The sequence below is a fragment of the Bos indicus x Bos taurus genome, chromosome 19 (genome assembly GCF_003369695.1).
Source record: "Bos indicus x Bos taurus breed Angus x Brahman F1 hybrid chromosome 19, Bos_hybrid_MaternalHap_v2.0, whole genome shotgun sequence".
Classification (NCBI taxonomy): domain Eukaryota; kingdom Metazoa; phylum Chordata; class Mammalia; order Artiodactyla; family Bovidae; genus Bos; species Bos indicus x Bos taurus.
The window spans coordinates 52,661,386-53,100,607 of NC_040094.1; the positions used below are offsets into that span (position 1 = coordinate 52,661,386).

At 48.7% G+C, this 439,222-nt stretch overlaps 3 protein-coding genes, 1 long non-coding RNA gene and 1 pseudogene across 8 annotated transcripts; 1 reads left to right on the forward strand and 4 right to left on the reverse strand.

Annotated features, from left to right (window-relative positions):
* Window positions 1-471: 471 nt before the first annotated feature.
* Window positions 472-64,081, reverse strand: BAIAP2 (BAI1 associated protein 2). 4 transcript variants are annotated; one of them, XM_027518034.1, is made up of 15 exons: window positions 63,914-64,067; window positions 49,397-49,472; window positions 47,788-47,874; window positions 26,270-26,331; window positions 25,707-25,778; window positions 24,987-25,124; window positions 16,322-16,474; window positions 13,433-13,657; window positions 13,084-13,285; window positions 12,229-12,430; window positions 11,307-11,375; window positions 10,879-11,041; window positions 9,050-9,084; window positions 6,517-6,564; window positions 472-1,253 (listed from the first exon to the last, which is right to left on the reverse strand). In XM_027518034.1, exons 1-14 carry the CDS (start codon window positions 63,965-63,967, stop codon window positions 6,537-6,539), a joined length of 1,566 nt encoding a protein of 521 aa, XP_027373835.1. In that variant the 5' UTR covers window positions 63,968-64,067; the 3' UTR covers window positions 472-1,253; window positions 6,517-6,536. The 4 variants fall into 4 exon arrangements, with proteins under 4 accessions (XP_027373835.1, XP_027373833.1, XP_027373836.1 ...); XM_027518035.1 differs by lacking the exon at window positions 472-1,253 and adding an exon at window positions 3,830-4,873 and having other exon boundaries at window positions 63,914-64,081; XM_027518032.1 differs by lacking the exon at window positions 6,517-6,564 and having other exon boundaries at window positions 473-1,253; window positions 63,914-64,081.
* A 408-nt stretch (window positions 64,082-64,489) lies between these two features.
* LOC113878120 lies at window positions 64,490-68,782 on the forward strand. Its single transcript, XR_003506913.1, has 2 exons — window positions 64,490-64,724; window positions 65,441-68,782. It is a non-coding gene; the product is annotated as an uncharacterized LOC113878120 (long non-coding RNA).
* Window positions 68,783-91,398: 22,616 nt separating this feature from the next.
* Window positions 91,399-98,748, reverse strand: CHMP6 (charged multivesicular body protein 6). The gene is made up of 8 exons (XM_027518039.1): window positions 98,605-98,748; window positions 96,069-96,178; window positions 95,842-95,929; window positions 95,213-95,299; window positions 94,300-94,365; window positions 93,993-94,073; window positions 92,947-93,001; window positions 91,399-92,310 (listed from the first exon to the last, which is right to left on the reverse strand). Exons 1-8 carry the CDS (start codon window positions 98,665-98,667, stop codon window positions 92,255-92,257), a joined length of 606 nt encoding a protein of 201 aa, XP_027373840.1. The 5' UTR covers window positions 98,668-98,748; the 3' UTR covers window positions 91,399-92,254.
* A 9,350-nt stretch (window positions 98,749-108,098) lies between these two features.
* RPTOR (regulatory associated protein of MTOR complex 1) lies at window positions 108,099-431,847 on the reverse strand. Of its 2 annotated transcripts, XM_027518037.1 has the most exons (35): window positions 430,448-431,847; window positions 357,349-357,451; window positions 349,297-349,379; window positions 295,487-295,645; window positions 280,043-280,189; window positions 265,316-265,491; window positions 235,963-236,022; window positions 210,727-210,827; window positions 210,089-210,233; window positions 201,108-201,183; window positions 194,677-194,778; window positions 187,538-187,621; window positions 186,157-186,267; window positions 164,452-164,526; window positions 161,335-161,400; window positions 160,642-160,833; window positions 160,160-160,300; window positions 155,076-155,193; window positions 153,778-153,918; window positions 153,331-153,489; window positions 147,720-147,838; window positions 142,599-142,702; window positions 141,851-142,034; window positions 140,570-140,680; window positions 130,719-130,824; window positions 127,430-127,544; window positions 126,011-126,135; window positions 124,795-124,899; window positions 121,208-121,255; window positions 114,349-114,455; window positions 113,512-113,639; window positions 111,752-111,838; window positions 110,760-110,876; window positions 110,361-110,490; window positions 108,099-109,692 (listed from the first exon to the last, which is right to left on the reverse strand). In XM_027518037.1, exons 1-35 carry the CDS (start codon window positions 430,607-430,609, stop codon window positions 109,624-109,626), a joined length of 4,056 nt encoding a protein of 1,351 aa, XP_027373838.1. In that variant the 5' UTR covers window positions 430,610-431,847; the 3' UTR covers window positions 108,099-109,623. The 2 variants fall into 2 exon arrangements, with proteins under 2 accessions (XP_027373838.1, XP_027373839.1); XM_027518038.1 differs by lacking the exon at window positions 121,208-121,255 and having other exon boundaries at window positions 430,448-431,844.
* Window positions 167,930-168,074, reverse strand: LOC113878693 (annotated as a pseudogene).
* Window positions 431,848-439,222: the final 7,375 nt, after the last annotated feature.

The window sequence follows — 439,222 nt, forward strand, 5'->3', positions numbered from 1 at the left end:
AGCAGGGCGGGGGGACTGACGCCTGCAGCCCTCGCTTCCTGCCTGGTAAGCTGGCTCTGCCTAGGAAAGGCTGAGTGGGGGGACCCCTCTGGGAAGCTCTTCCCCCCGCCTTTCCCTCAGCACGGGGCAGCAGGGGGAGGGGGTGGTGAGCCGGGAGCAAGGTGGGGCACCTGTGCACCCCCACCTTGACCATCTGTCTTAGGACCTTGCCTCGCTCCACCTGGCCCGCCTCCAGCTTCCCCCAGGTGAGAGACCTCCCGAGAGCCCCCCCGCCCCCCACCACCCATCCTGGCTTTGTGTTCTGGGGTGTGGGCAGGCTGAAGGTGGGGCAGGGCTCCTAAGCACCTCCTTGGAGGGTCTGGGAGGTGAGCGAGCGCTGCCTGGGACATCTCCTAAGATACGGACTGCTGTCACCAACGTGGTTAGCTTGGCTGTATTTCAGCTTCAAACGTCAAATACCACAGACCCAGGAAAGTTTCTAAAATCTTGTATTTCAGCTGAAATAGGGAAGCAGCCAGGGCATCAATGGGGGAGGCTCACCCAGGCGTCCTGGCCCAGGACCGCCTCAATGGCACACAGCTTGGGGACCCAGGCCACAGCATTGATCCCCCTCCTCGGGGCCAGGGAGGAGAGGTGGGCCCCTGCAGCCATTTCTGGGTGGGAGTTCGGGTATGGGCAGGGAGAAGCCCCCCAAACTGCCAGTGGGCACAGGGAGACCCAGCAGAGGCCCAGGCAAGAGTCTGCCGGAGGTACGTGTTCTTAATAAATCCGTCTTCTGAGACAAAGGGGCAGGCCCTCCGCTCCCCGCGCCCTTGTGTCCTGCCTGCAGGCACGCACAGGTGAGTGGCCTCATGACTGACCGGACAGGGGCTCCTCTGCAGCTACAAGCCGACGGGATGGCCTTCTGTGCACCCTGGAGGCTCCCAGGCCCACACAACAGACATGCCTGATCCGAAAGGTTGGCCCCGGGGCCAGCCCCCCTTATTCTCCTCAACCATGGCCCAGGTGCCACCTCCTGACCCTGTGGGAAGGGCCAGGGTCCAGCCCAGGCCAGACTGAGGTCGGGGCAGAAGGGTTTGGAAGGAGGGAATTCTCTAACAGGGAACAAGCCGATTGTAACAAAACGGGGGGCAGGGCAGGGCGGGGGAGAGGGGCCCACAGGCAGTGGGTGCAGACGCGGTGGTCAGCTGAGGAGTGGGGCAGACCTGTCATTGGTCACTGTCGGCTTTAGCTGGACGCTGGCGAAGGGGTTCCTGGGGAGAGGAGAGAAGAGCCATTTCAGTGGTTTTCAGGAGAGGCGCTGCGTGCTGCCCTGCGGCTGTGGACAGCACCAACCCCCACCCCCGCCCCCAGTCAGCCTCCCAGCTCAGAGCTGGGGGTGGTGGAGGCCCCGCCTGCAAGGCCAGCTGAGCCTCAGTGCACCACCCTCTGCTCCCAAACCTGTCCCGCTTCAAACCGCAGGCCCTCCCAGGGCGAGTCGGCTTGGGAGGGCCCTCTGCTCCTTCCACATGCGCCCCAGTCCTCTCTCTGCGGCCCGAGGCAGCCCCCCATGAGCTGCATCTGAGCTTAGCGTGCAGAACCCCCCCAAGGCCCAGTGTTTCCCCTCACCCCCCACCTGCCTGAGCAGCAGCTGAGCCCGTCTGCAAGGACACGGCCATCGACACAGAGACAGCTCAGCAGAGCGCACAAGCCCGGCCCATGCGTCCCAGACCCACACGACAGACAAGGCGCAGGCACAGTCGTGGCGAAGGGGCTGGCAGGGGTGGATGCCCACAGCCCCTGCGGAGGGGCTGACCGTCTCCTCAGAGAGGAGCCGTTCCACCCCTGGGTGCCGAGACGGCGGCTGACGGACAGACAGATGCATCAGACAAGGGGCTGAGACAGAACGAGAGGAGCGCAGGGTGGGGCTGGTGTCCGGCCTCGAGCTCACGGAGGCCTCTCCTCCTTGGTTCCCAGTGGGCTCGGAGGACCCCGCCCGGGCGGGGATGACATAGGACAGCAGGCAGTCCCGGGGCGACAGCACAGATGGCACGGAGGACATGGAGGGCTCAGCACGAGCAGAGCCGTTACCTGGGGCGGGGTGGCCTCCGGCGCGGCCGGGTGTCCGTGGGAGCTGGGCAGGCACTCCATCCAGGTGCCCAGGAAGAGCACGAGGAAGGGCACCCTTGTGTGTGCCTGAGGACCCGGCGCTTTCTGAAACACTGAGGCACACTGGACTCAGCTGTTTAAAGGTCAACTAGGGAAAAGAGGCTGACGCCGCAAAGCGTGGCTTCCGCGTCTCCAAGACACCGCCCGACAGCTGACAGCACCCACGTCGGCCTCGTTTCCACCCCTGCCTTGGCACATCTGCACCCAGCTGGTGGGGCCGTGGGCTCCCTCCCTCAGGGCCTCTCTCTGGTCTCCTTGGTTCTGGTCTGTGCAGATACGCTTCGGGCAGGGACTGCCTGGCGGTTCTGCTGTGACCAGGGTCATGGACCCTGGGACAGGGTGCAAGGCAGCCATGGGGGCTGCTGCCCTGATGGGACTCTGGTCCTGGAGGAGGGCTCTATGCCCTTGGCTGTCCCCAGCCAGGGTCAGGGCAGGTGGTCCCAGGGGGCCTAGAAGTGGGGCAGGTTTGTCCATCCAGAGCTGGGGACCCAGCAGAAGTGGGGACCCAGAAAAGGGAGGATGGCACGTGTGCTGATCAGAGTCGGGGGCAGAAGGGGGCGCTGGCCAAGTGTGTCCCGACACACCTACAGTCTCATCAAAAAGGGTCGGTGACCAGCCTTGTGTAAATTAACGAAGTTAGAATGCACCCTCACACCCTACACAAAAACAAAACTCAAAATGGTTTAAAGACTTAAATGTAAGACATGACACCATAAAACTCCTAGGAGAAAACACAGGCAAAATATTCTCAGACATAAATCATACCAATGTTTTCTTAGTCTCCAAGGCAACAGAAACAATAGCAAAAGCAAACCACTGGGACCTAATCAAACTTACCAACTTTTGCACAGAGGAAGCCATAAACAGACAACCGATGGACTGGGAGGAAGTGCCTGCAAATGATGTGACTGACAAGGGCTTAATTTCCAAAATATATGAGCAGCTCATATACCTCAACAACGAAAAAGCAACCCAACCAATAAGTGGACATAAGACCTAAGCAGACGTCTGTCCAAAGAAGACACACAGATGGCCAAGAGACACGAGCAAAGATGCTCAACATCACTAATTGTTAAAGAAATACAAATCAAAGCTACACCGAGGCACCAACCTCACACTGATCAGAACGACCATCATTAAAAAGTCAAAAATAAATGGCAGAGTGGGTGTGGAGAAAAGGGACCTCTCCTACACTGTTGGTGGGAAATTGGTGCAGACGCTATGGGAAACAGTATGGAGAGTTGCCATGTGATCAGCAATCCCACTCCTGGGCACAGATCCTGAGGAAACGAATTCAAAAAGATAAATGCACCCCTGTGTTCAGAGCAGTACTAGTCACAGTAGCCAAGACACAGAAAAACCTAAATGTCTCTTGACAGATGAATGAAGTAAAAATGATTATGTATACAATGGAATATTACTCAGCCATAAAAAAGAACGGAATAATGCTATTTGGCAGCAACACGAATGGACCTAGAAATTATACTAAGTAAATCAGAAAGACATCATATGATACCACTTACATGTAGAATCTAAAAAATGATACAAATGAACTTACCTACCAAAGAGAAACAGACTCACAGAGAACAGAGGTGTGGTTGCCAAGGGGGAGGAGGGATGGGTCTGGAGTTTGGGATTAACAGATGCAAATTATTATTTATAGAATGGATAAACAAGGTCCTACAGTAGTGCGGGCAATTATATTAAGTATCCTATGATAAACAGAAAATAATATAAAAAAGAATGTATGTATGTATAAATGAATCACTTTGCTGGAGGACAGAAATTAACACAGCACTACAAATCAGCTACACTTCAGTTTAAAAAAAGGAAGGACTGGTGGCACACCCACAGCGTCACCTGCACCAGGGAGACCTTCCCCGGGGCTGCCCGGTCAGCCACATGGTCTTCCTTTCCTCCCCCAAACTGCGTGACCATGGAAGCATGTGCTGTGTACGCCCTGCAGGGTCAGAGGAAGCAGGTGGTGGCTGCAATTGCTCCAGGCCTCTGGAGTAACTCTCTCCTGCAAGCCCTGGCCAGAGACTCTGGGGTGGGACACCCTTACCCTTTAGCACCAGAGGAAAGGGCGAGGCCCCCATGGGTGCCCACTACCTTCTGGAACATTCTGTGAAAGGACAAGCTTATAAGCCGCTCTGACGGGGACACTTTAGTGGCCCAGGGTGGGTGCTGGGGTCAACGCTAGGATGACAAAACAGGACAAGATTTGGACTGAAGCCACTGTCGATCCTCCTGTCCTGCAAACGTCTGTCACCGCCGGGGCGGATGCTGGGGCCAGTCAACAGCAGACCACCCAGACATGGAACAAGCACTTCTTAACCCAAACGGGAGATGTCGGAGTGTGCAAGGGTCAGAGCTATCAGGATGCCGGGGCTCCTCCCCCAGGGAGGGCCACGAGGCACTCTGGCAGACGACCAGGGGCTGGGCTCTGTCCCCCTCCTGAGCAGGGACATGGGGACAGCGGCAGCTTTTCCATGGAATCCATTTGCCGTCCTGGATGGGGGCAGGCCTGAAGTCCTGGGTGTGGTGAAGGCAGGAGTGAGCCAGGCCCCCTGCCCTTTGTCCCCACTGCCCAGTCCTCTGCAGACTCCCTGGCCTGATAGGGTGGGACCCTTGCAGCCGAGCAGCGTTCGGGTCCAGTCTCCCGAAGACATCCGTCACTGAGGATTTGGGGGAGTCACCTTCGGTTATCTTCTGGATCCACTTCCTGAATGAGAAAGGGGGTGGTTCTGAGAACACCTGGGCAGCACGAAGTGCGGCTTGTATCCTGGAGCGACTCCAGAGCAGAGAAGGCACGGAGGGCAGTTACAGCACATATTCCAACTTGCGCTTAGACGTTTTCCTCTTACAACATGTCTTCCACAACTGCAGAAGTCGGCCCTTCTGGACTTGACTTGGTCTCTTCCCCAGAGCTGTGAGCTTGGGCAAAGCTGAGCAAGGTCCCGCAACCAACCAGAGGCGCCTTGTGACACCCCTGCCCCGGGAGAACCATCCAAGGACAGGCCGTGGCCGCTGTGCTGTGTGCTCCCCAGCCCACCGTGCCCCTGGGGCTCTGTTCCAGGCAGAGGCCAGGCCAGCCTCCCTGGGCCTTCACCCCCTTCCAGTACCTCCAGGGGATGAGATCCACTGGGCCCTGATAACTCAGAGGGACCACAAGGGCAGTAGAGGTGGGGGTTGCTCAGCTGGGGGCAGGAGATGCAGGTGTCTCAGAGCATCTCGTAAAGGGAGGGACAGAGGGAGGGGAGAAGGATGGCCCAGGCCATTCACGCTAAGCCAGCGTCAAAGCCATTTCCCCCGACACCGCCATCTGAGGAGCACTTGTCTCCAGAGTTATCCAGGAATCACACTGAAGCTCAAAAGAGAAGGGCAACGACATAAACAAACACCGAACAGCTTACAACCCTGGTGGTTCAGGAGTTAGGACTTTGCACTTCCACTGCCAGGGGCCTGGGTTTGAGCTCTGGGGAACCAAGATCTCACAAGCCACACAGTGTGGCCAAAACCAAACCCAAAACAAAACTCAACAAAGATAGCAAAGAGGGAGGGTCCAGGTCCTGCTGGAGTGGCCCGGCTGCCCATAGGGAGGTCAGCATCACGGTGACGACCAGGGGTGAAGGGACCGCTATCTTTGTAAAGGGCCATGTGCCAGCTTCACGTGGCAGTCTTCCCAGGGAGTGGGGCTGGGGTGGGACGGGGAGCAGCGCTGCCCTGACCCAGGCACAGGCGCCCAGAGCGGTGGGCTCTCCCCACCCGGCTGCCAGTGCTTGCTTTCCAGAGGCGCCAGGGAAGAGACCGTCACCAGGTGGGAGGTGGAGGCGGCCACTGGGGCTGAAGCTGGAAAGCCTGACGTAGCCCCTCAGCCACTTTGGGGCAGAGGGGAGGTGAGCGTGGCACACTGCCGGGCAGAGGCGTGTGCCTGCTCCCCCTGCGTGCCTGTGGCTCTCTCCACAGCCATGGCAGTCTCCAGACCCGTCCTGGTCTCCCTAGCCCTTGAGGGGCTTTGATACTCACCAGCCCAGGAGCCAGCCAGGCCAGGTTCAGATCCACACCCAGAGACTGGTCTGAAGGGCATTCAGCCCAAGTAGCCCAAAGCCAGCCTGGCAGCTGATCACCAGGCTCCACCCCGATTGTGGCCAAAGCACCCAGCAGAGGCACAGGGAACCAGACAGACGACCAGGCCAGACCCGCCAGCTTCCAGAGAGAGGAAACCCGAGAGCCCAAGGACAGGTCCAAGGGAAGCGAAGGCCAGAGCTGAGAGCAGAGGCAGGCTCAGCAGAGGCCCAGGTCAGAGGGTCTCCGGAGCTGCTGGGAACACAGGCTGACCAGCACAAGAAAACCAGGGCAACTTACTAACTCTAGCCAGGGGCCGCTCAAAATCTGGCCACTTCCACATCGGCACTGCAAGGAAACACAAGGCTTGGTTGGTGCAGGTAGAGGGGGTGGGAGTGAGGGCTGAGGACCCCGAAGAGACGCAAGCTGGACGGAGGATGGGGGCTCCTGGCAGTTAGGCACGCTGCCTGGAGCCAGAACCACCGAACGCAGGGCGGAGCTGGTTGTCCAGCCCCAGGAGGGTGACCCGGGGTCAGGCCCACGCAGCTCTCACAGGGGCGGGGGCCTCCCCAGCTGCGCCCAGGGAGAGCCATGTGGGCCAACAGTATCTGCACCTTGGCTGTTCTGTCGGCAAGGTGGCCGGGCTTGCACAAGGCCCAGGAGCACGCAGCGGGGCTAGAAGGAGGTGCCACGTTCAACCGGATGCAATAAATAAAACTTTTATTCAAACAACTGCAGTACAGGGCACAATTCAGATTTAAAAAAAAAAAAGGGAAAGGAAACAGGAAAAATATTTTCAGCACTTTACATCTTCATACAAGTTTTGCGGTTTTGTGTCTACATTCATCCATTGAGCATGGAATCCCCTGGATTTGAGATCTTTTAGCAAAATTAGAACACCAACATAGAAGGTTCTTTTTTTTTTTTTTCCCACAAAGGTCCGTGTTCTGGCTTTGTTTTCTCCTTAAATTATAAAACAGGGTCTGTCTGCGTCTTGAGCTGCTTCTCTCACACACGCTACCAGGCATGTCCTAGCCCACGGGAGGGGGCAGGAAGGTTTGGCTAAATCACATCAGAAAAAGGAGGGTCCACAGCTTCACGGGGGCTCCCGCGGTGGGAAGGGCAGAGCAGCTGCGCCCTCGCTCACTTCCCAGATTCAAGGCGTGAAGAGGCAAAACCAGTAGCCACTCAGTCCAGCGTGTCTGCTTCTGAAGCCACCGAGACACACAAAGAGACGAGAGCGTTTAGGGAGGATGCGGCGGGGTGCCTGGAGCCGCCCTCGCTCCGTCACAGGCTGGTTAGAGAAACGATTTCCAGAACACGTGGGGGCGGGGGTGGTCTCTGGAGGTCTTTGGAATGTCCGAGTGCGGCCGGGCCCCCTTCCTGCCAGCGCCCTGTGCAGTTGCGGCCATGGTGCCCGAGGCTGGCACCGCGCTCTGGTCTGCACATCGTTCAGTGGCATCCGGGACCCGGGAGCCGTCAGGGGCCCGGCCTGGCGGGCAGGGCCGGGGCCTCCCTCACAGGAGCGGCCAGCTTCCTCAGGAGGCCCCCCGGCTCAGCCCCAGCCCCTCTCTGGGTGCAGCCCAGAGCCTCTCGGGGCCCCCAGCACCCCCTCTCCCGACACAGGTGCCAGTGTGCGCTGGGGGTCGGACGCGAGATAACAGTGCGCACACCGGAGTCCATGCAGGTCTGTTTTGTTTTTCAGGAAAAAAAGAAAAAGTCCTTTTCCTGTTTTTCATCTTTTTGTTGTTTTTTTGTTTTGTTTTTTTTTGAATTTTTCTTTTTCTTCAAACTTTAGACCTGGCTCATGGTGAGCCTTCAAAGAGGGACAGCGCGGCATGAGTACGGCGGTGGAAGGGGGGCTGTGGCGAGGATGCCCCGCCAGCGCCAGCTGGCCACCTGGCGGGACGCACGGGGGCGCAGGGGCGGGTGTGTAAACACAGGGAGCGGAGATGGGGCAGCACCATGGACCCTGGGGGATCACAGAGTCTGGGGTCACCAACCGAAAGGCGGGGAGGGGGCAAGTGGGAAAGAAAAACGACCCAGGAAGACACCAACGAGAGCGGAGGAGACCGATGGAGGCCAGACAGACCGGGGGGCGGGGGGCGGGGGGCGGCGGGAGCTCTTCTGAGCAGCTGCCCGGTCAGCGTCCTCACACTGTGGACACCAGCGTGCCGCTGCCGCTGTGAACAAAGCACAGGACAGCTGCCGGGCCACACGCCTCCCCGCGGCCGGCCGCCTGGCCCTCAGGGAGCGGGGACAGGAGACCCCCAGGGCCAGGGCGGAGCCCAGGTCAGGGGCACAGGGGGCAGATGAGCCCCGCTCCTGGCCGAGAAGCGACACCTGGACTCCAGGAAAGAGCCGGGCCGCAAAGCAACCAGGCCAAGGGGTCACGCGGCGGCGGTGGGCCGCCTGGAGGCCTCCCCAGGAGAGAATGGGAGACCCGAGAGTGGCTGCAGTGGGTCCCTGGCTCCAGCCTGGGCACAGGGCCAGTCCTGACCTCCACCCACCCACAAGGGGAGCATGAAGGCAGCTCCGGGAGGGGCCGCTTTCCCCAATGGGCAATATCTGGGGACCCCCAGCTGCTGCCAGGGGTCAGGGCATCCTGCACGGAGGGCCCTGCCCTACAGAGTGGACTGGGGAGGGCACAGCGGGGTGAGGGTCAGAGACCAGGTGCCCCAGGCCCCGCTCACTGTCTTGGAGTGGAGACACTGTGGTCTCCAGACAGGCCCCAACCGAGCAGGCCTGGGAAAGGGACCACCCGGCTCCAGCTTCCGGTGGGACGGCTCCCCACCGCCCACAGCTCCCGAAGACGAGTCTGAAAATCTCTTACCTGCTCACGGCCCGCGCCCCATAATCATCCAGACCCTGGTGAGGAAAAGGCAGAAACAGGTCAGGCTGGGGAGCCAGGGGCTGAGGCGGGGTCTGCAGGACAGGGATCCCTCCTGACCCCAGGGTGTGTGATGCTGCCTGCAGCTGAGGACACGAAGCGCCCCTCCCACCCCCAGCAGGGCCCTCCCCGATTCGCAGGGATGCCTCCTTATCTGGCCAGTGGCCAACGGAGAGCTCACACAAGACAGGTCACCTAGTGACCCCCTTCCGCACATGTTCCCTGCGGCCCTTAGCTGTGAGGGTCATGTGGTAAAAAACCCGGCATGTGAGGGCTTCCTGGGGACCCCAGAGTCTGAAACCGTGGAGGGTCGAGGGTAGGGTCTGGGAGGGGAAGCTGGGCTGGCAGAGCCTGATGCAGGGAGCGCAGCCTGCCTCATGCAAGCCTGTGCTGGACTCTGGGCGAAGCGTCCCCCTGAGCCCCAACACTCCCACTGTAGCTGCCTGGCCCCAAAGAAGCTGCTGCCCCAGAGCCACCAAGGGGTACTGGGGACACCCTCCTCAGCTCTCTCAGCCTTAAAACCAAGTCCAAAGACTGGAATGCAAGAGCAGCAAGCAGTGGTCAGACCCCTCCAGGCCTGGCCAGCTGTGCCATGGGGCCTGGGTAGGGCTGGAGAGGGACCGGGGTGTCTCACAGCTCAGCAAGTGGGCCCCGTGACCCCTGAGGTGCCACGGCTCCCCCAAGGCTGGATCCGCCTCGCCCTCCCTGCTGTTCGCCCTGACCCAGCCTCACTATCTCCAAAATGTTCCATCCAAAGGCCCAGCCACACCACCCACCTCGCCCCACTCACCACCTAAGTTGTCTCAAATCACGTGCTCACTGTGCCTAAATCATCAGTTCCCTGAAGACACCCTGGACACCTCATACAGCGCACACCAGCTGAGCCCTCCTTGTGGCAGGGAGGGGTGGGTGAGGCCGCTCACGACAGCCACCAGACACAGACATCTGGACAGGGCGAGTCGGCCACCACGTACCCAGAGCCCTTCCTTGCCTTGCCCACTTCTGACGTCACACTGTCAACATGGGAGCCCCCTGGGAGCGCCCCCACCCCTCGCTGTTGGGTCAACTCTCTGGCTGCCCAAATTCTAGAGAAATAGGAGTTCTCTTTGATTCCTCTCCTGCCACCTGGGTCCCCTGGCCCCCAGGCAGAGTGAGGCTCTGACCTGGAGACCAGCATGGAACAAAGTTGCTGGCCCCTGCCCACCGTGCCACCACAGCAAACGTCCTGGAAGTCTGGGCCCTCTCCAACCCACGAGCTTCCCAGCAGAGCTGTGGGGACCATCCACACTCACATCACGGGCCCACCTTGACCTGAAGACCACCCTGCACTGGAGGACCGCCGGGTACCCAAGCCTTGATCTTCTCCCTTTGGCTCCCTGGTTCCAGGTAGACGGACCACACATGGCTGGCCCTGCCTCCTAAGAGCCCAGACACGCTAACTAGAAGGTTCTGGTCACGTCTCAGGCAGAGACAGGGTAGCCATCCATCTGCACTCAAACCCACGACTGCAAGAGCCTCCTGGGTCTCAGGGAAGGAGCTCCTCCTCCCAAGAGGTGGCATCCAGAGTGATCCCCAGGCTGAGGGAAGGGCAGACAGAGGGGTAACCGCGCTTCTCTGGAGCCCTGAGACTATAGAGGATGCTGAGCTGTGACCCCTGAGCAGATCACTGCAGGGGTGTTAAGGCCGAATCCAAAGCTCCCGAGTACCAGGCCTTTTGGGGGAGGCACCCTGAACCCGCCCGCCTACAGCCCCCGCTGCGGCCCCGCACTCACCTGCGAGAACGCGGGCACGGCCACGCTGTAGGGCCTCTGCTTGAAGGCGCCAGCCGTCTGGGTGGGGAATGCCCGGGAGGACGTCCCATAGTCAGGGGGCGGGAGGGCCAGGTCCTCCTTGTCCAGGAGGTTGCCCGTGCTGCTGCTCTTGCCCTGCTGCAGGCTGTGGGGGTGGGCAGGGTGGTCAGCCGGGCCCAGCTGGGCCCCCCCCCACCCCGCCCCCCCTTAAGAGCAGAGTGTAAGGCCTGCCAGGGTGGTAAGGGGAGCCCAGCTCACCCTTGCTGCCATCTCGGGTGAGCCCCCGCCCCGCCTCACCCAGCTCTCAGACACCTCCACCCTCACAGCACCTCCACACCCCTGGACCCAAGGGTCTCAAGTGTGCAGCCCCTGCCCTGAGCTACAGGCCATCTGCCCGCCAGCACACTCACCTCATGTGCAACCTGTCCCCACCGTCGTTGTCCAGGACTCGGGTGTAGGAGAAGGGAAACCAGCCCCGCCTGGAACAGGAGGCCCCGTCAGAGCGCGTCAGCTGGCCCCAGGTCCCACCCGTTCCCCTGCCCAGCTGCACACATCTGAGGAGGGGGTGCGTGCACACACTCCAGGGAGACCAGGAGACCCCACTGGGGCATCCATCCAGCTCTGGGCCACCTTGCCCTGGACAGGAGTGGGGCTGTGGGTGAGCGAAGGTGCCAGGACCAAGCAGGGCTCCAACTTCTTCAGCAAGCAGGATGGGATTCCTGGCTCAGCTCCACATGGCTGCAAAGCCACAGACCCAACAGGAGAGGCCGCCCAGAGCCCCCACGGGGAGGGTGCCCCTTGGCACTCAGAGCTCCCCACCCAGGATGGCGCTTGCCAGGAAGCCAGAGCCAAGCTCAGCCCAGCCTCTCCCTCCCTGGTGGAGGCAGGCTGACCCCTGGGCAGGGGTCTCTCAGCCCACCTAAAGACCCACGCACGATGGTGGTGGTGGTGGTGGGAGCAGTTGGAAGGGACAGCCCCTGACCTGGGCAGCTTCTGGCTGAGCGAGAGCCAGGCATTGGCACAGCCTCTTGGCAACAAGTGTCAAACTAAGCTGTGAAGGTGTGGCCCGTGACTCAAAGCCACTTCTGGAACCCTCACAAGGGTGGCTCACATGCACAGAAAGGCTCTGGGGTAGAAGGCTGGCTTCTCCTGCCTGGGAGGCCATATGCACACGTGGGGTGCTGGGCTGAGTCAAGGGACATAAAAGTGAGGGCTGGTGGGGGTCTGTCCCTCCTAACAGACCCGTGGGACCTGGATAATTGGTCTGAAGGAGGACCCAGGGACAGGACGCAGGGACCTGGGTCAGGAGGCTGACGCCCCCGCCGGACTCACATCTTGGTCTTCTCGCTCTCGCCGTAGTGCCAGCCGTCTCGGGCCTCGGGCACCAGCAGGGTGATGAGGTCACCCTCCTTGAAGCTCAGCAGAGTGCTGTTGTCCCCGGCCGCGTGGGAGAAAATGGCCTTCACCCGCATGCGGCCGTTGCGCTCCAGGCCGGCGGCCATGGAGCTCGAGCGAGGCAGGGTCTTGTTCTCAGCTGCCGGGAACATCAGGGCAGGTGTGAGGGGGAGCTCCACCCCACGCGGGGAAGGGCGCAGTCGCCCTCCCGTCAGTTCGGCTGTCTGACCATGGGACGCTCGGAGCCCCCAGGTGGGCCTGGAGGTGGACGCTCCACACTTATGGATGGCTGCCAGGCCTCCAGGGCTGTCTGGCTCAGACTCCGGAAGGAGCTGGGAGCTGGGGTGTGTGTGGATGCGGCCTCTGACCTGCCGCTCATTAGCTGGGGCAGTTCTCTGGGTCTTAGGCTCAGCTTTCCCATCTGCTAATGGGGAGACCCTCACAAGCCAAGGCCCACTGGGGGGGCTGCAGGAGGGGGAGTGCCGTCCATAGCAGACGTGCTGGAGGCAGGGCAAGGAATGGTCCCACGGTCAGCAAAGTGCTCTCCAGCGACACTCACCCGCTCTTGTCACTGGCTGAGCTGCTGGCATCCCTGCACTGCCCTGCCCTGCCACACTCACTTCACGGGGGAGCCCGGTCAAGCTCAAGGATCTGGGATGGAAATCTCAAAGCGGTCCCCAGGGTGCTGCACACACGCGTGCCCGTGAGCCTCCAGGCTCCCCCCAGCCTCCCCTCGGGGATGCCATGACTGCTGTGGGCCAGGTGGGCCTGGGGCCCCAGTGGAGCGCTTACTGGTGGCGTAGCTGTTCTTGGGTGCCACACTTTTGCGCACGGGAAGCGTGTTGGAGTAGGAGTCGCTCAGCTTGCTCTGAGACTGCGGGGGTGACGTGGACTTGGGCTGGGTGGCCTTGCGGTCAGCCCATGGGTTGTAGTCCTCGCTGTCTGGGCCCGAGACGCCATTCATGACGGGTGCGTTCTCCTGGGCAGACAGCCGCTGTCGACAAGAGGTGACATGGGTGTGGGGTGGCAGGAGGGCCTGAGCCTGGCAAGGTCTCCCTGTTAGGGCACCCCAGGATGCCAACCACTGGCACCAAGGGGAACCACCCCCACACCCACAGAACTTTCTGAAGCAAGGACTTACCCCCACAAATGGGGCCAGTTCAGGGGGCACCGGCAGGGGCTTGGCCCCTGGAATGGGGTCTGAGATGACCAGGTTGGACTTGGAGGCCGAAAGGCCGCTGGGGAGGATGGAGCCGTTACTGTTGCCCATCTGCTGCATCAGCTGCACGGCGCGGTCGGGGATCTTGTTGGGGTCGGCACAGGCCTGCTGCCATAGCGGCAGCTTTTGCGCCAGCAGCTCCTTGCCCTAGAGTGGAGGAAGCCGAACAGGGTGGGCGTGAGGGCCAGCTCAGGCTTCCGCACCCGGGGGGGCTTCCCCGCAGGGCCAGGAGAGCCCAGGGCCTGTGGTCCACCTCACAGACACAGCCCCTCGGCTCCCAGCTGGCACCAGGTGGCTCCTGAAGAGACACACCCAACCCCAGGTAGGCACGCCTGGCTGGGGCTGCTCTTCGCCAGGTGGGGTGCCTCAACCAGGTGAGCCACCTCTAAGTCTCTGACTCCTGACCTGGGAAAGGGGCCAGATATGGTACAGCATGCCCCTCAGCTGAGAGACCTCTCAGAATGAGGTCAAACCAAGGCCTGACCTGAGAGGGGCCTCCCCAGGGGCCTGAGAGAGTTGAAAGAACAGGAGCTCGCGTGGTCAGCCAGAGAACAGGATAGGCTCTTCGTGGGCCAACCATGAGGTACTAGAAGAGTGCCGTTCAGGTAGATTGAGGGCACTGTTGGGGAGGGACACAGCTGCCCAGGGCCTCCCACCCCAACCCAGGGGCCCTCGAGCCCAGCTGTCCCTCCAGTGTGCTCCAGGGTCTGCCCAGGACACAGGGGGCCAGAGGGCACAAGGGCCTGACAAAGCACGAGGAAGCCACAGGCCTGACCAGGGTCCCAGCGTGAGGGGGTGGCCAAAAGCAAGACACTAGCCTGAGATCCCCTGCAGCCCATTCAGGGGTCTTGGACCCATGGCATGGACACACTTAGGGCCCTGGAGACGGCTCTGCCTCCCCTGTCCTAGCCCTCTGGCCGACGTGGGCTACCCTACCTGCAGCACATGATACAACTGTGTTTCCATGCAGACCCCAGACCCACCCTGGGTGGAGCTTAGGGCAGTTAAGGTCTCCAGGACCTCGGATGGGTCTGTCCAGCCCTGTCTCTCCTCACTTATCTTCCCACTTCTTTTGACCTGTGTCTGGGGCTGGGAGGTGGCGCCCACATGGGAAAACTGGGGGATGCTGGACAAACAGCCCTTTGGAGCAGGCCAGGGCCCCTCCCCAACTTCCGGTTTAGACCAGGGGCCATGAGGGCTGGCTGCTCATCTGCGTAGAACGTTTAACTGGAAAACAGCCAGGGCAGTTGGCTTACATGTCAGTGGCCACATTCCCTGTGCAATGGCCCAAACTGAAGACAGTTACAATCCAGCCTCTGGCTGAAAGGAACAGTTGATGGGTCTGGGCTGGTGGTAAAAAACTGGGTCAGCAGGAACCCTCACCAACAGGGACCACTCAGGGATCCCCCTCAGTTGATGGCCCTGTCATTGTCAGGCCTGAACCCAGACAACAGGGAAATGTTAGCTGCCTGCTGCTAGGAATAGCAGTGGGGCTCTGCCTTCATGCCCTGGTGCCCCAGACCCGGGGCTTGTGCCTTTCTCAAACCTCCTGGGGGGCTGGGGTCGTTTCTTGGGAAGTCATCTCGCATACACACGATCTGCCCTCCCGCAGGAAACAGAGATGGTGGCATCCTAGAAAAGAATGGCTTTCCTGCCTTCCTTCCATCACGGATGGGTCCTCGCTCTCCTGAGCAGCCACAGGGCCCAGCGGCCGCCAGAGGGCGTACACGCCTGCCGCACGGCTGCTGGAGCCGCGTGGGCGCTGCGGCGGCCCTGCCGGAGCACTGCAGCTCTAGCAAGCACCTCCCCGCTGCCAGCCAGTCCTCCAGGCACAGGACCTGAATGCAGTCTCACATGGCGGGGTGGCCCCACCCCGACCCTGCAGAGGACACAAGGCCCATCACTGTCCTTGCGCTGCACCTGTGGCAGCAGCAGGCCCTCGGGCAGGCCCAGGCAGGCAGGAGCCTCTCCATGGAGGCTGAGGGCATCTGCCAGCCTGGGGACCAGAAGCTGAGTCAGATCAAACACGTGTGAGGTGCTGCCCCCAGAACACCTTTACGGAAAAAGGACACAAATGAGGGTCTCCCTCGTTGGCTAGGGCTGCCTAACTACACCTAAGCTCTCAGAACATTCTGGAATGTTCCAGCTGACAGCTCTGACCCCACTCCAGTTCCTACCTGTGGACTACGGGGAACAGAAGCCCCACCGAAGCTATCCGTTTTTTCAGGGGAGATGTGTACTCCGGGTCGTGCTGGCCTTGGGGGGCTAAGCTGGCCTCTATAGGGGCTGGTACTGCAGCACCTCCCAAGGAGCTTGCTCCCTGGAGAAGACCCTCTCAGTGGGCTACTGATGTGAAAAGTGAAACTTGAAGTGTTGTTCAGTCATGTTCCACTCTTTGCGATCCCATGGACTGTAGCTAGCCAGGTTCCTCTGTCCATGAAATTCTCTAGGCAAGAATACTGGAGTGGGTTGCCATTCCCTTCTCCAAGAGATTTTCTTGACCCAGGGACTGAACCCTGGTCTCCTGCATTGCAAGCAGATTCTTTACTGTCAGAGCCACCAGGAAAGCTTGAGTTACTGGTGTAATTGCTCTCAAAAAAAGCACCTGGCAATTTCTACTGGGAGTTGTAAAACATCTGCAACCTTGACCTGGTAACTGTCCTTCCAGAACTCTCCTCCTGAGATCGAAAATGCACGGGACATTCAGCACAGTGTTCCCTCATCACAGCTCAAGGTGGGGCACGCCCCCGTGCTCCCCAGGGAGGCGGTCTCTGCCGATGAGGCCCAGTCCCGTGCGGGGCAAGCACCCACCTTGGAGTGGTAGGCGGCGGAGTTCTTGGCCACGGCACACTGCTTCTCCACCAGGAAGCAGAACCTCCGCCTCTCCTCGGTGAGGGCGGTCTTGTAGCCGTCGGACACGTAGCTCTCCAGCTCACCCTGCTTGTTGCCGATGGCATCGATGTACTGGGGGTGGGAGAGGCAGATGAGCCCGCAACAGGACAACACCCCGTCAACCTCCCGTTCTGAGCAGCCCCACGGAGGCGGAGCACACCTCCCGGCCAGCCCACCAGGGTGGGTGCTTGGCCGTGTGGCCACTCACTTTGGCCAAGAGACTATCCCGCTGAGCCACTGCCCCCTGGTGCCCTGGCAGCTGCATGTGTGGGGACCATGTGGCAGACTGCCCGGTGAGGCTGGTGTGGCAGCTCCCTCAGACCCAGACACCAACCACGAAAGCCATCCTGATAGTCGGAAGATCAGGACAGCTCAGCTGGCACTGTGCGTTGGAAAATGACTAGTTCACGCACGAATCCCACGGGAGTGGGCAGAGCGCACAGTTCGATGCTACAGCACACCAGAACGCTCTGGTTCTGCAGGATGGAAAGTTCCAGTAACAGTCCCAGCAAGACTCGGGGCAGCTGTCCCAGGGAGGCCTGCAGGCCCCCCGCGTCTCTGTGCGGCCCTGCCTCTGGGATGCAGGAGAGCCTTCCACCCCCTCCCTGTCTCCCCTCTCTCCCCAAAGCCCACTCCACGCTCCACAAGGGGCACAGACTCCTCTGTCCTGAACTGGGATCCCCCTCTACCGCGCCGGCCGGCCGGGGGGACCAGCCTTCACAGAATCAAGCCCCATCCTCTGGCAGGGGCAGACCCGGGCCGCGAGGGGGTGGCCTCCCCCGCCTGACTCACCGCCTCCCCCACAGCTCTGACTCATTATGGGTGGGTGGTGCAGAGCCGGGTGGGTGCAGTGCAGGCTGTTCCTGGCCCCTCCCTGGTCCCCCCTTCGCAGCGGCGTGCAGCTGTAGGGCAAACGCCTGCTGGGTGTGGGCCGTCCCCAGCGCTGTCCCCAGCTCAAGGCTCTGCCAGTGTGAGCCTGCCTGCCCAGCACTCTCACCAGGACAGGGACCCTGCTCCCCGCTGCATGTGCAGACCACCCTCCCTTCAACACTGAACCCCACTCTCCTCACCCTGAGAGCTTAAACGGGCCTCCACGTGGCCAGCCCACTCCCCGACCCCGGAGGAATCCGCCCTGGCCCTCCTGAGCAGCCGCAGGGCCAGCCAGGCCACGAGGTGTGCCTGACAAAGTTCGAGCAGGAGGGGAGAGGCCCTCAGGGCAGCCCTGCTGGCTGCCTCCACCAGCCCGCCTCCCTGCTCCCGAGCCCCACGTGGTGAAACCCGTGCACACCCAGACCTTCAGCCTCTGCCCCTCAGCCTGCAGAGTGGCTCCTCTAGGAAGCGGGGGAGTCTGCAGATGTGGGGTGCCACAGCAGGCAAGGCTGTGCTGTGTGAAAGGACCCCTCAGATGCTGCCCACCAAGGGGCTGGCTCACACCCCAAAGCCCCCATGTGGACAAGAGGCCTGAAGGTGGGAACACCCGCTGGACACAAGGGCCTGGATGGGGCAGGGCTCGCTCAGAGACGGGGACACTGATGCAGGCCCCTGCTGCCCGCATCCCATCACCTAAATAGCACCCGGCATTAGACCGAAACCCCCCAGGGCCTCCGCCCACTCTCCTCCGTGGCTGTCCTACCCACTCCGGGGGACAGTGGAACATCGGTGTGGCCCTGCAGGCTTCAACCAGCCCTGAACCAAGATGCCTCCCTTGGCCTGCTCTCAAGTACATGGCTGCACCTGGGCTCAGCTGTGATCCTGAGAGCCCCCTAAGGGGCTTCCAGAGTCTCTGCAAAGCTCTAGAAGGAGAACTTTGGGGTTTAACTCTAGTAAAAGCCGCAGCCAGCCGGTCCCTGGGGTCACCACCTCCCACCCTCCGGGGTGCCGCTCCAGTGCCAGGCAGGCCTGGGAGGCAGGGTGGGCGTGGGGTGACTGGGTAAGAGAGGCTGAGGCCCTGAGAAGTCAGCACAGAGCCTCGAGAAGGCAAGCCCAAGGGAGGCACCCACGGTCACCTAAGCAGAGACTTTGGGGGCGGAGGAAGACACCTCCGTGAGCGGTCACCCCAGGACAGCGGTGTAAACCGGGACGTGGGCCCCCCGGGTCCACCCGCCCCGAGCCCGCTGCTGAGGACGGCTCCCCCTCTCACCGCCCGGCGTCCCATCCGTCCTACAGCCGGTTTCTGGGTTTTCAGGCTGCGGTAACGTCTTTCACCTCAATGTTCCCACTCCCTGGAGGGGAGAGAAACTGGCTCCAGGCGAGCTGGCGCGGGGTGCTGGCCTCATTAGCTGCCTGGCAGCCTCCCGTGCCGGGGGAGGAAGCGGCGGTTTATTTTTAAGATTTCCATTTATTCAAACAAGCCCCAAGATTGGCCAGAAGCAGCTCAGGTCTCAGGCAGGGACCCGGGGGCTCCCGGAGCCACGCAGTGTCTTTCCAGGACCACACCTGCCCGGGACGGGGCAGGAGAGACGTCACCCTGGCTGGGGTGCCCAGCCCAGGAGAGCTGACCCTTCCTCCTCACCCAGCATCCGGCCAGGACCCAGGCTGCCACTTCTGTCAAGGAATAACTGCCAGCCCTCCTGACCTTCCCCAAAGCTGCCTCCTTGTGGAGAGAGGCCATCACTTTGAAGGGCAGACCCTAGAAATCTAGGCCAAGTGAGGAGCTTCGTATCCAAAGGGGCGGGAGAGGAGGACACCCCAGGCCACACTGGCCGCTGTGGGCAGGGGACATTCCCAAACACGCAGGAATGCCCGCACTCTCTGGGACGGGCAGAGGACAGAACGTGCCTCACCTGACAGCCCTGAGGGGTTCCAAACAGGCCACAGAAAATAGCCTGAGCCTGTCCCCGCCACAGGGGGGCACCATGGCCAGGCTCCCAGCGTCCTGACTCCCCACCCCCCACCCCTGCTCCTGGCTTAGCGGGTGCTATGGCGACGGCACTATAGAAACACCCAGCTGAAAGCATTTAAGACCCACGGAACGCTCCCACTTAGTCACCCTGGGCTGAACAGCCCTGTAATCCGAGAAGACAAAAGTGATTGGGACACACGTCTCCTCTGCAAGCGGCCTGGTGACTCAGAGCGGGGGAGGGGCGCTCTAGCAAACACCCGGGGCTCTGGTCTCCCTCACCCAATAGGCCACCCAGCTTTCCCACATTTCTCCAAATTTCTCCCATGCGGTCCCTAACCGCTGCAGCTGGGGAATGACAGGGGGACCCTTGGCCCTCAGCTGTCACTGCCCATGACCATCACTCCAAGGAGACAAGGAGGGAACCCCGGCAGCTGTGATGGACAGAAAGGAACAGCCGGAATGGGATGCCCCCAGCTGCATCCGGTCACTGGGTACGTTCTGGGGGCAGCCGGTGGCTTTCCTGGACCCTTGGACCCTGTGCCCAGGCCAAGAACAGGATGGCCAGCCTTCGGTTCAGCAGACTGTTAAGAATCTCTCTGAAGCACAAGAGCTCCAAGCAGGGCTGGGGACCAGGGCTGAGCAGAGGGCAAGTGCGCCCTCCTTCCCAGAGGCCAGCAGGCGGAAAAGCCAGCAGTCAGCAGTATGGGGCACGTGCTGTGGGCACATTCTCAGGCAGAGAGCGCAGTGCCCCTCGCGGGTGACACAGATCCAGGGGCCCAGGCTGCCCATTTTCCTGAGAAGGGGCCCACAACCACCACTAGATGGGCCAAGGGTTCCGTGACCAAAGAGAGAATGTGAGGCCACTTTGGTCCACACCAGTGGGTTGGACACGCTGACAAAGGCCTTGAGGCCCAAGGGGATGGGTCTTAGTAATCTGCGAGCACCCTGAGCCCAGGGCTTCGGTGGCTGCTGGGGAGCCCGGTGGCTTCTGGGATCCATGCCACCTGGGTCTGCTTTGCCGCCCTGGGACCTGGAGGAGGGCAGAACCTGGGCTCCCGTGCCCACCTGCTGGGTGGCCAAGTCTCTGGACCCTTTGGGTCTCAGGTTCCTCAGGGGCTGAGACACAACGTCACCACCCAACTAGGCAGCCCCTCCTCACGTGACCCCAGAGGTTTCGCAGGTACGGAACTCACACCCAATTTCAAAGACTCAGCAGGAAAGAGACAAACACAACACACCTCACTAGTATCTGGCGCAATGATTACGTGTCTAAATAACACTCTAGATGTGTTCTGCCCAGTAAAACGCTTTTCCTGTATCACACTTATTATGTGCCCACCTCTCAGTGCAAAAAGACAGGGGCCATGTGCCTGGCGCTGCCCCCAAAAGTCCTCCCAGCTCTGAAAGCAGAAGTCGCTCCAGATTTCTCACAGTGTTATCTAGCTAGGCAGCCCACTGGGGGGGCTTAATCTGGGGAACTGGGAGTAGGTACGGGGCGGGGGGGCAGAGTTCCCCGGAGGACTGAGCAGATGATGCCATCTCGGGACACAGAAGCCCTAAGAGGATACTCTGGCTTTTCAGTTGCTTTACCCAGAGGACCTCTGCTTATCTCCAAGTAAAGAAGACATCCCACTGCTGGGATGTCTTGTCCATAGATGTCTTTCGCACTGAAGAGCTCTTTATAACAAGAACAGCAGACACATAAGGGGCTTAAACCACTGCCGTCAAACATCATGTGTTATCGGGACCAGCCTCTGCCATTATCTTTTTTGAAGATCTAAATTATGGTTATTTTGTTTTTGCTTTGTTAATTACACATCCCTTTAAATAGAACGAATCTCTCCCCTTTCTCAGACCGCAGTCTGAGCCCAGGGAGGGGGAGCCGACTGCCGGAACTGCCCGCTGCAGTCAACACAGGCCCTGGCAACAGCCCACACCCCACAAACCAGAACACCCGAGGCCCTGCTCTCAGCATCTCAGAGAGGGAGAGCGGAGGATGGCTCAGGACGCAAGGGGGGCTCTCAGCAGTTCTGGGTCCCCCGGCAACCCCCACCCCACTGGGTGGGTGGGCTGGGGTGGCTGGGCCATCTGCCCTCCTGACAGCAGGAGCCTGCCAGGGTCAGCAGCTCCAAGGACCAGGCTGCTAAGGACCTGGTGCTGGGCTGGCAGGGATGGTCAAGGGCCCTGGCCCGCTGCACTCAGGAAGCCGGTTTGGCCCACACTGGGGGTGACCCTGCCCCACATCTATGCCCACCCATCTGCCTCCAGCCTTCTCTTCCTGGGCTCTCACCTTTCCACTGCGGTCTCAGTGGCCCCTCCCTCAGAGCCTGCACAAGGGCGGGAAGGACGCGCTCTGTCCCCATGACCCCTGCTGGTCACACGTCACACACCAATGTGAATCCCAAAGGCACGTTGACTGCTCGGTTTTCTAACAGTCACAGTGCCCCTCAGAGACCGAGGACTCCTACCTAATCAGAGCTGGGCTGGGGGTGGGGCCGAGGGAAACAGAAACGGAAGAAATCCTTGGCCAGGTCCTGCAGGATCTGTGAGGGGGACGTGCACCCAGAGCCTGGCCAGCTCCACCTTCCCAAAGGGCTTCACCGGGGACGGCTCATGGCACAGCCACCCCCCAGCCCAGACCCTTCTGTCAGAAGCCCCGGAGACCGCCGACCAGCCGGGGGCCAGCTGTCCATCAGAATCACCTTGAAGCTTGGAGAACCTGACACTCAGGCTACAATACAGCTATGCACCCACGCCTGGGGAGGAGGACCCCAGGCCAGAGACGGCGCCAGACGAGGCCTGTGGCCACACACTGTCAGACACGCGGTGCGTCCTCCACGACCACCCCGTGGCACTTCAGCGCCTGTGAGCCGGCGGTGACAGAGGTGTGGAGCGTGACCTCGCCATGTGGTCAGCGCTTGGGGCGCTCCCTACTTCTAGAAAGAAGCCCGCGTCCTAATTTGCGCCCCAAATGCCTCTAAGTGCCTAATTCCTGACCTAAAATCAGTTCTCTTCATGGAAATCCCAAAACACAGTCTCAATTACCAGCAGTTCCTGAAGATGGCCGGCTCTGACCCAGTCCCCGTCACGGGGAACCCGTCACAGGCTGACTGGCGGTCAGTCTCCCCTGGCACCACCCGTGGAGCGTGACCCGCGGGTACAGCCCCACCTCAGTGCTCAGTGCAGACGGGCCGCTCGGCAGCAGAGGCGCCTTGGGGAGGCATATGGCTGCTCCAAGGGCTGACCTGTGCCTGGCAGGTGCCCAGAAGCCTCTCTACCCTCCCTGGTGAGTGTCCTGTCCACACTGAGCTCTAGTCAGAAGCGGAACAAGTGGGCCAGGGGCTCCAGAAGGCTCACAGGTGACCCCAGGGATTGCCCCGGGCAAGCCCACCTGTCTCAGGAGCACTGAGCCACCTGCCTGTGGGAGCACTGGGTGCACACCCACAGATGGACACCAGAGCCACAAGGCTCCATCAGTCTGGGTGTCCCATCTCCTCTGCCAAGGGGTGTCACAGCTCAGGTCAGCCCAGGCTGTGGCTCGGAGATGCCCAGGTGGGGGCCCTGTGCCAGCCATGGGGCTCGGGATCACCCCTACCTGCACATACTGCCCACTGGGCCACACATGGCCCAGACCCTGGTGAAGGTCCCCAGGGTGCCAGAGACTCTGGGACTCACAGAGGCTCCGAGGGAGCAGGGGGTCGCCAGTGCCTGGGGTCCTTCCCCATCTCCAGGGGTCCACAGTCCGGAATCCACCCCCACTCGGTGACAGTGCACAAGTACACCCACTTGCAGCAGGCACGTCTAGTGGCCGGGTCACTGCGGTCCAGGCGAGGCCGGGCTCTCCAGGGCCGGGCCGTGAACTACAGTCTGGATGGATGGAGCTGCCCCCACGGCTGATCTGCTACTGGGTGGCCTGTGTGGGAGCACTGCAGGTGGAGGGGCGTTCTAAAAAACAGAGACGGGGAGAGCAGAGTCCTGCCCTCCCTCAGTAAGAGTCTTTAATGAGCCGCTTTCTGTGACTCGCAGGACCTTGGCCAAGGCGAAGGGCTGGGCCAACTCAGCACGCCTGCCCTGCCAGCCGGGCACTCCTCCCGGGGAAACGGTGGGGAGGGAAGGGCTGTCACACCAGAAGGTCCCAGGGCCCTCCCAGCCCCTCAAAGCAGACATCAGAGCCTGGCTCCTGGGCCAGGTCCGCAAGGGTTCCAAGGATCAGAAAGAACAGCCCCAGGTGCTGAGGGGCCCTCAGATGCCCGAGTGGGTTGGGCATCCCCACAGGCCACCAGGTAGACCAGAACTGTCCACAAGACGGGCAGCTGGTGTACCTTCCACCGGCTCAGAGCACACCAAGCGCCTGCCCCCTGCCGCACAGACATGGGGTGAGGGACTCTGACGACCCCCAGCCTGGCCTCTCAGGTTCAGTGTCACCAGGGAACAAGAAACACTCCTCGGACTGCCGCTCTGCTTCCCGCCCTTAGAAGATAACTGGAACAAGGTCACGTACTGCCTGTCACCACGTGAGCAGCCTGTGCTGGACGCTGGGAGGGACAGGGTGGAACACAGCCCTACCCCGCCCCTGAGTGGAATAACCCAGGCTATTAACACTGCAATAGCACCCTCAGGAGACTAAGGGGCAGGTGGAGAAGAGGGGTGGGGATGGGTTTGGGAAAGTGAAAGATGCTACAGAAAGGCTGGAGCTGGGTTATTACTGCAACTCCATGAGAAACTCGTGAGGAAGGGGCTGCAGAAGCCCACTCCCCTGCAGGCGTGGCTGCTTCCCACATGGTGGGTTGCGGTACTTAGCTGTCGTCCCCTGCCCATCCTCTCCACCAGGAGCCCCAGGCGCAGAAGGCACAGAGGCCGGGCTGCTCCGGGGGAGCAGGGGGCCTGCTTGTCCACGCCTTACTCAAGTGGCCAGGAGCAGCCTTGTGGCCCCGGAGGGCTCCAGAGGTGCTTGAGGGCAGTGGTGTCGGCACCAGGGGGCATGCCATGCAGGGAGGCCCCGATGGTGTATGTGGTGCCACCAGACTTGCTGCCCTGATGGCCGGCAGGAAGAGCAGGGCTTTAGGAGCGGAGGGGTCCACCCCAGGGGTCACCCCATGCTTGTGCCCAGGAAGCGCGTCCACTGCTGACCGGGTTGGGGGGGGTGGCTGTCCTGTTTCTCCTCCTCGGACGCACGACCTTGGAGAACAGCGTCTGGGCCCGATCTATGTCAACTGGCGGCGGGGTTCTGGTGAGTCAGGTGTATCGGGGCCATGCCTGTCACAGGCCACACTGTCCTAATTCCTTGCCCCCACCCCAGCACACAATGTCTGCAACCAGGGCTGCCCCTCCTGTGTCCTGTAGCGCCATCTGCCTCACACCGCAGGGCCCCTGAGATGCTGAACGGGCCAGTGTCTGCCTGATGGAGGCTCTGAGCCCACGCTGGGCGTGGGCATTTGTGAGTCAATCGGAGTAGCGGTCTGAGGTCTCTCTCTGAGGCAGGAAGGTTCCCTGTGGGTTCTGCTCCTTTGGCAGAGAGCCATGGCACCCACCGAGGCTGCAGGACAGGGCTGCCAGCTCTGGGACGTGGGGCACCCCCACCGGAAATCCCCTAGGAGAGTGGAGCCTGGGTCTGATCCATCAGGAGGGCCTGTCCTTCACTGCTCTCTGAAAGGACCGAGAGTCCTGACACCATAACAGGGGCCCGAGCCCTCCGGCGTGTCCCTGCAGGCAGGGCGCCCGGCACGTGCAGCCGGGTCCTACCTGCAGCTCCTTGTCCGAGTACTTCTGGGGGTTTTTGCTCCCTTGGCTCTTTTTGCGGAGTTTCTTCAGCTCAGCTTGGCACTTGTCCAGCGCGTCACCTTTGCTCCTCTGCTCCGTCTGGTATTTCTTCAGGGCAGCCTGAGAAACGAGTGCCAAGACAATGTGGGCAGTGAGCCAGCGTGCCCCTCCCGCTCTCCACAGGGCCACGGAGGCCCAAGCTCGTGGATGGCAGGACTTGCGCGGCTGCAAACCTGAGGCCTCAGCTCTGCGCACCCTGGAGATAAAGATCAGGGCTGGGACCGCCAGCTGGGCCTCCCTCTTCCACCCCGGGGCGGGAAGGGTGTGAATTCGTGTAATGAGCACCGGGAGTCCAGGCCCCTCGCCCTTCTGGTCAACCTGGGGGAGGGGACGGGACAAGGAAACTCGTGACAGCAGGTCAGAGGAGCTCGTGCAGGTTCCACACGATGGCCACTGCACATCATCGTTTTTACTAAAGCAGCTGAGAGGCAGGGGCAGAGGACCAGGGCGTGTGGGGCATCTGATGCAGGAGTCCACCAAGGGGTCACGTTTGGTCTCAAAGGGGCACAAAATGTCAGAGGAGCTGCGGAAAACTACAGGACGCAGAGCTCACAGGAAGCTGGAAACCCCTTGGACTGAAGAAGTGTTCACACAAAGCCCAAGCAGGGCAGGTGGACCAGCAGGAACGGGTGGGCTACTTACACTCAGGTACCTGGAGTCCAGCTCCACCTTCTGCTCCAGCTGTGTGAGCAGCTCGTTGTGAAAAGACTTCAGCTGGTACCGAGAGAAAACAGAGGTCAGCTCTGATGTACGCCCCGAGGGAGGGAGCCACCTAGGAGAGGGGGCCGGTCACCACGACAAGGGTGCCCAGGACGCTGGGTACCCCCATGGGAGAGAGGAGCCTGTCTGACCTGTGAGCCAATGACCCTGGTGGCCCCATGGAAACAGGCGGCCCCGGGAGAGACTGCTGAACTGGAGCCTGGCCTTCGTGGCCAGCTGAGTGTAAGACCCCATCTGGCCTGTGCCCTGCTCTCCCAGGTCCTTCTGTATACCCCTAGGCCCCACGATGGTCACCTCCTTCATATGTGACTTCTGTCTTGGGCCCTGGGTATGCCCCAGACCCGAGTGTGACCCAGAGCAGCACACGCCTCCCTAGGGGACGCACGGCGAGGCACATGCTCACCTCCTCCACTTTCCTCCGACAGCGCCAGCCCACCTGCAGCTGCCCCTCCCTCCCCGGGCCTCCCTGGGAGGCTACGACTCACCATTTCTTCCAGCTGATTCTGAATCTGCCTGTGGACTTCGGCCATCTGGAAGAGAACGTCCCCTGGAAGGCAGATGGCAGGAGAGAAAAGCAGAAGGGAAGCGAGAGTCTCAGGATCACTGCCCCATTACCCCTCCACAGTCGGGGAGCACGCACCGGTGGGCTGGGCACTGGGGTTGCTGTGGTCTAGGGACCGGAAGGCGGGCAGGGGTGCGCTGGGGGCAGGCGGAGGGGTGCCTCTCCAGGTGATGCCACCCAGAGAGATGGGAAATTCTAGAACAAGGACGCACAGTTGCTTGGTGTCTCTGGGGGCTTGCGGGTGTCTGCATCGGAGCCGAGGTTCACGGTAGAGGTCAGATGAGAGGCCCTACTTTTGCAGGTTTCAACCCTGCCTGCTATCCCACGAGCACCGGCATCTACTCTCACTCGTAGGCGCCAACTACCACTGCCCCAACCACCTCAGGCCCAGGCAGAGGCGGCAGCCTTGACGAGCAGCCCGTGTGTCCTGGGACATAGTGTGGAAGGTGGGGCGACTGTGGAGGGAAGGACCCCATGGCCCAAGACATGCTATGGTCAGCAGAGCTCCAACATCCAGCACCCCAAATCAACGCCGTGGTATAGAAGCTCCGAGCTGGGGCACACACAACAACTGCCTCCAGTGACCCTCAGGGCCACCGCCCACACCCCCCAAGTCAGCACAAAGGACCTCCGTGGACAAATGGCTCACTTCCTCCCCTGCAGAGAGTGGGTCTGGAACGGGCAGTGTGGGCTGCATCCATGCCACTGGCAAGTATTTGCTAAACAGGCGCTGACCACGCACTGTGGCCATATGGAGGAAGGCCTGTCCCTGCCCTCGGGATCTGCTGACTAACCGTCCCGGAGGTGCTGCCTACACCAGGATGTCCCTCCCCTCGTGGCCAGGCCACTCAGGGCTCACATGATCCAGAGAATTCTTTGGTGGGGGGCAGCCATGAGGAGCACCCCTGGTCTCCAAGAGGCTTGCTAGAAAGCAGAACAGTTCCTGTGCCTCCTGCCCTAAAGGGACAACGCTGTCTGCCCTCCAAGGTCACATGGATGGCATGCAGGTGATCCCTCCCAGAAACAAAGTGGGGTTTGGGGGAGGCCAGCTCCTCCTGGTCATCAGGCCATTCCACCAGCTGCTCTCAGCCCTGATGACCACAGGGCATGGTGACCACTGACCACATGTGGTCAGACTCCACCAATCCTTGGGGCAGGCTGCCCAAGGTCAGTGGGCTGTTAGATGGCTGTGGTGCCCACTTCCACCCTGCAGGCTCTGGAGCCCTGCCTCCTGTCTGAATTCTGAGTTCTCACTCTCAGTGTGCTGCTGGACTGAGTTCCCAAAAGACTGGCTTCGCCTTGGACATATGGATGTCTATTGAGGGAGGAGGAAAAGACGAGAGCTCCTCTGAAGGTCATCTGGCGGCTGGGAGGAGCTGTCCTGTACTAGGGAACAGGCCCCGCAAAGCCAACCGCACGTCCCCATCAGGCGACATGGGTGGGGGGTGATTTTCCTGGTGGTCTAGTGGTTAGGACATGGCGATTTTACTGTTGAGGGCACAGGTTCAATCCCGGGTCTGGGAACTAAGATCCTGCAAGCCGTGAGGTGCAGCCAAAAGAGGAGATACAAGCATGTTGGCAGGTCCCCTCGGTCATGGGTTCGGATCACACGTGGCTGGGGTTCACCAGGCCCTGGGCTGAACATCCAGCCTGCCGCCTGTGCCAGTGGAGAGGAGACCCCCTCCCAGGCGATACGTGAGGAAACAGACCCCAGGCTGGCACCAAAGGCAGCAGGCCGTGCACGGCTGCTGTGGAGAGAGGAAGACGCCCAGACCCAGCCTGAGGCCGTGAAGGGTGCTCGCGGGCAGGGCCCGTACCACAGCATGTGAGCGTGAGTGAGCACGTGGGTGTGAACGCAGTGTCTGTGTGGGTGTGAGTGGGGAAAGGCGTGTGCATGTGGGTACACAGGGTGTGTGTGGGAGTGAGTGCCTGCATGAATGCAGAGAGAGTGGGTGTGAGCGTGTGTGGCCATGTTGCACGTGGGTGTGGAATGGGCACACTTGTGGCTGTGTGCGTGAGCCTCCGGCTCCCTTCTCTCTCCCAGCAGCACCCCAGGGCTATGTTCCCGTAGACACGCGGCTCCAGGAAGCTAAGTGACCAGAGGGACCAGGGCTTGGCCACACAGGGTCTGCCTCCAGGACCACGCTCACCCACGAGCGGGCGATGAGAGGACGGGGCGGGGAGACGCCACAACAGGGGCAGACTCCGGAGCTCCCGGGACATGACCCCCAACCCAAGATGATAAACGTTACTGAGCCACCAGGATGCCAGCTCTGGGACCAGGGTACGGGGGACACCCATTTGGGACCAAGAGTCCCTGGAAGTCACTTCCCTCAGGGTCCAAAGAGCAGCCTGACCTTGTGCCTGACGGTGCTGTCTGGCGCAGGGAAACAGGGAGGGGCGGCGCCTGGGGACGAGGAGGCCCCACCTCCACCGTGGCCGCTCGTGGTCAGCATGGTTGATGGTCAACCACGCGCCCAGGGCTGAGCTGAGGTCGACCTGCCCCAGCAGGATACTGTTCAAGTCTTACTCACCCTCTCCTAGCCCTGATCCACTTCTCCACCCCGATCCCAGGGGCCTGGCCAAGGACAACAGGGGACAGAAGGTTCCTGGTCCCTGTCCTTGGCTGAAAAGGAACCACTGAGACAAACAGAAGCAGGCAGCCCAGGGGACAATGCCAGGCTGCCGCCACCCTGACCCGCCTGGCACAGACCTGCAGCTCCCGAGCGGGGTGACGATCCCCCAGATCTGTGGGGACACTGTCCTGTGTCAAGAATGGTGCGCACCTAAGTCTGGACCCACAGGTCACCCTCGGGCCCCAAGGGCTCTCTCAAGCACCACGAAGTGCATGAATAACACAGTAAGTGGCGTTGTGGGCCGTACTCGTGGCCCCAGAATCCTAAGTTAACATCCAGGTCAAACTGAAAACACGTTATTTCCTTAAAAGGCCGTACACAACTAATTCAAGATCATTTGAAAAATGGCAAAAAACAACAACAAACAGCAAATCCTTTAAAAAAGGAATTTTTGTTGCCTAGAAGAGTATGCGTAGATTCTCGAGGATTCTGGCCCCTGCACCCCAGGCTCCATCAATGTACTGGGACGCACCCCATCGCCTCTGCTGGCCAGAGACCCCACCAGTCCCCGGGGGTGCATGCAGGGAACAGGCACATGGCTCTGAGCTAAAAGCCAGTGGTTACACAAGCCGGTCCACACGGGGAACTTACACAGTGTGTTTTACAAGCCACTGCAGTAAGTCCCGTGACACGTCTGCAAGGTGGTGGTGTGAGCATGTGCGAGCCACTGGGCGGTGGACTCGAAGCACCATGGGGCACTGGGCCAGCTGCAGGAAGGAGATGGTCACCCCGCCCCGAGATGAGCCTGTGCCCCGAACTCAGCTCCCCAGGAAAGCTGGGAGCCTCAGGCGTCGGCGTGAACACTCACTGGTCCTTTTTAACCCAAGGTCCTTCCGGGTCCTGGGAGGTGGGCTAGTGAAGGTCCTTGGTGCCAGGGGGCCAGCCAGAGCCTCATCCCGTCCCTGGGTTCCGTGTGCCTCCCCGCTTCTCCGAGCTCAAAGGACAGCACGAGGGGGCACACCTTCACAGGCCCACCCCGCCCAGGGAGGAGGGGGCCGTGGGCTTTGAACAAGGCCTGTTTGGGAATCCAGGTCCGGGTCTACAGTGCAGGTGGGTCCTAAACTCAAAAAACCAGGTTTAAGGTAGCAGCTCAGACCTGGCCTCACCAGAGCAAACAGTGGGCGAGCAGGGTAACCAGCTCAAGTGCCACCAGCTGGTGGGCCTGCCAGGGTCCCAAGACGTGTGAACACAGGGGGCAGTGGGCAGGTGGCCAGGCCCCCGGGTGCTGCAGAGGGGGTGGTGGGCAGACCACCCTGGCACTGAGGAGGGTTCGAGAGTGGCCCTTTGGGAGCAGAGACAGGAGAAGGGCACACACAGGTGCCACGGGGCTTCACCCGGGACAGAACCACATGAGAAACACACACAGGCACCTGAGAATTGGGCGACGCCCTCCTCGGCCCTGCCACCGTGTTTACCCTGCGAGGAGGCCACCAGGTCAGCGGTGAGTCACCTCCGGCTGCACGCCCTTCAGCTCTCAGTTTAAAAATTCCTGGTACTCCCGGTAACCTCATCAAACACCCGCCTCCCGGCTTTGGTTAAGCCGGGAGGCGGAATCCGGTACACACGGCAGCTCCCTGCCCCCAGGGGAAGGCGGGGGCTGGGGCAGTGCTTCCGCACAGACACAGGCGATGTGCCGGTCACCACCTTTCCCTCCATCACAGTCTGGCTGGTGGTGCAACTAGGCCAGGACAACGTCAGGACAGTCGCCACCCACTTTGCTCTGGACACCTGGGGCTGGGGAGCCCAAGCATCCTGCAGATGGTGTGTGGGCCCCTGAAAAGAGGCAGGGCGGTGGCCTTGGGAGCCAGGCAGGGCCCTTGTCCCCCAGGGTGGTGGCCTTGTCCTGGGTGACAGACGCACAAAGAACTGGTCTAGCCTCTTAGTAGGGACATGGCCCCCAACAGGGACACAACCCTGGAGCCAGGGTGGCTGGACAGGGAGGGCTGGAGAGCCCGGCCTCTGGGGCCCCCAACAGGCCACTCTGTCCTCAAGGGCAGTCACAAGGTTGAGCAACCGCCGCTCCTAATTCCAGAAGGTTCTCGTCACTCCAGAAACCTGTCCCCATCAGAGGTCACTCCCCTTTCCCTCCAGGCTTGGGCAACCACTCATCTAGTGCCTATACGGATCTCCCTGCTCAGGGTGTCTCCTATCCACGGGATCCCATGATGCAGACCTTTGTGTCTAGCTCCCTCGCCGAGCGTGTTTTTGGTTTTTGAGGCTCACCGGCGGCAGTGTGTCAGGGCTTCATTCCCTCCCTAGTCGGATGACATTCCAGGGAAGGGGTCACACTTTACCTAGTCATCCACTGATGTCCGCCGGTGGACATTTGGGTGTTTCCACTTTCAGGCTGTTACAAACACTGCTGCTGTGACAATCAGCTCTCTCCTTAGGAAGCAGTTTTATAACAACTCTAAATTCTGTTTGTAAACAATCTTCACAACACGATTTTTGAGGTTTTTCCCATCTTCTTAGAGAAAGAAAGTCCACCAGCCAGCAGATCCTGGGGGGATGCTGGGGAGCTGAGTAAACAGGGGGCCTCTGGCCAGCACCGTGACCACGTCAGGGGCTGGAGCCTCAGCGCTGCCAGGCCCTCCGAGGTTCCTCCACAGCCAGCGCCCCTCCCAGGCACCCACTGCCACCTCTGCAGGGCCTGCTCCCTGCTCCAGGCTCGTCCAAATCTCCTGGGAAGACGAGGCTGCAGATACTAATAGGAATTGATTCCACAACGAGGAGCTTGCCTCTCCAGCAAGTCGGGGTGACTCAGCATCCCTGTTGCTTCAGAGCTCAGCCAGGAGGGTGGGGGGCTGCCCCAGGGGAGACTTTGCCCCCACTGGCCCCCTAGTAGGAGCTGGCTTCTACCAAACCCAGGGATCGTGAGCCAGGGAAAGCACCAGGGCTGTCGCTCTGCTTCTACTTTACCACTGATACAAAAAAATTCCCAACAGATTCTTAAGAATGGTGCACAGCCCCTGGCAAGAACCTCAGGATAAGGACAAGGTGGAAGGGCCCGGCATCGGCCAGGGTGAGTGTTGGCCAGTGCCTGGGGCCCAAAGGCACCCACCAAGGGGAGGAGAAGGCAGAACCTAGAGACCCCGCCAGCACAGAGGCAGTGTGGGATGTGCCGGAAGGTGAGGGCACGGCTGAGGAAAAGGGGGCCCTGGTGTGGGAAGGCCCCACACCCGGGAGGACGGCAGCGGGGCAGACCCTGAGCAGAGTGGCGTGAGCAGGACCAAGGCCCACAGGAGGCCAGGGGCTGGAGCCGCTCGCTTGGAGCTCCAGGCCAGGTCTAGCCGCCCAAAGGGCAGGGTCCCGCTGTGATACAGGAGGAGCGGCGAGAGTCAGGAGTGAGATGTCTTCACTCACTTTACATGTGTTCGGGGATGTACGACCCACCACTGATATCTCAGATCTCAGAAACATTCAAGTGTTTCCCCAAATTGGGATCTTTGGGAAAAGATAAAAGAGTCCAGGAGACTAGAGAAAGTTACATGTACCAGAGTTTTAAAAGGCACAGACTCTAGAAACTGCAGGCTGGTGTCTTGATGTGGGAGTTGCTACTGTGACGAAGGTGACCTGCTCGCAGCCTGGGGCACTTGCTCACCTTCATCTTACTTACCCCTCTGACAGTTGTTTTGTGAGCACATGCTCCGTGCAGGTGCCGCTGCAGGTGAGAGAGTTAACCAGAGGCCCTGCCTCCGTGGTGGCCATGCTCCTTCTCAGGAGAGGAGAACAAACCGTGGGCCGGTGAGGAATAGGGTGGAGTTAAGGGCGAGTGGGCCAGGCAGGTCAGGAAGGAGAGCCGCCTGCGGGCCAGGAGAACAAAGGAGGCCTGTGGCCCTGGACGACCCAGAGATGGCGGGGTGGAGCTTGGCAGGGAGGCTCATCTCACTGATTCTTAAGCCTGAGGTCAGCCCGGGTGCAGCCCTGCCTCCCACCCGATCTCCACGAGACATCAGGCAGTCCCTCAGGGCACTGAATGCTGACCCTTTGGGGACTTGAACGGAGGCCAGTTCTGTAGCCACACCCACAGGTTCCACCCACAGCCCTGTGATCAGTGTGACCGTCAATCTGTCCTCATCAGCGCTGAGAAGACAGAACACACTTCTCCCAGCCCCACCCTCCAAACCTCCCCAAAGCCGCAAAAATAGTGAAGCAGGTACCCACTCACCCTCCACCAGGCTCCCCAGCTCTCTTCCCAACACACGCATGTTATGTACCGCGCACACGTTTTTTGGCTGAACCATCCAAGACAGTAGGGAGCATCATGGTGTGGCCAGCACATCAGCTTCTACAGCTGGAGATCATGACTCGTGTGCACTGGCCCGCGGCCATCCTGACCCAGGGAGGGCGGCCACTGACACAGACCCTCTTCCGTCAGCGCCTGCATCGCGGGGCCTGGAGCCCCGATGTGCAGGGGCCCTGATGGCGCCCCGCCTGAGAGCTACTCCCCAACCCGGGACCACACACCCAGCTCCTCAGGTCTTTCTCTCAATAAATCAGCATTCTGTTTATCTAATGCTGCTCTGTGAGCATCTGGAACAAGTCAGTCATAAACAGGCTAAATCAGGGGTTACGAGGAATTAACCTCCAGCGGCACCAGAATTCTTATCTCTCCTCCGGGAGTCAGAGTCTTCAGCCTCTTAAATCCAGAAGAGTCCTCTCCACTTGCATCTCTGACAACGCTGACATTTTTAAAGACTCAAGCTGCTTTTCTTTTTTCCAAAAAAAAAAAATACATGTTCTTATAATCTGCAAACGACAAGAAGCTGAGGGGGAGTGTGGATCTGGAAGACTGGGAACAAGCCAGGATGGTGGGAGGGTGGCCCTGTCCCCAGGGTCTGGCAGTTCACAGGCCGGCATCTAGCAGACCTTGGCAGCTCCACTCCCGCTCTGTGTGCCGAGGGGGCAGACTCCACTTGAGGGCCCCTCCCAGGCCACAACACTAGGCTCCTTATCCCAAAGGAGTGAAGACAGGATTTCAGGAAGGATTTGAGTTCTCACCCACTTAGGCTTAAAAAAGAACACTTTTTTTTGCCAAAGCAACACAGGCCTGAGGAAACCAGCTTCGCGCTGGCTCCCATGGAGACGGCCAGTGGCCTGAGCTGACCCCCAGCAAAGGTTAGCGACAGCATGGGATGAAGAAGGTAAAGACCTGGATGCCAGACCCCAAGGCTGGGCACAATGCATGGAGGGCCAGTCCCCTCTCCATAACACTGTGACCGTCACAGGAGAGCAACGCCTCCAATGTCAGTGTCCAGGGGGCAACCCAGTGAACTTCTAAAACCTGATTTACGTGAGGAGGAGGAGAAGGCTGGGCCCCGGGGTGGGGAGGCCACAGAGGGCAGTTCCCATCTCTGGAAGACACAGGTGGGCTGAGCCCTGGCTGGGGGGTGGGGCGGGAGTCCAATAACCACCTATGGAGGGGCCTCCCCAAGGACCCGCTGCCACACAGCGGGACCACCCCCCAGAGCACAGACCAGACTCCACCCTGGTGTGTGTCCACCAGCTGGGAGATGTCCATCACGGGGGCGACAGGTTCCAACAGTCCGGGCATCCCAGGAAAAGGGCTCCAGGCCCGGGCTGACCTGTCTCATCAGTTATGTGTACACGTTTGTACCCCATCCCAGGATTGAATCAGTGAGACCACAGGTCTCTTGATTGGGGGACTGGACTGGCAAAGCTCACAGCAGTCCCTGCCCCAGAGAAGGGGCCGGGCAAGTACCTGCCCCCATCAGCAATAGTGACCTCGACAGCCAAGCATCTGGGTGCCATCCATCTAGACGTGAGAGGTCCCACCACACCCTCCTTCTTTAAGCGGGAGGATGGCAGGTGCAGGGCTTCAGGAACTGGGCACCAAGACAGGACGTCCTTCTGTGGAGCCCAGCCCCAGCAGGCAGGAGGGAACCACCCACCTGTGGTGCCCTTTTCTCTCCAGCCTATGCCCTTCTTCCCTGGTGACCATGTCTGGCTGGGGCAGGGGTCCCAACTGTATTCTCTCTTCCTCACCACCCTACCCCATACCCGTGTCCTTCTCACTGAAAGAGGGCTGTGCCCATCTCTGACCTGGTCATGAGACAAGCCTTGCATAAAGCCCTGTGGACAAGAGCACAGGGTGGGGGGCTCCTGGGAAGGCACAGTGTTGGAGTTCAGGGGAGCTGATGTGACAAGAAAGTGGGTATCTTCAGTAGCGTTACAAACATGACAGACGCTGATGAGAACCCGGATCCCCAGCTGCCTGGACCTGGGCAATGTCCAGTGACCCCAGACCAGACCGGGCACTCCCAGCACATGAGGCTTCTAGGACGGATCTGAACACGTGGGAAAGACGGGAATGTCCAGCGCAGAGTCCCTGCCCGCGTGGGTCCCTAAGGGCTCCCTGAGCCACCGGAGCCCAGAAGGCCAGTCCTGTAACCTGCTCTCTGCCCCAGTAGACGTCAAGCTGTGCCACCCCAGGACACGAGCACCCCAGCCAGAGGCGAGACCGAGACTGCACGGCCGTGACTGCAACCACGAACCTAACTTGTGTGTGCGCTCCGGTGGGACGGGCAGGGTTGTTGTGTTCCCTACCTCTTCCCAGGCAGAGCCCCATGCCGGAGTTGTCCTCAGCAGCCCCAGATGGTGCTCGAGGCTCAGAGAAGGCCTCCAACCCTCCTTGGGGACCAGACCTCCAGCCCTGTCCTCCCAAAGCCGGACTTCAACCCGGCGAGCAGGATGCACCATCACTGCCGAGTGATCACGGTGTTCCTTCGGGCCACTGGCAGCCACTGAGGGGCCAAAACACTCTGTTTCTTGAAGATCTGTCATTCCAGGAGGAGCTGGAGCTCGAGGCCCCTGCTGGTGGCCAAGGGGCTCTGAGCCAAGGGGTCAGCTGCTCAAACTTGGCTGGGAGCACCCACCGCCTCCTGAAGCTTTCTAAAGCAAATTTCCATAATGCTCAATTATTCTGGTGGCTTCCAGAGCGGAAAGGCGCCTCTGAGAGCTAATTAGCATACGCCTGAACAAGGCACGAATATAGAGCTCTCGTTCCAGGAAGACAGACAGCCAAGGGGCTGCGGGGATGTCGCGCAACTGTGGGAGCCACCAGGATGGGACGCGGAGCTTAGACAGCACTGGGGTACCCCTCTGGTATCAGCCACCAACCTCCCATCCTCCCTGCTGGCCTTAAAGCCTCCAGCTCCTCCCTGGGAGAAGCAGTGTTCTTCTCCTGCCTACAAAATGGCAAAAAATGGCAGGTGGCCAGAGGGGTAACCAGGACAAAAATCGATGGCTGTTACCATGGTGATGATAGCGGACAGTGACCCTCCCTGACTGCCGCTCTGAAGCGGAGCAAGACCAGATGGCTCCTTGAGGTCAGTGCTGTGTTCACAGCTGGACACCCTGGCACCTGGGTGTTGTGGAACGAGGTGCCAACCACACATGGCCCAACTGTCCGGGCTGGCCTCCACCCTACCTGCACTGGGTCAGGTCCTGGACTGGCATTGGCCACTCTGGTAGTCGGCTTGGATCTCAGAAGCTCAGGCCCCACCCAACTCCTCCCGGAACCAGATATACATTTGGATGCATCCCTGGCCGATTCACATGCTCTCAGGCATCCACGGTCACACTGGGGGTTCTCAGGGTGGCCACTCAGGCCAGCTGGGGGTATTGCTTCAAGGAACTGGATGATAGGGGGCTGTGGAGCACATGGGTTGAGCCTGGGCGACAGGGAGGCAGGGACTTCAGGTGAACCTGGTGTCCTCTCCCCTCGGTCCAGGCAGACCCCGCTTGTACCAGGTCAACAAAGGATCAACAAAGGGCCACTTCCTCCTCACACTCACCTGCAGGGGTGGGGGTGGGGCACTGCAGACACTGAGTGCACACTGTGGGAGGTACCTCAATTCAGCAGGAGACATGGTGGGGTCGCAGGACTGGGGGCCCCCAGCACCCTCCAGACACGCTGGTCCTCGAGTCAGACTGGCCAGGCTGGGAGAGCCTTCGTGGGCATGCTGCCGCACCTCAGTGAGCCTTCGGCTGCGGACCCGAGAGGCCACATGTCCCCCCTCGGCAGGAACTAGGCTCAGGCCCGGTCTTCACAGACCCCATCAGCCCCTCCCTCATCGCCACCAGCATGAACACGGCTGAGGGTCCCCTTCCCCTCCTCCCCAGCAGGACCCCCAGGAACCAGGTCAGAGGGCCTGGGGTCCCCTGCCCGCCCTCAGGAGAAGACCCAGCCACGCACTGCTGTTCCCTGTGGATGTCCCCACCCCAGAGGGGGCCCTCGGACACCAAGGAAGCTTGAAAACATGCTGAGCCATCTCTCCTGCTGCAGCCAAAGCCACCGAGAACAGGCAGATCCAATTAAGATGTTGTTAATCCCTCCCGACACAGGCTTGAGCCAGCCCCATAAGGCTCTCACCAAGGCGGGCAAAGTGGATACACTGGAGCCCCCAGCCCTTGACACCAGGTATGCGAGTCCAGGGGGCCCTGAGGGGGACCCCTCAGACTGCAGCTCCCCATCCCTGCTCAGCCCCTCTGATCTGTCTAGCATCCACACAAAGCCAAACTCGGAGACAGAGAGGCCGCCAAAGTCCTGCCTGGTGTCAAGAGGCCTGAAGGAGGCTAAGAGAGCAGAGACCCTGGTCCTGGGGCTCCAGTGATTGTCTGTGTGCCAGCTACTCCTCCTGGGAGCTAAGGGACAGCTCCTCCATGTGCTGTGGCGTTTCAGCTGTGAAGGGGAGGTGAAGGCAGGATGCAGGTGAGAAGTCCACTCCAGGATGGCCTGGGGACACCGTCCTGCACAGAGGCCTGTGGCCAGCATGGGACCACAGTGTGGGGTGACACGGTCCCGAGTGGGGACCCTCAGGGATGTGAAATGAACACAGCTCCCACTGCGGGGTCTAATAAGTCCTCCGAGCGGCGTCTTGTCAGGAGGGTCCAGCAGGCACAGTCAGGTCCTGCTGTTAGGGTCTGACAGCAGGTGGACGTGACAGACTGTCAGCCATCTGCAGGGGAGGCTGGGACACATTCGGGCTCCCCGGCCAGGTGTGGCCAGCTCTGCCTGACGTGGAAGGGACCATGACGTAGCCTGACAGCCTCCCGGAGGGCACAGGAGCCAACCTGGCGGGCAGCTCCCAGCCTGTGGATGGCCTGTGGTGCCATCTGAGAACCATCTCTGTGAACGGAATCACCCGGCAACAGTCGAGAAGGTCCTTGGGGCCATGTGGCCCCTGCACTGCAATGACCCACGCGCAGGGACTGGCCACCTCACGCTGCTAAGCATGAGGCAGTTGTGGGCAAGTCGGCGGCATCGGCAGGAACCAGAAGAGGTAGCTGGGTCCCACCGGGCAAGTCTCCAAAGGTGGCATGGGATGGCCTCCCTCTGTTCTTCACTTGGGCAGCCAGGCATGGACAGCAGCCAAACACTCAGAGGAGTGCTCAGGCCACACCTTAATCCAGTGACTCACTGCCAAACCTGGCCCAGTTTCAGGGGCAGGGGAGCCGCCTCCCGCCCTGAGGCCCCGCCCAGCAGGGAGCTCCTGCCCTCTCCTGGGCATCAGGACAGATCTGGGTACTCAGGGCGCCTGCAAGCATGAACATGCCTGGGTTCACAAACAAGCGGGCTCTTCAAAGGCAGAGAACACAACAGAGGCCTCAGGAGATGGTGAGGGCCAAACAAAACAGCTGCTCAGTCGCTGGCCTTCAGCTGCACAGACGGACAAGATGGCCAGGCTGAGGCTCTGAGCACAGGCCCAGACAGTGGCTCTGGACAGATGGGTCCGCTGTGAAACTCAGCCACACGCTGAGGAAACAGGGCTCCGGGCAGGCTGGGCCCTTTGCTGCAAATGACGGCCTCATGTCAGCACTGACGGCCAGGAAAGCCTAGAGTGCTTGTGGGGGGTATCACTTTAGCCTCCTGCACAGCCAGAGGAGCTAGCTGAGCCCGTCTCACATGAACGATTCCAGCACAGAGCAGCTGAGCCACCTGCCCACGTGTGCACCCTGTGCCCAGAGCCCGGGCGCACGGGGACCCTGGCCTCCACGTCCCACTCCCGCCCATGCTGGGCTCGGCCCCACTCTGCACAGTTGCTTTGGGGAGCAGAGCCAGGGGCCTGGCTGCAGACGGCTGCCCAGTGGGCAGGACGTGCTCAGGTGTGCCAGCTCCCTGGGGGCTACTGTACATGGTGGCATGGCTGTCAGGGGGATGGGACGGCGGCCTCGCCTGCACAAAGAACCAGATCACGATCCGCAGTGGCACCCCCAGGAGCCAACACTGGGGAAGAAACCAGCAAGCAGGACAGACGCTGATTCTGCACAAGTGGACGTGAGGGTGGAACAGAGGGCCCGGAGGCCAGCTTGCCCACTGCCTGGACTGGGGGACCTGCGCTTGCAGCAGGGCTTAGGGACAGCTCGCACGGAGGCTGGGTGGAGAAGTGAGGAGGGGCCACTGTGCTCACCCCAGGGCAGTAGTCACAGGGCACGGGTGAGACGCCATACCTGGTCTCTGCCAGCAGGGGACAGGCACTGGGGGGTCCCCACCTGCTCTCTCTGCTTTGACATGATTGAGGCGCCCTGTTACTTAAAGTTAAGGCAGTGGGAGAGCCTGGAGGGGAAACGGCACTGCCGACAGTACCTAGGGTGGGATGGCTCCTGCACTGGCCACCTCCAGGGCTAAAGGAGTTGACCCGGAGACCTGACCTCCCCGAGCCCACACCGGAGCACAGACCCGCGCTCTGCCTCAGTCTCCCCACCACGCTGGCATCTCAGGCCACCCGTGTTGGAGGGGTGGGACCAGCAAGGGGATGCCTGCCCCCTCTACCCTGCAGCCTCCAGGCAGATGGAGAAGCAGGAGAAATGAATGTTTTTACTCTTAGATCTCAGCAACGCCGCAAATTCGTGGTCTATGAACTTGGAGCGTGAGCCTCCACGGAGTGCCGTGATTGGGGTCACCCTCTTGGCTCCCTGGCCTGGGGAAGGCACAGGTTTGCACACACCGGGGACTGGTTTAGAGCCTTGAACCCAGACAGCATACGCCTTCCGCCCTGAGCTGCCGAAAGCCATGAGAAGAGGGAGCAGATGGGGTCTTGGACCCAAGTACACAGATCAAAGACGTCATCCCCCGCCGCAGGAGGTCCTGGGCATGCCCGGACAGAGCAGGGAGGGTGGCAGTCCAGGGACATGCCGACTGAAAGTGTGGGTGGCTGCCAGCCGGGGACAAGAGGGAGGTGAGGCGATGGGAAAGGCGGCTGTCCTGGCACCCTGGCTAAGCCGCCTGCCTATCAAAGCCGATCCAGAGCCGAGCGGAGCGAGGATGAGAGGCCGTCTCCGTTGTGAGGTCTGCGGTTGCAGCCTCAGACCACCTCCCCGGCCGTTGGACCAAAGGTGGAGCAGCCACTCGCTCTCCACAGGGAAGGGGAACAAAGGGACAGCTGCCCGCTGCTCGGCTGCAGCACAGGGACTGGGCTCTGACCTCTGACCTCCACGGGCCTCAGCCTTGCTCACAGCAGGAGATTGCACAGCGGAAGCCTCTGCCCCGGCAATGAGAGGTCCAGCTCCAGGGAGTACACTGCGATGGAAGTGTTGGGGGCACTGGGCTGCTCAAGATCCTTACTCTACGCAGGAAGGACAGGGCACAGGGCTTGCAGGAAGATGAGGGGGTTCGGTCCACTCAGGGTCGGCATGGCTGAATCCCACACCATCTTAGCAGGCTGCCAGCCCCAGGAGCAGAGCCTGAGCCCTACGTGGGAAAGAAAAGGGCTCCTGCCCTTCGTGGGAAAGAAAAGGCAGGAAGAACCGGAAGAACGGGGCAGGGATTGACAGAGAAGGAGGGTGACCGGGGAGTGGCCAGGGTGTCTGCCACTGCTTGGTTGGCAATCCCTGACCCCACAGCCGCCAGGGGCCACACCCAGAGGAACCCCGGCGGGAAGCGGGCCACGAGAAGGCAGACAAAGCCCCGTCAAGATGATGTTTCTGGTCAGGAACCCAGCGCCCAGCCCGGGATGCCGCCAGTGTGAACAGAGCTCCCTCCAGGCCGCCACCACAGCTCGGCTGGAGCGCCGCTTCCCCGGAGGCACTCGCCCCTTGAGGGCTCTGGTTCGTCCCTGGGAAAGCAGAGGTTCCACACCTCTTCCCTCCCACCCAGGGGAGGAAGGTCTGTTGAGAAGAAAGTGGTCAGAAACTGAGCTTTTCCCCAGGGTTGCAGACAGGAAGGGCGGAGGAAAACGAACTCGGCATGAAACAAAACAGACTGAAAACAGGACTGGTGGGGACAGGGGTCCCCTCACAAAGTTCAGCTCATCAGGAAAACGCGACTGCGTGCAACTCGCAATTTACGCGCTGAGTAACACAAAAACCACACAGAGAAACCAAGGAGCCCACCATCCCAGGGAGTAAGAGGGACACCTCTTTTACTTACTAATTAGGAAGTGGAATTACTGAAGATCTGAACAGTTAGGAACCTTGCACCCAGAATCAGAGAGTAGTCAGGGAATATAAGTTCTCTTTAAATGTTACAGACATCTATAAACATGGGCCACGTGCCAGACCAAACAGCCTGTCGATGAACGTCCAAGATTCAGGATCATTCGGCCATCAGCACAGGCCCCCCTCCCTGGGGTCCTGATCAGCACTGGGGGAGGGGGAGCTCATGCAGATGCCCAGGGCCATAGGCAGAGCCAATGGGACCAAGGAGCTGCCAAGAGAATGTTTCCTAAGCGACAGTTTCACTGTCGGACAGTGGCCAAAATGCACTAGCGTACCCCATCCCTGCCACATTACAGCCACGAGCAAAGGTCCCAAATTTGAAAATCTCTACCATTTCTACCAGAGTCTTCAAGCAGGGAGCAGAAGCAAGCAGCGCAGAAGGACCTGGAGTCCTTGGCTTTCTCAGTAGGTCACTGCAGGGCAGCCCCAGTGTAGGCACCCCCTGGGCTAGATCGCCCACCCCTGGTACATGGTGCCCAGCACACCCCGAGCTGTAACCGGGTGCGAACTGTCCTTCTGCTGTGTCCAAGAGGCTGGCCCTGGGTTGGTCTTCCTCTCCCATTCAGGAGCCAGGTGGACCAGAGCTGCTGCCTTGGCACCTGGGAGTGGGGTGGCCTGCAGGGCAGGACTCGCCCACCCAGAGGAGGGCACAGGGGCACAGGAGGAGAAGGCAGCGGTGCCCAGCCTCACTCAGATGGGAGCACTGTGCATCATCACATGGGTCATGTGGGAGGACGGCAAGGCCAGGAAGGAGAGACCCAGGACGTGGCTGTTGTGGAACCGTGTGGAGGTCACCTGTGGTGGGCTTGGTTGGCATCACGCTCCCAAGGACTGGCTCGTTCAGAGCGGCAACCCCTCCACCCGCCATTCCAGGGAATAAGCTGGGCGCTGAACGAAAGGACCAAGAAACACACGGTGTTCGTCACACGTTCATGGAATATTCCTCAGCCGTGAAAGTGCAGCGCCTGCTGCTGCCAACAGGTGGATCCCAGCGCAGAGACAAGCAGGCTGCACAAACCCGGAGTCCCAAGGGCGAAGCCCCACGCCACCCTCAGCCTTGCTCCCCTCCTTGGCTCCAGGCTTTCCCGCTTCTCCCAGGATGCCTCCTGCTCGTCCACCCTGCACTGGTGGACGTACCCTTGCTCCTGCCTCCACCCCTCCCGGTGCCCTCGCTGTCCTCAGGTCGGGGCTGCAGCTTAACTCCGGCCCGTTATCCCTCCCGTGGCCCCAGGAGGCCGCATGCCTCCTCCACCCTTGGGATGCTTCGTTCTCCAGGCCCCCTGGGGCCCTCCCTCAACATACACACTGGAGCCGATGTCTGGAAATTTCACAGCACCTACCCAAGGATAAGGACCTCAAAAGCTTCCAGGAGAGGAAAAACAGAAAACTCACGTTAAAAAAAAAAAAAAGCCACCAAGGCACTGAGGACAGCAACACCGGGAGTCAGAAGAAAGGAAGCGATGCCTTCCAACTCTGAGGGGTGTGAACTTCCACCTGGAATTCTAAGCCATCAGCGTGAGACAGAAACATCTATAGACAGACATGCGTTCAGAAATATGTTTCCCCTTTTCCTGCTGAGGAACCACTAAAAAGAAGGATGGTCGCCCTAATTGAGGGAGTAAGACAGGACCCAGGATGCAGAAAATACAGTCCCAGGTGGGAGAAGGGTGTCCCATGCATGCACAGCCCAGCCACTGGCCCGGGGGGGTGCGGGGCTCCAGGAGGCAGGTTCTAAGATAGGGAGAAGCAGCCAGGTTAACGGGACCACCGCCAGCTGGGAGGAACCCCAGAGTGCAGTCTCGGGTTTGGGACTGAGTTCATGATAGCAAACTGACAACTATGCAAATCAAGGCAGGCAATTATTACCTCTAGGAAAAACAAAGCTGTCAAAATAGTAATGAAAACCTATGGACCACAGTTCAGGGAAAAAAAAAATATCACTCAACTGGACTTCATTAAAACTAAACATTTCTGTTCTAAAACTACTGTGACAAAAATGAAAGGCCAATGAGTCTGGGAGACAATATTTGCAAAGTGTGTATCTGACAGAGCACTTCTACCTAGAATACAGAGAGAACTTTCACAACTCAATCAGAAGACAAAAACCCAACCAAAAAAAGGGGACAAAGACCTGAAGAGACACTTCACCAAAGATAAACAGCAAACAGCACATGAAAAGATGCCCGACATCATTAGTTCATTAGAGAAATGCGGATGCGGAAATGCCCCGAACTGGAAACAAGCCAAATGCCCATCAGCAGAAGAACATATAAACAATAGGGCATGTCCACACAGCGGAAACTACTCGTCGTGAAGGCAGGATGGTCTGGAGGTATGTGTCACACTGGGATGACTTTCAAAACAATCATGAGATAAAAGAGGCCAAACAGAGAGCACAGCACACCCTTCGCGAGTCAATTTAGAGAGACTCCAGCAAATGCGCGCCAAGTCTCAGGGCAGAACGCACGGCAGTGGTTGTCTGGAATGGGGTGGGCTTGGAGTGAGAGAGGCAGGAGGTGTTCTCCGGGGCTGATCGCTACCTGGGCAGGTGTGCGCTACCTGGGCACATGTGCGCTCACCTCTGTCTCTTCATGCTTCCATTTCAGACCTGCTGTCCGCTGTGCTGTGAGCTGACTGTTCTGAGCTGAGGATTCCCGCCAGCACCGTACAAAGGCTATATTGGGCACTGATTAAAGCAAAAGTCGTCATTGTTCTCTTGGGTGGGGAGAGAGAAGCAATATCAAAATGCTAAATCCAAATCCTCTAGAAAGATTCATTAAAAAATGTCCAAAATTAAACAGAAGAAACAGCACAAACTTGCCTGTTTACACGTATGGAAGCAAACACAGGCAGAGAACACGCACGGCTGGGAAGTGGGCCTCAGGCGTGTGGGGGGCGGGGGACTTGTTTTTAAACCCGGGTGTGTGCTGCTTTAATAAAAATTCAACCCCAACCGTGTGACTCAGCAGTTCCCCTTCCAGGGATACATGAAGTGTCCACACAGACGTTTGTGCCGACTGCTGACACCAACAGCATTGAAACTGGTCAAAATGTGGAAACAGCCCTGATGTGCATCAGCTGGGGAATGGAATGATATTCCCTTGTGTGGACAAGGGAATCTTATTCAGCCATAAAGAGTAGAGCTGACACACGCTACAACACGGATGCACTTTGAAGACACGTTCGTCAACTGAAAGAAGCTGGAAACAAAAGGGTCGCCACGGGTCAGTGCCCGCTTTCTTCTGTATGAAACGTCCAGGTAAAGCCACGGACACAGACAGCAGGTCAGCGCTTCCAGGGGCTGGGAGAGCGGAGTGACGCTAACGAAGATGGCCTGCATTTCTGGGATGAAGAAAAGTTTGGGGATGAGACAGTTGTGATGGGTGCACACCTCCCTGAATATACTAAAAAGCACAGAGTTGAACACTTTCAATGGTAACTGTATGGCACGTGAATTATGTCCTGATAAAGCTGTTACCTAAAGAAAAAATTGAGCGATGATGTGAGAAGAAAGGCACGCTGGTCTCTGCCTCCCCCCGCCCCCAACAACTTCCTGATATAGAGCTCCTAATCCTGTTATCTCCTGGTGATAGCAACGTCCTTTGTTCCAGAGGCAACTCTGCCTGGGCTCCTGGATGGGGGCTCGTCACCAGAAAGACCCAGCCAGAGTCAGAAGTAGAGGCCCCACCCCATCCTCTGGGACAGGGGCTACAGGCTGAGCTAACAACTGCTCATGCCTGGAAACTCCTTAAACACGGGGTTTGGAGAGCTTCCAGGGTGGTGGACACACCTATGTACTGGGAGGGTAGGGTACCCCAACTCCACAGGGACAAAGCTCCTGCGCTTGGCACCCTCCCAGACCTCGCCCTGGGCATCTGCTCCTCTGGCCGCTCACCTGGGTCCTTCATGATACCCTTAAGACAGTAAGCCTGCCCCTGAGTTCTGTGAGCTGTTCCAGCACAGAGCCAGACCTGAGGAGGGAGTGGTGGGAAGCCCATTCGTAGCCAAATTGGACAGAAGTGTGGGGAGCCGGGGACCCTCCACTCGTGCTGGCCTCTGGGGGAATGGGGGGAGCAGTCTTTTGGGACAAGGGTCTGCACCGACACTGGGGAGACGGTGTCAGACGTGAGCTGAGCTGTGCGACCCCAGCGGGGTCCTCAGACACTGGAAGGCTCGCTGGTGCTGGAAAACCCACATCTGGTGTTAGAACTGTCACGAGTGGAGGAAACGGGGTCTCTCCTTGGCTGGTGCCTCCCTGCACGCACGCAGCGGGAACTCCCATTTGGTGATGGACCCCACGCACCACAAGCCCCTGGAGAGATTTCAAAAACCCACAAGTAAACCAGAAGTTCCAGGATTCAGGCTGGAGCCCAGAAAGCAAATTGAGTGGTGGGAGGAGGGACGCCCCTCCCGCAGCGCCCAGTGTGGCTCCGCCCCCTCCACGAGCAGACTTCACGGCAGGAGCCTGCCATCCGCTCCCCGGGCCTGCTGTACAACCCCCAAGGACTTCGACTTCGGGAAATTCGAGAATCGCATATAGATTCGCACATGTTCACCCTCACTATGCGGCCACGTGGGACTTGATCTCCCCATGGCAGACCCTCTCCTTCCGCTCATGTGTGTGACCACAGGGAGAAGACACATGTCTCCCCCCGCCTGCCACAATCAACCATGATAAGAAAAGTGCCCCTCTCACAGACAGGAGTCGTGTACAAACACACAGGCTCACACACAACACCCGAACTTCCTCTGAGGAGCCACAGCTGGGAGGCCCAGGAGCACCAGGCAGGGCCCACAGGTGGCCTCTGAGCTCAGAGCCAGCTGGTTTACAGCCATGACTGGTCACCAAGGAGTTCAGGCCCCCATCCACCCAAACACCCAACACATCACCAGCCAGGCCCAGCCCGCAGGCCTGCCCACCAGTGGTGCCCTGGCCTGACGTCCAGGGCAGGTTGGTTCAGTGTCCTCAAGAAGCCACGAGAGTCCCTCTAGAGCTACAGAGGTCTTCCCTGGTGGCTTAGTTGGTAAAGAATACGCCTGCAATGCAGGAGACCCCACTTTGATCCCTGGGTCAGGAGGATCCCCTGGAGAAGAAAATGGCAACCCACTTCAGTACTCTTGCCTGGAGAGTCCCAGGGACAGAAGAGCCTGGCAGGCTATATAGTTCATGGGGTCTCAAGAGTCGAACACGACTTATCAACTGAACCGCCACCACCTAGAGCCACAGAGCTGGACACCAGCCAGCTCTCTGGACACTGAAGAAAGTTCCACAGCCATGTGAGCAGAGCCCGGCCTCTGTGAGGAGTCTGGCCCCGGTCACTCATGCTGCCTGCCCTCGTCTCCACAGTCACCAGCCCCTGCTCCCAGCCCAGGAAGGTCCTGTAGTTGCTTTGGTTTTTACACTGGCCTCAGGGAAACCCAGATGCTGCTGTTGCTCTGCCAGGGTGGCAGTCAACACACCAGCACACCTGGCAGGCCTGCCAGGGACGGTGCTGGCTCAGGGCTGGGACAGTGGGGCCAGCCGGGCCACCGTGTCCTCAGACAAGGGAGTGGCGGAGGGCACCACAAAGCCCTGTGGTGGACCGGCCCAGCTTTCAAGGCAGGATGGTGTGAGAAGTTTGAAGGTGGGCTGCTGGCGAGAGTGGGCGGGTTCAGCTGAAGACCACACAGTGGGCAGGACACAGGCACCTCTGGGAGCCAGAACGAATAGACACACAGAGAGACCAGATGCCCTCCCACCTGCCAAGAACCTGGGGTTGCGCCAAGGAGCCCACACTGTGTGCCTCGATTATAAAAGAAATGTGAGCTGCTGTTGGAAATGTGTCAAACACAGAAAAAGTGGAAGAAAAGAACCCCACCCAGAAACTCCACCTGTTAAGCTTCTGGGGTCTCCATCATGAGATAAGCGTGCTCCCAGGGTATTTTTACAAAATCTGGTCATACTATGCCACGGGTTTGTATCTTTTCTTGCTCATTTTTATACCAGAAATGTTTCCCCACACCATCAAAGGCCATCATCTGAATCCACCTTTTCACATGGCTCCCCTATGCCAGGCAATTCAAGTTTTGCCACAAACACCTATAAACATGGATCTGCCTGTCCCCTCGTCCCCACACCACGCTTCTAAGGGGACCTGGAGCCGCCTGGTGCACCTTATGCACCCCACAGCCCTCACTAGCTCCGAGGACAACAGTCTGTCTATCAGTTTAGGAAGTCTTTTCTTACTGGACAGGGAAGACACGATCCCAATTGAAAGAAAGGCCAGACACAGGGCAGGTCCCCGATCTGCCTGGGGACACCCAACTTCAGGACCTCCGGGGTCTCTGCCACGGTTCAGAGTCTTACCGAGTTCTTTGGAGCCCTGGCTCTCGCTGGCCAGCTCGCCCATCTTCACCAGGGCATCAAAATAGCCTTTGGCAGCATACGTCACACCTGAGAGAGGAGAGGAGGGGGTGGTTACTTCCCTCGCGAGGAAATTACCACCTGCGGCACCTACTCAACCGCCCTGCCCGCCTGCCACGCAGCCGGCTCTCCTGCGCCCAGCAGGCTCCAGCCGGGGCAGGACCTCCGCCCGTCTCTTGTTGATGTCCTCTTGTCCCAATGCTGAGAGCACCTTCTCTAAGGACACAGTGTACCACTCAGGTCCAGAGCTAATCCAGTCAAATTACAGGGTGCGCCCTGACCACGAGGCCTGGTGTCCCTGACGAGACGAGCACCGACCTCCGGCTGGAGACCTGCGAAGTTGGTTCGACAGGAAGACCCCCCCCACAGCCAGCCTGGGCTGAGGAGGACTCTGACAATGTCCTCTGCCTCAGAGTTGAGCCGTGCAAGTGGGAGTGAGTCACACACTCAAATCAGGCTAAAGGCAGCATGGCTGGGGGTGGGGGGTGGGGCCTCACACACCACTTCCCACGGCAACTTCTGCTCAAACCAGAGGCGGACCTGACTTTGCGGGGGATTTGGACGGCAAGCTCCAGGCCAGCTGACTTCCTGGGACCAAGCCCGGGGGCCGCTGCCTGGGGCAGAGCTTCCTTCAGGAACTCAGAGACTCTTCAAAACCTTGGGTGTGCCCACAAACCCCTTCATCGGACGAGCACCCCCACACCACCCTTCAGGCTGCAAGGAGGACGAGGGCACCTCCAGAGTGGGGCCATGGGGAGCATCCACCATACCTACAGTTTCTAATCCGCTTTCTCCAGAACCCAGTTAGGGGCTTATAACTGGGCTCTTGATCAAATTTTATTTCGGTAGTTTTCAATTAAGTACACGCAGTCTGCTCTGCAGCCCGGGAGCTCGTGTGGGCCCCATGCCCCAGGGGCTGAAGTGCCCGCTGCTGAGCAGAGTGGGCTCCTTGGAAGAAACAACAGGAAAGCCTAGTGGGTCCTGGCCTAGCCTTGGAGGGGCCGAGGGCTGTTGAGGGGCTCCATCCTTTGGGGAGGTCCAGGAAAATGGAGGGGAGGACACCTTCAGACCTCCTCCCACCCCAGTCCACGCAGAACTCATGGGGGGTCCCCTGGTGAGGATGGGAGGAGCGGCCCAGAAGGAGGCATGTGCCTCACATCCAAGCAGCCAGGGCGTGTGAGCAGGAGCCCCCAGGCGGGCCGTGATAGGTTCCCTGAAGGCCGTCGACCTGTGTGGCTGAGAGTGAAGTGACGTCGCTCCGAGAGAATGCCCACAGGGGTGAGACATGTCCTTGGTTGTTCCTTTCAGAAAATGAACTGCCATCAGCCTGAAATGCGCTGGCTGACCTGCCCACTTGCAGAGTTGGCCCCACGCCCACGGTGTGCACAGAGCATCACAGGCCTCCGTGGTGCGGCACCTACGGCCCACACCCGCGCTCAGCCACATCGGGCTTCTGGAAACACCTTCGTCCCTCCCTCATCAGGGCCCGTGAAGCAGTCTACCTGCTCGGGCATCCTCACTCCCACCCGCAGGCCAGGGACCCCAGCCTCACCTGCCAGTGCCTTCTCGTAGTTCTTGCCCATGGCGATGAAGTTCCGCAGGCTGGGGTTGAACTGCTCCATGATGGTCTGGAAGAGAGCAGAGAACAGCATTAGGGGCAAGGCACCTGGCTGCTTGGAGGCCTGAATGGTGAGGGAAAAGTCATGCAGGCATCACACATGGGTCAAGCCCATGAAGCCACAGCCGGGCTTCGGGTCCAAACCACAGCTCGGTCCCTGGTGAATGCCCTCTGGCAAGTGATGTTCCAGAGCCTCAGTACCAACACATGTACAGTGGGGGAAAGGCCAGAACCTGCTCTGTCGGGGCCTGGCAGATCAAACAAGTGAGCATGCACAGGACGCGTGGGGCCGCGCCCGGCATATAGCGGCGCTCAGACACGCTGCGCTGAGGAGCCATTACCCCGTCTGGCAGGGCTGAGTCAGTGAGGAAGGCCCCCCAGCAGGCCACACACAAAAGGCTCATCGCCGCCTGGAGCCCCCTCCCACCACGATCTTCACTCAACACATCAATTACCAAACATCAGCTCTGATTAGAGCAATGCTCAGCCTGATTGCAAACACGGCACGATGAATAAGCCAGCAGCTCTGGATCCGCGCACCCGATGGACTCAAGTCTCGGTACCAATAGCACCAGTTCTTAGATTGAAGAAATCAGATTTTCACTGAGAAGGCCAAATAAATGTTTTAATTACAAGGCATAAAAACAGGCGCATACAAACAACAGCCAAATGTGAGCTCCACTGGGTAATGTGCCCTGACGGTCGGGTGCCAGCCCCCGCCGGTAAGAACACCACAAGGGAAAACCCCATCTCAGCCACATCCCACATCTCCGGGTCAGTTATCATGATGTGCGTCTGATCTTTGCTGAGGGTAAGAGACAAACGCCGCCAGGGAAGGGAAGTCGCCTGGCCCTGTGGGCAGACCATGGAGGCCCAGGTGCTTCTGCATGAACATGGGCAGTGCTAGCCCCTGCTCACCTGGCACACGGGCAGTCCCAGCCCCGCTCTCCTCCGTGCTCCTGGCCCTTAGTCAGTGGGACGAACACAGATTCCAAGAAGAGCTGTGGGGTCACACCCGACGTGTGCCCCAATTCACAGGGCAGGTGCACCTTCCTTTCTGGACATGGCAAAGGGGTGGGCACCTGCCATGTGCTGCACCAGGGCTGAGGCACACAGGGGACGCTGCAGTGACCCCAGAGGACAAAGTCCTGGGAGGGGAGACAGGCCCACGTCACATATGGGCAGGATCCCATGCCCAGAGAACAGGAGAGGACTCAGCTCAGCCGGAGGGGACACCGGGGAGAGAAGCATGTTGTTGAGAGAGGAGGGCTTCAGGCAGGAGCATGCAAAGGCCCCGAGGCTAGGGCCTGCTGGGGTGAGGCACAGGATGGCAGGAGCCGGGGAAAGGGTGGTGGGAGGGAAGAACAGGCAGAAGTGGTGCAGTAATGGCCAACCTCCCGCCTCACAACCCGTGGTGGGGACGCCGCTTTCCCCAAGCAGGATGGGAAGCCAAGGGTCTATCCAATACATTTCAAAAGGAAATGTACCCCCTGGCTGCTCCAAGGAGACCAGATCATAGCCAAGACTGCTCAGACGCAGGCGACCCCTCAGAGCTGCTCAGAAACCTAAGAGGTGAAGGTTCAGTGGAAAGCTGGCCCCATCACAACGAGGGACGGAGCTCAGTGGTCTGCAGACCACTCTGGGGGAGAACCTGAGTCTAGATTCATCCAACCCGAGGAGGGCCTGGGAGTCAGGGCAGGGTGTCAGGTAACAGGCAGTAGATGACGGACTGGCGTCCAGGAAGGCTGCAGAGGGGCCCCAGGTTAGACTGTCTGCCGAGGGTGCACACACAGGCTGGCTGAGCCCTCTGCCTCGCTGCTCAACACCACCCAAACCTGTGTTGGGGCAGAGAAGTGCTGGCGGGTGCATGTGTTTGCCTGTTCAAAAGAAACGGACCTGAAGCAGAGTATAGACCCGGTGAGGGTAGCTTCTGACCCCGATTCTGTGCTCCAGACATGCACACGTGTATGTGTGCAGTTTCAGTGTAAGATGTGTGTCTCACTGCAGTGATAGGCACGGGGCTGAGACAGGGACCCCGGGTGGGGGCCTGTGAGAGCCAACCTGGGGCGCAGAGCTCTAGGACCACCCCCAGGGCAGAAGAGGAGGCTCCGCAGCTCCCACCCGGAGCCCCACACACCCTGCGTGACGGCAGCAAACAGCCTGCAGCTGCCCAGGCCAAAAGAGGGGCCACCGCAGCAGCCGCCCACACCCGCCAGTGACACGCGGGCACAGCGGCCAGGTTTCGCTTCCTCAGTGCAGCAGCTGAGCTCATGCATGGGGAATGTGGGTGTGAGGGGGCAGGGCAGGAGGGGCGCTGCGGTGCCGGCCAGGCCACCTGGGCAGGGCACTGCCTGGTCACATGGGTGCCGCTGACTCGCCTGCCTGAGGCAGGGGCAGAGATGTGAACGCTGTGGGGCTGGGGAAGCAGGAGGCCCTCCCGCCCTGGCCGGAGAACTGTCCTTCCTTCCAGCTCCTCACAGACACCGCCCTGGTGGGAGAGTGGGCTCCCGCTGCCTCCAGGTCACTGAGTGCTCAGAACTGCGACCACCAGACACAGGTCAGGTCCAAGACCGCCTTGTCTGGAAGGACCCTGGAGGCCTGAGAAGGGCCTGGCCCCTCTGGTGGGGCTCCTCCCCGTGGGGCCCTTCCTGTGAGAGGGGGCTCTCTCAGAGCCTGAGCCCAAGGCTGTCCCAGGGCTCGGGCAGACGCACTTGGACCCAGGAGGCCATGCTGTCCCCAGGCCCGTGACAGGCCCAAACCCACCCTCAGAGACCTGCAGTGGGGCCCTGGCACCCTGACTGCAAGTGAGCGCTCCCCTAACTAGGGGCCTGGGCAGCCCCTCCACACATCGCAGGGCCCCGGAGGGGCAAGTCAGAGGCCGACAGAGGCCCGGTGAGCAGGCCAGGGAGGCCCAGGGGCTCCGCTACCTGTTACTTTCTCGGAAGTGAGGGAACTATGGCGTCGTTCTGGGGGACTTCACTGGAAGGACGGAGGGAGTTGAGTCAAACCCACAGCACGTGCCGGGCCTGGAGAAGGGAGCTCGCTTCCTTACTGATGCCAAAGGGCGTGTGCAACAGAAGCCCAGCCCAGGAGGGCGGCCTCCTCGCACACACCTCTCTGTACCACGAGGCCAACCTCACGCCTGTTGTGGAACTCGGGGGAGCTCAGGAGACGCCCTGCACCGAGACCACTTCCCTGCAGCCAGGACAGAGACCCAGCGACATGAGCAATGACCAGCGCCTTCTGCAAACTCACGCCTGTGCTGTGCAAGTGAAACCAAACCCCTTCAAGTGTGGCGCTGTGGCACACAGTGACTGGGCCTGCCCCCTCGCAGGGGTCCTGGGCTGAGCGCCATGCTCAGAACCAGCATCTTCTTTCACTTACCTCCCTGGCTGGCTCAGGATCTATGAGGGGCCAGCGGGGAACGGGGATTGCCACCCCACTGCAAACACGCTCCCAAAGGGTCAGGGAGAGGAGGGGGTCCCTGCCAGAGACACTTGCGAGCTTGGCGCAGTTCCTGGTGGCCCTCTTACCAAGATGTCACACATTCCATGTACCTGCCACCCCGTGGTCCCAGGAATCCAGGCCTTAACGCAAATCTCCAAAGCGGGGTCAGCCCCGCCCCGCCCAGGGGACCCCAGCCCTGCATTTCTACGGGCATCAGTGGGAGGGGCCAGGCCCGGCTGCATGGGCAGCGTTGGCAGGTCCCCAGCGGCCTTCCTACCCGGCTGGCTCCTGGGCATCCCAGTGCCTGTGCAATGACACCCATTTTGGCTGACTTGGGTCACAGGTCTGCCCGGCCAGTGAGGACACAGGGCAGCTGCACAGCCCCGTCTCCACCTTGGGGTCACGAGGAGTGAGGGAGCTCTGCCAAGGGACTGTGCTCTGGCTCTGCCCGTGCCCAGGGTCCCCTGCTCGCCATCCTGGCGATCCCGTTTATCCCTCAGCTCTGGCTCCTGGCGACAAACCCCTCCGGAACTTTCCTGGCAGGACCGCCACAAACAAAGAGCAAAGCTCCTCTGCTGAAACAGGGAAGTGACGTGCCTCCTGTTTCCCCTCCAGTTCTCATGCAGTCTAGGAAGATGGGTCCGGGGGTCTGCCTGTGCCCAGCGCACATGTGCACGTGTGTGCACGCGTGGGTGTCTGCTTGTGTGCCACGGCCAAGCCAGGCTGCACCCTCCCTACACGCTCAACCTTTAGAAGGGCAAACTCAGAGGACGAGACCACAATGGACTCCACCTATGGCCTGGGGAGAGGTGGCCTTACACCCTCATCACCCTGAGTCCTCAATGGACTGGTGATAGGCGTTGCAGTCCACTTTACGGATGACAGAAGAAGGTTGAGGGAGGCTAAGAGCCAGTCTTCTGGGTCCTGGTAGAGCCAGTCCTGGCTTCAATGCAGGCTGGCCACACAACCCGGCTGTCCCACTCTCCATACTGGCCTTGGTGTTCTCCGGACGGGTCGCCAAGGTAGGCAGGATAGAACCAGGTGCCACCTGGCAACTCAGCCTGCGCTGGGCTCCCTCAGGAGCCACATTCTAGCAACGTAAGGGCAGAGGCTGATGCCAGGACACCTGGTGCCTCATCCACTCTCCCCGAGGGGCCTTGCTGCCTCACTACTGCCGACCACCGGACCCTCACATCCCACCTCTGTCACAGGTACAACAGGCACTAGCTTTGGAGCCAAAAGCTCACACCCAGTGGGGTGCCACCATCCATGCTCTGCTGGGGGAAGCTGGCGGCACTCCTCAAAGGAGGGTGTCCTCGCCTGAGGCCACTGCCCCCCTCAAGGAGCACTGACTGCGTGAGGCTCTGGGCAGAGGGCCCGGCTCACGTGGAAAGAGGGGTGGGGTGAGAGGGGCACGAAGGATCACCCTCCTGAGACAGAGAGTCTGGCATCTCGGGGCAGCGCTGCGTGACTCCCGCCTGTACCCCCCCTACGATAACTGGGACCTCTGTCCTGGGGACCTTCCTCAAAGGAAGGAAGCCAACTGGGGAAGTTCCGAGAGTGCTGGGAGGGTTTCCTGGAGGAGGCGGGTCTTGAGCTGGAGCTTTCTTGGCTCCAGCCACAGAGAAGACGACAACAGGTCTGCACTTGAGAAACAGCGGACGTGGCTGCTTCCACTTCCACGTGAAACGGCCTGAGCGGTGAGGACGGGAGAGTCAAAGCTGCCGGTGGCTGCAGCAAAGGCCGCAGAGGAACAAGAAGTGTGCTCCACAGCGGCTGGTTTCACTGTAACGGCCCCAGGCTCCCCGCCCCCATGTCCAAGAGATGCCCCACAGACAAGAGCACCCACCCGACATGCGCATTCTCAGCCCAACAACCTCCAGCGGGGACACAGGCCAGGGTCCCCCAGGGCAGGGAGCGGCCAAGCTCGCCACAGCCTCCCCAGGAGGGCGCACGCGAGAGGACCTGGCCTTAGGGACCAAGGCACCTGGGCTGCCCAGTAGCAAAACGGAGGTTCTCAGCCCTCGCCAGCTTCCGGGGAAGTCACCAGCATTAGAAAAAAGTGACAAGTGTGTCTTGGGCACGGAGCCCAGAGTGACACCAGGGAACAGAGTGGCCTCCCATGAGGAGGGACCAAGGGGCAGGTATCCCTTCCCGTTGCCCCTGTGGGCCCTGCGCCTCGGGCTAGGCGACACCAGGAGAAAGACAAACAGGCCAATTCTCCTGGTCTGAGTCCGAGGGTGGAACGGCATGGGCCACGCAAGGTGAGGAAGGAGCCGCCAAACTCCCAGGGCCCCCCAAGTCCCCGGCTCCCTGCAGGGACCAGGCACCATCACTGATTCCTGGGGCTGAGGATGCCCAGGTTTCACCCCAGCTCTCTCTTGGGACCTGGATCCTCAGATGCCTCCAGCCTGAGCCCTCCTGGAACAGGTTCAGGGGGCAGGAAGCCGTAAGTGGGCTCAGGGTGGGGAAGGGGTCCAGTGAGCACTGGCTGGGGACTGTCCCACTGGGAGGGCCACCGCCACAGGAACTGGACAAATCCATTAGACCAGGAGTCGCAGAGCAGGGTCCAAACACAGGCCCCTCCAGCCCAGCCACCTCCTTCCTATCCAGAGGCACCTCTGGCCAGTCCTGACTTCAGTGGGGCAGGGCCCTGTAGGCCCCAGACATCTTCCAGCATCCAGGCCCAGCCATACCTGCCCCACCTGCTTGGCCTGGCCCCAGGGCACATGCCTTCCACTCTTTCTGTCCCAGGGCAGTGCTAAGCTGGAGCCCAGGCTCCCCTAGTAACTTTCATGGCAAAGCTAGCGTGCTCCTGAGAGAGTCCTCACGGTGTCAAGAACTGAGAGCTGCCATCTGACTAACACGGAAAACCTTCAGGGGCTGGAAACACACAGCTCCCTGTGATTCAGACAGTAGCACCCAGGCGGACTCCTAGGTACCAGCCTGCTGCACCTTGGGGTGGCGGCCCCATGACTGCCTGGTGTCAGGGACTGAATTCCAGCCCCACCCCCCCCCCACTAAAGATTCATGTGTTAGGCCTAACCCCACCATCTCATTGTAAAGATGCCCTCCAAAGACAATCACCAGAGACAATGCAGGTAAAAACGAGGTCATGGGGATGGACCCCAACTGCACAGAACTGGGCCTTCTAAGGAAAGATCAGGACACAGACACACAGCGGGACGACCATGTGAGGACACAGGCAGGAGTCCGCCTCCACGGCCCAGGAGAGGGCCCGCGGGAGGAACCGCCCTGCCCACACCTGGATCCTGGCCTCCAGGCTTCAGGTGAGCCGCACCTGTCTGTTGTTTAAGCACACGTGGTGCTTCGTTTGGCAGCCCCAGCAGACCCGACGGCTGGACCAATCCCTGCTCGCCCTGTGAAGACTCAGCCGTCAGTTCTCTTATCGTCTGGTTACTGCTTGACTGGTTAGAACATTCCAGGGCTGCTGACCTGTCCTTGTCCCCGGGAAGGCTCTAATCCGAGTTTCACAAGGCTGGGCTCCTTGCTGGACGAGGAACCTCGATGAGCAAGCAACGACACAGCCCCAGACACTCTGGAGCTGTTCTCCTCTTGCTTCCTGCCTCCCTCCGCTGGGTAGAATGAGCCAGCCCAGAAGGCTGTCGTGCTGGCGGGAACACAGGCCCCTCGGCACTCGGGAACTCAGAAGGCAACAACAGAGGCCTCGCCTGGGCCTCCCTGCCCTCAACACGGACTACTTGCTCCTCCAAGAACTTTCCATCCTGAAAGCCTAATGCTCCCTGTGGCCAGGAAGGGTTCTCTGCTCCAGCTAATTGTGAAAGAAAAAACGGTGGCACAGAAGCTGAAGATCCTCACCTGAAGCCCAAAGGACTCCCAAGTGGGAAAACAAAACAGGTTTGAAGCCACAGGGCAGGCCTGGCTCCAGCTCGGGCTCAGCTGAGAACCCGGGCTGGGCTGGGACACGCCGCTTCACATCTCTGAGGCTCCTCCACCCGCTGGGATGGCCAGGGCCCCTTGTGAAGCAGTGTAGAGATAAACAAGGTCACACACACCACTCCCAGCATGGTACCTGGACAGAGTGACCCACTGAAGGCTCTTCACACGATCATTCAGAATTACCAGCCAACTGCAAAACCCCAGGTGGCCACAGCACCTCCCCTAGCACACCCAGAATGAGAGGAGCGTGTGAGACCGTCTGGGCCCCAGCAGCCAACCTCACAGTCTCCTGCCTGGTGGGATCTGTGCAAGAAGCCTGCAACCAGGCCTCCTGCCTGGACTGGACTGCGGCCCTTGGCTGCCTCCCGGCTGTGACCAGCAAGGTCCTGGATCCCCAAGGGCAGGGCTAGCCATGGCCTGAGCGCCATCAGTCCCCTGGAGTGCAAACGACATGACTTCCGTGGGAGGGGCAGGAAGGAAGAAATGGAGGTGTGGACAACAGATCACTTGTACCAGGCTGTCCTCCAGGTCAGAGGGGGCTCCACTGGCCCCAGAGTGGGCTCAGAGGAGCAGTGGGTGTACAGAGACCCCTGGTTCCCTCCACCTGGGCCACATCAGCGACACTTCGGCCTTCACTACACCCTGTTCTTTGAACAGCCTCGCTGGAAACAACAAAGGCCACTCTGGCTTAGCAGGTAAGCTCTGCCCACGCTTGGCTCCTAGAGACACAAACGCCCTGCTGGACGAAAGTCTAGCTCCCAGGGGTGGGGGCACGCCCTCTCTCCTAACAAGCTCCCACCCCCATTCTGCAAGATGTCGACTTCTTTCACAGCACAGACACCTGTGAGATCCTAGCAAGTTTCACAGCCTGTTACGTGTGTGTCGTCACTCACACAGGCCCACCTGAGGCTGTCCCCAGCTTGGCTGAGCAGGGACATTACATCCACACACCACTCAGCGATTAAGAAGGAACGGAGATCCTGGCTATCATGGGGGAAACTTCTCCAATCAAGGAACAAGATGTCAGCAAAGAAAGCGGCAGAACAAGAGTCTGAGAGTTTGGAAGGAACCCCCCACCCCGCCATGACCAACACCTGGAGGGCCAGAGATGGGGCCCGGCAGATGCTCTGACCTCAACGACTGTGAGCTGAACCAAAGCTCCTTAGAGTCAGACTCTGAATCCGAAGAGGTTTTAGGAAAATCTTGCCAATTTATTTCATGTACATTTGACATAGAACTTTTAAAACATCTGTCCAAATAATTCTAAAAGAACTGTTTTCACAACTAGAAAACCAATTTCCCAAGCAAGAAAAAGGCACTCTGTTCCAACTGGCGGCCCCGACTCCTCGTGTCCAACCTCTCCCAGCGCCTCACAACTCAGGGTACTCGTCATAGAGGACACGCGGCCTTCTCACACACACCCCGAGGGTTTGCAGGAGGCCCTTTGGCTGCTCACCTCACAGCCCAGGGTGTCAGGGCGTCAGGACAGGCTCTACCAGGCCCCGCTCAGCCCCTGGAGCCGCAAGGGAAGCCTGGAGGGATCCAGGCCCATCCTGGTCACTGTGCACGCCCCACCAGCGAGGCTGTGCACGGCCAGAGACAGGGGAAAAAAGGCAGGAGCGCCCGAATGTCCCGCAGGCGTGGAAGACCAGACAAGACTTCCAAGAAGACTTCCAAGGCTCCTGCGATGAAACTTGGGAGGAGAGGCCAGGGGCAGCTGGAGGTGCCAATCTGAGACTCCGCTGCCCTGGGTAGACAGAAAGGGGTCCTGCTGACACCCACTGGACACTGAGTCGCAGGTACAGATCCCCTGCCTGCCCCCAAGGTGCGCAAGGTCACCTCTGAGAGACAGGATGCCCTGGCTCTCAGCATGGCCTGGCTGCACACCACCAGCTGTCCCTTGGGCCCCCAGGACACGGCAGCACCAGGTGCTTCTGGCTAACACCCTGGCCTACCTTCAGGCCCTGAGAAGGGACACGAGCTTGCCACCGCCTCTAGAACCTTCAGGGGTCCTGGGCTACTGCCTGTGGAGCAAACAGCTGAGAGACCAGACCCACGACCGAGATGGTCACAGCGATGCACACACGGGGGCCCCAGAACCAGAAATGAGGCTCAGCCACTGCCAAGCACTGACACACACATGCCAGCCATACTTCCAGGTGGGGGGCCCCACAGTCAGGAGCCACATGGCTCCTAAGTCACCACACCTGGCTGCTTGATAGCATGTCAGGTGGGGACAGAAGGATTTTCCCCAGTAAGAGAGGCCTGGGCACCAACCTCCGCCCAGGCCCGCCTGCTGCTGGAGCCCCTGGGTGCAGACCCTCGGGTGCCCCACCCCTCTGGTTGGGGCCCCTTGTGTTATTTCACAGCTGTGCAGTGCCATCAGGACCAGGATGAATCAGAGCGGGGGCAGGGGGAGGACAGGGGAGGCAGGTGCGGGCACGGTCCACGCCTGCCTGTAATTACCAGGGCCGCAGGCTGCAGACAGTAGCAGAGCGCTGACAGCCCCACTGGGCACCTGGCGCAGGGTGTCCAGTGGGCATAGGCCTGCACGGTAATGAGGACAGCCTCCCCACCCTGAGGCATCAAGAGAAACCACCTGGGCACAGTGGTCACACAGGATGGGCCCTGGCGCGGTGCACGTAAGGGCTGAGAAAAGAGAATGGCAGGCAGGCAGGCAGCCAGCCAGCGGCCCAGGGCACCCCCACCAGATCGCGGCTCAGGTGTAGCTGTCCTTGGAGAGCAATACCAGTCCCAGAAGCCATGCAAGAACGAGGGGGGACCACCGAGTGACAAGGGCAGCCCTGTCTGCCAACCCTCCGTCCTACGCAGGGCTCCCCTGAGCAGGACCTACTCCTCCAAACTGGGGGTGGGGAGTGCCAGGTGGGCCTTGGGCTCCCTGCCAGCCTGCCTTCCTGCTCAGGAGGGGACAGGGTCCTCTGCTCAGTGGCCAGTCCTCCCATGAAAGGCCCCCGAATCTGGGCAGCCCAGCCAGCACCACCTGTGCTGGGGAAGGATGGAGGGAGGCAGAAGGACCTCTAGGCCCTCAGTGAGCTTCAGGAACCTAAAATCAGGTGGCAACAACAAGCACACACGCAGCTCCCATGGCAGCCCCCACTGACGCCCCGAGAGCCCTGGGCAGCACCCGGAGCCTCAGGTGCACATGGTCTGTCCCATGAGCCAAGGAGCCTCCCCAACAAAAGACACACTCTCCAGGCGAGACCAGTGGGGATGGCAGTGCGGGCAAAGCACTCCTGGCCTGTGAGGAACTCTGCAGCGCCACCACGCCCCAGGCCCCCTCCTTTATGGCCATTAGCAAACACCGGCAAGGTCCAGCCTCAAGGGTCCTGTGCTGAGGGGCCCACCACCTCAGGACCGTGACCTGGGCACAAACAGCTGCTGAAGCCGGTGGCCCAGAATCAGTGCAACAGAGAAACCATCCTTCGCTGCCTGGGCTACTCCACGGGAATCGGAGATGCACTGCTGCTGCTGCCACACAGGTGGTGGGGAGTGGGCTGCACACTCCATGAAGGACGGCTCAGTCTACGTGGACAGCAAGCCCCACGTCTTATTGGAAGATACTACCTCAACAGGGTACCCTGAGGTGCCTCTATAGCAAAATGAAGTCCCACGTGCATACACACACATGTGCACACAAACTCACTTGGACACAGAATACTTGTGAATACACAAACACGTACCCGCATGGGCTTGAACTCACACCTGTCTGCACGGACAACATATGCACGCATGTTCCTGCGCACATAAGCACACGCAGAACCTCAGGTCTGCTGCCAGCAGGCGTTTCTGTTGCTAAGGAAGCGCCTGTCAGAGCATCCACTTCACCACGCTCAACTGCGAGCCCGTGGAGCCCTGTCCATGCTGGGTGCCAGGCTCCTGACGGCGGCCAAGAGTTCCGTGTGACTGCTGAGCAGTGGAAGGGGTTCTGGGGTAGGCAGCAGAGAACTTGGGGCCTCCTGCTTTCCCCTGCTCCTCTAAACACCGGGAGGAGGGTGACGGGCAAGGCCTGGCCAGCAGTGGGCTCTCACCTACACAGGTGGGCTCCCTTCTGCCAGCGCTGACGCCCACCACCTTGCACTAGCAATATGAAACTTGACGGGACTCCAGTTGCAGGAATCTACTGGCCACAGCTGTCTTCACAGGACAGATGCAATAAGCTTCCCCACAAGGGCCGGAGAGTGAGGACCACCAGTCAGCCTCTGGTGACACAAGCCTAAGGCCCACGACACCCTGAACAGCCATGCCTGAGGCCTTCCTAGGGACTTTCTTCGCCAGTCTGTGCCCATCTTCCCACGTCCTCAGGATAGGATGGAGGCCTGTGGGGCTCTTGCTCCACAAGGTGCCAGAGCCAGCATTCTCCATGGTCACAAGGTTGCCTGGAGCCAGGGCTTCTCATGAGACATAGGACTATGAAAAAACCACCAACCTGAGAGTCACTCCCTGGAGCTGAAGACTAAGATCAATTGCTAAAGAAAGCCCTCTTGCTGCAGCACGTGGGGACATTTGGAGGCCTCTCCCAAGAGAAATGTAATTTGGGCTTAATTCTCAGAGGCAGATCCCCACCCTGCAATTCTGTCTCTCGTCCCAGGCAATCACCTAGGGCTGCCTGTAGTCCCATCACCAGGGGCCCAGCCCAGGCTCTACCCCAGGAAGCCCCCAGAGAGCTTCAGTCCCTGTCCCTCAGCCCAGGGTCCAAGGGTAAACTCTCAGTGAATGTCATTTCCTGCCCCTTCATCTTCCATGAAATTCCCCGAGGACACAGCTCCCACGAGGAAGTGGGCCACAAGAAGAGAGATTAAATCCTGAGATTCGGATTCTTCCAGGGAGGAGAAGCAAAAGTGGACATTTTATTCTCGCGTCTGTAATCAGCAAGGCCAAGGCCGGCTGTCCCCGCTGTTCCCTTCTCTGCCAAGGCAAACACCACTTAGAACTGCAGCTGATATGACAGGGGCCAAAGCAAACAGCTGAGCTGTAGCTCAGGGTGACGCCGAGCAGGGCCACATCCTTGCCACTCTCCCACAAGTCACCAAACCAGGCACAGAGTTAGGGTGGAGGACCAGCCAGACTGGCCGGGGTCTCCACACAGCAGCTTTGGCTGTGTCCTGAGCATGCCTCGAATTGGCTGGATTCTGCCCAGCCAGTGTGCCAAACTTACCCAACCTGTCCTGGCTCTGCTGTGGAACCCGAGCTCCCCAGTGACGAGCCACAAATCATAAGAGAGCCGCACCACAGCCGCAGAGTGGCAGGGGAGCACCACCGACAAGCCCACCTGTCCACTGGCCCCACAGCCTGAACCGGCCAAGAGTGTAAGACACCCAGCACTGTGGACGCCCACTTCCCGAGGTGTCTAACCTGAAAGTCCCTGGTCTTGGCCACACCATCCCATGGGAGCTCAGTCATCAGCTGACCGGTGAGCACAGAACGCAGACTAGCTTGCTGAACGTGTGCCCCAAACCCCCAAACACTCAGATCCTAATAGTTTTCTGCCGACAGATTTCACTCCAGACCTGCAAACACATCTTTGCTTCCTCCAGAAGCTGCTCCGTTGGAACAGCGTGCCTGACTGCTCCGTTCTAAGAGTTTTATTAAGACCGACCATGGGGTTCCCCAGAGCAAAGCCACGCCACGCACTCCCTCTTAATTCTGGCCATTAAAGTTTCTGTCTCATGGTTTCCGAGAAGAAGCAGGGAAAAGAGGGGAAAAAAGACCAAGACTGGCACTTCTCTCCCACCCCCTGCAATAATGAGCAAGTGGAAATGAAACTAATGACTAATAATTTAATAAATCTCCCTCCCTGACAACCATTTACGGAGCAACACGACCAAAAAGCGTATGCCACTGACTCTCGTGATACAAACATAAAAACCCCAGAGGCTGTTCCTTTTACGTGCTGCTTCCTCGCCAGTCTCCACTCCTGTTTACCAGCAGCTCCAACATGGCTTCAGAACTGACTTAGTCCACCCTGACCCGGCCTCCAGATTCTTCCAGGTGACCTAGCTGCAACTTTAAAAACCTTTATTAGCAGCTGGGATTGACTGCGGCGCTGGACTCCAGCTGAAAGCTCAGGGTCCATCAGAGGCCTCCCTCCGCGCGCAAAGAGGGCTTGGCAGGCCGCTGGCTAAGGAGGCACAGCGTAGTTGTTTAACACAATTAGAAACTGTTGCTCTGCCAGCGCGCTGCAATCCCACTCCGCCGCCATGAACCCGCCGCCGCCGCCGCCTAAATATCAACTCCGAAACCCCTCGGCCCCCCGCGTAACCCCCAGACACAGTTTTGAAATAGAGCCCGGCTTTGTACGAGGCCCGCGTGGACCGCCCAGGGCACGACTCTCCCGTGAGGAAATGCTGCCGGGAACAGCCCTGAGCCTCCGGAGCCTGGCTCTGTGCTGGTGGGGGTGGGGGTCCAAACCGAGAAAATGGATGCTAAGAAAAGGAAACTCGGGTGTCTGCCAACGTGCACACCGGCGCAAAACCGGCCCCGGGCGGGGGCGGCAAGGGTCCGGCGAGCTGCCGGCGCTCCGACACACGCCCGCGTTCCGCACCGGGGGCTGAGAGCCGACTCCTCACACATCAGAAGCAGAGGCGGGCGCGCCAGCCTCCCACACAATTAGTCTTCTCCCTCCGCGGTTACATAAGATGACGGATTATCTGTCTACCCATCGAACCTGCCCGCCCGCGACCTCCCACCCGGCCACATCCACCGAGAAGGAGTTGTGGAAAGGGAAAGCCTGTTGAGAAAAAAGTGCCCTAGGCTTGCGTAACCGTGCCCGGTGGGGCCACCACGGGGCGCAGGGCGACGGGCAGCCGTGGCCCCGGACCCCCGCAGACCTCGGACTCCGCAGTCCGCACCCCTACTCAACTCGGGTCCGAAGGCTCCGGCCCCCGCGCACGCGGAAGGCGCACGGAAGGGCGCGCGGGGGCAGCAAGAGGCTGTCGGGGCAAGCGGACCCAAGCCAACCTCTGCCGGTCCGGCGCTGGGTCTCCGCGGCAGCGCCGGTAAGACCCCCGAGGGCCCAGGGACCGCCCCGGGAGGGCGCGAGGGCGCGTGTGGCTCGTAGCTCACCTTGTAGACATTTTCCGTGAGCCGGTGCATCTCCTCCGAGCGAGACAGTGACATGGTGCTGGTCCGGCTGCACCACTGACCAAACCAGGGGCGCAAGTAGCGGCGACTGCGGAAGCGACGAGGAGACCTGACAAACAGCGCACCGAGCCGGACCAGGAGCGCGGCGGCCAGCCGGCGGCCTCCTTTATAGTCGACCAGGCCCCGCCCCCTAGAGGCCCCGCCTCCCGCGCGCCCGCCCCCGCCGCACCCGGATCACCACCCCCGGCCTCCCGCCCCTGCCCAGCCGCTGCTGCTAGGCAACCGACAGGCCCCGCCCCCGTGCCGTCTTTCCCATTGGTGAATTCCGTATACTGGGGAAGGGGGCGGGGACAAGGGCGGGGTTTGTGGGCCGGCAGCAAGGAGCGATTGGCCCGTGGCGCCGTCGATCGCGGGGGAGGAGGCGGAGGCGCGGCGCGGGCTGGGGCCCTGGGAACAGCCTGGGGGGCCGGGGCGACAGCAGTGCTGGGGGCGGGGAGGCGGAGGCGGGGTGGCGCAGGAAGAAGGGAGCAGAAACCGGGTGGGGGCGGGACGCCGGCCGCGAGCGCGCGTGGGGGAGGCACTCCGCAAAGTGGCGAGTCAGGGTGGCCGGGTCTTGGGCGCCGCTCCCCCGAAAGCGGTCGAGATCAGGCGTCCGCACTGGGCAACAGAGGTCCCTGAACGCTCGGACACTTCCTGGGGAAGGGGGCGGGGGCAAGGGTAAGGACTTGGTGAAGGAGGGTGAGAGGCTGGCGTGCTGTCCCAAGGGTCCAGCCTCTACCGGGCACTTTCGGAGGTAAGTCCGGTGGGTGGCTGCGAGCCCTGGGCCGGCTCTTCCGGGGAGGGATGACCCTGAAACGGGTCTCAGGGGAGGGAGGACCCTGGGGAAGACCCTAGAGAGGGGTGGACCCTGGGGAAAGACCCTGGGAGGGGTGCATCGTGAGGGAGGGCCCTTGGGGCTGGGATTCTAGGGAGGGCAGAGCCCTGGGTTTCAGAGAAGGACTCTGCAGAGGGGTTTTGGGGGTGCGGATTCTGGAAGGGGTGGGGGAGGGATGGGGAAAGGATCCTGTGGTGAGGATTGAGGGGCGCTCGGAGAAAGAGGACCCTTGTGATGGTGGAAGAAGATCTTCCTTGAGGGGTAGTTTCCTTGGGGAGAGGAAACTCAGGGAAGGGGAGGGGCAGGGAAGAGGGAGGTGGAGGGGGTGGGAGGTGTGGGGGTGAGGGGGTGAGGGGGTGGGAGGTGGGGGGTCGGGGGTGGGGAGGGGGAAAACCTGGGGGAGGGTGAACCTCCCTGGATGGAAGAGATGGGATCAGAGATGTCTGATTTTTAAAAGCAATTCCTGGGAGGTTCTGCTGAGGAAGTTGACCAAGTTGGCACAGAGGGTTCCTGGTACAATTCCTTTGGAGAAATATTTACATAAATTAGACTAACATAGAGAAATTATTTGCTTTACCTTGTAAAACACCAGATCTAAGTGTTTCTCTTTAATTAAACCTGACACTCTCCACCAGCACACCCGCAATCTATCCTTGGACAGTCATCCCTTCAAGAGCAGGTGCCCAGGAGACAGAACCCCCAAGATGGCTGGAGGACTCCAGAAGACAGCAGGGGCTGAGACAGGTTTTTTCAATGGGGTCATTAACCCGAATGAACTACGCTCTGCTTCACATGGATTCAAAGAAAATGGAAGGGATATTCAGGAAGCATTTGCCTTTGCTCCTAACCTCAGAGCCTTTGTTCACAGAAATTCTCCTTGGTTTAATTTCCTTTCAACACCAGCTCCAGTTTCTTCCTTTTTATTGCTTGCAGTGTTTAAGGTAGATTTCAGTATAGTATGTAATTTCTGGGATTCTTTTGGTTGCAAGTAACAGAAAGCTGGCTCAAACTGGCTCCAACAATGCGGGCGTTGTTGACTCACGTGTCAGAAGTCAGGCCTGTCTTCCTCCCCCAGCTCCCTCTCCTCCAGGCCAGCTAGAGGCAGCTTCCATCCTTCCCACCCCAAGACTGATGTCCATTGACCTGTATGAGGTCACAGGCCAGTGAGGAGCCAGGTGGGTATAGAGCAAGAGCTGTTGCTCATCCAAAGGGAGCAGAGTGACCAGGACGAGGAGAATGGTGGGTGGAGGCTGGCCAGTGAAAACAGGGTCTCATTGCTCTGGGAGGGGAATTAGCCTGGGGAGAATTCTCCAGGGCCATCTGCTCCCATCAGTCGTGAGACAGTAGAGGAAGGAGAGGGGCTTTCCAGAAAAGCTTCCGTGGCCCCGAGCCCCACCCAACCCCACCCCCTTGAAGATCCTAGTCTTGATTGCCCTCCTGCCCAACTGGACGCTCACGTTTGGTAGCAGCTGAGGCAGGAGGACTAATCGCCTCACTTCGGGCCTGCACCCTCCAGCTGACATCTGGGCAGGAGGTGAACAGCTGGGAGGGAAGCCATCATTCAGAAGAGCGTTCACTGAGCACCTGGGGCAAGTGAAAATAAGCACATCCAGCCAAATGGCACTGAGAACGTGGGGCCGATGGCAGATGCAGGGCAGGACTGGAAAGGGGCTTACACCTGGGCCTGGAGAATTGCAGTGAGAAAGTCTGCCCCCTGCTGGGCAGCTTCCCTTCCCCTGCCCATCTTCCAACCACCAGTCTACTGGGGTGCCCGGCCCTGCATGCTGACCCCTTCAGCAGCAAGGAGGTCTGAGCCACAGGCCAGGAGCCCACCAGTGATCCCCGAGGCCTTTCTTAGGTGGGAGCCCTTTAGATGGCAGCAGTGTCTGAGCGGGGCTGAGCAGTGCCCAGGGCTAGGGGTGGGCTGGGTGCTGAGGTGGTCCCAGTGCCACTCCTAGGAGTCAGAGGGGCCCGCTTAGGGTCAGGGCCACCTCTCTTCAAGACCAGCAAGTCACTGCCACAATGGAGAGGCTCCGCTTGTCCCACCGGCCCTGCAAGGACTAGTGGGTGCTGGATGGCCCACTGCCCTCGCGCAGACCAGGGTGTTGTTCTCCCTGCAGTATTTGAGGGGGTGGGCAGTGGCTTTCTATAGATGAGCGGCTCATCATGAGTCCCTGAGAAAGCAGATGGGCTGGAATCTGCCCACTGCCGGTTTCCCTGTCACTTCTGACTGCCCGTCCTCACCTCTATGGGCCAAGCGACCAGAGACGTGTGTAGCCATGGCGACCCGCAGCACCCCACCTCTGAACCTGAGGTCCCCCCATCCCCGGCACCAGTGATGGGGCCTTGCGCACATAGGGTGCCGAGCCAGGGTCAGCGGCAAGAATCTGACCACGTGGTGCTGCCGACACTGACCCCGGGTCAGCTGACCCCAGCACGGGTGGCCCAGGAGAAAAAGGCTGGAAGCAGGGAGAATCAAAGTGCATCTCTTCATCAGCTTATTTTTAGTTGCGTTATGTAAGTGGCTTCATCTCAACGTCACGTAGGGAGGGGGGGTCTCAGATTTAATTACAGGATGACAGCCTCTGCTTTTCAAGCAAGCTGTTCTCCTGGCAAGGCAGGCACAAGGATCTGTGATTTTTTGCTAAACAGAAGGAGCCCTTTCTGAGGTGACCGCAAAACTTTCAGGGTTTTCACCACCATCTCTCTCTCTCTGACCAGCCCAACCGGGTTTCTGCGGAGCTTGGCCTAAGGGGGTGGCAGTGTGTCTCAGATCACAGGGAAATTTCATGCCTGTCAAGGGAGCTGTTTCTCCACCACCCTCTCCTGGCAGCCTCCCCGTCTCTCTAAGAGAAGGATCCACCCAATCAGAACTCCTCTTCCTTTCCTCCTTCCTGGATTAGAGCACTTGTAATCAGCAACCAGAAAGTTCCAGAGGAGGAGAGAGAGGAGGCGTGGACACTGTCACGTCTTCCCCATCCTCTTTGGCCATCTCTGCCTCCTCCTTCTATGCCAGTGCTCTGGGTGACTGACCGGGGCAGGGCTACCAGGCCGAACTGTCCAAATTATGTCCAGAGGACTGTTTTCTTGGTCCTCAGCCCACATTCTTCACACTGTCAGCGTTGTCAGCAAGAAGGCGTGGGGGTGCCTGGAGCCGGAAGCTCCGGGGGGTGTGGTGGGGGAGGCCTGTGTCCTGCCAGCGGGAAGTTCACCTCAGCGGCCTCCAGCACACTGTGGCCTTGTACGGCTGAGGCAGGGCCACGTCGCCTGCCACGGGGTGAAGCTTAGCATCTACCTGGGACTGCCGCTAAGGGTGTGGGCACAGACTTGGGAAGCCAGTACCCGGGGCTGGGCCAGCAGCTGCATGATGGCCTTGGGAGCCTGGGCAGCAGGTTCTGGATGGGCAGGCTACCTGGGCAGGGTGTCAGAAGGGCTGAGGTATAGATGGCAGAAGAAGCCTAGCACCAAGAACCATGCCTGGCCTGTGGCAAGTGGTCAGTGTGTCTTAGATATCGTCATCATCAGTGGTCAGATGGGACCTTCCAGAGAGCACCCAAGCGCCCATGGGTGCTGCCCCCTCTAGTGGGTGCTCCAGCCTCGGTGTGGGCTGCAAGGCAACTTCCAGGAAACACGGGTGCCAGGAGACACTGACGAGCACGCCACAGCCAGGTGAGCCAGGCCACGTCTTCAGAGTGAGCCCATGGGACTGTACACGGCCTTGACGTGCTGAGAAAGGCGGCACTCCTCCCCAGACCCGTCATCCCAGGCTTATCATGAGAAACGTCACCAATCTCAGTAGAGGGACAGTCTGCAGACCCCTGTCCAGCATGTTGCCCAAACCAGGGAAGTCTGGGACCTTCGGGGCTAAGAGGAGCCCAAGAAGACGTGATGACCAAATGTCACCTGGGATCCAGGCTGGGTGCTGGACACCAGGTGAAAGCTAAGAAAACCTTAATAAAGTCCAGACTAGTGAACAACAGTGAGTCCACGCTGGTCTGTTAATTGTAGCAAATGCATCACAGCGATGAGAGATGTTAACAGGGCAGGACGGGGGGGATCTCTTAGGTGTGGGCTATCTTTGCAGTAACTGTAAATCTAAACAGTCCTAACATGTAAAGTTTACTCACGGGGGCACCTATGGCCTTGGCACAAGCCTCCATTTGGCCTGTGGGTCTGAAGGAGGGGCCTGCACCTCAGCCCGGAGTCCGGTGTCTGTGGGTTCAGTGGGCAGAGCAGTGGCCCTGTCCCCACAGAGTGCCCCAGGTCCACTCTGCCACCTGCTGCATGGCGCCCATGCAGGAGGCTGGCCTGGGGTGGGGCGGGGGGCGGGATGCGTGGGCCGGGCTGATGGCCAATCTCCTGCCTCCTCCCTCCTCCCCAGACTTTTACTGAGATTTGCTCTTCCCTCAAAACCCGCTCCCCCTTGACCTGAATGTGGCTCAGAGGCTTTCGTCTCTCTGACCAAAATGTTGGCTGCAGACAGCACAGGCTTCACTGCCTCCGGGGATGGGTGACATTGCCCTTTCTGCCCTCGGGGGGGCCTCTGAGCCGGGCCTTGCCTGGGAGGAGGAGACACCTGGCGCACAAGGGCCCTCTCCCCTCCGAGGAGGTGGTGGAGTGTTTCAGGAGCAGGTGGCCTCCCATGTCCTTCCTGGTTCAGCTTTAACCCTCCTATCGAGGCAGCGTAAAAAGTTCCCAGAGCTTCCTTACTGGCCAGGCAGGGAGGGGCCCGCGGGGGCTTCCACTGAGGGGACCTGGGGAGGTGCCGCCCTGTCACTGCGCTGGGTGGGGAGAGGTTCCCCAGCAACGGGCCCTCTTACATAATCCAGCGCATCGGCGTGACTCCAGGTGCCCGTGGGAGGCAGCGTGGGGGTGAGCGCAGGGGCGAGGACGAGTCTCAGAGTTTCACTCGGTGTTTCTCCCCCTCTTATTACATTTCAGCGTCATCCTGCGTCTGCCAGCTCGGTCACCCACTTGCTCGTTAGAATATATTAACTGACAACGCGGATTTAAATAACTCGGGCAGAGCCCCCAGACCCGGGTCTCCCGCACCGGCCCAGGTGAGGCAGGAGGGCCGGGGCGGAGGCAGGACGCCGGGGCGAGCGGCCTGCTTGGGCCCCGTGTCCAGAGCTGGATGGGGCGGACTGGGAAGGGCAGCCCAAGCTCAGGGGCTGGGTCGGGTGGGCAGGGTGGAGCTAAAGGCAGGCAGCGGGGGACCCCCCCACCAATCTCAGGCACACACAGCATCTTCTGTGCAAACCCAGCTTGTGACAGAATTCTCTGAGCAGGGGGACCGGAAGCTAAGGAAGCCAACGATGGCCTTCACGCAAGCCCCCTTGGTCAAAAGAACACAGTGTATTAGGAGAGGAGGCCAGAGGTGAGTGACCTGAAGGGCTGAGCGCCCAGCTGGGCCGCCCCAGGCACGCTGGCTCTTGGTGGCCACTCAACTTCATGGGAAAGATGAGGCAAGAGGCTGGCTTCACCCTCAATATCATTATTTCATTTCCCTCTGAAACGCAGTCTTTGTTTTCTTATCATTCCACCTCTTAAATGACTTAAACTGCCTTGAAAGTGATCTCAAAGCTAAGTTCGGAGTGGAGAGGAGAAAGTCTGTTGTCTGGAACGTGAACTTAGAGGATGCTCCGAAAACAAGGCTGGATGTGTCCTCACGGGTTCTTCCCGGAGGGAGGGCGGCCCCGGGCCTGCGGTCCCGGCTCCCGGCGCTGCCAGCGAAGCCCAGACGCCGCCTCGCGTGCGCAGATGGCTTCCCTGCCCAGGCGGCTGCTTCTAATTTCAGCTGTTGGAGGCTCCGCGCGCTCTCTCTCTCTTTTTTTAAATCCCATGTTTATTTAAAGCCAGATTTTAAAATGTTGTCTTCAGCCCTGAAACCTGACTTTTTCTTCTTGCTGCAGATCCTAAAACCCCACTTAGGGTCCCAAAGCTTCCAAAGGGGGAGCTTTGCGGCTGACTTGGGTGGCTCTGTGGGTCAGCCGGTCAGTAGGACAGAACCCCCTCCCCGCTGTCTAGCACTGTGGCATTTGGACAGCTGGCAGATGTTTTCCTATCAGGGCAGTCTCGTGTGGTGTCAACACAACCAGAACATGGGGTGCCCCTCCACCCCCTGGACGTCCTGGGTTCCCAAATGTGTGAGAAGTGGTGTGCAATCTCGGGAGAGGAGCACGACCCCCATGATGCCAGGTGTTCCCAGGAGATGGGAGTCTGGAACCACCCACCTTGTCTCCCCATCTAGGCCCTGTGGCAGCGGGACCTGTCTGGTCTAGGTGTGTGCCCTGGAGGTGGGAAGGGACCAGATGGGCGGTTCCTGCCTGGGAAGGGGTGTGGTGGGCAGCAGCTGCCAGTCGGTAGTTTGTGGGCTCCTTTCCCATCTCAGTCGGAGAAGGCGATGGCACCCCATTCCAGTACTCTTGCCTGGAAAATCCCATGGATGGAGGAGCCTGGTAGGCTGCAGTCCATGGGGTCGCTAAGAGTTGGACACGACTGAGCGACTTCCCTTTCACTTTTCACTTTCATGCATTGGAGAAGGAAATGGCAACCCACTCCAGTGTTCTTGCCTGGAGAATCCCAGGGACGGGGAACCTGGTGGGCTGCTGTCTATGGGGTAACACAGAGTCGGACACGACTGAAGCGACTTAGCAGCAGCAGCTCCCATCTCTGCTATCCCTGGCACCCAGGTCTCCCCATTTCTCTTGTACTTGGGAACCAAGGACATCGAGGGGGGCACTCCCTGTTCTGACTGTGTAAACACCACACCAGACGGCTCAGATAGGGAAGCATCAGTTCACTGTCTGCAGGCCGGTTTGCACAGTGTGGGATAGCTGATGCTGAACAATGGGAGGCTCTGTCCCATGGGCAAGGTCCCCCACCAACCCACCCGAATGCTGGTGGGCACTCGGGAAATGGGAGCTCCCATCCCTTTTAGTGTAACCACTTCATCTGCTTCTGTGGCTCACTCCAGAATGTCCTAGAGGAACTGTAATGAAACTGGATAGTGAGAGGCCAAAATCAGTCAGGGGGCCAGGCTGGGCTCTGGGGGCCTGTGGGGTGGCGGGGCAGGTGCTGGCTGGATACTTGTGAGGACTGAGTTTACTGGTCTGATCATAAGCTCCTACAGCAAGAGGTAGAAAGGCTGAGAGCAGAGAGGCTGGGGTTTTTGGAGAACTGTGATGGCCTGAGCCCAGTCTGCAGTGAAAGCCACAGGACTGCCCAGGTGGCTGGGAGGCTGGGGTGGTCCAGCGAAGACTGGTCTGAGTTGATGCTGGCTGCAGGGCCACGGTGGAGCACCCGTTCCTGTCCGGAACCAGGGAGTTGTCTGGATGGGAATCAAAGCTGCCGCCCGGGCTGTCACAGCCTCAGGAAGCGTGGAGTATTTTGGAATTTCTTCATTGATAGGTCTGGTCAGAAAGTAATAGGATTTTGAGAAAAATTATTTTAGTGTCAAGCTAGAGAATATCATTTGCCCTGTCAGGCTCTTTTTCTTTTTTTCTCAAAAATCAGAAGAAACATATCTTCGTAGAGGTTCATGGAAAACTTCAGCTGTTGCCTAGCTGTCCAAACAAAAAGATGATTCCATCCACGGGGGAAAATCAATTTCAACGAATCCAGGGGACCTTTAACCCACAGTCCAATCAGACACCATGTGACCTCTGCAGTGTTGCTCTGTTGCTGGCAGAAACAGGGCCCCTGCAGAGATCTGGCAGCTCAGCCCCTGGAACCTGCTGCTAATTCTCACCCAGATTTTGAGGTTTTCTCTGCAGCTTCAGGAGCCGAGTCCTTTGTGCAGCCTCAGGCCTTGGTTTTCAGAGCCCCTGGGCTTGGAGATGTTAGATTCGGTTGTAATTTCCCCTCATTCCTTGGCTTATAGATTTCCCACTGGGAAAACCCCAGAGACCTTGATTCCACCTCAGGTGAAGTCAAAGCCGAGGCTCCCCACCGGGCACAGGCTCCTGGTGGAAAGCTGTGGGCTTGTGGTGCAGTGGAAAGCTGAGGTGATGCTTTGCAAGCTGTTTCAGGCAGATGGGGTCTCATGCGATGTCAGCTGCAGGAGCACAGCCCTGTGGTGCTTTGCAGGACAGACTCTGGCTTTCAGTCTCCCGGCCTGGCGTCTGGAGCTCAGCCTCCCCTGAGTTAGGCAGAGAGGACCGAGGACGCGGCCACACTCGTGGGCGACGTGACCCCAGCATCTTGGCTCCTGGTCCGCAGAGGACATGGGGTGCTGGCGGGGCTGCTGGGCAGGGACACCACATTGGGGAGCCTCCGCTGCCACCTGGTGGACAGACGCATGGTGGGCGATGAGCCGCATGGCAGGCACAGAGTGGTGGCCCAGCCAGTGGTGGCTGCAGGGGGTGGCGGGGTGGTGCCAAGGGTGGGGCCGCCCAGGCTGGGGCGGCGGTCCCGTGCTTGCCCCTGAGTCCGGGTAGTCAGTGGGCAGCCCTCAGGGCACCGGCTCTGTGGGACCTGAACTCTCCTGATATGCATTCTCAGGCGGAGAGGAGTACCATCCTGCCAGGACCCAGTAGCAAAGAAAAGACGGTGCCTGGGAGAGGCTGCCTGGAACCTGCAGAGGGAACGCGGGGACTGCAGACTGCTGGCCATTTTCACTCTGTGAGAAAACTGCTCGCTGTGATGCTGATTTTCAAAGGGCCCTATGACATGCTTTTCGAGAAAATGGAGATAAAACTCAGCATAAAATCACCCATTTTAAAGTCAACAATCCTGTCCACTTTAGTGGCGTTTAGTGCTCTCACACTGTTGTGCAACCACTGCTCTAACTGGTCCTGAAACCGCTTGATCACCCCGAGGGGTCCCACGGCTCCCTCCCCCAGCCCCGGCCGTCTCTGTGGTCATCTCACATCAGTGGAATCACGTGACGTGTGACCTCTGGCGCCTGGCATCCTTCACTCAGTGTCTGAGGAGCATCTGTGCTGTCACGTGGCCCGTGCTTCACTCCTCACGGCTCAGGAACATTCCTACGTGGGGAGGACTTTTTGTGCATCCAGTCATCGGTGGTCGATAGATGGTTGTTACCGCCTTTGGGTGGCCGTGGGGAGTGTGCCTATGAAGAGGCACGGACAAGTTTGGAACACCGGTTTCCAGTCCACTTTAGGAGCGGAGTTGCTGGTCACAAGGTCGTTTTATGTTCAGTTTTCTGAGGAACCACCAAGCTGTTCTCCTAGCGGCTGCATCATTTTATGCTCTCATCAGCAGTGCACAAGGATTCCACTTCCTCCACATCCTCATCAACCACTGTTATTTTCTGTTTGTTATTATTATTTTTTTAAATTCTAGCCCCGTCTTATTGGGTGCAACGTAGTGCTCATCGTGGTTTTGACTTGAATTTCCCCAATCCCTAATTGAATGTCTTTTCATGTGGATAACATTCTGTTTATTTTGTACTTATTTATTTTTACTTTTAAATAAGTACAAAATAAACAGAAAAGTGAAGAGGAACTAAAAAGCCTCTTGATGAAAGTGAAAGAGGAGAGTGAAAAAGTTGGCTTAAAGCTCAACATTCAGAAAACGAAGATCATGGCATCTGGTCCCATCACTTCATGGGAAATAGATGGGGAAACAGTGTAAACAGTGTCAGACTTAATTTTTGGGGGCTCCAAAATCACTGCAGATGATGACTTCACCCATGAAATTAAAAGACTCTTACTACTTGGAAGGAAAGTTACGACCAACCTAGATAGCATATTCAAAAGCAGAGAGATTACTTTGCCAACAAAGGTCCGTCTACTCAAGGCTATGGTTTAGCCAGTGGTCATGTATGGATGTGAGAGTTGGACTGTGAAGAAAGCTGAGTGCTGAAGAATTGATGCTTTTGAACTGTGGTATTGGAGAAGACTCTTGAGAGTGCCTTGGACTGCAAGGAGATCCAACCAGTCCATTCTGAAGGAGATCAGCCCTGGGATTTCTTTGGAAGGAATGATGCTAAAGCTGAAACTCCAGTACTTTGGCCACCTCATGCGAAGAGTTGACTCATTGGAAAAGACCCTGATGCTGGGAGGGATTGGGGGCAGGAGGAAAAGGGGACGACAGAGGGTGAGATGGCTGGATGGCATCACTGACTCAATGGATGTGAATCTGAGTGAACTCCGGGAGTTGGTGATGGACAGGGAGGCCTGGCGTGCTGTGATTCATGGGGTTGCAAAGAGTCAGACACGACTGAGCGACTGAATGATTTTTACTTTTTATGTTCTTAAAACAATTTTTTTTGGAGTTAGTGGCCTTACAACATTGTGTTACTTTGTTATGGTTTTGTCACTCAGTTACAGCCTACTCTTCCGCAGCCTCCAGGGACTGACGCCTGACAGGCTCCTCTGTCCATGGGATTTCCCCAGATAAGAATCCTGGAGTGGGCTGCCATTTCCTTGACCAGAGGATCTTTCCGACCCAGGGATGGGACCCATGTCTCCTGCCTTGCAGGCGGATTCTTTACCACTGAGCCACCTGGAAAGCTTCTGTACAGCAAAGTGAATTAGTTGTATGCACACATATACCCACTGTTTTTAGATTTCCTTCCCACTGAGGTCACCACAGATCGCTGAATAGAGTTCCCTGTGATAAACAGGAGGTTCTCATAAGTTATCTAGATTATATAAAGTAGTATATATATTGGCATCATTTTTAAAAGGAACCAGGCTTTTGAAGAATTTCAGCAGCTTTACCTCAGAACTCCGTCAGGGGTGAGCCTGGGAGGGGCTCCCCCGAGTCAGCTGTGTCTTCCAACCGGGCCGAGTTCCAGAAGCTGCAAGCCCCACCAAAACTACTTCTATGAGTTGAGCAATTCCTGCATGCCTTTAAGATGAAACCCGCGGTGTGATGAGGGTAGAGCGTGGATTGAGGGCTCCTGAGCAGACCCGTATCAGAGAGGTCTGTAAGAAGGCCCTATAGCCCCCACCCTTGGCCATGTGGAGTGAGTGGAAGTCCTGACAGGCTGCCTGCAGATGCCTTGGGTGGGAGCCCAGACCGTCCACGATCCTGGCAGGACTGTGATGCCAGGTGGTGGCCTAGAGCCAGGGAGTCAGGCCCAGAAACCTGCCAAGGCCTCTGACCACCAGCCCCCAGGACAGGAGGGGCGAGACTGGGCATTCATCAGCCTCATCGCGCTGGGGCATGGGCTGTGAGGGGCTTTCCCAAGGCCACAAAGCTGGGCAGGAGGACTCAGAGCTGCCCAACCTGGGGCACAGGCAGCTACACCTGCCGGTCCTGGTGGGCAAGAGCCTCAGCGACTTCAGCAGAAATGGGCTTTGTTGAAAGGAGATCAGGTAGATTACTGGTTGAAACCCTGGAGAGCCACCTGAGCCAGGCCTGGCCTGAGGACCACCTTCCTATCAAACAGGCTTTGCTGGCCCAGCAAACCTGACCCTGGGCTGCTGCTGTCACTGCCCCCTCTGCTCACCGCACCCCCACGCCAGGCACCACAGCTCTCCCTGTCTCTCTAGGCCCCTCCCATCCTCTGGTGGCCCCAAACCCCCATACTGAGGGGCCCCCAAACCGGGAAGGGGATCTGACACCTGCTGTGCCAACAACTGACTCCTGAAACCCTCCCTCCTCTGTCCTCTAGCCCTGCACCCTACAGAGCTCCCAAGATCACACTTGAGGACACGCACATCAGACTCAGGCAAATGTTTTTAACTCTGGAGACCCCTAGAGGCCCTGACCTCCCTCAATAAGCCCCAGTCTTCCTTGAGCTGCTCATCAAAGGGAGCCTGAGCCTGAAGGTTTCCTGTGAAGGGCTGGCAGTATCGACAGGCCTAAGAATCAAATAATTTCTCAAGGGACTTCCCTGGTGGTCCAGTGGTTAAGAATCCATCTTGCAATGCCGGGGACTCGGGTTCGATCCCTGGCCGGGGAACTAAGATCCCACGTGCCAAGGAGCGACGAAACCCGAGGCACAACTATTGAGCGTGCCACAACTAGTGCGTCTGCGCGCTGCGATGAAGATCCTGAGTGGTGCAACTGGGATCCAACGCAGCCACAGACATAAATATTAAAAAATCAATTTAGCAAAAAGAGCACAAGGAACAGTCGCAGACTGAGGCACCCCTAGGGTCCCAGAGCGGCAGGAACCGACCGTGACTGCTATTCGCTCCACGTGCTGCTCCAGGCACCTCTCCATAGCTCACAAGGTTGATTCCATTCAGACCCTCACTTGCTGGTGAGGGAACTGTGGCCCCGGGAAGGAATTTCCCTGGAGAGGGGGCTGACTGAGCCACCAGGCGGGGAGTCAAGAGGTTGCCTCCTGCTCCCCTGGGGCCCCAGAGGGAGCATGGCACAGGGCCCCTGCCTGCAGGCCCGCCCCTCGATCATCCCACCTCCTGGTGCAACTCAGGTTTTCCCCTTAAACCCAGACGGCTTCCCAGTTCGTATCTCGTGCCCAGACCTCTCTCCTGGGCTCCAGCTCTGACCACCTGCCCAGCATGCCCCCTCCAGGCCTCCTTTGCGGACCCGGTCCAGGTCCCGTGCCATGATTCTCTTGCTTTACTGTCCCCCACCCATCCCCAACACCCTCAGCTTTGTGCTCCTAATTCTCCAATCCAGTTCTCCACACCCACCACCCACTCCTCCACCCTAGGCCCTGGCGCTGGTTCCTCCCAATCCCCACATCCCTCTGATCTGTACGAACTGGTCCCTATACTGCAGCCCCAAGAGGCTGACCCCGTCCCCGTGGTATTGTGGTGCCAGCCCATAGCATTCTCCTCCCTGGGGAAGAGAATGAGACCCTCAAGCAGCCCCTGAACTCCCACCTCATGGCCCCCTCCCCCAGGGCCACAAGGATGACTTGGGACGCCTGTGTGGTCCTCAGCCCTTGGCCTCCTCACACTAGGCTGCTCACTGGCTCCCCCAGAAAGCAGGCACACAGGGGAGGGGGCAGAGAAGGGGGCCTATGACCTGGGTAGGAAGGTTCAATCCCCATGGGCACCCTTCGCAGGTAGTTACCATTAACTAACTTGGTATACTAACTTGGTACACTTCTGGTGCCAAACGCAGCTTCACTTATTAGCTGAAACATTGAAATGCAGCCTAAATTGCCCAGGATGAAGTGTGAACTGCTCACATCTGCCTGGACAGGGAAGTGTGGAGTGTGCAGACTCTTAAACGTTGGTTTACATAGACTCCGTTTCTCCATCTTTTAATCTACTTTCTCCATCATTTCCTCTATTTAGAAAAATGTCCTGTTTCCAGATCTATCCGAGTTCTTGTCTGCTAAACCAGTGCTCAGATAACCTGTGGACTTGCTGCCACTGACGGGTTTTTTCCTCTTGGCTTTCGGTCACCTGGGTCTCTGAATCAGTGCTGGTGTCATGTGCTGAGGAAGATGGGTGGGGCTTCCCTGGTGGTCTGGTGGTTGAGAATCTGTCTTGCAATGCAGGGGACATGGGTTTGATCCCTGGTTGCAGAACTAAGATCCCACATGCCGCGGAGCAACTAAGCCCATGCACCGGCACGCCGCTACTGAGCGCGAGCACCACAACTAGAGTCAGTGCCTCCCACTGGAAGATCCGGCACGATGCAGCGAGGACCCCGAGTGCTGCCACTAAGACCCAATGTGGCCAGATATTAGTAAATAAATATTCAAAGACAGTGGGAGCAACAGAGTGGGGGTCAGCCGACTACAGCCCAGTGGCCAGATACCTGTTTCTGTGAAGTTTTATTGCCATGTCCACAGCCATGTCCATTTGTTTACACAGCGTCGACATGGAGACAGCAGAGTTCAGTAAGTCAGAAATCATACCTCCTGAGACATTTACTATCTGGCTCTTTAAGGAAAAGTCTGGCAACCCCTCCTCTAGACAACGTTGTGCTCCAGCACAACAAAGGACAGGAGACAACCTCCCAGAGGTTCCCACACTAGCTCTTTAATTAGCATCCTCACACATTCCTGAATCTGTCAGTCTTAAAGGGAAGATCAGCCCTCAAGTCTCCATTCTTTTTATGATTAGACAGCTTTTAAATCTTAAATTCTGTCCGTAAACCCAGCACGAGCCAACGCTTGGCAAGCAGTGTGCGCAGATGGTCAGCTATCGTTCCGCGGTCCTGCCCCTCTGTGGAATCTTAAACCCGCTTGTTTCCATTGCTTCTGCAGTTCTCTGACACATTTAAAGAGATGATGTATATATTTTGTCTGGCTTCTCTAGTTCTTAGTGGGAGCCCTGATTTACCACACACTACTTCTTCCCGCTTGGGAAGTTTGTTTCCCGTGTTTAAACGTCAGTTTCCAGTTGTTTGTTGCTAGTAAATGGAAATATGTATTGAATTTTGCACAGTGACCTGGTATTCTGTGGCCCTGCTAAATGTAATGATTAGTTCTAGTGGATTTCTTACAGATTCTTTGGGATTCTGCATTTTATCTCTTTTCTTTGCTTATTACATGGACTAGGACTTCCAATGTGATGTTGAATAGAAGTGGTTAGAGTAGTCCTCTTTGCCTCATTCTCAGTCTTGCGGGGGAAAGCATGCCGTCTTTTACCATGAAGTGTGACGTTAGCCACAGAGTTCTTGTAAATGACTTTTATAAAGTTTAAGAAGTTCCCTTTAATTTGTAGTTTGCTAAGAGTTTTTAAAATTCTTTTCCTGCATTTACTGAGAAATCATAAGCTTTTTCTTCTCTAGTCTATTGATATGCTGAAATATACTGGTTAATATTTAAAGGTTGAGCTAAACTTTTATTTCCAAGATAAACCCCATGTGATTTATCCTGTAAAAAAACAGGCTATTCTAAGACAAAGGCCCCACTTTACATACTGCTGGGTTTCATTTGCTAATATTTTATTGAGGGTTTTGTATGTATGTTCATAAGGGATGGAGGATTCCCTGGAGGAAGGCATGGCAACCCACTCTGGTATTTGTGCCTGGAGAATCCCCATGGACAGAGAAGTCTGGGGTTGCAAAGAGTTGGTCGGACACGACTGACCAGCTAAGCACAGTTTAGTTTCTTTAAAAAGACATACGACTATTCATTTTATCTATGTATTCTTGCATAAGCTTTAGTAATTTGTGTCTTTCAACAAATTTTCCCATTTCATCTAAACTGTTGAATTTATGGGCATGAAATTGTAGTAATTCCTTAATATATATATATATTTTTTGACCATGCTATGTGGCTTGTGGGATCTTAGCTCCTCAACCAGGGATTGAATCCAGGCCCTCAGCAGGAAAAGTGTGGAGTTCTGACCACTGAACCAAAGGAAAATTCTTGCCTTAAAAATATTCTTTTGTTTTAAAGGATTTGTAGTGATGTTCCCTCTTTTATTCCTGATGTCATAATTTGTATCTTCTTTCTCCTCATCAGTCTAGCTCAAGGTTTGTCAAATTTACTGATCTTTTCAAATAATCAGTTTTTGCTTTTTTCTTTAGTGTTTCTGTGTTGTCATTTTCTTTGATTTCTGCTATTATTCCATTTGTTCTGACTACTTTAATTTGGTATTTTTCTAACTAATTAAAGTGAAAGTTTAGATGATTGGAGACTTTAAAAAAATAGATAAGCACAGTCCATAAATGCTGATTTGCTGTGTTTTCTTGTTGTGTAGTTCAAAGTATTTTCTAATTTCCCTTGTGATTTCCTTTTTTATTCATGATTTAATATTTGTGGATTTTCCAGATCTCTTTGTTACTGATTTCTAGAGTAATCCCACTATAGTCAAGAACATACTTTGTCTGATTTCAATTGTTTGAGATTTGTTAAAGTCCCAGAACATGGTATTTTGGCAAATGTTCCACACGTGCTTAAACAGAATATGTGCTCTGTTGTTGGGGGCAACATTCTATAAACATGAGTTAAGCTGGCTGATAAAATTGCTCAGGTTGACTGTACCCTTAATGATTTTCTGCTCTCACTTACTGAAGGAGGGGTGTCTAACCTTTAAGAGGCCATTTGTCCTTTAGTTCTATCAGTTTTTGCTTTCTGTATGTTGAAGTTCTATTGTTAGGCAAATATACAGTTAGGATTATCATGCCTTCTTTCATTTTTATGTAATTACCTCTAGTGATACTAACGTAACCACTCTATAGATTTTCTTTGAATAGTGTTTCCATAGTATGCTTTCCCCATTTCTCTACATTTAACTTATCTGTCTCCATATTTAAAGTGCGTTTCTTGCAGATAGCAAATTGTATTATTTTCTTTAAATTTCCAATTTGACCATCCTGTCTTTAGTTGGTGTGTTGGAGAAGGCAATGGCACCCCACTCCAGTACTCTTGCCTGGAAAATCCCATGGACGGGGGAGCCTGGTAGGCTGCAGTCCATGGGGTCGCTAAGAGTTGGACATGACTGAGCGACTTCCCTTTCACTTTTCACTTTCATGCATTGGAGAAGGAAATGGCAACCCACTCCAGTGTTCTTGCCTGGAGAATCCCAGGGACGGGGGAGCCTGATGGGCTGCCGTCTATGGGGTCGCACAGAGTCGGACACGACTGAAGTGACTTAGCAGCAGCAGCAGCAGCAGCAGATCGCTTACATTTAATGTAATTAAAGTAGATGAATTTTGGTCTACCATTTTATTGCTTTCTGTTCATTTCCTTTGGTCCACGTTCCTGATGCTTTCTGGATTATTTGAGAATCTTTTTAGTATTTCACTTTATTTTACCTACTGACCTTTATTAAGGCCCTATCTCTATTTTTTAATGATCATACTAAGGATTTTTATATACATGCCTATCCTTTGTTTATTTAGGTAGTGTTGTACCATTTCATTAAAATGTGGAGGCCTTACCCCCAAGTAATTTCCTCTATCTTCCCCCTTTGTGTTATAGTTGCTGCACCAATTACATTTACATATGTTGAAAATCCCATGAGGCAATGTTATAATTTTTGCTTTCAAGAGTCATACATGTTTTTTAAACCTTAAAGGGAAAAATTACCTTGTTTATTTACCCACATGTTTATCATTTCTGTTGTTCTCTTTTCATTTCCCATCTGGTGTCATTTCCCTGCAGCCTGAATAATTCAGTATTATAACCTGCATAGTAAATTCTCTTAGTTTGCCTTCATCTAAGAATGTCTTTATTTTCCCTTCATTCCTGAAGCATATTTTTGCCAAATGTTGAGCTCCCATTGACATTTCTATTCTTCGATACTTTAAAGACATTGTTTCATCATTTTCTAGCCTCTGTGGTTTCTGATTAGAAATCTGTAGTCCTTCAACTTCTTGTTACTCTGCAGGTAATGTTACATTTTTATCTGGCAGCTTTCAAGATTTTTTCTTTCCCTTTGATTTTTAGCAGTTTAATTATAATGTGACTTGGCCTGTTTTTCTTTGAATTTATCCTTTTTGGGGATTATCACATTTTTTGAATTTGTAAACTGATGTCCTTCATCAATGTGGGAAATTTTCCTCCATTATTTCTTCAAATGTTTTTTTCCTGCGGTAATCTCTTTCTCTGCTCCTTCTGGGATTTTGAAAACACATGTTAGATGTTAGTCCTTTTGATATTGTCCCAAAAGTTCCTGAGGTCCCCCCCCCCAACACACCCCCACCCTAATCTTTTCTTTGTTCTCCAAATTGGATGATTTCTGTTGCTCTGTCTTTAAGATCACGGAGTCGTTCCTTAGTCATCTGCTTTCTCAGATATCTGGCATTTTTTTCAGTTCTAAAGTTTTCAATTTGTTTATTTAGTTTCTGCTTTTCAGCTGAGACATTCTATCTTCCCATCTTCAGAGGTATGTCTGACCCTACCTTATATGATCAGTCATAATAACCACTTTAAGATTTCTGTCTGATAATTCCGCCACCTGGATCACCTTGGAGCTGACCTCTGTTGACTGTCTCTCTCCTCGCATAATTTGGGTTTGTAAACTGGATATTTTGACTGTTATGTTGTGCAGACTCTGGGTCTGTTACAATCCTCTGGAGAACTTTGCCCTGACTCAGGAGCCCATCAGCCTGGTGCATTCAGACCACAAGCTCTGCTCGCCTTCAGTGGCCAGTGGTTCCACTCTAAGTTCAGTTATCAAAAGCTTTCTGTGCCGCTCTGGGTCTTTCCCGTGCCCGTGTCGCCTGGAGGTGAGCCCACGACCTGCACTGGTTTATCCAGAGCCAGGCCCCTTTCTCCAACTCTCTCCTCTCCAGGACCCCTGCACTTTCTAGAACTTGGCTCCTCTGTCAAGAGTTCCTCTTGCCAGAAAGACAGAGTTCTACCAGAGTTTTGGTCTGGTGTTGCTGTGTGGTCCTGCAGCTGAGGCCACCTGAGGCAAAAAGGAAAGGGAAAATAAAATGGGAAGGCTCTCCCTACACGGGTTACAGCGGCAAGTCTGAACTTGCCTTCACAATGCACCTGCTTTGGTTCACTCTGCAGAGGCCTTAGGGAGCTTTTTTTTTTAAAACTTGAGTTTTCAGTTGTTATAGTGACAGACAAGGGCTGAAGTGGGCTTATGCTACCGTAACAGAGCTGGCCCCTCCATATATTACTTTAAAACAGTAGAAAAATAATCTGGAGATGATGCAGTTAATCCAAAACAATTGGTTTGTAAACATTTCCACTTTGCTTAAAGATTCAGCATTACCTATTATTCAGAGATTCACTATGTCCAAGCTCCCCTGCCGGTCAAGCGCCACATAGCCAGATTTAAAGTGTGTTCGTGGGCATGGCGGGAACACACCTCAACATAATAAAGGCCAAGGATGACAAACCCACAGCTAACATCATATCAACAGTGCAAAGCTGAAAGCATTTCCTCTAAGATCAGGAAAAAGACAAGGACACCCACTCTCACTACATTTATTCAACATAGTATTGGAAGTCCTAGTCACAACAATCAGAGAAGAAAAAGAAATAAAAGGAATCAAAATTAGAAAGGAAGACGTAAAACTGTTGCTGTTTACAGATGACATGATACTGTATGCAGAAAACGCTAAAGACGCCACCAGGAAACTACTAGAGTTCATCAATGTATTAGAGAGTTGCAGGATACAAAGTTAATGTACAGAAATCTGTGCACTTATATATACCCAGCAAAATATCAGAAAGGGAAATTAAGGAAACAATCTCATTTGCCATCCCATCAAAAAGAATAAAATACCAAGAAATAAACCTACCTAAGGAGGCCAAGAGACCTGTACTGTGAAAACTCTAAGATGTTGATGAAAGAAATCGAAGACAACACCAACAGATGGAAACATATATCATGTTCTTAAATTGGAACAGGGCATAGCAGCACTATTTACAAAAACCAAGACATGGAAGCAACCCAAATGTTCACTGACAGATAAATGGATAAAGAAAATGTGGTGTGTGTGTGTGTGTGTGTGTGTATAATGGAATATTACTCAGCTATAAAAAAGAATAAAATACTGCCATTTGCAGCAACATGGACGGACCTAGAGACTGTCACACTCAGTGAAGTCAGACAAGGTCAGTCATGTGATATCACTTGTATCTGGAATCTAAAAAATAAAACAATTGAACTTATTTACCAAAGACAGACTTGTTGGTAGAAAACAAACTTATGGTTACTGAAGAGGAAAGTGGCAGGGTGAGATAAATTAGGAGCCTGAGATTAACATACACATACTACTATATATAAAACAAGAGAAGAAAACGACAATCCACTCCAGTATTCTTGCCTGGGAAATCCCATGGACAGAAGAACCTGGCGGGCTATAGTCCATGGGGTCACAAAAGAGTCAGACACAACCGAGCAACTAGACACCAACATATATAAAACAGATAAGAACAAGGTCCTCCTGTACAGCACAGGGAACTCTACTCAGTATCTTGTAACAATCTATAATGTGAAAGACTCTGAAAGAGAATACATACATACACATATATTGAAATGACTTTGCTGTACACCTGAAACCAAACCAACACAACATTGTAAGCCAACGACACTTCAATTAAAAAAAAGTGTGTTTGCGATCCCTCACTTCCCTTCATGCCAGTACGCTGAGGGCAGGCAAAGCAAGAGGTGCAGGATGAGCTCCAGGTCACCACGTCCCCAAGAGTCTGTCCAGTTGGTGGTACGGGCGTGTGCGACGCACCTCAGTGTGTCAGACGAACAGTCCATGGAGAACGGGGCTTTCCTCCAGGACACCACCCTTGGAATAAGGAAGCGGCCACTTGCTCTTGTACAGACCCATGTGTTCTCTACACAATCTACAGCTCAACGTGTGTTATATGTTACTGACTTGGAACTAATGGAGAGAAAATAAGACGAGTATATTTTTATATTATTTACTTAAAGAAATGTTTCCTAAGAAGTGAAGTAAGGGAAAACTACAGTACTAACGTGACACTGTGCTTAGAAACATATTGTTTCACACGTGGCTTGGTGGCTCAGGTGGCAAAGAATCTGTGGGAGACCTGGGTTTGATCCCTGGGCAGGGAAGATCCCCTGGAGAAGGGAATGGCAACTCAGTCCACTACTCTTGCTTGGAGAATTCCATGGACAGAGGAGCCTGGCAGGCTACAGTTCGTAGAGTTGCAAAGAGTCAGACATGACTGAGTGACTAACACTTTAAACACATGAGGAGGACAATATATAAAGAAAGACGTACGGAGACCCTCCCCCAGCCTGCAGATGTCACCAGGAAAGACACATTCCTCATATAGCTCACATTCCTCATAGGATTCCTCATACAGGAATCCTGCAGATAGCTGCAATCTGCCTGTGGAATCAGTGAGCACTTGGGAAATGCTGATCACCACGACTCTAACCCAGTTATGGTGACGCCTGTTACATGACCAGGTCAGCATTCAGGAGGCTAGGACACCACAGCAAACGCGTCAGATCTGTCTCTGCCCTTCTCTGGGGCACTTTGCTTAAGCAGAACATTCAGAATCTAGCCTTTTCTTGCTGACTTGGGCAGCACGGTAAACATAAGCTGGGGAGGGGATGGCGGCAGCCCACTAAGATACCCTACTGGTGAAACCTAAGGGTCTATCGAGGATTTGGTAGCTGCACCCATGGTTCCCCTGCAGAGTTCGCAGGCAAAGTCCCCAGATCGCCTTCAAATGCCTCACCGCCCCACGAGGGTTTAACCTATCAGCCCACACAGTGGCCTTTATGGGACTTCACGTGCCCTCTGTTAACACACTGTCGGGGGCTTTGGCTACCACTGGAGCCATCGCTGTGAGTGTTGCTCACTCTCTTGCTGCCCCTCCCAGTGGAGTCACAGCACAGGAGATCTTTTCCCTCTGCTGCTGTGGAGGCAGTACTCAGTGCCCGCCTGGGGGCAAACCCACTCGCAGCGATGCCGCTGTCAAGCTCACATTTCACGACGGAATCCACAGAAACATCACGAAGACTGACGAGAACGGTGAAGGCCTAGTGGGTCAGGTGTTGCCTGGCCCGTCAGCCCCACCACCCGCCTGGCTCAAAAAAAAAAAAGACGATGAAAAGAGAAAGGTAGGAAAGAACCACCAGGAAAGAAAAAAGAAACGGATTGGATTTTGTTCCAAAATTTTGTAAGGATTTTGTTCTTCCTGTTTTTTCGGAGGGATGGGAATGGAATAGAAACACATAAAATGAAGACATCCATTTCTCTTCAATACTGTCCTGGAGGGACAGCCAGGAAAATTAAGGCAAGAAAGTGAACTAAAAGGCATCCAGGTTGGGAAGAAGTAAAAATATCTCTATTTGTCATGACATGATCTTGCATATTGAAAATCCTAAGGGTTCCACCAAAAACCTACTAGAACTAATATATAAGTTCAGCATACCAAAAAAAAAACCCACAAAACTATTGTGTTTTTATACACTTGTTAACCCGAATAACCTGAAATTGAAATTAAGGAAAAAACCTCTTTACAATAGCATCAAAAAGAATAAAATAATAATAAACAAGTGTAAAACTTATATGTTGAAAACTACAAAATTTTTTGAAAGGAATTAATGAATAAATGAAAATATACCTGTGTTCATGGATCATAAGACTTAATATTTCTAAGATGGGAGCACTCCCCAAACTGATCTACAGATCCAAAAAAATTCCCATCAAAATCTCACCTGACTTATCAGAAATTAAAAGGCTGATCCTAAAATTCATATGGAAATTCAAGGGACCCAGAATAGTAAACCCAATTCTGAAAAAGAACAAAGTTAGAGGATTCACACTTACAATTTTGAAACTTGCTACAAAGCTACAATAAGGGCATAGTGGTAGACATAGACAAATAGGGTAGAATTGAGTGGCTGGAAAAAAACTCTCACATTTGGTCAATTGATATTTGACAAAGGTGTCAAGGATTCAACGGGGGAAATAACTGTCTTTTCAAATGGTACTGAAATAACTGGAAAAGAGTCAGTCAACTTCCACATTAAAGGAAGACAAATGTGTTCATCTTCTTAAAAAACCACTTCTAAAAAAAAAAAATCCAAGTGTAAAAGAATGAAGTTGGACTCCCAACCAAATACATATAAAAAAATTAACTCAAAATCGGTCAAAGATCTAAGTGTAAGAGCTAAACTATTAAACTCTTAAAAGAAAATGCAGAAATAAATCTTCATGACCCTAGATTAGGTAATGGTATCTTAGATATGACCCCAAAAGCCCAAGCAACAAAAGAAAAAATAAACTGGATTTCATCAGGATTAAAAAACACTTGTGTTTGAAAGGATACTATTAAACATGTAAAAAGAAAATCCATAGAACAGGAGGAAATTTTTGCAAATCTTACGTCTGATCAGAGTGTAGGATTAAGAATATATAAAAGAGGGACATGCCTGGGGATCCAGCGGTTAAGAGGCAGTTTCACTGCCACGGACCCAGGCTCGATCACTGGTCGGGAACTAAGGTCCCACGAGCAATGTGGTGCAGGAAAAAACAATATATAAAGAACTCTTGTAACTCAATAATTAAAAAAAAACAAATCCAATTAAAATATGGGTAAAAAGATCTAAACAGACATTTCTCCCAAGAAGAGGTACAAATGGCCACTAAGCACAAGAAAAGATGCTCAACATCATCGGTCATTATGAAAATACAAATCAAAACCATGCTGAGATAACACTTGAGGATGGCTATAATGAAAAAAAACAAGAACGAGCTAGGGCTAGGCAGGACGTGGGCAGAGTAGAGCCCTCACATCTGCTGCTGGGGGTAAAGATGGTACAGCCACTTAGGAAAACAAGCATTGCTTCCTCCAACGGCCAAACGTAAGAGTCATTACATGACCCAGAGTGAAATCACTCTAGGTTTATACCCAAGAGAAATGTCTACACAAAAATGTGTACAGAAATATTCACAGGAGCATCATTCATAAAAGTGAATAAATGGAAAGAACGCAAATGTTCATCAGGTGCTGCACAGATAAGATGTGGTCCATCTATACACAATGGAACATTACTCAACCACAAAAAGAAATGAAGTACTGATACACACTACAACATGGATGAACCTCAAAAACACCACACTTAGAAGCCAGACCGGAGAAGGCAACAGCACCCTACTCCAGTACTCTTGCCTGGAAAATCCCATGGACGGAAGAGCCTTAAAGGCTGCAATCCATGGGGTCGCCGAGGGCCAGACACGACTGAGCAACTTCACTTTCACTTTTCACTTTCATGCACTGAAGAAGGAAATGGCAACCCACTCCAGTGTTCTTGCCTGGAGAATCCCAGGGACGGGGGAGCCTGGTGGGCTGCCGTCTATGGGGTCGCCCAGAGTCGGAAACGACTGAACTGACTTAGCAGCTTAGCAGCAAGCCAGACACAAGGTCGTTCATCGTGTGACTCCATTTATGTGCAGTGTCCAGAATGGGCAAATGCAGAGAGGCAGAAAGCCGATCAGTGGCTGCCAGGGGCTGGGGGGGAGGAGAGCGGGGAAGAGGGCACTAGTTAGAGGGCACAGGGTTTCCTCAGAGATGATGGGACTGTTCTAAAGCTGACTGTGGTGATGGCTGCACCACTCTGGGAGCGTAATACAAATGACTGAACTGCACACTCAGTGAAGTTTTTACCACAAAAAACCCACAAAGCGCAGCCCACTCTTCGCGGGTCACAGTGCCGAGTGCCTCCCATCCACAGCACAGCTCCCGTGGTCCTCATTCCCTGCGCCCTTACTCTTTTGAGCTCATTTCAGAACTCTGGCTTCTTAAGGAGCACTTACGCCGCAAGCCAGATGAGAGGACAGAGTCCTCACACCCATTAAATGTCTTCCCTAGATTAGCGTGCGCCTCCCTCAGGTACAGGTGTGAAAGAACACATCTGCCTTCTGACACTAGTCCAGGACTCCTCAGGGACAAGGTGGCGAGTGGCGAGAGCAGCCCCAGAGGCCCCCAGCCCCCAGCCTGAGACCTGGTCCTTGGGGAGGCCTGGGCACCAGTGATTGGGCGGGCCTGTGTGTGGGAAGTCACTCTGTAAAGCTGGGGTTCAGGGGGTGGGGAAATTGACTAAGGGAGAAAGATCCAGAGTGTTCCCACTTTCTGAGTGCCCCAGACACATAGCCTCAAGGATGCTGGGGATCAAGGAAAGCGTGAGGCGCATGCCAAGGTGGCAGCTGTCCCGGCTAAGGGGCGTTAAGTGTCCACAGAGGAGGCCAAGGCTGGGTGTCGAGGCTTTGCCTGGGGCCACAGGCCAGCTCCACCCGGGTCCAGGCCCAGCTCTACCTGCTGACCTGCTGCCCCAACCCCAGTGGCTAAGCATCAGCAGAGATGGAAGGCGTGGTGGGGTCTCCTGCTGAGTCATCTGGCTCCGTGCCTCTTCTGGGAAGGCAAAGGCCCTGTGTTGTCATGACAGTTCTCTGACATCCCCAAGTTCTCTACATGAGCAGGCAGGGGGGCACCAGGAGATCCCATGGGGCAGCAGTGGGTAGGTGGCAGGGCAACCCTGTCCCAGGAGTACCCTCACCCAGCCCGAGGTGCCCTCTGACCCCCAATTCCCCATCCCTTGCTTTCCTACTTTCCACATTGCCTGATGACAAACATGCCTCCAGCCAAATGGTCCCACTGCCTGGGTCCTTTTCCCTACTGTCCTGCTCTCTTTTCTGGATGCCAGGCTTGCCGGCTTCCTAGGAAGTCCCCTTTGTGGTCAAATGGGCCTCGTGGCTCCCCCTTAACGCCTCTCCCACCCACCAGGCACGGCGGCTCTCAGGCCCTCTGTGGGTGGTTCGCTTTGGCCTCCCCTTCTCCAACCCCCCCACCAGGCCCCACTGAGCTTGGGCAGGATACCAGCTCTGCCCCCCGATTTTGCACCCTACCGTGACTGACTTGTCACGGTCAGGGTCAGGGTCAGGGTCACACAGTTGGTGCTTTAAGACCAAGGCTCAGCGCTTAGCAGGAGGATGTCTCATCCTGGCAGGAGGGACTCCCCTGACCCAACACCTACATGGGGGGCCTAAGAGCCAGGCGACCTCCAAGGCTGGAGCCCCGGAGTCAGCTGGGTTTCAGAGCAGGGCTTCCCTGTGTCCACTGGATAAATTTTTACAAAGAAAAAGGCAGTTTGCTAGGTACGTGACATCTTGCATGTTGGTGGTGAAAGGATGGGGCTTCTCTTGTCGTTCCAGACAAGGGGACCTCTTGAGCAGTCCAGGAGGCTGGTCATGACCTTCCCAGTGGTTCCCACGGAGCCGAGCCACACACGCCCACAGGCAAGTTCTCCAAGCGCTCACCAGGCGGGGGTCAGAGCCCAAAGGCCCACCACAGAGCCCCCGGTGATGAAACCGTCAAGGAGGTGGGGAATCGCACCAACGGCGGCCCTCACAGACCTCCCTGAGTTCTGCGTGCTAGGAGACAGAGGGAAAGGGAAGGGGTCCACCCTGCTGGGGTGAGGAAGGGCAGTCTGGAGGGGCCGGCCCTCCTTGCACACCCTCCCCTGGCCTGGGACCCACTGCTGCAGAGGGGACAGGTCACTGGGGGCAGGAGGGGCAGGGTCTGCTTCCTTTCTCTATCAGAACTGTCTGCAGGATCCCCACAGTTCCAAAACCAAGTGGGCGGGGCCCAACAGACAGACTGGCACTGGCCAAACCAGTTTCTGGCAAAATCCTGAAACTGGCTGGCAGAGAGCCCCCTCCTGGCTGAGGCAGGCATTGCACCTGGTAAGCGTGCTTTCACATGAAGACTGTCCCCTCAAAACCGGGGTCTCTAGCTCCTCTTGAAGAACCCCAGACCTGGCAACTTGTCTTCACCCTACTGTGCCCTCTGAGTGGAGGGCATGGAGGTCCCCTGAGGCAGAACACCCACCTCTCCCTCCTTGCTGGTGCCTGCTTGCTCCCTGGGGCATCTGGCCTCCCACCCTAGACACAAGACTCTAACCCAGACCCCCTCACCCTGGAGACACTAAACTGCACAACCTCCCGGCCACCTGCCATGGGAGGGACACGAAGGGTCTCTCCCTTTGAAAGAAGAGAAACCACTAGCATCCCTTTTAAGGGAGGAAGGGCCAGAGTACCACCCTGCACCTTGCTGCAGAGGTGACTGCCAGAGCCCAGAGCCCCGGCCTGCTTTCCACCCACAGCTGGGCAGGGCTAGAAGCGCACCAGCTCCTGAGTCCCCAGGCCCCGTGTGGCACTGACCAACCAAGTGTCCTGAAGTATCCCGGGAGGGTCAAGGGGCCATGTGCCAGGACCAGAGACAGGAGCCACACTAACTCCGCCAGGCCCTTCCACAGACCCCAGTCCACGAGGCGGCAGGCTGTATGGGCATCAGCTTTAATATGGGGCTGGCCTGTCTGGGGGCTAGGAGGGTCCACTTTGTTTTCTTGTTGGGAGCGAAATCTCAATGAGATTGTCTTAATTCCAAAACGAATCGTGAATTAGGGAAGGCATTTCCATCCTTCCCAGTCTCTGCTTGGCTGCTGACAGCTCGGGAAGCCTTGGCTGGACCTGCTGGCCATCCTGGAATGTCCGTCCTGGCAGGACTGGGCCTCGGTGTAAGGCCCCAGAGAGGGGGGTGCGGGCAGAGCTCCGAGAGTCAGCAATCCAGCAGGCATGTGCCCCTCCTGATCCACCACCCCCAAACGCCAACACACAAGCAGAGAGGTTTACACCCCCAAATCTGCATGGAAAGTAGGCATATCAGGGAGCCAGACTGAGCCAAGGATCCCTTAGCCAAAGCCCTCGTGAGCTAATGAGAGCAGCAGGAAGAAGGGGAAGGGTGGGGCGGGGTCTGAGGTGCCTTGAACGGAAGACAGCGCTGTGGAGACACTGGCTCGTGGAGCCTCACGATCCGGGTCGGGCGGTGTGACCAGCACCAGGAGCGTCGAGCCTGGCTGTGGCCTGTGGGAAGCACAGCTTCAGAAGCTGCGTTTGGCTGGAGGATCTGAATGTTGCCATTTAATCCAGAAATGAGAGCAGGACAGCAGGGCCAGGGCAACGCTCCGCAGAGTCAACCCGACTGGGAGCCCTGTGTGTGCTGCGCCGCTCCGTCAGCACCTGGCCTGCCTGGCCTGGCGCCCGCCTCCTGGGAGCCCGGTCAGGGCTGGCCACGCACCCAAACTGCGGGCCCCAGTCCTCCAAAGTCCCCGAGAGTCCCATGCGAGAGGGCTGCATTACGAGGCTGCCACCAGTTCTGCCTGCCTGGGCCTGGCTTTGACGGGGACTTTCTCTGTGGAGGAAACAGAGAGATGTCTGTGGCGTACAGAACACCCCACAGGCAGGAACTTCCCGAAAAGGACAAGAGGCGGCAAGGAGCCAGTTCAGGGCTCGGTGCTCTGGGAGGAACGGGTGCAGCTCCAGGGAAGGCGAGGCATACACAGAAGCCGGGGGGCTGGCAGAGAGCAGGCACTGGGCGCGGGCACTCGGGACAGCGCAGCGGCAGGCGTGCACCCTCCCACGGACCCCAGAGGGAGGCCAAGGAGCAGCGAGCCGAAGAGGAATCACGAAGGCGGATTTCTGAAGGTGCTAGCGATGCCCCACGGAAGGTCGTCCCAGTGACGAATCAAGGACGCTGGTCCTGGGCTGGACCCGGAAGAGCCCGCACAGCTAAATGTGCCCTTTCCTGATGCTTTGGGACTCGCCTCTCTAAATGGGGTTTGGCTCTTATGAGGCTACCCAAACCCCTCAGAGGTCTGGGCCCAACCCCAGGGCGAGGCTGCACTCTGCATGAGGTGGTGCCATCGAGCACCCAGCAGGGAGGTGGGACCTGAACCTCACCAAGGAGGAAGGGCAGGGCCCAGCGGCCGGGAGATCATGATTTGCTCTAGGAGGCACCGTTCTCCAAAGGACATAACAAGGCGGGTACCTGGGATCTTCTCAGGAAGGGGCTCTGAAGGAACCGCTGGCAGCTCTATCTGTTCCTGCGGGAGACAGAGGGTAAAGGCCGTGAGACACTCCCGCCCCATCCTTGTCCCGGGAAGGACAGCATCCCGTCCACCTGGCTGCTCTCAGCGGAGTTTAGACGGCACGTGACGCCGCAGCATGCACACCCTTGGCTTCTGGCGTTTCTGTCACTCAGATCGGTGGCCACAAAAGGTGGCTGCTCCCAATGACCCGGAGCCTGAGGGGTTCCCCGCCCAGAGTTCTGTTCTGAGTCTGGGCTGAGGGCTTTGCAGCAGGCGCCCAGGCAGGTCAGGGGCCACGGTGGTGCCCCAGCTTGGTGTGGTGGTGCCCGGGTTGGTTCCTGGGTACGGAACCACAGAGCACGGGTCTGCCTCTCGGGGCTTGGGAGGTGAGTCAGTGGGCAGGTGCACGTGGGGCCCCTCAGGCGGCGAGCAACAGCGCTCAGGACCTGCTTTCCTGTGGCCAATGGCCAGCGGGGTGGCAGGCTGGTGGGCACGGCGTGAATATGGCTCGCTGAGGCAGAGGCCCCCAGAGATGGAGACGTCCTCTGAGGAAGCAGACTCAGGGTCTGAAGAGACGGCTGACCAGTTAGAGGGCTCCAGGCCGACACGTGGCAGTGACAGCGAGAGACCCACCACAAGAGGGAAAGAGCACCCGTTTGATCTAAACCCCACCACTGCCCACTGGAGAGAAAGGGGCCGAGGGAGCTAGGCGAGCCAGCCTTTCGCCTGTGCACCGGGCTCACTCTCAGACTTGCCACAACTGGTGGGCAACCTGCAAAACGTTCTTTCCAGGCCAGTCCCGCCCTGTGGCCAGCCAGGCGACGGGGAGAAGGGGCTTCGGCTTAGAACAAATGCCAACTGTCTTAAGGAATAAGTAAAACCAGCTGTAAAACCAGGGCTGTGGGCTCAAGAGAAACTCAAGGCAGGTGCTTGCGGAGGCCAGTGAGCAGAGGCCTCCTGGAGGCCCCTCCACCGGAGCCTGCGTCAGTCCCGGCGCTCCTGTTACCTGAGTGATGGCGTCCAGCTCCTCCAGGATGGCATCTTCATCCTCCTGAGTGAAGCTTCCTGCCAACAGCTCATCTATTTGCTGCAAAAGGAGGAGCAAAGGTGAAGAACATGGCTGGGCCAGGGGTGGGGGTCGAGGTGCCCCCTCACGGAGGAAGGAGACAGCCCCGGCCCAAGGCTGCTCTCCCTTGAACGAAGGCAGGCAGCCCCGTGTGGCGTGGGAAGGCCTGGCCCTCACGGGCAGGGCTGGCCGCTGGCCACCACACTCCCTGGCTGCCAGACAGCGGCCCCGACATGGCAACACGTACCCGCTGGTAGTCCACGGCCTCCTGCGTCTCGTCCAGTATCCGCTCCACCTCCTCTATGGACATCACCTGATTGGTTACAAGTTTTTGAGTCTTGTCAGTGAAGCATGTGACAGAACCCCCTTCGTGAAGCCCACCTGCATTGGCAGCTCACACAGCCTTGCCCCTCTGTTCTTGTTTAAAGGAAGCCACGCCAAGTGGGATATGGTTATTTATGTCCATAAGTAACAGCTTTGGTTATTTATGTCCCCGGTAGGGCCTGTCTACACAGGCATGGAGCTGTTAGACCAGTCTTTTCAGAAGCCTCAGCTGACCTTCTCAGACCCCTACTGGCCCTTCTCAGTGGACCTTCTGGCACCCAGATCAACCCTAGCAGTAGTAACAAATATAAAGTTTTCTCTGGCCACATGACTTGATTTGTTTTGGGTTCAAAGCAACACCTTTGCTTGACTGGTCCCCACACTGGACATTCAGAAAGGCAACGTAACCTCAGCTCTCTGCCCAGCCCCACCTACCATCCACTCATCGGGAACGAGATGAGGTGAGGCTGGGGCGTGGCCTCTCTGCACCTCACTTCTCCTTTCACCATCCACCTCTGTGCTGCTTCCTGAGACAGGGCTCTGTTCACCTCCTCCAGGGAGTCCTCTGATTAGTTCACCACACCCCTCCCCGACTCTGAAGAGGCTATCCCTCTGGTCACGCTTAGAATCTCTGGATCCAAGTTGTAGCTGGAGTCCCTATTCTCGGGTCAATATTCCTGAGCTTGTCTGTCTTACTAAATGGTCAGCCTCTCCTCGTAATGACTGACTTTCCCTCGTGCCCAACGGCCTGGGTGCAGCTGTGGCCTCAGGGACAAGCCCCCTCCTTGGTCCACTAGGCTCCCCCTCCTCTCTGCCCCCAGCCTGCCAAGACTTACCTGGTGCATCTTATTCAGACACTCATTTCCAATCTTCAGCCCCTCGATCACTTTCATTTCAATCTGGGTGAACTCAATACTCTGGACCTGAGGAGGAGACCTGTGTAGTCAGAGGCCCGCCTTCTCTGCCGCCTCACGCAGACCCACGATGGGAGTTAGGACCACACTGTCCCCAAGACTGACGTTCTCTGGCCTCCTCTTCCCTGTCCTTTCCTGGTGCCCTGACCACCAGCTGGGCGGGACTGAGAGGGCCTGGGAAGAATCTCTTATCAGACTGCTTATAACAGCAAAACTGTTAGTAAATGAGCACAACCCGAGCGCTGCGCCCTGAACCCAGGTTGCCTGGGAGCCTCCTGCAGATCTTAACACCTCTTCAGTCACTGGGGCAGAACCGGCCCCCTATCCCCACCACCCAGAAGCGGCCTAGCCCCCCAACCACAATCCTGCAGCAGCCAAACTGCCCCAGACCCTTAAGAATATCAGGCTCCCAGTAAAGCTTCTCCTTTGCCTCCAGGCCTGACCCATTCCATAGCCTCTGGCTGAGGGTCCAGGAAAGGAAAATGGTGGGTTTCAGTTCTCTGAGGGGCCTCTGGCCTGCATTGCCCAAACCCGACCCCCACTAGGCCTACCATGGTCTCCAGGCTGGTGATCTGGTTTTCTGTCTTGTCCAGGAGCTGCTCCCGGTATCGCTTCTTCTTGAGCAGCAGCTTGGCCCGTCTGCAAAGGGGACCCAGCAGTCACAGCCTTTGGATGTCCTGGCCCAGCACCGACCAGCCTCCCCGGCCTACCCCACGCCCTGCTCTAGGCTGACGGGGGATGGCTTCCTTCCCCCGCACACTGGCCCCACCCCACTCACTCCTTCCTGCCGTCACGCAGGAGCTGCCGGGCGATCTCCCGCTCCCGCTCCAGCTGCTGGGTGATCCTCTTCTGGTACTGCTTCAGCTTGTCCCGCTGCTGCTTCAGTTGCTGTTGGGAGAGCAGGCCTTGTGTTGGCACGGGCCCACGCAGCGCTAGACACTCGGTGGGCTACCTAGTGCCCAGGAGAGCAGGCACAGAGACTGCCAGGGACACCGTAGGGCCCCCCACAGGCCAGGCTGCCCCAGCTGCCACCCATGGAAGCGCATCCTCTGAAACAGAGCTCTCCATGGGGACCAGTTTGCCCTCCAGGGCACGTGGTGCACTCCCTGGAGACATTCCTGGCTGGCCCACTGGGGATGCCACTGGCATCTAGGGGGTGGAGGCCCAGGATGAGGCTGGATATCCTACAAGCCCCCAGGATCCCCCCAACCCCAGACAGCAAGGAGTGTAAGCACTGGTCAGGGAGTGTGGCCACCACCTCCAAGGTGCAGGGACGACACAAAATCATTGGTGAGGGCCACCTGAGTGCCACCAGCCCAGTCCAGCAGTAGCTGGAGACGGGGCCTTCCCTTCCAGCTTCACCCACCCTGGGGATGTCAGCCATATGCCGTCAGCTCCACTACACGTGGGTGGACAACAGACAGCGCATTGAGGCAATGGGTTCACATGACTCCCGAAGCACCGGGCACCCTGGAGTCCTGTCCCAAAAAGGACGCAGGGCCATTTACATGCCTTAGCCTCTCCTTCCCTGTTTCAGGTCATTTACGTTTCTTCCAAATTCTGTCATTTCAGGTGACGGTGACGGTGAGCACCTGCAAGCGTGTGGCCCTTCTCCGACGGAAGATGACGTCTTCAGGGTCGGTTACCAGGAGTGAGTTAAGTGAGTCAAGGGTGTGCACATCTTTTGGACTCAACATGGTGAGAAATTAGCCTCCGGCATGGACATGGTCTAAAGCGGCCGCTCCATAGCTCCCTTCTTAGAGGCCGTCTGTCCCAGTGCACTCTGTGGTTGGTGGCTCAGGGCAGCCACATGTCCTGTCCACGCTGACATGAGAGATGTCCGCTGACAATGAGACATCACCCCATAGCCAGCCTACCAGCCGGGCTCAACTCTGACTTGCTTCTCTTCCATAGGGGCTGAGCACCCACTCTGCAGGCGGCGGACAAAGTGTCAGGCAAGAGCCAGAGGGAGGCAGGTGTGGCCAGGCCGCCCCTTTGTAAAACAAGAAGTCTCAGCAGAAGGTCCCGGGGCAGCTCAAGGTTCCTCAGCTCAGCTTTTCATCCTCAGAAAACGTCAGGCAATAGTTTGTTCTGTGGTGTGCCAACTGAGTTGTTCCTGTCACGACCCCACCGATGTGTATCCTTGGCAACAGAAAGGAGAGCTTCCGGGGCTTCCTGCTCAGCCAGAGGCCCAGAAGCCCAGGATGGAGGCCAGCACACGTTGGGGACCGGACCGCAACCACAATAAAAACCCAACGACAGCTGATCTTCTCCAGTGACAAACACACCTCTTTTTCAAGGGGAACTTCAGTTAAAAGGTTTTATAACTTCTGGTTTCAGAAACCACAGTAAAACCACGCCCCCCCCCAAAAAAAAACAACCTGCCACTTGAGTTAGTTTCTTTCTTAGTACCAAAAAGTATGTACTTCCTGCAGAACATTAGAAAAGAAAGCGAAGGTAGATTCCACTCACATTCTAGGCTCTCTCTCCTTCCTGACACACTTTTCTTAAAAAAATGGGTTATTCTCAACACGTCGTTTCACTTAACATACCACACGATTCTTTCCCTAGAAACTAACTTTCATATCAGTGCTCTCCAGAAAAAGACGCTGGAATCCACAGGTAGAAACAGAAACATCACCATCATCTGAAACTTTCGAGGGCCATGAGTGGCCTGGAGACAAGGGCAGCCCACAAGCTCGGGGCCAATGGCTCGTTCCTCAGGGGCCGCACAGATTCTAAGTTTGACAAGGACTGGGACAGGTGTTGAGTCCAGCCTGAGTCCTAAGCACACAGAACACGACCGTCCCACAATGAGCGCGTTTGCTTAGATCCCCAGTTCTGGGAGCAGCAATGAGGCCCCACTGCCAGATCATCCCCTCCCCACGACCTCCCACCTGAGTCGGCCACGCAGGCTCCGAGCCCGCACCGGGCCGGGGCTGGGGCTGGAGTTTAGAACCCCCACCCGCAGGCGCGGACTCGCCCACGGACAAGGTACAACCACGAGACAGTACAACGAGGGCCCCGCCTCCCGAAGCACAGCTCAGCCACACCCGGACCACCTACACCCGCAGCGACAGGATTCGCTCAGACTCGCTGGGAACCGGGCCCGGACATGCTCCCCAAGGGGAGCCCACTGCGCATCGCCCCAGACGGGCTCCGAGGCTGCAGCCCGGGCGTGAGGCTGGGCGGCCAGAGGGACTGGACCCTTTGGAGAAGCGGAGCGCAGCCTGCCGCCGCCCAGCCTCGGTTTCCCCGTACGGTCCGGGGGAATCCGGCCCGCGCCCACCCGCCTGCAGGGCCCGGCATCTCACCAGGATCGCCTTGTCCTGCTCCGTGACCCGGCTCTGTTTCTTACGGCCGAACAGGTTGCCCATGGCGGCCGGCCCGGCCCGTGCCCCGCCGCCCTGCCCGGTCGGACCCGTGCCCCGTGCCACACGGCCACCGTAGTCCGGGCCCAACCCACCCCGCTACGGCGGCCGCGCGGGACCTGGCGCCGCAGAACGCGGAACACGGCCGTCTGCGGACGGAAGCCCCGCCCAGATAAGGGGCTGGACCTGCAGTGGGCGGGGCTCAGGGACCCTGGCTTGTGCGGTTCAGGTGCATTTCCAGAAGGCCCCACCTGCTTGGTCTTCAAGACTAGAAGTTCCATCTCCCACTACGGTGGGAACCCTGCAGGGTGACCGCGTGGACCGTCTCCCAGGTCAGAGATCTTGTTCACAAATCACTGCCCCGCCGGCTCGGATGCACAAAATGCTGCATTTAGTGATGTTACAACCCTGATCTCTAGTGTCCACTGAACTGCCAACGAGGCAGCGTGCCCCACCGGTTCTGTCGTCCGGGCAGGTGGCCAGTCCCCAGGGGAGCCCATCTTCTGGTTCCGTGGTCCCGGAAGAAGCCTCCATGGGGCATCAGGGATATAGGTTGGGGTGCCACCCACACCTCCAGCCCTGGCTTCCACTCGTGTGTCTTGGCTGGCATGAGGGGTCACAGTACTCAGCCCGGTTTGGTCGCCCAGGCTGAGCCCGCAGCCAAGTCTGCATGGGCCCCACCAACTTTCTAGCAGTCCTGGGCAGGTGGGGTCATAAGATGAGGTGTCCCATGGCACATACCCAGCGCTCACCCCTTTCTGTGAAATGAACTCCTTGATCAGAAGCCGAGTTGCATGGACACCACTAATGGCTTCCAAGTCCACAACAGTGCAGCTGGCAGAAGCCTCCTAGAGTGGGCGGAGACAAATCCATATCCAGAGTATCTATTCCAGCAGCAGTCCGTGGAGAGGGCTGTGTGGGGAGGAGTCAGCATCCCTTGCTCTCTGGATAGATGCGCCTTCTTGTCAGGGGAGTTCTTATCCCCCATCAGCTGGGCCATTCAGCTGGCGTCCCACAGAGCAGAGATGAGCCTTCCCTGCTGACTCTGCCTAAGTGCGGAGCCGGGGCAGGGGGAGGTTGTTAGGCAGCAGCAGTACCTGGCACAATGGTTCAGGCACTGGGGGGGAGGTTTGCCAGGCATACTACATAGACCCCTTCATGAGGAACCCATTCTCCCTTCTGTTCAGTCCTGGAACTGGGTGAGAGGTCATGATTCTCCTCTAAGGTCCTTCCCATCAGATCTCTATCTCCCAGATCTGGCTCGTTTCTTAATGATCCATTGAAGCTTTCTGAGACTGTCCAGCTTCTGCAGTTGGCCAGTGTCAAGGGCTCTCTGGAACCGTGCATTGTGACTACTGCATGGGTTTGCTGCCTTTTCCAGTGACCTGCCTATGCGAACTCTGAGCCTTGCGCCTCCTGGTTCTCAGGAGAAATCAGGGCCCCTGTTTTGACGGCAGCGCTTCTACTGTCTTCCCTGGCCTGCAGACTTTGGAGGACTTTTCAAGAGCCTGAGGTCCTCACTAAGGAATTTCTTGGGGCCTCTGTCCAGTGCCTGTGCCTTGAGGACACAAGGAGCTCAGTGAGTGAGTTGCACCTGATGAATTCATGTCAAGTCCTTATCTGTCCCAGCCCTTGGAGTCCTTCGTCTGTATTGTGCCAAGGGAGTCCTGGTATCTCAGCTAGGCCATACTAAGTCCAAGTACAGATGAAAGCTACAGTGCGGCCCAGAGTCTCAGGCACTCATACCCTGTCCAGCTCGCCCAGTGTTGGCTGCCATGCGCACCTGTGAGGTCTCCCCAAGACTCCAGTGTGAGTCAGCAATTTCTTGGAATTCTTGGGATGTGCCCCCACCTTCCCTGGAGTCAGCTGGGCTCTCACTGCAGTTATGGATCTGGAGGCAACATGGGGTTACTGGGTGGGGTCTTGAGGAGAATCAGTCTCCTCTCAGCAGGTCTCCCCCTACCTGCTTGGGGTGGGGTCTTCATGAGCAGGGGGTGGGAAGGACACTTCAGATGGGGAGCAGGGTCGCTTCTGCTGGCAGGCAAGGCTTGATGTGATTATGAGGGGGTCAAGATCAGCCCACTCAACTCTCTCCATCTGACTCTTTCACACTGACCTGGTGAGGCTGAGAATTCAATTTATGTTGTAAGCCCTACAACCCGCAGAATAGAACTGGGGGAATAATATCCAGACACAACAGTCCTGCTACAAGAAATAAGATTTTCTTTTATAGTAGTCCTACACATTTTCTGCTTTTCGGACTCTATCTTGAACTGAGAATTTAAAGCCCCTTGCTTGTCATTTTTTAAAATGAAATCTTCCCAGTGTGGTCAGAAATCACTCGCATGCCCCATAGCCCTGATTTCCCCCAGGACGGTGCTTTGCAGCTGCTTGGACTCCCAGAATCTGGCTTTCAGGAAGTGCTTCCTTCCAGGTCATCGCATAAAAGTGTGTGGCGACAGCAGGCCTCCACTACCTGTGTCCTATTTGCCACAGGCTGTGGTAGTCTGCTCTGGCTGCCGTGACAAATTACCACAGGCTGGGCCTCTTAGGCAACAGAAATGCATTGTCTCACGGTCTGCAGGCTGGAAGTCTGAGTTCAAGATGTCACAGGGATGGCTCCATCTGAGGCTGTGAGGGAGAATCTCCAACTTTCTGTTGGTTGTCGGCAAGCCGTAGCATGGAGAAGCATCACTGGACTTTTCCTCCATCTTCACGTAGCCTCCGTGTGTGCCCATCTGTGTCCAAGTTTCCCCTTTATGAGGACACCAGTCTTGTTGGATCAGGACTGACATGAATGACCTCAATTAATGTGTTCACCTCTGTAGAGACCCTCTCTCCAAATCAGGGCATAGTCTGAGGTGTTTGGGATTAGGACTGCAACATCTGAATTTTAGGGGGACACACAGGTCAGTCCATGACGTAATAATGAGATCATCACTGCATACAATCAAGTTTGGGTCTCTGTCTTCCACGGTCTCTCTCCGGGACTGACTTCTGGCCCTAACTATGCATCATGGGAACCTCTGTAAATAGGCACCTCTCTGGGCGTTTCAAGCAGGAAGACGTCTATTACAGAGAATCAGTGATTCAAAGTCAGGGTAGCAGGAAAGAAGGCCAGGGGTCCCGTCACTGGGTCTTGGGGAAGAGGGAGCTTTCTTAGACTTGAAAAGAAACTCAGGGCCCAGTGACACCCCACCCCACCCCCATTCTGCCTCATAACTACCAAAGCCCAGTCAGCCGTCCCTGCACCTCTGCCACCATCCACAGCTTGGAACACTTCCTACCGGAGGAAACTAACCTGGGAGCCCGATGGGAGGACCTCTAGGGAAGGTGACAATGGGGTAGCCCTTACCTGACGCGCAGACCCAGGGAGCAGGTAGCGTGCAAGTGCAGCCTTGTGGGCTGGCCTGCCGTGTGTGCACAGGCGTCAACAGGGTCTTGCAGGCCTGCGGATGGCGGCCCAAGGAGCACGTGGCAGGAACCTCCACCAACTCCGACGGCCATGAACGATTAGCGCAGGAAGCCATCCGGGACCCCTTGCCCCTCGTCGCTCTGCGGCTCACATTCGCCATCCACCTCCTCTAACCACCGTCTCCAACCACCCGCTCCCTCCAACTTTTAGGCCTACCGATCAGTCTCCGCTGGGTGCCCACCTTCCCAGACTGCCAAGCGTCACTCCCAGATAAGGGCTCTGATTGGTTCCCTACAAGCCAATCAACTGTGGCCTTGCTGGTGTCATATCCTCGCCGGAGCCAATCCGCAGAGGGGAGGGTGGGCGCTCGCGGGCAGAGTGGAGGGAATTTCCTCTAAAACAGGCACTTTTTGAGGCCACTAAACACCAGGGTTCTGGGATAAAGCTTCACATGAGAACAAGAGTCATTCTGATGCCTGGTCGGTCCAGGACACATGGGGAGGATGAACTAGGGGGCTGGCCAGCGGTACACGTGCAGCATGTTGAGAGCTGTCAGGGTCGTGGTCAAGGGTCCCTAGGGTTAGGGGTCCTGGGGGGTCAGACTATGGAGGCGGTGACAGAGCAGCAGAGAACACGGGATTAGCCAAGGAATCTTCTGGAAGAAGTCAGAAGGATTCAGGCCAAGTCCCAGGCGTTGGGTGTGAGCCCAGGAAATAGTACTGAAGACACAGATGAGGTGTTGGTAGGACCAGCTTCATGGACGCTACGTGGGCACAGAAGATGAGGCATCCCAGGTCAGTGCCGGTAGAAGCCCCTAGGCGTGTGTCCTGGGACGGGGGACGTCCTGGGGAAGGCGGGAAGTCAGAGGGGCTGCATGGAGGGCTGAGGAGAAAGTGCTTGCCTGCTGGTAACCCTTGGGGGACCCATGAGTGGGGACGCTGGGTCGCGGCGGGTCAGAGGTTGAGACGGCTCTTGAGGGCTTGAGAGCAGATAAGACGCGGGGCCAAGGAGAGGGGTGCAGGGCCGCGGAGGCGTCCACCCTTCTTGGAAGCCTAGCGCCTGACCCTCAGCCAAGCTGCGTCCGGGTAAGAGCGAGCCCCGCGGCGGCCACGCGGTGGCGCTGCAGGACAACCTGGAAGCCGTAGGACACCTGGGCCAGGAATGTGGGCTGGCTCCCCAGGAGGTGGCGGCACCGGTACCTGTCCTCAAGCACTCCACATCCCAGCACTGGACACTTAGGCACCCCCACACCTAGAACCCTGCGCTTTGCACCCCACACCGGGTACTTGCTCCCAGACACAAGCCCCTTGTACCCCAGCACCTGTCACCCCACACTCAGCATCTCAGACACCTCACCCTGTGGGGGCGGCATCCCGCCCGCATCCTAGCACCTCCCCAGCCCACAGCCAGCACTGGTGCAAGTCCACCCCTTGCACCGGTGGGGGAGGTGCAGGAAGGTGGGTCCAAGAACAGCCCGCGAGGTCAGGGGGAGGATCTGCCATGGGTCTGCCCTAGCTTGGAGAAGCCACATTCTTTGAGCTATTTTGCAGATACTGAAAAGCCCACTAGGTGGGAAAAGTTAACTGTATACTGCCCACAAGCATGTAGACACCAGACCCACTGGAACCAGAAGATGGGTGATGTTGACTCCCAATTACCTACCAACCAATCAGAAGAATGCCCATGAGCTGATCGGGTACCCCACAACCCCTCTTCCTCACCCGGTCTTTAAAAAACCTTTCCCTGAAAGCCTGTAGGGAGTTTGGGCCTCTTAAACACTAGCTGCCTGGGATTCTCTGCTTGGCACCTGCTGCCACACTTGTTTTTACCATTACTTGGTGTCAATAGTTCGACTTTACTGTGTGCGGGAAACAGACCCAAGTTTGCCTCTTTGGAGAAATGTCTGTTTAAGTCCTTTGCCCAGTTTTGAACTATTTGTTTGTCCTTTGGTGAGTTGTGAGAGCTCTTTATGAGTTCTGGATATCAAATCCTTAAACTCTTATCAGACATATGACTTGCAAATATTTTCTCTGAAATCTTTTTCTGCAGATTTTTTTTACATCCTTGTCTTTTGATGCACAAAAAGACATTTTTATGAAGTCCAGTTTATCTAGTTTTTCTTGTGTCAAGCTTCTGGTGTCAAATCTAAGATCTGTTGCCAAGGTCATGAAAATTTACCTCTATTTCCTGCCCCTCCTCCTTAGGAGTTTTAAAGTTTTAGCTCCTGTATTTATGCCATTGATTGATTGTGAGTTAGTTTTTGTATGTGGTGTAAGGTAAGGGTCCACCTTTTGTGTGTAAATATCCAGCTGTCACAGCACCATTTGTTAAAAGACTATTCTTTCCCTACTGAGTGGTCTTGTCACCTTGTTTGAGAACCAGTTGCCCCTAGATGTTTGGGTTTATCCGGGGCTCTCTATTCTGTTCTATGCTAGAACCACTGTAGAATGAGTACTGTAACTTGGTACTAAGGTTTGAATCAGGGAAGTAGAAAGACTCCAACCTTTTATCTTTCAAAGTTGTTTTGGTGACCCTTGTAATTCCATATGCATTTGAAGTTTGATCGGTCCAATTCTGCAAAGGGTCTTTAGGATCTTCTAGGACCTGCACTGAATCTGTAGATTGCTTTGGGGAATACTGCCGTTTAATAATATTGTCAATCCGTGAATACAGAATGTCTGTTTATTCAGGTCCTCTGTAATTACTTTTAGCAATGATTTGTTGTTTGGTGTACAATCTTTCATCTCCTTTACTGCATTTATGCCTAGGTATTTAATTCTTTTTGATGCTTTTGTAAATGGAATTGGCCTGTTAATTGCTTTTTCCAGTTGTTCAATGCTAGTGTGTCATTTGTTTCTTTCTCCAGTGCAAAAAGTTCCAGTAAAGAGCAAAAAAAGACAGGAAACCCCACGTGGGTTTTGCCTGGGCTTTGGTTGTTGCTGGCAGCTGCCACCTTCCCTGTGGAGCTGGGATCACTCCCTCCACAGGCTGCAGGGGCGGGAGTCCCACACGTGGCTGGGTTCCCTCACAGAATAGCCCCCAGGCCATTCCTCCTGCAAAGCAGGGCCCTGTGGGTGCTGGTGACAAGTTCTGGGCTGCCCCCCATCACCTCCAGTCCCTCCCTTGCAGTTGGGGGCCTCTTTGGGAGCTCCCTTGCCTTGTATCTGACAGGGAGGGCTCTGCTGCCCCAGAACCTGTACCCACCTCACCCCCCTCCTCTCTGCCCCCTGGTGCCTGCTGTACACTTGGGTAGAGCATCTCCTCTTTCATGGCCTTCCCTCCTTCAACCAGTGGCAGCCCCTGGATCGGTGAACTGGACGCCTCACCTGGATTCCTGATCCTCAGCTGCTCGTCCCAGCTGCACTCTTTTCGGTGCATGTGGGCCTGGCGGGGGTCTCAGGATGTGCCTGCTGGCTGTCCCTTTAGGGGACACAACTGGGCCCATCCCAGTTGCCACCCTCCCTCTGGTCCGCTTTCCCTCAACTGTTCTCATCCTACCCCATCTTCATCTGCCCCAGGCCAGGAGGCACTGGCCAGTTTTCTGGCCATGTGGACCCTCAGCCAGCTTGTACAACTGAACCCGAGAAGCAGGACAACCTTGAGAGGCCAATCCCTCTGACCTCTTCCCAGAGGACCCCTGTAGAAACCCAAAGATGGAGACAGTGGCCAGCCGGCCTTATGGTGCACCCAGCCCTTGTCTGTAATTGTTTTCCCAAACTTGTTCTGTAGGCCCCGCGTCCTGAGACTGAATCACTACCACCCACCTGCATGCACATGCTTGACTGTGTCGCCCAGGTGAACACACCTTTGCTGGGAATTCCTGGTGCCTCCTACGTGCTGAAGCGTGGTGTCTGCGTGGGGTTGAGGACAAGCCTACGGCCAAGTCTCAGGTGGTCCTGTGCCGAAAGCCGCTGAGCCAGGAGGGACCCACAGAGCTGAGCCTCCCTGAGCTGGTCCTCCTGATAACACCTCCCCACCCTTTCTCTCCTCAGCTGGACGGCTGTCCCTGCATGGCCACCTAGGACAGTCGTCCTTGGCTCCTGGCTGGCAAGCTGACACTGGCCCCGCGGTGCTGGTGGGCTCTTTTCCGGCTCCTTCACTGCAGCCATTCAGAGCTGGTGCGTGGAGGGTGTAGCCCTGGGTCTGGCGCCCTCCTGTGGTAGCTCCAGCCACATGCCCATCTTTCATTTTTATGAGCACTTGATTTGTATTCAAATCCCGGTGACAGGATAACTGATGCTAATGGGGAAAATATTACTCTCGCTGCTGAAGCGTGCCAGGTGCAGCTGAGTAAGTGCTGGGTATCCTTCTTGTTTTAAACAAACTGTAATTTAATTCAGGAGTTCCAGCTGCTCAGACCCCAGGTTTCCATGGCAACAGTTTCCCTCCCCTCTTTGGAGTGGGTGCTGTACTGGGGAATCCACCCGCTTCCCCACAGTCTCCCTCATGTGCCAAGGCCTCAGAGCCTCCTCCTGCGGGTCTCCCCAGGGACGGAGAGGCAGCTGGCTCAGAATGCACAGAGGGGCCCTTCCCTGCTTCTCAAGAGCAGGGATGGATGTCTTGCTTCCCATTTCAGTGACCCCTCACCTCCTCTTAGGCCACCCCTGGCATTTGGGGGCTCTGCTTGGTAGGGGACTTATAGACAGAGAGTGGTCAGCAGAATCAAGTCTATCAAAGAGGCCCACATCCTTGTCCTGGGAGCTGTGAACCTCTTAGGTCATGTGGCAAAGGGGATTAAAGCTGCCAATCAGCAACTCGGATGTGGAGAGATTGTCCTGGATTATTCAGTGGGGCTGTGTCATCACAGGGTCCTTGAAAGTGGGGGGTGGAGTCAGAGTCCGAGTCAGAGTGATGCCCTGTGAGAAAGACTCCAGCTGCACTGCTGGCTCGGAAGGAGGAGCAAGGGGCCGTGAGCCAAGGGATGAGGGCAGATTCTAGAAGCTGGAAAGGGGGAAAAGTGATTCTTCTCCCGAAGGAACCTGCCCAACTCCTTGGTTCTAGGTCCGGCGTGGGGCTCTCCAGGCCCAGGAGGGTGAGTCTGTCCTGGCTGACATGTTTGGGGTGATTTGTTGCAGCTGCCCTGAGGGCTGACACAGGGGCTTCCCGGGTCTGGGCCCAGAGGGTGGCTGGTCCGCCTCATTCCTGAGTCCTGGCTCCTCTCTTTCCTGTGTGCCCCCACAACCGTGCCCGTCACAGCCTGCCTGGCCTCCTCAGGGGCTGGCCTCTCGTCCTCGGCCGGGTCGGCCCCACCCAGTCTAGTGAACCCGGTTCAATTCCTGTCGCTCCTTCGGCACCAGTGTGCATGGCTGGCTCCCAGTGCTGCCCACTTTCCCACTCACCACACCCTGTCTGCTGAGTGAGGTTCCATCTTGAGGCCACGAGGTCAGGATGCCGGGTGGGACCCCGGTTCCTGCTCCCACCCACCCAGTGGGTATGGCTCTGGGTGAGTTACTTCACGCCTGGGGCTCCATTTCCTGTCATCAGGGCGACAAGAGCTGGGACCCAAGCTGCTTCTAGGGACTGGGACCCCTAAGGCGTGAGGTGCATTTAAGGGGCTGGGACCCCTCAGGCCAACTGTTGGCGTGTCAGTGGAACATGGGCTCCAGGCCCCACAGGGGAGCCAACCCTGGACCACTAGGTGGGCCCGAGGAGTCACAGGAGGACCTTTCAGGCTGGGATCAGAGGGGATGCTGGCTAAGGAAGGAATCGGGGTCCCCAAGCCACAGGATGAGGGTGGGAAGACGGATCCCCAGGACAGAACCCAGACGCAGCCTTCTGGCTTCTAACTGTAGGTGGTAAGTAAAAAAGACACAGGAAGTGGCAGAGGGATTCCCTCTGGGAGCCTGGGCTCACAGGCAGAGTGGGGTGACCCCAAATCTAGGGCCTTCTCTTGGGCCAACTGTCCAAGCCACAAGGCTGGGGCTGTGCCCGAGGGGGCCAAGGGCCGGGAACCACCACCTTGTACCTGGAGCCCCGAGGGCACGGAGGACTTGCCTTAAAGGACAGCGCCTCCAGCCAGCCCTCTGCGTATTTATCTTTTATTAACAGTTTATCCTTCTTGCTTTTTGTGTTACAATTCCATGTTTCATCAAAGTCTTTCAGTTCTCATTTTGATAAAATAAATAGAGATAAATGAACCCTTAGGTCGCACTCTCTCGAGCCTCTGTAACTTCATGATTGAATTTTCGCATCAGACCTGTGAAGACAGCCCCACTGGGGCCCCCGCGCTTCGCCTGGGGATAGTTTTGTCTCAAAACAAACAGAACCACACATGAGCTCAAAATGTGGAGTGGAACTGCTCTGTGAAATCGGCTGTGGGCAGTCAGCTCGGCATCTGTGGGTAGAGCTCAGCTTCTGGAAGGTTCCCAAGTCGCCGTGTCTGGAGCACTGGGTGAGCTGAGCTTTCTGTGGCCTTCCCTACCCGCACGCCGCTCACTCACCCAGCACGCGGTGGACACCGTCCTGGAACTTTCTTGGGGGAGCAGTCACGTCCAGCTCCTGGCCCAGCCCTGTGCCCTGTCCAGCCCCCGCAGGTCCACAGCACGGCTCTTCCTCACATTCCCACTATTATTGGCCTCTTACCGGCAGAATTAACTAAGCCAGCTCACTCCTCTATCTTTGAATAATCCTGATTCCCAAGGAAAATGGAAAAAATGATTTTCAAAATATCATCATCGTGGTTGTGTCTTGCATTCCAGGCATGGCTGCTCAGGGCCCCTCCACAGATACGTGCATGCAACAGACACGCGTGAAGCTGCCGCCTACCTGGGAGCCCTCCTGTGTCCCTTGCAGGTGTGAGCTGCCCCCATGTGTGTGGGGACAGAGGGGTGGGGCGGCGCCATTCAGCCCTGGATACTTGGGGCTGGGCGGCCCCTCCACGTGTGCTCATGTGACGCATGTGGGGCACGGGTGGGGAGGCCAGGGTTCCCTGCACCAGCCGGGAAAGAGCAGCACTTGAGAGAAACAAGCCCTGTGGCCCAAGGGACCTGCCTCTCCTTCCAAACCAGAGCCCCTCCTGCCGACACTCAGACGGGAGGCCTGCCTGTGGGGAGGGGTGCGCTCGGGCTCTGGGGTTTGGCCAGACGGCCTGGGGTGACAACCAGCGGGTGGCAGGCCACCTCCATCTGTCCTTCACTCAGTCTCAAGCCTCCACCTCAGCCAGTGGCCTCGGACCACCCCAGGAGCCCACGCCGGCAGGGACGCAGCCCCAGGAGCTGGCTTCCGTCTGGTTTGGAGACTAATGCTCGCATCGCTTGGAAAATAAAGCAAGTGTGTTACCCCCTTAAACCTCAGACGACAACAGGACGGGGGGGGACTGGAACGTACAGGGCCGTGTCCTCCGTCCGGGAGCCGTGTCTCAGCAGAGCAGCCACCGTCACACCAAGGACTCCAGCAGAGCCCCCTTCTCTGGGCTCCTGGGCATGACAGCGAAGACAGACAGACAGACAGTGCGGGCCCTTGCGAGCCCTCAGCAGCTGGTTCGGGCCAGTGTTCAGGGCAGCGTGGTTGGGTCCCCTATGTACACGGCGGCCTGTGGGGAGGGGCCGCTATCTGACACGCTTCTCCACCGAGTACACGGAGATGTAGTAGTCATTGCTGCCCACGGCCAGGTGCGGCTGCGGGAGGGAGGAGAGAGCAGGGGGTGAGCGGCTGGCGGGGGTGTGTAGGCCAGGCCTGGTCACCTCAACTCCGCCCGCAAGGCCAGCGTGGAAATGACGGGCTCCTGGGCCACACAGCTCGTGCAGATTCCTCACCTCCGCCCTGTCACAGGGAACCCGCCCGCTCCGCACACCGCCCATGTTTTTCTTTCCAGCATGGCTCCCCAGGGACAGCTCTGGGAACCTCATGCCATGCGTTTTGGCAGAGAGCCACATGCCAGGCTCCTGGGGAGCCTCGCGCTGCACACAGGCAGGTAGGGAGAATCCTAATTTACAACACAGCAGCCCCCAGCCGCACGGCTGACTGTAATTTAGGACGGTGCTGTCACCCGGGTCATGGGGTCTGGGCTGCTCCTACCCCAGTGGACTTTTCAAGGGGAGCTTTCTCTGGGTCTGGGGTCTATGCAGGGGCCAGAGGGGTCGCGAAGAGCGGGGCTACTTCATGTCTTCCCTGAGTGACAGGGAATTTGACACTGCTTCCAGAGGGAGTGCAGTCTGGGGGCTATGGCCCCTGGAGATCCTAGGGTGGCCGACTGCAGTGAGGGGCGGGGGCCTCTGCCTGCCGCTGCTAGCACCTCCCCATGCCCCCCGAACCCCCAGCCCTTGATGGGGGCAGAGACACAGACCCAGTGTGGGTGGAAGGCCAGGCAGCTGATGGCACCGACCCGCTGGCCCATGAAGCCGTCGTAGTACTTGATATGGTTGATCAGCTCTCCGCTGCCGTTGTAGATGGCGGTGAACTGGTTCATGGAGCCACTGCATAGGAGAAGGCCTGGCGGTCAGCGCGGGGAGTGGGTGTGTCCATGGGGAGAGGGGGCTCCTCTCTGGTCACCCCCATGAGGGGGCCTGAGCCTCAAGGGCTGTGAGGCCAGGCAGGTGAGGAGCAGCAAAGGGGCCCCACACTCAGTCCCTCCACCCAGCTCTCCTCCACAGGTGTGGGGGTGGGTCATGGTGCCTGCTGTTTACACAGGGCCCGGGAGCTGTCTGGGCAGCGCGGGAAGGGGCAGAGAAGAGGCAGCACCTACCACGCAATCAGGTTTGCCTGGGGGTGGATGTCGAGCGCTGTCAGCCCCTTCACGATCTGCATGACGTTCACAGACTCCGGCAGCCGAGGGTCAAAGAAGCGCACATCCCCGTTGACGCTGCGGGAGTGGGTCGTGGTGATGCTGGGTGGGCATACTGGGGCCCCAGGATGCACCACGTGCAGTCAGGGGCCGTCCACATGTGCTATTCAAGGCCACGGTCCCCTGGACCCTCAGAGTGTCCAGGGAGGCCCCTGGATGGCACATGCACCCACCCCACTGACTCTGGCGCCAGGCCCGCTGCTGAGCCCCGGGGACCCCTCCCTACAGGCAGAAAAGGCCTAGCCGCTGAGGCACACAGCAGGGTGAGCAAAGACCTGGGGGAGGCTGTGAGTTATTTGTTCATTTCCGGCCGGATATTAGATTTTGCATAGCAGGGAATGTGGTGATGGGTGGGAGGGGAAGATAGGAGGTCACCTCTTCCTGCCCTGGGCCTGGCAGGCAGCGTTTTGAGAGCTGTGCTCTGTTTCCACATTACAAACAAAGGAAGAGCATCTCTTTGGAGAAATGGTGATTTTGTGATAGTAAATTACATTTGCTGTCCCTTTAACGGGCAAATAAATATCCGCCGCTCTCAGCACAGGATTTACCAGGCAGCAGGAATAGATTTATGGGCAGACGATGGATCTGCACGGTGATCCTGGCACATGCCTGGCAGATGCTGCTGATGCGGAGAGGCTGTGCCCCGGTTGCCTCGTTCACCCCTCTCTCCTGCCGCCCACAGGACGCCCGCAGGCCAGGCTCTCCAGCGGGAGGACCTGCTGTCCCTGCCCTGGTGCTGGCCCTGACCTTTCTGGCCAGTCCCAGAGCAGAAGTTAATTACTACCCTGAAATGCCATATTTCCCAGCTGTTTAAATACCAAGGACATATTTTAGATGGAGGGAAAATAATGTTTTTACAGCAAAATGTCTCATGAATATTCCACGCTCATTACCTGACGCTCATGATGTGGCCCTCGGGGTGCTTCTGGAGGTAGGCCTTCACCACCCAGGCCGTGTGCTCCCGGTAGGTCATGACGCGGCTGGAGGGGAGGAAGGAGGGGTCAGGGCCCTGGCACAGCTGTGGCGTCCCTGACGCTCCGAGGCATCAAGACGGGAGGCAGAGTGGACTTTGTTTTGAGCAGAGGGAACCAGGCACTTATGTAAAGTGTCCACGGTCCGCCCATGCCCTGAGGTCAGCCCTCACTGTCTCAAGTTCGCCGCGAATGACTGAGTGATCCCGCACCACTGGCATGCCCCTCCATGGGCACCTCAGGCCATGCTGGGGCCTCTGCAGGCGGGGTGGCTGTCATGCCCTCTTGGGGCCCCAGGCACTGCCAGCCCCCCTACTAGGACTTCACATTGCATCTCCCTGTAGGTTTGAGGGCTGGGACTGAGAACCCCAGACTGTAAAGCTGTTGAAACAGAGGGACACGGGCTTTCCTGGAAGCCTGGTATGGTCCATGACTGGCAGCGGGATTGGGATGCACGTGATGGGGAGGTGGGGTCAGAGTGTGACCCCCGGGAAGGGTCCAGGACACAGTCACACTCAGCACACACAGGTCTCTGCCCAGGGGTGCGCAGCAGCCCCCGTGTATCTGTCTCAGACCTCAGGCCAAAGAGGAGGTCTGGGGACCCCAGCGCCTCCCTCCCGGCCGCTCTGTGACCCTCAGCTCTTGTCCATTTGCCAGGTCACTGCCTGCCCAGGGAGGCTTCTTACAATAAGTCTGATTGACATTTGATTCACATACGTAAGAGTCTCCTGTAAGCATGTATTCACTGATTTGACACGTTTTTACAGCTGTGTGACCATCACACAATTTTAGAATATTTTCATCACCCCAGAAAGGAACCTTGCTCCCCCACTTCCATGATGGCTGCTTCTGGTGGGCAGTGTAGGTTTTCGGTGGGGACTCTCCTGCAGAGACCTGCAGGGACCATGAGAACCAGGGGCTGCCTTGGGCCCACTCGTCATCCAAGCCTCAGGCCCAAACTCCTGCCGGACTGGCTGGCGCCCCTGCTGGCTGCATGGGTCCATACTGGTCCTCCCGGCTGCTCCCAGCCCTGCACCCTCAGAGCCTCACTCTCTTCCTGCTGGTGTCACTGATGGGGTTCACCTGTGCTCAGGCCCAGCTCAGCCCCGTCCCCTGTCCTGTCCCCTCCCCCGAGGATCCCGTTAGCTCCTGTGGCTGCACACGGGCCCACCTGCTGCTCCCCATTCCATGGGACAAGGTGGGTGTTCAGTAAACATCACTTTGGAGCCCGGGCCTGTGGTCCCGTGGGCTCTGTCATTTACCAGCTCTGTGTGACAAGCATCTGGACCTCCATGCTCACCGGCCCACACGGGGCATGGGGCAGGGCCCCTGGGGGCCTCAGCCCAGGGCAGAGTGGCGGTGCCCAGAGCAGCCACGACCATGTGAACATGTGTGGCCCAGTGTCCACAAGTGTCCCTAACGCCATCTCCTCAGCTGTTCATGAGTTTGACCTGGGAGGCAGCAGCCTTATCTGTGTTCAGGGGGGAATGGAGACTGGGAAGGCAGCGCCTCGCCGAGATGTCCCCCCTCAGCCTGTGTTCAGAACAGCCCGTCCACGGCTGGTGGGAAGCTGTGCTCCTCCACGCGCTGGGGGGTGAGGCACTGGGGGAAGTGGCCGTCTGGCCCTGGGGGCTCGCTCCCCCTGAGCCCAGGAGATGGAGGGATAGGCGAGGCCCAGTTACCATTCGCTGAGCGCCATCCTCCTGTCATAGACGCGGATGGAGCCGTCGCCGAGCCCGGCCACAATGAGGGAGCGGTGGGAGTCGCAGGAGAGGCTCGTCACGCAGCTGTCGGCGCCCGTGGGGATGTCCTAGGGCCGACACAGACCCGTCAAGCACCCTGGGGTCAGGGCCCCGCCCGCACCAGCCGCCGGAGGAGCTGGGCCCAGAGGGAGTCAGGCTCCATCTGCCCGAGTTACAGCCCGGGACCCCGAGGCCCGCAGCCCAGAGGACACAGCCGTAAACACCTCTGTGCCCATTAAACTTTCCAACGTCTCCCCTTCTCCTAAGAAGGAGGATGAAGCACATTTCGGCAGGAGGAATCTTCGTCAGCTCCCTCTTAAACCTCCTGATTAGTTCAGGGAAGGGTCCAGGAGGAATCCTGCCACCCATAAACCATCCCCTCGCCTCTCCTCCTGGCAGCTGTAAAAGCTGGAGAAGGGCAGGAGGTGTGATGAACGCTCAGCAGAAAAGAGCAGCAGACAAAAAAACGGGCCCCAAGAGGGGGAAAAGTGCTTTTCCAATCAGAAGTTGTTTGCAGCTCGGGCGCACACTAGGAAGAAATCCAACAGGGAAGGAAACCAAATCATCGTACCCGTTTAAAAGGTAGGAAGCAGCCTGATTGGGCCTGCTTTCCTCTGTCCCCCACCTCTGGGGACACCGCCTGCTCAGAGCACTTCCATAGACCCTCATTCTTGGCCCTTGACCTTGAGGGCGAGTGGAGCTGGGGAGGACAGCGGGGTCTGTGCACACTGGCCCGCTGCGCCCCCAGGGAAGCCCCGCAAGGGACAGTGTGCTCACCTGCACCTTCATCTCTCGGTCTGTGTCCCAGATCCGGATGATCCGCACGTCTCCCGAGCTCATGAGGAGGCCGGTCTCCTGCTCCCAGTCCACCACCATCCCAGCTCCTGGAGAGATACCGATAGGCACCAGTGTCACCAAGGGAGCCTGGTCTGGGCAGTTGCTCAAGCAGCTGGTGCCAACCCATAGGGTGGGTCTCCAACCCCACACAAGCTTGAGGTTGGGGTGACAATTCAGAGCCTTCTCCATATCTCTGCTGTTTTCAGGCATCTGCCAGAGGGAGAGCAGGATCTCAGGGCTGTTTGTCCAAGATGCCCACCTTCCAGGACACCTGGCCATGACTGGCAGGTCTGGAGACTTGAGAAAGGGTGTCAGAGGCACACAGGTCTGAGTCCTCTGGGTCCTGCAGTTCCCTGCGGGTGAACAGCTTCGTGGCTGCCCCTCATGGAGGCAGGGGGCTGACCACAGACGATCAGTGGTGAATGAATCAAGGGGTAGCCCTTTCCTCAGACTGGGCGGGGTTAGGGGGGGCACGGTGAGAACCTTCAGCCTCCCGAAGGGCAGCACTGATCTCACAGGAGGGACTCTAAAATAAGATTTAAAATGTTTACTTGTATTTCAAACATACAGAAAAAACACAACAGAAATCCCTGAACACACCACTCAGATCTAAGAGTTGCTAATATCTTTTTTTTTTTTTTTTGAGTTGCTAATATCTTGTCATTTTTACTTTTTTTTTTCTTGAAAAGAAATGAAATTTAAGACAATAAAAGCCTCACTTGCCTGCCCTTTCCCCAGATGAACTTCCCCCCTGCTGCAGACATCCTCCCAGGCCTGCCTCTGTGCATTCCAATGCAGGGCCATGTGTCCAAAACCACAAAATGCATCTCTTACATCTCAAAAGTTGCCGATTTAAACTGGGAGTATATTTTCTGGCAACTTGTGTTTTTTCTGTAAGGTTATATGGTGAGGTTTCACCCAAACCTATGAACGCAGATCTGGCTAATTCGTATAAATTTGTGGGTAACACGCTCTTGGAGAATGAGCCCTTCACGTCTGTGATCCCCTGAGTTTGTAAGCCATGCCACCCTGACAACGTTTCCATGCTCCCTGTGTGGAAGGAGGCGGTGGAAGCACCAGGAGGGGGACATGTCCATCTGTGCTTCAACTTCCCCAGGAACGGCCATCCACTCCCAGAGCGGGTACCGGCCTGCAGTCTCAGAAGAAGTGGACACAGGGTGTGGTTTCCCTAAATCCTGGTCAGCATTGGTGTGTGAAGCCTGAATACCTTTAAATAATTAAAAAACTTATTTATTTCTATTTTTGGCTGTGCTGGGTCTTTGGTGCGGTGCAGGCTTTTCTCTAGTAGCAGAGAGCGGGGCTACTCTCCAATTGTAGCGTGTGGGTTTCTCACTGCGGTGGCGTCCCTCACTGTGGAGCACAGGCTCTAGGCTGTATGGGCTTCAGCAGTTGGGGCAAGCAGGCTCTGTAGTCGCAGTTCTGGGCTCGAGAGCACAGGCTCAGTAGTTGTGGTGCACGGCCTTCGTTGCTCCAAGGCATGTGGGATCTTTCCGTATCAGCTATCGAACCTGTGTCTCTTGCATTGGCAGGTGGATTCTTTACCACTGAATCACCAGGGAAGGCCCCTGCGTATGTTTTTATATTCTGACACTGATGGTTTAACTCATATACTGCAAATGTCCTTTCCTATTCTGTCACTGACATAGCTTCATGTATGTTTTCTTTGGTCACACCAAAGTCTAAACTGAAGTCACCGTGCTTTTTCATACATCTGTCTCTGCTTCTCGTGGCAGCAGCTCCTGTGTTTGCCTCTGTGGTTTTCCCTTCTCTCTCTGTGGGTGCCCACTCTTCTCCCAAATTCCTGAGCTGGAGGGCATGATTCTCATATGTTCCCTTCAGGCTACAGAGTTCCATCCAAGTGCCTAATCTCCTCTTGAACCCCAGACTCTCATTTGTACACATCACTTCAGGTTCCTGCTCAGATCTGAGTCCCTTGACCCTTGCTCCAGAGACTCCCAGTGGCCTCCCAACTGGGCTCCCATTCTGCCCAAAAGGGACCAGCTTGGTCCTCTTACCTGGACCCTGTGCCTGGAACGCCCCTCTCCTGACATCCACACAACCCCTCCATATTGTGCTCAGTCACCTTCTCAACCACGCGAGGCTATGATGTCTCCGTTCCAGAGGCATCCCCTCCCACATCCCCTGCCCCGTCCTTCCTGTTTTGCCCGCAGCTGTTGTGTCTACTCTGCAGAAATGTCACCTCCCCACAACAAATGGACCAGCCTTTGTTTCACCTTTTAGAATGCAGTCTCTCCACTGCAACAGCCCTGACCTCAGGCAGGAGGAAACACCCCAAAGTACTGTAAAGGTTTCCACAGGTGACAAGGCTGCAGGTATGGCAGATGAAACGGTATGACATGTGAGTCCCACTTCTGTCCGGGAAAGCCCAGGTCACACTGCGACCAGTCAGCCTACAAGCAGAGCCTGAAACCAGGCCACTGCTTCCCCTCATGATGTGCCTGGTGGGCATTACGTGAATGAATCACAGAGGATGCACCCACCCAGGACCGGACTTTGGGCACCAGGTCACTGCAGAGGCTCACAGACTCCTAAATCCATGGACCACTGCTGGGGTGGCCCGTGTTCTCAGGCATGCTTAACAGTCTGCTGGGAGCTCCGTGTTGGCCCTGAGGGGTTTTCAGGAGCAGTGTAATTAAGGAGCGGTCCTCCATTGAGAGCATGGGGCCAAGTGACATCTGGGATGCTCTGGGATCATGGGAACAAGTGCGGAGAATCCGGGGGGACCACACAAGGACTGGGAGGAGTCTCAGCCCCAAGCCTACGCAGGAAGCAGAGAGGAGGCTGTGGGCATTCCCAATGGAGCAAGAAGGCCCACTTGGCCTTCAGATGAAGCAGTGGCAGCTTCCTTCTCGCTGCATCTCCTTCATGGTGGATTCAGAGCTGGTAGGAGCCCTGTGTTAGGGCTCAGCCCAGTGACTTCATTTCACCTGGATCCTTCTCTCAAAACAGTTGCCCTCTGAGTGCTGGGGGTGAGGACTCCAGCACATGAATTTGGGGAGATAGAGCCCCCATCCAGGCCCCATGTCCCCATCTGCACGGAGGCACGGGAACGTGTGTCCGTGCAGCCGTCATATGATCTGGAGACACAGGTTACATGAGCTCTGAATCCCGTTTCAAATCTGGACTCTCTGATGTGGACTATTGAGCTTCACATTCTGGTTTAAACTAGTTCTAAAGCATGGTGAAGCCAGCAGAGGTAAGAAACGGGTTTCCTAGGGTTTTCCCGAGTGCTGTGCATGTTGGGGAGGCAAGTGCCCTGCATGTGCAGACAATTCTGGGCAAGGCTGTTTTCTGAGCTGGGCCTGTTTGTGGAAGCTGTGTCTCCTAAGACAGTGAGCTCCTATCCGTGGAAGAGTCTCAGACCAATGTAAAAACTGTTGGGATAAAAACAACAGTCTGCTCACATCCTGACCCACCTCTAGGAAGGTTCCTCTTCCTGCACCTCCTGGCCCCCACCTCATTCTCCTGCAGGTCTGGGGCCTTGGTTGGTCCTCCGGCCCACATCTGAATGTAATCACTGGCTTTCCTCCTTGAGACCTTTCCCAGCCAAGCCTGTGTCTCGACCTCTAGACACAGTGGAGGAGAGATGATCTGACTCATCACGAGTTGGGAGAAGATGGTAAAAAAAGGTGACACTCTTCCTTGATGTGTTGAATACAAGGAACAAAACTGATGGCTGTGATTTAAGTAAAACTCATAAGATAGGAACATCATGATCTTGAACTAGAGTGCAGATTCCCATCACTCTGTTCCTGGGGAGCATGGCCTCAGCAGCGTTCCCCTCCTTCCCCTTGCCCAGAGAAGTGACAGTGGCGGGGAGAGCCCCAGCCCCTGGTCCCCTGGCCCTTTCCTGTTTTTCAGGAGCAGGCAAGCTGCTCTGGGCTTCCCTCCAGAGGGTCCCTCCTCCTGGTCCATGCCGCTGCATTGAGGACACCAAGGGTGGTTAATGAACGGAGGCTGCGCGTGTGCTGCAGACTTTCTCCTGCTGGGCGGGCACCCTGAGCGCTCAAGAGCACAGTCCCTCTAGTGTGATGTTGCTCTCACTGCCCAGGAGCCAGGGGTGAGGTGGCCCTCGCCAGGAGGCAGAGATTCTTAGCTGACTTTATTCTGGATACGAGCCCTGCTCACATGTTCCTCTCCAAAAGCTGGCCGAAGAGGGGATTTCTTCATTAAAATATAGGCACATTGTGCAGGGAGGGTTGGAGAATAGCAAGCTCGAACGTGTAAGTCAGGGACCAGGCAGAACCCAGGCCCAGTAGACAATGAGAAGAAGAAACACGTTGTTTCAGAGGCTTGAGTCTCTGCGATGTCCATGATCAGCCCTCCAGGCTCAGCGGCCAGTCCAGACTGACCTCTAAGGACCCCCCAGTCTGGAATATGCCTTTGAGAACCAACACAGGGATCTGACCTCTGAGAGTGATGGTTCTAGAACTCCAAAGGAGGAAGGGCAGGTCCCCACTCCACCAGCACATGTGAAAACCTCAGACCTGTGGGATGGTGACCCCCACTGCCTCCCCAGGGATGCAGACGCAGCACCTCCCCATGAGGTAAGGCCTCTCTCAGAGCCTGTGAACACTTCTAGACACCTGGCAGGTTCAGAGGCTCAGGACTGGGCTGGCAACAGAAAGCTGGGCTATTCAGGGGCAAATGACTTCACCTAAACCTCTGTTTCTCACTTAGGGAGATGGCCCAGGACACTTGGCAGCTGTGAAGGATCAGAGCAGACCTGTGCAGGTGCTCCCTGTCAGTGGGGCTGGGCACACGTGTCCTGGGCAAGGAGGGAACTGTCATTCCCTGTGGCCCGTGTGCCTGCCCTGCGGGCCCACGGGAGCCACCACCCGGCCTTGCGTTCTGGCTCCAGCCTTGAGAGGGCCTCCCGCTAAGATTCGATTCCGGATGCCTGTGACGCCAGAGGAGGTGTGCAGGTGGGAGAGAAGGGCAGCTGTGACCCTCCCAGCCCCAACAGCTACCCCAGCACTCTGTGGCTGGTGCCCTGCTTGCTGCCCAGCTCACTGCCCAGCTGCTCCAGGTGACGAATACCAACAACTGACCGAGGCCCAAGGTTTACATCCAGTTCACACGCGGGTGCTGGATGATCTGTTCCCTGTCCTCTGGGGTCACTGCTGCCCTCCACGCAGGTGACAGCCAGGGGTCTGGGCTGCTCTCCTCCAGGTGCCCCAGGGAAAGGCTGTGAAAGGCGTTCCCTGGTTTCTCTTCAGGGTTTTGGGGCAAGTGACCCTGTCACTCCTCTGAGGCCCTTTCTGAGAGAACCCCTCCTGGTTACCGCCACTGCTATCACTTGGTGGGAAGCGGAGGAGTGAAGATGGAGTCAGTCCTGGGTTTTCTCCATTTTTCCTTCATTTTGAACTTTTTACTACAAGAGTCCTTTGTAAAATATCAAACTGTGAGTTTGTACGTTTGTAAGGACATCTTGTTCTTAGCTCCTTCTCCATCCCTCCAGTTCTGGTGGCACGAGGGACCCTGTCAGACCCGTGGCCACCACTGCCTTCCTCCAAGGAACCCTTGTGGAGAGACGGAGAGGTCACCACAGGGTTGGTCACACTCTAAACTCAGATGCTGCAAGTTAAAGGTCAAGAATTCTATCTGCTGCCAGGATTCATAAGGCTCCATCTCTTTACAATTTACCCCACTAGTGAAATCGGGAGAGAAAAGGACTCATTTCGGGCATGTGTATTTTAAGTTTGCCAACCCAGTGTGTGCATAGGCAACTGCAGATGGGCGTTTTGGTAACTATCAAATTTATACATGGATTTTCAGATGGAAACAGATGCTTTAGGAAACTCTGCATTCTTTGGAGAAATGTCTATTTAGTTCTTTGGCCCAATATATGGAATTTAGAAATATGATAACAATAACTCTGTGTACGAGACAGCAAAAGAGACACTGATGTATGGAACAGTCTTATGGACTCTGTGGGAGAGGGAGAGGGTGGGAAGATTTGGGAGAATGGCATTGAAACATGTAAAATATCATGTATGAAACGAGATGCCAGTCCAGGTTCAATGCACGATACTGGATGCTTGGGGCTAGTGCACTGGGACAACTCAGAGGGATGGTATGGGGAGGGAGGAGGGAGGAGGGTTCAGGATGGGGAGCACATGTATACCTGTGATGGATTCATTTTGATATTTGGCAAAACTAATACAATTATGTAAAGTTTAAAAATAAAATAAAAAAAAAAAAAAAAAAAAGAAACTCTGCATTCAATTCTGAGAAATATTCTCTTTGAAGAAATTTGGTGGGAACACAAATCTCACTTTGGAATGACATCTATCTCTGTCCTAATGGAATCGTGAGACGTCTTCCCTGGGAGCCTGAGAGCTGCGCCATCCTTACTCTAGCAGATGTAGACTGGGATTATTCCCGTTCCAAGGCTGCTGTGAAGGTGGCATGGAGCACGGAACTGAACTGTCCTCGAGCCAGTCCAGAGTGAGGCCACTACGGAGGCTGGGAGGCGCGACCACGAGGCCTCGGCTCCCAGGGACAGGCCTGTCTATGGCTCTCACTGAGGTCTCTTTCCAGAGCTGCATGCAGCCACCTCATTCATCCCATGAGATCTGAGTGCTCAACAAATGAGGTCTTTTGTATCAGAGGAGAGTATGCAGATGAAGGAATAAGAAAAACCACAGCCCTGACCCTCTGCCGCCTGAGAGCACGGTGGGCAAAAGAATGTTGTTGCGCAGAGCAGAGGAGCCGGCTCCCGCCCAGCCCTCACTGATAAGGGGAAGGCACTCACCTCCCTGCTTATTGTGGTCAAGAAAGATTGAGACCTTTCGGGCCAGACCTGTGAGGAAACAGGGATTATGGGCTTGATGCAAGGGGAAGCCAGCCAGCCAGAGCCAAATCAGCCAGAATTAAACACACCACAGAGTCAGGGAGCACCATGAAGGAAACGGGGGGGGGGATGGGGGTGCAGACAGTGGCCCGGGCCACGGCTGCAGTTGGAAGACAAGGGCCAAAGTACCTACGAACTTGAAAACTCAACAACTGGAGGTTTTAGCTAAAAAAAGACTCAAGATGGGAAATCAGAAGGTGCTGAGACTCAAGGGAAACGTGGCCTGACATGCGTGGCACTTCCAGCGAGGGGCAGTTAATGGCCAGTCACACACACGGTTAGTGTGGCCCAACTGGCAGGAGCTGACCCACTGGCCACGGCCGGAGGAGCAGAGGTAACCCTCTGTCTAGGTCCTGAGTGAGGACGGCTCTTCATTCACGAGGCCCTGGTTTGGTGAGGAGGCCTCTGGGGAATGGTGCTTATGTCCAGGTGACTATGGGCACCTTGGCCTGACGATGGGTGGTACCACCACAGGTTCTATTTCAGAACATGGCTCACTCAGCTCCAGGGGATGGCCAGGGACCCAGACTGACTTCAGTTCTCCTGACTGCAGGGGATCCCCATGAGGGGAGTGTCCCCAGGTTAACTGCACGAGCATGCACAGGAGCATACGTGTTCACATGTGCACATGCATGCATGCGTGTTCATGCCTGGGTACACATGTACACAGTGAGTCAGCGGCATGCTAAGATGACGCGGAGGCCCTGCACGTTTCACACAACTTCCAAAAGGCAGGGGTAGGGCTCCTGCAAGAAACAGTCTCTTTAGTCCCAAACCACTGGTTCAGATCTTTGCAAACAGGCTGCCACGACAGCGACCCGGTGAGTGAGTTCTGAGCTGGACAGCACACAGGAGAACCTCACAGGCAGAGTTTCCCCACTGCTCAGGAGGCGCCAAGTCCTCCCTCCCAAGTGCCTTACATGCCAGTGTTCACAGATGAGACCCCCATGACCTCTGGAGCTGAAGGACAAGGTGGGCTGGGCCTTGCAGGGTGCAGAGCTGTGTAGGATCCCCTGTCACAGGTGCGTGGAGGAGTTGATGATGGCAACCCCTCCCCTCAGGGTGCCTCATCCCCACAACACAGCTCAAGGCTGCCTGGGACCCGAGACCAGGCGGAGGACCTCCCTGTGCAGCACAGGGAGTTTCACATGCCCGGGAGGTAATCCAGAGCAGGAAGTGGGGGCTGTTGCTTCTGCCTGACAAGGTCCCGGGGGACCACAGCCAGGACTCTGAAGGGCCTCACGCTGCAGGGGGGCCCCCAGATGCTGATAAGCAATGGCCTTAGAAGCTGCTAGTTCTCCCCTCAGAATCACGACCAACAGCTCTGTGATTGTTGTCAGAGGCCAAGATGAGTGAAGAGAAAGATAGCAGGTACTGATGGGCAGAAGGCACCCAGAAGTTGGCAGAGGGGCCAGAAATTCACCAGCCTCGCCCCTTGGTTACTGAGCTTGAGCTCCTGAAATGGAAATTATAATTGGGGTCTCTCTGGCCCTGCTGGGGTTGCAGTCCCTGTGCTGCAGAGGGAAGCTGTGGAGGCTGGAGGGTGCAGGGGTCTCTGGTTCTCAGGGCGCCCCTCCCGGGCCCTGCCACACACAAGCCCGACCTGTCCTGACCCTTTAAAGCAGCTGGCCCCCAGGTGCCCTGCCCCTTCTACCTCCCACTCCTCCAGAAAGAACGAGAAGTAACATTTTCCTTTTTGCTAAGTTCACTGCTGCCCGGTCAGACGAACTCTGGCTTAGCTGCTGAGGAGTGCCCGCTCCAAGACCCCCTCACCCCTCCTGCTGACAAAGACTTGGAGGTAAGACCCTCACCAGCCCTCACCAACAACGCCTGTCCTGGGAGATTTCTGAGACCCAGGAAAGGGGGCGGGTCCAGTAGGAAGGAGTCTGTAGGAAACACACGTCCGTCTACATCAGTGGAACCCACTCACAAGGAAGGGCTGCAGCGCACACCTGGGCCAGGAGCGGCTCCCCACACGCAGGTGACGTCTGGGGGGACAGTGCAGGGGTGCCCCAGGGCTGTGCTGCTGTCAGCTCAGCTAGACCCCGTCACCCCACCTGCATGTTGACTCCTGGACAGGCAGCTCCTCTCACCTTCACTGGAGCAAAGGCAAGCGACGCTGTGGGCAAATAAACCACAGATACATCATTTGGGGGTGGCAGGTATTTGGGGGCTACAGGTAGGTGGACCGTTGTAAAAGGAAAAGGCTAGACAACAGCGTATTCACTGGGCCGCAAGTGGGCTCCCCACCTTCCCATCCTCTGGCCCAGCTGGAAGCCTGACCCTGCTCTCTACCAGCTCCTGCCTTCCCCACACAGGGGTCTGCGAACGGCTGGAGCCTGGGACAGGTTGCCTGCTGGGATGGCAGCAGGAAGCTAAGGACTGAAGACCATGACTCAACTTGCCCAGCATATCCTGCAATGTGAGGGTGAGCACCTGAGGACCACGGGGAGGCCGTCAGCCACCTGCTCTGCTGGAGCCTCAGCACAGGCCTAGGGTGGGGCCGGTGGCTGAGCGGGTGGAAGGTGGGGGCGCTGCAGGGCAGAGAACAGGAAAAAGCAAGAGAGAGATGGAGGGACCCTGTGATGGCAGCTGTCATCCATGGGAGCACAGGACCGGGCTCACAGGAGCCAAGGCAACAAAAAAACGGCTGTGTTGGGGCTTGTGGGATTTGATACACAACTACTTTGTCTCTGAAGAAAATGTAAAACACTTAAAATATTAACATATAAGGAAGTGTCTGCTGTGGAGCTGGCCGTGCCCCTGAGGGCACTTAGATGGAGGAGAGAGAAGCAGCCACGCAAGCACCTGATTGCTTCTCAAGGCCACGGAGAGACCCCAGGTGGGTGGAGGGGGGTGGGGTGATGAACAGCAAGCCGCTCTTGCCTCCATCTGGCAGGGGCTTTGCAATCACACTGGAGGGTGGCTCTGGAAATCCAGACCGATGGCCACATAAACGCTCACACAGTGAGCGCCAGGCTGAGGGGCGCAGACCTCCCGATAATGGGCCTGGACCCAGAGACTGGCAGGTGGTGTGGGTGTCTCTCAGCCTGGCTGTGGCATGGCCGTGCCCACCAACAGGCAGCACACAGAGTGGGGTCTGGTGGACACTGCAGCCACACCTCCTTCAGCCCAGAGCGGGCAGGCGGTGCACTGGCCTCTGCCGAGGACCAGACGCTACCAGGGTGCCTGCTGTGTGCTCCTCACTGAGAGCGGATTATTCTGGGTATGAGGGGCACAGGATGCAGCCCCAGACCCTGCTGTGCCCATGCTCTCACAATCAACACACGCTTCAAGCCAAGGGCAGGGGCTGCGGGCTGCTCAGAACTCGGCAAGAGACACACACACACACACACACACACACACACACACACACACCCTCCCCTTCACCTCGCTGCAAGCAGAGTCTCCCAAGAGGGAAGCTGGTTGTGTCGGGACTCAGGGGCTCCGAGTGGACCGACTTCCTGCAGGACCCCAGGAGCACCCACCTCGGGTGGTGGGCAGCATGTCCGAGAGTCCCTGCCAGGCTGTCACCATTTCTGGGTTCTTTTCCAAATCAGCAAAGTTCTTCCAGACCCTGATGGCACCGTCATCTTGGGGAGAGGAGAAAGGAGATTAAAACGCAGGCCTGGCTGCTCTGGGAAGGGGAGGAGGCCCCTTTCTTGGGGGTGCCGGAGGACACAGGCTGCTCAGGCCCACACCAGGCAGCCTGAGGGACAGACGGTTCTCTCATCTGGGGAGGAGCCACACACAGGCAGTGTGAGACCTCTTCCGACCTGACTTGGGGCTTCAGGGTGGAGCCCCCACCTCAGCGTTCCCGATTTCCCCCACCACCGCGGGCGTCATCTGCCAAGAAGAGCTGGTCTCTCTCACAGGGACAGGGCCTCTCTCCTCACCCCATCACATGACTCAGGAGACCGGTGGGACGCCCCTCCCCGCCTCTCCAGCCCCAGGACGGGGCAGAGGTCCCAGTGTTCTCCAGCAGATGGGCACCAGGTGGGCCTGAGTGTGGGGCCACCACCTGTCTGCTGGTCTGTCTGTCCTTCCTTCCTTCCTCCTGGTGTTGCTGTTCCCAGGACCCTGTTCTCTGGCCTCACTAGCCCGTCATGGACAACCTGGCCTTGAGCTGCAGAGGGAGTTCAAGGTCACCTGGGGACACACTGGGGAACTCGCGTCGAGCAGAGTCCCTGGCTCTGCCATCTGCTGATCCGCCCCAATCTCTGCTGAGACGTGACGTCTCCCTGCTCTAGAACTTAGGCCTCATGCTGCTTCTCCACTGGGACCTGACTCCCAAAGGGCCCTTGGTCCCTCTGCCATGTCTGCTGTTTCCAAGGAATCACCTCTCTGCATCCTCTTTGAAGCTCAGATAGGCTCATTGTGACCCGTTGTCAAATGCCCCGCAGACCCTACTGGCTCCCGCACCACTGTGGGGTTTGTCTTCCCCTCCCTGCCTGAGGCCTGCTGGGGGGCTGCCTTGGGGCTGGGGCTGGACTCTGTTTTCCTGGGGAGGGCTGCCAGCAGGACCTCTCCCCCTAGGTGTGCCTGTCATGATGGTGGCCTCCACTTGGGACTGGTCAGTCCCCTTTATCAAAAGAAACAACTGAGGTCACAGGCACCTTGCTGCCAATTTGTGCTGGGGCCCTGCACCTGTCCCCTGCCACCTCTGCATCAGGGTTTAGGTCCCCACCATGGGAACCTACTCACCTGTGGCTGTGAGCAGGAGGGAGCAATCCTGGCCATTCAGATACTCCATGGCCGTGACCCTCGTGTACCGAGGGTTTCCGTTGTGGAAATAATCCAGCTTCTCCCCTTTCTCCCAGTCCCAAAAGCTTCAGGGAATAAGAGAGAAATACGGTGAGTGATCAGGGAGGAACAAATGAAAGCCACAAGGAAATACCACCTGACACCCAGCAGGTCAGCCACCAGCAAACACAGAGAAGGACAAGTGTCGTCAGAATGTGGAGAAACTGGAACCCTGTGCCCTACTGGTAGCAATGTGAGATGGTGCAGCCGCCACGCAGAGCAAGAGCGGTTCCTCAAGATGACTGAACACTGAAGTACTACGTGTCCAGGATCCCACCTCTGTGTACATATTCAAGAGATGTGCACCCAGGTCATAGCGTGTCACTCATAATAGCCAAAGGATGGAGGCAACCCAAGTGCCCACTGATGGATGAAGGAGGAGACAAAGTGTGATCCACACACTTGGACCACTATTCCATCTTAAAAGGGAAGGAAGTTCTGACACCTGCTACAGCACGAATGAACCTTGCGGATGCTATGTTAAGTGAAATAAGCCAATCACAAAAGGACAAATACTAGATGATTCCACTCATTTGAGGTTCCCAGAACAGACAAATTCCCAGAGACAGAAAGTTGAGTGGTGGATGCTGGGCCTGGGGAGTGGGGAGGGGGAGTCAGTGTTTAATGGGGACACAGTTTCAGCTTGGGGTGATGAAAAAGTCCTGGAGGTGGACGGTGGTGACGGCTGCCCAACAAGGTGAAAGCACTCAATGCCACTAAACTGCAAGCTTAAAAGCGGAGAAGACAGTAAATTTTATGCTATGTATAAAAAAGGAGAAGAATAAGTAATAGGTAAGAATTCTGTCCATTTTATCAGCTATAAAAATAATCGTCCCCATGGTCTCTCCCATCAAGTGTGCACTTTCTCAGCGACATAAGGGCAACAGTCGCTATGAGTTAAAGTGGTGTCTTGTTACTGACGCTTTCCCTTTGCACACTTGCTGCCCTTGCACCTAAGCGGGTCCCTAACATGCCCTGTCACTGGGGGGTCCTAACGAGCCCCTGTGCTCTGCTCTCTGTTCATTGCACAGGAACAGCCCCATCTTAGTGCCTGAAGCTCCGGTCCTGGCCCACATGTAACTGTGGTCAGGCCTCTGGAGCGCCCGTGGTAACGTGGCCAAGTGCAGCCCTGGGAGGGTGTGGGCAGCACCAGGAGGAGAGACATCTGCCGGCAAGTTCTCTAGCCCCCACCCCCGAAGCAGCCCAGAGGCTTGGGGTGAGGCACTTCCACGCCTGGACGGGGCAGGGGGTGTCCTGCCCACACCCCCTGGGGCTACTTGTTCTCCACCTGAAAGGCCAGCCCCATAAGTACCCCCATACCAGATGCTGTCTTTGTCAGCGACGGCCACGCATGGTGTAAAGGGGTGAAACTTGACCACGGAGGGGACGCCAGGGTTCCTGTTCAGAAATATCTGGTCGTCCAGCCTTGTGATACCTGCCGAGGGAAACACAGGACGATGGGCCTCAATTTGCAGTAAACGTCACTGCCGTGTTTTGCCAAGGCTGACGCCAGCCGCTCGTATCTGGGGGGTTGGGAGGGGCCCAGAGGGAAGCAGGAGGCAGAGTGTGGGCGGGCTCCTGAGGGTGGGGCTGCCTCCGTGCAGACAGGCTGGCATCCGACTCACGCTTACGATAGCCCGTCGGCAATATTCAGAGCAGTGCACGCAGGTTAAGGTTTTCTGAAAAGAATGTCACAGATTTTGGAATAAAGTTCAGTAAGGCGGCGATTCGGAACTCAGACCCAAGACTAAAGCTTTGGTTTGGCCATCACTGTCCGTAACCCAGCCAACTCCTGTGTGGAGGCGAGGGCCTCCAGTATGGAAAGGCGGGAACCTTGAAATGACGGAAAGACAGCTGATCAAGAGTCACACAGAGGACGTGAATGGGGATCTGCTCCCCAGGCCCCAACACAGGTACCTGGGAAAAACTGCTATGGCCCTGAAGGAGCTCTAGAAGAGCAACGAAAAGAGGATACCAGTGTGGGGAGCATCAGATGGGTTCCCACATGTTATCTGCAGAAGGATGTAGGCTCATGCAGAGGAGCCAGGCGTGTGGCCCCTGTACCTGCCCGTCGTGGAGGGCAAGCAGCCCCCACAACACTCAGCCCTGGGGTCACCCCCTCCTTGGCCACTGGAAGCTGGTCTTGGGTGACACAGAGGAGAGCGACTGTGGCGCTCGTGCTTCGTGAACCTGGCACCTGCTGGGTGAGCTGCTATCACCCACGATTTCAGGCTTTTTCGCCTCCCTTTGCTAAAAAAGCTAACACTGAAAACCACTCAATCATCAGGATGGGGTTAAACTAACAGGCAAACAGGCCTGGGAACGTTTAACTATTGCCCAGAGATGCCCTCCCCCTCAGCCATGGGTTCCCCAGGGAGGGCGTGTAATTTGACCCAGGAAAGATGAAGGGACACCCAGGTCCTGAGTCACTGCAGGCATTCTGCACGCACGCACAGATCTGGGCACGATGGTGAGGTTGCAGCATCACGGGGGCTGGCTGGAGGGGTCACAGATAAGGGAGGCGGCATTAACTTTCCCAGCTCATCTCCGGGGGCCTCGCGGACTCGTCTAATGACTTTGCTGGGCCCGTAGGCGATAGTCCACGATTCACATCCTTCCCAGCACATGGCTGGCCTCAGATGAAACCACCACTTCACAGAGTCCAGGCTCTGAGCGCTACAGGCAGTGCAGGAGGCTGTGGCCTTGCTAGCGGCCCTGCCCTCTCTGCCCACGTCTGCCGGCGGTGAGGCTCTTGCCTGCAAGCTCACTTGCCAAGGTCTCCAGCAGCTCAGCAGTTCCTTTCGGTGTGTGTCAGACAAACAGATCTTTTCCCCACAAAGACTGGAAAAGAGAACCCCTGACCCTAATTTACAAAGATGATTTTTTTCTTTTCTGTCTGCAAAACCTGGTTGGTTCTCAAATGACCGGCTCTAATTTCACTCCCTGTGCAATGCTGACCGAAACACCACCAGCCAAGTGTGGCCTTTACTGCCTTCAGATGTTCGCTGTGTGCGGCAGACTGGCTCCCAGGCCGCCTGTGGGTACAGGGAAACCAATTTGTCCTGCTGTCCCCTTTGGTAGGCCTGGGGTCTAAAGAACCACAGACTTCCAAGAAAATAGGTCCTTGACACCATAATTCAAAGAACTCCTATCAAGCTGGGCGGCTCAAGCTCTCCTGGAAAAACTGGCAGACTTTGAATTCTACATCCCTGGGGGCTTTACATCTAGAATGCGCCTTCACAGAGGTGAGTTACAAACAACCAAGATTGGTTTTAGCAGAAGTGACCCTGCATTAATGGAATGTGACCCTAGCATCTCAATGAGAGCACTGTGAATGCGCTCGAAGTGCTTCTGAAACAGCATTGCTTCTGGAAGTGCTTGGGGGGCACCAGGCCTGGGCAGGTGGGCCAGGGATGAGATCCCGCCTCCAGGCTGCCTGCAGGTAGGGATGGGCTCATGGGTCCTCAGCCGCAACTTTAAATAGTAACCCATAATACAAAAAAATTCTCTGGTGGTCCAGTGGCTAAGACTCCATGCTCCCAATGTGGGGGGCCCAGGTTCAATCCCTGTTCAGGGAACTAGATCCCACATGCTATACGCCACAACTAAAAAGATCCTGCTTGCTGCAAGTGAAACCTTGCATAGCCAAATAAATAAATAAATTTTAAAAAATTAAAAAAAAAAGTAACCCTTAATAATCAAGGGAATTTGACACCACAGGGAGAGAAGGTCATGAAAATAATTCCACAAAAGTGTGAGGAGTCTGCTTATCTACTCTGTGCAGCACCCAGGGAGCATCATCCACTGCCCAAAGCTGGCCCAGCAACAAGGACTCAGGCAGAGCTGGAAGACCAGCCCACCCACAGCTGTGGGATTGAGTTGGCTCCTGAGCCCTGGGGGCTGTACTGCTGGGAAAGAGGGAGGCGAAGGCTTGTCCCTGGGTGGGGGAGCTGCCCAGTGCTCTGGCCCTGTCCTAACCACAGGGTGGAGCCCCTTGGCTGCCCCCTCCCACCTGGCCTCAGTGCCTGAGGGTAGGGGGCTGCTGCAGCTGACATAAGGGGGACCCATGACACAGCAGCCCTCCCTGTGGCAGCCCACGTCCCCGCACTGGTGAGGTGGGGTGGGGCTGGAGGGTATGCAAAGTGGGGAGTTAGGGTACCTGTTGGCAAATTTAGTAAAAGGTTTGGTCAAAATGTGACTGATATACAGGCTTGGGGTAATAGGGAGCAATTATCTGGGGGCCATGTGGGGTCCAGGCAAATACAACCAGGGCCTGAGGTTTGTCTTCTGTCCCCATGGTGAGGACACAGGCCACCCTGCTGTGGACCCCAAGGCTGCAGAGGGCTTGCTCCCTTCTCTCTGGAAATGACAAAAGGCAGAAGCCACGACTGTCTCAGAGGCCGCCAGTCAGACAGGAGCTTCCTTGGACGATGATCCCAGAGAGCCTCCCTGTCTCCCTGGGGACAAGGCCTTCCTGGGCAGGTGAGTGGTGCCCCACGGTGGCACCCCTTCCTCCCTGGAGCATCTCCGCCAGCCTCATTCCTTGCCCGCACCAGGGCAAGTGGGGGCCGGCTCACTGCCCGCGGTGGCCCCTGGGGACACCCCTTACCCTTCTGGATGAGCTGTTGTGCCTGCTTCCGGACACGGGTGTTCCGCAGAAACCGCCACTCCCGCTCCTTGCGGATCTGACTCTCCAGGTCATGCTCTTCCGGAATCTCCAACAATTAAAAAAAAGAAAATTAAGACAATTATTTCCAAATGAGAGGGTTCCCCCTCTGCAGGTGCAGAAGAAACCTGGTTCTCTGGTCGGTCCAGTGCCCAACAGCAGTCAGAGCAGACCCTTACAGTCAGAGGGTGGTCACCAAGCTCCCGAACCTGCTTCCCTCCCTGTGCTGGGGGCATTGCACCCTGCTGACAGCTGGGTGTGGAGATTCTGGGACCCGGGACCGGGACCTGGGACCCGGGGGAGGGCTGGCTGGCTTGGGGACATGGAGCAGAGACTTAGGAAGCCCCTGCCTCTGACAGCCCAACCGTAGAGGCCAGAAGCTGTCACACTCTGACAGGGCAGCGAGGGGGCTGCTTTCAAAGCAGACAGAATTTGAGGGGGAGGTGCAGGGATAAGGGCCAGGTGTTTCCTGCAGGAGGGGACATAACGGGCTCTGCTGTGCTGGACACTAGATTGACTCCTTTGTACCCTTAAATGCAAAATCAGAAAAAGATGTGGTGTGCTCAGAGAGGTTTGCTTTTATTCTGATGCCAAAGGGAAACGAAGCCTCTGGTTAGAAGATGAACGCACTCATGAGAAGTGACAGAGGGCAGCAGGCACGGTAGTGCTGCCCCCTGGGGCCGGAGAGGCAGCCTGGGCCTGAGGGCGGGGCCTTCTCACCCCTGGCGGGCAGGAGCTACTGCCCGCCAGGCTCCACCTAACACAGCAAAGGGGCAAAGCTGGCATCAGATTCCATGTGGGTGGAGAGTGAGGAAGGAGCTTCGACCCTATGCCTGGGAACTTCTGCCTTCCTTCATCAGCTTCTGCATATGAAGTATGTGGAAGCTGGAACAGTCCCCTTTCCTGGATAAGGGCCCTTCTTGCTTCATGGCATGTGGGTCATGTCTAGGAGAGGGCCACACTTAGCAAACAGTAAGTTAGGATTTAAGTTTACTATATTCAGAACATAATCATTTGTTGTGTAAAAACGATGTATCTCCTTCGTCATACAGTCAACTTGCCTAACTCCGGTTGCCTGCTTGAGAACTCAGACCTGTAAAGTTCTCAGATATAAAAGGAATCAAATAAACTTGGAAAAACCCTACTTCCTCTTGGCTGAGAGCTAACCTGCCTTGTACTCAGCCAGGTAACACTGCACAGGCAGAGGGAGCCCATATTCAATATTTTAAAAGTCATCTTCTCTGCTGGAGAAAGCATCAGGATGACGAATGGTGAACGTGGTCACGTGTACGTGCCTGTGTGTGTGCAAGCACAGCTGAGAATATGGGAAGCAGTTATTACACGAAATGGTCACGGAGCACTTTTGTGTCTTCTTAAATGCTCCGTGTTATCTCTGATCACAAACAAACAACCCGAAACCTCATCTCATCCCTGTGCACAGACCAGAGGGGTCTGTGTTCCAGGATTTCACTGCTACAGTCCTGTCTTTTTTCTCTTAAAAATCACAAACCCACAGCCAGCAAAACAGCAAAGATATCCTGACACGGAGACAACAGAAGAAAAGTCACCTAGAGCCTCCAGAGCAGTTAGTGTTGTAGACATAACCCCACGAAGGCACTTGGGATAGATGGTGGGTTTTTACCAGCTGGTTTTGTTTCATGACAATCCAGAGATTACTGGAAAAGAAATTACAGATAACCAATAACATAGAGTGATAAAAAGAAAACCTCCAGATGAAAAGAAGACAGAATCAGAATGAAGCTCTGGTTTCTGCAGGTTTAGAGGAAGGGTCTGGAAGCAGGGAGGGAGTGGGACAGACAGAAAGGAAGTTCTCCATGTGGTGAGGGCAGGCAGGAGGAAGGAAGGGGGCAGGAGGCAGCTGTGCGTGGGAGTGTGGCCACATGCGCCCTGGGGCCTCAGACAGACTGACCTCCACCGCACAGCCAGGCATCACTGCCCCGGGCTGAGTCCTAAGCAGCAGAGCACGGAGCTCTGGGGAGTGGCCCCGCTGAGCTCAGGAAGGACTTGCAGCATTGAACTGAACTGAACCGCAGCCCAGGAACCAGCGCACACACCGTCCTGGGGACAATCACCAAGAAGCACTAGGACAAGCGGGGGCGGGCAGCAGCGGGGCAGTGCGGGAGGTGTGGGTGGAGAGAGACGGGGAAAGGGAGAGAGCAGAGGCTGCGAGAAGCAGCAGGCGTCAGCCGGCCGGGAGGGATGAGGACGGATGGAGGGGACCAGACTGTTTCCTGCTCAGCTCTTCTTAATCATCTGCTCAGTTGCCTGCCCCTCCCCTTACCTCGTGGCTCTGCAGGTTGAATAGAAGCTTCTGAGTAAACAGAAGCCCAGACCTAGACGGTGCTGAGCTTTCCTCCTGGCAGAGCTGGAGGGACGTGGGTGAGGCTAATAGTGTTACATGATTAGGATCATGACACGCTGAGGATTCCTAACACCTGGCTTCTCCTCAGACAAAAACCAATTATGATGCTGAAACCTCCTGAGGCCTCCCGTGGAGCCGACAGCTGAAGGCTGGTGACGGCATCCCCCTTGTTCCTTAACTGTCACTGGGGCAGCCTGGGCTTGGGAACAAAGGGAGACCAGAGGGTCTCAGAAGCCTGATGGCGGGCCTTGCCAGGTAAGCAGGTCCTCATATGATGAACTTGTGAAACACAGGGCACACCCTCAATGCCTCTGAATTTAAAGGGGTTCAAGTGTATGGGATAAAATCCACAACAGGCACGTGGCTATCAGGACTGAAGCTCGACCCCTGGAAGGCTCGTGAGGTCATGGAAGTCCCCACCAAAGAGCTTCCTGGGTTCCCACCAGAAACAAATCGAGTTCTGCGGTGGGACAGAGACCTTGTTTAACAACAAACCACCCTCCCCAAACAATGACGGAGTCAGCAGTGCCGGGAGGGAGCGCACTGGCTGTGGGCTGACTGGTCTCCGCTGGGCATGACGTCTAAAGAGTTACCAAGCTGAAGGCCACTGACCGCTAAGGAAGAAGCTCTGAAGGGCAGATCGGAATTCACTGTAGGTTCTGATACCTAAGTACAGGCATTTTTATCATGTGACCACACCTCACAAAGCATCAGGGTGACTGAGATGCAATTCACATGCGGTAAATCTCACCCTTTGGGGCCCAGTTCTGAGTTCTGACAGGCCCCACGGTCATGTAACCACGCACAATAGACATGTAGAATAGTTCCTTCACCCCAAACTGCTAGATGCCCTCTGTAGCCTGGCCTTTCCCCCAGTCCAAGTCCAGCACCACCTCTGTTTTCCATCGCTGTAGCTTTGCCTTTTCCAGATGCCGTATAAATGAACTGTACAGTTTAAGTCTGGCTTCTTTCACTGAGTGTAACGCAGCTGAATTTCATCCATAGTGTGTATGCTTCAGTTTATTTAGAAAACATTTGGTGAATTAGTATTTCATCATATGAAATATTCTAGCAGTTTATTCACCCGGTGAAGGATATCTGGGTTGTTCCCAGTTCCTGGTAATTATGAATAAAGCCACTGTAAATATTCAAGTACAGGCTTTTGAATGAACAGAAGTTTTCATTTCTCCTGGGTGAATATCTAGGAGTAGGATTGCTGGGCTCTATGGTTAAGTATGTGTTTAATTTATGAGAAAGGGCCAAATGTTTCCAAAGTGCTTGCAATATTCTGCCTTTGCACCAGCAAAGTATGAAAGTTTCAGCTGCTCTGCATCCTTTGCCAGTACTTGGTATTGACAGATTTGAAAATTTTAGCCCTTCTAACAGATGTGCAGTATCTATTTCATTGTGGTAACTCGACTTCCCTTGTGAATAACTGCTGTGACGCTACACATCTTTTCTCAAGTTTATTCGCTGCCTGGGTACTTTTTATGGTAAAGTGTCTGCAGATCTTTAGCCCATTGTTTTTAACGGGGCCACTTGTTTCCTGATCATGGAATTTTGAGTATTCCTTATATATACTGGATACAAGATTTGTATGTGTTTTTTAATTTTCTTTTGGTTTGTGGCTCATGATTTCATGTTCCTAACAGGATTACTCAAAGAGCAGTTATCGATTTATGGTGAAGAGCAATCTGCCACTTTTTCTTGTGTGGCCTGTGCTCTTTGTGCCTTATTAAAGAAACTACTGCCTAACCCAAGGTCAGAAAGATTTTCTTCCAGAATTTTCATGGTTCCAAGCTTCACATTTAAGGAGTGAGTTATTGTACAAGGTGTGAGTGAGTGACTGAATTTCTACTTTTGGCAAATGGGTGTCCAATTACCATGGTGCCACTCCGCTGGAAAGACACATTCCTTTCATTGAACTGAACAGTTCTCATACCTCCATGGAAAATCAATGGGATGTACTGATGTGACTATTTCTGGACTCTGTTCTGTCCCGTTGATCCATGTGTCTGTCCTCTCACCAATTCCACGTCTTGATTATTTAACTTTATGGTGAATCTCGAAATCAGGCAACAAAAGTCCTCCAACTTTGTTCTATTTCAAAATTGTTTTGGTTACTTCAGTTTCTTTGCTTTTCCTCATAAATTGTAGAAGAGGCTTGTTGATTAAAAAGAGAAAGCCAGGAGGGAGGTCCAAGAGGGACGGCACATATGGCTGATTCATGTTGATATATGGCAGAAACCAACACAATATTATAAAGCAGTTATCCTCCAATTAAAATAAATAAATTTTAAAAAAGAAAAGAAAAGGTCTATTGGGATTTGGATTCAGACTACATTGCTCTATATACATCAGTTTAGGGAGAACTGACATCTGAATTTCATAGTCTTTCAACCCATGAATGTGGTCTTCACTGATTTAAGTCTTCTCTGATTTTTTTCATCAATGTTTTTCATTTTTCACCATTTGGATTTTGCTTTTTTTTTTTTTTTAGATTTGTAGCTAAGTTAAGTACTTCATGATTTTTTTTTTGATGTTATTGTAATTTCTGATCATTCATACAGAAATAAACAGATTTTTGTATAATGACCTTGTATCCTGCAGTCTTACTGAACTCACTTATTCTGGCAGCATCTTTCAGATTACTTAGGGTTTTCTATACATCCAATATTGTCTGTGAATAGAGTTTTATTTTACCCTTCCCATATGTACACATTTTCTTTTCTTGCCTTGCTGTCTAGGACCTCTGGGAGGATGCTGAATGGGAATGGTAAGATGAGACATCTTTGCCTCACATACACCTGGTTTTGGAGAAAAAGCACTGTCTTTTATCAGTGAAAATATGTTAACTGTAGGTTTTCTATAGGCACCCAGTATAAGAGTAAGGAAGTTTCCTTCTATTCCTAGTTGGCTAGGAGTTTTTATTTTGAATGGCTGTTGAATTCCATCAAATCCTTTTTCTGCAGCTACTGAGATGATCATATGGTTTTTCTTTAGTCTGTTGATACAGTTATAGGACTAATTTAAAAGTGCTGAATCAACTCTGCATTCTTGGGATAGAATCCACTTGGTCATCAGTGTAGAATCTATTTTATGTACTGCTGCATTTTATTTATGAATATTATGTTAAGGATTTTGGGTTCATGTCCATGAAGAATACTGGCTTGTAGATTTTTATTCTCTTAATGTCTTTGACTGGTTTTGGTAACAGAGTAATGCTGCCTCCATACAAAGAAATGGAAGTACAAGAAGTATTTGCTCTTATTTTTTTATAAAGCTCTTTTTGTAATTAAATGTTATATTTTAATCTGTCCTGAATTATGAAACAAACAATTGTTCTTTTAAAAAATTCAAAGAGCTGGAAGTATATAATGTAAAAAGGACAGTCCCTTGCCCTGATTCCAGTCCTACCTTCTAGAAGTAACCACATTAAGAGTCACCTTCCAAGCTTCCTCTGATGCTTACACAAATCTATGGAACCACAACATCTGTGCACATATCTTGGACCATCGTGTTATGTGACCTACTATATCAAGGACATCCCATTAAGGCCTCACACAGAGATGAAGCTTACTGACTAATGTCTATGTCTACTACGCAGATGAATCATTTTTAACTGTCTCCTTACTAATATTCTCTTATTTGTTTTCAAACTTTTTGTTATTACAAATAATCTGTAACAGCATTTCTTGACACAAGTTATTACATATCCATGTACAGTAGTGGGTTTACGATCTGCTCCTCAGAGTGGGATTGCTGGTTTCTGTGCTGTGCTCAGTTGTGTCTGACTCTGCGATGCCATGGACTGTAACCGGGTTCCTGTCCGTGGAATTTTCCAGACAAGAATACTGGAGAGGGTTGCCATTTCTTTCTCCAACTGCTGGTTTCTAGGGCCTACCCATTTATAGCTTGGATAGCTACTACTGAACTGTCCTATACCAAGCTATTATTTCACCAGCCACCCATAGTGTGTGAGACTTTCTATTACCCTATACCCCCCGGTTAATCCATCCTCTTGCTAGAAATCAATCTTTGAAATTTACCAACCTGAGAATGAAAAAAGAATTCATATTATTTTTATAATCAGAACAAATTTCAGTATGCCTCTACTTTTTAAACACAAGACAGACCATTTTTAATATCCTGCCTAAAGTAAGATATGAACTCTGGAAACCAAACCATAGAAGAGAGAGGGGGTACCATCAATCAAAGGAGAACAGTCCAGAATGTAGTTCTTTTTGGTCACACAGACCTGTAAGAAATCTGACTGTGAACTGATAAAAAGTCAGCAAAAACTGTCATTACAGTCATGTTTTGAGTATTCAATCCCACTAACCATTAGTTGCACGTGACTGTAAATATTGGGCATAATTATGTTATCTGGTGAAAATGTAGTTTCCTATGCTTACCTCTGAAGTGATTTAGAGTTTGGGGTTCTTCTGTCCTTTCTGAGGTACAATCCTAGCCTTGAGCTATCTTTAATTTGCATATGAAACAGGGTAATAAAAAAGTTCCTAATGCATTTTATTGCACAAATGTGTCATTCAATGATTAATTAAATTAATAAAAGAAGGCACTTACGAATACCACCTGGAAAAAGTAATAAATTAAAAAAAAAGGCAATGAGATTAAACATATCCTCTTCTAAAGTTTGGAAAAGGTCTCTAATTAAAGTAAAAGAAATCACTTGAGTCCTAAGCACCCTAAGTTGTCAACAGGGATTACAGACAAAACTCACTGTAACAACTTCATTTTCAACCATAACACCTCGAGCTTGTCATTTCAAGCTACATCCAATGGGAGTTTGTTATCACAAACATGGTGAGTCAGAAAGAACATGCATGCAGCAACTGTTTTTCTGGCTCCTCTCGCGGGCTCCACAGTGAAAGCTGACTTCATCCTGTGGGGACCCTTCTCCCCTCATTGCACCGCAGGGTCCACTTTGGGAGCCAGCATGATGCACCGGGACAGACCACTGGGCTCACAGCCTCTGTCTCCTCCAGGCTAGCGACACGCGGGACCCTCCCCAGCGGGAATTCTCAGACACACTTCCAGCTAGAACACACACAGAGGAGCACAAAGGCAGGGGAACTTGCTGAAAAAAAGGGAGGCATGGCTCAGTCCCAGAGCAGATGCTGGCTGTGGGTTTGCACCTGAGTGAAACATGTAAACACATATGTAGGGGTCCCCACAAACGGCAGCCCTCGCCCAAGAAGCCTTCCTCCAAGGTCAGCTGATGTGTGCTCACAGAGGGCACCTGTGTTCTAAGTACCTGATGCCTAGGAAAGGAAAGCAGATCCTTAGGGGAAAAGTCAAGTTTGTGTCTATGTTCAAGAAAAATGTGTTTTGGATTACCTATGCCACTTCTTCCCACAGGAAGAACTGAGAATAGGCATGCCCAGAGACTTCGAGAATAGCAGCTCAGCGTCCTACCAAGCAGCTTCTGTGACTTACAGTCACTGCAGTTTCAGTGAGATGGTGGACCAGCCACCCAGAGTCTGTGTCGCTTGACCACACTTGCCTGAAGCAGAAGACTGTATCGTGGATTCTGAACGTCTGTTACTACTAGACTAGACTCACTCACTCAGACAGTACACACCACAGATCGAAAGGATGACTTGCTACCCATAGCACCAGCAACGATCCCTCTCCTGAGACAAATTCGTGTTTTCCCACTTTCTCCATCCTTAGCCAGAGAAGCCTGAGAGATCAGGGGGAGCAGGTCAACCCAGGTGTGGACAACACACTTGGTTGACTGTAACAGGCCTCAGTGATCTCTTGGGATCATTTCTTTAATGTATTTCCCCCTGATATAAAGGTGCATGCTCAGTCACTCAGTCATGTCCAACTCTTTGTGACCCCATGGACTGTAGCCTGTCAGGCTCTTCTGTCCAAGGAATTTTCCAGGCAAGAATACTGGAGTGGGTTGCCGTTTCCAGCTCCAGACTATAAAGGTACTGTGTGCTAAGTGTGGAAACTCTGTCCATCTCGTGGCCAGTTTATATCTTGTTTTTTTTTCCCTTTTAAGGAAATTTTGTTATGAGCATTTTCTTAAGTTACTAATTTAAAAGTTTTATTTTTCAGTAGCTCCAGTAGTATTATATCAAGTACTTCAACCTTCTTTAACCATTCTCCTCCTGCTGGACATTTACATGGATTCTAGTTTTTGCTACTGAGAGACTGCTTTTCCTTTATCACCTGCCTTAGGCACTGACAACCATTATTCTGTCTTGTAATTGGCAAAAGCCAGTATCACTACAGAGAAACAGGAAAGTAAGAGAAAAGCTCTAATACAGTCCAAACACTCTTCCTGGAAATTTCTTGGATATATAGCTCGATACACAAGTAAGAATAAGCTGCAGTTTTCAATTTTCCATTATCTATGAGGGGAAAAGAAGGTAAGGCAATGGCACCCTACTCCAGTACTCTTGCCTGGAAAATCCCATGGACGGAGGAGCCTGGTAGGCTGCAGTCCATGGAGTTGCTAAGAGCAGGACACGACTGAGCGACTTCACTTTCACTTTCTACTTTCATGCACTGGAGAAGGAAATGGCAACCCACTCCAGTGTTCTTGCCTGGAGAATCCCAGGGACGGGGGAGCCTGGTGGGCTGCCGTCTATGGGGTCACACAGAGTCAGACACGACTGAAGCGACTTAGCAGCAGTAGCAGCAGCATGAGGGGAAAGGAAGGTAAGAACGTGCTTTAGACCATCAAAGTCTAAAATGAGCCCCTGCAGTGCTCCCTGCAAAAAGATGGGCACCAAGATTCTGTTTTGATAGCACTGCCCTGTCTCACCCTGGCACCCTGAATGTGTGGCCCAAGTCTGTAGTAAAAGGACATGTCACATCATCAAACCTGGAAGGCAGTGTCCCAGAATAAGTCAGATTAGCCCTAGCTAGCTAGCTCAGTCTGACAGTCCCTGAAGCCGGGAGCACCGTAAGCCTGGGGAACTCCTGGGTGACCTTGCCAATCAAGACAAAATGACACATTTTATACTGGCAAGCTCAGAAAGGCAGGTAAGTGAAGTCAGTTTCTTTTGCTGTTTTTTTTGACCGTTAATTCCAGCTTCCATGACAGCAATCTGGTGTCCCCTTAACAGCCACGCTCGGTGGAATAGGAGGCCAGTGGGCACAATAGGGCCCTGTGCAGCCCTGTGCCTGCCCCACTCCATGACTCAGGGCCAGGCCTGCGCAATGGCATGTGGGCTGGTGGGAGTCACGGCCCCTGAGGGTCACAGTGAGCAAGCCAGTGGGGATCAGACCTTGAGCTCAGAGCAGAAGGGTTCAGACACCCAGGCCTGAGGCTGGGGCTCCGGAGGCCCGTGCTCGCTTGCTGAGGAGACGAGGGCAGTGCCGGCTGGGGAATTTTGGCTTTAAACCCTGAGAGCTGCTGATGCATGGCTACCTTCATGACAGGCTGGGCAAAGTACCGCGCGCTCCAGTCGCAGAACCCCGTCTGCATCGTGGCCGAGATGAAACTTTTGTGTCCGGCAGTATCATCTGGGTCGTCGGTGGTCTTTGGGGCGTTTGGAAAAGAGAGGAGAAGACAGAAACAGAGTTAGTCATGTCAACCCCAACCCTCTCTGTGAGCTTGAGACAGTCCCTTTCTGGAGACCAAGGCATAGGTGTCAATGGTCAGGTTTCTGAGGACAGTATCTCTATGGTCCCCTTACTTCTCTGTCCTGGTGACCAAGGAACCCTGACTGTCAAAACAGGGCTCTGAGTTTGTGCAAGAGACGGAGTGTCCCCCGGAAATGGCCAGGGTAGGCTAGGCTGCAGAGCCTGACACTGGTCCTCAGCACTGGGTCTAGGAGCCCCACACGGGGCCTCTGCCGCCTGGTCCCTGGGCTGTCGCTCCCACCGGGCCAGTCATACACGTAGGACCTTGGCCTGCCCTGTGGCTCCTGGACAAGGGCGCAGCAGAGCTCGGGCCATCTGGGACTTCTAAACATTAAAACTTAAAACACTTGGTGCTGCGGTGGGGTGGTGGGTCAGTTTGTTCCCTGTTGTAGAACCAATGTGGGCTGGGCTGGCGGGGCAGGGGTTGGCCTCACTGCACACGACAGGGCAGGAGAAGTGCCTCAGAGAGGAGTCTCTGCTACCCAGAGAGATGGGGTCAGCAATAAGGTCTTACCTCCTGCCTGCCAGGGGGAATTGCAGCGCTGCTGGGCCAGGACTCCCGGATTGTGGGTCAGCCACTCCTGCCTGGCTGACTCAGGCAGAGTCCAGCTGGGAGGCTAAACCTGGCAAAAGTGCCTGTGGCCATTTTTGTCCCTCGGCCATTGAGGCAAGGGAAGCAGGCGGCTCCGAAGCCAGGTGGGCGGGGCTAGCAGCCGGTGTGGACACCTGTCTACCCTCAACACCTGCTCCAGCTCCAAAGTCAGCCTGCAGGCTGCTGTGACCTTCCTATCAAAATCGCTGGTCACTGGTGAGCTGAGACGCGTCCTTGGTGTATCCAGAATGCCCTCTCTATATTGTGTCCACTTGGCCGGGACAGCAGCAAGCAGTATCGACAAGACCCAAGGCCCTAGCTTCCGAGTCCACCCTCGTATGTTTTCTTGCAAACAAAGGCGCCAGTTCCTCCCTCCCCTGAATAGCCTTGTTTAACTTAGCTGCAGAGACTACACCCGCCTATGGGGTGTAACTGAATGTTGAAGGAAGTTAGTGTTGAGAGCGACATCTGTACCTGGTCTGGGCCCTTATCGAACATCTTCCGCGTCCGGGGGAACTGGTGCGAGTGGGGTGTGTACTGTACCCCCACGGGGCCTGTGGCGCCCGGCCGGCCTGGAGGCAGGTCTCGGCTGACCGGCTGCTTGGCCACGTCGTTGGTCAGGCTGGAGCTGCTTGCGCTGGATGTTGGAGGGGAGCCTCTGCCGTCGGGGAAGAATAAACTGCATTTTACCCAGAGCCCATTCCTTTGACACCAAACCCCAAGCAACCTCCACTGATCCTGGGAATGGGCTGAGGGTCACCAGCTTGGAACAGCCTCATCACCTGACTTGCTGATGTGACTTCCAAACCTGAACTGCTGCTGCTGAATTAATGACCCCTTCCAGTTTCTAAGAACCATTCTAAGAACCATCCTCCTCTGAAAACCAGTGCAGCCAGAGGCAAGCTTGGTCTGGGCTGTGAGTCAGCCCTAGGAGGGTGCAGGGCACATGTGCCCCGCTAGGATCCAGTGCACAGCCCTGTGAACACTGATTTCGAGGAGGGTTCCAACCTGCTGGTCACTCGCTGGAAGACATGACCCTCTGATAAAATCCTGAATGGAGTCAGGTTCAGTTCAGCTTTCTGAACAGTTGTGCAGATGAAGGCAGGAAAGGATTCTAGGAGGGGCTCAGATAAGTGAGAGAGAACCTGCAGACTTGGCAGGGCCGGGGAGGCTGTGTTGGGAACCTCCCCAGACCCTGGGGGGCGGGCTGCCTACCACTCACCCCGCCTGGTGGATGTGGATGCCTTTGTTGGTGGGGCTGGCAGGCGCCGACTGCGTGAGGGAGGAGGTGGTGAGGATGCGCTGAGGCCGGGCGTTCACTGTGGCCTGAAGGAGCAAAGGGACAAGTGAGGGGGTGGTCACTGTGACGACCTGAGGCTACAAGACAAGCAGAGGTTGGTGGCTGCTTTTGAGTGGCTTCAAAGTCACAGAAAAGGGCTTTTGGCTGAGGAAATCTCCCAGGAATGGAAGGTCCTGCTTGAAAATTTCCCCCGAAATGTCACCCTGTAGATAAAGTGATATTCTGTAGCTCTTCTGGAAGGTATTCACCTGCTCCAGTGAGGCTCCAGGGATGCATCCCCCGCGCCCATGTGACAAACACGGTGACTAAACTGCACCATGACTAATGAGGACTGGGCACGCTCAGGCTCCCACTGGGGCAGGAGCTCCCCTGGGAGGGACAGCTTCCTGGGCAGAGCTGGCACTCCGGAAGGAGCCCGCCCAGGCTTGGCCTCACCGTTCTTTTGTATTTCAGGGCAGGCTCAAAACAACCCCCTGGGGGCAGCACTTTTTGAATAGAGATGAGACCCAGATCTGTGCCCTGTCTCCCATGAGCACGTGTTCCAGGAGAACCCTGGACTGGCCACTCATGGAGGACCCTCCCATTCTGGATTATCCTCTTGGCAGTTATGAAGGCCATACCTTTGTTCAGCCCACAGGCAGAAAGTTATAGAAAACAAAACCACCAACATAAATCAATGTTTTCCAGATAAGCCTTCACTTTGAAATGAAAACAGTTAGAACTGGATCATAACCAGCCTATTAAAAGGCTGTTTTTTTGTTTTCTGAATTATAAAAGTTGTATTGTTCATGTTTGTTTTGCTCTGTTATTTACATTATTTGACCTACACACACATACACACACAACCCCAACAAAGCCTGAGAGCCAAACGATCCCTTAAGAAGTTTAAAAGAAGAAAAGAAATTTAAGCTAAGAAACTAGGTGCCTCCTCACAATTTCCAGGAAATCAGTGGGAGGTGATGGAGAAAGCCTCTGGATTGAAATGCAGACTTTAGCAGAATCCACGACCTTTCAAAGGCTCCCCAAGCCCAGAGGATCTGCTGTTGCCTGAGCTGCAGCCCGCAGAGCTATCTCCCCAGGGACCCCCATCCTGAAGGCCCCCATCCAAGGAGGCTCCAAAGGAAAGAAGGTGTGGGCTGGGAGTGACTGACTCAGCCTCCCTGCTCTTTCCGGGGGCGGAGGCGCACAACCCTGGCTTGTTCTCTCTCGGCCTTGAGGGCAAAGTAGACAGCCGAGCTTCTTCAGTGCACTTCACACTGAAGGCTGCCACACACAGCTCTAGTTTTGCATCTGTTCTAGAAATCCTGAGAGGTGGGCGTGCCACTGGCTGGGGAAGCCCTGTGACTGGTGATCGACTGTAGGGTTTCAGGCTTAGATGATGCTTCTTCGCCTAACGTTTCTCATTTGTGCAGCAAACATTCATTGCTGCAGAGCTGCAGCTATAAGCCTGAGTGGGCAGTGGTCACGCAGACCCACTTGTCTGTGGGCCTGGTGTGGACAGAGGCTGCTAAGGGAGCAGGTGTGGGAGATACCCTCCAGAGAGGCCCCTTTCTGGGCTGGTCGCAGCTGCCGTTTCACAGACAGCATACAGTCAGGAAAGGGTAACACAGAAACACCGGTGTGCCTGCTGGGTATCAGGTTTGGGCTGTTATGAAGGAGGATGGAGCGTGGGTCTTCAAGACCCCAGGACCCTGCTGGGAGCATCACTGACTGTGGGCACACTTGCCCATGGCTCTCAGGGTGTTGAGATGCCCTGTCATTTTCCCCTCCATGATGCTGGACTGGAGTCACTGGACCAGCAGATGGGCTTGATGAAGGCCCAAGTCAAGTGCTGAGTCCAGAAGAGGAAGGGCAATGGCAGGAGGTCACGGTCACAGCTACAGGCCAACTCTTCAGAGGGCAGCAAACATCTTGTTAACAGTCAGATTCTAGCTCAGATGTATCCTCTTAGCCCAATGCAAACAGAAATGATTTGCAGGGACACACACACGTGTGCACACACGAGCTCCACCTGTGCTCCCTGCCCCCTGCAGTTAACGGGGGCAGTCTCGGTCATGGGAGCCTGGGCCCGCAGTAAGACGCTCCCTGCCCCCCTGCAGTTAACGGGGGCAGTCTCGGTCACGGGAGCCTGGGCCCGCAGAAAGACGCCTGCTTTGTCTCCAGCTCTGAGCACTTTCTTACTCTGCAGATCTTCTCCCAGAAACATGTTGCCTCACAAGAACTTGGGAAAGTCTAATTCAGGGCAAACACCCTACAGAGATGAGGGTGACGAGGACAGGATTTCCTAACTGGATCCTGACATAGGCTTCAGGACACCAACGGAGGCTTTTGGCTGCTCTCTCTTGGGGGAGGGAGTGTTTCACAGGAGTCCCTGTTAACTGCACACCAAGGATCTGGATTCGTGTGTGAGGAAGTGACTTCCCAAAGGATGGTTCACAGTTAATTCTGGGCTAACTCGAGGCAGAGGACCTGGAAGCCAGAGCACTGAGAATGGACATCTGTGAAACACACGACTCTATCTAGAAAGGAATTTTTCTGTAAACCAAACTTCCTAGATAAATAACGTAAACTTTCTTTTTGGACTCTAAGTCCCAGGTAGAATTCACTTCAAGCAACGGTGGTGACTGTGATGAACTGGCCGGTAGTTGGCAGAGCCCCCACTCCTGGGGGCCTGGGCTCCCTCAATCCTCGGCATCGCAGGAGAATCAGCATCAGTGAGGTCAGGACTGGGCATGGCGGGGAGGCTTCATTTTCACAGAGGCCCACTTGAGTCCCACTATGCCTTCTGCCGGGACTGCCTTCCTTTCCTCTATTTCTCATGACTGTACTTCCTCCCTCTCTCGGGCACGGACCCTAATATGCTGTAAGAAACATGTATTTTAGAAAAGTTTAATTTTGAATCAATCCTATTCTTAGTTGAAAAAGGAGATGATTGGACTATTTCTCAGTTTTGTATTACAGAATGAAAAAACTTAATTCACTGGCCTCTTTTCTATAGACACGGAGAAGACTCCCCACTCCCAGGATGGAACAGCATTCACGTGCCTCTGTGGCTAGTCATGCAGTAGGATGATGAAGAAAGTGGGCGAGGGGCTCACTGGGGTCAAGGGGAGGTCCGTGTGAAATAAACCACCCAGTGATCCCGAGAGGACCAACAGTAATGCCCAGAACTTTTGCATGAGGCTGGCAGTGCCCACAGGCAGGAAGTGCAGTGAACACTTGGACCTGGGAGTCTCTGCTTCCAGAGACTTCATGTGACCACAGGCCCAGGATAAACCTAGGATGTGCTCCTGCCATATCCTCACTGTTCCTTCAAGGAAGAAGATGAGCTTGGCTGCTACAGCAGTTTAAAACTGGGTACATGACAAGGCTGTGTTATTACTACTTGTGATGCTACCAGGAGCTGAAATAGCAGCCACAGACAAAAAAGGAAAAGACAGAACTTCACCAGTGAAGAAAAATGTTGGTGAAGGAATCGAACACCAAACAAATATGGTGTCGGCAGGAGGCCAGGTGCTGCAGGAGGTTGGGCTAACGCCAGTGAGGTGGCAGCAAATGGGACGGCTTGATAACCAGTTTAGAAAGAAAAACGGACCAGGAGTGAAGCTGCGAGTAACATTGTGAGCCACTTGTGTTCAGGTAGCTGGCAGCCTGTGGATGACCCCTGGATGGTGATTAGGGTCGGATAAGGATGGAGACACAGCAAGTAAACTGTGACAAGGGACGATAGTTCCCTGTACTCTTCTTGCAACTTGTCTGTAAGCCTAAAATTTAATCAAAAAGTTATAAAAATCTTCAGAAATGCTATAATGAGTGACTTCTTGATGGCATTCATTATTGCTGCGTCCTATCATTCTATTCACGAAAAGACTGTGCTGTGCATTGTGCTAAGTCGCTTCAGTCGTGTCTGACCCTTTGCGACCGTATGGACTGTAGCCTGCCAGGCTCCTCTTTCCCTGGGATTCTCCAGGCAAGAATACTGGAGCGGGTTGCCATACCCAGCTGGGAAGAAAGAAACAGCTGTTTTCGGACACTGGGTACTGCAGGCTTGTGGTTTCTGAGAGAAGGGAACTCATTGCCCAGCTCCTGGCCTGCAGGCAGTTCCCGCAGACCTGGCTGTGGTAGGGGAGGGCACGCAGATAGCCTGGCAGTGCGGCAAGCAGAGGGGACAGACAGGAGCAGCATGGGAACTGGGGTGGATGGAATCTGCAGGGCAGAGAGGAGAGGGCTTCCAGGGTCTATAGGGTAGGCTCCTTGAATCTGTGATTACTTTTGCTTGAGGGCGGGGTGAAAATCCATAAGGGTGGGGAAAGAAGCACTGAAAAGTCAAGTAATTCCCAGAGCTCACAAGAAGAACTGGGAGAGTTTACAGTCCCTAAAGAAGAAAGGACTAAAATCAATGACCTAAGCTTCCATTGTGAGAAACTAGAATCAGAAGAGAAAATTGAACAGGGTAAGCAGAAGAAATGAAGCAATAAAGCTAAAAGCTGGTATCAATACAATGGAGAATGAAAAACAACAGAGAAACACAGCTGACCCTCAGACAGCATGGATTTGAACTGCACGGGTCCACTTAAACACATGTTTTCCAATAAACACCCACTGTGGTAGTATACAATCCAGGGATGCAGAGATGTGGATGAGACAGGCTGCAGGGGGTCAGGGCTGGTGCCCCTAACCCCTGTGTTTGTGCAGGAGTCAACTGTACTAATGAAACCAAAAGCTGGTTCTTGGAAGAGTTTCCTTTCGTCAGAACGGTCATGAATAAGGGAAGTCGTACGATACCGGTGCTGGGAATGGAAGAGAGGGCGTTGCTACAGGGCACACACACATCCCCACCTGATGTGGGCAAGCAGAAGCACGGACACATGCCCCAACACATGCTACGTGCGCATGGAGTTCGTGAACCTCTGGATTCAAAACGCTTGTTTGAAGTTCTTAAGCCATGGTGAAGACCTGAACGTGCCTGAAGTTCTCTGCATGAATATTCATAACTGAAAACCAGGGTCTGGAGAGCTTCGTGAAGAGCGTCTTCACACCTACCTTGTAGGCAATGCTGTTGAGCACTTTCATAGCCAAGTCAGAAACATCTGGATAGGGGTCCGCAGCCAGATGCAGCAAGACTCTCCAAATTTGAGTGTAAACACTATTGAATGAAACTCCTGGGAAAGAGAAACAGGAGCTGTTTTAATAACAAGGAGCTGCCACTGTGTGCTTGGGAGGGTGGGCGGAGGCGGGGAGGCGCTTCTGGGATAGCTCCCTCTTCTGATGACCTAAGCATGTGCTGGGGGTGGACACTTAAAAGAGCTGGGAGTATAGCAAGTTCTGATTTTGCTATCTGCTAGGGAGCCTGAGATTCAGAAATTCCAGGTGCTGAGCAGGATTGATCACACAGTTTCACCTCTGGCGGCTAGATCTTTCTGAAAGGAAAAGTTAGAAAGGGGCAGGACTTCCTTGCAGGCCTGGATGAGGAAGACAGCCACATACCACTGCATCCTTTTTACTTGGAGGAAGCTGGACAATTGGTTTGTTGAAAAGAAAGTGCTTGTTCTTTAAAAGAGTAAAAGAGGATTTCAAACAAGCTGTGATCACATGTCATCCGACCGGCCAGCCCCTAGTTAGGAAGTCCCTCTAGTTATGAAGAATTTAAATACAAGAAGGGCCACTGGAGGACAGTGTTTCTTGATGGGCACCATTGTTCAAAGGGAATGAGTTTTATACGACATTCAAATCACAGAAGAGAGACTGGAAACAAAGGTTCAGAGTAAAGGTCAGTTTCTCTGTGTGCCCACGTCCATGCTTATGAACAAGTCCTGGCTTGCTGCGCCTGACACCTCGTTTGTAACGGGAGGCGGCATGGCCCCGGCCGCCTTTCCACAGGGACTGTGGTTCCTGTTTGCAGTGTGATGGAGCTGGAGGAGGCTGACCTCTCACTCGTGTGTGCAAGTGGCTTTGCTCTTCAGGTGACTACTACAGACAAACTACCTTCCAAGGAGCATTTACAAAAACTCTCAACACCTTATCCTTCCACCCTCGTGGGAAAAGGTGCCAACAGCTGCCATGGCCTCTGAATGATTCTGTAGGAGCACAGCTGCCTGCACAGGCTGACCTCTGACAGGCTGGGCTTGGGAGGCCTCTCCCACCACTCTGGCCATAGGACTTCATACTCGCTCTGCGCACGGACCCGATTCACAACGCCAGGGGGAACGAGGTGGAGCTCGTTCATGGACTGGCTCACTCAGTCAGGAGAAGTGGTCCACGGATGGGACGTTCCTACAAAGACCCCTCACGCTCAGCACAGCCACTGGGCAAACCTCTCTCCTGTTGTTTCTGAGCTCAGACTGACCAGGGCAGTAGCTTCCCTGTGTGACAGAGGCTGTGATGGGCACAGTAAATGTCCGCTTGACTACAGATGACAGACATGTGGTAACAGGGAGACCAGGAAAGGAAGGGAACAGTGGGGGCCAAGGGGCCCATGAGAACCTTAATCAAGGGGCCCCTGGCATGAACATGCAGAAGGAGTACAGGGTGGCACTGTGCACTGAGAAGGGGGTACCATTCACTTTATAAAATCTGTTTTTATTACTATCGTTAACTCTCTTGCAGAAGATTTTGACTTTGACAGCTCTCTGTTTTTGATTCAATTTGTTGTTGTTCAGTCGCTAAGTCATGTCTGACTCTTTGCGACCCCATGGACTGCAGCATTCCAGGCTGCCCGTGCTTCACTGTCTCCCAGAGTTTGTTCAGATTCATGTCCAATAGTGAATAACAAAAAATCTAATTTTTGTCACTGTCCTTGACCACAGTAAATAGTATATGATTTACTAGTAAAAACAGAACAGGAGCCTGGAATTGCCACCCCCTCGTCACTGCTCCCCTGGCGCTGACCACCCCATCTCAGCCTGTTTTGTGAACTGTCCTGGTTTTACACCTGCTGTCCCTAATGGGAAAATTCTGAGTTTGTGTGGCACAGAGCTCAGACCCCTCAAGTGCAGCCCCTGGGGGGATGGGAGAGTGGGGTGGGTGCTGCTGGGCTGAGTGAGCTCAGACAGGGGGCCGTGTCTGGTGCTCACCAAACTCCCCATGAGTGCTGAGAGCCTATTTTCAAGTCTAGACTAAAAGTAATAAAAGATCATAACTAATGGCTTTAGGATTTATTTTTCAGGGCAATGGCCACAACTTTCTAAATGGAACTGGTGTAGGAAAATGTGCTCACAGCTTTGTGGCCAACTCTGGGTCCCAGAATCCCTGGGGGTGGGCAGGGCAGCTTGGAGAAGGAAGGTGGAGCCTCTTAGAGGCAGGAGCTGTCACTTGTGACCTGTTGCCTGGGTCTTAGGGGTCACTGACCCTGACTTTGTATCGTAGGACTGGGCCGGGTGCCTCCCTGGGAATCAGCCCCCGGATCTGGAGCTTCTGCATTTCCCCTCTTCATAACCCTGACTGAGCCCCTCTGGGAGGATCCTGCCCACTTTGCTTACTTTTGCTTACTGGACGGAGCCCTGGGTAGATTGGGCAATGCATCTATACAACCCTTTCAGAAGGCTTCCCCAATCCCGTCTCACCTGGAGGACAAGGTGAGACACAAGCATGAGGCCTTCCCTCCCCGACTCTGGACATCAGAATGGGGTGAGGCTCAGAGAGGGAGAGACGGAGGGAGGGAGAGAGGGACAGAAGGGCGACGGGTGGACAGGTGAGGGAGAGCAGGGCAGGTGATGAAGGGAGGAGAGGCTGCCCACCACAAAGGAGAGCAAGAAATAGCAGCTTTACCAAACCTGTTGATTAAGACAGCAATGTCATGGCCTGATGTGATGCTGCGGGTTAAGTGTGTAACATGAAGGCACTTGTTGGGTCAGGGACCTCCTGAGACGCCACAGAAAGTCAGGGCGGAGAGGAATGGGCGACACTGCTGTATGGAGAGGTGGGTGCGGGAGGGGAGTAAATGCAGAGGTGCCCAGGCCCCACTCAGGGGCCAGCGGCTGGTCTGGGCGGTGCGTGCAGTGGGCGGGGCTATGGTGAAGGCCAGGCAGCTCTCAGTAGGAAGGCCTTGAGTGCTGGCCACAGCTTGGACTTTATAGGAAATGAGTTTCTGTGATGGTGTCAGCTGGATGGTGGTCTATGCAGAGCTGATGTTGGTGAGGGGTGGCCTGCTCTGCAGGGGTGGTGGGGAGCAAAAAGCCAATGCCTCGTCCTGGGGTGGGGGGCCCAGAAATGGAAAGAACTGACTGGGGACACACGTGGAGGTCGGGCTAAATGGCTGAGTGGGTGAGAAACACACAGAGGCAGACATCAAAGAAGATTTCAGAAGGTTGTGACACAGAGCCAGGTCCCAGTGCAGATTCACAGACGTCGGGCAGACATGCTCAGGCGTGTAGAGACACGTGCGATCAGCCTTTGCTGCAGTGGGGGGACAGCACTTCCCTCGGCAGGTGAGACCTCCAGCGCTCTGGAGACAGTGGGGGGAAGGGGAGCCTGGGAGGGGCTAGTTTTCTGGGGAAAGATGGGAATAAATGGATGTCCTAGGTTGCCATGGTTTTGAAAACCTCTTTTCCAATATTCAGTCAAAGAGGCTAAAGAGATTGCTAAAGAGATTGTTCTTTGGTTGAAATGAAAGAAAAAAATTGGCTTTAAACAGGCGAATGCTACCAGTAATGGGATTCTGTGTAGGTTATGAATTTTAAACACTTATGTAAGCACCGCGTTATCAGGTGGACGCCTGCTCTGGCCCCCCATTACTTCGTCTCCTTAGCACTCCTTCCAGCTCCAGCTCATTGTGAAACTTGCCCACTGAAGTTTTCAAAGATCTGAACCATATACAGATAAAATTCAGTTTTCTCTAGTAAAAAATGTTCAGGAACCAGGTTTTGTATGGAGGAAGGAATCAGTGACAAGGCTCTCAAGTCCCTGGAGGACACGGAATGTGGCTGGGGTGGGAGGGGTGGTCTGTGGCCTCCGACCTCTTGTGGCCTCAAATGAAACACCAACGCTTCACCCCCAAGCTAGCACTAAGGACAAAAGGATCCCCCTTTCCGGGGTGTACTGCAGTGGGCGGGGTGGTGGTAGCAACTAGCTCTGGACCCTACAGTCATCTATACTCTTACGGGCCCCAGAGAGAGGCGTCTTGTGGAATTAGTCCTGAGGGCTTTCTAGGGACAGCAGAGGACTGATCTCCTGGCTTCTGATGGCAAGCACATTTGGACTGCCCTGCCCCTTCACATCACGACACTGGTGAGTCAGAAACATCGAACACTGTCACGTGATGCCAAGAGGCAGAGGGGGTATTGGGGTGTCTGCTGCAGCCCACGCCTGTGCACATTATGGGTACTTACTGTATACCTGGCATGGGATGTGGGGGGTTGGGGCTATGGCAGGTGACAAAGTTCCTTCACTTGTGGCTCTGACATCCCTGGTCAGAGACAGAACCAGGCAGAATAAACGGGAACATACATCATAAGTCTGCTGGGGAAAAGTTCTCAGGAGGAAAGCAGAGAGATGGAGAGAGATGCTGAGCGACAGCAGAAGGCGATTCTGGGTTGGGGTCGGGGGAGCCTGGAAGGCTTCTTTTAAGGTGACACTGGAGCAGGACTGTGACTAGACTGAGGAGCAGCCCGTGGGTAGCAGAGGGAAAGCTCGCCAGCCAAGGGGAGGAGCCCAGGGGCCAAGGAGCTCAGCATTGCTGAGTGCAGCGGGGAGGGCAGGAGGCGGAGCTGGGGCCAAATCCTGAGTCTGCTTTTTAAAAAAGGAGGAAAGAAGGAAAAGTCAGAGCAAGTTCACTGTCCACCAACAGGAGAATGGACAAGCAAATCGCAGATCATAAAAGGGAGCAAACGAGACTTAGGTGAGCAGCATGGACACACAGCCGCCAGCAGAGTAAGGACAGGGGATGTGCAGCGCCAGACACGATGTGTAAACCTGGGAAAGGGCGAGAGTTCGAGGGAACCTTGCACAGGGAATGGGGAGGGGCTCTGGGCTCTTTAACTTCGTCTATAACTCAAGTTGGGAACAAAACACACACGCGGGAGTGTGACACATTGGTCCAAGTCTTTATGGTTGGTTATGCAGTGAGGATACGTGGTAACTTCCCATTGCTCAGTGAGAGTAGCAGCAGAACCAGGGGGTCCCCACTCAAAGCAGAACACAAGACCACTCTGAGCCTTCTCTCAAATGTCAATGTCCAGGCAGTCAAGTAGGAAACTGATGGGCTGACTGAAGGTGAAAGCACAGAGTGGGGTCCTTGGTTAGTGGGGGAGAGGGTCTGGCCAGGGAACTTGAGTAGGGAAGGGCCGTCTGCACCCTTGGAGCAGGGCTCTGACCTTGGACCTCACACATGCCTCCTCTGGGGGGCCCTGGGTGCCATCAGAGGCCACACCACGTATCAGATGCTGGGAGCCTCCCCGCCCTGGCCACGACACCCCAAACGTCTCCTGAGGGCAGAACCATCCTGCTCTGCAGCTCCGGGAATCCTGTGGCCTGCCCAAAGACAAGGCTGGCTCCCCGGACGGCCTGGGTCAGACCAGCGTCCAAGGGTGAGGTTCCTGCTGCCACAGCAAGACGATCCTCACTTCCTCCTCCCACTGAGCGTGTCTCAGCACTGCCCACCCGGGCGGGAACCCGTGGGTGCCCAGGGGACCGGTGGAGAAAGGGAGGCGGGACTCACCGATGAGGGAGTTGAGGGAGGAGTAGGAGCTGACGCGGCGCATCTTGTCAATGGTCTCGAAGGACAGGATGTACTCCTCGTTCTCGGGGCTGCCCAGGGTGCTGCTGGCGCTGCTGCTGGTGCTCAGGTTCCCGGGGGAGAAGGCCACCGAGCCACCGGCTGGCAGGGCACCGCCGTCAGAGGGGGCAGTTAGCACACACCCACCCCCATCTCCTGGCTTGCAAGAAGGGCTGGGCTTCCAGGCACAGGGCTGGGGGAGGGTGCTGGGGGCTTAGGACTGGGCATGCCCAGTGGGGCTGCAGGACAATCAATGGCTACCCCCAGTGCTGAACCAGGACTTCTGCTCACGTCCAGGTAGGCAGGAGGGGGTGGGGGCCCGTCTAACAAAAGGTCCCAGAAGATGACCCATGACCACCCCACTCGAGCACCCAGCCTCTGGGCTCTTACTTTCTTCCGTCAGGCTCAGGTTTTGCAAAGACTTGTTTAAGTTTCTAGCCGTGGTGACGGCGCGGATATTCCCGTAAGAGCTCACGGAACGCAGTCTGGGGGTGCAGGGGCTGTCCCGCACGGGGGTCAGACTCCCACCCTCTGGGAGGAGAGAAGGAGCGAGAAGAGTGAATGAATGGAGGGCTCAGGCGGGAGGCGGCTAGACAGCAGGTGACAGTGGCTTCTTTCTGGATGATGTGACTCTACAGCAGGGCCCTCAGCTCAACAGGGTCTCTGCCACATGTGTGTTGGGGTCAGCTGGACAAGATCATGACCACAGTGAGGGGAGCAGGAGCAGATGACCCTGAGCCACGCTTGGTATTTTGTAAGAGTTCAACTAGAGAGGCCCACACACAGTGGTCTCCCTCAGACCCCCACCAGGTGCTCTGGGACCTGCCTGTGGCTGCTGCCCCCAAACCAAACAGAGCCAGAGTTGGGGCGGGCTGGGACAGCTGTCTGCTGGCTCGGCCTCCCTGGCACCGCCCCTCACCAGTGCGTGCCAGCCGTTCCCTTCCCTGATGTACTAAACACAGCAATGGTCCCATGGCTGATCACAAGGCCTCTTTTCTGCAGAGATGGCTGTGCTGTGGCTTGTGCTCTGAAGCAGCCCAAGATGAAGAAATATAAATTCAGTAAATGTGAGATGAGGAGCTGCCTAACACAACACTGACGTGAGACCTGTGACGGGAAGAAAGTGCGACCTCCAGTCCCCACGGCAGCACCTCCTGCCCTTCGAGGTTTCTGTGACTTGATTTCCAAAAAGGGTAAAAAGGAAAGAAACCAGGGGGTCAAGGAGGCCCTCTTTCTTGCCCTTTCTAGTCTTCTGAGAAGTTAAGAACTGCAGATATCTGTGTGGCCAGGACTTGACATGTGGGCTCAGGACCCAGCAGAACGAGGGGCCTGCTGACAGTTCAGACTGGGGTCCCTGGGCCAGCGAGTTGCATAGGTTCCACTTTAGCACTGTTGGAGAAGGCAATGGCACCCCACTCCAGTACTCTTGCCTGGAAAACCCCATGGACAGAGGAGCCTGGTAGGCTGCAGTCCATGGGGTCGCTAAGTCAGACATGACTGAGCAACTTGCCTTTCACTTTCATGCATTGGAGAAGGAAATGGCAACCCACTCCAGTGTTCTTGCCTGGAGAATCCCAGGGGCGGGGGAGCCTGGAAGGCTGCAGTCCATGGGGTCGCACAGAGTCGGACACGACTGCAGCGACTCAGCAGCAGCAGCAGCAGCAGGACCGTACCTGTGGTGGTCCTACCTGTGGTGGCTGGAGAGGGCAGTGGGTAGTTCTTCTCCTCTTCCATGAACTGCAGGGCCACAGTGCAGAAGTTACTTTCATACTGAACGACAAGGTGACTCAGAGCCACCACCAGCTCCTGCCGGGAGGAGAAGAGACAGACACTGACTTGGGCCGGGAGAGAACTCAGCAGTGAGTCGTGCGTGCTGGCACTGAGTGCTCGAGCCACCGTGGAGAAAAGGCGAGGGTGGGGTGGGGGATGGACGGCACTCAGTGCTCAGACAGGGGCTGGCCCCTCAACACAGCACCCTCGGGTGTCCGGTGTGGGCGGAAACCTCTGAACAAGCAGTGAGATGAAGATGAGGGCCTCTGAGGGACGCCCCGGACACCTGGAGGAAAGAATGCTGACCGCTGGGTGTGAGCGGCAGGACTGAGGGGCCTGACAGGGATACAGGGGGAGGACACCCCAGAGTGGGACAGGAAAGAGCCCTTAGGGCCTCCTATGGTCAACACCACGGAGAGCTCCGGGCATTAAAGCAGGACGCACTGGTTTCTAGTCCCCAAAAGGCAACAGGAAAGTTCTACATGACTTTAGGCCCAGATGCCTCAGTCCAAGGGGAAGGACACACCTGATCTCTTTTGGGACCCGGTGACCTGGAGATCCTAAAAATCACGGAAATAAGCCTGGATGCAGGTTTGTACTACTCTTCCTATCGCTATTCAAATGGTTCCCACAACTTTACTTTACTTTTTTAGAAAAATACTTAGCAGAAGGCCAAAGTCTGAGAGTCCCTTATTGTTCTGTGAATCCCTCAGACGCCCAGGGCCAGGAGAGCTGTGCTGAGGTGTCAACAAGCTAGGGCAGAGCTCCCCTTCTCTCCTACCTCACCCTTACATACTCCTTGGCCTCCCTGGCTTGTGTGTGGGTTTTACTCCCAAACCCACCTCTCTGATCCTGTCTCTGAGACTCAGGCTGGTCCTTCCAACTGCTGACCTGCATACCCACCGAGCACTCTAAAAACCCAACTTGACCTGCCCAGGGCTTGCCACCCACTCCTTTCCATTCAGCGCCTGCCAGGGACACTTGGCTTGTGCCCTCTGGTGGCCTCAGTGAGACCCTTGAATCATCCTGATCCAACTCTCTGCCGATCCTGCCACCCAACCAGCCTGTCCCTAACAGTGCTGGGTAACAGGCTGTCGAGGGGTTGCCTGCCGGCCCCTCCCAGTGAAGAAGCGGCCTGCCCGCATGTGTGCTCAGTCGTGTCTGACTCTTTGCGACCCCATAGACTGTAGCCCACCAGGCTCCCTTGTCCATGGAATTTTCCAGGCAAGAATACAGGCCAAGTTGCCATTTTCTACTTCAGGAAGAAGCCTGAACTGTCTTCAAAAGACACAGGTTTTCCCTTCACTCTGAAGTGGTGAAAACATCTCAGCTGGACCTAGGTCTCAGACAGTTTGATCTGGGGAAAGCTGTGAGGGCTGGTCAAACTCCTCCTGCTGGGTGGTGGCTGTGGACTCCGGCCCTCAGAGGTCTTCAGGCACATCTGGCCAGAGCGAGGTTGGGTGGAAGGCTTGAGCTGTTCTCAGGCCTCGGAAGCATACCAGCACGGTGACCCAAGCCCCTCCGGCCAGCAGCCTCACCCCGTTTCCCAGCAGAGCGGTCCTGCCACCTCCCGACTCCAGCTTCCTGCTCACACTGCGAGCAAGCAGGCCTCCTGCTCTGCGCCTTGGCACGCGCTGTCCGCTCAGCCTGGGGAGGCCTCCACCTCCACCAGGGATCCCTGCTCTCTACCTTCACTCCTGTCTCCAAGTTCAAGCTCTGGAGGTTTCCACCCTGCACCATATCCAAGTGCAAGTTCTGGAGGTCTGGTGACCTAGGACCTGGCCCACAGGTGGCGCTTAACAAGTATCTGCTGACGGAGTGAAGCCTCTTCCCTTCAGACACAGCATAATCTTTAACAAACGGTTCGACTGTTTGGGTGACTTGCCATCAGGATTCAGGGATATCACGCCTGGTTACACACACGGCCCGAGGGGAGTTGGCTAATGCTCCTCCTGTGGTGGCCCGGAAGGCTGGACCACACGTCCTCCTGGGTGGTCCCCCAGGGAATCCATGTTTCCAACAATGAATTCCTGGCTGACATTTGTTTTCGGCCCACGGCCACCAAGTATCAAGCTCAGCTCCCTGGAGGCCAGGGCGGCGCTGCGGGAAAGGGAGCCTGTCTGCTCTGTCCTGATGGCCTCTGGGCTCGCCTGTAGGAGAAGGCACTCCAGTCCGGGTGGCTTGGCCGTCCCGTCTCCGCCACCAGAGATGTCTTGAGCATCGATGGGAAACACCCTCTGATGCCATTCATCAGGTTCGGTTGGAGTCAGACGTGTGTGAAGGGAGGTGGACACCAGGAACTGCTCCTCTGTGGGTCTGTGGTTACTAAATAAATGTAAACTAGAGAAAATAGATGCAACGTGTCGTGTCCTGCTTTCTTTGCTAAGGTCCCAGTCAGCTGCAGCAAGGGTCACAGGGCTGGACTGGTCAGCCCTTGAGAAAAGCAGGGTGACAGTGGGTGGTCACAAACCTCCCTCTCCCCCTCCCCCTCCACCCCGGGGCCTGGCCCTTCTTGATGAGGTATGGGTGGCTTGCTGTCTGGGCAATCTGCCATCATGTACTTCCTGCACAAGTTCAAGTTCAAAATAATTTGGGTGAACTTGCTGACTCTTGATTTTATCAAGTAAGCTCATTAAAGAGGTCAACAAGCAAAAATCTTCCCTCTCTGCCATGACTGCCTCCTCCAGAAAAGGATGCTTTCATCGTTCAGGAGTCAACAGGGCAAGTGTTTTATATTGCAGACGTGTGACTTTACAAAGTCCTGCCGTGATATCCTGACATGTCTTGTATTGCCACGAGCTAGAGACATCAGCAGTTGGTTACAGCTGGGACTTCTCACACCTAAGCTCAGGTCAGCTCATGAAGTGCAGTGCTCAAGGCAGAGTCTTGTTCCGACCCTCAGGTGCCCTGGCTCTGGGTCTCCTGGGCCAGCAGGCTGGGCCTGTGTCCCCTCAGAGTACATCGTGCCATGACTGTCACCACATGCTCTGGACAAAGATGGGAAAGGCAAGGTGCCAAAAGCATTAGGGTTACGGCTGTAATGAGAATGAGGGCTCAGCCTCTGAGCCAGTGTCACTCACCCTATTAAAGCCTGGATCCTCTCTCCAACCCACGGGCCCCAGTCTCCCTGAACCTCCAGGTCACCCATGTTTCCACAGCAAATGTAGCCCCCTTATTTAACAGGCTGCACTGCTGTCCATCTCCCAAAGAGAAAAAGCCCTGAAGGCAGTGACGGTCAGGAGTCCCAGCACAGGACCTGGGATGCCGAGGACGCTCTGTGCTCCAGCGCACAGGATGGGCAGCCCTGGACACACTATGGTCTTTCACGTGCCTGGCCCTTCGCACATGCTCCTGCCTCACTCGCTCTCCCTGTCCCTTGTCCCTCACAACCTAGGCACAGACTCCCCTCCTCCCACTATGGGGCAAGCACCCCTGACCTGGGCTGGTCTCTAGGGTGTGGCTCACTTAGGAGGGCTTTAGCACAACTGCTGGTTCTGTGCCTGCCTCTGCACTTATACCCTGTATCTCTTGAAGGTGGGTGACTGCTGCTCCATGCACTGAGTCTGGTGTGCTGAGGCAGCTGCGAACTGAACTCGAGTGCTGGACGGGGCAAAGGCACAGCCCTTCTTAGCACCCATGTCTGCAGGCCCAGGCAAGGCCAACCCCAAGTGCCCACAGCAATGACCTGGCTACACCCGAGCATCCCAGGTCCGGGGAAGGATGGCAAGTAGAGTGAGGCCGGGAAAGGAGCCCGGGGCCACGTCAAGTCACCTGGAACATGCTTGAGTGGTCGGTCCCTGTGTTCCTGATGACCTGGAGAACATCCTCCTGATACTGGAGACTCAGATGGACATTCTTCCTATTTTTATTAACATCCTTTTAAAGTTTTTTGGGGAAAGAACTGAAAAACAGAGTTCCTTTCTTTAAAAGGAATCTTAACAGACAATTAAGGATACTGCTGAACCGCTGCTTTGATCACATACAGGCAATCTGACTTGCGAAAAAGAAGACTCTGACTCAAGGAAGCCAGCTTCAGATAGATGCTAATGATGAGAACCCAAAATAAAAACATGAAAAGGCACCTGGAGGATCATTCCTCATTGTTAACACTTCTCTAGATGACCTGGCCTATTAGTAACTGGGTTCACAGCTCTCTGAGGGAACTCAAGATGGAATGAGTCCTTTCCGGCTGACCTGAACTTGCCCCAACAACGTTCCCGCCACTAAGTCAGTGGAGGTTTGCTCTCCAAACAGACACCCTCCAAACCACCCCTACCTCTGAGAAACCCAACCTCCCTTCCCTGGCACAGGGCTGTTAGACATGCCAAGAAGTAGCCCAGCACCTGTAGGTGATGAGGTAACTCAGGGTCACACACAGGATGGCACTGCCCTCCCAGTCCTAAAGAAGTCTCTGCTCCCAGGGTGGGCCTCCAAGGCCACCCTGAAACGTGGCCAACAGACAGTGGGGTTCCCACCATGGGCCTTTTTGGCTGTGGGAGGGAGAGGGTTGATCTGTTCTGAGCCAACTTTTGACAGGGGGGTGAGGTCTTGGATGGAGATCATGGCCCTTCTACATTGAAACAGAGAAGTCAAAGTTTCAACTGCAAAGAACTGTTCCGTTCAGTCGCTGACAAACATGGGGGCGGGGAGGGGAATACACTACACAAACCTTTCCGTCTGTCTGTGGGTGGCTACTGCTCTTTTGAATCTCCATGATGTGTGTATGTGTTGCTCCCAGGCAGGAAGGAGCCTATTATACAAGCTGCCAGGAGATGCAGCCTGTTAAATGCCTTTAAATGAAGCAAACACACGAGTATCTGGTGAAGAAACGCATTTTGGAGAGAATTAAACAAACATTTAAAGTTGGCTCTTGGCAGGATGTGCGCCGGGGGCGGACTGAGCACTCAAAGCTCTGGTCAGGTCAGGGTCATGGCTCGACCTGGGCGCCAAGGGAGCCCAGCCTGGAGGCACCTAGCACTGCCTGGGGGTGGGGGCCACGCACCTTCCGGACCACAGGGCTGCCGTCATTGATGAGCTGGGCCAGCATCATGGCCACGTTGTGGTCGATGGTGGTGGAGTGGTCTGTCCTCTCTGCAGAGTTACCCACAAACGTGCCGAGGGCAAAGACGGCTGCGCAGCGTACCTGCGGGCGGGACAGTGGGCAGTCACCCTGTGGCCGGCTGTTTGGCTCTGGCTCGGGCCCCTGGAGCCTACTAGATGCAGCTCAGTCCCGTCTATGGTCCTCTCAGCCTAGCTCCACTTGTGCAGACAAGCAGAGCAGGGAAACAAGAGGCTAGTGGCGGCCCCGTCCAAGGGTCAGGTGACAGGCTGTGTGCAGGCATCAGACAAAGCCAGGCAGGCATCAGAGACCAAGCCAGGGGCCAAGGAACCCATGGGGCTGGGGCAGGCACGGCGCTCTGGGGGTGTGGTCCCCAGGTACACCTTGGCCTCACTCAGCCTGCAGTGGTGGGGTTACAGACTCACCTCAGGGATGGGGTCGGAGAGGAGGCTGCAGAGCTTCTCGTGGGCGCTGTCCCGCACCCCGCACCACCGGGCCGAGTCAAAGTTCTGCCAGATGCGGCCCAGGCAGATGGCCACCCACTGGCGCAGCAGGGGGTGGGGGTCGTTGAGCTGCTCCAGGCAGATGGCGATCAGGTTTCCCTGGAGGCAGGCTTCCTGCGAGAAGGCAGGCAACACAGGGCATCACCCGTTGACCATTGAGTGGTGCGGGGTCCTGGGCTGGCCCTGGCCCCCCAGGTTTCTCAGGGAAACCTTGCTTAATCACTTTGCAAGATGTGTTCAATTTTCCTCTTTTTTTTCTGTGCTACGCCATGTGGTATCTTAGTTCCTGGACCAAGGATTGAACCCATGTACCCTGCAGAGGAAGCTCGGATTCTTAACCACTGTACTACTGGGGACATTCCTCAATTTTCCTCATTTTAAATCCTACCAATTTCAATTCACCTGGGGCTAAACAAAGGGTCTGGACCCCCACTCCTCCCATGGAGCCCCCAGGGCTGGTGTGATCCCCAACCTCTCCCTCGCTTCTGAGGTCACTGTTTCATCAGACATACATTCAGGACAGTTCCTCTGGCCTCCAAATCTTAGAGCTTGCAGCTGTGCATCTGCAACCCATAGGCAGGCCCTGCAGGGGTGGGGAAAGGGCGTGACACTCACCTGCCCCGTGTTATAGCTGTTGACGATTACAGCCAGAATGAAGGCCGTCATGGTCCGGTGCTCAGCCTGGAAAACAGAAGTCACCGGCTAGTTCGCACTTTCTTTGTGGCAAAAACTCATCACACTCACGCACTAGAGTTATCCTTTCAGGATCTTTATGACGAGCCTGGTGTGTAGTTAAAGTAACGAGAGCCAGCTTTGTTGTCTTTTGAGTCTCCAAAAAGGAACTGCGCTTTAAAGAGAGTCTCATGGCTCTGGGTTGGCCTCATGGAGGACAGGTGGGTCCCCAACATCTGATGCTGCACAACGGGTGACTCTGCTCCATCAGAGGCCCTGTCCTGCCCACGCCTATGGAAGTAGACCATCGGGGTCAAGCACACTGGTCCTAAAAAGACTGACCACAGTCTCTACTTGACTTCATTTTCCCTTCTTTCTGGTCTTCTAGTGGGCGGATCGATTCTCATTTTCTCCTTTCCTCTGGGCTTCTACTGACTCAGACATCAGTCTATTTTTAACTATTTGTGGTACCTTGTGTTTTTAACCTGGAGCAAAGTCTAAAGTTAGTCATTCTCTGTATCTGCCTTGGATTCCCAGTTTTCCTCCTCTGGTTTCAGTCCCTCCAGCGTGACTGCTCTTACTTACTCTTACAGCCAATGCTGACTTACATACATGGCATGTTTGCCAATGTCTGCTTTCTGATGCTTCTTATTGACTTCTGGGCTCCATCTCCTCCTGAAGTGCGGGCCTCCTGGCTGCCTGAGAAGCCATTGGCCCTTAGATGTGCTGGCTTTGCTCTCTCCCAAACTGACACTCGTGGGAACACAGGGTCCCTGGGCAACAATTTCCCTTGTGTTTTGAGGGCCCCTTAAATGGCAACCCATTCCAGTACTCTTGCCTGGAAAATCCCATGGACGGAGGAGCCTGAAGGGCCACAGTCCACGGGGTCACAGAGTCGGACACGACTGAGTGACTTCACTTTCACTTTCTCTGTCTTCCATCCGTAACTGTAGTGACTGCTGTCCACATCCTTGCAACAATCTTCCTTTATGTCCTGGTTACTTTAGAGATTTTTACTCTTGCCTTTGACATTCTCTACTTTCATTATGATGAGTCTTTGTGTAGATTTGTTTTTACTGAACCCTCTCAAGGCTCACTGTGCTTTATAAACCTGAAAACTCATTTCTTCTTCAAGTCTGGAAAGTTCTCCACTAAACTGTGCGTCCCCTCGTCTCCCTCTGGCCTTTGTCGATGCAGCTCGCCTGCTCAGCCCCTCAGAGCCTCCGTCACATCTCCTCTTTGCTTCCTCCCACATGAATTCTCCACAGACTTCTTTACTGGTTGTGTCAATTTTGCCGTTTAATTCGTCTATGGAAATTCTAATGACTATATTCCATTACAGTTTCTTTTTTCCCCCTCCAAAATCTGCCTATTTATTAAAAGACCCTAGTTGGTCACTTTTTGAGAAGGAGTGAAAAGGACAGAATACCTGTTCTCTTACAACAGGCAAGAAAGTACTTCTGAGGAAAAAAACACCAGGGTTTATTTTTGGACACAATTAAAACAAATTGTTTATTCAGTTATCTTAACATACTTATTTGTAATGCTCGTCACTCTTTTTCCAGAGAACTCTATTAGTTTCAGTTCTCTGGGAGCCAACCTTCCTTTGTGCCAGCTCTGCTTACGTCACTTGAACCTGGGTTAGGAGCAGGGTGGTGCTCCTGGCATGAGTCTTGGCACCCTGGCTGTGAAGGTACACAGAAAGGTGCCCTGCAGAAAAGGTTCGGCCTTCGCCGCTTCCAGGCAGGCCCTGGAGATTTCATGTTCCTCACTTGGCTGTGGCTCCTCCCACATGGGGAATTTCCATTTCTCACAGAGGCTTTTCCTGACTTTCTGCCCAGACGTGGATGGACTGGATTAGCTCTTCTTGACCTCGTCCAGTGAATGGGCAGCTCGCCCCACAGGCCTGTGTTTTTTGCTCCAGACTTGGGGCTGCGGACATGTGGAGCTCCAGGGTCACTGTGAGGTTCACCCAGGACCCACTGTACCCCTCCTCTGACTTCAGGTGTTGGCATTTGTAGATTTAATTTCCTTTCTTTCAATCTGGCTAGCTCCTCAAAACTTCAGTGTGTTTGTAGCTGAAGTGGGGCCCACTGGTGCTGACTTTGTCCATCACTCTGCGGCACGTCTATCAGCTCAGATGTCTCTCTCAGTCGTTTGGCCTCTATCTTACTCACGCTGTATTATTTCCAATGCTCACATAAAGTCTAAATGTAACCACCTTCGATGATGTTTAAATACCACACTTCAGTTGGAACATATGAGTTCTGCTTACCTTTTATAACAATCCTGTTTCTAATGTTTCCTGGATTTTAGAAAAAAAAATTTTTTTTTTGAATTGTCATTTAGTTTAGAAAACCAACGAGAGGGTAAAACTACACCCAAAAGTTCCTTTCCACAACCAGAGGCACCGTGTGAACAAGCTGTTAGATTTCATTAACCATTCTGATAAAATTAAGTTATATTGAGTAATTATTGATACTTAAGGTGTTTATCTTATTCTCTTTACTAAGCTAGAAGCTAGAGGGAGAGAATATAAATATTAATTTAAAAACATTTATTGGGAGTTATTTTATATGCTATTTACGGATTACTAATTTTTAAACAACTTAATACAATAAAATATATTTCAAATTTCAATTTTCAATTTTTCCACCACCTCTACCGCCCCAACCCCCTTCCTGATTGATAAAGTGCATTAGCCTCCCCTTCGGTCCAGATCCTGCACTGGCCAAAGGAACTGCCAATACTACGGTTGATGTACAAATACTCATTGATCTAACTTGGTTGACAGGGTACAAGGCACAGTGGATTCTACTTCACTGCAAAGAAGTGCCCGGAAAAAGGAGTCAAGTAAACAAAACCGAACCAGCTTGTGTATCAAGGTTCACTGTGACTTACTTTAAGAAAGCAGCCAGGAAGCAAAGGGTATCGTCCGAGTGAGGCAGAGCTGGGAGTGTTAGTGGGCCCCCACTCCCACCACAGGTCCCTCTGTGTGGAGCAACCTTTCCCAGAGCCCCCAGGAAACATGTCACCAGAGTGTAACATGCTGGTCCTTACTGGCATGTACGGGTCTGCCAAGACCGAGAGGAAGTACTTGTGGCCGTTGTCCTTCACCAGGTCAGCTTGGCATGACTGCGGGGAGAGACGCAGGAGAAACAGTGAGTGCAGTTCCCAGGAAGGGGCTCCTTTTTCTTCTTGGAATGTATCAACAAACGAATGTGCGATGAATAGTTTATGTCTTCATCATTTTCACCTCTCAAGTCCAATTTTCATCTGAAAAAATAGCTGGAATGGATGTGTACAAATGCATTTTCCCTTGGCTGTGGGGAAAGGGCTGGCATCGCACACACTCTCAGAAGCGCAGCTGCTCTGAGGCATTCTCAAAAGCAGCTTCTGGGTACCTGCCGGGTGCGGGTACCCTGGCTGCTGGGCTGGCTCCTTTGGAGGCCGTCTGCGTCCCACAGCTCCCATACCTGTCCTCTCTCCTGAGTCAGCCCAGGGCCCACGCGCCTCTCCTCCCACTTCTGAGCAGGGACGTGCCCAACGCCTGAAACCACTCAGTTTCTGCAGACCCCAGCCCCTGCCAGAGCTTGTCATACACCTTTGCTTAGACTGACAAAATCTATGTAAACACCATAATTATGAATTATGTGCATCCCACGGTTATATTCCAACAGGTGCTTCCTAGAGGCCTGTCTCCAAAGGAGCAGTTCCAAGTGGAAAGGTTGATTTCAGGGCCAAGTGGGTGGCCAGGTATGCAGCTCTCGCCACCTCCTCAGGGTACATGGCACGTGTAGGCATGGTTGTGTCATGTGTTAGCACAGTTTTCAAGCCCCACTAGGTGTCCAGCACTGGCTCAGTCCTGGACACGGACCCCCACACCCTGCTCACAGTCCTGGGGAGACAACTGAGCAACTCTGGCTCACGATGAGACGCTGGCTTGGGAGGCTCTGGGAGGGGTGGAGAGCTGGGGTCATCCATGAAGGAAGGGCAGATGTGAGTGGGGGTGGAGGGTGGGAAAACAGATGGGAATCCTGCTGGGATATGGAGCCAGGGAGAAGGTGGCCAGGGAAGGCAGGAGGCAGGGAGCTTTGACTGCTTCATGGATGCGGTCTTGAAGACACCAGAGGGCACTGGGAATGCGAGGGGGAAGACTGTTGAACTGCAGGTTGAAGAATCATTGGCAGCTGCAGTGGAGGGTGAGCTGGAAAGCCGGACTGGAGGTGGTGACCATGTGCAGCAGGGTCAGAGATGGTGGGGAGGACCCTGAAGACTTGAGATCGTTCTAGAGGGATCTGGGTGGGAGGAGCCGGGCAATCTGACTGCTTGGTGAGACCACTAAAGAGGCGGGAGAGGTGGGAGCCGTGTCATCAGAGACTGAGAGGGCAAGGAGTTGGATTTGGGGTACACTGTATCAATGCACCTCAGAGACACACAGTGGAGCTACCAGGAGGAGGCGAGCCAGGATGAACTCCTAGATCAAAAGTCATGCACGTACTGGGTGGGAGCCCATGGCCACAGGGTGGAGGGGGAGGTGATCTGGAGCATGAAGGATGAGCTGGGAGACAGGGAAACAAGCGTGTGAGCAGAAGGGGCTCCAGGTGGTACCAAGAAGCAAGGAATCTAAATCTTAGGGAAAGGAACCGGCCCTGAGGCAGTGGGGTCATCAGAAACTCTGCTTCTATACCAGGCTGGCTGACTTGGGGGGCATTTCTGCAGGTGCTGGCTCTTCAAGGGACTTAAAACAACTATGCCTCAGACATTCAGGAATTGACATCCAGGGAGGTGGCCAGTAAGAGAAAGAGAGGCAAAGAAACAGGCTTCAAGCCCAGGTTCTCCCTCTTGCAGCTGGGGGACCCCAGTGACATTTGAGAAATCTTTGCTCAACTGGTGGAATCAGATGAAACATCTGAAACATGGAAGTGCAATCTGAACATGGGAGTTTGACTCATAAATCACGGATGCGCTCGTTCTTGGAAAGCAACCCACAGAATGTGGTCATACTGCTCACTGAGCTTCCTGATCAATACCCAGAAAAACCACTTGGTGATTTAGGGTAACGTGTTCACAGGGAGATGCTGAATTCCATCAGCTCCCAGCACGCTCCACTCTAGGGGATAAAGGCCATTCAAGAAGTAGAGAGGGCTGAAATTTTAAGATCTGAGTTTCTGAGAATAAAAGGAGAAAAGTTACACACTGCAAAACCTCACTGGCTCTGCAGGGCACTGCTGGCTTGAGGGCACGCCCAGTGTGAAACTCTCTCAGGGGCAGGGTGATTTTGCAGATAGAATCTGCTTTTTACTGCAGCCTGGAGCCCTGACCTCCTCTCTCCCACGCTGGCCTACTTCTCAGGGTGCTCTGATAATGAGGTGTTTTTCCTCACATCAATAAACTAATAACGTGGTGACTGGACTCAGCTGTTTAAGTTCAGACTGAGTGAGATGGAGGAGGTGGTCAGGGAGCAGGGGCGCTAGGAGCTCAGGTTCTCAGGCCAACAATCCCCAAGAGCCAGGGAAGCCAATTAAGCATGCAGCTTTCAAGTCATTCCCATAACGGATGCCTTGCTTTGAATGAAGGTTTGGATAAATGAGCTAAAAGGTGTCAGCAAGATGTTGTCTGCAGAGGCTCATCCAGAAGGGGCCGAGAGGGCGCATGCAGACGGCGCCTGCAGCAGTGCCTGCGTCTGGGGACAGGGTTAAGGCGCCAGCACAGAAAACAAAGCCGCTCTCCTTTGTTTTGAAACCAGAGGTGCCACAGTCAAGCCCAGGTCCACACATTTACAGCGACGCTCATAAAACATATCTCGTCACAGAGTGACGACGTGTTCCTAAGTCATATCCGCTAATTCGGAAGCCGAAGCACATGTGTGAGTAGGTGAAGCTATAGCTTCATTATGGCTTCAGTACTGGAAATGGCGATGGTCTTGTTCGTGTAGAACAACCTCTGTCTGGAAGAGGCTGCCATGCAGGTGGGAGCAATTAATGTTTTCGGGTCATGTCCACCCTCACTCTCAGAGCTCAGCAACTGTCCTTTTAGAACTGGCTTAGAATCACCCCATCAGCCATCCCAGCCCTCTCTGTATCTACTTCTGGGGCCGGAGAGCCAGGGATCTGCAGGGTGCTGACTTCTCAGGATGCTGAAATGGTCACCAGCTGCCCACTCTCCCTCCAGACTTGGCCAAGTGCCTTCTTAAAAGAGAAAACAGTCCTTGAAACTACAAAGGCCCAGAAATGCAGGCAACAGACACGTTGCACACACAGGCTGGTGGGAAGCTCCCCTGAGACATGCAGGGCTCCAGCGGCCCACACTCCTCCACACGGCTGCTTTTCAAGGGCCCTCTCTCATGTCTCTCTGTTTTCTCCCAGATCAAGCTACAGGTTTGACATATTAAGGCCAGCATAGAAAGAGGGTGGAGAGGAGGAAGAGCATGAATATGAAATGGTTTTTTCCTAAGCAAGACCCCCCGCCACTGCATACCTGTATATATATATATATATATATATATATGTATGTATGTATTTTTTCCCCCTTCTTAGTAGGGAAAAGCCCCCCACTATCACAAATTAGGCAGTTGACTTTCCCACATTTAGGAAAACCGCAGGGATCAGCACATTCGGAGTGCAATGGATAAGCCTCGCGCTGGGAAAACCACCTTCATATTCATTGTATCAGGGAATTATATTTTTAACATGAGAAAAAGGGAGGGAGGTGAGGAAGAGAAGAAAAGCAAACAGAGAAGAGGAAGCAAGTACATAGTTCACTGTGGCTGAAGATGCAGTCTGCAAACTGATTTTAGGAGGCGGCAGAGACCAGGACGAGCCCAGAGACCACAGACTCTGGCTTCTGCGAGGGTAAGTTCACAGGGCAAGGGCAGGTACACCCCCTCAGAATATTCTGGCAAAGAATGCTGTGGGGGAAGCCCTACCTTCATTCTCCTTAATGCAGATTATAATGTCTGTCTCCTGGGGAGCAGGAAGACACAAACAGCACAGATCAACAGGCCACCAGACACAATGCATCAAATGAGGCCCCACCAGCAGGACAGTCCCGAGCAGTGTTACCAGTGGACACAGCCACTCATGTTCTGATGTGAATCCGGAGAAAATCACAGAGGGGGGGTCCTGTTTCCTGTCCTTGGGTCGCAGAATTCACTCCCTGGGATGAGGAAAGGATGCCAGAGAGGTGAGCTGGGTTCACATAAGGGACAGAAGCACTGGACTGCACCCTGACCCACTGCCACCAGAACATTAGAATCGTCTCCAGACAAATGCAGGACTACGTCGACCTGTTTATACACCGAGAGTCTTAAAAACAGCTCGTGGCCTTAAAACTAGTAGTGCTTGAGAAAATAATCCCAGAGTGGGGGTTCTGCTCACTGCAAACAAGAGCTCACTGTTCTTCAAACCCAGGGGCACAGTCCCTCCCAGGCAGTTAAAGATGAATGTCCTTCTGCACAACTCAAAGGCCTGGCACAATGGCCTTCCCACTTGCCAAGTGCAGTAAGATATTTATATACATATATAGGTTTTCATTTTCCAACAAATGGTTTATTACTTTAAATGTTCTCATGTCAGATGCTCTTGTGTTGAAGGTAAACTTCAGAATGAATGACGAGACACCAGGAATGTTGAAATAACTGTTATCAGTGGGAAAATCATACACACACGAATGCTTTTATGCCTCTGATCTACTTTTCTGTATGTGTTCTAAAATTTATAAATGTAGGCATTTCCTGGAAAATCCAGAGGTTAGGACTCAGTGTTTTCACTGTCGTGGCCCCGGATTCAATGCCTAGTTGGGGAACTAAGCTCTTCCAAGCCACGTGGTATGGTCAAAACAAAACAAAAATTTGTGCATGTATTACAGTTCAGTTCAGTCACTCAGTTGTGTCTGGCTCTTTGTGACTCCATTGACTGCAGCACGCCAGGCTTCCCTGTCCATCACCAACTCCTGGAGCTCACTCAAACTCATGTTGATCAAGTCGGTGATGCCATCCAACCATCCATCCTCTGTTGTCCCCTTCTCCCGCCTTCAATCTTTCCCAGCATCAGGGTCTTTTCCAATGAGTCAGTTCTTTGCATCAGGTGGCCAAAGTATTGGAGTTTCAGCTTCAGAATCAGTCCTTCCAATGAATATTCAGGGTTGATTTCCTTTAGGATTCACTGGTTGGATCTCCTTGCAGTCCAAGGGACCCTCAAGAGTCTTCTCCAACACCACAATACAAAAGCATCAATTCTTTGGTGCTCAGCTTTCTTTATAGTCCAACTCTCACACCCGTACATGACTACTGGAAAAACCACAGCTTTGACTAGATGGACCTTTGTTGGCAAAGTAATGTCTCAGCTTTTTAATATGCTATCTAGGTTGGTCATAGCTTTTCTTCCAAGGAGCAAGAGTCTTTCAATTTCATGGCTGAAGTCACCATCTGTAGTGATTTTGGAGCCCCCTAAAATAAAGTTTGTCACTGTTTCTATTGTTTCCCCATCTATTTGCCATGAAATGATGGGACCAGATGGCATGATCTTAGTTTTCTGAATGTTGAGTTTTAAGCCAACTTTTTCACTCTTCTCTTTCATTTTCATCAAGAGGCTCTGTAGTTCTTCACTTTCTGCCATAAGGGTGGTGTCATTTGCATATTTGATGTTATTGATATTTCTCCTGGCAACTGTGATTTCAGCTTGTGCTTCATCAAGCCCAGCATTTTGCATGATGTATTCTGCGTGTAAGCTAAATAAACAGGGTGACAATATATAGTCTTGACGTACTCCTTTTCTGATTTGGAACCAGTCCAGTGTTACATGTCCAGTTCTAACTGTTGCTTCTTGACCTGCATACAGATTTCTCAGGAGGCAGGTAAGGTGGTCTGGTATTCCCAGCTTTTGAAGAATTCTCCACAGTTTGTTGTGATCCACACAGTCAAAGGTTTTGGTGTGGTCAATAAAGCAGAAGTAGATGTTTTTCTGGAACTCTTGCTTTTTCTATGATCCAACAGATGTTGGCAATTTGATCTCTGGTTCCTCTGCCTTTTCTGAATCCAGTTTGAACATCTGGAAGTTCACAGTTCACGTGCTGTTGAAGTGTGGCTTGGAGAACTTTGAGCATTACTTTGCTAGCATGGGGGATGAATGCAATTGTCCAGTAGTTTGAGCATTCTTTGGCATTGCCTTTCTTTGGGACTGGAATGAAAACTGACCTTTTCCAGTCCTGTGGCCACTGCTGAGTTTCCCAAATTTGCTGGCATATTGAGTAGCAGCGCTTTCACAGCATCATCTTTTAGGATTTTAAATAGCTCAACTGGAATTCCGTTGCCTCCACTAGCTTTGTTCATAGTGATGCCTCCTAAGGCCCACTTGACTTCGCATTCCAGGATGTCTGGCTCTAGGTGAGTGATCACACCATTGTGGTTATCTGGGTCATGGAGATCTTTATGTAGAGTTCTTCCGTACTGTTGCCGCCTCTTGATATCTTCTGCTTCTGTTATGTCCATACTGCTTCTGTCCTTTACTGGACCCATCTTTGCATGAAATGTTCCCTTGGTATCGCTAATTTTCTTGAAGAGATCTCTAGTCTTTCCCATCCTATTATTTTCCTCTATTTCTTTGCATTGATCACTAAGGAAGGCTTTCTTATCTCTCCTTGCTATTCTTTGGAACTCTGCATTCAGATGGGTATATCTTTCCTTTTCTTCTTTGCCTTTAGCTTCTCTTCTTTTCTCAGCTATTTGTAAGGCCTCCTCAAACAACCATTTTGCCTTTTTGCATTTCTTTTTCTTGGGGATGGTCTTGATCACTCCCTCCTGTACAGTGTCATGAAGTGCTGTCCATAGTTCTTCAGGCACTTTGTCTATCAGATCCAACCCCTTGATCTGTTTGTCCCTTCCACTGTATAATCGTAAAGGATTTGATTTTTAAGTCATACCTGAATGGTCTGTGGTTTTCCCTACTTTATTCAATTTAAGTCTGAATTTTGCAATAAGGAGTTCATGATCTGAGCCACGGTCAGCTCCCGGTCTTGTTTTTGCTGACTGTATAGAGCTTCTCCATCTTCAGCTGCAAAGAATATAATCAGTCTGATTTCGGTATTGACCATCTGTTAATCGTCACTCAGATCAGAATGTGATCACATGGGCCAGAGGATCTGCTGTTCAAAACCTGCTTTCTTAATGGTCCATCGCTGAAGGCAGAGCAGCCCTTGGTCTGGTCCTGTGAGGACCTGGGGCAAACACACCTCCTGTGCTAGGAGTTTGTTTGTGTCCTGCCTTATTCCTAGTTTGTATGTTAATAAAATGTATTTTTATCATAATTTTAAAGAAAACGTAATAGTAAATAGAGTTCCCATATGTCCCATACCCAATTTCTCCTCTTGTTAATACCTTACATCAACACGGTACAGCCTGGTAAGAAAATGGTGGCCTCCTAGATGACCCAAGTCAACAAGCACTTGCCAGAGCCGCCACTGGACAGTGTCCCCATCTCCACAGTGAGCCACATCCGCCGCCTGCCTCCTCAGAGGACCCTCCAACACTAGCAGGAAGGAAGGGATCATCTAGTCCCCTTCCATGGATTTTCTGGGATAAAGAGTTTTTTGGTAAAATAGAATTGTTGTTCAGAATGGCCTCTTCTTAGTTGTCTTCCTGGTTAAATGAGGTGGCTGCTTTTCAGAAGCCCTGGGAGTGGGTTTTACTCTGGGAGAAGAGTCAGATCCACCCTCCTGGGGTCCCTGGAGAACTGTGGGTGGGCCAGCAAAGCAGAGACCTCACTCATGTCCCAGGAGCTAAGTCTGCCTGTCCTGACGCTGGTTCATCCCCAAGACCACCCATCTGCGAGGAGGCCAGGCCCTGCTAGACATGCTGCTCATTGATGACAGGTCAGGTTGCAGCTGGGTTATCTCTGTCGGTCTGTCGATCAGAAGGGAGGCAGTTGTTCAGATACCTGTAGTTGCCAAGAGTGAAGTGAAAAGCCGAAGGAGGGACGCAGGAGGCTGTCACCTGCCCTCCCCATGCAGGCGACTCGGCCCCACACTGGCAGATTGGACCATGTGCTGCTGGGGAGGTGACAGATCGCCCTTTTGCAGGATGAATGGGTGCAGTGACTCAGGCTGCAAGGGACTTCCCAATGCATCAGTCTGTCGCCAAGGGCAATTCAGAGACTAGAGGGCTTCGTGATTAATTGTCAGGCTGCATTAATCACCAGCTCTGCAGTACTGATTTCAGTTGGGGGTGGGCGGGTGGGCAGAGGCTGGTCAGCCAGAAAGCAGAGACCACACAGCCAAGTCTCAAAAGTTTTATAAAAGGGCAATCACAGTTTGTTTAGAGCCTGAAATCAAGGCTGGGTTGATTGGCCCAGAAAGCACCAGCTCAGGCACCTTTCTTGCCCAGTACTCCTGGCCTGTTCTTTGTACCTGGCAGTGACCTGGGTTCCAGGGTCAGGGACAGGCTGGACCTCGGCAGCACTGATCCAGGGAGGTTTGTTCCCTCCTTGTTTCATGGGGCAGCAGCTAGTGGATGTGACTGGCACATGGTTAGGAACTGGCCTACTTCTTGGTGCACATATCAGTTCATTTATGCAGTCAGCAAACACTGGGCCTCTGGAAGAAAGGCTGCATTGTGAGTCCTTGTCCTCAAAGAGCTGGAAGTCTAGCAGAGAAGGTAGAAGGTGCAAAGAGCTAACCCAAAGGCAGCGACTCAAATTGGGATCAAAGAGGAAGGCAGGACGGGTGGCTGGGGAGGGAGGGCACTCTGCCTCCAGTGGGAGGTGAGGGTGCCGTGAGCAGAGATGTGCACACATGAAGGCAGTAACAGCAGAGACAATCCAGTGTACAAGAGCGCCTGTCTAGGGGAGGAGGCTCTTGGGGTGGGCTTCTTCAGAAACACTGCTCAGCCCCGCTACCCCTGAGTCCAGCACCAGGCAGGGGACCTTGTATGATGTGGCTCAGTGTGACCCTGAGGGATGGTGGTTTTAGGGCCTGTCAGGGATGATATCATTACTAGATCTATGCTACAGAAATATATCAGACGATTCAAATGAGTCCTAGGAATTGCAGCTGAGTTCTGGGTAATAGGGTGCAGCCCAGCAGCAAGACCTCTCCAGCGTGGAGGCAGCTCATTAGGCCTTGACCAAAATCAGCCCAGAGCAGAGCTGAAGGTCCCAGGGCGGGTGGGTGGGTGCACAGGAACCAACTGACTCTCTGATAAGCTTGAGCAGGTGGAGAATTAAATGGCGAGGTTGTTAGCCGACACTGTCTATCAGTTAATACAATTAGACGAGAAAGAGACTAAAGACGTAAAAATTATAAAGGTAGAAGCAAAACCATTAGAGTTTGCAAGTGATATGATTATACGCCTAGAGAGCCCAATGGAATAAATTAAATAGGACTAAGAAGAGAACTTAGTGAGGTTAAAGACTTTAACACACAGAAATCAAAAGAAGCAACTGGTTAGAAGATAAATGCGAGGAAAAAAGATATATGCACCCCATTTATAAAAGAATCCTAAAACTGGAAATAAACTTGACCTGAAACATGAAAATCCTCTGTGAAGGAAACTTTAAGCATTCCTGGGAGTTCCCTGGCAGTCCAGTGGTTAGGGTGCCAAGCTCCACTGCAGAAGGCATGGGTTTGATCACTAGTCAGAGAACTGAGATTCTGCACGCCACCCACGAGGAGCAGCCAAAAAAAAAAAAAAAAAATCCTGAAGAACACAAGAATCAACTTGAACAAGTGAAAGCATCCCTGTTCACTTACAGAAGGATTCATCATCATAAATATATCAGTGTTTCCTGAATTAATTTAAACTTTAATATAATCTCTCCAAAATCACCAGCAGGCTTTTTTGTCTGAAACTAGACATTTTCTAAACTTCCTATGGAGAAATAAATAGAAATAGCCAGGGAAATTTTGTGTAGGAAGAATAATGACAGGGAATTAATCCTACATATCTCAAAACTAACTGTGAAGGTTCAGTCCTAAAGAGCATTGTGGAGCTGGATTATGGACAAACTAGCCTCTTTAATATATAAAGAGCTCCTTGAAGTCAAGAAAAACACTAACAATCTAATGGTCAGTGTACACAAACCAGCAGTTCACAGAAAGCAGAAAAAAATGGCCCTTAGATTTATGAAAATGCTCAATCTTTTTCCTAATAAGTGCACTGTAATACTACACTGAAATACCACTTTTCACTTCTCAGATTGGCAAAAATTCAAATATTTTACAATGTGCTCTGTTGTAAAAATACAAAATGGTAATATCTGTCGAAATTAGAAATGCGTTTACCCTTTGACCTAGCAGTGTTATGTTTGGGAGCACAGTTTACCAGCTTTATCTGAGATGTATGAAATAGCATGTAGAAGTCTGTTAATGGCAGTAGTGTGAGTAATCACAAGGGACTGGTTCAGATCACAGGTCCCGGCACCACAGGAGACTGGGTAAGTGAGCAGTGCTCCTCTGCAGTGGGATATTGGGCATTAGCTGTGAAGGTGGAGGAGGCTCTCTGTGAGCCCAAATGGCAAGACCTCCTAGGTGAGGAAATGCAAGAGGCAGAGCCAGGTAGGGGAGGTCCTGTGCTTAAGGAGAGAGCAGTTTGGTCTGTATATGCATATTTACTTACGTTTAGTCAAGAGAATATGTAAGAAACTAATAAGGCGATTAAACATAGTGGTGGAAGAGTGCTTTTTTAAGCTTGCATTTAATTTCATATTTATTTTCATTTTGACCCAGATGTCACATTTTCTATGTTAAGATATGATATACTGACTCCCTGTACCTCTTACAGAAACAGGAGACGGAGGAAAACTTCTCATCCTATACCTTTCGGTGGCATATTGATTTTTGAGCCTTTAAATACACATGGACCACAGCCTTGTGTGACTCAATGAAACTGTGAGCCATGCCGTGTAGGGCCACCCAAGACCGACAGGTTGTGGTGGTGAGTTCTGACAAAATGTGGTCCACTGGAGAAGGGAATGGCAAACCACTTCAGTATTCTTGCCGTGAGAACTCTATGAACAGTATGAAAAGGCAAAAAGATAGGATGCTGAAAGATGAACTCCCCAGGTCGGTAGGTACCCAATATGCTACTGGAGATCAGTGGAGAAATAACTCCAGAAACGATGAAGACACAGAACCAAAGCAACAACACCACCCAGTTGTGGATGTGACTGGTGACAGAAGTAAAGTCCAATTCTGTAAAGAACAATATTGCATAGGAACCTGGAATGTTAGGTCCATGAATCAAGGTAAATTGGAAGTGGTCAAACAGGAGATGGCAAGAGTGAACATCGACATTTTAGGAATCAGTGAACTAAAATGGAATGGAACGGGTGAATTAAACTCAGATGACCATTATATTTACTGCTGTGGGCCAGAATCCCTTAGAAGAAATGGAGTAACCCTCAGAGTCAACAAAAAGAGACTGAAATGCAGTACTTGGATGCAATCTCAAAAATGACAGAATGATCTCTGTTCATTTCCAAGGCAAACCGTTCAATATCACATTAACCCAAGTCTATTCCCCAACCAGAAGCTGAAGTTGAACCGTTCTATGAAGATCTACAAGACCTTCTAGAACTAACACCCAAAAAAGATGTCCTTTTCATTACAGGGGACGGGAATGCAAAAGTAGAAAGTCAAGAGATACCTGGAATAACAGGCACATTTAGCCCTGGAGTACAGAATGAAGCAGGGCAAAGGCTAAAAGACTTTTGTCAAGAGAATACACTGGTCATACCAAGTACACTCTTACATCAACACAAGAGAAGACTCTACACATGGACCTCACAAGATCAATACCAAAATCAGATTGATTACGTTCTTTGCAGCCAAAGATGGAGAAGCTCTATACAGTCAGCAAAAACAAGACCGGGAGCTGACTGTGGCTCAGATCATGAACTCCTTATTGCAAAATTCAGACTTAAATTGAATAAAGTAGGGAAAACCACAGACCATTCAGGTATGACTTAAAAATCAAATCTCTTACGATTACACAGTGGAAGGGACAAACAGATCAAGGGGTTGGATCTGATAGACAAAGTGCCTGAAGAACTATGGACAGCACTTCATGACACTGTACAGGAGGGAGTGATCAAGACCATCCCCAAGAAAAAGAAATGCAAAAAGGCAAAATGGTTGTTTGAGGAGGCCTTACAAATAGCTGAGAAAAGAAGAGAAGCTAAAGGCAAAGAAGAAAAGGAAAGATATACCCATCTGAATGCAGAGTTCCAAAGAATAGCAAGGAGAGATAAGAAAGCCTTCCTTAGTGATCAATGCAAAGAAATAGAGGAAAATAATAGGATGGGAAAGACTAGAGATCTCTTCAAGAAAATTAGCGATATCAAGGGAACATTTCATGCAAAGATGGGTCCAGTAAAGGACAGAAGCAGTATGGACATAACAGAAGCAGAAGATATCAAGAGGCGGCAACAGTACACGGAAGAACTGTACAAAAAGATCTCCATGACCCAGATAACCACAATGGTGTGATCACTCACCTAGAGCCAGACATCCTGGAATGCGAAGTCAAGTGGGCCTTAGGAGGCATCACTATGAACAAAGCTAGTGGAGGCAACGGAATTCCAGTTGAGCTATTTAAAATCCTAAAAGATGATGCTGTGAAAGCGCTGCTACTCAATATGCCAGCAAATTTGGAAAACTCAGCAGTGGCCACAGGACTGGAAAAGGTCAGTTTTCATTCCAGTCCCAAAGAAAGGCAATGCCAAAGAATGCTCAAACTACTGGACAATTGCATTCATCCCCCATGCTAGCAAAGTAATGCTCAAAGTTCTCCAAGCCACACTTCAACAGCACGTGAACTGTGAACTTCCAGATGTTCAAACTGGATTCAGAAAAGGCAGAGGAACCAGAGATCAAATTGCCAACATCTGTTGGATCATAGAAAAAGCAAGAGTTCCAGAAAAACATCTACTTCTGCTTTATTGACCACACCAAAACCTTTGACTGTGTGGATCACAACAAACTGTGGAGAATTCTTCAAAAGCTGGGAATACCAGACCACCTTACCTGCCTCCTGAGAAATCTATATGCAGGTCAGGAAGCAACAGTTACAACCAGACATGGACAATGGACTGGTTCCAAATTGGAAAAGGAGTACTTTTCTTTTTATCAAGGCTGTATATCGTCACCTTGTTCATTTAACTTATATGCAGAGTATATCATGTGAAATGCCAGGTTGGAAGAAGCATAAGCTGAAATCAAGGTTGCTGGGAGAAATATCAATAACCTCAGATATGCAGAAGACACCATCCTTATGGCAGAAAGAGAAGAGGAAGTAAAGAGCCTCTTGATGAAAGTAAAAGAGAGTAAAAAAGCTGGCTTAAACCTGAACATTAAAAAAACTAAGATTATGGCATCTGGTCCCATCATTTCATGGCAAATAGATGGGGAAACAATGGAAACAGTGACAGACTTTATTTTAGGGGGCTCCAAAATCACTGCAGATGGTGACTGCGGCCATGAAACTGAAAGACGCTTGCTCCTTGGAAGAAAAGCTATGACCAACCTAGACAGCATATTAAAAAGCTGAGACATTACTTTGCCAACAAAGTCTGTCTAGTCAAAACTATGAATTTTTCCAGTAGTCGTGTATGGATGTAAGAGTTGGACCATAAAGAAAGCTGAGTGCAGAAGAACTGATGCTTTTGAACTGTGGTGCTGGAGAAGACTCTTGACAGTCCCTTGGACTGCAAGGAGATCCAGCCAGTGAATCCTAAAGGAAATCAACCCTGAATATTCATTGGAAGGAGTGATGCTGAAGCTCCAATACTTTGGACACTTGATGTGAAGAACTGACTCATTGGAAAAGATCCTGATGCTGGGAAAGATTGAAGGCGGGAGGAGAAGGGGACAACAAAGGATGAGATGGTTGAATGGCATCACTGACTCGATGGACATCAGTTTTAGCAAGCTCTGGGAGCTGGTGATGGACAGGAAAGCCTGGTGTGTTGCAGTCCATGGGGCTGCAAAGAGTCAGACACAGCTAAGCAACTGAACTGAACTGAGTGATATGAGTCATCTTTGGATGGAAGAGGAAGCTAACCTGCCTCTTTTTCAGCTGTGAGCTGGAAGTGGGGAGATGGGAACAAGAAGGGATACAGGTACAGGAAGAGAGGCAGTGAACTGGGATGACATCACTGAAGCGAGAACATTACAAGTTTTGAGACTGGGAAGGAGAACTAGCACAGATGTTGGGTGGGGGGAGGGAATGGTTACAGAAATAAAACTCTGCTAATCCCTGATCCATTTTTTACTCACACATGTTTCTTCTTGGGACCAGGACAGCTGGTACATACAGTGAAGCTCTCTGTGTCCCCAAATCTCTATTTCCTTCACCTATACCAACATACAAAGTTTTTTCCAAATTCAGTGACATTGTGTCCTTGGAGTCCCCTGGTGGTGCTATAAATAAAAATTTATTAGCTGTAACTAGGGAAAGTCTGCCTGAATTACATATTAACTGTGTCTATGAAAAAAACCTCAATTAACTGGAATCTAGTTAACAGAAATATTTTGCTGTCTCCCTTCTCTTGATCTTGTTAATGAGCAGAAATGATAACAAATTTGACGAAAGTAAAAGAAGAGAGTAAAAAAGCTGGCTTAAACCTCAACATTAAAAAAACAAAGATGACAGCAAACCCTTCGTTGGTCAAATGATATCTCTGCATGATGTATAATCTTTTTTAAATATATTGTTGACTCTGATTTGCTAAATTTTGATTTACAATTTTTGCATCTGTCTTCACCAAGGATACTGATTGTAGTTTTCTTAATCTGGTTTTTGGTATCAAGGCAAGGCAAATCTCATAGGATGATATGGGAAGATGCTTCTTTGCCATCTATCTATTTCATTAACGATTGGGTAGAACTCAACAATGAAGCCATCTGAACCTGGAGCTTTCTTTGCAGGGAAGTTTTAAATCACAAATTGAATTTTAAAACTAGATACAGTTCTATTCAGATTATCTGTCTTCTTAAGGGAGCAGCTGTGTCATTCAAGGAGTTAATTTCATCAAAACTATCAAAAGCTCTGGCATCAAGTTCATAAATTCCTTCACTATAACTTCAACGTCTCCAGAACCTGTGATGCCACTTCTCTCACTCCTGATTTGGGGTTTTATGTCTTTTTTCTGTTTCCTTCTCAGTCTGAGTAGTTATTGATCTGCTCAAAGAATCTAGCCTTCGATTAAGTGGATTTTCCCTACTGCTTTTCTGTTCTCTTTTGCACTGATCTCTGAAGTGATCTTTTTTAAAATTAATCAATTTGTTTATTTTTGGCTGCTCTGGGTCTTCACTGCTGCGCTCGGGCTTTCTCTAGTTGCAGCGAGCAGGGGCTACTCTTTGTTGCGGTATGAGGGCTTCTCATTGTGGTGGCTTCTCTTGTTGCAGAGCATGAACTCTAGAGCATGGGCTCAGGAGTTGCGGCACACGGGCTTAGCTGTTCCGTGGCATGTGGGATCTCTCCAGACCAGGGATCAAATCCGTGTCCCCTGCATTGGCAGGCGGGTTCTTAACCACTGGATGACCAGGGAAGTCCCCACAGTGATCTTTATTATTTCCTTTCTCTCACGGTGGCTCAGAGGTTAAAGAGTCTGCCTCCGATGTGGGAGACCTGGGTTCGATCCCTGGGTCGGGAAGATCCCTGGAGAAGGAAATGGCAACCCACTCCAGTATTCTTGCCTGGAGAACCCCATGGACGAAGGAGCCTAGTAGGCCACAGTCCATGGGGTCGCAAAGAGTCGGACATGACTGAGCGACCTAACTAACTTTCTCCTACCTGCTACTGCTAAGTCGCTTCAGTCGTGTCCGACTCTGTGCGACTCCATAGACGGCAGCCCACCAGGTTCCCCCGTCCCTGGGATTCTCCAGGCAAGAACACTGGAGTGGGTTGCCATTTCCTTCTCCAGTGCATTAAAGTGAAAAGTGAAAGTGAAGTCGTTCAGTCATGTCTGACTCGTATGGACCCCATGGACTGCAGCCTACCAGGCTTCTCCATCCATGGGATTTTCCAGGCAAGAGTACTGGAGTGGGGTGCCATTGCCTTCTCTTTCTCCTACCTACTTTGGGTTTAATCTGCTTTTCTTTCACTAATATCAGGTCCTTTGACCATTTTTAAGTCAGGGTTTTTTTGAGTTGTAAGAGGTCCTTATATTTGACCCCTTAACAGATAGGTGAGTTGCAAATATTTTCTCCCATTCTAAAGGTTGTTTTTTTTTCATTTTGTTGACTGAGTTGCAAGTATTTTCTCCCATTCTAAAGGTTGTTTTTTTTGCATTGTGTTGACTGTTTACTTTGTTATGCAAAAGATTCTAGTTTATGCAGCCCATTTACTTATTTTATACATAATACTTATAATTAGAAATAAATGACTTAACATATCTATGTTGCTTATAAGTTTATTTATATAACATTTATACATTAATATTATATATTTTATTTTATATATTTATATTGATTCTTAAAATTTTGTTTTATAATTGAAATATTTTCATTATTTATTATGACAGAGGATGAGATGGTTGGATGGCATCACTGACTTGATGGTCATCAGTTTGAGCAAGCTCTGGGAGTTGGTGATGGACAGGGAAGCCTGGCATGCTGCAGTCCATGGGGTCACAAAAAGTTGGACATGACTAGGCGACTGAACTGAATTGACCTGAATCATTTATTTAAAAGTACACAAGTCTCCAAGTGTCCTTGATTTTCTTATTATCTATTTTGATTTTGCATTTGATTCCACTATGGTTGTAGAATACACTGTGTAAGATTCCAGTTCTTTTAAATGTGTCTTGGTTTGTTCTATGACGCAGGACGAGGTCCATCATGGTGTACGCCCCTGGCACATGGAAAGAACGAGGGGTCTGCAGTCACATGAAGCACTGTCTGGCTGGTGGATGGCCCCCGTTCAAGCATTTGAGAGAACCTCCTTGGTTCCACTTCTACTTGTTCTGTCGTTTACTGAGAAGAGAATGCTGGGACTTCCAGGTGTAATCATGGATTATTTACTGCCATCCCACACTTCCACCAGTTTTCAGCTTATGTGTTTTGAAATACTGTTATTAGGTGAATAAGCATTTAGACTGTACTGTTCTCATGATGGGTGGACTCCTTTAGCATTAGCAAACAATTCTGCGTCCCTGGTAATATTCTCTGCTCTGAAACCTACTTTGACATATTAATAGGGGCATTCTCATCTTCTTTGCTTAGTGGTAACACATGTTTTTGCTTTTAATCTATTTGCATCTTATATTGAAAGTACATTTCTTTTAAGATCATATAATTTTCAAAAATCCAATCTGACAGTCTCTGCCCTATAATTGGGTATTTAGACTATTTACATTGTGATTATTTATATATATAAGGTTATGCTTTAATCTATTGTCTTGTTAACATTTGTGGTATTTATCTCATCCATTCTTTGTTTTCTTTCCCTCCTTTTCTTTTTTCTTTCATGTTATTTGTACATATTTATGATTTCATTTTATCTCCTCTGGTGGCTAACTGGCTATAGTTTAAAAATTTAGTGATAACTTCAAGGCTTATGGACTACATTTTATCACAGTTCACCTTCAGATGATATTTTATCACTTCAAAGAAGTACGAGAACCTAACAACAATATTTCCTCAGTTTCTCTCCTCCCAACCTTTTTGCTATTGTTAGCATACATTTTACATATGTTACAGGCTCCATAGTACACTGTTATTATTTTTTGATCAAATAGTCAATTATCTTTTAAAGAGATTTAAAAGGCAAGGATAAAAAAAACACCACCACCCACACATTTATCTGTGGAGCACTCTTTTCTGGTGCTCTGAACTCCTTTGTGTCCATTCATGTTTCCTCCTGGTATTATTTTCCTTCTGCTTGAATGGCTTTCCCTAACATTTCTTGTACTGTGGATCTACTAGTGACAAATTCTTTCAGTTTTACATGTCTTTAAACGTCCTTATTTTGACTCCAAGCTATTTTCAGTGGGTTAATGTGAACTCTACGTTCAGTTTTTCTTCCAGGACATTAAAGATGCAGTCCCATTGTTTTCCTGCTGTCATAGTTTCTGACAGGTGATCCACTATCATCCTTAGCTTCTCTGTTTCCTTTCTTATCGACTGCTTTTTAAGTTTAAATTTGTTGTTTTTTAAGCAATTTGATTATCAGGTGCCTTGGTGTAGTTTTCTTCATGTTTCTTGTGTTTGGGGTTTGTTGGGTTTCCTGGATCTGCAGGTTTATAGTTTTCATCAAATTTGAAAACTTCTCAGCCATTATTTCTTCAAATTTCTTTTCTGCCAGCCCCCTGTAGGGGCTCCCAGTACACATATATTCAGTCACCTGCAGTTGTCCCACAACTCAAGGATCCGCCTTTAGTTCTATAAAAGGTTTTCTCACTGTGCTTCATCTTGGACAGTTTTTATTACCATGCCTTTAAGTTCACTAATTTTTCTTCTGCAATGTTTAATTGGTTGTTATCCCATACTTTTCATGTCACATATCAGAGTTTTCATTTCTAGAAGTTTGAGCTGGGTCCTTTTAATATCTTCCATGTCTCAATGGAGCTTTTTTATGTGGAACAGACTTCTAATGACTTAATGTCCTTGACTGCTAATTTGAACATCTGTGCGAGTTCAGAGTAAGTTTTGGTAGGCCAATTTTCCCCCCTCTCATTACGGATCGTATTTTCCTGCTTCTTCACATGCGGTAATTTTTGATGGTAGCAGTGAGTGTAGAGTAGCACGTTGTATGGCTGATTTGGGAAGAGACCCTCGGGGGCTTCCTGATGGCTCAGGGGTAAAGAATCCGTCTGCAATGCAGGAGACACAGGGGTTGTGGGTTCGACCCCTGGGAAGATCCCCTGGAGGAGGAAATGGCAACCCACTTCAGTATTCCTGCCTGAAAAAATCCCATGGACAGAGGAGCCTGGTGGGCTACAGTTCACAGGGTGGCAATGGACACAACTAAGCACACGCCTCTGGGACCAGATTCCTTGGAGATAATCAGGGCACTGAGACCACAGGAAAGGGCTTTCCTAATGTGCTGTTAATAGATTTCCTTGTCCTGAGACACGCCTGCACATCGGTGCCCCCACAGGGTACACTGCCCACTTCAGTCAAATGGCACGTGGTCCTTCAGAGCCTGGAATTCCCCTCCTTCCTTCTTCCCAGACTGAGCCTACTTTCTTTAAGGCTGAGGTAATTCCTGCTTCCTGAATCCTTTAGGAGCCCCTCACACAATGGCATGTAGTATGTGCTCAACATATGCTTGTGGGGTGAGCGGAGGTCACAGACTCACCCCTCAGCTGGGAATGCAGCCAGAGTGGGGCCCACACCTTCTCAACTCTTGGGGAAGAGCCCTGAGGGTGGGCAGCTCCCCAGAACAGGGACAGCTGAGAGTGCTGGGACACCTCGCCCGTGCCTCTGTACAGATTCATTCACCCCAAGGTGGGCATCCCTGTCACAAACAACTTGTCTTCTGACCCTCACTCATGGTGGCCATGTCAAGGCCTCACTCCAAGAGCTCTGAGCTTTGCGGGAGGCACACAACATGTGAGTACTCGGAGGCCAGATGCCAGCTGGGGAAGGGGGAAGCAAATTCCCAGAAACACATGGAACTTTAATCTCTCAGAAACTCGGACCAGGGTGATCATGAAAAGTAAACGACACTCAGTCTCAACTGGAAACGTTAAAAACGTCTCCTAGTGGGATGACTGCCTTTAAATAAACAGGTGCAACAAACTGGTTGAGGTGCTAAGCCACAGGACGGTCCCAGCACCTGCAGGCATTTACAAGAACACTGCAGGCTAGGGCATTTCCAGCTGGGCCCAGAAACAGCTCCTCAAGCATTATTAAACGTGTAATTCCTCCAGCATCAAGCAGACATGAACATAAGCACCGAGACAGCCTTAGAGCACTGCAGATCTGTGCTTTCGACGAGCTCTCCCATGTTCGGTTCCAGAGACAACCAGGCCCCTGGAGACAAATGTGACCAAGAGGCAGTTTCAAACCAGATCCCTTGTTCTGAAATAAGATGACCAACTTCAAATTCCATGAGAATTCAGCAGCAAAGTGCGGTTCTGAAGGGTCATCTACTTTCACATAAAGAAAAAAGATTAAAGCAGAAATAGACACTCTGAAGACTAAAAATAAAGATACTCTCTATTTCCAGGTGCTAAACGCTACTCAAATCCTGGTGAGTACGAACTGCAGTTGACTGAACGTGTTCTGGAGCACTGGTGGCCCTGAGAAGCAGGTTCAGGTGGCCGACCATCACCCTTGTGGGCTCGGGGAGAAGGGGACATCTTTTCTGCCCCTCTCCCCACACTGGGCTTCATGTCGCAGTAGTCTCGCCCTTTGATGCATCCAGAACCTTTGCACATGGTCCCTAATGTCAAGAACAGCCAGTGAACTTCTCAACACATGATATAGATGACAAAGGGATTGAAGTGGGAGAGAAACAAGGTTCTGAAGTAACGTCCCCAGAAAAGCCCTCTTCTTTACGTGGTAGCTTGGCTCTTCAGTTAAATTTGATGAAGGGCAAAGTAGAAGTGACCAACTGATACAGTTTCCTGAGCCCCAAGGCCAGGCTTTCAGATCGGCAACAAAAGGCTTTAGTACAGCAGAGGCAGGCTGGGTAGAAATGAAGTTTTATCACTACTCCCTTCACACTAAAATTTCTAAAACTGCTTTACATACTGTGTGAACTACACACACACTGTGGTCCTGATCTCTGCAACCACACTGTAGGAAGCGTTATTACCACAACTTTACAGAGACGCATGTGATGGCTGGGGGAGGTGAAAATGGCTGGCTTAAGCAATCAATGGGAACAGGCTGCATCACCAGTGGTCCCGGGAATGCTCCCTGCACCGCACCCCACCCCCGGCCACTGTCACATGACCAGCCCTCCCGCCACACAGGTTCAAACTCGAGAACCCACCTGGCCCTACTGTCACCTTGGCATCCCTACCCTGGCTCTTCCTGACCACTGGTTCTCACCTACATGGCCACCCCAACTCCCTCTGGATGTGAATTCATGAGCAGCTGGGTCAGTGGCCCCCTCCCACCTGGGTTAACGTTATAATCTCTGTGACACTGAGGCACACAAATGCAGCCCTGCCCATAAGATTTCCCCACTTTTTGAAAAGTCACCCTTGTGATAGGCAGGTGTGTGTATTCACAGCACAGGATTTGGTCGCCAGTGGACAGTGCTGAGGGCAGGGACAGCTGAGCTTTGCAATACCTTTGGCCTTCAGCACGATTCTGAGTACAAGGTCCTGCCAAGGACTTCAGCAGCAGACATGTGACTGCAGGCCCGCAGGCATGAGGACAGGGGTGGGAAGGTGCTTGCTGGGAGTAGAGCTGGAGACGTGGGCTGGGCAGTCACGGCTGAGAAGTGACTAGCACTATGGCCCAAGCCTTACAGGTGACAGCTGGGGCCTCCATGGGACTGTTGCTAGGGTCAGGGCAGGGGAAGGAAAAGCATCAGTTGGTTGGGGAGACCAGTCAACAAGGAATCGGGCAGGGTCACTGGCTGGAGGGGTGGTTATGGGTGGGGAAGGGGCAGTGCACAGAGACAACAGGTGAGCCGAGGGCCAGTGTGACAGACCACGACTGGGCCAAGGGGAAGCAATGCCTTTCCTGGGAGGGAGGGAGGCCATGGAAGGCATGAGGCCAGGAGGAGGGAGCGTGGATAGCAGTGCCAGGCCCCCCGACCTGCTCTCAGCAGCTCTCCTGTGGCAGTGGGGGGACACAGATATTACTCACACTGTCCACGGCAAGGATCTTGGCCCAGATGAAGACAAGGAGAGGCCGCAGCTCCCTGGCTGAGCTCTGGAGCAGCTTTAGCACATAGGGGAAGATGCCCACAGACAGCGCCTGTGAAAGAGAGCATGTGAGCCCCACGCTGGAGGGAGCAAAGCACGTGGCGCCCTCAGCATGGACAGAGAACTGGGAGGGGCAGGGCTGTCCTCCCTGACCTCCGGTTCTTCTCCTGGAAGCGACCCAGGCCTGCCTGCTTGGGCTGCACCAGTACATGCAGACCACAAGGTAAGAGACACGCCAAGCCTCCACCCCAGTCTCCCCATGTTGAGTCACACATGGCCTCCCTGCTGGCTCCTGGGAGTGGAAGTGGGCCAGTGAGGAGAGCTCGTGCAGTCTTCCTAACTTTTAGGTTTTCCCTCTTCTCCTTCTTGCTGAACTATCAATTATCACTCTTGGTTGACAGTATATAATGAAACAACTTACATACATCAACAGAGGTAAAACAACATGCTGAGCTCTCGTGTGCCCTTCACCCAGCTTCAACGCTGTCAAACCACAGGGTGTGGCATCCTGGCTGGCCCCGCCCACTGTCCTCTCCTGAATGTTCTGAAGCCCCCACTTAGGTATCACACAGTGTCATTTGTAAACACTTAAGTGTTTCTCTCCAAAAAATAAAGTCTCCTTTATGAAAATATGACCACATACTATTACCACACCTAGAAAATGAACAGTTACAATTATTTTTTAATAATATAAAACATTCAGTTCATGTAAACTTTCTGTTTCTTGAATTTTAATTTTTTCAAATTCCAACTTTCAAACTTTCATTTGCAAACAGAGCCCCATAAGGTCCACACTCTGCAGCTGGTGGTGGGTCTCCTGAATCCCCTTTTATCTCTAGGTCCCTCTTGATCTCTTTCCCTGGTGATATGTGTGGTGGAAAAATGGGTCACTTTTGACTCTATTTTTTTCAGTGTTTTGTTTCTACTTCTCCGTAGAATGAATGACTGTAAAGTGCTTCAGAGTTGTGCCTAAAACCAGAGTGAAAGGACAGTGAGTGAGGCTTCACAGGCTGCTTCCAGGAGAACAGGCACCACGTGTGGCCCCCAGCCCAGAGGCTGCCAGCTTCCTGGTGTGACAGGGGTGAGCCCCTCCCTAGAGAATGTTCTTAAAGGACACCTTCTGTCCCACAAAGGTGACGCCTAACAGCGGATGGGAAAGGGCCCCCAACAACATGACAATGAAGGTGCAAAGAGAGGTCCATGGGGGCCTTTCGGGTTTAATGGCCACCCCCACAGTCACGCTTGGCTGCATGGCCAAGGACCCTTGATTCCTCAGCTGGTGCCCCCTCGACTCCTCCCTTGCTGATGCAGGAAGCACGCACCAGGCTCACTGCCCAGGGGCCCAGGTCCAGAAATCTTCCCAGCAAGTCCAGGGCTCTCAGCCGGTGCACTTGGCTCAGCAGCACCTGGAAGGGAGAAGAGGCAGCGTCACTGCAAGGTGCCCCACATGACCCTGGGTGAGCATCCCCAGGAGCTGTTTACCCGGGTCGGCGGGAGCCCCTTTCTCCACGGCTCACACCTTACTCAGGCTGGGAACACTCCATTTCTTGGCCGCGGTCAAGTCCACCCATCCTACCCTTCCAGTCAGCCTCCTGCCAGCCTGTTGCCCACAGCGAGCACAGTGGGCGGGCCCCTCTGCTGCTCTTCTGAAGAAAAGCTGAAGCCCTTAGCTTGGTCTGCAGGTCCAGCCGGCTCTGGAGCGTAACGCGCGTAAATGATGTGCGCACTGTAGGAACTATTAGAACAGACACTTTCTAATGGTGTTTAAGAAAATATTCACTGATAACACTGGTCCGTTCACTCCTAGATGCTGTTCTCTAGGTATAATGTCCTGTTTGTTCTAAATTCAATGATACTATTGTATTTCTCATCTCCTTGATGAGTAAATGAAGCACTGTCAGTCTTACTCCACAACCCTGATATGTTTGATCATATCATTGCCAATGGCAGTATAGAAGTGCATTTCTGTAAATGTGCATAATTCATTTAAATAATCTCCCTGTTGCTAGATTTTTAAATTATTAATACATTTTTGTTACTGTAAAAATGCTATGATAAAAATACTAACAGGTACATCTCTGCACATTTATATGGTTTCCTCCCCACCTTCCTCCTAGGATAAACCTGAGAAGTAAAATTAGAGGGTCAGAGCACCCACATTTACATCACCAGATTGTCCTCCAGCTGAACAAACTTGCCCACCTGCCCACCTGCCAAGCCTCAGCTGGTTACCAGGCAGCAGGACATATTTGCTCTGGTACTCACAGGTTACGCAGGCTTGGGCACATAACTTCTCTGAACTTTAATTTCCTAATTCATAACACAAGACTCAACCATGAGGGATTTATTAAATATCAAATTAAAAGCTCCCAGGAAAATATTAGCCCATGTTACACTATTTGCCAACATGACAGTTAATAATAAAATGCTCTTTTAATTTGAATTTCCTTGATTACAAGTGAGGATGAATATTTTTTCATAGGTTAATTGGCTATTTCTCTAGTAAACCAGCCAGGTATGTCCTTATTTTCCTACTTAAATGTTTTACTTTTTTCTTTTTCATATGAAAGGATTCTTTTTAAATGAAAAAGAACAACCTCAGCCACATGTATTTCTTTTGTCCTGTGGTATATCACAGTTTTGAGCTTTAATGGAGTCATTTATATTGACTTCTCTCATGGTGTTAACACGGGGATTATGTGTACAGAGTCCTGTGATGCAGGGCCCTTCTGCCCACCACTGTTCCCAGCCATCAGGTATGGGGCACCTACTGTGTTCCCAGCCATCCAAAGTGGGTATGGGGTACCTACTGTGTGCGGACACAGTGCTGGGGGTGACTGGGAACAGCAGGAGCCTTCCTGTCACAGCAGGGCCCAGAGACAGACATTCCGCATCCACACCGCAATAACCACTGTGATGGTGAACAGATGACTGGGGGCGGCCGCTCCCTACTCGGGGTCTGAAGGCTCTCCCTCCCAGTGGGCGAAGTGTGGGGTTCCTGGGCTTCAGGCAGAGGGGCTGGTGAAGCAGGGTGTCTGAGAGGAAGCGGGGTGTCTGAGGGAGGCAGGCAGGCAGGCTGACAGGGAGGCTCCAGAGCCAGCTGGACCTGCAGACCAAGCTAAGGGCTTCAGCTTTTCTTCAGAAGAGCAGCAGAGGGGCCCGCCCACTGTGCTCGCTGTGGGCAACAGGCTGGCAGGAGGCTGACTGGAAGGATAGGATGGGTGGACTTGACCGCGGCCAAGACTAATGGGGAGAAATAGATTCCAAGACAGCCGGCAGGCACGACCCAGAGCCTGCTGGTGGAAGGGGAAGGTGGGTGAGGGAAAGGAGCCACTGGAAGATAAGGTTTGGAATGAGGCAAGAGAAAAGACAGGGCAGGATAGGCCAGCCAGCCTGGGGTGGTCTGCCAAGGGGGAAGCTGGGTGGAGGAACTGGTGAGGGACGGGACAGGAGGCAGGAGAGGGGACAGGAGGCAGGAGAGGGGACAGGAGGTTTGAACCATGTACCTGCTGCGGGGGGCGGGCAGGATCAGCAGCAGGACTCAGGAAGCAGACCCTCTGGCTGCAGGGACGTGGCCAGTGGTGGAGGGACTGAACAGGGGTGAGGAAATGGTGCCACCAGAGCAGTGGTGTGAGGGGCGCCCCTCTGAGGGGCAAACACGAGCAGGTGGGAAGAGGCTGAGGGTGCAGGAGGGTCAGCAGGTGGGGGACAGAGGAGGTAGCGAGAGAGGCTGGAGGGAGTGGAAAGAGGGGAGGGGGTCCCGGCAGCACGAGGCTCCCGAGGAGTGGTTTTTGATAGGGATGCTGGGGAGCTTCCCTACATGGGAGTGTGGCCCGTGGCTGTAGGGGAGCTGAAAGCAGGCATGTCCACCTGGCAGGCAGCCCAGGGGTCAGGGAGGTGGAGGTGGCTGGGTTCAGCCACTGAAATGTCATCTCCCATTGGTTTGAAGCCTGTTTCCACATCACTCTTTTGAGATGGATGCTCAAGTGGTTCGTTTAATGTTTGGAGAAATTAAGATTCTCTGATAAAGAAGCTGTTGGGAGAGGTTATGTGGGGGCTGCTCACAGGGGCCTATCTGAACAGGACCTGATCCCTCTGCATGTTTAACTCGTGGGTTATCATGTGCCACCATGGCAGAAAGGCAGCCGTGGAGGGCAAGGTTAGACGGTGGTAAGGTGTGGGATTTGGAGTCAGGCTGACCTGACTCTTTTACTTCCTGACAGTGTGGCTTAAACCACTACCTTTGGACACTTCTGTTTCATCATCAAGAAGAATGGAGATGATAACATGTAATTTCCAGAATTAAATGAGATGCAGCCTGTCTGGTGTGATGATTGTTACCGTTTCTGTGATGTTACAGCATGATGACCGTTATGCTCAGCACAGGATGGCTCCACCTCTCAGAAGAGATTTGATTGACTATTTATTTATTTGTTTATTACTGTGCTGGGCGGCTTATGGGACCTTAGTTCCCTGACCAGAGACTGAACATGGGCTCTGGCAGTGAAAGCGCCAAGTGCCAACCCTTAGAGTGCCAGGGCATTCCCTCTTTTGTTTTTTAAAGAAAATGGAACCACCAGAGGTTCAAGTTTCTAGGGCAAGCAGAACCTTTCATTTATTAGGTTTGTGAAATAAGGTGTAATTCATCAAAAATCAAAGACATGAGACACATCTAGCACTTGTAAAGATTCTGTTTTCTGATTCCCTTTGTTATTTAAAACACTGTCAACTTGAATAAAGCTCTGGGTTTTCAAGTAAATAGCAGAGCAATTTGCAGTGGAAGAAATGGCAATGTGGGCCAAGAAACCTAATGCATGGGTAGTTTGTATTGCTTATTTCTCATGTGCACTAACCAGCAGTAAAAAGTCTCCATTACAACGTCTTATTTACAGATGGCAAAAGCAAAATGGAAATCGTCACCGTCACCGCTGCAACTCCATCTCTTCCGACTCTGCTGTCCACAGTGATGAAGCACACATTAGAGCACCAATAGACAGCTCACTTGTCTCAGAGACTCAAAGACCATCAGCAATGCAGGATTTTGTGCTGTGGGTATTGATGTTTTGTTGGAAAATAAATGGCATCAATAACGAGCCCTGGGGAAAATGTCAGGTACTGGCTTTTCTAAACATTACCCCTTCCTTCCGCTGATTTACATTTTAAAACAAAATTGAGGGCCAATATAAATTAAAATTACTTAAAAAAAAAAGAACTGGCTTTTGTTTGTTTGTATTTGCACTTAAAAAAAAAAAATTCCTGTTTCAATGTGCTTCAGGTCCTGGGGAAATTACAGAGATAAATGTCGGTGAACTAAATGAGTTACTGGGATTTCTTTCTGTCTGTGGCAATCCAAACTAAAGATTGGTGGTGGTGACATCAACACTGAAACTAAAACAGAGCTGCTAGGGCAACTGCTTTTCATGCACCTTGTACACAAAAGGCACACTCAGGCTTCTGGGCTGGGACCACTGGCTCAAGCTGGTTATGAAAATCCAGATTCTCAAGCTCTAGTTCTGGCCTGGTGCACCCGGGAATCTGATGATCAGAGATCCTGGAGCCACCAATGTAGGTAGTATGTGTAGTAATAACAGTCCACTTACTATCCTGCTGCCATCCAATAATAATGCTGTACTTTCAGACCAAAAATTCTCTTTGTAGATGATGCCATGAAAGCCAAGAGGGTTTCCTAATGAAATGCCCATACTGACTTTGTGGAAAGGTCCTAACACGGAATCTTGTAAAATTCCTCTCTTTCCTCTCTTTTCCATGACACTAATTCTTCCTACTCTAACTTGGGCTTGTTTGTACACGGGCCACCAGGGAGGGCAGACAGTGATGTCGAGTCCAGGCAGGGCTGTCAGACCATGAGACCACAGGCCAGGCCTTGCGGTGCTGCAGGGCTCGAGAATCTTCCTTGCCATCCTTCTTGATTTATATTTTTAAAAGGTGAAAAAGGATGTCAGGGCTGGTCAGGAAAAGTGTAGACTCATGCTTACATCTACACAAGGGGCTGCAGACCCACTGCCCTGCGGGACAGTTCATTTCACTCTGATGGTCCTCAGTGACTGCCTCTGAACTTCCGGGTGGACAAAACGCTTGCTGGTAGTGGAAAAATAGCAGGGACGGAAAAGCTGTGATGTCTCCGTATTAAAATTCTCTCTCAAAATGTTGAAATAAGTACATACATGCACAGGATGTGCTGACAGTGTTTCAAATTATTAGGGAAATGCCAAATTATGTTGGGATGACTAGATAATTATCTGGAGGAAAGGTGGATTAAAAACAAATAAAACAAAATAAAATTCTCTTTCTTTTCAGCAACATTTCTGAATTGCCAAGGTTCTGGGGATAAGTGATAGATGATGGGGCCGGGGTTCTGGCAAAATAACTGAATTAAAGAGAACGAAGCAGATAGATACCACAGGCTGCCCCAAATGAAGCGAGGGCTCCTTTGCACTGTGTTGGGTTTTCTTGTTAAGTCAAGGTTACTGCACTGATCCAGGCAGGGCATAGCCCAGACAGAACCCCCAGAATGATGAGGAAACTATGATTTAAGTTTGATGGAAAGATTGCACACAAGATGCCCCTTTTCTTTCAGTTATTCCCTCATTTTGGTATTAGCAAGTTGGGTCTTCTCTTTTCCTGGGGGAATGTGGGTTGTAAATGGGACATTAAAGAAAAAGTCAACAGGGGGCCGTTTACAACAAGGTTGTTTGCCTGGCTGGTTGCAGAGTGCTGGGCAGTGTGTCCCTGCTTGGAAAGGTTTTATCCATCCCATTACTGAAACAATGGGAAGGTCAGTGGAGACTGGCCACAGTCTCCTCTTATGAAAATTTGGGGGACCCTAGTTGCTGGGGAGCTCAGCACACCCAATCAGCCACTGCCATCCCAAAGCCCTGCCCGTTGGCCTTCCACGTGATGAGAACTCGTGGGCTCCTGCCAAATAGACAGTGTTCTTTGTTGTGTTGTTATTGTTGCTTTTTTTGGTTTTGTTTTGAAAATCTGTTGATAGCTTACCCTGCGAACTCAGGATAGTCTTAAACTAATCTAGAAGCACACATGAGGAATACCAATAATTTCTGCATTCTTTTCATAATGTCAGAAAAGCAGCAGCCATAATACATTAAAAGCACCAAAATATCTCCAGGGAAGGATCCTGGCCAACAGCCTACCCCAGCTGATTATCAAGCCGCGAGGACAGGCTGTGTGTTGGCGTTTCACAACTGTACACCCTGCTCTCACTGCTCGCTGTCTGGGTCCTACACACAGTCCTGAGTCCGCTGAGATGTCAGTTCTGTCGCAGGCAGACCACTTTCGCAGGCCACCATGCAGTAGGCACAGAGCAGGAGAGCAGACCATGTGGGGAGGGGGGCCGCCACACTCCACGTGGGCCAGAAATCAGCTCAGAACACACGCCTGGGCCAGTGAAGACAGATAGGGCTTCTGTGTGATGTGCTCAGTGGCCTGGTGAGAAAGTGGAGCCCTCCTTGTGGGGAGGAGGGGCAAAGCCTTGTCCTCAGGCAGGTGGATGATTAGGCAAAGCAACCTAAGCAGCTTTCTGGGGGAGGAGGTGATGGTCCTCCCAGCCAGCTCTCAGAATTTAAGACCCTGCTTCCTAACTGGGTGCAGATGTAAATGCCCACCCCTTTCTGCTGCGGCCCGGCCCCTCCCACAACTGCCCACAGTTCTTACCCAAGGTTCAACTGCCCCATCACCACTGTACACAACTTTTTCCAGGGCCTAAAGTGAATTATCAGGCCTTGGTGTCTATACTGACAGTGGTTTTAAATCTCATTTGACACTAAGAGTAAAACAGCCCTCCTTACATCACAGTCTGGTCCCTACACCTGCCCCATAAATACACATTAACTGAAACAAAAGTTCTGTGAAAACTCCTACCTGTGATGAACTTTGGTATTTTGCCATCTCAGTAACCCAAAACTTAGCTGGGTGAGACGCACAGAACTGACCTCCCAAACCATTCGCGGGGCACCAACTGCCGCGAGAATAGTGACACAAGGTAAGTGGTGACTGAACTTGACAGCCCACAGCACCCTCAGGCACAGCCCCCCGGAAATGACCAATGCACAGGTGCTGACGGCCTGTGTGTGTAATCGGCTCAGTCTCTCCCCTTTTCTCTGCGGCTGATTTGCATCTCACATCCTTCCAAAGAGAAGGGGTGCTGACAGCACGAACAGTGCCGGAGCACAGCGCACTGACAGCAGCTCTGGGGGCAGACGAGAGAGCAGCTGACGACCCAGATCAGTGTTTAATTGAGGGAGGGGGTGGTGATTTTGCCAGGGGAGCCATGGAGGAGCAAGGACTCATCAGCTACAAAGCATGGGGGCTGTCACACACACTCACACACACTCAGCCCCAATAAACCAGTCCCCTCACTGGGAGGCTGCGGGGTTCTCTGGCTCCCTCCCTGGGCCAATCTGGTCCACCTGCAGACACTCACCTGTAAGACAATAGGAAGCTGCTCAGGTGGGTTCCTGTTTTCCACGCCCATGGTGAGCCACACCTGGAAGGCGGTCAGCTGCTCAGCAAAGAAGGGGCTGTGCTGTGAGACAAGCAAGATGGGTTAGTCAGGGACCCCCTTATTCACCCGGCTCTGCCTAAACATACCCCCCACCATCAACTCAGTCATGTGTCTTTGTGAGGCCCCAACTCCGCCCGGCTACCACTTAGGCGAAAGTCCGCAGAGCCAGGCCATGGCAGAGGAAGCAGTGAGATGCAGTCAGGCTGGGATGTTTCATACAGCAGAGTCAGAGGACTCATGGACAGACTGGGTGTGGGTAAGAGAAGGGTTGTGGTAAGGTTAACGCTGGGGCTCAGGCCTAAACAGGCTTCCCTGGTGGCTCAGTTGGTAAAGAATTCCCCTGCAGTGCAGGAGACCTGAGTTCCCCTGGGTGGGCAAGCTCCCCTGGAGAAGGAAATAGCAATCCACTCCAGCATTCTTGCCTGGGAAATCCCATGGGCAGAGGAGCTTGGTAGGGTACAGTCCATGGAATGTCAAGAGTTAGAGACAACTTAGTGACTAAACTGCCACCACCTCAGGTCTAAACACCAGGAAATGGGGTCCCATAACCCTAGGTGACTTGGTGACTAAACCACCACCACCACAGGTCTAAACACCAGGAAATGGGGTCCTGTGACCTGAAGTGGGAAGACCAAAAGAAGCATGTTTCGGAGAAGCACGTGGAGAACTCAACCTAGAGATGCATTGTGTTTAAGGCGCCTCCTGGACACCCAAGTGAGACATCAGGGGGTGGGGTGGGAGGGGGAGAATGGCCTTCATGAGCCTGCAGTTCAGGAGACGGGTCTGGGCTGGAGAGACAGATCTCGTTTATAACGTGAGAAAGAGTGGGGACCCCGGGCTGAGCCCTGGAGCACCCCAAGAGCAAGAGGCCAAGGAGGTGGAGACACTAGGGCAAGGCCAGTAGAGGGAGCAGGAGCAGGCAGCAGCCAGGATGCCAGGGAAGAGTGATTTAGCTGAAGGCTGTGGTTGGCACCAGCATGTCATGATGTGGAGGGTCAGGCAGGACCAAGGTCCAGGGCTGACCATGACATGAGGGCCCTGGAGACTGACTACTAAGAATGTTCTGGGGGGGGCCGTGGTAGTGGGCAGAAGGACAACTGGACTAGGTTCAAACAGAAGGGAAGATGATTTAGAGACTCAAGAATAGTTTTTTGCAGGAATCTGGCTGCAAAGGGGAAGGGATCGGATAGGATCATGTGACCAGGCATTTCTTTCTAAAGGTGGGAGAAAAGGGCATATTTTGTAAGAGGGGGAATTGCTGATGGAGGAGAAGGTACTGGGCGAGAGCCCTGGCAGGTAGGCACCAGGGAGCAGGAGCCCTCCGGGAGGGACACAGATAGGAGGGGATGTAGGGATGAAATGGGTATGGAGGGACTCAGAGGCTCTCTCTATTGCTCCTGTTTCTCAGTGAGGTGGGAAAGGCAGCAGATGCCGTGGACGGAGGGCAGAGAGGGGACAGGAAGGAATGAAGGAGACATATCTGGGCAGCTGGTAGGCAGCGTCTAAGGCCCCTGGAGGGCAGTGACAAAAGCAGGTTACAGTGGGCTTCCCCAGCCTGGCAACAGGGGTGCGGAGGGTGGCTTGTCCTCTCGAAAGCCCTGCAGAGGGGATGACTTTGGTGGTGATGACAGGGACCAGGGAAACCTCAGATTAGCGGCTCAGGTAGGAGGGGGCCTAGGCCCTCGGAAGGTCTCTGAGAACCAAGAGGCCAAGCGGTAGGACTGCTGGGTTTTCTGTATTACACGGTCATCCCCACTTAATACGCAGCTCTATCGTCTGTGAGCCCCAAACAGAATTTCAAATCTCTGCCTCCCACCCACTCTGCCCACATTGTTCCCCAGAGGGAGAGGAAGGGTGGATGGGAAGGCAGGGATGTGGGTTCTGACCCCAGGTTCTGGCACATGTGGACGTGTGCTCGTAGAGGACTCCAAGTGGTGAGGTGGGCTCAGTGAGGCTGGGAGCCAGACTGGGGCGCTCCTGCCATGCCCTCTGTGGAGGGGCCTGGGGCTCAGAGCCGTGGTGCCCCTTGTAAAGAAGTCAATGTCGTGTGAGAATTGGGCAGAGAAATTTCACACTCAGGAATTCATGTTCTTGCAAAGTCAGGATACATGAAGTTACTCAAATTTGGAGGGCAACCTGGGGATTGGAATGGAGCCCCCAACGTGATATTCCTGTTAAGTGTGAGTTATTCACAGATTGGTTTAAAAACAATAGTCCTGTTAGGTGCCCCCTCCCCAGCTGTACCGAGTGAGGGGGACCTTCAGTCTGGGAAGGGGAGTTGGGAAACTCAGGTAATTCCACCTCTCCCCCTTTCCTGCACTTTGGTTTTACCCTGTGGATACAAACATGTGGTTCACTGCTGCAGAAGCTGCTCTGTCCCCAAAGACAGACAAACACTCCTGATCTTTTCACCTAAAGCTGACAAAGAGGGAAAAGCCCTTCTCATCGAAGTGTGCTGTGAGGTTTGTCATGCTTTTTAAAGCTGCGGAGATGGTGACAAACCAGCTCAGTCCCTAGCATAAGCGTGGCTCAGCATTTTAAGTAACACTTCACAGAACAGCTCGAGAGCTGCCCTGTGAGTGTCTGAGATGATTCACAGAGAGCTAATGTTTTGGGCCAAATCTTCAAGACTACCTCCCGGTGTGTCAGAGCTACCGTGTAGATTCTTGAGGGGAAGACACAGAGCCCGGGATGAGTGTTCTGGAGCAGAGCTCACAGCTCGTGGGCAGAGGCTCTGAGTCACGTGACTACGTGGCCTGGGCCTCAGGGGGATGATTCCAACACAGGTGGTCAGCTCACGTGTTAGATGGGTTGGAAGGGGTCTGAAAACAGGCACCAGACGTGATGGACTGAGAGCAGAAAGGCCATCTCTGGGCACAAGGAGCCACACCTGACCCCAAAGGCTAGTCCACCCTGTCTTGTGCTGTCACCTTGGGGACGGAAGATAATTACTTCATATCAACACACTCTTACTCTTCTCACCTGCTGACCCTGGTCCAAACACACTGATGTTGGCTGTCTCATAATAAGTAAGATTTCTTACATGGGTACAAGTCCTAACCATAAAAGAAAAACATTGGTAAGCTGGGTATGGTAAAACAAGAACCTTCTGTTCACCAAGTAAAAACATCAAACAAGTGAAAATGAAATCTACAGAATGAAAAAAGGTATACACAACGTGTGTCGGGCCTCCCTGGTGGCTCAGCTGGTAAAGAATCTGCCTGCAGCGCAGGAGACAAGAGAGACATGGATTCAACCCATGGGTCAGGAATGTCCCGTGGAGAAGGACATGGCAACCTGCCCCAGTGTTCTTGCCTGGAGAATTCCATGGACAGAGGAGCCTGGCAGGCTACAATCCATGGAGTTGCAAGAGTCGGACCTGACTTAGCAATTAAACCACCACCAGCATTCACAATGTGTGACAAAGGATTTGTATTCAGCGTATAAACAGAACCACTACAAACTGATAAAAAACATAATGCAAAAGAAAAATGATCAAAAGTCTTGAACAGGCAACTTATAAAAGAGGATATTCAAACAGCCAACAAAAATATGAAACAGGGCTCAATACTATTATCCATGAGGGAAATGCAAGATAAAATCTCAATGAAACACCATTACATATGGAACCAGAAAAGCCAGAAGGGAAAAAAAAAAAGGTGGAAAACATCACGCATTGACAAGGACATGAAACAACTCAAACTCTCATATATCGTGGGAAGGACTGAAAATTGACTCACAACCGCTTTGGAAAACTATCCAGCAGTTTTCCTACTGAAACTAAAAATATGCACAACTGGAAACCAGAAATCTCATTCCTCAAGTGCACACCTGACACTAATGTACCCAAGCACAAGGGATTAACAGCACCTGGCCACACCTGCCCACCCACCTAGGCCCAAAACTCAGGGGGACACCAAAAACACAGTGACTGAGGTTAAAAAAAAAAGGAATTTAAAGCAGTATTTAAGAAAATAAAAATAAAGGTAAAAATCCATTATGAAAAAAATATCAACATTTCATATAAAGACAGGCCCAACATGACTGATTTCTCTTTCTGCCTCAGGCACCAGTATCTTGGTTGGGCAGTAGTCAGGACAATTTGTGAGGTCCACAGGATGGACTGTGAGCTTTGAGGTTTCTGGGCTATAACAGGAATGAGCTACGAGTGCACAGATTGAATAGTGTTGAGTGAAAGCAGCCAGACACAAGGATTCTATTTACCAAAATACAAACTGGACAGGGCAGCACGTGCCCCGGAGAAAGCAGTGGCCAGAGTGGGGCCTCAGGGGGCTGCTGATGTTATGAGTTGGGTGCTGGTATGTGACTGCACTCAACTTGTAAATTCATCAAGCTGCACAGTACGATGCCTGCAGTCTTCTCTGTGTATGTTATGCTTTTAAAAGAATGGAAACTAAATAAAACAGCCAGCATGTGGCTCTGTCAGGAATCCCTCCCCATCACAGTTTGGTGACATTGCTCCCAGAGGCAGAATCCTGAATCCAGGAGATGGGAAATGAGGCTGAAGACCCTTGAAAGGAGGCCTGGCACTGGAAGGAGGGGTGAGGACATCGAACAGTGGGACTTTATTACCCCAGAGTGTGCAGCTCCCACCCCCTGACGGTAAAAGGAAAATCAGGCACAGAGCACAAAAAAGCACGAGTTGAACGAGGTTCCCAAACACGTGTGCATGTGTTAACAGCCCTGTCCCTGTGTAGGTGGAGCTCGTGAGGGGCAGGGGTCCAGGACTGTTCCCTATGGGGACTTGTCACTGCCTCAGGGATTAGGGTCCCCCAGCAACATCAAATACATGGGTGGGAGACACGTGAAGGTCCTGCCAGCTCCCACTTCTGGGTTCAAGATGCAAGGCCAGTTTTGGCTTCCTCCAAGCGCATTAAAGGAAAGGTGGGTGGAGGTGCGGGAGCTGCTGGAGTGGGCACTGCAAACGCTGGTGGAGAACCCAGCGGGGGGCAGACGGGATCTTGCTGCAGAATTCTTCCAAATTTGCTGTAGGTTTGAAAACGTTCATAATAAAATGGGAAAGATTCCAGCAATAAAGGAGGGGACAAAAGATAAGACAAAATTGGGAGGGAGGACCTCGTAGTCCAGGTACCCCAGTCTTGGAGGCATTGAAATCATCTGAGGGGTTAACACACACACACATAAAACACCCCCCACAGATATGCATACATGTACACACACCCGACAGAGAACACACACACCCATACCCCAAAGATACATGCAGGCACACAAATATACATGCACATACACCCCCTGAGATATACATACACACACACCCCCACCCCCACCCAGGCCCCTGACTCAGTAAGGTTCAAAGCTTCCCTGATGACTGTGATGTGCACTAAAAATGAAAAGCCTTTGCAGTGAGATGTGGATGCCTCTGACCTCGGTCAAAGCTGTGTGACTACACCAAAGGTCAGGAACCCTCATGTCCAGCAGGTACCATGTGCCAGGCTCTGCCCTCCAGTCCTCACATGCTCCTTGAATTGGATACAACTATAATTCCCATTTAAAAATAAGGAAACAGCTGCCCACTGCAGTCTCTTCAACAGGACCAGAGAAGACGGTGTGGAGAGAAAAAGCCAATAACTCCGACCTGCAAGCCCCACCCTCCATCCCCTTCAGGGGATGGCTTGGAGCCACCTGCTTCCTTCCACTCCCCCCAGCCCATTTACCCCCAGTCCCGAATGCCTGCCTGGTCCCTTGGGGGGTCAGGGTTGGGGTGGGGGGGTCTAACTGTGTTCTAACTTGAGGGGTGGTTGTTCTCTTTTTCACGGGTTTCTTGAGAGAAGGGACTGGGTCTCACCCACATGCACCCAGACATGGTATCTGATGCACAGCAAATACTCAGCAAATGAGCAAATTCTGAATAAAAACGGGCGCTGTATGGGGAAAGGAGGCAAGAGGAGACCCTTGGTGAGCTGCTGCCAAATCCCCTGGGAAGAAGGGAGAGTCAATTTGCCTCAGGGGCCACGAGTGACACCAGATGAACTCAAGGACAACCAGACATCCCCTCAGGGCTGAGAGTCTCGAGCACTGTTCACAGTGAAAGGCTGAGAACCCGCTATCAAGGAGTGCACGCTAAGAAAAACAGACTCAAGACAACAACACTACAGAGAAGACATCTTTAAGAGCTGACTGTTTCATAATCTAACTTTAAATAACCCCTGGTTGGAGCAATCTTTTAAGCTTCTGGCTAATAAATCTTCTCCCAGGTGGGTGAGGGCTGTCTCTGACACCCAAACAGGGGCTTTGAAGGCCAGGTGGCCAGAGAAACAGCTGCAGGGACCAAGCAGGATGCCCTGGGTAGGGGGGGAAATGGGACTCACCCGAAATGCTGTGCCTTCTTCGATGATGGTCGGCAGCTGGGAGAGACAGATGTCCACGGCCAGGTCCCAGGCTTGCCTGGAGAGAGAGCAGACAGGGACCCACGAAGCATTACTGACAGGCTCACCCACAGGGGCCCTGACAGCAGAGGAGCCCGTGAGCGGCTGAGTCAGGGTGGAGCTGCCAGTGGGGGGCACAGGAGGCGAGGAACTCTTGGCTGGCAGCACTAAAGCCATTTTGTTGATGACAGCTTTTCTCTTCAAATTAAAAGGAGAAAGAGCTCAGGAAAAATAAAGGGACTTGTCCACGTTCTAACTACACAGCTTCTGCCCCAACTTGAGCCCACCTAATGTGGCAGTTGGGGCTCTGGGTGGCCAGACTGGGGCAGCATCACACACAAACTGGCCATGAAAGGCTGTGGTCAGGCTGAGGCGCTTCACCAGAGACAGGGCAGGTGGGGCTGGGAGAAAGGGTCTCCCTTGGCCCACCCACAGCTAGAACTGCCCCCTGTCCTTGTGGCCGCTGCACCCCTCTGTGGGTAGTGGGAACCTGTGTGCAATGCAAACCACTGGGGATGAGATGGGTGGTGCCTTGTATGCGGGGAGGCAGCAGCCTCCCGATGGCTGGGCTTGGTCACCTTTTCCAGCTTCCTGTGGTGCTGGACCTGGCTCCACCCACTACAAGATGTGCAAGACAAGGCCACATTGACTGGGTCATGGCATCACCTCCCAAGGGTCAGTTTCACCGCCTGTGAGGTGGGCTAGTGATTGTGTCTCCTGCACAGGGTCCTGTGAAGACCTCAGCAGGTGGATGACATCGAGGGACATATACAGAGGCCTGCTGTTTCCTGGCAACAGCCAACATTGACTCTAAAGTGGACACAAACAAGTCTCTTCCTTTCTCTGTGGTCTCAATCTGAGCGTGGATTCCCAAGGATATAAAGATTCTCTGACTCAGACTTCCCTTTCTTTTAGAAATGTGCTCCTCTTGGAAGTGATGGTCTGAACATGGGGTTTTGTTTCTGGTATGGCAATCTCCTCCTACTACAATGCCCTGACACATACAAGGATTCCACGTTAGGTTTATTTAGACTAATAACTGCCTGTTTGTGTGCAAGAGGGTTTTCTCATGGGTCTTCATAAATGGTCAAAATAGGAACAAAAAAGGAAAATATCCAGAAAAACAAAATGGAAGTTGAACAGCAAGACTAGAAAACTCTTTTTCAAGTATATGGAATATCTTTCTTTTGCCCAGACTGGCCCCTTCTGCACAAGCCTGCCCTTCCCCCTCCAATCTAATTAAGAGGCAATCAGGAGATAATCAAAAGTGCCTCAAAGTACGGGCAATAAATAGCTCCCATATGCTCAATAAGTGCCCAGCCTGCAGGCGAGATGGTTATTCTGTGGCATTGAGGGAGCCGCTTACTCTTTGTTAAGACAGAAGCAAAGTCAATTATTGTAATTAAGCTCTATGAAGATTCATTGAATTTAATCAAATTAAAAGTTTCAACTTCAGGAGTTAGAAGAAGAAAAGTGAGCACCAGATGGGGGAGGTGCTGTGGGCAGGGAGGTCTGGGGCAATTGGTGGTCTTGATACAGCCACTTCACTGTAGGGGGCACCAGGAAACTGCGCCTTCTGTACAGCAGGCTTCCATGCCTTCTTCCAGAACCATCTCCTCAAATTCAGGAGGCAAGAATTGTAAACTGTTAATAATATTCCTGCTGGGGTGTCCTAGACAAAGTATCAGAAACTAGGCTGCCCTGGTGAGACCAACAGCCCTCAGACCTCTCCAAGGAGCGAAACAAAACCCGACGAAGCTGCAGCAGGCCCTGGGCGACAATCGTCTGAGGAGTGTGGGCTGTCTGGCCTGCCACCTCCTAAGGGCTGGCCCCAACCTGGGTCCAGCCACTGAGGAGGGTCGAGTCCTCTGCCAGCTGCACATTTCTGTGCCAGAAAAGCAGCTCAGAGGAGACTCCTGGCCTGAAAGGAAAGAGGTGTCTTGCCTGCTTCACCGGGAGCGAGGAGGGGCCATGTCTGCAGGGGCACAGCTGCCTAAGTGAGAAGGGATGGGGACAAGGGGCTCCGTTCAAGGCACTGAGGAGGACAGGGGAGGAAGGAGGATGTGGGGGAGCACTGAAGACCTGCTGGACACCAAGAGGCCAAACAGACTACCAGCATGCAGTGAGGCTGCCGTGAGCCCCAGGCAGGGGCGGGAGAGAGCGGCAGGCTGGCGCTGGGCAAGCCGGTCTCTCTTTGGGGCCTGTGGCTGTTGACTGTACAAAAGGAAAGGGTCAGGCTGAGGACCTCAGAGTTCCCATCAAGCCTTTGATCACACGGCGGCCTTTTCAACAGCACAAAGGTACCCTCTGCTGAGCATCTATTCAGTTGGTTAAAACTGGCTACATTTTCTAGGGTAAAATCAAAACGAACTTGGGAGTCTTAATTTGGGATTCTCACTAAGGGAAAGTGGGAAAGCGAGTCCTTAAAACCCTGGCACCCAGGCGAGCGTGGAACTTGGGAGGTGTCTGCGTTCGCACTTCCCACAGCCCCTGGGACCAGCCGCGCCAGCTGCACCTCCCCCTCCCCGGAGGGAGGACCCCGGGCTCCCCGCCCCCGAGGCTCAGAGCAGCGAGGCCCTGAGCCGTGGGCTGCCGATGAATCACGGCCTAGAGAACGTGCCATCCAGGCAAGAGCTCGGGTTTTCAGGAAACGGGCCTAAGATGGCAGGCACCCAAGGAGTGGGCCGTGAGGAGAGCCTTCCAAGAGCACCCGGCTCCATCTGCACTGATCAGTCAGTCAGCCAGGCTCCCTTGATGGGATGGAACACACAGGTTATTACTGTGGAGGAACGCAAGGTTTCAGGACCTGCTGAAATTGAAAGTGAAAGCGAACGGCTCCCCGATGGCTTCACATCAAAAATTAAACAGGAGCCGGGCGCTGAGCATTTCATCATCGGCGCCCCCAGCCTGAAGCAAAGTGTGAATGTGTATGACTTCGTGTTTTAACCTCAATTTTTGTTAGGCTTTGTTCCCTGCCTCCCCCTGCTGAAAATTCAGCCTCTTCATCACCACCCAAGGAACACAGTAACTAGACAGTAAATTATTTATTAGGAATGCTCTTTCCAACTCCTGGCTGTGCACTCCCTAGGGACGAACAGACTTTGGCCAATTTACCAGGTGGGAGAAAGAGCTGTGGGCATTGTTGTCCAGGGTTTCATCACCTGCATGAGCTCTGCTAAAAGCCCATGGCAATGCTTCACCGTCCAGGAGCCTAGATCTCAGGGGCGGCTGGTGAACCCGAGTGCAGGAGAACATGACCTTTCTGGTTTCCAAGCCTCACACGCTCCTGCCTTTGCATCACAGCTCTCCTACCTCCCCTAAGGACAGGACTGTGAGCTGGATGCCTGCTACCCATGACAGAGATCACACCCCCAGCCTCTGTAGACCAGGTGCCACACACAGCCACTGGGGAGAGTGGAGACCTGTGTCGCTCAAGTGAGCCACTTGGCTATACAGGAAAGAGGATCAAACTCCCATTTGTAAAGCCACTGGATCTGGTATTACCACCTAACCGGTATTCTTGTAAAGCCACTGGATCTGGCATTACCAACTAACCAGTATTCTAACCAGTACCTCTGCCCACTTCCAGGTGAGGAGGGAAAACACCTGGGAGTCTATCCGTCCTAAGCAAGTCAGGGTCCCTTGATGTGGCTGCATGCCGTATGCAGCTGCTTGACCTGGAGTTTATATGAAGTATCTGTGGTCTCTGACTTGGCATGAGACAGTTCTGAATGATTTCACAAATAAATAAAGGTTATCACCCATACTGAGTGGTTTTCTCCTCCCTAGATCTACAACACGGTAGCATGGTCCAACTGGAGGGCTGGTGAAATTCCTAGCCCAAGCGCCACGACCCTCCAGGAGGAGCCGCTGTCCCTCTGATCAGTGGGGAGGCTCATCCTCTGGAGACCCAGGCCATGGTGCTGCTCCTACGGAGAAGCCCCATGCCGAGAGGGTGCAGGCTGCTCTGGTTGGTCCCCATGTCTCAGGGACCTGCCATCTGGCTTCTGATCGACACTTCTCTCTTTCACTGCATGATCATGCTCCTACGAGCATGTTACTTCTTCAATCTAAAGCCTGATTTTATATTCGATTCCAGATCAAAGTAGGTTAATGGTATAATTTTCAACATTTTTAATGGGCTTGACTAACATTTATCTGGCTACAGGCTCAAGCTGGCACTGTTAGGAAGAACCCCATCGGGGGAGGATGTGTTATATGCCTTTCTCCTCCCGTGAAATCTCATCTCCTCTGATTTCTGTATGAAAAGACCTAATTTAGACTTACCTATTTGGCATTTCTCAGAATATAAAGATCGGAAGCCACGATATTAGATTTCAGAAAAAGATCCCCACTTGGAGAACCTTTGGCTGTGGACATGCAGAGCAGGACAGGCCACACCAAGACCTGGGTGAGCAGAGCACCCTGGCCCCACCCCACCTTTAAGCCCTGCACGTGGTTATCAAGTGTTTCAGGGTCCCTGGGCCACCAAGAAGATGTACTCCCAATTTCAAACTCAGGGCATCCCAGCCTGGCCCAGAGTCCCTAGTGGACAGCCCACTGGCTGCATCTGGTACCCAAGCATTTAGTCTGGCCCTCAGAATGTTTTTTTAAAAATGCTATATTAGATACCAACACTTTAGGAAATAATAGATGAGAATACAGGTTTTTGGCTGCTCTTTAAAAGCTGCGGTTGGGGCTCCACGATGCACATGATGCAGCCCGGCTCTTGCCACACCACCGCGCTCCTTGACAACTCCTCCGCCTTTCATTTTGAGGTCTGAAGGCCACCCTCTCTGTGTGTCCCCCCTTCGAAGCCCCGAGGACGTGAAGTGTCTGCCACGGGAGCGAACGAGGGACAGAGATTTCCTACTGCCTGAGGCCCTTCCTTCCACCCCAGTGGGGAACATACTCTGGGTACCAGCCTGCTCTGTACCCTGCATGTTTCTGAAGCCCTCTCTTCACGCCCACACCCTGATGGGGCCCTTCCCATAAGTGGTGGTGGACACGACACCAGGACCCACACAGTCCAACCCTGAGTCTGTGTCTGTGGTGACACGAGGGCCGTGTGTAAGGGCTTGATGCCCACCTGGGAACACACAATGTGTCCAGGCTGGGTCACCAGTGCTTGATATCCAATAGATGCTCAGGCATTACTTCGTACCTTTCCTAGAATGGCTTTTTAATGATCTTTACAATGATCTTGACAAGGCCTCCCGGTGCCCTGTGTATAGTGAGCGTGCAACTACATGCTAAATTAAATTATTGCGGCAATTGGTGTTGCAGTAGCAATCCCATGTATAGTAACAAACACAGGATGGAGTCAAACGCATCTGAGTGATTTCCAATTTAGGGTTTTAATGAGCTCTTTCCACAACATTTAAAAAATATCAAATATCAAATGAGATCAAGTACAGGTACTAATCCTCAGGGAGTTCTACTAGTTACACATTTTTTTTTCATGCAAAGAAGCACCCAATGATTCTTCTGTCTCCAGTTTTTTGTTTTTGACAAGGAATATCTCAACCTTAATGACTTAATTAAAAAAAAATAGCTTTAGTGTTTCAAAGGCTTAAAACATATACATGTAGATTTTTAATTACAGGAGTAATATCTATCAAATTTTAAGAGAGCATTCTCACTCCAATCCTCTGGTCCTGGTATTAACACCATTAGCATCTTGTTATAATTCTACCTAGCCCTCTTGCCCATGCATAACACAGAAGTAATTATATTGCTGATACAGTCTGGTGTTCTGTTTTTGTCATTTAACATATATTTTGCATAATAATAAATAATCTTCATAAAATTTTAAGATGGCTTGTATTTTTTCAAGTATATGTATTTCAATTACATCTTTGTTCTATTAGGTACTAGGGTTGCCTCTGGCTTCCCTTCTTAAAGCTAACATTCTGACAAACAGCTTTCCTTGTCAAAGCCTCTCTGACTGTTTCACCAGTCCCCCTCAGCAACCTGCTTAGTCCTCCTCCTGAACTGAGATGGGCAGATGCAAAGTGGACAGGGCAGCAGGGGCTGGAGTGAAGTGGGAGATGCCAGGGTTCAGAACTGCCAGGTAGGGAATGTGCTGGTCAAGGCTGGACAGTCAGGGGTCAGGCTGCCTCCCCATCCAGGGAGGTGATCCCAGGAACCTTCCCTCACAGCATCCTACACTGATCCCCCTCCGAGTCCATTTCCCATGGACCCCACCATGCAACATCCAGAATTTGCCTAAAAGGGAGGAGGGAGGAGGGAGGGATTCAGGCTATAGACGGTGCTTTGCAGGATGGCAGACCATGCAGCCTGAGGGACTAGACTGTACTCAAGTCCTAGGGAGCTTATCAGCTGCAAAGGGCCCCTGGAGTGTGCAGGCAGGCTGGAACCAGAGAAGCAGAAAGACCCAAAGGTGCATGTATGACTGCTAGCAATTTCACATGCCCCGGGAGACCAGAGGATCTTTCCCTGCATTTATCTGGGCCTCTGTGGGTTGCTTTATTAGCTCACGTTTCTCTGCACAATGAATATATACAAATGAGGATCTGTTTTATGAGGTTCACAGAGAGCTAAACTTGCAGGTGAGAGGGCCATACTCTCAGTTTTTGAGGTGGGCATGGAAATCCATAAGAGAGATGGGCAGGATTATGAGATGCTGCTGTTAGCATTTGCACCTTGTATTAAACAGTATTTATACAAATTCCAGGATTCAGACATGTTCTAAGAGGCCAACACTAGAGAAAGCTCCATGGGGGATGAAGAGACACAGGTGTCACCATTCTGTACTGTGCTCTCCAGGTGCCTGCTCTCCGGGCCCGCTTCTCCTGCTGCCCTCTTCCCTGCCTGTTCTGTCTGCTCTCAGCTCTGGCTCTGGTTCTACTTCTTTTCTCCAGGACCAGACGCTGTTATTACTCTGTGCAGCTGAGCACACCTTAGAAGAGGCAGTTTCACATCCAGAGAAACATGCACACAGAGACGACTGTCCCATGGACTTGCCACGGGGTGGGCAACAAGGTGGAGGGGAGGACTTAGGCTGCTTCTTGCTAAAAGCTGGTGCCCTCTGTCCATCCTGTATTTCTGTCTCCTGGGGATCTGCTTGGCCAGTAGCCCAAGTGACCGTGGTGGCCCAGGAGGCCCTTCACACTGGGTGGCTGGTGTGAGGCCTATTTCCTATGATTTAAATAGTTTTCTATCCATGACTAGACACAACACTGACACTGTTTAGCTCTTTTTCCTTATTCTTTCCTCTTTAATAATACATATTTTATAAAAACCTGGTTCAAAAGTAATAGAACTTAAGGCATCACTTTTTCTTTTTTTAACAGGATAAGGCTGTTTTGAGGATTTCCTCTTTCAGAAATGTGGGTCTTCTAATTATTCATCCTAAGCATTAGAGAGGCTTTTCCCCCGACTCCCGCTCCTAGTTCTAATCATGGAGGGAAGGAAGCTGCATCGGCTGTTCTGCCGGTCTGTTCTCACAGGATCTAAACAGCTGCAGAGCGACTCTTCCGTGGCGGTCTACTCCTGTTCCTCTGTTTCTTCATAACTTGTTCTCTAGTTTATGCTACAAGCTCTTACAATGGATATGGATGAGGCATGTTTTAACTTGATTTCTGTTTACAGTCTGGCGCTTCGGCAGCATAGTGCATCTTGATTTATCTCATACATAAAAATGCTAATTTCTGATATTCCTCAAGTGGATAAGAGGAGGGGAGTGTACCACCTCCTTCTTGGTTCTTGGGGCTTCCAGAGTCAGGGGAAAGTGGTCATGCAAATATTTAAAAAGAAAAAAACCACCACTCCAAATGAACCTGAAAATACACCATAAAGTGGTTTTTGCTGTTGTTCAGTCGCTGAGTTATGTCTGACTCTTTGTGACCCCATGGACTACACAGCACGCCAGGCTTCCCTGTCCTTCACTATCTCCCGGGATTCGCTCAAACTCACGTCCATTGAGTTGGTGATGCCATCCAACCACCTCATCCTTTGTTGCCCTCTTTTCCTCCTGCCCTCAATCTTTCCCAGTATGAGGAAAGTGGTTTTGGGGGCTAAAAAGAAGTGAACTACTCTTCTAAAATATTTTGCATTAGGGTTTCTCCCAGATGGATATAACTAAGACTCATTTTCCTTTGTTACTGCCCCTTTTCAGTACGTCCTCAAACTCTGCTTGTGTCACAAAAGCATGGAAATGAGAAGAAACCAAACGCCTTCAGATATAATGTCTAGATTCAAAACAATTTCCATTAATATTGTTATAATACGGTGCTTACTACTAGCAGTAGTGTAAGGAACAGTAACCCAGTTTTGAAGGAAATTTATAATCAACATAAAAGTGTCATAGAGATCACACTTGTGTGTGTGAGTGTGTGTGTATACATGCATGCATATATGAAATAAGCATGCAAATGACCTGGTCATGAACCCAGCAGTTTTCAATCTCTGGAGCAATCTTGGACACGCTTCATGAACTCAGCTGGCAGTTTCCTTCCTCAGTATGAGCCCTTACAGAGTCAGAAACTCACCCGCAGGCCCTCTCCATCTGAGCCATGAACCACAGTGCCTCTGGAGGCACTGGTCCCGTTCGGCCTTGGACGACCCTCAGAGACACCTGTTCTTCTGCAGGGGACTCAGGCAGAGCTGAGTGCCCGACCCAGGACTCCATGCTTGGAGGCACGTCTTCCTATTTTGCTCAGGTAATTCCCTTACACTTGGACTATCTCAGAAATGGGAGGGACTCCCCTGGTAGTTCAGGGGATGTGGGTTTGATCCCTGGTTGAAGAACGAAGATCCCACACACTGTGGAGGAATTAAGCCCATGTGCCATAACTAAGACCTGATGCAGCCAAATTAAAAAAAAAAAAAAAAAAAAAGAAAGAAATGGAAAAAGCACACTCCTTAGAGAAACTGACACTGGTCCAGCAAGAAACACTTACCACATGGCGTGCATGTACGTGGCGGGTAGGCGTGGACTGCTGACGGGGGTGCAGTTATATGACCTCATGATTCTTTCTGCCAATAAAAAATTTCGAAACAGACTAGCCACCAACAGGTCCTGTCTGAAGAGCTTTTGGAAGAGATCTGAGGGCAGAGAAAAGATAAGAATTTGTCTTCAGTGACTCATGCCCAGCATTTAAATCCAAATATACAAACTTACTTCTATCAGAATTTGCCACAAGCAGGTTGGGACTGACATGCACATTTTCCACTGGCAGTAACCTACATCTGTTACATACGTAACTGGAACAAACAGCAGAACCCAAGCAACTATCAACAGAAAACACAAAGGCTCCTTATACTACAGTAGTAACTGCAGCTGTAAGAAATACGGATGTTCCATGAAGATGAGCCTTGAATCTGCCCTGAAAACACTAAGCGCCAAAGCAGATGCTTCTCTAGATGCTCTTCATCCTCGAAGAACCTCTGGGGTTCCTGCCCTCTCCCGCCCACCTCCTCAGGTTTCTTCACTGAGAGGAACACGGTCATCCCTTCTGACTTCTCTCACATCCCAGGGCCAGAGTCTCCTGACTCCGGGGCAGCAGCCCTCCCGCCAGCCCATGGCCGGGCGCCTCACCCCGAGGAAGCACGTTCCACGCAATCGTGTCCGTGATGGCTGTGAAGATCCAGTTCAGCTCGCCCAGGGGGGTCCTCCTGTCATTCAGCCGCCCGGGAATCCTAGAAAACACAAAATAGCCACAGTGACAGAAACAGGTGATGGAGGCAGGAGGTGGTGGGAAAAGAAGGAGGGAGGGGACAGCACATCAGACCAGGGGTGGGGGAGGCTTGGCCATACTGGGAGGACCTCTGTGCCTCGCTGGGATTTTTGAGACTCCTGGATGTCCAACCTCTCATCTTGAAGTTCAGCTTCCACTGCACTTTCTTCCCCTCCCCATCTGTACAGAAGGAGCAGGTGTGGCCTCTCCAGCACTCATGTGTGACGAAAGGCGTAAAGCAACTCTGACCAGGGGAGCCCCTGGAGCCCTGCAGCTCACCACAGGCTTACTCTCAGCCTCTGGGTGGACTGGCCCTGTACTCTAATCAAGACACTCCTCTTGGGCTGGACACAGGTCACTTCCCAGAAGCCAAGGGTAAAGGCCAGACCTCCTCTGTGGGCCCAGCTCTTCACCACACATTCACCTGTTCAACATCAAACAAACTTACTCAGGCCTAGATTCTGCCTCTTAAGTTCACAGAGCAAGCATCGCTGGGCTGAAAATGCCAGCGGTGAAGACATGAGAGGCAGGCCGGCTGCGGCCCAGGCCTCCCAGTGGGGCATGTGAGGGGAGCTGGGCTTAATTCCCCACCCCCACAGGGAAATTTGAACACAGCAAGACAAAACCCAATGGACAACCAGGCAACACTCTTGAGTGATGCTCCGCTTGTGGCCACTCACATACAACACTTTGGGTGTGTATGGTGGCACAATCCTTCAGGTCTGTATCCTTTCTTCAGTAAGTCTGCTCCTAGGAATCAGTCTTGAACCAGAAATGAAGAATGTGTAAACAAGTTATATTTTTCCAATGTTTTATTTATAACAGTGAAGAGGCAGAAACTACCTATGTGACCAATAATAAAGAAATGATTAATTATGGAACAACCACGATGAAATAACTACAAGTTAGTAAACTGTTGTTTATGAATATTTTAATGATATGGGGAAAAGACTGCTTTGTAACATTAAGTAAAGAAGTGGGACAAATAACCATGCTGACATAATTACACAGAACACCCCCAAGGAAAGCTGATCAGGAGGAAAACCCCGCAGTGAGGCAGTGGCAACACTCTCCCTGCTCACCCGCCTCCTCGCCCTGGCAGCTGGTGGAGACAGGAGTGCGTTCTTGGACGAAGGAAGGTCTGCTGAGGTTTATTTTCAAACTAAGACCAAGGATGTCAGGGGCGTGAACAGTGCCCCTTGAGTAAGGTGAAGTGACACAGCTGAGCCATCGGAGGAGCGGAAGCCACTCTATGTCAGGTGCAGGTCAGTGTGCATTTAGGTGGGTTTTGAAAACCCTCACCTTATGACAATTGCCGGCAGATAATTATAAAACTAGACTCCCACTAAGACCTCCTGAAAATTCTACTGATGTTTTTTCACTAAGCTTATCATGAAATCACAGACCAAGCCATCAGCCAACTGATTCCAGACAACCTGGGAATCATTCAAACTTAACAATCAACCAATCATTGTGAGACCTACCTTCTGCATTCGGCAGCCTGGAATGGATGACAACTGGGAAGTGAATCCCACTTCCCTTTCTTTCCATGTCATTCAGAATTAAGTCACTTCAGAAACTACTTGTTCCTGTTTTCCGTTCCGTATTTGATCCTAAAGAACAGCAAAACCTAACCCACTCTGGAAGCCATCTGGGTGAGCAACGCAGGACTACGAAGAAAGGTCTAGCACAGAGCATCAAGTCCAGGACACATTTTGTTACTAAAGTTTCTTTCACCTGTACCCTCCCCCCAATTTCATTAATAATCAAAGTGGTTCTTTGAAAAGTTAAACCCACAGTGTTAACCACAGATTAGCTTTTACGTGAAAAGCACAAGATTTCATAATTTAGGGCTTCCCTGGGGTCCAGTGGTTAAGAATCTGCCTGATAAGGCAGGGGACACGGGTTCGATCCCTGGTCCGGGAGGCTCCTACGTGCTTCGGAGCAACTGAGCCCATGTGCCACAGCTACTGAGTCTGCATGCTATAACTACTTAAGACTGTGCACCTAGGCTCTGCAATGGGAAGCCCCACACAAGTAGAGAGTAGTTCCCGCGACTCACAACTAGAGAAAGCCCGTGCACAGCAACGAACACCCAGCATGGCCATAAATAAACTAATACATTAATTAATTACAATTTAAAAGAAAAAGAGTTTAAAGTTATAGTTTAGTAACAGATGACAGAATTGGGAGATGAGGAAAAATGACTCTAGTCCCAGCTGTGCATGTCTGGGTAACTTCTGGCGTCTTGTTCCTCTGCTCTGAGTCACCCAGACTAACCTCATATGCAAAATGGGGACCAAAATAAAGTGGATAGCACTTCAAAAGGAGATGCAGCAGACACTTTCTTGGAAAATGCATGCCACCTCCTCAGACTCCTTATCACCGCTATCAGGCGTTGGATTTATTCTCACCTCCCCCGACATCTGGGCTCACCTACGGTTTTCAGCACTGCCCGCTGTCTGGAGCCTGACTCCAGCCACGGCCACTCTGCTTATGGATCTTACAAAATAACCCAACACAAGGTACCTGCCTTCACCCTTTGCTTGCTGTCTTCACATCAAAATTTAACCACGTCTAAAATCAAGCTCATCCTCATTACTGCCATCTTCTTCTCCCCTGTAGTATGTGTCCTCGCTCCAAGAGTCCCTGTGGATTCCCTTTTGGCAAAGCTCAAACCCTGAGACACGGCCCACTCATCTCTGCCCCAAGTGCAGCTCATGTTTCCTGCTTCTTTCAAGGCATCTTTTCCACTGCCTTTTGCTCATCACTCCCACTGCAAAGGTATCCTCAACAGCCTTCTTGATCCAATTCATACTGGGCAGGGTGATGGCCCTTAGTATAACTTTATTCAAAAATCTACAGGGTTCTCTGCTTACTGCTGCGGTATTTCCAAATGGCATTTTAGTTCCCTCTACTTCAACAAAATCTTGCTTTCAATTAAGGAAAGTGGAGTTCCGATGGCTGGAAGGATGAGGACTGGGAGCCACCAGCTTCTTAGTGGCCTGTGCCTCCCTAGATGGCCACTGTGAGGTCTCCAAGGAGCAAGGGTGAAACCACTGTCATTGGAGTTAGGTAGAAAATTCCAAGTTGGCTTCAATGCCATCAGTTTGACACATTAAACTTTGAAACTAGTTCCCTCTGGTCAGGTCCATAACCTCACAGTTGGACAAAAACATTAAACTCGGTCTCCTTTCACTTGCCCACTTGGAATAGCCTCCCACCTGCCTTGGGTTGGTTCCGGTTCAGTCTTCACAAGCAAAGCCCAACCTCCCTGTCCATGAAGACATCTTGACCATGACAGCCTGTGCTCAGGTCCATTGCAACAGCATCTCCCTTGGAATTCCTCTGGCAGCCTGTCGATCACTTACTTTTCTTCTTTTTATTTATTCACCATTGCTCCATGCATGTTGATTATCTGTATACCTAGGTAATAAATTCCTTGTGGGTAATGACTTACTTTCCTCGATATAAATCAGTCTCCTCGTAGATTCTGGTGGAGTGATGAGCACATGCACGAGCTCACAGCCCACACATCTGACTCATGTTACTTCCCTGCTTAAGAACAGCTGCTCACACTTGGCCAGCAGCTCCCCAAACTCCATGAGGTTGTGTGGCTGACATGGAGAGCCACTGCCCAGACCCCCAAGAGAGGCTGGCTGCTCAGCAGGGGAGCATATTCGGGGACACTGTCCAGCTAGGGAGTGAAGCTGTCTCAGCTGTCAGACTGGTCTCCAGCTGACCACCCTGGGGCTGAGATGTGGGGCTTCCCCAGGCGGCCATGCTTAGCAGCCCAGCCTCATGGCCACTGCTTCCTTGTCTCCCTCTGTGCTTCTCCTCAGTAAGCTCGTGTCCCTTGTCTCCATGTCTGCCCCCATCAACCGGCCAGCAGTGTGGTCTGGGGTAGATGTCAGGACTCTGCTTCTGGGTTCCTTTCTATGTCTCCCCAGCCTTCTCTCTCACCAACACGCCAAAGTCCAGCAACATGGAACCTGTCCTCCTCAAACAGCCCACATGCTCCCGGACCTGCGCAGACACCCCTCTGCCTTCTTGGCTCAGGAGATTGGAGCAATTCTGATATTCTGCCTCGTCCCTCATTTCTGCCAAGCCGCCCCCCCACCCCGCTTTCTGGTTCTGCCCTGAGGCCCCCACAGAATCCATGGACGACAGCTGGTGCACGGGCTACATCTCCCACTAGGTTCAGGGCTCTTGGCCGGCAGGCCCACGTGCTTCCTCGTGCTAACCCAGTGCTCAGCGCACAGCGTTTAACGCATAACAGGTGCCCCATTCATATTTGATGAGAGAGTGGATGGATCCCTGCTGGATGATCACAGCTCTGTGAAAATAAAACACTAAGTGAAAAACTATGGTTTCCAAGAAAATGACACAAACTTACTAAACACACTCAAGTGATAACACAAAGATCACTCCAAATTTCACGATCAAAGGACCAACAGAAACATTCTGGTGCCCATTCCTCCAGATATCTCTTAATGTACAAAATCAAATAACCTTAATTGCACTGAAATAACAATACGAAAAGAGTTGCCACATTTCTAAAATGTTTACATGTCTTAAAAACATCCACATATATGCTTAGGAAAAAAGTCTGGGAAGGTCTGCGTCAAACCAGTAACAATGATTATCTTGGCATGGTGGAAATTATGGATGATTTTATTTTGCTTACCTGTATTCAATAATACATATGCTAAAAACACACTGCTTGCATAATAAAGAAAAATGAAAGTTAAAAAAAATTTTTTTTTAAAATTTTTTGGCTGCACCATGCAGCATATGGGATCTTAATTCCCTGACCAAAGACTAAATCTGCGACCCTGCATTCTTAGCGTGGAGTCCTAACCACTGGACCACCAGGGAAGTCCCTGAAACATTTTTTTAATAAGAGGGAAGCTAAGCAAGTTTCCTGAAAAGAGAAAATATTTGGAAACTGCATGATTTTATGAATTTACATTATCTCATATTCAGTTCAAATAAAGTAGGATATACCATAAGTGCGTTTAAATGGCTTTATGTAAATGATGGTGCAGAGAACCTTTGGCTAAACCGTTGTCTCGATGCATATAATTCATTACTTAGAAATGTTCTGGAACTAAGAAAATAGGGAGAGAACCCAGCAATTTCTTTTTAAAACAATTCTTCTGAATATCCAGGTCAGTACACACTGGTCAGATGCTTGCTTAGACAAAGTCAGATACATGAGACCAGGGATCTCAATGTGTGGGGTAAGAGACAGCACTCATGACATCATCAGGAGTCTCTCAATATGTGTACATGTACATTTTCTCAATCAATTAATGCCATATTGAAACCAGATATACACATACACAACCTCAAATCATTCTAAAAACTCAGCTGAACAGGAGAAGAAAACTATGCATGAAACCTGCAGCTTATAAAACGTGACATGGTTTGTTTACAGCCTGAATAGTTTGCTGTTTTACAGAAGTTCCCCTTTAACTGGACTGCAGGACTATGTACGAGTGGTCAGGAGAAAGGAAGTGAGAAACACGCAGTAAGAAAGCCTGGTTGGAAATGGAACTGTACTTGTTTAAATGCAGAAAGCCTGTGGACACACTGCACTCAGCTCTCAGCACTCACTCAGAGACAGTCGACTGTGCAGTCACTGGGACGCTCTCTCATAGCTGACTCAGCTAGGCCCTAAATTACATCTGCAAAGCCTGGGGCATGCGATTCAATTATTCTCTTAGGGTTTAGATGACCTCATCTTCCTGACAATGGTAGATGAGGTGACTCAGACCATTCACTCACTGAGAACAACCAGACATGCTGTGTGTATGTGTGTGAAAATCTTTTTGAGGGGAATGGAAGACTGGCAAGGCTGTGCAGAATCGTGAGGCCAGAACCTGAGAGGGGGAAGCCCCAGGCTTAAGCTGGCACTTGGGGCTCCATGTGTCCCGGAGGCGCCTGGCAGCTCTGAGAGGCAGAGCCTGAGCTGAGCTTGGCGGACTCACAGGCTAGAGAACAAAAACTGAGGGCTGGCCAAGGAGATGGAGCTCTGGTTAAAAAAAAAAAAAAAATACCAGGCTTGGATCTGGGTGCAAAGGATGAACTAGAAATAATGCAGACCTTGTAGTCTCAGATCAACCTAAATCTCTGTACAACTTCCACTTTCTTTCTTTTTTAAAAAATAATTAATTAGGCTGCATTGGGATCTTTCACTGCAGCACACAGATTCTCTGGTTATGGTGCTCAGGCTCAGCAGTTGCCGAGTGCTGGCTTGGCTGCTCAGCAGCATACTGGATCTTGGTTCCCTGACCAGGGATTGAATCCAAGCCCCCTGCATTGCAAGGTGGGTTCTCTACCCCTGGGCCACCAGGGAAAGCCCTCTGTTTTCAGTTTGCAACCAAGCATTTATAATAACTATAAATGGAATATAACCTATAATAATTTTGAATCGCTATATTGTACATCTGAAAACAATACTGTAAATCAACTGTATCTCCAAAAAACCCCTAAAACAGGCATTTATATGCTTAAAACCAAGAAAAACAACTGAGAAGAGAAAGAGACGGACAGAGGATTCTGATAATGGTGACATCAGACACCAACTTCGCAATAATTTTACTTAACATGTTCATGGAATTAATGGACAGGATGGAAAACTCTGGCTGAGAACTGGAAACTGGAAACTCTGGAACCTCAAAAACTTAATAATAATACAATATACTGAATTTAAAAATTCAATAGATGGGCAGAACAGCAGATCAGACAATACTGAAGAAAGAAATGGAAGATGGGTCAGGAGAAAAAACACTCAAAATTAAGCAAAAGAGATGAGATTGGAACATAAGCAATAAATACATAAGAAACAGTGGATACTGTGAAAAGATCTAAGATTACCAAGGGCGAGTCACTTTGGGAAAGAGCTGGGAAGTTTCTGATAAGGTTCAACATGCACCTGCCACACCACCTTCTACTCTTCGGACACAAAGTGTCCGGACGGGGTTGCCCTTTCCTTCTCCAGATCTTCCTGATCCAGGGATTGCACCCGGGTCTCCCACATTATAGGCAGACACTTTACTGTCTAAGCCACCAGGGAAGCCCAGTCTCAGACACAAAAGAACACAGTATCTCTTCTACTTATCTGAAGCTCTAGAAAAGATAAATCTAATGTATGAGAAAAAGCAGATCAATGTTTGTTCGGGCCTGGGGGCTAGGGCGGGGGATTAATTGGGATGAGGTACAAGGGAACTTTTAGGATAGATTTTTAGAGTAATAGTGGTTCCACAGGTATATAAAACTGTCAAGACTCATCAAACTGCATACTGAAAGTGAGTTCCTTTTATTGAATGTAAGCAGTATTTCAACAATGTCAATTTAAAAATGTAAAAAATTATGGCACTTTCAAACAATAAAAACTTTTCCCTGGCAAACCTGCACTAAAGGAGATAAAGAAAAATGATCTCACAGAAGCCCTGAGGTACAGGAAGGAATGAAAGACAGTAGAAGATGTAAATATGTGGGAAACATAAATGAGTATTAACTCTATAGAATATTAATAATGTTTATGGAGATGATGATATATGGAGAGTTAAAATATATGACAATAATTCCACACATTTCAGGAAGTCAGTAAACAAAGTTAATTGTTCTAAGGTCCTTACATCATCTGAGAAGTGGTAAAAGCACTAATTTATATTAGACTTTAAGAAGCCAGGGATTGCCAAAATCATGGCCCGCAGACCAAATCCAGTCAGTGGCCTATTTTTTGCATGGTCTGCAAGCTAATAACAAGCCTTATAATTTTAAAGGGTTGCAACAGAAGATAAAGAAGAATAAACAACAGAGACCTTATGCCTCTGTTGTGTTGTGAAGTGTTCACTGCCTGGCCTTTAACAGAAAGCACACGGAACCCACAGCTCTGGGTAGCCACTTCAGTGCACGAAAAGAAACACTTAACAAGCCAAAACAAGGGGAGGAAAGGGTGGTAAAACTGCTAATCAATCCAAAACATGGCACTGCAGAAGCAAAAAAAGGAAGGTGGAAAAAAGAAATAGAAAAAACAAGAAAGAAACAGGATGGTAGATTTAAACTCAAAAATTATTACAGTAACTATAAAAAGACTAGGTATTTCAATTAAGGTGAACAATTTTTAGTCTAGATTTAAAAACAGAAAAAAGTCAACTGCTGCTGCGTTGCTTCAGTCATGTCCGACTCTGTGCGACCCCATAGACGGCAGCCACCAGGCTCCCCCGTCCCTGGGATTCTCCAGGCAAGAACACTGGAGTGGGTTGCCATTTCCTTCTCCAATGCATGAAAGGAAAAGTGAAAGTGAGGTCTCTTAGTCGTGTCTGACTCTTAGCGACCCCACGGACTGCAGCCGACCAGGCTCCTCCGTCCATGGGATTTTCCAGGCAAGAGCCCGTTAAAAACAGATATAACGTAAAATATAAAGCTACAGAAATATAAAGATACCTGCCTAAATACACAAAAAATTTATATTTAATACAATTATGTACACACACATTATGTTTATATATGAAAAGACACATTGTACAAATAAAAATCAAACAACAGTTGTATGGCTATGCTGTGTGTGTGCTAGTCACTCAATCGTGTCTGACTCTTTGCGACTCCATGGACTGTAACTTCCCAGGATCCTCTGTCCATGGAATTTTTCAGGCAAGAGTACTGGAATGGATTGCCATTCCCTTCTCCAGGGGATCTTTCTGACTCAGGGATCAAACCTGGGTCTCCTGCATTGCAGGTGAATTCTTTACTGTCTGTCTGAGGCACCAGGGAAGCCCATTGATACGCTACAGTCCTACAAAGTGGAGTTTATGGAAAGGGTATTACCAGAGATGAAGAGTGATATTTCTTAATGACAAAAGGTTCAGTTCATTCTACCAGGAAGGTGAAGTCAGTCATGGTGAATGTGTCCTTCTGTAGTTCTGAAGGGCAAAGCCCATCATCTAAATAATAAGCTTTTAAAGTAAAATGACAGTTCAGTTCAGTTGCTCAGTCATGTTGCCTCTTTCCAACTCCATGGACTGCAGCATGCCAGGCCTCCCTGTCCATCACCAACTCCCAGAGTTTACTCAAACTCATGTCCATTGAGTCGGTGATGCCATCCAACCATCTCATCCTCTGTTGTCTCATTCTCCTCCCGCCTTCAATCTTCCCCAGCATCAGGGTCTTTTCGCATCAGGTGGCCAAAGTATTTGGAGTTTCGCCTTCAGCATCAGTCCTTCCAATGAATATTCAGGACTAATTTCCTTTAGGATGGACTGGGTGGATCTCCCTGCTGTCCAAGGGACTCTCAAGAGTCTTCTCCAATACCACAGTTCAAAAGCATCAATTCTTCAGCGCTCAGCTTTCTTTATAGTCCAATTCTCACATCCGTACATGACTACTGGAAAAACCATATATTTGACTAGATGGACCTTTGTTGGCAAAGTAATGTCCCTGATTTTTAATATGCTGTCTAGGTTGGTCATAGCTTTTCTCCCAAGGTGCAAGTGTCTTTAAATTTCATGGCTACAGTCACCATATGCAGTGATTTTAGAGCCCCCCAAAATAAAGTCTGTCACTGTTTCCATTGTTTCCCCATCTATTGCCATGAAGTGACAGGACCAGATGGCATGATCTTAGTTTTCTGAATGTTGAGTTTTAAGCCAACTTTTTCACTCTCCTCTTTCACCTTCATCAAGAGGCTCTTTAGTTCTTTGCTTTCTGCCATAAGGGTGGTGTCATCTGCATGTCTGAGGTTATTGATATTTTTCCCGGCAATCTTGATTCCAGCTTGAGCTTCATCCAGTCCAGCATGTCTCATGATGTACTCTGCATATAAGTTAAATAAGCAGGGTGACAATATACCGCCTTGACGTACTCCGTTTCCTATTTGGAAGCAGTCTGTTGTTCCATGTCCAGTTCTAACTGTTGCTTCCTGACCTGCACACAGGTTTCTCAAGAGGCAGGTCAGGTGGTCTGGTATTCCCATCTCTTTAAGAATTTTCCACAGTTTGTTGTGATCTACACAGTTAAAGGCTTTGGCATAGTCAATAAAGCAGAAGTAGATGTTTTTCCAGAACTCTCTTGCCTTTTCGATGATCCAACAGATGTTGGCAATTTGATCTCTGGTTCCTCTGCCTTTTCTAAAACCAGCTTGAATATCTGGAAGTTCACGGTTCAAGTACTATTAAAGCCTGGCTTGGAGAACTTTGAGCATTACTTTGCTAGAGTGTGAGATGAGTGCAACTGTGCGGTAGTTTGAGCATTCTTTGGCATTGCCTTTCTTTGGGACTGGAACGAAAACTGACCTTTTCCAGTCCTGTGGCCACTGCTGAGTTTCCAAAGTTGCTGGCATATTGAGGGCAGCACTTTCACAGCATCATCTTTTAGGATTTGAAATAGCTCAACTGGAATTCCATCACCTCCACTAGCTTTGTTCGTAGTGATGCTTCCTAAGGCCCACTTCGCATTCCAGGATGTCTGACTCTAGGTGAGTGATCACACCATAGTGACTATCTGGCTTATGAAGATCTTTTTTGTATAGTTCTTCTGTGTATTCTTGGCACCTCTTCTTAACGTCTTCTGTTTCTGTTAGGTCCATACCATTTGTGCCCATCTTTGCATGCAAAGTTCCCTTGGTATCTCTAATTTTCTTGAAGCGATCTCTAATATTTCCCATTCTATTGTTTTCCTCTATTTCTTTGCATTGATCACTGAACAGTATGAAAAGGCAAAAAGGACACTGAAAGATGAGCTCCCCTGGTTGACAGGTACCCAATACGCTACTGGACATCAGTGGAGAACTAACTCCAGAAAGAATGAAGAGATGGAGCTGAAGCAAAATGACAATAAATCATCAAAATTATTTCCTGAATAAGAAGAGAGGAGGAAGTTGAGGTATATGTATCAGCAACAGTAATTAAAAATGTGGCAGATTACAGGAGACCATAACATGGTATTAGGCTGAGGGCAGAATTGGCATCTAGGATGACAGAAGAAAATTTTCACATATTGAGGTAAGGGTAAGTCATTCCAGCTTGTACATAATTTGGCCTGAAGTTTATGTTAACTAGAACAGCCTGTCTTACGACCTGTTTATCATCCATTGTACATCTGCTTTAACCACTAAAAAAAGAATGCAGTATCCAGGGAATTCCCTGGAGGTCCAGTGGTTAGGACTCTGCTTTCAGTGCTGGGGCCAGGGTTCAGTCCTGGGTCAGGGAAGTAAGATCCCATAAGCTGGGTTGCTTGGCCAGGAAAAAAAAACAACAATACCCAAAAGAATGTCCACTTTGTGCTAATCTATATCTCTTTTGAAACCTTGAAGGGATATAGCCCTGTCATGTTGGTATATGTTCTTTACTCTGATAAGATATAAAAAGCATGGTGCTGAAAACCATGGTTCTTCCAGACTAGTTCCTCAGAGCTACTAAGAGGGTGTTTCCTGGGCTATGGTCCTCAGTGTGGCTTGGATAAAACTCTCTTCTATCCCTTATTATAGATTGTTTATTGATTATTTGCATCAACAGGGATTACTGATAGGAAGACGAGCTACCTATTAAGAACACTGACTACTCAAGGACAGATATCAGGGAGCTAGTACATCCACATCCTCAGGGAACATAAGTGGCTTTCAGACTTCTTTGATCACAACTCCTAGTAAGAAATACATTTTGCATGGTCACCTGATACATATATATAGATGATCATATGTGTAAGTATACACATTCAAACAACAGGATCAGAGAGCATTCATGTTGCTAGAAAAACAAGGATATTCTCTATGCATTTCTCTTTTTCTTAATGCAAGGCTGTGACCCACTAAACTGATTTTACAGACACTAATAAACCATGACCTGCAGTTTAAAAAAAATGTTGACTTAAATTAACTTGTTAATTTTTCCTGGAAGCTATTGGCTCAGGTTATCAAAATGGTTTGATGGTGAACATGGCATCTGAGAGATGTAAGAGATTAGAAAATTACATAATTCGACCTCTGAATAAGCTGACTGGTATTTTTTAAAACCCACACAGGCAGCTTGTTTCCTAATGATTTTTTAAAAATCTGTACTGAGCCTTTAAATCAAATGGCTTATGTGTGCAGCGCTGCTGTCCCTCACATCTCTTTCCTTCTGCCTTTTAACAGCTCCCACAGAACAGAAGCCTGCCAATCTTTACTTGTGAAACAAATGGAGAAAAATGTATCTTAAAATTCTAGGGGGAAAGGAGTGACGATTTCTATGGCTCAGTGGTAAGCAGGAGTTATTAATACAACAGTGGAGATGCTCTCTCTTTTACTGAATTTATTACACAATGATAAACTATTGCCTATTACTCGAGCCACAGACAACAACAGCACCAGTACTGGCACGAGTCCCTCTGGAGGCTGCAAAAAGAACTCACAGAGACCCAGGTCAAAAAGAAAAAAGGAGCAGGTTCTCATGTGCTTATTGAACATGTTTATGACACCAGGAGAACAGGTTCTTTCTATTAAAGAGTACAGAAACAAATCTGAACCTAATTTTACTTTTTAAAACATTCCCTGAAAGAGTGGATTTTCTTTGACTTTCTGGATGTTGAGGTTGACTTACAGACCAACCCTTTCTTGAGAGCTACAGGCCCAGGAGCCAAGCAGACATCTCCTCCAAGCAGAGTTCTCTGAAAAGCTGCTAAAAAGCCTGTAACATTCAGAAAAGGCAGCTTCTAAAATGAGGGGGTGGAGGTGAAACCCAGACAAGCCCCAGGGAGCATCTCTCTTTGGTCCAGACGGACAGGGAGCACTTCCTTTCTGAGATGCTCCTCTGCCTCCAGGCTCTGCTCTCCAGGCGCCCCTCCTTGAATGTACTGAGGCACCCTTCTAAGGGAGCTTCTCTATAAAGGAGGCGGGAGAAGAGGAGGCGGAGGGTGGAACTGGCCTCCTCAGCAGCAGACCTGGATGTAAGACCTCCAAGTGTTTCAGAGAGATTGATCCTGACCTTTCTAGTCCATGAAAAGCCTGGAATGCCAGGGTTACTCTATACCTCGTGCCAAGAAGGACTGCAGGCAGCCTTGCTGGAAATTCTGTCTCTTACTGTCAATTGGTTCAAACACCACATATACAATAGCTTTCAAATACAATCAGATTGTGTTTGCTATTCTTCATCTCCCAGGATAACTCTCCTCTGAGGTTTTCCTGGCAGGGCTGCATTAAACAGAGGTGAGCTCTCCTCCTCCTCCCAGGTACCTGGGAGTCTGGGCCACAGTGACCAGTTACTCCTCCTACACTGTGACATCCCCTCATCTTTCCTTGCCCTTGGAGACCAGACACCTAGATGCATGAAATGCAGGCCACCTCCCTTGTAAGACCTTTTCTGATGTGTACCCAACTAAAATATACCCTTCCTTCCTCTCCACATGCACACAAGAACTTGCAGAATGTTGAGATCCTTCAGTGTACACACGGCATGGAGATGAGCGGGTGGAATCAGGGACTGGGGTGTGAAACCTCCAGGGTCTGCTGCTTCTCACTGTGTGACTTTAGGTAGGTTACTTAACTTCTCTGAGACTCAGTCACTTCGTCTGTAATACCTAGCCCCACAGGAACTAGGAAAGTAGAGTAAGTTAACAACCTAACAAGTTAGCACAAAACCTGCTACAAAGTAAGGGCTCAGAAAATATAGCTGCTCCTATTTATTTGCTGGGCTTTCCTAGATGACACAGTCGTAAAGAATCCGCCTGCCAATGCAGAAGACAAGGGTTTGATCTCTGGGTTGGGAAGATCCTCTGGAAAAGGAAATGGCAATCCCCTTCATTCTTGCCTGGGAAATCCCATGGACAGAGGAGCCTGGTGGGCTACAGTCCATGGGGGTCGCAAAGAGTCGGACACAACTTAGCGACTAAACAACAACTTGTTTGCCGTTAAAACAAAATCCCTACAAGTTCTGAAACAAATTAAATCAGAAATGTTTGCCTAAATACTGTCAACCCCTAAGTTTAATATAATAAACACAATAATTTTATGAGAACCTAAGTAATTATATGGAGCACATTTTCACTTTTGTGAACTTTCATTTTTCCTTTCTTTCCCTTAATAAACAGGTAGATTTTTTTCCCACTTGGAAGTCATCTGTTTCTTGCTTTTCCCAGCATCACAAAAACTGCTGCCTCGGTCCGAGGGGCCTTACTCATCGCCTTCTGGTTCACCTCACCTCACAGCCTTCGCTCCACCTGGTGTGCCCTCCCCACTGCCCATCTTGTCTTGGGGGTTCTGACCACAGGGCAGTTCTTCGTGATACCAAGACTGCTTTCCCTGAAGCTCCTGCCAGGCAGCTCTGACGCTGGCACTTCTTGATACCAAACAGATATGTGTAATTTACCTGAATCTCATGGCTTTTCCATTATCAAAAGCAGTTACCTGTCATTCCAGAGTCTTCTCTGCTCCAGGCTAAGTGTCCCAGTTCCTTAAAGTGCTTCTCACCTGGCCGCCCACTCCACATCCCACCTTGTCCCTTCAGGGTCTATCATCTTCCTTCTCTAGATTTTTCTGGTTTTTGAGCAGTCATTTTGAGAAGTTGACCCAAATTAAATTCAGTTTACTAAAATCCTGACTTTTTCCATATCAGACTTTTCAAATCCCATACTTGTACATGTGATTTCTGGTGACTACTGTGAGTTCTATATACATAATTCTGATCATCTGCATTTCATTCCTCAGCCTGTCAAGACCTTTTTATATTCTAGTACTGGGTCCACCTTAAAGTTTTCTTATATGAACAAATTCTTAGTTGTGCTCTCATTATTTCTAGTAACAGTATTATCATGGTTGATCTGAACTTCTGAAAACTTTTTGATCGTTTTGCTCTACTATCTATGGTTAATTATTAGATGCATCCTTGTTGAAGCAGAAGAATGGTGCCGACATGAAGAATGTGCACAGGTGAGATCAATTGTTGCTGCTGTCACATCTAAACAGGCTCCTACTACCTGGAGCAGAATTCTGACTGCGATTCTGGTGGTACAAGGCAATGCATTACAGCTCTAAGATACCACACACAGCACACCAAATTGACCTGGTACATCATCCAAGGAAATAATCTTAAAGATCTAGCAAGAAGACCAGCTGATCACCTTCTTCAGATAAGATCAGGGACAGCCCTCCTTTCCAGTTATACCCATTCTCCGTCTGACAAACACAGGATGTCCACCAGGCTTTGTACCACCACCCTCTTTGGTGGAACACTGTGGTTAACAGACTTACAGAGCAAAGCATGGCCTGTGTTCCTCGTCACTGAACCAAATACTGCCTCCTCTGTGAAGCCCAGCCCATGGGTCCTCTTTCATTAAGTTGGCCCTGGAACCTCCAGCTTGCCGAGGCTCTTTCCTCTCTGGACTGCTATCCACTCACAGGCCTTCACTGACTGCCCCCTACACACTGTCTACACAGGAGAGGAGATAAACCTCTTACTGAGTATCCAGTCCAATCTCTTAGCTCTAAGAGGCTTGCAGGCTACTGAGCTCAGGCCTTCCTTGTTAAAGGTTCTACATATATGAACCCGAGCCCCCCAGTCAGATTCTAAGCTCTAGAGGACACATCATCTCATATACTATTAGTTTTACATCATCAACCCCCCAGCACCTCGCATGTTACACATTGCCGGTACTCCAATACCTGCCGGTGGATGGCGTGGGAGAGTAAATGTCACTGCATACTCACACAACCCAGCAACTGCAATTGGAAATGGTCTAGCTCCACTTCCAATTAAGGTACCAACCAAGCTTTTAAGTGATCAGTTCCCCTGTGTGATGCAGGGAATTGAGTCAGACCCTAAGAGGCCACCTTGAAACCACTAAGTGCGTTACTTTTAAATACTAGACCGATGGACAGGGAGGCCTGGCGTGCTGCGGTTCATGGGGTCGCAAAAAGTCAGACACGACTGAGCGACTGAACTGAACTGAGACCGATGAATACCATTCCAGGGCTGCACCTGGAGCACAACTGGCTCCCGGTTGGGACTCTCCCCTCCACTTCGCCTGGCTGGCTCTTTCTGGCCAGGTAAGACCACTCTCCAGACACCCCTCTTATCTGCTCAGAGAAGCACCAGTCACTATGTTATAGCTTCCTTTGTAATTGCGTATTTTTTAAATTTATGCTTTCATGTTTCCTTCTCCCAGTAAGAATGCAAGGCCACACACCAACCCTTCATTGAATCAATGAATGAGCAGCCCAAGAGAGATATCTGGGTGTTTTTAAGCCTGGAATCTCAGAATGTGTGTGTGTATATGTGGGCACCCATTCAGTTGGGTCTGACTCTTTGTGATCCCATGGACCAAAGCCCGCCAGGCTCCTCTGTCCATGGAATTTTCCAGGCAAGAATACTGGAGTGGGTTGCCATGTTCTTCTCCAGGGGACCTGCCTGACCCAGGGATCGAACCTGAGTCTCTTGCATCTCCTGTATTGGCAAGGAGGTTCTTTACCAGCTGAGCCACCAGGGAAGCAGAATCTCAGATGCCCTTCTCAAAAGCAGGCATCTCATGTGTGACTCATTGGCTTCTAGTTCAGATGATGTGCTCAGATCAGAGTGGGCAAGTGTTGTCTCTGGAAAGAAAATCCGGTGCAGTCACCAGGGGGTGTGGTGGTCGGAGCAGGCAGGAGCTGGCTCCGCCACTTATTGAACAAGTCACTCAATCTCCTTTTATCGTGGTTTCCAGGGGCTGAAACGGAGATGGTGCCAACAGTCACTCCCTGGACTGATAGGGACAGCTGGACATTTGGGGTGCGCCAAGGCCTGTGCCAACATGGTGACAGCAGGGTTCCGAGTCCTGTATTGAGAGACAGGCTTAGGGCCCACTGCTTGATGCAGCTGGCCTCCTCCCTCTCCGCCCAATGAAACGGAGCCCATTGCCAGGCTGTGAGGGAGAGGACTGTGGTGTAGAGCTGGACCTGAACAAGCTCTTGGAGACAGGTCGGCAAGTAGCCCAAGAAAGGAGGGAGACAGGGCAAGCTTCAGTAGGGACAGAAGTAAGGTGAGGCACTGACTCAGCCTCACCTCCTCCATCGCGGGCCTGCTGTGATAAGTGTCTCCGGAGCACCAACAAGCCTCAGGAGACAAAGTCGCCACAAGGAAGGCCAATCTCCGAGAGACTGGAGGCACACGCCGCGCCCCCGCTGACTTTCCCCTCTCAACGCCTGACACCCGCCTTCCATTAAGAAAAGCCACCCACACCACCATCTGTATCCCTGGGTCTTGGGGATGACGCATTCTTTACAGACTCGCAGACACATTTTCCTCAGGACACCAGGAGGGCGCCCAGGGCATCAGGAGATGAAATGAACGCCACAGAGCGGCGCTTTGCAGCCTTTGTTTGGATAACGAGCAGCCAGGATTCAGTCCCACAGAGAAGGAAATGGATGCTCTGGGCGGTGAGCAGGCGCCCCACGGAGGTCCCGGGAACCTCTCATGTTCCCTGGGCAGCTCATCTACAACTTCCTCCCAGACAAGCCTCCTTCATGCTGGCTGATCAGCACAGGCCACGGGGACCATATGGGGTGTGGGGATCAGCTCCCCTTCCCCTGCTGACCTGAGCAGGATTGTAGCGACAGGCAGAAAAGCCGGGTCTAGTCCAGCCACTCGCCCCAGAGGCAGCGCTCCAAGGCCAGGCTGATCGATGTCTGACTGACGCCTGCTCGCGGGGCTGGGAGGACCTGTGACTCTTCCTTCACAGTGTTTCCACATTTCCGCCAATTACTCACATTCTCGCCCCTTGTGCCGTCTCTTGGGGATTTGTTTTCCCCACTTCATTTCCAAATTAGCTGCCAGTGAATCATTACTCATCTTCTCAGTGACTGGCAGGCGTTAATGAATTACTGATTTTCACCTTCAACCAGCCAATACAATATATTTATGTTGGAAAGAAAGGTACTTTTTGAATTAAGACTTGTATCTTTTGATAGTTTTCCTTTCAAACATAATACATGTGTACAATTCTGGCTTGACAGTGGAGTAATTCTAATCACAGCTACTGAGCCTGGGGTGGCAGGCATGGGCTGCCACCAGGCTGAGTCCCTCTGCTCACACTAGCCCCATGGGATGCCGCTTCCCTTCCTGCTGCGATGCTGGGACAGACCATCCAGCATGGCCTACACAGACACTGGGCTGGCTAGTTGCCTGCCGCGAGAGCCTCAGTCTCTTTGGAATGTGGACAGTAATAGCACCTCCCTTTGAAAGGCTCCAGGAATGAACAGACTGAATACATGTAATGCCCTTAACACAGTACCTGGTACACAGCAGGTGACCAATAAATATCACCTATTCTTGTTCTTAACTCTCAACTAAAGAATCGTTGGGTTACCCTATATTCTTAAGCCATAATCCATGTATTTTTTAAACTGGAGTATAATTACAGTGTTGTGTTAGTTTCTGCTGTACAGTGAAGTGAATCAGTTACATGCATACATACATCCCCTCCCTTGTGGACCTCCCTCCCTCTCTCCCCCTCCCATCATCCCACCCCTCTAGGTCATCACAGAGCAACAGCTGAGCTTCCTGTGCTTTACAGCAGGTGCCCACTAGCTACCTGTTTTACACACGGTAGTGTATGTATGTCAGTCTTAATCTCCCAATTTGTCCCACCCTCACCTTCCTCCCCTGTGACCTCTTCCTCACTGTATAAGCAGGACTCATGAGACCAGGATTCTTAAGATGGAGACCATAGTTAAGTAAAAAAAATTGCTCGAGGTATCAAAGCGAAAATCAAGCCCCAAATCCAAACTCATCTTCAGCCCCTGCTTCTGGACTAAACAGGGGCTAAACTGCTATTCAAGGTTCTGAGGAAGCAGGACACAGCAACTCATTTTATTTAAGACGGTGGATTGTTAGCTATTTAAAAATGCTGTTTACACAATAGATGTTAATTATGAATAATTTTTTGGTGTGCTCTGTGCTTCCAGTGATCAGAATACTAACTAACAGCCTTATGGAATAGCTTCCTCGTCTTTCTGATTCCCCAGAGCCTTCTGAGTACCCTAATATTTCTAGCACTGTTTAAGCGTTTCATTACTTTGTTTCAGGGCTGAAAAATGTCCCTTAATTTCCAAGCATGGATCTTATTGCCAGTCTCTCAAAGGATTCAGAATATAAATATGTACTGCAGTGGCAACATGCCTATTCATCAGGCTGCTAGGTTCACGTAGATAATTAGAAATCGGGAGATTTCTCAGAGAAGGTTCACTATAATTTACTTCCAGACACAGCAGCTTAATTAGAAAACAAATTCCTTCCCTAGCTTTAAAGATTGCTAAATAATTATAACACACACACACCACCCATGTCTCCTCCTCTGGTCTGGTGCTGAGACTCTAAACAACACGTTTTGCACATCTGACAAAGGTGGCCGAGGCTGGGAAGGGGTTAAGCCCTGATATCCTGGGGAACCTTATGCTGAGCTGCTGCACAGAGGCAGCTGTTTGAAACAAACCACATTTATCAAAGAATTACCATACAGCAATTCAGAAGTGTGAAAGTTTTCAATCAATTTCTCCAGTGATGGCAAAGAAGAAGGTGATGACAGGATCGGGCTGCATTTCTGACCGTTTAGGGGCAGCTACAGAAGGTGCTGGAAGATGGCTGGAAAGGCAGGTCATACAGGTGAAGCCCAGCGCCACCTTCAAGACCCCACATCTGACCCTGAAACTCTCGGGGATCCTTGGATGGTGTTGCCAGTCTTGCAGCGTGCAGAGCAAGATTCCCTCTCCAGCTCACGCCAACATTAAGAGCCCGCTCCGGTCCTAAGGACAGGTGGCCCTGGAGACCAGGGTATACACAGAGCCACACGCAGGGGAAGGAGTGGCAGGTGAGGCCGGCGGGCTAAGGCCACATGCCCGCCATCCCAGTCCACGCACGCCAGGCCTCAGCATGGCTACTCACCCAGCTCTGTCAGGACCATCCCTCATACACTCAGAGCCAGCACCACCCGGGGAAGGAAAGGGGCGGTCAGAAGACTAGATGGATATTATCCTTATTTTCTGCAGGTCATTAAACTTGAGGGAGGGAAACAAAACTCAACAACACAACCCAGTGTCCTTCTGGTTTTGCTTTATCTCTGTGTTGTGACTTGTCACTCTAATCAGGTGGTACAGTGACCAGAGTCACCCTCACATTTAGGGGTAATGAAGAGGGTCTCAAGTTCAAGAATTTCCATGTGGTGAGCTGAAACCAGAGAGTCACACTGGATGCAAAATGCCTTAAGACACTCGTGAAACCAGCAACATGTCAGTGGCAGCCCTCCCAACCCTCTGCTGATGTGTCTCCAGGAGCCCCCAACACAGGTTTATCCCACCTTCCATGCAGGAAACACTCTCCCCACAGCAACGCCTTCTTAGGTGCTTCCTTGTTGATGGAGTTTTGTCCTCTCCCCCACCAATCGACAGTGCTTAGGATTTCATTAGCAATAATGAGCTGCTAAAGAATAAATGAAACAGGACCAAGGAACTGAGCAAAAAAAGCCAATTTCTGTTTGATCCTATAATTGTAACTAAGCACAAGTTATATCCTGCCAATTAATCTAGACGCACAAATGAGATGCACTGGAAGTCCTCGTGCGGTTCTCACTTCATCCCCTAAAGGCTCCACCAGCTCAGTGGCTTTTGCTGGGAGTGACGGTGAGCCTTTTGGGGAGAAGTGCCCATGACACCCTGTTGGACGTCCCTTGCACCTCTTTAGGTGAGTCACAGGCCTCGTCCCAAAAGCAGAAGCGCTTGTGCAGAGGATGGGCATCCACTGGACAAAGAGTGCTTGATACGGTGAGAATGGCCATCCAAGGAGGGCACTGCAAATGAAACGGAGGCAAAGGGTAAAGCAGCTGGGACAGCCTGGCCTGTGGCAGCGGTGCAAATACTCAGCACAGCGAGCAAGGAATCACTGCACAGGACAGCTCCCGCGCGAACCTGCTTCATTCACGGGAAGGTAAACATCACAATGAGTTATGATCCTGATGGAACCCCAAGTGGCCCCAGCACATAGAGTGGAGACCAAACACAGCCCCAGAGATGCAGACACCGAGAGCCTGCTGCATCCAAGAGCTGCGTATTTTGACCACAAGTCTCCAGAAAATGATGATGGGTGAAAATAATGAGACATCTTCCCCAGGAAGGTTCTCTGAGTACAGAGACCTCCTCTTGGAAACGATGATGTGTATGGGTCTCACCTGAACTGTATGTTTGCTAAGTTGTATTCCAAGAACAATGACTCAGACCCAAACCGTTGTACCTTGAAAAGTTATTCACAACAAAGAGGTTCTGAGGTTTCTAAAATATCTTATTCTTACTCACTTTTTGTCACCACCATCACCAGCCACTCAGATGAAGTTCCATTTGGGAAGAAAGTATGGTTCATTTTGGATGCTCATAGCCTATCCCAGTTAATCTGGACAACAAGCTTTTATAAAATGCAAACTTGTCTGGTATGGGAATGATCTCTTTTTAAACTGCACTGTTGGACTTGTTTACACAATTTTCCAAAAGTTGTGTGGTGGCATTCACCCAATGGTGGCTGGGGCTGGTGTATGAAAGACACTCTCTCCGTGAACCACCCCCTCCCACCTCAGTCTTTATCAGAAATCCAATGGCTTCAGAAATGCAAAGTAGTATTAACCATTATTCCCAGTGCAGCTTCGGGAAAGTGGTGAGAGAACAGAAAGTATTTGTGGGGGTGAGCTGACGCCCACAGAGCTGACCACATGCTCCTCAATCCACCCTGGGCGATGGTGACAAATGCAGGGGTGAGAGTTGTGCGCCCAGTGAGTGTGACTCCTGAGGGTGAGGCTGGCCACGTCTGTCTGTCTGCAGTCTTCCACCACCCCCTTTCCCTGCCCCCATTCCCACTGAGAGTGCTATTAATGATGTTTTTCTTTTTAAATTAAAACACACAGACACCCAATTTTTCAGCATTTCACCAACGTTGTAGCACTGCCTGGGACAGGACAGGGGTTGACGCAGAAGAAAGGACACTGTGAGCCAGCCTTCAAAGGGCCACGGGAAGTCACAACCGCCAGCTGAGAAAGTCACTCAGCACTCGGGAGGGTGGAGCCAACACTGGGTGTTTTCTGGGAACACGGGCAGCTACAAACTCTGAAGTCGTGATTTACGAAAATTGCACTTGATAAAAAAATTAAAATCTTATCATATATAGGAGGTGTCTGCTTCTGTTTTTCAATCCTCATTAGCCAGTTTAAGTTGTGAGTAAAGGTTTCTCCCCAACCTCAAACCCTCTTCAGTAAAATGTCTCTTGTCCATTTTTTTTGTTTTGTTTTAGTGAGTTTTGAGATATCTTCATATATTCTGGATATAAGTCCTTTGTCAGCTATGTGATTTGCAAATATTTCCCCCCAAGTCTGCAGCTTGTCTTTTCTCTCTGTTAGCAGTGTCTTCCAGAGAGTAAACATTTTAAACTTTGATGAAGTTCAATTTGTCAATTTTTTTCTTTTGTGGATCATGCTTAGGGTGTCAAGTGCTATGCACACTTTAAGTCTGAGAACGTGACGGGATGAGAGCTGGCTGTTCAGACACGGAAGTCTGGAAGAGCAAGGGCCTGTGTACAGGAAAGACCACAGAGAGACGTCCAGACACCTGGCTACCAGGCTGGCCTGACACCACCAGGTGGGAGTGCCACTGAGGAAGCTGAAGCAAACCAAACGCCAGATTCCTCTTCAGAACTGTCTGAACGAGCCAGCAGAAGTCACTTCGCTAGGAAAGAAGGTAACTTTATCACAGTTTTAATGGTTTATCTGAGAATTACAAGTCTACGGTGATCTGTGGTACAGGTGATGGAGGCTCTGGCACTCAGAAATGGGGGGAAAGTACAGACCCACAGACAGAGCGCAGCAGCACTGGTGAATGAGTGCTAACAGGACGGCTTCCAAACTCTGAAATCTCACCAGGGAACTGGACCAAACATGCCGGATGACCAGGCTGGTCCAACCCTTTCTTATTTTTCAGCTTCTCTCCATGTGACGTTTGTTTCTCAATGGCTGCCTTGTTTGCCTAGCACTTGTAAATGGTTTTCTCGGTTTCAGTCCTTATTAGAGGTGAAGCTGGATTAGAACAGGGAGGAGCAGTTCCCCTGAGAGAAGAGGCCCTGAGTCCTGTCTCTAGAAGTGAGTTGTGTGAGTGTGACCAGGACGGGGCGATCGTGGAGGCCGGTTAACAGAGCACTCAGCACCCAGCCACCCAGCCCCCTGCTTCCTGGCCACACTGACCCCTGGAGCACGGGCCACCCAGCAAAGATGGGAACAGGGACACGAGACCACCAACGCGCTCTCCCCACCATGTAACCCTGAGAGCACCAGAGCTCCGATGTGGAGAAAACCAGCAGCTGCATCTGCCCAGAGCAGCAGGACTTTGAAAAGAAGCATGGGTGCACTCTGTATTACACACTGTGGGGGAGACAGCCAGGCCTGAACCCTCCCTGATCCTTGTGAACATGACACACTGAAGTCTGTGCTCCCTGCTCTGACCGAGCCAGCACAGCCTGCGCCCCAAACACCACTCTGCTGCTGGTATCAGTCCCAACCGCAAGTCCCGCTGCTTCCCCTCCAGCCTGCAGTGCCCATCTATCAGCGCCTCCCTGCTCCCAGCCTCGGCCAGCACTGCCTTTCCAGCAATGGCTTTGAAATCTCCTCAACTGTGGGTCAGTGGAAACCAAGACCCACTCTAAGCAGAAGGACCACAGGCCTTCCTGTTTGTCCTGCTGGCACTGATCAATGTCACGCTAATTCTTTCTTGTCACAATACCCCATTTTGCTTGTGGACAAAAGCATCTTGAAGTAAACAGATGCAGTGACCAGTCACATGATTTCCTTAAGACATTTATCCAAAATTTAATGAAAGGAATTATACTCAATGAATTGTTTGCAGGTAACCTGATTATATTTTGTTGGTTCTTTCTTTTCAATTTATTTGTACCTATATTTTACATATCTATATTCTTATAAAAAAATTAAACGAGATGGAAAAACAGTTCCTTAACATTGCTCCTCCCTGCTTCTTGCTCCAAATTCCACTTTCCTACCCAGAGTGGAGTGCAAATATTTTATTTCATGTCTTGTTGATATGTATTCACACACAGAGAGTTATGCACGGTTCTGCAGCCCATGGTGGGTGTCATGTCAGTCTCTTAACAAAAGGCCGCTCCCTGTTGATGCAAGTGCAGCCACCACACTCTGTATTCTCCCGTGGGGAACGCATGTGATCGATTCCACAGTGCACTTGCGGTGGGCATTCAGGCATAATATTCTTGTGCATTTCCCCTGACACACAGGCAAGTTGTCTTCCAGGAGAGAAACCTAGAAGATTTGCTTTTTCTACCTGAGGTTAATAATTAAAATCGGGCCTTTCTGCTTTACCACACGATTCTGTATATCAAGACTTAGGGAACAGTCCGTACGTTAATTCTAGAAGAAATGGGGTTCAGAGAAGAAGTGTTAGGAGCTACCTAGGTGAATTGGGATGAATGAAATGAACGCGCAAACAAACATAAAATGCAGGTCAAGTTTAAAGCTCTGAGATGGTGTACTGACCCAAAGAGGCTCATGACAGGAGCAGACAAGCCGGCCCCAGGACCTGGGGGGACAAGGAGAGGCCAAGCAACCACTGCACCTCATGAAGGACCCCTCCAGCCGGGACCACCACACCTGCCTTATATAGAACGTAACACTGGGTTTATATCCTCCCTGAGTGGGGGAAATGGAAGGTTGCAGAAGGTGAAAGGGAAAGTTGAGGAACATGGGGAAGATGCTAAGCTATGATCTGACTATTGCAGTTGAGGAGCAGAGTGGTCTCTATGTGCAATGACTGGTCTGTATGTGTAACGATATATATGTTTTTGCTTTGGTTCAGTGTCGAGAGTATTTTTAAATGTTCAAAAGGATTCCAGTTATACTCTTTTCCTTTTAATATGGCCCCAAATTTAGCTTGTCCTATGTAACAATCACAAACTAGGCCTTAATCAGAGAACAAAAGAACACACGAAAGGGAAACATCTGTGCTGACAGGAAGTACTTCTGAGAACCAAGAGTGAAAAATGGAGACTCCCTTCACACCAGAAGCCACAATAGCTTAAAATCTGACTTACTTTTCTATCAAATCCAGTGTGACTCCAGGCACCAGACTAACACATTTCTGCATGCAGAACCTGCAAAGAAAGAGAAGACAGTGAATCACAGCAATGGGATATGTAACGGGAGAATACAACAGTCCCAGAGAAAAAGCAAAGAGAGGAAGTGGGGCATGGGGATTGCCACAGTGAAAAGGTAAACCAAGATTTTCTTAATTCTGTCAGCTCTTAGGTTTATGAAGAAAATCTCCCTGCAGCCTCTCAAAGGGGCAGGAACACTGAGCTGCAGCCGGAGGTCTTCAGTGGAAGGAGAAAAACAAGTCTACGGGTGGTGAGGCAGATCCCCGCTGTGCGGGGCTGGGGGCAGGTCCTCGTGAGAGTCACCTGACAGAAAGCTTCCACCCAGATGATGGAACAGGCTCCACTTTTCCATTTTTCCTTCTTAAGCAAGTAAAGCTGGAGAGAGTGATGGAAGGATCAGTGAACCACCCTGAGGCACACAAAAGAAATTTGTGGGAGAAGACAAAAAAAAGTGAATTCAATTATTCGCTCAGTCATGTCCGACTCTCTGCGACCCGTGGACTGTAGCCCACCAAGCTCCTCCGTCCGTGGGATTCTCCAGGCAAGAATACTGGAGTGGGTTGCCATTTCCTTCTCCAGGGGATGTTCCCGACCCAGGGATCAAACCCAGGTCTCCCACATTGCAGGCAGACGCTTTAACCTCTGTGCCACCAGGGAAGTCCATATCATTTTAATTATCATAAAATCATAGGAGCTATGAGACTTAATCTTTGCTGCAGAGCCATCCTGGAGGGCTGGGTGGGGTGGGTGGGGGGGAACTAGGACTGGGGGACTGGCCAGGCATCATTTAATTTGTGTGCACTGACAGGAGGTTGAAGACCATCCCTTCATTCCTGTCAGGGCTATTGGCACACGGCAGGACAGAATCAATGGTCACGAAGAGCGAAAAAGCAACTTAGCATTGGTCACAGGAGAAATCTAAAGCATTTAATTCACCTGCTTTAAAAATTAAGAACAAATAACCCCCTCTATGAAAAGAGAAGCAGGCACAGAGCAAATACACCCAAAAAACACATTTCCGTATCACTAGATAGATGTGAAACGCAGAGGAAGGTCGGAGAAAGCCAGTGTGCTCATGGGAGGGGATGAATACAAGGACCAGGCCACATTCAGGGCACATGAAGTGAGAGGTGTACAGTGGATGGGTAAGGACGAGGGAGAAAGACAAGGAGATAGAGACCCTTAGAGATAGAGATCAGAAGATGACAGACAAGACCATGACGACAGCGTCTGGTGTGCAACTGGCTCCTGACATGTTGGCCCTCCAGCTGGGATGGGGGAACCCTGAGAACCCAGCCCCACCAGGCTCACGGCTTCAGCGAGCAACACCTTGCTCAGCCACAGAGGAAGTTATATTTCTGGCTGTGGCCGAGCTGGCCGGTGCTCTCCATTCACAGAGCAGCAGAAACACCAATGAGACAGAGCCCGTCTCCCTCGGGGACAAGTGGCTGGGCTGCCCAGATGCTCCACAGGGCCGGTCAGTCCATTCGGACAAATCCTCCTGTTTGCTTCCCTGTCGGAGAGCTCGGCCCGCCTGCTCCCACACATCACTGCAACCGCCCACAGGCAGCTCTGACAGTGGCTCCATGTGAATCAGGATCGCTCTGTGGATGGAAATGGTTTACGGGAAATGTACCTTCCAGTCCAATTCTGAGGCCTATGCAAACAGGACTGCTCTGCTGTTTTTTCCTCTGCAACGCGCTTACTGATTGGACCTCGGCATTCCTATAATGACAGAATAGTCTGTACCAGACTAATCCTTTTGTCAATAACAACAGTAAGCTCTGGATAAAATATAAAAAGTAACCACTTGAAAGCATCAAAGAGTAAACAAATTCAGGCAGAAAGGGAAGGTACGATCCTTACAAGAAGAGTAACTGCACAAGATCCACCTTAACCAGTATTTCCCACACGTGCTCCCCAATTCATAAAGCATCAGGGACACAGCTCAACCGGAAGGAGATCAGAAGCCCAGAGCTTCGGGGGAAGTCTTAGGAAGGAGGAGCCAAACTCTCCTAGGACCCTGGGCTGACCTGGGCACTGCACAGGCACGGGATCAGACCCCAAGGAGCCCTGGGGACATCAGAGCTGAAGGGCACCGAGCAGAGATTTCCACGCCTGCTCACCAGTAGATGCACATAGACAGGGACAGCCAGTGCCACACTGGGGGGCTACGAACACCTGGGGCTTTCCACTGTGGGGTGTGGCCTGAGCTACAACCATGGTTCAGGATACAGAGTTGCACCCCCCAAACCAGGAGCAAAGTCAAAGATGACTAGTCCTATAGCCGAGAGACTACAAGGTCAATTAAACCATCTACAGCTAAACAGGAGGAAGTTAGCAGAATCCAGACTTTCTCAGTGTCTCATTCACAATGGAAAGTATTCTAACCTAAAATCAAGAGAAAAATAGTTAATAAACTAGATTCATTGTTGACCACATTTTGGAATTAGACTTTATAAAAATAATTAACTGGGAAATAAGTATTATCATAAATCTGCTGGAAATATAAAGTTAAGAAGAAATTAAAAATAGGGACACTATGCAACTTTAAAATATGCATGATATGGTATGAGCAGCATGGATGAACCAGTGACTGACAGTCCACAAAACTGTACCTCAGCCTGTATTCATTCCCTTTGCACCAGAACTACATCAGGCAAAATCAGAGACAATAAAAATGGCTCGACAATTCCACAAAGCTGGATATTAGTAATTATAACAATAAACACAACAGCTGGCAGACGTTTAGTGCTGACTACACTGTGCTGGTTGCTGGAGCTCATCAACAGGCTGGGCCACTTTTGACTCCTCTCTGTCTGACTTGCCCTTTCCGAACTGCAGGGGAAGTTACACAGCACCTGACCACTGCTCACCGCCTGCCTGCTGACCCTCCAGGCCAGGGTTTCTCAGCTGGGCACTAAGGACACTGGGGCCAGATCATTCTTTGCTGTGGGGGTGGCATCCTAGCCTCTACCCATGAGATGCCAGCAGCATCCCATCCCAATTGGGACAACCAAATAGGTCTCCTGACGCAGCCTTATGTCCTTCACCTCCTTGAGGACACAGCCCCAGGCCAGGACCCAGCATCCTTCACATTTTCCAGAACAGCCTCTCTGCTTCCTTTCTTGCCTGTGCTCCCTACTTCTCTCCCAGGAATTCTCTACCAGGCAGCCAGAGCAAACCTTTTATGAGGAAATGCGGGGATAATTCATTTCATCTTGACCCTCCAGAGGCTTCTTGCCATGCAGGATGAAATGCAGCGTGCTTGCCTAGCCTCCCAAGGCCCTGCCCTGGGCTTCCAGTCCCTGCTCTGACTTCACTTCCTCACTCTCACTCTGCTTAACCAGTTCCAGTCACCCAGACACACTTTCTCCTCCTTCCATCTGCCAGGCACAGCCCCACCTCAGGGCCTTTGCACAGGTTGCTCCCTCTTGCCCCAAACTGGAAGGTTTATTCCTTTGTTTTACTTGGATTTCTTCTACCTTCACTGACCAGCCTAAGAAAATAGCACCTTCATTCTCTACTCGTGTACTGTGCTTTTTAAAAATAGCATTTATTGCTACCTTAATATATATTTTGATTGCTTGTCTTTATCATAGAAGATAAGCTCAATGAGGACAAGGACTTCTTTTACTGTGTCCATCAGTGTGTCACGAGCACTTAGAAGGCTGCCCTAACACATAGTTTTGATACTCCATAAATGTGTCACCAAGTGAATATGGTATAAGATTGAGTCCTAATATTTCATATATCTTTTTTTTCCTGTTGCTCTTGCAAGTGACTGGCTTCAAGATTTTTATGAAGAACAAATTAATGGATGCTAAAAAGAAAACTCAACTCTGTAACTTCGTAAACTGTCATATAACTGCTGGATGCTATTGTTTCTGAGAATGGAAATATACTAATTTTTTTTCCAATTAGAAAAAAATCCCATACATTTATCATAAGAATTAAAAGTATAGAAAATTACAAGTGAAAATTACCCCCAAATCTAAGATAACAATTAACACTTTCATATTTACCTCTTACAGAAAACTGAACCATGCTGATTTATTTTGTGCCGGGATAAAATAAAATCAGTCCCTGGAAGAGCCCAAACAATACAGACGATGGGAAAGTGGAGTTGGTCCTGCAGCCCAACCCCACTGCCAACTGCCCCTCTGCATCGACTGTGCCTAGCACACATGTACAATCAACATCTACACTTGGGTTTTGTTTAGCTTTTGTTTCTTACCGTAAGAGAATCTGCCATACACACTACAGCTTTCCCCTCACCCCCAGTATTTTCCAACGTTCAACAAAGTTGAAAGAATTTTAGAGTTAAGCTCCTGGATCCCACCACCTAGGCTCCACCATCAGCATTTGATTACATTTGTTTTACCACATTTCTGCTTCTCCATCCATCAGTGCATCTCATTTTTCATGAGACAGAGGAAGTGGTATACTTACTTCCCTTTAAATTCTTCAGCACACAAACCAACGTTCAGTATTTGCTCATTGTTTTTTATCTTTTGATGTAAAATTACATATAATGATGTGCACACATCTTTAACTGTTCATTCACTGGGTTTTGACAAATGCATGTGCCTGTGTACCCAAGCTGCTACAGGGACTTCTACCAACATCCCAGGGAATTTTCTTTAGCCCTTTCTCAGCCAATTCCTACTTCCTCCCATTGCCCCCAGGGGTAAATACTGCTCTGATTTTTCCACTGATTTTTACTCCTCGGTTCTAGAGATTCACATACAAGGACTCACTGAGTACGTACTTTTGTATAAGACCTCTTCCAGTCAGCATGATGCTTTAGGTATTTATTCATGCTTTTGCTGGTTTCATGAATTTACTCTGCTCCCCTGCTGACTGGTATTCCATTATATGAAAATACTGTCGTTTATACATGCTATTCTGTAACGTGTCCTTGTATATATCATGGACAATACAAAAGCTGATGCACAGAACATTGTTTCTCATGAACATGAGTGTGCTGTCCTCAAGATGTATTTGTAGCAAGGGAACTGCCTGATGAATGGGTACCCCTATTGAATGACCAGCCATTGTCTGATGGCTCTCCAGAGGAAAGTGTCATTTACAGTCACATCAAAGCTGAATATATCCACTTTTTAACTTCTGGAAAATACTGCGTTTATCAACATAAAAGAAAAACAACCCTCTGTCCTACTGATAGGTGAGAAATGACACATCATTGGAATTGCTTTGATTATTATTGAGGTTAAATACCAGCTAATAATTTTTCCGGTTCTTTGTATTATTCTTTGGCTTATTGCCTGTTTATGCCCTTCTTGTCTTATTGATTTTAAAGTGTTTTATACATTAACAAAACCGAGGGTGGCTTTGTTATATATTACACAATTTCCCCCCAATTCATAGTTTTTTTTAAAGTTTTGTTTTTTTGCTTTCTTTGCCATACAAACCTTAGAATTAGTATTAAATAAAGCCTATCACTTCCTTTACAGCTTTTTAATTCTAATAATTTTTCCAGTACTTTTGTGTTTTCTTTTTCGCATTTAAAACCTCAGTATATTTGGAATTTATTTTATCATGGTAAGAGGTAAGGATTAGAAAAATTTCAAATGGTTAGCCCTGTGTCCCAAAGAATATTGAGTAATTCACTCTTTTTCCAAATGTTAAACTCTTATATAGATTCTGTTTCTGGAACTGTACTCTGTTCCATTGACTAGAATGTCTGCTCTTTTTCTACCTGAACCTTCAAAATGTATTTTAATAACTAGTAGTTTTCTTTCACAAATCTTATTTTTTTTTTTTAATTTCTATGGGTATTTGTAAACATTTATCCTTCTACTTGACCTTTAAAATCACTTTATCTATATGTGTCAAGTTTATGATTTAATTTATGGAGAATTTATACCCTTAATCTTCTGGCTCTCACCATGTAATAATAACGTGGTCAGCTCCTTCATTTATTCAAACACCCTTTCATATTAATCAGTAAAGTTTTATGAAATTTTCTATACAAATGTCCAATATACTCTTAGGTCATTTATGTTGTGTCATTGTTACTGTTGCTACTGTGAATCAGATTTATCTTCCTTCCCCAAATTTCCTTGCTATTTTTAATATCTAAAAAGGGTAACAGTTTTAAGGAAATTGTAAAGTATATCATATATGAAGAGTATACAAGATACAGATGTGAGTTTAAGGACTAATAAAGTAAATGTAAGCACCACCCAGATTAAGAAATAGCACATTACAAAATCTAAAAGGTCCCCTGTGTCCCCACCATGGTATCTGCTACCATCCCTTCCCCAGAGGTAGCCTGGACTTTTATGGTTTATGGTATTGATCTATGTTCACTTAGTAATCAGTCACTTTGCTGAATGTTCATGTTATTGCTAATAATTTTTCAATGGTTTTTATTGTGTAAAGTTAAAATTCAGACCAGACATAAATAATGCAAATTTGCCTTCTCTTTAGAATATGTATACTTTCACTTTGGTTTTGCACCTAATTATTACATTGACTAGCATTTCCAGAAGTTGTTAAATGAATCACACTTAGTATACATCCCCGCTTTGTTCTAATTACATTAATGAAACACAGTATCGAAGCATTAGTGCAGGATGATAGTTGAGAAGAAAATTTCTCTTATGTAAAGGAAGTATTCTTCTATTTTTATTATAAAGTTTTATTAAAATTCATTTTTAATTTTATCAAGTAACTATTCTCCTCTCACCTATTAAGATGATGAATTATATTAATAGGCAGCCTAACAGAAAGTCATCAGAGCAGTCCTGGAATGATTCTCACTTGGCCAAAGTTTTTGTGCTTTTATTATACTGCAGGATGCTAAGTGCTAATATTTCATTTTGAATTCATCTGCATTGTGTGTCTACGTACATGTGTGCGTGTGTATTAATATCTGCATGTGTATACACACTGCATTTGTCAGGTTTGGTACCTCAGTCGTGGTAACTTCATGAGAAGAAAGAGAAAACTTATACTTATTGAAATATGGCTTATGTTTACACATTGCTTTGTTACCAAGTGTTCTAGTCCATATTTTAAGGATAATTATCTGCATGTTGAATCTTCACCGTTTTAGTTTTCTTGCTTCTCATTATTTTTTTACTGCTTTCTGTCTCCTGTATTTCTACTTCTGACCAATTTTAAAGTCACAAACTTTAGAACTAAATTTGATTTCTTAAACTTTTTCTTTCTCTTTGCTGGTTCTCTTTGCATCTTGATGTAATGTTTTGTCAATCTCAATATTTATTCATTTTTTTTCAGAGACCATTTTTCTGTAACTTCATTGCTTCATTGAGGATACAAAGTGCATGCTGTCTCCTTTCTGGAGCTCCCTTTGACCACAACTGAGTTTAGGCTGATGAGGTGATTCAGGGTAGGAGCCGGTCACCAGAAGGACCAAACACTGGATAATAGATGGGAACTTCCAGCCACATGCTGACCTCCAACCTCTGACCTCAGGAGGGAAGGGGGATAGAGACTGAGCTCTACAAAGAATCTTGAACAAAGGGACTCAGAGCGCTCGCAGGTTGGTGCTCTGTGGAGGCGGAGTGCCTTTCGCTCTCTCCCACGCACAGGTGACCCTGTCCTCCAGCGAGAAAGACGAGCTCTCAGCACTCCCTGTGCAGGTTCGGCCTGCACCTGGGTCAGAGCTGGGAGAGCCAGGGCAGGAAGAGACCCTCGGGACCGGATCCCCACTATGAGTGTTATTCAAGGTTTCTGATTTCAGTCCCAAAAGTGCTGCCTGCTTTCTGGAGTCCTCAGGTAGCTGCGTTCTGAGCAGAGGCTGTACTGAGCATGGCCATGTCCTTCTCAGGGGCTGGCACTGGGGTTTCCACGGACGGTGATGCTGAGGAAGCTTCACAGATAAGACTATTTTAACCAAGTCCTTCTGAACGTGAAAGTGCACTGCCAGAGATGTCAGGCTTTTAAGGAGTTTGGGAGACAGCCCAAAGTGGCAGTACACTATTAAAATAACACAAGCAAGTCCCTTGACATTTCATTTAATCTAGCAGGTTAAAAAAACAAACAAAAAACCTACATGAAATAGTGTGTCAATTATCTGGTATTTGAAGCTAAATTTAAAAGTATGCCATGTGTATTATTAGGAGAAAAAAGGTAGAAGAGACTTTTCTAATTTATAACCTTTAAATAGCTATCACTTCTAAATGTACAGAACCCTCTTCAGGAGCTTCTAGGCCAGTAACCAGGACAAGACACAAATGAGGTTCACGAGTCAGCTGTCTAAGCTGCTGTCAGCTTCAGAGGCAAGCCAGCTAAAGGGAAAACTAATTATTTCACTAGAGAAACGCACACCATCACCTCATCTGAGTTTCCTGCCAAAGGACGGAAGCTGACCCCACTTGTCTTGTTCCGAAGGCCAGAGCCTCAAGGATATCCCAGGGGTTCCTTAAGTACCTGCCCGGTGAAAGCAGAGAGAACTTTCAAGGGAACAGTGCTAACTCCACAAGGGTGCCTTCACTTTGGTTCAGAAGAGATGAAAAGGTCAAGATAATTGTAGTCATAAGAAAATAGTCTTTTAAAAAATGTGTATTTAAGTATTGGTGGGTAGATAGCATTATGTCTGTAATTTACTAAAAATAGCCATAACAAGAAAATGATAGAGCAAGTAACAATTTTAAGATTTGGGGTGATGAGTACAAGGGAGTTTGCTTTATTATTCTCTTGACCGTTGTGCAGAATGGCTGAAAATTGCCCTGTAATGAAAAGTAAGTGGAGAGAGAAAGAGAGGGTCAAAGCAGGTGATCCTATGTCTATGAGTCAATGTCAGGAAAATGTTCCAAGGAAAGATCTAATTTCTCAAAACTTGAGCAGTTTGTTTCTATTTTTGAAGAAAGTCAAGATGTGAAGAGCGGCTCCCAGCCCCTCCCAGCCCAGCTCATCCCCACGGTCATTAGCAATGAAGCCCCTGCACTGACTGGCGAAGGCAGAAAGCAACCCGCTCTCTTCAAAGGGCAGCTCTCTTCCACAGAGTTCATGCTCATGACCCCCAACCACAAGCCACAGGAAAGAGACAGAGCACACAACAAGCTTCCGTACGTTTCTTCCCAACTTTCCGGGGCCTGTTTCCATGGAATTCACTGGGTAAAGTTAGAATTCTGCTTGTTTGGGACAGCCTCACATGTTCCAGCCTTCTCAGCCTGATTCAGATCTTAAGTTGTAATTTTACCTGATAAGCTGAAAACAAGACTGTATTTACCCCAATCCTCTCACTCAATAACCCCTCCATGAGCCCCACTGCATAGTTCTGATTTAGCAGGCGTCTTCATGAGCCGGCAGAGCTAAGGAAAGGCTGAGAGGTGGTGGCGGAGCCTGCCATCCCCTGGGAATGTGGTTCTCTGGTATTTATATTAATATAAAAGGAAAACAGGGCTGAAAGACTGAAGGGAGTGTTTCCCAGTAAACACACCTGTTTACTCTCATACAGAGCAGCTGGGCCCTCATCTGTCCTTATCTAGGATGTAGGATGGCCCCAAAGCAGACCCAGAAAATTAAGTTTATGTAAAAATTAAATGATTCTTTTAAATTAAAGAGCCAAACACCACTTAAGTTACACTCTTCCATCATATTTATTATTATCTTTTTCTTGCCGCCGGATGGGCTCTTTCTGTATTAAGAAACTACGTCCTTGACCCCCAATCTTCTGTCTACATCTGAAAGTTCACTCTGGGGGTCAATTTACGCCCGTGTGCACAAGGATGAAGAAAATCGAGGTGAACAGAGGCCACCCCTACCCCAGTGATGAGGAAGGTGGTGCTGTAGCACCAAATTCTGTACCACCTATCATTCAAGTGACAACTTCAAGAGAGCTGACCCTATTTAAAAACACAGGCCCATGATACGCTGAGAGCAGCAGTGCCTGTGAGCTACACGGCGACCTGCGTGGATCATTTTAGAACCAGTCAGTCCCCATTACAGAGAACTGAAGCTGATGTCACTGCAGAACTCTGAAGTCCCGGCACGTCTGGTGGCCCCGAGCCAAGTCCTGATTCTTCTCCAGATCCAAGTGAGAGGAGAAATCGGCTGGAAGGAATTTTAAGCAGGACTGGAGACCAAGATGAGCCATGCAGTGTCACACTCCTTCCACGATCAAAAGATACAAACAAACCCCTCCAGCGCGTTACAGACGCTTTACTGAAATAATGCATTCATTTCTCTTCCTGTTTCTGTAACCTGCAGACAGCTCCCTGCCCTGGAGGGCCGGGGCTGGGTTGGAAATTCAGACAATGGTCTTGTGCATGCCTGGTCAGTTCAGACCCGGTCACTGGGCTCCCATCATGGGTGAGGCCATGCTCCAACCCAGAAAAGAACTCGCACTTCTCAGCTGCAGCCCACTTCCCACTCGTCAAGCGCATGGCAAAACCCACGCTTAAAAATGGCCACAGCAGAGCCTCTTTGGAATAAGCCCCAAGTGTTTTAAACCTGGGAGGTTCTTACTGTTAAAAAATTCTGCAATCTCTGACTCAGTCTCTAGGTTTAACACCTAAATGATTCCTGGGAGGAGAACACAACATGGCAAAGAGGCAACAGGTTTGGTATTTTAGGACAGAAGCTGTGAGCTGAGCCAAGATTATGTGATGAGAAATGTCTGGGCAACCCTGAGCAACCCCCCTTCCACATCCCTCCAACCTCAGTCTGCCCAGAAGCATCTCCAGGGATTCAAGGAAGATTAAGATCAGGACAAAGTCATTAATGAAGTAACTTCCGTGGTCAAACAGCTTATACATTGGCTAATATTATTATTATTATTATTCCTACTTCATGTGGGAGAAAGCTGAGGATTAGAAGGTTCTGAAATCACCCAGTGACAAGGCCAAGTATACAGACATGTGCCACGGTGTTCTCATGGGGACTAAGGCCACTAGACCCAAATTCCCAAATAATGTACCTTGCACTCCTCCTGACAATTCAGTGCATCGTCTCAAACTCGATCAGGGAAAGCAGAAAGAAAAGAGGGTACAAGTATAAGATGAAAGCTTATAAAGAGAGAGACTCCTTCAGCCGTGCAGGGAAGGCCACAGGCAGAGTGGAAGCCACCAGGCAGGGTGAGTGGTCCAGTCATAGGCTCTGGAGAGAACTGACTGAAGTGCCTGGACATCCCTGTGTAACAGGTAAAATACAGGCAACAGAGAAGTAGCTTAAACAGCAAACAAATGAGAGGTGTGCACATCTCAGGTCTGGTTTTAGTTCAACCTGTGCTCATCAATAAAGGCCAACAGCCTTGCAGGAATACTAGAGCCAAGTCAGTCTCTCCTTCCTGGGCTTCCTAGGTGGTGCTAGTGGTAAAGAATCCACCTGTCAATGCAGGAGATGCAAGAGGTAGGTTCAATCCCTGGGTCAGGAAGATCCCCTGGAGTAGGAAATGGCATTCTGTTCCAGAATTCTTGACTGGAAAGTCCCATGGACAGGAGAGCCTGGTAGGCTACAGTCCATGGGGCCACAGAAAGTCGGACACGATAGAGTGACTGAGCGCTCCTGCCTGCCTGGACCACAGCTGACAGGCCAGCTGCACGAGTTTGGCCTTGTTGTTGTTCAGTCACTAAGCTGTGTCTGACTGCGACTCCATGGACACAGGCTCCCCTATCCTTCACTATCTTCCGGAGTTTGCTCAAATTCATATCCATTGAGTTGGTGACGCTATCTAACCATCTCATCCTCTGGCACCCTGTTCTCCTGCCTTTGATCTTTCCCAGCATGAGGGTCTTTTCCAAAGAGTTGGCTCTGCATCAGGTGACCAAAGTATTGGAGCTTCCGCATCAGTCTTTCCAATGAGCATTCAGAGTTGATTTCCTCACAGTCCAAGGGACTCTCAAGAGTATTCTTCAGCACCACAATTTGAAAGCATCTTTGGCTCTCACCTTCTTTATGGTCCAATTCTCACATTTGTACACGGCTACTGGAAAAACCATAGCTCTGACTATATACTTTTGTTGGCAAAATGATGTCTCTGCTTCTTAATACGCTGTCTAGGTTTGTCATAGCTTTCCTTGGGCTACAGCCTATGCAGTTGTCTTCCTCAGGATTTAAATCTTCCTGGTTTTTAGGTCTCCTATTTAAAGCTGGACCAAATTTGTATAACCAGCCCCATCCTCTTCCTGTCCCTTCTAACACCTAAGCTCTCCCTATGTGCTTTTCTGCACTCATATCTCCAATCACACCAAGGAAAAGGAAACACCCCAATACGCTTCCAAACATTAATAGCACCAACATGATTTTAATTCTTATGAGATAAATATCAATTAAGTATACTCTGATAAGCACCCGCTATCCCAGCTGCTTTATGAACTGTGAGTCTGTGCCCATTAAGTTAGGACACGATAACATTACTGATCTGAGGACTGTGTGGGGAACAGCCACCAGGCCAGGGTGGGTTTCCCATGCAGACCAAGCCTGGCAACGCTGGGTCAGGTGCAGGGAAGGAAGCCCAGACATTCCATCAGCTTCTCAGGGTTCTCACAGTATTAAATCCACCAGAAAAACAGTTCCCGAGGATGGAGGAGCACTGCTGAGAAACTGAGCCAATTCCTGGCATTCTGGCAGAAAATGAGTGAATTCAGGTTGATTTTCCAATTACCTTTTAGATATAAATCGTGTTCTTTAACATACCCAATACACAATTTGTCCCTGGACTCCCAAGCCAGGTAGGAAGCTTGGAAATCACTCCATGAGGGTGTTCATTGAGTCACTCTAGCTGAGTTAACCTACTTGTCTCATGGGTTCTGGTTTAGGTGTCAGGTCAGTGGCCATGGGAGGGTAACGTTCAGCCTCTGAACTCTCAATTGTTTCCTCTCTGAAAGATATCTCCTTCTAGTCTACAAATGTTTGCCTATTAAAAACAAGAGGAACATTAAAAAAGCAACTAACTTAAAGCCAACATCCATTTCCTAAGTGATACATCTTCCCCTGAAACGAGCATCTGATCCTCAGCCCCTCACTTCCTTAACACAGTTCACACCTGTGTGGCCTTCCCTTTCTCAAAGTAGCCCCATGCCTTCTGGCTGTTTCTGCCTTGGGTGACTGAGGACTTCTTAACTAACTTCAAGGCCTCTCCCAATCCTCAATCCCAAAGGGTCGCCAGAGGGTGTGGGGGTCTGGCTGCCCTCTCCCCTCACTCCCTCTGGCCAACTTTCTTGCTATATTTGGACTTGAAGAACTCAGCACATCCTCAATGAGCATCCTCAACCACACTGAAACCCTGGTGAAACAACTCCTTCAGGAGGAGCTTGTCTCATCTCACACAACTGCAGAAGCCTCCTGAGCCTAAAACAAAGTGACAACTGATCCTTCCCGAGTCAGCAAGGACCCCACCCTCCCCACCTGACAGAGTCCAGCTCTACTCTCTTCCTTCCTTCCTGGCCCTCAGATCTCCTCTACCTGGAAAGCCTCCATCCCACTCCACCCCCGCCTCCCCTTTTTTTAGTAGGAAGAAGGCATCAGAAGGCCCTGAAAAGCCTTTATGAGTCACATCGGCAAACCCTGCTACTCTCCACTTGGGCAGTGGGTAGGGCTAGGGAGAGGCTAGCTGGGAACACCCAGGTGTCTTGAGTTTGCCTACACCCACTTGAGGGCCACTGCTACGGCCACCTCCAGGTCTTGCCCACCCTGGGAGTGCTCTGTCGGGTGTGGGTCTGTGCCTCTGGACGCCCATTTCCAGTGGCACCCAAGTAACTCTATTACTGATCCACGTATATGTCTCCCGAATCAGCCATCGTGCTCCTGCAGGGGAGAGAACAATCCATCTCACTGGCTTTGGAGACGGGACCCTCAACCTGGCACCACACCCCTGGAACAAGGTCCTATAGAACAGTCCACCCTCCAGCTGCAATCCACGGCTCCACACTCCACTGCTTTGCAGTCACCCATCTTCCCTCAGGCCTCAGGGTTCCCAGTGCATGGGATGCTCTGCTACCACAGAGACCAGCAGTGACCATCAACTCAGGTGCAGCCTCCTCCTCCTCCTTTGAGTCAGACTTTATGATCCCCGCCCCCCAGGAAGACGATGGCTGCCTCCACAGTGAGCAGAGGAGTCTCATCCTCTTCTCCACCCCTAAGAGGTGGAGAGGAGGTATGTCTCTTTAGCAGATGGGGGCTTGGATCTCACAAATCTTTATAATTTAAGTACTTATAAGGCTGACCAAACAGAATACACCTTCAAAACAGGTTATTTCCACAGGTCCATTCAATCTCAGGATAAGCAAACAAGCTGTTCTTATGACCTTGGTGACAACAGTTAATACTAGAGAGAGGTTTAATGCCCAGTCTCAGCACCTTAACGTGGCCTTCACATCCAGGTTAAACATTCAGAGGGAAGCATGTGGACATTAGGGAGCAAATGACAAGAAGCTAAAAATACAAAGAAGAAGCTGACATCTCATGGCTTCATTTATACCATGTTAGACACTGATGGGACTCCCAGGCAGTGCAGTGGTAAAGCATCTGTCTGCAATGCAGAAGACCCAGTTTCAATCCCTGGGTTGAGAAGATCCCCTGGAGAAGAGAATGGCAATCCACTCCAATATTCTTGCCTGGAGAATTCCTTGGACAGAGGAGCCTGGCAGGCTACAGTCCCTGGGGTCGCAAGGAGTCGGACACGACTGACTGACTACCACACACACACGATGATGGGGTCACTATGCTACTGTCTGCAGGGGTTTTACATGGTCACATGGTTCTGTTATTCAAAACATGATGCTATTTAAGAGGAATCATCAATTTCATCTCAGCACAAGTAAAATGAGAATGAAACTGGTTCATGCAATATACTGTCTAGCTCAGCACCAAGGGATTGCTTTTTTTAATTCCATAAGGGTCATGAAGGTGTGCTGTTAAGTATGCAGCTGTATACATTAACCATTTTTGAAGCAATGGGATTTAATGTTACTAATTTTGCATCCTTAGGCACACAAATCAGATAAGTCAAAGTACTAGTTAAAATGCCCAGAAGTTTAATAAGAAGATACAAATAAGCAAATAAATAGTTAACAAGTAATTGTTTTATAAAAAGGGATATAATTCAGTTGCTCTGCAGGTATGGTTTCAAACAGGGATTAAAACTAATTTGGAACATAGTGATGATGGTATCAAAGCAGCAGAAGACAAATGACTTTGTTCCCATTGGCTGCTGATCATCAGGAGGACCAGGAGGGAGGGAGGCTGGAGGGGGTGGAATGTTATTTTATGAGCATCATTTCACCCAAAGTTGATTTCCTGGAATTATATTAATAACTCACTGGCTGTAAGAGCCCCACTGTGAGCTGAACTGCATATAATCTTTATTCTCTCCTGAACACTGCTGTTCTGTTAAAAGAATATTATGTTCACACTTGCTCCCCTTGAGTCTTCCACTCACGTTACATACTGATGTGTTCAAACTCTCACAAAAGACTCTTGGACTCACTGAACTGCCTAATGAGATCCATTTGAGATAACACATTCCACATACTCTTGTTAGGTAAACACTGGAGAAGAAGGGAGAATATGAACCAGTATGGATGTGAGAGTTGGACCATAAAGAAAGCTGAGCACCGAAGAATTCATGCTTTTGAACTGTGGTGTTGGAGATCTTGAGAATCCCTTGGACTGCAAGATCAAACCGGTCAATCCTGAAGGAGATCAGTCCTGAATATTCACTAGAAGGACTGATGCTGAAGCTGAAGTTCCAATACTTTGGCCACCTGATGTGAAGAACTGACCGGAAAAGACCCTGATGCTGGGAAAGACTGAAATCAGGAGAAGGGGATGACAGAGGATAAAATGGTTGGATGGCATGACGACAGAGGATAAGATGGTTGGATGGCATCACCAACTCTATGGACATGAGTTTGAGCAAGCTCTGGGAGTTGGTGATGGACAGGGAAGCCTGGCATGCTGCAGTCCATGAGGTCGCAAAGAGTCAGACACAGCTGAGCAACTGAACTGAACTGAACTAAGCCCCAACGTGAACAAAAATAAAAAGGCAACTTGCCCTTCAAAGAAAAATTTACTTAATACTTTTCCTTAGAGAAATAAGATGATTTTCAAAAGGCCCTATGTGCCTAAAATTTTTTTAAAAGATTTTATGTGGACCATTTAAAAAATTCTTTATTGAATTTGTTACAATATTGCTTTTATGTTTTGGTTTTTTAGCTCCGAGGCATGTGGGATCTTAGCTCCCCTACCAGGGATTGAACCTGCACCCCCTGTATCACAAGGCAAAGTCTCAACCACTGGACCACAAGGAAAGTCCCTTAAAATTTGGTCAAATTTGTCAGTATTTAGACAGTAATTCTGCAAACATCATTTCTTAGCTTTTTACCATTATTGATTACATTGAGCCTTGGGACAGCATTTTAACACTGACATCTGATATTTAAAAGAAAGAAAAGGAGACATGATTTTAAAATCCTGGTATCTTGCAAAGGGTGGTCTTCCTAGTCCAATTCATATATGTGAACTTTCTAAGATGTCAGCTGTCCAGAAGGCTGTTCACAGTTCCGCATCAGTGGAACAAATCATCACAGGTGTATACCTCTTTTGTATTGCTGTTTTCTTCCCTACTTCCCCAACGTGCTTCAAACTCCACAGGCACCCACCCACATCTATTTAATGTATGCCCTTCCATATTTTAAGTATATGTGCAAACTTGCCAACTTACTTATACTATGTTGGTGTTTACAAAAAAAGTATTGTATTTTTTATTCTTCACCCAATATTATGCATTTAAAAACATTTAAATCAACTTCAATGAGGTGCAATTTACATACAGTAAAATGCCCCCATTTCAGATTATAACAGGAAGCATTTGACAAATGTATGTTTGTGCAACTAACCACTTCCATCCCCTCACGGGACATTTCCATCACCCTAAAGCGCTGTCCAGCCCTCTGCTGTCTCTCTCCAGCAAGCTCAGATCTGCTTTCTCTCACTACAGTTCACACTGAGAACATCACAAAATTATAAACTATGTACTCTTTTGGGGTTATCTTATTTTAAGCAGTGACTTATTCACATTATATTGAGAGCATGTTCTTTATTGGCAAGCAATAATACACTAAGTGTATGTCCCTAAATTGGCCCATTCACCCATGGATGAACATCTCTCTGGGCTGTTTCTAGGTTTCGGATACCGTGAACAACTCTGACCATTCGTTGAACATCTTGGTGTGGACACATGTTTTCATTCCTCCTGGGTAAATATATAGCAGAATTGGTGGGCTGTATGCTTCCCTGGTGGCTCAGTGGTAAAGAATCCACCTGCCAACCAGGAGACACAGGTTTCATCACTGGATGGGGAAGATCCCCTTGAGCAGGAAATGGCAACGCACTCCAGCATTCTTGCCTAGGAAATCCCATGGACAGAGGAGCCTGATGGGCTACAGTCCACGGGGTTACAAGAGTCAGACACAGTGACTAAAACAACAACAATGCTATGTGTGTATTTAAAGTTACTAAAAATGGCCATACTATTTTCTAAAGTAGCTGTCCTATTTGCATTCCAACAGCAATGTAACAGCATTCCAGTTACTCCACATTCTTGCCAACACGCGGGCATCTGTCATGTGCCTATCTCTCTATCTTGATGTTCACCTATCTTCTTTGTTAAGCATCTATTCAATCATTTGGCCACTTTAAGTTGTCTTCTCATGGTTGAGTTTTTACAGTTCTTTATATATTCCAGATACAGGTCTCTCTCAAATACATGTACCGTAAATCTTTTCAACTAGCTTGAGGCTTCTCTTTTTATTTTCTCAACAGTGTCTATCAAAGAAGTTTTTATTTTAATGAACCTCAATATATCAATTGTTTAATGATTTGTGCTATTTGTGGTTTGTGTAAGAACTTATGAACACTTTCTCCTATGTTTTCATCTGTAAGTTTTATAGTTGTCTTTTATATAGAAGATCAGAAATTAATTTTTTTGTTTAGTGTAAAGTAAGAGCGGGGTTTTATTTTTGTCTTTCCTGAAAGGAAAGCCAGATGGTCCAGTACCATTTGTTGAAAAGACAGTCCCTTCTCCACTGAACTATCTGGTTTCTCTGTCCAAAATCAATTGATCATATATGTGGGGGTCTATTTCTGAACTCCATATTCTGTTCCATTGATATACATGGCTATATTTACACCAATACCACAGTCTAGATTATTGTGGCTTTATATTAAATCTTGAAATGAACCACATATCTCTGTTTCAAAATTGTTTTAGCTAGACTCTTTGAATTTCTATATAAATGTTAAAATCAACTTATCAACTTCCAAAAAAAAGTGATTTTTGACTGGGATATTGCACTGTATCTATACATCAATTGGATCTATAGAATTAACATTTGGATAGAATTAACATTTTAAAATATTAAGTCTTCTACACCATAAGCATAGTATAATTCTCCATTTATTTAGGTCTTTTTCTATAATGTTTTATAGTTTTTGTGCACAGGTCTAGCATATATGTTGTTACATTCATCCCCAAATATTCTAGAATTTTCATGTCATAGCTAATAGTATTTTTTTAAATTTCAATTTCCAACTATTAGTTACTACTTTAAAGAAATGCAGCTGATTTGGGGGTATTGATCTGATATCTTGGAACCTTGCTAAAATGCATTATTAGTTCCAGTGACTTTTTTGAAGACTTTGTGATTTTCTTTTCTTTTTCTTTCTTCATTCATTCATTTGGCTGCACTGGGTCTCAGATATGGCACGCAGGATCTTCTCTCTTTTGTTGTGGCATTCAAACTCTTAGTTGCAGCATGTGTGATCTAGTTCCCTAACCAGGGATCGAACCCAGGCCCCCTGTGCTGGGAGCACAGAGTCTTGCCCATTGGACCACCAGGGAAGTAAGTCCCTCATGCTCTTCTATGTAGATAATCATGTTGTCTGTGCAGAGATTTTTTTCCTTCTTTGCCAGGCTGCATGCCATTTTATTCTTTTCTAGCTTACTGCACTGACTATGACTTCCAGTACAGTGTTGAAAGAAATGGTGAGAGTGAACATTTTTGCCTTGTTTTCAGTCTTCTGGGGAAAGTGTTTAGTCTTTCGCCATTTCAACTATAATGTTAACTGTAAGTTTTCTTAGATGCCTTTTATGAGCTTGAGAATGTTCTCTTCTATTTGCAGTTTGCTGAATCAGTTTGTCATGAAACCAGTGCCAAATTCTGTCAAATACTTTTTATGCATATATTGAAATAACCAAATAGGTTTTTCCCTTTATTCTGCTAATGTAATAGATTATGTTGATTGATTTTCACATTAAGCCTTGCATTCCTGAGATAAACCTTACTTGATCATAATACTTGATCCTCTCTCTATACTGTTGGGCTTCATTTGCTAATATTTTGTTAAGAACTCTTAAGCCTATTGGGACTATCCTGGTGGTCCACGGTTAAAACTCCAAACTTCCACTGCAGGGGGCACAGGTTTGATCCCTGATCAGAGAACTAAGAATCTCCATCCTATGAGGCACAGCCAAAATTTTTTTTTTAAATATTAAAAAAATGTTTTTTATACTTGGGTTCATGAGGGATCTTGTCCTGCAGATTCTTTTTTTCCTCCTCTTGCAGAGTCTTGGACTTTGATTTTCAGGATAAAGTTAGCCTCTTAGAATGGGATGGGAAATGTTCCCTCTTCCTCTTATTTTCTGAAAGAGTTTGTATAAAGATTGGTATCATTTCTTTTTTAAATGTTCCCTAGAATTCATCAGCAAAGATATCTGGGCTTGGAATTTTTCTTTGTGAGGGAAAAACTAGGGAGTTCAATTCCTTAATGAGATATAAACTATCCAGATTTTCTTTCTCTTCTGTGTCAGTTTTGTTAATCTGTGTCTTTCACGAAATTCATCCATTTCACCTAAGACACAAAATTTATTAGCACAAAACCCTTCATACTTAAAGGATTCTGTTACTATCCTTTTAATGCCTGTTGGATCTGTAGTGATGCTCTTTGATTTCTGAAACAGGCGATTTATAGCTTTTGTTTTTCCTGACGATTCTAGCTACAGTTTAACATTTTTGTTGAACTTTTCAAAAACTATCATCTATTTTCATGGGTTTTGCACATTTCTCTGGTGTATCTTCTATTTTGTTTATTTTCACTGTTTTCTTATTTCCTTTCTTCTACTTACTTAAGGTTTGATGTGATTCTCTTTTTCTGGTCTTACAGAGAAAGCTTAGACTGTAAATTTTAGACTTTTCTAATTAAAATCTGTTAACATCATTACGATTTTGAGATTATTTTTGGTGCATGTAAACCTAGTTCAGTAATTTTACCTCTTGCAAAAATGATATTTAGCCCACGATCCATAAACACTGAGTCAGTTATTTCACAAACAGTGCAATGAGAAAGGTTATAGCACACGTCTTGATGTGGGGTTTTCTAAGAGTTTCTATATACTGCTAAGAAAGAAAAAGTGCTGCCAACCGAACCAGGCATGTTATTTATCAAAAGATGGTACTATATCTCAGCTATGTTCAGATGTGAAAATGTACCTCCTAGAACTGATGAAATATGACCCACTCTGCACACAGATAATTATAAACATTGTATCTTGTCTTACCAATGACCAGGACTTCTAATACTGAAGCACCACCAGAGAGAACCCTTGCCTTATTCCCAGGGTCAAAGAGAGCGCATCTGTAGTTTCTTGACTAAGCATATTTGCTGGAGAACCCTGTACAACCTTTACCAAGTAAATGCCCATGACTCAACTTACACATGCTGGATTAAACATGCGCATTGATCTCAAGAAAAAGAGTAACACAAGGACAAAGAGAGAAAATTATGAGAAGCCAGTCATCATATAGGTCATCTGGAGTGTCAGTGCTGGGGTCAGGACAGGGCTTGAATCCTGGCTCTATCAGGTATGACCATACAGCCTTAATTCCCTCCTCTTCAGAGTAGGGCTGAAGGTAGGCCATGCCACACAGCCTTGCTGCAGGGGCTGAATAGGTTGATTCATGTAATGGTACAGCATAATGTTCAACAACTGTGAACTACTTTTATTACCACAATTTAAAATTTTAACCAAGAGTTGGGCAATTTGTAGCGACTAAGCAGAGAGAGACTGGAAGCCCTAAACCTCCAAGGGGAAAACCCAAAAAGAAGCACCCTCATAATGGGGGATCTCTGAAAGAATGAAAACTGAGGTACCAGACTCGCTTGAAGGAGAAGCTAAGGATGAGAGTGCTGGTCCAAAATTTGTATGAAGAGCAAACAGTAGAGCCCTAGGACTGCTCCTCCTGACTGGGAGAATTCTAGAGAAATCACCCAGAGGGCCTCTGGACGTGGAGACACGATGAACAGCTCAGGGCTGCCTTCATCTTTAGGACTGCCTTTCTTCATATTCCTGTTTGTTTACTGCATTTCCCCCCAGGGCTTTACAGTGAACATCTGATTTTCCTTTTATTTTTTATCTTCGTTTTCTGACTAAATGTATTCAATCCTAGCTTGCTTTAACTACCTCTCACAGACATGAAAAGTTGTGCTCACACTGTCATTCAGCTTTGAATATTTCATAATTTTTTTAAAAAGTATTCCCTCTTTAAGGATTTTTTTTTTTTAAGAATAAGATTTTTAGTTTTCAGACATTTTAAAGGGGCTTCCCTGGTGACTCAGACGGTAAAGAATCTGCCTGTGATGCAGGGAGACCAGGTCTGATCCCTGGGTTGGGAAGATTCCCTCAGAGAAGTGAATGGCTACCCACTCCAGTATTCTTGCCTGGAGAACTCCACAGACAGGGGAGCCTGGTGGGCGGGCTACAGTCACTATGGTCACAGAGTCAGACACGACTGAGTGACTAACACTTTCGCTTTCTTTTCATTATCATGCTCCAACTCTATTGTATGGTGGTCTGAGAATAGATTTTACATGGTATCAATTCTTTGGGATCATTACAGCTTTCTTTGGAGTCTGGTACACAGTTTTTGTTTGTGAATGGTCCACCTATGCTCAGTTCTCTGCCTGTTGGGTATATGGTCCTATATGCCTCCATTAGACTTAATTAATCCTGCTATTAAAAAAATCTAAACTATTTTTCTTACTTTTTATGTACTTAAGTCTCAGCACCTACATTCCTGGTTTATTCACTTCTACCCAGAGTCTTTTTGGTTCCCATCTTACATGTTTCAAGGCCATACTGTTTGATGCATATAAAGCCACGATCAGAGTATCTTCTTGACTGTCTACTCTTTTTACCACAATAAAACATTTTTCTTTGTCCTTTCAATATTTTTTTAATCTCAGATTCTTCTTTGATGCAGATCAAAATTGTTCCTCCAGCTTTTTTTCTTTTTTGGTTTCTATTTCTCCTCTTTCATCCTTTGATTTTCAACCTCTCAAATATTTTGTTTTAAACACAAATCCTGTGATACATGCTGTATCATGATAATTTTTATGCAACATGAAAATCACTGTCCTTTGAGAGGTGAATTCAACTCACTAAGAACTAACTAATCACTTTCATTTCAAAACTTATTCCAGACATCTTATTTCACATTTTCTATTTACCTTGCTTTTCTTTTTCTACCTTCTTTTGGAGAGAAGAAATTCTCTCTTCTCATGTGAACATGATATATTCTATTTTCATTCTTTTGGTGGTTATCACTAACACAGTGAGACCTAAACCTATACATAATTTTCATGATCAGTATCTCAGATATTCAAACTTCTACCTTTCTGGTCATTCACTCTTTCCATCTCTATCTCTCTGGTGGGAACTCCTCAATCCAGTCTTCCAGTTCTCTAATCTGTCCTTTAGTAATATTCATAAGGCTACCTTTCAATCTACCCCCTAAATTCTTTACTTCATCAATTATATTTTTAATGACCCATATCTCCAACTAATCTTTCGTATTTCTTCCTAGTTCCAATATTCTCTCTTATCACTTCAGGTATGCTTATTCTCACTCTGAATCACTCTTCTATGGTGTAGTGCTCTTGATTTTTATAGGCGTATATTTTCCTACAAAGCAGATGTAGTACACCTTGTTTCTTTCCTTCCCACTGAGCTCCAGACATGGCAGGCAAGTTGCACCATCCACGGCAATGAGGGAAAGGACCACGTGCACACCTGAGGACCCGCCCCCTGCCTGCCCTCGCCTGCACCTTCTGGTCTTCACCCGCTCCACTCCCCACCCTCAACAGTATCAGCCATCAAGGGCTCCACACTGTTTCTGACTCGTTGAGTGGACTCGCTGGAGGACCCATCAATCTTACTCTTCTCTGGCAGCCCGAGGACTGAGCTCAGGGGAGGGAGTGAGCAGCCTGTGCCATCCTGTCTGGTCCAATTTGTTTCTCAGCAGCATAAATCAGGTTTCAGCATGTCAACTTTTTTTAAAAGGAGCTCTATTACAATACATTATGATATTCATCTTAATTGAGTGTATGTCAGAGACAGGAACAATGAGAGTACATTGTCTAGTTGGGGGAGAAAAAATATTTTCCTCAGAGTGGGCACATGACAAATTACATAACCTAAGGACTGGAAATTACCCTGAAGTTCTCCTGGGCTTTACACAGCAGGGCCAAATTACAGTTATGGCCACAATGTCAGGGCCTCTAGATTAAAAAAAAAAAAAAAGTTTAACTAAACCCCAAATTAAGTTTATTACAAGGTCTACAACCCAAAGTGTGACATTACTACAAAGTAAATTGGTAAGAAAATTTCATTCATGACTGTATCTAAATCAACTGCCCTGAAACATAAGAAATAAGGAAGTCATTTTAATTCAGTTTTTATAAGAAGCTGAAAAAGATGACAAAACAGAAAGCACCAATTCAATAGGTAGGCAGAATAAGTTTGCTCTCCAGCAGAGAAGTTGTATTTGAGAAAATTGTACAGAGAATACGGAGAAGGTAATGGCACCCCACTCCAGTACTCTTGCCTGGAAAATCCCATGGATGGAGGAGCCTGGTAGGCTGCAGTCCATGTGGTCGCTAGGAGTCGGACACGACTGAGTGACTTCACTTTCACTTTTCACTTTCATGCATTGGAGAAGGAAATGGCAAGCCACTCCAGTGTTCTTGCCTGGAGAATCCCAGGGACAGCAGAGCCTAGTGGGCTGCCATCTATGGGGTCGCACAGAGTCAGACATGACTGAAGCGACTTAGCAGCAGCAGTACGGAGAATAAATGGTGAATCCCAGTATCAAACGCTAGCAAGAATTAATGTTTCTGAAAGCAATTCTGACTGATTCTTGGTTGAGTCTTCAGGACAAAATACAAAGCAAATGCCACAAGTGTCACAAAATACAAAGCAACAGCCTGCAGTGAGACAAGCAGGACACAGCGAAGGGCTGGGCTGGATGGACAATGCAGGACCTCAAGAACAGCTGCAGGGCAGGGTGTCTGTGCAGCTGCCTCTCGCACTGGGCAAAGATGAAGACCAGACTTCCCACACTGACAAATACACATTAATACTATGCCATTAACATTTAAACTCCTTAGATCACTCAATTGAAAGGAAGGAAACACATTTCTTGACCTCTATTCAATTCAAGATAATGTCTGCCATTTTCATTAACAGACAATACAACTGCATGCCACATAATGCGATGGGCATCAATCTATTTAACAGCAAGTCCCACAGCAAATTAAGCACCACTGAGTTATAATTTCAGGAGCACACAAATATATCCATAGTAAATTTAAAATGGTATTCTGCCATTCAATCTAGTAAGTAGAAAACAGCCTAAAGAAAAAAAGAAACATTTCTTGGACTCATACTATATGGAAGTATATAGTAAGGAAATCATTTATAAGGAGAGTAATGTAATTGCTCACTTCAGAGTTACTGATATTATCAGTTTCTGATATGAAGAAGATTAAGAAGGAAATGAAACAAAAATCAGAGAATGATGTATTCTGACAACTACTTCATCAAATAAGATTTATAAGCACATCTGGCATTAAATATACATACATGTGTTATGTACATACAAAGTAAGGCTATATCCTGTTTATAAGGCATATGACTTTCTTCAGCAACTATGCCTTGTATGAGTATAGTGAAAACCATCCTCTTAGTTATACAGGAATGTTCCTGAGCAAAGCTATTTCCTAGGTTATTTATTGCTCAGGTTCCTTGACAAATAGGTAAGTGCAGCAGTCATTTTTAGGTAAAATCCTGGTTCCATTTTTTTTTAAATTTATTCATTTGGTTGTGCCAGGTCTTAGTTGCAGCACATAGGATCTTTGATCTTTGTTGCCATATGTGGGATCCTTTATTTATTACATGTCAGCTCTTAGTTGCTGCATGCAGTATCTAGCTCTGACCAGGGATTGAATATGGGCCCCCACAAAGTCTTAGTCCCTGGACTACTAGGGAAGTCCCTGTTTCCATTAAAAGCAAGGGTTGCCAAACTATGGTTCCCAGGCCAAATCTGGCCCATTACTTGCTTTTGTAAGTAAAGTTTTATTGGAATAGTCATGTCATGCTCATTTGTTTACATACTGTCTGTGATTCTTTCATGCTATGTTAATAGAGCTGGGACCCCTGAGCTCACAAAGCCTAAAATATTTAAAATCCGGCCCTTCATAGAAAAAGTCCATGGACCACTATTCTAGAGCTAGTTTGAGCTATCCTACTTTTATATACCTGAATCCTAAGTAAATAGGATTACTAAAGCCCTGTACTTGTTTAAATAAAACAGAACATCAATACAGCGAAATGTTATGCAATCACTACAAATGACATTTACCAAGAGTTTATAGTGGCCAAGGATAAATAAGTTTGTTATGCTAAGATTTAAGTACATGAAATTGAAAATTCAGTCTGATTGCATCAACGAAAAACAAACACAGAAAAAAAAACTTTTTAACTAAAAAGTTAACACTAACTGTGGTAATGATGGTAAAATCTTTTTTACATTTTCCTTCTTTTTTATTTTTTAGTAAATTTTCTACAAAGAATGTATATCCCATTTTTCATTGGAAAATATTAAACTGACTTTTAAGAAATCCTTGACCCTAAAAATGTAAGTATTATCTGACAAACTATCTCCTTTCTCCATGTAAAAAAAAAAAGGCTGGCATTTTTCTTTAACTCAGCTGTTACAAAGAAGTACACCGTTTCCCTTGACAATTCTTCCAATGAATATGGTTTATTGCTATTCATAGGCTAAGAACACTCAGTGAAATGTTATGTTCAATCCAATTTCTACTCCTCAATATGCAGAAAGTGGTTAATTGTAAAAAGATCTTCCCACCTGGGACTCTGCTTAATCATTCCAGGCAGTGCTTATCTGACGACCAACACCCACAGTCGTGATGTATTGATGTCAAAGTCCATTCTGTGGTAACCATATTAGTTTCATTCGCTTTTCACTGTGCTTCCTACTGAATGCTTAGTTTAAAAATTTTAATTCTATATTAACTCCGAAAGAGGATTTCAGGTAGGTACCAAGACAATGCCTCACATCATGGTGGAGTGAAAGCCTGCTGCCTGACCCAAGGGTAGGAACCCACAGCTGCCAGTGAAGGGACGTCTGGCCCTCCTGACTGGTGGAGGACCACAGGGCTGCAGCCTGGGCGGAGGCGGTGTGGGGGAGAAACAAATCAACTCGCTGCCCTGGCAGCAAGGTGGGGAGTGGCGAGAGCGGAAGGCCTGTCTATGCTCTTCCTGCTGCTTCCCTCACCCATTCCTGCCCTTCTACTCACAGCCCGTTCTGACACAGCACCCAGCCCAGGTCCTGGAGCAGAGCTGGTGTGCGCCGTCAGCTTTGGAGCAGTAAGGACAGGAAATCCACAGGCAGGAGCAGGAAAATGAGTGGGGATGAGGCCGGTTTCACCGCAGATTTGTGGGTGCCTCTGTGGGTGTTCCGGCCATGGAGCTTATGGCCGTTTCTACCCTCCCGCTGTAGTTTGAATCCTGACCACACTGCTGTGATAAAGGTCTCATCTGACCAAGGTCTCCCCATCCTTACATAGATTATCTTAAACAGTATTCGTAAGTCATTTCCCCACATTAACGCCTCCCCCAGCCAGACCTAGAAGAGCCAAGGTCCTTAAGCCAACATCAAGGCAGTCCACCCTCTGATGTCAGCCCACCCTCTGACCTCATGTCACCCCTCTGGACGCCGTCCTCTACTGACCCACGTTTGTGTATGAGAAGTCACCTGCCTGTGTGTTCTCTGTTCCCCTTCAAGTCGCACCATCTGCCTAGACCCAGACTCAGTTTCCCTCTCTTCCAAGAAGTCCTCCCTTATCCCCTTGGCCCCTCTGTCCTCTGGAAACAGAAACAGCCCTTAGTGCCATACCCTTGCTCGTGGATGGCCTGAAATGTTCAGATTTCCTTGTCTGGCAGGAAGCACTCATTTAAATAATGAATTTTCAGGCCACATCTTGTCTCCTCAACGAGACCATAAATTTTTGAGGGCAATGGTTCTTTGCACTGCCTATAGTGCTTAACATGGGTTTTAAGTACACTGGTGGTATTTAGTAAATTATTTCTTGGACAATGAATAAAATGAACGGCTCCTGAGCTATCTGGACCATAGATCTTCCTGAGGTCATGTTAAATGGCACCATAAACCTTTTCTGACAATGATCACAGAGTACAGAGAATTAAATATAAAAATTCACAAATGAAAGAACGAAAAGACCTACAGTCAAGGGCAGGAGCGTGCCCACGGAGCAAAGGAGTGATGCTCTGAGGCAGTGTGGGTATGGCTGCCTCAGCCTCACCGGAGGGTAGGTCCCTGCTTTCCTCCTCTCCTGTCAGCCCGACCCTCTGGATGAACTGGGGAAGCCTCTGGATGAAGCCAGTGTCAGCACTGGCTTCAGGTATTTCCAGCTCTGCCTCATTCGCCTTCTCTCTCCACATGGGAGCTTCTACCTCCACGTCTCCTGCTTTTCCACCTCTCTCCCTCTGCTGCCTCCCCCAGCACCCAGCTCCTTGCTGTAATCTCCCAACATGCTAATAGGCAACAGCCACCCCCTCCTAGTAGGAATCCCATCCATTGTGTCCTCCCACCTGTGTCTCTATGGGATTCTTTTCAACATCCCTGGTTCGTAGTCTCACTGTGTTATCAGCATCTTCCTCCCTTCACCTCCCGTCACACTTGATGACTGTTCTTGATGACAATAGTCCTGCCTCACAAGAAGGCTAGCTCAGCTCTCTTTCTTCCATGGGTGAGGTCCCTCGGGGTACACTTTGGCCACATGCATTCTGCTTTTTGAGGTGCAGTGGAGGAGCGGCCGAAGTCAGGCCCTGTCTGAGTGGGCTGAGCTGTGGAGTGGGCTCGGCAGCTGGGGCCACTGCCCATCACCCCGCTCCTTCTCCTCTAGCTCCTTAGGGATCAGCTGAGCTAGAAAAGGCTTCTCCTTGGAGAGACCCACAGCTGGGACTTGAGAGGGATGGGGTGGAGTGGGAGGCAGATGCCCTCTTCCAGGCGCTGTGTGTCAACCCGATGCTGCAACAGAGGCAAAGCTGCAAGTCCAAGTTCTCATCAAACCAGCCATTGGAGGCAACTTCATGTCCCGACCCCCACCCAGGCTACAGTCACTCAAGGGGCCTCCCAAAGGGTTGAGCACCATGTTGCTGCCCCTAGAGTCCTCTCCTGTCTCAGTACTTTCTCCAGGGCTGTGGGGAAGGAAGCAGGACCCCGTGTGTCTGGTGGGGTTAGGACACCCTGGCAGGAAGTTGAGGAAGAAGCCCCCACAGAGTCCAGTGAACCCACACGGCTGCACCGTCCTGCCTGTGGCTCACCAAGGGCTACTTACCTTCATGTATATGGTTTCCAGCAAAACATAAAATGGAAAGGCAGATATTAAATGGGAGCAAGACGGTCTAAGGGACAAAGTTGGACTTGGAGGCAGGAAGCACACACATTCCACTGTGAGTCCTGCCAGGGACAGAGGGCCTTACATGCAGCTTCTACCATCCTGGAATAGCCCACGTATTTCCTCAGTCACAGTCACAAGAGCTTTGAACTTCTCAAAAGAGTGATGGTAGGGAAGTAATATGAAATATTCTACTTCAACTCGAGCAAAGAATTATATAACTAGAGAAGCTTTTTTTTTTTAAAGAAAGTCCACTTTTCAGCATGACCCACCTTGGTACTGAGGACACCACCTCAGTTAGCCAAGATACAGACAGGGAGCTCCTAGAAATCATGCACACACCTGACCTGGGGGAAAGCGCATCCTGAGCCCTGAGAGGAAATCCCCAGCATCCACTCGGAGTCCTGAGTTCATGCCTGGAACTTGGTCCACCAGAGTCAGGTAGATTCCTTGGGTCCCCATGGCAAGCCCCAGGCAAGTGAGGTTGCTGGGATTTGAGGCAGGCGCCACTTACCAGCGCAGGGCGATTTTGATGGGGGTGGTGAGGCATGATGTGAACAGGTCAGCTGGGAGGTCGGGGATCATGGGCAGGAGCTCGTTGGCCTCACAGGCTGCCAGCTGAATGCAGTTCTTCATAGATGGGGGCAAAGGCATCTGGGCCAGTGGGTGGTTTGGGTTAATAGCAGCGACCTGCAGGGGGACAGGAAGGAGAGTGGCTTAGCCATTGTCCACAACTAGAGACTAAGCCAGAAATATGACACGAAGGAAAGGGTCTGTCGACTGAGGCTTAAGGCTGAGGGGTTCCAGGCCAAGTTCCCCAAAAAGAGGCCCAGCTGTCGGATCCTCTCCTGGAGATGATCGTTAGCTCCAGCCCCAAATCACTTGTTATGCAAGGACTCTTGGGTTATAAAGGCCGGGGGCGGGGGAGCTCCATGAAAACCAGGTGCTGGGGTTTCAGGTGATGATGGCGCCAGGTGGGCAGATGGGGCAGGAAAGTGCAATTTTTAATCGCTGATGGCTACGTGCTTGGTTCCCAACTTGAAAAGAATGTTTATGCTTCTCAGGTTTTGCTCCTTACTAAGAATCCCCTCTGCATGACTGTTTATTTCACATTTGCTATTTCATTTGCTTTTTTACAACATTCCCACGAGGTAAGTTTTCTTTCCATTTTAAAAGATCTTTTACAATGAGGAAACCGAGACCCCAAGAAATGATGGGAATTGCCAGTCACCGGCAGAGTCCTGGTCATGGGTGGGGAGGCTGGTCCTGAGCTGAAGTCTCCCCTACCTCATCCCATGGGGGCCCTCCTGCACCCACACCACACCTATGACACTAACATGCATGCTCTGCAGGAGCTGGGCCTAAGAGCATGCTCAGGTGCACTTTGTAAGGTATACACACAAAGCTGTGTTCACTCATATATCCCTACCATAGATTATGACATGTAAAGTGTTGTCATTATTAATGTGGATAAAACCTTGTTTTATTTCACAAATGGAAGGCAGTAAAAGTTGTATTTCTATTAATAATCCCTTCTGCTATAGGAATAGCAAGTCCAGAATACACATCAAATTCTAGTATACTTAAAACAAAATAAAAAAGGCAATTTCTCGAGGAATGGTTTTTTTTTTAAATTATTGTGGCAAAATACACACAATATAAAACTTACCGTCTTATCCATTTTGTTTGTACGGTCAGTAGCATTAGGTACAACTCACATTGTACAACCATTACCAGAGTGCGTTTTTTTAAAGTACAGAGAAAAGGGAAGGCAGAATCACGTTTAATCTTCTCCTTGGCTCCGGCGCTACGATCTAAAATAGCACCAGTGAAGCAACCTGCTCCACACAGGAAATTAGTTTCCAGGTCTGCTGTGACAACCCGCTAGGAAGGATGACGGGTCTGGGTGCCGTGTGGGTCTGCGGCTCATCAGACCTGAGTCATGCGGAAAGACGTGGAGGCTGCAGATGTGTCAGAGTCAGGGGAGGCTGCCGGAAGTGCTCCACTCGCGTGCTCTGTGGAAGCATGTCCTCCCCAGTTCAGGGGGAGGATGACAGCGGCAATGGGTCGGGCTCCGGAAGGGGCATGGAGGGCACAGCTCCGAACAGTGAAAGGGGCATTGGAGAGGCGGCCTGGGACTGAAGCTGACACATATGCATCTCGTGAGCATTACCACTAACGGGCACAGATGAGAGACCACAAGCAACGACTTAGGAAGAAAGAGTTGTTTATGTAAAAGCTAGATTCAATATTCTCAAATGCTGTCGTGCTAGTTTCAACTTCTCTGTCTCTAATCTGCTTCCACAGTAAATTTACTTTCTGAGAACCGAAGAGCAGGTCCACTGGCCACAGGCCTTCCACCTTCACTGTTGCCTGTCACTGAGCTTCTGCAGACTCAGGCTCTCTGAAGTGAAGCAGTCTGTCACATCAAGGCCATCTTTCTCTCAAGACAGAGGGCCCCAAGCGGAGACAAGGGTGCTCGGTGGGCTTAAGGAGACTTCCGCAGGGGTCAGGAGGTTCGTGCCCTGTCCCCCGTGGAGGCGGTGCTCCGATGCCCCGACAGAGCCAGGCGGTGCTGTTGGGCAGCAAGTCTGCTCAGTGCCTCTGTGTTAGACCTGCCTCAGGCTGCACCTCGTGGTCCACGGGCACTTCGCCCGGAGCCTCGCAAAGTACCTGAGGCAGTGGAGCCCCAGGAGACGGGAAGACGATGCAGAAATATCTTCATCCCAAGTCCATTGGAAACTAAATTTCCCCATTCAAAATGGTCATTGATAGAAACCCTGATTTCTTAAACAAGCTCCTTGAAGTATGCTGGTGTATTATTGGCAGAAAGCACCAAGTGTGGCTGCAGATAATCTGAAGTATGGTAACACACAGTAATAGTCCCCTGAGGACTCATTTCAGACCTGTCGTCACCACTAGGCACTCAGAAGGCAGATGAGAGCTGCACTGGGGTTAATTAGAGTCAGTAACATTTTGTAAAAATGACATTCAAAACAAAGGATTCCACCAACAATTTATTTTTTTAAGCTTCTAACCCAGGAAAACAACAAACAAACAAAAACAAATTATTTTAACAGGTGAGCTATTTCCTGTATATTGTTTTGGTTTTGTATTTATCTAAGATATTGACCTTTTAACTGAAATTCGTCTTGGAATAATAAATAGCCTGCATGTAAAGCTAACTACTAGTGATTCAGAGAACTTTTCAAAGGCACCCAAGTAAAGAAGCTGGTCCAGCTGGGAGCCGCCACTCACCCTGCAAGGCACACCCCAGATGTACTTGTACCCAAAGGGGCTTCTCCTGGGGAACCCAGAGGCTCAAACACCAAAAGAACTTTCTTCGTTAAAAGCTCACTAGAGCCTTCTGGAGGATTTGGGAAGGATCCAGAAAAACCCTCAATGCGATACACAGCAACCAGATCCAAGAGAGACATCTGCTACCTCTTCTACACGTGTGGATAATGTAGTGCTCGTGCATTCAGAGCTCATGGGAAGGCTGGCCAAGCGGCTCACACAATGCCTGGAATCACTCGCTCCAGAAGCACGGCTGGAGGGGCTGGGGGTCGCTGGGGCAGCACCTGAATCTCTCATTTCCTAAATAAACCTCTGCCATCATGCTGCTTCTTTTCTCCATATATGTATACATGTTAAGAGACAACTCGATAAAGGCACCAATAATTTCAGAGGCGTCTTTAACAAGCAGCTTTCTGAAAATAACATCTACTTGGTAATAATTCCAGTTCTAGCTTAAAGCAACTTTTATTCTCAACTCAGTAACCCCTACTTACAGTGAACATTTTTGCAAAGTTCAGAGAGAGATTAAGATCTGTAAACAGATCAGGTATTGCTTGCCCAGCTCATTATGATATTAAGCCCATTAAGATATTAATGGAACATCTATCACGCATCAGATACTGTACTAAAAATAGCAGATAAAAAGTGGAAGTAGTAATTTTTAATATATAATTTATATAATTCTCTATGTGTGTGTGTGTGTGTGGAGTCAGTCACTTCGTCATGTCTGACTCTTTGCAGGCCCACGGACTGTAGTCCACCGGGCTCCTCTGTCCATGGAATTTTCCAGGCAAGAATCCTGCTCCAGGTTGCCATTTTCTATTCCAAAGGATCTTCCTGACCCAGGGATCGAACCCATGTCTCTTGCATCTCCTGCACTGGCAGGTGGATTCTTCACCACTAGCACCACCTGCAAAGCCTCAATTCTATATATATCAAATATTAAATAGCATTAATAATTTAAAAACAAGTTGCTGGAAACTGAAATTTAGGTCAAGAGAGCAGAGGGAGTCACTCTGTTGCAAGAAGACTTGTAACAATAATAGGGAAACCCCCAATGTTCCCCACAAAGGGCAGCTAAAGAACATGCTTCACAGCATAGTCTGTCATGATTATCCTGAGAGCTTACCTAAATGGACCATCCACTGTTTTAAAGCCATTTCATTGTTAGCAATCAGTTTCTAAAATGCTCTATAATTATTCTATAACTCAATAAAGATGCTTAGTTAGAAATTACAATGAAATTTCTCCCCAATTAACTCTTAAGAGAAGCAACTAAAAGAAGGTAACTCAAAAATTCTCCGATGCTTTACATCACAAAGAGCATTTACGTTTGGGGGTTACTGTGAACAATGCTGCTGTGCATCTGCGTACAGGTTTTTGTGTGGACACATGTTTTCAAGTCTCCAGGGTACAAACCTAGGAATGGAACTACTGGGTCATCTCCAGCTCCAGGTTTAACGTTTGAGGAACTGCCAGACTGTTTTCTAAAGTGGCTGCACCATTTTACCTTACTTAACCATCTTGATGCGGTGCTATGGTCTGAATGTACATGTTCCCCCCAAATTCATATGCTGAAATCCTAACCCCCAGAGGTGACAGTGCTAAGAAGGTGGGACCTTTGGGAGGTGATTAATTTATGAGGCTGAAGCCCTGCTGAATGAGGTTAGTGTCCTTACAAAAAAAGCAGCCTGACAGCTCCCTGACCCCTTCCACCACATGAGGACACAGCAAGAAGGCCTGGCCATGAACTAGGAAAAGGGCCCTCACGTGACCAAGCTGCACCATGATCTTGGTCTGTCCAACCTCCAGAACTTTGAGAAATCAATCTCTGTTGTTTAGAAGCTACCCAGTCTGTAGTATTTTGTTACAGTAGCCCAAATGGACTAGGACAGGTAGGAATTTAAGATTATTCATTTGATACTTTCCCTATTTTCTAACATAAAGATCTAGTGCTGTAAATTTCCCTTTCAATTGCTTTCACTGTTTCTTAACAATGCTGACAGGTTGTACATTTCTTTTCTTTTTTTCTGTTTATTTAATTGAAATATAGTTGACTTACAATGCTGTGTTACTTTCTGCTGTACAGCACAGTGATTCAGTTATACATACATACACACACACACACTCTTTTTCTCATATTCTTTTCCGCTGTGGTTTATCACAGCACACTGAGTATAGTTCCCTGTGCTACACAGCAGGATCTTGTTTACCATTCTGTATATAACAGCTTACATCTGCGAACACCAGCCTCCCACCCCTTGGGAACCACAAGTCTGTCTTCTATGTCCATGAGTCTGTTTCTGTTTCATAGATAGGTGCATTTGCGTCACTTTTTAGAATCCACATGCATACAAGTCTGATTTACTTCACTTAGTATGATAATCTCTAGTTAGAACCATGCTGCTATAAATGGTATTATTTCCATCTTTTTAGGGCTGAGTAATATTCTATTGTATATATACCACATCTTTATTCATTCATCTGTCAATAAACATTTAGGCTGCTTCCATGTCTTGGCTATTGTAAATGGTGCTGTTTTGAACATAGGGATGCATGTGTCTTTCTGAATTAGAGTTTTTCTGGATATGTGTCCAGGAGTGGGATTGCTGGATCATATAGTAAATTAATTTTATTTTTAGTTTTTTAACATATATTCATTTTCATTCAGTTAATGTACTTTCTTTTATTTCCCTTGAGATTTTTAACCCGTCAATTATAGGTTAATTTTTTTTTCTGATATTTTTCTGTTGTCTTTCTATCATTGACTTCTAGTTGATTTTACTACGGTCAAAGAGCAGGCCTGTGTGATTTCTATTATTTAAAATATGTTGAGGTTTGCTTTATGACCCAGGATCTATCTTGATGGATGTTTCATGGACACTTGTGTATTGTGCTGCTGCTGTTGGAGTGTTCAGTGTCAATTAGAGCTCTGTGACTGATATTCAACAGATAGGACTGTGCCTTCTGTTTTTTCCCCTTGCAAAAGTCTTACTGTACAATGTTGAAGAGGAATAATGAGAATTAATATCTTTTCCTTGCTTTTGACCCCAATGTTAAGAAAAATCACTTACCCTCTTGTCCCTCCCCTCAAATGGGCTGGTAACTTCCCGCCTGCCCTTCTCCCTGTGCATGGCTCTGTGACCACCCAGCTGAGTACTGCCATTTTTCCGGTTGCCACCAGAAGCACCGTGGCCTGTGCCACCACAGATCCTTTGCGTGAGAACATCAGGCCTTTATCTCCATGGCCTCCAGCTGACAGAGGGGGGCCCTCCTGTGATAGGAAGTCAGGCCATGCAGATGAGTCCTACCAGGAACCACAGCACCCTGCACCAATATCCCATGGTGCTGATCATGATCTGTGGTCCAAAATATTAAGTGATTTCTGGCATGTTTTAAAATAGACTAAATTAGGAAAAAGCATTAAACTCTTAAGACTTAACTTGTAGAAGCTCCCAATTTTATGATAGCTGCAATAATGTACTATATTCATGGATTTGGGTTAATAATTTTTCCTTTATTTCTTTTTACATTTCATACAAATCAATCAAAGATTAAACATATTCAGTGAATCATAGATATATCTAAGGAAGATAAATAAATGTAGCTTATTCAAATGTATATTTATTTATCAGACCAAATCTGTAAATGTTTCCTAAACAGCTACTTCATATGAAGCTTTCTTGATAGGTTTACATAATAGGTTTAATAAATACAGCAGACAACACCAAAAGAAGAGATACTATAAGACAAGGCATAATTATTTTGTCAAATGAATTGCATAAAAATTTGCTATATGAGGTCATCTGAGAAAGATTTCAGGTGCAAGGAAGTAGAATTTTAGTTACACCCTTAAAGTTGACTGTACTAATGATACACTTTGCTTGTCTGTGGATTTCATTTAATACCACCAGTAGTGAGGGTTTCTGAATTTTTTATGCAGAGAAATCACATTTCTTTTACCCAAAGTCTTCAAATTCCAGGACTAGGAACAGTACAAGGTGCCAAGAGAAAAGAACTGCAGGTTCCCATAAAAATCATAAAAGGGAAGGTGTGCACAGGAGCTGAGTCTGGAGACAGCTTATGTATGTTCTGTTGCCCAGGCTGACTGGACTAAATGTAAAAGTGCTCTGCAAACTAGAAAAGGTTGTACAAATAAAAGAGGGTAGGTAATGTCCCTCAGCTAAGGCCTCCGGGTGCTCTGGCCTCCCCTGGTGGTGCCTTTCCACCTTGCATGGCCTCTTCTCTTCCCAGTTCTCAGTGGCAGCAAGGGTCCTGATCTTTGAGAGGCTGCTTTTCTTATCAGTGCTTTTCTGTGACCCTTTCCACTTTCTGGTTAGCAAGCCAGCTCCCAGCACCCTAGGAGGCCCACCCTTCTCCTCCACTCATCATTTCCATAATGGCTTCATCTTCTCCAGCAAGGGGCTGTGGGTGGCTGTGTGGAGCCCAGTGAAAGGAGTTTCTGCTGTATTTGCTTACAGGTTAACCCCCATTCACTATCCTATAAAAAAGTGGAAATGGCAGCATTTTTTCTAAATTTACAAATGTGGAGGGGGGAGTGTTTCAACAAGATAATAGGTTTCTTACCAATATTTGTTTTGAAAATGTTCACTACTAACAATTCTTACAGCTTACTATATATAGAATGTAAGATACAGAAGGGTGAACTTGACCAGCCTTTATTTCAAAAAGGGCCTATTCAGCGTGTGTGTGGAGAAGCAAATGGGGGAGGCACTTCACTGCTGAAGCCTGAGGTGGTGCAGGGGTAAGACAGGGCTCACCTGAAGACCTGCCATCAGGACGGCCTTCTACTCACCCATGTCCTAAAGCCAGGCGTCCTGCAACCACCCCGCCCTAGGAAGCACCTGGAGGTGCTCTTCTCTAAAGAGAGTTACTGATGTGTCTGGGGGAAACTAGGGTGGCTAGTGTAGTCGCCGGCTCTCAGAGAAGGAATGCTCTCTGGACTGTGGGCAAGGGTGCTCCAGGATAGCCAGCTCCCACCTGCCTGGCCCTCCATGGCACATAGCGACAGTGGGTAGCCTCCCTTCATTCTTAAATATGAGAATCAACAGGGAGTCATCATAAGCCTTCTGGAGAAAGGAGAACAACCCAAATAACTCATTTATACAACCCAAATAACCCACAAATTTATACCGGAGGTAACTTAAAAAAAGGACATCTTTTTAAAGTCCATATATTAAAAAATAAATAAGGTTATCAACATCACAGACCTCTTGTTTCCCTGCTACCTACAAATGGTAATTATGAAGCTACAGAAGAGAAAGAATGGGAGACTTGAAAACACTTGTAATGTGAAAGCTAGAGATGGACAAGCCTGAGCTCCCTGTAGAGTTAGCATGGTGGACCCTGCTCTGTAGCGTGAACATCCCGACAGCAAGTCCATGGAGAATGCTCACAAATTCACAGACACAAGCTCCATTTAGTAAGCAGTCATCAAGACATATTCCTTATCTACAGATAACCTTAGAATTAACTTGTGACACTCAAAAACCATAGACAGACATTGTCACTATAAATATTAACCTTAACACAGAGTTAACTTCTATTTCAAGTTCCGCAGACATCCACACGATGTGCTGTCTACAATAGTAGCAAAGGAACCACAAGGTTGCAAAATACGAATTCTCTAGTTCTATGGGATACACATTTAACATTTTTTGAAGAAACCTGAAGTGTGATGTTAGACATTTTTTTCACCATTAATTTACATATGTGACATAAAATTTAGTCACAGTGATGACTACATGAAGATAATGTCATATATCAGTATGAACAGAGGATTTCAAATGGGTATTTAAGTCACTGTGAATTCAGTGATGCTGCAGGATCACACCTGTTTCTATGAAAATGAGTGTCCGCTGGACAAGGTACTGAGCTGCTGGATGCTACTGCTGGAGCCAGCAGAAGCGGGTCATACAAAGAAGTTAACCAAATATTGGATCAAAACATGATTCTTGGTACTTCCCTGGTGGCCCTGTGGTTAAGATTCCACGCTTCCACTGCAGGGCGCAAGGGTTCGACCCCTGTTTAGGAAACTAAGATTCCGCATGTCATGAGACATGGCCAAAAACAAAACATGATTCGCTTGGAGGTATTGTGAGAAAAGCCCTGTCAAGTGTGAACAGACAGTAAGAGGAGAGAATGAAGCCACCACAGTAATGGCCTGAGCCTCGATAGCAGACCCCCCACCCAAAGTGTGTCAACTGTCCTTGGGGGAAGACATCGTCCCACCACTGCTATGGCTGCCACCAAGAAACTGTCTGGGCTCCCGTCCCACACCAGTGAGGACAGTCATGCTCAGGATCAAGTCTTACAGGGACACAGCGCAACCCCATCAATCTCTGTAAAAGAAGGGCACACCTTTTCCCATCACTGGACATCAACTCACCTCTCTGCCTCCACAGAGAGAGAGAGAAAGGCCAAGACTTGACCCCTGCTTCACTGTGGTCTTCAGTGAAGAGAAGGATCGTAACTGCTCATGGCAAGTATCTACTGGGAGCAGAACTAATGGATGAAAAAACTTGATAAAGACCATTTCAAAGAGAATCCATTTTAAGATTTGGTCTCCTCTTAGAGCTACAAAGATTCTATATTCAAGATAAAAGTTGTTGCCAAAAAAAAAAAAACAACAAACAAACCCTGGATTCTCTTTCTCTGTCAACGTACATACTGTGTATATATGGTGGATATAAATACTCCTCTGGCTTTTATCATGAATGGAGGTAGCTGGACGTCTGGACTCTTGTGATGGCTACAACAAGGCCACTGGGCAGACTTCTCAAGTCCACCTTCTCACCTACCATAAGAAGTAAAGGTGAGATTGTTCCGTGAAAAGAGTCTAAAACTCCACACTCAAACTGTCCATGATGAGTGTGGACAGAATGAAGACAATAAATAGCATATGCCATATGGTGGGTGGAGTGGGGGGACTGTATATGACCTAGCTTTAGCCAATGAGATTCTCACGAAAATGACCTAGCTTTAGCCAATGAGATTGACCTCATCGTATATGACCTAGCTTTAGCCAATGAGATTCTCACGAAAGCAAGTGAGCAGAGGTCTCATTTGCTTTAGTAACAAAGAGACAGATGTGAGGGTTCTGCCCTTTCCCCTCCTCATCTAGCCTCAAAATGGAAGAATGTGCTGTAAGCATCAGGATAAAACATCAGAGTGGAAAGACTAAAAACAGCCTGGTTCCCTGATGGTACAGCTGAATAATTAAATCATTTGCCTCAGAGTTCCTAGCAAAAATGACAAACTGTGACTTGTTTAGAAAGCAGAAGTGAGATTCTTCATTACTTACAGCAGTCTAAATACAAGTGCTTCAAGTCTGAGAAAGATTACATCCTTTCTTAGGTTGCTACTTGAGGATTTGCCCTAGCAGAACAAAGGAGAAAATTGAGGAGAAAAGAGACAAAGGTAGAATCTAGGAAACAGTGGATGCATCCAGAAGAACAATAAGGAGAACTCCCGGGAAGACAGTTTTGGAGCAGGCCTGTCTTAAACAGCTGATGAAGCAGGTGGTGGAGGGCTGGAGAAGAAGAAACTTTGGGAAGGGGCATATTTTGAGATTCAATGCTACCCAGGCAAATTTGGGAACTGTGGAAATGCTAAAGATCTAATCAAGAAGAAAGACAATCTCCAGGAAAATCAAAGCAACAAACGATTGTAAAAATGGAAAGCACAGCACCCTAGTTAGCCATTCAATGAACAGTATTTACGTGGTCATAATCAGGGAGCTGAAGTTTAATATTTGTCATTTTTTAGGCATACCTTCTTAGTGTATGTATTCATGGGGAGTTAATTATGCTCAGAGACTAGAGAATAATCATAAAAGTACAGATAACAGAGGTTGGGAAGGTCCAGAGGTAAAAGAAAGTCCAAAGAAGCTAAGAACCTATTAATAAAACCAGAAGATAGGACTGATTATTGACAAAACTATTATAGAAATAAAAACATAAGCATATGATTTCAAAAGGCAAAGGTTAGAAAGTATAGGGAATCCAAATACAGGGACACAACTAAATGACAGCGAGGAAATAGGAAAGGGTAGTCAACGACCCTCTCTCTTCAACTTCTCTTTAGAATTCACAATTTACAATGTACTAATGTGACTTAAAACTATGGGGTACCATGTCTCTTTACTATCTAAGTTCTATATAATTTCTCCAATTGTTTAAATAGAATTTACTCATGGCAGTTCTGTTTTTGGTTTATATGGTAGCAGAAAGCCCAGAGATAACCTAAACATTATGAATCAAGAAGTAGTAGTATAAGCATACTGTGGAAAATTCTGAAAGAGATGGGAATACCAGACCACCTGATCTGCCTCTTAAGAAATTTCTACGCAGGTCAGGAAGCAACAGTTAGAACTGGACATGGAACAACAGACTGGTTCCAAATAGGAAAAGGAGTTCATCAAGGCTGTATATTGTCACCCTGCTTATTTAACTTCTATACAGAGTACATCATGAGAAATGCTGGACTGGAAGAAACACAAGCTGGAATTAAGATTGCCGGGAGAAATATCAATAACCTCAGATATGCACATGACACCACCCTTATGGCAGAAAGTGAAGAGGAACTGAAAAGCCTCTTGATGAAAGTGAAAGTGGAGAGTGAAAAAGTTGGCTTAAAGCTCAACATTCAGAATATGAAGATCATGGCATCCGGTCCCATCACTTCATGGGAAATAGACGGGGAAACAGTGGAAGCAGTGTCAGACTTTATTTTTCTGGGCTCCAAAATCACTACAGATGGTGACTGCAGCCATGGAATTAAAAGACACTTACTCCTTGGAAGGAAAGTTATGACCAACCTAGATAGCATATTCAAAAGCAGAGACATTACTTTGCCAAAAAAGGTTAGTCTAGTCAAGGCTATGGTTTTTCCTGTGGTCATGTATGGATGTGAGAGTTGGACTGTGAAGAAGGCTAAGTGCTGAAGAATTGATGCTTTTGAAGTGTGGTGTTGGAGAAGACTCTTGAGAGTCCCCTGGACTGCAAGGAGATCCAACCAGTCCATTCTGAAGGACATCAGCCCTGGGATTTCTTTGGAAGGAATGATGATAAAGCTGAAACTCCAGTACTTTGGCCACCTCATGTGAAGAGTTGACTCATTGGAAAAGACTCTGATGCTGGGAGGGATTGGGGGCAAGAGGAGAAGGGGACGACAGAGGATGAGATGGCTAGATGGCGTCACTGACTCGATGGACGTTGAGTCTCAGTGAACTCCGGGAGTTGGTGATGGACAGGGAGGCCTGGCGTGCTGCGATTCATGGGGTCACAAAGAGTTGGACACGACTGAGTGACTGATCTGATCTGATCTGCTCTGAGTATAAGCATATTATTTTCATTTATAGAGATACTCATAGAGGAACTAGAAATGTAAACAGTTCAAATAGGTTCCCTATAATAGCAGAGTCTTGGCCAAGGAGGGGTGAGGCCAGGGACTACTTCATTCACCATAAACCCTCAGTATTATTTAATTTTTAATATCATGGCATATACTAATTTAGTAAAAATAAAAACATGTATCTTAAAAAAAGAAACACTGAAAGCAAAGAAAACTGAAGCAATATGCAAAGCAATATGACACAATGAAAAATGCAGAGAACGTGACTGAGTGACAGGCACTTTCCTGGCTCTGAGGAAGTCTCTACTGTGCGCAGTAATTTATTCTGTGCTTTCACAGAGGCGTCTGCTGCTTCACCCGCAGTTTTCCTTTGAGATGGAAATCCACAATAAGTAAACCTCCTGCTCCCAGCACAAGCACTGTGCTCTGGAACGTGAAAGCTGATAATCATCTCTTAAAATTTATGTCACTCATATTTGTTGTTAATGTTTACTACTTGGAGGCTTTCTGGTCCAGGTAACTATTTTCTTTCATTATATTTAATCATTTTTACCCTCTTTATTTTTAAAACTCTGGCACAAACCATTTTACCCACCAACTTCTTTCAGTTTCATGTCATCAGCTACCCAATAAAAGTGTTCAAATGTATCATAAATTTACAAGGAATCTGGCCAACTGGAGACAGGCAAAGAATTTTTTTAAAAGAATAAACCTAAGAGGCCACACAGGATTGTGGTTTCTACAGCAGATTAAAAAAAAAAAAATGACTAACATGAACATTAAGATATTAGCCGGGAGCCAATTTTATCATTTTAATTTCCGCTCTTTATGCAAGAGACCGGCTGAACAATAGCCAATAATAGTAAGTGTAATGGAAAACCGAAAGACTTATCTACACTGTAATTAAGAAAAGAATGAAGATTAAAGTTGGAGCTAATTATAAAACATATGGTATAACTTTGCATTGCCGCCTATTTGCCACTTCAGATAACGTATTTTTCATTTACTCTCCTCCATGAGGGATTAGTCAATTAAACATTTCACTCCCTCCCCCTAAAAAGAAAAAGATGGATGGAAAACTTTTTTTGTCACACTCAATGAAATGAACAGTTTCTCGGGCTGATTAATCCTTGGCAACATACAGAGAACACATACAGAACCAAGAGAGCAGATACACCAAGTGCTAGAGCATAAACATTTAGTTTCATGCCTGAGAGGGAAATGCTTGCCTTCTGCTGAGAGGGTGGGAGAGGGGCTGTATTTAGCATGTTTTAATTATCAAAGGATGATGTACTGGTCTTTCCTTAACCACCCTGAAGCTCAAAAATTGGGAATAAATATCCGGCCAGATTCTTTGGCATTTTTATTTACATATTTTAAATTAAAAAAAATTTTTTTTGCAATATTTATTACTTGATGTGAGGAAAAGCAATTACCTCTTGGTGTTTTTGAGTTTTTAGCACTTGTAACATAACCTATCCCTTGGGTAAACAGAGATGGCATGCCTAAATGCAAGGTAAAAATTTAATGCTATAAAACTTGATCTTTCCCTTCCCTTATTCTAGAATGCAAATGATAATATTACTAAAGACAACAACAATAATAACAACTGGTGGCGCTGGGTTCCATTTTCAAGAATAAAGGGCAATTTAACAGTCACTCTGACGCAAAGTTCTGCATAAGGTAATTTATAAAATATTTATAAATTAACTGTATGACATGTTAAATTCTACCAAGTAGAACTTCAAATTTTATTCCTGATACTTTCAGCAATATCCTCAGATGAAATGCAAAAAACATAACAATACATTAAAATTGGATAGGCCCAAAAGGGCTTGAGGAAACATGTTCTCGGGACCATTTCTGTTCTGAATTGAGAATTTCCTGCACAGCAACCAGTTGGAATTCATGACCCCCTGGAGGCTGCAGGATACTTTATTCTCACTCTTGTGCAGGCCACAGGATGGAGGCCTCTTAATTGAAACTGCCTCTTCAATTTCTCTTTAGAACTCACTGTTTAATTCAAACATCAAATATTAATTAAAACAACCAAGTAAAACAGCTCTTCACAATCAGAGCACTACACTGGCTCTCCAGTTCTTTAAACAGAAGCCACCAATGGCAGCTATTTTGGTTTGTTTTCTGTATTTAGCCTAGTAGGGTTTTTTCCTCCCCCCAGCACCAAGACGAAAAAAAAAAAAAGAGCAATAACAAAGACGAGAGTGGAGCTGAAGACCGTGCCCAGACACAGGCCCATTTCTCTGAAAATAAATGTGTCTGCTTTATTTTCACATTTATCTCGGAGGCAGAGCCCACTGGAGCACAAATCAACTCTATTAATGTTATCACTTAATTAAAATTTGTATTAAAAATGATGCTGGGTAAAGCAAAACGCAAAATAAGACCAAGAGCTTGTCTGGAGTCCCTCCCAAGTTCTTTGTCATGGACCCCACCACCTTACTCTGAGCACTCTGAGCACCACAGACAGCTCACCGCACCTGAGAAAATAAAACCACTGAGGGGCTGACCTTCACCCCCAACTCCCACCCCAGGGTGCCCGGGGCCTCACCTCCAGCTCCTGCTCCCTCTGCAGGGCGAACTGCTTGAAGGACTTGACAATGAGGCCAGCATTGGAGCAGTCGTAGACGAATATGGAGGGGCTACCCATCCACGTCTGCAGGTCGTATATAGACAGAGGGATGTACTGAGTGTAGTTCTGGAAGAGAAAACAGTGCATGTTTGTGACTCACACCTGGAGAACTCTGCCTGCCCACCAGGACCTGCACCTCCACGAGGGTCCCCAGCATGGGACCTGCTGCATATAATGTTCTGCACACTGTAGTAAAACAGCAGTAGTCTAAGCTCCCCACCATTTGCCCGTTTCAATCATAAAGAGGCGGGCAGTGGTCACAGTTCAACCCTGGCTGGAGCTCCTCTCGTCCTCTGTTCGGCTCTCTCCTCTCCTCCCCTTGGGAGCACGCTCACTGCACTGAGGGATCTCCTTCCACGTGCCCCATCACGGCGCCTTCATACCCACCCTTCCTCTGCCACCCATCTGCAGTCAAACCACAGCCTTCTCTATAAAGCCCAAGGCTCTGTATGCTACTCTGTTCCTGTTCACCATCTACTCCAAAGCTTCTCCAGGCTTATATAACAGAACCCACTCCTCACTTACAAAGTCAGCTCGGAAGAATTGACTAGGTCCTCAAATGTGCAGGGTTTCCCTGCAGTCCCTTCATTTCAGTCCTACCCGTAAGCGCTTTATCCTCTAGATGATTTAAATCACACTGAAGGTGTACAAGTGGATTTGGCCCCATAAACTTTTTTCAAATCACAGAACAGTAACATAATAACATGAAATCTGCTAAGTGAAATATTTTTCTGGACATGCTGTACTCTTCAGTACTTGAAACCACTCCAGCAATTACTGGTAAACATAGAAAGGAATGGCCCTCATCTCAGCAGAGAAATTATTAAAAATCCACACTCAAAAGTAACATTTTTAAGCAATTCTTCTGCATAGAACACCCCACTTATTTACCGTTCCTCGGGCACTAATGGTTTAAGTGGTGAAACTCCGGCAGAAATCAATTCTGTGCACTTACAGGAAAGGTGACGGTGTTCCCTCAAGGCTGAGCCACAAACACTGCCTCTGGTATTGCCAAGAGGATCATTTCTAATGCAATAGAGAAAACAGGCAGAAGACCGGAAGACCAAACCAGGCCTGGAGAAGACTGCCATCAAGGTGATGGCAAAAGCCTTCTTGTTAAGCACACTCGTCACCAGCTGCAAGTCCCATCCCAGACAGGAGAGGACGTGCCGGCAGCACAGGGGTGGTGGGGGTGCAGGCATCTTCAGCACAAAGGGACCACCCTCTGCTCATGCCATGCCACTTCACCCTGCAAAATGCAGTCACCTGGTGTCTTGCTCACTGTCACTGCAGAAGGTTAAAGAACACTTGGATATGCTCTCTCTAAATAAACTCTCACGGAAGAGTTCTAAAGAAAGCAGTTCTTCCTAACGAACCTATAAATGCGGCACCCTATCAAAATACCAGCAGGGGTTTCCCGTAACGGAATTTGACAAGAGATTCTAAAGTTAGTGCTGAAGAGACATTTATAAGAATACCCCCTCAAAAACTGTGAAGAAAGAATAACCAGTGGGGACTCATGCTGGCAGATATTAAATACATTATAAATCTCTATTGTAATTACAGGATGCTATCAGGAAAGGAGAGACAAACAAATAAAACAGGAGGGAAAGCCCAGAAATAGACCCACAAATATAACTGTAACGGCGGTGGCATATCACCCCAGTGAAGAAAGAATGAACAATTCAACAAGTGATTCTGTAAAATCTAACTGAGCATTCAATACTGCCATCTGAGATTTCACACACAAAATAATCAGGACAGATTTTAAAAATAAATAAAAAGCAGAATAACAGATTTAAAAATTTGTTTTGGTGTAAGAAAGACCCTCTTAAACATACGAAAGAAAAAAAAATGTAACAGCATAAAAATTAAATAATTCTGGTAAAAGTGCATATCAATGACAAGCAATTGAAGAGGGAAATAGGTACAACGTATGTGACATAGGGTCTGTATTGAGGATATGTGTATATACAAGCTTGTGCTGCAAATCAACAAAGGCTAAACAACATACAACAGGCAAAAGCTGCACACAGGCAATTCACAGAAGAAACATGATGATCAACAACTATGAATGTTTCACTCTCTCGATTAATCACGGAAATGTGAATTACAATGAGAATCATCCATCTATCTACCTTTCTTCATCCAGCAAACTGGAAAAAAATATAAAAGATGAATAAAGCCCTATGTTGACAAGGATGTTCAACAGGGCGCCAGCTCATCATTGCTGTGAGTATAAATTTAGGAAGATTTTTTGGGAAGGCAATTTGGGTGGTTCTTAAAATTTTTTAATGTACATGCCTTTGACTTCTAGGTGTCCATCTTATAGAAATACTTGCATTTGTATGTACAGGGATCTCTGGTACTTTCACTGGTAAAATCCTGTAAGCTGTCTACATGCTACTGTGGAAAAGACTGCCAGTCTACAACCTATTTTTTACCCTCTTAATCATCAATGCAAGTTTAGCTGAGCACTGTTCCCAGTTTCCTTTGCAGCTAAGTCTGATCTTGCAGCCCAAATCTGACCTATGGGACATGATCAGAAATGTGTCCAAATTATAAGTGCTGCCCTAATGCTCACCCCTTCCTCTTTCCCTTCCCGGGAAAAAAATGCAAACATGGCAGGCCATCCACCTTTGACTGTACAGGAGGACTGGAGAGTTGTGTGATGGAAGGACTTGGGCTCGGTGTCATGAGACAATACCGCAGCAGGCCCAGATGGCCCAGAGGGACTGTCACAGACAACCCTGGATCCTAATATATCCAATATGAAGGATCATTAAGCAAAAGGGGCCCATACTATGGAACACCATGCAAGGTTATTTATAGGCACTGACATGGAGAGATGTCAGAGGCTTGTAATGACTTTTAAAATGCAAGTATTAGAACCTCATATATAATATGATCCCATTTTGTGTGTAAAGCACCACATCCCCAGCACGTAACTTGAATGAAATAAGAACTCAGCAGGCATGTGCTAAGGGGAAGGTCCTATAAATGGTGCTGAAAGAACATGGAACGGCTAAGGGCTGTTTTCTCTGACCTGGGAGATGACAGGGGAGTGGGGGCTGGTAAGAAAGTGTCACATCTATTTCTTTTAAGACCTCTTTTCTCTTGGAACATTTTAGAATAGAAATTACTTGTATTTTTTAAAAGACAAAATGTACATAACTACTAAAAGGGAGGAAAAGGGTAAGCTCTGGGGTTCACTATAATGTACGTTCATTGTGTTTCATAACCAGCAGGTATCACATGTTATCTGTACAAGTAAAAAGGCTTCAGCTAAGCCACACTGGACAGAGCAGACATGAGTCAGTGCCTCCCTGGACAAAGCAGGAAGAGCAATCCTCTCCAGCCCTCTCCTCAGCAGCCTCCCTCCCTTGCTGACATGCAGGTCCCACTGCTATGGGGGGGTGGGGGGCGTGGGTTGGTGGGGTGTTGAAAATGAACCTGTTAAGTGTGCAGGAACACCCCTACACTGATAGGAGAAAGGATTTTAGCACCAGCCTAGGAAACTATCACATTTTTATATACCAGCCACACTCTGCTGTTTATCTGCTTCCCACAAGGTTCTAGCTCAGCGACAAGTGGCCACAAACGGCTGGGGCAGTTCTGACCCCCTTCCTGCCACCCCTTCATCCCCATGACTGTCGGGAAAGGGTGATGCTGTCATCTTTGCTGCCTTCTAGGTACAGCCCCACAAGACCCAAAGACAGGGAAGAAGCACTAAATAAAATATATTTTAACACATTAAGTTCTGAAGTCTGGCCTTTGTAACTGAAATATAATTTTTATATTTCCCCAAAATCAAAAGTTACTTTTTAAATTTCTGAGATACAAATGTAATTAATGGTGATTCATTAAAATAATGAAGCACTAATCCATCAGGAAACGTGTTAAGCATTTTCCCTTCCATTCCCTGTGCCTCTGGCTGCCCCTGAAATGGTTCAAGCGGAGTTGTCAGCCACTGAGCCCCACTGGAGGGCAGAACTGCCTCCATTCTCTAATGCTTGTCCAAGGGACAGCATGCAAGGAGATTTCAGAATTGGTTTTCAGCCTCACGATTTTTAGTTGTGAGAGGGGCTGGCATCCTAGGCTGTCCACAGGGATGCTTAGCCACAGAGAATGGCTTGGACCCATTCCTCCACACAGATGGGCTGTGTGGTGGGTGCAGCCTCTGGAATGCCAGTTGAGGATAAAGGGCCTTTGTAGCCGAGGTGGAGGCACCCCAGCCCTGTGGGCGTTTGGGGCTGGTCACTCGGTGTGGGGACCAAACCACACCCATACCCAAGCAGGCACTGCCACGCTTGGCAGCATCCCTGGCCTCAACACACTACCTTCTAACAACACTTACCCCTCTCTGCCAGTCGTGACAACCAAAAGGTTTCTGGCGGCGGTGGTGATGGTTTAGTTGCTAAGTTGTGTCCAACTTCTGTGACCCATGGACTGTAGCCCATCAGGCTCTTCCATCCATGGGATTTCCCAGGCAAGAATACTGCAGTGAGTTGTCATTTCCTTCTCCAGGGAATCTTTCCAACCCAGGGATCAAACCCACTTCTCCTGAATTGCAGGGGGGTTCTTTACCGCTGAGCCACCAAGGAAGCCACCAAAAGATCTCTGGACATTTAAATGTGCTCCTGAGAGGGAGGAAAGCCTCCTTGATGAGAACCTCTGCCTTTGAGGAGAGAGAATTTCATTTAAAGCAGGAGCTGTATTCTGCAGTTTAGTAAGCCTGTAAAACTTGGAAGTCTGTGTCCCTGGAGGGATACAAAATCAACTCTATTAAACTGCATGGAGGAAAGTGGCCTTTGAGAACTAATCCTTATTAGAACTTGAGCAGGTGGATCTCATTTCCCATCTCGGAAGGATCCTGGGGAGTCTGTCAAGCTTCAGCCAGAATCATGGTTTTACAAACCTGCAAAGGGCAGCCAGCACGATGCTGGCTGCAGCGAGTGAGCGGAGGACAGAAGCAACATTCAAAGTGCAACTATTTCTATCCCGTGCAATATCCCCATGTCTTTTAGGCTGAACCAACCTACACAAGCTGGAGAAGTCAAAGTTCCCCGCACCGAAGGCCACCTGGAACACTCCAGGGCCTTTCAGGCATTGGTTTGGTTTCTCCCCCACCAAAAACTACAAGTACAGAGAATTCCTAATCAAAGCATCTCTCCTTTTTCTTGAAAAAAACATATCCAAGGCCATGTTTTCATTGCAAACAAAGAAAAAGAAATAGGTTTTAGATAATTTATTCATTACACTCCACTTTAGCTGTCAGGTTATATTAAACATAAAAAAAAAAAAAAAAAAAAGCCACATGCTTCATCGGACTGTCATCACAGCTGAGTCAACCACAGAGGCGGCGAGCACCGAGCCCCCGGACAGGAGCTGCGAGGAGGTGCACTTTGTTCTCCAGGTAAAGCCAGTGGCTCTCTATCTCTGAGCAGATTCTAAGTTCAGACAGCCCCTAACTCCCAATGGTTCAACTCATGAGTTTTTGACTTCACATTGGGGCAAAGTGACATCCAGGCAGTAGAAACTATACTTTGAATGTCGATTTTTTTCTGGGCTAGCGACATGCAGTCCTTGATGCTGGGCAGCAGCAGTGAGCACACCTCCCAATTAGCCCACAATCAGGAGGGTGAACAACCTATACACTTACAATTATCCAGGACACAAACAACCCTTCTGTTGGCTGATGGACTCTTTATCACTGAGTCACCTGGGAAGCCCTAGGTTAGGTGCAGCAAATGCGTTTTCAGCTTTTGGTATTTCCAAGTATAGTGGGCTTATGGGACATAACCCCACTCTAATGCTGAGGAAGGTCTGTACATCTGTTAAAGAACTCAAAATATGAGTCAGAAGTCTCAGCCAGAGTAAAATGGCATCCTCCTAAGGGTTTTCTGGTGAAGTCCCCAAGGGTGCATGTTTCCTCTGACCTCACAGACAGGAAGCACAGGCGCATCCAGATGTGTCAACCTGGCTTTCTCTGGATGGTAAAGGCATCTGCATGTGGCTATTCTCCAAGGAGAGCAGGGGAGCATGGGTTAGCAGAAGATTCATCTGCCTTCTGAAGGAACCAGCAACGGAGGTGATGGCCCAGAGATGTTAGGTATGGGGTAGTGTTACTTGTGAATCAAACACTCCAGGGTTTAAGTCACAAGCAAACTCCTTAAAACCCGTAAGGCTGAAGTTTATTGGTTTTGTTGATACTTTCTCTGCCTTTCCTTTATTGCTGTTTAGTCACCAAGTTATGTCCGACTCTTTTCAACCCCATGGACTAAAGCCTACCAGGCTAGTCTGTCCGTGGGATTTCCCAGGCAAAAATATTGGAGTGGGTTGCCATTTCCTTCTCCAGGGGATCTTCTTGACCCAGGGATTGAACCTGCATCTCCTGCATTGGCAGGTGGAATCTTAACCACTAAGCCACCAGGAAAGCCCTCTTTCCTTTATTACAGCTCAATAATTGTTTACCCTACGAGTAATTTTAAATAAATGTTATTTAAATAATAGAATGTATTGGTTTGGAAAAACTGCACACCACTATCAAATAGATATCTCTTATTCTGGTTTAGTATATAGTTCATTACTGAGTCTGTTGAAAGATGAATCATAAAGGTTTTTAAATGTGTTATTATCAAAAGGATGTATTTGTGATTTTTTAGAATCAATATTTGTGCCAGACCACATTTAACATTTTTTACAATTGTTACTTTATCAAAACTGAGAGTATAGCAGTCCCCCTCCTTGAAAAAAGTGGGTAATTTTACTGTAAACTTGGTCTTTCTAGCATCTTTGTTTATGCTTGCAATGGCTGAAGACCATCAGAAAAAATTCTATTTCTTCAGGAGAAGAGTTAGCAAACTTTGGACGATCTCTTTATAAGAACTTTAAAGTTTTTTTTTTAAATACTATTTTCTTGATGCTGAGATGTAAAACTTTAGACCATATCTTAATTGATTTCCCAGATATTCTATGTTTGAAAACCAGATTTATGGAGGAAGAGTTCTCAAGTGAGTGTGCATCAGAATGGCCTAGAGGGCTCGTTAAAATACAGATCTCTGGGTCCCTCCCTGGAATAGGCTTCTCTAAGTCTTCAGTAGGTTGTGATAATTTGCATGTATCATAAATTCCAAGAATATCACTGCTACCATATTTTAAGAACCCCTGGTGCAGACAGTGCAAATGCTGGGGCAAAGGACATTCACTTTCCAGTTTGAGTGTCACCTGTTCTTCCTATGGATCATGGAGAACACTTGCTTTTTTCCATCCATGATTTAACATTTTACATGTAATGATCAGGATACACTTTGCTGATGATACTTATATAAAAATATCCATTCATCCATGAGTTGACATGTAAGAAGTGTTTTTTTTTTTTAATATAAATTTATTTAATTGGAGGTTAATTACTTTACAATATTGTAACTACGAATTCAATTTCGTTGATTGATCTAGGGCTATTCAGATTTTCGACCTCATTTTGGGTCACTTTTGGAAAGCTGTATTTTAAAAGGCATTTTCCATCTAAGTTGTTAAATGTACTGGTATAAAATTATTAACATTCTCTTATCTTTTCAATGTCTATAGAATATGTGGTGACATCTTTCATTCCTAAATGTTGTCTTTTCTCTTTTTTTTCTTGCTACCTAGACTTGTTAATTTACAGACGTTTTCCAAAAACCAAACCTTAGCTCTTTTAACCTTCTGTACAACCTGGTCTCTGTTTTACTGATTTGTGCCCTTGATTATTTGTGCCCTTCTACTTCCTTTGAGTTTAGATTGCTCAACATTTTCCAGTTTCTTAAGGTAGACATTTATATTTTTAAGTCTTTCTTTCTTTCTGTATAAGAATTTAATAAGGCTATACATTTTTATATAAGCACTGCTATAGCTGTATCCCACAAGTTTTGACAAGTCATCTTTTCATTACTGTTTAGTCTGAAGTATTTTCATTGTCCCCTGTCATACGTTTTTTGATACATATATTATTTAATTTCAAAATACTGGAGGATTTTCCAGGTAGCATACAATTTCAGATTCTGTGGTCAAGGAATAGACTCTGTATGATTTCAACCCTTCAAACTTTATTGAGACATTTATTTCTGTAAGGCGGAACAGGCCTTTCTCATGTTCTATGGGCATTGGGTGTAGGGTTCTGGTAAGTGAGTCAGAGCAATTGATGGTCTTTTAAGTGATTTTTTTTTTTTTAATTAGAAAAATATACCATGTCTGGAGTTTTCTTTGTGAGAAAGTTTTTAATTATCAATTTTAACATTGGTTTTAACCTATCAATTACTGCCAGACTGTTACTCAAATACTGGATATGTTTCTTTCTCTAACTGGTCCTGACAATCTTGCTTTATGTGTCTTAAATTCTATTAGCCATCTATGCATTCAGGATAGGTATAGCTTCCTGATGACCTGACTTGTCTGGTACAATGTCTCTTTTCATCTCTGGCAAAACTCCTTGTCTCAAAGTCTATTTTCTCATTAGTAATACAGCCACTTTGGCTCTTTTTCAGCTAGTCTTTCGTGATACACCTTATTACATTCAAGCATCTCTCAGGATTTCCTTGGTGGTCAGTCCAGTGGCTAAGACTCTGAGCTCCCAATTGCAGGGGTTGTGGGTTCAACCCCTGGGGAGGGAACTAGATCCCACATGTTACAACCAAGAGTTCACAAGCTGCAAATAAAAAGAGCCTACATCTGCAACGAAGATCGAAGATCCAATGTGCCACAACTAAGACCTGGTGCAACCAAAATAAATAAATGTAAATATTAAAAAAAGAAATAAAGTGCATCCCTTGCTGACAGCAGAAAGTGTGATCTTGCTTTTTTATTCAGTGCGACATAAACTTATAAAACACAAAGAATGAGGGACGTTCTAGAGGATAACTGGTCTGCACTCCAAAAGTCAATGTCCACTGTTCAGAAAATGGAAACACAAGTCACAGAATGGGAAGGACTCTTTTAAAGATGAATATCTGATAAAGGACTTGTACCCAAATGTAAAAGGAACTCTTAAACTGAGTGAGAAAACCAATAGTCCTATTAATTGATAAAAGTGGGCAAAAGATATGGAAACCCCACCAAAGAAAATATACAGATGGCAGCCAAGCATATGAAAAGATGCTCAACATCCTATGTCATTAAGGAACTGCAAATTAAAAGGAGATACCACGATGCACCTAATTAGAATGGCTAAAATCCAGAACACTGGCAACAACAAATGTCAAGGAGGATGTGGAGCAATAGGAACTACCATTTATTGCTGGTGGGAATGCAAACGACGCAGCTACTTTGGAACAGGGTTTGCCAATTTCTTAGAACGCTAAACATAACAGCTAGTCTAGCAGTGGCTCTCTTAGGTATTTATCCAAATGAGAAGAAATCTTATGTCTATACAAAAATCCACACAAAAGTTTAGAACAGCATTATTTACAATTCCCCAAAACTGGAAGCAACCAGGATGTCTTTCACTAGTGGTACATCCAAATAATGGAATCTTTTTCAGTGGTAAAGAGAAAATGAGCTCTCTAGCCGTGAAAAGACATGAAGGAAATTTGAATGTATACTCCTAATTGAAAAAAGCCAGTTTTAAAACACTACATTCTATATGCTTCTAACTATATGATATGCTAGAAAAGGTAAAACTATAAAGACAATATGATACAAATAACATATTTAACCCCTATATAAAACATATAATTGATCAAGACACACTAGGTTATCCCACAAAGGAAAGGTATATTTAATACTAGAAAATCATATATCTTCCAATGCATTTCAAGTTTAAAGGAGAAAAATCATACCATCATCTAACACATACATACAAAATGGCTTGGGGGGAAAAGCAACATCTATTGATGACTTGAAAAAATAAACTAGGAATAGAAGGGCATCTTTTAAAAAATATTTGTATAATGTTGTGTTCATTTCTACCATACAACAACACTGTGGTGGTTTAGTCACTAAGTTGTGTCTGACTCTTGGAACCCCATAGACTGCAGGCCGGGAGGCTCCTCTGTCCATGGGATTCTCCAGATTCTGCAGATTCTCCACTGCAAGAAAACTGCAGTGAGTTGCCATTTCCTTCTCCAGGGGATCAAACCCAGGTCTCCTGCATTGCAGGCAGATAATTTACCAAATGGCCTATGAGGGAATCAGTCATAATTATACATGTACCCCCTCCGTCTTGAGTCTCCCTCCTTTCCCCCATCCCACCTCTCTAGGTCACCACAGAGCGCCAGACTGGGCACCCTGTGTGCTACAGCAACTCCTCATCCACTACCCACTTTACACACAGCGGTGTGTATGTCGATGCTGCTTTCTCCATTTGTCCCATTCACTCCCTCCCCCACTGTGTCCACAAGTCCATTCTTTACACCTGTGTCTCCACCGAGAAGGGCATCTTTTAATCTGATAAGGGTTTTTCTTATTTTTTATTCTTTTTACAAATATCTATAGTGAATATCATACAATGATGCAGAGGACACACTCCTTTCCAAATGAGGAATGAGACAAGGACATGCAGTCACCATTCCACTCTCTGGGAGGTGCTGGTAACACAGAAAGATACAAACAATAAACAGCAGGACTGGAAGGAAAGTAAACTGCTGTGATTTGCAAACCACATGGTAGTCTGTTTAGAAATTTTAAAATATGTACAAATCATTAGGATCAACGAGAGAACAGCAAATTAGAAAGAAAGAAAGTGAAGTCGCTCAGTTGTGTCCAACTCTGTGACCCCATGGACCATAGCCCACCAGGCTTCTCTGTCCATGGAATTTTCCAGGCAAGAATACTTGACTGGGTTGCCATTTCCTTCTCTGGAGGATCTTCCTGACTCGGGGATAGAACCCAGGTCTCCCACTGCAGGCAGACACTTTACCGTAAGCTAGTTAGCAAATTAGCAGACGTAAAAAAAATGTACAAAAAATCAACTGCTTTGCCACACACCATGGTAAAAACTCACAGAACATCATTTTTAAACATTTGTAACCACATGGCCAAGAGGAGCTACCCCTTGCCCGAGGTCAGGTGTGGTGGCCAAGAGGTGCTACCCTACGCCTGAGGTCAGGGACGGCAGCTGAGAGGAGCAACCCCATGTCCAAGGAGTGGTGGCTACACAGGCGCAGGAGGGCCGAGAGGAGCTACTCCATGTTCAAGGTCAGGAGGGGCAGCTGTGAGGACATACCCCTCATCCAAAGTAAGGAGGAGCGGCTGCGCTTTGCTGGAGCAGCCGAAAGGAGATAACCCACATCCAAGGTAAGAGAAACCCAAATGAAACAGTAGGTGTTGTGAGAGGCATTAGAGGGCAGATACACAAACCATAATCACAGAAAACTAGTTAATCTAATCACATGTACCACAGCCTTGTCTAACTCAATGAAACTAAGCCATGCCGTATGGGGCCACCGAAGACAGGCGGGTCATGGTGGAGACGTCTGACAGAATGTGCTCCACTGGAGAAGGGAATGGCAAACCACTTCAGTATTCTTGCCTTGAGAACCCCATGAACAGTATGAAAAGGCAAAATGATAGGATACTGAAAGAGGAACTCCCCAGGTCGGTAGGTGCCCAATATGCTATTGGAGATCAGTGGAGAAATAACTCCAGAAAGAATGAAGGGATGGAGCCAAAGCAAAGACAATACCCAGCTGTGGATGTGACTGGTGATAGAAGCAAGGTCTGATACTGTAAAGAGCAATATTGCATAGGAACCTGGAATGTCAGGTCCATGAATCAAGGCAAATTGGAAGTGGTCAAACAGGAGATGGCAAGAGTGAACGTCGACGTTCTAGGAATCAGAGAACTAAGTTTCCAAGGCAAACCATTCAATATCACAGTAATCCAAGTCTATGCCCCAACCAATAATGCTGAAGAAGCTGAAGTTGAATGGTTCTATGAAGACCTACAGACCTTTTGGAACTAACACCAAAAAAGATGTCATTTTCATTATAGGGGACTGGAATGCAAAAGTAGGAAGTCAAGAAACACCTGGGGTAACAGGCAAATTTGGCCTTGGAATATGAAATGAAGCAGGGCAAAGGCTAATAGACTTTTGCAAAGAGAACACACTGGTCATAACAAACACCCTCTTCCAACAACACAAGAGAAGACTCTACACGTGAACATCACCAGACGGTCAACACCAAAATCAGACTGATTATATTCTTTGCAGCCAAACATGGAGAAGCTCTATACAGTCAGCAAAAACAAGACTGGGAGCTGACTGTGGCTCACATCATGAACTCCTTACTGCCAAATTCAGACTTAAATTGAAGAAAGTAGGGAAAACCACTAGACCATTCAGGTATGACTTAAATCAAATCCCTTATGATTATACAGTGGAAGTGAGAAATAGATTTAAAGGACTAGATCTGATAGAGTTCCTGATGAACTATGGACGGAGGTTCGTGACATTGTACAGGAGACAGGGATCAAGACCCTCCCCATGGAAAAGAAATGCAAAAAAGCAAAATGGCTGTCTGGGGAGGCCTTACAAATAGCTGTGAAAAGAAGAGAAGCGAAAAGCAAGGGGGAAAAGGAAAGATATAAGCATCTGAATGCAGAGTTCCAAAGAATAGCAAGGAGAGATAAGAAAGCCTTCCTTGGTGATCAATGCAAAGAAATAGAGGAAAACAACAGAATGGGAAAGACTAGAGATCTCTTCAAGAAAATCAGAGATACCAAGGGAACATTTCATGCAAAGATGGGCTCGATAAAGGACAGAAATGGTAGGGACCTAACAGAAGCAGAAGATATTAAAAAGAGGTGGCAAGAATACACAGAAGAACTGTACAAAAAAAGATCTTCACGACCCAGATAATCACGATGGTGTGATCACTCACCTAGAGCCAGACATCCTGGAATGTGAAGTCAAGTGGGCCTTAGAAAGCATCGCTACGAACAAAGCTAGTGGAGGTGATGGAATTCCAGTTGAGCTATTTCAAAGCCTGAAAGATGATGCTGTGAAAGTGCTGCACCCACTATGCCAGCAAATTTGGAAAACTCAGCAGTGGCCACAGGACTGGAAAAGGTCAGTTTTCATTCCAATCCCAAAGAAAGGCAATTCCAAAGAATGCTCAAACTACCGCACAATTGCACTCATCTCACATGCTAGTAAAGTAATGCCAAAATTCCCCAAGCCAGGCTTCAGCAATACGTGAACTGTGAACTTCCTGATGTTCAAGCTGGTTTTAGAAAAGGCAGAGGAACCAGAGATCAAATTGCCAACATCCACTGGATCCTGGAAAAAGCAAGAAAGTTCCAGAAAAACATCTATTTCTGCTTTATTGACTATGTGGATCACAATAAACTGTGGAAAATTCTGAAAGAGATGGGAATACCAGACCACCTGACCTGCCTCTGAGAAACCTGTATGCAGGTCAGGAAGCAACAGTTAGAACTGGACATGGAACAACAGACTGGTTCCAAATAGGAAAAGGAGTACGTCAAGGCTGTATATTGTCACCCTGCTTATTTAACTTCTATGCAGAGTACATCATGAGAAACGCTGGGCTGGAGGAAGCACAAGCTGGAATTAAGATTGCAGGAAGAAATATCAATAACCTCAGATATGCAGATGATACCACCCTAATGGCAGAAAGTGAAGAGGAACTAAAAAGCCTCTTGATGAAAGTGAAAGAGGAGAGTGAAAAAGTTGGCTTAAAGCTCAACATTCAGAAAACAAAGATCATGGCATCTGGTCCCATCACTTCATGGCAAATAGATGGGGAAACAGAGGAAACAGTGTCAGACTTTATTTTTTGCGGGGCTCCAAAATCACTGCAGATGGTGATTGCAGCCATGAAATTAAAAGACACTTACTTCTTGGAAGGAAAGTTATGACCAACCTAGATAGCATATTCAAAAGCAGAGACGTTACTTTACCAACAAAGGTCCGTCTAGTCAAGGCTATAGTTTTTCCAGTGGTCGTGTATGGATATGAGAGTTGGACTGTGAAGAAAGCTGAGCACCGAAGAATTGATGCTTTTGAAGTGTGGTGTTGGAGAAGACTCTTGAGAGTCCCTTGGACTGCAAGGAGATCCAACCAGTCCATTCTAAAGTAAATCAGTCCTGGGTGTTCTGTGGAAGGACTGATGCTAAAGCTGAAATTCCAGTACTTTGGCCACCTCATGCGAAGAGTTGACTCATTGGAAAAGACTCTGATGCTGGGGGGGATTGGGGGCAGGAGAAGAAGGGGACGACAGGATGAGATGGCTGGATGGTGTCACTGACTTGATGGACATGAGTTTGGGTGAACTCCGGGAGTTGGTGATGGACAGAGAGGCCTGGTGTGCTGCAATTCATGGGGTCACAAAGAGTCAGACACGACTGAGTGACTGAACTGAACTGAACTGACTGAACCACGTCAAAAAGTATAAAGTATCTAGGAATAAATCTAAAAAATGATACAAATATTTATGAAATTATAAGATACCACTGATACACACTTTGAAAGAGCATAGTTTGGAAAACTCAATAATATAAAGATATTGAGTCTCCACGCCCCACACCATTTAATCTAGTGATTTATAAGCTGATTGAGTATTTTCATGGAAGATCAACAGACCAAAAAGAATAAAGCAGGGAAACTCACCTTCCCAAATATCAGGAATCACTGAAAACCTACACTGATTAAAACAACTAACTGGCATAAAGGGAGACCCACGGAACAGAACAGAGAGCTCGGAAACATACCTACTCACTAAGGAAACCTGACTGAGTCCAAAGCTGGCATTAAATGGTAATGGTATCCACTTCAAAAAGAAAAGAATTTGAAACCCTACTTAAAAGTATGTGCAAAAATTAGTTTCAGGTGGATTAAAGATCCAAATTATGGACAAAAATACACATCTGTGAAAGAACACATGGAATATTTCAGTGACCGTGGCATAAGGAAAGTCTTAAGAAGATACTAAATGCCCACATTCTAAGAGAAGACTGAACAGGGGCCACTTCAAAATAAAGAAAGCCCATCCACTAAGGGACATCACAAGAGAACAGCAGCAAACAGACAAACCCAGAAACCAAGCCATAAACTCAGGGACATTTGCAACTAACAAAAATGGTAAAGGGTTACTGTCTAGGATATAAGGAATTCCTCCAAATAAGTAAGAAAAAGACACAATCTAAGTGAAGAACAGGAGACACCACTGCAAGAGGGGGAGCCTACATGGCCAACCTAGAAACCGGAAGGCACCTGCATTTGGTTTTGTGGAAATGAATTAACTATTGATGGCTCCATAGAAGCTACAGGTGAACAGGATCTGCAGCCAACCACCAAAACTTAAAGATTTCCTTGTAAAAAGATAAATAAATTGGATTCATGGGAATCTTTTATGGTGCACCCACCTTGTTGAATACCCAGATCTCGCCATTAACGGTGGGCCTGGGCACCCCATGGCCATTGTAGTGGAAGAGGACCCGCTCCTCCTTGGCATTTCGGCGTAAAGACGTGCAAAGCTTCTTTACTTCATCCACAGTCGGATCAAGGCTCTGCTTATACCGCGCCTGTTGCAGGAGACAAAGATTAAGAAACTTACCATGGATTCATAAGAATACATAAAACTTAAACTCCATCCTTTACTCCAAGTTTGCATTGAATGGACGCTGCACAAATAATATCATGTCTCTCCATCTCCAGCTGGGATGATGCCTACTTCACAGAGAGGTTGTGAACATTCATTTACTCAACAAATATTTATGGCGAAGATCCCATGGGATAAATAAGTAATGCCTGCCACACAGTAACACAAGTAAAAGGTAGCACCACTGTGATATCAAAAATATTTCTTAGAAGCATTGAATCTCTTTGGAAAAACACTGGAATGTGGAAGAGGCAACTTAAACACAGAAAGCTGTAATACAGCGGCAAAGGAGAATAGTTTCAAAAAGACAAGGTAAGGAAGCAAAATGCCCCTCTCTTGATTAGTCATATTTGCCCAGCTTAGCCCCCTCCCACTACTCCTGCCTGGACCCTTGCTGATGAACCTAAAGAATACACAGAAATCAATACACACACACACACACACACACACACACACACAATCGATAGGTGGTTAAAGGACACAACTGTAAGGAACTCCCACTTTTAAAGCAACAAAGAAGATTAAACTTAACAAGAAATGCACAAAACTCTAAGAAGGAAATTTTATAAAACTGTCCTGGAGAACAGAAGGAAGCATGAACAAATTGGAGATGCTCCCAGCCTGAGGAAGATGCACCCACATTCTTAAGACATCAGTTCTCCCTAGGTTAAGAGCCCACGTTTCCAATAAATATAACAACAAAGTATTTCACGGAGCTGCTACTGAAGTTTGCATGGAAAATAAACATGCCAGAACAGCCATGAAAACACTGAAAGGAGAGGTATGAGGAGTCCCGCTCACCGAAATTTCGACCTCGTCTGGGCGTCTGTAAGGAATCAAGTGAGGATCAGGGCCCAGAGAGACCAGCCCGCCAGGGAGCTACTACAGAGTCCAGAATTAGGTCCAAACATGTTTCCTCATGCAGTCACAATGTTATGAACACTGATTTTATTTCATTAGAAACTGTGCTGACACCAAGAGAACCTGAGTCTGCCCCCTCCGCACAGCTTTCCAGCTAGGATGTGTGAAGTCCTGGTTCCACTGAAGACCATTCAGTGTCCCCCGAGGTTAGTCCTAAACAAGAGTGCTGTTCTCCCCTACCACCCATAAGGTCACAGGGTTGACATTACTCGGAGACATCAGTAAAGTTGGGGATTCGTTATTTCTGACCTTGGCTCCATCAAGGTCTTCTCCTGTGGGATGCAAAAAATGATTCAGCCTCGTTTTCTTACCTGTCGCCCAGAAAGGACACATTAATGGACCAGCATGAAAGGCACTACAGATAATAATATACCTCCTAGGGCTTTATGGGAATTAATTAATATTTTTAAGGGCTTTGAAATGAGAAGCACTAAATTAAATGTCACTACACCACGTTAAGGTTTTGTTTCAAAACGAGAATGCCTGGGATAATGGCTCCGCGGCTGGAGGGAGTGCCAAGGCACAGGAAGCATCTCACCATTTGGGAGATTTGCGACAACTGTAGCTGGGCGTATTAAATGACAGTGCAAGTCTCTGAAATACTGCTTGTTGTGCTGGGCATTGCTACTGTAAGTCCAAATCTCAAGACAGAATAATATACAATGGTGGAAATTTCGGGGGATGTGAGAGAGGAAGAGAACAGAAGACGGAACAATGGGCGGAAGGAGGAAAGGAAAACTGGCCCTGGGCTTAGTGAAGGGGATGGGGCTCCAGATTTCACTTCCTTCCAGGACTGTCTCCTGCTAACTCTAAATGCTAACAAAGCTAACAAAGCCTAAGTAGACTCTGCCTTCCCTGCGGAGGCGGCCCCTCCTCCTGCAGATTCCAGAGGCTACGCAGTGTGGGGGCAGGGGGTGGGGGGTGGGCGGGGGGTGACTCTGCTTCAAGATGCTCAGTGGGCAGCGGAGGCCCTTCTCCATCTGGTGAAGCCACACGTGGTGCTGCTGTTGTGCCTGCAGAAGAATAACAGCAGTGCCCGGGGAGGAGCAGGGGCTCTGCTGGGTGGTCTCACACCAGAATCCCATAAGGAAGAAACCTGTGCTACTGGAGCGGCACTGCCTGTGCTCCTCTGGGGTTTCTAGTAAAGATTACTGCGCATTACTCGACTGGGAATGTGATTATGAATAATGTTATTTCCATCCTTCTATGGCAATGAGCAATACCTCAAGTTCAGAACCAAGAAACAGAAATGCCTGAGAGATTTTCTCAGAACTGTCCAGGAGGAATAAGCATACTGTTGGATTTGGGCTGCTTCTGTCTCTGTTCCGGAGTCTTGCTAAGATTTCACCCTCTCCCTCTCCTTCCCAACTAGGAAGCAAAGGCTTTCAGGAAGCTGCTGGGCAGGGGGAAGGTCAGGTCTGCTCAAAGGACACCTGTTTCAGGTGGTGTCCCATGTAAGAAAACTCCAAGCCCTTGGCAGTTCAGGAGCTTTATGCCACCACCCCTCACAAAACACTTACCGCCCTTTGCATCCTCAACATCACTACCGAGGCCAAGCCACTGCGACCACCACCACCACCATCATTATCAGCACCTCCAGAACCAACACCATCGTCACATCCCATCACCATCAGGAGCACCACATCCCTCTCCCCTCCTCTCCCCTCCCCTCTATCTGCCCCTCCCCTTCCCTCAGATTGCTCTGACTGTTGTCTCTTACCTCTTCCCAGGTCTATCCTCCTCTGTCAACCTCTAATGTGACTGTGACTCAGCTTCCCTTCTTTTTTCACACTACATGCTCCTCCTGGGCAGCATCTCTGAACAAACCCATGGCCAAATTCCTTGTCGTGCTCCACATGTGCCCACCCTCTAGGGTCCCGGCCATAGTCTCGGGCATCAGTCTGTACCGAGTCACTCAAACCACACCCCTCGGGGCCTGTCCTTTTTGATGCTCTCCTTCTCACCTCCCCTTCATCCAGTGACCCGAACATGTGGCTGTACCACCTCTGCCTTCAGCAGGGGTCAAACAGCCCCTAACTCTCCCCAGGATTCCAGACCATCCTCTCCAAGTCTTTCCATTCAGTCACAGCCTTCCTGCTCAAACACACAGCAAGCAGGCCACTTGCCCCTGAAAATCAAGTCCTCAGTGGGGGCGTCTGCTGCCCCCAAGACAGCCACCATGCCTGACCATGGCACAGACACCTTGGCCACCCCACCCCCACAGCCCTCCGCTCAGCCACCGCATCTTTCCCAGGGGTCCTGAGCAAGCTGTGTGCTTTCACACAGACCCCAAAGCTACTCTGTTTTTAGGAAGAATACAAGGGCAAGGTGTTGTGCAGCACAAGTACACTGTCCAGTTCATTTGCATGTTTTATGTTTAAATGTTTTCACTATTTCATAGTAAGATGCTATCCTGTACAATTTTTTTCCAGTGTTATCGTAAGACTGTTCCCTCAGCCCCCAATCTCTTAATTGAAAAACAAATGAAAACCAACAACTGTTTACCTTTTAAGTTGAAATGGGAAACTTGAGTCCTTGAAGTGCAAACAGGAGGCAGGGGCCTCCTGTAAACAGGTGTTCAGTCTATAAATTCCCCGTGCCCCCACCTCCCCCCGCCAGAATCCACTCAGCTCTAAAGAAACTCACAGACACTGTGCTGGCTCTGAGCGTCACACCTATGGAAACAGGTGCAGTTTTCATCTAAAATGTAACCAGAGCCTTCCCAAACTCATCACCGAAAGGTGGATCTCGAACAAATCAAAACCATCTCATGAAACAAGAAGGCAGCCCAGAGCCCTTCGGCAGAGCGGGAGCAGAGCCCCCAGCCCAGCCTGGTGCCCAGCCTGCAGGCCTCACCTTGGCTTTCGTGCTTATGCACTTGTGCAGCCTGAGTCTGGTCACTCAGTACAGGTAGAGCCAAGCTTAGTTGCTTTTCAGAAATAAAAGGGAAGTCTAGAAACAGAAGTCTCCGATCATTTTCCAATTGGTTCCCACCTTTTCATATTATTCTGGAATTTTATGTCACATACAGAGATAGAATGTATAAGCCATCATACTGACCCCTTAGGAGGTCCCTGGCTTTGAGAGTGGCTGACAGATTAGGGCCGTTCCACCTGCCCAGGTCATCACTAGAATAAGAGGCTCATGACATGTGCTCTGCAGAGAGATCTGATCTGACTTTGATTCATGTCTGCCTCAACAATCCAGGGCCCCTTTTTACCATTCATTAAGTAGTAATTTATTTTGTCTTCTAAGAATCTCTCTTCTTGACTCATAGTCCTCAAGGCTCCAGCACAGACTGTTCTAGCAATCTGCTCCACCCACTTCACAGTGTTAGCTGAGCAGCAGACACAAATATTTTCAGGTATCCCACCACCCACGCCCTGCCAAGATCTGCCAAGGGCAGTGATGTCTCAAAGGAGGCTTTGACTGTGTTAAGACAAGTGACTGAACCACCTCACCATAGCCCGCCCTAAAATCAAGTTCCAGTCCATTTCCAGGCCTGACAGTAAAGCCACCAGCTGTCAATGCTCCATCAAGCCTCCAGGGAAAGACAGGCTGCAAGCAGGCCAAGTTCCACTGAGGTCCCTTGGAAAGTTCTGGAGTCCTCCTGGTCACCTCCTGTCCACTCCCTCCATACCCACGACAGCTCTACGGTGGCCTCTTTCCCCTGGGTCTTTGTGCTGCCTCCATCCCTCCCCACTCAATACTGGAGATGAGTCGCACAGGAGTCAGGTGTGCCCAGTGGTGAGTCCCTCCCCTCTGCAAGAGCACGGGTCCCTGATACAGAGGGCTTGGGTTCATCCCCAGATCAGTGATTTACCAGCCATTCAACTTGGGAAAGCTCACAAACCCAACCCAACCTCAGTTTCCTCCTCCGTAAAACAACTAAAATACTACTGTCCCTGACTACTCCCTAGGCTGCAGGGACCATATGAGAAAGTACTTGTCATTAAGCTGGAGGACACAGATGGAGCCTGGCACTGGCGCTGTACTTCTGATGTACCAGCCTCCTGACCTTCACACCCACTGTGCAAAGTAGGCATTGTCATCATACCTGTCTCACAGATAGGGAGCTGGGGCACAGAGAGGTGCGGCAACTACCACGAGGTCACACAGCTGGCACGGGGCCAGCTGACTTCAGCTGACTTCAGAATGGGCCCTGGGCGGGGGGTGGGGCAGGGCCCATTCTGAAGTCAGAAGCATGAGGACATCCATGGGAACTCGGAGACCAATGGTGAGCTTTCTCGTGTTGCTGCAAACTGGGGACAAGCAGGGAGTAGAAAGACAGACCAGCCCTCTCTGGCCATCCTCACGTGCCGGCATCCTGTCGTGCTTCAATATGACCCCTGGGCTCTGACACCCCTCTAATAGGAAGGCCTTCCTCTCAAGAAGGGCTAATAGCCTGAGCACCTGCCTTGACTGAGCAGCAAAGATGAGCACTGCTTGGGAGACTGAGAATAGCTTAAGTCACTCACGGCTACTGATTTTTCCAAATAATTCCACATCAGCACTGACTCTCTCCTTACATTAATGCCGGACTACCTCCAAGCAGTATCAATAACTGCTAGTGACCTGGAACACTCAAAATTTACTAATCTGCCTGGTGGGCAGAGAAGGAGAAAACTCAGAATGTAATAAGCTGTATGCAGCAAGTGGAGGGGGCAGGAGAGGGGAGACTGAACCTCAGTCCCTAGGGCCAGAGCATTCACTGGACACAGGAATATGGGCATCCCAAGCCTGCAGTTGTGCTCTGAGCCACTGCTACAGCTGCAGAGAACTTCTGGAAATAGCTCATATATGTTATCTTTGGCAGTAACAAAATGAGCAAAGGGAATAAATAAATCCCTAGCAGAGTGAGGAGGAAATAGGTATCATTAAATGGTTGCCAAACCAGGCCAGGATAGCGGTCTGCTGGGGTGTGCCCACCACCTCGAGCCAAGCTGGAATTCATTCAGAGAAACAGCCACCAAATTGACTCATGAGAAGGTGTCCCTGCTTTATACCTCCTACCAACAGAGTCCACTTTGAGTCAATCACCAAACAGGGCTGCCCCAGGGTCCAGGAGCCAACAGGGGGGTCGAACTCTCAGAGTCTATATCTCCAGCTAGTCTATGGCCATAAATTCAAACTTACATCTGCCATAAGAAGCATTCTTGCTAACCCCATTCATTTACTTTTCAAAGAAATTTCTCATTTCTTATTAGATTTCTTATAATATTCAGGATCATGTCTGTAGGGGCTAGTCTGATTTCTACATGGAGGCTCAGCAATCTGCAAGTGACAGTACAGGACGAGCTGCTGGCTCCAGGACAGCTCTGGAGGACCCCAGGGACCTCTGAGCAGGGCCCCAGCCTCCACACTGAAAGTCGAAGAAGTCTGCCTTCCGGGTCCGCGCTCATCTGCTCCACAGAATGTTTTCTAGAATACTAGTTTGGGTAATTTCATCGCCCCATGGCAAAATGCCCTGGCTTCTCTCTGCTCACTCACCAGTACAACCTGACTTCCACCCTGAGTGGGAGGAGAACGGCTGTGCCTGTAGCACCCAGGCCTCGGCACTAGAGCTCCCAGGGCCGGGGAAGCCCTGCTGGCAGGCACGCGTGGGTGAGAAATGCTGAACGCTAGCACTGAAGGGTCACTATACAAGGTCAGAGTAACTCCTGGTGTTTTCAACATGTATATTCCCAATAAGAACAGTTTTACAAGAAATCTATAAAATCACTGCCTCTCTTTCCTTTATGTATTATTCAATACCAATTTTCTCTTCCTTCCTTAATTTGCAAAAGAGGCAGGAGAGAACGAGAAGAGCTGGTTTAGTATTCAAAGTCCAGAAATAGCAACCATAGCTTTGAGATGGGGTCTGAGTTCACTTGTGAAATAAAAGGCTCATGTGGTCTCTGCAGACATGCTTAGACTCTCCCCTCAGTGGATGTGAGAAACACTGTTGTCATCAGAGAGCAGTTCTGTCCCCCAGGGCACATTTGGTCTGGAAGTAGGCTTGGTTGGTACAATGGGGGTGGTGGTAGTTCTCTTGGCATCTGATGGGTGAATGTCAGGGAAGGTGCTGAATATCCTACACCTATGCTCACAGCGTGTGCGGACATTACTGCCACAAAGATAAATCATCTGGCCCAAAATGTCAACAGTGCTGGGTTTGAGAAAGCCTGCTTTAGAGGGAAAATATGAAGCTTTGATTTTAATGAGGACACACTGATCCTAATCTAATAAAGTGAAAAAAAAACAAGGTGAAGAAAAATGTATTTAATGTATGACCATTTATCCAAGAGGGTAACAAATGTGTGTAAATATACATATATATATATATTTATATTTATATATATATATATACACACACACTGTTCAATATATACTGCTCAGCAATACGTGAACTGTGAACTTCCAGATGTTCAAGCAGGATTTAGAAAAGGCAGAGGAACCAGAGATCAAATTACCAACATCTGCTGGATCGTTGAAAAAGCAAGAGAGTTCCAAAAAGACATCTATTTCTGCTTTATTGACTATGCCAAAGCCTTTGACTATGTAGATCACAATAAACTATGGAAAATTCTGAAAGAGATGCGAATACCAGACCACCTGACCTGCCTCTTGAGAAACCTGTATGCAGGTCAGGAAGCAACAGTTAGAACTGGACATGGAACAACAGACTGGTTCCAAATAGGAAAAGGAGTATGTCAAGGCTATATATTGTCACTCTGCTTATTTAACTTATATGTAGAGTACATCATGAGAAACGCTGGGCTGGAGGAAGCACAAGCTGGAATCAAGATTGCTGGGAGAAATATCAATAACCTCAGATACGCACATGACACCACCCTTATGGCACCAAGTGAAGAACTAAAAATAAAAAGCCTTTTGATGAAAGTGAAAGAGGAGAGTGAAAAAGTTGGCTTAAAGCTCAACATTCAGAAAACTAAGATCATGGCATCCAGTCTCATCACTTCACAGCAAATAGATGGGGAAACAGTGGAAACAGTGGCTGACTTTATTTTTCTGGGCTCCAAGATTGCTGCAGATGGTGATTGGAGCCATGAAATTAAAAGACGCTTACTCCTTGGAAGGAAAGTTATGACCAACCTAGACAGCATATTAAAAAGCAGAGACATTACTTTGTCAACAAAGGTCCGCCTAGTCAAGGCTATGGTTTTTCCAGTGGTCATGTATGGATATGAGAGTTGGACTATAAAGAAAGCTGAGCACTGAAGAATTGATGCTTTTGAACTGTGGTGTTGGAGAAGACTCTTGAGAGTCCCTTGGACTGCAAGGAGATCCAACCAATCCATCCAAAAGGAGATCAGGCCTGGGTGTTCATTGGAAGGACTGATGTTGAAGCTGAAACTCCAAGACTTTGGCCATCTGATGCAAAGAGCTGACTCACTGGAAAAGACCCTGATGCTGGGAAAAATTGAGGGTAGGAGGAGAAGGGGACAACAGAGGATGAGATGGTTAGATGGCATCACTGACTCAATGGACATGCGTTTGGGTAAACTTCAGGAGTTGGTGATGGACAGGGAAGCCTGGTGTGCTGCGGTTCATGGGGTCGCAAAGAGTCAGACGTGACTGAGTACTGAACTGAACTGAACTGAACTGATACTGTTTAAACGTTTAAACGATTACCTACAGAAGAAAGGGGGACACAGGATGGCAAGGACGGGAATAGAAGCCAGATTTGAATCCACCTGTCAAAACAGGGAACACGGGTTTGATTCCAGGTCTGGGAAGATTTCACATGCCATGGAACTAAGCCCATGCACCAAATCAACTGAGCCTGCGCGCCTAGAGTCCGTGCTCTGCAACAAGAGAAGCCACAGTGAGAAGCCTACTTACCACAACTAGAGAGTAGCCCCCGATCACTGCTGCAACCACAGAAAGCCTGAACAAAGCAATGAACACCCAGTGTAGCCAAAAATAAATAAATACATTAAAAAATTTTTAAGCAGTTCTTTAAAAATTCTAAGTAAAATGAGACAAATGAACCTAATTGTGTGTTCAATTGGCTACACAACCAGGCAGACAGGGACTCTTCAGTGTGACTGTATCTACACCCTGATATCAGAAAGAACTGAACACACTTCATGTACAGTTGGCAGTAATGGTATCAGAAATGCTGGTTTTGCTTCTGGAAAGGGCTGAGTGTAGGGTGGGATGGTGTACCCAAGTACTTCAACATCAGTACTTAGGTGGTGTCCACGAAGAATGTCAATGCTCAGGGTGGGAGAAACAGATACAGCTTTAAGACCCAGGGGATTAACTAAAACCTTGCAGTCCTGAAGCTGAATCAGCAAGAGCTCAAAACGCATTCTGTCTTTAAAACAGAGAGAAAGAGCACACGGTAGAGACTGCGCAGGAGCAGCGGTCACCTTCAGGCTCAGGTTAGGTTCTAAGTAACAACGCCTATTAGGGGAAACCAGTGAACCCTGGAGACTTGGCTGAATTCAGGCCTGGAGCAGAGGATGTACAGAATGAGTACACAACATCCTGTCTTGTCATAGGAGATAGGAAAGAAGTGATCAAAGACTTCCAGACCTGTAGCAAAGAGAACCAGGAGCCAATTTAAAGAGGCTTTAAGTGGCCAAAGAGAAAACATGAGCATCAATGATTAACAAATGCAACAAACTTTTATTGCACATGAAAGATAATGGAATGCATACCCCGTACCCGTTACCTCTGGGAGAAGTGCATTCATTATTTTGCAGTGGGATAAAAAAAAAAAAAGTATTCATATTGGCTTTCCTATATGAGCTATATCTCAAGATACCGAAATAATAGATGAGAGGAAAATTTCCCTTCTTAGCAATATACGAGTTAACAGACAAAGGGGAATAATAGAGCACCACCTTTTTACAACCTCCAATGGATGGGTCCAGGTAATGATCGCCAGTGGCTGCTAACCTTACAGAGAGAAGACAAACCATTCATCATACATATCCTAAAGGAAGTACATACCATCACCTATGGAATGTTGTGTCCCCAAAGCTCCCTCCAACTGGAGGAATCTGGTCAATCCTGAGGGGTGAGGGAAGGGTTGGCAGAATTCAGGTTTCAAGGAATTCTATAGGGCACATAACCTGATTCCTTCAATCAATATTTGCAGGAAGAAGCAGAGATGGATAATTGGAACAGGATGGGAGAAGGGGCTTTTTAGATAAATTCTATGGATTAATAGGGTAGATCAATCAGTTATAATGTATCCACCTTACTTACATTCTGATTCAAATAAACAAACTGTGTATGCGTGCGTGTAGTTTTTTAAAGTCATAATTACCTTCAAGATACACTGAAATATTTACAGATGAAATTATATGATGTCTGGGATTTGCTTCGAAATAAGCCAAGGGAGTGGGTAGGAGAGGGGGGTGGGTGGTGGTGTAGATGAAAGAGGACTAGAACAAGTTGATAACTACTGAAGAGAGATGATGGGGAGATATGAAAATTTTCCACAATAAATTAAAATTAACTCTGATGCTTTAAAATTAACAAAGGAATAAGCCACAGAAACAAACAGGCAAACAAGCAAACAGCATTTCAAAATGCTGCCATAATTAAAATGGAACTCCCCTAGAATTGTTTTTATGCATAACTTAATGTAAAAATTGGCTATTTTTGATTAAAATTTGCTTATATGAAGCATTTTGGAAAGACATCTAAAGAAGGTGTTCAGACAGGTGAAAAACTTATGAACGTGTTTTTACCAATAATCTGAAAGATTAACATACCTGGGAAAAAAGTTTCATAAACATAACACAGATACTGATATTTCTCAGAAACCCATCTAGTGTTTCATACACAATAAGGAAGTATAATAATGGTTCAGCTTACTCAGAACTAGTGTTGATTTTTCACCGTGGGTCACATTTCCCAGCTGACCAACTAATGCCGTTTTGCGCAGCCAATGCCTCTAATGGGGTTGACAAAGCACTCTGGCCACATCATCTCCTCTGTCTGCATTACAAAAGCACTCACCGTCCTGCACTGGAGGCTAGACTCTGGGAGCAGGCCTGTACCCCATCATGCTCATTAGAGGCCAGCAAGCCAGGGGAGCACAGGACAGTGGGGGCACAGGGCCTGCCATCCCTGCCAGGCAGTCTGTGGGTTCTGTGAGTAAACAACTGAGTGACCATCATGCAAGCTGAGGCACGTAGCAGTGTCTCTAGAAGCAATGCTGCCATGCAGTTGGTGCTGTTTGTGAGTGAGAGGAGTATCAACTGGCCTGGGGAGGTATCCTACTTGCTTTAAAGAGCGAACTAAGGAACTGGAAGGAATGATGCTAAAGCTGAAACTCCAGTACTCTGGCCACCTCATGCGAAGAGCTGACTCATTGGAAAAGACTCTGATGCTGGGAGGGATTGGGGGCAGGAGGAGAAGGGGACGCCAGAGGATGAGATGGCTGGATGGCATCACCGACTCGATGGACGTGAGTTTGAGTGAACTCTGGGAGTTGGTGATGGACAGGGAGGCCTGGTGTGCTGCAATTCATGGGGTCACAAAGAGTCGGACACAACTGAGTGACTGAACTGAACTGAACTCAACTGAAGGAATGCAACAAAGGTCCGTCTAGTCAAGGCTATGGTTTTTCCCGTGGTCATGTATGGATGTGAGAGTTGGACTGTGAAGAAAGCTGAGCGCCGAAGAATGGATGCTTTTGAACTGTGGTGTTGGAGAAGACTCTTGAGAGTCCCTTGGACTGCAAGGAGATCCAACCAGTCCATCCTAAAGGAGATCAGTCCTGGGTGTTCATTGGAAGGACTGAAGCTAAAGCTGAAACTCCAGTACTTTGGCCACCTGATGCGAAGAGCTGACTCATTGGAAAAGACTCTGATGCTGGGAGGGATTGGGGGCAGGAGGAGAAGGGGACGACAGAGGATGAGATGGATGGATGGCATCACCGACTCGATGGACATGAGTTTGGGTGAACTCCAGGAGTTGGTGATGGACAGGGAGGCCTGGTGTGCTGCGATCCATGGGGTCGCAAAGAGTCGGACACGACTGAGTGACTGAACTGAACTGAACTGAAGGAACACAAAATGTGAAATAATCAAATAAATGTTTATAAACTCAGAGTAACATTTTTAGGCAGTCATGCCCAGAATTGGAAATGCTACTTGCTAATACTTACCTGGCAACCCCTCAGAATGGCAGTGGCCAGCTGCTGTTTTGTATAACAGGCCGCTACAGGGCCAGCTTCCCCCAGAGAGGGGCCCCTGTGTGCACCACACAGCCCACTCACCCCTCTCACCCCCAGGGCCCAGGGCTGGGAAGCAGAGGCTGGGCTTTGGCAACACTTGTCCAGTAAGGATGCAGCCCTGAGCTGGCAAAAGACTACATTCTTGCCACTGCCCTAGAGATACATCTAGTCTCAGGAATAGGAACAGAGAAACTAGTAATACAGGATGGACAGTGAGTCACACTGGCTGCTTTCCTCGCCCCTTCGTCTCTCCGGCTCAGCACACCTTGTCCCACCAAAGAGGCTGGTGGGGAGGAAGAAATTTTCCTCTACCCTTCTAGGTCTTTCTGACTGGACTAAGAATTAAACTGACATGTGACTGTTTAACAGGAGAAAATCAAACAAAAGTTTAATAGCACCTATACGTGGGAGAGGGGCTACCCAGGTGGCGCAGTGGTGAAGAACCTGCCTGCCAATGCAGGAGACACAAGAGACTCCGGTTTGATCCCTGAGTTGGAAGATCTGGAGGAGGAATCGCATCCCACTCCAGTATTCTTGCCTGGAAAATTCCATGGACAAGGAGCCTGGCAGGCTATAGTCCATAGGGTCACAAAAGGTCGGATATAACTGGGTGGCTGAGTTCACACACACAGTACCTGCATGGGAGAGACCCAGGAAAACTGAGGAACTCACTTCAACGACTGAAGCCCTCGCTCAGTTTACCATCTTCAGCAAAAGACAAGAGAAAACTTTGGTGGTGGGGACTTCAAAGGGGAAGAAGGCAATTCAGGCAGAGACTAAAAAGTTAATGTTTGGTAAACAAATGTCTGCTGGGCCCTGCATAGACAATGGGATACAGAGAAGGATTTTAACAGACAGACTTTGATGGGTTCAGGTTTATACTGTACTTATCTATGGGGGTGGCTCCCTTCCTCTAACAGGTCCTGCATCTCCAGTCTTGAGGTTCAGGGAAGGTCTAAGTTTCTTCCTGAGTCTTTTGGGCATTGGTCATCCATTGCTCTCAGTTTAAAATAATCTGCATGCCAAAGAGACTTTTGGGGGTGGCAAATTTTGTTCTCCTACAAGGCTGAATGTTTCCAGGCACCAAGCCCAAGCAGGGAGACCTGAGGACAAGCCAGCTGAAAGGCTTCTGGAACAGCGTTCTCACAAAGAGAATGGCTGTTCCTCCTCCTTTCTCCCTTTGAACACAACTCTATGGATGTGATGTTTGGAGCTGCAACAGCCATCTTGTGATCATAAGGGCAGAGTCAAGAAAACAGAGAATCTTCCAGAATCTTGATGCTACTAAACCATATATATATCTGATCCTGAAACCATTTATCTTCAGACTTCACAATAAACTTTTATTTGCTGAACCAGAGAAAAAGTACATATAATGGCTGAGAGGATGAACTCTGGGGACAGAGAGAATTGCAGCTCATACTAGGTTTGTGATCTTGGCAGATTATTTAACTTCTCCATACCTCCATTTCTTTATCTGCAAAATGGAAAGGCAGGGGTGGGAGAAAGAGGGAGCTCACAGTTTTTGTGAAGATTAAATGAGTTAATACATAAAAGCTCTTGGAATAGTGTCTGGCACATACTACCCATTATTGGAATGGTTACAAATGTTACTTGTTAACAGGAGCATCCCAACTAATCAATTTCCTTCTTCCAGCCCAACACCAGATCCTCAGTCCTGAGCCCTCCTTCTATGTTCTGCCCCCTAAACTCCCCATTCCTCAAGTATTCTGACTACTTTTCTGCAGATGTCTCTGAAACACAGGCAACCAGCCCTGATTCCTCTCCTGTTGTTCCCAGTGCCGCCTACTCCGCCTACTCTGTGTGCATGGTCTCCTTCAACCTGATGCCTCCTCCTGACTCCCTATTTCTCTGCATTTCTCCCAACACTGAACACACTGGCTCACACATACTGAACAGTCACTTTATATGAAACATGCGTTAAGTGAACGAATGTGTTATGTGTTTGTGCTCAGTTGTGTCCAACTCTTTAAGACCCTATGTTCTGTAGCCCACCAGGCTCCTCTGTCCCTGGGATTTTCCAGGCAATACTGGAGTGGGTTGCCATTTCCTTCTCCAGGGGATCTTCCAGACCCAGGGACTGAACCCACTTCTCTTGCATCTCCAGGACTGGTAGGTAGATTCTTCACCACTGTTCTACCTGGGAAGCCCAAGTAAATTGATACTGTTGGCTATATATATATGTCAATAAAGTCCTATAATTTTCCATAAAATTAAAACTTTCAGATATGTAATGGTTAGGACCAAGAGACTAATGAAGAATGAAAACACAGTAAATTTGACCTAGACTACCTGTCTGTTCAATTTAACCAATTTGTTGAGCCCAAAGCTTGAAGCTCTGGGCACTGGACTGCAGGGTGGCAATGGGCTGTCACATCGAGGGTGAGGGAAGCAAACGCCACGGAAGGGGAAGCCTCAGGAAGTGATGTGAAGTCAGACACAGCCTGTGAGACAGAGGACACCAGGGGCTCAGAGGGCAAAAGCTGGGGGCACTCCAGATAGTGCAAACATCACATTTCTGAGCTTCAGAATTTACTGTTAACCTCACTATGTCACACATTTTAAATCTTAAACATTATACTGTGAAGCCATCACTTCATTCCAGTGAATGAGCACTCTAGAACAGGAAGCAGTCAGAAATAATCAACATAAACTATGCAGACACTTTTCATTTTCCTTTTTCAAAAAAAAGAATTCTGTGGCTATGCCATGGCACTCGTTTTACATGATTCTTCACACATGCAAAAAAGCACATCTTCCAGTCTGAGACACAGAGACGAGCATCCAGCAAGCGCAGAGTGAGTGCTGGCACAGGGGACTGGTGGGGGGCGGGGGCGCTTCTGACCTGTGGCACCTAGCCTGTGGAGACAGAGCTGCCTCATGGAAAACAGCCACAAGCCACCCAAAGGAATGCACTCTGGTTACGGAACACCCAGACAAACAGGTTCCACTCCTTGTTACTGACTTGAAAGAAAACAAGAGCTGGCCTCAGCCCTAACTAGAATTGATAGGTTCAATAAGCTATGTGATTTTTACCCTCACGGCCTCCACCTTAAAGGCTCCCATTAAAATAAATCACACGCAAGAGTTAAAATAAGTCACATTTAAGGGTCCAAAGCAGCATGGCTCAGAACCCCCTGGCTAGGATGGGGGCCTCACCAGCTATCCTTGTATACATCTAATTCCTTCTGTTCAGGGAAGTGCCTGAGACATGTGGTCTCATTAACAGAAAATCATTCTTTCCAGCCTTCCCAGGAGGAACACCTTCTAGGAGACTGACTCACTGGAGAGAAATGTGAATTATGCAAATGGTTCAGGAAGGAAGACCTAGGAGTAGAGTCCCTTTTCGCTTTGTTTTGTGAAGCATAAACATGGCCACAATTACAAAAGGGCAGAGCCACGTGGGACGTGGAGGAATGGGTCTGTTTCCTAAACTGCAAACTGGGGACCGACTGCATCTGCTCCCAGGGCTGCTGTGGAGAGGATGTGAGTGCGTACTGTCAGGGCTGCACCTGGGTCAGGACACAAGTTATGAGCAACACTACTAAGCTGTGGACACCCCTGCGCGTGTGCGCGCGCGCGCACACACACACACACACACGCACGCACACAGAGTTCTTCATCTCAGAGACACAAAATCTCAGAAATAAGTAGCACTGGATGTCCACTGGTGGCTGGACAGAGCTGGGAGGTTTGACTCCTACAAAAATCTCCTGCCAATGTCCACCCTCTCCAGGCACAAGATGACCCTGCCCTCTTGAAAGGTCACCATCACACTGCCAACTGGCAACATCTTTCCCCACGAGGACAACGAACTCCTCGTGGGGGATCTGTGCTCTGCTCTCCAGCATGACTCTGATTTAGCTTACCCTCGCTGCTAGAAGGGATTTGGCAGGCAAAGGCAGATGGGAATTTATGGGGTGTAGCAGCTATCCCCATAATGTTAAAAATTATGGGAATAAAAAATATTCTATGAGAAAAATGGACAAAAGACCTGAACAGACAATTCACAGCTGAAGACAAGGAAATGGCCCATAAATATTCAAAAATGTTCAACTCCACTTACAATAAAAATGAGAGAACACTGCTCCCCTAGCAGACTGCACACACCGGCACATTAGAGAGCACCACAGGGCACTCTGAGGATCTGGTGCTTTTACACATTGCCGGTGGGAATGTACATGATCCTCAGGTAGAGGGATCTAACAAGAACCCCAAAAATCTATACATGCATTATTTTTGACTCAGTGATAATATCACTATGAATTTACCTTAAAGATACACTCTTAACTACACAAAACACATCTGAACAAGGTTATTCAGTGCAGTACTGTTTGTAATTGCAAAATACTACAATCATAATGGCATCTGCAGGAGATTGAAAAAACAATGTACATTTATATAGTAGAGTATGATAGAGTTTAAAAACACGAGAGAGACTTGCACGGTGGTCCAGTAAGTTAAGAATCCGCCTGCCAACACAGGGGACGTAAGTTTGATCCCTCGTCTGGGAAGATCCCACGTGCCACGGTGCAACTCAGCCTGCGTGCCTCAACTACTGAGTCCAAGCACCTTAGAGCCAGGGCTCCACAAGGAGAGAAACCACCACAATGATAAGCTCTTGCACCACGACTACAGAGCAGCCCCTGCTCACCACAACCAAAGAAAGCATGCGGGGAGCAACGAAGACCCAGTACAGCCAAAAATAATCAAACAAGTAAATAAATAATCAAAGAAAAACACAAAGCGAAATCTTCTACAGACTGATATGGGGTGATTTCCAGGATGTATTGAGAAATAGAAAAAAAGCAAGCAGAGGAGTATACATTTGTGTAAAAGAGAGCATGAAAGAAAAAGATAAACATGTATGTTCTTATTTTTAAAAAGAAACCTAAGAAAGATAAACCCAAAACTAATGAAATTCGTCGCCTAAGGAGGGAGATGGGAACAGCTGCAGGGAGATGATCTACTCTGAGAGGAACTTCTTAGATTGTTTTGACTTGTGGGATTATGTTAATATTTCTTGGGTGTGCTGTGCGACTCATCCACTAAGTAAACACATGGAGGATAACGGGAGCCAAGAGCTGTGAGCACACGAAAGCCTGCATGCTGGTTCCAAACATCACTCTCCAGTAAAAGAACTGGGCTCCTTGGAGACATGGCCAACTCCCAGCTCAACAGGAAGGGACAATATGAGCCTGCTACATCCTGTTGTGTCAGAAAGCAAGTGAGTGCTCAAAACTGAAGGGAAGTGTGAAAAAAAAAAGCTTTAAAAGATAACCAACAGTCAAATCCGAGACAACTAGAGCTTCAAAATAATGACAGCAGCAGACTATTCTGCTGAATTTTTTATTTGATAATGATATAAAAGAATGCATGAATGAATAAGTGGGATGAAAAGAAAGCCCTTTCTTATAGTATAATACCAACTAATAAATGGAGAAGGAAAAATGGAATTACAAAATCAGAAATGGGTAAAGTGGTCCAAGGGTACAACATTCCAGTTATAAAAATAAATAAGCCATGGGGATTTTTTTTTTAAAGAAAAAGAAAAGAAAACCAGCACTTGGCAGTCATCACAGTAATAATGACAAGAATCATCAATGGATGTAAAACTACAAGGAATGGGATGTTTACATCATCTCAAAGTACCCCCCACAAATTACTTATTACTTATAATAAAGGGGAAAATAGCAGACAGTCAAGAAACCTGGCCAAAACCATCTCAATCAATGATTAAACTCAGCATCACCAATAAAGGGACAAAAGGACAGCAAGTACCCCTGTTGAGCCGGAGACAGTGACAGCATCACGTCTGCTGTACTCCTGCCAAAATCAAAAGAAAACGAGAGGAAGATGTAAAATGAGAATTAGAGGCACACTGGTCTGCAATGTCAAGAACATGGACTGGGCTGGGGTGTGGGGGATGCGGTGGGAGGGCAGGCAGGGGTGCTGGATGGAGGAAGGGTGAGTGTGAACCAGGGGTGGAGCCCACATGGGGCCGGGGATTCAGGATGTTCCTGGAACAAGTGGCAAAATTTGATTATGAAACAAATTAGACCATAGAATTGAATCAATGCTGCATTTCCTAATTTTGATAAATGTACTGTGGTTACGAAGGGGGAAGTCCTTGTTCTTAAAAACCGCACACTAAACTATTAATGGGTACAGGGATATGATGTTTACAAACGACTTTCAAATGGTCCAGGAAATATATATATGTGTGTGTGTGTGTGTATATATATATACACACAGTAATAGATTTGGGGCATGAATGATAAAGAAGTCAAGTCACATGATAATTCAAAGTGCTCTTCATTTTGTAGCAGAGCTCCAACAGACGGGCGCTCTGTGGGGACGTGACGATTTTGTCAGTGCCATATCCCTGCCCCTGGAAGTGCCTGGGACACAGCAGGTGTGCAATAAATTTTTGTTTTATACATGAATAATGATATGAAAAATACAATATCCATTTCCTTTCCACAGAAAACATCCATTTCCTAGCAGGGTGTCCAGTCCCCTGCCGTGGCAGGTGCGATGGGAGCCACGTGTGCACTGGGACAGACTGACTGAGGGGAGGAGAGCGCTCCATCCGCGCCCTGGACAGACAGCGATGACGGCCAAGAGGCAGTGAGAGGCTGTGGGGACTCAACGGAGAGGAGAGAGACCGAGGAGGCAGAATCCAGGGCTTGATGATGGACTAAATGACTGAAGGCAGGCATGACTCCAGGTTTCCAGGCCTGGGCAGCTGGGAGGACAGTAACAGTGCAGAGAGGAAACACAAGAGGAGGGGCAGATACGGAAGATTAAACACGGTACGTTTATTCTGGACGTTTACTGACTTCCCACATGAGCCCTAATCCAGAAACACATGGTAAAGTCACATCCCTCTAGGTCACTGCTCCATGTCTGTGCTGACACCTGTGGCAAAGGTCGCTGGCCTGCCAGAGGTATATTGTCCAGAAGGACCTTCGGTGTCCTTACTGCCCTCCATGATTGCAGGCAGGCAACACACCCAGGGGACCGGCTGACAAGGCTGAAAGAGAGGCACTCTAGTCCACGCTAAGAACACAGAGGTATCCAATTTGGTTTTCTTCCGCAGGTCACAGAGGAACCATATTTTATTAATATGGTGGTGAAGAGCAGTGATACAACCAAGCTTTCGCCAACGGGAGTCATATTAATTGTGTCTACACGTGAACACCAAGATCTCTTCATACTGCTCTTGTATTAGTTTCCTGTGGCTGCTGTAACAAACTACCAGGAGGCTGTGGCTGAAAACAGCAGAAATTCATTCTCTCACAGCTGTAGAGGCCAGAAACCCAAAATCATCACGCCGGCAGAATCATGCTTCCTCAGAGCTCTGGGGACGAGTCGTCCCTTTGCCTCTCCCGGCTCCCCACGGTGGCTAGTGTGCCCGGGCATTCCAGGGCTGGTGGCCACGCTGCGCCCATCTCTACCTCCATCCTCACAACATCTCCTCTGTGTCTGCCTCAAAGCTCCCCAGCCCGTCTCTTATCAGGATACACGTGACTGCATTTAGGGTCACCTGTCACTCCAGGATAAGCTCTTCCTCTCAAGATCCTGACCTTATCACATCTTTAGCCACCTAAAGTAACTGACTGTTTTGCCATCTAAGGTAACGTTCACAGGTTCTGAGGATCAGGATGTGGGTAAGTCTTTGGGGGCCACAGTTCAGCCTACCACACATTGTAAATGGGTAATGTCAGTCCTGGCTATATAGGAGGATCCCACATTACTGACCAATATTTTAATAAACTGACATGGTAACAGACAAATTCACTCATCCTCACTGTTTATATAACAGGAAAGAAGATCATAACTACAATAAAAATTTTCTTTATTACCTGACTAGTCAACAAAATATTTCATGAAAATGAGTAAAATAAAATTTTAACTTAATAAAGGTATAGCAAACTTCCATGGTATTGGTATTTACAACAACAAATGTTCATACATATAAAATTGGTTTTCAACACTGGATAGTATCAGCCTTTCCTTCTATTTGTGCCAGCTGCACTCTGACAGCCTGTTTTTAATTGGATGTTGTTGAAACAGACTTAACCATGGTGTTGGACTAACTGTCACCTGTCTGGGGATGTAGAACAACCACATAAAACACATACAGTCCAGACAGAAGTGTGAAAAACTGAACACAATCTGCACTGAGCAACTTGAAACCTTCAGACCTAGGTAAGACCACTGGCATTTCCACAAGCACAGTTATTCTGCTTTTTAATTTAGTTTGAGACAACACTTACAGGTGTTTTTTTTTCCTAAGAAGATATTGATCTGAATAAAAAAATAAAAGGAGTTACTCCACTGCTAGTATTTAGAGACCACGTTCTACTGACACATTAACTGACATTCCACAGAGCTCATGATGCTGCTACAAAGACCCTGCTTCCCAGGTAAAGAATCTGCCTGCCGATGCCAGAGACACCAAGAGATGCAGATTCAATCCCTGGATTGGGAAGATCCCCTGGAGGAGGACCCAATCCAGTATACTTGCCTGGAAAATTCCATGGACAGAGGAGTCTGATAGGCTACAGTCCATAGGGCTACAAAGAGTTCGACATGACTGAGCTCACACACACTCCACTGCTAGTGTTCAGAGACCACGGTTTACCGATGCATTAACCAACCTTCCACAGGGCTCGTGATGCTGCTATAAATACCCACCCTCCGAGATCTACAATCCATGGGCCAGGCTGCCTGTCCTGACACACCCACATATGCATCAAATGCAGGGCTATTGGCATTGGAAACGGGCTCTTCCCTCCGTCACCTCTTCCTGTTTTGCACTATCTGAACAAGAATTTGTGGCAAAAAACAAATGCCAGCTAGACATGAGAAAACCACACTTCTAACCCCATTCACTGAGTTTAGAGAGGTTCTATCTTCCTGTATACAGTAACAACTGTGCCGGGCAAGGCAGAGGATTCACCCATCGACTCCTCAGGGGGCCACAACCTTAGGATCTACACAAAAGCCAACTTGGGAAGATGGATACCAACCCACAGGAGAGGGGACATCACGTGAACCCCGCGGGGTCACAGTGCTACCATGTTTGGTCTTCCCCATCGTTCATCAAGGGAGCTCCATCTGGAATGACCATGGGATTTCACAGGAACCAAAACTGTTTCTCACCGGGAAAAGGTTAGGGATCCCGTGTGCCCTCGGGAGCAGGAAATTGCAACTGAGCCTTGGGAAAGAATGGGCATTTAGAGGAAAGGAAGGAAGAAGACTGAGAAATACAGGCTGAAAGACAAAGCCAAGAACTCAAGACAGAAGTTCCTACCCCAAAGAACATTTCGATTTCTCCAGTACGAGAGCCCCAGGGAAGAAAGAAGGATTAGTTTTGAGACAAGCACCGAAGTAGAAACATTTCATGCAAAGTCTGAAACACAGAGCTGGTGTTTTAGGCAAAGACACACCTGGAAGTGAAGGGTTGGGCATGCACCTCTTTAAGTCCTGCAGCAGACAAAGCCACGCTCCAATGTGATAAACAGGAGACACAAAACGACCATGAGGCTCCCAGGGTTCTAACTGAGAACATCTGGAGATGTTTAACTCTGGGACAGGGACTATCTTACCTCCTTCCCCGTAGCCAGAGCTCTGGGAAAACAATGGAGACAGACTGGCACCAGAGTTCTTCCTCACCAACTATTAACCCAATATGCTGGAAGGGGGGGGTTAGTCAAAATAGGAGAAAAGTAAGGTTGGTAACTGATGAGATCTGGGTACACCCGATGCAAAACTGAGTGATTCCAATCACAATGAGCTTCAAAGCAGAAATATTAATGCTGAAGGCACATCAACTCCTTGGGTTTCCCAGGTAGCTCAGCTGGTAAAGAATCCGCCTGCAATGAAGGAGACCCCGATTGATTCCTGGTTCGGGAAGATCCCCTGGAGAAGAGACAGGCTACCCGTTATGGTATTCCTGGGCTTCCCTGGTGGCTCAGAGGGTATAGAATCTACCTGCAATGCAGGAGACCTGGGTTTGATTCCTGGGTTGGGAAGATCCCCTCGAGGAGGGCATGGCAACCCACGCCAGTATTCCTGCCTGGAGAATCCCAGGGATGGTGGAGTTTGGTGGGCTACAGTCCGTGGGGTCACTAAGAGTCAGACACAACAGAGAGACTAAGCACGAGCACGAGTACATCAACTCCACATAAGCCGTCGGGATTTAAGTACTAAATGACTTATTTTCTCCGAAGCAAAACCAATCATGTGGACGCTCAAAATTTAGGCTGAGAGACACAAAAGAGACAGAAATACAGGAAATCCTTAAGTTTACATGCATTCAAGTAGGTCTATAAAGGTATCCTACTATTCCTGAGCCCTAATCTGAAGAAAAAGTAAACAAAAACTTACAGTAGCATCATTAATTACCATCCCCCAAAAACTTAACTCAGGTGAAAGAAAAGAAAGCCACTACATTGCCTCTCCTTACTGACATGGGGCTCGTGGTGGTAGACCTCAAGGTCAGCTGTGATTCTTCACCCAGGAAATGTGCCCCTACAGTTTCCTTTGCATTGTTCTCAAGACATCAAACTTGCATCCAGAGAAAAGAAAAGAACAGAGGGATAATCACTAGGGGACACTATGAATAATCAGGAAATGCACAGGCCATTTCTTGTGAAGTGAGAGAGAGCAATGCCTGGGAGATGACAGTCACTGCTGGAAAAGCAATAAAAAGAAATTGCCCCACCAGATGGAGCAGTAAAAACCACTGCCTGGGAGGTGAGTAAGCAGAGGCCTGCAGGGCCACAGGCGAGCAGAAAATCTCTGTGGAAGGCTCTAGTCGGTACAGATGAGGAGTCACTGAACAGATGACACGCTCAGTCCATGATGACTCAATCCATAGTTCTAGCCCATGGTTTGCTCCACCCTGTTTGTGCTTTTTTTAGAAAAACATGTACGTATCTAGAGTTAGAAAACATGAATGAGTGACTGTCTACTAGACGTCAGGTGTCGTACACAGCACAACTATAAGCAGACATATTATTCCTGCTCTCTAGTTTTTTTTTTTCTTTTGAAATAATTTTAGACACTCAGAAACACTGAAAAACTAGCACAGAATTCCCACTTAGCCTTCACCCAGCATCCCCTAAGGTAAGCACCTTATATAACAGTGCAATTAATAAAAGTGGAAAATTTACGCTGGTACAATACTATTAGCATATCTACAGACCTTACTTGAACTTTATCAGCCGGTGAAGTCACCGTGCTCCCTTCCTGTCTGAGAGTCAATGAAGGATCCACATAACACGTGGTCCTCAAATGTCCCCTGTCTCATTTAATCTGTGACAAATCCCCAGTCTCTGGCCATCCATGAACTTCACAGTCTTTAAAAACATCAGGCAATTCTTTAGTAGCCTCTTCCTCAGTTTTCGGTTCTCAGATGTGTGTCCCCTTGGAGCACAATCAGGTGGACCAAAATGTTTGGTTATCAGTGATGAAAACTCTGAACACTTGATTAAATCAAGTCTGCCAAATTTCTATACTGAAAAGTTGCTATTTCTCCCTTTGTAATTAATAAGTATCTTCTGGGGGAAGACTTCATGATCTTTGAACTATATCTCAACATTCCTTCCAAGACTAATTTTGGCATCTGTCAGTGACGCCTGCCTATAATGAACACGGCTACCCTGAATGGCACTGTGCATGGGTTTCTGAATTTTGGCAGTGTATCTTCAGTGCCAATCCCTAGAAGTGGAATCGCTAGGTCACAAGGTGGAACTGTTTTCAGTCGTGAACTCCCCTCCAGAGTGAGGTACCAGTTTGCACTCCCACCAGCAATGAGGAGGGGGCTGTCTCCCCACTGCCTTGCCAATAGAAGGTGTTGTCATCCTCTTTAATTTTCACCAGTCTGATAAGTAAAGAATGGGGACATCTCAGTGAAATTTCATTTTGCATTTCTCTGAGTATGAACTTCAGTGCTTTTTCATATTTTTAAGGCCAATCTTCATATCTCTTATGTGTGTGGATTATCTGGTCATCTCTTCTTCCTGCTATCACATTTGTGATTCCTGGATAATCAGCAATTGTTTGTACATTATGGACACTAAGCCCTTTGTGTGTGGTTTGTGTGCTTTTCCCTCCCCCCTACCCCATCCCCTCACCCCCAGTTTGTAATTAGAAAGCCTTTCCCTACACTGAGATAACAGGAACTTTCACCCATGTTTCCTTCCAGGGTTTGCAGAGTTTCACATTTTACATTTATGTCCCTGGTCTATTTGTAGCTTATTCTTGTATATGGTGTGAGGAATGGATTTACTTTTATTTTTTTCCAAACAGGTACCTAGTTGCCCCAGCACCATTTATTTAAATGGCTGCCTCTGATAAGATGTTATATTTATGATATATTTCCACTTGTACTTGGGTCCACTTTCGATGATTTTAGTTCTATACCCCTGGTCTATTTGTCTCTGGGTGAGCCAGCAGCAGGCTGTTTTAATTACAGGAGCTTTTTAGGACGTTCTCATGCCTGGCAGAAGGCAATGGCACCCTACTCCAGTACTCTTGCCTGGAAAATCCCATGGACGGAGGAGCCTGGTAGGCTGTAGTCCATGGGGTCGCTAGGAGTCAGAGACGACGGAGCGACTTCACTTTCACTTTTCACTTTCATGCATTGGAGAAAGAAATGGCAACCCACTCCACTGTTCTTGCCTGCAGAATCCCAGGGACGGGGGAGCCTGGTGGCTGCCGTCCATAGCATCGCACAGAGTCAGACACGACTGAAGCAACTTAGCAGCAGCAGCACGCCTGGCAGGGCCAGTCATCCCAGGTGGGTTTTACTTTTTGGTCTTTTTCCCAGCTACTTCATGTTTGTTTTCCCATATATACTTTAATATCAACTTGTGTAACTCCATTTTTTTTTAAGTGTTAGTATTTTTACTGGGACTGCATGAAGTTCATGAATGAACTGGGGAGAATGGAAACTTTGATAAATCTAAGTCATGCCCACCTAGAAGGGGAGGAGGCTTCCCAAGGTGCTCAAGTTATCTTCTATGGCTTTTAGGGGTGTGTTAAGTTGACCTCAGAGTTTCACACATTTCTTCTTTATTTCTACAACTCTGCTGTGGCTCCAAAGCAGCCTCACACAATATACAAAGAAGTAGGTGTGGTTAAGTTCCAATAAAACTTTATTAGCAAGAGAGGCAACAAGCCCAGGGGCCTTAGTTTAGTGACCCTTGCTTTTGTGAATGTTCTGCTGGTGAGAGAAAAAGTTATGTGAGCCCCAATTTTTTGGTTCTCTTTTACAAACAGGATCCCAACGTTCCCTCTTCTGCTTCTTTTCCCCTCATCACCCAAATGCCAAAGGATGCTTCTCTCTCCCTTTCTGCCTTCTTCTCCTGCAGACTCTTTAAGCCCACAACCTATAATCCATGGTCTGCTGTACTGGCCAGTTTGTTCAGTGCTCTTGGACTACTCATACAGGACTCAGACTTCTGGGCAGTGGTTTCCAGTCACCCTCAGTCCCTGCTCCGAGCCCCCTTCTTCTCATTTTCCAGCAGGTGTTCCTGGCCTCCCTTTGCAGAGCCTGCTGGGGGCCAGGAAGGTGGGGTGGATAACTGAGCTTATATGTTGAGATCTGAGTTTCTCATTATTTTCAAGTTTTGGCGTATCATGTCTTTATGCTGAGGGCACAGTTTTTATACTGTGCTCAGTCTCCCTCTTTTTGTTTTTCTACATTGTTTTGGAGGAAATATTTGGAGACGGGAATGTAAGACACAACCACTGTCATCAGCTATGAGAAGTCTCTATTTCCTGTTTCCTGAAGCCTAGAGACTAATGAGCAATACTGATAGCAGTACCAAAATCAAGATGATGATGGTAACAACAGTAATAATAATGTATATCTTACAGTACAGATATCTTACGGAGTGAAAATAACATCCTTTGGGAGAACAAAGGAGTGGGCATCTTTCTGAGGGTTTGTTTTGTCATTATTTTTTAAGATGCTAAGGATTAAGGATTCAGGGAAGGCTCCTGAACAAAATGACATCAAAGATGAGACTTGAAGCATGAATAGAGTCCAGTGGGCAGAGGAAGAGAAAACTTGGAGGCACAGGGCAGGGGGAAGGTCAAGCGCTCTAGACGCTGAGAGTCAGCTGGAGTCAGTGTGGCGCGAGGGCTGGGGCTGCAGTGAGAGCAGAGACCAGATCAAAGTGACTTTTCAGGCCAGTTAAAGAGTTTTAGACTTTGTACTGGGGCCAATGAAAAGCTATTAAAATGCTTCAAGTAGGCCAAAATCCCTCTGAAATGAAACCTATAATGTCCCCAGAGTGGAGAATAAGTGCCAAGTTCAGGAATTACTGCACAGTTTTAGGGTTACACTTTCTTTATTGTACTTCAAAAACACAGAGAAAAGATGATAGTTTGAAAAGCATAGAATTTCTAAGTATCTCTAAGAGCACAATGTAAAAGGCAGACATTAAGGTGACAGCTAAGAGAGAAAGAGGTGTATTTACTGCTAACAGTAAGAAAATGCTTATTTTCTTATCACAATAAAAGCTTCTCACAATGAACTCCTGTCACAATAAACAAGCAAAAGAATGATGAATACGAAACATCGTCTTCCCTGTCACCGAGGGGCAGCCTCTGACTACGCCAGGCCCATGGACGTCAGACCCCGTCTCTGGACACTGGAACCTGTCTATTGTCTTTTTACTGCTCTTGGTTTTCAAGGCCTGCCTTTAGCTGATTTTTGAAACAAAAGTCTTCCTACAGTGTTGGCTGTAATTAAGTAATACAAAGTGTTGTTATTTAGAGATCACCAGCCTATAAACCGAGAAGGCAATGGCAACCCACTCCAGTACTCTTGCCTGGAAAATCCCATGGACGGAGGAGCCTGGTAGGCTGCAGTCCATGGGGTCACGAAGAGTTGGATGCGACTGAGCGACTTCACTTTCACTTTTCACTTTCATGCGTTGGAGAAGGAAATGGCAACCCACTCCAGTGTTCTTGCCTGGAGAGTCCCAGGGACGGGGGAGCCACCAGGCTGCCGTCTTTGGGGTTGCACAGAGTCGGACACGACTGAAGCGACTTAGCAGCAGTAGCAGCAGCAGCCTATAAACCTGGTTATCTGGTCCTGGTTCTGCACCTCCTAGTGGTAAGCCTCCTGCCCTCCTGGGCCTCCAATCTTCACAGAACAAGAAGACCAAGCCAGAGGCCTTGCAAGGCCCTGGTTCCAGCAGTCATGCAGGCGCCCAAGGACTACTGACACCAGCATTTTGCACATGCTACCCTGCACTCAGCTGCACTTACCTAGCTACTCTCTGGCTCCCAACTCTAGTCCACTCAAACTGCCCACTGCTACCTGCCAAGCCCCCACACACTCACTGGTTCAGGATCGGTGAATGGACATCCCAGCAGGCAGCACCTAAAGTGGTCAAGGCATGGGGACAACCTTGGCTACTCAACCTGCCCTCTTCAGACTTCAACTTAAAAATGACTAGGGGTGTTGCTCTCTGGGCATCCAGATGCCTGGTGCTTGTCCTCATGGAACAAGAAGAGCTGAGGGTTTTTTGACATGCTGGCCATTTGCTCTTTCTCTTGATACTGTTTCCCATGGTTTAAAACAAAGCTGGAGGTGACACCATCTCCACAGTCACTCACTTCCCTCAGAAATGTTTGTGTTTAATCAAACTGCATTCACTACTCATCAGCGCTTAACCACTTATCTACTGGAACTTTCTTTGACAATTATGCGTCTGCATAGACCCTATGTACTTCTTTCCCTTTCTTAACACAAAGCTTGCTAACTTATAAACTGCCAGAACTACCTTCAATTCTTAGGTGAACTGAATCCTATCCACCTGCTGCATACAGTGCTTTATCACTGAAAATGGCTATCTTTGATACGAGGCACTCAGTTACCTTTTTATTTCTTTCAGAAACTGTCAGGTTGTGTCATTCAGACTCGTGATTTAGTGCAACTCATGTTCTTGAAAATATTGCATCATACAGCTCAACTTTAAGATTAAGACCTAGAACTATTACATCCCTGGAAGGAACATGTAAGGAGTCACATTTGCAGCAACACAAAGACCCCAGACAAGAAAATGTCCAGCAACGTGGTGGGTAAACCTGGGTTCCTAAGCTACCCTCCTATCAAAAAATGATGGGGAAGCCTTGGAGTGGTGAAGCAGATGGACAGGCAAGGGGACACGTTCTCAGACACCTTCTAAAAAAACAGATGAGCTGGTGTGAAATTGAAATATACTCTAACCATACACTGAAGTGGGGAATCCAGCCAGGCAAACAGAGGAAGAAGCCAGATCTCACCTGAATGGCAAGTGCCAAGCCCAGTGCTGAAGCGTGGGCATTTACAGTCACAAGTGGCCTGAGGACAGGAGACAATCAAGGCCCAGGCTGGCTGGGGAGTCTAAGAGATGGCCCTCCAGAAAGGTGGTGTGCCTGTAGAGGACTACAGATTCAGAGTAAAGTTTACCCACAGTAAAACCACCCCATCAAGCAGCAGCACAGAAAATAATCTGTCTCTAACCTTGGGAGTAAGTGGAGAGGGAGGAAAAGCACATTTTCAATGCAGCTCAACTTCATAATGTCTTTGTTCCCCAAATGTAACCTGAATCTAATCCTGAAAGAGTTCTGAGACAGATCAGATTGAGAGGCAGTCCAAAGAACAGCCAGCCTGAACTTTTCAAAGTTGTCAATATTTGCCATATGATCCAGCAGTCTCATTCTTGGGCATACATCTCAAGAAAAGTCAAAATTCAAAAAAATACATGCACCCCTATGTTCAGAGCAGCACTATTTACAATAGCCAAGAGACGGAAGCAACCTAAATGTCCATGAACAGATGAATAGATTAAGAAGATGTGGTATCTATACACAATGGAACATTACTCAGACATAAGTAAGAATGAAATGCCATTTGTGGCAACACGGATGCAACTAGAGATAATCATACTAAATGAACTAATCAGATAAACACAAATATTATATGATATCACTTACATGTGAAATCTAAAATACAATACAAAAGAAACTTATTTATAGAAACAGACCCACAGACATAGAAAATAAACTTATGGTTACCCAAGTGGAAAGGGAGTGAGGGAGGGACAAATTAGGAGTTTGGGATTAGCAGATACAAACCACTATGTGTAAAATAAGTAGAATTTACAAGAGAATGGATATATGTATATGCACAACAGATTCACTTTGCTGTACATCTGAAACGAACACTACATTGTAAATCAACTATACCTCAATAAAAGTTTTTGTAAAAAAAATTCAACATTCTTAACAACAATAACAAGAAAAAAAAGATAAATAACAAGGCCCTACTGAATAGGACCTATATTCACTATCCTGCAATAAACCATAATGGAAAAGAATGTGAAAAAGAACATGCATATATATGTACAACTGAATCACTCTGCTATATATCTGAAACTAACACAACAATGTGAATCAACTATATGTCAAGGAAAGTTTTTTATAAAAGGAAAATACACACACACAAAATAGGAAAAGTTTTACAAGAGTGAGAAGGTCCAACATAGTTTTAATAAGATTCATATGGAAGAGGGAATGGGGCAAAAGCAATATTTGAATAGGTAATGGCTGTGAAATTATCAGATATTATGAAAGATGCCAGTACCTAAAATGTAGAAGCCCAATAAGTCATAAGCAGCATGACTAGAAAGAAATTTACACTAAATACATAATAAAGGATCTCCAGAGCCCTAGACAAAGAGAAGCTCTCAAAGTAGACAGTGAAAAGATACAGACCACTCTACAGGAGAAGTGGTTAGACTGACAGCTGACTTTCAGAGAGCAAAACTAGAAAGCAAAAATGTGGACTCACAACTTCAATGTACTGCAAGAAAATGAAGTGTCAGACAACCCAGTACTTTCTAAACAAGAGTACATAAAAATACATCATGGTGGTGGAAACTAAGAAAGTTCATCCCAAAAGAGAAAATACAGACAAGGAAATTCTAAAGGATGAGCTTCAGACAGGAGGAAAATGATTATGGTGGGAAATTTGAGATGCAAAGGAATTGGCAAATTTCTGGAATAAATATAAGCAAACACTAACTGTATATAAAAATAGTAATACAATCCTGGCTGTATCCTCTCTGAAAAGGCCTAGAAAAAATGGCCAATGCAATATCAGTGAATATCCCCAGCTCTGAGACTCTGGCATTGAAATACAAATTTCTAACCTAAGGAAACCAAGTACTGGAAAAATGGGACAAGAAATGTACAATATGAACCTGTACCATCTTATCACAACCAAGAGCAGGGAAGCGCTACAGGAGAATGGCAGACAAAGGCATTACTTCTCACAGGAAAAAAAAAAAGTTTCTGATTCCCTGGGGGAAGCAAAAAAGCCTATCATTCCAGGGGACCATTTCAAGTACCACTCCTGACCATTTATCTAAGAAAGCCTAGTATTTATGCATTTCATCTAGGAATATTCTATTAGCCTCTTAGCAAAGAACTGGACACAACTGAGAGACTGAACTGAACTGAACTGAATCTCTTTTGTAAGAATTCTTCTCAGAAATGCTAATAAATAGATGACGCCAAGACTGAATGTAATCTCTCCAAATTTGCAATAGAAAATGTCTACAGGTGATAAATAATTTTGATCAATCTAAATTAGAGACATGTAAAAAGAAAAGGTTCCCTGAGCAGCAGTAAGGTCAGTTTTCTCAAACATGGCACCAGTTTCCATGTTGTACCAGAAACCTCTGTGAATCATCCCACACCTCCCCAGTTTCTCACAGCTTGGCTCCTCTCCTTTTACGGCCTTGAGGCCAGGCTCCTATTTTAAGGAACAACTGATCACCGAGGTGCCCTTCCTCCAGGCTCTCCAGGCACCGTCATCACCGGTACAAATCATCCTCATATTCTCGATGCATCTTCGATCACAACCTGAGATACGTCAAGCTTAGAACCAATTCAGAAGGATTAACAAATACTCCAATGCAAAACCATTCTCTTCTTGGCATGAGGGCAAGACTTTAGCTAATCAACATCAGCCAGGATGGTGCTTAAGCCAGAAAGTGCAGATTTTCTCCAGTATCTGTTCCACACTTTCCCTGAAAAACAGAACCCCCAATTTTTATGTGGGCACAGACAATTTTCTCAGTCTCCCAGTGAGAGTGCTAAGTGTAAATTTTAAGAAACATCCAGAAAGGTAAAGAGAGAGGGGCCTTCCCTCCTACTTATTCCTTCCTGTAAGGTGAAATGTGTATGTAATGGCTGGCGCTCCAGCAGTCATCTTAGACAATGAGGTGACTGAAAGGGTAAAAATCCTTGCTAGGTGCCAAGGGCCCTGATATTATAGAGCCCCTAAGAGCCCTGAAGAGTCGGACACAACTGAGCGACTGATCTGATCTGAAGAGCCCTGAATGGCTACTTCTGGATAATCTTCATGTGAGGAAATTTCAATTTATTTACATTTCTATTATTTTTTTTCCCTGTAATTCTTAACCAAACTAAATCCTACTGCACAGAGATGTTAAGGTGACAATCATGAAGGGAGTATGCAGGCCACTGCTCCCCTGCTTTTGTCTCTGAGTCTAAGAAGATTTATTAGTCAAGTAAGTACCTGCTCAAAAATCTATTTTGTGATGTCAGTCCTTTTTTTCCCCGAAGTCCATCTATTACCCATTATATTTTTAAAAGGAGCAATGGATTCAATGTACAATGGAAGTATTTGTTGGAACGTAGCCAGTGGAATGTAAGGCTACAACAGTTACTGTGAAATTGAGCCTACAGTTAAGTGTTAGTGATGACAACTGCGTCCTTCACAAGCTCCACGCTCACCACGTGCACAAAGTAGTGTGTACATTACAATCTGCCCTGTACTGTTTAGAGGGTATCACCTGCGACCTCATGCAAAGCTGTTTCTCTTCCCATTCTTTTAAGAACCTTTGAAAATATCCCTTTATAACTTTAGCAAGCCCCCTTCTCCACCCCATTTTTAAGTGTCCTTTCTAAAGGAATCCTAATCTATTGGAAATCATTATAAACATCAACTGGTCATTGTAGTATTTCACTCAGCACCTGACATACAGGCCAAGTAGATACATCATTCTCAGGAAAAGAGAAAAGAAACCAACAATTATAGCAAGTGAGGGCTCTGATTTACCCACAAAGCCTCAGCAGGAACATACACACTCACCATAAGTGTGATTATCAGGAACCAGGGGAGGGATGAAGGCCCTTGCCATGGCCTGGGGCTCCTGTGGAGAAGGGAGCGAGGCTGGGCAGTCAAGGCAAGATGCGGGTGATGGGAGCGCTAAAGCAAAGGAATCAAGCTCACACAGGGTGATACTAGAGAAAGCACCTCATACTGTGGACTCTGAAAAATGAAGAAAGAAGAGGAGAGAGAAACTCAGGAGATGGCCCAGCAGAGTGACACCCGTGTCCCGCACCAGAGCCAGGCGGTGGGAGCACAGAGCCTGCTGGGGTGGCGGGAGCTCCACTCTGTGGAGGATCTGCACCCCTGATGGAAGAGACCCTCACGGCTACACAGAAGGGTTACGTTTAAGAGTGACCGGAAACGGGAAGGAAAGGGAGTTGGGGGTGGGAGATGGCCAGATAATCCAGGTTAAAGGTCAAGATGAAGACTTCCCAGGTGGCACAAATCTATTCAGACACAATAAATCTGGAGACAGTGAAGTGAAGTGATGCTGTGGACTGTCACAGACAGACAACCCAGGAGAGACAACAGGTCAGGCCTGAGAGGTACCCAGAAACCACAGCTGTGACGACTGGGGAGAAAAATGGATCAATTCTCTGAATTAGTGTCAGCTCAAGGAGGGGACGGAGAAGGCAGTGGCAACCCACTCCAGTACTCTTGCCTGGAAAATCCCATGGACGGAGGAGCCTGCTAGGCTGCAGTCCATGGGGTCGCAAGGAGTCAGATATGACTGAGTGACTTCACTTTCACTTTTCACTTTCACTCATTGGAGAAGGAAATGGCAACCCACTCCAGTATTCTTGCCTAGAGAATCCCAGGGACTGAGGAGCCTGGTGGGCTGCCGTCCATGGGGTCGCACAGAGTCGGACACGACTGAAGCGACTTAGCAGCAGCAGCAAGGAGGGGACAGAGGAGAGGGGATGGAGAAGAAAGGAAAAGGAGTGATGGGCCCCAGAGGAGGAAAGCACCAGTGTGAAGACAGAGCGCTGAGTTACCTGCCATTGAGTGGTTTGGGCCAACCTGGGTTTAGGGAGGAAATATCACAGAGGCACTGTAAGAATAAAAGACTATTGACCGGGGATGGTGTTGGGGCACTGGCCAGGACAGGGGGCGGGTGCTGAAACCAGCGTCTGTGCAGGAGGGCTGCATGACTAGGGGTCCCATGGCCTGCAGAACCCTTGGAGGGACAGAGGGCAGAAGGTCACACTGAGCTCCCAGGGACAGGGAGCTGGGTACAGATCCCACCCGTGTGAGCGAGGCCAACACGCAGGCCCAGCCAGCAGGGAAGTGTGTGGCGGCTCTGGCCTGGAGGGTCCAGGGTGGAGTGAGCTGCCCTTGACACCCCCGAGACTACTAAGCTGCTTCCCTTTGTGATGTTCAACTTGTCCTTACAAAACACTGGCTGGGAATGAAATCTGACATTTAAAATGGTTGTTTTGAACAAATTCAACATGTTCTACACTCCGGCCAGCAGGAAGTGGAGTGGCTGTCCTCACATGGCTCCACAACAGGACCTCCTCTGCCCACGAGCCCCAGGCGGCTGCTCTGCCGCACAGAACACTGAAACAGAAGGTTCTGAGAAATAAACAGGGAGGAGTAAAGGTTGCCAGGAAGCCAGACAGAAAAGAAATACAAAACGTGAGAGGGAGCATCAAAATTTTCATTTTCTCTCTTTCAAAATGAATGAGGAGCAGGACTATGAAATTTATCACAAACCTTTAAAATACAAACAAGGCACCATTACCATGCAAACAGCAGGCACAGCGCTGTTCATTTGTAAGAGCGTGGGGCTTGTGGCAGAGGCCTGCTCAGGCAGGTGAACTCCGGAGGGTCACCCTTCTGCCACCAAGTCCCTGGCGCTCTATGAGCCAGCCCTCCCTGTGGCAGCATGGAAGGGCGCCCCCTGCAGGCTCTGTCCTGAGGGAGCACTCCTGAGGTGAGAAGAGAGGCACAGGACCCCTGATCAGTGTCCAGGCACTGAGCCCACTGAGCACAGTCACCTCTTCTCAGAGAGCCCCCCTCCCAGAGTTCAAGACTTAAAGACTGGTCCTCACAGCTCCTAAGAAAGATGAAAACATCACTCTGTACTTTAAAAGGTTGCAAGTCAGTGACTCAGTCATGTCTAATTCTATAGCCTGTCAGGCTCCACTGTCCATGGAAGTCTCCAGGCAAGAATACTGGAATGGGTAGCCATTCTGTTCTCCAGGAGATCTTCCTGACCCAAGGATCGAACCCAGGTCTCCTGTATTGCAGGCAGATTATTTACCATCTGAGCCACCAGGGAAGCCTGGTGGGAGGTCCCATTATTATTATCGGTAGAAACATATGGAGTTGGGAAAAAACCTTGGAAATTATTAGTGCAACCTTAGCCTACTGGAAGGTGAAAGATGAACTGCCCCTGCCCCTCAGGAGACAAGATAAACTGCCTTCCACCACAGCATTTGCAGTCTGCACAACCAATGGCCCCAGGCTAAATGATCCACTTGAAAATCAGTGTTTCTTCTTCCCAAGTTACACATCGGCATTGAATCACCGTTGATTCTCAGGTTCCAACAATTGAAGACCAGTCTTCCCATTTGAAGGTTTTCAGCAAAATGACAGATGCTTGAGGATTTTCCCATCAAACGATCTCACCAAAAAAGTTAACTTGTATCACAATATTGCATCTCTGCTGGGAATCAAATGAATAAAATGCTACAATAAACTGGTTTATCATGCATTATCACAATCACAACCACACTACTCATTTCACCAAAATCTTTCAAATCACCTCTATGACCTTATGTCCAAACTCCAATTAGTCAAGGAGTCCCATCTCTGCCCCATGAAACCTGAAAGAATATTAATGTTTTTCTCTAATTTGTCATCCACTTACTATGCTGGACCCCAGAAACACAGCTAAACAAAGTTGAGGGCGAGTGAAGGACATGACTACCAGGAAGACAGGTTCACCATTAAGATGAATGAGCCACACACAGCTCTCTACAGAATATCTCTAAAATGGGAAAACAAATCACCATTCAATTTCAACTATGAACTCTGTACACACTGTCAAATACCTCAGAGAAATAAACTTTGAAAATGGCATGAGTAGAAAAAATGACACGGCAGAGGGGTTTTCAGTGGGGGAGATGACTGGACACCTCTGGAAGCATCAGAGCTTCTTCAGGCGCACAACCAAGCCACAGCTTGGGACCCTCTCTTCCCGAGGGCGGCCCTGCCCTCACCTCAACCACTGGGCCAGGTCAGGTCCCCTTTGCCCCTGGCTTGGACATGGCCAATTCTGTGGAGTTTCCCTGAGCTTCTTCTCTTCTTCCCTCTGAAAGACTAACAACTCTTCTAACTCGGAGTGACTTCACCCCCTGCACACAAAGGCGAGTCAATGAGATGTAATGGAAAGATGACAGGCGCCTGGGGAGGAGCTGAGCAGAATGTGCTCTCAGGGCTGGAATCCTGGGAAAAGTAAATGGAGATGATGCTTCTTACCTTCCCAGGTTACTGTGAAAATCCAGGCCCTATGAGCTATGCTCTAACTACACAGAAAGCACCACAAAGGACATCTTCCATCCCTCCCATTCTCTTGAACAGACAAAGAAGGGGAGCTGCTGGCAGGCTCTAAAGCCTTCACTGGGGTATGGGGGGAGTGCTCTGGCCTGTCAAGCACTTGATCAGGAACACAAGAGGAATCCCACATGACGTATTCCTTGCTTCCAGTCACTTCTCCTGGTTTGCTGTGATCCATCCATAGTACATCCTGTGACGTCATCTTTCTCACCCACTAGACTCTGTGCTCCACAATGGCAGGGACCACACTTGGTTCTGCTCAGACTCTTGAGCTTAGTATAATCCTGATAAACATTGTTGATGAATGCATGAACCAATCAATGAATCAATGCCTATTCTCCCTATAAGACTTGGAGCCCAACACTGGTGGGAAGCATTTTATTTTCACACCCACAGCAGCCAGCAAAGTGGAATTTTGTTGTGCTGAACCAAGTAGGAACGGTTTTCATGATTCTGCCTCCCCCACTCTTTGACAAGCACAGTGACTGGATTTGTGGTAGCCTCACTCAAACAACAATGACCCTAATGCTTCTAAATTCTCCTGAAGACCCCAGTACTTGGGGCCTCTTCCAATCTCCATGTCATCTCTGATGTCTTCCACTGGGCTAAACAGAAAGGGAATAAGAGTCTTCTTGAGTTCAGACCAGGGAGAAGGAAAGAACAATTTAAAAATGGTCTATTTTTATGAGCCAAATTTGGAGAAAGGTACTTCTTCTTTAGGTAATAACAAAGGCAATGTTCCTAGTATTCCATGGTGAAGGAGACAGAAAACATAGTTTTCTCTGGAGAGAATCACTGCAAATAACCAGCAAGCCCTCCCTGCTCCGCACGCCCCAGGTCCCAAGAATCACGTGGTGACAACACTACAACACATGTAGAATTTTAAGAAATAAAGACTGGAAAGAAAGATGGTGAATGGTTTTGAGGCTTAACAGACAAGCAAGACTTCTTCCATGCTTCCTATGAAGATTTTCCTCGAGTTTTTAATGATTTATATCACTTTTAAAGGAAAATTTTCTTAAGATGAAATAAGGACAGTAGTTAGGAGGCACCCTAATAATTAGACAGTGTCTTCAATTAGCTTCCCTGCCTTGCTGGGTTCTCCCTGGGAAACCTGCAAGTCTTTGATGTGGAACAGCCAGCAAACCACTAATTAGGATGACAGGCTGGAATTCCAGGCCCACGGTCAACAATGGCAGAAGTGTTTAAGAGACTTGCTTTCAAATATCTTAACTGACAGAGAAAAAGAGGGAAGAAAAAAGGGAGAAATGTGGAAAAATACTGGATAGAAGGAGGTCTCCATGTACGCAGAAAACAAAGCAAAACAAAACTTTCTGTTCCTTGTGAGGAGTAATGCTGATTAAAGCTGTATCAATATTCTGAACATAAAATTTATAAAAGCACATTTCTCCTTGTGAGAAAAATTCCAGGTCCTTCTGAAGGAAATGAACACTATAAATTTATCTCAGGCACTTTACGGTTAACAACCCACATTATTATAAATGCTCCATCCTCGAATCAAGCCAGCTTTGAACAGCATGATTCCTTTAGAGACCTGGGCTCTTTTCTCTTCCTCATCTCTTCATTAACCGACACTTCCTAAAAACTGCCAAGGTCAAGGATTCTGAATACTGCTAAGTGCTTCTTAGGAGATCAGCTGGGAGAGAGAAAGGGGAGATGGTCAGGGAGGGAAGGAGGTAAAGAGAAAGGGAAGGAGGGGAGAGGAGGAGGGCATAGAAAGATGGACGTGGGGAGGCGGAGCTAGGGAGGAGGAAAGGAAGAGGAGGGGGAAGGAAGAGGAGGGGCAGCAGCAGCTTTGTGGGGGAGGGCCTACCGAAGCACCAGAAGCAGAAAACCAATACTGGGCATAAAAATGATTTTCTCAGGTTTTGCTTCTGTTCCTTAAAGAGGAAACAAAAATGAACACAGCTAAATGCACTTGTCCTCAGAATTAATATGGATTGGTATTTCTTGCTTTATATCATGGAGAAGGTAGGATGAGTTGCCTCCAACGCCCCTTTCAGGGAGCCGGGAAGCCTAAACCATTCAGAGTGAGTGAGCCAGCAGCTGTCCTGCAGGAGACTGCACAGGAGAAGGGTGGCCTTCCAACAGGGGCCCTGGCCCAGCAGCAGAGCCATCAGGACCAGGGCAGCAGCTGGGCCCCACCTGAGAAGATGAACATGCACAGACACAACCAGCAAGGCCTTTCCAAGGCAGATCCTAGAAGCAGTTCTGCAGATCGCACCAAAAGATCCACAGTCCTTCTCAACGGATTGTCTGTGGACAGCAAAAAACTGTAAACAGCCAAATTTCCATCCTGTCACTCTCAGGGAATACACAGAACAGGAAGAACAAAAGAACCCAAACCAGCCAAACAAATCTGAAAAACAGTGCTGAGCAAAGGAGACGCGAGTGCCACAAACAGGGCAAGCTGACCTCAGTCCAATTAGGGTCTTGTTCACACACACACACAAGGCAATGGCACCCCACTCCAGTACTCTTGCCTGGAAAATCCCATGGACAGAGGAGCCTGGTAGGCTGCAGTCCATGGGGTCGCTAAGAGTCAGACATGACTGAGTGACTTCATTTTCACTTTTCCTTTCATGCATTGGAGAAGGAAATGGCAACCCACTCCAGTGTTCTTGCCTGGAGAATCCCAGGGACAGGGGAGCCTGGTGGGCTGCCGTCTATGGGGTCGCACAGAGTCGGACATGACTGAAGCGACTTAGCAGCAGCAGCAGCACACACACACAGACACAGACACACAGACACAGACACACAGACACACACACACACACACACACACACACACACACACACACACACACACACACAGACAGGCATATCACTCTTCAGAAAACAAGTGAAGGCACACAGCTTGGCCAGGACAAGGCTGCCTCTGCAGGATGAGGGGGTTGTCATCAGGGAGGGACTCGAAGAGGTTTTAAAGCCACAAGTCACTTTCTCTTTCTTAAACCCAATAATGGATAAGCAATTAATTTGATTAATTTCTAAACCATGCATGTATTCCATAATACGCACAAATGGCCTAACTCATTCCCCACCGCAAAGGAAAGTATATTATTTGAGAGGAAAACAATGCTCAATATCTAACCTAAGAATTCATACAAAGACAACCAAACATCTCCAAGCTCATTTATGTTCATATTTTCATGTCTCCAGAGTATTTGGAGAAAACTGTAAATAAGATTTCTCTGCAGATTGCCTGGCTCTGCAAAGAAAAACAGATGATTTTTGTCATTTTGTCAATTTAGAACTGCTTACAAAATATAACGGAAAACATAACAAGTACCTCATGACCTGCAAATCCATTCCTAGGTATTTACTCAAGAGAAATGAAAATATATGCCCACGCAAAGGCTATTACATGAACCCTCCAGCAGCTTTGTTCATTGCAGCCAAAACTGGAAAAAACCTGCATGTGCATCGGGAAGAGGGTGGGGAGACAGGTTTGAGTCCATCCATGAGCTGAGACGCTGCGACAATGTGGGTAAATCTCAGAATCAGGTTGAGTAAAAGTAGGCAGACCCCAAAGAATACCCACCGTGTGAACATTTGTATGGAGGTCAAGGAGGGACAAAAGTAATCTATGGTGATGGACGGCTGCCGGAGAGTGGTTTCCGCTAGCCAGGAGGAACTGGCTGGGACGGGGAGTGAGGGAACTCTTTGGGTGATCAAATGTTCCACATCTTGTTTTGAGAGGTGATTAAAGGGGAGTGTACAATTGTCAAAACTCATCAAACTGCTAAGAGCTGTACATGTTACTGTATGTATTTGCGTGCATGCTAAGTTGCTTCAGTCATGTCCAACTCTGTGCGACCCCATGGACTGTAGCCTGCCAGGCTCTTCTGTCCATGGGGATTCTCCAGGCAAGAATACTGGAGTGGGTTGCCCTGCCCTCCTCCAGGGGATCTTCCTGACCCAGGTATCAAACTCGTATCCCTTACATCTCCTGCATTGGCAGGCGGGTTCTTTACCACTAGCACCACCCGGGAAGCCCTACTGTATGTAAATGACATCTAAAAATAGCTTGTAAAAAAAGTTTGTAGCATGACATATAAAAACGAGATATTCTAATTTTTTAGAGATTTAAAGACATGAAATTGAAAACAAGATAAAACAAGATATATCAAATTGAAAACAAGACACAGTTTTCTGTGCATCTCCAAATCTGTTGTTCTGACTGTGAATTACTGAGCCCAGTGTTCAGGGCTGGGAGTCCTTAATGGTGCAGAGCACCGTTCTAAAGTCAGGAGACCCTGGACAACTCTTCATCACAGCCTGTGCCTCAGAACCACACAAGATACCTATACTGGAGGGACCCAAAAAATCAGCGACAACGTAAGAACCAACATGGAAGGACAAACAGTATTCTCAAACTAGATTCTAGAAATCCATTAGAAAAGAGAAAGGGGGAAAGTTCCCTTTCACAACAGCAACAGAAACTCTTAGAACAATCTTTGTGGAGAAATCAAATCATCAGACCTCATGGAAAGACATAAAATAAGAACAGAACAAATGGAAAAGCATACCCTAGTTATGGTTATAAAATTGCCAGTTCTTAAGTTGGTCTATCAACTCAGTACCATCCCAATCAAAATCTCAACACAACAGTGGTGAAGAATAGGCTGGTGGAGTTGCCATAAACAAGGAGAGTTCTGGGGCCCCCACCTTCCCTGAGATGCACACGGAGTCCTTGCTGACCCCCTTGTGCTGTGACTCGGAACCACTCTGCCCTCCGATCTGTTTGGCTGAAGACTCCAGGAGCAACCCTGACTCTGAGTACAAGTCCCTTTCAATCTACCCCCCAAATCTCCAAGCCACCCACATGGGATCCCTAACGGGCTCAAGCCAGAGCATCACCATCTCCATCTGACACAGACGGAGCTCCTCCACTCTGGAGCTCCAGAGCTCAGGGCTGACACAGAAGGAGAGAGACTGAAGTCAGGTGGGCAAGCTGCCCCCTTAGAATGTGTGAAAGATAAGCAGGGAGCAGAGATGAACCAGGGGGAAGCTGACGAGGGTGAGAGGGACAAGCAAGCACCCTCCTGTGGACGATGGGCTGGCTGGAAGGAACATCAGACCAGAGGGTGGCTGGGGTGGGGGTGGGATGTGATCCTGTTTTCACTTACTAGTTTAAGCAGGCAAGTAAGCAGCACCAGACCCTGTGGGGGTGGGGGGGTGGAGAGGATGGGAAGGGGGTGCTGATGTAGCAGTGAAAGGAGGCGTGGGGCGAGAAGGTCCAGGATTCCAGGGCAACAGGCAGAGCCAGCCAGTAGCCATGTTGGAGAGGGGCTTCCCGCACCATTAAACTTCACGGAGCCTGTCTCGCAGTTCCACTCCTCCAGGGGTGTGGCTGTAATTTATATCAAAGAGATGCTCCTACTTCACAGAACATAAAAAGCCACAGGCTGAAAGACGTGCCACTGCTTGATGCATCACTAAGGGGAAGATGCTGCCGACTACACTTGGCACGATGTTTCCTTATCAACTGGAACTTACAGCAAACTGAGTTGGGCAGGTTTATCCCTTATCACCCTTGTATGTACCGGAAAAGAAAAAATAAGCTATAGCCACTGACTTGGGTATTCCCTCACTTTCCTTCACAGAGGCCCAAGCTCTGTGACCAAAGGTTGGGAGTGGGGGAGATCTGACATCTCCATGATGGTCTCTGGGCTTCCCTGGTGGCTCTACAATAAAGAATTTGCCTGCCAATGCAGGAGCCACACAAGATGTGGGTTTGATCCCTGGCTCAGGAAGATCCCCTCAAGGAGGAAAGGGCAACCCACTCCAGAATTCTTGCCTGGAAAATCCCATAGACAGAGGAGCCTGGCGGGCTACAATCCATAGAGTTGCAAAAGGTCGGACACAACTAAGCATGAACTCACACACATGGTAGTCTCTGGGGGTCTTTCAGGTCACTGATTTTGTCCTTAGCACTCCTCATCCAGGACTCCTACTCTCTCCACAAGTGGGCCTTTTGGCTACTTTCCAAAACACTAACCGCTGTCCAGTCATGCCCCATGTCAGTACTGATTATAACACACATCCTGATTCCAGAGATGTTAATGTGAAGAGAATGAGCACCTTGGAACTGACAGCTGATATCATCATGGAAATAGGTTATAAGGTGGAAGGAAACTTTCATCAAAGACCATGAATAAGTGAAGAATCAAATGGAAATTATAGAAAAGAAAAAATATAATCAAGAATTTTGGAGGTTGGCTAAATAGCAGATTGGATACTGTAACAAAAGGGGATTTGAGAGTTATGAGACAGGTCAGCAGGAAATATCCAGAAAGAAGCACAGAAAGAACAAAACCTGAAAACAACCCACTGAACAGAACACAAAAACCATGGGAGACAGGGAAAGGACAAACACACTCCCATCGAGTCCAGGAGAGAAGGGACACAGGTGGTATCTGAGGTGATACTAATGAAAAACGTCAAGCCATGGGATCAAGAAGTGCCAAAAAGGATAAATACAGTCAACCAACCCAAGAACACCTCAGTGAAATGATGAAAACCAAGAAAGAAGCTTTTAAACCAATGTTGGGTGGGGGGAACCTCAGAAAAACAAATATTAAGACTCATAGCCAACTTTTTATCAGAAAGGACAGAAGCCTAAAGATGAGGGGGAACACTTTTAAACTTGTTTAAACTGGAAAAAACAAAATCAAACCACCAACAACAAAAAGCCTTTACATGAAAAGAAAGAAACTGCTATAGAATTCTACACCCAGTTCCAATCCCTGGTCCAAGGAACTAAGATCCTACATGCTGCACAGCACAGCTAAAAAAAAAAAAAAAGAGGAAACAAAAACCAGTCACCTCTAAAAAGATCATCTGACTTTAATCGTTAATACAGATTTTTCTGTTTCATTAGATAGATAAGAATAAACCCATGTTAGAACAAGAGCTTTTTAAAGCTGCAATGAATTTTAGAGATTTATCCAAGGTTGCAATTATTCAGTGGGATTAAAACAGGTCTCCCAACTCAGGCAAATGCTGTGCTGTTAAGGAGTTATCATTAATTAAAGAACAGCTTTTGTAAAACAAAGCAATTTCTTTATGGTGATGGAGGCAGGAACACCCTCTCCCAACACTAAGCTACCCCAGACTGCACTCCCTTTGAGTTCCATATCGGTAACTCTAGGGAAAATACAGAAAAGTAGACACCACTAGTTAGATGGTCATCTTTCTAAAAAGAGGATTGTAAACTGATGCTCACTTCCATTATCTGCAATTCTCATCACTGAATTGGGTGGTCACTTACCTATTTTTTATGTATTAAAAACAATGACTTTCCATATTGATGAAAATACTAAACTTGTAAGTAAAATCACCATTTCCTCTCATTTGAGGCTATACCAAGAACCTACTGCATTCAGCCAAAGTGGCCCTTCACCCAACTGTAATCTACAGCCAGCTGGAATCTACACTGCATGTACACACCCTCAAAGCACCTAGGCCACTTGGACAGGTATCACTTAATTTTAGAATGAGTTTAGGATGATTAGCCCATCTCTATTCTTTGGGCAGTAATCCCTTTAAGACAGGCTATTACCTTCCCACTACAGGATCCCAACCTAGACAGCATATTAAAAACCAGAGATATTACTTTGCCAAGAAAGGTCTGTTTAGAAAAAGCTATGGTTTTTCCAGTAGTCATGTATGGATGTGAGAGTTGGACTATAAAGAAAGCTGAGTGCTAAAGAATTGATGCTTTTGAACTGTGGTGTTGGAGAAGACTCTTGAGAGCCCCTTGGACAGCAAGGAGATAAAACCAGCCAATCCTGAAGGAAATCAGTCCTGAATATTCATTGGAAGCACTGATGCTGAAGCTGAAACTCCAATACTTTAGCCACCTGATGCAAAGAACTGACTCACTGGAAAAGACCCTGATGCTGGGAAAGACTGAAGGCAGGAGGAGAAGGGGATGACAGAGGGTGAGATGGTTGGATGGCATCATCAAATCAATGGACGTGAGTTTGAGCAAGCTCTGGGAGTTGATGGACAGGGAAGCCTGGAGTGCTGCATTCCATGAGGTCACAAAGAGTTAGACACGTCTGAACAACTGAACTGAACAGGATCCCTCATATGAACATTTAAGGTGCTATCCATGACCAGTGTTTTTTTTTTTTTTTTTTTTTTTGAGATGCTGAACTTTTTTTTTTCCCCTTAGAATATTCAATAAAACACTTTCCTTCCACTAAGACAACATCGTAATTTCTCATCAGTTGTTGTCTTAGGTTAAACGCCCCTAACAAGCTTAGCTATTTCGATGCATGGAGTTGGTAAACAAAGTTAAAGGAACAGGTTTGCTGAGCAGAGACCTCCTAGCACCACCCCCCGACACACACTGCCTCAGGTGACTACATAAACTGCACTGCCCTAGGGGTGCTGCCCTCAGGGCGGTGCTCCCCACTGTACAGCTCTCAGAGCTGTACAGCCCTCCCCATTGACTTGCGAATCTCTGTGGAGAAAATGAAGGCTGCCCCCAAGATGTAAAGGGCTGAAGGAAGGCCTCAGGCAACAGCCTCTATGGCTGCTCACATCTCACACACACACACACACACACACACACACACACACTCTCTCTCTCTCTCTCTCTCTCTCTCTCTCTCACACACACAGAAATAAGAGAGCCCAAAAGTGGCAGAACAAACTGCATATGGATTTCACAAAGCCAGTAACATGTATCCTTCTGCTTCACACAGTCCCATTCCTACACTAAGTGATACTTGGAGAACAGCTATTTTAAATCAGATGCCTATTACTAAAGTCACACAGAGTCATGATTTTTAAATACAAGGGATAAAGGACTTACGGTAAAAGTAAGCATCTACCCCAAACTCACCATGACAAACGTTTTGTGCACCATTTCGGGGAGTACCTGTGTAACTACGTGTTGGTGGGACTAGAATAATCAATAGAGCAAGATGCCACAAAGCAAATGGAGAAGGAGAAAAACGAAGGCAGCCGCAGGCTCATCTCCCATCACATTCACTCCAGGGCATGTGAACAAACGGAAGGATGGGCAGATCAAGTGATCAGGGACCGACCGACCAATCGATCTACTCATACATACACACAAACACTTCCATGTACACACACATCACACACACCTACATTATTAATTTGATGAGAAGAAACAGTTGAATTTCTCTAAGTTACACATGTATTTTCTAAGACTGCTGAATACATTTTCTTCTTGTGCTTTGCTTATTAAATTTATCATATTCCAGTACCTTTTCATAATAGAAGTCAAATAGCCTGAGAGTTCTATGTTCCTCCAAAGTTTGAAATCTTTTGGAGGAAGAAGTGGGAGAAGACCTCTGTGATAACATTCTCTATTTCTTCTATATTGACTGATTTATTTTGAGTTTCTATCTTTTCTAAGGTCAGTTATGGACATTTGATTTTCCTAGAAAATCATGCCTTTCACAAAGGTTTTCCAACTTGTTTACAAAGTTTTACAAAGTACTCTTTGATGACTCTTTAAATTTCCTCAAATCTTGAGCTATTTCTCCTCAATAATCTAGGTTCTCTCCTTGATTTTTATTGAAATTTGGCTGAAATTTTTAAAAATCAAAACAAAACATAACTAAGAATCCATCAAGGAACCTACCCTACATTCAGATCTTTAAAGGAGAACCTTTCGGGACTTCTCTGGTGGTCCAGTGGATAAGACTCCACACTCCCAATGCAGCGGGCCAGGTTTGATCCCTAGTCAGGGAACTAGATCCCTCAGGCCACAACTAAGAGTTTGCAGGCCACAACTAAAAGATCTGGCATGACAGAACTAAGACCTGGCAAAGCCAAATAAAACACATTTTTTTAATAGAGAAAGAGAAACTTCCTTGATGACACTGACACAAGTCCTATATGACCCTCTTGGTTGGGCCATGTGCTCTACATCCTGTTCACAATATTATTCACAAAAGCCAAAAGGTGAATACAACCCAAATGTCCTTCAATAGATGAATAAACGAAATGTGGTCTAACTAACCAATGGAATTTAATTCGCCTACAAAAAGGACTGAGTTACTAATACATACAGCAACATGAACCACATGGATGAACCTTGAAAGCATCACACTAAGTGAAAGAAGTCAGACACATAAGGCCACATATTATATGATCCCATTTATAATTTTATGCTATGTGAATTTTATCTTAATTTTTAAAATAAATATCTACTGTATATCACAGTAACAAGTAACTCCTTGACATTTAAGAGGGGCTATTCAGAAGACTTTGTGAAGCCCCAACTCACATATATCACTGTGACATACAGTTTAACCCTGTAAAATGAAATCAAGATGACAGGAGTGGCCATTTCACTCTAATCCATTCTCATTTCGCCCATGATCAGCACTCTGTTGTTTGGCTGGAATATAATTTGACAACTCTTCTCAGTTACACATGGTAAGCATACGGTGGGCTCCCTGCCATCTCTAAATTTCACATTCCATTCTTTAAAGCACCACATCTTCTACTTTCTGACTTAGAACCAAGCACTTCCTCAGACATCTTTATTTCCATCCTCGCACATCCTCCAGAGCTGTTTACACAGGGTTCTGCATCCTGGGCCTCCAGGTTAACTCGGAAACAGCCTTACACATGAAATTTGTGAATGCCGAGCTGCGGTTTTAGTCCTCAAACTGACAGCATTTGGTCTTCATTTGTAATCTGTCACACACAGAGAGATAACTGTCTTGTTAAAAGGAACAAGAAGATGAGAGACGACGTCCGGGAGTAGCTTGTTAAGGACAGAGTTAAGGCCGTGTTTGTCTCTGAAAAGTCGATCCTTCAAGTAAGTCAGTTCATAGAGGAGAGTGGGGAAAGGAGTCAGCCAGGCAGGAGAGGGGACCTGGAGAGAGGGGGCGCCCCTGGGCGATGCACTTCACTCAAAGGGCCTCCACTCTCAAGGAAGGTAGGGATCTGCCCATAGCACTGTGGCGCCTCATTCCCCCATTAAGCTTACTTTCACATTTAGGTGACTGTATATACTCCACGGGGTTGCAAAGAGTTGGACATCAGTGAGCAATTTTCACTTTCACATTTAGGAGTCTTAAAAGTTGAGTAGCAACTTCTTAAAGTGACATTTCTAGAAAGTAGCAAAGCCAAAATTCAACAAGCCCAGGTTCTCTGCCTGGTGACAAGGCCATGAACTCACCCCTCCCCAGAAACAGCCAGAGTTCTAGTCTCATGACAGGCAGTTCATCCTCCAGATGGCTGCAAAACGTTTCCTTCTTCTTTTATAATATTTGTTGTGTTTCTAGAAGAATGCCCAGGTCAGACCTGTGAAGGCTGGTGGAGGGATGGCCAGGCCCGTAAGCTGTCTTAGGAAAAGCAACGGGAGATGGAGTTGGTAGGGGGAGTTTGGAATATAATTTGACACCTCTTCTCAGTTACACATGGTGAGCATACGGTCGGCTTTGCAGAACCTACACTCCACATCCAGAGGCTGCTTCCACTCCCATGGCTTCTGGGAACAGGGAAAGACAGGAGGTATGTGGGCAGGGCTAAAGAGGACGCGTTTGGCTGATGAGCATAAACCAGAATTCACACTGAACACGGTACATGCAAAAGCTATCAGGTGAGCAGTGATTGAAAAGAGGGGTGAAGATGAAGTCTGGGAACACTGTCAAGGCCAAAGGAAAATATAAATAAAATGTTTGTCACAGGTACAAATCTTAATGTTCGGGGCAGAAAAGACTTGGGTTAACAGTGAAATTGTCAAAACACAACAGTTAACCCCAAGAACACCAGAAGTCTTTGTCTACACTGTCATGCAAATTTAATGAGTACTGGATGTAAAGTGCTTCACATCAGATACTGAATTATGTAAACTGTGAGCCACCCATCCTCAGTTCTGCCTTTGGCTGAGTCCTCCTTTGCAGTCTATCACAAAAACACAAACAAGGTGGATAAAGCCCAACCTTGGGACCCAAGAAAAGGAAAGGGCCAATGAAGGGAAGCAGAGGGAGACATGGCTGGCCTAGGGGACAGCAGAATGGGAGTGACAGTGTGATGCTGGCGTTTGGGCGGCCCTCAATCTGCCTTACGGGGCATTTCCACAGCCTGAACTGCAATGTCAATTTGGGACTCGCGTCATGACGTGACCCCAAGCAGAGTCACTACAAGAAATAACCCACCTTGGTCTATTCTACAGATCTCTTCAGAGCACCTCCCACGTGGGAAACACAGCCCAAACTTTCTTCTGTGAGTTTTTTTCATTGGCTCTGAAAAGCCCAAGAAAAGGCGGAACCCACTTACATGAGGTTTTCTACTGCATCCCAGTAGAGAACACATTCCACAGCACTGAAGGGGGCAGGTAAGGGCAGTTGTCTGTATTAACAATACCTGCTGCTCTGCCCCTGCTCTCACCCACAATGGGGCAGGCACCACAGCCTGTGGGCCACAAGCCCTGTGACCACCCCAGGAAGGAGGCCAGCAGGGGCAAGTCACCCAGCAGTACAGTGAGCTCCAAAGCCCGACCCAGCAAACTGAACTGAGAGCCCATTCCCTAACACTCACCAGTTCAACGGTCAATCCCCAAAATGCCTGGCAGCTGAATTCCTCCTCCCAGAGGAGGGCAGGCTGAGCTGTCAGGCTCATCTCCGGGAGCAGTCAGGAGCCTAACTCCAGCATCTTAACCACAACCCCACCAGGAAACACTGCTGCACAGTGTTAGGGTCTGCCAACAGCAGCTGCGCCTAAACCCCAAAGATAAGCCAACAAATGCCCAAAACGTGAAGAGAGCTGTCCACTGGCCCTGTCATTCCCCTTTCCTCCAAACCCTCTCCTCCACCACAAGGTACAAGCATGGCTGCGGTTCATTTGCACATGCTCTGAGAAGACGCAGGCAACTCTGTGACCAACACTGAAGGCAAGGGCAATGGTCACTTAAAACACAATTATCTCTGCTTTGATGATGGACCAGGTGGTGGAGGGTCACTTTGTTCCAGGCAGACGCCTACCCCTATACATACTCCGCCTGGTGGGAAACACTGAAAATGCGTCTTTCTAACAGCAAAACCAACTTTCCAACTTTCATCCCTTGACCACCTGATAGACTTGAGAGGCACAATGAACTGAAGGCAAGGCTGAAATTGAGCCTCTGCTACGTGCCATGCAGCAAATGTCCTGCATGTGGTACCTAAGAACAGTCCCCAGAGGACTAACTGAGGTTGTGGAGCACCTTGGCTTCCTGGAGCCCCCCCAACCACCGCACGAGTCCCCAAGGCTGGCTGGAGAAGGGTGCATCACAGCAAAGCACCACGGGGCACTCTTCATCCCCTTTCACAGGTACACACACAGGACATAATGGGCTAAGTAAGGGTCACTTCAGACACTTGCTGGCACTGGAAGTCTTGCTAAATGCCTTCACTTACCTTAGGAAGTTATGAATATTCCCACTACATTTGTTTTAAAGCCACCCAGGAAAACAGCCCAAGGAAAGGTGCTGTGGTCTTGATGGTGGTTTGGAAACTCTTTGGGGAAAGAACAGGAGAGCGACAGGACCCTTTGTTTGCCATCTTCCCCTGGCCCTAGTGCCTAAATCACTCCTTGTACTAAACTGCCAGAACCCCCAATTTGTTTGTAAGTCTTAAAAAGATAAATTCTTCACTGTAGACGCTCAGCTTTATAATCTCCTGATCCATCTCCCAATAAAACTTTCAGTTGAGACTTATGAACTGAGTGAGGTTTATTTAACTGCAGGATTTTCAGCTGAAACAACAGTTGGCATTTTTCCTTCAAGCTCCCGCAGAAACACAAATTTATGTACCTACAAGGTAATAAGGCAAAGTCTTAAATTTAATCAGAAGAAATATTTCACCTGTGGCAAACTGATAAATTATTTAGAAAAGGGGGGGCTCAATTGGCCTGGCAAGGAAATCTGGGCCAGATACTCTGGAAGCTTCAGACAAAAACATCATCATCAAGGTTTCTCTAAACTCCTTCTTCACCCCCAAAACACCTTTATCAAAATGTTTAATCTTGAACAATCAAAGCTAGAAAAGTAGAAGCTTTCTACTAGGAGGAAAAACTAGAAGGATTTTAACACCAGGAAGGAAATCAGCTCATCAAAGTACCACTCTGATGACGCTGACACGCTTCCAGTAGTTTATTCTCTGCACTCCCTGCAAGGGAGGGAGACGGCAGGATTCCCCAGCCTGCTCCCTTCCACGGCAATGTGGAGGCCTCTGAGGATTTCCACAAACACTAATGAAAATGACCTTATTTCCAGTGGCCCAACCTTTGTGAGTCTTGCAGTACAGGATACAGAGAGAGAGAGAGAAAACCAGATCTATGGGTATCAACATCAAAGGTCTAGAAATTTAATAACGTTCCCATTGTTTTATTGCAAATGCAATCAACCTCTCTTTATTACTGCAGAAAACTCGAGAGCCCTGTAGAGTGCAATGAAATGGTGTGTGTTTCGCTCTGCAATGTTTCAAAGGACCCTGATTTATAGTTAGAAAGCAGGCGCCCACACGTAAACATCGGAGCTTGGTGACTGCCTTTTGTTTGGCGCAAACTCTATGAGGCAGCGTGAGGCTGCCACCACACTCTGAGAACCACCCCATCAGATGCCAGGCTTCCTTCCCTCCTGTAAACCCACGTGAAGGTGTGCAGGGCAGAGAAGTGTGCACTTGCATCAGGACATGTACCATTACTGCCCAGTGCATGCGGCACAGCCCCATGACTGACACCAGTCAGTCAGTCAGGTATCTGGCTGCACCCTTACCTTAGGCTTGTCTCTGAAATACACAAGTCCCACTAACTGTTTGTAGCAGAAACACTGTAAACATTTTATAGTACTTAAAAATGAATGTAATGGTCTTGGCATTCAAAAAAGAAAACATTGAGTATTCATTGTTGTGGTTCTGCTTCCTGAATGCAGGCAAAAAGATACCATCCTGTTGCATGAACTGCTTCTTACTAGGCTACAGCTGATACTTGATTCCAACTCTACTTTATAAATCAACCCAGATGGAATCCCACCGCACTAGTATATTGGCACCTTTGCCAAGGCTTCCAATAATCTGGAAATATTCTCCCTCACCAGCCCTTTGAACCATCTCTCTTTCAAAAAGTTACTTTGGAGATCTTGAAATCCCATTAACCTTAACAAATTTTCTCAGACTAACAACCATCCTTCCAGAGGACTACACCCCTTTGTACCACTGCTGGCCACCTGTGTCCTGGGAAGGTAATTTCTCAGTCCTATGTGTGATTCCACACTGTCCTTTTGGGCTCTGCAATCATTTCTTTCTATATAAATGCTGCCTGCTTTACATGCTAATGCCTCTTCCAGATAGCATGGAAGAGCTTTGCTTACAGACAGTAATTTAGATTAAAAATAATAATGATCCTACTTTAGAAGATTCCATTCACTGTTAGCTAGCATGAACTTGCTGATACCTACCAAGCTAAACTAATAATAAAGCTAGTAGTAAATCAACTCTTAGCACACGAAAAAAAAAAAAAAAAAACCCTGTAAATCACACCAAATGGATAAACATAAATTGCCTTGATATATTAAACATGCATTCTGAAAAACTGTATCTTCTATGTAGTAATTCTTTAAAAGGAAGAAGGAATTAAACCAGCAGAGACCCTTCCTATGAAGAATACAATCAGTAGATCTGAATTGATCGGGTAATGTTCTTTCTTAAATGTGTCTAGCAAAGAGAAAACAGAAAGTCAAACCCAGAGGAAGGTCAGAAGTAGCTAAGTCAGAAAGGCATTCTTTTACACTGTAGCAGTGCTGGTTCTCAGCCTTCCATCTGCCGGGAGCACCACATCTTCCAGTGTCACCTGTGCATGTTGTCCCACATGGACCGTAAGGCGTGTCTGAGCCTCTGAGAGCACTCACCCCTAAGTGCCTATCTAGCCTGGAGTACTTTCAAACTCCTCAAAGAAGCTCTTTTCTACTGATAACACCAGGCATCTCAACTATTTTTAAAGGACCACACCATCTAAATCTTACTGGTCCTCATCCAAGCCCCAAACACACTGCACTCTAAAGAAAAATGCTACTGAATTTTCGTATAAGCCATCAAGAGTAACAAATCTGAGGGAGGAAAAAGCAAAACCTTTAGACATAGATGAAACTCTCTACTAAGAATTCTAAGTTCTTGTTCTAAAGAACAAGAATCCAAGAGGTTTCCCTGGTGGCTCAGTGGTAAAGAATCCACCTGCCAATGCAGGAGACCCGGGTTCAATTCCTGATCTGAGAAGATCCCACATGCCACGGAGCAACTAAGCCCATGCACCACAACTACCGGGCCTGCGCTCTAGAGTCCTAGAGCTGCAACCACTGAGTCCAAAACTTCTGAAGCCTGCAAGCCTAGAGCCTGTGCTCCACAAGAGAAGCCACAGCAATGAGAGGCCCACACACCGTAACTAGAGACTAGCCCCTGCTCTCTGACACAAGAGAAAGCCTGCAGCAGAAATGAAGATCCAGCACAGCCAAAAATAAATTTAAAAAGAAAATGAATAAGACTCCATTATTACTGACTTGACAAGTTAGAGATGCAAAGCACAAGGATACACCTGAGGCATGGAGATGTTTCATGACATTAGTCACCTGACACCGTGAGCAAAAGCAGAAATTATCAAGGGCACCATCACAGGCAGGAATATATTCATTCCTGGCTATTCTCTTCTCTAGAAATGTAAATAATCCATGAGGAATTCCCGAATTCCAGATCACATGGATAAATGATCCACAAACAAAAATCCTAAACAGGCAAATGTTCGCCGGTTCTCTGAGATGTTGGCTCCCATTAGGCTCATGACCCTAAAAGCAGAAGCGAAGGCCCACAGGAGGCACGATGACAGTGCCACTCGCTCAAACCCCCACCCCCCCATCCCATTCCGTCCTGTAGAAAATTCCAGAACCAGCATCACACAAAGCTGTATGGAAAGGAATCTCCATAAACACCCCAGATTTCTAATTTTCTATTAGAATTATTAAATCTTCAAACTAGTTAATGAGAAAGACTAAAGAAAATAGGTCTTTGGGTGGTTTACAAATAAATTCAGATCTTAAAGGCAATTTGACACAGTTATATTCTATGCCACATTTCTTTCTTTAAAAAAAGTTTAAGATATAGGCAACAAAAGACCCAGTAATTGGTAACTGTCTCCTTAAAAAGAACCTTATCTTTTGATTCAAAGACAAAGCATATGATAGGTGTCATCGTTTGAATGTTGACTGCTTTTTTTCTCAACTATTTGAAAATTGAAGATGGCAGAAATAGCTATAACTAGTTGAGGTTACAGAGTATTACTGAAAATACTTTTTCTGAGCAAAATAAAAACCGCGATTTAAGAGTAATATGAAAAATACTTTTTTCCTAAACATTTCGTGGGAAAGCTGAGGCAAAATAAAAATTAGACCATCCAATCAAAGACACACTAAGGCATGTGCTTCCTTATCAATCTATGGAGCACATCAACAGACAGAAGAGGGAGGCAGGCCTGCCGTAGGGAGTGTCCCATCACTGGATTGTACGAGGAGAGAATCTGGATTCAAAGACTGTTTGAAAGCAAGAAACTAGATTTCTCCGTAAGAAAGAAAAAGAAGAGCAAATAAAGAGCTTACCCTTGGCTGCCAGTTCTCGTACTGCTTCTGTAGATTTGCACCAATGGTTTCCAGAGCTTTCTGAGGACCCATCGACAGAGGATCTGGGAAAGCAATGAGAAGGAGAAAGTTTTTTATTTGTTCATTTCCTCCTCACTAAACCTCTCTTTCAGAGTTTCCTCTTAGACAATTCAAAGTCACCTTTGACTAAAGACAACACAACAGAGCCTGAGGTTTACCTCTGTTTAGCCTGACTTACAGAACTACTAAGCCTCCTTGGGAGGCGAAGAAACCACAACTCTCCATCTTTCTAGGGAAAACTGGTTTTATTACTGGTCCCGTGATTGTTTCCTTTCATCCACATTTGTCATTTTAGCACCTATGGTGCTCTTGATGAGAATGAAAGAGGAGCGTAAAAAAAGCCAGCTTAAAACTCAATATTCAAAAAACTAAGATCATGGTATCCAGTCCTATCACTTCATGGCAAATAGAAGGGGAAAAGGTGGAAGCAGTGACAGATTATTTTCTTGGGCTTCAAAATGACTGAGGACAGTGACTGCAGCCATGAAATTAAAAAATGCTTCCTCCTTGGAAGGAATGCAATGACAAACCTAGGCAGTGTATTAAAAAGCAGAGATATACTTGCCAACAAAGGTCCATCTAGTCAAAGCCACGGTTTTTCCACTAGTCACGTACAGATGTGAGAGTTGGACCATAAAGAAGGCTGAGAGCTGAAGAACTGATGCTTTCAAATTGTGGTGCTAGAAAAGACCTTGAGAGTCTCTTGGACTGCAAGAAGATCAAACCAGTCAGTCCTAAAGGAAATTAATCCTGAATATTCACTGGAAGGACTGATTCTGAAGCTCCAATACTTTGGCCACCTGATGCGAAGAGATGACTCACTGGAAAAGACCCTGGTGCTGGGAAAGCTTGAAGGACAAAGGAGGAGATGGCAGAGGATTAGATGGTTAGGTAATATCACTGACTCAATGGACAATCTAAGCAAACCCCAAGAGATAGTGAAGGACAGGGAGGCCTGGCGTGCTGCAGTCCATAGGGTCAACAAAGAGTTCAGACTTAGCAACTGAACAACAATAACAAAACTGTGTAACAATGCAAAAGGAAGCAGAAAACAGTTTCAACAAATAGAAGCCATCAAATAGCTGGTTATGTCCTGGGTGTGAAGACCAACAGAGTAACTGCCAGCTGGTCTGAAAGCCTCTAACTTCTGTACCCTCACTTCCACACAGTGACCTTGTGGTCAGCGCTCTGGCCACAGCTAATCTGTGGCTAAGAGAACAGAAATGGTTTCCTCTGTAAACAGATAAAGGCCTGTCCAGAAGTCACACTGATCAGGGGCAGCTCTTAGACACATCCTCTAAAGAACCACAACAAAGACAACCGGAGGGAGGGAGTTCCAAAGGCCCACGGTGGGGAGGTGAAACATATACCCTGTCCTCAGACTGCACCCTCTGGAAAGCCCGGCCCCACCTGCCCCTTCCTCCCTTGGCTGCTCCCGGGGTGGCATGTCAAAAGCGTGTGGGAACCGGAGAGAGCCGCACCGTGGTTCTCCATGCACCTCACCCACAGCCCTCATCAGCAGTGGCAGCCCCACAGCAGCACACACTGTTCTTCCCCCGGTCTTGGGTCAAAATACAGCCACCTGAGGGGAGAGCAGGGACAGCTACAGTAGTCCATCAGGCTACTATCAACAAAGTGAAGCTGTCACATCCAAACCACAGGAGTCGCTGTGGTCAATTAAGTTTTATGGTTTCCTCCCAATAATACGACAGGAAATGGGAGGGGAGAGGGGAAGAGAGGGAAAGGATGAGGACAACTGAAATGGTGCATTTAATGTGACATTTACTAAAATAAACAACTAAACAACTTAAGTGAACTAAAACAAAATCCCAGGTGGATACTGCTGACAATTTTGTCAATCTGACATGGGGTGAAGTAAATTTAAAATTGTAGTTCTATCTGAACAAAACACTTCTCTTCAAATGCCTTCACAGGTTTCTACTTAATGAATGAAGGATTAGTGAGTGAGTAGGCGGGTGGGTGGGTGGGTGGGTGGATAAATGGAAAGAAGGAAAAGTAGACGGTAATTGGCGTTTGTATAAAATTTTAGCTCTTCATAAATCTTGCCTGCAAGCTCTTCAGCATAACCCTCTGTATTTCATGATGCTTAGAACTTGACATTGACATGGACTTAGTCCAACATACCTCATAACAAAGAAGAGAAAGCTGAAGCTTAAAGTGGTCAGACGACTTGGTCCAAGGTCACAAAGGTTCTTGGTGGTGCTGGCATTCAGCCAATGTAAGAAGTGGAGTCTTTTTTTTAACCTCCCATCTTCTCCACATTTACACAACCAGACTACCACGTCCTACCCAATTTTCCTTCAAAAGAGCCTGCTCTCCATCACTACGCCTACACTGGTCATTACATGATGGTCACCACCACCATCAACTATGGTGGTGTTGGTCCCACCAGCAGCTTCTCATGTTGACACTATAGAGATTCCCTGCTCCCAGTCAGTTCCCAAAGATGCTACAGGGGACAGAGGGCAGAGGGCAGGGAGCGCAGTAGGGCTCACTGACCTGTCTCCTCTCAACCCACCTGGAGACCAACCAGCATAGTGAGTCCTTCTAAAATACTGCTTCTATGATGTCACTCCCCACAAAAGGCCTACGGTGCCTCCTGAATGCTCCCACTTAGATAATATGCAAAATCAGCAGAGCTAACAGACTCTGTCAAAACAGTGGAGGCTTGGGGCTGGGATGACTAGAAGGTGATAACAGACAAGATGGGCTTCTGAGCCACTGATAATACTGTTTCTTGATCTGGGTCTGCTCAGCTTGGGAAAAGTTATCAACTATACACTTGGATCAGTGTACCCTCCTATACACATGCTATGCACAGATGCTCAATCATGCCAACTCTTTGGGACCCAATGGACTGTAGCCCTCCAGGCTTCTCTGTCCCAGGGATTTCCCAGCAAGAATACTGAAGTAGGGTGCCATTCCCTTCTCCAGAGGATCTTCCTGACCAAGGGACTGAACCCGCATCTCTTACATTTCCTGCACTGGCAGGTGGATTTTTTTAACCAGTAGCACCACCTGGGAACCCCACATATGCTATACTTTAACACAAATTAAAAATTTAAAAACATGCAGAACTCACTGCTCAAGGAACATCTGTACTTCTCCATAGCTTGTATTTAGTGGACATTTCCTAAGTATTTCTTCGCTGAAATATGAACAAGGTTTAAACCAAAAGTCATAAGAGCAAGAGGCCTAGGTGCAGGCACAGGGTGCACCCAGCATCCAGCAGCAAGGCCCAGACAAGCCCAGCAAGCACTCCCAGGGCTGTGCCCACAGCCAGCTCCTTCTCCTCCCAGGGTTCATTCTCACCTCCCCGTGCAGACCCCAACTCCCCATATGGCCTGTTTCAACTCCACCATGTCTGCTGAGTTCGAGGGGCCTGTCTCTCTCGTGCTGCTACTACTGCTGCTAAGTCGCTTCAGTCATGTCCGACTCTGTGCGACCCCATAGACGACAGCCCACCAGGCTCCCCCGTCCCTGGGATTCTCCAGGCAAGAACACTGGAGTGGGTTGCCATTTCCTTCTCCGGTGCATGGAAGTGAAAAGTCAAAGTGAAGTCACTCAGTCGTGTCCAACTCTTAGCGACCCCATGGACTGCAGCCCACCAGGCTCCTCCGTCCATGGGATTTTCCAGACAAGAGTACTGGAGTGGGGTGCCACTGCCTTCTCTCTTGTGCTGGTCTTTTCTAACACTAAATCCTAAGAAGCATGACTACATTCCTATAGATACCTCTGCAGTTAACAGGTAGGTCTCCACCTAACATCTGTTGACCAACTCAACTATCTGTCAAGTCCAAGTCTGATATAAGGATCAGACGACAGGCTGTGAAAATGTCTGTAAAACCAAGAGCTGCACGCAAAGGCTTTCTACCACTATTTTTAGCTCATCGACACAGGTCTCTTAATATCCACATGTGGAGGGAAGAAGAAAATGCTTTTCTCTAAGAAGAAAAACAAAGTGCCTTCCAAATATTTTCTTAGGATAAGAGAATTCCCAAGCATCCAGTGAACTCACAGCCATCTTACCTCTGAAACACAGCTAATAGATGCAAACGACATCAAGGCTAAATGACGCTCCCTCCCCTTCAGCACTCAGCTCATCTACACTCCGCTTTCAAACACTGATCCTCTCAGGTACAGAAGTGCTCCTCTTTAGTGGGATTGTTTTTAGTTTAATGTGGGGCCATAAAACAAAACAGCCTCTCCCCTGCTTCCCTGAGCGCTGCCTCCATGAAATAAAACAGCATCTTACTGTCTAGAGGGACAGAGGGGCGGCACCCATGTCCGCACACCCACTCCTGCTGGGCAAGCTGGGGCCCACGCGCCTTTCCGCCTCCCTCGCTGGAGCTGGAATCTGGGCCTTGGCTGTGCAGCAGCCCAGCAGGGAGGGCGGGCTGTCACTGCTGGGTAGCACAGTGCATCCTCTACTTACGTATCCTGGCACCACAGGAAAACCTAAAGGGCCACTTCAGGGACGCTCAGGTACATCCTCTGAGCCTCTGGAAGTAGGACTCTCCCCAACATGTGTGGAGACTGTAGGCACACAGGTACACAAAAAGGGACTAGAAAGTAAGAATTTGCCTATTTTTCAAATTTCCAGACCCCTTATCCCTACGATCAGGGCAGTTTCGACCAGCAGTCTCGCCATTTGATGTGTGTCTGCAGCCATAAAGCAATGAACTCGTAATCCCCACCCAGCCCCATGCACAGAAGCATGGTTTTTTCCCCTCTCTGTTCCTCTCACAGAAGGAACAGAGGCAGTACAGATGTGGGAACAGCTCACGTTCCTACTCAGCACCTTGGCCTGTTGGGTGGGGTGGGGAGGTGCGTGCAGGCTGATGGTGGCTGCTCCTGGCTGTGAACAGTCCCCAAGTTGAGCCCTGTTCATGTCCCAGTTAATCGCCCTCCAGCCAAGAAGTGGGTGCCATTATCAGCTTCATTTTGCAGAGGAAACCAAGGCCCCAAATGGTTAAGTGACTGCTTGAGTGAAATAGCTGGAATGAATAAGCTGAGGTCATGATGAGTGCAAAACCTTTTGATTTCTGGTAACAGAGCACAAAATGCTAAGACCAAGTATAAAACATCGATTGGCTGCCTTCTAAACGGGAGCATCTTTCTAGGTTATTAGAAGGTACCAAGCCCTGCAAGGGGTCTTCCTCAGGACTCCTTTCCCAGCCATGACATGCTCCAGGCATACCATCCTGAAAAAGGCAGAACCAATTTGTCATCAAGCCTGGATCTCCCTGCCTCACCAGCCAAGCCATGAGTTCAAGTCGAATAAACTGAAAGTCTGATGATGAAACATTAACACAGACAAAGCACCTCTTCCCCCAAAATGCTTATTAACTACAAAAGGGAAGAGGGGAATCTTACAGCTGAAGTTCAGATATCAACTTAATTAAATGATAAGAGAGCTACATACCCAGCAATGAGATAAATTAAAGTCATGTGCCACCTGATAGGATCCACGGGGGAAGGTGGATCTCTTCCATGACACTCCTGCCAAAGAGGCATAAACAAAATGTAATCCCAAGGAACCACTGGGGACATTCTGCTAAACAGAGCGCCTATGACCTTCTAAGTGTCAAGGTCATAAAGGTTAAGGAAAGACTGAGGCCTGTTCCAGGCTGAATGAAACTAAATTAGGGACAATGTGTGAAGCAGGAAAGAGTCTTTGTGCCGTAAAGGACTTTATGGGGACACGTGGCAACCCTGAAAATGCAACCCAAGGCTTACCCGGTAGTGGCACATCCATGTTAATCCCCTGTCTGTGAGGACCAGGTTGTCATGAAAGAGAAAGTCTTGTACGTAGCAATCATACGTTAATAGATTTCGAAGTGACGGAGCATCATTTCAGCAGCTCACTTTCAAATGAATGAGGAAGAAAACTGCTTAGAGCGCCACATGCAACTTTTGAAAATGTTTTTTCAAAATAAAAATTAACACATAGGCTGCCAGACACCATTACAAATTTGCTGATTCAAATCTCTAAGACTTTCCCCCTCCCTTATCCCATATTGTTGAAATCACCATAAGGACTTGCTTTTTAATAAAAGCCAAATGAAAAATTTTCAACTCACTAAAGGCAATATGCCCTGCTAAATTCAAAATCTATTGAAATGATTACAAAGTAGATTGCATATCTAAACTTCAGAAAAATTTTAAGACTATAACATTAAAAAATCTATTCGTTTGCTGGATTTCACATCAAGAAGAAAGTAAGGGATTCTCTGCATTTTTATTAACACTGTCCCATAAATATGGATCAAAGAGACTATGTGAGATGTGAGGGAGGGTTCTTTGATTTCTCTTTGGGGACAGGAGTGTAGAAAGCAAAGGATTCCTGGAGAATCTAATGAAAACCAAAGCCCCTCAGCCCGGAAGGTGCACTTCTCTACTCCGACACCACACCCACACAATCCCCAGGAGTGCACACTGGGATCTGGGCTGAGAAGTCTTATGCTAAAAACCTAACGGAAGAGTAGTAACAGAGGGAGGAAACAGAAAACAACTGATTAAACGCAGCTTTGACAAGGGGTAAATGAAGTGGAAACAGTCAGTGGTGGCTAATAAGAAGTCAATTTCAATCGGCACAGTCACCAAGGGATGGCAGAGGGCCAAGAAATCATCTAAGAAAACTGGCCACAGAAAACAGCTACTGTCACCGGGCTGGGAGGACAGGGGGCCTGTGCTGCAGCCAGGAGGCTATGAGATAAAGGCTGTCATCCTAAGATACCTTCAAATAGTGAAACAGGTAAGTAAAGTGGGGGAAAAAACCTATTTCCCAATTCAGATTATAACAATTTGTAATTTTTACTGTTTAAAGCAGATAAAGGGAATTTCTGCTTTTGTTTAGACTAGAGAAAGCTGCAGAGAGGTGGGGTATGGATTGCCCCAATCCTACCAACAAGAGAAAGCTGAAAATCCAATGATGGACACAAAGGAAACTCATACTGTGATGGCTTCACTGGTAAATTATACCAAAATTTACAGAAGAAATAATACCCAATTCAATACAAACTCTTCCTTGAAACAAGAAAGATGGGAATATCTCTCAACTTGTTTAATGAGACCAGCATTGTTTTGCTACCAAAACGAGACAAATATGTTGCAAGATGAGAAAACTATCGACCAACAACCCTCATAAGCAGAAATGCATGATTCCTTAATAGAATATTAGCAGTCAAATCCAGGAATATATGAAAAAGATAAAACAAGTGAAGCTTATGCCAGAAGGCTCAACAAGATCAATCTATATAATTCACCCCATCAACAGACTAAAAAAGAAAAGCCCGGTTATTATCTCATTAGATGTTGAGAAAACATTTGATAAGATTCAACATGGATTCCTAACAGAAACTATCAGCAAACTAAGAATAGAAGTGAACTTCTTAACTTAGAAAAGACATCAGAAAAAAACTTTGGCTAGTGTCCTGTCAGTGGTAGGAGCCTATAGCTTTCTCCCTAATGTTTTCTCTCCAGAAACAAGTGAGGGTTGTGCTGCACCATTTCTAGTCAACAATGTGCTAAGATGCTCTGGGAGGGCGACAACAAAGAACAACTCCGCCTCCTCCTGGAGAGAGGCAGGTGGAACTCTGCGTTGTGCAACTGAGGCACCTGCGCGAAGCTATCAGTGCTTCAGGGTTTTTTGGTTTGTTTGTTTGTTTGTTTGTTTAAGTGTATATAACTAGTACTAGGTACCAGATGCAGGGCAAATTTAAAGGAGAAAATTATATAATCCAATAGTCATCATTTAATCAATTTTTCCTGAGACACTCTCTCCATTGCAAATGGTAAGTAAATATATCTAAAATACCTTAAAGGTTATATAACTGCAAGATGAGATAAAATCTTCAGATTTACACAAACCAATCACAGGCCTGCAGTGGACCAAGATAGGCCCTGCCAAGCCAAGAACCCCATGCAGTGACCCCTGCGACAGGTGGTAAGGGAGGGACCTGCACTTACCAATCCAGCATTCCAAACGCGCACAAGGGGTGGTCTTGACCACATCTGGAGGGTCCACCCCGACGTTCAGGCACAAAACTAAGGCAACACTGACGGTCTTCATCTGGAAACACAACAGAAAGAACAAATATTTCAATACGAAATTCACTGATGAGTTTTCCAGTTGTTAAAATGTTCCCATACAGAGCCCTCTGCATTCCCAGCCAGTCTTCAGTCGTCTGTCACCTGTGCCCCTCTTCGGGTATTTCACAATTAAGACAGGGTTTGAGTCAAGCAGGCAGATGGAGACAGGTACATGGCAGGGGAAGCTAGCTTTTCTCAGGCTTCCTTAAGATATACTTCAGAAACAATTATTTGATCAAAAGATGTAAACATTTTAAGACACTTGATATACTGTGCCAAACTACTTCCCAAAAACTCTTGCACAAATTTATACTCTGACCAGTTTATTGCTATTCTTATTATTTAAAATTGTTAATTATTTAATGAGAGAAAAAAGTATCATACTGATTTAGTTTGCATTCTTTAGGATTAATAAGGCTGAATTTTTTTCCAAATATTTGTATCCTTTATCTTCTGTGGATCTTCTACTCATGTTTACACTATCATTTCTGTCTACTAACGGTGATCTTTGCTGATTGATTTTCACAGACTCTTTACATGTTAAAGATGGTGTCCACATTGTTGGTTGTAAATATTTCCCTAGTCTAGTGTTTGCCATTGGATTCCTTCCTCTTTCTTGACATACTACAGCCCTGGGCCCATCAGCTGACACACCTTCCTCCACACCTGCTCCTGCTCAGGTCCAAGGTCTCCGTGTTAGGAAAGGTCAGCCCCATCTACCCAACTGCCCAAGCCAGAAATCTGGAACTCATCCTTCATTAGTTCACTTGTTCAACAACTTGTCCAACCCATCAGGTGCCAACTGTGGTTTTTAGAAACTGAGGACATATTAGTAAATCAAAGAAATAAAAATCCTGGGGCTTCCCTGGTGGTCCAGTGGTTAAGACTCCATGCTTCCACTGTAGTGGGCCTGGGTTCCATCCCTGGATGAGGAACAAAGATCCCATGTGCCACAGAGCATGGTCCAAAAAAAGGAAAAAAAAAAAACCCTGCCAGGAGTGGGGAGGCTGTCATTTCAAATAGGGTGGCGGCAAGGAAGACCACTTGAACCTCTGCTCCCTCCACCTGGGTCCTGAGCACCAGCGCCCACTGTGACCATCCATCTAGCTCGTTCATCCTGCTCCTAAATGTCTCAGAGTCTGTCAACTTCACTATCCCAACCCCAAGTCACCTCCACGTCCAACCTGTGCTCCACCACTTTCCTAGGACCCCTCTCCTGTCTCCCCCAGTCCAGGCTTTCAAACACATCAGTGCACTGCCCTGTTTTCAGTCAGTCCCCCAAACCTTCAAGATTTACTATGAACTGCTCCACATGCTATTCAAGGCCTGTAAGCTTCAGCTCCTGCCAAACTCCCCACTAGTGTCGGGTCTCACCCTCAATCTCTGTCCTCAGTCCACCTGGCATGACCTCTGGGTCTTCAGACACATGGCCCTTCTGTCTGGAGGGCTCCTTGCCTGGTCTCACCAGCTTGGGCTCTCTCAGGTTCAAACTTCCATTCCTTGCAGAGGCCTTCCCAGATCTCGTCAGGGCAGACCCATCCACTCAATGCCACCCCAGCATCTGTGCCTTCCTCTTGGCAGAGCCAGGCTGGTCCACATTCCTCTGGGCACCTGCAGCTCCTCCAAGGTCAGAGCTGACACATGGGAGCAGACACCTGACCCAGTGACCATCTGCTGAGTGAGTGCCTACAGGGATTTTCCTCTGACATTTTCATTTGCTTCATATTTCACCCATTTAATCCAGCTGGATGTTATTTTGGTATATGGTACCAGGTGAGGATGAGATGGTTAGATAGTATCACCAACTGAAAGGACATGAATTTGAGCAAACTCTAGAAGATAGTGAAGGACAGAGGAGCCTGGCATGCTGCAGCCCATGGGGTCACAAAGAGTTGGACAGAACTTAGCGACTGAACAACGATACAACCAGGTGAGGATTAATTTTTTCTCAAAGAACTACCCAATGATGCCAATTCCCCCTGTTAAATAACTTACTCAAACTCACAGGTTTGTAGTAAGCATATATTCCACATAGACTGAATTCTATTTCTGGGTCATACCTCACTGACTTAAATAATTTATCCTCACAACATTTCACAGTGTTGGGAAACCCAGTTTTCTTCCTCACAATTTTTTTTATACTTTTACTCAGCTCTATTTATATTCATCTATTTTTTTTCCAAATTAATTGCTATTCAATTTCTTAATCCCATGGAGATGTTTAAAGTTGTTTAACCAAACTGCCCCATTGATAACACTAAGTTTTTTTAATTGTATTTTTTGATCGAACAATTTCACACATAAGGATCTGTCATAAGAAATACAAAATATAATGAGAGAATCTTCTACGTGTAATGATTTTCTTCACAGCATTTCTTATCATGGAAAACAAGTGGGAACGACCTAAATTTTAGGCAAATGAAGGAATCTTTAAGCACACCATTATATACTCTTAACAGAATGACACAAATTCTTAAAATGTTAAATGAATAAAAATGGATTCAAAATACAAAAACATTACATTTAACATATAAACCAAACTTGGCAAGACATAAAACATCCTTATGATATTCTATTTTTCCATACAGGAATACAGTTTATTCAGATTTCAAGTTTATTCAAATTTTCTTTTAATTTTTCTCAGTAATGTTTTTATAGCTTTCTTTGCCAAGTCTTGTTCTTTTTTTTTTGCGGCGGTGGGGTGGGGGTGGGAGGAGGTGGGGTGGTGCACATGCTGTACGGCATGCGAGCTCTTAGTTCCCAGCCAGAGGCTGAACCCGTGCCTCTGCATTGGAAGTACGGAGTCAACCACTGGACCTCCTATTCATTTCTTTTTTTTTTTTTTAAACATAAATTTATTTTAATTAGAGGTTAATTACTTTACAATATTGTATTGGTTTTGCCATACATCAACATGAATCCACCACAGGTATACACGTGTTCCCCATCCTGAACCCCCCCTCCCTCTTCCCTCCCCGTACCATCCCTCTGGGTCATCCCAGTGCACCAGCCCCAAGCAACCAGTATCATGCATCAAACTTGGACTGGCGATTCGTTTCATATATGATATTATACATGTTTCAATTCCTGTTCATTTCTTTTAAGATTATTTCTGGATTGTTCACAACTATTTGGGAGCAACATGCTACAAACCATGTATTTTGCCCACAGTAGTTTCTTACTGATTGCTGAGTTGTCAGAATAATGTTTAAGTCACTTCACTAAATTCTTAAACATAACTGCTTTCAGGTGACTCTCTCCAAGTTTTGTTAGCATACAAATATACTGTCTGTGAATAAGGATGAGTCTAGCTCATTCTTTTTAATAGATTACTCTTTTTCTTTATTAGGTCTCACAGCATTACACAAATCTTCCAAAACCATATTACTAATAATTACAAAATGATGACAGTGGTGATCTTTGCACTTGGTTTTAATAAAATTGTCATAAATGTTTCATCATTAAGAATGATGATGGTTACTGATATAATCTTTATTACATCAAGAAAATATTTCTGTTGAAAACAGAATTTAAAGTTATATGAGGAAAAAAGGAAGTATTTTTGTCTTTCCTCTCCCAACACTTAAAAAAAGCATTTATTAATAATAATCTGTCTTTAAAGTAATTGCAACCCTGTGTCCAAAGACATATTGAATAGAGGAATAGTATTTTCTCAGAGACACAGACAAGAATCTTCTCATTATGAACCATAAGAAACAAATTTTGGCTCCTTGACCTAATGTTAAGGGAAAAGGTTGAAAAATAATCAGAGAATAACAAGAATTTTGTTAGTCATTTTCCAGTATTTAATCGATCAGTATCAATAATTCCATACAGACGATTGATTGTTTTATAGCAAACTTACTTTTGTGTACAAGTTGCTTAAAATGAGAAGCTTCTGGAAACATTTCTGTGCTCTTCCTATGGCCCTGGTGAATAAAACTACTAGCACCTGTCCTTTGCTACACTTAAATCAAGGGCGTTGTTTCTGTGCTCTATAATGTGGAACTTTGAGGTCTCCACGGGGCGTTGGTTAAACCCTGGAGCAAGTTTTAAGTTGCTTCTTAAAACAAGTGTTGCTTTCCTTATAGTCACCTGAGGGTCCTCTGGGCGCAAGAGGAGCCTTCCATGGACAAAACATTCCACATGGATCAGGGTCTCTGCCTAGACTGTCTGCGCCACCGCAATTTTGTGTTTTGTCCTCAATCTGCAGAGAGAGCCCACTCAGATCCTTCACCTCTTACGAAGCCCAGGGGAAGGACACTACACTCAGGGGTCTGCTCTAAGGCCCACCCCACCCACTGTGCCTCGGCCAGTCCCTGCCTGTTACAGACCCATGAGAAAGGGGTCGAGCGGCCTTCTGGGCTGATGAGAGCTCAGGAACGCCCCACATTACCCGCTTCTCTTACCTCCAGGAGTTAACACCTAGGTCTCAGGCCCAGTCATTACTGACCATTTCTGAGCAAGAATGGCCTCCACATGCCAATGCTGACTCCCTATCTGGCAGATGCTATGCAGTCACCAAAAGCCCATGAAGGTGGTTGTGCCCCCACCTTAAGGAGGCATGGAGGGAGTAAGGAATTTGGAGAGAGGCACCAGGACTAAACCCTAGTCACTGGGATTTCAAAGCTCCATCGCTGGCATATGTGCTTCATCTCTCTGGGGTCAGGGAGGTGGTGCAGGGTGAGGCAGAGCATTTATGTAGCATTCCTGTGATCTCTGGTCATAATCCTATTTCTCCCACCTCATCTGACACTCTAGAAAAATTGCCTCCCCTCCACCCCTACAACTGTAGTTAATGAACTCAGTAAAATAAATAATTTCTAATTTCATTCTAAAAAGTACGACCTCTGAGGCTCTCAAAGTCCTTAGACAGAAATACTAATGGAAGCACAATCATCACTCTTTACTATCCTGCGAGGCAGCTTGTGGGCCCCGCCTCAGCAGGCCTTCACCAAGTGCTGTGTTCATTACTAACCAAACGTTACTGACAGCAACAGTTTCTCCGTGATTGCTTTGAAGGTGAGCAACAGGAGAGCAGGGCCCTCAGAGAGAAAGTGTGAAATTAGCTCCACTCCATAAATGAAGACATGAAAGGAATTAATTTGATTCATCCTGGCTTATACAATACACACCTACCGTATATCCTACCTTTTAAGAAAACAAGGGGGAAAGTCTCAAGAATACATTGATACGTGAACTAGAAACATGTATTTGGCCTAACACTTAGCTACCAATTTAATTCCACAATTGGACCAAAGACATTACCAGCAACTGCCCTCGAGCCAATCAAATATGTCTGAGCTCCCCTGCAAACTATAATGGCATTGGCTTGATTTCAAATGTGGTGGATTTTCAATCCTTAGCTATACCCAAAAGTGTCCTTTTCGTCTTTTATTTTCATTTCTATGGTAACCTCATTCCAAAAATTCTAGATTCATGTTTTTTAATAATACAGTTACAGCATTAAGAAAATGTAAGGGCTACCAAATTTAGCGTGCAAAAACTGCGTAATAGTACATAAAATAATCATTTTGGACTTTAAAACAGTTCCTCCCCAATGCCATATAATTGAAGATGACAGAGTTATAGCTCTAGAGGTTAATTTTGCATTTGAAAAGATCATCATTCTGAGAAGCTCTAAAACATTGGGATCACTAAAAATGTGTGACCTTCGACATGCTGGTTTACTCCAATCTCTCCTGAACAACTCCCTCATCCTGAAATGATGCCAATGATCTCTTAGGCCCCAAGACTTCTCTGATCCTAAAATTCTGACTCCAGGATTGGCCTCTCCAGCCGTATGGGAAATATCCCTAAAGGCATGAAGCATGCTGCCTTAGGATTCTAAATTCAACCCAGAGGTCTCAATACTACCTTGGAAGAGGCTTGGTACAAGGGGCGTCTGATGCTGTTGTAACAGCCTGGGCAGTTCCCTGTACAATCCTCTGGCATCAGAGTTTTGAAATTCACGACTTTTCTAATTTACAAAAGGATAATATGGTCTATATCCCATATGGCATATAACACACAGAGAAGGGTCTGGAGTAACATCCTATTCAAAACTATTAAAATTTCCACTGAAATGCACAAATATCTACTATCCAACAACCTTATACCAGCTCACAGCCCAGTTTTGCCCTCAAATGAGTTGTGAAAACATTTTCAATATTCAGAGCTTTTTGGATTTGAGAATCGGAGATAGGGGGTCTGTGGACCCAGATCACTGCCCCTACTGAAAGCCTCTGTATACTACTTGTCACCTTGCGAATTAAAAATGCATTAATGCATGTCACCAAAGAATTCAAAACAAAATCACAAAGAATTCCTTTATTCGTTTCTTTCTATTCAATTATCTGATAAACCATATATTTTTTAAAAGACAGAGTGGATCAAACTTGAGTATAAATTCACAGGCTGCTGTGCACAATGACATCCAAGCTGTTATGCAGAATGAAGAAATCATGTAGGTTAAACTGGCCAATCACTGCTTTCTGCTCCCCAAACCAAGAGTCTGACTCACTCCTATTCCTTCCGACATAAACAACTGAGCGTCATGGAGAATAAACAGAAAGCAAGACTAGGGTTTGCCATATACGCCACAACATTCACTATTCCCCTGTTCGTCTGAGGCGAAGCCACCCAATTCCCAGCAGTACTCATTAAGATTCAGAGCATCAAGCAAAAACTTTGAGCAGAGCCGAAGCTATACAAATACATAATTTATAAAGAAAGTCAGAAACTAGAACATACAGCAAACAGAGTAGATGCACCACAGGAAGAGTGGGGGGAATCAAGCTACTGACGAAAAGGAAAAACTGGCTTGCCTCCTGATTCTCATCCCAAAGACTGCTAGAAAGAAATGAACAATAAACCTAGCAAGAAGCACATCAAACAGAATTTTTGCAACCAAGACCTGTAATACAAAACAAGATACTCATCACCAGCAGCAACTGTATGAACTTGGGCAATCCTGTTTGTCTGTTCCTTTGTTCATTTCAATGGGAATTGGCAATGAGGGAGCGGTTCTTTAATGTATGAGCTCAGTTTGTTACCTTGAGCCACCGGCCTAATTTGGGTTTAAACACTCTTTTTTGAGGCCAAATTCTGTTTATAGTTCCCTGTCTAGATTTTCCACTAAATCCACCTTCACTCCTGTAAAATAGCCTAATAAAAAGGGAAGACATAAGAGGTAACTCTTCAACATGGAGAATCAGAAAGTCTCATCCAGAGATGTTGTCTCAGACGGGTGCAGAGCTCTCCCCTTCTCCCCCTCCCACTCCATCCGAATGCTGAGGACACGTGGAGCAAGAGTACTTCCAACATCGGAGACCCTTGGGAAATTTAGGTTTCTAAAAACCAAATTAAAGAACTGCATACAAAATAGGTTGATTACAGAGATCATAACTGCTTTAAACAAGCCAAAGAAATCCCTTCTCAAAGGAATACTACACTGATTCTTTTTGTGGTTCCTTCATGAAACAGATGGTCTCCGGTTGGCGCTACCTTTGCAAACCTGGGCATCTGTGATGGGGGTTCTACACGCCCCCCTGGTCTGAGGAGCCAGTCTACTTGCACTAATGAGCTGAGTGAGTGAGGAACCAAAAATGACGTCCTTGCCTTTTCTTGTAAACCCCTTTTGGGACGAAACTTAAGTGTGTACACACACACACACACACACACAATTAACTCTTCAGTCTGCTCCCTCATAAAGTGACAATAAAAATACTTGTCACAGAGGGATTAAAGAAGCTGTCTATACTGAAAAATTAACTTTAAATAAGTCGACAATATACAAACAATTCTGTTGAGGCCTCAGGGTCTGAGTTGAGGGCACAGGTTAAAGAACACTCTGGGTCATGTGCTGGAGCATCTACAGGTTGCACAACTCTGTTGGAAGCTGGCAAACTTTGTAACATGGGCACTAGATATAGATCTCAATAAACTTGTTAGAAAAGACATCTTTTCAAAGAATGTTAAATAGCATGAGATATACCCAAACATAATCTAAGTGGAGAGAGGAGGTAAACAACCAGATCCATAATTCTTATTTCAAATATGCAAGTACACGTACGCTGAAGACACAAGAGTTAAAAAACAAGATGTCACAAGTAGTTCTGATCTCTGGGGAGTGGAAAGTGTAGATGATTCCTCTTTTTCTTTCTACCTGGCCCTGCTGTGTGTGTATTTTCAAACTTTCTACCATGAACATACGTCATTTCTATAAGCAAATGGAAAGGTTATAAAAATTATTTTATCACAATAGTCAAGGAGTTTTTGATGTGTGCATAGATGTATATATCATCTTTATTGTGTCCTGAAAATAAAGAGAGTAGCTTGTTCGGTTAGCTGAAGCTTGGACTAGTATCCAAGGCAACGAGTGGGCCAGGATCGTGTGAGGAAATGCAATGTGGGTGATTCCCAGGGAACCTACGGGGACAGCACTATGCTAACCAAACTGAGCATGGCCTCATAATCAACAACACACTGGTCTTGGCAATGCAGGGAAAGCAAACGGCTCCGTCTATGTCTTCTCCACTCCTTCCCAGGTTAGGACACAAGATAAGGCCCACTGCTAAAATTGCTTTCATGGGAAAAACAAGATTTTCCAATTCAATAAATGGATTGATTTCAAGGCTGTTTGGAGGTTTGTGTCATTTGATAAAACACTGAACTGCTGCTTTACCACTCCTAATGTAAATTACAATTAGCAGCAGCAGCATGGGACTGAGTCATTCATTCAGGACTAATTTTTCATCCCCTCTTCATTATCCAGCATATGTTACCCGCAGTACAGACTTCATAAAAACAATTTCAAAGCAAACCAAAGCACACAGAGGTCCCATGCTGGCTGAAAAAATATACCTGAGGTGGTTGGAACACCTTGGTAACAGGCATTTCACCACTGAAAGACAGGCTGCTATATGTGGCTGTTTTCTTCTAGCCCCATCCAGCCTCTTGGTTGGGCCACCATATGATATGCAGCCATTCTCAAAGGTCCCACAGCTCCAAGCAGAGGGCAGTGCAGATTCTGCTAATGGAGACCTTGAAGAGCATCAGCATCAGGAACTGGCAAGCGGGCCCCACTAAGCCATCAAGGCAGAAGCGTAGCTAAACGGATGTTTTTCAGGAAGACTAACTCATGACAACAGCTAACATTTACTTGGGAAGGAAGAGGTTGAAAGAAGGGAAATTAGCCAGGAAACTGCTACAGAGAAACAAGAAGACGTGTACTGGATACATGCAGGGAGAGTGGGAAAGAAAGAAACCTCTATTTCAAAGAGAATAGGGGACAGCATGTGCTGCTAAGTGGGTGCTGGAGATGAAAGGCACAAGGAAATCAAAGGTCCTGCATGGCTGCAACTCTGTTAATAAGCCGTCATTTAAAAGCACCCACGGGAAACCACACGGTAGACATCTGCCATCTGACTCCCCATAACCTTCTTAACACCTTCCATACGTCTTGATAACCTCCTATGTTGTGGGCCCCACCTTCCCTAAGTAGAAAGTAAAAACAATGGTCTCAGACTCTCTTGCAGCTAAGGGGCCAGCATGTGGCCTGGGCTCCTCCAGACAGATACACCTGCCTGAGAACCAAGTTCTGAATCCAGTAATGCCAAGTTATAGCTCCACAGGGAACTCTGTGGCTGAGGCACCTGGCTCTGGAGGGTGGCAGCCACACAGTTCTTGGGTTCATACCAATGTACCAGTGGTTCAGCAGCTACAGAAACCCCCTTGGGGTCTTCATAACCTCAGGGTCTGGCCCTGGGTCCTCCCAGGGATCTTCAACACATTTCTTTTCTGCTTAACCTCACAGCATGCACTCCAATGCCTATAACTAAGAATCCGTAAGGCTCTTTAGGGGTGAAAACATTTGGAGAGTACAATCATCATTGGATTTAACTATATGGGCATCTTAATCACTGCTAGAATCAAGATTGCCGGGAGAAGTATCAATAACCTCAGATATGCAGATGACACCACCCTTATGGCAGAAAGCAAAGAAGAACTAAAGAGCCTCCTGGTGAAAGTGAAAAAGGGGAGTGAAAAAGCTGGCTTAAAACTCAACATTCAGAAAACTAAGATCATGGCATCTGGTCCCATCACTATATGGCAAATAGATGGGGAAACAATGAAAACAGTGACAGACTTTATTTTGGGGGGCTCCAAAATCATGGCAGATGGTGACTGCAGCCATGAAATTAAAAGATGCCTGCTCCTTGGAAGAAAAGCTATGACCAACCTAGACAGCATATTAAAAAGTAGAGATGTTACTTTGCCAACAAAGGCCCATCTAGTCAAAGCTATGGTTTTTCCAGTAGTCATATATGGATGTGAGAGTTAGACTATAAAGAAAGCTGAGCACTGAAGAACTGATGCTTTTGAACTGTGGAATCCCTTGGACAGCAAGGAGATGCAACCAGTCCCTCCTAAAGGAAATCAGTCCTGAATATTCATTGGAAGGACTGATGCTGAAGCTGAAACTCCAGTACTTTGGCCACCTGATGCAAAGAACTGACTCATTGGAAAAGACCCCAATGTTGGGAAAGATTGAAGGCGGGAGGAGAAGGGGATGACAGAGAACGAGATGGTTGGATGGCATCACCAACTCAATGGATGTGAGTTTTAGTAAGCTCTGGGAGTTGGTGATGAACAGGGAAGCCTGGTATGCTGCAGTCCATGGGTCGCAAAGAGCTGGACACAACTGAGCAACTGAACTGAACTGAACTGAACTGAAACTAATTACCAACTCAGACATCATCAAACCAGGGAACTAAAGACACACAATTTTGCTAACGTACTATTATCCCAACAAGTGGCACTTTTGGCTCCAGTCTGACACAGACTAGCTGTGTCTAAGGAAGGGAAGAAGGAAATGAAAGGTAAGAGCTGAACCATCACCATCAAGAATCTTCCTGAGTCCTAAATACACTCAATCTGAAGGCACCAAAAGTTGTATCTTAACCTCACAGTAATTTAGGTCTAAAACAGGTTCTTGCAACTCCTTTCCATTTGGTATAAAAATGGAGCCCACTAAGTTCTCAGCACAGCACTTCCTTGCCTGCCCGCCCTGTATCTCTTACAAGTGTTCTATCCTAATAAACTCTTCCCTTACCTCTCATCCTGCCTCTTGCTGAATTCTTTCTGCACCAAAACAGAAGAACCTCTGCTCTACTGAGCCCTGAAATGTGCTCTATGGTTTCAGGACCATGGCCAGGGACATGCACAGCAAAGAGGAGAGTGCACACCTGCCAGGAGATGAGCTTCAGCGTCATCTACAGGAACCGGGCCCACGGAGGGTCCCTGGCTCTGAGGAACTGTGGTGATGTTTATGTACTGTGAAATCTGAGTCGCTTTTTGGTCTTTTTATAAATAAACACACACACTTCTATATATTGGAAATAACTATTGGCTCTAAGTGGAAGACCCAAAGGTTTTCACCATACCCTTCTTTCAACTTTTCTACTTGTATGAAATTTTTCAGACTAAAAGCCCAGAGGCAATCTACATTGAAACAATAAAAACTGATCACAAGAATCCAAGCAAAAATGAAAGTAGTTTCCAGGTAATAGAAAGCATTTTTGTTTCCATGAGAGGACAGTTCCGGAAACCATTCTCCCCAGCAGACTGCACACAGAGCTGCCCCACTCTAAAGGTCCACAGAAAAGGCAGGGGCCCACAACATCCACACAACTTTCTGCCGTTCAGCTTAGCTGACGGGGAGTGCGACAGTAGCCTGAGCCCAACACTAAGCCTGGAGATCAGAGAACTTTCCAGGTTTCCCTTCAGGAGTGAGTTCTAACTCATTAAGGACGGCAGTACTTCCTGTGGCCTTCTCTTTATCAGTAAGTCTAGACTCTCCCTCAGCTCCCGTCACGTGGGTCAAAGGATCACTCAGGAAGCTCTACCTCATGTGCCCGCCCTCTCACAGACCGAGCTGCACGAGAACCACAGACACATGGGTGCAGCGTGAGAGCACCACCTCCTGCCCTTCCCCAGGCAGAGGTCCCACACGTGGCACCTCCCTACCAAACCAGCTCCCTCCCCGCACCAATACCACCAGCAGGACACCCCAGCGTTCTGTAACTAAATAACTCACAACAGCAACCAAATACTTGCTCACTTTAATAAGCTAAGGAAACTGACAACAATGGAAACATTCCTCAGTACAAGAACAAAATTCAGTAATGCTTTCCATCTATATCATCATCGTGTGGTACAATCAAGCTTCTGCTGCACAAACCAATACTAGGAAACATTTCATATTTTGCTTAGTTGATTGTATAATGAAAACAGTAAAACTGAACAAACACATGGAGAAGAAGAGAGGAGGGAGAAGCGGGGAGAGAAGGAGGGGAGAGGCCAGTTCCTGCTGGGAAGTCTCTTCTCCTGCTGAGTGCCCTCATGCTCCTGTCCTCTGACCTCTCCTTGTCATCATCCCTACTTCCCACAGCCCCAAACCTGCTCCATTCGTGTTGCCTCCTATGTGAGTGAAATGTACTGATGATTACCCAGCTCTAAATCTGGAAATTTCACCCCAATCTAATGTTCTCAAATTAATGTCCACACATCCCATCTCCATCCCCTGGTTCAAGCCTCAGCCTGTCTCTCCTCCATGACTCCAATGGCTCCCCTCCAATTCAAGCTCCTCTATTACATCTCCATTTTTAACACCATGGATGCCTTCCATACTGACAGCCTAACTATGCCATCCCATCACCCTGGACAGCAGTGCAAGGCCCAAAGGATCATTCCTTTACATTCATATATGCAGCCAATGAGCTTTCCTGGTGGCTCAGATGGTAAAGAACCCGCCTGTGATGTGGGAAATCTGGGTTGGGAAGATCCCCTGGAGGAGGGCATGGCAACCCACCCTAGCACTCTTGCCTGGAGAATCCCATGGACAGAGGAGCCTGGCAGGCAGGGCCATAGTCCATGGGGTCACAAAGAGTTGGACATGACCGAGTGACCAAGCACAGCACACATGTAGTCAACAACTACCAAAATATACAACACTCTCTCACATTCTTTGCCTTTTTTCTGCCGGATCACCCTTTGCTTTATTACATGTGCACACGTGCATGTGTGCATGCACACACATGCTGCATGCAGATTTCGGAGAAATTTCCATCTCTACACCTGACTCAACTGTTAATATTGATTTGTTTTAAAAAATGAAAGAAAAAAAACAAGAAAAACAAATAGCAAAAACTAGGAAAAAGAACAAAAAAAAATACAGACAAGCCCTTTCTAAAAGAAAAAACTCAAAAGGCCAATATACATACCAAAATCTTTGCATCCTCACTATTTCTTAGAGAAATAGATGAGATACCATTTCATATCATAGGACTGGAAAACGCTTTCCAGTCTGACAATACGTATACTCGAAGGTTGTAGGTGAAGAGGAGCTCTGGACACTCCTGGTGGGAGCATGAAGGCACTACTCCCTGGAGAGGATTCCGGCGACGTGATGGAGTGGAAGGGTGTACGTGTCCCACAGCTCTGTTCCATTATAGCAAATACCATAGACATATGCTCACACAAGTGCAAACACAGGCACGATAACGACGTTTGCTGGGCTGTCTCAAGAAGTGAGAAAGTTAGAAACAACCTAACTGTCTAACAAGAGGGACTGGATGCTTGTGCATAGAGCTCTTCTCCGCAGGGGACAAATGAAAGATTTGTACTGAGATACCAATGAGGCTATGAATATTACTACATTTTTTCAAATGAATGCAAGGATTGGAAAAGAGTTTATAAAAGCTATGAAGGTGAAGGGCAGCGCAGAGACTCCTCTGACTGTAGGAGAATGAGTAGCCCACCCATGAAATCACCATGGCGATGTGTCCAAAAGGGACAGACAGCAGACGGGAAAATCTGAATCAAGCACATTAGGAAAGTTTTCCACTTTTCCGGGAAGAACCACTCCACCCCATTCAATGCTGATGAGAGGACAACTGGAAACAGAGACTGTACTGTATGCAATGTCTCCTCAGCTTCAATGTCTCTGGCTCAAGTCACAAGCTGCCTCACAAGTTTCTGCTTTGCTGTTTTGGGTGCCTTAGTCCCAAACTTGCATCCTAGAGTATGAACTATGTCATCACCTTCTTGCAAACTCCTTCCAGTGTCAAATGAAACACCATGTCAAACAAAAGTTAGCATAGGATACAGGCCTACTGGACAAACCGACTATTACACACTGCAGACATCTGAGCTGTTACCATGCTACCTGAGTGCCTCTCAAAAGCAGCCACAAAAGTCCCCTGGCTAGAAACAAGAACCTTCATGCTCTAGTAAGAGCATATTATGCTGTGCTTTGAGAATATCTAATGAACTTGTGACATGATGACCCGCTCCCCTGCTGAACCCCACCTTCCCAATTCCACCTCTGCGAGAGCCCATTCAAACAAGAAAAACATCATCAAAATTCAAATTGCATGGAGCTTCTCTCCAAAATGCCTCCTACAGAAGAGTTCCTAGATACCAGCACCATCAAGGATGAAAGGATAAAAGTTAAAAGCTACACAATCTAAGACATGAGTCAAATAAAATACAAACCTGGGTATCCTTCTCCTCATCACAGAGAAGCACCACAAATGGTCCCATAATTAGCCATAAACCCGAGGTGCCACACACCCCCCTCGATGACCACAAATGTACTAGCCTATAAGAGGACCCGCAACTGTTAAGACAAACATTTAAAACAAAAAGTTGGAAACTAACAGTGCCTGCTAGCCTTTGAAGAGAGGAAAAAGCGAAACTGAAGAAGAAAATTTTATAACAGATATAGCCAAAAAGATAAACGTGCTTCTATTTGACATTTTTTTTTTAACATTTGCAAAGTAACGATAGGTCAATCCTCTATTACTGATTCTAATCCCAACTTGAAAGATGTGAGAATGAGGACATGCCAGGGATAAGCAGATTTCCTGAAAATAAAATGTAAATATGAATAATATGAATGTAAACAAAACAGCTGCCCCACAGAAATTGCTTCCAGAGGACTCTGGTTTCCAATGTGCATTTCTTCACAACCTGAATCCACATTAATAAACCTTTTCCACCTAAGACAGCATGAACTAACATTCAAACTAATCTGCCCAGCCTTTAGTTTTAAATGGCAATACAATGAAAATGATAACAACCATAAATCTAATCAAAACTTAAATTTATAGTGGTCCCAAAAAAGTAAATATTATATTTTAGTAAACTTCCTGGCCAAACTCCCCAAAACAACAGGGCAGCTGGTTGATGGCCAGAACCCTCATAAGAAAATTTCAAGTAGCTTGGCAATATTACTGAAAATGTCATACCACATACCTTGTAAACAGAGGGAATGCACGACTCATAAAAACGCTTCTGCCAAGATGGTGCGGTCAACCTCACTCAGTAACTGAATACCCTACACAAGATCACAGCCATCTAACACACGGCAAGCCCTCTCCATGAGAATCACAGGTTTTACTGCAAGTTTCCAGACTTCCATGTGCTGCGCTTTTGCTTTCTCCCTATCCAATAAAACTAGATGTTTAAGAAGCAAGTGGGGGGTGGGTGTAAGGGTCGATTTCTTTTTATACAATCAGAAAATCCATCTGAATCCCGCTGTGACACTGCAATAGAACCCCAGAACAACCCACTTAATAATAAGTTGTAAAAGTTTAAAATCCTAGCATCCTTCCCCTAATCTGAGCAACTTCTAGGCTACAACAACTTCAAAGGCAGAAAAGCCAAGTCCAACTTATACCGTGTTTTATTTTAAAATAAATAGATACATATATAGATTATAAACAAGAGAACAAAGAATCATGATATTGACCCTTTGCCAATTCCAAACAAATAATTTTGAAGAAAAAGTCCATGCGCTCTCAAAGGTAGATTGTGTAGTGTTGAGTGCCTCTCTGTAACACTCAGTCGAACAATCAATTAATCCAGCTGGAAAACAAAGTGAACAGAAAGGATTACCATTGAATTCAGGTGCTAGTCGCATATTTTCTTCTTCTGACCCCCAGAAATCGATGGACACGAGTTTGCGCAATCTCCGGGAGTTGGTGATGGACAGGGAAGTCTGGCATGCTGCAGTCCATGGGGTCACAAAGAGTCTGACACAACGGAGCAACTGAACTGAAATGAGTTGCGTATTTTCTCTCTTTTTCTGACCCCCAGGCACACACACAGAGAGGCCATTTACAGAGCTCCTGATGAAGGTCCTCATAACCCCCTTGCTCTAACTTCTGAAATATACATTAGCTAAAATAAAAAAGGGATAGTTGTCACCAGAACAGATGTTGCAGGGTTTTATCTCTAAGCGCTTCATGGGAAGAAATCCCACTCACCAAATGGCAGTCACCACAGAACCAAGTGCACCACTGTTGATTAACGTTCACCATACTTGAGAAACAAAGGAGAGAAGAGCAACCCTGTGATGGATATTTTTAATTAAAACATTCAGTTTTCCGAAATAGCTAGTTCCCTCTGCTGATTTTTAAAGGCTTTTATTCTTGAGCTGTGCTCCAGCCCTTAGACAAGCTCTTCCACACACAGGGAGGGCACACACATTCCTGGTTTGGCGGGGGAAGGGAAATGCTGCAAGTGTTTCTAGTGTCACGTGGCTGAGATACATGTTTTGCCCAAATGCAAGCACTTCACGTAAAGCATTATATGGCAACAACAAGATGGCTGGAAATGCTGGTGTCAGGTTGAGAATGCTCCCACATTCAAAGAACTTAAAGGTCATTAAACACCATTTTTGTTTCTATAAACCAGCAGCTCTCAACCTTTTTGGTCTCAGGACCCCTTTACACTCCTAAAAATTACGGTAGATATCAAAGAACTTTTCTGCCAATTATAACAATATTTATCATGTGATAAGTTAAAACTGAGGATTTTTTCATTTTTATTAATTCATTTAAAATTAACAATTATAAGTCTATTATGTATTAATATAAATGATATACTTTATTTTTAAAAATTTATCTCACCAAAGAAACAAAAATTTAGTGAGAAGTGTGGCAATGTTTTTATTTTTGCAAATCATTTTGATGTCTGACTTAATAGAGAGCAACGGGATTCTCTATCTGCTTTTGTATTCAGTCTGTTGCTGTATATTCTTTTGAAGTATACAAAGAAAACCCAACCTCACCTGAGTAGGAAGCTGCATATATATAGATAGTCTTCTCAAATAATTGTCAATATTTTTTGATACTACACCAAAACTCAACAAGAGGTAGTTTCTCAAAGGTTATTTGCAATGTAGACTCTGAAGCCACTTCAAGACCCTTATCCTATTCTGTTACACTAAATTCCAGCATTTTACCTTGTGCTCTAAGTGGCTCATTAACCCACATGTGATTTTGCAACATCATGAACTGGTCATCTAGAGAAGACTGGGTCACCAAGGGGTGTGGACCTTCCAAATACTGACACGATTCATCCCTCAACATCAAACCATCACGCTCAGTGCCATCACGATTGGCCTTGTCTGAAAAGGCTTTAGGCAGTGGGGAGCTGCCAAACACACAGTGGCAGACACAAGTTTCAACCATCTGATTTTCAGTCAGAGCTCGAATTTTATCATTGGCTCGGTTGTTTCCCTTGAAGCGACAGCTCACTTTTCATTTCAGAGAAAATTCTTACAGTTGTTCTTTCAAGGAAAAACAGTGATGGCGGGGGCGGGGAGGGGGGGACCAGTTCAGCTCACAACTTAACTCCACAAGTGCTGTTCATTGAGATAACCATCAATCTCAATATGCCGCAGAAGTGCTTTTGGCATATTCTAAGTGGTCTAAAGGGTCAAGATTTAACAGTCTCTTCCCGCTTCATCTTAATTAAAAGCGGCATTATTTTTTTACTGCAAGCATGAGACTAGGAAGAACACAATGTCCAGCCCAGGGTGGGGTGGCAGCCTGACTCACACTCAGACAGCAGCTTCACCTGCCACTCCTGTATCATCTGTGCACATGTCAACACAGGGAAAAGCCACCAATGTCTCAGTAACTGACCTTACAGAACCTGGAAGGATCATGGAGGCTCCCCAGGAGTCTGTGAACACACTTTGAGTACTATAGTACTGAGTTTGTAGAAATATGAAAACATACTGCACTGAATCTTCTTTATTTATCACAAGACTTGCAAGAATACTTAAAGTGAATGTTCCTAGAGAGCTGTTTGCCCCAATAAATCAGGAGATTTAGTGTTCTGTCAAGTACACTAAATAATCATGGAGGAAAATGGAAAGTTACCAAGCTACAGCTTACTAAGATCTATTGGGTCAGAGATGCCAATAAATGATCTGTCCAATAAAGGTTATTTTACAAACAACTTGCTCACTTGTGTGATACTGTCCCATCACCTCTCCCACAGTGCACATCCCAAATCTCCTCTTGCCATCTTGCCACTACCACCTCGGGGCAAGCCACCAGCAACTCTTACCCACAGACCAGAGCTGCCTGAGTCTCTCCTACCTGCCCCTACAATCCATTCTCCAGTCTCTTAAATAGAAACCAAATGACACCACTCCTCTGATAAAACCCAGAAATGGATCCCTAACACACATAAAACAAAGTCAAACTCCTTACCAGCGTCCAAATGCCCCGGCATGACAGTCCAAGCCAACTGCTCTTTAGCCTCACAAGCTAACAACAGCGAGTCTAGCCTTCTTTCTATTCCTCTCGTGGGCCACACTCACTCCAGCCTCAGGGCCTTTGAATGGGAAGTAGATGAACAGATCACAGCTTGGGGGGACAGGGTAAAGCTGCACTGGTCGGGGGAAGGCATAGCCATGAATGCACAGAAAAGAAGAAAAGCTAAGAATAAATGAATAAGCATCAATCACAAGAAGCTAGGGGCAAAGTAGATAAACCCAAAGAAAGTAAAAGGAAGGAAATAAAGATCAGATATTGACAAAACAGAAAATACATACAGAAGAAAAGACTGACAGAGACACAAACTGGCTCTCTGAAAAAGACTAAACTCCAGTGCAGTACCTCCCAACCTTCTTTTCATCACTGACCCCTGAAGAGTCTTTCTAAACATTTTTTTCCTGATGGCTCTCCCCATAAAATTCTAATACTGCAGAAATACTGCCTATCTGTCAACAGGAAGCACACCTGGGCTTTGTGCATAAAGAGTAAGAATTTTTCTGTCCCCTCAACCAAGAACCAACTTTCCCCCTTGAGGCAGTCCGGCCCCTGTGGAGAACAGATGCTTCTGTGAGACCAAAAGAAATGGCACAAATAACCACTATCAAGAATAAAAGAGCAGTTCTAGGGACACTGAAGAGAGGAGGACTTTTTGAACAATTTTACGCTACTAAATTTTTTAACTTTATTAGATAAAAAGTCAAATTCCTAAAAAAATACAACTTTTCAAAACCAAACAAATCGTAACAAAAAACATTCACAGAAATGACACTAGACTTGGATGAATAACTGGAAAGTTCTACAAATACTGTTGAAAGCCAGAGAAAAAATAAATAGAAAACATGCCCAAAACTCATATTTTTATGCTAGCAAAATCTTGGTATTAAAACCCAACAGACAAAAAATACAAGGGGAAGAAAAGAGGTAACCTTTCATTGAGAACATGGATAAAAAAGTCTTAAGCAAACCAAACCCAGCATGAGACATGATGTTCAAGCAGGGTTATATCTGAAACGTGAGACAGGTTTCACTATTAAAAACATCACGGTACATGAGAACAGACTTTTAGACATGGGCTGCAGGGAGGACGGAGGGGTGAGACGAATGGAGATGGTAGCATGGAAGCATACACACTACCATATATAAAACAGACAGCCGATGGAAATCTGCTTATGACCCAGGAAACCCAAACCAGGGCTCTGTAACAACCCAGAGGGGTGGGAAAGGGTAGGAGGTGGGAGAGAGATTTAAGATGGAGGGGACATATGTACACCTATGGTTAATTTATGTTGATGTATGGCAGAAATGAAACCAATATTGTAAAGCAATTATTCTTCAATTAAAAATAAATAAATTAAAAAAAACTGTGTGTGTGTTCACACACGCACATGTGTATACAGGAATACATCAACTTTATCATATTAACAAATTAAAAAAAAAAAAGAAAAAGCATATGATCACCTCAGTATATGCAGAGCATGCATGTGCATGCTCAACAGATGCAGAACAAGTATTTAAATAAATAGCACTGCAACATACACATTACTATATGTAAAACAGAGAGCCAGTGCAAGTTTGATGTATGATGCAGGGCACCCAAAGGTGGTGCTCTGTGACAACCTGGAGGGATGGGGTGGAGAGGGAGGTGGGAGAGGGGTTCAGGAGGGAGAGGACACAGGTATGCCTAAGGCTGATTTATACTGATGTATGGCAAAAACCATCACAATATTGTAAAGTAATTATCCTCCAATTAAAATAAATTAAAAAAATTTTTTTAATTTTAAAATTTAATAGCCACTTAATATAAAACCAACTCTTGAACAAGAAAAAAAAAATTCTTAACTTGATCAAGACAGTCTACAAAAAAGTATAGCAAAAATCATCTTTCACAGTGAAAGACTGAAAGTTCCCCCTTTGAGATGAGAAGCAAGCTAAGAATGCGCCCACCCCTATTCAACACCAATCCCGGTCAGCGTAGCACAGTTAGAAAAGGAAAAGGAAAAGTACACAAAAAGACTGGAGCAGAAAAAAACACACCTCTCATTAGCTGCAGAAGACTGATTGTGTTTACAGAAATCCAAAAGAATATGTGGATAAATACTCAAATTAATAAAAGCATTTGGCAAGGCTGCGGGATACTAAATCAGTATATAAAATCAACTGCATTCTCACACACCAGAATAAACAACATAATGCTTCTAAGACACCATCAAATGGCATTTAAAAATTCAAATATCTGAGAATAAGTTCAACAAAGACATGAAAGACTTCTACATAAAAAATTAGAAAACTTAAGTTTGAAAGATGTCAATTCTCTGAAATGATCTATGGACCTACAGATTCAATTAAATCACAACCAAAATCTTGACAGGTATTTTGCCCTCTTTAAGAACCCACTGGTTCTTAAAACATATATGGAAATGGAAAGGGACGAGAAGAGCCAAGACACTACAGAGGAAGACCACGAGGAGACCATCTGCATTTCCACATTACTTGAAGCTTTAGGGATGAGGAAAGAGTGACACTGGCACATAGAAGACAGGTCCCCAGAACTGCACTCAAAGACCAGAAAAATATCCAAGCATATTCAGCACTTGATTTATACCAAAGACAGTGCTGCAGGGGAGTAACAGTGGTCCTTGGCAATAAAAGGTGCTGGAGCCTTTTCGCATATTCATATGAAACAAAACAAAATAGTACCCCTACCTCACACCATATGCAAAAAGCAATGGTGAGTGGGCAACAGACAGCCTGAATGTGAGAGCTGGATATAAAGAAAGCTGAGCGCCGAACAATTGGTGCTTCTGAACTGTGGTGTTGAAGAAGACTCTTGAGAGTCCCTTGGACTGCAAGGAGATCAAACCAGTCCATCCTAAAGGAGATCAGTCCTGAATATTCACTGGAAGGACTGATACTGAAGCTGAAACTCCAATACTTTGGCCACCTGATGCGAAGAACTGACTCCTTGGAAAAGACCCTGATGGTAGGAAAGACTGAAGGCGGAAGGGGACGACAGAGGATGAGATGGTTGGATGGCATCACTGACTCGATGGACATGAGTTTTGGAGTAAGCTCCAGGAGTTGGTGATGGACAGGGAAGCCTGGTGTGCTGCAGTCCATAGGCTTGCAGAGTCAGACACAACTGAGCGACTGAACTGAACTGAATAGACTGATTATATAATTTACCCTCAAACCTGGACACTTTATTATAGAGTAAAAAAGGACGCTATGAATAATTATTCTAAGACAGCAGGTACTAACTAGGACTGCCCTCAGCACACTGGGACTTATGGTCATCCTAGTTACAGACCTAAATATAAACAGCAAAATTATAAAGCTTTTAGGATACATTAGAGGACAGAGTCTTGACCATAGGAAAAAACATAAGCATAAACCACAGGGAAAGTACTGATACATTCAACTATAATATAATTACTTCTGTTTATCACAGAGGTTCATAAAAAGATGGAAAAATCAGATCACAGAGTAGGAAATGTGCCACATATCAAACGTATTTAAAAAGGACTTAATCTAGAACATGCTAAGAACTCCCACAAATCAATACAAAACAACAAACAGAAAAATGAGCAAAACCCTGGATAGGCATTTTAGGCAACAGGCTAGCCTAAATGACCTCTTAGTAGACAAAAAGGTACTCAATCTCATTAGTCACAAAAGTAGTGAAAATTACCTTTAATTTTATTGAAATATAGTTCATTTACAATGTCCTGTTTAATTTCTGCTATACAGCAAAGTGACTCAGTTATATGTTCTTTTTCATATTCTCTTCCATTATGGTTTATCACAGGATATTGAGTACAGTTCCCTGAGCTATACAGTGGGAACTTATTGTTTATCCATCCTACATGTAATAGTTTTCATCTGCTAATCCTAAACTCCCAACCCCTCCCTCTTCTACGCCTTGGCAGCCACAAGTCTGTTTTCTATATCTGTGAGTCTGTTTTTGTTTCACAGATATGTTCATTTGTGTTCTATTTTAGATTTCACATACAAATGGTATCATATGGTATGTCTTTCTCTTTCTGACTTTGCTTTAGTATGATAACCTCCAGGTCCAGCCATGTTACTACAAACAGCATTATTTCATTCTTTCCATGGCAGCGTAGTATTTCCGTGTGTGTGCATGTGCACACGCGTGCATGCATGTGCATGCACACACACACACATTTTTTGTCTATTCTTCTGTTAATGGACATTTAGGTTGCTCCCAAGTCTTGCTTATTGTAAACAGTGCTGCTATGAACACAGGGTGCACGTATCTTTTCAAATTAGAATTTTGTCCAGATATATCCCCAGGAGTGGGATTGCTGGATCATCTGCTAAGTCGCTTCAGTTGTGTCCGACTCTGTGCGACCCCATAGACAGCAGTCCACCAGGCTCCGCTGTCCCTGGGATTCTCCAGGCAAGAACACTGGAGTGGGTTGCCATTTCCTTCTCCAATGCATGAAAGTGAAAAGTGAAAGGAAGTTGCTCAGTCGTGTCTGACCCTCAGCGACCCTATGGACTGCAGCCCACCAGGCTCCTCTGTCCATGGGATTCTCCAGGCAAGAGTACTGGAGTGGGGTGCCTTTGCCGTCTCCATTGCTGGATCATACAGCAACTCTATTTTTAGTTTTTTTGAGGAACCTCCATACTATTTTCCATAGTGGCTACACCAATGTACATTCCCACCAACGGTGTGGGAGGGTTCCCTTTGCTCCACACCCTCTCCAGAATTAGTCACTTGTAGATTTTTCAATGATCGCCATTCTGACTGGTATGAAGTAGTACCTCTTTGTTATGATTTGAATTTCTCTAATAATCAGCAGTGATGAGCATCTTTCCAGGTGTGTATTGGCCATCTGTATGTCTTCTTTAAAGAAATGTCTATTTAGGTCTTCTGCCCATTTTTCAGTCAAGTTGTTTTTTTTTTTTTTTTTCCTGTTATCGAACCATAGGAACTGTTTGTGTACTTTGGAAATTAAGCCCTTGTCGGTCACATCCTTTGCGAATATTTTCTCCCATTCCACAGATTGTCTTTTTGTTTTGTTTATGGCATCCTTTGCTTTGCTTCCCTGGTGGCTCAGATGGTAAAGCATCTGCCTGCAATGTGGGAGACCTGGGTTCGATTCCTGGGTTGGGAAGATCCCCTGGAGAAGGAAATGGCAATCCACTCCAGCACTCTTGCCTGGAAAATCCCATGGTCGGAAGAGCCTGATAGGCTACAGTCCATTGGGTCGCAAACAGTCGGACACGACTGAGCGACTTCACTTCACTTGCTGTGCAAAACCTATTTGTTTGTTTTTGCTTTTGTTTCTATTGCCTTGGGAGACCGACCTAAGAAAACACTGGCACGATTTATGACAGAGAATGTTTTGCCTATATTCTCTTCTAGGAGTTTTACAGTGTCTTGTCTTATATTTATGTCTGTAAGCCATTTTGAGTTAATACTTGTGCATAGTATTAGGGTGTGTTCTAACTTCACTGATTTACATGCAGCTGTCCAACTTTACCAACAGCACTTGCTGAAGAGACTATCTTTTCCCCCGTATGTTCCTGCCTTCTTTTCCCACAGTATGTTCCTGCCTCTTTGTCACAGGTTAACTGTCCATAGTTGTGTGATCCCTGGCCTCTCTATTCTGTCCCATCAATCTGTACGTCTGTTTTTCTGCAGACACCACAGAGTTTTGATTACTGTAGCTTTTTTTTCAGTATTGTCTGAAGTCTAGGAGGTTTATGCTTCCTGATTTGTCCTTTTTCCTAGGGACTGCTTTGGCAATTCTGAGTCTTTTATGGTTCCATATAAATTTTAGGAATATTTGCTCTAGTTCTATGAAAAATGTCATAGTTATTTTGATAGATATCTTATTAAATCTGTAGATTGCTTTGGGTAGTATGGCCATTTTAACAATATTAATTCTTCTAATCCAAGAGCATGAGATATCTTCCCAAGAAATAAAAATTAAAGTCATGATACAGCCATACATACAAGGATGACTAAAATGAAAATAAGAACATTGGTCAGAATACAGAGCAACCAGAACTTATTGGCAGAAGAGTAACAGCCCTTCTGAAAAGCCATTTGGCAGTACCTTCAAAACTAAAACTTTGAATACCCTATTAGCCTGAAGTTCTATTCCTAGGCATCTACTCTCCCTCTAAAAAAATCTGCATATATGCTAAGCAAAAGACATACATAAAAATGTTGATAACAGCACTGTCCATAATATTTTTTAAAAAGTAGAACACCCCCTATATTCCACACTTATAGAATGACTGACTAACTGTGGTCTATCCATTGAATGGCCTGTGTACTACAGCAACGAGAGTGAGCAACTACTGCTGTGGGACAACAGGGATTCATCTCAGGTACCCTGTGTGCAAGGGCTCCTGACTCAAGGGCTGGCAGGGTGTCCTTCCAGATGTGATGGTAATTATCTCAAATGCTGCTTTCTGGGTATCCATTTCACTACGTATTTGTTTTATGTCTCTTTTCTGTATACATAGCACGTTTCTAAAACATATAAAGGTTAAAGAAAACATAGATGAAGTAGTACGTGACTGGTACATGTTTTCACCCAACAGACATTTCTGAAGACCAGTTACAAAACCGTCTGCTCACTAATGGGGGAGGGAGGACTTTCTCACCCTCAAAAAGCCAGTCTGAGGAACATGAGCAACTAAGATACATAGCAAAATGTGAGAGAGACGACAAGAAAGAAAAGAATTCAGCAGAGGAGACATGAGGCATTTGAGCTAGACCTTAAAGAGCTGGAAGTGGCTGGACAATGGGACTGACCTTCAGCTGTTCCTCGCTGTGTTTTATGTAAAAGGGAACAGAAGTACGTGGGGCTGTTCTGTGTGTCCACCCAAAAGCCTGAACCTCAGCCCATGAGGGCCAGAGGCGAGGAGAGATCTGGCAAAGCACAAACACAGCAAGTGACCAGAGCGACCCTTCAGCCTCCTTCAGGGCTATAAACGAAGACCTGCATGCCCAAACTATTCGACCGTGTTCTCCCTTTAACTCCTTATTCTCACTTTCTCAGAAAGGGAACATCAGTGTACATTTCGGTCATACAGAAAGTGCGATGAAAACAGACATCCCCATCTGGGCAGGGAACTCATCCCAAGATGTCACCTGGAGACACAGTGTAACAGTTTACACGAGGGGGCAGGGCTGGGGCAGGCAGAGGGCATCCAACCAGCTCCACAAGTCTCAATCCAGCAACATCTATGACAACTCAAGCATGAATTTTTGTCTCTCAGGCTCAATTTCCAAGACAAATAGACCTGTATAAAACCAGCATCTGTAGGAGAGCTCAGGATGGGTTGAAGTAGAAGTTAACGTATGGCTTCCCACTTGAACCAAACAATTAAATCTGTGCCAGAAACAGAGGATTGATGCCCTCGCAGATCCTCAGCATCCTGCTTCTCAGCCCCTCCATCTGCCCGGCTGCACAGCACCTCTGACAAACTGCAAACAACATTATGATCTGTGCTGCAAATGTTACTTCACAGCCGTCACCAAGAACACAGAACTCCAAAGACTTGAAGCAATATTTACTGCACTACTCTGAAGGACTCTGGGTAGACTGCCTATATATGCCTAGATTGTAAAAGGAAGCAGATTTGGAATAAGTGTTTTATATATATATCTCAATTTTTGAACCTCCAATTACGACAAAATTTGTTTTGCAGCCATTCAAATATTTAAAAACTCAACCCCAAAATAACATAATTTCTAGATGAAGTAAATCTCTAGGTTCCTTCTCACAATTACACATTATAAAGTACCTTACTTCTAAACTATATGCAAATAGCCCTGAGTAAAATTTATGTGCCTAAGTTTAAGGAAAATGGACGGCATCACCAACTCAATGGACCTGAGTCTGAGAAAGCTCCAGGAGATGGTGAAGGACAGGGAAGCCTGGTGTGCTGTAGTCCACGGGTTGCAAAGAGTTGGACACGACTCAGCGACTGAACAACAACAACAGTTTAAGGCACATGAACCTGGGGCCGACAGCACTGAGCACAGTGATGCGGATGCACCGTGGAGTTGTGTGCTGAGCACAGTGATGCGGATGCACCGTGGAGTTGTGTGCTGAGCACAGTGATGCGGATGCACCGTGGAGTTGTGTGGCAAGCACAGTGATGCAGACGCACCGTGGAGTTGTGTGCTGAGCACAGTGATGCGGATGCACCGTGGAGTTGTGTGCTGAGCACAGTGATGCGGATGCACCGTGGAGTTGTGTGGCAAGCACAGTGATGCGGATGTACTGTGGAGTTGTGTGCTGAGCACAGTGATGCGGATGCACCGTGGAGTTGTGTGCTAAGCACACCCCATGGATGCAGCAGCACTGAGTGCTTCAGAAGGCTGAGGAAAAAACAACAAACTGAAGCACTTGGGTTTCCCTGGTGGCTCAGAGGATAATGAACCCACCTGCAGTGCAGGAGACCTGGGTTCAATCCCTGGGTGGGGAAGATCCCCTGGAGGGGGGAATGGCAACCCACTCTAGTATCTTGCCTGGAGAATCCTATGGACAGAGGAGCCTGGCGGGCTACAGTCCAAGGGGTAGCAAAAAGTCAGACACGACTGAGCACCTAATACAACACAAAGCACTGGAACAATAATAGGACATTATAAAACCAAGGGCATTCTTACACAATTTGGTTTTAATTCAATTTCCAGTTGATCCTCTTCCCTAGCTTTTACAACCATTCACATAGAAGCAAATTCTCACTTTCTTTTGGAAAAGCATAAAGAAGTTGGGGGAAAGAATGGAAAAAAAAAATCCAGATAAACAGCTCATGCTCCTTTTATATTTTATGAATTGATATAAATAATATGTGGCTCATTTTAAATGTCTGAACTCTGGTAGCATCTTGTCAGTAAATATCCCATACATCTGAGATCCTTTATTTTAATAAAGTTTCGTGACTCACCAGCTACCAAAGACTTGATTTAATTCAAAGTCCAAAACATAATTCCCATTTTTGCATTATTAAAAAAAAAACTTTATAAATAAATAATAGATCAAAGCAGCATCCCACTGATGGCATCCACATTCCATAAGGCAGAGAGGTGAGGCGATGGATTCTGCAGTCAGGCAGTTCTCAGAAAAGGGGGAACTTACAAGGAAATGGAGGGGAAACATTAAGAAAAAATGAAGCTGTGGAAAAGGACTGTCTTCATCGCCTTCCTGGGACATGGTAAACACAGTGACAAGAGAAAGAGCAGCACTCCACTAGACTCTTCACTCCACGCAGAGAGTTTACATGGGGTCTTCAATGTTCTGCGTGGGCAGAAAAGTGCCGCTGCGCTTTTTCCCGTAAGAATTCCATTCATCCTGAAAGACAGCTATTTATGAGTCATGCTATAAAGTTTAAATGTTTATATTTTTACATATTTTTTAAGTTCCCAAGAGTTCCGACCTTAAAAGCTCAAAGAAAACTCCAGTACTTCACAACCTTCCTTTGAAACCCCAGGTGAGTAGTTTTTCTGTAGCTCTCAGTAAAATCCTAACTACAAAAAATAAACTTCATTAAAGTGCAATTCAGGATGCTAATTTATTCCCCTTTACAACTTAGAAAGAACACTGCATTCAGAACAAAAAAAGTTGGAGATAAAAAAACGCAGGCCTGCCTGTAGCCATCTCACCCGCACAAGCCACATGGCCTCCAGGCAGCCAGTTCACCAGGTCCAACAGCCACGAGAATCCACCTCTGCAGAAAGACGCCCGTGATGGTTAATTTTATGTTTCTACTTGGCTATGCCACTGTGTCTAGATACATGGACAAACATTACTCTGTGAGGGTGTTTCTGGATAAGACTAACATTTAAATCGGTGGGCTCTGAGCAAAGACGACTGCCCTCCATAATACAGTGGGCCTCACCCTATCAGTGTAAGGCCTGAACAGAACAAAAGCCTGTCCTCTCCCAGCAAATTCTGCAACAGCCTCAACTGCTGCACCTCAAGCCTTAAGTGCAACATCAGTTCATCCCTGGGTCCCCAGGATGCTGGCCCATCCTGCAGATTTTGGATGTATCAGCCTCCACAAGCACAGGAGCCAGTGCACGTATGTCCTGTAGGTTCTATGTCTTTGGAGACCCATCCCCAAGCCAGTCAGGGCCATGCTCTGGCAGTGTTATGAGTAAACAAGAATAGCACTTTTCATGCTTCTCAGAGTCAGGACCACTCTGCCTAGCCACGAAGGTCCTAGAGGTGAAGGGAGACAGGCGTTAGGGAATAATGTCCTTGGAATTGAGAACACATCCTCTCCAGCCTCTCTCCTCAGTAAAATGGAAATCAGGTAATGGTAAAATTCTCTACATGGCAGTCCAAAAAAGAAAAATTAAATGTCCTTGTCTCACTCATGACCATAACAAGCTAAAAAACATGTCATCAGAAGAGCCAATTATGATGGTGATATCTCAGTTTTTATTATGCAGTATCTACCTCTCCTCTGAGGAACTCAAGCACCTGCCAAAGAGGACCTAATTATTCCTCCCTTCCCCACCAGAATTATGAGGCCAGTATCATTATTCTGGCTTTACAGACAAGGATTTTGAAGAAAAGAGAAGCTCAGTGGTCCCTATCAGCACAGCAATGGGCCCAGAAGCACAGGGCCCACTCTGCCCTAAAGCTCACTCACTGGGCCCCGAGTGTGAGAGGCCTGAGAAAGCAGCAGTGGACAACGACAACCCACAAGTATGTTTTTACTGACAGATGCTCTTATGTGAGCTGAAAGTACAAGCTAAGTTAGAAACGCTGATAAGTGTTCTAATAAAAAGGCCACAGTTTTAAAACAACTTGTCTGCCCTGCTGTCCTCTTCATAATAAGCATGTGTGCCATATATTCACACTATGGATGCACTGAGAGAACCCCAAAGCCATGCAATTTAGAATGACGGGGACTTGGATCCACACAGAGTAACTTTTCAAGGAAGGAAAGAGAGACTGCACTTGGGGGGACTTACCAGCACTCTCTCTTTAGATGCTCACATCAATCATGGCAAACAGGTATCAACAATCCATTTTACGGGAAAACCATGTTCAGAGTGATTAAAGAATCAATCATCCTAAGGCCATAAAGCCAGGAATCGGTGCGCTACCCTCTGAATTTAAGTACACCAGGTATCCCTTTTCCAAGATCTGAAGCATCCTCCTAACAACAGAGAAATCCTCACATCCCAGGAGATGGCCCACCAATTACTCCTGGAGTGTTTCCAACAGGAATGAGATGACAAGGCTGCTGCCTAGTGAGGGACAAATCTGCTGCGCTGGGCCTCTGGGGACTGTACCCAGTAGGCCCTCAGGAGCAGCGGGCCGCCTGATTCTCTCACATGCCCAGCGGCAGCTCTTCTAGGGTTGGAAGAGAGCCAGTCAGTCCCTCCTCACTCTCTACAAATCAACCTAAGGAGCCACTGCTTCCAGGCCTCTAGGGACCTTAGTCACTCTCCTTGGCCATCCTCAGTCTGATCTGTTCCGTGACCGCCTCTCAAAAGAGAACATCCAACCTCAAATAAGATACTCCACATGTGGTCTCAAAGAGACCCGTGAATGGAAATCTATAAGTCAGATACTTAGCTTTTTAGCATCCCTAGGTCTTTACACATGAATTGCTAAACATTTGCCTGTATTTATGCAACTGGTGGGAAAACAGGAATTGAAAAAAGTGGGGGTGGGCGTGGGGAGGCAGGGCAGGAAGGAAGAAAGGAAGTGGGAAGGAGTCAGACACAGCCCTCGCTTGCCGTGCATCTCTGTTGTTTAACCACATTCCACCAGCATTTCGCCCTTTCAGAATTGTGTTCAATCCTGATTCTGTCATCTACATTATTACCTGTCCTTCCCAATTTGGCAAACATGGTAAACACACCTCCCAAATCTTTATCCAAGGCACTGACAAGACCGTTAAACAGGACAGGGTCAAAACCTGAGCTCGGACCCACGCTCCCACGGGGCCATCGTCTAGGCTATCAGAGAGTTACAGGACAATCCTCAGAGTACAGCCGTGCAGAGGACACAGGGTTGATGGGTTGATGCCCCGAAGCTCACCTCATTCACTGTCTTACTCACAATTGAGTAAACAACACTAACAATTAGTAAAAGAATACAACTGATGTGTAAAAATGTTCAGCCGTACAAGTACTTGAAAAGTGTAATAACAAGAATGAAACGATCAGGTATCTGCTGCTGCTGCTGCTAAGTCGCTTCAGTCATGTCTGACTCTGTGCAACCCCATAGATGGCAGCCCATCAGGCTCCCCCGTCCCTGGGATTCTCCAAGAACACTGGAGTGGGTTGCCATTTCCTTCTCCAATGCATGAAAGTGAAAAGTCAAAGTGAAGTAGCTCAGTAATGTCTGACTCCTAGCGACTCCACGGACCGCAGCCTACCAGGCTCCTCCATACATGGGATTTGCCAGGCAAGAGTACTGGAGTGGGTTGCCATTGCCTTCTCCAGATCAGGTATCTACTTCAGCCCAGATACATTTTAATGGCAATGCTGAGGCTTGGAAAGAAGCACTCTCAGACACTGCTAGCAGGCAACAGTAAATAAAACCTTCTGTTTTAACCAAGTCCTTTGTTTCCTGTATTTCTGATGCTTTGACCTGCTGACCCTGGAGTGACTGCCCCTCCTAGAGTTGGCCAATTTCAGAAGACAGTAACAACTCATGTCTCAAATACAAACCAACCACCACATCCCCAGAGCCCACACCACCACCTACCTCCCACAGGGGCTCTCACCCTCTGGCCACTGTCCACCTGCTCTAACTACAGCAGGGCCAGGAATCTGACAACTCAGCACAGCCCCTATGCCCCAGCCTACTGAAATTATTCAAACTAGCCCATCCTCAGCCTGCTTGCCCTGCCTTGCCTCTTCCCTCCAGCAGAAACCTCAGTAAAGGTATTTGCCCACAGGCCCTGCCAAATCCTGACCCCACATCCTGACCCACCCCAGTGCTTCCCCACACGGCATGGCAAGCTCTCTTCTTCTGAGAACTGGAAATAATAAACTATCTTCTCAATGACAATCATCTCCTAATCAGAGAGGGCAACGGCACCGCACTCCAGTACTCTTGCCTGGAAAATCCCATGGACAGAGGAGCCTAGTAGGCTGCAGTCCATGGGATCGCTAAGAGTTGGACATGACTGAGTGACTTCATTTTCACTTTTCCTTTCATGCATTGGAGAAGGAAATGGCAACCCACTCCAGTGTTCTTGCCTGGAGAATCCCAGGGACGGCGGAGCCTGGTGGGCTGCCATCTACGCGGTCGCACAGAGTCGGACACAACTGAAGCGACTTAGCAGCAGCAGCAGCAGCATCTCCTAATCTGCCGGCCTTAGTATCAACAGCAATTTTGCAAATTATGTTTATGTGTTATTATCCAGGTATTTATGACTTCTAGAAACTTAGACTAAGAAATAACCAGCTATCTGGTCAAAATTTATATAAAGATTTTCATCATAATATTATTTATAACACTGAAAAATCAAAAGCAGCTTAAATGTCTAATAGTAGAAAAATGGTTTTAAAATTATAGGTACATCCTGGCACCTAGTAACTTTAAACTTTAATATTAAATAACTTTGGCTTACTATAAAAGCAATAAAAATCATGTTTTTAAAGAATCAGTAAATGATAAAGAGGAAATACACACAATTTGATCTTAAATGAAAAAGACAAACGTTAAGACTACATCTAGGTGTGTGGGGAGGTGCGCCCGTCCAGCTCTTTGTGACCTCCTGGACTGTTGCCTGCTAGGCTCCTCTGTCCATGGAATTTTCCAGGCAAGAATACTGGAATGGGTTGCCATTTTCTACTCCACTATACCTAGGATATGATCTCAATTTTTGTATAAAAAGGGAGGAAAGAAACTATGTACTTCCAAAGACATTCTCCTTAAAAAGAATATAAAATCAAGAAATACAATCTGATTTTGGGAAAGCTACATTCATACTACATTCATACTGAGTTATCAACTCTTTTCTAAACATTTATAAGTCAACTATTTTAAAATTCTGGTTATCCTTCTGCCTGCCTGCCAATGCAGAAGACAGGGGTTCAACCCTTGATCTGGGAAGACTCCACATGCCTCCGAGTAGCTAAGCCTATGGGCCACAACTATTGGCCCTGTGCTCTCGAGCCCAGAAGCCGTAACTACTGAGCCCAAGTGCCACAATTACGGAAGCCCATGCTCCCTAGAGCCAGTGATCTGCAACAAGAGAAGCCACTGCAGAGAAGCCCATGAACTGTAACTAGAGAGCAGCCCCACAACTAGAGAAAGCCTATGCAGCAACAAAAACCCAGCACAGCCAAAAATAAATACGTACATTTTTAAAAATAAAAATTAAAGATAAAATACAGAAGCAAAAGAGCCAACTACAGATGCAGAGCTGTGGATCCTCCCCACAGGCAGCACTAGTCGGGAATGATGCCACGGATACAAACTAGGACTCCAAACCACGAGTAGAAATAAAGAGTTAATAGGAATTCCCTGGTGCTCCAGTGGTTGGGACTCCACACTTCCACTGCAGGGGAACCGGGTTTGATCCCTGGTCAGGGAACTAGGATCCTGCATGCTGTGTGGCGCGGCCAAATAAATGAACAAATAACAATCTAAGAACTTAAAACACAATTGTACTACAATGCTCTTGATTCTAGAAACGTGGCTTACAATTTGAAATACCTTAATTTTCTCTTTCATTTAAAAAATAAAACAACAGCCAGCAGGCTCACTCTGAGTGTTACAGACACATGGTCAAGGGCTTCATTGACTCCCACAGCTTTTGGAGAGAGGAAGGGCTTGTCTTCCCTCTCCTCTTCCACCACAGAGAATGTGAGCTTCCCAGGCTTCGAAGGCTCTGGTGGGATGGGTGACATGTTAGGGTGGCAACTTAAGGGGTCCACAGGGTTTCTAAAGTTCTCATTTGGGTGAGGTTATTAGGCACCCTGACTAGACGGACCTTTGTTGGCAAAGTAATGTCTCTGCTTTTCAATATGCTATCTAGGTTGGTCATAACTTTCCTTCCAAGGAGTAAGCATCTTTTAATTTCATGGCTGCCATCACCATCTGCAGTGATTTTGGAGCCCAGAAAAATAAAGTCTGACACTGTTTCCACTGTTTCCCCATCTATTTCCCATGAAGTGATGGGACCAGATGCCATGATCTTCGTTTTCTGAATGTTGAGCTTTAAGCCAACTTTTTCACTCTCCTCTTTCACCTTCATCAAGAGGCTTTTGAGTTCCTCTTCACTTTCTGCCATAAGGGTGGTATCATCTGCATATCTGAGGCTATTGATATTTCTCCCGGCAATCTTTTGATTCCAGCTTGTGCTTCCTCCAGCCCAGTGTTTCTCATGATGTACTCTGCTTATAAGTTAAATAAGCAAGGTGACAATATATAGCCTTGATGTACTCCTTTTCCTATTTGGAACCAGTCTGTTGTTCCATGTTGTTAAATAAGCAGGGTGACAATATACAGCCTTGACGTACTCCTTTTCCTATTTGGAACCAGTCTGTTGTTCCATGTCCAGTTCTAACTGTTGCTTCCTATTTGGAACCAGTCTGTTGTTCCATGTCCAGTTCTAACTGTTGCTCCAGTGGTCATGTATGGATGCGAGAGTTGGACTATGAAGAAAGCTGAGTGCCAAAGAATTGATGCTTTTGAACTGTGGTGTTGGAGAAGACTCTTGAGAGTCCCCTGGACTGCAAGGAGATCCAACCAGTCCATTCTAAAGGAGATCAGTCCTGGGTGTTCTTTGGAAGGAATGATGCTAAAGCTGAAACTCCAGTACTTTGGCCACCTCATGCGAAGAACTGACTCATTGGAAAAAACTCTGATGCTGGGAGGGGTTGGGGGCAGGAGGAGAAGGGGACGACAGAGGATGAGATGGCTGGATGGCATCACCAACTCAATGGACGTGAGTTTGAGTGAACTCTGGGAGATGGTGATGGACAGGGAGGCCTGGCGTGCTGCGATTCATGGGGTCGCAAAGAGTCGGACACGACTGAGTGACTGAACTGAACTGAACTGAACTGATTAGGCACCCTGACTCCCCAGATGGTGCCAGTGGTAAAGAACCTGCCTGCCAATACAGGAGATGTTAAGAGATTCGGGTTCACTCCCCTGGTGGGGAAGATCCCCTGGAGGAGGGCATGGCAACTCATTCCAGTATTCTTGCCTGGACAATCTCATGGACAGAGGAGTCTGGCGGGCTACAGTCCATAGGGTCACAATGAGTCGGACACAACTGAAGAGGCTTAGCACAGCATAGCACAGCATTAGACACCTACAGTTAAGCAAGATTCTATACAGGAATAAGAACCAACCGCAGAATGACTGTGCAGGAAGAACAACTGCAGCTTTACAGAGCAGACCCTAAAATACTGTCTTGTGCAATGTGCAGAAGCCCAAACACCCCATGAGTGGCCTGCCCTGGGGTCCAAGCAGCCAGCCTCTGCCGTGGGGTGGGGGCACCAGGGCTGCTGGCCCCAGTTCTCCGGTCCCAAGGAGATTTCTCGGGGTTGTGCCCTAGGCACACTAGGGGAGGGGACAACAGGGGACAGGAGGAAGACCGTCCTCTCTTCCCGCCCGCACTCTCAGGACCCGCCTCACCACGTGTTAGCAGAGGCACCATTCATACCATTATCCATTCACCATCATACATTCCTACCTCCATGGCCTTGCTCCCCAGCCCTGGGGGTGCTGGCTGCCTCCGGCAGTGACCGCCTGGCTATAATACCTCGAGGTTCCCTGTTCGCCCTTTCGCCTCCTCTGGAACCAATTTCCCACCTAAATGCCCTCTGTTGAAACACCCAGGATGTGTTCTGTTCTCTTTACTGGATCCTGACTGATAGGCCTTCATCTCTAAGAGAAAAGAAATACATCATCATGTTAAAACTACAGAACGCCATCGCCTGGCTACACTGAAAAGCTGGTCAGTTTGTGGGTCAGAAACCATGACTCTCCCAGCCCATCCACTGCCTGGAAGGCAAGCAGGCCTGAGTTCAGGGAGCGCCATGCAAATCACTTCACCTCTCACACGTTCAACTCCCTCCTCTGTAACTCAAAGAGAAGCAGCGCATACATCACACAGGACCCCTGACATCCAGGAGGCATTCTCCTTCCCCGATCTCCCACAAAGGAACACTGTGCCAAGGAACACACCCTGGTTCCTTGACTGAACCTCCTCAGCTGACACGGTTTTGAATCCCTCCACAATCTTGGCCACAAACCTTGAATAGTTCCTGCTGAAGGAAGGTTTGTGGTTTGTTTTTTTTAAGAAATTTTATTTTATTTATTTATTTGGCACACCATCCAGCACACGGGCTCTCAGTTCCCCGAGCAAGGACCATTCTTAAACATGAAGACCCTCCTTCCTCGTCTGGACGCTGCATCTATCTATCCATAAAGCAGAAGATGACACCCACGGTTTGTTTTCAGATGAACATCACAGTTAAGTCATATTTTTGCCTCCCATCAATGAAAATACCTAAACATGCTCTCAGAAGCATGGAAAGTGCTCAAACTGACCATCTTTTCATTTGGTGCATGACTTCCAGAAGAGGAATGGAAAACAGTCTGCATTTTAGCCATATACCTGTCTCTTCCAGAAGGGCTCTGCTTTCAAGGCTCTTCTGAGGATGGCACTAGAGACAGACATGACTGAACTACAGTGTGGTACCAAAGTACAGACCCCGAAGATGCATCCCCAGGTCTGAAGGCTGGCTCTCCTCCTTACCAGCAGTGTGATCCAGGACTAGTCACCTAGCTGCTCCATGCTCATTTCCTGATTTGTAAGATGGATGCATCACCTCGCTGGATTATACCGTGTGGATTAAACGAGTTACTATACGAAAAACACTTAAACAGTGTCTGGCGTATAGTAAGTTTACAGAAATGTTGGTTCTTCTTAACTAGAAAGAAAGCTACCAGTAATAACACTGTTCCCATCATCATTTGAATTAGCTTTCTCAAAATAACCTTACAGACAAACTTAAAATTGAAAGTGAGGGTGGACTTCCCTGGTGGTCCAGTGGATAAGATTCTGAGCTTCCAAAGTAGGGGGCCAGGGTTTGATCCCTAGTTGGGGAACTAGATCCCACAAGCCACAATTAAGCCTGCGTGCTCTAGAGCCCACAAGCCGCAACCAACTAGAGAAGCCTGAATGCTACAACGAAGACCAGCACAGCCAAATTAAATATAGCGACTTAAAAAAATTGAGCGGGAGCTGCAGCGATTACATTGGAACCCAGAGGGCAGAGACACAGACATAAGTTTCCAGACAGCATGATACCTCAGCCACTCCTGATGCTGCATTTTTATCTATTACTTGAAGAGAGGTTTAGAATGTACCCTTATCCATTCCTTTTTCCCTTTCTTCTTTTTCTTTTCTTTAACTGTGCCAATCGGCATGTGGGATCTTAGTTCCCTGACCAGGGATGGGACCTGCACCGTCTGCATTGGAAGGCAGAGTCTTAACCCCTGGACCACCAGGGAAGTTCCCTTTATCCATCCTTACATAGTATAACTGGAGGGGATTTTAAGTAAGCAGGATAAAGAATCAGAATCCAAAAAAGATCTGGCCAAGCCACCAACTCTAATGAGATAAAACTGAAGATTAAATCCTAAGTTCTGCACCCAGCAGAAACCAAGTGTTTGGACAGGGGTGGGGCAGGTGTAAAATGACGCCTAAGGAGTGTTCTGATAGTAAGTACACCGGGGTCAGCAGGATGAGACCTGCGAGGCAGGCAGCACACACACAGCAAATGTCAACTTCCAGGAAGATGGCGAGGACAGCCACCTCCTGTCTCACCCACCGTGAGCGTGGCGTCCAGTTCTGACCACTACATTTACAAACAAATTTACAGTCATTTCAGAATAATTCCGATGATTACAGAAAACCCAGAAGTAGCCACCATTCACACAGTCGTGTTTTATTCTTCCTCCCTCTCTACTACACAATACATGGCAGTGTGAGAGCCAGTGTTTTTCTACTTACTCGTGTGGTGAACATTTCCCTGTCATTAAAGGTAGATCAAAATGTTTCTTTTTTTTCAACTAGGAAAAATTATTTTCACCTTTCAACTTATTTTCCAAGAACTGGTTACAGTAAAATCAATGGTGTAAATATACTGAATATTAAAGAAAAATATATTTAATTTAGTGATCAAATGAAGAGCTTTTGATACTGCTTATATATGGACATATAATAAAATATGCTTCGATTGGAAAAACATCTCAAATCTCATCAGTAACACACTGAAATGATACAAAGGTGTGCCGAAGGGAAGGGAAGGCTAAGGAAGCCCCCTTTGCTCCCAAGACAGTTCCCAAGACGGGTGCGCTTTGAAGCTCCCGCTGCCATGCACAAACTCACACACAGACACACGCACGCACGCATGAAGCGAAAGCACAACTTTCATGACAGTGTACCCATCTGCTAGTCTATTTTCTTCACTTTACAATGTGCCCATCAGCTTTCGTGCACTATCCCCTGTTTGCAGCAATCTTACAAGTCTGACATTATGTCTGTTTCACAGACAAAAAAAAAAGAGATTCAGGGTCAGGCAGCTAGTTACGCAGTAAATGCAAGATGTGAAGCTGGCCCTCCTCACCCCTAGCCACCATGCTACCTGCCCTACTTCGGGACAGAGCAAGGAACAGGAAGAAAGGGCACAAAATGCCCCACTTCAGAATACTTGACAAATATTCCCACTAAGAGATGGCAAGACGGTAAAACTCATGTAAAAGAATTACACAAAAACAAGACCAAAATCTTGTGGACCAACATCAACCTCACTTTTCACTTCATTCAGTCCACAGGCCAAGCACTCAAGACCATTCACCCACATTCCCAGCTGCACACTGCAAGGTGACTATCTGAAAAAAAGGTATTGCATAGCAGCACGGGTTCGCTATTATTCCATGAATAAAACATTTTTTTCATCTAAAAATGTAAGTATGAATACTTTTTCACTGCAAACTCTGACAGGGGCACCTTGTCATGAATCTATGAGTTCTGGCTAAGTAAGGTGCCCCCATCTCTGGGAAAAAAAAAAAGCGTATGAAAACTGTATTAATGAGAACAGTCTGGGAAACAGAGACGTTTCAGGAAGAAAGAGTAACAGCAGCAGAACCTCCAAGCAAAGAGAGCAGCACATGAAGGGGGAGGCGTGAACTCAGGGGCTGCAGTCTCCTCCACGTCCTCCCTCCAAGGGTCCTCTTCTCCTGCTCTCGGACTTTCAGAATCCACACCAAGGTGGTAATTCTTAACATGGGGGGAGGGAACCATACAAGACGAAACCTGACTAGCCAACAACAGGAGACGACAGTGTGGACTAATAAGGAGCCACCAAAAATTCATGAAAAGAACATTTAGCAATCTGGGAAAACTGCATATGATAAGGTAAGTACAAAAAGTAAAACACAGGGACTTCCCTGCTGGTCCAGTGGTGAAGACTTCCAATGCAAGGGATGCAGGTTTGATCCCTGGTCAGGGAGCTAAGATCCTACATGCCTCGCAGCCCAAAAACCAAAACATAAAAATAGAAACAATATTATAGCAAATTCAAAAAAGAGACTAAGCATTAAAAAAAAAAGTAAAACATAAAACTGTACAGTTACCATGACGGCAACATGGGATCACATATGTACCTGAAAAATGATAGGAAAGGAAACCAACAGTCAAGTAGCTCCCAGCATGATTTCATCAGTATAACTACCATCTTAAACTTTTCACATCTTCTATCATATTGCTTTCTTCTACAAATTTTTTTAAAGGTAAAAAGAATAAAACAGTAAGCTACAAAATGAAAGTTAATTTATGTTCTAAGGCACAAAAAGGTACAAAATGCTATGGGACTTAAAAAGGAAAAGGTAGAGAAAAGGATTCATGAAGAGGTTAGCATCTGAATAGACTTGAAAGATGCTACACGTCTACCAGGGTTGGGAAGCAAGCACACTACCTTGTGTGATCAAATTTTTATATGCTTTGCAGTTTCAAAGGGTGTGTATGTGTGAGTCTACAACAACAGCCAGATAACTCCAAACCCGACATCCTTTTGTCACACAGGAATACAAACTTGTGGGAGTAAGTAGAAAGCCTGAAATTTAAAAAAAAGACTGCAACACACAAAAGAAATACCATTTTTTAAAAATCATGATTATTTACATGCAAGTTAAAGTGAAAGTGAAGTCGCTCAGTCGTGTCAGACTCTTAGCGACCCCGTGGACTACAGCCCACCAGGCCCTCCGTCCATGGGATTTTCCAGGTAAGAGTACTGGAGTGGGGTGCCATTGCCTTCTCTGTTAACAGTGGCTAGGCACATTATATTTACTTGGAGCTGGTATACTTGGTGACAGCCTTAGTTAACACACTGTAAATTCTGAACTCAAATATTTTATTAACCTCATTTTAACTCACTAACTTGGTAAATACAGCCTTTTGTGTTTTTACTTTAGCAGAAGTACTATTTGATATGTTTTATTGTCAGTGCCTCTGTAGAGCTCTTCCCCTGTCGCTCTTCGTACATCTGATGTCTTTACTCAGCTATATCCATTCTTTTCCTAACCTTACCAAGAAAGGCAAACAGCTACAGGCAATTCACAAAAACCAAAGCTTAACACAAACTAGCAAAAAAATCTAGGAAACAAAAAGAAAGGGAATAACATAATCCATAGTAATAATTATTGTGACAGTTATTTTCCTTATTAAAAAATAGCATAGCAACATGACCACTTTATTTCAAGCCCTCCCCCACTCCATATCCCCCCACCAAATCAACTCAATTTCTAAAATTATCCTGGTAAAAATAAAATGCAGGTGTTTGGAAACAAATAGATTAATTACCTCTAACCCCTGGTGCCAGTCATTGCCCTGGTTTCCAAAACCACTGAAACTGAGCAACTCTTTTATGAGGCATTATCATTTGTGTATCATCACTTGTTTAATTAATAAATGGTAGAAAAGGCATTTCTACCCCAGGAATGTTTAATAAGAGTGCAGGAAACAAGCGGACAGGGGAGGCCTTCCACATCCGGTGACAAGAGCAAGGTCTTCCAGACCGCAGGGTGGGAGGCAGGGGCAGTGCAGACAAGGACGGGGCCAAACCTTTTTGCTTTCTTTTGATTTACAACCTCCTTAAAAGCACTGAGGAGCTGTCAGGCTAGCAAGAAACTACAAGGTCAAAATCTGAGGGAGAGCAGGGACCAGGAGGCAGCAGTGGATAGGAAGGGATTTTCGGGTGAAGTCAAGGTGCCCAGGCAGCCCAGAGCAGAAACCTCGGAGGCAAGGCCCTCCACGTAATCAGGACCCCAGGGGCTACTCTCACAGGGCACCAGCCCACGTCCACCCACAGCCACCACCCTGGGCCAGAAAAGGAGACAGAGGAGCAAAACATGGCCCTGAGGACTTGCAGCCACAGGGGGCCTTCATGCATTTTCAGAACAGCTTTATGAGTTATTTGTTATATATCATAAAATTCATGTTTTAAGTGTACAAATGAGGAGTTTAGACTATTTAGAGTTTTGCCACCATCACCACCATCTCATTTTATAACAGAACATTTTCATCCCTCCAAAAAGAAATCATCATGCCCATCTGAAGCCATTCTCCATCTCCTGCCCCTGACCTAAGCCTACTCTGGACCTCTCACATGGAGTCATACATGTGGTCTTCTGTGTCCTTCGTGCATTCTGTAAGCTGGGTTCTCAGTTCTAAACGGCCCAGGGAACCTCAGGCCATGAACCACGGTTTAAAGCAGTCCCAGACCAGGACCAACTGCCTGGCAGAACAAACAACAACACACCCTGGAGGAAAGTGCCTTCACCCTGAGCCAACAGATAATCCCAACAGATAATCACTTCTGAAGCAAACCAGTACACACCAAAAAATAACAAGGCACACTTATAAACACAGTAAAAGGGCAACGATAAAAAACAAACAGCAAACACAAGACCCAAAGATCTTCAAACTGGCATACTAGACAGTGACAAAATGCCATGCTCACCGAGTCAAACGAACTAAAAGGCAAATTGAAAACAGTTGCAGAAAAGGGAAAAGATTTTAAGTGATCTGATAATAAATCAAATAAAGTTCTAAAATCTTAAAATGCACACACAGAAAATTAAACACTCAGGGGATTGAAAGAATTAAGCAGAGTGCAAAATGTGAAAAATTCAGTGAATGACAAATAGCAGCTTATTATAGCTAAAGAGAAACTGCATCTACATGATAAAAATGAAACTGTCCACAGTGGAAGTGAGAAACAGATTTAAGGAACTAGATCTGATAGGTAGAGTGCCTGATGAACTATGGACGGAGGTTCGTGACATTGTACAGGAGACAGGGATCAAGACATCCCCATGGAAAAGAAATGCAAAAAAGCAAAATGGCTGTCTGGGGAGGCCTTACAAATAGCTGTGAAAAGAAGAGAAGCGAAAAGCAAAGGAGAAAAGGAAAGATATAAGCATCTGAATGCAGAGTTCCAAAGAATAGCAAGGAGAGATAAGAAAGCCTTCCTCAGTGATCAATGCAAAGAAATAGAGGAAAACATCAGAATGGGAAAGACTAGAGATCTCCTCAAGAAAATTAGAGATACCAAGGGAACATTTCATGCAAAGATGGGCTCAATAAAGGACAGAAATGGTATGGACCTAACAGAAGAAGAAGATATTAAGAAGAGGGGGCAAGAATACACAGAAGAACTGTACAAAAAACAGCTTCACGACCAAGATAATCACGATGCTGTGATCACTCACCTAGAGCCAGACATCCTGGAATGTGAAGTCAAGTGGGCCTTAGAAAGCATCGCTACGAACAAAGCTAGTGGAGGTGATAGAATTCCAGTTGAGCTATTTCAAAGCCTGAAAGATGATGCTGTGAAAGTGCTGCACTCAATACGCCAGCAAATTTGGAAAACTCAGCAGTGGCCACAGGACTGGAAAAGGTCAGTTTTCATTCCAATCCCAAAGAAAGGCAATGCCAAAGAATGCTCAAACTACCGCACAACTGCACTCATCTCACACGCTAGTAAAGTAATGCTCAAAATTCTCCAAGCCAGGCTTCAGCAATACATGAACCGTGAACTTCCAGATGTTCAAGCTGATTTTACAAAAGGCAGAGGAACCAGAGATCAAATTGCCAACATCCACTGGATCGTTGAAAAAGCAAGAAAGTTCCAGAAAAACATCTATTTCTGCTTCATTGACTATGCCAAAGCCTTTGACTGTGTGGATCACAATAAACTGTGGAAAATTCTGAAAGAGATGGGAATACCAGACCACTTGATCTGCCTCTTGAGAAATTTGTATGCAGGTCAGGAAGCAACAGTTAGAACTGGACATGGAACAACAAACTGGTTCCAAATAGGAAAAGGAGTACGTCAAGGCTGTATATTGTCACCCTGCTTATTTAACTTATATGCAGAGTACATCATGAGAAATGCTGGGCTGGAAGAAGCACAAGCTGATATCAAGATTTCCAGGAGAAATATCGATAACCTCAGATATGCAGATGACACCACCCTTATGGCAGAAAGTGAAGAGGACCTAAAAAGCCTCTTGATGAAGGTGAAAGAGGAGAGTGAAAATGTTGGCTTAAAACTCAACATTCAGAAAACGAAGATCATGGCATCTGGTCCTATCACTTCATGGGAAACAGATGGGGAAACAGTGGAAACAGTGTCAGACTTTGTTTTTTTGGGCTCCAAAATCACTGCAGATGGTGACTTCAGCCATGAAATTAAAAGACACTTACTCCTTGGAAGAAAAGTTACGACCAACCTAGATAGCATATTGAAAAGCAGAGACATTACTTTGCCAACAAAGGTCCATCTAATCAAGGCTATGGTTTTTCCAGTGGTCATGTATGGATGTGAGAGTTGGACTGTGAAGAAAGCTGAGCACCGAAGAATTGATGCTTTTGAACTGTGGTGTTGGAGAAGACTCTTGAGAGTCCCTTGGACTGCAAGGAGATCCAACCAGTCCATTCTGAAGGAGATCAGCCCTGGGATTTCTTTGGAAGGAATGATGCTAAAGCTGAAACTCCAGTACTTTGGCCACCTCATGCGAAGAGTTGACTCATTGGAAAAGACTCTGATGCTGGGAGGGATTGGGGGCAGGAGGAGAAGGGGACGACAGAGGATGAGATGGCTGGATGGCATCACCGACTCGATGGACGTGAGTCTGAGTGCACTCCAGGAGTTGGTGATAGACAGGGAGGCCTGGCGTGCTTCGATTCAAGGGGTCGCAAAGAGTCGGACACGACTGAGTGACTGAACTGAACTGTCCACAATGCAGCTCAGAAGGACAAAAAAGAAGTAGATAAAGAAGAGAAATATGGAAAAAAGAGAGTGAACATAAATCTAATTAGAGTTTCACAAACAGTGTGTGGGAAGAACTCCACGAATTGCTTGGCAGCTTCTAAGCCACAACAGAAGCAGGAGGCGGTGCAACGACTTCAGGTGCTGAAAGAAAATGCCAGTCCTGGATGCACATGTGGGGAAAGCGTCCTTTAGGAACCAGGACTTAATACAGACATTATCAGATTAACAAAGAGAATGTGACATTAGCAGATCCTCATGAGGAGAAATTCTAAAATCTTTCAGTCAAGATAAAAGTCATCCTGCATGGAAGGTCTGAGATCCAAAAGGAATGAGACTAAAAAGTCATAAACATGCATTAATCTAAAAGAATGCTGACAGTATAAAGCAAGAATAATAGCTATTTGTGCCTACAAAAACAAGAAATAAAATACACAATGCTGTGCTATGCTTAGTCACTCAGTCATGTCCAACTTTTTGTGACTCCATGGACTGTAGCCTGGCAAGCTCCTCTGTCCATGGGATTCTCCAGGCGAGAATACTGGAGTGGGTTGCCATGCCCTCCTCGAGGGGATCTTCTCAACCCAGGGATCGAACCCAGGTCTCCCACATTGCAGGCAGATTCTTTACTGTCTGAGCCACCAAGGAAACCCAAAATACACAATACTAACACATAAGAAATAAAAAGTTAACAGGGATTTTTCCAGGCTTATGCTGTCCAAAGAAAAGTTTAAATAAAGGTCCTGATTAACTCTATGCTTTTTTTGTTATTATTGTTGAGTATTTCTACTGTCATTGCTACGGAACTAGTACAATGAGAGAAAAATAGTATGTTATCTCACAAACAGTAAAGGGGAAGAAATTAAATAATAAAATATTTTCAGTCCATAAAAAGGCACTGGGCAGGGGGGAGGGGACAGCAAGAGGAGTACAGGCTGGACAAATAGAAAACACAAAATAAGATGTCAGACTGAAGCCCAAATAAATGTAAACAGACTAAAGGCTCCAGTTAAAAGACAAAAATCATCAGACTAGACTTTTTTTTTTAATTCTAGCTACAAGCTGTTTACAAAAGACATATGAAAAACATAAGGTTGAAAAGAAAAGTTGATGTATATAAAAGGATAGAAAAATAAATGGTGCAAATACTAAACAAGTAAAAAACTGCTGTAACTATATTAATGAAACATACTTTAAAGCATTATTAGGGATAAAGAGAGTGACCTCAGAGCAATTCAAACTCCCATTCACCAGGAAGATACATAGTTTTAAATTCGTGTAACATAATAATATAGGCTCAAAATATAAACAGAGCACAAATATTTGACATATTTATTGATACAATCATGGTGAGAGATTCTAATACATTTCCATTATTGATAGAAATCAAAAAAGAAATCAGTAAAGATGTGAATGATCTGTACATGACAAACAAAATATCTGACTTGAGGGTCACGTAGGGCACCTAGCAACTAGAGATACACATTATGGTCAGGCACACAAGGAACATTTACCCGATACAGGTCCAAAAGGCAAAGCCCAACGAATTTCAAAGAACTGAAATCTGGAGTGTACACACACACACACATACACACACACACACACACTCAGAGAGCTGTTCAAGTCGCATGATCCAAAACACTAGGGGGTGCCATTCACAAAAGACAATGATGTAAATGGCTCCCCTAAGGATGCCCAGTACATCTGTTACTGCATTATGAAATCACACACATGTTCTCTGATCAAAATGCAATTAAGCAAGAAATCAAAAACCAATCCTAGGAAAATTCCTCTACATTAAAAAATTGCAAAACACACTTTTAAATAACTCATAATAAAGTCAAAATGAAACTCAGACACTTTGAACTGTATAACAAAATACTGCACATCAAAACTTGATGACTGCAGCTAAGATTTAATTCACATATCATAATTTCAATTTAAATATTTTTAAAATGCCTATATTAGAAAAGAAAAATGACTAGAAATTAATAAACAAAGTATCCATCTCAAGAATTTCCCCCTCAAGAATAGGGGAAAGGGCAAAAAAACGAATTCAAGGATAGCAGAAAAGAAATAGGATTTTTAAATAAAGTAATGAAATATTAATGATATAGAGTATCAACAGAGCCAAAGGCTGGTTATTTGAAAGAGTGAAAACTGGACAATCCTCTGGCCAGAATTGAGAAAAGAAAGTGGACCTACAAACACTCAATGTCAGGAATAGAAAGGGAAAATTACTACAGTTCTATAGACTTTAAAAAGATCACAGGAGAATATGATGAACAACTTTATGCTCCTAAATTTGAAACCTAGAAGAAATAGACAAAATCTCCTAAAAACACAGTTTACTAAAACTGGCTTAAAAAAAAAAAAAAATCAGATGTACAAACTTCCAGTTATAATAAGATAAATAAATGACAGGATGTAATGCCTACAACTTGATAAATATAATTAACTCTGCTGTATGTTATACACGACAGTTGTTAATAGAGCAAATCTCAAGTGTTTTCATCACATGAAAAAAATTTTTTCTATTTCTTTCATTTTTTATCTATATGAGACGATTTACATTTACTAAACTTACTGCGATAAGCATTTCAAGTATCAGGAAATGCTGTTACGCAGTGCTGTAGGCCAGTTAGATCTCAATAAAAGTGGAAGGAAAAATAAATAAATAATGAAAATTGGAGGGAGAAAAAGAATACCATTTCAAAAGCCTAAAGAACTTTCACAAACTCTTTTTACAAAGAAAGTTTGGGATTGCATGGCTTCACTGGCAGGTCTTACCAAGCATTCCTGCAACAGATCATTCAACTGTTGAGGGACCACTCTCCTTGGCTCCAGTCACCACAAAGCCTGAACATGTCCCCAGAGCCATGAAGCAAGGCACATGAGTGGGGCTGATGTCTCACACCACCAACTCCCTGGAGATGCGCCAGGTACAGAAAGTAAGGAAGGTTGGTGCCAGGAGCCCACAGTCTGATTTGTGCGATGACAGCACCTGAAACAAGAGCTGTCAAGTGGCCTAGAGATTAGAACAGTATTAAACCAGTAAGAAGCTAAGGCGTGACTTCTCTGTGTCCACATCTCCCACACACACAGCCATCTCATCCCCAGCAGCCTTACACACACACTGCACAGGGAGCAGGCAGGAAGCTGTGCACAGGGCCTTCCAGGGCTCCTGATGAGATGGAAGGTCCCATGAGCTCTGAATATAAAATGAACAACATTCTAGTACATGAGAAAAAAAAATGGATTTTTAAAAGATGCTACTTAGGAAAGCATCAAGATAATATCAAGTACTTAAAAGAAACCGAACAAAAGATAGGCAACACCTCTACAGGGCAAGTATGTAACTTAGGGAAATTCACAGATCTTCCTAAATAAATGAAGATGCATCATGTTCCCATGGACTGGAACACTCAATTTTGTAAAGATGTTAAATCTCCTCAATTGACATACAGGCTCAATGCAATCCCAATCACATGCAACAGATTTTCTTTCTTTGAACTCGCAAGCTAATTCTCAAACTCACATGAAGAGCAAAAGAACCAGAAGCACCAGATGCTCTTAAAGGAAACAAGCGTGGGGACTTCTCTCAGTCGATTTCCATAAAGCTGGTAATTAAGACAGAGGAGCAGTGCAAGGGTGACCACGGAAAGAGCAGACATCCCCTGACAGGGCTAAACTGACATGGCCTCTGGACAAATGACAGAGCCCTGCAGCGGAGGGAAGGATGAGCTTTCTAGCAAAATTCACTAAGACAACTAGGTATCTACAGAGGGGAAGGAAAAAATTAAAATTGGACCCCTTCCATAGACCATACAGACGAAGTATATAAAAGACCCAAACGGGGAGGGAGCCTTCCAGATAGGAGAGGGGATCATCTTCATCCTACCAGGAAAAACAGCAGGAAAGAAGTTCTTAGCCAAAATGGAAAACAGCTTGAAGATGAAAGAGAAAAAGTAACAAATCTGATGACATTAAAACTGAGATGTCAAAAGACTCCACAAAGAAAGCGGAAAGACAAGTTTCAAAGTGGAAAGGCACTTACAGTAAATATCCAAAATATATGTAAGCTCCTAAATCAGTAAGAAAAAGACAATTTCAATAAAAGATGGGCAAAAGACCAGAACAGGCTTTTAAAAAAGAGAATATACAATTATCTTGTACCAATGTGCTATGCCAGGTTATGCGTACCAGACTACGTAAGAAGGCTCACTTCAGCATCATTCAGGAGTAGGACAGGTAAGTAAATTATGACATATCCTATAATGACATGCACGGAAGTGAAAATGAATTAATTACACATATATTCAATAATCTGGGTAAATCTTACAAATGTAATACTGAAAAAAGAAGCAATGCAAAAAAATAAATGCAGTATATCAACCATATACTCTTCAAAGTGGCAAAATAAGCACAGTTTTCTAGAGATGCATGCATAGGGAGGAAAACCATTATGAAAAGTGAAGAAATATCACCCAAAAAACTAAGAACAATATTCACCTCTCTGAGGGAGGAAGTAATTGTGATGAGGGTGGGATGTCAAGGACTTCCAGGGTGGGGGGTACACAGATGATCTTTTTATAAAGACAAGTTAAACTGTAAATGGATGTTTTATGTATTTTTTACCTCATAATTTTTAAAAAGAAAGAAAATCAAATCCAGTAAGACTGCTGCTGCTGCTGCTGCTAAGTTGCTTCAGTCGTGTCCGACTCTGTGCAACCCCAAAGACAGCAGCCCACCGGCAGCCTGGTGGCTCCCCGTCCCTGGGATTCTCCAGGCAAGAACACTGGAGTGGGTTGCCATTTCCTTCTCCAACGCATGAAAGTGAAAAGTGAAAGTGAAGTCGCTCAGTCGCGTCTGACTCTTCGAGACCCCGTGGCTGCAGCCTACCAGGCTCCTCCATCCATGGGATTTTCCAGGCAAGAGTACTGGAGTGGGTTGCCATTGCGTTCTCCACAAGTAAGACTAGACCCACTTAAATAAAACAGCTAAATGAAAAGAGCAATTAGACAATTCCTTCTAGGTCTCTAATGATTATTAACAGAAAAAGAGGATTTCTGTACAATTAACTAAACCCTTAAGGTAGCAGGTCAAATCTGGTACTCTAAGGCTTCATGATGAAGTGCCTGATTTAGATCTCTAACACCAAACAGGAAAGGATTTTATTCTTAAATCCTCTTACATGTTTAACAATTATTTCAGTTTCAACCTCTGACCTACCTGGCTTTATAAAGCCCAAATGAAATGCAAATGTTTCTATCAGAGAAAGGAGGACTCTAAACCCAGACTTGTAAATTACATGTCTAGGGATCATGCAAGCTCAACCCCAGTTAATCTGCACTATCAACTTGATACAATGTAATCTTAAATTTTAATGCCCTGTTTAAACTGAAAATTCTACCAGTGGAAAAATAACATTGGGTAAAAGAACAACTACACACCTGACAATTTATTATTTATAACGAATCAGCTATCAATTAGTACTCCACTGAATAAAAGATGATCTAATCACGCATCACCAATCTCTCCAACACCTCCAGTCCTTCTTGGCTCTTCCCAGGGAGCCATCCCCTTCCTGGAAAGAGAGAGTAACCAGTTACAGACCAGTCTTCTCACCATACATAACTAGAAAGCTGGATAAAACATATGAAACACTTTTTCAGACATTAAAGTACATGCAGTACAGGAATGTGATCCCTGAGAAAGCAAGCAAATAAGGTGAGCCTCATGAGGCAATGGCACCCCACTCCAGTACTTTTGCCTAGAAAATCCCACGGACGGAGGAGCCTGGTGGGCTGCAGTCCATGGGGCCGCTAGAGTCGGGCACGACTGAGCAACTTCACTTTCACTTTTCACTTTCATGCACTGGAGAAGGAAATGGCAACCCACTCCAGTGTTCTTGCCTGGAGAATCCCAGGACGGGGAAGCATGGCGGGTCGCACAGAGTCAGACACGACTGAAGTGACTTAGCAGCAGCAGCAGCAGCAGCATGATCACTGAGCTTTCTGTGTGGATAGACATGGCCCCAAATGGGGAAAGGTAGAATCAATGAGCTGAGGAGACAGAGATCAGAGCTTGTGAAGCTGGAATTGGTGGGCCCAAGTACCAAGAAAGTACCAAGAAACGGTGCTCCAGAAATCTACCCGGGGTCCCTTGTGTCCCTGGCTGAGCATGCAGTCAGCGAGACTCTAGGAGGCTGGGAAACATTCAAGTTGCAGTAAGTCAGAGTGAAGAGGCCTCACTGACCACGCGGAACACTGACCCAGAAAGGCAGCCACATCTCAGGCACAGGGCTAGAACAGACTCAGAGCAAAGGCTTCTCTACAAGGGGGTCATCCAATTTTTCCTGTAAAGGGCCAGATGGTTAAGTATTTTAAGCTTTGCTGGCCAGTCTCTGTCCAACTACTTAAGTTTGTCACCAAAGCACAGAAGTGACACAGACAATACATAAACGACATAGCTGTGTTCCAAAAGACTTTATATACAAAAACAAGCAGTGGGTCTTATTTTTGCCAACCCCTGATCTAGACCTGCTTTAACAAAGCCAGAAAACAACCCCTGAAATAATGAAGCTGATACACTAGTAAATGAACTTCCTTCCATAACAAAACTCAATACTATTTAAATGAAGACAGTAACATACAGATTTTCAACAACATAACACTCACCGTGTCCAGCATCCCATCAACAATTACCAGACGTAAGTAAAAGCTGGAAAATGTGATCCATATGCAAAAGAAAATCAATCCAGACAAACAGACCCAGAAATGACAGTGATGATGGAAATAACAGACAAGAGTTTTAAAACAATATGAAATTAATTTGTTCAAGGATTTAGAGGAAAATATGAACACAAAGAAGAGAGAAATAATAAATTACAAAAGAGACCCAAGTAGAATTTCTAGAAAAGAAAAACAAAATATCAAAACGAAAACTATTAATATATTGTGTGCTGTGCTTAGTGGCTCAGTCGTGTCAGACTCTTTGTGACCCCATGGACTGTAGCCCACTAGGCTCCTCGGTCCATGAGGATTCTCCAGGCAAGAATACTGGAGTGGATTGCCATGCCCTCCTCCAGGGGATCTTCCCAACCCAGGGGTGAAAGCCAGGTCTCCCACACTGCAGGCAGATTCTTTACCATCTGAGTCACCAGAGGTGGGAATTCCCTGGCAGCTCAGTGGTTAGGATGCAGGGGTGCTTCCAATGCAGAGGGCACAGGTTCAACCGCTGGTTAGGGAACTAAGCTCCCATAAGCTGTTCAGTATGGCCAAAAAAAGTGGAGGCGTGCGGACAACTACATTGGGTGGGTTTAACAACATATTAGATGCTTCAAAATAACAGACCGATAGAACTTGAAGAACTTGATAGAACTTGAAGATAGAACTGAAATAAAAATGATCCAAATTAAAACAAAGAGGAGGAAAAAAGGTATGAGTGGGGAGAAAGCCTCATGGGCCAATATGAAGGATCTAAGATAAATGTAATTGGAACTCTGGAAGACTGAGCTGTAGTATTATAGTTTTCACCAAATCAAGAATCTCAGGGGACTACAAGCAGGCTAATCACAAAGAAAACTACACCAACGAACATCATAATCAAACTGCTAAATTCCAAAGGTAAAAAGAAAAATCTGAAAACTAGCAGGAGAGAAAAAGACACATTTTACATCCTGGGGAACAAAAACAAGACTAGAGCACACTTCTCATCAGGAACAAGGCAGGCCTGACCACAACAGAACATCTCCAAAGTGCTGAAGAAGAAACGTCAACCCAGAACTCTACATCCAGTGAAAACATCCTTCAAAAATCATGATGAAATAAAGACAGTTCCACACAAATAAAAGCTGAAAAAATGTACTGCCAGGGCATGCTCTTGAGACAGTGGAAAAATGATAGCAGACTCAAACTCAGAACTACACAAAGCAATGAAGGCTGGGGACCGAAAACAAGTAAATATAAAAGATGCTCTCCATTTTCCAATTTCATTAAAAGATAATTGATTATTTTTTAAAACATAGTAACAACGTAGTCCAGGGTTTATAACATGTATAAGTAAACTGTGTGCGTGAACAGCAGAAGGATGGGGGACAGAAGCACCTAGTGTCAGGTTCTTAAACACACACGTGAAGAGGTGCGCTTTACTTGAGGCACAATGCAGTAAGTTAGAGATGTAACATTGCAAACCTCAGAACCAGCACCAAAAAATAAAACAGAGATATAGCCAATAGGCCCACAGAGGACATATCATAAGGATAATCATTTTTTAGATAACAGTAAAATAACTATGCAGAAGGATTCAATAATTAAGTACAGGAAAATATAAATTTTTATAAATATAATTCTACTGATCCCTATCTCCCACTCCGTCCTTAATTGTGTACCTTTCCATATATTTCTACATAGATAAGCATTTATTTTTATATGTGTGTGTGTATATATATATATAAAATAGCTTCTTAAAAACACAAATAGGATCATACCAAATAGTCTGTTCAATCAATGTCTTGGTTTTTTTTTTTTTAAATATGTGTGTGGGGTTTAGTTTAATAACACATCTTAGAAACCTTCCCATAACAGCACACACAGAATTATTTCACTGTGTGTACCAGCTGCATGGAAGTCTAGTATATCACCAAAAGTTAATTAATCAGTTCTCTATTGATGGATATTAGGTTATTTGCAGGCACTCAATAAATACAGACCAAGTGAATAAATGCTGTAATGAATATTCTTGTAGAAAATTGGGATAATCTTAAAATGCCAGATTTTCACATTTGCTTGATTTACTATTCCTAAATTTAAAATAGGCTCATAATTTCATAAGACAATTCCATAAAGTTATGCCATTTAAAATGAAGAAAAAATAACCTATAGAATCAACCAATCTAATTAGCATGAAATTCTTCTCAAAGAAAAAAATGTCAAATATTGTCAGGGACATTCTGGCATTTCTCACATATACTCATTTAAGTGAAAATGTATTTAGTTAAGTGAAAACTATCAGCAATTTTAATAAGGTAAAAAACAGATCATAAAGTAGGATCCACTGTCTCAAAGTTAAACAGTAACGTACAACACTGATAGGGCACCAGGGACTGACGTCCTGGACAGCGTGCAATAAACAAGGGCAGAGCGAGGGGCTCCCGGGCATCACGTTCCTTCCCCACAGCAGGACCAGGTGAATGTGAGGGAGGTGGGCAAGGTGTAAGAAGAATAAGTCAATCTCCAGGCTCGCTTCTGGCACCTGGAATTCTGGAGTGCATCTGAGGGAGACACAACACAGGGAACCCAACGCGGCTCAGGGCATCACTCCATACCCTGTATTGCAGGACCCAAGCAAACCCAGGAAGGCAGAGCTGATGAGGTACCCAAAACCAAGATTCAAAAGAATCTGAAGCAAACCAGAACTCACACAGGGACCTGAGCTCTAGAACTTAGTAACAAAAGCTGAGGCTGTGTGAGAGCAGGGAGTCACTGAACAGAGTAAAGGAGGCACGGATCAGCACTGGAGACAAAGGACCAAATGTAGGTCACAGGAAATGCGGCCCAGACACAGTTCCAAAGTCCAGCCGTCAGAGCCAGGCTTCAGGTCAGCCCCCAAATCCCACTCCCAGTGAGGCCCTCAGGGAGCTGAAGCACTTTCTACTTGACTCATTATTCCTGGAACCCAGGACAGTGCTAGGCCAGTGAGTCCACCCATGGGAAGGCAGCACAGAGCAGGAGTCAGGGATGTTACCAGCAGCAAAAGGCTGTGCGGCAAGCATCTGTCCAGAGAATTTCCCACTGCGGTGTCTGTTAAACCCAGCAGTTTGCCTCATAGGCCACATAATGCAGAAATAAAGCATTTCATCTTCAGAGCACCTTTACTAGAAAGAAGGGAACAGTAATGACCTCAACTTCCCGGTCTGACTTGGTAGATTCTGAGAATTGTTTTTATGAGAATATTCATTCTGAATGAAATGAACTTGATGTCAGGAAAAAAATGTGTGAGCTATTATTGAAACCCTAATGTTGCCATGATGGCTTGCAAGAATCACTTCATTTTCTGTAGTGTTCACAAACAGTGATTTATGGGACATATGTCATAAAGTCTAGTTTTTTTACAAACTACATTTACCGGAACCTCACATAAACACATTCAGGTAGAGCATGGATCTTAGAGGAGAGCTCCCTCAGGAGCTCAGGAGAGGGGCCAGGGTTGGTACAAAACGTTTTTAAAACAGAAAGGGAGCTAAGTCTGCCTAGTTTGGCGCTCCTCTTAGGATGGCAGTCACCTGAACCACTGGTGCCCCTTACCAACTGATGAGAACAGCAGGCGTAGCTCTCTGTCTGGATGCGCAATTTCCACTTCTTTTCTTCCAGTCAATCACATGCAACACTGCACCACCAACAGGAGGCGATGGCTCCTTAGCAGCTGCGCAGTGAGGAGCAGGTGGGCAGAAACCACAGCCGTGCAGGCTGCCCCTTAAACACTGAGCTCAGCTGTGAGCCCCTCAGTCCTCCCACCTCACCAATCGGATCACATTTAATCCTTGTAACACACCACCACGAGGTAGGCAGCCTTAGACCCACTTTACAAAGCAAAACACTAAGATCTACACCAAGAACAGAGAGCTAGAAGAGGAACCAGCTTGGGCCAAGGTCACTCTGACACCAAAGTCCATTCTCTTAGATAAAACCTCCACTGCCTGTTCAATTTTTAGAAGTCCACCAAAATTTTCTGAGTCTCCATAACGTGGGACTTTAACCCAATGAGAAATCTCACCCAAGCCTGTCCTGCCAATGGGATGAGAAGCAAGGCAGAAGCCCAGCTCCACAGTTGTCACACTGGGGCCTGGACTCCTGGCTCAGCTCCTCAGCAGTTCAGGAATTCTACGGGGTTGCCTGCCCCCTCTAAGTGGCCTTGGCTCACTCAGGTAACAACAGATGCCTGCCAGGGGTGTTGTCAGGAATAAGTAAACTAGATCCATGTGGGAAAAAATGCTCAGAAACTGTAAAGCCATAAAGTGGGAGCAGCATAGCTTCTGCCCTCACTACCGCCCCTTCCTGGCCTCTTTCTGCCACCTTCTGTCTCTCCCTCTGTGGGCTCCTCTGCCTTCAAACATTTGTTTGCTGCTGCCCCTACTTCTCTCCTCCCAAACCCCTGCTCTGTGACCACTGCCTCACTCTACCCCCACCTCCTTGACAACTATTCACCAGAAGTTCAGCTTCCACAAAATTTTCTATTCAACCGAGTCATCACTCACAAAAGACACTAAGGGCTCTAGCTCTGTCATGCAACAAGTATTTATGAAGTCTGTGCTGCGTAACAGACCCTCCCTGGTACACACATTCATTAGCTTTCCTCCAGAAGCACGCTGTTGTCTGATTTCACCTTATGTTACTAACCTCTTGGTTCGAGATTTATAGTAACAACAAAAAATTTTTAAAAAACCAAAACCAATTAAATCTGAAGATATCACTGCAAATGCATGTTTAGCTTAACACAAGTAGAGATGTTACATACAGAAATGTTTACAGATGTGTGTATACACACAGGGGTCAGTATATGCACATGTATCTCTTTGCTCTGTGACCTGAGAGGACCTAAAGGTAGCGACACCCCAGCAGCCACGAACACACCCAGCACCCAGATCTTGGTCTCTAACCCCATCCTCCAATAACAGGAACCAGGGCTCCTTGGAAAAACACCTGAATTTAGAACCGAGGCAGGAAATGTACAAGATGAGCCTGGAGCATCCCGTGCTCCACAAAGTAAATTAGGTGCTTTAAAAAAAAAAGGTCCACCACGGTGGGACTTTGTCAAAGCAGTGCGGGAGCCACCTGAAAGACTTCACTGGCCAAAGATGGAGCAACAAAATACAGTAGTGGATTATAACCCAGAGGACAAAATAAATATCTATGAGTCCATACTGATATTAAGTAAATGATTGAACAGATTAATAAATGGGGAAGAATAGATAAGTCTCCCATACAGAAAAATTCCAGTTAATGTATGCCCTTAGGGAGGTGGAGCACAACTCTCCTCCCCTTTTAAGTGTGGGCTGGGCACACTAAATTCCTTCCAAAGAGAGCAGGATGAGGGTGGGGAGGGGATATCAAGTGGAGACACCTGACTAACAGGACATCAGCCCATATCAAAGTCATATCAACAGTAATGAGTCATGCTGAGTGCATGGACCTCTGATGTGATATGAGGCGAAAGGCACTTTCCCTCTGTGATCTTCCTCTCCAAAACCTATAACCCCAGTTTTATCATAAGAAAAACATCAAACAAATTCCCACAGAGGGACAGTCTACCAAATCCCTGACCAGTACTGCTATAAACTGTCAACGTCACCCAAAACTAGGAAAAGTCTGAGAGACCACCATGACATTCCGTCGTCACATTTCCTTGGACCCTAAGGAAATGTGATGAAATGTAATGTGGCATCGTGGGTGGGATCCTGGAGCAGAAAGAAGATAACAGGTAAAAACAGGAAATCCAAATAAATTACAGAAAGACTTTAGTTGATAATAATGTATCAATGTTGATTCATTAGTTATGACAAACAGAAACAGGTACAAAGTTCTAAGGGTAAAAGAAGAACCATGCAAGGAAACACCAAACTGAACAGAATTCACTGGGCACAGCTCATCACCAACACCCTTGGGCACAGGGACAAGGGGTGCAGTGGGGATGGATGAAGGCCAGACACCAAGGGGACCAGAGGCTGGGAACCACTGATGCACCGCTTTCAATATTTCCCATTGAAACATTCTTTAAGGAAAACTTTCTCCAAGTTCCACAGCCAGATACACACTCTTCCCCTCCTGAATGCTGGTAATGGCTCATTCCTCTCCCTCCTGTTAATACATCCAGCTGGAACCAGCAAGCCATTCTGTGGCCTCCTGTAACCAATCAATGGCCAAGTGTGATCAAGCCTTGTTCCAGGGAGAACTGGGGCTGCCTAGGTGTCTCACTGGCATCTCCCTAGCTCCAGTCATGGCCAGCTCCTCCCTGCTTCCACCTTCCCCTCCTCAGGAGGCTTCTGACCTATTTCCCCTCCCTTACACACACTTATACACCCACATATGTATATACACGTTCCCTGGTGGCTCCGTTGGTAAAGAGTCTGTCTGCAGTGCAGGAGACCTGGGTTCAATCCCTGGGTCAGGAAGATCTCCTGGAGAAGGAAATGACAGCCTACTCCAGTATTCTTGCCTGAAGAACAGCTGCCAGGAGGAGCTACCCGATGCCCGAGGTCAGGGGCGGCGGCCGAGAGGAGCAACCCCACGTCCACAGAGCAGTGGCTGCGCAGGCGCAGGAGGGCCAAGAGGAGCTACTCCACATTCAAGGTCAGGAGGGGTGGTGGTCAGGATACCCCTCGTCCAAGGTAATGAGCAGTGGCTGCAGTTTGCTGGAGCAGCCGTGAAGAGATACCCCACATACAAGGTAAGAGAAACCCAAGTAAGATGGCAGGTGTGGCGAGAGGGCATCAGAGGGCAGACAAACTGAAACCATACTCACAGAAAACTAGTCAATCTAATCAAGCTAGGACCACAGCCTTGTCTAACTCAATGAAACTAAGCCGTGCCCGTGGGGCCACCCAAGACAGGCGGGTCATGGTGGAGACGTCTGACAGAATGTGGTCCACTGGAGAAGGGAATGGCAAACCACTTCAGTATTCTTGCCTTGAGAACCCCATGAACAGTATGAAAAGGCAAAATGATAGGATACTGAAAGAGGAACTCCCCAGGTCGGTAGGTGCCCAATATGCTACTGGAGATCAGTGGAGAAATAACTCCAGAAAGAATGAATGGATGGAGCCAAAGCAAAAACAATACCCAGTTGTGGATGTGACTGGTGATAGAAGCAAGGTCTGATGCTGTAAAGAGCAATATTGCACAGGAACCTGGAATGTCAGGTCCACGAATCAAGGCAAATTGGAAGTGGTTAAACAGGAGATGGCAAGAGTGAACGTCGACATTCTAGGAATCAGCAAACTAAAATGGACTGGAATGGGTGATTTTAACTGAGATGACCATTATATCTACTACTGCGGGCAGGAATCCCTTAGAAGAAATGGAGTAGCCATCATGGTTGACAAAAGAGTCCAAAATGTAGTACTTGGATGTAATTTCAAAAATGACAGAATGACCTCTGTTCATTTCGAAGGCAAACCATTCAATATCACAGTAATCCAAGTCTATGCCCCAACCAGTAATGGTGAAGAAGCTGAATGGTTCTATGAAGACCTACAAGACCTTTTATAACTAACACCCAAAAAAGATGTCCTTTTCATTATAGGGGACTGGAATGCAAAAGTAGGAAGTCAAGAAACACCTGGAGTAACAGGCAAATTTGGCCTTGGAATACAAAATGAAGCAGGCCAAAGGCTAATAGAGTTTTGCCAAGAGAATGCACTGGTCATAGCAAACACCCTCTTCCAACAACACAAGAGAAGACTCTACACATGGACATCACCAGATGGTCAGCACCGAAATCAGACTGATTATATTCTTTGCAGCCAAAGATGGAGAAGCTCTATACAGTCAGCAAAAACAAGACTGGGAGCTGACTGTGGCTCAGATCATGAACTTCTTATTGCCAAATTCAGACTTAAATTGAAGAAAGTATGGAAAACCACTAGACCATTCAGGTATGACCTAAATCAAATCCCTTATGATTATACAGTGGAAGTGAGAAATAGATTTAAGGGACTAAATCTGATAGGTAGAGTGCCTGATGAACTATGGACAGAGGTTCGTAACATAGTACAGGAGACAGGGATCAAGACCATCCCCATTGAAAAGAAATGCAAAAAGCAAAATGGCTGTCTGGGGAGGCCTTACAAATAGCTGTGAAAAGAAGAGAAGCAAAAAGCAAAGGAGAAAAGCAAAGATATAAGCATCTGAATGCAGAGTTCCAAAGAGCAGCAAGAAGAGCTAATAAAGCCTTCCTCAGCGATAAATGCAAAGAAATAGAGGAAAACAACACAATGGGAAAGACTAGAGATCTCTTCAAGAAAATTAGACATACCAAGGGAACATTTCATGCAAAGATGGGCTCAATAAAGGAGAGAAATGGTATGGACCTAACAGAAGAAGAAGATATTAAAAAGAGGTGGCAAGAACACACAGAAGAACTGTACAAAAAAAGATCTTCATGACCAAGATAATCACGATGGTGTGATCACTCACCTAGAGCCAGACATCCTGGAATGTGAAGTCAAGTGGGCCTTAGAAAGCATCGCTACGAACAAAGCTAGTGGAGGTGATGGAATTCCCGTTGAGCTATTTCAAAGCCTGAAAGATGATGATCACTCACCTAGAGCCAGACATCCTGGAATGTGAAGTCAAGTGGGCCTTAGAAAGCATCGCTACGAACAAAGCTAGTGGAGGTGATGGAATTCCAGTTGAGCTATTTCAAAGCCTGAAAGATGATGCTGTGGAAGTGCTGCACTCAATATGCCAGCAAATTTGGAAAACTTAGCAGTGGCCACAGGACTGGAAAAGGTCAGTTTTCATTCCAATCCCAAAGAAAGGCAATGCCAAAGAATGCTCAAACTACCGCACAATTGCACTCATCTCACACGCTAGTAAAGTAATGCTCAAAATTCTCCAAGCCAGGCTTCAGCAATACATGAACCGTGAACTTCCAGTTGTTCAAGCTGGTTTTAGAAAAGGCAGAGGAACCAGAGATCAAATTGCCAACATCCACTGGATCATCAAAAAAGCAAGAGAGTTCCAGAAAAACATCTATTTCTGCTTCATTGACTATGCCAAAGCCTTTGACTGTGTGGATCACAATAAACTGTGGAAAATTCTGAAAGAGATGGGAACACCAGACCACCTGACCTGCCTCTTGAGAAACCTGTATGCAGGTCAGGAAGCAACAGTTAGAACTGGACATGGAACAACAAACTGGTTCCAAATAGGAAAAGGAGTACGTCAAGGCTGTATATTGTCACCCTGCATATTTAACTTCTATGCAGAGTACATCATGGGAAATGCTGGGCTGGAGGAAGCACAAGCTGGAATCAAGATTGCCAGGAGAAATATCAATAACCTCAGATATGCAGATGACACCACCCTTATGGCAGAAAGTAAAGAGGACCTAAAAAGCCTCTTGATGAAGGTGAAAGAGGAGAGTGAAAATGTTGGCTTAAAACTCAACATTCAGAAAACGAAGATCATGGCATCTGGTCCTATCACTTCATGGGAAGTAGATGGGGAAACAGTGGAAACAGTGTCAGACATTATTTTTCTGGGCTCCAAAATCACTGCAGATGGTGACTGCAGCCATGAAATTAAAAGACACTTATTCCTTGGAAGGAAAGTTATGGCCAACCTAGATAGCATATTGAAAAGCAGAGACATTACTTTGCCAACAAAGGTCCATCTAGTCAAGGCTATGGTTTTTCCAGTGGTCATGTATGGATGTGAGTGTTGGACTGTGAAGAAAGCTGAATGCCAAAGAAATGATGCTTTTGAATTGTGGTGTTGGAGAAGACTCTTGAGAGTCCCTTGGACTGCAAGGAGATCCAACCAGTCCATTCTAAAGGAGATCAGTCCTGGGTGTTCTTTGGAAGGAATGATGCTAAAGCTGAAACTCCAGTACTTTGGCCACCTCATGCGAAGAGTTGACTCATTGGAAAAAACTCTGATGCTGGGAGGGATTGGGGGCAGGAGGAGAAGGGGACGACAGAGGATGAGATGGCTGGATGGCATCACCGACTCAATGGACGTGAGTTTGAGTGAACTCTGGGAGATGGTGATGGACAGGGAGGCCTGGCGTGCTGCGATTCGTGGGGTCGCAAAGAGTCGGACACAACTGAGCGACTGAACTGAACTGATGTATATACACACACATATATACATATACACTCACATACCTACACAAGCATACACATAAACACACACAAACTCACTCCCCTCCTCCACTCTAACATTTCTAATATGCAATCCTGATCATGTCACCACCCTGCTTTAAAACTGTCCTTAATAGTCCTTAAGACAAAACCCAAATTCCCAAGGCCTTACAAAGCTTGTCAAGACCTGTCCTGCTCGTCTCTCCACTATCATGGGTCTCCCAGCACTTCTCTCTGCAGTCTTTGCTCCATTTACCTGTTCTCAGCAATTATTCAGTGAGCACCTGCCACCAATCAGTCTCTACATGAGAAGCTGGAGATACTGCACAAACAAGACACAGTCTCTGTCCTAATGACATGACCCATGTCAGAAGATGACAAAGCAGCTAGGGCTGCAGTGGGAGCTGGGGCATGGTCTTGGGGAGGATGGAGCAAAGCGATATCCAAAGACAGGCTCTCTCCCCTCCCCACCTCGACACACCTCTGCCCTCCCTCCTGCCCTCTCCCTTCTTTCCTTTCTCCTCTCTTTCAGGTACTGCGGGCCTTCCAGGAGGCGTTCTCCCCACTCTGCAGGCAGCCACCACCACCCCAACCCCTCTTCCCCACTAAACTGGTAAACTCCCTAAAAGCAGGAGCTATTCACCAATGAATCACCAACACCTAGCACTGTATCCGGCACATGCTGCTGCTGCTGCTGCTAAGTCGCTTCAGCCGTGTCCAACTCTTAGCAACCCCATGGACTGCAGCCTACCAGGCTCCTCCATCCATGGGATTTTCCAGGCAAGAGTACTGGAGTGGGGTGCCACTGTCTTCTCCAATCCGGCACATAGAGGCCCTTAATAAATATTTGCTGAATCACTGAATTATTTAAACCAGTTTTGGAGACTTTACCACGCTTGCCCCTCCCTGCATCCTCATGACCTGACCTGCACACACGTCCCCCGCCTGCATCAGGGACCCCCTACTGCACACAAAGCAGGGCTCAGCCCACCCAGTACCGTGGACATACAGACACCACCTAAATGTCTAGCAAGCAGGAGTCCTTAAATCACTACTTTGTTACTCAAGTGCGGATACATAATTACTGTGTTTTTACTTAACATTGTAAAAGGATGCCTTTTTCTCTAATAAGATAAAATTCCTCAAGGGGCCACACCCACCTCTTCTGTCTCCTCAGATCCCACACTACCCCAGGCTCAGTGCCATGTATGTAAATGGTACAAAGCGCTCGTAAGAACAATATTTCCCCACAAAACACTGAGAAGCCCTGTAGGTTGCTTTTGGATAGCACACACTGGTAGTTGGGATTTGTGCATTTCTGTATATACAGTTTGCCTCCAACAATACTGTAAGTGAATATTAACCTCTCCGTTAATAAGTGTGCTTCCCCAAGTGCCATGGGTTAGCAAACTCCCCTCTGTGCATTCCAGCCAACAAATGACTCAGGAAGGATGAAGGAGCCAGGTTCTCACCGCTCGGAAGGAAGTAACAAGCCTGTTAAGAGGGACAGAGGAGACGGGGTCCAGTGATAATCACCTCTGTACATCACAGTATGATGCCAGCGGTAAGAAAGCAATAAATCCAGACAGACATGGATGCCTCCACCAGCATCTCTGCTGAGGTGGCCCACAAACAATGGCACATCAGTAGCCATGCCAGACCTGGTGCCAGGTATCACATCTGAATTCTGTTTTCCACCAAAAGGAACTGAGGATCATTGGAGAAAAGGCTAATTCCAGGGCTGAGGCAGGGAAAATACACGATGACCCTGGAACATCTCATTGTGCCAAAAAGCTAAGGAATGTTCAAGCCTGGTACATCCAAGGCCACGGATGACAATGTGAAGAGGCCTTGCTAGGCAAGAAAATAAGCAATGACAGGGATGGGCCAAGTGAACAACATTAATAAGGTTGGGACCAAGCAACAAGGTGTGCTTTCTGATACAACGCTCGGGAAAAAGCACGACTTCAGCAGCATCCTCACACAAAATGTGTAACATGAATCTGAGTACTGGGAAACATCAGGACATTCCACAATGGAATAGGAAACCTGAGAATGTTCCACAAAATATCTGCCTGTATTCTTTTAAAATGTCAAGGTCACCAAAGTCAGAGACAGAAAGTAGGATGGTGGTTACCAGGTGCTGGGGGAGGAGGAGGGAGACTTAGTGTTTAATGGGGACAGAGCTTCAGTTTGGGCAGATGAGAAAGGTCTGGAGATGGACGCTGGTGATGGCTGAACAATGTAGTTAATAACTATAGCCTTAAAAATGGTTTAAATTATGAACTTCATATTATATATATTTTATGACAATAAAAAAATAAAATATTTTTTTTTTAATTTTTTAAAAAAGGTCAAGGAACTCTAAGAAAGCCTAAGAAACTCCTTTAGATTAAAGGAGGCTTTCTGCTTTATTGACTATACCAAAGCCTTTGACTGTGTGGATCACAATAAACTATGGAAAATTCTGAAAGAGATGGGAATACCAGACCACCTGACATGCCTCTTGAGAAACCTGTATGCAGGTCAGGAAGCAACAGTTAGAACTGGACATGGAACAACAGACTGGTTCCACATAGGAAAAGGAATACGTCAAGGCTGTATATTGTCACCCTGCTTATTTAACTTATGTGCAGAGTACATCATGAGAAACGCTGGGCTGGATGAAGCACAAGCTGGAATCAAGATTACCGGGAGAAACATCAATAACCTCAGATATGCAGATGACACCACCCTTATGGCACACTTCATGGGAAAGAGATGGGGAAACAGTGGAAACAGTGTCAGACTTTATTTTGGGGGGCTCCAAAATCACTGCAGATGGTGACTGCAGCCATGAAATTAAAAGACGCTTACTCCTTGGAAGAAAAGTTATGACCAACCTAGATACCATATTCAAAAGCAGAGACGTTACTTTGCCAACAAAGGTCCGTCTAGTCAAGGCTATGGTTTTTCCAGTGGTCATGTATGGATGTGAGAGTTGGACTGTGAAGAAAGCTGAATGCCAAAGAATTGATGCTTTTGAACTGTGGTGTTGGAGAAGACTCTTGAGAGTCCCTTGGACTGCAAGGAGATCCAACCAGTCCATTCTAAAGATCAGCCCTGGGTGTTCTTTGGAAGGAATGATGCTAAAGCTGAAACTCCAGTACTTTGGCCACCTCATGCGAAGAGTTGACTGATTGGAAAAGACTCTGATGCTGGGAGGGATTGGGGGCAGGAGGAGAAGGGGACGACAGAGGGTGAGATGGCTGGATGGCATCACTGACTCAATGGACATGAGTCTGAGTGAACTCCGGGAGTTGGTGATGGACAGGGAGGCCTGGCATGCTGCGGTCCATGGGGTTGCAAAGAGTCAGACACGACTGAGCGACTGAACTGAACTGAACTGAAGAAGAACTAAAGAGCCTCTTGATGAAAGTGAAAGAGGAGAGTGAAAAAGTTGGCTTAAAGCTCAACATTCAGAAAACTAAGATCATGGCATCCGGTTCCATCACTTCATGGGAAATAGATGGGGAAACAATGGAAATAGTGGCTGACTTCATTTTTCTGGGCTCCAAAATCACTGCAGATGGTGATGGCAGCCATGAAATTAAAAGACGCTTACTCCTTGGAAGGAAAGTTATGACCAACATAGACAGCATATTAAAAAGCAGAGACATTACTTTGTTAACAAAGGTCCGTCTGAGCGACTGAGCTGAAACAGACGAGACTTCTTAGGCAGTGCATGAACCTGGATGCGGGAGGGCAGAATGGCTGATAAAGGAGCAAACCAGCCACAGCATTTCAACGTGAACTGGATTAGTAATAGCAGTATATCAAGGACAAATGTTCTGAGTTTTACAACTGTTCTATGTTTACGTAAGATGATGTCCTTTGTTCTTAGGAGACACACACAGTAAGGCATAAAAGAGCACTGTCTCCAAGTAAGTCATGTCCAACCCCCTGCAAGCCCATGGACTGCAGCACGCCAGGCTTCCCTGTCTTTCACCATCTCCCAGAGTTTGCTCAAACTCATGTCCACTGAATCGGTAATGCCATCCAACCATCTCATCCTCTGTCGTCCCCTTCTCCTCCTATCTTCTATCTTTCCCAACTTACTCTTTAATAATTTGGGGGAAAGAATTACATATTCTCATTTATAAGTAGAGAAGAGTAAATGAGGCAAGATGTAAAAACTGGTGAATCTGGGTAAGGTACACTGGAATTCATTACACTATTCTTGTGATTTTTCTGTGTGAAATTATATATAAAAAAAAAAAAAGCTAGTCGCAATAATCCACCTGGAAAGCACACCTGTCGCTGGCTGTCTCTCCTCACCTGTCTCCCCTTCTGTTTTAAAGGCACAACCTTCTCTGCAGAGTTGAATGTACTGGGCAAGTTTAAGGTTCAAGAACATGATTAAAGCATTAACATATCATGCCATATATTTACTGGAATGGCCTTTTCTATGCATTTAACTAGACTTACAAAAAGAAAATAGTATCCACCTTGAGCTCTACGAAAACAAGCATGGTGGATGCTCAAAGCACTTTAATGGCTTCTGAACAAAAAGAAGAGAGAGTCAGACACCTGGAGGACACCCTCTATATATAAGCCACATGGATTTTGTTAGAACTCTAGCTTTAGAACTCCACAAGGTGATAATGAGGCAGAAACATCCTCATCCGTTTCAGGAAACTTCCACAGCACAGCATGTTGTTCAAAATGGAAAATGGCACATTTTTTAAAGCAGGTGAAAAAATATCTATGTAGATGTCCCTTTGGAGCTCCTGAGTCTCACATGACAAATGCCGATAGAAAGCTTATACACTTCAAATGCAAAGTGAGAGAGTGACTGACAAAGCAGCAGGGCCCGCCCTGTCCTCCACCCCTTCCTCCCCCAGCCCCGGTGGCTCTCACCTGGATTACCCTGCTCCCCTCCCCAGCTGGTGATCCCACCTTCACCGTAACCCCTCTCCAAACCCTCCACTCCACCCACAGTCAAAAAGACCTTTCAAAACACAAATCTATGTCCGACATTCCCTTGCTTAAATCCTTAAGCAGCTCCTATCACCAAATAGGTCAACAGTGAGTTTAATGCTGGGTCAACCTAACTGATTTATAGGTTTCAAAAGTGCAGTTCAATGCAAATGATTTACTTATTTAAATACACTCAAGGAGGCCATGGCCTCCTCCCCTGTAAATACACCCAACACGTATTATAATCTGGTATTGACATCTGTCTGTCCCACCAGACACCAAGGTATGGTACAGCACACTGAGTGAGTAGTAAACCTCCACTGAGCTGGAGTGAAGGTTTCTACCCTCTACCACCTACCTCCCCTCACCCCCTGGATCCATTCTCCTCCCCTCACAGAATGAAGCCATCCTGGGTGGGTGGCAGTGTGTCTCCCTGCAGGACACGATCTAGAAGTCTGGGGCAACAGGAGGCCCTAACCCTGCCCAAAGGACTAGACGTAAGACAGACGCCTTCACAGTCGCAAAGGCCCTCCACAAGCTCAGAGGATGGAAAGAGGGTCCCAGACCCCTTTCAAGTCTGTCACCTGATTTCTGGTCAAGCTTGCTATTTTTGGCCAACCATCTAATACCTCACACCTTCTTCCTAGTTTAAGTTTGATGCCCACTTTAACTAAACTAAGAAGTCTCAAACATTTGATAACAGGACATCTAACTACTCTTAAAGAGCTTTTTATATGAGTAACACTTATCAGTATTTTCAATCTTAGAGGCTAAAACCAAAAAAAAAAAGAATAATACATTTCCTTGTTAATTTATTTAAAAATTATACTTATTACATTTTCAATAAATATTTATATGAAAAATAACTATATTTTCAAAAAATTGTTAGACAAGTGACATTGTTTTCTGAACATCTCTTTAATGTCAGCCTTAATAGAAAACAGCTGACCTCTCACATGCTACACTCAATCCGTTGTGATATGTTGTTCTACATATGTGAGAAAAATATGGACTAAAAAAGAAATATAGTTGGAAAGGACAGGAGTATCAGAATAGCCAATAATTGGACATATTCTTCTTTGATATTATGTCAAAACTCAGTATTTGGTAGTTTCTTAAAGGTCTACTGCAATCTATCTGAACAGAATAGAAAATGTAATCTATCCAAAACCACAGCCATGACTTTTTACACTCTATTATGTTAAAATCCATTGGCCCAACTTTGGATCTTTTACCCATGGATGATTTTATAATATCATGAATCAGTCACTTGAAAATATTGGTTCACTGAATTATGCAGATGTTCCAAGTGTGAAACACATTTCATTCTACAATATAAAAGCAAACTGTATTCATTAACACCCCCATCACCTCATCAGAAACATCTTCACATACTGGGAAGCTGGGCACCGCACAGTGGCCAATACAGGTGTTCTGCAACTCTCATTCTCACTTGAGAGCTTAAATCTTACCACTGGCAACAAATAAAGTGAAGCTAACTCAATTTATCTTTGAGAAACTATCTGCCAGAACCCAAGCCTGACCGGCCTGCCAGCCTCCTCCAGGTACAGCTTGCGTTCCGGGAAGGGCTGCGGCTGGCGGCCCCAGCAACCACAGATGCTCTTCCTCCAACAACCACACCTAGGATCAAAGAGGTGTGTGCTAAAGAGCCAAGACTTAAGAAAACTAATCATTTTAATGCCTTATGAAGGGCATTCTGAAGTGAAACTGGAAGCTTTTTTTACTGTGAGTGCACGGTGATGAAGAAAACAATAACCACCAGCCCAGTCTGACACCACCGTCTGGATTCGCACTCGGGCACCAGCAGTTTCACCCACCATCACCTCTGCACCATCAATGCCCCTGTCAACATGAGGAAAAGACCAATAGGCCAACAATGATGAGTGGTGCTTCAGGAACCCAGGCGAGCGCACCGTGAGAACAGCTGGGCTGTGTCATCAGCATCGCCATCCGTTACTGCTCTGGGGCTAGTGCACGGTCTGCATCCCCGCACCACCAGCCCCTCATCTTCCCCACGTTTTTGTTTCAGACTCCCTGGTCTCTGAACAGGAGGCTTCCAGTGGAGTGGAGGCACTGTGATACACTTTTGGTTGTTTCTTTTTACCTGGGCTTTGTTTCTCAGATTTCGCTTCTTCTGTTGGAGCCCTGAAATGATGTCCCTGCAGGCCAGCCTATTAATCAAGCCTCAGTTTCCTCATCAATCACATGGAGGTAACAATCCCTGCTATTGAGTCTTAAAAGACATAATCTGTGTGGAAGTCCTTTGTGAGTGATTCATTTTTTCACCAGTACTTTTTAAAAATAACTTTATTTTTTATTTATTCATTTACTTTGGCTGTTTTGGGCCTTCGTTGCTGCTTGGGCTTTTCTCTAGTTATGGAGCGCAGGTGGCTACTGTCTAGTTGCAGTGGGTGGGTTTCTCACTGCAGTGGCCTCTCGTTTTGGAGCACGGGCTCTACGGCACGTGGACCCAGTAGCTCCCACTTGTGTGCTCCAGAGCCCAGGCTCCATAGTTGTGGGGCTCGGGCTTGTGGCTCCATGGCATGTGGGATCTTTCCAGATCAGGAATCGAACCCGAATCTCCTGCATTGGCAGGCAGATTCTTCACCACTGAGCCACTAGGGAAGGCCCTCATCAGTACATTTTTACTGAAACGCTACTGTGTACCAAGCACCATCCTTTATGACAGTGGAGACAAGGTCTTTGCTTTATGATAAAAAGATAATTTCTGGGGATGGAGTATGAAGAAAAATATCAGAGACATAAAGAGAGATCCTGAGCCATTGGGGAGCTGCTTAAGATGGGGTGATCAGGGAAGGTCTCTGAGAAAGTGACCTAGACGCTGGCTACAAACCACAAGAAAGAGCCGACTGTGCAAAGGTGAGATGGAAGAGCATTCCAGGCCTTTCCATTCAAGAAGCAGAAAAGGCAGGCGGGACCAGATTATGAAGCTTTGTGAACCAGGGTGGCTTCTCTGTTCTACTCCAAGTACTAGGAAGCCAGGGAGAGGCCTAGTAAGGAAGTGACAGGATCTGATTTATACTTTAACAAGATCCCTCCGACCACTATGTGAAGAATAAGTTGTCAAAGTTCCCTGGTGGTCCAGTGGTTAAGAATCCACCTGCCAATGCAGGGGACATCAGTTCCATTCCTGGTCCAGAAGATTCCACGTGCTGCATCGCAATACTGAAGCCTGAATGCCTAGAGCCTGTGTGCCCCAACAAGAGAAGACATCACAATGAGAAGCCTGTGCACCGCAACAAAGAGTAGCCCCTGCTCATCACAGCCAGCCCTGCACACAGCAAAGAAGATCCAGTGCAACCAAAAATAAATGAAAAAAAAAATTTTAAGAGTAAATTGTAGGGCAAGAGAAGACACAAGGAGACCAGTCAGGACATGATTCTAGCTGTCCAGATGAAACATGGTAATTGCCTGGACTGGGCTCACAGCAGTGGAGACAAAATGAGGTAGTCCAGTACAGAATACACTCTGGAGGCAAAGCTGACAGGTCCTACTGATGAAACGGATTGTACAAAGAGGAGAGGAAGAGGAAATAATTACGAATCTAATTACGAATAAATTCCAGATGTACAGGTTGAAACAGCTGAGTGGGTGGTGAAGGCAGTCTGTTGTGATGGAGAAAACCAAGGCAAAGCAGGCAGCCAGGTACCTGAGACAGGAGTCAAGGCATGTAGACGGCACGTAAAACCATGAGACTAGATGAGGTCAGCTAGCAAGGGGCATACAGAATAAAGAGATCTCCAAGGTCAAGTTCCCAGGTACTACACACTCTGCTGTCAACCACAAAGGAGTCTGAGGAGGACCAATTAGTGACCTCAGAGGAAAACCTGGAGTTTCAGGAAGACATAGATGCAAGTGAGGGAAAAGCTTTATGAAGGAGGGAGTGGTCCACCCTGGAATGCTGCCAAGAAGTTGAAAAGATAGAGACAGAGAAGTGACATTTAGGTTTAGCAACAAATAATCACCATGTAGAAGGACAGCCTGAGTGGCATGAAGGGAGTCTAAATGGAATAGATTGAGAGGATTCAAAGTGAGGAAACAGGGAGTAAGAAAGAGTTGTAAAGTATTACTACGTAGCCTTGCTCCAAAGACAACCTAAATATTTGACTGTCCACATAACAGTTTAATGTAATCTACTCAGCTTCCTCCATGGTTTATTCAAGTTTGGCTACAAAGCAAGGTGACTAAGTCTAAAGACTGGTTTGGGAAATGGTTTCATCATTTTATAGCTATATCTCTTGCACACTTGCAGGTACAGTGTGTCTGCTGATGGTTTTCTTTCAGAGCAGTAGCTCTCATGTTCCTGGACTCCATGCCACACATGCAAGGTAAAGATTCATCTGAGACCAATTATATCCACATGCCCACTTTCTAGAAAATGAACTCTGTGATAACGATGAAGTATCACAGTAAAACCCAAATGGGGGAGTTCTACACAAATCTGTTTTAGCCATAGGTCCGTGAATGATTCATTTTTGAACTGTAATTCATATGTCTAGTTATTTGAAAATCACAAATCAAAAATGCCATCGATGCATATACACATTTACTACACAAAGAAGTAACTAAAAAACCAACTTGATAATTTGATAATAACAGTACTGAACTAACAGTAACTTAGTAATTAAAATGCAACAATAGTGGCATCTGAAAACCAGAAATGATTTAACACCAAGATTGCAGGAATTCCAAATAAGAGTGTACTGTAATTCTGTGAGGATGCCAAATACTGAGCGGCAGAAAACTTGGAGTTGTTACTCAACTTTGGTAAAGTTGTCCATTTTAGGAACACTTAACAACTCCACTAAATAGGACACCAGCAAGAAACTGCTTATACATATACAGTAAAAGTATGTGGACTTGCCTGCGGATCACAGGAAAAAGCAATGATTGAGTCTGCATTTAGGGCAATCGATGGTGCACCAGAAGTGGTCTACATTGGTCCGCATATAGGACAACTGGACCCACACCTGCTGCTTTTTGACAACGCTGCACCATCAGACTGCTGGAGACCACCCCAGCACAGGGAAACAGTCTGGCCTGGATGCCCATGTGCTCAACAGTCCTAGAATCTTGAAATCACATATAGGTACCCCTTGGCCAGAGCCAGCCCCACAGATACACTGCTTCATGGTTTATAATATTTCAAGTCGTTCCAATATTTTAAAATTGGAAAACCTTACATTAAAAAAAAAGTTTTCTGGCTTCTCAAAGAAAAGAAAGAGAAAGGGAGACCTGGCCAGGCTCAGCTGCCCCTTGAGCTGCACCCTGTGCTCTTCGGAGCCCCACTGATCCCACCCTCCAGAAAGTCAGAAACGAGTCAAACCTCAGCTGCAATTTGTCTCTGAATCTGCACCATTATTCTCCTTCTACCTGGCTTTTTTATACTACCTCTCAACTCTCAGCATCATTTGGATTTGCACCCTTCGTCCCAGTAGAATGTACTGAAAAAGCCCCCTGAGGGTCTAACCAGGGAAAAGAGACTACAAGGATGGCCAGATGCCAAGTTCTCAGAAACAACTAAAAAGGTTAGCTGCTGATATTTTTTCTTTATTAAACAACTTGCAAAGGCTGGATACTTTCTCAGCTAGCTCTAAGTCACAATCTCAGTAACTACTCAGACTCCCAAAACTTTTCTTCCTCTTAATAACCTATGAGTAGCTTATCAGGGAATGTTGATCATTCACAAGTTGTTTTAAATAAAAGGTCAAAAATGAATCCATTAATCAGTTTTGAACAGTTTAAGTATGTTTTAAACCTGTTTAACAGTTTAGGAAAACTACATTTCAAAAGAAAAAAAAAAGCCCTTCAATTAGAATGAAAAAAGATTTCAGTTACTTTTTAGAATAAATCTTTTCATATATGGACAGCAACCACAAAAGCTTTAAACCACGTAATTAGTACTAAAGCGGAATAAGACAGACTTTATACAATCTTTTCCAATGACCATCTCTGTTACTCCCTAAACTACTTTTGGATGAAACAGATTTTCCTGACCTTTTGGGCATGCTCAGTAGCTCAGTCCTGTCTGACTGCAATCTCATGGGCTGTAGCCCACCAGGCTCCTCTGTCCACGGGATTTTCCAGGCAAGAATAATGGAGTGTCACTTCCTTCTCCAAACCTTTTGAAGGTACGCCAAATAACAACTGAAGCACTAGTTACTAGTGACTGAATAACTAAAATTACCATAAGGGTAATTGTATCTATGTTCAACATCATATACTGAAAACAACCATCTTATATAAGCATATCCATCAGCCCAGAGCAAGCACACTACATGATAATACCAACTACCCTTCTTAGGCTAAGAAGTTCAAATAAATAAAGACAGTCTTGAAGCAGAAAACAAAACACAAAAAGACAAATTATAAATATGTATGGGTGACAGAGTCCCACCCTTTTGCTCTGGAGACCAGGAAATAGATGGTGGTTGAACAAAATTGACTTTCTTTCCTAGCAGCCTGGGTCACTATCCACATTCCAACACCATAAGGAACCACTACTAGACCCAAGTTCCAACTCCTCATACTCTACTATTAGAGAAATTCTGCCTCCAAGTAACAGTAACAGGACATGACATAAAAGGAGCAAAGCCTAGATTCAAGACAAATTGCTTAGAAGGCTTTGGTAAAGTTCATTGTAACTTTAAAACAACTTTGCATTAATTTGTTACTAGCTGAACATTTGCCAGTAATCTTGTTTCCTAGCATACTATATTAGACTTCTGCATTCTACCTAGCTTGGACCAAAAAAAAAAGTAATCTAGCTACTAAAAGTAGACCTACCACGTGGGGACAAATATTACATCCCAAGTTGTCTTTCCTCTAAGTGTTAACAGTACTAAGTATATCCAAAAAAGCATGCAAATACTTGCAACGCTGTATTTTCTAACTTGTGTAACTTTCATTGTCTGAATTAGAACTTCCTTTGAATCTAATTAACACTATCCAGTGAATAACTACTAACCAAAACAGCCTTTTCCATTTACAACCAAAACTGGAGTCTGAAATGATTTGTGCTTTTTAGTTGACCGGCAACATGTGTCTGGGAAAAAATATCGCCGCTCTATCAAGGACATACTTCTGGCTCTGAACTTTCTTGAAAAAACTACCCAGGTCCAAGGGGCGCAGGCGCTATCCACTTACCCGATCCTTCATCCTCCAGCTCTGAGCTAGGGATTTGGAGCCTTCGATTTTCTCACAGTGCCTCTTTTTCATAAAAGCCAAAGGCAGGTTCCAGTCTGTAAGGTCAGCTTCATCTTCCTCCCCGAGTCCCAAGAGAGGCGACTGCAGCATCTCGGACTCCATGAGCGGGGGAGGGGGTGGGGGAGTCCTGGGCAGCAAACGCTCGAGAACCTCCAGCCTTGAAAACTAGTGTGTACCAGAATGGGTGAAATAAGAAACAGAAAAGGGGGAAGAAGAAAAAGAAATGGGTGGAGAGAGTGTGGAGACCCTCACTCAGGCAAAGTCTGAGATTCTTCTAACTCTGCGCGGGAAGTCGGAGGGGGTGGCAAGAAGGGTGGGAAATGAGGGAACCAAGAGGCTCCGCACAGACACACACACGCCCCCAGTTCCCAAGCCACCGGCTGCTTCTGAGGGCGTCAGTTCCCAGAGGGGCTGCGAGCGGAGCTGTCAAAGGCGTGCGAGACTCCAGGCCTCACGATGACCCTGCTCTCGGCCTCCAACGTCTCAGCCGATCCGAGGACAGGCAGGCCGCCAGCTCTTGGTGCCGATTCGCCGACTGGGCTGAGGTCTTCGGCCGAGGGGATGAGGTTCAGAGCGCCTGAGGTCTCCTGCAGCCACTCTCAGCCCTGCGGGTCGCGCACTTGCCGGAGCTGCTGCAACCAGAGCCAGGACCGGCCCATCGTGCTCGCCCGCAGCCGGCTCCTCAGCCCTGGGTCCGCGCGGCCTGGCCGGTTCTGGCCTCCAGCCCTATGGCTCTCGCCCGTCTGAGAACGAGTCTTGAGAGACAGGCTACACAGAGCTGCGGAAAAGACGGGTAATGTGGGCTTATTGGGTTTGGGGAGTTTTGCCCTCTGGTTTCAAGCTACAGTGAAACTCCGCTCATCAGCACATCAAGGAGGACGCCATATTGCCAAGACCCAGCATGCAGCGCGATCTACGGCGTGGGTAACAAGCCAAACTTCTTCAGAGCGTTCCGGCCGCGCTTCCCAAGAGGCAACGAGAGAAGTCTCCGCCCCCCTGTTACCATCGTTACCACAATTCAGCTTGCTAGTTTATAGCTTTTCGTTCAATAGATGCGTCACATCAAAGTCAGTCCTATAAATGAAACTGTGTTAATTTAATTAATTTTGAAAAAATCTTTATTATTACGAGTAGACCTACATCCTTCTGAAATTAAAGGAATCGACCCCTTGTTTTTTCCAGATTTTGAAAAAGTAAAATTCTTCCGAAAGAATCATTGATAATATTACAAAGGAATATAGTATCGGACGCGCGGTTGGGAGGAGATGTACTATCCTCCACAGTATCAATCAGATTCTTTTTCTTTTTAAGGAACACTGAGCGAAAAAATTAATTTTGACAATTGTAATTTTTTGTTTAATCCATTTATTTTCTGAGCGGTTTATTCTTGTTTGAATGTAGCTTTACTTAAAAACAACTAAAAGCTATAGATCTCTACGCGTGGATCGCCTCCTGCACTACTTTATTGCTCTATTCCGTAAACATTCCGTGTTTACAGTGTGTGAGAGTGTGTCCATGCAAAGGGAATATAAACCCCAAGCAGCATGCAATGCCTGTCTTCAATAAACATAGTGCCTAGTGAGACACACATGTAACCATTAGATAAAGTATGGCGGGGGGGGGGGGGGGGGGCGGCGCGGCGGCGGTGCAGGAAGATTGGCAGGTAGGCTGGTCTTCCCCTCTGCATTTAGGCTTTGAGGTAAGGCCCACGTGTATCTGCGTCTCAACTGTATCACTTTCCATGCCTGTGACAACCTTGGTCCATTCCTTAACTAGTTCAGCCTCACTTTCTTCAACTATAATCTGGGTTAATATAATACCCACCTTGAAGGGTAAAATTAACCTGTGTAGGAGTCTGGTATATGGTGAGTGTCCAATACAATGCCAGCAATGATGGGTGTATACTAGAGGGAAATCCAGCAGCCCTGTGTGCTTTGTTAATCTAAAAGAATCAGGCTCTCAAAGAGACCCTCTTTCTCAGTATGGTTTCCTAGGGCTTTGACACGATGTCAAAGTCCATATCAAAATCCCGAGGGCAGTATTTCCCTGGCGGTCCAGTGGTTAAGATTTTGTCTTCCAATGGAGGGGGTGCAAGTTCAATCCATGGTTAGGGAGCTAAGAGTCACATGCCAAATGGCCAAAATACCAGAACATAAACAACAGAAACAATATTGTAACAAATTCAATAAAGACTTTAAAAATGGTCCACATAAAATAATAATAATAATAATTTTTTAAAGATAACTGATTTAACCAAAATCCAAACAGCATTTGTGTTCCTTTCAACATCTGAGTAAATAGTGCAATCCAAAATCATTCTCACCTAGCACATAGCAGGCATTTAATTAAAATTCTTGGATTAAAACATTACCATTCTAAACATTTGTTCAGTTATTACATCCTCATGAGCCCCATTCTCCCATGAAAACTCAAGGCAAATTCACCAGACACAATATCTTCCTTTTTCCTTGCTCTCAATGTTGGCAAAATGTCCCCCACTGTCATCAGCAGAGGCTTCAGGACTGCAGGGTCCTGAGAAGATCCCGCTCTCACCTAAGGGCAGTGTAACTCCAGCTCTGCCTGTCACCTGCAGCATACAACAGTGAAGGCCAAGGTCCCCAGGCACTCTTTCAGGAAGTCTCAGCTACAGGAGAGTGGCAGCATTAAGCCCATTCATTCCCAACTAGCCCTGTGACATGGGCATCAGTGAAAGTCACTCAGTCATGTCCGACTCTTTGCGACCCCATGGACTACAGTCCATGGAATTCTCCAGGCCAGAATATTGGAGTGGGTAGCCTTTCCATTTCTCCAGGGGATCTTCCCAACCCAGGCATTGAACCCAGGTCTCCTGCATTGCAGGCTGACTCTTTACAAGCTGAGCCACAAGGGAAGCCCAAGAATACTCTAAGTGGGTAGCTTATCCCTTCTCCAGCGGATCTTCCGGACTCAGGAATCGACTGGGGTCTCCTGCATTACAGGCACATTCTTTACCAACTGAGCTATCAGGGAAGCCTGTGACATGGGAAAGCCACTTAATGTGCGTGGGAATTTCCTGACCTATGAAGTATGTCACCTGGGGAAATCCACGCAGCTTGTCTGACATTCTAAGTGAAGGTAGTAGTGGAGCCGGTGGAACCCAAACGTGGCAGGTTGTCAGAATTACCTGGGAAATGATTTTAAAATTAATTTGCCTGAGTCCCAGCTCAGACATACTGAATCATGGGGAAAGGGAGGACAGAGATTCAGAATCTCTATTTTTTAATCAGATAACCCTGACAATAATTTAAAATCAGTCAGATTTTAAAATCAGCCAGTGTCCAGGGGACACTGGACAATATTCTCGCTAAGGATATCAGGCAATAGTCTCCTCCAGTGATTCCATTCCAGCCTAGTGGTGGACCCTCAATAACTGTTTGTACTGAATTGGGGTGGGTTGCCATGCCCTCCTCCAGGGATCTTCCACAGGATCCCGTTTCTTACGTCTCCTGCATTGGCGGGCGGGTTCTTTACCACTAGTGCCACCTGGGAAGCCCCAAATAAATGAAACAATTATCCAATCTTTCATCTATTACATCAGAACAAGACTCACCCTCTCCCCTGAACTACATTACGAAACACCCTCTAGTGTTTTACAAATGTGACCCCAGAACCTAGAGACATTTGGGGTCCATGTACTGGACTGAGGATTTGATACATACATTCTGTCCCCAACCCACCACCAATTCCTAAAGAATTTCCAGTCTCTGCCCTCCTCTGTCCACAGTCTTCACATCTGAGACAAGAAAACTTTTATTTTTTGGCCTCACAGCTGGCAGGATTTTAGTTCCTCCACGAGGGATCGAACTCACATCCCTTGCTTTGGAAACACAGAGTCTTAATCACTGGACCACCAGGGAAATCCCAGGCAAGAGAAACTTAAAGGTGAACCTCCAAGGACACTTCAGCATCAAAATTCTGTTATTCATGTAAAAACCAGAAAGGGGCTGGTGAAAGCCCAACTCCCAACCTGAAGGTTCAAGAAGGGGCTTGAATCATTTCACATTTAAAAGAAACCTCTTCCCAGTGTTGTCATGAGAGACTCTATTCGAGTCCCAGATAAGCATTTGGAAGCTTGACTCCAGGTTTCTGGAAGGCAGGGAACGCCGATGACTAATGACAGGCTGGAAATTCAAGGGCTAACGTTTCTCACCTGGGTGATCTCATTACCGCGGCGTGTGATCCGCAGCCGCTTGGGCCTGCAGTTTGGGTTCCCAATGTCTCCAATTCCTCACAAGCAAGGACATCTCCTGCTTGCCACAAAGCCTCTAAATAAGATACTTTAATCATGAAAACAAGTTCTACAAATCTCAAAAAATGTGTGAAACCTGATTTGATTCGAGCTGTGGAAGGGGAGAGGGTGTTGATGATATCCCGCTGGGAGTGAACATCAAGCTGCAATGTGGAACTGGGAGAGAGAAAGGGCTTTTAGGACCAGCTCTGATGTGAAACATAGCAACTAAACCACCACCACCACCACTGATGTGAAACAAACAATAACCTTTGACCTTCAGGTACAGAAAGGGGAGTGCTATGTGCCAAGTTGCTTTAGTCATGTCCAACTCTTGGCGACCCTATAGACTGTAGCCCACCAGACTCCTCCTCTGTCCATGGATTCTCCAGGCAAGAATACTAGAATAGGTTGCCATTTCCCCCTCAGGGGATCTTTCCGATTCAGGGCTCGAATTCGTGTCCCTTATGTCTCCAGCATTGGCAGGTGGGTTCTTTACCACTAGCACCACCTGGGAAGCCCAGAAACGAGGGATCTTGTCTTATAATATGAAGGTGGAGCAGAAGACCCCTTAAAACCCTAAATCTCAGATTATTTGGCAACCAGAAGCCAAAGAAACTGCAAAATGAACAAAGAACAAATATAAATAAAACCTGAGTGTGTGGGTCAAATACAACACAGGTCAGGGATAAATCTAGGGGCAAATTTGGGAGAACAGCCATGGCAGGGAGAGGGTCTGAATAGATGCCTCGGGAACACAGCACGTTGCCCAGGAAGAACCAAGGAGGCTGGGTTTTCACAGCCTCCAAGCTCAGCGGCTGGCTCATCTTCTCTCAAAACACAAGACCATCATAGCCGAGGTATTCCATTTGCAGCAGGATAGCCTGCGTTCCATCCTCCAATATTGCAGTTCCTCTGCTAAATCAATCAAGGGCATTGAATGTGTTTTGTCATCAAGAATCAGAAGCAAGCCTGGAGGTCAAGCAACTTGAGAAAACCGGGTGCTTCGCTGAGTTATTGTTTTCCATGCAGGGAGACAGGCCAGCTCCTCTCCTTTCCAGAGAAGTCTGTGCTTAGCTTAAAAGAAACCAAAATAGATATAAAGTACTTTGCTTTTTGTCTGAGCATCATTACTCTGTTTTTAGCAGACTCCAAGCCACCCCTCTCTGCAGGTCAGATGTTTTGTTGACAGCAAAGTGAGAAGAGAGAAAGAGAAGTAACATCACCCACAGTCAGAGACACAGGCTGCAAGAACCCAAATGAACCTGCCTCTCTCTCTGCCCATCCCACCGTCTAAAGATACGGCAGTGTTTGCGTATGCAATTTCACCTCCTATTGCACATCTTTCTATTTTATGTACTAATTTTTTTTACAAGTAAGTAAGATTGAGCAAGTAAGGTTTAGAGATGCAGAAACAAACGTTATTCCATTTTTTTAAGGCTTCCCTAGTGGCTCAGTGGTAAAGAATCCACCTTCCAATGTAGGAGACACAGGTTCGATTCCTGATCCAGGAAGATCCCACATGTCGAGGAGCAACTAAGTTCTTGCATCACAAATATTGAGCCTGTGCTCTGGAGCCTGGGAGCCGCAACAACTGAGCCAGCATGCCTAGAGCCTGTGCTCCAAAATAAGAGAAACGATCGCACTGAGAAGCCTGCACACCCCAACCAGAGAGCAGTCCCCGCTTGCCGCAACCACAAAAACGCCTGCACGGCAACAAAGACTCAGCATAGCCAAAAATAAGTAAATAAGTATTTTTTTAAAAAACGGGGGTGATCCCTGAGTAGCAGGGGGATATGGTAAAAGATGTCTCTTAGTAAATAAAGTTCACCCGCTATCCACACTTCTTTCAGAATTGAGAATGTTTGCCTATCCTCAGCCTTGAAGAGCCAGCTCATAAGGAAACACAAAAGAAAGGGAACAGAAGTGGATCCATCACTCCCAGACCTTTCCTTCCCACTCTGGAGGCTGTCTGTGGAGCGGGGTGAAGAGCTGTCTGGGGACCCTAGAATTGGGAGCAAGATGAGGAGTGATGGAGTTGGAAGGAAACATGCCTCTGACTCAGTTGGGCTTGGCTTGCAACACAGGCCATGAGCTCCAAGTCTTCCCCGGGCCAGACACTACGATCCACCGCTCTTGTGAGAAGGGACAAAAGCCAGTGTCTTTCCCGGGTCACAAGTTCATTTATGTGAGCCTCTTCTTCCTCTCTCAAGACCCAGAAGTAGAATCGCTGAGATATGGTCTATGCCCAGGGCAGATAGAGTGTTCCAAAAGAAAAAAGAGGGAGAAAAGGAAAGCTTTTATGATAGAGTCAATATTGAAAAAAAATTTGTTAGCCAATCAAAAATATGCAAACGGAATTTTGTAACCTTTTATTTTAATAACATTGCTTACAATAAGATTCTACTTTTTATGAAAACACAAATAATATAACCACTGTCTCTTTATAAATTCCCCACTTATTATTTTATATAATATGCACATCTCACCAATGATTCTCAGGTTCTCAGCGAGCATGAGGTCCTGGGGGAGCCAAGGCTAACCCAGCCATTGCCCCTGCCTTTAATAGAGGGGATTAGAGACTGTTTCAGTAACTAAAATACTGCAATCCTGAGAGTGAATGTTTGTGGAGAGCCAAGTCCCTTTCATGGGAATTAACTCCTTTAATCCTCCTAATAACCTCCGTTAAGGTTCCTGTTTTAGATCCATTTTACCAGTAAGAAACTTGAGGCAGAGAACAGTTAAATAGCTGTCCTCAAGATCTCCCTGCTGGCCTGGGCTGGGTCAGAGTCCAACCAGCGTGTCTCAGGCCAGGACTTGGGAGGCATGAGAATCTCCTCAGGCCCCTGGGAGTCCCAAAGACCAAAGTTCAAATCCTCACTCTGGTGTTTCTGTGTCCTGAGGTCCTGGGAGAGGTGCTGAATGTACCCCAGCCCCAGTTTCATGTGTAAAATAGGGAAAGTAATAGTTTCTGTTTTGTAGCACTATTATGGGGTTCTCTGGCGGCTCAATGGTAAAGAATCCGCCTGCCAATGCAGGAGACACAGGTTTGATCCCTGGGTCAGGAAGGTCTCCTGGGGAAGGAAATAGCAATGCTACAGGAGGTGGTGATCAAAACCATCCTCAAGAAAAAGAGAAAAGAAGAGAAGGAGAAAAGGAAAGGTACACCCATCTGAAAAGGCAAAGGAGAAAAGGAAAGGTACGCCCATCTGATTTGGAGAAGGAAATGGCAACTAAATCCAGTGTTCTTGCTTGGAGAATCCCAGGGACGGGGGAGCATCATGGGCTGACGTCTATGCCACAGAGTCAGACACGACTGAAGTGACTTAGCAGCAGCAGCACCAGTATTTTAGCCTGGGAAATACCACGGACAGAGGAGCCTGTTGAGGCTGCAGTCCATGGGGTCTCAAAAGAGTCTGACATGACTTGTAGCTGTTGTTTAGTCACTCAGTCCTGTCCGACTCTTTTGCAACCCCATAGACCACAGCCTGCCAGACTCCTCTGTCCAAGGGATTTCCCAGACAAGAATACTGGAGTGTGTTGTTATTTTCTTCTCCAGGGGATCTTACTGATGCAGGGATCCAACCAGCGTCTCCTGCATTGGCAGGCAGGTTCTTCACTACTGAGCCACCAGGGAAGCCCTGGATATGACTTAACGACTAAAACAAACAAACAAGAGATGTTTTTTAAGTGTCAAATCAACTAGTGCCAGGCACACAATAAGCACTCAATAAAGGCTGTTTTTATTAACAAGCTGCTATAAGAATAAATTTCATCTAGGGTGATTAAAAAGGCTTCATGGAAAACACAGCATATGTGCCTGAGCCTCAAAAGTGGATTTCTTCTTTTTTTTTTTTTTGAATAATTTAAATTGGGTTTTTTTCCAAATGAAAAGTTTACACTTGGGATGAGAAGGCAAGGTCAGAATGGGATGTCTCGTTCTTCACAGGAGATGTCAGTGGATCAGAACGTAAGCTGATTTTTAAAGAGTAAAGAAAGACACTGTAAACATGCCATGTAGAAATGCTGGTCTGAATGTCAGAAGAAACAGCCCAACATTTGGACCATGTGCTCCAAGGGCACGGACCACCACCCTCCCTGCATTATAATCCCAGAAGTATTATTGGACATTTTAAACAGTATCACATAGTATTTGACAACTTTTCTTAAATTTTAAAAATTAAAGTAATAAATATTTGTTGGAGGAAATTGGAAAATGTCAAAAAGAATGAAGGAAAAAAAATCAAAATTACCCATCAGTTCACAGTCCAGGTTTCCCATAAACTGTTTCCATTTTATGTATTTCCTTTCTGCCTTTTCTTTCTGCCATACATATATTTAAAATTATATTTGCTTATTACATTTAAAAGTAACATTATTCTGAAACATTATTTTGAAGGTAAACACTTTTAATTCTATTGCACACATAACTGCTCTTAATATTTTTT

What these genes read in the sequence shown, in the direction of transcription:
- BAIAP2 (XM_027518032.1), bottom strand. Translation starts at nt 63,967, where the DNA reads ATGTCACTGTCTCGCTCGGAGGAGATGCACCGGCTCACGGAAAATGTC. An exon ending in AGAATCAGCTGGAAGAAATG is followed by an intron (nt 25,779 to 26,269) that starts GTGAGTCGTAGC and finishes TCTCGGTACCAG; the next exon opens with CTGAAGTCTTTTCACAACGA. An exon ending in CCGCCGCCTACCACTCCAAG is followed by an intron (nt 13,658 to 16,321) that starts GTGGGTGCTTGC and finishes CCTCCACTCTAG; the next exon opens with GGCAAGGAGCTGCTGGCGCA.
- CHMP6 (XM_027518039.1), bottom strand. Translation starts at nt 98,667, where the DNA reads ATGGGCAACCTGTTCGGCCGTAAGAAACAGAGCCGGGTCACGGAGCAG. An exon ending in TCACCAGCCTGGAGACCATG is followed by an intron (nt 95,300 to 95,841) that starts GTAGGCCTAGTG and finishes TCTCCTCCTCAG; the next exon opens with GTCCAGAGTATTGAGTTCAC. An exon ending in AGGCCGTGGACTACCAGCGG is followed by an intron (nt 94,074 to 94,299) that starts GTACGTGTTGCC and finishes CTCCTTTTGCAG; the next exon opens with CAAATAGATGAGCTGTTGGC.
- RPTOR (XM_027518037.1), bottom strand. Translation starts at nt 430,609, where the DNA reads ATGGAGTCCGAGATGCTGCAGTCGCCTCTCTTGGGACTCGGGGAGGAA. An exon ending in TCTCCGACCCCATCCCTGAG is followed by an intron (nt 160,301 to 160,641) that starts GTGAGTCTGTAA and finishes TCCCGCCCGCAG; the next exon opens with GTACGCTGCGCAGCCGTCTT. An exon ending in CAGGCAAACCTGATTGCGTG is followed by an intron (nt 110,491 to 110,759) that starts GTAGGTGCTGCC and finishes TCTCCTATGCAG; the next exon opens with TGGCTCCATGAACCAGTTCA.